The following is a 561,960-nucleotide window of genomic DNA, read 5'->3' on the forward strand; positions in this document are numbered from 1 at the left end:
TTAAAGAGACTGCTTCGAGCATTGTTTTAACCTCATTGTATTTAATGAAGACTTTTTTCTATTGGAGCGAGCGAGCGAGCGAGTGCGTGCTCGCAGGCAGGCAGCTGGACAGTGAGCCCAAGCAGGGGTGTTTTGGCCGACACTTGGTGGGGCAGAAGTAAAGCGGTTGCTCCAGCTGAGCGATCAAGGAGCTGGAGTGAACAGAAGAAGGATGGCTGGCCGCGTAAGGCCGAGAAGGCAGTTAAAGAATGCACCGGGCTTGTTTTTAAAGAGACTGCTTCAAGCATTGTTTTAACCTCATTGTATTAAATCAAGACTTTTTTCTATTGGATTTTAACCTCCACTTCACTTCTGTTTTTATGGGATCATTTATTTATTGAAAGGATTCTGAAAGCACTGCACTTTATTTAATTTGGACTTTGTTTTTGATTGTTGTTTTGTTGATTTTAATAAAAGCACTTGGCACTTTTTGCACCATCACCTTGCTCCATTGTAGTGCCTCACTGTCGTGCTCATCGGTAACATTACTGACGGTGACGGGTTTAAGGGCTCCTGGAAGTGAGATGGGAGCATGCAGCGAACCCGCATCGTCGCAGACTTTACCTCAAAACTGTAATCTCCTCTCCACCCAGTTCCTCCTCACTTCCTTCATGCCAGAACTCGACTCATGCAAGGTTAGTTTTCTTGGTTGTTTATGGTTAGTTTTTGTATAAATTACGGATTTTTCAAATGTTCATTTTTTCAAGTGCTTAAAACTCATTAAAAAAAGTGTTTACAGTGAGCAGTTCATAACACTGTAGCGTGAACTCTTGTTACTTTTCTCTGTTCAAGGTTTTCTCAGTGTTCTTCAGTGTTTTTACATTTAGTTTACTATTACACTGTGCATTCTATGGTATGATTAACTATTTTTGTGCTTAAAAATCTTTAAAACAATATATTTACATACAGTTCATACGGTCTGGAATGGATTAATTGTATTTACATACAATCCTATGGGGGAAATTACTTTGGGTCACGACCAAATCGAGTTGCGACCAGAGTTTTGGAATGAATTACGGTCGTGACCCGAGGTTCCATTGTACTCTGCTTCTGTCTCTTCACTTGCTTCTCATTGCTGCAAGGATCCAATTCAAAACTTGTGTCTTCATGTACAGTTCTCCATGTGTTATATATCCAATATATCCAGTTTTTGGTCTCTCCAAATGTCCCTTCAAGAAGTCTGCTGACTGCCTTTCCTCTTGCCAGACTGTCAAGACTAGAGATAACTTCTCTTGAACCAAAGCTGTGCAATGATCTCCCTTTGGCTATTTGAATTGCACCAAAGTTACTCATGTTTTGTGTCTTTTGAAAAAGCACCATTTTATTAAATACAAGTATTTTCAATCTGATTAGTGTCTTCATAACAGGATAGCCACTCTTGTGCAGATAAAGAGCTTTGGATGCTGATGTTTTTCATGGTCTAGTTGTAGGTATCATTATGTTGTAGTACTACTCAATCTTGCTTGTTCTTTTATCTTGTTCTCTGTTGCTTTGGATACTTGCACCTTCTAATCAGGCAGCTCAGTTAAGGATTTGGCCTGAAGCCGCTATTGACACTGTGTGGCCATAAGCAAGTCACTTGACCTGCCTGTGCTCCAATTGGAAAACCAAAAAAGAAATGTAACTAATTGTATCAAAAATGTTGTAAGTCTCCTTGGATAAAGGCCTCAATACAATGTAATCACTCTTGTTAGTACTATGGCTTGCTTTATAAGTAACGTTGGATAAATATGTCTGCCAAATATTAATATAATAATAATAATAATAATAACCCTTGTGACTTACTGGCATCCAGAACAATTCTTTCCCAATAGTCTTTGTGCTCCACTTCCATTGTCTACCTCCAACTCCCCATTCATCCTCAGTCCTCTCCCTTAAGATCTTCCAACCATCATTTCCTTGGCCTTCCTCTCCACTGTCTTACTCCTAGTGTAACCTAGTGTAACATGTCCTTCCAATGTAATTTTACTCCTTTTACTTCTACCAGAATTTCATGTTCTCCATACAACTGTTCCAGTTCCACAAGGTCCTTATTCTTTAGAACCATCTTATAGCGCTTATAAAAGTTTTCACACCCTTGAAAGTTTTCGCATTCTTTTGTTAAACAATTTAATTTGGCTTTTTTGACATTGATCAACAGAAAAAAAAGTCTTTAATGTCAAAATTAAAATAGATCTCTGCAAAGTGGTCTAAATTAATTACAAATATCAAACATAAAATAACTGATCACACGAGTATTTGTCCCATTTAATATGACACCCCTAAATCACTGCTGGTGCAGCCAATTAATTACCGTATATACTTGTGTTTAAGTTCTCCCGCAGATAAGTCGGGACTTGATTTTACCGTATAATAATTTATAATGTCGATCGTATAAGTCAAATGTGGAAAACTCACGCTTTTTGTGTAAGAGATTGATATGCTACCGCCCACCTGAGAGAGTAACCACGGAGCACACTGTCTTTTTTTCTATGTAATGTGCCTACATGACCACATGATAAAACCCGAACTATTCTGAAGAGATGTTTGCACTGATTTGTGTTTTTTGTATCTCACACCCTCATACACCTTTATTGTAAGAGCATCCCTTATCTACAATGGAGCATTCAATTAGAAGAATATATGAAGCTGGTTTTAAATTAAAAGTCATTGAAGTGGTGAAAGAAATTGGTAACTGCACTGCTGCAACAAAATTCGATGCGTCTGAGAAACTGGTGCGAGATTGCAGGAGGCAAGAAGATGTAAAAAAAAAAAATGTAAGTGTCGCATTTTTGAACAAGCGTATAAGTCAGGGTCTCATTTTATGATCGATTTTTCAGGTTTCAAGATCCAACTTATACGTGAGTATATATGGTAGTTCAGTGGAGATCACCAGTCTGGAGTCAGGGAGATTCAATTAATTGTAGTCTAAATACACTTGATCTGGAAGGTCCAACTTGTGTGAGTCGGTATGTTGGCCTGACCTACACAATGAAGACAAAAGAACACTCCAGACAACTCTGCGAAAAGATTATTGAAAAGTATGAGTCAGGGGATGGAGACAAGAAATATTTAAGCAACTGAATATCCCTGGGAGTCTAGTTAAATCAACCGTTAAGAAATGGAAAAAGAATGGCACAGCTGTAAATCAGGCCATCCACAAAAAGTGACTGATTGTACAAGAAGAAGACCAGTGAGGGAGGGAGGCCACCAAGAGATTCATGAGAACTCTGAAGGAATTATAAGCTTCATTTGCAGAGAGGGGTGAGACTGTTTAGACAACATCTGTTGCCCAAGTGCACAGTGGAAGAGTGGCAAAGAGAAAAAAAACACACTTGACTGAACATACAGACTCAAGGCTGTTATGGCTGCCAAAGATGCTTCAACTAAACACTGACAAGAAGGGGGGAATACTTATGTGATTAATTATTTTGTGTTTTACTGTATATTGATAATTAATTTAGACCACTTTACAGAGACCTGTTTTCACTTTGACATTATATAGTCTTTTTCTGATGATCAGAATCAAAAGAACCACATTAAATCACCATAAATCAATGTTGTATAACAATAAAATATGAAAACCTGCAAGGATGGTGAATACTTTTTAAGGTACTGTATATTCACAGCTTCATAGATCCTCCTTAAACTAACTCCTTCTTTCTCATCACTGCAAAACATTTTCCACTCTGGCTGCTAGAAATCAATCCTCATACCCATATACCACTGTGTCTTATTATGATTTTATATATTCTAGCCTTTGTTCTTCATCTGTCTTGGATTTAAAGTCATGTTGGAGTAAGCCCTCCATGCTCCAGTTTGCTTCCCAATACAGTTTTCTTCCATGATCAGTGTACCCAAGTACTTTCAGTTCTTTTGAATTCACATCCTCCGAATGACATCCTATCTTGAGATTACAGTGTTTAGCCTGTCTAAACTTCTACAATTGATTCCTGCCTTACACCAAATGTTGCTCAGATAGTTCCTAGCTCCCCAATGGCCTGTTTGAGAGAATGAATGACTAAAATCAAATCCATTCTAAAGGTGGACAGGATTATCTTGGTTCCTCTACTTCCTCCCCCAACCTCAACCCCAATCCCATTCACATTAACTATAACTATTAAGCAGTTCTCTTCTTGAGAGAAGGAAGCAAGAGCAATGCTGCCCTTTGTGTGAATTTTGTGTTACACCCTGCTGTGACACTTTGACTCCTCCAGCATAATGAGCTTCCCAAGTTCACTGCTCCCTCCTCCTGCCTTTGCTTGCCTCTGTAAAAGGGTGGACATATTTCACAGACTTTTAACACACATGATCAAGTGACAAGAGATCCTTTAACCACATTAAACCTACAAAAACGTGTTTCTTTTCATGAGCAGCGCCTGTGGCAATATCATCTATAGGAAAGGGAGGAGGGCTGAGGCATTTGAAATCAGATATTGGCACAACAAGGAAAAACATGAAATAATTGCAGCTTACATAAAGGTCGGAGGAGACCATTGGCACCCTCCTGTAATCGTGTCTCCTTGGGTATAAATGTCTTTACAATGCTGCACGCTATTGTTTGGTCTGCAACATTTCCTATCCTACAGCAGGGCAATAGATGCCATCAGTTAATCCATAAAACAAAAATATCACAACGTATTTACTTGTAAATGTTGGTTTGATTAGTGTAACCTCCAACTCGGTTCTGTAAAGCTGAAATGCACTCTAAATGTGTTACATACCTCTGAAGTGTCATGTAGCTGATGGCTGAAGGTGACACAGAAGTCCTTCTGCCAGGACTCCCTTGAGACACCTCGCTGCGTAACCACATGAATGGCAGGATGGCAGCAGTGTGGGTTTAAAATAATTAAAAAATCCAGGACAGGGTAGAAGGACATTAGTGTAGCCTTTAAGTAAACCTGAAAAAGGCTGAAAAATAACCGAAGAATAGGGTGAGGACAGGGCCAAACGTCATGTCTGTGTGATGGAGGAGGAGAAACAACAGGATTGTGCAGAGGAAAACTCATGTAGCGACAGCAGCTTGGCCTTCACGTTATTAGTAAAAGAGAAAATAATAATAATGTGTATCATATCTGTTTTATTTTCTTCTAGAGAATAATGGATGTGGAGCGAAGACCACTGGAAGACAGTCATCTGAACCCTCAGAAATCAGCACTACTACTGAAAATGGAAAGACTTTCCACCCATAGGAGAAATGGCTTACCCAACACAAAGGCCAGGAATGTGGTCATCAGCAGATGTTCATTGTCAAGAGGAGCACCGACTAAGTCGCAGACAACCAAGTGTTCCTTAAAGGTGGGTAAAGCAAGCCTCTCTTGGCATCATCAGTTTGCAGCTTGTAGGTGTTTTTCCATCGATCTTAATGCAATGAAACATTTTAGATAGCCCTGCGGGCAGTGATAGCATCAATTGACCCAGGCAGTGTGTTTCCTGAGCAATTGATCAGCCATTGATCAGTATGCCCAGTCCAGTAAATGTCACTTGCATGACATGCAGGACCCCCCAAACCCATGCCTGTGCACAATCTTGAAGTGTGCTTTCTCAACCCAGTGACCAGGGTAAGAACAGAAAGGAAATAAAACCTTCCAAGAGTGAAATATTCAGTACAATTGAATTCAAGTTTTATAGCGCACTTCAATAAGTACAGGCTGAGTACAGTGCAGCTATAAAGCTTTAACAAAAATAATTAAACCATACATGAACAAACAAATCAGGTTGGACACACAGTTCAACAGTGCAAACATTCATTTTGCTTAAGCTTTAAATTGCAACACAGAAGTCAATTAATATTATAATTAAGATATGGGCAGCTAACAACAAAAAAGAGGAAAAGAACAAATAAGGTCCACATCATTTCTGAAGAAAATAAACCTCTGAACAGAGTTGGGGACGCCACAGTACAAAGTTAGCATGTTACAATAATACTTCCTGGTGGTGGAGTAATGTAACAAGTCACTTGTAATTCTAATATGAATGTCATTGCTTGCCTTACACATCTGTCTGTAGGCAAATAATAAAAAAATAAAAGACAGCCCCCGTACACAGACAGACATGACACCAGATGTCCAGAATACACACATTTATTTTCTTCTTCGTTAACAGCCCCTCACAATGTCCTTCTAGCCAAACTCAGTCCCTTCTTTCCTTCACTCTCCCAGTACTTCTGCCGCCTCTACCCTTCTCCTCACAAGCTCCGTCTTTGTCCTCCCAACTCTGGCTCTCTTAATGGAGTGAGGCGGCCCCTTTTACAGTATAATGCCCTGGATTATGCTCCAGGTGCTTGTCCAAGGTTGTCCAAGTGCCGCATGAGCACCCTGAGGCACTCCGGGCATACTTGGAATTTCTTCCGGCAGCACTTCCGGTTGTGGGGAAGTTTTGCAGTCCAGGGCTCCATAATCCTCCGGGCACCCCCTGGAGGTGGCCACGGGTCCCAACAGGGTTGAGCTTCTAAGCTGTGATCCCGTGGCCCCCATGCAAACCAGGATGGCTGCCCTCTCGTGGCCCAGGGCAGGTACTGTCCCTCTCCCGATCCTTCCGGGTGTTCCGGCTGGGTAGGATCCCTAGTCGTCCGCCACAAGGTGTCATAAACGTCACATTAGCTTTGAAGAGGTGAGTGTGGCTACTACAGGGTGTCCCACTCGGGAGTACAACTTTAAAAATGTGAATTACTCTGCAACGTGTGCATGTATCATCATGCAACAAGGTTCAAAATATTCCTTATTTAATAATAATAATTCATTAATAATAATTCATTACATTTATATAGCGCTTTTCTCAGTACTCAAAGCGCTTAATGAAGAATTGATTTTGTGTCATAAAGAGGCGGGCACTATAGTGGGCGCCGCTACGGGGCAACAGGATGGGGCAATGTGCCATACCTCTCATGCCAGTATGGAAGAGATCTGATCGTTTTTTGGAGACAGGGTGATCTCGAAAGGTTTGTGCCCACCTCGATCGCCCGATTTAACTCCCCCAGATTTTTTTCTATGGAGATATTTAAAGGGCAAGGTTTATGCAAGCAAACCCAGGACCTTCGAACAACTGAAAGCAAACATCGAGCGTGAAATTGTTTCCATCGACAGTGACATGTTGCAGAGGACATTCTCAAATATGGAGCGTCGCGTTTCCTTGTGCGCGGACGTTGGGGGAGGACATTTTCAGCACCTTTTGTAATGTGGACTTGTTTTCCAATAAATACAGGTATGTTCAGTTCTTACAGCTCGCCTTTACGTTCACCCGTTCGTGAGTAACTCGCATTTTTAAAGTTGTACTCCCGAGTGGGACACCCTATAGATCAGCGTCCCCCCGGTCCGCTTTGCACTGCACATGTGCACTATTTTCACACGCCTGTAGAGAACATTGACTTTTATGGTACCCACAACGCTCTAATGAAAGTGTTTCACGATAGTTTTACTTCAGAATTGTATTGAGCTCAACGTTGTCTTTAGTAACAAATATAAATTTATAGTTCTACTTTAAAAGTTAACATGCTTTCAGCTTTACAATGCAATGAAAGAAAATGATTAGTGAAGAGTGTCATTCTAGTTTAGAGAAGACAGAAAGAAAATGATCCACAGTGTTTGTTCTGGAAATATTTACAGTATAATTTAATGTATGACAGCTACTTTATTATTTTGTTAACTGTAATGTACAGTCTCATTTCTCATACAAAATTAGATATACAGAGACAAAAAAAGCCTTCAATATCAAATCAAATGAGAACGGTATAAGAGTCATATGTTGCAAAATGTAGTGCCATATCCCAACATTCATTTCAATTTTTTCATCCCATCTCTGTGATGGAAATGGAAGAGAAGTTTGTGCACAAAGAAGTTAACCAAACCTTTACCTTAATGATTAGTAAATGTAAGAAACTTAATTACCAAATGTAAAAGCTTTCTTTTTCACTGCCTTTTTCATCACGTAAAGAGCTCCGAGAAGGGAGAGACACAGAGACATGGGTGTATTGATTGTGTCGCACAGTAAGCACTGCAGTTAGCTGGCACTGGCACCGATCTATAAGTGCTTACGTCTGCTGGCTACTACACTAACAGTATAATCTGTGAGTGTTCTTGTGGTTGAGTCGGTTTTGTTTTTAAATTATTAAGATTAACTTTTTGTAATTAAAATAAATCTTTTTGTGTATTTAAGGAGTCTACTTTCTAGTTCATGTGTGTAAAATTGTACAGTGCTAATGTCACACATGTGTGAGTTCTTTACTTGTATAACTGCTGGACTCATGTTCAGTGTTATTGGTTGCTTCTTCCTTATTAAAATACTGAAAAGACATTTGAGTGCCATCCTTGTCCTTTCCAGCTGCTACATATTTGCTCGTATTTACAGAGTAATATAAAAGTAAAGTAATTAGTAATGTGATTGCTCTCATTGGTCTGGCTTATAGAGACGTAGACAAATTTGTTGATACCCTTTACAGCTCATTGAAAAAGTGTTCTATGCCTTCTGAAAAGTGATGAAATGAAAGCAATTGTCCCATGTATACCTGCATGCAAGCAAAGCAAGTGTGAAAAGAGATTTAGTATTGCTTATTCTACAAAAACGCTCTAAAATAGCCTGGACACATTTGTTGGTACCCCAAGAAAAGATCATAAATAAATGGATTTGAGTGATTTTCAGACACACATCTCTAATTGTGCAGTCATTCAGATGATTTAAATGGAGACAGGTAGTCACTCTGGTGTTTGGTATCATTGTGTGACCAACACTGAACATGAACAGTAGAAAACAAAGGAGAAAGAGCTGTCAGAGAAGATCAGAAAGAAAATTGTAGACCAGCACGTTAGGGGCAAAAGATTGTAAGACCATCTCCAAGCAGCTTGATGTTCCTGTGACACCAGTTACAAATATCATGAAGACGTTTACGATGAATTGGACTGTAGCCAACCACCCTGGATGCAACCACAAGAGGAAAATCGACCCCAGAATGGGCAGAAGGACCGTGAGAATGGTTGACAACTTCCAAAGCGATATAAGCTAAACTCCAAGGTCCATCAGTGTCTGATCTCACCATCCATCACTTTTTGAGTGACAGTGAGCTGAATAATAGGAGACCCAGGAGGACTCCGCTGTTGAAAGAAAAACATAGAAAAAAACATTGGAATTTGTTCAAATGTGTATTGACAAGCCCCAATGCTTCTGCGAGGATGTCTATTCCACAGAAGAGACAAAACCAGAGCTTTTTAGTAAATAACATTAGCTCTATATCCACTGATGAAAAAATGAAGCTTTCAAAGAAAAGAACACCATACCAACTGTGAAACATGGAGGAGACTTGCTTATATGTTGGAGCTGCTTTGCTGCATTTAGCACGGGGTGCCTTGAGTCTGTGCAGGGATCGATGAAATCTCAAGACTATCAGGACATTCTGGAGTGAAACGTTCTGCCCAGTGTCAGAAAGCTCTGTCTCAGTTGCAGGTCATGAATCCTCCAAAATACACAACAAAAAGCACCAAAGAATTGCTAAGAACAAAATGATAGACTATTCTGAAGTGGCCTTCTATGAGCCTTGATTTGAATCCAATTGAACATCAATGGAAACAACTGAAACCTACAGTCTGGAGAAGACCACTTTCAAACCTGACACAACTGGAGAAGTTTGCTCGGGAAGAGTGGGCCAAACTACCTTTTGACAGGTGCAGAAGTCTCACAGAGAGCTCCAGGAGTCGCTTGTTTGTGCAGTGATTGCCTCTAAAGGTTGTGACACAAACTATTAGGTTAAGGGTCCCATCATTTTTATCCATGCCATTTCCATTTGTGCTATTATTTGAAATAGTCTGATGTTTCTTAAATACAGAATAAACAATGATGGGTGCCAATTACTTTTATCAGTTTCAAGTTATGTTACAGACAGCTGTGACTTCTTCTTTTTTCTTGGAGGTGTACTGACAAATGTGTTCATGTCTAGTTTAGTTTTTTCCAACTGTTCCTCTAAAAATGATTTAAGTATGGATTCTAAAGCTAAGGAATCTAGTGAATAGATTTATCTTTTGCTTCCTTATGGTTTAAGCATTGTTAAAAATGATTCATGTTCTCCAGAGACCCTATCTTGTTTTCTTTATGAATGTTGGAATCTGAGTGGTTCCTGAAGGTTGCATGTCATGACATCACTAGAGCAATGTTATACAAAATCAGCACCATACGTACCTAATCGCACAACATTTGGATTTGTGAGGAAAAAAGAAAAACCCTTGCATTATTTCATAGTGTTAGTTTTTTAATTTACTGGTCTCCGCAATTTTTTTCTTGACTTTTCTTGAAGTGTGAATGACTTCACACTTGTTATGTTTACCCTTTTTTAGCTTAAGACTTACATTATTGCTCTCTGAGCTTTGTTATTTAATTATTGTGATTTGAGAATTGTGTTATTAAGTTTAACCCAATGAGAGGATGCCTAGAGAGAAGTGTCAATTCCTTAAATCACATGGTATGACGATGTTACACGCACATCGGCATCCGATCCTATATTGGCAACTGGGGCTGCTGTTGTTATCAACTGGATGGCCACACCTTTCAAAAAATAACACAAAAAACAATGCTGCCGTGAAGATAAAATAGCCTTGAAAATATGTCACAAAATAACAAGTAATAATAACATTAATAATATCTTAACATGTGTGAGATTGACCAACAGCAAAGTTTACTATTTCATTTTATTTAGCAATTCTAGTATCTGCTATACATCACAAAAGAGGAGAGGTCAGTAGCTAGATCTCAAAATAGAATTAGTTTAAAGGGAACGACAAGGATATGGTCAGGAAAACAGGAAGCTCGTTATCAGTCAGGTATGTGATCAACTCCAACCTGAATGTCGAAATTAGATGTACACATGTATGCACTGAAGTATACAAAGAGTTCAAATACTAAGCAGAGAGTCATGGAACCCGTGCAACTCAGAGAACTCAATGACGGAACACCATATAGAGCTCAAGAGCCTACATAAACACACACTCTCAAGGGTCTTGTGCTTGACTAATAATTCTCGATGAGGATGTGATACGAGGGGTGTTCAATGATTTATCTACCTAAGTATGAAAGAAAGTAGCAAGCATGTTTAAACAAGTCTGGGGATGTTGTGACATGTCTGAGGGTTACTCATGCACAGTTGTGGCTCAGTCTGAGTCTAACATTCCAAGAGACAGGATGTCAGGAGAGTCATTGTGCGAATCACGTTAGCTTCTTCACAACAATGCGCCGGTTCACATGTCACCTAGCTGAACCATCCACCCTACAGTCCTGACCTGCCTCCCTCAGAATGTTTCCTGTTCTGAGTTTTGAAGAAATATCTCCGCAGACAGCGGTTTTCAAGTGATGAAGATATCAAGGAAGCTGTAACGTCTTGGTTTGAGAGCCAAACAGAAGATTTTTTTTCAAAGGGGTTAAAGTCATTGCAGGAAAAGTGGTTGAAGTGCATGGAGCTGTCAGCGGACTATATTGAAAAAAAAACAAAAATTTTTTGAAAACATTTTTCTTACCTACTGAGGTAGATAAATTATTGAATGCCCCTCATAAGGGCATAAGGCTGGTTCTGCTGATGGGTGTGACAGAAGCAACATCCACACTACTACATTTTCACTTAAAAATTAAACGTGAAAATGGAGAGTAATGTCTGCTTTTTTATACAGCAATGTAGTAGTGTGAACATAGCTTGAAGCTGTGACATAACACTTGTACTATTGTCAATATTATTTTTTGTAAATAGTTCATAAACTATTAACATTACTGTGAGGTGGCACAGTTGGCTACTATTGCTGCCTCACAGATCCAGTATCCAGGAGTCAAATCCCTGGCATAGTCACTGTCTGTGTGAAGTCTCTCCCTACAGGTTTTACTCCAACATAAGCAAAGATGGGCAGGTTGGATTAATGGATGAAGTTAAACGGACTCCAGAGTGGGTGTATTCACGTGTGTGTCCTGTGATGGACTAGTGAACTGTTCAGCGTTGTTTCCCATTGTGCACCTGGTACTGTGGGCAGGCCCCAGACCTTCTTGACCCTTATTTAGGTCAAGCAGATTGGAGTGATTGTGTGTGTAATTTATTGTATGTCTGGCAACTTACTCCATTGTGACACATTGCAATAGTGTACACATTTTTTATACCTGAAGTTCAGTTAGATTAGGTGAACTGTCAGAAAGGAATGAAGGAAAACATTGGGTTAGAATAACAAATTCTAGCCTATTCAAATTGCTTATAAGAGGAACAACTCCATCTTATGACAACAGGTTACCTCATATGAGGCATCATTTGGACAGACTGTGCTGTGAAGAATATTCACCCGCATGTGACTGAGACTCACAAAATTGAGGAACATTTTGTACTTAATGATTAAATTGATAACAAAATTGCTCTGTTTTACAGATTGTGGTTCCATGTGTTGCAAGGTAAATATTGTAATTAAAAATAGCACAAAAAAACACAACTAATGACATCCTGTTTATTTCATTTGCTACTGTTTTCCATAGTATTGCTTTACATAAAATCCAGTTTAGTCAAAAAGCTGTGACTGTACTCATGGTAGCAGCATGTTGAGCGGTTAGCACTAAGATCTCTTTGACTCAAATGGATTCCATACAATTTTGTCTAATATATTACTCTACTTTCCCCTTTTTGTATAATTAATATGTAGTCTTTGTCAGAATGCCTCAAATCTCACAGACTTACCACTGTTTATAAGTTATTGCACCATATAACTTCTCCCCTACATTTCCTTCTACATTTATAACCTTAGGCAATTAGGTGTAATAAAAGACAAGCAGGAGTTAAGTTACACTTTAAATAATGTATTACTGATAATCCATCCATCCATTTCCCAACCCGCTGAATCCGAACACAGGGTCACGGGGGTCCGCTGGAGCCAATACCAGCCAACACAGGGCACAAGGCAAGAACCAATTCCGGGCAGGGTGCCAACCCTCCGCAGATTACTGATAATATTAATAAATAATAACAATATGGAAAGTACATCTGAATATTGGCAACCATACAACCTGATAAATGTTGATGTGTAGTTTCAGGCGGCACACAAACTTGTTAGTTACTTAAAATTTCTCTAGTTCATTGGTGGTCCGCATGCCTGTCTCAATATGGCTGCCGAGCTGTGCTCGTCATTGTGTTGTCCTTTTCAGTGCATGGTGTGAGATGGTCTTTCATCAGTTTGGTAAGAGAGAGAGAGTGGTGTAAAGCAAGCAAATTTATAGGTTTTCTGTCCAACCCCTAGAGGCAATAGGGCGTTACAGTGCTTAAAGGCTTTTGATACAAGCCAATTCCAAACCTCCATACTTCAGACCAATGGGGCATAGAATACCTTCACACCTGCCCCCAAAACCATATTTTGAGTTGGAGTTTGCCAGCTAGGCAGCCTGGCTTTCCTGTGGGGGTTGATTGAGAGAGCCCTGCAGAAAAACACTTGCCAAACTTGCTTGAGGCACTTCCACTAACCCTGTCCTAAAATTCAAAGAGACTCATTCCTAAAAGGGTGGAAGGGGTTCTTAACCATCTAACCATTGCTGTTCTTGTCAATGATAGGCATTTGTGTTACAAGTTACCAATAAAGACGTACAAAATATTTGTCAACTTATATGCAAAATTTCATACCACAACAAATACTTTTGTAGAATTTTTAGTGCTCTGCTTTTCTGAGTACCTTGGGCACTGTAGGCGATGATATATTAGGTGTCTGAACAAAGTGTGGGAAGATTCTATTTAATATTTGTATTCATTGACTCATTCATTGGTTATTCAAACTTGCTTTTTCAAATGCACATTATTAGTATATTAGCCTCACAGGGACAAATGTACATATTGTATTTCAAGAGTCAACCATGAATGAATTTAGCTTAAATGTGGGAGGGCACAATTAGATGGTTCACTGAATATTAAATATCTAAATCAATCCAATGCCTCATGCTGGTGGAACTCAAAGTAGGGGCGCTTATTTAACTGGCAAGGAGCAATGGTTCTTTTGTTAATGTCATCAGACCAGTAACAAGCCTGTGGTTATGATGGATAAACTGTCTGTGGCTGAAAAGTCTCCTGACAGACCCGTATTAAGCATGTAAATATGTCTCATGTGTGCAGAGAACACTTTACAAATATTAAAAATGGTTATAAAAACAGATTATACTTTGGCATTTGAGGATATCACTACATGTAGACTAGAGGCAAAATGAACAATGCATTGCTGAAACTGTAACTAGTCACTAGAATTCAAAGTTATGACAATGTAGTTAGAATAAATCTGAAGTTGGAAAAATTGGCATCTACATTTGTAAAAAGAATATGCATTCAGACTAATGGTGTACCGTCACTCCCTGTAAAAATGGACATGAAAAGAACCTCAGTGAAGCTGGTGATAATGAAGAACCACGCATGATGCAGAGTTCTGCAGTCCCCCAAAACAATAAATATGACACTATGCCTTATGACACTAATGCAATTCCAGAAGAACCAATGCCACGGACGAGGCTGCATAACACCCACCTATGTTGATGAAGTTAACATTAAATAGATAGATAGATAGATAGATAGATAGATAGATAGATAGATAGATAGATAGATAGATAGATAGATAGATAGATAGATAGATAGATAGATAGATAGATAGATAGATAGATAGATAGATAGATAGATAGATAGATAGATAGATAGATAGATAGACAATTATCTTTCATAATGTTAACGTTTGCCCCCCCCCAGAGGAACTGAAAAGTCTCATAGTGTGGGGGAGGAACGATCTCCTCAGTCTGTCAGTGGAGCAGCACAGTGACAGCAGTCTGTCACTGAAGCTGCTCCTCTGTCTGCAGATGATACTGTTCAGTGGATGCAGTGGATCTATATTACTAAATGAAGGTTGTATATATGCACGGATGCCAGACGCACCGAAGCGCATGCGCACTGCGCCCCAGAGACAAACCCAGCGGCTTCCTAGAGTCAGTAGGTGGCGCCCAAACAACACAACACAACCTGTAAACTAAACTTCACGTCACAATACAACCGCCGCCCGAACACGCACACCACCGCATATAAAACCTTCGTTTAGTGATGTTTGTATATATGCAATGAAAAAGCACCAAAAGCGCCCCCGAGTCAAATCCAGCGGCTTCCCAGAGTTGGTAGGTGGTGCCTAAACAACACAACACGACCTGTAAACTAAGCTTGAGGTAAAGCGTGCACACCAGGTTGTATATATGCACAGATGCCAGAGGCCACAAGCAAGCTGTACACACTACCACCGTCACCCAAATGCGATCGCCCACGCCACCGCATATACTACCTTCGTTTAGTAATGTACCCATCCAAGCCCATGTCCGCCGCCATGGTCACTGAAGCACGCAAATCCGCCGCCGTCAGCAAACGACTTCTAGCTAATGACACAGCCATAGGAAAACAAAAACGAGACCGCATTGATAAAAACAATAAACGAAGGCGCCTACAATGCACTTCTGAAACACCAGAACCAGATGAGTCACGGCTCCAAAAAGAAACCGCTTTAGTACAAATATGTTTATTTAATTAAATGAAAACTTTCCCAGGATGCACCCACCCTCCATGATTGTTCTTCCCTCCAAATATCGGAGAGAACAGAAAGTGATTACTGTTCTTGGATTTGCAATTCTTTCGAGAATCGTGGGTTTGCTGGTTCTCCATGATTGACAGGAGCCTGCTCAGCACCCATCGCTCCGCCACAGATGTCAAACTGTCCAGCTCCGTGCCTACAATAGAGCCTGCCTTCCTCACCAGTTTGTCCAGGCGTGAGGCGTCTCTCTTCTTTATGCTGCCTCCCCAGCACACCACTGTGTAGAAGAGAGCACTCGCCACAACCGTTTGATAGAACATCTGCAGCATCTTATTGCAGATGTTGAAGGACGCCAGCCTTCTAAGGAAGTATAGTCGGCTCTGTCCTCTCTTGCACAGAGCATCAGTATTGGCAGTCCAGTCCACTTTATCATCCAGCTGCACTCCCAGGTATTTATAGGTCTGCACCCTCTGCACACAGTCACCTCTGATAATCACAGGGTCTGGGAGGAGCCTGGTCCTCCTAAAATCCACCACCAGCTCCTTGGTTTTGCTGGTGTTCAGATGTAGGTGATTATGAAGCCCACGATAGCAGTGTCGTCAGCGAACTTTTGCACGTGGCAGGACTCTGAGTTGTATTGGAAGTCCACTGTATATAGGCTGAACAGGACCGGAGAAAGTACAGTACCCTACGGCGCTACTGTGCTGCTGACCACAATGTCAGACCTGCAGTTCCCGAGACGCACATACTGAGGTCTGTCTGTAAGATAGTCCACGATCCATGCCACCAGGTATGAATCTACTCCCATCTCTGTCAGCTTGTCACTAAGGAGCCGAGGTTGGATGGTGTTGAAGGCGCTAGAAAAGTTACGTCCAAATGTAAATGCTGAACATGTCATACTAGAATATAGCAAAATATAACACCTGCAACATGATACAAAAAATACACAAAAATACAACCATATAACAGTGAAACAAAACAAAAATATGGCTCTTAATAGCCTCTTCTTTAAGAGTGCTTAGTTAGCTACAGTGTTGGGGCTCTGTCCTCCTCTCTAGTAGGTCAAAGTCTGATGTCACATTCTCTGGTCATCCTCCTTTTATATTGTCACTGCCAAAAGAGGCGGAGTCTTCTCATAGCATTGTGGGCGGAACTAGTCATTGTTCTTTTAGGTGACCTTTCGATGGTGGGGGGGGAAAGAAGATACCGTTAGCATCAGCGCCCCCTCTCATCATGAGGAGGAAATGCTTACCTCACTAGAGCCAGGAGGGTGGTCCTTAGCTGCACATGCGTGACACACATTATATATGAATCAAATATTAATTGCAAGCTATCTGTTTTGAAATACTGCTGTTATTCTTTTCTTAACAAATCCAATTATATTTTGCTGGCCAACAAGATGTTATTTTGCTCGTGTGTGAAAGTTTAAAATCTAATAACTGAAGAAAACTGAGAGAAAGTTTTAAGTAAAGGAGTACTGGGAATGTAACCTGTGGATTTTGTAGCTATCCACAGCCAGTGAGTTGTCCCCATACTTGTATTCTCATCCCAAGAATCCTAACTTAACCCAGTGAGACTATAAGAACTTAAGATGTTTGATGAACATGAGCAGACCATTGATTTCCTATGTTGTCTCAAATTCGTATTCAGTTACTTTTTAAAAGCTGTTAAGGGTTTTGCATCCATGATTTAGGTGTTTTCCCACAACTCTTTGTGTAATGAAGCACTTCCAGCTTTCAGTGTTAAGGGTAAGCTTGCCACTTTTGAAATTATTTTTTCCCAATCATAGTATATATTAGTTTTCCACCTGAAACTGCATTCTACAGTTTACAAAACAAATTGTGAAGAAAAGCCTGAACATTTATCAATACTTCAATTTTTCAAGCCAAAAATGTTATAGAGTATTAATCCATGTCTTGAGGTTACACACATATTACAAAACAGAATGTCCATATCCTTCAAAGGAGGACAGAAAGCAAAAAGCAAACCATCATTGTGAGATTCAGGGATTTTAAAAGGAGACAACTTGTTTGCTTTACCTCCCTCGTTTGTCTTCCTCCGCAGCATATTTCACGACTAGTGGTGTGGATTCACCTCGGCATTTATTGCCATGGAATGTTGATGCCCAGATATGAATCGCTGCCTCTGTTCTGTAGACATCTACACAATAATAACTACACTGAAAAAGGCAACCTCATGATATGTGAACAAATAACTTTAAGTTGAAATATTCTGAACTTACCCCTTAAATTAACTTCCCCTTAATTTTCACCAGTATCCCCAAGTATGTGATTCACTATTAAAGTGAAAGAAGTCTTTTGGTTTAGCCATCACAGACTTCTCAGCTCAAGACTTAGACTGTTACTGTGGAACATGCCCCGTTCTCCCAGGATGCACTTGGTCATTTCTCCACTGCACAGCTTCAAGTGCCTTTGAGTGGCCTTTTTTTTTGTAGTTGTGTAACCAGAACTGCACACAGCACTCCAGATCAGGTATATCTGGCACATTATTTAGTCCGAGCATGGCATCCCTTGGTTTATTTTGAACTATACATTATAACCTAACATTTGATTTGTGTTTGTAATTGCTTCTGTTTATTGCCTGGATCATGAGAAGGTTATGCTTTATTTTCACAAATTAAATTAACATCCTGTTTTGTGGCTGCCAATAAAGAAGGAAAGACACCACATTTACAGATATGGAATGTTAAAATATATTTGTCTGATATCACCTGGAGCAACAAGAGCAAAAAAAACAGAGCTGATCCATCGAGTGAGACTTAGTGGCTAAGGCACTGAGTTCCAGCATCACCTGAAGTGAGTCACTTAAACTGTCATTGCTCCAGCTGTACAAACAGGAAAATAATACTGCAATTATGAAAATAACAGCTACTGTATAAAAGGTGTTTTAAGTTTAAGCATTCTGCAGAATAAGTTGACGGAACAGCTCACAAGGCTGAAATTTACTATGCAGCATTGTATTTTGGTTTTGGGTGTGTTTGTATATAATGTGATAGCCATGTCTGTCTGTCCATTTGTCTGACTGCATAAAACAACTCATCTCCCAGTTGACAAATTTAGTCTTCAAGGACATTTGTCAGAACAGTTCAATTTTCATTGACATTTCTCGAATGCAGTGCATTGTACACATTATTGCAATTTCTAAATCTCCCATTGAAAAGCATTGACAAAACTGCAATCTCATCCATCTTTAAACAGAGAAAAATTCTGTGTGACTACAAATACAGATTAGTTTACTGTTTCAGTTCTACCTTGAGAGCAGTTTCTTTGACTTGAATATTTTTTTTCTTTTACCCGTATGACAATCATTTCTGACAGTGAAACCCCTGCAGCCATGCTTGCTGGAGCGAGTGTATCTTGCTGCAGGACATGGGATGGGGCAGATCAGATGTAGATGTGGTGACATGACTGTTACCATAGAAGAAAGATATGACGTTACATGTGCATTTATTGATTCAATTTACTATTAATGATATACTGTACTTCATTCCTTGAATATGGTGGTAATGATATTGTGTATTTATTCATCACCATCCCTAACTGTACCAGAATGCAGAGGGTGGTCTCATTATACGCTAACAGTCTGTTTCTGCCTCTGCCACAGCCTGTGGTTGCACAGCATCTTGCCTGAACCCCAGTAAGAGCAGCTCACTTCTCCTGCTCTTAAAATCAAACCAGGTAAGTGACATGGCGTCCACATCCGTATAAATAAAAAACCAAGTAACTTAACTTATGCAGAAATGTATGAAAGATGGTCAGGTGACGCTTCATGCTACATTGACATAAAGTGTACTCAGGATTTCTGTTACACTTAAACAACCTCAAGGTTGCATTATCTAAAACAGTGGCAGTGTTTCCCAACCTTCGTGGTGTCACAACCCAGCTTTCACATGCCAGTGTGGTCTTGACCCACCCCTCCATGAATTTAGCATGATCGTTTTAGCAGGGGGATTGGGGTGGTCCATCAAAGCTTTACCAGAGCATAAGAATGTTAGATGAATCAAGCACTATTGTCAATGCTTTTCCTCTATGATTGGTAGTAATCCACCTACAATGCTGCCGTTGTGAATAGAGTCCAATCATCGGACTTGCGGATGGGGTTTCACCCGGGGTGGCCAGCGATCCATCTGTGATTTTGCCATGGTGAATTAGAGCCATCAGAGCAGTGGGGTGTGGGGGAGTGGTGCTTCAGTATTTCATCTCGAGTCAGCCACCAGTGGCGCACGAGTTGGCTTACCTAAAGATTAAGGTTTCTGTAACAATGTAATTTATTAGATTACCTGTCATGTTTGGATGTAGCTAAAAAATTTTGTTTGAGACTTCAACCTGGATTTAAATCTCCATCAGGTACTTCTTTGAAAAGTTTTATGTTTAAGAAATTTACACTCCAATTAGCCCCAGACCTTCCACATCGAAAAATAACTAACAACAGCACAGAAATTGTTTCATCACTTTCATCACACTGCGGTGGGTTGGCACCCTGCCCAGGATTGGTTCCTGCCTTGTGCCCTGTGTTGGCTGGGATTGGCTCCAGCAGACCCCCGTGACCCTGTGTTCGGATTCAGCGGGTTGGAAAATGGATGGATGGATGGACTTTCATCACAGGCTGCCTGCTGTCTATGAAACAAATCCCAGCCATATGATATCGTGAAATGGTATTAAAAAACATATTTACAGGTAATGTACACTACTAGTGCCTGGAAATACATTCTAGTATCACTGTTATTTTTTAATGTGAGTCACTGCTACAAAAATATGCAATACAATCTTTATAATAAACAGTTTGGTGAAGTGAGTAAAAAATGTAAAAGTGCTACAAATTTGAAACCAGCTAACTAAATCTCCAAACACACCTGAATGCCACTCCATGCCTACATTATTCCATTCATTATCCAACCCACTATATCCTAACTACAAGGTCACAGGGGTCTGCTGGAGCCAATCCCAGCCAACACAGGGGGCAAGGCAGGAAACAATCCCCGGGCAGGGTGCCAGCCCACCAAAGTACATTATTCCTATCTGCTTATTTTATTGCGTTGGAAAAGCACAGTGGCACAGCAGTTAGTGCATCTGCTCCTTTGTTCTGGTTAAATGTCCAGTATGTAGAGTTTGTATTTTCTCCCCTTGTCTGAATGAGTTTGCTCTAGGTGAATAATTCCAGTTTCTTTCTCCAAACTCAAACTGTGTGGGTTGGGTTGGTTGCTGGAAGTGAATTGACTCCGCTTAGGTGTGTGTGAAAGGAGCTGATGTGTCCTTTGATAGGATGGTGTCTTACCCAAGGCTGGATGGCCTTCCTCTTTATGGTTTTGAAGTGTGGTTTTAGAAAATAAACATTTTTGAGCATTCTTCTATTGCTTGTTACATTTCTGAAGTTGATTTTACTTAAATGATTTAACCTTTCTTTTTTATGTCTGGATAAATGTATCCCTACCCACCCAATACTACCAAAAATTGGAGATGCATATTCTGAGATATGTGCCTCTTCTTCAAGATCTGGCCTATGATCCCTTAACAGATAAACCTCACCTTCGAAAATTATATGGAATTGAACTTTTTTTTTTAAATCATATAAATAATAAAAATCATACCTTCAAAGGATCTGCTATGTTAAAGAGCCTCAGGGATCTCCTGAACCTCTTGCAATCCCAATTTGAAACGTCAAGCAAATTTGCTCAAATCTGCCTGCAGTCAAATTTGCCAACCTGCTGCGCTGGTAGCCGGTGCCTTAATATGCATGGCCTTCCTAATGAGGCCCAGATGCTGTACTGTCACGTCGAAAGCAAGCGTGTCCCTCTGATCTGCCAGCATGCCGGGCGCTCACTTCGTCTTGCAACTTTCTTCCAGCAGTTTGAGGCACAAAGCACATCAGCGTTGAAGATCTGAGGTATCCTCAGTGGGGATGCTGAACTGCTCTCTTTTTTTCTCACATGTGGGTGTAGTCGGAGAGATGACTTCTAGCTGATTCATAAAGACAAAGAACATACATGAATAGTGTGTGTGTGTGTGTGTGTGTGTGCGTGCGCTTGTGTGTGTGTGCTCACGCGCCAGGTAGTTACACAGGCTCGCAAACAACTCAAGGCACTTGTTTTCTTGAAATCTGTTTGGTGTTAGATTTTTCTTTCTTCTTTGCTGCATATTTTTCAGGTTGCCTTGTTTATTTCCGATCTTCTGTTTCTGTGAAGACTGAAGCTTCGTTTCATGCCTCAAGCAGTTTCCCTTACGAAATTTGCATGGCCTGTAGCTAGTTAATTTGCAGAATGAAAGCCTCCATCATGTATGCCACAGTAGCACAGTGGTGAGGTGTGCTGTCTCACACTTCTGATGATCAGGTTTCGATTACTGGTGCGGTCACTGCCAGTGTGGAGAATGCAGTAGAATTACCTGGATAGAAATCTGGATTGAGCTGAAAACAAAAAAGGGGCCTGAGTAGAGTGTTTTCCTGACGAAACTTAGGTCCTTACTCATGGGCATAACATTTCTGCATCTCTTTTGCCAGGCCGTGGTTTTACACAGTTGTAATTTGGAGCAGTAGCTTGAGAACACAAGATGCAAACAGACTTAACAGCTAATCAGGAAGGCAGGTGCTTCTGGCCACTGGCGTCCACTCTCTGGGTGCAGCAGCTGGCAGAAGGTGTCGACTAAGCTGCTGGCTATCATGAACAACATCTCACACCATCTAGGTGACATCACAGTCCACCTGCAGAGCTCCTCCACTAGGTTGATTCCTCCTTGATGCTCTACATGGTTCTACCTTAGGAAACCTGGTTTACTAGATTCCATCAGACTTTACAGTCCATTTTATGGTTTCCTTATTTAAATATGGTACTTGGACAAATGTATTTATTTATTTTACTGTTTAGATTAAAAATGTTCTGTATACATTTTGTGTATATCTGTTATTAATGTGTATAGGCTACCATACGACAGCATTTTACCTTGGGATCAAAAAAATATCATGTAGCATCTTTACCATCTATCTACAGTCATATGAAAAAGTTTGGGAACCCCTCTCAGCCTGCATAATAACTTGCTCTACTTTCAACAAAAAAGATAACAGTGGTATGTCTTTCATTTCCTAGGAACATCTGAGTACTGGGGTGTTTTCCAAACAAAGATTTTTAGTGAAGCAGTATTTAGTTGTATGAAATTAAATCAAATGTGAAAAACTGGCTGTGCAAAAATTTGGGTCCCCTTGTAATTTTGCTGATTTGAATGCACGTAACTGCTCAATGCTGATTACTGCAACACCAAATTGGTTGGATTAGCTCATTAAGCCTTGAACTTCATAGACAGGTGTGTCCAATCATGAGAAAAGGTATTTAAGGTGGTCAATTGCAAGTTTTGCTTCCCTTTGACTCTCCTCTGAAGAGTGACAGCATGGGATCCTCAAAGCAACTCTCAAAAGATCTGAAAACAAAGATTGTTCAGTCTCATGGTTTAGGGGAAGGCTACAAAAAGCTATCTCAGAGGTTTAAACTGTCAGTTTCAACTGTAAGGAATGGAATCAGGAAATGGAAGGCCACAGGCACAGTTGCTGTTAAACCCAGCAGGTCTGGCAGGCCAAGAAAAACATAGGAGCGGCATATGTGCAGGATTGTGAGAATGGTTACAGACAACCCACAGATCACCTCCAAAGACCTGCAAGAACAGATGGTGTATCTGTACATAGTTCTACAATTCAGCGCAATTTGCACAAAGAACATCTGTATGGCAGTGTGATGAGAAAGAAGCCCTTTCTGCACTCACGCCACAAACAGAGTCGCATGTTGTATGCAAATGCTAATTTAGACAAGCCAGATTCATTTCGGAACAAAGTGCTTTGGACTGATGAAACACAAATTGAGTTATTTGGTCATAACAAAAAGCGCTTTGCATGGCAGAAGAAGAACATTGCATTCCCAGAAAAACACCTGCTACCTACTGTCAGATTTGGTGGAGGTCCATCATGCAGTGGGACTGTGTGGCTAATTCAGGGACTGGGGCCCTTGTTAAAGTCGAAGGTCAACCCAATACCAACAAATTCTTCAGGATAACGTTCAAGCATCAGTCACAAAATTGAAGTTACGTAGGGGTTAGATTTTCCAACAAGACAATGACCCAAAATACAGTTTGAAATCTACAAAGACATTCATGCAAAGGGAGAAGTACAATGTTCTGGAATGGCCATCGCAGTCCCCTGACTTGAATATCATCGAAAATCTATGGGATGATTTGAAGCAGGCTGTCCATGCTCGGCAGCCATCAAATTTAACTGAACTAGAGAGATTTTGTATGGAAGAGTGGTCAAAAATACTTCCATCCAGAATCCAGACACTCATCAAAGGCTATAGGAGGTGTCTAGAGGCTGTTATATTTGCAAAAGGAGGCTCAACTAAGTATTGATGTAATATCTCTGTTGGGGTGCTGAAATTTATGTACCAGTCTAATTTTGTTATGATGCATATTGCATATTTTCTGTTAATCCAATAAACTTAATGTCACTGCTGAAATACTACTGTTTCCATAAGACATGGCATATATTTAAAGGAAGTTGCTACTTTGAAAGCTGAGCCAATGATAAACAAAAATCCAAAGAATTAAGAGGGGTTCCCAAAATATTTCATATGACTCTATCTATCTATCTATCTATCTATCTATCTATCTATCTATCTATCTATCTATCTATCTATCTATCTATCTATCTATCTATCTATCTATCTATCTATCTATCTATCTATCTATCTATCTATCTATCTATCTATAACTGGGTAGCTGGATGAGTGCGGGTTCATGCTTATTTCCTGTCTTGCTCCTTGTGTTACTGGGATAGGCTTTTCCTCCCTCTGACCCACAGATTCAAAAAATGGAAGCCATCATCATCTCCCTTCTTTATTTGAATTTTCTTTTTCTAGCATTCGGCTCAGTGGCTCCATAAGCCCTCAACCCATTACTCGGCAAAAGGAGCCTAACAGGAAGTGACAGCCTCAAAAGAGTCCAATTTTTTCTCCAAGTGCCTCCACAGTGAGACATAATAGAAATCATGCTGTGTGACTAAACAAAGAAAACTAATCTGGCCCAAGCTGACCCATTCCTAACCTAAGCAAATCCCCTAAAAATTGCAAATTTCAAAAGTTAAGTCTAGCTCTCTGTAAATCAACACACTCTGTCTTCCTTCCTCAAAGATTTCCCATTTCACCTGAAAAAGTGAAACATACCAGAAGCTTCCTTCACCCATTGCATGACAATATTTATACAGAATATGCTTTACAAAGAGTGCTCTGCCCGGGGGCAAGAAAAGGACCAGGAGATGAAACGTAGTCAAAACCAGAAAATGGTTGAAACCTTTATGACAGTTCTTATTTGCCCCAGAATCAAAATCAGAGAAGAAACAGTAAGATTGGAAGCCAGAAATTAAAGAAGGAAGTTTGATAGTGTTTTTATCCAAATTACGGATATGGAATTAATCTTGGCGCCAGATTTAAAGGATCACACTGATGACACATGGTGTGGTGACGTCCAAGACAACGTTCCATGGCAAATGTGGTTCAACGGTAATGTGAATCATAACATGACGGAGCCCAATTGAAAAACAAAATAATATTTTGGCACCATGAATTAATTATGTTCATTAAGCATCATAATGCAAGGAAACCACACAAAAAAAGTTCTACTGAAAAAGCAACCAATATTCCCATATATTTTTGTTCTAAAAAGTGTATTTTAAGAGAAAACAAATTCTCAAAGTGAATAACTTGTAACAAAGAGAAGAGTCGGTTGAATTTAAAGGCATCAGGCACAAGACAAGTATGAACTTTGGATGAGACTCTGTTAGCCTTCCATCTTAGAGCCTCACCAAAAACAAAACAAATCTCTACCATCAGCCACCCAAGATACTCAAAGAAGTGGAGCAATAACATGTAAGAAATTACTTTTCCCATCAAGTCCTTCTGCTCACCTGTGTCCACCTCCTCATCCGAATTCACCAGCACACCACCATAGTCTGTAATTTACTTTTGCATTTTCAGATGTCAATTAGACTTTGAATTTCCGAGTCTGTGATAGTCTGCTGTCAGGGGACTAGATAACAATAAAATGAATTCAATATAACAAAGTATCTTCTTAAGGAAGTCACAAAAGTGTGTTTAAAAACTGGGAGGGAAAATAAATATAGTAATACCGAGATAAATTAAATAAAGACCAGGAAATGAGAATCAGCAAGAACATTATAGCTCAAAGAAAGCTGACTTCAACTGGAGCAGGCCCAGAAATAGGGAGCTGGAAAAAAAACAACTATAATTGTCCCAAGAGGAAGGATAACTGTAAACCCTTGAGTTGATTTAAAGGGCAAACAAACAATGAATCTTTATAAATAAATGATTTATTAGAAAAAAAAACTCAAAATACGAAGAAAGAACAAAAAGAAATACAAAGGATCTCCTAAGCAAACAAGTAACCGATACGTTAACCAGAAATCAGAATCCTTAGAAAAGAATTTAAAAAATCACACAAAAAAACTGAAAATCCTACAAGATACAGTGATAATTACAAAAAATCCAACAACTTCTTGGCTTACTTATAGATAACTGCAAATATTAAGAAAGAACAATGAAAATCAATTAAACATAAAAGGAAAGGAATTAGCAAAAGCAGAATCATTAACAGAAACAGTGAATGGGAAGTCTAAACCTTGCAAGTACCCCTTATGTGAATGACCAAGGAAGTCATATTGGACTCATCACTAGCTACATCCAAACAGAAGCCATTAAGAAAGGTAATAGGATGTTAGGTTATACAGCACTTTGTGGATTTGTGGAGTACAAGTCCAAGGAGGTTATGCTCAAGCTTTATAACACACTGGTTAGGCCTCATCTGGAGTACTGTGTGCAGTTTTGGTCTCCTGGCTACAAAAAGGACATAGCAGCGCTAGAAAAAGTCCAGGGATGAGCAACTTGGCTGATTCCAGGGCTGCAGGGAATAAATTAAGAGGAAAGATTGAAGGAGTGGAGCCTTTCCAGATAAAGGAAGTGGAGAGTTAGAGTTGCAGGCTGAAGTATTTCAGAGTTTGAAAGGAATTAGTATAGTGTGGCGATTCCCAACATGGGGCGCAATTAGATTTTTTAGAGGGGCAATTCGAGAACTTAGGTACTGTGAAAGGGTACAGCCCGGACACAGACAGGAAGACACGTTCTTAGGCATCACCACACGTTTATTCACACTAATATATACAAGTCTCTATGTGCACCGCCACCAAACACCCCCCCACAGTCTCTCACTCTTCAGGCTTCTCTTCTAAGCCTCTTCTCTTCTTCTCTCACACTCAGGCCTCTCTTCGCCCACCTCGCCGAATGCCGACCACACCCAGCCACCTGTGACAGTACGTTAAACAATTTATAAAATGAAAAAATAGAAATTCACTGTTAAAAATGAAAAAAAATAAACAAATAATTGTTATTTTTATTTTTTACAGAAATATGTTTATATAAACATAGAAGGGATCGTGACGAACCCTTTAATTTATGATTTTAAAACCGGCTGGGGTTTTTCTACTTAGAAATCGTTTTTACCATTAAAATAATATGAAGTGTAACAATGATTATAAAATTTTGCAATATAACAAAAATATAAAATGATCAAAATATTACAGAAAAAGCTGTCATTAAAGATATTTTATATTTATGAATATCACATCTCTTATTATATGTTTTCAAAACTGTATTTGCTGTATTTTCATATTACTTCATATTATATTATTTTTTTTAAACAATTTCTTAGTGATTTCTTTGTCAGTACTTCAACTATCCTTTCCTTCTTTGGTTTCCATGTTCTTTGGAAGCTTGTTTAGACCAAATTAATGACATTATGGGCTTCCTTCACGTGAGTAGGAGTTCACTTTTTGAATAGGTAATAATAAGAATAAGGTATATGTTACAGTAGTGGACATCATGATTTTAGAGAGGCCTAGGTGGGGCATGTCCAAAAAAAGGCCTGGAACCACTGTTATAGTGCATCCAGGCTATTACTTTAAAATGAATTTAACAAGAACACGGGGACACAAGATAAATTTCACAAACACATTAGGAAGTTTTTCTTCACACAGAGAACCACAGACACATAGAACAAGATACCAAGTAGTGTGGTAGACAGTAGGACTAGGGATATTCAACTTGACTTGATGTTGTTTTGAAGGAAATAAATGGATAAGATTGTGCTGAATGGCCTGTTCTCATCAAAAGTTTTTCTAAGCAGGTTACAAGAAATCCCCAGCATGCACATGAAGCCCTGCCTCCTCCTCCTCCTCTGATAAACTTTACCAGTCCTGCTTGTCCGCACTTTCAGCCACATTGTTCATTTTGACGTGTTTCCATTTGTAGCTGCCCCACTCTCACCTTCACCGGCATTTTATGAACATTGGTTGTTATGACTTTTACTCGGGCAGTAAACATTCTACCCAAGTCACCGTGATTTATAATTGCATGTGTTTCCGCAAAATGGCTAAACAAAAGCCAGTTTATTTTTTTTTTCCTTTTGATATTTCATTAGCATAAAGAAAGTAAAGGGAAAAATAAAGTCAAAATCACATAACAACATTTTTTATAGCAAATGGTATAGTAGAAGATTATTTTCCTTCTTTCTCCCTGTAGAAAGGGGTCAACTAAAGTCTGACTTGAAAGTGAATTTGTTTTCAAACGTCGCACACCTCATTTTTGCCAGTGGCTGGCTTTTCCTAATCTGGTGTCACTTAGCCAAAGGCGTTTTGCTTTTGTGCATCTGAGAAGCATTGTGTGCGGTGCTTCACATCCTTTCATTTCATATCCTTGACCTTTCGCACCTTATTGCACACTTACTTAGCTAAGCATTTGTGAATTGTATTTTAAAGGAAGTGCAATTTAATTTACACCTCCGTGTTTTCATTATTTATACACGGTGGATGTAAAAAGTCTACCTGTCATTACTAAAATACTGGCTTTTGGTGACATAAATGTTGAAATCAAGACAGATATATCAGACATTTTTCACCATAATAAAAGCTTGTAACTTATAATAATAAGCAAGACGATCCTCTTTTGGAACACTAGATAAACATTATCAATTTTATATACTTATTCCTTTTCTGGGCTAATGTTTACATGGTGTTTAAGTGGCTGTGCATGTATTTTGTAAAAATGGGTTGAAGGATTCTCAGTTAATTGGAACTACAGGTTATATCCCACCGCTGCCTCAATGAGTGGTGTAGAGTGGGCCACTTGTTCTGCCTGTGATCGCAACTTCAGTGATTGTATTGTATTCCCATCTAAAGGGAGCTTTTCACCCTGACACTTCTGTATTAAACTGTCTTTCTACATGTGTTTTGTAGATTTGGGAAAACCACATGAACTTGCCACTTGCCATGTGTTGTGAAAGGTGCTGCAGGAATGTGGGGTAACAGGCCCACTCCTGCATGCAATTCGTTCTCATTATGAGTGCAGTGAGAGATATGTCTGAATATTTAGAATCAAATTGAACACATTGACTGTGTGCGTGTCGGGCTCCTTCAAGGCTCTGTCTTGTCACCTCACCTGTTTGTGGATATCATGGACAAGACACCGGAGTGCAGCCAAGGATGTGAGTGTGTCCAGGTAGGGAACTGTTTTTAAAAGTTAAATTAAGTTTGATGGTGACAGACATCCTGCTCCTGGATCTATCTACTCACGCATTAAGAAGAGTATGGCAGCTTCATCATCTTCCTCTTCAGCTGGTGGTGTTAGTGGAAGCTCAGTTACAGGATCAGGTTTCAGTGCATCTGAACTTCTTCCTCCTCAAAAGGTTCTACTTACATATCCTAAAGGAGCCGGAGATATGATGGAAGATGGCTTGGTCAGGTTCTTCTGTGAGTCTGTATTCAGTTTCCAGGTTACATCAACCCTAAAACAAGTTAAACACAATCAGCCAGTGCCCCTTATGGAGAAACTGACAAGTTTAGAAGAAGAATGGGAAGCTGATGAGTGGAGATATAAACCTATTGAACAACTTTTAGGATTTACACCCTCATAAGCAACACTTTTAAACGTTACTTTTATTTTTTTAAATTTATTCTTATACTTGAATGTGTATCTTTTGATTTTATTTTGGTCACATTTCTGCCTCATTGAGAGATGGGATGTTGTGTTTTCTTTAGGTTTATAACTGTGCTGACTAGAGCTTTTAATAAATATTATCAGAGTTAAAAAATTCTTAAAACAAAAAAGTGGGAACTTGAGATGAACAAGCTGATTGACGTAGAGGTAGCCATTCTGCAGGTGCCGTACTGGTCCGTGGTGGTGAAGCAGGACCTGAGTCTAAGACCCTAAGTTTACCGTTCAATCAACATTCCTGTCCTCGCTTATGGTCATGAGCTGTGGGTAATGACTGAAAGAACAAGATCACAAGTACAAACAGCAGAAACAAGGTTTCTTCACAGGGTGGGCTGAAACTCCGAGATAGGGTGAGAAGCTCAGCAATTTGAGAGAGTCCCAGGGTAGAGTCGCTGCTTCTCCACATCGAGAGGAGTCAGTTGAGGTGGTTTGGGCATGTTGTTAGGATGCCTCCTTAGGTAGCTCCCCTTACAGCTGCTACGTGCATGTCCAACTGAGTAAATACCCTGCAGCAGACTCAGGACACGCTGGACAAAGGAATGGAATCTGTAGTTGGAGATAGGAAAGTCTGGTCTTGACCTACTTTCACTGTTGCCCTAACCAGGAAAAGTGGATTCAGAACATGACATGAGATGAGATAATTATTAAAACTTCAGTGTCTTAGAGCCTTGTCAAGGATAAGCTCCTACTTTGTGTTTGGTGCTGCTAGAATGAGTTCTGGTACTCCCCCACGACCCTGAATATGCCTGAGAATGTTATGTTAATCAAAAAAATAACTGCTGGCATGGACATGATTGCTCATTTTCATAGCTCACTCTGTTCCATTCTGGGGTGCAGAATCCTAGATAATTAATAGCACAGGGAATGGCAGGCAGCTTGTTTCATATAGCTGACCATCCCAGTTATTTCTGTCTCCCTTTTCTAAATGGAAGTCCTTAAACATGCATGTGAAAAACAGTCTTTTAAATCTGTAGCTGTGTGACGTCATGCAAACACACATCCAGGAGTGGAATGAAAGTACAAACAAAGACGACTCTGCCCCTCTGGGGCCTAATTAAACACAGTGAAAGCGTCCCGTCTAGTCCGCCCCGAGGCAGCTAAGCCGATTAGCCAGTCCTTCCCTACAAAACATTCTGCCTCCTTGCATCTCAAGGAGCCTTTGTCCTTTACTCTCATACAGGACTTGCCAATGTCCTACAGATGGCGACAATTTAAGCACTCTAATTTGCCACCCTGACTAGCCATTATTTGGACAGAGTGCTGCCTCCTAACCTCCTTAGTCTTCAGTGTGGCCTCTAGTCTAGTCAGCTCATGGCAGGGACATTTTTTGCTTCATTCTTGTTCTGCCAAATCTTTGTAGGATTCTTTTATAAATCCTGCCAGGATCTTCATAAGCCTCCTGTCACTGATTTTAAGCCAATAGTCAACCAGACATTGGACTGGACTTGGACTTATTCTGCCACTATGGCCTCTTTAGCATTTGTGATGTAAAATATTTTTAATTTATGATGTTGTTTGAATAGGCTTAAACCAGCAGGAAGCTAGAAAATTCACATAACAAGATTCTGACATAAAAAGATGGGTAACCTGTGGCCTCATGCCATAGACCAATAGCCCAACAGAGTCATTGTTATTTATTTAGACGAAAAATGGAGAAATTAAATCACAAGCTCAGTAAATACATAAAGAGAGCAAATGGAAGCAGGGATATGCAGAGGAGGACGATCAGGATCTGTCTGGCGTGGCTGGATAAGAAGAAGGATTTCAAATATTTTACAATCAGGCATTAAAGTTAGCCCACATACATGTTGTAAAAAATACATTTTTTTAAAATAAATATTGGCACAAGTCAGAAATATTATACTGGTGAACATTACTATCTATCTATCTATCTATCTATCTATCTATCTATCTATCTATCTATCTATCTATCTATCTATCTATCTATCTGTATTATATAGTGCCTTACATATCTATCTATCTGTATTATATAGTGCCTTACATATCTATCTATCTATCTATCTATCTATCTATCTATCTATCTATCTATCTATCTATCTATCTATCTATCTATCTATCTATCTATCTATCTATCTATCTATCTATCTATCCAGTCCATCTGCCTAAGTGGTGATTTTATAAAGGTGACAATGCACAAACTTTGAAAGCTTTTCATTGCTCTTTAGTTTTCTGCTGCTTCTTTCAGAGATGCAGGATTTGTTGTTATGTGTGCTCATAACTTAACTCTTTAAGGAAAACAATAACCAAAACATGCTGACATATTGAAAGTATGGCCTAGGGTTCAGCCCTCAGACATTGGGCAGGAAATGTATCTCTTTGAGTATCAGAGACAGCCTTGGGTCTCAGGTAGGAGTCAATGCCTGCTGCATGAACTGTAACAGTCAATTTGCTTAAAAAAAATCAAAGGTAGATTTAGGTTCTGAACTGACGAGAATGCCGTGCCGCTGGTCAGTCCATCACAGGAATAGTGCTAGCAGCATTGCCTTGTTTCAGTAGTAGCATAACCTACAGCAAACACTGGAGACCATTGATGTTTTATAAGGCTAATAAATGTTTTATCTTCAGAAAATATTTGGAATGGAGGTATGCTTATAAGCCTCAATAGACTCTTTCCATCCTTGCTGGATACAGTTCTTAATTTTAAGACTAGAATATGAGGTGAAAAAATGCATTAAATGGATTGTATTTCAGCTCACAATCCCACCATAAAAATTCAGTGTGGACTGCTCCATACAGCACCTCCATGTAAAGTTCACTTTAGTGGATAGGCTCCAGCAGAACCCCAGGACCCTGTTCAGGGCTAAGCGTGTTTGAAAATGACTGACTGAGGGATACAACAGGAAATCGGTCAATAAAGATTTTACAATAAAATATAGCAAATTGTACTATACAATAATATAGAATCAAGTACATTAACTTCTATAATATTTACTATATACACAAATAAATCAGTAAAATGAACAGGATATTGAAATAAACAACTTAAATAATGCTTAATTTGAATCAAAAACACATTGAGTCAAATGAAGTAAACAAGCTGCCCAGATAGACAGATTGGCACAGGGGTGGCTTAACGCTTCTGTGCACATCGACCTTTGCAGATCTGCTGTGGTGGCTGAGTGTTTGTGTGTTCATTGCTTTTTCTTCATCATCCAGCATGTGCTCTGGAGGGTCAAACAAGTTGTCAGCTGTCTTCCTCTATAAATTTGTTTGGGAGTGTTTGTTTGTGAGCGTGTAGGCACATGCTTGTGTGTCTATATGTAAATTTAAATAAATTATCTGTTTCAAAAAATATTTGTACAAACATTTTGCTAATCAATAGGCCTTGTCCCATGACTAAACAGAGGAGGCTGCAAAAATCCCACATAAATTAAACAAATTCCATGGCAGTTATCATTGGACACAGGATAAACTGTTTTTGAAGGATATGGGGATAAGCACTGGACAAAACTGAACCAAACACAATAGGCCAGAAGCCTGTCACAAGACAAGCACCATGCAACTTGTTTGAAGAAGGTAGGTCAGGTCAGGAAGTTATCATTGTACATACGTCTCAGCATTCAGGGCAGATACAGTATCTCAGAAAACACTTTGTCCAAATGTTGGTATCTTTGCTGGGATATAGACATCCAGGTGTGCTACATAACTCAAAAATTCAGAATTTTGCAACATAAATTGTAATTTTAAGACATGAAAATCAACACTATGCTAAAATCAACTTTTCTTGATGGTTTTAACATCATACAATCAGAATCTGAACCTAATGAATCAGCAAATTTTATACCCCATCACCAAAGTTCTCTTTACATGGAAGTAAAACTGTGGATTAGTTAGCTTAGATGGTTGCTTTTAACTGCTGAGAGTGACTTTAATGGTCATAGAATGGGATTTCATTGGTATCTCTTATATGTGTTTCTCTTCTGGTTCGTCCTGCTTCCACTTCAAAACCAGTCCCGCCCACACGCAGCTGACACGGCATTTCTCGATTCCTATTCGTCGTCTTCCATGTGATGCACTATAATGGCCTGCTGAGTGTAATACATCCAACAAGTACTCAAGGTGCTGCCACAACGGTAGAGTAGCTTTACCACCTTTGTGGGAGCCACCTGTGTCTTTACAACAGCTTCTTACACAGCAAACATCAGTAGCTAAAAACTATCGTGAACACATTTGAGAATAGAACTCTTCTCTAGCATTTGCTTCCATGGGTGCATAGATAACTCAACCTCCTGGCCACGGACCATACTGTTTTAAAATACACGGGCAAATTTATCACCAAATCTCTCCACTATACGCTAACACTTCTACCTCTCCAGAATATGGACAGTTGTATGTTTTTGACACAGCGCGAGCTACTGAAGTACGCTTACAAAATAAAGCAAACTCTGCATGCAGCGAAAATGTACTTCTCCAGCTAGATTCCATGCTCAGAACCATCAACCCTGCTCAGTCCAATCCAATAGCATCTGTACAAATGGTTTTTAAGGAAAACCCTGGGCAGGATTTACGACGATACAATGCCCCGACATTGCAGCGATTTTCGTCGGAGAAGACGGCGAAATGCCTGCCGAAAGGGACATTTGCATCTATCCCATTCGCAACTCCTGAAAACATATTTCCACACTCAATATGAATTGCGATCCTATGGTTTACCCACTTTTATTCCCTTACGGAGACATTGGCTGGTACAAAGATTTACAACATGTTCCCGATAAAAGAACCGCCAAGCGAATAAGGCTTACTCAATGCCAATTTTACGCGTACAGATTAGCAATGAGGAATACATTTAGTATTTTGCACTCCAGCCACAAACTATTCCAACAGTACGTTGTAGATTCGTATGTTAAAACAGAGGGCGCGTGTCTCCACTATCTCAGATTACATCAACAAGATCTGCGCGTGGAACAATACAATGTTTGAATACAGACGCACTGCAAGCAAGCGCTGGAAATAACAATGTACGTGTAGGCAAAATGATCATATTACCATCCACATTTCCAGGAAGTCCAAGATACATGCAACAAAACTATCAGGATGCCATGGCCATAGTACGTAAATTCGTAAAGCCTGATTTATTTATCACTTTCACATGTAATCCTACTTGGCCGGAAATTCTACATGCACACTACGTCTTTCAAGAAGTATTTACAGTATTTCTGCTTGATTTCTGAATTCCTTTCTCACCGTTTTCCATTCCTATTCTTACACCGCCGTATGCTACAGCAGGCGTCGGCTAGTAACTAATTAACTTGTTACCATTGAAAATAGGGAAACCCACATATATTCTGTATTAATCATAGGTCATTAACCATACTGTAGGTGCCATGTACTGTGGGGGGCAATGAGTCAATTACCCCCCAATCTTAAAGTTAGAGTGATGCTTGAGAAAAAATGCAATGATAAAACTGAGCCTGAAAGTCCATACTTGTTATGTCTCAGCCAGAGTTCTTCCCCTTGAAATTCTATACACCTTGTGATTTTTCTGGATTTTTTTTTTGACCTTCTGTTTTATGTCTTGACCTTGCTATTGGAATCTGTATTAGGACTTGTTTCATTTGGAAATCCTTCCTGTAACAAGCAGTTCCACTTTGCCTTTGTGCTCCATGGAGCTTCATTACGATGTCCGCGGCTCAGAATAAAAGCCCAGTTTTTAAATGGATAATCGGCTCACTCACAGCTTATAGAGGGGGTGTGGTAGTTTGGCCAGAGCGGTTTCCTTGCTTATGTGCACAGGTGACGAATTGTCAGCATCCGTAATTGATGCCGACAGCTGCCAATCGCCACACCTGTGCCACATCACCATTATATATAGTAGGAGCGCGAGTGAAGAAAGCTGGAAGTTGAGAGCCGATGCCAGTGTGAGTGATTGAGAGCAGAAAGAGCAAGCTCGCGGTTAGTAGAAGGCAGCTGGGCAGTGAGCCCCTCCTGCTGAGTGCTTGTGAGGAGCAGGAATGACCAGAAGGTGGTTGGCTCGCCGCATAAGGGTACGGAAGACAGCGGGAGTCGGAGGCTTGGGAGGTTGAAGCCCCAACGTGAGCGCCCTGGTCACTGGGGAACCCAAGTCTCGGTCTGGTGAGAGCTGAATGATGCCCGGGATCGGGAAGCTACCAGACCAGCAAAGGAAGAAGATTAACTGCAGGTAGGGTGACTCCCCTGGTGCAGAACCCAGATGGGAGAAGCAGGGGAGCCACCAGCTGAAGGAAGGCGCCGGGCTTTGTTTTTAAAGGACTACTTCCAGCTATTGTTTAAACCTCATTTTTAATGGAACAATTTATTGGATTTTAACCTCCACTGTTTCACCTCGATTTTAATGGATTATTTATTTAATGACTTTTTGAAGCACTGCACTTTATTTGAACACTTTGTTTTGGTTTTGTTGTTTTTAAAAAAAAGCACTTCCGCACTTTGCACCTTTCCTCTTGCTTTCGTTTGGTGTCCTCATTGTCCAGCTCATCCAGTTACATTACTGATGGTGTTGGGTTCAAGGGGCTCCATAAAGGGAAGTGGGAGCCATGGAGTAGAACCCACATTGTCACATGAAATTAAAATACTTTTCTGTGAAGAATAAATCTTTTATTTTATAAACATTTGGTGCTTGCCCTTAGTGTTAGCTGGGGTTTGAAAGTGATATCGTCCTCTTGTGGTCATTATGGCAAATGTTTGGGACTACGGGCTTTGGAAATCTTTAGTGCCTGGGATTCCTAGTTCATGAAAATACCACATGCGTCTAAGTATATAACTTCCTGCAGGCTACTTATACAGGCGATCTGTACTTGATAATTCAGGTAGTCTACTATGACTGTGACACCAAATGTTACCAAAGCAGCTCCAAAAAACAAAATAATATAAATTGAATTAATTAGATCTTTAAAATAAGGGACTTGACCTATACAATCACAACATTCAATGCAACTGAATTATTATAAACATCTTTAAAACGCTGACCCCTGTTTCCTGTTTACTGTGTCCACGCCAATGTCCAGAGACTGCATGCAATATCACCATCCAATCAACACACAATGAGAGTCAAACATAAAGCAAACTGTAATGAACAATGTAGGAAGCCAAGATTAAACTTGAAGAGACGATAGTACGCACATTTTAACACGTATACGCCAACTAAGAAGGTGGTTACATTTTGACTTTACACTAAATCAGTGTTTGTTAAGGCTTTCAAATCCTGAACTTACAGTCATGTTTTTATGTTGATCATCTAATTTAATTTTGCTACATGTGTCCTGTGCTACCCCTGTTATAGGAGTATTCCTATTATTATTGTTCTTGTGGTTATTTCATTATTAAATGAAAAATGAAACACTACACATACAAGTTTCATACAAAAAAATCTTATTGATCTTGTTTTGTTATTCCAAATAACACAAATATTTCCTATAAATGCAAAAAAGTCTACAAAGCCTTTCCACAAATATGCAAAACCTCTGCTCCTTGCATATCTAAGCCAGGCTCATCGAGATTTAATGTTTTGCTCAGTCTCTGAACTGAAGCAGTAAGTGCTGCCAATGACAAGTCAGTGCCCATGTTGGTGAGTAATGGAGGAACTCATTGAAAAAAGACAAGGCAGCCTAAAGAATAAATGAGAGAATTGAACTGAAACATAAAACTAATTCAATGAAGCAGACTGAATTGTCAGCACATGGCAAGAGTCAATTTAACAGGAAAATACAAAGGAACAATCATTAGAACCAAAAATCAAACTCGAAAGATATGTAGCAAAAAGCTAGAAATTCTTAGCCCTAACTATAGTTATTCGAGAAAGAATGACAAATTACTTTAATTATATCCAAAGCTTCAATTCCTTAGATGTCATGCCATCACCACTTATAGAAATCATTTGATGATATCATGCATTGCACAACTGACAATCACGTGGATGACAACGAGTGTTGTGATTATAAGCCATATTTCCATGGCCATAAAAAATTAGTTCAAAATGGCATTTCCCATAAATAGAATCAGTTCCAAAATAATGCCACAATAAGTTAACTGTTATAACGATACAAATTAATGACATGTAAAGTTAATTATATCAGCTTAAAAATATATAAAATTGAATCCTAGTGTTAAGATACTGAAATACAAATAAAACTAATGGGAAGACCAGGAGAAGAGTTGTAAAACAAGCAAGGAATCGTAACCTGAAGACCAGTGGCATAGCTGGCTTGCTGAAGGCCTCTGTGCAGCTCCCTGAGGTTGGCCCCTCCTGTTTAGCATAACTGCTAGTACTTTATTTGCCATTACAGTAATCCCTCGCTGTATCGTGCTTCGCCTTTCGCAGCTTCACTCTATCGCGGATTTTATATGTAAGCATATTTAAATATATATCGCAGATTTTTTGCTGGTTCGCGGATTTCTGCGGACAATGGGTCTTTTAATTTCTTGTACATGCTTCCTCAGTTGGTTTGCCCAGTTGATTTCATACAAGGGACGCTATTGGCAGATGGCTGAGAAGCTACCCAACTTACTTTTCTCTCTCTCTCACTTGCGCTGACTTTCTGTGATCCTGACGTAGGGGGATTGAGCAGGGGGGCTGTTCGCACACCTAGACGATACGGACGCTCGTCTAAAAATGCTGAAAGATTATCTTCACGTTGCTACCTTCTGTGCAGCTGCTTCGTGAAGCGACATGCTGCACGGTGCTTCGCATACTTAAAAGCACGAAGGGCACGTATTGATTTTCGGTTGTTTGTTTTTCTCTGTCTCTCTCTCTCTTCCTGCTCCTGACGGAGGGGGTGTGAGCTGCCGCCTTCAACAGCTTTGTGCCGCGGTGCTTCGCATACTTAAAAGTCAAACAGCCCTATTGATTTGTTTGCTTTTCTCTCTCTCTCTGACATTATCTGCTCCTGACGCGCACTCCTTTGAAGAGGAAGATATGTTTGCATTCTTTTAATTGTGAGACGGAACTGTCATCTCTGTCTTGTCATGGAGCACAGTTTAAACTTTTGAAAAAGAGACAAATGTTTGTTTGCAGTGTTTGAATAACGTTCCTGTCTCTCTACAACCTCCTGTGTTTCTGCGCAAATCTGTGACCCAAGCATGACAATATAAAAATAACCATATAAACATATGGTTTCTACTTCGCGGATTTTCTTATTTCGCGGGTGGCTCTGGAACGCAACCCCCGCGATGGAGGAGGGATTACTGTAGATCCTAGAGGTCGGCTGAGCAGTGGTGTCCGCGACCGCGTCACTATCAGATCACACGCTGGTGACAAACAAACCAACTCTCTAAATGGAATTTGTAATAACTTTTTTAATCACTTTATTAAAACAACTCTAAGTTAGCAAAAATAAATTGTGGGAATGGAATGTGGGTGGTAGTAGAAGTACATAAATATATGTAAGATGTGTTCCCGCTTTCTTTTCCAAGACAACTTGCGAAGGAAGATGATTAAAATGCAACGTAAGCTAGAAAGTAGAAACTGTTCTGTGCTATAAAATGAAGCCATTTCAATTTGTAACAAATTAAAACGACAACACCAGCTGATAGGATACTACTACACAATCAACTTGTTCTACACAAGTTCGGAGAAAATTGACATCATTAAGTGAGGTGTCAATCAAGTCAAGTTAAGTTGGGGAGCAAAATAAACTACATTTTTAAAGTGGAAATTTCGAGATTAAATTTGACATTTCGTGCTTTTCTCCAACTGTGTGCCTATTTTTTTTTTCTGTACCCTAATAAGCTTTCATATGACACTCAGACGGTGGGTTACAACTCGCCTTTTCATGGCGACTTTGATATGTGACTTCTTTTTTTATTTCAGGCACTGTGCGACTTTGTGAACTTGAGCCTTCGAGTTTCTCCGACACTCTGTCACTCGATCAACTTCCTTTTGTTGTTTATATCACTGTTTAAACCAACAAATAGTACGTTTTTCCTTTGCCTCCACTTGGTATTCGCTGAAATTTTTATATTTTTCCCCCGTGCTTTTCCCATTGTCTTTTCACAGAAGGCTGAGCTTAAGGGCTATTTATATTGATTTGCATATTCAAAGAGGCATAATTCTGGGAGGAGTTGGGGCGGGACAGAAGGCACGTGCACGTGCATTACTTTTCACGCTGATCGGGATTTATGTAGTGGAAGAACGTGAAAGTTTGCGTATGTACAGATTCCTGCATCTGGATTTTTCTGTGCGTACGCACATTCCCGCTTTTGTGCTTACGCCATGTTATAGTGAGAGTTCTACGCAGGGTGTTATACATGAGGCCCCAGGACTCTTAAAACTTGGACCTTCATCCTTTTCCATAGATATCAGGAATGCCACACACCCCTTTCCAGCGAACTCATGACCCCACATGCTCACCCAATCCGTCTACTGACTTCATAGGAAGAGTCACCAGACATGAATGTCACTGCCCAGGTAAGTAAACCTCTCAACAAGGTCGACACTCTCCCTGCAAACAGACACACTGCTGATGGCTGTGCCCAAGAGGTCATTAAATGCCTGAGGTGTCAATGGTTCTAAGAAATTTGCCTTGTCGGTAGGAAATTGTTTGGTCATATATATTGCTTGTTTGTCTTTAGTAGTTTCTCCATTTTTAAGTTTTATCAGATAGCACCTGATCTGAAGCCGTTGTATCACTATACTTCCAGACTCAGTAGTTGCAACCATTTCAGTCACCGCACTGTCGTCATAACCTGCTTACAACTGTTGTGACGATTCACCAGTTTCAGCATTCTCAGTTCCTACCGCTGTCCCTTGCTCAGTTTTGAGAAAGGTAGAAATCTTGGTAAGCTTAGCATTTTTCAATTTCTGTTGCAGGCATGCCTTACGTTTAGCAGTACCACTCTTATAATATTTGCCGGATCCGCTGCTACTGGCCGACATGGTGTTGTATTTCGAAAATATAAAAAAATCGAATTGTTCTAATATTTGGCCTTTGCCAACTAACAGGGGCCATAACTTAACAACAGAATTGCTATGATTTACTGTTTATGAATTTGAATTTACAATAATAATGTATTTTTACATTATTCATGTGACGTCTTTCAAAACTTTTTCTGTTCACGTCCGCTATGGCACGCCAAAGGTTGCCAAATTTGGGAATGTGCACTTCTCTGTAAGGCAGACTAAGCCGTGTTGTGCCTCCGATTAGGCTCCAAGCCTCCGAACTCCCGAAGTCTAAATTCTTCTAAACTGTAGACCTGCCGAATTCGTAATAATATCATGGATTGGATTGGACTTGCCTGGCGATGGTGCAAATATGGCACTGAAACTGTGAATTATTAACACAATGAACTGTGCAAGTGATTTAAGTTATTTGATTTTTTTAAATCTATATGGCCCCGAGTGCGCACCCTAAGCTCGTAGGCCCTTGCTCTTTGCACAGTCTGCACAGTCCATTGCTACTCCACAGCTGAAGACTATCGGAAAGATTGTCAAACCCAAAACATAACCCAAAAACCATAGTAGAAAAACTTAAAGCAAAAATCAGACACCAACAAATCTTTAAAATGTATTCTTTAAGAAGGGTTTATTTGGAATCCAACAGACTTGGATTGTGATGGTTTTGTCACGTTGATCTTTAAACCTTCACACTGATAACATAATTCATGAAATTTCCAGGACTGCTCTTCATGGCAACCACAGATGCCAGACAGCTACCACATCACAAAATAACCGCAACTGGAAGTAAACAAAATTAACGAAAAACTGTTTAAAACAGTTAAAAACACAAGGGAAAACCAAGACAAACACAAGCCTGGGAAGGAATCATAACACCCAGAGGGATAAAAACAGAAACCATGAGGATTTTCTTTAAAAAGTGACAGAGAACCTATGCCCAGGCGAGTATTTGCCTTTTGAGCTTTTTTAAAAATAATATATATTTTGGTGTCTAGAAAGTCAATAGCAGGTACATCCAATGGCAAGCTTGGCAGCTGACTGTAGAAAATTCTAAACTCTGTAATACATCAACGGCACCTTCTTTCCCATTTATTTATTTTTTTGGCGATAAGTTATATGTTTTTCCATCTTTTCACTGAACACACATATTACTGCTCAGGTTTAGCTGCAATTAGAGCCTAACCAAGCAATGCTGGGCACAAGGCAGGAACCCATCCTGGACCCAATGATCATAGACTGTATAGCACATTCTCTCATATAAGGCCAATTTAAAGTTAACAGGCAACCTAACCTACACATCTTTGGAATGTAGAAGGACAACCCACAAGGCATAGTGGGAGACTGTGCAAACTTCACAAAGACAGTAGTGGAGCCAGGATTTTAACACTGAAGAGGTTGGGAAGGGGCTCTAACCAATGATTGGCTTCCAATTTGTTGTAGTGGACTTTAAATCCTAAGGTTGCTGATTCAATTCTTGCTTATGATTCACTGTATGAACATCAGAAAAATCATCTAACCTGCCAGTGTCATATCATGATCTTGCAAGTCACGTTGGGTTAAGGTGCCAGTCTAATATTGTGCGTAATAATAATCATCACTCCTGTGTCACCCTTGCTCTTTCACTCTAATTGAATTATTGTAACCAGTTGAGCTTTAAAATATTATACCAATCTTAAGCAATTTGTACCACTCAGCTCAACTGTAATATAGTGGTACTCCAATCTGTCTCATTATTCACTGTAATTTTCACCTCTTAATCCAGCTGATAGGGAAGAAATACTTAAATAAACTCTGCGGTCACTTTATTAGGTACACATGCCTGTTAATGCTAATACCCTGCTCCTCCAATCATGTGGCAGTATCTCAACATGTGCAGCATGCAGACATGACCAAGAGATTTCGTTTTTAGAAATGGTCAAGATGCATAATCTAAGTGACCGTGTCCATGGTGTGATATTTTGGTGCCAGACCTGGTCATTCCAGCGTCTTAGAAACAGCTGCTCAAGCTGCAGAACCTGTTGAGACAAATAGTGTGTGGCAGTTGGAAAAAATTGAGTAAGTAATGAGACACAGTCAGAAGAGGCCACATTATTAAGTCCACCTATCCAGTATGGAACAGGATCCCTTGTACCTTCAGAACAGACTGAATTAGTCAAAGTATGGATTCAACAATGTGCTGGAACTTTTCCTTATGGATTTTGGTCCATGCTGACTCCATAGCATTGCAAGGCACATTCATGCTGGGGACCTTCTATTCCACTTCTTCCTAAAGGTACCCTACTAGATTGAGATCTGGGAACTGTGCAGTCCTTTTAGAAAAAAATACAGCAACTGCCATGTCAGTGGAATATCCTTGAGAAGATGGGAGTTTGACAGATAAACTCTTGAGTCGCTGTTCCAAAGACTTTCTTTTTGATTTTTTCCCAGTTTTGTTTTTTGGTCATGTTTTGGTTCTGACAAAAGATCTTTTCAATTCCTGGATTTGGACTTTTGTTTTGTTCTCTCTGACTTTGATTCCTGGGATGATTTTTGGTTCTGCCTAAAAGATCAGTTTGACCTCACATTCATCTCCTCTTCCTCTCTCATTCCACTCTCTGGTTTTCAAGATCATACAGCTGCCTATTCCTACCACGTGATTCCCAGCGTCATGAAGCATTGCAGGCAGTGTGGTGTAGTGGTTAAGGCTTTGGACTTCAAACCCTGAGGTTGTGGGTTCATATCCCTCAACTGACACTGTGTGACCGAGAGCAACTCACTTTACCTGCTTGTACTCCAATTGGAAAACCAAAAAATATGTAACTATCTGTATCATAAATGTTGTAAGTCACCTTGGATAAAGGCTTCAGCCAAATAAGTAAATGTATGATGTCAATGACTTAGCAAATGCCCCAACAAGGTGGGGGAGCCTCTGGACCCAAAGGGCCCCCTTATCAGACCTCCACAAAACAACTACAAAAACATATTTGTCCTTGACAATCTCTTCCCATTGTAGATAAGTGTGAGCTTATTAATAAACATGTGCAAAGCAACCTGACTAGTTAAAGAGAAGTAAATAATAACATTAGAGTCTCAAAATGGCTCATACCTTAACTCCATTGCAGTTTTTGCAACAAACTGCTAGACATTTGTTTAAGTAGTTGCTGACTTCAGTGTAGAAGCAGGCGATTTTAAAATAAGAAAAATAAAAAAATTGTTAAATGCATGAAATTGGCAAAGATTTGACGGAATCCCATTAATATAAGTCCGGGTTCACTGTGTTTAGGGTTTTTGTTTTATATTTTCAACTTCAGTTTTTATTATAATTAATAGTTATGCCAGACGAGATTAGACAGGAGTCCCAGTGGACTATGATGTTTGCTGATGACATTGTGATCTGTAGCGATAGTAGTGAGCAGGTTGAGGAGACCCTAGAGAGGTGGAGATATGCTCTAGAGAGGAGAGGAATGAAGGTCAGTAGGAACAAGAAAGAATACATGTGTGTAAATGAGATGGAGGTCAGTGGAATGGTGAGGATGCAGGGAGTAGAGTTGGCAAATGTGGATGAGTTTAAATACTTGGGATCAACAGTACAGAGTAACGGGGAGTGTGGAAGAGAGGTGAGAAAGAGAGTGCAGGCAGGGTGGAATGGGTAGAGAAGAGTGTCAGGAGTAATTTGTGACAGACGGGTATCAGCAAGAGTGAAAGGGGAGGTCTACAGGACGGTAGTGAGACCAGCTATGCTATATGGGTTGGAGACGGTGGCACTGACCAGAAAGCAGGAGACAGAGCTGGAGGTGGCAGAGTTAAAGATGCTAAGATTTGCACTGGGTGTGACGAGGATGAACAGGATTAGAAATGAGTACAACAGAGGGTGAGCTCAAGTTGGACGGTTGGGAGACAAAGTCAGAGAGGTGAGATTGCGTTGGTTTGGACATGTGCAGAGGAGAGATGCTGGGTATATTGGGAGAAGGATGCTAAGGATAGAGCTGCCAGGGAAAAGGAAATGAGGAAGACCTAAGAGAAGGTTTATGGATGTGGTGAGAAAGGACATGCAGGTGATGGGTGTAACAGAACAAGATGTAGAGGACAGAAAGATATGGAAGAAGATGATCCGCTGTGGCAACCCCTAACAGGAGCAGCCAAGAGAAGAAGAAGGAGTTATGATTAAGTCCGAAGTGTTTTGATTTGGTCTATTTAATTTGTAGAACTATTATTGTCATTTCAGATTATTAATTCTTTCCATGAATGCCACCTTGTTGTTGATAGCAAGTATGTTGTTGTTAAACTACCGCGTACAACCTTGTGTTTTAATTTTTAAAACCAAAAAGAGGCTACATTCACATTGCAGCTCCTTTCCCATTTCTTCACTCATACGTGGCACAGATCAGATATTTTTGGAGAAATGTGATTAGCGAAACAAGAGAATGAAATCTAATTTTTTCTGCTCTCGTAACAACTGATTTGCATCCAAACCTGTCCCTAAGCAGTCCATTAGACCACTTGTTCCTATTTCCGTCAGTGGTCTGCACACAAACCAACAGCTGTGACCTTTTATGTCCTGTTTCTTTTCCTTGCCTTCAGAAACCTACAAATCTGCAGACACGAAGCAGAGCAGCAACCAGCATCTGTCTGACAAAATTGTTTTATCCATTTAACACATGTGGGCGCATACTCAGGATAGATATCTGTAGTCATATCAGATTTAAAAATAAATTTGAGCAGTCTAAAACAAATCACCTACAAGGCAAAGGCAGATTACAGTCACTGTTAGCTGCCTTGTAAACGTAGCCTTTAAAGACTCAAGCCTATTGAGGCAATGTCTATTTTATGTTCAACAACAGTATTCAAATGAGAAGTCAAAATGTGTGAAAATGCTAAATATAGGAAGTTTAAAGAGGGGTTCCATTGTAAATGCTTTTTAGTTAGTGTTCCCAACATCCTCTATTGCTGGGGGCCCACGAATTTTATGTAATGCCAGTGATGACATCACTTCACGACCAGTATAAAGGATAGCAGCCCATTATGTTTGATGTCCAAGCTTATGGATAATTTCCACATGTCTGAATGATTTGTTGGTAGCCAGGACTTTTGCTTTGTTCTTCTGATTAAGCTTTTTTGATTTTCGCTTTTTAAACTGACTCCAGAGGTTTTTTCTATTTGGTTTTCACTTCTTGCCTGGCAAAAGACTATTGTTTTGCTTAATCCAATAATGATTGGTTATATTTCCTAGTTTTATATATTCTTTATCAACTTTTAGCTCATTAAAATGTGGTCCCTGCTTCCTGGAAATGATCACCTCCAAATTGTTTCCCAATAATATCAGGTTGATGCTAAAACCTCTAGGAGGACTGAAAACCTCCCATCAGTCTCTCCTTCACTTTCACATTCCCTGTAAATCTTTTTGGGAGGCAAGTTAGTGCTGGAGAATGTGAATTTCCCCTTGGGATTAATAAAGTATCTATCTATCTATCTATCTATCTATCTATCTATCTATCTATCTATCTATCTATCTATCTATCTATCTATCTATCTATCTATCTATCTATCTATCTATCTATCTATCTATCTATCTATCTATCTATCTATCTATCTACAGTGGTTAGTCCTGCCCCTGTACAAGCTCTGATTGGTGTTGGGCAACATTAGTTTTAAAAGTAATTTATTTACATCACTTATTACTTACAAAAAACTAACTAATTAGGTTAAATTGTTACTTATCAGAATGCCTCATGACCAGTACATTATTTTTGTATTACTTTTTATTCTAGTGTGGTCAACGTTTGTTATTAAATCCTAAATCCATTGTATCAAGAGCACAAAGAGATTGAAAGTAGCTTGGGGCACCGTGGTGAAATGAAAATAATCAAAAAGTCAAAGAAAACACAAGTACATCTTCACAGATGGAAGTCAAAAAGTGACAGGCTCAAGATGGCAGCGTATCCGGCTTTATATGGCCCAGGCAGGAAGGTGCGGGTCCAGGAAGGTGGACTATTTGCTCTAAGAACACTAGCCGCTGCACGGCACTGATTCAAATTATCTGTGGTAAATAACTTGATCAAAACTAAACTGGCACTTTATTTACAGGTTTCTGTCAGTGGATTTCAGTCAGCTCATTGTTTACTGCTTAGACGTGTGACTGAGCCCTGCAAAGGATTGGCGTACCTCTGTCACGCTTACAGTACATTCAGTGCTGCTGCGGTAATCACTGGATCCCTGTGACCCTCAACTGGGCTGATTAAATTAACCCCTCAGCGCATGCAGGATTAAATCTATACTATAATGTTTTTTTTAAACATTTTGTTGAATTTATTAAAATCAAATAACATTCCATACAAGCAATTCAAGTTTTACCAACCAAACAAACCAATCCTCACCCAATATACTTGTAACTTTTCTTCATTTATTTTCACATGATTGCACTCTACTCAACCTCTTTCTCAATAATGTAAGTATACTTCCAAAAATACCCACTAGAGAAAGAATACGCAATCCCATCAAAAAACCCTGACTAGTAACACAGCAGGCCATGTAGAATCCATCCATCCATTATCCAACCCGCTGAATCCGAACACAGGGTCACGGGGGTCTGCTGGAGCCAATCCCAGCCAACACAGAGCACAAGGCAGGAAACAATCCTGGGCAGGGTGCCAACCCACCGCAGGACACACACAAACACACCCACACACCCACCACACACTAGGGCCAATTTAGAATCGCCAATCCACCTAACCTGCATGTCTTTGGAATGTGGGAGGAAACCGGAGCGCCCGGAGGAAACCCACGCAGACACGGGGAGAACATGCAAACTCCACGCAGGGAGGACCTGGGAATCGAACCCAGGTCCCCAGATCTCCCAACTGCGAGGCAGCAGCGCTACCCACTGCGCCACCGTGCCGCCCTTCCATGTAGAATCTTTATAAAATAAAAGATTCAGTCTTAACAAAAATGCTCTGGCATAACATGGAGCTTCATGAAGCACAAAAACGCACAAAGGAGTTAACCCAAAACAATAAGGCAATCCAATTTGAATACAATACAGTAATCCAGAGAATGGTCAAAAAACAGAGCAGAACGTCAAAAAATCCAGAGATATCACAAAGCACAAGCACAACATAAAACACCAGTAAACTTTCCAATTCCTTAGTACATTCGAATGAACCACCAGGAACTGTGAGAAACCATATGCCTCTATATGATGGACTGGTGGCCCCGCCTCTTGGGGAACCACCCACAGGACACAGGGCACATGACAAAGGATTAGAGAAAATAATCAAAAAAAAGGAATTATACAAATAGTCAACAAAAGTAACGTTAACATAAATAAATAACCCAAAAATGAACAAAAAGGACATACTGTAAAACAAGAAACTGAACACCAGCCAGAGAAATATTAACACAGACAGCCGGAGCACATGCATGCACAATGGAACCTAAATAGATGAAATACTTCCGCAAAATCACACTCTTTATTTATTTATTTATTTTAGACCATAAGAAAGAAGCTTTGACAGTAACATGTATCATTGCTTTTTAAGTAATGTAATTATTTGTATTTTAATAAACAAGAGTTGTTTTAGGTTCCTCATTCCTGTTAGAAATAATATAACTACCTAACACACGTTACCCCCAGAACTGGCTCTGTGATGAGTTGGCAACATCTGTTTTTTTTGTTTTCTTCTGGTGACCCCCCCGCCCCCCCCCCAAAAAACATTTCAAAGGGAATTTCAAAACTATCCTACAGTAGACTGGCATCCTGGTCCACTGCTGCCTGGTTAGTCTTCTGCCTTCAATAACTCTGCAATGCAATAAGCGGGTTTGCATATTCTCACTTTCTGCATCAGCACCTATAAAAGCACATATGGCTTTTGGGAACAAGGAAATAGGGAAGGTGGCACTGACATGACAACACAATGGGGTCATGTTGTAATTGGTACATGCCATAGCACAAGAGGAACATCGAAATGCAGAAAGACAATGACATGCAAAAAAAACCAACAAAAATGCTGGTTGCTGTGATGATCACTGAGAAAAAATCTACAGCTAAACCAAAGTGCAACATAAGTTTTCCTTTTTGTGGTTTGCCTTGATTGGCTGGGGAAGGGGTGGGTGATGGGGGTGGGATGTGGAACATCTTGACAAAGGAGAAGGGAACAGGCACAGTCTGACAGGCCTTAGTGCGTAACGCAGCTCAGGCTCATTTTAGGAAGCCTCTTTAGTGGGCTGATCAGCCTTTAAATCAATATATGAACCAGAACCCAAACCCCCCCGCCCCCACCATAACCGCCCCATATCTTTATTCAAATAAAATATTTGGTTTCAGTCTCCGCAAGTAATTCTTATTTGTTTTCCTTATCTTGCCTCAGAAAATTATTCATATAAACTGATGCAATCAGGTCAGTGAAGTACAATAATGGTTTTCTGCATTCCAAAGCGCTTTGAACTTTGTACAGTTAAGCCTGCAGATTATATCCCTAATCGTTTGCAGGTGTGCAGTTTATAAAGTATGCAGGTTTAGCACTTAGAGAGCAAGGATAAAATCTCAAAACAAAGCTGTCGGCCAACTGTGCAGAATCATTCATAGATTTCAGCTGCCCTACGCTGGAAACAAAAAGCAGACGGCAGCTCCCACTTTTTATTTCATTTCATTTCGTCTGTAGCACGAAGGAAAAAATGTTTACAAAAAAAATGTCCTCTCTATTTCATTTTGTTCACTTCACCTCGGTATGCTTTAGGAATGCGAAATCGAGAGTGCGCTGGGTGATGAGGGTGAAATGGGGAGGGGAGGAGGAGTAGAGGGGAGGACGGTGGTGGGGGGGGGGGTGCATTTTCGCTTCCTTTCCTAGAAACTAGAAAATAGCTATAAAACAAAAAAAAAAAAAAGAAAGAAAGAAAGGAAAAGATTTGGGGGTTCCAGATGGTGCGTGGTGTGCTGCAACATTCCAGGCCTCAGCAGCCATACTGGAGCAAACAGCTGCACAACTAATGCCAGACATATTTCAGGCGCTAAATTTGACTTTTTTATTTTTTAGCAAGTGCTGAGAATTCATTAATCTTTATTCTTTATACCAACTTTTTTTTCAGCAAAACCTGAATAAAATAATACAGTAAGTTTACAATTCAAATGGAACAGAAAAGAAAAATGAAACATATACTGTAAATTACTTCAATCTGAGTTTATGAAGCACCATTTCATGGTGAACACCATCCTACAAAGCCATAGACTTAATTAAAAAACAAAAGACACAACACAACAATTAAAAACCCACTTAATTCTGCTCACAGTCATAGGGGGAGCAGCATGTTACAAAAATGAAAGGGCCATCCCCAGATGTGGTGCCAGTCCGTGACAGGGCATTTTAGACATGGCAGTAACTGAAGACACGCGCTTTGGGTTTGTAGAGGAGAACAGGAACATACAGCACCTTCAGAAAGTCTTCAGGCACCTTCATTTATTACACTTGCAGCCAGGGGTCTTTTTGGGTCTTACACAACAAGCTTCACACAGTTGGATTTGGAGGTCTTCTGCCATTCTGTTCTGCAGATCTTCTCAAGCTCTGCCAGGTTGGATGGAGACCATGAGTCGGGGCTATTTTCAGGTCTTTGTAGAGATGTTTGTTTGGGTTCAAGTCCAGATTCTGGCTGGGCCACTCAAGGACATTCACTGAAACTCAGGATGACAGCAATGCCAAGCACAAACATGCGTCAGAAACACATAAGGCATGTTTTTTAATATTGAAACTTTAGCCACTTCAGTGGAAAGTTTTTAGCCTTTGATTTTCTGGTGGTGCCTTCTGCCCCATCGAGCTCCACTATAAAACAACAGGACTGGTTATGCATTTTTTTAATTTATAGAAAACACTTAACACAGTTTTGCATGGCAAATGCATACAGTATGTAACATGATTGGGAAGAAATAACTGACTTTAAAATATTGAACGTATTCTTTAGCACACAGGCCTTTAACCTGTGGTAGGAAAACCCACGTGGAAAGAGAAAGAAAGTGCAAACTCCACAGGAACAAAGGCCAGATGTGGAATTGAAACCCAGGATGACAGCAATGCAAAGCATTCTACCACTATCCCCAAAAAATGGAGAACTGATTGAGTGATTCACATCCGTCAGATTTTCAGAAAGATGAGTTAATGGACAATTGTGTTCTGATTAAGACTGCTTTTCTTCTATAAACTTAATGACTCCAATGTAAAGTGCTCCGTAAATTCAGTTCATTTTTGTAGAGTGCTAGTCACTCACTGCAGGCGCAGTCGTCTTTATCTGTATTTCAGAATACTATCTTATTTGGTCTGATCTGTTTTACATAACATTCATGTTCAAAATAACATTAAAATGTAATGCATAAGGAAAATGATTTCATCAGGTCGAGCAAACAGATATGCGGACATACGGTGTCTATAAAGTGAATTCACTCTCTTGGAAAATTTCACATTTTATTGTAATACAACATTTAATCACAATGGATTTTATGTGGTTTCTAGACATTGATCAATAGAAAAAGACTCTTTAATGTCAAAGTGAAAACAGACCACTGTAAAGTGGTCAAAATTAATTACAAATATAAAACACAAATAACTGATCGCATAAGTACCATATACGAGGGGGGACCCAAAAATAACCGGAAATATTTTTAAAACGTGTTTAATTTAATTTTCTGTACAAACTACAATTAGTCTCCTTCAAAGTACTCTCCATTGGCAGAAATACACTTATCTAACCGTTTGTTCCATTGTTCAAAACATTTTTTAAATTCGTCTGAAGTAATGCCCATTAATGCTCTGGTCGTTTCTTGTTTTACCTCTTCGACGTCAGCAAAACGCCTTCCTTTCGAGTCTTTTTTCATCCGAGGGAACAAAAAGAAATCACACGGAGCTAAATCCGGTGAGTAGGGTGGGTGGTTCAGGGTTGTCATACCGTTTCTTGCCAAAAATTGGCGAATGCTGAGAGCAGTGTGAGATGGAGCGTTGTCATGATGAAAGAACCAATCGCCCGACTCCCACAAATCAGGGCGTTTCCTTCTCACACTGTTGCGCAACCTACTTTTACAAAAAAATTCACTGAACACAAGCACAACCTTCCAGACTGATGGCACTTGGCAGACTGACTTGTTAGGAGTGTAACTAGATCGCCCTAGCGGCCCAACCACGTACTACAAGTACCAACCTAACAACAACAAAATTCCGGTTATTTTTGGGTCCCCCCTCGTATACTCACGTTTAAGTTCTCCCACGGATAAGTCGGGACATGATTTTATCGTATAATTTCTGGTATTTTATAATGTTGGTTGTATAAGTCGAATGCAGAAAACTCACGCTATTGGTCCAAGAGATAATGATATGTTAACGCCCTCCTGAGAGAGTAACCACGGAGCGCACTGCCTTTTTTATCTATGTGGGTGTGGCAATGCGCTGTATCAGCGTGTGCTCCTAACCTCTCTCTGTCTCTCTGGCTCTATTGTGCCTACATGACCACACTGTAATACCCGAACTATTCTGAAGCAACGTTTGCACTGATTTGTGTTTTTTGTATCTCACATCCTCATATAGCTTTATCGTAAGAGAATCCCTTATCTATGATGGAGCGCTCAATCAGAAGAAAATATGAAGCTGATTTTAAATTAAACGTTTTTGAAGTAACGAAAGAAATTGGTAACTGTGCTGCTGCAACAAAATTCGATGTGTCTGAGAAACTGATGCGAGATTGGAGGAAGCAAGAAGATGTAAAAAAAAATGTAAGTGTCGCATTTTTGAATGGATGTATAAGTCGGGGTCTGATTTTATGATCGATTTTTTGGGTTTCAAGACCCGACTTATACGTGAGCATATACGGTAAGTTAATGTGACACACTCATTACTGAGGGATCAAATTGGTTTTAAAAGTCCCAGAATTAGTTCAATGGAGACCACCAGTATGGGGCTTCCATTGATTATAGTATAAAGGCACCTGATCTGGAAGGGTCAGCTTGTGGTGAGTCAGTACGGTGGGCTAATCTACTCAATAAGAATTTTTTTCTGTTGATAATTAAAAACAAAAAGGCCAAATTACATTTACTGTGATTGAATATTGTAATTACTGTAAATGTGAAAACTTCCAAGAGGCTGAATACTTTTTACATTTACTCTTTAAAGACCATGTCCCGCCAAAGTCAAATCCTCAACGATTTGCCCGTTCTCTGCATCACATTTTAGGAGTCTGACAAGCAGTGCATTCCTGCCATATGGAAGAAACGCAGTGCAGTACAAGAGCTGATTTTCACCTTCTGCTACAAAGAATAGCTCAGTAACAGCAGATTGTAAGTGAGTGAGTGTTTTACTTTATATTTCACGGTACATTTTCTCTTTCGTTTTCCTGATATTTTTTGATATTCTCTCATAAAGCACATGGTCAATTGAACTCCCTATTACAACATAATAAAGTTTACCTTGACTTAGACTTTTACAAGTAGGGTACAATTGCTTCTGTATTTATACAAATTGACACAGTGGCAGATTAAACACTCTAAATAAGAAAAGCAGAGTTCTGGGTCTAATTCCCAGATGGGACCTTGGCAGATGGTTGCATGTTTTCTCTGTGTCCATGTGGGTTTTTTACAGGGTTCTCCAGTTTCCTGTCACATTAGTAGCTGTAATTTGGCAAAGTATGCCAGTGATGAACTGCCAATCTGTCCAGAGGTGGTTAATACTTTGTAACAGTTGATACTGGGATAGACTCCAGCCTCCTCAACCCAAAATATGACAAAAGTAGGTTCAGAAATATTAATGGATAAGGGAACATACACTCACTGAGCCAATTCTTAAGATTACTATACTACTATTGGGTAGGAGCTCCTTTGGCTCTAAAAACAGCATCAGGTCTTTATGGTGAGGATTCCACGAGATGCTGCAAACATTCCTTTGAGATTCCGGTCCATGTTGTCATGACTGCACAATGCAGTTTCTGCATATTTGTCAGCTGCACATTCATACTACGAACGTCTGGATTAACCACATCCCAAAGGTGTCCTACTGCATTCAGATCTAGTGACTGGGAAGGCCACTGAAGACCCCTGAACTCCTTTTCATCTTCATTAAACCAGTTTCAGATGTCTTTTGCTTTGTGACATCATATATTATCATGTTGGAAGTAGACTTGCTGAGCCAGACATATAATGTATACATCTGGAAACAGCCATGAGTGAATTTTGCTTAATATTGGGGGTGGGGGGGGACAGGGCCATCTTAACGTATAGGAACAGTAGGCATTAGCCGGAAGCCCCAGGAGCAAAGGGGCCTGCAGTGTTTCTAATGTGTATGTATGTGTCTGTTCTGCTGTCAAAACAGGGGCCGCAGTGCACTACTTTGCCAAAGACGCTGTTAAGACGGCCCTGGACTGGGGACAAGTAGACGGCTCACTGAGTGTCACATTTCTAAAACCCCTCATGAAGGTGGCACTCAAAGTAGGGGTGGTGATTTTAAGCTACAAAGAGTAATGGTGTTCTTGTTAGCTTGGTATGATAGAAAGCAACCTCATGTTTGCAATGAACTGTCCACAACCAAACAGTCTCCTAAAAGGCCTCTATTAGACATATAAATGTGTGCAGTGTGTGCAGAGAGCACATTACCTGTATTAAAAATAAACATAACCTGCTGCAAGGTAAACCCCTTTCAGTAACATCAAATTATACATTAGCATTTGAAGACACCGATGGACTAGTGGTAAAAGTGACCAATATGTTGTTGCAGGTTCTATGTCTGCTCTCTATTGTTCAGTTATGAATATAGTGCTGGACGTCAGTTGATGTAAGATTGAAAGAATTGGCAGCTATGTTTGTGAAAGCATGAATTGTAAAATATACATTTGAAATACAGAATTTGGTACTCAAAACACCCGAATCAATAGAAGGCTGTACAGTGTCCAACTTCAGACTGCACGTCTAAACAAATAACTAAAAGAAGTGAACATTTCTGTCTAATTGAAATGTAAACATACCCTACCAGAATATAGCCGGGTTCGTTTTAACACATCGTATATCCATAGACCATAATGTTTATCTAAACTCTGTTTGCCATTGTTATGCCATACATTAAGGCATCAGAGCAGACAATAGCATTTCTTAAACACGTGGAGCCAAGTGGTCTACATGTGTCTGTCTGTCTCTTTCATCGCTGAGCTCATTACAACATACAAATTAAAAATTAATTGAAACCCTGAATGGCAATTTTAGCTTTTTATTTTCCCTCAGTGTTGAGTCTTTTTCTCTTTTGCTCTCTCCCTGAAACCCCAACGGTTTAAAATGCACAGACTGAAGGAATTAGGGGTGGGTGTTTTAGGAAGAAGCCCGGTGGGTGTAACCTTCGCTGTGCAGGATTTGCTGTTTACTACACACTCTTTAACGAGTTGTTCCCAAATGCATATTCTTGTTTGAGGACCATGTCTGGCTCCACGAGGCTATGCTGGAAGTAGCAATTAGAAGATGGGTAAATCATGGCCATGAAGAGATGCACATAGTCAGCAACAATACTAAAATATGTTTTGGAATTCAAGCGATGATTGATTGGTATTAACAGGCCTAAAGTGTGCCAAGAAAACATTGCCCACACCATTTCTCCACCAAGAGCCTGGACTGTTAACACAAGGCAGGCTGGGTATATGGATTCATGCTGTTCTGACCTTAACATCTGTGTGCCTTAGCAGAAATCAAAATCATCATACCAGACTACGTTTTCCCAGTCTTAATAATAATAATTCTTTACATTTATATAGCGCTTTTCTCACTACTCAAAGCGCTCTCCACGCAGGGAGGACCCGGGAAGTGATCCCACAATCTCCTTACTGCAAAAGCATCTGTCCAGTTTTGGTGAGCCTGTTCCCACTGCAGCTTCAGCTTTCTGTTCTTGAATGATGGGAGTGGAACCCGACATGACCTTCTGCAGTTGTGGCCCATCCACCTCAGAGTTTGATGTGTTGTGCATCCTGAGATGTTTTCTGCTCACTACAGTTCTACAGAGTGGCTATCTGAGTCTTTCTTCCAACTCAAACCAGTCTGGCCATTCTCCTCTGATCCCGCTCATCATTGAGGTGTTTCCATCCACATAGTGGCCACTCGCTGGATGCTTTGTTTTTGTTTTTCACACTATTCTGAGTAAGGCGGTTGTGTGTAAACATCCCAGGAGATCAGCAGCTACACATATACTCAAACCTGCCTCTCTATTCATGTCACAATCAAATATAAATAAATTTTTTTCCCAATTCTGTTGTCTGATGTGAACATGACATAAACTGAGGCTGCTGACCTGTACCTGCTTAACGTTATGCACTGCACTGCTGCCACATATTAGAATAGATGATTGCATAGACAAGCAGGTGCTCGGGTGTCCCTAATAATTTTCTCCCAAGGGTAGCATAGCAGTATTTGGCATTATCACTTCCCAGTTACATGGGTCTAGATTGTTTTTTGTGTTGTCATTGATTTTAAAGATTGTATTACAAGTTAGTCTGATCTGTCCGCTCTCATTGCTTATGCTCTTTTTTCAGGTCTCTTGTTTCCTCCCATATGATCTGGGTGTTAGTTTAATTTTGTGAATCTCAGTTGGCCCTGTGTAAGTGACTGCACTAGAGTACCCCATCCTAGATTGGCAACCTCTCCTTGTTCCCAAAGTTGTCTGGAAAGGTGCCAGCACCCAGTTGTAAGTGGAAGCAGCAGACGTATTTGCATTGTCACGTGTAGAGAGGGCAGTGAAATTCTTACTTGCATATCTGACCACACACATTAAGTTCTACCTGTGTACAGGATTAAAGTATGGAAGTGCATTTGATTTAATAGAATAGGTAAACTCACTTACCTGATGTACCCTTTAGTCCATTTCGTGTCTCTGCTGGCATTTCAGTAATTTTATTTAGCTGTTGGAAGCAGCTATCAAATGGTTAAATGAGGAGGATATACAATATGTTTTATCTCAACCAGAAATCCTATTCATGATTCCCAAATACAATAACAGGGAATGATGCGACTGACAGTGCCATTGCCCCTTGCTCTGATCATGAATGGTCCCAGTAGGAGATGCTCTTCTAAATTCCTCTCTTTAAAATCCTTACACATTGAAATTGTTGTTGTAAATCCTCTCAGTCTCTTTGGTAACTCTTCACATCTAAACAATACCAGTGGGGTGCAGAGTTGCCACATTCACAGGAGGTTGTGCTGCATTGTGGGTGGAGGAGGTTATTTCCACATTATGATCTTCACAGGAAGGCCCCCCGAGTTGCCTCGAGTCCAAGCAGAATGCTGCATAAGCAATAAATGTTGGACTGTGCAAATTGTTTTAAACCAAATACATTTTCTTTTATTTAATGATACAAAATAATTTAAATGTATTCAATAAGATCATTTTGGATGTTTCCTCTTGTAATAGTTAATTTTTGATTTATGTAAACCTTCTAAAGTAAGAACCATTACTATGCTCTTTACAAAACAATTACCAAACGTCACAGAGCGAGAAAACAATGTGATGTTCCTCAGCTAGCAGCTGGTGTTATGTGTTTGAAGACGATGGCACAGTGGCACAGTGTAGTTTGAAGGATCTAGCATTCTGGGTTCAAATTTTGTATACAGTTGCCATCTGTATCCTCAGCCGGAAAAGGGTGGAGTGCCCTCTCAGGGTTGGGAGCGAGATCCTGCCCCAAGTGGAGGAGTTCAATTATCTCGGGGTCTTGTTCACGAGTGAGGGAAGAATGGAGCATGAGATCGACAGGCGGATCGGTGCAGCGTCCACAGTGATGAGGGCTCTGCATCGGTCTGTCGTGGTGAAAAAGGAGCTGAGCCATAAGGCAAAGATCTCAATTTACCAGTCGATCTACGCTCCTACCCTCATCTATGGTCATGAGCTATGGGTAGTGACCGAAAGAATGAGATCGCAAATACAAGCGGCTGAAATGAGTTTCCTCCGCAGGGTGTCTGGGCTTTCCCTTAAAGACAGGGTGAGAAGCTCAGTCATCCGGGAAGGGCTCAGAGTAGAGCCGCTGCTCCTCCGCATCGAGGGGAGTCAGATGAGGTGGCTCAGGCATCTGATCAGGATGCCTCCTGGACGCCTCCCTGGTGAGGTGTTCCGGGCACGTCTAACCGGGAGGAGGCCCTGGGGAAGACCCAGGACACACTGGAGGGACTATGTCTCTCGGCTGGCCTGGGAATGCCTTGGGATTCTCCCGGAAGAGCTAGAAGAAGTGGCCGGGGAGAGGGAAGTCTGGGCATCTCTGCTCAAGCTGCTGCCCCCGCGACCCGATCTCGGATAAGCGGAAGAGGATGGATGGATGGTTGCTATCTGTGTGGAGCTTGCTTGTTCTGCCATGTTTGCATTTTAGATTAACTGATAACTTGGAACTGGCTGCAGTGTGGCTGTGTGATTCACATGATGAACTGGCACCCTGCGTGGATTCGAGGGAGAAAATGTGCACGCGGCAAAAAACAGGAAAATTCATAAGGCAAAAAAAAAAAAATCAGTTTTTATAAGACCTGGTATACATACATTTCTACACAATTTGACCTTCATAAATCACAGTCACTTTGTAAATATACGTTTGTGAATGCACCTCATATGCTGCCTTCATATAGCCATATATGGAGCATGCTAATCAGACTCGTACATATGCAGTCACGATGCCGCAGAACTTCATTGGCTGGTAGAGCAGTCTCACGCCTAATGCACAGAGACTCTACCTCCTAAATTCAAGAGTATCTGGCTGTGCTCCACAACTGAGAACTCAAGATCATGTGCAGCATCTCCTCTGAGCTCTGGGTGTCAAAGAAAGGCATAATGCGCCAGTGTCTGAGGGAGTGGGTGGCCACTATCACCTGAAACAAGTAACAATGTGTTTGCTGATATAATAGATAGTACAGGCCATACGAAAAACTGAGGGTTCAGCCAGCTGCCTTACCACAAACAGCTCCATTACATCCACCAAAGCTACTTTGTCTCAAAATAAATTAATCCTGGGCTGACCCAGGCCACAGAGACATAACATTTTTTGGCCACATCTTGGTATCACAGACTACTAGTACATTAATGGATTATAACAGTTTATGGTTAACAAAAGCAGCTTCATTCTCACTAGGTTCCCTTATTGCAATATGAGTGCAGTACATAAGGAGAAACAGACTGCACTGCTGCAAATTGGATTTTTATGTTGACAAAAATGTTGTTTTATGTATATATACCCGCACCATATGAAAACTGGATGTAGTGCCTCGCTAGTCGGTTAATGGCTTACAGCACAGCAGGTATGACAGACTGAAGCTTGGCTGAAAGTTTCCTGACCTGTCAGCCAGTTCCCTGAGAAGTGACAACAGGTGGCCGTCCTTCTCCTTGTTTCAAAGGTAACGAAAATACAGTCTGTACATTGTATTCATCACTTTGGAGGTGTGATATGTCTGTCATGTTAACACACTTTATAATAATGGCTTAATGATATGATTTATTGTATGTGAAAATCATCATTTAACTGGTTTGGCTGCATTTCCCTACTTGATCATTTCCCAAATTCTCCCAAATGTTTGGTACACATGGGTCAAAGTTGCCATAAATATACACATGTTCCCCTGTCAAGTTTTCTTTTAGAAATCCCAACGTTTACATGCAAAAGAGACTGGAAATGTGCATACGCAAGCTTTCTAAATGAGGCCCCAGGTCTTGTTCCTGCCCTATAATCAGTGTAGGTGGTGTGGTATGAAAAAGCACCACCTCACAGTGAGCACATCGGGGATCTAACCTTCATAAGAAGTGCTCCTCAATCACACATTGATGTAAGGATGTAAAAGCAATGTTTGTATTAGGGCAGCAGTTGAACATACTGTATATGGCAATATCCTCATTTATCGGCATACATTTCATTCTGTATTGTGGTGTATGTCTGGCTTGTCGATGAGCCATTGTATTAACCAGCTGTTGAATGGCTCTGTAGTCAGGTTTATCTCTCATCGTTATTCATCATTGAAGAACCTCCTTGGCTTGACTCTCATGAGACATTTCTGCTGGAGTTCTCTTTTGTGCTGTTTCTGTGTGTAGCACGATATTTTGCAATCATAATGATAGCTTTGGTGTGAGAACAGGAGTACCAAGTCAGTTTGCACAGGCATTTATCTGTCTTTGTTGCACATGCAATCTGCTTGACATTCATCCATACTTGACAGGTGGTGCTTCTCTTCTTGTTCTTCTTCCTCTTAATGGCCTCAGCAATGTGCTTAACACTCAGCAGATGTTGCCACTGTTTTTTTCTTTTCTGCCATGTTATCCACTCGAGCAGCTTGCTGTAAGATGTGAACCACAGTAAACTTTGCAGAGTTTGCCACTACTCAAATTTTTTGCTTCATCAGCATGTATCATATTATAAGCTTTTGATTAAGACCATGGTCAAAGCTGTAGACCCAGTGATTTGCAAGTAACGGCATGACAGATGGACACAACCCTTAGCATATTTTATATATTATTATTTTGTATTTACTGTATATATATCTCATATATATGTTATCTGCTTCTAGCAACTATGGGGACAGTGGTGGATGTCTGCTGGATGGCCAACCAACCATACGTGTTACCTGGTGGGTAACCATCCATTTATCAGATTGTGATCAGACCTATGCATATATCTTTATATATAAAATATGCTACCATGGCTGTTCATTTGTCTGTCCAGGGTTTTAAATCACCTGTAGCTCGCAAACCGTTAGACCAATTGACCTGAAATTTGGTACACATATACTATGTGACATCTACTATCCGCTTTCAGGGTGATGGTTGACCTCCAAGGTTATTCCTCTTTTTATTATTTTATATTATTGTAGAATCAACTCTCTCCAGCAGCCAGCAGGACGGCCATGTGGCGCTTGCATACGGGCACCATTCTCATCCCTACCACCTTCGCCGTCACTTCCCCTACCTCTTCATATCTTAAATCATTCTTGAGGCAGATTGAAAAATTAAAGAAAACGTACAAAGTAATTGCAACACCAACACTGACTTAATCAGTTTTAATGCGAAAAGATGCCTACGAAAGAAGAGAAGAAGCGGGCCGCTAGGGTGGAGAAAAGAAGGGCTGCTCATGAAGCAGCAAACACATCAACCTCTGAGCAGATGAATGGTAAATATACAGAGAAAGAGGATGAAAACTATGAATGCTCAAGTCAAGTGTTTTCACTGCATGTTATCATGCTGTGCGCCATTACTGGTATATATATATATAAAATAAAAATAAAAATCCTGGGACGAGACAAGACTTTTTCAGAAAGATACTTTCACATCCCACGAGATGAGACTTTCTTCCAAGAGATTTAACCATGCCCAGGGCAGAAAATAAAACACAAAGAGTAGACGACAAAGTAGAACGTCATAAAGAATTCAAAAACGGTGCGATACACATGCAGAACAAGTTAGAGATTATGAAAGTACTAAACTTCGAAAGTCTCAAAAAACTGATAGTAAAGATCACATTAGTGCTAACAAATGGAAATTATTACTCAGTGAAAAGAGATCGAATATATATTAGAGTCTTTTAGATCGTCTAATTTGTGTTGCCATCGGGGGAAAAAAAAAAAAGTAGTGTTTCTTCCCAATGAAGAGGTGTATCCGCGAGAATTAAATTAAAAAATTGGTTGTTTGGTGAAAGTGAAATCCCGCGAGAGAAAATTTCAAGCCCCGTGAGACAAGAGTTTATGCAAAGAGATTTGGAAAAGTCCTGCCCACATCTAAAACATTTACAACCACACACACGGTTCAATCATTTCTCATTTGTGTGAATGTTATTGTCAGACACAGTTTGTGTAGAGAGACAGCAGCGATATTCACTCACACTCTGTTATACTTTGCGTTGTCACAATGAAATTCCAAACACAGAATCAAAATTCAATGCAATATTGATGTAAAGGTAAAAGCAAAAAGAGATCAAATATATGGACATAGGTGATATGACAGAAGTATGTAGATATTTTTTGGCTTTAAAGTTTAAGTCAGAGACTTGTAGATCATCTAATTCGTGTTGCCATCAGGGAAAAGTAGTGTTTCTTCCCAATGAAGAGGCGATTCTGTAAGAATTAAAAGATTTGTTGTTTGTTGAAAGTGAAATCCACATACACAAGTGGCGGAGACGTGAAGTTGCTGGTGCGTAGCGCAGGCCGAGGGCATTAGCGAGCGAACTGAGTAGGGGGCGAAGCCCCCTAGTGTATACATATATATAATTAAGATAATTAGATAGTGGAAAAATATACTATTCTTATACAGTAAGTCCCCTACATACGCACAAGTTCCGTTCCAAGAGCGCATTCGCAAGTCCACTTTGTTTGTTAACTCCAGCAAAGTTAGCCTTGGCACCCAACGAACACAATGCCACACCCAACCCTTTACTCTTATGGAAAACCAGTACATATACAGCTATTTGTACATAAGAAAAAGCTTTTAAAAGTTATTATTTGTATTTATTACAGATTTCTTGTGTATTTTAAAAATAAACAACCAAACTTAAATTTTTGTTTCCATTGTTCTCTGTCAGCTGATATCCTGTTTATGTTGTCAGGCAGACTATGTGTGCAGACCTCACCTACCTCTCCTCAACTCCTATTGGAAAAAAAAATTGTATTGTATAGTACACAAGAAAGTGCTTTTAAAAGATAATGTTTTTATTTTTGTTATAGATTTCTAGTGCATTTAACAAAAAAAAATGAAACTTATTTTTTATTCCCATGTTTTCCATCAGCTGATGCTGGTATAGTAGACTCGCTTACCACTAGCCTACATGATTGTCTTCAAATCCACTTCCAGCCTCCACACACAAAGTGAGCAATCAGATGGCATCATCACTTGACACCCACTGTCCATCACTTAATACTGATACCCAGTAAGTGTTTATGATGGAAGTTTTTTAAGCAAGATTAAAAAAAAACAAAAAAAATCCTTACAGTGCTAACTCCTGTTTTGTCTTGGTAGAGTGATATATTGCTCTACTTTTCCCTTTTGTAATATTAATATGTAGCCTTGGTCAGAATGCCTCAAGTCTCACAGACTTACCACTGTTTATAAGGTATTGTTCCATATAACTTCTCCCCACCTTCCCTTCTACATCTATAACTTCAAGCAATTAGGTGTAGTAAAAGACAAGCAGGAGTTATTGTAAGTTATACTTTAAATAATGTATTATTGATCTTCATCTTCTTCTTCTTTCGGCTGCTCCCGTTAGGGCTTGCCACAGCAGATCATCTTCTTCCATATCTTTCTGTCCTCTGCATCTTATTCTGTTACACCCATCACCTGCATGTCCTCTCTTACCACATCCATAAACCTTCTCTTAGGTCTTCCTCTTTTCTTCTTCCCTGGCAGCTCTATTAATATTCATAAATAATAACAATATGCAAAGTACATTTGAATACTGGCAACCATACAACCTGATAAATGGTGATTTGTACTTTCAGGAGGCACACAGACTTGTTAGTTACTTAAAATGTCTCTAGTTAAGTTATAATTTGTGGGCAGCTTTCTTCAGAACAGGCCGCATGCCTGTCTCAATATGGCTGCTGAGCTGTACTCTTCATAGTGTTGTCTTTTCAGTTCATGGTATGTGAGATGCTCTTTTCAGTTCATGGTATGTGAGATGCTCTATCATCGATTGAGAGAGAGAGGTAAAGCAAGCAAATTTATTAGTTTTCTGTCCAACTCCTAGAGCCAATAGGGCATCATGGTACTTAAAGGCTTTTGATACAAGCCAATCACAAACACCCATACTTCAGACCAATGGGGCAGAGAACACCTTCACACCTGCCTCTGTGAAGCTTGTCAGTTAGGCAGTCTGGCTTTCCTGTGGGGGTTGATTGAGAGACTCCAGCAGAAAAACATTTACCAGACTAGTTTGAAGCACTTCCCACAACACTGTTGTAAAAAATACAAAGGACTGGTTCTTAAAAGGGGAGAAGGGGTTCTTAACCATCTAACCATTGCTGTTCTTATCAATGATACACATTAGTGTTACAAGTTACCAATAAAGACATACAAAATATTTATCAACTTATATGCAAAATTTCACACCACAACAGTACAGTGGAACCTTGGTTCACGACCATAATTCGTTCCCAACCTCTGGTCGTAAACCGATTTGGTCCTGAACCGAAGCAATTTACCCCATAGGATTGCATGTAAATACAATTAATCCGTTCCAGAACATACAAACTGTATGTAAATATATTTTTTTAAAGATTTTTAAGCACAAATATAGTTAATTACACCATAGAATGCACAGTGTAATAGTAAACTAATGTAAAAACATTGAATAACACTGACACAAACACCCAGGCTCCCTGCTCAGCTGCACGCACAGGCTCGCTCACTCTCTCTCTCTCGCGCTATAGCCTTACAATCCAATCGCTGTATAAACACTTTTTTAAAATGATTTTTAAGCACAGGGGGGAAAAAAAGGAACATTTGAACAAATCTGAACTTTATTTAAAAGCCAACCAAGAAAGTAACATTACAGGAGTTCACGCTAATAGCATTTCAACCCGATCGCTGTAAACACTCTTTTTAAATGAGTTTTAAGCACAGGGAAAAAAATTAACATTTGAAAAAAGAGAAAAGTAACATTGCAACACTTTCTTCTCACCACTCTTCATTTGCTTAGAAGCCATGGTTAACTGCAAAAGCACACAAAATACTGTAGAGCACAAAGAGTTAACAGGTAAAGCACGCACGTCTAACTGAGAACAATGAACAGGGAGAGGCTAAACACGTGCTTAAATACAGTAATCAGCGCGTACAAACCGGAAGGGAAATGAAATAGAGCACAAAGACTTCACAGCGAAAGCATGCACGCACGCACGCATGTACAAGCACACACGTCTGACCAAGAACAATGCAACACGTGCAGAAATCATTGGCGCGCACAAACCGAAAGGGAAACTGGCTTGTTCGTATACCGAGTGTGTGGTCGTGAACCGAGGCAAAAGTTTGGCGAACTTTTTGGTCGTAAACCGAGTGGTATGTGTACCGAGACGTTTGTGAACCGAGGTTCCACTGTATATCAAAATAAAAGCCCTCACTAAGCCTCATATCTGAACACCATACATTAGAGTCAGTTAGGACAAGTCAATGAGAACAAGCTGTTCACGAGATGTGAAGGAAGGTCCCTATTGCACCTACGCTCCACCACACTACTTGGCATATTAATGTGGTTCTCTGAGTGAATAAGAACTTACCCTTAACAAGTTTCCAACTGTGTCTCTATGTTTTTTGTTGAACGCACTTAATTTAGACATCCTGTGCTTGAAATAAAGCATGTTAACTCAACGAATACAGAGATACAACGAAAAGCACAACCACTTGTAGAGGATGCACGTATATGACTGAGAATGTAAACAATAATAGTGTGGACTTTGCTCTCCGCATAGTGCCAGACACACAAACTAACTTAGTCGATGCCACAAATTTTGAAGCTACGCTACAATTTTTAATTTTAACTTATTTAAATATTTTTGAATTTATTGGTCATGCTCGTTCACATCCTTGAAAGTTTGTAACTTTATATGTAGGGGACTTACTCTAGTTCTTATAGTTCACAAATGAAACAGGAAAAAGTGGAGGGAACAAGTGAAGAGTGAGATGACATGCAAAAACTGGCCACTGTTGTGCTGTTCTTCATATGGGGATGGCATCTGTTATAAGATGGAGTCTGAGACATGGCCAAAGTGGGTGGTAGGCCTCCAAATTAAGACCCAATGTAGTTCAGGATCTTCACTGCCCAATTTGAAAGGAACTGTTGAAAAAGACCGGCTTATGAACCAAACGCAACACAAACCATTTATGAATAAAAATATTTCTTTAAACAAAAAAGGATTAATAAAAAAGGTGCTCAAAAGAGTAGGAAAGTGTTGCCAAAAGGCAATCCTAAGGTGAAATAAGTCCCAATACACAATTCTAGAAAACGTAATACAGGAACAGAGCAGAAGAAATCAAAGAACGAGGAAATCCAAATGAAATGAGTAAATACTCATGAAACAGTTCCCTTCTGTCCTGGCTAAAATAGTTCCAGGGAAGTCTCAGGAGGGGTGATGTGACAGTGGCTTTGCTTCCTACAACCCACAGAGCACATGGAATGGACGCTACTTCAAGGCGACAGTACACAGTTTTAGACATTATAGAAAAGACATAAGAAGTGACATATAATAATTCAAAAACAACAAAATTAGTAATAAAACACATAAATTCAGGTTGATACATAACAGGCATCATTCTAAGAGCTGTCACTAGTGGGCATCACCACATTGTGAGCTTTATGTTTTTATGTAATCGGTGGGTAGCTCTGAGGTGGCGCAGTGGCCACAGGCTTTTGTGTTAAGCAATTTATTAATAAGAAACCAAATATTCTAGCTTATGGAACAGGACACGGTGTGTTCTTCCTGCTGTCATCTGCAGGCACATCATTTGGACGGCCGTGATCTGCCTGACTTCTTGCCTCCCAGCCATCCAGCTATTTCTGCTATACAAGAGGGTGGGCTCCAAGACCCTGCAGCTTAGTTTTACTGTCAGCCTTTCTTTTGCTGTTAGCGTTTCTAACATAATGCAGCATTTCCTCTGCCTAATCTTACCAGTCTAATGAACAACAATCCCCAGATACTCATATGCTGATGTCTGCTCCATTACACTTCTGTGACACCCCTGGTATCTGCAGCGTTGGCATTACCCATTTCCCGGGACATCGATAGTCATGTAACGAGGACGGACTAGCGCAATGAGGACACAAACAACAAGACTGGTGCAAAGTGCTTAGTGTGGTTTATTCCAAACAAGTAAGAAAGCAGCGTCTAATAAAAAATGCAACCGAAATTCTTTGCTAAATAAATAATCCATAAAAATAAGTGCTCCTTTGGAAGTTAAAACCCATAAATAAAAAAGTCTAAAAGAATATTAACAAATCAAGACTAAAAGACAGAGTTAAAATCGGGTTGTCGGTCTCTCTCCCTCTCTTCTGTCCCCTCTGCTTACCCCCTTGGGTCTGCTCTGCAAGCGCAGTCCTCTTTCTTTCAGCTTCTATCCCAGCTGATAACCCGCTAGGACACCCAAATCCCAGCTTTATTATGCCACCAGCATCCCTTGGTGTCTGTGAGATGACCCTTGAAGCCTTTACCCACCCCTGCTCTTTCCAGTACTCAGCAGGATCTACCTGCCCTTGTTGTTCTGTTCACCTCACTTGATGTGGAGCCTCCTGTCTAACACACCGACCCAATCTCCTGATTTTCTCTTTGCTGACTATCCCTGTCCCCTTGCTTGTTTTTCTCCCTTTCTTTTCTTTCCTTTTTTATCCCCAGTCTGTGTTCCCTATATGCTTTGTGGGTGTAGGCGCTTGCCTTAACCACCCATGGAGTGCCAATTTCCCCATTGCACACCCCACAGTTGCATGACTTTCCACCAGCATGCGCCCACACCCACAAGCCTATGAAAACCATATGCCACTGTGGACCTTCTAATGTACAATCTAATGTACATTCTTTCAGTTGACCTGCACACCATCATAACCTTACTCTTGTTTTCATTCACCTTTCATTCCAGTCTGTCACAACTCCCTGCAGCTTGGCTTTCCTGTCACTGTATTCTGGGCACATGTTCTAGTAGGCCACAACTGATCTTTCTGTGTATCTTTTACAGATCTTGATGGCTTCGTTCATAACACTCTGAACAGGAGTGCACTTAAACATTCTCATTTATTTTTATGCTGTTGTGGTCTTTGTGTAGCTGCACCCTGTTGGGACTATCCAGGCATCTCTCTTACTTTTCCAGTTTCTTTCTTTCCTTTTAATCATTCACAGGGCTGTGTAGGTTTTTTTGGAAGTGGGCATCACATAGAGTTAGGTTTCTTACTATAATTTTTCATCCAGATTCCATTATGGTCCTCCCTGCGTGGAGTTTGCATGTTCTCCCCGTGTCTGCGTGGGTTTCCTCCGGGTACTCCGGTTTCCTCCCACAGTCCAAAGACATACATGCAGGTTAGGTGCATTGGCGATTCTAAATTGTCTCTAGTGTGTGCTTGGTGTGTGAGTGTGTTTGTGTGTGTGTGTGTGCGCACGCCCTGCAGTGGGCTGGCACCCTGCCCGGGGTTTGTTTCCTGCCTTGCACCCTGTGTTGGCTGGGATTGGCTCCAGCAGACCCCCGTGACCCTGTAGTTAGGATATAGCGGGTTGGATAATGGATGGATGGATGGATGGATTCCATTATATATCGTGGACATCCAAGGCACAAATGGATCAAACAATTAAATAATTTTTGGGTGCCAACCTGGCCCTCCCTGTTTACTCTCAGTCTTTATAAGCAAAACAGACGTACAATGATGTAAAAATAAAAACAAAGCAGTTACCACGTAAGCTGAGTAGCTGCTGTTAATCAGGCTAGACTGTTGGGTTGATAAATGCGGAGTTCCTTTAGTCAGGTTGTCTCTCTGTTAAGTAACACCTCCTTTTGGGCGGTCAGTCAATCAAAGCCCGAGAATCAGAAGGGGCGGAGTCAATTGCCCCCACTGTGAGGTTTCTCTGCTCTGTGGAGGAAGAAAATGGCAAGACAGTTAACAGCAGTGCCCCCTCTCAGCCTAAGGCGGTATTACATACCTGGAAAGAGCTTCGATGGTGATCCTCCAGCACGCATATGGGTCAATATGTTTCTCATTTCATTACTCTTTTCATGCGTATTTATCAAAACACAGAAATGTGACTGGTTTGAAACTGTACCACTTCACGCAAAAATAGCAGATTGATTGTTAATAACATATTATTAATAATATTTACTATAAATTTAAAAAAATCTAGCACAGGAAACTAGAAAGTTAAATATTTATAAGTTATTGTCATGAACAAAACAATAAAGCTGTTATTAAGTGCATGCTACAAAAATAAAGTCTAATTTAGTGCTACCTCCGTCATCATGCATTCATTTTCATCTTTGCTTGTATTAATGGCAATTCACAGCATTTGATTTTACCAGTAGACGGACTGGGAGAGCATGGGGGGGTCATGAGATCGCCGGACAGGGGTGTGTGGCGTGCCCGATATCTATGTAAAAGGACGAAGGTCCAAGTCTTTAGTGTCCTGGTGCTTCCTCTCTTGCTATATGGTTGTGAGACATGGACGCTATCCAGTGACCTGAGATGAAGACTGGACTCCTTTGGTACTGTGTCTCTCTGGAAAATCCTTGGGTACCGTTGGTTTGACTTTGTGTCGAATGAGCGGTTGCGTCAGTTACAGCACTATGGCCATATGGCGCGTTTCCCCGAGGGTGATCCAGCTCGTAAGATCCTCATTGTTGGGGACCCGAGTGGCTGGATCAGGCCAAGGGGTTGCCCACGTAACACCTGGCTGCGGCAGATAGGGGGTCATTTCCGGAGGGAGGGACTGGACCGCGTGTCTGCCTGGGGGTTGCCAACTGGGATCCCTAGTTGTTTCATTGTGTAGTGGGTGCGGCAACGCACTGTACCAGTGCATGCTCCCCAACTTGACTTGACTTGACTTGACTTTACTGTCTTTATTTTAAGCACACAAATGAAACCAATTGCAGTACTCTGCTGCCCGCTTGCCATCTTAATTTTGTATGACATTGCGTTACTAACTGTCAAATGAAATGTACTTGCTGTTGCTGGCACCTCGTTGATGAAATTATCATTGTGTTAATTCGCTGGTGTGTTCTTTTTCTTTAATCTTTTTTAGCTTTCAGTCATCTTTCTTGGTGGTATTAATTTTAATTGCTTGTTGTTCAGATCAGGCTTAGTTCAATAATTGTTTACACCCAGCTGACAAGCTCTTCATCAGTATTTAACACTTCAAGTGCATAGGTCATTGTCTTGCATTGAAAGCTGTTTGGAGACTTCTGGGGCCTCTTGGTCTGAAACGTGCATTAAGCAATTTCCTACGCAAAAGTTGGGAATCATAAAACACAAACTTGATGTGAAAACTGGCCTAATGTTATGGTAATTTTCAACCATCCATAAGTCCATGGCGGACTTCTCTTGGTGTTAGCATTTTTGCGACTCCAAGCAGCATGACAATGAAGTAAACAGAAAATCTCATTTTATTGCCCATTTCATTGACACATCGGTCACATTCCAGTGTTCTTGAATTAATTAATTTTTTTGCTGGTGTTCAGGTGTAGGTGGTTTGAGTCGCACCATTTAACAAAGTCCCTAAAGGGACCTAATCAAGGACTTTGTTAAACGGTGCGACTCAAACCACCTACACCTGAACACCAGCAAAACCAAGGAGCTGGTGGTGGATTTTAGGAGACCCAGGCCCCTCCTGGACCCCGTGATCATCAAAGGTGACTGTGTGCAGAGAGTACTGACCTATAAATACCTGGGAGTGCAGCTGGATGATAAATTGGACTGGACTGCCAATACTGATGCTCTGTGTAAGAAAGGACAGAGCCGACTATACTTCCTTCGAAGGCTGGCGTCCTTCAACATCTGCAATAAGATGCTGCAGATGTTCTATCAGACGGCTGTGGCGAGTGCCCTCTTCTACGCAGTGGTGTGCTGGGGAGGCAGCATAAAGAAGAGAGACGCCTCACGCCTGGACAAACTGGTGAGGAAGGCAGGCTCTATTGTAGGCATGGAGCTGGACAGTTTGACATTTGTGGCAGAGCGACGGGCGGTGCGCAGGCTCCTGACAATCATGGAGAATCCACTGCATCCACTAAACTGTGTCATCTCCAGACAGAGGAGCAGCTTCAGCGACAGACTGCTGTCAGTGTCCTGCTCCACTTACAGACTGGGGAGATCGTTCCTCCCCCACACTATGCGACTCTTCAATTCCACCTGGGGGGGTAAACATTAATATTAAACAAAGTTATTGTCTGTTTTACCTGCATTTTCTATCATTCTTTTAATTAATATTGATTCTTTATCAGTGTGCTGCTGCTGGAATAAGTGAATTTCCCCTTGGGATTAATAAAGTATCTATCTATCTATCTATCTATCTATCTATCTATCTATCTATTTAATGATATCACATTTAACTGACATGTTCTTTCAATGAAGCTGTCTTCACCATTGCTAATAACGCCTGTGTATTGTTTAAGTGCAGGGGTCCTCAATCACGGTCCTGGAGGGCCACAGTGGCTATGGCTTCTCATTCCAGCCAGTTTCCTAATTAAAACACAGCTCTTGCTGATAATGATATTTGGTGTTTAACTCTATGCCTTGTCAGTGCTTTCATTCATCAAGTACAAATTTTAGTTACTTTGTAGATCAGAGGTCTGCTATGGCTGCAGGTTTTCAGTTGAACCAATTTCTGAATTACAACCCTTTTATTCACTACTAAAGCAATATGTTTTTTGGGCTTAATTTTAGTTCTCTTGCCTGTTACCATTCAGAACCCTTAATTGCCTATTTTAGATTTTAGCAGCTGCATTTAAGTTTTAATTGTTGCCTGTTTTCTTAGTCAGAGATTAGTTCATAATGAGATGCAGATAACCAATAAACCAGCAGTTATCCAGTTCACGTGCTTACCATGAAGTATCTGTGATAAAAAATGTTTAGAAATGAATGAGAGGGGAATTGGAAGGAGAATTAAGTTTAAATCTATTCTTGTCCACAAAACACTTGGATAATGTTCTCACAGAAGGAAACTCTACAGTGCAATTCAAATTGCTCTTGGATGAATCAACTGAATTTACCACAGGTGGACTCCAATTAAGCTGCAGAAACATCTCAAGGATGATCAGGGGAAACAGGATGCACCTGAGCTCAATTTTGAGCTTCATGGCAAAGGCTGTGAATACTTATGTACATGTGCTTTCTCAATTTTTTAATTTTTAATAAATTTGCAAAAATCTCAAGTAAACTTTTTTCATGTTGTCATTATGGGGTGTTGTGTGTAGAATTCTGAGGAAAAAAAATGAATTTAATCCATTTTGGAATAAGGCTGTAACATAACAAAATGTGGAAAAAGTGATGCGCTGGGAATACTTTCCGGATGCACTGTATGTAGCCTGTTTTGTCTTTAAAAATGGTTTGTAGCGTATTGTGCTACATAACTTGCAATGGTAGCATTACCAAGAAACCAACCATCACACACAGCATGACCGTGCTTCTCTTTGATAAAATAAAGGATTCATGGGTTCAGCTGGGCCACCTTGCAAAAACATTAGTCAGGCACATTTGAGCATCATATATTACTTGTATATTAATTGAATGAAAGAGCTTTCTGTTTATAAATGTAAATTAATTCTGTGATGGTACCTTTATTGCAACACGTGTGCATCAATTGCATCAGTTAAATTAGAAAAATCAGCAATCGCTGCAAATTGCCTTTTGATCTTGAGTTTTGCTCTGACCATTAGGAAACTGGATGTTTCTGAGTAGCATCTTAGTTATACCATTCCATACAGTGTAGCAGCACTACTTCACTGGACTGCAATTCCCAGAATCCCCAGGAGTACTGCACTATGGGGCAGCTTCAGATGGAGAAGGAAGAGGCCCTACTTTTATAAAGGAGCCATAAGACGCAGAGAAGTGATCATATTTTTCTGGTGTCTTTTTATTACAATGATTCGCCCCTCAAATGGATTACAAATACTATCACTCTTGGGACTACAGTTTATCTGGATTTTTGTTTTTTATACTGTGCCTGCTTCAATATCTGATTTTTATCTTGAATGGAAAACACCTTCATCTGGGGAGCACTCCCCATTGCTACAAATTTTCATTTACATCGGCTTCAAAGGAGAATACTTTTCATAACATTAATGTTGACATGGGATCTCAGTTAATTTTTCACCATCATCTGCATTCTGTTGTGCTGGTTTGTAGTTGGACTTTTGTTATCAGTGTTTACCATTGATTATTTTGTGCTTAGTATTTTCATCATGTTTCATTTGTTCTGTGTTAGTTAATTAATCAACGCCACTGAGATTATTCATGTGGGTTCCTACATTTGTGTTACGTGCATTTGCTTCATTATTTATTATTATTAATTCAATATATTCTTTTTCATTTTGTTTAAACTGACATTTGTGTATATCTGAATCAAGGCTAGGTGCGATCCTGAGAGTCCTGGGGTAAAAATAAATCAACATTTAAAGACAGTAGCCTCACGGCCACTACAACAACTCCTGATTCCTGACTGATGAGCCAGTTCACACTGAAAAGAGCCCGTCACCAAACGCCTTGCAATTGTAAAAACCTGTAACACAACAGGGAGTCACATCATTTCTCAATGATGGTCTCAGTAATGTAGGCTCCAATTTAGCACTCAGCTTCAAGAAGATGGCTCCAAGAAGTCTACTGTAAATTGCCTTATATGCCAGTCATCATCATTGTGATCCCTAAAAATTCTTTGCATAGCCAACCGTTGCTGATAATCCTCCAAAAAAGCTAATGCCGCCATTGCAAGTTATGTTGCACAACACTACAGCACAACTTCCATCCATCCATTATCCAACCCGCTGAATCCGAACACAGGGTCACGGGGGTCTGCTGGAGCCAATCCCAGCCAACACAGGGCACAAGGCAGGAACCAGTCCCGGGCAGGGTGCCAACCCACCGCAGGACACACACAAACACACCAAGCACACACTAGGGCCAATTTAGAATCACCAATCCACCTAACCTGCATGTCTTTGGACTGTGGGAGGAAACCGGAGCACCTGGAGGAAACCCACCCAGACACGGGGAGAACATGCAAACTCCACGCAGGGAGGACCCGGGAAGCGAACCCAGGTCTCCTTACTGCGAGGCAGCAGCACTACCACTGCGCCACCGTGCCGCCCTACAGCACAACTTGTATAATCTTTATTTCAAGTGATAGTGTGTACCCCCTCAGAACCTGGCTCTTTACACTATTCACCAACCCACAAACACCACAAGAGAAGGAGATACAATGAAAGGCACTCCTGCACACAGACAGTGATGGAATGGACCATTGCTTCATTAAAGGCAGATGGCGGTGTTTGGACTCATTGGACAGCATGCTGCTGAAGAGCCCCAGAAAGGCTTGATGCATTGTGATTGGTTGTGCAGCACTACGCAATGTAACGCAGAAAGATGGGCTAAAAATGTGCGAATGGATGACCCAGACCATGTTCTTTAGGACATGCATGCAATGGAAAGACGTTTGGGTGTTGCATCTCAAAAGTAAAGAGACTTGTATGTATTGCAACACTGATGCTTACTTACAAGTGCTATACTTACTTTATTATTTTACAAGTTTAATATGAACATACTTATTGTCTCACAGTCCTGTTCATGTAGCCTGTGTCAATTCACGCTGTGTACTGGCAGTGGTCTGGCCACTGCATGATGGCGCATTACTATTGCTCCCTCCACTCAGCTACTCCTATTTTTGTTTTTTATTTTCAGTTATGTTACCCACAGAGAGACCACCATAAAGGCTATTTTAGATGCTATCCTCTTCAGTTAGTAATATCTCAAGTTCACATTCACTGAAGTTACGTTTTCTGTGTTCTGTCATGGTTTGTAACAAAGATGTCATTCAGGAATTTGGACAAATTTATATGGTGATTAATCATGAATATTCAATATTTTTAAGCTGTATACTGGTACTGGTGGGGGGTTGACAGGGAGTGGCTAGAAGCGCATAGCTTTAAGTCAGAGGTCCTCAATCACGGTCCTGGAGTGGCTGCATGTTAATAAGAAGCACTTATTGATCAAGTAACACTTCTGCTTCACTTTAGCTGTCTTCCTTATTTAGATTTTGAACCCTTAATGCTTATTTTAGTCTTAAACAGCGGTTAATTGCTCCTAATTAGCAATGACATGCAAATGACAAAAGAAACCAGCATTTCTCCATTTAGCTTGTTACCATTTATACCTGTGTGTAATCATCATGCACTATTGGGTTTAATGAAATACTTGGAAAGAAAGTGAAGATAAAAAAGTGAAGGACTGAAAATTACTCCTCCATTTTAGCCTTCAAATCATTTGGATGATATCCTTAGAAAGGGAAAGAAAATCTCAGATATGAGAATGACCTGATATGGCAGTGTCAAAGCATTGACAAGCCAAGAAATTAATTTATTGGCGGGAATTACTTTCTAATAAAACAACCGGGTTAAACCAAAAACATGCAGTCACTGCGGCCCTCCAGGACCATGATAGAGGACCCCTGCTTTAAGCTGATCTCAGGTTTATAAAGGAACTTGGTGTGGCACTTGGCAATGATAAATGATTTTATAAATCTGATTTTTTTTTTTTTCGTGCATACGTTGTTTTTGCCTTTTGAGCATAAGCAAAATTTTAGTATGGAATCTAAGCAAGGTTTAATACATGAGGCCCCTGGTCCCCTGCAACCATTGTGACCAATAGGGGGCGCTCCATGGCTGCAAGTTTTTACAGTTTCACAGTTAATGCATCATTCTTACTTTTAATTGATCTCATTGTTTAGTGAGTTGTCCTTGCTTTGTTCTCTTACTAGTAAAACATGGCAACCTGCAGTCCTAAATCAAAGCACAAATAAATATCAAGTTAAAAATAAGGAGCTATTGATACTTTTTATGTTTTCTAAATAGTTACTTCTTATAGATCCTATAGAAATCATAATGTATTTTATTACTTCTGGTGGCTCATCTAGAGCAAGTGGAAGTCTTACTGTATTTTCAACATGAAAAACCTGACATTGATCACATTGTTGATGTATCTTTGCTAAATAACGGTTTTCAAAGAAAGGAAGTAAAAACAATTTTTTGATAAGATCAGAAGTTTCAAATTTGTGATGATCTTCTCAATTGCCACCATGCATGTCTGTGTCAGGTGTGTTCCAGGACTTTCTCTTTGTATGTCTATGAAACATCATGTTTGTCGGCTGCTCGATTTCCCTATATTCAGGATTAATTCTTGCATGTCAGTGCTGTCCAGCATCTTATCTTCTTATTGTTTTTCATTTTGCATCACTTAATCACTTTTGCAATTTGCTTGATACTTCTGTTCATTTTCTTTCTGCTATTTAGGTGGTTATCACTTCGCTTCTCATTCATTTTGCCATAAGCATATGACACTTTTAGTGTCCTTTATTTCCATTTAATAAAATTTGTTTCCTCCCACAGTCCAAAGATATGCTGGTTAGGTGGATTGGCAATTCTAAATTGGCCCTAGTGTGTGCTTGGTGTGTGGGTGTGTTTGTGTGTGTCCTGTGGTGAGTTGGCACCCTGCCCGGGATTGGTTCCTGCCTTGTGCCCTGTGTTGGCTGGGATTGGCTCCCCCGTGACCCTGTGTTCGGATTCAGCGGGCTGGAAAATGGATGGATGGAAAATTTAATGCTCAATGATCAATAAGCACAATACTTACACTTGATTATGAATTCTTAATATGTATGTATCTTGTCCTGAGGAATTATCAATAGATGCTTGTAGTGGCCATGCTTTTCTGGCCCTTAGTAAAGTGGGCACCAGATTGCAATGACCTAAATCTTTTTGAAATTCCACAGCATATCAGGCCATATTCAAGATTACCTCTTGCTTGTCTATGTACTTCAGTGTCTTGCCTGCTTATTCTTTCTCATTCTTTATTAATTAATCGCTGTTCTGTGATTAGCTTGACACTTAACAGATGTCGCTGCTCTTCTTTTTCTTTTTGTCATTATGATGGTTATCACTTGGGTTCTCAATCACAGCCATAAGAGTAAAGCATGCACATAATGAGTAGTTTTATCCAATACTCGGATTATTCAGGAATGTATGAGTCGGCATTATTTAGTCACACACCATTTCCCAGAGCATTCTGGGTACAATTGCCTTAACAAGAGCCTATGCTAATGCTAGATAGTGGCTGCGCACCTGGCAAAACAAAATGGCATCATTGAATAACATGAAATAATATTCAACTTCTCCACAGCTCTTTTTCGATGAAAATACACTTTAGAATCATATTCTTTCCATGATAAAACACACCAGATTAGAAACATAGTTTGTCTAAATAAAATATTAGAAAACCATAAAATAAATTGCAGAAAAGAGTCAACCATAGCACTACGGGAGAAAATTAAAGGATCAGAAGATAAAAATGAGACTGTAAACATAGCCAGGATCAAAATAGTGGAGGACAAAGTACTAAACGTCTGAATTTCTAACCGAAGAACTGAGTCATAAGAACCAACTTGAAGTCCAAAGACCAAAAATTCGATAGTGAAAGAAAGAATGTAGCATTAGCAATTTAAAGCTAATTCAAATCCTTATTCACATCTGAGCACATTCCAGGTTTGTTCACAAGAGTATTTTCCAAAAGTGCTTTATTTAACAATATTTTAGTAAAAGTGGATCACTTGACATGTGCATTCTGCAACAAGAGGAACATGAAATGTTTTTGTGGACACTTTGATATCATTTGCTATTGTGAAGTGTTAGTCATGCTAGCCTGCTATTATATCATCAGCTTTTGTTATCTCCATTCTGCATGAAAATATGAGGCCACATTTTTTAATCAGGCATAGCTAAAAACTACATGGGGTTAGTAATATATAAAAAAATCATTTTTACGTCGAGTATGTCTTTAAGGTAGTGAACAAATATAAGCTATATATTGTATTACTTTTGAAGTTAGTCTTCAGATTAAGGGTTGGCCCTGCAAAGGTGGTCCTCTATGGGGTGAAAGGTGCCCAGGCACAATGGAGCACAAATCTAGTAGAATAAAGTAAGAAAAAGATAGTTTTTGTTAGAATATTGGCTAAGGACAATAATATTCTTCTGCTGTTTAAATATATGCATGTATATATCTAGTAAATAAATGGAAGACTCAAAACAGTTTCATAAGTGCTTCACAAGCACAGTAATCAACAAATAATTGAAAAGGGACAAACCAATGTACACTAAAACGCTGAAAAATTACACCAAGCAAACAAATCTCACAATTACCTTACAAAACTGCTCCACTTTTTCCAAGAAATAAAATGACAAATACTTATATAAATCAGAGGTTTCCTTTTTTGATTTTTAATACATTTGCAAGCCTTTCTAAAAACATGTTTTCACTTTGCCATCATGGGTTATTGAGTGTAGGTTGATGGGCAAAAATGACAAATGTATTCATTTAAAATGAAATCTACAACACAATAAAGTGTGCTGAAAGTAAAGCAGGCTGAATAAACTGTAGTGGTCAAAACAACAACAATAAATATGATAGTCGCACCTGTATATTCTCGTCATCCTGCCAGCCATGCACCTTTCTCAGACTAGGCACCGTATTTTGAGGTGGTCAATCATCTTGCATCTTCCACAGCATTTGGAATTTCATGCCAGTGACACTGGGGTCAGTTTGAGCCTGTTAAAGATATGGTAGTGGCATCAGCATCCCCCAAACCAACAGACCATGGAGTAAAGAAAAACTCCCAGGCTAAATTAATGTTCTGTCTTAGCAAGGCTGTCTGTGGAGCACAGAATCTTAAGGTCAAGATCCAGGGAGGGAATAACTTTTAGTAAAGGTTAAGGGAAGGTCATTACACCAAAAGCAAGGTTCAGGAAGTTTAAGAAAATGCTGAGGAGGTCATGAAAGTCTCAGGACATTTATGTTCGATATAAGCGTTAGTGTTTGATTTTAAAGTTACATGGCCGTTAAAATGATTACATACTAGCCTCTGGTATGAAAGCCTCCTCATGAAGGCCTAACAATCCAAACATTTCATTTCTGACCTCCTCTGTACTTTTTCAACATTGAATTAATTGTTACATATTTTTTAATTTTTCATGTCACCAATATAAGAGAACGATATGTATTTTAACACTGCATTGTGTTTGATGCAAATTACAACTATAAGCATTGTATATATTAACCTAGGTTACGAATGATAGACAAAAATAAATAAATGTAATATCTTATAATTAGGGCTTGAAGTGGGTTGGTAATCACAGAGGACCAGCACTTCAGAATCTGTGCACCAGCCCCGTTTCTTACAAACCTTCTCACTTCACACTTATCTCAGCCGCCACTTGCAATATGAAAAATATTTCATGAAGGCTTAAAGCTACAAAAACTTCAGACACCCATCTCCATGTTACACATTTGCCATCATATATATTTTCAATAAAATCGATATTGAGCGTGTAAATTTAACAATGTCATAGTTAAATAATATGATTAATTACATCTGAATGAAGCCATCGAGCGTGCTCATTTGGCAGTAATACCACCTATCAAGTCTAGGAATCGGAGTCACAGTCCCTGCCGTGTAACTCTCCATGTTAAGTCTGCACAGTGGACTAACTAGAATTTGATGGCCGCTACTTAGAAAAATAAATTAGGACCCTTCCTCATATGAAATTATACAAAATCTGATTAAAATGTGACAATCATCAACATTAAATAAATAGTCACCATAATGTTGTGTAAGGGATTCTCAAACATGGTGAAAAGGGGTGTGGGGCCTCCCAAGACAGCCACAAAGTAGGCCCCTACTTTCACTAGCCTGTCCAGAAGAAGCTCACACCAAATCAGCCAGTCCCCAACTACTACCTGCAGGCTTGGGCCAGCTCAGGTACAAAAATAGGAAGCTGGATTCAAAGGTTCAAAAATGCAATAACAGTCCCATAATATACCAAAAACCGTTATATACAGCTAGGGTACTTCCCCTTGCTTGGGTTCAGGTCTTTGTTTAATGTCTTCTTTGTTAATGTTTGATTCTTTTGTTTAAGTTAATATTCTGTTATTTTGTTTGAGATTTGATATTACTTACAGTATGTATTTTATTACTTATTGGTTTCTTTGTGTATAACCTGCCATTGTTATGTGCCTTGTGCTTTATGGGTGGTCCCCCAAGAGGCAGGGAGACCTGTGAATCACTGCCAGGAACTGCCCTCTGTCGTATAAATCCAGAGGGTCTTCCACAGTTTCTGGCAGTTTGTTTCAATTCTGTTTCGGGGCTTGATGAGTGTTTCTTTGTATATTTATGTGTGTTTCTGATCCTTTGGATTTTTGTCCAAATTACTCTATTTTTGACCATTCTTCAAATATCTGCATTGGGACTTGTTTGCTTTGGATTGCCTTTTGTGTTATAGGCAACTCCTTTTTGCCTTCTGTGCTCCTACAGATCTTCACTCTTGTGAAAGAGCATTTTTTGTGAAGAATAAATCTTTTATTTATAAAGACTCTGTGTTTGACCTTATTACTAGCTGGGGTTTAAAGGTCCGTGGTGGGCTGGCGCCCTGCCCGGGGTTTGTTTCCTGCCTTGCGCCCTGTGTTGGCTGGGATTGGCTCCAGCAGACCCCCGTGACCCTGTAGTTAGGATATAGCGCGTTGGATAATGGATGGATGGATGGATAGTTTAAAGGTGATATCCCACTCTAGTGGGCATTTTTAGAAGTGTTTTTGGGAATATGTCTTTTCAGTCTTATAGTTCATAATAGGAAAGGACAATTGTAAACCTCTGGCTTGTACATATAAAACAGCAACAAAGAATCTTTATAAATGAATACTGTTTTATATAAATGAAAAAAACACAAAAATGCCAGGGTGGCACAGTGGTAACGCTGCTGCCTCGCAGTAAGGAGACCAGGGTTTGCATCCTAGATCCTTCCTTTGTGAAGCTTGCATGTTCTCCTCATGTCTGCGTAGGTTTCCTCTGGGTGCTCAGATTTTCTTCCACTGTTCAAAAATATGCAGTGTGGCCCACCAGGCTGGCGCCACCAGCTGAACCCGACACAGACAAGCGTGGGACACAAGTTCAAGGCACACACGGTTTATTTTTTCTTTTTCCTCGTGGGAAACACTTTCCCCGTTTCCCACAGGCACAACATAGACCAAGCACAATATAGCACAATACAAAACCTCTTCCTGCACTCTTTTCCTTCTTTCTCCTCCACCTCTTGGGTCAAGCTTTGTCACTCCTCCTCTTAACTCTGGCTCCCCGAGTAGTGGCTGCTGGCGTCTTTTATAAGGCACCTGGAAGTGCTCCAGGTGCTTGATTACTCATTTTCGGCAGCACTTCCGGGTGTGGCGGAAGAACTGCCCATACGAGCTCAGCAGCTCCTGCTGCAGCATCCCCTGGAGGCACCCATGGATCCCAACAGGGCTGCACCAAACTCCAACTCCCATAAAGCCCTGTAGGAGTCTGAGGCACCGCTGCAACCCAGGTGGGTTACCATCTAGCATCCCCGGAGAGGTAACGCTCTGGCCCGGTCCTCCCAGCTTGGAGGCGTCCCAGCCAGGCAAGAGCCCCAGCCACACGCTACAGCAGGTTAAGGGGAATTGGTGTTGCAAAATTGGGCCTAGTGTGTGTTTGGTGTGTATGATGGACTGGCATCCTGTCCAGGTTTTGTTTCTGTCTTGTGCCCTTTGCACCCTCAATGACCCTGGCCTGAATTAAGTAGGTTAGAAAATGACATGACATGATAAAAATGGCCCAAGGCAAACAGGTTCAATACTCAGATATCCTAAAACAGAATCAAGAAACTCAGAAACAGAAAAGAACCCAAATAAAAACACAATCCATAATAACTCTAAATATTGCTCAATGATCTACTGCTGGGTTCCTCTCTTTGACCGAATATAAAGGTAGAGGGAGGACCTATCAGCAGTGATGTCAAGGTGGCCCCGCCTCCTGGGGCTCCACCCACAGAGTAAGGCAATGGACAAACATTTAACGAGGCAGTACATAAATATTCAAAAATGAACTAACATAACAGAAATGACATGATACTCTGAAAAATAAAACAAAAATTTGAACCACAATAAATAACTACATGCCAGGGGAAAAAACCTAGCTCTAACACAACAGATTGTCATAATTAAGCATTATGGAACTGTGGGAATGACAACACCATTGACCTTTTCTGTCTGATGTCAAGTAAACCGCCATGTTAATAAATAAAGCTTTGCAGAAGAACTATGCAGTCACCATGAGTTTGCACATTCTCCCTGTGACCAGACTGTTTCTCTCTATTTTTTTTCCACGTCTTGATGACACACATCACCGTAGTACCTAGGAGCATTAAGTTGTTTTAAGGTAACATGCCATGGTATATGACAGCATTGGCTACTGCCTTGTACCCATTCTTGTTAGGATGTGATTCCTGTAATTAACAAAGCAAACTTAGGAAAGGAACAGATAATTGAAAATTGAAATGAGGTTTGTGTCACTGGCTCACAATACCGCAGACCTGGTTTCTGTTTTGACCTAGTCGCTGCGTGTAGTTTGTACATTCAACCCCGTGCCAACATGAGCGTTTTCTGGGCACTCGTGTTCCGTTCCCTTTCCTAAAACATGCAAGTCAGGTGAAACAACAACTTTAGAGTAGCCTACCTGTCACCATTGTGGGTTAAATTTGATACTTGATTGTAATCAGTGACGGACTGGGATCAAAAACTGGCCATGGACTTTCATTCAGATTAGCCCACCACAATCCACCCACCATAAAAATCCTTGCCCTACCTTGAGTGCCTGTGCACTTAACATTTTTTTTGATGTGTAAGAAAAGCTGCACAGTGACATAAAGCAATGGCTGTATAGACAATGCCCTGCCCCCCCAAAGTCTCTCTGATAATCCATCAGCTCCTGTTATGATCTTTAATTTTCATAAATCTATTACGTCTTTATATTTCTGACAATCTAAATATGAAATTTGGGGTGTATCTGGCTTATTTTACAATCATATATTTTGTTTAGTTTCTCCGCCAATACATTTTGTTTTCCCTATTGGTACCACTGTTTTACAGATCTGCCATTTCCTTGGTAACATCTCCCAGAATACACTGCAACACACTCTTTTGAGACATCATCAGAGCAGCAGTTTAAAAGTTCTCCTCGGTAGTATCGGTGTATCCAAGTTTAACGGATCAATGCTTGTTTCCCTGTGTTAAACAATATCAATCTGCTCTTCTCGGTTACTGATTCTCTGCTCTTGTTTTTTCACTCAGATACTTGGTTCTCATTTTGGTTTTGAGGCTTGGTCCTGTTGACTCCCTGTTTTGAGCTTTTGCCCTTTTTTTCATTTTTCCTTTACTGTCACTTGTGAGTCACTACAGCTGCTTTGTCCTCCTGCCTTTCACAAGCTGTGATGTGCTGCTCTGCAGATGCTGCACTTGACTGAGCTTTGACAAAAATTAGGAATGTGTGAAGGTCACATTCCTAACACATGGACATAGTTAGGTTTTAATTCTAACCAAACGTCTATTCACTGCATGCTAACTAAACTTAACTCCACATCAGTTTATATTGTTGTCTGCATTAAACCTTCTATGAATTTTAGTGCTCTGATGAACTGACTTAGCTTGGGATTTCAAATATTTAGTTTATTATATTTTGGAATATCAATTTACACTTTATTAATGTTAACCATTATGCTTTGAGAGTTCTCAAAATGCCATTTTGCTTTTTAAGGACAGTGCTTTTTATTGGCACCATTGAAACAAGTCACTTCTAGGAGTCGCTTGTTGTATAATGGAGTCACAAACATTAAAAAAGGTTAAAAGGGAAAAAGGTGTGTTAGGTCCCAAATACCACCTGCTGGCTTCAGCCAAAGCAGGCCCCAAAAATGAGGAGCTGGCTTTAAAAAATCAAAATATAAGAAAGGTCCTACAATACATTAAAATGTCTCACAAGAGAGAGACAATAAACATCAACCCTGGTTTGAATAGAGACAACTTTCACAAGAATCTTTATAAATAAACATTTATTAACAAGAATAGAAAGCAAAGCAAAAATGCTCAGCACAGCAAAAAAGGCAAAAGGATTCACCTAAAAAGGCAATACACTGCAAACAAGTCCCACAAAACAGAAGAAGAAATCCCAAAACCAGAAGGAAAATAATGAGAAATACAACACTCACACAAAACTCCAAACTTAATTTAATGTTACAATATATATTAACAGAAAGCAAGAAGGAGAACCAGCAGCAGTAATGTCAGGGTGGCTCCGCCTCCTGGGGCTCCACCCACTAAGTACAAGGACTAGGTGCACAATTAAAGTTACAGGACACAATTATTATTATTTTTTTATTATTAATTTTATTGTAATCATTCATACAAATCGATCAATTTTTACATTTTTTTTTTGAGAGAGAGAGCATGGCCAACGAGGTAAAACTTAAGGCTTGTAGACATACCTAAATTGATGAGTTTAATAGACCAGTAGAGATGAATGGAGAAGAAAAAGAAATGCAGAGATAGTTACTTCCTCGGTGCTTTAAGAGCTTATTCTACAATTTTATTGATTATATCCTGCCAGGTTTTTAAAAAAATTCTGTACAGATCCTCTAACTGAATATTAGATTTTTTCCAATTTCAAATAGTATAAAACATCGGTTTCCCACTGACTTAAAAGAGGAGCGTTAGGATTCTTCCAGTTTAGCAAAATAAGTCTGCGTGCCAAAAGTGTAGTGAATGCAATCACAGTTTGTTTGTCCTTCTCCACTTTAAACCCATCTGGAAGAACATCAAACACAGCTGTTAATGGGTTAGGAGGGATTGGGACACCAAGGCTGTCTGAAAGGCACTTAAAAATTTTGGACAGGACACAATTATTAAATCGTAGATAAACATAACAAAAATTACAAGAAAACATGCATAATAACAAGTAAAAAATGACAATAAAACAAGAAATAAATATATAATATAAAAAACCCTGCATGTAACATAACAGCACATCTTCAGAAGTCACACTGAGTTCTGTCATCGGTGTGACTGTTTATAAGCCAACAGTGCAATCTTCCCAGCGTCCGAGATTGTGGATGACTTTTTACAAAATATTTGGTTTGTGTTTCCTCTGTTTTTGGTTGATTAGGGTTATGACTTTGTGCAGTTTTATTCTACAAATATTTTCGGTTCTTGATTTGTTTTACATGTTTTGGTTATGATGAATTTTGGAGTCTTTTTGAACCTGCGTGTTTTTGATAATCAATCTATTTACTGGTCTATTTAAACAAAAAGGCCCAGGTAGCCTCCCGTTTTTCCTTATTTTCATTTTTAGAACAGGCCAACACTTTACACTTTGTTCAAGAATGTGGATAATTTCAGTCTAACAATTACAACATTCCTTGCTGTTATTTTGTAAATTAAAAAAGTTATTTTTATAATATATTCTTTTTGTGCCATGTTCATCTTTTTAAATGTTGTTTTTTTATCGATAGCAGCTGTCATTTTTAATAGCAGTTGGTAAGACGCAGAAACCAGTGGTAGACTCTGGCTCCTTGAGATCGCATCATATGACATCACTAGTATGACACTATTTGAGTTCTTTGTCCAAAATTTTGAATGGTCGCTAAAAAAGTTTGCATGAAATTTTTGTTGTTCAGTTCCAACTAGAGCTTTCCTAAACTTTGATTAGGATTTGAGCTACATATTGGGCTTATTTGGGATGAACCCAGCCACAGGGGATGCCCAAACCAGTGTCTTTCTTCGAGCCGGTCCTAAGCCCAAATAAATGGGAAGGGTTATATCAGGAAGGGCATCCAGTGTAAAATTTTGCCAAATCAATATGCAGACAACAATTTTGGATGATCCGCTGTGGCAACCCCTAATGGGAGCAGCCGAAAGAAGAAGAAGAAGAAGAATGATTTCTCAGTTTAGACCCCGCCTATTTATTTGATTATGTATTTGACTTCTGGACTTCTACCATTTCTACCTAGTGAATGACATTTCTTGCATCTCTTGGTAGAACAACGTTTGGTGTTTTGAGATTTTGTTCAGTCTATGGCTTGATCTTATTATGAATGTAGACAACAGTTTGCATTCTGAAATTTCATTCTTGCTGGCTTTGAGCTCTGGTCTGTCCTTACCATTCGTTTCATATTCTGGTCCTTGCTTCTAACCCTTGTGGCCTGCCTTATTATTTCTGTCTCTTACTCATAGGCTAGGGTGGTGGTGGGCGGCCCTGGGAGTTAGTACAGTAGCATGTGATTGGACAAGATCACTGAGGATGCCAAGTGGACCACTCACATTTCGTTTCTCTCTGTCTCATTCACTTGGTTGTTTGCTCGATCTGTCTAATATGACTGTATGGCCAACAGAGACAGCGGCCCAACTAGAAATGTTTCCATTATTCTGATGGCCAGTGCATCTCTTACTGTACTTGTATGGACCTTTAAAGTTGTTTTTGATGGCACATGTTGTTAATGGCACTGTATAAAACAAAGTCTGAGTGACTGATTGCTTCCTTATATCCATTCAGTCTGAATAAGTCCCTTGTTCCTCAAGACCCTATACAGGAAAAAAAATGGTTGGAATATGAACAAACAAATCAAACTTGGAATAAAATCTGTTACTTTTTACTAGTTTGGCCCCTAGGAATGACTGAAAGTGGATGTTGACTGAAAGTTCCTTTTTCTCAGCAGGCTTGTCCTTGCATTTTGCAGGAGGCATACAGAGCCCAGGGTTTTGACTGCATGAGGTGGAAAGGAATCCTTACACAAATATCCATATGTTATTTGTTTGTATGTTGAGCGATTAAATTGAGGGTCAAAGTATCAGCATTGTGAGTTAATTTGCTACAAGCGGCATGGGGCGGGTATGGCTCCTGTATTGCAAAGTGAATGAAGCCTCCCAGCAGTGCCAGTGCTAGGTTATTTAGTGCCCTAGGCCAAGCTTATTAGTGCGCCAACCGACTGTTCGGTAGCTAACCCATGTGACTGGCCCCCTCCTTATTATCTGCGCCCTAGGAGAATGCCTAATTTGCCTTAATGGTGGTGCCAGCACTGCCACCCAGGCTGTAGGAATGCTCACACCAGGGAGACCTGAAGAGACCAGAGTTGAGAGTTTGCACCACAGAAGGGCATCAACTCACCATATAGCTCAGGAGGAAATGGTTTCAGCAGCAAAGAAGCACATCTAGAAACTGGGAAAGCACATCAATCACATAACTTGCTTCTGATGCTGCTTTCATGAAATAACCTGACTGATTCTGTGATTCAAGTTAGAATGAATTCAATGGTCTTCTCCTTCACAACTACTCTGACAGCCTTCAGAATCAGGCAGAGGGGCAAAGTTATTATACAGCAATGAGCAGCCAAGTTTAAAAAGAGGGCATCATTGAAAATGCCATGTTAGTATGAAACATTCACCCTGGCTCCCCTCAGATTCAGCATTTCATTATTCAAGAGAAATAGATGTGGCAATCAGTAAAGAGCAAAATTCAGTAGTATCTGATTGCTTTCTTTCCACGGGGGCATGAGATGTATAAATAGCAATCAATGTGCACATTTAGCATCTGCAATGCATTTTCAGAATGCTGAATTCATTCTGCTGGTTCAAAGATTAAAGGAACAGCACCTGTCTTTTTCAGACATTATCAAGAACCTAGCTTTAGTCAAACATAAAACACCATCCTACCAAACATGATGCATATCTCGCAGGGAACTATCTGGAGAGGGGAAACGTTTGAGGCCTCTGTAGCTTCAAAAGAAATCTCAGCCCCTCTGGATAACAGCAGCTCGCATTGATTTTCCTCCAGATATGACTGCATTCTTTCTCAGCCCAGTGCAAGCCGGCCAAAAGATACTGCATGTTTTTCCTTTCCATAGATAACAACTGCACCCAAAAAGGAAAAAAAAAAATTCAAAAGACACACACTTTTATTTTTAATGCTTTCAGAGAGCTGTTTTTTGTTTTTTCTTCATAGTAAACTGACATGGTGGGTGGCCTCTTGCATCACATAAAGAATATCAGAGGCATTGTTTGTGATCCTTCTTTGAAAGAAGGCCAAATGAAAAAAAAATGAATGAAGCTGCCATGTCACACATCCTACAATTCAATTTCTAATCACCAATTTCCAAAAAGATCCAGTTCATTGATATCAATGCCTATCCGGCTTTTGGGGAATGCAGGAACCATTCATGCATTGCAGGACAATCAGCGATCAAGCACAATCACAAGGACCGATTTAGAATCACCAATTAATTTAAATAGTTTAAATGACATGGAGGAGGAACGGACATCCTGGCTGGGATGGAGGATGATTTCTTGCCCAGCCAGGAGGCCATAAGGGCTGACCTGGGCAAAATACAGGTGCTGGGAGCAGTTTGTTCCCCCACATATAAGGTGGCAGTGTTCCTCAGGGCTGATCCCAATTAGGACACCTACAGGGTGGCATGGGAATTGGAGTCTGGGAAAAGCAGCCCTGTCAGGTTCCTTGGGTGCTGCCAGGGGGCGCTGTCGGGGGAGGACTGCCCTGGTTTCCACACAACCTGAAAGTGCACTGGATGACCTCTGCGTGACACCGGAAGCAGATCCTAGTTCAAAAGAAGCCCACAGCCTCACCTCAGAGAGTCAGAGTCGGGAGGCAGTAGGTGGAAGGCTGGCGTTTGTTTTGAAAAGTGTTGGTGATTCGTGTTGGGTGATATTGTGTCTGTGGGTTGGGGCTCAGTGGTGTCCTCTTGTGGTTACACCAGTTATTTTTTTGTTATCTCTATCTCATACTCTCCCTACATATACCTTAGGTGGATACATGGAAATTTTTAGACCATTCCAATATTAATGAATTCCACCACCAAGAAGCACAAAAAGGGAGACCAGGGCCTATATTTGTTAAGCATCCTAGAGTAGGAAAACGGTCCTAACTGGCTGAAAAATGTCAGAGTGATGCAAATTTCAACCAACTCTTATGAGTAGCAGTAAAAGCATTTTATCAATTTTCCTAACTTAGGAAACTTGACAATGATTTAGGAGAACTCATGAGCTGTCTTAACCCTTTGAACCCTGCCTTTGTTAGCATTTCGGTGTTATAAACCTGGCCTCCCAAGTAATTTGCAACAATTTTGAAAACCAATCATTTTTATTTATAAAAGAAAATTTTATTATATGATGATACTCTACAATTTTATAACAACAGATTGATACTATATAACAAGCTGTATCACTTACCGTCTCACAATTTTCATCATTTTGTAACGTCCATTAAAAGGACCTAACGCCAAAACTGCACGTTTCAGAGATATGCTTCAAACCAGGTTTCAGTGCCAGAAGCGATGCACAAGAACAAATGATTTTCAATGCCTTCTGATCAATTACCCCACATTCTCCCTTCCCCACGAGGCTCTCAGTTTTGACGTCAAGTACCCAAACCTCTTCAGGAGCAGAGTGACCCATTCTGGGGACAGTGACAGGTGGGTAGTTTGTCATGCAGGTGTCTTGAGGTGAGCTCAAAAAGGACAGAAACCTCCCGTGGAGCAGAAAGGCAAAAGCACTCTTTGCCTGCTTGTATTTCTCTGTTTACACTCTATAGCTGTTGTTTTTAGTTATCCCACACTAAGGTACAATTGAAATCCTTTCCACTTCCTTCTGAAAACATACTAGAAAAAACAAAACTGGAAAGCCATAAAAAACACAGTAGCATAACTCATGTAAGTAGTGTAACAGCATATGAAGTAGACAGAGGCGTATTATGTGCGTAGTCTAATATAGTGAAGGCCTGTATGCAGATTGGTGTAGTGGCCTTGCGGGGATACGCAACTACGGAAGCGGATGGCAAGATTTAGAGAGTAGTGTAGTGTAACAGTAGCATCAGGCCAGCAAGACAATGACGGTAGATAGGTGGGCCATTATACTGCCGTTTCGGTTACATACCACACTTCAGCTGGCCTGAAAAACAGCCTAATGAGTTTAAAGGGTTAACTCATTAGAACTGCCTAAAGATGGCATTCAGGCAGAGATCCACACACACATCCTGGGAAAGGATAAATGTTTTGGAAATGCTGGAAAACAGTTCATTCATAAAAAGTAGAAATGGACTAATATTCATAACAAATCTTGTATGTCACAAGATTGCTCTAAGTAAGCGAAGAAGCCATGTGCTCAATTTAGATTTGTCATAAACCTGATGTGCATGTCATTTGGGATGTGAGTAGAAATCAGGAGCACCTAAAGAAAAAGCTAATTCCACATGGAGAGCAACTGGGTGTGCAATTTAAATTTAGAATGTTGGATCTGTTCTAATGACTGGACACAGAACAGAAGTATTTAGAAGTAAATGCAGTTCAATTCAATTTAATTTATTCTTGTTTGCTGTAATGAAGATGAAACAATGGCCCAGTGATTAGCACTGTTTCATTACAGCCCCATTGTACTGGGTACAAATTCTGCACCCTATTGTTGTTCATGTGGAGTCTGCACACTTTTAAAATGAAAACAGATCTCTGCAAAGTAAAGTGGCTAAAATTAATTACAAACACCTGGTCTCCCAAAAAAATGTATACAGGCTTTGAATGATTAAAAGATTTATTAAGATACATATAAGCTTTATAATTCAAATTAAAGAAAACAAATGTAGAATCAGTTATCAGAAGTGTTCCAACTACTGGCTGCTCCTTTCTTTTGGTATTTGGGCGTATTCTCTTTCATTGACTGTTCAATTTATCAGTTGTTGTGGTTTTTAAGTGATAAACTTTATCTTTGACATGGCTACCTATTCGTCCAATCCATTTGTTTGGCAGATTTTCATCAAGATAGACCCTCACATTATGGTGGTAGAGGGGAAGTTGCTCCATCCTGCTGGAAGTAAAACTGGTCCTCATTCCCAAACTCCTCTCAAATTCATGGCATGGCAGATTCCTGCAGCAAGTTCAAATAACACGGCACCAGTTGCAGTGTTGTCATGACCATTCAAAGTATGTATATATTTTTGGGACACCCTGTATAAAACACAAACTAATTGATCACATAAGTATTCACCTCATTTACTATGACACACCTAAATCATTTCTCTCCTGCCAGTTGGTTTTCAAAGTCACATAATTAGTTTAATGGAGATCACAATACTGAACTTGACTGCTGTATAAATGCACCTGAACTGGAAGGTCCACCTTGTGGTATGGTGTCCTGACCTACACAATGAAGACAAAAGAACACTCCAAGCAACTTCATGAAGTGGTGATTGAAAAGCACAAGTCAGAGGATGAAGACAAGAAAATATCGAAGGCACTGAATATCCCTTGAAGAAATGGAAAGAGTACGGCACAGATGTAAATCTGCCTAGAAAAGGCAGACCACAAAAACTGAGTGATTGTGCAAGAAGGACACCAGTATGGTAGACCACAAAAAGACCTTTGAGAATTCTGAAGGAGTGAGAAAGAGGGAGAGAGGCAAAAAGAACACCATTGTTAATAAAAGAAAGCATGTCTCAGCTAGTGTTTGCCAGAAGACAAATGGGAGACTCTGAAGTCAGCTGGGAATGGTTCTGTAGTCTGATGACACCAAAATTTTGATTTTCTGTACTGGCCTAAGTAAGATCATCTAAGAACACAGGTACAGCATTTTTTTCTTGACTAATCTGGAAAACAATTTCACTACCATATCTGATTACAGCTTTTGTCTAAGAGTACACCATTTTGTCTCCTCATTGTTATGAACATGGAAAACCATCATAAATCTACTAGTAAGTGGGCCAATTCCCTATTCCAAAAGCAATTAACCCCCCTAGAGCACAACAGCAACATGGAATTGTCCAAAAACAGTAAGGCAATCCAAAGCAAACAAGGTCCCAATACAGATGTTAAAGAACAGTCAAAAGACAGATCAAAAGGAGTCAAAATCGAAAAGAATCAGAAATGAACAAGAAGGACATAAGACAAAGATTTGAACCCCAGCCGAAAAAGGAACCCCATCCAAAACTTGACAATTGTGCATTGTGTGTACCATGTTGAATTTCAAAAAGTCAATTTTTCTTCATTTATTTTTATTCTGACTCTTTTCTGAAAAAAATAAACAAGTCCAAAAGGGGTGTTACAAAATCCATCAGGAGTAACGTTTGTTTCTTTTAAAAAAAAAATAAAGTTTAGAACTCCAGTACACCCTGTGAAAGAACCAGCCTCGACACACACAAAAAGGTTTGGGGCAGCCACCGGATATTGTCCCTGGCTGCAAAAGGGTATGAAGATTGCCACGGATGTGTATAGGTTGGAGTTCCAGACTGAACTGAGTTACATGGAATTTGACTGGTCTTTTAAGACAGGGAACCAGAAGTAATGTCATTAAGATCCAGAAATGGAAGTGATGTTCTTGATGGAACCAGAAGTGGTGTCATTAGGGTTGAATCAGGCAGAATTTCCTGTATTTGGTCTGCAGAAATAACAGAGGAAGATTAGTGCACCCTGCCACCCCCTGGCATGGCGTGGAATTACCTTCATTTGGTCCATTCAGCAACCCTTTCAAGTGAATTTTGTTGTTGCAAAATTGAATGTGAAATGAACATTAGCGTCAAATGTGCAAAACTATAAGTGAAAGGAATCTTGGCTGTTTCCCTCACCCACTACCTGTTATTTTGTCAAGTTACAAAATACATAACCAATGGAAAGAGATTCAGACCACCACACAAGAACAGTGGCAGCCTGCTCCATGCTTGGTCAAACATTTAAACAGGAATGTCATTGCACAACACGCGACAATGCCTGAAATGGACTGATGACCCTCCATTTTTTTATCAAAGCACATCGGTTTAATTTTGAAAAAGTCAATAAATTTTACTATGTCTTGATGACGGACTTGTATTTAAGCCCATTTTATGCTGAGGCAGCTATAGATGCAGTCTTGGATGTCAATACAGCATCATGATTTGTGGCCATTTTAAATCAATGTTGAATGAATCAACTTTGAATCATCTTTATAACATTATTGAATACCACCACTGATGCTACATCCTGTAATAAAATGGAGACCTGTGTTGTGAACTTAAGAGTTCTAAAGAATGTAAGGCCCAAAAGTTTCAGAACCAATTTCAATAATGCCCAGTAGGAGGGAAAACACCATCAAAAATACCCGGCTAGACACAAAAAGGCCCTAGAAGAATCTTTATTTTAACAAAAGTGCTCTGAACAAAACTTTGAAGTTCCAAAAAGCATAAAGGGCAATCAAGAGCAAATGTTCAAGAATCCAGAAAAATCCCTAAAAAAGGACAAGGTACAGCAAAAAACACAGTAACTCACCCACTCCTGATGTATAGGGCAGAGGGCAGTTGAATGGCAGGTGGCCCCGCCTCCTGTGGGTTCACCCACAAAACACATGGAACATAATGAAGGCAACTTGTATACCAAGGCCTAGTACACAAAACACATAATACATGGAAGTAAGATTAACATAAAACAATGACCCCAAAGTGAAGAAAAAAATACAGAAAACAAGAATATGAACCCCAGCCATGTAAGGAACCCTGGCTGAAATATGACAACCTGCAGAGATCTATGGGAACCATAATCTCCCCGGCTGCCCAATGTACATGCTTTCCGTAGCTCAAGGATTCAATTGTTCAGTAAGCCATCCAGTTTATAAATTTGGGATTAAATAACAATTTGTGAAATCGCAGTAAACGTAGAAGTACAAAGAAGTATCATTTATGGTTTCATCTCAGTAGGTAGTTACTGCAATTATGGAATCCAATCATACACAATAAGAATAAATTCTAAACTCATGAGAGCAGAGAGATTGACAGGTATCTGAGAGGTAGCACAGATGATGGATAGGTTTCTTACCTTAACCCATTTTACAAATATACTTGGCCAATGCCAGGTGCTTCTGCAAATCTGGAATAAATATATACAAATTACAAAGAAACATAATGGCATTATAAGCACTCCAGACAATAGACTAGTATGATCCCAAGACTGCTAGAGACTGAAACAGTTGCATCTTTTCAAATTAAGCAAGAAACAGTTAAGATGTGCCATGGTATAATTCTTAAAACTTGTGAAGGGTGGGTGGATACCAACTATTATTTCAAAATAAATCTTTTAATACTGCCTACATTGGAGTAAGTTACCAGGCAGTGCAGTAGACAACAGCACTTTGGGGACCTTCATATATCAACTAGACAGCTTAATGAAAAAAATTAGGTGAATGAGGATTGGGGAGTTTAATAGTGCAGAACAGTCTATGCTTGTAAAAAAAATATCTCATGTTTTTGCAGAGTACACAGGTATACACTGAAAAGGATCATCTACAACTATATGCCACTTCATAGAATGCTGACTCACATTTTACAGCTAATGGCAACATAGATTGTCATTTACTCTAACAAAACATCTTTGGAATAAAGAAGAAAAACTTTAGTAATTCACGGAGACACCATTTTCATCTGAAATTAATTTGTGTTTGCGGTTCAACTAGTTATTTGATTTTATTTCTCCATTCTAAGTTCCTGAGCTCAGATAAAGGATTTCTAATGACCTGTGGTTTATGTCTGTAATTCACTTAACCAACCTGAGGTCTGTTGTAGTAGAAAGTCACATAAGTGAGATCAGCCTCTTTGATGTACATCTTACATACGGGCCATTTATCTAAAATTGAGGAACTCATCTTCAATAAATGAATTGGGTACAAAAAGCATGCTTGTTGATGACCACTTCATTCATTCATAGACCGATAGGAAAGGCACTATATGATAGATAGATAGATAGATAGATAGATAGATAGATAGATAGATAGATAGATAGATAGATAGATAGATAGATAGATAGATAGATAGATAGATAGATAGATAGATCAGTCAGGAAGCATAAGGAGAGAGCAAATGTCTGTGGCCACCACCTGCAAAACCATTCCCTTTTTGTGGATTGTCTTGCTGTTGCCTCTCCAGTGCACTTGTCACTTTCATTTGCACCAAAGCAGATGAAGTTCATTCATAATCGCTTATGCTTCCTAACTTCACAGACTGACAACCGTGAAGTTTAACTGACTTGGTGTTAGACTGTGATGCTTAAGTGTTCCCTTTATTTTACAGTATATGTGGTATATATAGTGTATATAAATATTGTGGTCTATAAATATTTGGACAGAGACAACTTTTTTCTAATTTTGGTTCAGTACATTACCACAATGAATTTTAAATGAAACAACTCTGATGCAGTTGAAGTGCAGACTTTCAGCTTTAATTCAGTGGGGTGAACAAAACGATTGCATAAAAATGTGAGGCAACTAAAGCATTTTTTTAACACAATCCCTTCATTTCAGGGGCTCAAAAGTAATTGGACAATCGACTCAAAGGCTATTTCATGGGCAGGTGTGAGCAAGTCTGTCGTTATGTCATTATCAATTAAGCAGATAAAAGGCCTGGAGTTAATTTGAGGTGTGGTGCTTGCATGTGGAAGATTTTGCAGTGAATAGACAACATGCGGTCAAAGGAGCTTTCCATGCAGGTGAAAGAAGCCATCCTTAAGCTGCGAAAACAGAAAAAAAACATCCGAGAAATTGCTACAATATTACAAGCGGCAAAATCTACAGTTTGGTACATCCTGAAAAAGAAAGCAAGCACTGGTGAACTCAGCAACGCAAAAAGACCTGGACGTCCATGAAAGACAACAGTGGTGGATGATTGCAGAATCATTTCCATGGTGAAGAGAAACCCCTTCACAACAGCCAACCAAGTGAACAACACTTTCCAGGGAGTAGGCGTATCGATATCCAAGTCTACCATAAAGAGAAGACTGCATGAAAGTAAATACAGAGGGTGCACTGCAAGGTGCAAGCCACTCATAAGCCTCAAGAATAGAAAGGCTAGATTGGACTTTGCTAAAGAACATCTAAAAAAGCCAGCACAGTTCTGGAAAAACATTCTTTGGACAGATGAAATTAAGGTCAACCTCTACCAGAATGATGGCAAGAAAAAAGTATGGAGAAGGCGTGGAACAGCTCATTATCCAAAGCATACCACATCATCTGAAAACACGGTGGAGGCAGTGTGAAGGCTTGGGTGTGCATGGTTGCCAGTGGCACTGGGACACTAGTGTTTATTGATGATGTGACACAGGACAGAAACAGCCGAATGAGTTCTGAGGTGTTCAGAGACATACTGTCTGCTCAAATCAAGTTAAATATAGTCAAATTGATTGGGCGGCATTTCATGATACAGATGGACAATGACCCAAAACATACAGCCAAAGCAACCCAGGAGTTTATTAAAGCAAAGAAGTGGAAAATTCTTGAATGGCCAAGTCAGTCACCTGATCTTAACCCAATTGAGCATGCATTTCACTTGTTGAAGACTAAACTTCAGACAGAAAGGCCCACAAACAAACATCAACTGAAAGCCGCTGCAGTGAAGGCCTGGCAACGCATTAAAAAGGAGGAAACCCAGCATCTGGTGATGTCCATGAGTTCAAGACTTCAGGCCGTCATTGCCAGCAAAGGGTTTTCAACCAAGTATTAGAAATGAACATTTTATTTCCAGTTATTTAATTTGTCCAATTACTTTTGAGCCCCTGAAATGAAGGGATTGTGTTAAAAAATGCTATAGTTGCCTCACATTTTTATGCAATCGTTTTGTTCACCCCACTGCATTAAATCTGAAAGTCTGCAGTTCAACTGCATCTGAGTTGTTTCATTTAAAATTCATTGTGGTAATGTACAGAACCAAAATTAGAAAAAAGTTGTCTCTGTCCAAATATTTATGGATCTAACTCTCTCTCTATATATATATATATATATTATATATATATATATATATATATATATATACTCATACACACACACACACACACACAATGGTCTGGACACACACCAGAATGAATAAATAGGAATAAAAATTAAAAGAAAAGAGAACGTTTGACTTGGCATTGTTGTTAGCACCCAAACGATTCAACTCAGTTTATTTTTCTATGTTGTTCTTTGCTCACTACTGTCACAAGTTCACAGATAAAATGCAGTTACAAACTTTATAAATTACCAATTACATAATGAATAATCATAAAGATGCATATTTGTTTGAACACACAGTAAAACTAAGCAGCTCCAAACTGATTAACATGGACTAACAATGCCTGTCCATTAACATTCGTTGAACAATGGCCAGTTCACAACAGAGGAGAGGAAAACAAAAACTCCAATGAACAGCATCCCTGGAGAAAACAAACCTCTGGAGTGTCCACGGTCTGTCAGACAGTCAGACACAGTTACATTTCCCAGAGACTTCAGCCACCTCATCCCCCTCCCCCTCCTGGGCATTCTGCAGTAGAGACTGTGCTGGGCTGTCATACTTAGATGACAGAATCTTTCCATCTGTGGATTCCAAGACTGCCAGTATCTCAGCTGTCTTTCCATGGTGTGATGGTGCACATCAGATCCACACTCCTACTCCTATTTTGGGAACTTCTTCAACCTAACACCATTGAAAACGTAACCAGATGAGCCAGGCAGATGAGGACATTCAGACACAACACATTGCAAGGGGTAGAGGCAAAGGTACTCATTACCTTTATTTTAAAACCAAAGCAAATCCATAAAACATTGTCCAAAGTCCAGTGCAAAATTCATAATCAATAAATAATCCAATAAAATGAAGTGTTCATAGTGGAGGTTAAAACCAATAAATAGAAAATCCATAAAAACGAAGTTAAAAACACAGGCAAGAAACTGTCCTTAAAATGGAGAGCCCTGGTGCCCTTTTATAACTGACATCTCCTCGACTTGCCCTTTTCAGACCTTGCAGTCCAAGTAGAAGTCCACCAGCAGGCACAGACAACCTTTTCTCCTGGCCTGGGACCCACCACTAATCTCACAGTGCAGCATGGGGAACTGCCAAGCCCTGTTCCACACTGCTCCCACCGCTACCGGCGAGAGCACATTACTGAGTGTGATCATCGCTCCTGCTACTTGGTCGTTCAGCAGGAGCGACCCCTCAGTGCACTCCTGAGCGCTGGCCACATACACTCCTCTCTGTATCCTTTTATACACTGCAGAGGGCTGTAGATGCAATCGCCTGATTGCTGACCCGGGTTGATAACGAGACAATTAGACCACCTGCACGTGCCAACAATGCAGCACATGTTCAGCTGACTGCCTCGTATCAACCTGGAGATGAGTCGTCTCCTCAGTCAATCACTCACACCTGCTTCTCTCCCCAGCGTTAGCGCATCCATTATTTATTTATTTAAAATACAGCTTTGAGCCGCAGACCTCTCTTACCACACATGGACAGGGGACAGCTTAGAAACAGAGCAGTGACACCAAGTGTTTCGCAAGCCAGCATTTTGAGATCTTAATGCATGCTCTAATTTGTAAGTAATGAAAAGTTCAGATAAATAAGCAGAGCCTTGGTCATTCACAATTTAATATGTAAATGGAGGATTTTGAAATCATCGCCTAAGCTTAACTGGAAGCCAGCATAAAGACATAAGAACAGGAGTTATGTTGTACTTTTTAGTTTTTGTAATGATTCTTACAGCAGCATTTTGGAATAATTGAAAATGGCATATAGAATGATTTTTAAATGCCTTTCTTTTTCTAGTATTTCTTACTAGAAACCAATGCATTAAATAATTTCTTGTTATCCTCTGAATTTAGAAACCATCTTACTTTTCCAAAATTTTTAAGCTGGGAGAATAGATTTTAGACAGGTTTGTAATGTGTGTTTTAAAGGACTTCCTGGTGTCAAAGATAATGCCTAAGTAGTTCTCTGACTCAGGGAAACTAAAGTTTACAAAATTTTGAGTTAAAAAGAATATTGACATGGTCTGTATCACTTCCCCAATAAATATCATTTCTTGTTTTCAGTATTAAGAGGCAAATAATTATCATTTACTATCTCCCTTATCTCAAAAACACAAATAATTAAGGACACAATCCGAGCAATGTGATTTGGTCTTAAAGAAAGGTGTAGCTGGGTATTATCTGCATATGAATGAAAATGAATGCTATGTTTTTCTAATGACCATTCCCAATGGAAGTACTGTATGTAAACTGAAAACAGTAAAGGTCCTACTAAACCCTTAAAAATCAAGGTGCCAAAGTGGTTCTTCTGATCAGTGTCATAGGGAAACCATTTTTGGTTTCTAAAAAAAACTATCCACATGAAGGTTCCAGAAAGAAAATTTTTTTAAATAAATAGCAGGTTCCATAAATAACCAATGTAAATGGCAACAGATTTGTGAAATATCGATTTTCTCCTGATTTTAAAAGGACTGTTGTTGCATTAAAACACATGCTATGTTCTGGTTTTTTTTTTTTTTGTTCTGTCTTGTCCTGCTAGGTATTTTACTATACATTCAAGACATCTGTTTTGTCCACATATCAGGATCATTTTCAAATCCAACAGAGCTAACTTCACATGCACAGAACACCTTGTAACACAACCTTGTAAAGTGTCATTAAAGCAGAGGTCTCAAACTTTTTCAGACCAGGGATCCCATGGAAGGCAGAAAAATTATGGGAAACATAAAACAAATTATTTATTATCACATAATGCATAGAACTCTTGAAAGTAAAACACCTTTTCAGATTGTTTAGATTTAGAATTTCAGCTACATTACATTTTTGCATATACTTTCAAAGATCATGTACCTGGTAAATTAGTGAGATGGGTGTGCATGTCTCTGACTACATGATTTCTCTTTTTTGGGAATGGTGAATGATAGGGAGTCTCTGATATTATCCTCCACATGCAAACATGCCATATACTGTATGTTTTCTTGATAGCAATCAGTGCTGAGAATGAGGACTCATAAAGCCAAACTCTGCATAACTGTCATCATGTTTTCCTTTTTAAGATGAAGCTGGCTTATTTTCACTTGACTTGACTTGATGTGATGTACACACTTTACCCAAGAATTTATTTGAGTTTTGTTTTTTTTCTGTTTTCCCCCAAACTAGCTAACTAGCTTCAGTGTAACTGAGCAAAGCAGAGTAATGAGTGATTGACACTCATGTGATTGACAGTATTATATACTAAATGAGTGGTGCAAGGCTGATAATCATTTTTATTGGCTCAAAATATTATGGAAGTGACTGGCACAAGTGTAATCTTGTATGCTTATACTCATACTTGGTGTAAGGGGTCTCAGCATGTGTTAAAAAGGTCAATCTTCTAAATTACTATTTTCTCCTTTAGTACTAGGGTGTTGTACTGTGTTAGTCACGTGTTAGTGATTACATCTTGCCTGAAGAAAGGGCCTGAGTTGCCTCAAAAGCTGGCATATTGTAATCTTTTTAGTTAGCCAATAAAAGGTGTCATTTTGCTTAGCTTTTCTCTATATTCCTCTTTAAAAGCTGACACACATGACAGAGCAGTGCACGGTTACAGCTAGTCGGGTTTTGATAGGCTGTTGGAATATGTGGAATATCTTGACACCACCAAGTGCACAAGCAGCCACACTATCTAGAAAGTTTGTACGTTGTTTAACACTTCTTTGGTTTGTTTAATAAATTACATTATGTTTTACATTCTAATCAAAAGGCTTGTGGTGACTACTTAAAATAAAGGAAGCAGAGTCCAAAGGAGGACAGAATAATCAGACTGTTGGTACACTAAGAATATGTGATATTTATGAATTACTTACCAAATTTTACCAGTTATTTTGCTGACCCCTTTGCTATGTATTATGGACCCCCAGGAGTCCACAGACTCCAATTTGAGAAACACTGCATTAAAAGACCATTATTTTAAAGAATGTATTGAGCCCTGCGGGACACCATGTTTAATTTCTGAATATAATGTCAGATGTTGCAATGGTGCACTACTACATCTACTCGGTGGATCACATCAGTGACAGGCTGGACTGGTCTAGTAACACTGAGGAAATTTATAAGAAAGGGCAGAGCAGACTCTTTTTTCTTAGCAGACTTTGCTCCTTTATTTTGGGTAGTGACATCCTTTATACAGTATGTTCTACAATTTTGTTATGGCCAGTGCAATTTTCTATGCTGTGGTGTGCAGGGCTGGTAACATCACTTTAAGAGAGGTCCACCAAATCAACAACTTGATTAAAGGCAGGCTGAATGACCCCTCAAACCCCTGGAGACAATAGTGGAGTTGAAAATGAAGACAAAAATGTAAGCCATTATAAACAATGTTGCAAATCCTCTCTCTGACGCACTAGCATTGAGTAATTTTCAGCCAACAAATATTTCAGTAGAAGTGTGTGAGGAAACACTACTAGGGCTCCTTTATACTTATGGCAATACAATTTTATAATGCCCCACTGTGACTGTGATTGCTCTTTTTATCTTTGGCCAGAAGGTTTCCTATATTTTCTGTTCCAGTCCTTCTCTGACAATCCCCTTTATCTGATAAGAATTTCGGCAGTGAACCGCCAGTGGTTCAATAGCGATTGCAAACAACAGTGGCGACAAGGGACATCCTTGTCTGGTACCACGTTCTAGTTTAAAGTAGTCTGAGCAAATGTTATTAATACAAACTGAAGCTTCTGGATTGGTATACAGTAGTTTGATCCAAGCACAAATATTCGGGCCAAACCCAAATTTCTCCAATGCAGTGAAAAGGTAATTCCATTCGATCATGTCAAATGCCTTTTCTGCGTCCAATGATAGTAATATCTCTGGGGTGTTTGATTTTGCTGGTGAATATATAACACTAGCAAAATATCCGCGCTTCGCAGCGGAGAAGTAGTGTGTTAAAGAGGTTATGTAAACATATATATACATAAACATAGTGTATATACATAAATATATACATATACACATCCACATATATATACATATATCAACATATATATACACATACATATATATATATATATATATATATATATATATATATATATATATACACACACATGCAGACACATATACATATATATACATATACATATTTGTATATCTACATATATATACACATATATACATATATATACATATACATATTTGTATATCTACATATATATAAACATATATACATATATATACATATTTGTATATCTACATACATACACATATATCTATCTATCTATCTATATATATATATATATATATATATATATATATACACACATATATATATATACACATACATATATATATACACATACATATATATATATATATATATATATAGCTGATTAGCCAGTGGATTCGCTCACTGAGTGCAAGAGAAAAAAATAAAATGTATGTATAAAATAAGTTAAATTGCCAAATTTATTTTTCCACAAATAAAGAGCACTTACAATAACATAGAAATCAATATAAACAACATTAACATCATTATCATTTGAGAATATGAAGTAATATATAAGAAGCACATTGCATATAAATATAAATTATTAAACATTAAAATGTTCTTCTATAAAACAGTACCGTGGCTATTAGTTTATCTGTCCAGGATTTTAAATGAGCTGTAGCTCGCAAACCGTTTCACCTATTGACTTGAAATTTGGTACACAGATACTACGTCACGTCTACTATTCGCTTTCCCACACATATGAACACATATATATATATATATATATATATATACACACATACATATACACACACATACACATATATACATATACATACATAGTGCGTTGCAACACGGGCTGTGATTGTTACATGGGAGGGAGACGACAAATCACAGCTTCCCGCTTTGTAATCGGGCTTGTGATTGCTGCTTTGACGGATGTCCAGATCCCACAGTATTTCCCCTTAGGAGAGGCGTTAGGCAAGTGTAATTGAATAGCGGTGGTGCAAGTTATTACTCTTTTTATCTTTATTTTATTTTATTGTAGAATCAACTCACAGCTGCGCGCACCAGTGCGTGCGTGGCGGATGCGTACGGCTGACGTTTTCATTGTCTACCACCTTCGCTAATCATTCTTGAGGCAGATTGAAGACTTAAGTGCCAGCTTAACTGAAAAATTAAAGAAAACATACTAAGTTTTAAAAGAAATCAGTTTTTAACGGGAAAAGATGCTGACGAAAGAAGAGAAGCAGCAGGACGCTAGGGTCAAGAGCTGCTCATTAAGCAGCAAGCGCATCAACCTCTGAGCAAACGAATGGTAAACGTACAGAGAAAGAGGATAAATACTATGAATGGTCATGTCAAGTGTATTCACTCCACGTTATCGTGGAGTGCGCTGTTACTGGTATTTTGATAAAAGAATCTGAATAACATATAAGAATCGTATAAATTATTAAACAGTAAAACATTAACATTTAAGAAGTAAAGATACATTGAGTACTACTGTAGTGCTTTCGGGTATAGTACATTTTTTGTTTGCCCATTACATGCATAAATGTATAAATTTTTTGGTGTACCTACCCAAGAACACGCGACATGACCCGGCAGTTAAAAATTTATCGCTCCAGCAATTTTAACTCTGTTACAAAGTCATCTAATATGGTATTGCAAACGGCAGCGGGAGCGTTTCTATAAACTCAATTTAAACTTACTGTTTACACCGTGCTTTGAAGATGCATAGTATGCGACACGTGTTTCGCCGTAATTGTGGGCTCATCAGGAGTACACACTCACTGCACTCCCTTACGGGAATCGATCCTCGGACGTAGAGGCGAAGCCCCTAACGTTGTGCCACGGCGTGAGGTTCGTTCATTTGACAGCATGTAGATCGGGGTAATTACATTGCAGGCATTCGTAGTCTGATTCACAATCTGATTGTATGGGTGGTTACCTACCAGGTAACGCTTGTGGTTGGTGAGCAAGTCGGCTAACTTCTACCACGGTGCCCTCTTTCAGTTGCGAGAAGCAGATCATACAATGGTTGAAATAGTTTAATATATATAGCAAAATCACCGCGCTTCGCAGGGGCGAATATGGTATTGCAAACGGCAGCGTTTCTATAAACTTAAAGTTATGGTTTATACCGTGCCTTGTTTCATATTCTTTTCCTACCTTATCAATTGTGTAATGTGTTTTTTTGAACAGGTTTGATTAATGCAAGTGATCACTCCTGCTGCGTTCAGTCACTTCACGTGAGCCACTCTCTTGTGTGATGTTGCGATGTCCACGGGTTTATTTAATGTTAGCTAAGACCCGGCAGTTAAAAGTTTCTCGCTACAGCAATTTTAACTCTGTTACAAAGTGATGCAAACTGTTGTTTATACCTCGTGTCTTCTCATTAAACTTGTATCTCGCGAATATGGCATGCAAACGGCAGCGGGAGCGTTTCTATAAAGTTAAGGTTACGGTTTACAGCGTGCTTTTTTATACCTCGTGTCTTCTCATTAAACTTGTATCTCGCGAATATGGTATTGCAAACGGCAGCGGGAGCGTTTCTATAAAGTTAATTTAGACTTACGGTTTACACCGTGCTTTTTTATACCTCGTGTCTTATGAAGATGCTTGTATGCGTCACTCACTCGCTTCTTATTGTTTCGCTGCCTTGTCAATTGTGTAATGAATGTTTTCTTCTGCGCTCTTTGGGGCTCCTCCTTCTTTTCTACATACTGAGTTCACAGTCAGTTCACGTGATTACGTGGGAGGCGTGATGACGCGACACGCAACTCAGTCTCCTACGGCCATCTTGCTGCCTACCATTACAGTATATGGACAAAAAAGAGGTTCCAGTTATGACCATTACACGTATAATTTTGAAATGAAAACTGCCTAACTTTTGTAAGTAAGCTGTAAGGAATGAGCCTGCCAAATTTCAGCCTTCCACCTACACGGGAAGTTGGAGAATTAGTGATGAGTCAGTCAGTCAGTCAGTCAGTGAGTGAGTCAGTCAGTCAGTCAGTGAGGGCTTTGCCTTTTATTATTATAGATTAAACAAGCGTCGGAGATTTGAAGATAGGTGTCTGCCTTTAATAAATCCAGTTTGATCTTGTGATATTACCGAGGGCAGCACTTTCTCCATCCTTCTAGCTAGGATTTTTGAGAGTATCTTAACATCATTATTCAGGAGTGAAATTGGTCTATATGATGCACATTGTAACAAGTCCTTATTTTGTTTAGGAAAGACGGTGATTAATGCTTGTCGAAATGTTTGAGGTAGTATTTGGTTGTCTCTAGCTTCTGTAAATGTTGCCAATAAGAGTGGAGCTAGCTGAGTGGAGAATTTCTTATAAAACTCTACGGGGTAACCATCAGGGCCTGATGATTTCCCGCTTTGTAGTGACTTTATAGCGTCTAGTAATTCTGTTAGCGTTAGAGGTTTATCCAGTTCCTCAGCACTTAAAGCATCTATTTGTGGTATTTGTGAATTATCCAGAAATGCATTAGATTGTGTGTTGTCTTCTTTGGGCTCAGTGGAATATAAAGACTTATAGTAATCTCTAAATGTGTGCATTATTTTATTATGGTCGATGATTTCTTCTCCATTCTTGTTGGTGATTACTGGTATTGCATTGTGAACTTCTTGTTTATGAATTTGTTGAGCTAAAAGCTTATTAGCTTTTTCTTCTTGTTCATAGTAATGCTGTCTAGACTTATAAATAAGTTGTTCAGTTTCTTTAGTTGTTAAGATGTTAAGTTCTGTATGTAGGGCCTGCCTTTTCCTGTGAAGAGCTTCACTTGGACGCCTGGCTTGTTCTTCATCTATTCTAGTAATTTCATTTCTTAGCTCTGACACTTTCTTGGTTTCTAATTTATTTCTGTGGGAAAGATATGAAATAATCTGTCCTCTTAAGAAGGCCTTTAGAGTTTCCCAGAGCGTTCCTGCAGAAACCTCTGTAGACGTGTTTGTCTCTAGGAAGAAGCTGATTTGTTTGGATATAAATTCTGTGCAGTTTTCGTCTGCCAATAAAAGAGGGTTAAGACGCCATCTACGAGGTGAGTGTGAGGGGCTTAATGATTTTAGCTCCAAGACTAGAGGGGCATGGTCAGAGATAACAATTGTGTCATATTTGCATGGTTTAATTGTAGGCAGGAAATTATTATCTATAAAAAAGTAATCAATTCTTGAGTAGCTATAATGCACTGGTGAGTAGAACGAATATGTTCTTGAGTTTGGGTTAAGAAACCTCCTTGGGGTCTGATAAGTTGTGATCATTCAAAAACTGTGTAATTATCTTTGCAGTATTAGATGTCATCCCCCATGTCACAGGAGTCCTATCTAAGAGTGGATTTAAAACACAATTAAAGTCCCCAGCCATTATAATTTTATGAGTGTTCACATTGGGAATGGATGCAAATAGATTTTGCATGAATTCCTTGTCATCAACATTGGGTGCATAAACATTTATCAAAATCATTTTACTGTTATATAAGTTGCCCATGACCATCACATATCTCCCTTCAGGGTCCGACACTACATCTGATGCTACAAATGGAACTGTTCTATGTATGAGAATTCCCACCCCTCTAGTTTTCTTTATAAAGCTAGAATGGAACATTTGGCCAGTCCAGTCTTTTTGTAATCTGAACTGATCCTTGGTTAGTAAGTGGGTCTCCTGTAGAAATACTATTTTAGCGTTTAAGCCTGTTAGGTGAGAGCATACTTTCTTTCTCTTTAATTCGTGATTCAGGCCTTTAACATTCCAGCTCACAAAGTTAACTGTCCCATCATGGAGACATTGATTCTGAGTTTTTAATGTCATTATAGTTTTAATTGGTAATATGGCAGTTTTAATCTTAGTTTCAAGATTCCCCATGAGTTATTGCATTTTAGCCTATTGTTGCATTGATATTGATAATTATAAGAATTACAAGAATAGATTAGATATAACCTGCTCTCCTTCTCTCCCCCCTTTATCCCCCCACCCCCCAAGGTTTCCTATATTTTCAGTAACTTTGGTGTGTATTTGACGGAGGTTGATGTTGCTTTGTTATAATATGTGTTTATATATTGATTGATTTTCTGTAAAAGCTAAATGCCCTGCTTGGGACAAATAAATTCTATCTATCTATCTATCTATCTATCTATCTATCTATCTATCTATCTATCTATCTATCTATCTATCTATCTATCTATCTATCTATCTATAGATAGATAGATGTCACTGCAAAAATAATAAATGCCTCCATAAAATTTCCATATGGATACACTTATCAGTTAAGAGATACACATGAATGTCTGACTTTCATTAGGCATCTTTTCATGTAGGTTAAAGCCTAAAGCACATAGAAATATCCCAAAGAGCATTTGGGTGGCTAGTTATTGATGTTTTTATACCATAAATTTCTTGGTCATGGCTGGGGATTGTATTATTAATATATTTCTGAAAAGTGACCTGGCTTGTCAAGATAGTTGGGATTGGACATTTTGGTACTAAACAGTTATCTGGTGGTTTAGATTCCCTATATGCTGCAAAAGAGTTAGTAAAGCATCCTAGCCATGAAGTTGTCAAACGAACTGTGATGTAGCTCAACTTGCAGTCTGGACAGAGCCTCAATGGTATTAAATTATGGATCTGGTCTGACTATAATCTGGGCTTCCTATATCTTCTCCTTTATTTTGAAGGAAGGTCATCCATACCTGATTCGCACTAATCCTTCTTGTCACGTAGGACTGGCCTTATCCAGGCGGTGCTTTTTGAATGTCTATTAGCTGAGGATATTTATATTGTTTAGAACTGCTTTCTTCATGTGTTATTCCTGGCACAGCAAGAGGCGTCCATTAAGTAAAAAAGAAGAAGGCAGTCATAATATTATGATGTAATTTCAACACCAGCTTAGTCATCCACTCATCCGTTATTTATCATAATGTAATATATACAGTGCTGATTATTATTCTTTTTTTATGTAGCAAGCACCTTTATCCAAGGTGATTTACAAAGCAAGTTATGACACAGGCATAAATGATTAGAAAGAGTAAGCATCAAAAGCAACAGAGAACCTGATAAAAAATCTGAGCAAGAGGGAGTAGAACTACTACCTGCAACTAGAATAAGACAAACATTAGTATCCTAAAATCTATGTCAGCACAACAGCAGCTATCTTGTAGAAGAGACACTAAGCAGTACCAAAATAATTTAATGAAAAGGTGAGTTTCCAAAAGACACCTAAATATGAGTAAATTTGGTGGAGGTTGAACTGACAAGTGAGATCATTCCACAGGTTTGTGGCAAGAACAGAAAAGCATTGTTCAGTCTCAGCACATGTTTTAACAGGAGGGATGGTCGGCAGACAGGCAGCAGCAGACTTCTTGAAAGGACATATGGAGAGACCAAAAACAGGAGATATTGAGGAGCAGAACCATTCAGAAAACAAAACAAAACAAGACATGAGTTTTAAATTGGATCTTTGAAGCAACAAGAACCCAGTGAAGAGACTGAAGCAGATGAGTTATAAAAGTGAAGTGAGGAACAAAGAACACCAGTTAAGCAACTGCATTCTGGATGAGCTGGAGTGGTCCAATAGCAGTTGAAAGAAGCCCCACCAAGATAGAATTGCAAGATGAGAGAGAACAGGTGCCTGAACAATGAGATGCATGGCATAATTAATGAGAAAGGTCCAATTCCTTTTAACATGTTTTTTTGAAAAGAAGCAAGATGTTTGGCTCATTGAAGAAATACTGCATATTCAATGAATAAAAGTGAGGAGTCCAGACTTAAACCAAGATTCCTGACCATGACTGATCATGAAAATGTGATATCTTCAAGAGTAATGCTTGGAGAGAAATCTAAGGAAGAAGAATCAGAAGACAGGTACATGATATCTGACTTTGAAAGATTAAGTTTAAGGTGATGAGCATTGATCTTTAATGAGATGCCAGAGAAACAGCTGAAGATCTGGGCTGAAACCAGTGGGTTGTAGGAAAGAAATGAGAGGACAATCTGAGCATCTTCAGCGCAGAGGTATTAGGAGAAGCTATAAGGAATGAAAGTGGATAAAAAATTGAAGTAGACCCAACACTGATTCTTCAGGTACACATGAGGAGAGTTTCTGTGAAAAGACAAGAAGTTAGATCAGCTGGTACAAAAGGATCAGTGAGAAAGGTAGGACTTGAACCAGTCTAAACCTAAGCATAGAGTTTATCAAGAGAAGAGATAGACAAAGAGTGGTTAACAGTATCAAAAGCTGAAGAAAGGTCAGGAAGAATTAGGACAGAGGAGAGAGAAGCAGCTTGAGCAGGATTTAAGAGCATTTGTGACTTAAAGTCTCTGTAGGGTTACCACATTCAACACATTACACATTGAAGAAGATATGGTACATTGTTGTCAGAGAGATAAGAGGAGAGTTTTTTGTGGACTATGCAGTCTAAAGTCTAGGATACGAATGGAAGAAGGAAGTCAGGACAGTAATTCTCAAAGGAAGATGGGATGAGACTTCTTGAAATTAGTAGGGAAGATACTAGAGGTCAGTGAAGCATTAGGAAGAGAAGTGATGCAGGGAATCAAGGAAGGAGAGATGGACTTCAGAAGATGTTAAAGAGTAGGGTTCAGTGTCAGGTGGTTGGTCCAAAAAATTACAAGAAAAACTATTTTCCCCTTCTTGATTTTCTTTTTTATTACTAATTTTTGACACTGAATGTTTTAAGTTCAGCAATCAAAATCGATACATTTTTCTATTTATTTAATTTATCTTATGAACAAAGTTCTGCAAAACAAAGTGGCACTGTATAGAAAAGCAAATGTTCCAGAAGTTAAAGCAGTCCAATTAATTGAATGAACACAGATTGACATGATTGCAGCCAGTTGTGCTCATTCTAAACCTCCCTTATTTGGCCCTTACCATCAAAGTCAAGTTGCCAGCTCAAGTGCATAATGTTAAAATCAAACGAAATACCTGAAAGACATTAGAAAAATAGTTGTTATCTATCAGCTACTGTATTTTTAAGGTTCTGGGACTCCACCAAACCACAGTGAGAGCCACATTTCCAAATGGAAAACTCTGGGAACAGAAATGTATCTCCTCGGGGGTGGCAGGCCTACCAAAGCCACTCCAATTGAGCATTTTAAAGTTATCCAGGAAGTCATAAAAGATACTAGACAAATTAAAAAAACTGCAGACTTTTCTTGCCTCAGCACAAATCAGCATTCATGACTCTACAATCAGAAAGGCGTTGGGCAAAAATGGGCATCAATGTAGAACAGCAAGACGAAAGCCACTGCTAACAAAAAGAAAATAAATGTTCATCTTTAATTTACTAGAAAACACCTGAATGACCCCAGGACCTTTTGGGAAGCTGCTATATGAAATGAGGAGGATAAAAAGAGAAACATTCTGGATGACATGAGTTTCATTACGTCTAGGGTAAAGAAAATATAGAATTCCATAATACAGTCAAACATGATGGTATGATGAAGTTTACTGCCTCGGGATCTGGACGACTTCCTGTAATTGAATTGTTTTATAACCTAAAATTCCTAATATGCATGTCCAGTCATCTCAAACTGAAGTGTAGTTGGGTTCATGCAACAAGACAATGATCCAAAACACAAAAACAATTCCAGAGCATAATGACTGAAAATAAGCAAGCTTAAAGTTATGGGCTGACCTTCTCAAAGTCGAGACCTAAACCAGTATGGATGCTGAGGTAAATCCGAAGATAACCATTTAATGCATGTACAATCGTTTCTAAAGGGATTAAGGTTCTATAAGGGAAAGATTAGTGAAAATTTGTGAAAGACTGATGCCACATTATAGGAACCATTTGGTTGCAGTCATTGAAGCTATTTCAATTAGTTTTTCACATAGCAGTAGTTGGTGTTTGTTAACTTTGTTCGACAATAAATGTTATTTGCTCAGTCAGGTGTATTGATGTGTGAACCCCACTAAATTGCTTTGCCTTGTGTGCAGTGAAGTCTCAGAAATGTGCAGGAACTACTCAGAACTCAGTGAAATGCAGACAGAAGCTCTGAACAACTATGAAAAATTAAATCACAATAGCACAGCACAATACTTGGAGCCCTTAATCTCGCTCTCTGCATCTGCCAAGCTCCTATTACTATGTCTAATCAACATCCACAGAGCCTGTGATGGAAGGGATCAGAGTTATACACTCAGTAGCAGTGCTTGATTTGCACTGGTACTCTTACCAACACTTCCCTGTTTGAGCTTCGAACTATCATTAAAATGTATTATTATTATTATTGTTATTATTATCAGCAGTTAATCTGTGCGTATTGCTACAGCACACCTGAACCTCCAAGGGGGGACCCCAAACCACTCTGATCAGTGAAGACATTGTATGTATTATCTAAAACATATCAAGGGGAGGAAGAAGAATCTGACACTACAGAGAGCACCAGCAGTTATTTTGTTCTACTTCAGTACTACTCGTGGGATGCCCCATCCAACATTCGCTGCTATAAGCTCTGTGATGTTCTGTTGCCCCCTCAAAGTATCATTGGAAAACTCAGGTAAAATTCAAGGTGAAAAATGCTTTGGCAAATTTTGCCAGTCAGCACTACTCAGGTGTTTTTATTTAATATTTTGAATTTAATTGGAGGGCTGAAAATATTGACTGTCAAACAGTTGTAATAATAGAGGGATTCAGCGGAAGGAAATTTTTTTTTCCTGACATTGTGAAAAATAATATAACTTCTCCTTAACTGAATTGGCCATTACAGTGTCGGGAGCCTCTCCAGACAGGATCAGGTGTAAGGCAAAAACAAACAGATCCACCACAGGAACAGTTTCACACACCCACACACCTACATAGACTCAGTAATTAATCCAACACTCATACTGTATCTTTGCAAATGTTAGCCAATGTTTTGTTTGATATTATCATCTACAAGGAAAATATCAGGAAGTTTATCTCAGAGTGTGGTAAAAGAGCAGTAAAGACTTACAGTCAAAAGAAACAATTTGTCTTTACCCCACTCGACTCCAAAGTGACTTCCTTTCTATCTGATTTTACACGTGATTATGTGTCACATGAAAGCAATGTATCAGTTAATTAATACCATCAATCCAATTTGCTGAGTTCATTCACTTTGTGATCCGTGTATATGCTGCCTGATCAATATTATTGATCTTTAACTTGGGTTAAAGTTGTTCTATACATCATTTTGATTTTTAATATTCCACGTGATGTTGCTTGCTGCAAAAGATGTTATAAAACTAATGATCGAAAACACTTGGCAAAAAATTGAATTTGCAGCGAAACTCAATGTTTTGCTTCGCAAAAAGTTTCCAAAACAAATGGCGTTTCACATCTACTGAAATTTGTACCATTACCACAAGAAGAAAGGTGTTTACTTCCTATTTGCAACCAGTTCCATGCTTTAATTCCATGTGCTTTATCCTGTCATTCAATATTTAAACAAAGATCACTAGTGGAAAAAAAATCACTGGACTCATTTCCTATCACATATAAATATTTTGTTGTGTCATCAAAGGTGCATTGTGCTTGTACTGGTAAGACTGCACCCACTTTGAAAATTGCAAGGACAATGTTGACACCGGCGGCACGGTGGCGCAGTGGTAGCGCTGCTGCCTCGCAGTTAGGAGACCTGGGTTCGCTTCCCGGGTCCTCCCTGCGTGGAGTTTGCATGTTCTCTCCGTGTCTGCGTGGGTTTCCCCCGGGTGCTCCGGTTTCCTCCCACAGTCCAAAGACGTGCAGGTTAGGTGGATTGGTGATTCTAAATTGGCCCTAGTGTGTGCTTGGTGTGTGGGTGTGTTTGTGTGTGTCCTGTGGTGGGTTGGCACCCTGCCTGGGATTGGTTCCCTGCCTTGTGCCCTGTGTTGGCTGGGATTGGCTCCAGCAGACCCCCGTGACCCTGTGTTCGGATTCAGCAGGTTGGAAAATGGATGGATGGATGGATGTTGACACCTCACAATCCTAAAGATGCATCAGAGACATAAATGAAACTCAAAGCTCCATGGAACTTTATATGTGCAAAGCATCGTCTATGGAAATCAAGAAACAGGAAAGGGCAGTTGCTAGGTAACAATGGCAGGAGCAAGAATCTAATGAGTTTTCTTGCAAAGGAAGAACAATAACAGTGCATTTTGGTGTGGAAATTATGTAGTATGTCACATTTTTAAAAATGCACTGTGATATGAACAAGAGGCATACATAGATTAATAACTCTGTAGCTCTGCAGAATAAAAACAGGCAGAGATGTATAAATGTGTCCTTAGGGAGCAATATTCTTTGTTTGTTTACCCCGAAAAACATTAAAACCGTCCAAAAACACTTTTTAGTGATTTTTGTATTTCACATTTGCAAAATCGTCAGCAAACTGAGTTTTTGGGTCAGTTTCACAAAATTGTATCCAAATAAAAACATCTCTGTTTCACTCCTCTATATAAATAAAATCATAAGCCATTTGGAAGTCTTTTTGTTTGTTCGCTAATCATACATACTGTAAATGGCTGGACTGATTTTCAAGAAAGTTTGCATATGCCTTGCCTTTCATCTGACTTAAATTATAAGCTATATGCCATATCGGGGGAGAGGAGTTATAGCAGAAAAAGGTAACTCAAAATCAGTGGCGATGCAGGGACTACAACTCCTATCATGCAACAGGAGTACACTATGGCAGATGGAGACAAGTATATATGTCTGCAGCTGGAGCCTCCACCCTGGAGGAGGGGTTGATTGCAAAAGGCATCCATAGAGTCTAGCTGCAGATCTCCAGAGCCACGCATGGTTACACTATGGTAAAGATTAAGGTTGTGGGAGGTTTATTTGACTCAAATAATGCCTAGGACTGCCATGACATGTCATGTAAAAACTCCACCTACTTGGCATTCCAGTGAGGAGACTCCAGGTGGCAGAGATACCAGACATGATGGAAAACATTATCATCGGCATGCATAAGGTTTCAACTGGCAATCTTAAATACCACAGGTACATACAGAATTTTCTTCTCAACTGATATGGATAATAGTTTTATTGGGGCTGAATTAAAGCTTTTGTCAAAGAGTATGTCTTTTTGTCTCATCATTGGTTGTGTTTAGTCATGCTGAATTTCCAAAAGAAAGTTACTCCTCATTCATTTCTACTGGCAGTGCCAGGTACTTCAGCTAGTCACTCTATATAACTTAATGGGTTCAGACACACTTAATCCAATTCAGAATCACAGCTAGGACAGAATCTATCCAAGGCAAGAGATAGCCCACTAATTCACATGCCCACACTTACAAATGAATCTAATACCAACATTTTTAAGATATTGAAGAAAATCTGGAGTACTCCATGCTGACACAATGTGAACATGTAGGATTCAACCCCAGAACATTTGATCTGTGAGGTGCCACCTAGGTGCTGTAGAAAAAAGTTAAATTGACTGACAGAGAGTTTACAGACATTTCTGTACACTGGTGCTTTTATTATTGTATTCTCAAGCCCGCCAGCATTTTTTCCTCGTTCCTCCTTAGCAGTAATTTAAATGCCTAGCCTGCTGAAGTGTTGTTTTACATAGCCAAAACATCATTCATTTTTAACAAACACCTGCAGATTTTGCTGCCTTATTTATGCTCTAGCTGAAAAAAAAAGTTATAGGTTTGCACAGCATAGCTTGTTCCCATTCTTTGGGCTTATTACTTTATAGTTTTTTTACGGGTGGTTTTCAATAAATCTTTAATGATATGCTGCAAAACTCATAGTTTTCATTTAAAATCTAAAATACTAAAAATATATATTTTTTTTTCTCATGGTGACAGACTCGCTTGACGTGATAAAGGTGTTTCTTACTAAGCTATGTGAAAAAGTTTTTCTCTTAACTGGAAACTAGAAGAAGACCATTCTATGTAGTGTCACTGCGGCTCTTACTAGTGTTTTGCACTGGGTTTCTGCATACTCAGTAAAGCAAATGGAGATGGTGGATACTGCAAAAGACATTGTGTGAAATGAGGAGAGACTGATCGACTGATTGGCCACAGACAAGTGAAGTAATATATATTGTGGAAGCTTGGTGCAAAGCCATGCTGGGTTCTCTGTAAGGCAATAGAGGCAGCCTGGTTGTTGTAAATTGCTAGACATAAGAACATAAGAAGCACATGCAAACGGACACATTTATCCCAATATACTGGTGTGGCCAACTCCAATCCTGGAGAGCCACAGTGGCTGCAGGTTTTGTTGCAATCCAGTGGCTTAATAAGAAGCCAAAGCTCACCAATAATGGATCTTTCTTATATCATAGAATTTTTTTCCTTTCTAATGATACATGTATCAGCTATTTGATTTGAAGCCTAAAATGGGTGAGTAATTTTCAGTTCTTCACTTTCTCTACAGTTTCCTTCTGAGTACTTCATTAAAACCAAATAGTGAATGATGAATACACATGGGTGGACATGGAGACAGACTAGATGTGGTCCTGCTGGTTCCTTTGCCATTTGAATCTTATTGCTAATAATGGGCAATTAAAACAATGACTACAGCTGTTTAAGACTAAAATAAGTAATTAATTGTTCAAATTCTTAACAAGCAAGGCAGTCAAAACGAAGCAGATGACCAATAAGTGCTTCATCAGCAAAGAATGATTTCACATGAAGCAGTTGGGTTGGAAGAAAAATCTGAAGCTGCTGCTGTTTTCCAGGACTGACATTGCTTAGCCCTGATTTAAAGGGTCTGAGTCTTAAATAGCAAATAAACTAAATGAAATTAATTAGTAGCACAAAATAGTCACTAATTAAAAAATAGAATGAAAACCTGTAGCCACTGTGGCTCTCCAGGATCAGACTAGGCCAGGGGTGGCAAACTCCAGTCCTGGAGTGCTGCAGTGGCAGCAGGTTTTCATTCTAACCATCTTCTTCATTAGTTTTTGCTGCTAATTAACTTCTTTTGCCTTAATTTTAATTAACTTGATTCAGGCCCCTTAATTGTTTCTTTTTCTTTAATTAGCTGCCAAACAATAATGAGACACAAAACAAGGTGCCACATGACCAGCTCACCCGTGCCCATCACACAATATCTGAAAATAAAGAAAGGTGAAGGTATCAGTAAGGTTGATCTCTCAGGTCCCAAAAACATTTTGACAATGTTCTTGAAAAAACAGAAAATCAACAGTTATGGAAATGTCTGCTGTGTCAGAATGAAAACAGCAACAAGCCATAGAATTAAATAACGAATTTAATTAACAGCAAGAATTGGCTTCTCATTAAGAAACTGGTTGGAGTGAAATTAGTTGGAGTTTGAAGCCCCAATTTAGCTGGTCAACTGTTGACTTGTTTCACATTTGATTTCTGTTTGGCTGTTATTTAATGAAGAAAATAATTAATTCAGAGCACCGAATCCTTAAAAACAGGGCTATTAAAATGAAGAGAAAAAGAAGCTAATTAGCAGTGAAAACTGGTCACTGATTAGGAAATGGGTTGGAATGAAAACCTGCAGCAACTGCGGCCCTCCAGGACTGGAGTTTGCCACCCCTGGACTAGGCCAACCTGCCATATACACTGACCTGCTACTTAACACCTGAGTTCCAACCTGTTAAATGGCAGGTAATAAGAAGAAGCTGAGCTTGTGTCGATTTCAAGACCACCATTAACGCTCCTACAGGCTGCAACCACATTTTAGACTTTTCCTAACATGTCAGCTCCTGGAGCAGGAGATCCCAACACCAGTCCTGGAGTGATACTGTGGCTGCAGGTTCTCACTCTAACCCTTTTCTTAATTAGTGAGTCATTTTTGCTGCTAATTAACTTATTTTTGCTTCATTTTAATTGCCTTTTTTTTTTAGATTCACCTTTCATTATTGTTAGATATGTTATGATGGACACAGGTTGTTGGTCATACGTTGGCCTCTTTTGAATCTCATTACTGTTTGGCTGCTAATAAAGGAAAACAGAAATAATTAAGCGCTCTGAATCTTAATAGGCTAGTCAATTAAAATTAAGGCAAAAGAGTTAATTAGCAACAGAAATGGGTCACTAATTAAGAAAAGTGTTAGAATGTAAACCTACAGTCACAGTAGCACTCCAGGACCTGAGTTGGAGACCCTTGTGCTAGATAGAGTCTGTTCTGGCACAAGCTGAGAACTCAATTGATTAAAAAGAATTCTGTTGTGTTTTTTTCCACAATTACCCTTTTCTCACCTTCATCTCATTTGTATTTGTAATGCTTACTACTTGTAAAAACCTATAACATTTAATCTTGAACATAAACATCTCTGTCATCTCTCCATATTGGTCCTCCATTTTTTCCAGGTTGTAAAAATTCATGTTGTATAGCCTTTACTTGTAACTTTGCTTTTTTGATTATACAAGTCTTCAAATCTTTCACAAAAACAACACTACAATATTAGAATATTAGAACAATTTTGTCAATTGCAAGCCAATCAGCCCAACAATCTTGCCAATCCTATTCAGTCAGTCAGTCAGTCATTGTCCAACCTGCTATATCCTAACACAGGGTCTTGGGGGGTCTGCTGGAGCCAATTTCAGCCAGCACAGGGCGCAAGGCACGAACAAATCTCTGGGCAGGGCGCCAGCCCACCAAAGCCAATCCTATTCACCCAGATCAAAATAACATTCAGTTGAGATTTCAAGGTTCCTTAAGTCCCTAAACTCTTTTCTACATTACTTACTCTATTTGTTCTTTGCATGAAGAAAACTTTCTAGTGTTTATGCAACGTTTGTTCTTAAGTATCTGCAGGGATCAACTGTACTAAATCCCTTCATAAGTTCAAACAGTTCATATATGGTCGCTCATTTTCATTTGTTTAAATTAAAAATTAAATTAGCTCATACCTCTCAGTCTTGGAATCAGCCTAATTGTTCTCCTCTATACATTTTCTAGCACTGTTATGTCTTTTTTTTGTGTTACGAGACACAAAAGTGTCTGAGGATTATAGTGAGTGCCAGAATAGACCAGGAGATGATATACTATACATTGGCAAATACATTGTTCTTTTTTATTTATTTCCAATAAATTATTTTTAAAAATCTTTCGTTGGGCTAGTATTAGCAAACCAGAGGGTTCTAGATCCTCTTTCTTGAAAGGCAATTATGTATATTTCTGGAACATTTGAGATATTTTTGAATTTCTAAAGCAATTGCCCCATTTTTGGGCCTTGTAGGCCACAGCCTGCCTGCAGAGTATGAGGCTGCCTAGGGGCCAGTTCACATCTGGGAAAGTTGTTGAAGGTCCTAGCTTTTGTTGTGGGACTTTTAGAAAACCTCACACACTTTTCATCATGTTTGTATCGCCTGTAGCATATTCTCATTTTCATTCTACAAAAATGCTGACTAGTGTTGTGATTTGGAGTCCCAAACATAACAAAAAGAGAGAGTGTGAAATCCTAAAATGACCATCAAAAGGCTTTACTGGTATGGCCTGTCCTCCTTTGCCTGCCTAGAAAGGTATCACCTCAATGGGATTTAATCCCATCTCCAGTGGCCTGCCTCAGGCTATGCAGGCCCATAAGGAATGTTAGCCTTGAAACAAACTTAAACATGACAAAAATATGTCAAAAAGCAATACTAGTAGGAGGTTAACTGTAACTCTTGGCTTGTGAAAAAGGAGTACCAAATAATCTTTATATTAAAAAGATGTATTAACAAAACATAGACAAATACAAGGAAATGCTTAAACAATCGAAAGAGGCAAAAAGGAGTTGCCTAAATAGCAATCCTAAATAAACAAAGTCCCAATACGAAATCCACAAAACAGAATCTTTAAGCCAGGGCAAGAAAATCAGAAAAACAGAAAATCTAACAACAAATAACAATGCTCACAACTCCAACGATAACAAAATGTTTGACTGTTGAATTCTTCCTCTACTTCTTCATTTTATTGGCAGCTGGCAAACCAGCTGTAAAGGTGCATTACCACCACCTACTGAACTAGAGTGTTGGAGCGTTTGGAGTGAACATGATGCACAATCTACACCATTTAATTATCACCCAACCATTCTAAATTAAAATACTGCATATGAGGTGAGACACAAAAATAACCAGATTTGTAAAAAAAAATATTTATTGATGAATTACAGAATTCTAAACATTGTCACCTTCTATATACTCCCCCTCCTGATCTCTACACCGCTCCATACGTATCTTCCATTGATTGAAACAGTGCTGGAAGTCTTCTTGCTTGAGGCTCTTCAACAAGCTTGCTGTTTTTGTCTTCACTTCATCCATTAAAGAAAAATGTGTTCCCTTCAGGTCACTTTTGATTTTTGGGAACAAATAAAAATCACAGGGAGCTAAATCGGGCAAATAGGGAGGATAATCGAGGACAGGAATGTTTTTGTCAGTCAAAAACTGCTTTACGATAAAAGCATTGTGCGTGGGAGCGTTGTCTTGTCTTATTTCGCTGTTCGCTTTTTTTCACCCGATATTATATCGCCAATTTGTGTAGCGAATGTTGTGCAAATACTGACTGAGCTATTCACAGCATATACCTAGCTGGTTGGCGGTGTTTGAGAGGGCATGTAGGAGGGGATATAATTCTATGATTCACGTCAGGCCAACCTCCAGACAGTTTTCCAGGAAAGCCCCAAGCCCAGTCCAGTTATTTTTGTGTTTCACCTCGTATATATATATATATATATATATATATATATATATATATATATATATATATATATGTATATATATATGTATATATATACATAATCTATGTTGTTGCCTTTGTCTGTTTATTTCAGGTTCTTCCAGTTAACATAACCTGGTTTACATGCTCTCCGTCTACACAATGCTGTCTTTTGCTCCATGTCTGTTGTTATTATTGTTGCCATGCACATACCCACTACAGTCGTCGCACACTCAATTTTGGAAAATTTGATGGTGACATCAGAAAATTGGCTTGTGAGACTGTTCACACTACAAGACAGCCAACTGAAATTCTTCCAATCGTTTGGCATCCTAATTATAATTCAGCTCAAATCAAAAAATCAGTTGGTAACTGCAAATTAGACATAAAATCGTAATAAAATCGCACAGTTTTACAGGGCATGGTGATGCCCTAGAACTGCAACAATGGATACGGTCCTTCTTCCAGAACATCGATCATTATGAACTGAGGATGGACCAAGGTGAATGAGCAGACAAGCGAGACCTTAAAATCAGAAGTTAAGCAGTTTATTAATAAAAGAGAATTAAAAGTGTAAAAAGAGGAAAATGGTGCATGTCCAAGAATCTATAAATAGTTCAATAAATAATCCCATCCATAAAATCCCTGCCATTAGAATAAACCTGTGTTTTTGGGTGTAAATAAACAAATAATTCCTAAAACTAGGTACAATCATAACAGTGGAGGGGTAAGATCTTTTGCATTCTGTTCTGGCTCTCTTTCAGTCCTCATTAACATTCTGGTAGACTTAACTGTCACAGCCCGTAGCATTCCTGATCCACCACACAGACCCAAACTGCACTGCTCACAGTTGCCGCAGTTTCTTTGGCACATGGCCTTTTTATGAATGGTGCATCACCCACAACCTAGCTCTCCACATCCCTGGTCCACCAGGGCACCCAGGGTACCTGGTCCTCCTATGGATGTCACTGCACCTTGCTTCACCCATGAGGTAGCTTGCCACATCCCCAGTTGATCACACAGACCCAAACTGTACTGCTCACAGTCACCACACCTTTCACAGATGCCACTGTGTCTTGTGTCTCCTGCCTTCTCCTTGCTCCAGTGGTCCTTCTCTATCTCTCTCTTGCCTGCTCCACTACTCGGCAGATAAGCAAATGGCCATACTTCAGAACTTCCACTCAGAACTTAGTCTGACTCTCTGTTCAAATAGCTCGTCTGAAACTGCCCTCTCCATCCTCTTGCTCCTGTCACTACAACCTAATGATCAATCTCTTCTAAAAAACAATAACTAAAAAACAGAAAAAACAGCCTTTTTCTAGCACTAACCCACTCCCCTTTATTCCCCTTTAATTCTGCTTACTGCCCAGCTGGTGCCTGCCGATTACTGCTCCACAGCTCGAGCGACAATCATCTAATAACACTTGCGCACGCTTTCAGATGCTCATTTAACACCAGCACAAGCTAAAAACAGAGGATTGTGTTAAAATCAATTAAAATTAATCCATTAAAACACCCCCAAAATTAGCTTCACCACAGAGACACTCTGGCATTCACATGTACTATGCCAATGTTCAAATGTCAAAAAACCTGGGTTCGCTTCCCTGGTCCTCCCTACGTGGAGTTTGCATGTTCTCCCCGTGTCTGCATGGGTTTCCTCCCACAGTCCAAAGACATGCAGGTTAGGTGCATTGGCAATCCTAAATTGTCCGTAGTGTGTGCTTGGTGTGTGGGTGTGTGTGTGTGCCCTGCGGTGGGCTGGCTCCCTGCCTGGGTTTTGTTTCCTGCCTTGCACCCTGTGTTGGCTAGAATTGGCTCCAGCAGACCCCCGTGACCCTGTAGTTAGGATATAGCGGGTTGGATAATGGATAGATGTTTACCTATGAGATGCAACACATCTAACACAGGCAGAATATGCGAACCCCACCTGGACGGAGACCTACCTGGATTCTGAACTTGGGTCTCAAAAGCAATTAGGTGCCAGTGCCAGCCACTTTGCACCCGTGTCAACCTCGAAAAAAACTGTAACTGTATACAGAACATTTTGTAGCATTTCTAGGTCATCTAGGTTGACAGACTTAAAGATAATCCATCCATCCATTTTCCAACCCGCTGAATCCAAACACAGGGTCACGGGGGTCTGCTGGAGCCAATCCCAGCCAACACAGGGCACAAGGCAGGAACTAATCCCGGGCAGGGTGCCAACCCACCACAGGACACACACAAACACACCCACACACACACCAAGCACACACTAGGGCCAAGTTAGAATCGCCAATCCACCTAACCTGCATGTCTTTGGAATGTGGGAGGAAACCGGAGCGCCCGGAGGAAACCCACGCAGACACGGGGAGAACTTGCAAACTCCACGCAGGGAGGACCCGGGAATTGAACCCAGGTCCCCAGGTGTCCCAACTGCGAGGCAGCAGCGCTACCCACTGCGCCACCGTGCCGCCCGACTTAAAGATAATGTTGAACAAAATGGATTGATTCATATGAAAATGATAACAAAACAAATGATAACTGAAACTATTGATTGATTTTTTTTTTGCTGTAAAATGAACAATGTACCCCAAGGTTTAGTGTTTCCAATTAAGGCAGCTCGTCTAGTGGTGACAGGGACATATCCAATATTTTATTTATTTATATGTCCTTATTTATAGGGTGGGTCATGAGATTATTATTAGATAAACTGGCTAATAAAGCAAAGTGTGTAATGTTACCAATATATTACAGATATTAAATATGATACGAGTTTCAAAATTCAAAAGCATTTTTCAGTTAATGTTTATTTCATATAGCACCTTTTATAAGGTGATTTTTTGATGGGGGTAGAAGGCAATAAGACTTAGAGGGCCTCACAGTGCAAGGCATTTGGTGCAGCTTTAGGTCAATTTTCTCCATTTCTGGATTTGCCTTGCTTTTTCTTCTTACTGCAGCATAATTTTCTGTGCCTCCTTGCTGTGTGTCTGATTCGCAGGGTATTCAAGATTAGGAGGAGAGCGAGAAAGTGAAATCCTGCTTGGCAGGAAAAGATTGCATCTCTGACTAAGCAGTATTCTGGTGTGCTCTGGAAGAGCAGGGCGCTGGCTTTGCAATCAGAGTCAATGAGAAAAAAAAAAAAGCTGAACAGTCAGGGAGAAGCCGCATTTGAATTGCAAAGCAACTGGAATGGCCAAATCTGTGGTGAGTTGCTGCCAATCAGTAAGGAAGAACACAAAATGCGGTGTGGTATAGCCTTTCAGAATTTTGATTGTTGAAAGCTGGAAATCCATCAGGAGGGCCAAATTGGTCATAGCATCCCCAAGGGTATATGTCATTGAGGAAAAATTGTTCCATCAGGCCACATCTAAAGAAGTAGCCATAGTAGGACCTGTCTGTTAGCAAACACACAGCCTGCTGGCACTTCAGTCGTCCATGATAGGCAGTTTGCATTTGTGCTTCTCTGTTTGTTGCCAGCGTGAATGTCATAAATTAGTCTTTCATGACCTGTGCCTGCTAGTATCCTACCTCACAAGCCCCTTTATACTTGGTTCTTGTCTAAATTTCTGTTGTTTAAAAAAAGTTTGTAAGATTAATACTAATAAATCCATTCTTATGCAGAAATTAACAAATTTACCTTTTCCAATAGACATATTAAGGATGCTGCCTTGGAAATTGATGTACTGACATTCACTTTAAAAAAAAAAAAAGAAATTGCAAAAGATTTATTCTCAGACATCTAAAAGTATAAATTAAAGGGATAAAGCAAAAATGATAAATCCTGTCCAATTAAGTCCCCCACTCCAACTACACCCCAGCAGTTCTCCACCAGATGTACTGGAACATATTTCTTACAACACAACTTTAAAAACACATAAAATGGTTTGAGCCACACATAGAACAGCAGATTTATCAAAACAAGTCTTTTTCCGGTTCTCCAGTTGCCTGCCCCACTGTCCAATCAGTTTAGCTAAACAGGCAGCACTAAATGTATGAGTGAGGATGGGTGTGTCTGAATGAGCTAGCATCGTGGTGGACCGGCGGCCTGACCCAAGAGAGACTCTAGGCCTTACAATCCCATATTGAAATAGGAGATACTGTCTGAGTGAGACGTGTGCATTAGTGTGCCCTGCAATGGACAGGCAAACCATTCAGGTATAGGCTTTGGTCTCTGTGACTCCATATTAGAATATGTGGCATCAGTTCATGTGCTCTCGGCCCAGCATGTGTGGATTCCCGGGGATCTTGTAGTTTATGATTGAGCAAGCGCCAGTGAGATAATTATGTACACAGACAAATAAGTTAATAATGCAAAGCAAAATTGTGTTTTACTAAAAGCAGTACAGTCCATTACTTTAAATGTTGTGAAATGAATAGACTCGACACACAAAAAAGGTTTGGGGCAGCCACCGTTATACTTGAACCTGGCTGCAAATAGCAAAGTTTTAAGCACAAGTGAATACAGTGTTGAGTCTATGTGGTATAGCGGGTCCACAGCTCACGTCAAGAGGGCCACTTTTAAAATAAATAATCACGTGGTGGTGTGTGGCCAAAGCGGTTCCTGAGGAGTTTGTGATGTAAGCGTTTCTCATCTAAGTGCACAGGTGAGAGACGATCCGCATCCGTAATTGTTCCCAGGAGCTGCTGATTGCCACGACTACCACGTCCTCTTTCTAAATAGAAGCGCGAGTCACCTAAAGGAAAGAAAAAGAGAGAAATGGAAGAAAGAAACAGAGGTTGCAGGAGAAGGCAGGGAGCAGGAGGAAAAAGTCGGTGCGAGCGAGTGAGTGTAGGCTTGCGTGCAGCTGAGCAGGGAGTCTGGGTGTTGGGTCGACACCCAGGGAGTAGTCGTAGTGGTGAAGTCGTATAGTGAAGAGCGGGAGTGACCGGAAGGCGGATGACTCTCCGCAGAAGGCCGCGGAAGGCAGCGGGAGTCAGGACTTGGGACGTGGAGTCCCCAGCGTGCGAGCCCTCGTCGTTGGGGGAATCCCAAATCACTGTTTGGTGGAGCCTACCGGAGGCAGGGATCGGTAAGGCAAATCGACCAGTAGGACAGTGGAGAGAAGGCCAGCTGCAGGTAGGGCAACTCCCCTGTTGAGAAGCCCAGATGGGAGAAGCAGGGGAGCCGCCAGAGGAAAGGAGACACCGGGCTTGTTTTGTTTTAAAAGACTGCTTTCTGCATGGTTCTAACCTCATTGTTTTAAAGATTTTTTGAATGGATTTTAATCTCCACTTTTCACTTTTGTTTTATTGGATTATTTATTTAATGACTTTTGAATCACTGCACTTTATTTAATTTGAACATTGTTTTTGGTTGTTGTTTTAAATAAAAGCACTTGGCACTTTTGTACACCATCCCCTTGATCCATTGTGGTGCCTCACTGTGAGCTCATCGGTGACATTACCGACGGTGTTGGGTTCAAGGGCTCCCGGACAGAAGATGGGAGCATGGAGTCGAACCCGCATTGTCACAGTCCAAAACAGAACTGATCAACAGAGGGAAGATGTTGGGTTTTAAAGGCCGATCAGAGGAACTGACATTGTCAGGCCTGGAACTGGAAGTGACGTCTTCGGATCGGAACCGGGAGTGACGTCTCCCATGTCTGGTCTGCAGAGATAAAAGAGGAAGGCTTAGTGCACCACACCATCCCCTGGCCTTGCATCGAATTACCTTCTTTTGGGCCTTTTGGCTGACTCCCATGTGCACATGTGTGACAATGTCAAAGTGCACTTTTATACAAACATTGCTTAATAATAATAAAAACAATAAATTTTACTTATATAGCACCTTTCCCATGCTTATGAATCAGCTCACACATTGTACAAATAAAGAGAAAATAGAAACTTCTTAGACCACAAGAAAAATCCGAAATCCAAATCTTCAACCTTGACCAATGGCAGGAATCCTCATCGGTACTTTCCTCTTGAACGCCTATGTACCTCCAAGCACTCATTAATATAACAGACCAGATCAAGAGCACTTCTCATTGCCTTTGTATCTGCCATGACTCATCTACTCCATTCTCCCCTTTCCCAGATATTCTGATATCAGCCCATCCCTTCTGCACAGTACTATTGGAATCTGATGGCCTTCCTAAGATTCCCTGTTCCCTTTTGATCTATTCAGCTGATCTACTAGCAATCTGACATACAGATCCTTACATCCACCAGTCCATCTGCATAGTGCCACAGAAATCAGATTATTGCCTTAAGCTATCCTGCTCCCTCTGGATCTCCTAAGCAGGTCCACTAACAACTTAAAATGTGTAAGAATAAGTACCCGTCTCTCCTCCTTTTCTCTCTTACTTACCCTCATCTGTAAGATACTTGGGCCTAAAATATGTTCCCCAAGACATCTCAGATCCATACAGCCACCCTGTAATTAGATGACCAAGACTAATTATCCTACACATGAATTTCAGCCATGTACTGCTGCTACCAGTTACCACCACAGTGTCTCTGATGTGCTCATGTGAACCTTAATCTGTCAGCAACAACAACAACAGCAACATCATTTATTCATATAGTACATTTTCATACTAGCAGTGTAGTTATATGAAATGATAGTTACATAAAATGAAAAAACAAAAAAGATTAGGCATTAATATTAAAGAATACGTAACAAAGGCAAAAAGGTAAGGTTGGATAACCAAGAAAGGGAGTAAAAAAAAAAAAAAAAATCTAGTTAGGCTGGGAAATAAAAAAGCAAAATCTGCAGGGGTTCTAAGGCCAAAAAGACCATCCAGCTCCCACTGGGCATTCTACCTAATATACAGTATATGTTCCTAAATCATTCCTCTTTGTTTTCAGGCTTCACATAATAATATTTGACAATGTTGGTCTTGTGGACAGCTGAGACACCTGCCTTCGGCGGCATGATGCCTTGATCAGATGGTGGTGACCCACAGAAGAAATGGAAAACACAGCAGAGATTAGTGGAGATTAGTACAGATTGCATAACCTTGAAGAATTTGATAATAATGTGCCTATATAGTCTATCAGGAAACACAACTAATCTCCACTATTACACAATCTCCTCCATCGGGCAGCCAACGAACACCAAGATGATGGTCCTCCCCTTTCCAATCATGGATGCGCCGGCATTTCAAAACCCTATGCACATCCCAAGAGAACTCCTTTGTCCCACGTGCTCCCATGCCAGTGCACATATAAACAAACAGTTAAAACTGTTCGCCACATTTAGCAGCTCTTGGAAGCGACTCATGACAATTCACGTGAGATGTGTGAGTGTGCACTGTTGTGGACTGGTGACCTAAATTTGAGTAAGCTTTATCCACCATGCATATCTGTTAGAATAAGCAATTTGAGTGAATGTGAGCCTATGAATTAGTGTGCCCTGCCACTCAATCCATGGTTTATTCAGGATTTGTGCTCAATGCTGCTAGGTTCAGCTTAAGCTCACTGTGACCCTGATTTGGAATTAGTTAATTAATTAATTAATTATAATTGATTGATTGATTGATTGATTGATTAATTAATTAGTGTTCTGATAACAGATAGACTTCATGGATAGACTTGGAATATAAATGAATGTGGAAGATATCTTTCCCTAATCAGCTATAGCTTTTAATATCACCTTTCATAACTAGCGCCCCCACAAAGCACTTGCAGAGGTGAATCAAGTATTGCTACATTTTCACTTAAAAAAAACAGTTTTAAACTGAAACTGCCCAAGGAATTTTGTATCTACATTTTCTTATAGCACATTTAAATAATAGAAATGTTCCTTTTGATGTATGACTGACCATGTGATTTTAAATAATTCAGTGAAAATGGTATGGACAACGATAATGGTAGCCTTAACCTAATATTTTATAGCAAGCTTTTGGAAACAATAATTGCAATCAAGAGCTTTCTGTAGCTTTGAGTGAGATTTCTACACTTCTCGTACAGTCATTTAGCCCACTCTCCTTCAGTTTTCTCAAGTCTGATGGATGCCTTCTCTGAACTGTCACTTTCAGCTTCTTTTCAGATTTGTTCACTAGGATTCAGATCAGGACATTTCAGAATGGTCCAACGTGTTTTTTCCCCTCCATTCTTGGTGTGCTTTTTAAGGTATGTTTTAGGTCGTTATCTAGCTGGGGTGCCAATGACCTGTGACTGAGCTTTCTGACACTGGGTTATACATTTCACCCTGCACAGATTCAAAGAGGCAGCAAAGCATCCTCAAAAGATCAGTGAGCCTCCTCCGTGTTTCACAGTATGGATGGCATTCTTTTCTTTGAAAGCTTTTACTGTGAACACAGAGTTGGTATGATTTGCGGAAGATCTCTCAATTTGTTTTGTCTGTCCAAAGGAAATTCTCACGGTAGGACTCTGGCTTGTCATCACGTGTTGTGGTAAACTCCAGAGCTTGTCTGTGTTTCTGTCTTAAAAGTGGGGTCTTTCTAAATCTTCTATCATGGAGCCCATTTTCATCCAGATAATGGTGGATGGTGCAACTTGCAACTATTGGCACCTAGAGCTTCAGGGGCAGCTTGGAACTGTTTTAAAGTTTCTTTGGTTCTTTCTCAAACATTCAAACAGCCTTTCTATTTAATCTTGGGTCAATTTTTCTCATGTGACCATGTCCAGTGATGTCCGTTATAATCATATAGACCTTAAACTTCTTGATAATACTGGTAATCGTATGATAGTATGGTAATAGACATCAAGTTCTTTGGAGATGGTCTTGTTGCCTTTATATTAACCATACATGGCTATTACTGTGTCTTGCCTCCTCAGACACAACTCTGCTTTTCCTTCTTTGTCATATTTTTAGTGTAAAAAACAGATGATTGAGTTCTTTTTTCCATTTAAACAAGCTGAATGAGTGATTACAATATTGAAGACACCTGTGATAATATTTAAAAGACTTTAGTCTGCTTGAAGGATCATTACAAGTCAATTAATTATTTCTGATAACTTCTAAAGGATACCAATAAGTTTGCCTAGACCATTTTGGAATGTCTGAGTTAAATGACTAAATGTTTTCATGGCTTTTTTGTTTTTTCCCACTGCAAACCAAAGGAATATGTATGTGAAAGAATGGTTCGTTGTTAAAATAAAATGCAAGGATACCAATATTTTCTGCCTTTTCTGTAGTAGTTAAGGAGGAGACAGAGAATGTAAGATAGTGTGCTAAGCATCCATGGCAAATAACCAACTCAGCAACGGCCCTACCAGGTAAAGAAAAGGTTGGTTTTCAGCTTAGACATGGAGATAGGGAGATAGAATTGGACATTGGCCATTAGATTATTTGCCCTTATCATCTTTTCTCTTAATGTAAAGCTGAATCTTGTTACTAGCAACATGTAATCTAATTTACACTTTGAAACCGTGACCTCAAAAACACATTGTAAATGCAAAGTTCTGGCATGGTAAAGCTAGATACTTGAACAACTGACTTCTAAGATGTCCCGGTTTGCTGCCATGCACCCTTCTGTATCTCCGAAGTGTCTAATCTATCCACCTAGGGCTCTCCATATAACAATCCCTAAAGTGTCAGTTTACTGTACACAACTTAGAATGAGGCTTACATTTTCAACATAATAGTCACTGCAAAAATCCTAGTTACCACTGCAGTGGTGAGAACACAAGGGAGCAAAGCATTAGTTCACTTTTTACAGTACCCACCATCATAGTAGCTCATTTTACGTGTTTCATCATTTATTTTCATAACTAATTAACCATATAATTATAAAATTAAGAAATTGTACAAACTGATATTGGTACTGCACTTTGACACCAACTATGATACTGAGCATACCACCACATTTGGCTGATATCACTGAATTGTGTCTCAAACTGATGGCCTTTGTTTATTTGTGCCCCCTACAGAACGTTTTACTCAGCAGGTAGGCAGCATTACAAATTATAGAAATGACTTGTAACACCACCATAGTCATTTGTAATACCTGCCTCTTACTTGAAAGTGATTTCCAATAGTCCTTTGGTGCCCAGTTTTTCAGTATTGCCTGTCAATATGAGCAATAAAGTAGCACAATTCTAAGGCTGTGTTCCAATAAATCAGTGTTTATTTTATATTACAACATTTCATTTTTACAAGGTACTTTGCAAAGTAAATAATACTGCAATACAAAGCAGCACAAATAAATTACAAGGTAGCTAAATCCAAGAACTTTGCTAAAAATAAACGGACACTCTGCAGATTCCCAGGACGTATGACACTTAATGACAATAGATAGATAGATAGATAGATAGATAGATAGATAGATAGATAGATAGATAGATAGATAGATAGATAGATAGATAGATAGATAGATAGATATGAAAGGCACTATATAAAAGATAGATAGATAGATAGATAGATAGATAGATAGATAGATAGATAGATAGATAGATAGATAGATAGATAGATAGATAGATAGATAGATAGATAGATAGATATGAAAGGCACTATATAAAAAAGATAGATAGATAGATAGATAGATAGATAGATAGATAGATAGATAGATAGATAGATAGATAGATAGATAGATAGATAGATAGATAGATAGATAGATAGATAGATAGATAGATAGATAGATAGATAGATAGATAGATAGATACTTTATTTATCCTGAGGGAAATTTAAGAAACATGTAGGTATGTCCAATCTCTATGAAACACAGTAACAGAGAGTGCAGTAGATGTTTCCAGACCAAAGGAAAGTTACTTTATTGGTCAAGAATAGGGCTACACATGGGGTCATTAGTTTCAAGGTAAAGGTTCATGGCTGGTAGTACAAGTGGCTTTGTGTAACAGAAAAGAGTCAAGAAGGTGGCACACCAAACCAAACATTTTGTAGTTGTCAGTCCAGAGAGGCAATGAAGCAGACTCTAGTTGCCATCCCAGAATGTTTTGCACAATCTCTTGCCAAAAAAGACTACTGGCAGAAATGTGAGGAGATAGTTTAATGAGGGGATGCTGCCAACATAAAGTAAGTTTGTGACTTCATTGCATGTTGTTATTAATACCAAGCATGTGTTTCACAAATACACTTGGGCATCATCTACATTAATTATGCACCACAAGTTGTGTGCATGTAAATGTTTTCCAGTGTCATGCTTTATGCAAACTTGGCAGAGAGGGAATTCACTGATAGGCCCAGTTTATAAAAAATCAGAGCAAGAAAATTTTCTTTTGCATATTAGTTAAAAATGTCTTCACAAGGTAAACACATAATAGCAGTTTTGTGTTGGATGGAGCATTTAGTGATTTCAAAAGATAAAATGAGTTTTGAAACATTACTTCAGCCCAAAAGCCCCTCTGCATTATTATGGAAAAGCCTTCAGCGTGGCACCAAAAAAATGAAGCGAAACTGATGTCTAACGTTTAATGACTGGTGATGACCTCACCTGTGCTAGCGTTCTGCTCGAGTTACATAATGGGCGTTTGTGGCCATTAATGTTTCTGCATTAAGGGCAGGTGGGGCACTGACTCATTATCTGCCAGCAGATGGAGCTGTTGAGCAAATAGTAAATAAGTAGTTAACTCACCTTAGCAATTTAATGCAGTGGTTGGCAAAGCCAGTCCTGGAGGGCTGTAGTGGCTACAGGTTTTTGTTCCGACCTGATTGCTTAATTAGAAACCAATCCATGCCAATAACGGATCTTATTTAATTGTATGACTTGTTAGTGTTTTCATTCTGTCATGTCAGGTCATTCTTATATCATCCATTTCTTTATTCCAATAATATCATCCAAATTATTTCTAGCCTGAAGCAGATCAGAAATGCTCGGCCCTTTATTTCTTTTCAGCTTCCTTCTAAATATTTTATTAAACCAGATAGCTCACAATGAACACATATAAGTGTAAATTGAAACAAGTTATAAGGAGGACTTCTGGTTTGTTTTTTGCATCTTATTGCTAATAAGGAGCCACTAAAAACTGTGAATGCAGCCATTTAAGACTAAAATAAGGAATCTTAAAAAGAGAGACAGCTAAAATGAAGCATAAAAATGTTGCTTAAGCAATAAGTGCTTCATCAGCAAGAATTGACTTCTTATCAGGAAATTAGGTTGGAACAAAAACCTGCAGCCACTACAGCACTCCAGGAATGACTTTGCCTATTCTGATTTAACATATTATTAAACTGGTTATAGCAAACCTATCTTAGCCATCATAATCAATTTTTTTCCAATTTTCCATGATATTTTCAATATAATTCCTTATTTAGAAAAATAACTTTTTTGGAGTATGTGGAATTTGCTTTGTGCCTGGCATGCTGGTTGCTGGGGCAAACCCTTTATCCTGCATTGTTCTGGGCATACCTTAGCTAATGCATGCCCATATACAGCGTGAACTTATCCAGTTCCACCTTGGGACTTGGGAGCTAGAGCCCATTTGAGTGACTCATTGGTTAATAAACATAATGTGGACTTGCTATGTTACAATAGTCACCATCACTATTATGAATCATGTCGATTACTTACCTGAAATATGATTTAACACTTTGTCCATTCACTGAACAAAAATTGAAAATTTATGAATATTCATTTGCATTCCATCTTCCTGTGCTGGATTTGTAATGTTATAAGGGTATTATTGTTATAGGGAAAGAGTGAGTGAAATACTTTCTTGCATTAACTAATTGATGTTGAGATATCTTTTAATACTGTGTGGTACTGTATGACAAAAAAAGTGTTGATAGATCTTCATTTTGCATGAATATTTATGGCATTATTTGGCTGATATTTTATCACCACAGGTTGTGGTAGCCTAATACATTGTGAAATGCAGTGTCTCTTCCTCACTTCCTCATGCAATGTGTACTGGAGTCTATCTTCTTCCTCAGGTGCCCTCCATCGCCACTGCTGCTCTAAACTTTCATGACTCCTTCCGTGCACCCCCAGTGATTTCTTCTCTGTCATGTTCACTTCTTGCATATTTATGCTGCTAACTCCACCTCACATCACTCACTTGGAGTCAGTGGTAAAAACATCTGAAATCACTTTCCTTAACGCCATCAGTAGATACAAACCAGGATCCCTTCTGAGACTTCACTGTGGCCATGTACCAAGGCAAGTGATTTTGGGCAGCGGACCAGATCTCTTGAACATATGAACATTTCAGAAAAGATTGTTAAAGATTTTTAAGTGGTGCTGATGCTGTTGTTATTTTCTGTTCTTATTTTTGTCTTTTGAGATCTGTCTTTATTTGAACCTATGATAGATTATCATGTTTAAAATCTAGTGCTGTTGAGATATTTATGAAATTAAAGAAACAAAAGTGTATTAAATAACTTCAATACTTAATGTATGAATGGTGTGGCCTGCTGGGGGCACTCTATCTCCCCAGACCCAACACAAACAGGTGCAAACACAAGTTCAGCAATACACAGTCTTTTATTTGGCTGTGGGAAATTCTTCCCATATCATTTCCCATATAAACACAGCATAAAGCACACATAAACAGCACTTCGTCCTTTTCTTCTTCTCTCTCTCTCTCTTTGCCTTCACTCCTCCTGCAGCAAGCTTCATCCATCTTCCTCCCGACTCTGGCTGCTGAAATGAAGGCAGTGGGTTTCTTTTATGCTGCACTGGGGAGAACTTCCAGTGTCCTGTAAACATGGTCAAAAAGCACTTCCAGGTGTGGTGGGTTGGTCCTTGCAGCACCCCCAGAATCCAACAGGGTTGAGTCTACAAACTCCAAATCCCAGCATGCTCTGTGGGAAGCTGGGGTGCTATGGTAACCTGAGGGGGCTGCCATCTAGCGATCCAGGGTAGATAATGCCCTGTGGATGCTCTCTCCCCCAGTCCTTCCATCACAAAGGTGTCCTGACCAGTTAAGGGTGCTGAAGGTCCATCTCAATGGATACAATTATTTGAAAGACATTTATAGACAGTAGTCGTTTTTGAACATCTATTATGTAATCCAAAGATCATGCTTCAAACAAAGCAAGGAAAGATGAATGATAAAAATGAAAATATTAGTTCCACAATTTTTGGCTTAACATAAAGAAGATGAGGAACATGAGGAACATAATACAAACAACCAATAAATAAATAATTTACATAATGCAATAATACAAAATACAGTAATGAAATAACAAAATAATATTCAGTAAGAAATAACAAAATAGAAGCAGAAAAAATAAAAACACAAAGAGAATTTATTAATTAATCCTTAGAAGGCAAAAAGAATACATAAAAAGAAGAGAAACTTGAGCCAGGGATGAATGAAACTATTCCATACTAACAGCAGATAGAAAACAATGAAACATATCTAAAACACAAGACTAGATCGATCTGGTTTGAGACTGCCACATGGACATCTGAAAGGTGAAGACAAACTTCAGAGAAACCCAAAAAGCTATACCCACATCAATGTGAAGAGCTCCTGCTGAGTCTTTTGGAATGATCTTAGAAGACGTTAAAAGAAACAGACTCCTCACTGGATTGCTCAAAGTGTCAATTAACCCACTAATAATCATACATGAGGAAGTTGAGGTACAGAACATATTGCACTTTGGGAGAAGAAGAGAAATGACAAAAACAAATTAAGAAACCACAAAGGAGAAATGCACACACTATCCTCTTTCTTTGTGCATTTTGTCATATAATGAGGACAGTGTAATTGGTCCATTTGTTTGACTTGCGCAGATGTTATAAATTATAAAAAGAACATTGTATTCACTTACAAATCTTATGTTCACATCTCTTTAATATGTCATTGATAGAGTCCATAGGTCCACTTGCTTCAAACAGACAACAATTATTGCTGTGCCAAAGAAAACAAAAGAGAAAATCAAAAGTCTCAGTGACTACAGACTGGTGGTACTCACTGCCATTGTGATGACACACTTGGAAAGACTGGTGCTGAAATTAATTTAACTGAATATTTCATATAGTTAACAACTCTAATTTGCATATCATCACAGATGGTCCACTGAGGATGCCATATCCCTTGCATTTCATATCATTCTGGCACACATGAATAATAAAAATTGCTATGGCAGAGTACTGTTTATACCCTACAGCTTAGCATTTAATACTGTTAAACCATGAAAGCTGATCATCGTGCTACCACACTTGGAATTTAGTGGCACCCTTTGCAAATGGATTTTGGACTTCCTGACTGGCAGACCCCAGCATGTGCAGATTAGCAGCCTCATTTCATGCACATTGATCTTCAGCACATTCACCACACAGGACAGGCTTCATTGACAATGATGAGACAGCTAACAGAGAAGAGATTTGTCTTCTGATGCAGTGAGGCTTGGACAACAATCTCTTTCTTAAATTCAACAAAACCAAGGTGCTGGCCTCGGATTCCTGGAAGAAAGAAGTAGACCATGCTCCCATCTACATGCTACATAGTCATGCCTGGTGAGAGCGTCAGAAGCTTTAAGTTTCTTGGTGTCACTGTAACTAACAACCCAAAAGTAGCATGAAACTTACTGGCAATCGTTGAGAAGGTTCACTAATGCTTTTTACATCCTTTCTTTCCATTGGAGGGAAAGCCTTAATGTCTTACTGGCTTCTGTAAGTGCTCACTGGCTTCAATACATTCTGGTATGGCATTTGCTCAACTCAGAGCTACAAAGAAGTACAGAATGTAAAAAGGGTAACACAATGTTCTGTACATGTGAGAGTAAATTCAAATTTCAACATTATTCCAGGATATAATGCAGATCCTCCATCATTAAAAACCTCAACCATCCTGTACAGTCACTGTGCCATTCTGGTAAAAGATACAGAACCATTAGCTATCTCCCAATAGACTAAGATCATAGGTCATAACCTTACTCAACACCACTTTTGGAGACAAAATGTATGATATATGATGTATATGTATTGTGACCAGCACCCTAAACTCCAGACACAACCACCACAACACAAGTTCTCATAAAAGGTTTATTTGTACAAATACCTTGTTGTAATGACCAACACAGGCACAATTCTCTTCTTCTCTATTTTCCTTCTCCCACTCATCAAGGTGAATTTTTGTGCATCCTTCCTGGATGAAGCTGAGTGGCTTGTTTTGTTTTAGATGTGGCTGTACTTCTGGTACCAGGGCATAGGATCTAGCAAGCACTTCTGGGGCAAGTGGAAGCCCCACAAATTAGGGATTGTGGATATCTGCAGCACCCCCAGGTGGCATGCATGGAACCTGAGGCCACCCCATGGGACTGCAGTTCCAGACTGCCTTGTGGGTGTCTGTACAGGTAGCATCAATGCTACCACCTAATGTGTCAGAGGAGCATGTAGCCCTAACAGGTATATATACATATATATACAAGGTGAGACACAAAAATAACCAGATTGGTAAAAAAATATATATATTTATTGATGAATTGCAGTATTCTAAACATTGTCACCTTCTATATACTCCTCCTCCCGATCTCTACACTGCTCCATACGTATCTTCCATTGATTGAAAAAGTGCTGGAAGTCTTCTTGCTTGAGGCTCATCAACAGGCTTGCCGTTTCTGTCTTCACTTTATCCATTGAAGAAAAATGTGTTCCCTTCAGGTCACTTTTGATTTTGAGGAAAAAGTAAAAATCACAGGGAGCTAAATAGGGTGAATAGGGTGGATGATCGGCAACGGGAATGTTTTTGTAAGTCAAAAACTGCTTTGGGGAAAAATTTGTGATGTTGATTTGCTGTTTGATTTTTTCACCCGACATTATCACAGCAACTCGTGTAGCGATTGTTGTGCAAATACTGTGGGCTATTCACCTAGCTTGAGAAGCAGATCATAGAATGTTACATAGTTTACCCTCACTGGGATCGAACCTCAGATGTCAGCGTCAGAGGCGAAGCCCCTTTATGTTGCGCCACAGCGTGTGGTTCGTTTATTTGACAGCCTGGAGATCAGAGTAATTACATTCATACAGTAAACTATGTAACATTGTATGATCTGCTTCTCGCAACTCAGAGGGTGTAGTAGATGTTTGCCAACTTGCAGACCAACCACATGCGTTACCTAGCAGACTACGAATGCTATGAATGTAATTACTCTGATCTGCATATGCTAGCCTTCTCCTGCAGCTCCACTCGCGTTGTATTGAAACCAAAATCAATAAACAAACAGGTATCGCTAGCTAAGCGGAGGCAAGGTACACTCCAAAACCCAGAAGTACACCGACTCAAACACAGGCTGGTGAGTGAGTGAGGAGGGCCCTGCCCAGCTCCCCACTCCTCACGTCACACTTCCCCCTCCCCTCGGCCCGCAACCTCTGTCTCGGATTAGCGCAAATATATCGCTCCTGCAAGCAAACTATGATTCTTAACGTGATGAGAGAAGTCACAAAATCAACCGGAATGTTCAAGCAAATTATAAAAAAAACCTGATCTAAACCCTTTAAGTAGTTCTCTCGTGAAAACTGGACAGACATACAGACAGAAAGACAGACATTGTATTTTATATATAGATATATATATATAGTATATACATATTTGTTTCATTCAATATATAATGTTGAATTTACTGTGTTTTTTGTCTGTTGTTGGTATTGTATTACTATCACTAGTCAGCAAGAGACATGTAATTAATAGTTTTTGATTGTGCTGACTACAATGTGATTATAAATGAGAACTGATAGTCCATCCATCCATCCATTTTCTAACCCGCTGAATCCGAACACAGGTTCACGGGGGTTTGCTGGAGCCAATCTCAGCCAACACAGGGCACAAGGTAGGAAACAATCCTGGGCAGGGTGCCAACCCACCGCAGGACACACACAAACACACCCACACACCAAGCACACACTAGGGCCAATTTAGAATCGTCAATCCACCTAACCTGCATGTCTTTGGATTGTGGAAGGAAACCAGAGCGCCCCGAGGAAACCCACGCAGACACGGGGAAAACTCCACGCAGGGAGGACCCGGGAAACAAACCCGGGTCTCCTAACTGTGAGGCAGCAGCGCTACCACTGCGCCACCGTGCCGCCCCAACTGATAGTCTTACATAGAATTTCTCAGAATGTAACTCATATTATTTAAGGATTGTGTATATACTACACATGTATGATTACTTTTATGTTACATAACCCTACTGTACTTCTGCTCAGTATAAATCTACAGAAATGTCAATAAAGCCACAGATGAGAGACTTAATTTTGATTGCACAAAGCCCTTAAAGTTTTATCTGAAGCTACTCAACACTGATTTTTCTTCCAAACACTCCACAGTGTATGGGAACATTTGTGTTTCCTCCTACAAAACCTGAGCATTGACTCAGTCAGCTGAAGCCCTCACAATTGCTTTTGGCTTGCTCACCTTGGATGTCAAAGCCCTGAAAGGTATTTTGTGTCAAGACTGAGACTTGCTCTGTTATTTGCAGCCAGGAGATGGATAAATGGTCTGAAATTTTATGTGCAGCAAATTTTTGACTTACAATATCCAGAATAGCTCTTAACAGTCTGTCATTTGTTCAAGAGTGCTCATCATATATACTACTTCAGCATTTCATTCAAGATAAAGGTGAGACCCAATTTATAGACAGAGACCCTTATAATGGTCATGCAACACAAAATACTGCACTTCAAAGCAATTTGCATGAAAGCTGGTATGAGAGATCATTATGGCCAGGATATGTAAAGGGTCGGGTATGTGTACGTCTGTGTCTGTGTGTCTCTGTGTTTTTCTCCATGATGCTTGCATCCTCCTCTAGAGGGCCTTTTATAACTCTTGCTCAAAATAAACAGGTGATGACAGTACAGACTCAGATTAACAAACTAAAAATCCCTCAACTACATGCTCATTAATCATCCTGACATTTGGTTTGATTGCGGTCAAATAAGTCCGGATGGTCATCCCAGCATACTGCAGTAAACAACAAGCTGCCCTGCTGTGTCAGAGACAATGTTAGCAATGATTGTGGAGGAAGGCTGTCACACCCATCGGGAAGACTCTAAGAGAATCAAATGAACAGCAGTGTAGGAGAATTGACAGGTTATTTGACAAGCCATTGTTGTTCTAAGTCAATGCTTGCCACCTGGGATGAGTAACATTTGACACTTGGAGCTGATGACCACCAGATTTAAACATCAAAATGACACAAATAACCTTTTCAAACAGTATGTTGCCTAAAACACACACTGCTGTGTTGTGGGTCACCTGTACTCTAATAGCCAGTCATGTTTGATTCTTGTTAAGGCCAGTTAGACCACACATCAATATACTGAGGAGATACTATCACCTAATGATTAGCATATGCAAGTAAGAATTTCACTGTACTCAGTAAATGTGACAATAATGGCTATACATGTATCAAACCTATTGTATCAAGGGTCTTGATAGACAATGGGACAATACCTGAAGGCACACGTCATCTGTCTCTCAAGAATGGCTATGTGCTGTTGGCACTCTTTCCAGCTAGTCATCATCCCAGTTCTGTGTGCTCTATGCATTCTTCAGGCCATTCAGGAAACCACTTGATAAACACCAGCCATAATGGCTTTATTAGCTGATATTTCAGACACCTTTGTGTAGCCCAGCTCCATTCAAATAAACCATTCCTGCTTCGGTTTTGTAATTTCATCTCTTCTATATGAATATTTTTATTTTTTCAGTCACAAATTTTACAATAGAAAGTATGGGTGGCTTGCTTTATGGCTAATGTGGATCTAACAAACATTAACATGGTCAAATTATATGAAACTGTCCTTCTCTATATATGCTCTGCTTTTTGTACCCAACAAGAATGTCAGTCAGGCAGTCAGTCATGACCCTGTACAGGGTTGTGGGGGGTGCTGGAGCCTATCCCTTCTAGCATAAGGCAGGAACAAACCCTGTAAAGGGCGCTAGTCCATCACATGGAGAACACACACACACACACCAAGGACAATTTAGAATCACCAGTCCACCTAACTTGCATGTCTTTGGACTGTGGGAAGAAACCAGAGCGCCCAGAATAAACCCATACAAACATGGAGTGAACATGCAAACTCCATGCAGGGAGCACCCTGGATGCGGACTCTGATCTACTTACTGCAAGGTAGCAGCACTACCAAGAATATATTTATTGAAATGCATAGAGTATGTGTACATTTCCATTGACTTGCCACTCCCTTTGGGTGTCACTAATTTTGCTCTTTACTAATTGCTAGCCTCCAAGCCCTCAATGTCTTTGCATTCGCATATTTACTGTATGACTTTAGTCCTCTTTGTCTCTCTGACTATTATGTGTCAAAGCAATCCTATTACCTAAGGGGGGTATCCGGTATACACTTTTCATGTCACCTTAAATAAAATAACAGTATGAAATAAATAAAAGATATAATACAGCTTTGTAAATTTCTTATTTCAGACCCATGAAAAAAGTGCTCAAGGAAAGATTGACAGACTAAGCTTAATTTTGTTATACTGCCACTGATATCTGTTCCGGTTAATTAAACCAGATTTAGTTTGAGGTTGTGTTCACAGTTTTCAGTCAGGAATGAAGTGAGCTGTTTTCTTTTTTTTCTTTCCTTATTTGATTTCTTTCCTTTTTTCCTTCTGCCCAAAAAGCTGTCTCAATCACAGCAACCTGCACATGCTTGTCAGCGTATTGCCACAAATCGCATGCTTTGAGAAACCAATTATTGACTTCTGTGGCGAAATCCTCATAGCAGATGGCACCGGAGCACTGTCATTCTACTTAACCCCTGAAAAGAAAAAAAATCCTCTGCCGATCAATGCGCATTTCACTGAATTAATCACTGTCTCTCTTAGTGAAGCTGACATGCTTTATTTCTCAAACTGCTTTTATCAGATTATGTTTTTAACTCCATTTGCTTTATTTACCTTTTGCAATTGAGGTAAAGCTTACAGTTGCTCCCAAAAATAACAAACTACACTTAACAAAATAAAGATGCTGACACATTTGTCCATAGAACAGATGACTGATACTGACAGAAATCTCTGCCTTGAACAGCATATTAGAATCACTTCATTAACTTGACAGGCAAGTCATTCATTGCCATACTATGCAGTCTTGGCTATAATAAATAAATCACATTGTACCAATCTATACTCATTGACCGTTTTTCTCACTCACGTACACTTATACTTTGCTCCTAAACCCAGCTCTTTTTTAACAAGCACTCCACCTTACAGTACCTATTAACCCAGATAGATGTTGAGTTCCTCACTATAAGCAGGCTAATTGTGGGTTAGCATGGCAGCACAGTAGATAATAGTGCTGCCTCACAATTCCAGGGACTGCTGTTTGATTCCTAACCTGATAATGGCCTGGGTGGAGTTGGCATAGTTCTCCCTGTTTCCTCATGGTACTCTGGTTTGCTTCAAAAGAGATATAAATCTGTAAATGAGACCTATGATGAACTGGTGTGCATTTAAAGTTTGGTTCCTGCATATACCAAAAGCTGCCTGGAGTTGCTCATGCTTCCTAATGTTAAACACTGGAGGAAGAATGTTCAGTGAGTAGGATGGATGGGTTGAATGTGTGAGCAGAACAATACAAATATTTGCACTTTCTAAATAAGTGGATTTTAAGGCTAATTGCTGATTGTCATCAACATAACTTCTAAAGGTCTTTAATTCATATACTGCCTGTAACTGCTGTTTGATTAACTGGATATGAAGCTGTGAGAGAAGCAGTGATAAATTTTCTGATTGTTTATAGATAATAAAAATGTCTTAAATACCCCAAGGGTGCTTAGGTGCGTCCATTACTGCTCTATTGTTGGCCAAACACTGAAATTGTATGCTGGTACTGAGAATTTTTCAATACATTTTCTATAGAAAATGTTAGATGTGTAGGCATATTGCATAATACATGGATAAGCAGTCTACAGACAAAAGCCACTCCACCTTAAACTTCTGACCAGAGTCAAGAAGAACAGTCTTTTCATGAAATCTACGCTAAAACGTTACTTTGTAACGTGAACACAGTTTTTTGCAAATTTTTGCCCTGGACCTTGTCATTTTTTTGTAAGGTCTGAATTATGCAGTTTCTGATGTTCTTTAAGAATTTTTGTGTCTTCTCTGGAGGCTTTTGGGGATGTTGATATAACCCCTGGGCTATTATTTTTTAAACCAAGGAAAATAGTTTTGAAGTTTATTTTTAGCTAGCTGTCATCCTGAGAGACTTGCATATTTTTAACATTCTCTGGAGACACCATTTTGTTTGGTTAAGGGGCTGCTATTTTTGTAGTGGTCGCATCAGCCATTGTCACAGCAATCTATCCCATAACCACCTGGGATATGCAACATGTGACGTCATCTTTGCAACCATACAAAATCGACAGGTGTATTCCCAATTCATCTGAGTTTGGATTAAAAATAGCATGTGGTAGGTGATTCTTTGAGATAAAACTTTTTGTAGTTTACAAACTTCTTTTTGGCATTTCATTCATTGTATTTCTTGTATAATGTTCTTGGCTTAGAAACAGACCGGTTTAATTTTTTTGACTACCGCTTGTTTTTCTGATTACATTTCATTTCCTACTCCTTTTCATAAAAATATTCCACTGTCTCTTTCTCAGATAGAACAGTTGCAATTTTTATTTGTATTTGTTGTGCTGTTATTGTGCTTCGTGATTTGAAGTTTTATTTTATCATTATATTTTCCTATTGACACACCACTGTTTTGTAGTTTGGTTTCCAAGACATGGTTGTGTACTGATTGTAGGAAAAGCCAGTAAAGATTTACGAGAATGACCAGGAGAAAAGACATAGTTTAAGAAACAGAGTGTAGGTCCAAACTAGGGGTCAAGAATATCGATTGCCAAAACCCTCTATGCCAACAAGAAACTAATCATCCTAAATTCCAGCAAAATAATCAATATCATTGGCAGCAAAGAAAGTATGACATAATCTTGTTTGTTTATGCAATCTCAGATAATCTGGGGCTACACAAGGCGACCTTTTAACTGTTGTGCTGATGGTGTCACCATCGCACAATCCTGGTGCATCATGGTATGCATTTCCATGGTAATGGGCGATGTGAATCTTTCAAAATGACAGCTCTAATCAGCAAAACAAAATGGCTTCAAAAGAGGTGTGAAAAAAATGAACAAATTTTAAACTACGTCTCCAAACAAAATAAAAAAATCATGTTATAAATGGAATTTCAGAGAAAGAGAACATCAGAGGAAAAGGAAAGCCTAAGAAAAATTACATAAAAATATAAATCATAACAGAGCACCCCATCTAGGATGTGGCTTCAGAACACACCCATTAGGTTTGTTAGGGAACTACATATGAAATTACATGATGGTTCAGGTGTATGGCTGTCATTTGAATGCACACAAGAACAATCCTATGGGCTATGCCACTTCCAATGCATCAGGTATTCTACATCTCTGCCATGACACCAGGAGTGTAAAGTGGGCTGAATCCATTTTACATGAAAAGTAGAGGAACTCTTAAAGTGAACTAGCAAAGCCAAACTCAGATACCGGTCTCATACATCCCCTAATAATGTATAGACCAATGAAATGCGGTACCAGTTTTACGGGACAGAACCCTTTGGTGGATATCTTATGTGGCTCGCCACATATACTGCCTTACCCTATAAACAGAATATGGTCTTTATTTGTATCAGTCCTCAAATTATTTGACAGTCTCACCTGCTATCTTTAGGTTCCCCCAACTCACTGCCATTTATTTTCCAAATATTTGAGATACTCAGTAACACTCAGTACTGAGGATTAAGTCAAAGGAAAATCCAGGATCCGAAGATGAAAACCATACAGACACTTGAAAGATGACATCTTCAATGATGGGTGATAAAGAACATTTCCTGCAAATTCTTCCAATGGCAGTAATTTACTCTGATCATGTATCTCATACATCTACAACAGTCCTTTGTTTCTGTAACTTTCACCTTCCCTTGCTATTTCCTTATGTCCTTATAAACACGTCTCCCCCCAGGGTTACTCAGTTTAGGGCCCAAGATTCTGTACTGTAGGAAAAGGCAGTAAAGATTATGAGAATAATTGGGAGAAAAAATGTAGTCAAAAACAGTGTATATCAAAACCCGCGAGTCAAGAATATCAATCAACAGAACCCTGTAACTCTGTCGTCTTATTAACAAAGAATTAGCAAAGAAAGTAACATGTAATCTTGTTTGTCTGTCCAATCTGAGATAAATTGAAACTGCATGAGGGGATCTTTGTATAGCTGTGCTGATGATGTCACTGTCCCACAATCATGGTGTATCGTGGGATGCAGTACCATGGTAATGGGCAACACAAAGCTTTCAAAATGGCAGCTCCCATCAGCAAAACAAAATAGTGTCAAAGAGAACATGAAAAAAGAACAACTTTTAAACAAAATCTCCAAACTAAAAGAAAAAAATTACAAATGGACTCTCAGAGTAAGAAAACTCCAGAAACGATGCATAATTGATTTTTTGTGTAAAAAGAAAGCCTGAGAAAAAATATATAAAAACATCAATCATAACAGGTTGTGTTTTGCCAGTGGCACCCTTTCCAAAATTTGCATCGCACAACGTCAAGTGCATACAGTGCTAATGAATGTCCAAGTTTTTTTAACACAATCTGAAAATTTTATGTGAGTACTTTTCTTTCCATCTTTTAAGTTATAGCAAATTTCTGAATAGATTTCAATTTGATTTATGTATTGGGCTTTATCACACAATCATTTGATTCCCTGTTTTGACTGCTGCTAATGCCTTGGTTAAAGATTTCATCTCCTTGTCTTTTACTTCCATTTGCCCTTGTGGTTGTTTCCTGCCAATTACATCTGTGGCAGATCACATGTGCTGTGCTCTAGCCATTTGGTGCTAACAAGTGGCTGCCATGTGACTTCTGACTCTCTTATTATTTAAAAGGAACTGAGTTAGTAGAGATTGTTACTCAGATGTTGAGCTTTGACGTGGCATCCAATCTTTATGCTCATAAATGATGTCTTTTGTTACTGTTTTTCAATTCTGATTCATTTTTCTACTCAGATATCTTAGTTATACATGATAGTGTTATGACCTTGGCCGTATGACGATGATTACACTCTCTCTAAAGAACAGCCAAGAGAACTGAGTGCTAAAGGGAGACGTAATCTAACACCATTGGTAGAATATATCCTGGGAGTTATTTAAATACCCAAAGGCACAATGTAAAATACAAAATGAGTGAAGCATAAGACAAATACTTGGATTTACTCATAAGCTCTTCACTCCAGTGTTTTTACTGTTTACAGTATGGCAGTATTGTGCCAGCTTTTTGTACCATTCGGTGTCTCCCTATAGAAAAAAAAAGAGAAATAATAGACTGCATGAAGTGAAGGTATTATATATTTCCTTCTGTGGATAAAACATCACAAAAGTCTTTTTTGTTGTAGCCTGATCTTCATGGTGAAGTCTCCATGTTCCACTTCACTCAATCCACCTTATTTTGTAAATCTGTTTTTTCTATTACATTTTTGCAGGGACTTGGAGCCCACCTGGCAGCTTGCAGTCCTAAAAGGTGGGTGGTCACCATGTGCCATCCCTTCTCAATAAAACACAGTTCCTTCATGCTTACTTCTTGGAATCAGATGACCCAAGGTCAGAGGTCCCGAATGCCAGTAGTCTTGTCATGCTCTACGTACAACAGCAACATAAAAATGCTGTCTATTTTAAGCAAGGGGTTGGACATATTGCATTAATATTATTATTCTCTCAAGCCTAACAACTCTCTGTCTAATAAATTCAATTTCAAAAAAACGAATCAGCAATTAAAACTCCTATCCTGCTTGAAAATGTGTGTTTCCCCCTATTCTTGTAAGTGGCATAACCTCAACAGGCACTAATTCTGCTTCAGTACTGACTTTTCCTAGAATCTTTTACAGATTTCTCAATCTTCTTCTTCTTCTTCTCCCCAGCATTTGTACTTATTTATTTATTTTTGTTTAAAGCTTAAAGACTGTAGTAGCATTGATGTTGTGCGCACACAGCATTCACAGAAGCTGTAAATAAAAAGGTTTGTCAATCTATCTCAGGTTTAGTGTCCCTAATTATTTCATTTTTATTTGTAACATTTAGCCAGATGGGTTATACATTAATGGGAATATGTCAGCGCTCTATTAAGAAAGCAAGAAGTAAGTACTTTCAAAGCAGTTTCATGCCAACTCTGTATTTGCAGTAATTGTTTAGAGATTTTTGATGTGTTGTTTGTCACAAGCTGCTGACTTGTTTTTCCCCCATCTCTAAGAAGGCTTAATATGCACAAAATGCATCTTTTGACGGACTGGATAGAATATTATTTAATGAAGGTATTATGTATGTGTGGTGTTGCTGTCCACTTAGCAGCTCTGGCTGTTGTGGCACATCTGTTGGCACTGCCTGCCATTACTGTACTCTGCCCTTTGTCTCCTGATGACCTTCATTGATTAGAGGAAGAGCACTAACAGCTGTGCTGACTTTATTTGGAAACTGTAGCACAAAGAGAGCCTGCTGTGTGTTTCTAAGGTCATCAGCCTGTGCCACTAAGTGAAGCTGCCTATCAGCATGAGCACACTGCTGGCCTCCCTGCCTTTAGCTAACTTCTTCATCCAACAACTGTAGATTCAAACCTGGTTTCTTTACAATTGTAATTAAAGTTTGTTTAGTATACAGTTATGCATAATGTGTAAGAAGTATTATTAGTTTTTTTTTCTGTCCTGATTGGTTTTCTGCCAACCCCAAGGCAAGGACAAAAAATAGGTATGTAATATTTTTTAATATTCAGACCTGCTACAGTGAAATGATGGCACTGCCACTGTAAATAACAGTCATGCTAGCCATATGGACAATAGAAGACCTTCTATAATTTAGCCCGTTAGGTTGTCTGGGCTGACAGCATTCAATTACATAGCATTTGCTAAGAGCAAACCTGACCTCACGTCTTATGGAAGTAGGATACGCATCACAAGGATGAGAAGGTTTTATAATACCAGCAAATACTTGTGTGTTGGGTCCACTGTAGACTAGTGTTCAAAAGCAACAGGTAAACATTCCTACAGCAAACCCATTATCAGTTACCTTGGTTTCAGAAGTGGGATACCCTTCATGGAGGGTGGCATGTTTAAACAGGAGAGGGCATAACAGCATTTGACTTGAAAGCCTTTTAAAGTGCAAGTAGAACACCACTATCCCAAACTCCCCACTCTCATACACATAGGCGACAGGTCATTTTAACCACATTCAGCTCAGTCATTAGTGTTCAAGTCTGTGGCGAGTCTGTGACAAATAAAGTGGAGGTACAAACCTGTAAAGGAGAAGGGCCTCCACAAGCCCTGGGGTTAACTCAATTTTTGTTACAGATGGATCAATATTTATATTTCTTAAGAATCTTGAAAACAAATAAAAACAAGTATGTAAATAGTAATAAAAGAATGTGGGTGCATAAAATACTTTGTTCTTATTACATAAGACATTGCAACAATAGAAAGCAACAGCTGACTCAGACAAGAAACAGAAGTGTTGCTGAGTGGGATACCTGATTTTGGCGCCATGCCTATTAGAAATAAATAGAACCCTCATTAGCTTTTTAGTCAATTTTTAGATGAACAGAGCACAAGGTTTATGAAACAGATTGCCGATAAACTGCCAACCATTATATGATTTGTCTTTCAAACCTCTTTAACAAAGAGAAAGAACACTTCAAATGACACCCATGAATCAGTCTCATCTGACTACTCTGCTTACACTTTTGTTGTTTTATAACAATGTATATTTTTTCCATTTGTATTCAGAATTAAAATGCATAATTGCAGACACAGTAATGTTCTTATAAATTTTATGTATCATACAGTATATACAGTATAAGATGGCCTGGTGGCACAGGGATTCCTCCTACATGAGTTTTCTCTGTTTTCCTTTCATGCCCCGAAGACGTGTAGATTAAGTTAATTGTCAACTGTAAACAGACCCAGTAATGGGGAGAGAGTGAGTGGGTGTGTTCATGAGAGTGACACAGTTTTAAGAAATGCTGTTAGTTCAATTGGGGACACTAAATTGCCACCTGTCTGTTTCCTGTTATTGATTAGCATTCAGTCTGGAGCTTCTTCCTACATCGTGCTTATGGTTGTTAGAAAAGGCTCATGTGCTCCTTAAACTGGCTAGCTAAAGGAAGGATTGATGGTACCACTGGTTAGTATTTATTTTATTTAGTGCCTTTTGCAGAAAACACTGTCAAAATGCTTCACAATGAAAACTGCATTGCAATGTGTACAACAGTGAAAATCAGTGAATAAAATCAGATAGGAGCATAACAGTAAACCTAACACATAACAGGACAGTGACTAAAGGAATGTGTTAAGTAGAATAAAAGTGACAATCTTGATCTTATCAAATAACAGACCGACACAGTTAAGGAAGCATTTTTTAATATACTACTCAAATTTAATCAATGAGCCAATATTTGCTTAGCACAGACCTGATCAAAGTCAGAACCAGGAAAAAAATTATTTACAATGTTAGTAAATATTGCAAGATGAATTGAGCAATAATGTGACTGATATGGCTTGCTTTATATTATTATACTGTATATGTCATGAAGTAAAGATACCAAAAAAGGACAGCAAAGTGAAAGTAAGAAAGAGATATACCTCCATTTGTGAAAAGTCCTGCCAGTATTTTATAAAGTGCATTCATATTGTGAGCCAACAGCAAGATGTTCACAAAGCTAATACTGGCAAAAGATAATATCGAACAATGTATCAAATATCTAACATACTGTACAAGTTTTAGTTGAGTAAGTCAAAGGTAATGTGTATAAAGAAGCAAGAAATGGAAGTAAAGTCAATTACATAGGTTGAATATAATATCAATTGCAGAATGCAATATGTGAAGAGTTTATGCAAGAGTCATTATAAAATATAGTTTATACTGCAACTGTGATTGTCGCAATAATTCTATGGACACAGTGTTAAGGTTCACACAGCAGTCTTGATTGAGCCTTCGATGCCCAGTGTAGCCATGAGATACACCACTCTTCGAGCAGTTGATTTAATGCACTCATCTGTTCCTGATCAGCAAAACTTAGAGGAGACTGTTCTTTCAGGGACAGTTAAAAAGGTCTGAGTTGCCACCGGAAGCAATGACTCTTTTCTATAGGTCTTGGAATGAACAGAAAGAAGCTAGAAAGTGATGTGCCCTGCTTCTAAATTCATTGGTTGCCACCTTAAAACTGTCTTTTTAAATGAAACATAAATCCATTAGAGAGTTTTCTGAACTATCACACCCCACCCAAACTCCCAGTACTTCCATAAAGAGGTACCTAATCACAAACTGTAAGATGCCCGAACTTCAACATCTACTCAAATCTCACGGTGTGGTCTATATGTGTTTAAATTAATTGTAGGTTTTGGGAGATGATTATTATTGTTGTCTCATGATGTATGTTTCTACTAATGTTTTATATATATGAGCTTCACCCAATCACAATTCATTTTCCAAACGGACTGGATCAGGTCTTCGTTATTGAATAAGCATCTTGCTTATACTGCATGTTACATTTTTACTGTTGTAATTTCTACAGTTTTCACATTCACTGAATGTTTACTTCATTACACCGACCTCTTCTTCCCCAGTAACTGACCACTTAATCAGTAACTAAATCATAATTAAAGACAAAACCGGTTAAGCATTTAAGCAAGTATTAGCAGATTATCCATGTATGCAGGTCAAAAGGGAATAGGCAAGACTAAAGATTTAGGTGGCTTTGAATGTGGCATGGTAGTGGGCACCAGAAAGACTGTATCAATAATTACAGCATTGTTGGGATTTTCACACACAGCATTATCATACGTGTAGGAAGAGTTGGTTGCCACCTAATAAATATCTGACCAACAGCCGTGTGGTCAAGAACAGACAATTTATGAAAAGGTGGTTCCTGCCTTGTGCCCTGTGTTGGCTGGGATTGGCTCCAGCAGACCCCCGTGACCTTGTGTTTGGATTCAGCGGGTTGGAAAATGGGTGGATGGATGGATGGAGTGACTAGTGTCAGGAAATAGTAATGACTGACTGAGCATATTGAAATGTGAGGTGTCTTTTCATGAAATACACCGGGTCCCCTGATTCAAGAAGAGAAATGTTTCAATGTGTCATGATAGCTCATACCATTTTTCAGATCATGTGATTTCCTTCATGGCATTAATGTCCCCATCTGTTGGACATTTTCTGCTGGACAGTATGCTGTGCCGCAGGGCAGGAAAGTCCTGGAATGGTTCAAGGAATTTGGAAATGAATTTATTTTAATTCAGTGGCCTCTTGAGTCATAATGTCACCATTCTGTCAAAAGTATATGCAGGATGAAACATAATGTCCCAGGATATGTACATTTTTGTGCTTATTATTATTAATTTGTGTGCATTAAAATGTAATTTAATCACACTTTATATGTTTGGTCTAAGTTTGATCTACTTTTTTAATTCCATTGATCATGTACATGACATTACAGTGATATAACTCAGTAAAGGATCCAATCAATCCTACATATCATGCATTGATACCTCATATGCGTCTTAACACCCATCCCTTACACAGTTTGGAGAGCTACAGTATAAGTAATCCTTCGGAGATGCTACAACTTCCTAAACATTAATAAGTTGTTTATTTTAGAACAGTATTACTTAATCATTGTAAAATTTTGAAGATTTAGGTCAATCGTTTTTTAACTGAATTGTGGAGGCTGAGTTGATTTTTCCAGCTCAGTAATACAGTATAAGACAAATGTGCAATTTAGTACAATAAATTATAATAGCTTTTTGGTAACAGAATGTTGTCCCTTTAGGTGCATCTTTGAATAATGAAACTAGAATAATACTATTAGAGAATTTGAAGTCATTATGAGACAAAACTAACCAAATCTAACCAATAACTAAAGATTGAAAAGCGTTCCTAAAACGTATAACTGAGTAAGATAGTTAATTGATGAGATTGTTCACAATTTGAATCTTGTCCTGAATAAATTTTGGAAAATCTTAGTCAAAACAGCTGCGTGCAATATTCCGGGTTTTGTTGAGTGTCCTATGAATTCTTCAAGTGATAATACCTTGAACCTCATACACACCTTTAGAGACTACTTACACTACAATGTAAAGTACTGCAAGGTGTACATTCTGACGCAAATGAGAGCCAAAACCTTCAGTTGCCCTGAACCTTTCAATAGGGCATGCCCTGATGCAGAGAAAAAGGAAATGAAGACCATCATGGGAAGGACATTTGCATCTCATTAAAACTAATAACCAAAATGAGTGGGACATGAGCTTTCTGAAAGAGTTGGTGCATGAGACCTTGCAGTGTTAGATGAAAATCGCTTTTCTACTAACAGCTATTACTTACTTTTTTTTTTTTTGCTTTACATAGATAAAAAATACCTAAACGAAACATACAGTATATGAGTATATTTTAAAGAATACACACAAATTAATAATAATAATAATCCATCCATCCATCCATTATCCAACCCGCTGAATCCGAACACAGGGTCACGGGGGTCTGCTGGAGCCAATCCCAGCCAACACAGGGCACAAGGCAGGGAAGCAATCCTGGGCAGGGTGCCAACCCACCGCAGGACACACACAAACACACCCACACACCAAGCACACACTAGGGCCAATTTAGAATCGCCAATCCACCTAACCTGCATGTCTTTGGACTGTGGGAGGAAACCGGAGCGCCCGGAGGAAACCCACGCAGACATGGGGAGAACATGCAAACTCCACACAGGGAGGACCCGGGAAGCGAACCCGTGTCCCCAGGTCTCCCAACTGCGAGGCAGCAGCGCTACCCACTGCGCCACCATGCGGCCAATAATAATAATAATAATAATAATAATAATAATAATAATACTACAACAAAAACAGTATAAACCTATACAGATCATGACACAATGAGCATTTCAGAATAGTGATCCACCACTTCTATGTGACAACACGTTTGCAATGCACTGGAGTTTATGAAGGCTAGCTGCATTTTCAAGATGTTACTGCTTCCACAACCTCACTAATTTAATCTGCTTTGAACGAAAACAAGAGAACGATTTGTAGTGAAACAGATGTATTTAATGGCAGTGATGGTGAGTTAAAGGTCAAATTCATGTTAAAGGTATACTTTTACACTGGCACAATGTTTTTGTAGTCTAGATGAGGCCGACCCCCTCATGCACAACAAAAAACAGATTTGTGTTGTTTCTCTTTAAGTGCACACATGTTTGAAGATGTATTGGATATGCTCAGTTCTTTCATCCATATACCCAACCTTCCATATGCCACAAAACGGTGTAGGAAACCAACACTGGATCAGGCACTAGATCACTGCAGGGCACACTATGGCACACACATCAGTTTCACTCACATGGGACAAATTTAGAGAAACAGCCTGACATGAATGTCTTAGGGTTGTAGGAGAAAATATGAAGAAAATAAAAAACGGGCAAGGGTAGAATATTCAAATGACACAGACATAGAACCCTAGACAGGTTTCAAAGCATGTCTTCAGGAGGAAATGTAAAAAAGCTCTAACAACTGTACCACCATTCCTCCGTGCAGGATATCGTGCATTGAAAAATGCAAATAATAATGGCACTGCTACCTTATAGCTTAGATGTCCTAGGTTCAAAATACACACCCGATCATGGTTTGTACCTTCTCCCAGTCTTTCTGGGGTTTTTCCCAGGCTACTCCAGTGTTTTTTCTGACAATCCTAAAGATGTGTTTGACTAATTGGAAGTTCTACTGTAAATGTGCCTAGTGTACGGTATCTGTAAGTGGGCACTGGAATGAATGGGTGTTTCTTCTTTTCTGCTGCCTTTTGCTGCTGGACTAGGCTACATCCTCTTGTGGACCTGAACTGGATTAAAGGAATCTGAAAATGTTATATTACATTTTGAATTTCTGGGCCAATAATGATTTATTACCTAAAATAATTTTGTTTAATCGATTTCAATTTCATAACACATGAAAGTTTATTTCTCAAGTTAAAACTACAGAAGGTTTTGTTATGTTTTATTGATATTACTCATTGTATCATAATTAGTAAATTACAAAGGATTATGATATAGATCAGATGCCCCCACTCCTACTCATCCAGAGAGCAGAGAGGAAAAAGTCTTAATATGAAGCAATCACTCAACTGTACTGAAATATCCGGAAGGTTAGCAATGGTTCAGCAAGTTTTCTTAAATAAGGACAATATTAGTAAATGTCTGCCAGATTCTAAAGAACCTTGAACAATTCATTGTGAAGTGAATTTAAAAATTTTCCCTGATCTAAAGCAAAATAGGACATGTGGTACCCAAATGTACATACCTAAATATACTTCTTCCTGATCACCAGTGACATCATTCCAGTTAATTAGTGGTGAGTTCAATTTGCTAGAATATGTACAGCATGTCAAGAAATCTTTCCGCACTTGTTTACATATAATGCAAAGGGGTATCTTGTGGCATTCCTCCTCAATCATTATAACCCCAAGGAGGCCAACAAATAAAAAGATGTGGCTGTATTAACACTTGGCCTGCCTTAAAATTCTTTGAACCCCTCAAACCTACCTTATACACACCAGCAAGCATTTCCTTCCTCACCTTACCTCCCAAACCACACTTCATGTGTCTCTGATGGTGAGACAACTTTAAACTATTGACTTGGATCGCTTCTATCAAACTTCCCTTACTTCTCTTCCAGGGAAACAGGGTCAGAACAAGCCTTTAGTTGACCCCAGTGCCCCTGCTCCTCAGAGTTTTCAGCTGTCCTTACAGTTTCACAGGTGCACTTTTTCCATCACCTATTAGGCCTTACCCTCAGCTTGATCCTGAATGTCATCCTAGCCTCTATTAGAATGCATATTGTCACCTGTTGGCCAGAAAGTTCTTTAACACTTACTCTCCCACTTTGATTTCACTCTCTCTGTAAATACAGAGGTACAGTATACCTTTCTGGCAATTGCTGAGTCTTTGCTTCTTGTACAAGAGCTCATACTTGTTGAACTTGCGGAGCACCAAGTGCATGTAAAGAGCTTACCATCCCTTGTGATCCTACATTCCCAAACTAAAATGGACAGGGTGGCTCTGTCCTCTCTCTGTCTCTCTCTTCTGTGAAGGTCTGTTTTGGGACTTTTGGCTATCTAACACCTTGCTGGTATCTGCACTGACAACTTCTTGCCCATCTAAGCATTCTGTAATAAACAGATTAATTGTGTGTGTAGCTATTCAGTTTCAGTATCATTCTCCATATGATGTATGCCAAGGCATTAAAGTGTCACACTAAATTAAGTGTACACTAAACATGAAGCCTTACATGTTATTCACCTGAAGACCAGACTACCTGCACACTGACCATTCAGAGACGAATATGTTTTCAAACCAATGATCTATCTGTTTCCATAGAAATCACTGTTTAAAGCTTGCCATATCACATTTCCATTTACAACTTGCCTAATTTTTCTTCATTTTGGAGGTTCTTGGCTATCTCAGATTTTTACATAAAATAAGAAATTTAAATCTACTTACTGATCACTTCCTTCAAAGCAAAATATTGTTTTAACCTTAACTGTAGAGTAGCAGAATAGCACATAATGGAAAGAAACATGCACACGGAAATCTATTAAACAGAAATATTAGGTTAGGTGGAATGTGTACATTGGTAAATTATGTGCATTTCACACTGAAAAGCTTAAGACTTTTTGTAATCTAAGTACTAGTTTTAACAGAAATATATTAAGGGTCCCGTTTTCAAACCTGGTAAAGACTGCCCATGGTTCAGAATAGAAGGATTGTTCCAGTTCATCTTCCTTTATTTAATTATTATTATTTTAATCCAAAAACATCACAATTTTAAATTACAGTTGATTACATATTGTCTTTTCACATTCACCTTCAAAAGAACAATATAATTTTGAAAAAGAAGAGTCTTGCTTTAATTGAACCAGACAATCTATTGCTCCTTCCCTCTGAGAGGACCAGTGAAACTCTGGTGTTGCAGGTGAGACAGTAAGAAAATCAGAAAGAAATGGGTTACAAGTAAACTAACTAGTTCAACATTACACAATGAGTCATTGGTGGGCACTGAACTGACCATATTTACAGTAAAATGCTTTAGCCCATAGGCAAAACTACTAGCGTGGCTATCCCAGAATAAGGTGAATTTCTTCCTGAAGTAAATAAAAAGGAAATGAAGAAAGGGCAATGCAGTGCAGAGTGGTTAGTGCTGCCTAACTGCTTCAGAAGGTAGGGTTTAAATCTTAGGCTGGGCACTATCAGTGTGAAGCTGCATTTTTCCTGTGTCTGTTTGGGTTTCCTCCAGAAACTGCGGTTTCCTAAAAGCATGCGTTTTATGTCTGCATTGCCCAGGTGTGCATGATTGTGGTAGATTTCTACCTTATGCATAATGCTCTTGGAAAAGACTTTGGCTGCCCACTATCCTAACAAAGTATACAGTAAGCAGATTTAGTAAATAGCTGACTGGCTGGATGGAATGCTGGCTGAATGGTTGGGTGGATGGATGTATTAGTAAGAAAAAAAGATGACATCCTTGGTCTCACTCATGAACATCACATGATGTCTTCTCCTGCAAGAGTCAATATCAACTTGAAGTTTGCACTGTCTGTAGCTCAGCAAGAGTAACAAGAGTACTATCACTTATTGCATTTTCTTTTTATGACTGGATTGTTAAAAATATATAATCATAGATGTTCTTGTGGATGAATAGTCACTGATGAATTATTGTGGACAATTTTAAAATTCTTACTGAGTAATAATGCTTCTACATCCTATAATATGTAATATGTAATGGGGAAGCATCCCCCTCATTTTTTTTAAATAACCATTAACAAAGAAGATAGATAGATAGATAGATAGATAGATAGATAGATAGATAGATAGATAGATAGATAGATAGATAGATAGATAGATAGATAGATAGATAGATAGATAGATAGATAGATAGATACTGTATTAATCCCAAGGGGAAATTCACATACTCCAGCAGCAGCATACTGATACAAAAACAGTATTAAATTAAAGAGTAATAAAAATGCAGGTATAACAGACAATAACTTTGAATAATGTTAATGTTTAACCCTCCCGGGTGGAATTGAAGAGTTGCATAGTATGGGGGAGGAACGATCTCCTCAGTCTGTCAGTGGAGCAGGACATTGACAGCAGTCTGTCACTGAAGCTGCTCTTCTGTCTGGAGATGACACTCTTTAGTGGATGCATTGGATTTTCCATAATTGATAGGAGCCTTTTGAGCGCTTGTCGCTCTGCCACGGATGTCAAACTGTCCAGCTCTGTGCCTACAATAGAGCCTGCTTTCCTCACCAGTTTGTCCAGGCGTGAGATGTCCTTCTTCTTAATGCTGCCTCCCCAGCACACCATGGCATAGAAGAGGGCACTCGCCACAACCATCTGATAGAACATCTGCAGCATCTTATTGCAGATGTTGAAGGACGCCAGTCTTCTAAGGAAGTATAGCCAGCTCTGTCCTCTCTTGCACAGAGAATCAGTATTGGCAGTCCAGTCCAATTTATCATCCAGCTGCACTCCCAGGTATTTATAGGTCTGTACCCTCTGCACACAGTCACCTCTGATGATCACGGGGTCCAGGAGGGGTCTAGGCCTCCTAAAATCCACCACCAGCTCCTTGGTTTTGCTGGTGTTCAAGTGTAGGTGGTTTGAGTCGCACCATTTAACAAAGTCCTTGATGAGGTTCCTATACTCCTCCTCCTGCCCACTCCTGATGCAGCCCACGATAGCAGTGTCGTCAGCGAACTTTTGTACATGGCAGGACTCCGAGTTGTATTGGAAGTCCACTGCATATAGGCTGAACAGGACCGGAAAAAGTACAGTCCCCTGTGTTGCTGACCACAATGTCAGACCTGCAGTTCCTGAGACGCACATACTGAGGTCTGTTTGTAAGATAGGTGTACTGAAATCTGTTATTTTGTCATTAAATCTTCACTCCTGCCTAATCATCCTAAAATATTCTGTGTCTAGTTTGGGTATATATACCACAATACTTTGGGTATAGTTTTAAACCTTCAGGATGTACTCGCAAGCAGCCCCAAAACCAAAACATTACAAAAAAAATAATAAACGTCTTCAACAAAGATGTTTAATTTGAGACAAAAAAGGAATACAAAAACAGATGCAATGAAAGGATCTAAACATAAAATGAGCACAAATGAAAAGAACAAACAGTATGCCCCTCTAGTCTGTGCTTTCCTCCATCAAGCTTTTACCAGGTATTCCCATTATTGACTCCTTCCTGCCTTCCATGGCTCATATTAAATTCTAGCCTTCTCTCTTTCTCCACTCTGCCAGGTGAACCCTTGCCTTCAGTTCATTCCTGACTCTAGTTTCCTTCAGACTGATGCCCACTCAAGGTCTGACCCAGGAGTACTTCTGGCATCAAGCTGACATCTCCAAGAAGCACTGCTGGGTCAGTCAAAGGAGCAGGAAAATATGGAGGAGTAATTCTTGGTACTCCCTCCAGAGACTCCAGGGACTCGTTTCAGTAGGACTGATTGCAAGAACAACTGCCAGAGGTAGTCCCACAGATGATAAAAACCTAGCAGCATCAGCATTATTGTTGCTATATATTTATCTAAAGGATCAGTATTTGTTCTAGCTAAGCCCTTAAGTCCTCATTTAAATATGCATCCCATCCAGGGAATGTCCCATACACTGTGCTGAATGGGTTTTCAGCATTTTGATGGCAATGTGCTAAAGAACATAACCTGGACAGGACAAATAAATCTGTGAAGTGGCTTTTGTTATTCTGGTTCTGCTTCCATTCTCAAAACAGCATTATGTCATCTCACTAGTGTCCTAGCACTTCATCACTTGTTCTTATCTATTATGCCTTCATTAACATAATTCTCTTTTAAATGGTTTTCCTGTATAACATTTTAAAATACTGCAGTAGGAATAAAATGTTTTTGCCGGACTCATGAATCAAACCAAACATGTTCACTGCAGTAAAGGGTTTAGCAGTAGAATTGATACCTGCTCATCATTCCACCAACACAACTGTGGATTCTTCTTGGCAGGTGGGAGTGTTATTTATTAGAGGAACTGACAATACTTCAGGCTTTTATCTTGATTTTGTACTAGCAAAAATGGATGTGGGTAACACAGTGTATTATTGGTAATTAGCATGATGCCTAACATTACTCAGACTGGATTTGGATTGCTAGCCTGACCAGTGTCTGTTAGGAGTTTAAATGTTCCCTGAGAGAGTTTTCTTTGGGTAATCTGCTTTCTTCCCATATCCCAAGAATATGAATATTATTATTTTTTTGCCTTTAATATGATTGACTGCAAGTGAGAATGTGCATTGGTGTACTCTGTGATAGACTGGCATTCCATGAAAAGCAAACCAGGGTTGATTCCTACCTTGTGTTCAATGCTGTCACAATCGGCGCTAGTTTTCAACTATCTAGCTGTGGAGTAACCATTTTCCAAACCCTGACAAAGGATACTAAACTCTATGCATGTACTAGCTGTCCAGGAATTGCAATATGCAGGAACACAAGTATAGGAGACAGAGATCTATAGACCAAGCAATCATGTACAGTCCAGGGATGCCTGACCCTCCTTGTACAAAGAGTGAGTGAGAGAGAGAGAGAGAGAGAGTGAGAGAAAGAATGAACGAAGAAGAATGAAAGAGAGAGGGGCAGTGAAGGGAGTTAAGTGCTGGCATGACCTCCTAACCAACAGATGGCAGCACTTGGTCATTTGCTTACGAGCGGCATGGGGTTGTCCCTTTAAGGCAATGTGCATGAAAGCTTTCTTAATGTCCTGTTTCTTTAACAAACTTAAGTTTCAGGAGGACAGGGACACTGAAAACCACTATAGAGATTTCTAGTCTGGTCTCCTTGCAGAAAAACGTACCTAACATGAGGAGAGTTGTGGGCTTTGGGTGGGAAGTGACCCCAAAAAGAGGATTAAAGTCTGCTCAAGTTGAAATGCCTTTGAATATAAAGTCAGGAGGGATATAAAGTTTGGAGGTGAGAGAATGGAGTGCTTTGCAGTACTTTTGCGGTTATCAGCTGGACATGTCATTCCACAAGGTAGACAGAGTTAACACCCATTCAGCTAGGCCGAGGGAGGTAGAAGCATTCAGCTCATCTGTTTTTTGTTTTATGAGTTTGTGATTTTCATTTTTGTGTATAACTCACATTAGTGTGGTGCATCAGATAGACACACTGTTTATTTAACTCCTTGGTATCATTCTAGGTTAAAAGGCTAAGTATAAGAATATACCTTCCTGTTATGCTAAATAAATTTATATGTAAAATTGGAGCTGATGCGGGTTACTTGACTTTGTCTGGGTCACACTGTGAGTCAGTAGCAGAGACTTAAGTAGCAACCATCTGGTTTAATGTTGAGTATCTTTGCCATTACACCAAGCAGATGAGTCCATGTGTATGTAGCACACAACAAAAACGTGAGACCTTTGTTCTAATAGCGAAATGGCAGTAATAGTATGGGATATAGCTGACATAGCTGAGATTCACTCATTTCTGTACAACACAAGGTCAATACTAATCACTTCTTATTGATTTTAAGTAAATACCTTCATCCCACGTTTTATCATTTCTTCCCAGGCTCTGAAATTAATCTTTTTTGTGCTTCCTGTATCCATATCTTTAATAAGTATCACTGCTGATAGGAGGAAGACACTAATTATCTATATCTGAAGACAAAGAGCAAAATGACATAAAGTCTCAACAAAAAGAAAGAGAAAGGAAGAAAAAAGTGAACATCGACTCCAAATGTGAATTTCTTACAAAGAAGGCCTTCTTAGTTCATCTTTGGCCATTAATCGAAGATTGTTATTATAAATCACATTCAAATGAGTCACATCTGCTATGATCAAAAATCTAAACAGAGAAAAGATGATTGCCCAAAATGCACCTATTCACCAAGAATTAAATTCAACACATAGCAGTCTCATTCTTAGTGTACTGTTGAATGTGCTTCCAGTTACATTCAGTGTGTCAATATACTGATGAGGCTTTATAAATTTTTATATGACTTGATGAAAATGCTTAGCATCAAAGCACTGGTTGTTAAGTGGATAGTGACTGGTCTCACTGCAGAATGTAAAATGTGAGACAAAATGTGAATTGATTGCAGTGTGCTTTGTAATAATACTCATTAAAAAAGGAATTACATAAAATAAAAATATCACTTGCTTAGTGACAGTACTCAATATAAAAAATGTAATGTCAATAAAAGAGAACTAATTGGAGATCTAAGATGACATATTTGCTAAAAAATGTTATTGACACCTTTTGTAGCATGATTGTAGAAAATAAAGAAGATGAATAGCCATAAACCATTGTATTTGTGCACAATACGAAAAATATGAAAAATATACAATAAAAATACTTTGATAATACAGAACTGTGTAATAATAATCATCATGGATGCTACTTCTACAAAATAAACATAAACTGACAAGAGTGGGGGGGGGGCAGCACGGTGGTGCAGTGGTAGCGCTGCTGCCTCACAGTAAGGAGACCCGGGTTTGCTTCCCAGGTCCTCCCTGCGTGGAGTTTGCATGTTCTCCCCGTGTCTGCGTGGGTTTCCTTCGGGCACTCCGGCTTCCTCCCACAGTCCAAAAACATGTAGGTTAGGTCGACTGGCGATTCTAAATTGGCCCTAGTGTGTGCTTGGTGTGTGGGTGTTTGTGTGTGTGTCCTGCGGTGGGTTGGCGCTCTGCCCGGGATTGGTTCCCTGCCTTGCGCCCTGTGTTGGCTAGGATTGGCTCCAGCAGACCCCCGTGACCCTGTGTTCGGATTCAGCGGGTTGGAAAATGAATGAATGAATGACAAGAGTGGTGCAGTGTTTAGTATTGCTGCCTTACAGTCCTATGGCACTGAGTGTGAATTCTACACTCACACACACACATGCTCATTTTGGAATGTGGGAGGAAAACTTGAATGCCAGGACAAAAACATCAGAGACAGGAAGAACACTTAAATTGGACACAAATATGAGCTGACCCGGCATTTGAAATGTGTTGTAAAAATGACTAATTACAAACCACTTTGTGGTCATTTTCACCATGATGCTTTAATGTAAACCAATCTGTGATAATGTTTACTGTGAAAATGGATATTAAACATTTTTTTAAAAATTGGTAAAATATGTTTTATGACAGTGTTCACAATAAATGACAGTTAAAAAATGTATAACACCTAAATTAAGAAATGTATAAAAGGAACTACTATATATATATATATATATATATATATATATATATATATATATACTATTTGTTTATATATATATAAACCCACTGAGAAAATAATTAGAAACACCATAGTTATTCAGGATAGGGTCTCCATATGCTTTCAAAACAGCCTCAGTTGCTTATGGCATGGATTTCAAAAGATGTTACAAATAGTCCTTTCCAATTCTGGTCCATGCTGACATAGTGGCATCACCCAGTTTCCTTAGATCTGTCAGATGCACATTCATTTTGCAAATCTCCCATTATACCGCATCCCAAAGGTGTTCTATTGGATTCAGATCAGTTGACCTGGAAGGTCAATGGAGATCACTGAAGTCATTGTCATGTTCGTGAAACCAGTCTGAGATGACTTTTGCTTTGTGACATCATGGTACATTATCATTCTGGAAGTAGCCATTAGAAGATGGGTAAATTGTTACCATGAAGAGATGCACATAATGTACAACAATACTCAAATAGATTGTATTATTCAAGTGGTGATTAGTTGGTTATTAATGAGCCCAAAGTGTGCCAAGACAACTTTCCTCACACCATTAGACCAACACCACCAGCCTAGTCTGTTGGCACAAGGTAGGCTGGGTGCAAGGATTCATGCTGTTGGAGCCAAATTCTGACCCTGTCATCTGTGTGCTTCAGTAGAAACTGAGATTCATCAGACCATGCTATATTTTTCCAGTCTTCAGCTGTCCAGTTTTGGTGTGCCTGTTCCCACTGTAGTCTTAGCTTTCTGTTCTTGGCTAACAAAACTGTAAACTGATGTGATCACGGTCATCTGCTGTTGCAGCCCATCCGCCTCAGGGTTTGATATGCTGTGCATTCTGAGTTGTACAGAGTGGTCATCTGAGTTGCAGTAACCATTTTGGCAGTTCAAACTAGTCTGGCCATTCTCTTCTGACCTCTCTCATCAGCAAAGCATTTCCATACACAACTGAAGCTTACTAGGTTTTTTGGACCTTTCTGAGTAAATTCTAAACACTGCTGTGTGTGAAACTCTCCGTAGATCAGTAGTTACAAAAATATTCAGACCAACAAGTCTAGCACCAACAATCATGCCACAGTCAAAATCACTATGATCACATTTTTCCCTTTTCTGGTGTTTGATGTAAAGATTAACTGAAGCTCCTGGCATGTATCTGCATGATTTTATGCATTGCGCTGCTGGAACATGATTGGCTGATTCTGTAAATAGATGGATAAGTTAGATAAGCAGGTGTGCAGGTATTAATAATAATTTGCCCAGTAAGTGTACAAACACAGTGTGTCTGCATATATATACACACTGTATATATATTTAGTTCAATTTTAGCGATCTTTTTCGTACATGTTACATCATATATGAATATACAGACACTATATATATATTTATATAAAATGCAACAGATTATAAGACATTAACAGTGCACACAGAATAAAATATAAGATAATATTTTTAAACTCATTTAATCCAGTTGAGGGATATGGGAGCTCCATAAAAAGCAGGAAACCAACCCTTAATGTCAGGTCATTATAATGGATACTCAGTCACACAACTACACTTACCTGATCCAGAGTCTCCAACTAATCAATGTTGCATATGTTTGGAAACTGCACACATGCACACACCCAGTCGTATGAAAATGCAAGGCTGCAAGTTTGACGGCTGTGCCATCCGACATAATAATGTACTATATCAAAGGAAAACAGAGACAGGAGTAAAATGTAAATAACACCAAAATAATGACATTACCGGAACATAGTTAGGCCATCTGTGAACAATGATCATAGCGAACTCTTCTGATTAAACATGTAAAATGCTACATCCGTTCAAACGTAACGCAATTTTAAACACCCAATTCAGGCTCGCGGAGAGCGGATGTCTATACCAGTAACACGGGGCATGTAAAATACTATCTATTAAAAATACAACATCTTGAAGAGCACATTGAAGTGATAATTACCCTAAAAGCAATTGTGTGGGAAGAGTGTGTGATTCCAAAGAGGCTTAACACCGTTTAGCAGCGCAAGAATCATACAGCAGCAGAGCAGTGATTCCAGTTTTAAGTCGGCTTTCTTTCAGGTGTCACTTTTTGCCTATCCTAATCCCGCCCCCATCGCGTCCCTCTCCCAGTCATGTACTGTGCTTGCAGCGCTGAAACGCGGGTGGCGCTGAGGAGCAATTTCAGGCTCAAACATTACAGACACACTCTCTCTCACTCACGCACACACAGAGTCAGAATGAGAGAGTGAGAGACAGCCATGGGGAGGAGGACGGATTGTTTTCTTTGTTATTTTTAAACTCTTACAACTCCGTATCTATGACACGATTCGTAAGGAAATGTAAACGCCGGGTTTCCCGATGTGCTGGAAAACGGGGAGCAGGCTTTCGCAGGTACGGTACGAAACTTTTTTTTTCCTCCTCTACACCCCCCTTCCCCTTTTTACGGGATTGCGGTAGCTAAGGATTAGAGAGAGAGAGAGAGAGAGAGAGAGAAAAAAAAAGACGTCGCTTTTTGAAGGAGGTAGTGCTTGATTGTAATTGAGAACAGAGTCAATCACCCTGAGCACAGCGATAGCTGAATAGATATTCTTGAATGTAAATATGTTCAGTTTCTCCTGTAGCTCGATCGGCGGAGCCGGGGGCTTGCAGGGGAAGAAGAGCGGAGGCAAGCCGCTTTGAATTGCTCCCGACGCGTTGTTCGGCTGCGGTAGAGGCGCTCCTAAAGTTGTGTCCTAGTCGGCGGGCTTGAGGAAGGGCCTGTGGCTCCGCGAGGAGAGCGAGAGTTTGTTTCTGCCTCGCCTCCCTCCTCTTCCCTTCCCCCACACGCGTCTCCGAGAGGCCGAGACATGAATGCGCTGTGAGGCTCACTTCAAAGCGCGAGGCGGGGGCGCGGGTCACAACATCGTGCCGGTGCCAACCCGGCGGCATACCTTTCACACCCGTCCCGCGGCACGGCCCGGCCTGCACGAGGCCAGCCCTTATTTATTCCTGAAATGTTTTATTTTGAAGCATGGATGGTGAAATCTATAGGTAAACGTTGACATGTTTTAATCTAAACTATACAATAAGTGTTGGGTGTGAGCTCCCCCCCGTTACAAATAGCATTAAATACACAGATCGTTTCATGCATCTAGAGAGGTTTCTTTTCTTTTTGGGGAGAAGGCGCTCGCTTTCTTTGATCTTTTTGGTTGGCTGACGATTTTATAAGTTGCAGATGAATATCCCGCCCCCCTCTCTCTCTGTGTTTCCCTCTCTCCCTCCACTTCCATTCTTTGTGGAAGAAAGTTTGATTGCGTTTCTTTTTCCTTTTAAGCAAGCTACTTAAGTGTGCGTGTGTACGCGTGTGTGCCGGAACTCGGCCACTTTGCACTGCATTTTAACGTGGGCAAACCTCAACTTTCTCCTTAATGTGCTAATCATAAACAAAATACAGTGTTTTATTTAAAGAAAAGGCTTTATATTGTGTGTCGGGATGCATTGATACCCGATTTCTTTCTTTTTCTAAGATATTTGTCATTTTATCCAGGCGTGTTACCTGATTTTTTTACTATTTTTATTTGTGCATTTTTGCAGCCTTTGACATTGATTCTTTTTTATATGTAGCGCCTTATCTTTGGTAATCTTAACAGAAAGACTGCTGATCATAAGTCTTACTCTGCGTGTGGTTGTTTAGCATGTTTTATATTAATGATTACATTACACGATCGTTTTATTCGTCTTACTCCTTTTTTTCTTGCCCGGTGTAAAACGGATCCTTTTACCAGCCTTAAACATGCTTTTCCGGCAACCTTCTGTCTTAAAGTTTGCTTACATTTACCTTCATTTGTCTTGATAACTGGTTATTTCCTGTAGATTAGAACCTTTGCGTGTGCGTGTTTTTGTCGTTATTTCCGTTAGATTTATGATTTGTGTAAGAGTCGAAGCACAGTTATTTTTTTATCCAGTGAATCATATTTTTATGTCTTGTGGCAGCTATACCTTTATCTAATCAATAGGGTTTTAAATAACGTAATGCCTATATGATGTTTATCTTTACATACCTATAACAACACGCATGTTATCCTAAAGGACAGAAAATGTGTGGGGTTTCACGCAAGACTGCTTAATTTTCGAGTCAGCCATCGTTATAATTTCTTAAGAGGAAAACACTGTTAACCAAATGACTTGTATACCTCAAAGGGTATGTCACAGATATTGTTGGTTTTAAAATTTTGTTATCCTTCCATGGCCCAACATTTGAGACATACACTAGTTCCTGCTGTGTTGAGAATCAAACATTTTGGAGCTTCTTCTGAAAAGTGATGGGGACTCAAATCTCGATTGCATTTTTGTGCGATGTTTTAAAAGAACCCACTTTTGTTACCGACATTATTGTGTATGGTTGTCTGATACTTTGTCTTGTATTTCTTATCTTTTGTTTACTATATTTAATTCTCTTTTTAGTATTCATGTTTTGAAGAGGGTGCTTTCTGCATGTCTGTAGCTTAATATGATAGCCAATGTGTATCTAATCATTTAGTTTTGTTAAGTTTAAAACAATTTATAGCTTTATTTTAAATCACATTTTGCAGTTTTGTAGCATGCTTCTTCTTTTCAGTTCCCTCAGAAATATTTTGCACCTTTTTATCAGTCTTACGAAGTAAGAACTTGCTGCTTTTTAACCCCCCCCAAAACAAAACATTTTATGTTGCACAATAATTTTTAAAACATTGAGTTATTAATTTTTCTCTTTCTTTCTTTGGTTACCAAGATTAAATTGTTCTTTATGTTTTATAACGTGTAGATTTAATTGTGATTTGTGTTTATTTTCTCTTCAGATATTTTTTTAAGTCACTATGTGTCTGGCCATTTAACATTTAATTTTTTAGCTGGTTATTTTTTTGTAATAGCCAAAATACTGTGTGCCATCTTTCTTTGCATCTTTGTATATAGCATATATTTTGTGGTTTCTTTTAAAGGTTTGCACCTGAGCCATTGGTTAAGTTTATAATGTGTAATTTTTCATATTCTGCAAAACCCCATCATTATTTTCACTTTCTGACAGATAAAAGGGTTTAAGATTACATTTGTATGCTTTAGTTTGTGATTTGTTATCTGCCTCTAAAAAAACTACAATATATGTGTGAAGAGCCATTTGATTTGCAGTCTTTCATTCCGTAAAGTATACAAATAATTTAGTTTGCTTTAGATTGCTTTTTGTTTTTGATCATGTTTTGTATGTATGTGGCATTTATTAATTAAAAATTGATTACTTAACCTCGGTTAAATCTCCTTATTATTGCAAATAAAGATGAAAGCACCCAATAAAAAGCACTTGAAATGTAAGCTGGCTGGCGGTTATTTTTTTTTTTCTTTTTCTATTTCTGAGGTTCCCAACATCTAAGCAGTGGAATCGCCACTGAGCTTGCAGTATCTGCTGAGTGTTGGGATCAGCTTGAAAGAGACAGTGTTGTGTTTTTTAGTCAGCAGGAACTCTTTCTTGGTCACATAGCAAGCTGAGTATAATGTAACACATTGGACTTTTTAAACAGGAATGTTGATATGTTGATCCACGCCTGGGTCCCAGTTGTCTTGATTTTCTGTAGAAAGTTTTTTCTTTGATACATTATTTTTGGGGAAAAGGAGATATTCCTAATAAAAATGAACAATGATTTCTTTTTTTCCTTGTTCAGAATTTTACCTTTTATACTAGTATGGCATTCCACTGAATTAATAGTGCTGTCTGCTGCTGTATGTTTTGTGTATAATTACATATCAGTTCTAATGCTTTTGATAAAATATCACACATTGTTGCATTACATTTTATAATCCTGCTTTGGAAAACTAAGAACATTAAGCTTTAGTTGCAAATATTGCTTTTAGATTTACGCAAATGTCCAGTGCAAAATATTTTTGTGGCCTTTTGAAAATAGATTACACGAAAACACAGTTTGGTGAAATTAAGCAGACTGTTTAGAGCCAAAGTTGTGCTGTAGTACTGTGTGTTTTGTTTTAATCGGTAGTCTTTCATATAGAAAAAAAAATGAGCCACACTTAATATTTTTGAAATCCGCTTATCTAGCAGTCTGTCTTAGATTCACCTTTCTTTTTATGGTTGGTTTTCTGATGTTTGGAGAAAGCATGTGGATTTGATTGTGATTCAGCTACCTAAATATAAAACAATATCTTGTTTATCTACAAGTTAAGGTTGTTATATTGCTTAATCATGGCACTGCAGGCTTGCAACATGTCACATTTTGATGAGCACATGGAGTAGTAATTTTTACTGTACTGTGTGTATTTGACAATAATAACCCAAACATATTTACTTGTTTGAAGTTCGCTGCAACTGAAATGTTTCCATATAAGCTAGAGTAACAAATTATTTCAGCAGTAGTGGTAGCCATGTAGTGTACTCCTCTCCCTGTTGGTTGCACAGATTTGGGTATTTTTTATTGTTAGTTGCTCTTGTATTTGTACCTCTTATTCACCTTGTGAAGGTGCTTTGATGTTACTGTTTTATAAGGTGAATGTTAATTTTTTTTTATTACCTTTGTTTTTTCACTGATGCAACAACACTGCTGCCTATTTAAAGCATGCTGTGACAGAGGTTAACTACAAAAGAAAGCAAAAAAAATGTAATAGTGCACATGCCAGCCTTCCTCATTTACATTTGACATCAGTTTTAAATGTACAGCTGCCTTGTGCTTGGTTTTGCCAAGGTAGGCTACATCAGACCATGACCCTGAAATTAGAATAGGTGGTTCAAGAAATAACGTTTTAATTTGCAGTGTTGTAGGTATGCATTTGTGGCTTCTTGGGCTTTTGTTTGTTGAGTTTACACTTAAGTTTTTGTTCCTTTGACAATAAATTGCTTGCAGGATATGTTGTCATTTTTAGACAGTCGATTTATAAATACTGAGTTTTTGATAATATCCAGTGTGTGTTCATTTACAGTGATTTTTAAATCAATTGTTTTATCTGTTTTACCTTTGGAAATGAAACCTTACAAAAAACATTCAATATAGAGTTACTCTGCACAGCAACTGTATTTTGATTTGATACCCAGCAGACTGTTGTAATGGGATATAATGTGTTCATGTCTGTTACACCAGTGCCTCTGGAATGGGGAAATTTTTTTTTCTCTTATATACACTAGAAAGTAAAGCCTGCTCTTGGAACAGGAAACATGTGATTCCTTTGATCTCTTTAGAAACTACATATTTTCCCTCCTCTTACACATTTAAGGTCTGTCAAATTTTAACTGTTTCTTGTCTTGCTTTTTTAACTTCCTGTCAGGAAGAAAAGGGATTTTCCTCATTATATGAATTTTGGGCAGAAGTCATGATTTATCTGTTTTTCTTAGTGTATATTAATTATAATAATAAACCACACAGCAACTCCTGGGTGGATGCCTGCTGCAGTTTTAGGTTGCTTAGCAACCAGTAGACCTGTATGAAATTAGATCTTCCAATATCCTTGGCTGGTTGAGTAAAAAACATTTTAGCCATGGTGGACTGTCTAAATGTGATTGGTTAGCTTACCAGCTTATGATGTACAAACTGATCCCACTCTCCTTTTTATGTTTTCTGCTTTTCTAACCTGGGCATTTTTAGTTTGCTTATTAGTTTCATTCATTTACATGCCTTTTTTTGACAAAACCAAGCTTAAGTATATGATACCTTACTGCAGAGCAGAGAATTAATAGTCTTCTGCAGTAGATTGCATGCAGGGCTCCCATGTTGGAGCCTGTTTTTGAGTGACGTTTTGAGCTTGAAGCTGTGAGGGTGGGTGTCGTTTTGCTTAAATCTCCCCTACATTTCTAATATTACAGCCACAGTGCACCTTTAATGAATAACAGCAGGAAGTCATCTATCTTTCTAACAGGAGAATAACTACACAAAAGCTGACAGGTATAGATAGCGTCAAAAAATATGGTTTTTAGGAAGTAGGTTGGATACTTAAGATTCTTAGCCTGAGGCATTAAAGCGAGAAAAATGTAATTGTTTTATTTATTTATTTTTTGCTACATTTTCTTTATGGAAAAATGTTGCTTTATGCAAATAAGAGCCATTTTTGTGTGTGTGTTTTAACGTGTGGGATGAAAATGAGTAAATGAAGGACAATAAAAATGATAGTTTTATTTAAGCTGGAGGATTTTCATTTTGGCATAAATTGTAATTAACAATAAGTCCATCTTGGTATCTAGTTTTATCTGCTTTCCATATGTGTACCATGTGCACACTCCTTTATGGCCTGGTAAATTCTTCATGACTTAGTAAGATGTTTCACATGCACAGTGCTTTTCTTTTCCAAAGCTGAACTTGCCAAAGCTTTGCACACCTACAACTATTGTGCAGTTTTGCTGTGGCAGTGATTCAAACTGGGAAGCGTTCCATGGTACCGTCTCATGTTCTTGTTTAGTATTGTCCTGTAGTGCTTTAAATACCCTTTCATATGTGCAACAGAGGCAGACAACACACATGCTTGTTTGACATTTCAAACTAATCCATTTGGTGGATAATTTTTAAATGTATAAAATTAACATTTTGGTGTTTTTAAGAAATTGACAATAAATGTTTGGAATGCATGTTAACATTTCTTTTAATTGAAATGTGTCCTGTTAATTTCAGAATATTTCTAGACCTTTTTTTTTTTTTCTCTTCTCCCCCAAAGTGGTTTGCTAAACCATAAGGAGGTTGATGCTCCAAATCATTAGTGTTCTCTGCTTAGTTAAACATGTGATTTCTGTGATTTTTTTATTTTTTTTGTAAATAATTTATATTGTCATTTACAGACTTAAAATGGTCAAAACAGCAGATATGACACCTTGAGGAATAAAGCAGTTGACAGATGGTCAGTGTCAGGTCACATTTTCATTTCAGCCTAGGAAATTAGAGTATGTTTAATGTTATATGTGTTGGGAGCTTTGTGTTATAATTCTAGCATGAAATAATAGTTTTCAAATGGTTTAATATAGTGACCACCTCTCCTTCAGATCAATATTTTTATTTTGGCTTAACCATCGGTCATTCTGCAGTCCCCAGTAATGAAATTTCAACATGCAAGATTAAGTTCCAAAATATGCAGTTTGGCTTTATGGTCATGGAGAAAGTATTTTGTATTCTGTGAGTTCTTGTTATAGACAAAATCTTTGTACTTTAGGTGTACATTCTGTGTGTTTCACCACACTTGCTCCTATTGATGCTTGGAAAATGCTACAAGACCTTCCTAAAAGAATGTTTTAAGCATTTGGTCCAACTGGTGTACAGAGTAATGCCATTGCTTAGCAGGGCATGCCTCCTTCCAAAGCTTATCTGAAGACTTGCTGCATTGTTCCCAGCATTGATCTTTCTGTTAATAAATGCATGAAAAGAAAACTGCTGGGCCTTTCATCTGGGGCAGCAGTCTTTCAGAGTCGATTTTCCACATTTCCTAACCATGCTAGCTTTGTGAGGAAGGTTCTACTGGGTGTCTGACAACTGGCACACCTGATCAAGCCTGTCAGAGTCAGCAGCTTTCCCTCTCTGTCTTCAACTTTGCAGATTTCCATTTCTGCACTGCATGCAGTACGCTCAATGAATTGTCCAAATTTGGCAGAAATGTTTGGGAGAGTGCTTTGCGTACAGAAGCAGAAGCCTTAGGCTTTTATGTTACAAGTAACAGAGGGTGTTCGCACAAGTATGCTGGTTAATGGTATAAAACTCAGGCTGCCGCACATGAAGCCTACCGCTCCCAATTACACTGGCACTGTTCTTCACTTTTAATGACTGAATGAAGCTTTCCATGATGGAGATGCAAAACCCCTTATGTCTGAATTCACTGTTCTTCACTTCCACAACTTTCTTTTTTAATAAACAGTACATTTAAAAAAAATCCTTGTGTCTTCAATAAATACAAATTACAGAAATCCTTCCCATTTGGAAGTCATGTAGGTTTTGAATGGAGAGATGTTGTAGCAAGTCACATATGGTAATGGCTTTCATCTTTGGAGATAGCAGTGTAAGGTGTCATAGCAGCAAGAGTGAAAGATACCAAAGTGGGATGCTTTTCATGTATGATTCCACCCAAAAAACCTTGCCATTCATTATTTAGTGTTTAATGTAAGCATTTCATTTATACTGTCTTGTTTTTAATGTCTTGTCTCTGTTTTGACTCCTACAATATTGTATATTTTCTTTTTAACTATGCTTATTTACAGTATTTTCTTTCTGCATTATGCCAAATTAAGGTTGCTTTATAAAGTTCACTGATTATAGTTCTCGCTGTAAATGCCCTTTATCAATAAATGAGTTTAGCTCAGAGACATTAGTGATTATTACCTGTTCAAACATACAGTTTTTTGGGGACTGTTGAACTATGTGGTTAAGGTAATGGTTTGCTTTGTACAGGGTTCCTGTTTGCATGTTAGTTTAAACATTGTGTTTTGTGTGCTACAGTTTTCCTCTTGTTTGCCCAGCCAGGTCAGTTTCTGTACCAACTGTGTGAGCAGTATAGAATGGAATGATGTCCCATTGCTTAAATGCATTTATTTAAATACATGAAAATCAATTGTTCGTGCCTCGATTCTTTTGTCTTCTAATATATGCATACTCATTGGTTTTGGAGTTGTTTTACATATATCGTTAAGTTGTCTCATTTGTACTAAACTAAAATACCACCAACCACCTCCTACAAGATGAATTGAATCTAAGATATGCACTGATGTTAAACTGATGACACATTAGTTCTCGCACTATTCCTTGCATTCTTTTCACCTGTAATTATAGGTAAGCTCTACAGCACTAGCTGGAACATCTGTCCACTAAAAAGTAAACTTGGAGACGCTCTATACAAAAGGGCGTGATTCTGTTATTGACTGTTCTAATATTTTTTGATTGATGAACTGCCCTTTGAATGTAGAAGTCAGTGCTGCTTTTTGCTTTTAATTGGGAATAATCTTGTACCAGTGATATTACATTTATGGTGGTGTATTGTGAAAGTAACATTTCAGATAATTACTGAATTTCACATGAAGAAATCCAGCCCTCTTGATTATGACATACAGTAAGTGGACACCTTATTCATTTGAAGCAGTTAACCATTTAAAATAAATTGGAGTTGAATCTCTTCAACCCATGTTTCATCTTGAAACCTTTTTTGGTTCTCAGTTTTCTGTTCTCAATAAGAAGGTGGAAAATATTTTAAGCAAATAAACATACTTTTGTTTTTTAAAAATAAAGTTGGTGAATTTAATGTTGTTGCTGAGTCATTTGTTTAGAAATTGCTATATATAAGCTGGGCTATGGCTATTTAATTTGACTCTTGAAGATCATTTGTTGAAAATATTGTAAGCAATTAATGATACATATTTAAGATTTAAAGTAACTGGTAACCATATTGGAATAAACAGTTATCCCCAATAATCTTGCGTCTTTATGTTCATCATCTTATGTTTATGGTATGCAAGTGGTTAGTAGTGTGACTTTACAGTTCAAGGGTGTTGGGTTTATATTTTGGCCTGATCACTGTCTTTCTGAAGATTACTAAATTCATATAGGGACAGGAAGAATTTGCAGTTTTCCACAGTTTCCTACTTCACACCAGAGGTGTGCTTGCTTTTGTTTTGGCTGGTGTACCTGGTGATTGCCTTTAGATGATTAGTGTTGCTTACCGCAAAACCAGGCAGTATAGCTGTACTGCCTCTGCTAGTTGAGCAGGGCACTTTTTAAAGAATTAAATAGCTTGAGAATAATATAGAAAAAATATTTTCCTTTTCCACTATTAATTTGCCCTGTTTTAATTTGTCATTATAGTTTAGAATTACTGGAGGAAGAGACAGTAGTACAATGTTAATAGTATTATAAAAATAATAATGAAAAGCCATGCACGGTTATACAAATTAAATATTTTGTCCATTGTTTTCTGCACTCTAGGATGGTTGGAAGATAGAAAATATTTTTTGTCATTATTTCTGTGTTTCTAACAAGAATTTGAATGCCCATGTTACATATTGTGAATTAAATGGTGATGTTAACTTGAGAAACTGAGCTTATTCTTGAAAAAAATAGCCTTTTTTAAGCAAAACTGTAAAATCCTAAAAAAAGAAAAATCATTAATTCATGCTAAATTCTTTGCTTTCTTCCTGTTTGTCTGTTTTGGTAGTCTTACAGTGGTTTTACATTCATTTGTTTTGTCTTTTTATGCATACTTTCTTTAGCCTTGCCTTTAATTTTCTTTCATCTTTGCCATTTTTTTTCCCTTTCAAATAGCGATTAAATGAAAAGTTGGAACATTGTCCGCATCCTGCTGCTGCCCAGAAATTCAGTTTTTCAAGATACGTGCTTACCCAATTCAGGGAAATCCTAATTGGCCATGTAGAACTGAATGTGTATATGGCCCATGATGATCTAGTACCACATGTTGCAGGGGTGGACAAATTGGAAATTGATATGGTAGTCTACTGGGCTACCACATTTGCAAACCTGGTCATCCAGCTTTCTTTTTTGGGTTTAAGGGTTACCTGTAACTTTCTACAGCAGCATTATTTTATTTAAGTTTTGTTGTACATTTAGTGCATGTTACTCATCTTTCCCTGAATGCAGACTTTTTATATTGTGGTAGAACATTTCAGCAAATACAGGTAAAATTCCGTAACAAAGAACTCCCAGGGACCTAAAAAATATTTCGTTGTAACGAAATTTTTGTTGTAATGAGATTCTGTATTTGTTGCTATAGTGCTTTCTTTAAGTTGCACTCAGGCATTTGCAATCATTTCAATAGCATCTTTTGCGTTAATTGTAATCTCCTCCTGCCTACAAGTTATGCTGACGAGAATTTTTCTCAGCATTTCCTTGCGATAATACACTTTCAGGGTGTGAATGATGCCCGAAGCCAATGGCTGAAGTGCTGCCGTGCAATTGGATGGGAGGAATTCAACGTGAACATTATCTAAATGTGGAAGCATGTTGTGGGCGGCACAGTTATCAGAAGCTGAATCATCCTTTTTTTCTTCATATTGTGAGGTTTCTGAACTCTTGAGACCCCCCCCACCCTCCCCACCCAACTGGAACGACACACTGAAGTGCGTCCTGAAGCGCGATCGCCACATCTGTGGAAGATTGTTTGTCCGTTGCAGGTAGGGTAAGAGGCTCATAGTGCTGCAGTGAAGCGACACAGAAGCAAATCAGAAAAGATCGGGGTTGCGCTATAAGTCCCTGTCTTGCACCCCAAAACACGAGGCTGAGTCTCAGTACTTTAACAAAACCTGCTTTATTCAGCTTGAAACAGGAACAGCACAGTTACTTATTGTAGCGTGATCTGCCACTCTGCTATACACAGACACAGCAGATCAGTGATCAAGTTACCTGTTATCTGTTCCTTGCATATCCTTGCATATCACCCAAGGATATCTTTTCTGTTTGCTTTGGCTGAGAGTCTCGGCACAGCTTTGAGCCGGCTGTTACCCCAGCAACAGGTAAGCAGTCTTCCATAGACACGGAGTTTGGACGTCGGGACGCTCTTCGGCGCATCGTCTAGTTGTGGGAGGTCCCAAGAGACTTTACAAACCTGACATTTTCTTGGATGAGTGCCGCATTAATAGGAATGTTTCTTGAATGCGCATCACTGAACCACATAAAAATGACTTTTTCGACGTCTTCAAATGCAGCAGTTCACATACGGTTGCAACCGGAGATTTTTCTTGTTTTTCTTCTTTTTTTGGCTCGGTCTTTCAAGAAAGTTGACAGCGTCGATAGCGAAATTCCGAATTCACTGGCATCATCTTTTTTCTTTTTGCCGCAACCGAGAGCTGCAAAAAATGTAAAGTTTTTCTAATATGAACTGTTATCATTTTTTCGTGTCTGCCGTTTCTATAGGAGGGTGACAATGAGTTTATTTCCAATGGATGTTTTTCAAATGTTGACGAGCAATAAGTAAAAGGTATCACTGAAAACCACCGAAAACAAAAAAGGCCAAAAAAACTACAAGGAAAGTTCGAAGAACGAAAAAAAATTTACAGAGTTTCTGTTTGGGGGGTTGTTGTGCACAACTGAGCTGCATCCACAGAACTAACTGCTCTGTGGATGATTCATTCAAGCATTTCAAGGTCTTTAGGGCACTCCGTTGTAATGAAAGTATCTGCTGAATGTACTTTGTAGTAACGAGATTTCTATAGACTCTTGTCATATGGGGAAGCTGTCGGGACCATAAAAACACTACAACGAAATTTTCATTACAACGAAAAGATATTCGTTGTAACGGAATTATACAGTACCTGTAGATGAATTTTAAAAGATTATATAATTTTATTATGCAGGCAGGGTGGAAAAAAGTGTAGAGTAATTTGTGACAAACAGTTATCTGCAAGAGTGAAAGGGAAGGTCTACAGGATGGTAGGGAGACCAGTTTTGTTATGGGGTGGAGGCTGTGGCACTGAACAGAAAGCAGGAGACCGGAGGTGGCAGAGTTAAAGATGCTAAGATTTGCATTCGGTGTAACGAGGATGGACAGGATTAGAAATGAATACATTACAGGGTTGACTCAGGTTGGACGGTTGGGAGACAAAGTCAGAGAGGTGAGGTTGCATTGGTTTGGGCATGTGCTTAGGGGAGATGCTGGGTGTATTGGGGAAAAGGATGCTAAGAATAGAGCTGCCAGGCAAGAGTAAAAGAGGAAGGCCTAAGAGAAGGTTTATGGATGTGGTGAGAGAAGACATGCAGGTGATGGGTGTGACAGAGCAAGATGTAGAGGACGGGAAGATATGGAACAAGATGATCCGCTGTGGCAACCCCTAATGGGAGCAGCCAAAAGAAGAAGATATCATGTTGATGCTTGGTCTTTCTCCAATGTACACAACATATTTTATATAAATGTGACATTTTATCAAAAATTAGTGGACATGCTGCATTAATACTGTATTCTCAAATTTTGTTTTCAGCCCTAATTTAGACCCCACCAGTTAGTTTCCGTGTCAAAAACATCATCAGGTTTACTTTCCGGGTAATTTAGAGGTGCAGTATGTCCTTTACAGGGTTATACACCTTTAGTTGACCACATCCAGTGATAAGAAATTTGTCGTACTTGGGAGTATTAAGAGAGTCCTCTTGTTAGTAAAGATGTTGTTTAGGCCTGTAGAGGCATCTTCACACTCCATAACACACTCTGTGACTCCATAAGGCAAGATCAGTTTGTAATGGGGTATAGCCCACTGATTTCAAAAGGTTAATGTCCATTTCGTAAGGATGAACACGTGAGAATTTGTGACAGGAGTATTGTTGGAACATTGAAGCCATCATGTGATCAATAAGCTGCTGAATATTTTAAGTCATTTAATTAACTGTAGCAATCCCTGTCTGTTGAAGTTACCTGGTGTATCAGTGTACATTTTTGTTTTAAGGTTATACCTTTCGTGAAGTGACTCAGCACTGCATCAGCTTTTGTTAGATATTGTGGGCTGAATAGTAAACAGTCTGTTACAGTGCTTTCTCACCATTTAAATCCTTAAATTAGGTTTGCCTGGAAAAAAGGACCTTTTTTTAATATGTGGTTTTTGGATGCTCTGTGTATATAGCTTAGTACATTCCCTGACTTGATTGTGATGCTGTACACTCCCTGTAATAATCACTACATTGCGGAATATCCTCCATTTTTAATCCACTGAAAAGTTTTTTCAGTATTTAAAAAGTTATTTTCTATTTATTTTTGTCATAATGCTGATTTTAATTATGAGTCCTTTCACTTGTAACTGGTATTGAAGCAGTAGTGGAACAATTCGCCTTTGTCATCTCCTCTTCTTTTCTCATTAATTTATTACTTTTGTATATCACTGGAAATGACAAAAGGATGCTATTAACTTTGGTATTCTTACATATACTGCTACAGTAGCTTTACAGCTAACACTGTTGTTTTTGTTGCTTAATTTTTTTAAAGACTTGGCTCCACATTTTTACTACATTGCTCACTAGAGTGTGTGTGTGTTTACTGACCCATTAACCAAAATCGGCGAAGGAAGGGCAAGAAAAATATTCTTGTGAGTGGGTGACCTGCATGTTCAAGATATGTACAGTACTACTTCAAATAGTTTTACATTTCTCCCTTGCTCTTTGATGACCTGTTACTTCATATTCAGCTGTTTATCATCTGGCCCCCATGTAACCAGCCTCTCTGCCAAATTCACCATTAATTGGACACTGTGCTATGCCTGCATTGAGAAAAAAGTTTGGTGGCCACATCTAACAACATTTCGGTGCTAACCTTGCTAGCAGCATAAACTTGTCAAGTACAAACCAAGCTTTAGATGGGTTTACAAGTCTGGCACCTTATGAGCAGCTGCCTTTGAAAGGGACACCAAAGTTAAGATTGTACATAAAGATTTTTGTCTCTTGTTTTTATCTAATTGTTTGTGTTTAAGAAAATATTGCATTGGAAAAACAATCCAAAGTATCTGACACTTCTTAGTGTCAACCAATTGAGGGCAGCTATCAATTAAGCATTTGATTAAACCCCACCAATTGCACAAAGGAAGCATTTAGCCATGCATGCTAAATTCTTGGCTCGGTATGTGCTCTACCCTTTGGCATCAATATGTGTAAAGATTTGTGGTGAAACATTTAAAATTGTGAACGGTTATGGAAAGCTGTTCTTTAGCTAGTTGCAGGCGACTAATATACTGTTTCTCCATTGGAGGTCTGTATGGGAACAATTTCATTTCATACTATTTTTATGAGAAGAATTAGCAGCAGTTGTGTATTCTGGTATGCACGCTCACATGTAGAAGTGTTCTTTGTTCACCACTCTTCTGTACTACTAAAGATATACTTGGGAAATACATTGTTTCTTTATATTTCATGTCATTCATTAGAGGGGCACATATTTAAGGTTTTTAAGGCATGATGTTTAGATATGAATATCATTAGCTCAAAACAAGTTTTATTCTATGAAATGGTCAGGCACTTTCACATCAATGTATCCTTAGCTTATTTCAGCATTTTTAAAGAATGCCACAGAACCTTTTTTTTTTTTTTTTTTAATTTTTTTTTTTACTTTACACCTCTTGAATACAAAACTGTTGTGGAGTGAGAATTAAAAAAAATATATATATTTTTGTTCTAGTTTTAAATTTAACATAGAAAGTCAGTGTCTAATAGAATGACATTATTAACTTTTGACTGTGATTCCCAGCTAATATAAACTTTAAGCTTCTCTCTTGTCACCCAGCTGTTGTTTGGTTTTTTTTTTTCCTTCACAGATCACAACATGCTTCATCCTTCATTATATTTTCAAGTATGTTAGTCATGAAGTAAATCATTATGTTGTGTTTTCCACCCAGCTATATAACAATTCCACTACCTTACAGTATAGTTAACCATCTGAACCAGGCTTCTCTGGAAGGTTGAACTGAATCCCACACAAGGATGTGCTCAAGCTACTGCTTAACCATTTTTCCTCTAAGAGGTAGAAGTGTTGTCCTTGGCCTGTTTAGGATCAAAAGTGGGAATAGATACCTTAGTTTTTTGCCGAAAGCAGTAGTAGGTTAATTTTTACATTTGAAGTTTAATCTCTCATCTGTTACACACTCTTGGAGAACTGCTGTATCATGTAGTCATTTGATAATATGTTTACATATATATACAAAAGTTTTTATTTATTTATTTTATATATATATATATATATATATATATATATATATATATATATATATATATATATATATATATATATATATATATATATATATATATATGTATGTGTGTGTGTGTGTGAACATTTTAGCTCCCTCAGTGTGCCCAATTAACCCCTAGTATATTGTTGATAAATCTTGTTTGAGTGCATTTACTTTTCAAATAAAACATAATAAGATTGCTGTTGGTTTGAGTAAATTGATTGTAATGATATCTGGTTCATGCCAATATTACTCTTTAGAAAACTAGCAGAGAATTCAGTGACCTTTTGTTGTTTTAAGTCTTGTGTTTAACAATTTTTTATTGAAACAATTTTCTTTGTTTATTTATAGGAGGAATTGCTCAGAAGCACTACTTTCAGTATTCTGGATTTAATTATTCTGGACTTTAGACAGGACTGGATTTGGACAAGTGAAAATTATAAAAATGAGTGTGAGAGAGGGGTATCCAGTGGATCTTGGGACCAGCTTCACTGAAGATGCCCCAAGGCCACCGGTGCCAGGTGAGGAAGGTGAATTGGTATCCACAGATTCCCGGCCATATAATTCCAACTTTTACTGTTCAAAAAATGAGTCTCTTAAAAGTGAGCCATCCACAGCAACTCCGAGGAGGCCTGACCTCGACCTTGGTTATGAACCAGAGGGAAGTGCTTCTCCAACACCCCCCTACCTGAAGTGGGCAGAATCTTTACACTCTCTATTGGATGACCAGGATGGCATACACCTCTTCAGGACTTTCCTCAAACAGGAGGACTGTGCAGATCTGTTAGACTTTTGGTTTGCTTGCAGTGGGTTTCGAAAGTTGGAAAACAGTGAAGGGAATGAGGAAAAAAAGCTTAAACTAGCAAAAGCCATTTATAGAAAATACATTTTGGATAATAATGGCATAGTTTCAAGGCAAATCAAACCAGCCACTAAGAGCTTCATCAAGGACTGTGTGTTAAAACTTCACATTGACCCTGCAATGTTTGACCAGGCCCAGACTGAAATTCAAGCCATGATGGAGGAGAACACCTACCCAGTGTTTCTGAAATCTGATATTTATTTGGAATACACAAGGACAGGAGGGGAGAGTCCAAAGTTGTACAGTGACCAGAGCTCAGGCTCTGGGACGGGGAAGGTTTTACCTGGATATTTACCAACACTAAATGAAGATGAGGAGTGGAAATGCGACCATGAGCCTGAAGAACAGCCTGAAAGGGATCCTACTCCAACAAATAGACTGACTCAGAAACTACTAATGGAAACGGCTTCCCAGCGAGCAGTCACAAACAGGAGATTCCAAGACAGCCGAGAGTACAGGTAATCAAGATGTGGTTATTACTTTGATTACATTACAACAGCTGTGGCTTTAATGGTTTTGATATTTAGATGCATTTTGTTTTTAGTGCTGAAGTCGAAATTATTTTAAGGCTTTTACATTTTTGCTGGTGGCCATGTGTTTATAGATTTATAAAAAAAAAATGAATCTGTGTGGGTTACCCATAGCAAATGGTTAGTTTCTATCTGACTTTTTGCTTGTAGTAGTGGCTGGCATTAACTCTGTGTGAATGTAGTGTCAACTGTATTACTCTTTACCTTATGTAAAAGTGGTTGATGGGGACAGTAAACCTCTGTTTTCTGCAATTAATTGGAGGGTGGATTTTGTGGGATGCAATTTTGGGGTAGTAGAACCGCTCTAAAATTGCTCGGTATGTCTTCTGTTTGAATTCTACTAGTTACTCTGACAAGGTTGATTTTTTTAACAAAGGAACCTGTAAGCAGTTATGGAATAGAATTGGCCAGAAAGCATGCCAAGGACACTTCAGGAATTACTGATTTCTTATGTAGGCACCCCAAGAAGTCTCTGCTCCTAATTTTTGCTTAACAGCATTATACATTGACCATTTGCTTGTTTAGGGATCTTGTTTCACCAACGTTAAGAAAATGTTAACTTTAACCTTTGCCTTTTTCATCTTATTATTATTATAATGTGCAATTTATGTAAATGTATTTTAGCCATATAACAGATGGCCAATTCCTGTATATAGAAGAGTTAAAAAATACAATTCTGTGATATTAAACGGCTTCTTAGAAGTAAAGGTCATTTTTCCTTTGCCACTTTCAGTCAGAATTTTGAGATGAAGTAAGATCTATTATAAATGTTCCTGAATAAACCAAATGCCAGTGTTACTTTTTTCCTTTCTCTGCCTTTGGATTTCAATTCAAAAAAAGATGTTTTGCTTGCCCTAGAACATGTTTTGAAAATGTTTGCAAATAAATTCAAAATTCATCTTCCTTTCATAGTTAAGTGAGATGTCAAACAAAATGATACATTTAATTGGCTAACTAAAAAGATGACAATATGTGCATCTTGCCTGAAGAAGGGGCATGTGTTTCCTCGAAATCTTGCATATTGTAATGTTTTTCATTAGCCAATAAAAGATGTAATTTTGCTTGACTTTTCATTGCATCCATAATGGCTAACACGGAACAATACCCTACTGTTTCAAAGTTAAATTGTAAATGCAGTGGTATTTTTAGTTAATTTACACGCATACTGTACTCGTGTTACAAAAATGGAGGAGGATAATTTTAAGAGCATCTGCCAGTGTGAACTTTATATTCTCATCTGTTATGTCTTATTATTATTATTATTCAACCAAACCTACCTCACATGAAGACAACTGTAAATTTAATATCATTCAGTTAATTGTGACATTAATGATTACTTATAGCAGGACATTTTAAGAAAAGTCATCAACATTAATAACTTTAGTTTTTCTTAAAACAACATAGTTTTGAAATTTTTAGTAATACTTGTAAAAGTGAAATAATACTGTGTGCCCTGTGTATATAATTATAATCAAGTTTATTCACATATGGACACATGATGTTAACTTAGCGTCCATTTGCACCAGGGAGTCCCAAAACCTTGTAATGTTAAGACCACACTTTGAACCCGTATTAATGCATATGTTGAAATGTAAATGTTTTACAACCAGTTGTCCACGTTCTGGTATAATGTGTTTTGATATTTTTTTTTTTTCATTTTTTACTGAACCACAATGAAGCCGTAAAACTACACAAAGTAAGCACAGTTAACACGTTTATGTGTGCGTCAATAACCCAGTTATTCACAGAAACTTCTAAAATGGCATAGAAAACCTTATTCCAATTAGAGGAACTGGGTTATTGGCATGTTAAAAAAAAAAAAAAAAAAAAAAAAACTTTGATTTAACAAAGGGAGATATCTCATTGAATATTCAGATTATGTGACCACATAAACCCTTGACCGGGGTACCATTAATTAATTTTGTAGTCTGCACATGTCCATTGCACTCTGTCACACTGTGAATGTATTTGCTTTGCACACACTTTCAAAATAAATTTACAGAGGTAAATGTTTAGGTGATTGCATTATTCCTTGTCCTAGCTGAAATAATAAATCTTATTTCATAAATTGTTAAATTAGTGTTGTTGATCTGATTGTACATGCTGAGAGCAGTAGGGTAACATGTTAAAAGTATTGTGCATTATTGTAGTCAGATTACATTTTAAAGTAACTAGTATACTAGTTTGCAGTAGTTTGTGAATAGTTTATTGCATGGTGAGCTACCAGCTTTAGTTATTCTGGACCTTCTTCTTAACTTTATGCTGGTGGCAGGCAGTGATTTGTTTTTGACTACTTACAAAAATTTTAATTTGTTACAATCTGCTCCATGCATACTATAGCCTTGTCAAACATGTATTTCTTAATTTGATTTCAATTACTACTTCTTCTTTATTAATTTACTGGGCAAGCTGGGTCCCATGTGACCATTTTGTTGCAAGAAGGGAATAAACGTCCGTGTAGGAATCGCAAAGACATCACGACACCAGGTGTAATCGCCTTTTTTTTATATATTGAATTTGAACAGGGCACCACTGATTTAATTACTGATTCATAGTTGTCGGTGAGGTGTATGTTTACTTTTTATTTTAATGCTCGTATCAAATGTTATGTTTATGAACCTTTTTCCTGTGGGTACCTTGCAGTGTGTGATGGAAGCCGGTTATTTATTACATTTGCAATGTTTAAGAAAATAAATATGAATCTTTCCAGTATGTTTCCTTGCAAGGATTATGGCATTTTGTTTAGCACTTGCTTAACTACACATTTTGAAATTATTCTGTTCTCTATGGGATGCCTGTGTATGTAATTAATAGGTAACATTTATGTGGACATATGAGGTTACCTGAAAGAGTGAGTGATATCACAATATGGTCTGCATCTGTGTTAATGACCACATATTCTGATATTGTTTGCATGTGGCACCGTTGTTGCCTGTGTTAGGGAGAGCCCACTACTCACATTAGAGCAGGTTTGAAAGAGGGAAATAAAGACTAGTTAGTCCCTAACAGTGTGACGAGAAAAGAACAGTCAACTGTCATTATTGAAGGATGGAGTTTATAGAGGAGGAATATTGATGTTACTTTTATTATTAATTAAACCTTGTTAGGAAAGAATATTTTGTTTTCACAAGTGATATAATAAGTATGAATGTAGTTTGGTTTATCAAAGAGGTCTAGAGTAGCTTTCTTTGCTTCTGAATATTAATAAGATGAAAAATCAGAACAACCCAGGACACCTTGTGCTTGAGTACTGGCAGATTCTGGTTACTTTCCTGTCAGTTCTTGTAGCCTCTCTATTTGATTTATGCCAGTTTTCATAAATTTTATTTATTCATTTTTTTGGTACAATATTCAATGTTTGTTACTGGTTGAGAAGATATGGAGTTCTATCAGTATTTATTATGTAATTGAGGTTTGTTTAAATATCTTGATGGTGCATACAGTATGTAAAGAGTTTTCCATCAGGGTTTCTCCTCACCTCAAATGTATGTGCACACACAGTTAATTTCTCTAACATATTTCAACAAAGTGTAGCATATTCTGCCTCCAAGGCCTGTGTTTGTCATTGTTATTTCAGTTTCTGTAGTGACCAATGAGTTTGAAAGCATTTGCATATACTAATGAAGATTTAGGGCTTCACAGTAATGAAAGAAGATTTTAAATAATTGTTTACCTGTGCTGTGTATTTTACTGTTAGGACTGAAGCTGAGCAGTGCCACAGTAACATTATGAAATGTAAAATCCTTATTATTTTTTTAATACATACTCTAGCAACAGTATGTCATGCCTTTATGATCCCACAGGATAATATAACATAGCAGCTGGTGAAAATTTGATAGAGAAGATATTTTTGTATTAAACAATTTAATGCTTAACAATATTCACCCATGTAACTTTTTCTAGGGTAGGGTACTCAAACCTGTAATTGGTGGACCAGCAGTGGGTGCAGATTTTCTTTCCAACCAGTTTTGTAATTAGAAGCCAGGACTATCTGACAGTGGAACTTGGAACAAAAGCATTAACAAGTTGTTTAGTAAAATACCAAGACAAATCTTAATCACATTGTAGGTTTTTTGGTTTCCGAATACATTATCCGTATGTTTCAGGGCCTTCCAAACAAACTTTGCTGTTCGAATATAATTTAAATTTATTTAAATAAAAAGTCGTCTTAGAAATCAAAAGCTGTCTTTCGATGGTTGACGAATGGTTGTTTGTTTACGCACTCTAATTTTGACATCATGATATTCCAGACTCACTGTGCAAATCTGCAGTGTTTTACTGATCTGTCTTTACACTTCCACGGTTAGCCTTTTCATAATTTTGAATAGTTAACTTATCCTTTATTTGTAAAACTTAGAGTCAGACTCCTTCACAATGTTTTTTTGCCAGTCCAACTGCTGTGTAATTTCCATCCACAGGTATACTCGTGGTAGTTTTTCTAATAACTTCTCCTGTGCCCAAAAAGTATTGTTTTGCATCTGATTCTGTCCCATTTACTCTTATACCCAAAATCCCTGACTGTTTAATGCTAAGACTTTCCCAAATGGCAAATGCCTGCAATACTTTTGATTTTTTTTTTTCTTACAATGCTTTAAAACTCCAGCTTTAAAGGGCCTCATCACCCAGCACACCTTGTCCCACAATTAATATCTGTCTTAAGTGGCTGATGGTTTGGCACATAATGCCTAAAACAATGAGGTGTAATTTAAAATATTCAGGCCACCTTTATTAAAATATTGCTGTATTGCTTTAGTAAAATATTGTAAAAGAGGAAAATGTAGACAGATTATGCAGACACTAATTTGATACTGTGGCAATCCTGGTTTTCTGGGTGATTCCACAGCTGCTAGTTAGCTTTTTATTCTGAATGACGTCAATAGGCCTAGGTAAAAAATATTGATTTTTTTTTTCCCAGATTAATTGTTATTTTTTAAATGATTCAATATTGATTTTCTTAGTCTCAACATCTCCATGAATCTCTATCCTGCTAAATTACTATAAGTAGATTTTTTTGCTTATCTTCATTTTTGGCATCTGATCCAGTAGTTGTAACGTGTTGTGTTAAGGCTTTCTACTATCTTGCATAAAATGGTGTGTTCTCTTTAACTAAAATCTGTGACTTCAATCAGATTTGTGGACTTATTATGGATTCAAGCAGTGGATCGGTAAGGAAGAACTGGAAAAATTCAAAGCCGTATTTCATCTGTGCAACTTGGATGTTAATTAATGTTTTAACACAACAACAGATATGAGAAGTTATTTATCATGACTTCGCCCATTAATGTAATCTCAGTCAACATCCAAACAAGTACAGTCTAAACAATCTACACTGGAGACGGCAGGCAGCTCCAAGCTTCTGTTTAATTCACCTCATGCCCAAAAAATACAAATCTATAGCAGATTTCATCTGTAAAGATAAGAGACCATACGCCATAGTTGAAAACGAGGGCTGTGGTGGAAAAAGTTTGCAACGCACCTCATCCAGCAATTTAAACAGGCAACTGTTTTCAGAGCAGCCTGTGATTCAAAAGTGAGTGTCTGCACAAAGCAGCCGAATTGAAATAGCTCCATAATATTGACGTTATCAGTCACGATGGCCGGTTCTTTTTCTGTTATGTACCATTCATTCAGTGCCGCTGTCAACAAGCATCAGCTCTAGATCCTCACTTTAAAATATTTCCTATTTGTCTGGGGCATATGAGGACACTTTTTCGAAACTGGTTAACCTGACTGCTACAAGTGAGCAACTGAAGATATGTGTAACTTGTAGAATTATAGAAAGCCAAAATTTATTCCCCTTGGACATTTATAATTATCTTGAATTAGTCAAAATTAAAGACACAGTGGGAAGACTAGTGTCTTAACAGTTTAGTTGAAGGGTGTCTAAATGGAGGTTCATAACACACACACAGGTTATTGAATAACATTTATGAATCAAGAAGCAATATTTAATTATTTTATATTATTTGCAAGATTATATAAATGTCTTACAGTGCACTGGCATCTTCTTTATATTAAGACAAAGTGCACCAAGCCCCAACCCCCCAAATAATATGTATGGAATCTGATGTGCCGATACACAAGTTAAATTATGGTGAATTTTGAATGAGTGCAGTACTGTGAAGGTGTTTTTTTTTAAATATATTAAAGATCAGTGAGATTTTGTTCCATACCTTACAAATACTGATGTTAACTTTTCATTACTAATCAAGTATTTCTTCTTTAATGTTATTCCATGCTTATGCATATGTTATGAAGTCACTATGTAGATACCCTTCAAATAAAGTGTTACTGAAATTTCACATTATATTAACTCTTTTAGGGCGGATGTCGACTTTTGTCGACAGGAGGGGTTGAAGGCGAATGTCGACAAAAGTCGACATCCAGGGATAAAGGGCGACAATCAGCTGTTAATGGCGACAAATCTCACTGTCACGTCACAGGCATTCCCTCTGTGCTTGGAGGAATGCTAGACTCGTTGACTCGGCAAATAAACATTGCGTGTGCGTGAGTTGCGAAATGTAAACAATGGCAAGATGGCACCGACATGTGAAAAGGCAGCGAAGCAAGTGCAGAAAAGAAAACACTTGGCAGACGTTGTTTTGCGCATTACCGCGGAGTCGGACTCTTGATTTTTCAGAATCGGACTTTATTGGCAGTGATCAGGAGATCGAGCAAGAGAGTTAGAAGCAGGCATCAGCTGATCAGACACCAGCCGATGCCGCGCGAGCGGATCTGCTGCCAGTTGAGTGCCTTCGCGCAGCCGATGCATCTACGGCAAGGTTCGCATGGGATAAATACACATACATTGATCCGTTGAGAGCCGATATGGCTACTGGAGTTTACAAGACGGCATGGCTTGCTTTTGGACACGACAGATCACCAGCTGCTGTACTTCAGGCTGCTCTCTCCTGATGCTGCTTTTCAGCTACTGTCAGACGAGACAAACAGGTAGGCAGAGATTTTTTTTGAATCGCGGGCTGCGTTTGCATCGCATTCTCGTTATTCAAAGTGGAAACCCACAACGAAAGAGGAGATGAAGCGCGCTGTGGCATTACAAATAGAGATGGGACAGAACTGGTGAGATAACTTCAGGGAGCATTGGTCCAAACGTGTTTTGTCCCCTGGTGGCTTAGGTACGTGCTGCTGCAAAGTTTTATTCACTTCTGTAATAAACAGAAGCAAATCCCATGGGGTGAGCCAGGCTATAATGCCGTTCATAAAGTTTCAGAAGATGAAAAGAGGTGACAATACGGTTTTCATGCAGGCAGAAAACTTGGTGGCAGTGGCATGGCACGATGGCAAATGGGTGACTTGTCTCTCTACAGTACACACTAACAATATATGTTAGAAAATGCAGCAACAGACAATTGAAAAATAGGCATCAAAACAACACATAGAGAATTCAGGCTCATACAACATGCAAGACAGTAACATTTGTCAAAAGTAAATATTTTTTGTTGATTTGATATGTTAAACAATTGCTTTGTGTTCTTTTTTAAAAAATGTTAGTTTTTGGAAAAATATTCAGCCCTGGGAGAAAAGAAACAAAAAAAAAATTAGCCCTAAAAGAGTTAATGTTCTCTATGCATGGTTAAGTAATTTCTAAAAGAGCCACCACTTGATATGTATCAGTGCACACTAGTTTAGTCAATGTAAAATTGATATTGGATCAAATTGGGGCAGTGTGAATCGAAATTGAATCAGTACAACAGTTCTGATACCAAGCTTTAGTTGTGACATTATCTGTACCCTGCCACTGCCTGTTGGACACTTGAAAAATAATAACCAAGTCCGGCTGCCTGCCTCTTGCCTGCTTTTTTTTACTTGGCTCCCTGTTTTCACCTTGTTGCTCCCTTATTTATTAACTGGTATTCTTCCTGATTTAAAACTGCCCTGCCTGTGCCTGTTTAGCAGCAAGACACTTCAATACGTTTTGTACTGCAGGACTCTAGCTGAGTGTTGAGAACGGGGCCTGTGCAACAGTGCCATAAGTGCTTCATAATTTGCAGATAAACGAGTAAAAAAATAAATTAATAGTTAATAATAATAATTTAGCAACGCAAAGTTCCTGTGGCTCATATGGATTTCAACATGTTTTTGTGGCTTCTTTTATGGCTGTCCTGAGAAAGACTTTCACACCCAGCTGTTAGTACTAGACTGAAAAAAGACTGGTGTAAAAGCTCAGGATTTTCTTGGCTGTTATATTTAATAGTAGTTGCCTGAGTAATACTAGGATGGTTTTTTTTTGTTTTGATGTTTGTGTGTGTGTTATGACCATTACAATAAAAATGTACAAATATATAAAATTCTAATTACTTATTTTAAATTTGATTATTCAAACCTCATGTTTTAGCTAATTTAACAACCGTAATTTTTTGTGATCTGGAACAGATCTGTACTACTTGGTTCTCCCCTTTTATTTTAAAACAATATATTAACACATACTACATCATGCATGTATATAGATTTAAGTGGAAGCATGTTAGCTGGAGAGCTGGTGGTTCCTTTATCATTTGCACCTGATTATTAACTGATGGCTGGTTAAGAAAACATGAAACAAAACCTAATGCAGCTGTTTAACATTAAAATAGAAAATTAAGCATTGTAACAAACAAGTTAACTAAAACCATGCTCAAAAATATATTGTTGTAATAATGAAAAAAATGGATTCTAATTAAAAATTTGGTTAAAGCAAAAAACCTGCAGCCACTGTGGATCTTCAGGACCAGAGTTGAGTACCTCCGTTGTTGGGAATTCATTTAAATTATGTATTCATTCTGGTTAAGAAATTTACAAAGTGAGCATCTTTAACTCTTTTAGGGCTAATTTTTTTTTTTTGTTTCTTTTCTCCCAGGGCTGAATATTTTTCCAAAAACTAACTTTTTTTAAAAAGATCACAAAGCAATTGAAATCAACAAAAAATATTTACTTTTGACAAATGTTTCTGTCTTGCATGTTGTATGAGCCTGCATACTCTATGATTTCACATACATATCACATACATTTTACACAGCAAAGTCCTGCAAAGTCTGATCTCGCTCAAAGCAGCCAATTTCAGTCATTGCCACATTGCACTGCTTACAATATGTGTTGCTTTGGTGCCTACTTTTCAATTGTCTGTTGCTGCACTTTCTCACATATATTGTTAGTGTGTACTTTAGAGAGACAAGTCACCCGTTTGCCATCGTGCCATGCCACTGCCACCAAGTTTTCTGCCCGCATGAAAACCGTATTGTCACCTCTTTTCATCTTCAGCCTGTCTGGCTTCATGTGTATCCTGTTCACCCTCACTGTGCCACAAGCTCCAATTCCTCTGCTCTGTAGCTCCATGAACAATTCTGGGCATGTATAAAAATTGTCCAAATGTACACAACATGACCCAAATGTTCATAGCCCTGAAGCAGCTCCAGCACAACCTGACTTGTCAAGGGACAGTTCTCTCTTTGAAAGAAATACTTTCCTGTATATGTAATTACTTTCAGGCAGAAACCAGTGTTTGCTTCTGCCAGTACAAAATCCTTTATGCCATACTTTGTGGGCTTGTCTGGCATATATTTGCAGAAAAAAAGGTGTCCCTTTTATTTTATCATAGATTCATGCACAGACAAATCACGGCCAAGCTGATAAAATTGTTTCTATGTTGGTTCCACAATGTCAAGCAGGGGCTGAACTTTATGCATGGCGTTATAGCCTGGCTCACCCCATGGGATTTGCTTCTGTTTATTACAGAAGTGAATAAAACTTTGCAGCATCACGTACCTATCATCACACTGCATAACCTGTCCAAAGCCACCAGGAGACAAAGCACGTTTGGACCAATGCTCCCTGAAGTTATATCACCAGTTCTGTCCTATCTCTATTTGTAATGCCACAGCGTGCTTCATCTCGTCTTTTGTTGTGGGTTTCCACTTTGAAAAACAAGAATGCGATGCAAGCGCAGCCCGCGATTCAAAAAATTTCTCTGCCTACCTGTTTGTCTCGTCTGACAGTAGCTGAAAAGCAGCATCAGGAGAGAGCAGCCTGAAGTAGTTCAGCAGCTGGTGATCTGTCATGTCCAACAGCAAGCCATGCCGTCTTGTGAAGTCACGGATCAATGTCTGTGTATTCCTTCCACGCGAACCTTGCTGTAGATGCATCGGCTGCGCGAATTCGCTCAGCTGGCGCGGCATCGGCTGGTGTCTGATCAGCTGATGCCGGCTTCTCACTCTCTTGCTCGATTCCTGATCACTGTCAATAAAATCCGATTCTGAAAAATCAGAGTCCGATTCCGCGATAATGCGCAAAACATTGTCTGCCGAGTGTTTTCTTTTCTGCACTCACTTCACTCCCTTGTGACATGTCGATGCCATCTTGCCATTGTTTACATTTCGTAACTCACGCACACGCAAGGATTAGTTGCAGAGTCAACGAGTCTAGCATTCTTCCAAGCACAGAGGGAATGCCTGCGACGTGACAGTGAGTTTTGTCGCCATTAACAGCTGATTGTCGCCCTCTATCCCTGGATGTCGACTTTTGTCGACATTCGCCCTCGACCTCTCCTGTCGACAAAAGTCGACATCCGCCGTAAAAGAGTTAAAGGAATAACAAATTACAAATGAATTTTTGGATGGTTTAAAATACTCAAGTCAAGTATGGGAGCATGCACTGGTACAGTGTGTTGCCGCACCCACTACTCGACAAAACCACTCGGGATCCCAGTTGGCAACCCCCCAGGCAGACACGCGGTCCAATCCCACCTCCTGAAAATGACCCTCTATCTGCTGCAGCCAGGTGTTACATGGCGACTTCATGGCCTGGTCCAGCCACTCGAGTCCCCAACAATGAGGATCTTACTGGATCACCATCGGGGAAATGCACCAAATGGCCGTAGTGCTGTAACTGATGCTCCCTCACAATGCAGGTAATGTGCCTCATACGAGACTCCATGAGCAACCGCTCATTCAACACAAAGTCAAACCAACGGTACCCAAGGATTTTCCGGAGAGACACAGTACCAAAGGAGTCCAGTCTTCATCTCAGGTCACTGGATAGTGTCCATATCTTGCAACCATATAGCAAGACAGGAAGCACCAGGGCGCTAAAGACTTGTACTTTCATCCTTTTGCATAGATATCGGGAGCGCCACACACCCCTTTCCTACGACCTCATGACCCCCCATGCTCTCCCAATCAGTCTACTGACTTCATAGGAAGAGTCCCCATAGACATGAACACTTAGCTTCCAGGAATATATTTCACAGCTTTCAAAATGCTGTTGCATATTCTGAATCTCACACTGATTTCTCTCCACAGTAAAAACCTATTTTGTGACATTAAGTGGTTTATCTATTGGTGTATCGATCGGCTGATATCGTTGAGTATATGTCAGTGGGTATTGAACATGAATGCATACAAAATGTTTTATTTAACAGTTTGCATTCATTAAACATTAATAGAGGGCTTATTTATGCATTATTTGTATTATTTGGCAGTGCTCCCTTGATGCTTTCTTTTCATTGTCATCACATGTCACTTGCCATTGGTCAGCAAATGACAGCCCACTTCAGCCTGGACTGCCATTTTCTGAATGGTGAAGACACAAGAAATTTGTAATTGGTGAAAACCGGAAATTTTTGAATTTTTTTTGTAGTACAAGATTGTGCATTGTGTATAGCATTTCCACTTCATCTTTGGGCACCATCGAAAGTGGAAATTATTATGATTGGTTACTGAATCATCAATTCAATCATCATATGCTAACAGTTGTATCTTCTGTGATGCCATCATGAAGCAGTTCAATCTTCATTTTCCATGTACCTCAGCTATTTTTTAGATGCAGGTTTCATCAATTGTATGCTTAATAATAGATTATCGATGTGTTTACAGTGTTTTGAGTGTCTTTATTGTTGTGTATTCATGTTTGAGCAGGAAAGTCTCATATTTTTGTGTTGGGATGTGTGCATGCTCCTTCCATGTAAAAAGTTTTTGTAAAATCATATCAAGTAGTAGCCTGTGAAAACGGCAATTGTCTCTTTGAAGCATAATCTTGCATTGTGTCTGGCTTGCGCTTGGTATATATTAAGATGCAACCAAGTATATGATCACATTTGAGCATTGGTCCTGACTAAAGATAGTGTGTACTGTTTTATGATATCAGCTTTAAGTACAAATTGGAATTTACTTAATTGAACCTTAAACAAGAGTTGAATTCTAGCACAGGGTTATGGGAATTGTGCCTATTATTTTGAATGGTTTAAGTAATAAAATTTTTAAAGGCAAAAATAACTTGTCACCAATTTTATCATTATAGAATTACTTCAGAAATACAAATCTGTGATTTGTGCATGGTTTGAGACCATGTGGTTTCTGACCTTCAGTCAGATGTAGGTTTCAATTATTTTCATTTGTTTTGTCAAGCATTTAAATGAGGTACATGCGAGTGTGAATACATTTTAATCTATCCTCTAAATGTAATAATGAATATGGATAAAGTTGTCTATCCAGCAATTTATCCAGTTCTCCAACTGACTTATCCAGTTTAAAGTTGTGGTAAACGGGCAACATGCCACACCTGTAGTTATAGGAATTAAAGAATTGGGTCAAGATTCAAGTTAAGTGGCTATCAACCTGTGCCTGTCAGCAATGGAAATGAAATGAGCTGCTCCATATGTCTATTCCAAAAAGAAGTGTTTCAGAACTGGTGGGCCGGTTTATAATTGCATTAGTGAAATCATTTTGTAGTGAGTTAATAGTGCATAATTGTAGAGACCTACACTTAGCAGGGCTGCTAATGTAGAGTACTTCATTGCTGAAAACAAATGGGCAAACCCTATATTTTTGTCCTATAGTGGGACTTTTCTGAGGTCATAATAAGGATCTTTAGTATAGCAAGAACAATGTGATGAATGTAGAGAAAGCACAGAAGACCTACATTTTTAGTTTAATAGGAGTAAATGAGTTGTAGATTTCAGTTATGAGTAATTAAGGTAATTTCAGCTCATTGTTCACAGGCATAAGCAATAACAATTACTTAATTGAGGTACCTTGAACAAAAAGGAAAAAAATCTGTTTCCAGAAACTCTGGGGTTGATGACTTCCATTAACAAATTACATTTCACAAAGGTATTGTCAAAGTTGAGGGGGAAAAAGGAGTAAGAGATTTGTAAAATTTAAACCTCCGAAGTCTAATATTTTGAGTTTGACTTGTCCATTTGATATCAGTCTTCATACTGTGTGTCTTATTATACAGCCATTGCCTCCCCTGTATACTAATGCTAATGTAAATCTCACAATTGTAAATATCACAACCCTTACTGAGGGACTTGCTGACAAACCTGATTTTAAAACTGTGTTTTTATCATGGCAGCTTTAAAGAGTGAAATTTAAAAAAAAATCCTTACTAATATTGATATTTACTAATTCATTTGACACTGTTATTACTGTGTTTGAATTGTCTTTTTTAGGATTGATTCTAATTTATTCCTTTATGGCATATATTAATTTGCCACATAAAATTGTGTTGTTAACTGAAACATTTTTTTTTATATGAATTAAAAAAAACCTGATCTTGCATTTTAACTCTTTTAGGGCTAATTTTTTTTTGTTTCTTCTCTCCCAGGGCTGAATATTTTTCCAAAAACTAACATTTTTTTAAAAAAGAACACAAAGCAATTGTTTAACATATCAAATCAACAAAAAATATTTACTTTTGACAAATGTTACTGTCTTGCATGTTGTATGAGCCTGCATACTCTGATTTCACATACATATCACATACATTTTACACAGCAAAGTCTGATCTCGCTCAAAGCAGCCAATTTCAGTCATTGCCACATTGCACTCCTTACAATATGTGTTGCTTTGGTGCCTATTTTTCAATTGTCTGTTGCTGCACTTTCTAACATATATTGTTAGTGTGTACTGTAGAGAGACAAGTCACCCATTTGCCATCATGCCATGCCACTGCCACCAAGTTTTCTGCCAGCATGAAAACCGTATTGTCACCTCTTTTCATCTTCTGAAACTTTATGAACTTTATGTATGGCATTATAGCCTGGCTCACCCCATGGGATTTGCTTCTGTTTATTACAGAAGTGAATAAAACTGCAGCAGCATGTACCTAAGCCACCAGGGGACAAAACACGTTTGGACCAATGCTCCCTGAAGTTATATCACCAATTCTGTCTCATCTCTATTTGTAATGCCACAGCGCGCTTCATCTCGTCTTTCGTTGTGGGTTTCCACTTTGAAAAACGAGAATGCGATGCAAACGCAGCCCGCAATTCAAAAAAAATCTCTGCCTACCTGTTTGTCTCGTCTGACAGTAGCTGAAAAGCAGCATCAGGAGAGAGCAGCCTGAAGTACAGCAGCTGGTGATCTGTCGTGTCCAACAGCAAGCCGTGCCGTCTTGTAAACTCCGGTAGCCAGATCAGCTCTCAACGGATCAATGTCTGTGTATTTATCCCATGCGAACCTTGCCGTAGATGCATCGGCTGCGCGAAGGCATGCAACTGGCAGCAGATCCGCTGGCGCGGCATCGGCTGGTGTCTGATCAGCTGATGCCTGCTTCTAACTCTCTTGCTCGATCTCCTGATCACTGCCAATAAAGTCCGATTCTGAAAAATCAAGAGTCCGACTCCGCGATAATGCGCAAATGCGCATAATGCGAGTGTTTTCTTTTCTGCACTTGCTTCGCTGCCTTTTCACATGTCGGTGCCATCTTGCCTGTTTACATTTCGCAACTCACGCACACGCAATGTTTATTTGCCGAGTCAACGAGTCTAGCATTCCTCCAAGCACAGAGGGAATGCCTGTGACGTGACAGTGAGATTTGTCGCCATTAACAGCTGATTGTCGCCCTTTATCCCTGGATGTCGACTTTTGTCGACATTCGCCTTCAACCCCTCCTGTCGACAAAAGTCGACATCCGCCCTAAAAGAGTTAATATAATGTGAAATTTCAGTAACACTTTATTTGAAGGGTATCTACATAGTGACTTCATAACATATGCATAAGCATGGAATAACATTAAAGAAGAAATACTTGATTAGTAATGAAAAGTTAACATCAGTATTTGTAAGGTATGGAACAAAATCTCACTGATCTTTAATATATTTAAAAAAAAACACCTTCACAGTACTGCACTCATTCAAAATTCACCATGCCTGTGACGTGACAGTGAGATTTGTCGCCATTAACAGCTGATTGTCGCCCTCTATCCCTGGATGTCGACTTTTGTTGACATTCGCCTTCAACCCCTCCTGTCGACAAAAGTCGACATCCGCCCTAAAAGAGTTAAGTTGAAAGTAATGGCCTTTAATCTTACATAATATGTACACTTGGAAGCAACAAAGGTTTCAATTTAAGAAAAGTTACCCTCTGTTTCTGAGGCATGCTTGAGACAAGTTTTTTTTTTTTTTTTTTTTGGTACTATTTTCTTGAGGTTAGATTATGCTACCTGTTTTCTTGTTTGCTCTCTGTGACATTTATCCTGTGTGTCAGTTTCTGTATATTTCAATATTTTCAGGCTGAATATTTTACTTTTTGTCTGTGTAATTCTGCTTCTTCAATAAGTTACATATTCTGCCACTACTTGCAACAAATAATGTTCTTCACAAAAGTGGTGCAGAGTATCTAATATAGCAACAGACTTGTCAGCATTCCTTGCAATCCTCTGATTTAAGAGATTTGCCCTCAAAACTGGCAGTTTGGTGGTGAAGAGTGCACATTAGAGTTTCATTGAACTTTGTACACATATCTAAGCTGAACTGATTACACTGAATTGAATTTTTTAATAAAAGGCTTAGATTTTTGGAAGAGCCAAGGCCACCTATACTTCAGTACTAACTTCACAGTGCCAACAATCAACACTGATCAGAAATTTATAGTGCATACTTAGGATATGTTAAGAAAAGGACTAGAAACTTGTTTGAGTGACTAAATGTACTCTTAATTAGTAATAATTTGTAAACTTTGAAGTATTTCTATCACAAGTAGTGAAAGACAGTAAATGATCATAAGTGTGGCCTTTTTTCCACTGGTTATTGTCTAGTTGTATACAGATCAGAGACCGCAATTCAAATCCAGGCATTGACATTTAATGTCAATAAAAGCTCTTCTAGATTTTTTTTTTTTTCTCTTCAAAGTTGCAACCACACTCAAGTGTGGCTTAGAAAAAAATGGACACATTTGATACGTTTTACAGCTTTTGTAAAACTTTTCTTTTCACATTTTTATAAAGCAAGAAAGGCTTGGTATTTTTTATAGATATATGTTCACTTTAGAACACTGCTACATGCATCATTTTCTTCACAATCATAGTGTAAAATTTTAATTGACTTGAAAAAAACCAAATTTGTCATTGCTGGGTCCCATTGAATTTGAATCCCTGTGTACTTTCTTCATTAAAACATGAAACTGAAAAGTTTCTGTCACCACTACAAAGTACATGAGGTAAGAAGTAAAAACTCTGCCTCACTCCAGTCTCCAGTCTTTTATCATTTAAGCCCATAATTGAACTGAAGACCCACCTCTCCCACTCATTTATTGGTCAAACATCTTGCATTCAATTCAGAAGCATGATTCTTTGTGAAGGACTTCCAATTGTGGACAACTTTCATTTTCCAGAGGCACTATTTAACAGTATTTTAGAAAAAAGTACAAGTGCTTGGAGGACTTGACATGTGGATTATGTGACATTAGTAACATGAGATTTTTTCTCAAGGATGTTTTTAATATTGCTTGCTGTTTTCCAGCATTGGTCACCATAGACTTCCATTCTGTTAGAAATGTTACATTCATTCAATTTGGGCAACTCAAGGGTAGGCAGGTGTCAGTCCCAGCATTCTTGGTGCTTGCATCTGGTTTGTGCCTCAGTAACAAAAGTAACATTTCTTGTTGCCATAGCAAATAGTTTAACCTGCAGAATTGCAACATGTACAGCTTCGTTTCTTCCACGTCAGTCTCATTTCTGGTGCAGCTTTATTTGGTACATAGTCGCTTAAGTAAATCTTTCAAACACGCTGATTTATGTGTGTGTGTTTCTTTGTTTTGCTAATTAAAAATGGTATTTATCATGAATACAGAACACTAAATTGGATCTTGATTTTTTTTTTCCACTTTTGTAATGCATGTTTATGATGTTAGATTTTAAAGTTAAGCTTTCTAAACAATTGCATGGTTATATCAGCTGAATGTGCTGATTCTGAAATTTGTGATCTTGCATAGCAGCTATTGCAGGCCACATCCTTTAGGAGACTTCAGGCGTGCTTTGTAAATAATTTCTCATGCCAATTAATGTCAGTTTTACAATAACTTCAGCAGAGTGCTGCATATAATTTGAAGTTTAATATTTTTACTCTTTCAACAGCAGATATAAAGAGTGGGAGGCATATGCAAATGTATGATGGTAGTGGTGGGGTGGGGGTAGAAATGCTTTTTTCCTCCATTTCCAAATTATTATTCCTCTCTGGCTGATTAAAATATCTTTTAAGAGAACCAGTAGCTCTGTGTGTGTGGTGTTTTTTCCTTTTAAAACTTGGATATTTGTTAAATGCTGAACATATTTCTGAATGACTGGTTTACATGGTGGAAAATTTGTGACAAGGCCAAGCTTTTAACGGAGGAATTTAAGGAAAATAGTATTTTAGGGGCATTTTATGATGTATCATTTATCACCTTGTGATTAACAGATATGTATCACTGTGTGTCAGAGATTTTCTGTATTCCTTAATCTGTTGTACTTTATTTGCTGCAACTGTAATTTCTAACATGTCAGAGGAATTGTTGGGATGTCCCTGTTATGGACCCTTAAAGTTTATGATGTGCATCTTCCTATAGCTATTTAAGATTTTACTTAAATCATGAAAGATTTTCTGCAAAATCAGTGCAAATTTTTAGTTAAAATCAAATATGTACCTTGCCACAAAGTCTTTCTTTCTTACCAAAATTAATGTAATAATTAATTATCATTCTTTTCCTACTTTAGTGTGTTTCTCTTTTTTGTTTTTAATCAGAAATATCTGTTGATCAAATTGGCCTGGAGAAAGGACATGTGATGCTCCCATTTCAGTAACATTTTTACAGAATGATGTGCTTACGTTCTTTTGTTTATGCCAAAGGACACAGGCACATAAGCTGTATTTTGCACTGAATAAACTATTGCATTGTATGCTTTACATATGAACACAGTGTTGCTGTTATACAAGAATAATAGAACATGTTTTTTAAAATTTTGAGTTATGGAGAGCTATTTAAAAACTGAAAAGCTAGGCTTTAACAGTACAAGTAAACTTGACAGTAAGTGTCTATACAGTCGTGATTAAAGCTTTTAAGTCTACTGTCCTTTTTATTTTGGTGTAGGAGAGGTGCTCCACTGCTAACAGCCAGAAAACTGCAGATCTAGTTCACTGTTATTTTGATTTCTGTAGCTTATTAAATTCCATTGCTGTCTGATGTACTATATAGTTGACAATACAAAATACAACTAAATTAAAAAGAATTAGTAACGTATGCACATGCTAATTTATCTTATATTTTGAATATTAGTAAGATTTCTGTTGTCATCTTAGCTAAGGTTTTAAATTGCTTTAAAAGATACATTTGTAATATTAACCTGAAATGGTGGTTCTCGACGTACAGTATTTGCAAAAATTAGTCAGTTCTTCATTGCGGCTTTAGTTTGTAAGTATATAAAAAAAAGGGGGAAAAAAGATTGTAAAACAGCTGTAAGGTAAATCAAATATACAATAAACTATGATGATTTCATTTGTGATTTGAAATAGTACAAACTTATTGCAGGGATTTTTTTCCTTCTGAATAATAGAGGCGCCGAATGTACAATATTTTAGAATCTCTTCCTGTTAAATCTGACCGTTCACTAACATACAGTAATGGCTTGGGTTATGCCTCATAGTACTGTAAGCCGTTTTTCTGTAGTGCACGTCTGTCCTTGTTCACTCAAAACAGGCTTCTTAAGTACATCCTTAAGAGTGTTTGCACCTTTTACTGCAATCACTGGATTGCTTTTAAACTTTGCTGTGAGAACTTGTCTGGGGAAACTGATTATAATATTGATCTGAAAAGCCTGACAAGAAGAATACAAAAAAGTACACTTATTTTTGACTGGTTTTACTTACAATATTGGTTCTAATCAAATACAAAGTACTTCCTGCATGGCAATGATGGACATAAGTTGGTTGGTAGCTGTAAACTGACCCTGTTTGAATGAGTCCGACTTTGTCTATAGATAGACTCTATGATGATAATATGATACTACTTTGTGAGTTCCTGTAACTCTGAAATAAGTGAATTTATAAAATGAAGGAATGGAAAGCTTGCTGAACTTGAATGTGTTTGTATAATAAGTGTTTATGAACAACACGCTGTCTGATTACTTTAATCTTTCAAGGCTCCTTTTCAGAGAGTCTTAAGGTTTGTACACAATGACTACATATATTAGATATACTGTACCTTATATACTACTTTTTTTTTTTTCCCAGCCTCTCATTCATACTCTGAACCTGGCAATATTCCTCCTCTTGCTGTGCTATACCAGATTTAGATGTGGAACAGTGCAAGCCATTGGAATGAACTAAACTCGGTGTAACATTTGTGGAATCGGTTTAAAAGAATGCTACACCCAAACATATTTTGTTACTGTTTATCTTACTCAATTTAGCTTGTAGTAATGGTCAAGATAAATGTTTAATCTCTTGCAGAATCGGAGAAAAAAGTCTGATAGATCCCAATGGCTACCTGTGCTCTATAAATGTAAACAATGTGAAAGCGTCTATGGAAAAAGAAAATTCTCACATTACTCATGTTATATAATCCACATGTCTGTTTTCCAGTTTTATGCTCATAATGTGTCCTGACTCTTGATCAATGAGTGAAGGGCAAGGTGGGCTTCAATTCAAAAGCACAGAATTATGTGAATGCATTTTCTTGTGTACGATATATGCTGCTTTTTCCATAAGTAACTGTTAATAATAATTTAGCAAAAAATTCCTGCGTTTTGAGTTTACAACTGGATTTTGGATATGTACGTTATAAATCAAGAATAATGGGAGTTTTTTTTTCCCCCATAGATGTGTTTTTCACATTGTTTGCCATTGTATCTCATGGGTCACCATTGCAGTCTATTATATTAAACTTTTTTCCTCTCATTCTGCATGAAAAGATTTTTTTTTCTTGGCCATCTACATGGGGTAAGTAACATATTCAAAAAATATCATTCTTGGGTGTAGTATTCCTTTATGTTGAGACATGCTTTGATATATGGCAAATTATTCTGCTTAAGGTATCCATATCAGTGAGTAGCATCGGATACTTAGACTCTAGCACTTTTAAGTATCCATATTACTAACTGAGAATGGTAAGCCGGATGGCATGGACACAGGATACCGGATGGCATGGACGCAGGTACACGGCGATGGGACCATGAGACGTACTGCACAGGCGCGTACAGCGCACGTCTCATAAACCGCAAGCGAAGTCGTATCCACCGCGCTCGAAGGAGTCTCGGCCCAAAAACGAAAGAGCTCAACTGACGTGAATGAGAAATGAAGCAACAACGCGCCCATAGCTAACGACTAACGACACATCCACACAAAAAAGAGGATTATGCGCTGCAGCCCAAATTCAAACGGAAGAGGCTACGGAGGCCCCACAGGTCCACAAAGATATTATGGAAGGCGCGGGAAGGTTCGAAAGGCAAAGGCGCCTACATAGCATAGTGAAACCCGACATAGTACGGAAGCCGCAGGCGTCACCGCCATATTCTGAGTGGCACTACTGCGGAGTGAAGGCGCAGGCGTCACCGCCATATTCTGAGTGGCACTACTGTGGAGTGAAGTTAGGAATAATGTGCTGCTTGGGATTGTACAAACCGCTGAACGCTTTACACCAAATTCAAACACAATACAGCTCAACGATACAAACACGAGCCCACCTGGATAAGATAATGAACGCAGGCGCCTACAACGCGCGTCTGAAACTGCGGAAGCAAAGCAGTCACGGGTTCAAAACCAACGACTAACGGATATACAAACATGAGCCCACCTGGATAAACAACGCACCCATAGCTAACGACTAACAACAGCCACACAGAAAAGAGGATTTTGCACTGCACCCCAGACTCAAACGTAAGACACTACGGGGTCCGCAAAGGTCAACAAAGAGAGTACGGAATATATAAGAGCACACCCATCAAAAAAAAAATCAATCGTGTAAAAGCACATAGTACACACAAATCATGTGCTCTCAGCGCATATAAAGCGTATAAGGACAATATGGAGAATAGAAACCCAAAGGCATTGGAGAGAAGAAAAGGCAGATAAGAGATTATGAAAGCAGTGGAATTCGAAAGGCTCAAACAAACGATGGCGCGATACACATGCAGACAAAGGTACAGAAAATGAAAGCGGTAAAATTCGAAAGTATTGTAGCGTCCCAGCCAGGTTGAGGGCTTTTTGCTTTTAAGTGACTGTTCGGTCCGATTGAGGGAAGGTGGAGTACAGCATGGAGGACTGATAGCGGGGTATTGATTTGATGCAGTAAGGGGTGTCGTTGGAGAGGGTGCTAGAAAGTTGTGTTTGGGGTTAGGAAGTCAGTGATTGTTCAAGTAAAACGTTTGTGACACTTTATCATGTCTGTCGCTACAGTATCAAAGAAAAGATAGAAACGATTGCATTACCGCAAACAAAAGGTGATTAATCATCAGAACCAGGTGTAATTGAAAAAATACAAGGACAAATTGAGGTCTGAAAAAAAGAGTAGACAACAGTCTTTTCGCATTCGCATCATTCAATGGACAAAACTTGGATTTACACATTGATGGACCATATGCTATGAGACTCTGTGGTCCCACAACAGTTAAAGGAATGACAAGTTAAATTTCAAAGAGTACACAATTCGGTCGGGTGTATATTGATGATCTCGGAGAGGCGATACAAATATTAACAGGCAAAGAGAAAGGTGATGTATATATTCCGCGAATAACATTACACACCAAAGGAGATCGTGATATGCCATTCGTAGTAAAATGTTTACAGTTTACCGTGAGAATAGATTTTGCTATGACAGTCAATAAATAAGAGGGACAAACAGAAAAACTCGGATTGTTTATTACAGAAACAGAAACAATATTCACTCACGGACAGTTATACGTTGCGTTGTCACAATGTGTCTCCAAACAATATTGTTTTTAATGAACCTTTAAAGTAAAAGTGAAAATAATGAAATTGAAACAATTCCAAAAAAAATATGTAAAATTGTATATCCAATTAACCAAACACAGGGGGTTGCAAGCGAAGCGAGCAGGGGGCGAAGCCCCCTAGTTGTTTATAACAGGAGGCTGTAAAACTGTTGTTACACTGGTCCAGGATATACTCTCGTGTTGCACTTTATGGCAATGTATCACAGCTCTAACAGAAACAACATTGTGGATTGAATATATCATTGGAAGATAATCATTTGTTTGGCCTGGGGTTTTTCATTTCCTTTTTGAAAAGAAAGGATAATTTGAAGTGTGAATCTAATCCGTTTTGCCTTATTTTGGTTTAATATATTAGAAGGAATTAATGCTTTCATTCATTCCAAGGAAATGTGCTGTTCCTGGATCAAAGAAGTTCAGGTAGAAGATGATTGAAATGGAGGTTGAGAAGTGAAAGTGTCTTTTATATCAAGCTGTTTTGATATTGAAATCTGTCTTATTTGCTATGTTATTTAATAAAGTTGTGGTACTGGTGCAAAACTTCAGAAATGCTGTTTCCCACAGAAATTGGTATAAGTCACTACAATGAAACGTCTGCAGACAACTACTGTAATTGTCTGTCCTTTTTGTTTGTATGAGCTAAAGAAGAATGTGGTTGTGGATACCTTGATGACAAGTCCATATTAATTTATTGGTATATAGTAATCTGCATCTCCATGCTACGGAGAACATCTCACTGGTTTACAAAGTGTGTCTTGGGTGTTCGTTTTGCCATGAGCATTTTTTTTTTCCTTTAAATTCTTAAGCAGTGGTCATCAACTTTAAGTTGCCAAAACTTCAAAATATAATTCAATTATTCAGTCTTTGTTATTCAGAACCAGTAACTGCATATTAAGGCTTATTTACTCAAGCTTTACAAATAAATTACGTATCTGGTTTTAACATCTTGGTGGATAAACAAATCGCATACAATTCTTGTTAAATAAAACAAATTAAGTATGGTTTTGGTTATAGATCAGCTTGTTCAAATTTTTCTCCAAAATGTCCATTGTTTAGCTTTTGAACTGTCTGGCCAATGTGCTGATTGGGCAGTTGACTTTACTTTAGTGCTGTTTCATTCTAACTTGATAGTACTGTATAGTTAGTCTAAGATTTTAGGTGATAGAGAACTCGTTATGGCAAAAGATGTATTAAGTAAAGCAAAGAATACAAGGAGGATTTTTTTAAATCGTGCAGCCTATGATTGCTTGACTCAAATTCTTTCCAAAAACAAAAGGTGTTTATTAACTCTTTTAGGGCTAATTTTTTTTTTTGTTTCTTTTCTCCCAGGGCTGAATATTTTTCCAAAAACTAACATTTTTTTAAAAAAGAACACAAAGCAATTGTTTAACACAGGGGTAGGCAACGTCGGTCCTGGAGTGCCACAGTATGTGCAGGTTTTTGTTCCAACCCAGTTCCTTAATGAGAACTCAATTATTGCTGATGAAGCACATATTGCTTAAGTGACATTTTAATGCTTCATTTTAGTGGTCTCGCTTATTAAGGTTCTCCAACCTTATATGCTTATTTCAATCTTAAACTGCTGCATTCAGTGTTTTAATTGCTCCTTATTAGCAATAAGATGTAAAACAGGGGTAGGCAATGTCGGTCCTGGTGAGCCGCAGTGGCTACAGGTTTTCATTCAACCCAATTGCTTAATTAGAAACCAATCATTGCCAATCTCAGACCTTATTTAATTTTATGGCTTGTTAGTCTGTGCAATGTAAGGCTTTTATATCGTAGATTTTTTTCCTTTTCAAGGATATCATCCAAATGATTTGAAGCCTAAAACAGATCATTTTCAGTCTGTCACATTTTTCTATTAAGTGTTTTATTAAATCAAACCGTGCATGATGAACACACACAGATGTAATTAGAAAAAAGCTAGCTGGAGAACTGCTGGCTGCTTTGTCTTTTACATCTTATTGATCTTATTGCTAATAAGGAGCAATTAAAACACTGAATGCAGCAGTTTAAGATTGAAATAAGCAATTAAGGTTGGAGAACCTTAACAAGCGAGACCACTAAAATGAAGCATTAAAATGTCACTTAAGCAATATGTGCTTCATCAGCAATAATTGAGTTCTCGTTAAGGAACTGGGTTGGAACAAAAACCTGCACATACTGTGGCACTCCAGGACCGACGTTGCCTACCCCTGGTTTAACATATCAAATCAACAAAAAATATTTACTTTTGACAAATGTTACTGTCTTGCATGTTGTATGAGCCTGCATACTCTATGATTTCACATACATATCACATACATTTTACACAGCAAAGTCTGATCTCGCTCAAAGCAGACAATTTCAGTCATTGCCACATTGCACTACTTACAATATGTGTTGCTTTGGTGCCTATTTTTCAATTGTCTGTTGCTGCACTTTCTCACATATATTGTTAGTGTGTACTGTAGAGAGACAAGTCACCCATTTGCCATCGTGCCATGCCACTGCCACCAAGTTTTCTGCCTGCATGAAAACCGTATTGTCACCTCTTTTCATCTTCTGAAACTTTATGAACTTTATGAATGGCATTATAGCCTGGCTCACCCCATGGGATTTGCTTCTGTTTATTACAGAAGTGAATAAAACTTTGCAGCAGCACGTACTTAAGCCACCAGGGGACAAAACACGTTTGGACCAATGCTCCCTGAAGTTATCTCACCAGTTCTGTCCCATCTCTATTTGTAATGCCACAGCGCGCTTCATCTCGTCTTTCGTTGTGGGTTTCCACTTTGAAAAACGAGAATGCGATGCAAACGCAGCCCGCGATTCAAAAAAAATCTCTGCCTACCTGTTTGTCTCGTCTGACAGTAGCTGAAAAGCAGCATCAGGAGAAAGCAGGCTGCAGTACAGCAGCTGGTGATCTGTCGTGTCCAACAGCAAGCCATGCTGTCTTGTAAACTCCGGTAGCCAGATCGGCTCTCAACGGATCAATGTCTGTGTATTTATCCCATGCGAACATTGCCGTAGATGCATCGGCTGCGCGAAGGCACTCAACTGGCAGCAGATCCGCTGGCGCGGCATCGGCTGGTGTCTGATCAGCTGATGCCTGCTTCTCACTCTCTTGCTCGATCTCCTGATCACTGCCAATAAAATCCGATTCTGAAAAATCAAGAGTCCGAGTCCGCGATAATACACAAAACATCGTCTGCCGAGTGTTTTCTGTTCTGCACTTGCTTCGCTGCCTTTTCACATGTCGGTGCCATCTTGCCTTTGTTTACATTTCGCAACTCACGCACACGCAATGTTTATTTGCCGAGTCAACGAGTCTAGCATTCCTCCAAGCACAGAGGGAATGCCTGTGACGTGACAGTGAGATTTGTCGCCATTAACAGCTGATTGTCGCCCCCTATCCCTGGATGTCGACTTTTGTCGGCATTAGCCTTCAACCCCTCCTGTCGACAAAAGTCGACATCCGCCCTAAAAGAGTTAAAGTATAGTATGAGGGAAGGACATGGTTGCATTAGATCCTGCAGAGACTGAAGAAAACAAAGCATTTCTTTGGTTTTCTAGATTTGTTAACTGCAAGATGCTGGTCTTTCATTCCTTTTGACCTGCTGACCATTCCATACAGGGTAAGCAGCAGTGTTTAGTTAGAGGAATCTGTGGCATTAGTAAGAAACATTTTTTGGAGAACATCTGTAAAGGTAGTATCCTCTGCCCTTCAATAACCTAGGTGAAAAAGCACCACTCTCCACATCTGTGTTTTGGCCTTTTAATGTTTGCTATATTGCATATTTAAAATCCTGTGCTTGCTACTATTCTGTACATGTGCTAATATTAACAATATTGACTCAATTAACCTATAATTAAACTCTTCTGCATTAGTGTGGAAAACAAAATTGTGTATTAACTGAAGGAAATTATGAGAAGTCAAGCAAAATGACACTTTTAATTGGCTAAATAAAAAGGTTACACTATGCAATATTTCAAGGCATCTCATGCCCCTTCTTCTTGACTTAAGGCTTTGGGGGTATTTTTCGTACATGGATTACTCGTTTATCCTGATGTAATTGTTGATGATTTGGCATGATCCTGGATCTGTCGGTTTTTTCGAAACTCTTGCTGGATGTGTTTGTCATAGCAACACATCCAAATCCTCAAACCTGCTCTGAGCAGGTTTGTTCGATGTAAACAAGGATTAGCTCACACACTTAATCAGTGTCCATGCATGGAATTCATTCAGTCATGACTTCGCCGTTCATGAATGAGCGACCAATTGATATCGGTACACAAATTATAAGAAGAGAATTTCATGTAGAGAGGGTTTTGCGTGATCGGCAAGATCCTTTATTGCTCCCAGAGGAAATTCTTTTTGAAAGATACTGCTTTAGCTGAGGGGGAATATTGAACCCCAAAAATTTATTAGGACCTTATATTCGAAGTCAAACTCTGCGAAGTCGGGCTCTCACAACCACACAGACAGTATGCATTGCTTTGAGGTTTTTTGCAAGTGGCACTTTTTTTATATACTGTAGGAAATGCGGAAAAGTTTGGCAGGCAATTCATAAAGTCTGTCTGGCTCTGAAATATTTCCTGGACACCTGCGTGTGCAGACAATAAAAGAGGTGTTTCATGCCATTGCAGGTAGGCAACACAGCCAAAAACACCCACAGTTCCATAAAGAATCCACAATCAGCCTAACATTCTCATTACCCAGGATTTCCAAATATGATTAGTGCACATGGGACTGATCAGAGTGGAGTTTGATTTGGAAAATGTACCTCTCCTCCTTATGAATAATCACAGTGTCTTCATCAAATATTTGACGTTTGTCAATATCTCGTTGGTCAGACACTGGTTCTAGGGATATGACATTCCCTGCAACTGACCCAACAAAAAAGATGGCAATATGGAACATACTGTACATATGGCACACATTGAGGACAAATATATGCAATGACCATCCTTTACCTGAAATGAAGTGACCACTGCATCCTGCCACTGGATCTGAGGAGGAGCTTTGCCCTGGAATGCCCTCAGAAACAGGGCGATGGGCATTTTGCTGGAGAGCCAACTCTTCTGCAGGGGTTAGGTCTGGACCACATGGACATCCACCTGTTTTTTACTTGTCTGCCTTCTTATTAGTTTTAGAATTCATGTTTTTTATATTTTATATGATTCTTTATGTCAACAATTCTTTAAATAGTTATATACCAATATTTACCAGTTTGAAGTACTGTATATTCTTGTACTTCAGTTTAACCTGTTCCCATGTTCTCCTTGTGCTCACGTTTGATCTGGAATTATGACATATTAAATAATAATTAATCTGACACATAGGAAATGAAACGCTGCATTCAGTAAGTACAATGCACACTACTTAGTGTTTAATTTGTCGGCCACTTTTTGCCAGCCGTCTTTTCTGGTTTGGGCTGCTTTTGCAGTGTTACCCCTTGTGCATATTAAATCTTGAAATTCTTCATGTCCTTCGAATAAAAGGTCTTGCTCCGCTTGTGTGAAAAAAAAAAAAAATGCGCCCGTTCTTTCGTCATTTTGTTACAGCCTATCAAAGACTTGCTGATCATGTTTTCTAGACTCAATATATATGGGCTTTTCAATCAGCGCAGGCACGCATTCATCTCAGATGATTAGATCCAGTTAGACTAATCTACTACACGGCTGCGTTTGAAATACCGACTTATCCCGGATGAGTTTCACTGGCATTAGCTCATCCAAGATGAGGCATCTGATCTCGGATGATTTAAGCGACGTACAGAAAATACCCCCCGGGCTGCCTCGAAAGCTTGCATGTTGTAATCTTTTTATTTAGCCAATAAAAGGTGTCATTTTGCTTGACTTCTCATTGCATCCATATTGGCTAACATGGTACAACACCCTATTACTACTGAAGAAATTGGAAAGATTTTTTCCTGGAACTTATGTTTTGTTTACTGGGATAAATGGATTGGTCTTTCCATTTTTAGTGCAAATAAAATGACCACATTTATACCCAAGTAATAAAACTTGTACTTTGTTTAAAAGTGATATGCTAAATAAAAAGCCAGTAGAATTAAATTATTGTGGTCACCAGCTAATTTGTGTGTATGTGTACATACTGTATATATGTGTTTGTGTATATTGTGGACCACCGGGGTGCATACAGCTACCCTAACGCCTATACAGACAGGCAGACACAAGTTCCAGTCCAGCGCACACATTTTATATGGAGCGCTTTTCTCTGCTCCATACAGCACAGTACATAAAGCAGCATAACACAGTCCTTCCTTAAGCTGCCAATTCCCAGTCCTTTCACCTCCACTACTCCCTCGCAAGCTCAATCCTTATTCCTCCTGACTCTGGCTCTCAGAATGGAGTGAGGCAGCTCCTTTTATGATGGCCCTGGGAGTCTTCCAGGTGGCTCATTAATCTGACTTGGAATCACTCCCAGGTGTGGTGAGAGGCCTATGAAGGGCTCTGAAGCTCCCCCAGGTGGCCCCCACGGATCCCAATAGGACTATGCCAAACTCCAACTCCCAGCATACCCTGCTGAAATCCATGGTGCCACAACCACCCATGAGAGCTGCCCTCTAGCGTCCTGGGGAAAGTATTGCCTTGCCATTGCTCTCTACCTTGGTCCTTCCATACGGTTAGTGTCCCAGCCATGTAATGGCTGTGGCCACCCGATATGGTCAAGCTTGGGTCATAAAGTTCCATAGGAGAACAGAGTAGGTTTTCTGCGGAGTAAAATCTTTATTGCTGTACTGGCAGTTACAAACACAACTCCCTTGCAGAAGCAGTCTAGTCCAACAGGAAACCGCTGTCAAACGTGACAGCTTGGCCCTCTGACTCCTGGTCAAAAGAATACAAAATCTTCCTCTTCAAGCAGGTATAGCGGTTCGGGAGCAGAGGGGGTCTGGGAGAGAGAGGACAGTAGAGTGAGATATTAGGACGGCTGCGACACGGTCTTTTAAATGTTTGAAGCCCTTTGCGAGGAGCACATTGCGTCGCAAGCTTGCAGCTGATCCTGCACAGAGGAGGGGGAAGAGTGTGCGAGAGTGTGTTTATTTACTATTAAAACACTATTTAAGAGGGAGTTTCTGAAGAGTGGCCGCTTGTCACATCCCCACCCTCAGCTTTGTTCACACCTTCGTGAACTAAGCGATCTACCAATCTGGGCTCAGACAATAAAATTAAATGGCTGCAAGCTAATGAACCACCTAGTGAGTCGGAAGTTTGTATTGTTTTGTTTGTAGAGCCACTGTAGTGGGGGGCGTGATCAGTCACCAAGGTAAATTTATGCCCCCACAAATAATAATGAAGCGATTCCACTGCCCATTTAATTGCGAAACATTCCTTCTCAATGGTAGAGTAATTACGCTCCCTGGTAAGCAATTTCCTTCACAAATATGTGATGGGATGCTCCGCACCATCAAAAACCTGAGACAGCACAGTCCCCAAACCAAGCGCACTAGCGTCTGTCTGCAGGACAAACTCTTGAGAGAAGTCAGGATTCTTTAAATCACAGAAGGAGTGTTCACAATCAACAGACCAGACGACACACTGGGTCTTTCTGCCCTTTGTAAGATCAATAAGAGGAGCAGCTCTGTTTGCTAAATTAGGGATGAATCTCCTATAACCACCCGCTAGTTCGATGAAGGCCCAAACCTGCCTCTGCGTTTCCGGATGGGACTAAGCCAGCACCTCGCCCACCTTTTTCAACTGTGGTCTAACCAAACCCTTTCCTATAGAATAACCCAAGTAATGAGTCTCTGATATGCCCAGTTTACATTTCTTAAGGTTAGCTGTCAACGTGGCCTTTCTCAAGCTGTCAAGTACAGCCTGAAGGCGCACCAAATGCGACTGCCAATCATTACTGAAAATTGCAAAATCATCAAGATAAGCTCCAGGATATTAGGAATGGGGGTACAAATTCTGATCAATCAATCATTTGGAAATTTAGAGGCGTGCCATGCAGACCAAACAGGAGTCTAGTAAATACGAGTAACCCGTCTGGGGTGACATGCTGTTTTTTCGCAACTGGAAGCTTCAAGAGGCACCTGTCAGTACCCCTTCGTAAGATCAAGCATAGAGATATATGATGCCTGATCAAGTTTTTCCAGTAATTCATCAACATGGGGCATGGCATACGATAAGCATCAAATTTGGAAACCTGTGTGTCTAAAATTGATACAGAACTGAATCGAACAGTCTTGTTTCGGTACCAGCACGAATGGGCTATGCCAATTGCTCTTACTTTAAAAAGAATAACACCTAATTAGAGCATCTGTCTGACCTTCTCATGCACTACATTCTTCCTCTCCTCCAGTGTTCGATACGGGCGCACCTGCACTTTAAACCAGGCTCTGTAACGATCTTGTATTCCACAAGTCCAGTGAGGCTTGGAGGGAAGAAAAGACATCAGCGTAATGTCCTATCAAAGACAGCAAATCGGATTTCTAGGATCCAGTCAAATTGTCACCAATAGTAACGTCCGTTTGGGAGATTGCAGCCACAGAAGTTAACACCTCCTGTGGGTCATGCCAGTCTTTCAAGAGATTAACATATAAAATCTGTACGGGCTTTTGAAGGCCCCGGTTTCCTGAATTTGTAATTTATCACACCCTGTGAGAGCTAGCCCGAACACCACCAGACTGACACCAGTATTTCTATAAAACACCCATTTTATTTACAGTTTTGCGCACACACCGTGTCCCACACCAATTACCCTTACTCTGGCCTTTCAGTGTCCATGGGCCGCCTTTCTTCCCTCCGTTACTGGAAAAAGAAGTATGTAGATATTGTTCGGCTTTAAACTTTAAGTTGGAGACTTGTAGATCGTCTAATTTGTGTTGCCATCAGGAAAAAGTACACTCTCTTCCCAATAAAGAGGCCTATTCGTGAGAATTAAAAGATTTGTTGTTTGGTGAAAGTGAAATCCACATACGCGAGTAGCAGAGACGCAAAGTGGCTGGCGCGTAGCGTAGCTGGGGGGTTGGCAAGTGAAGCGAGCAGGGGGCAAAGCCCCCTAGTGTATGTGTATATGTGTATGTATGTGTATATGTATTTATTACCTCTTTACAACAGTGCCTTTATTGTTACACCTTATTCAAGGACTCCTACAAATCCTTACCTCGACCAGCTTTTGGAAAAGCAGACCATTGCTCTATATTGCTGCTGCCTGCATATAAACAAAGATTTAAACAGGAAAAAACGGTTTACAGGGACATCTACAAATGGGACAGTGAAGCTGAGGGGGTATTACAGGACTGCTTTGAAACAACTGATTGACAGATGTTTGAGGATGCAGCTGATGGCAACATCAATGAATTCACAGACTCTGTCACAGGTTATATCAGCAAGTGCATTGACGATGTTGTCACTAAAACCTCCATTTGCATATATCCTAACCAGAAACCCTGGATAAATAGGGAGATTCGGGCTAAGCTCAAGGCGCGGACCTCTGCCTTTGGCTCAGGGGACTCTGGTGCATACAAAGCAGCCAGATACGACCTCCGGAGGTCCATCAAGAAGGCCAAACAGGACTACAGGGACAAAGTGGAGTCAAGCTACCACAGCTCTGACACCAAGCGCCTGTGGAATGGACTGTGCTGCATCACCGACTATAAAAAGAAAAAAACAGTCAGTGTTCAGCCCACTGCATGTCTTGCAGACGAGCTCAACACTTTCTATGCTCGTTTTGATGCAGCCAACAAAGAACAGGTGCTATATCCTCAATGGGGCAGAGAGTCTGTCACTCTGATCCTTGAAACGTCTGACGTGAGAAGGTCCTTCAAAAAGGTCAATCCTCGCAAAGCTCCGGGACCAGATGGCATCCCAGGCCGTGCCCTCAGGGCGTGTGCTGACCAGCTAGCAGGTGTGTTCACCAACATCTTTAATCTCTCCCTGAGGCAGTCAGTGGTCCCCACTTCCTTCAAAGCATCCACCATCATTCCTGTCCCAAAGAAACTGGTGGTCTCCTGTCTGAATGACTATCGCCCGGTTGCATTGACATCGGTCATTATGAAGTGCTTCGAGCAACTGGTCAAAGGTTACATCTGCTCCTCCCTCCCAGACACCCTGGATCCTCTCCAATTTGCTTACAGAGCAAACAGATCTACAGAAGATGCCATTGCGCGAACAATAAATACTGCCCTCACCCACTTGGAAAGAGGAAATACATATGTAAGAATGCTGTTCATAGATTACAGCTCGGCATTCAACACCATCATCCCCTCAAAACTCGTCTTGAAGCTGGACGACCATCTGCAGATGGATTTTCTCTTTCCTCACAAACAGGCCCCAGGTGGTGAGAGTCGGCAAACACACGTCCTCATCACTCATTTTAAACACAGGAGCGCCACTGGGCTGTGTGCTTAGCCCCCTCTTGTATTCCTTGTTCACCCACGACTGTGTTGCAAAACACGGCACAAACACCATCATCAAGTTTGCAGATGACACAACCATCTTAGGCCTTATCGCTGACAACGATGAGATGGCCTACAGAGAGGAGGTGCTGGCATTGAGTAATTGGTGCCTGGATAACAACTTGTCTCTTAACGTCAGCTAAACCAAGGAGATGATCGTGGACTATCGGAAACAGCAAGGCAGAGAACACCAGGCCATCTACATCAGCGGCATAGAAGTTGAAAAGGGTTAACAGCTTCAAATTCCTCGGAGTAAACATCACCGAGGATCTCTTGTGGACCCTTCACATAGACACTGTGGTTAAGAAAGCTCGCCAGCGGCTCTACTTCCTGAGGAGGCTGAGGAAGTTTGGCATGAATGCCAACATCACCTCAAACTTTTACAGGAGTGTGGTCGAGAGTCTGCTGACGGGCTGCATTACCGTCTGGTATGGGAGCTGCTCTGCCAGCAGCCGGAAATCACTACAGAGAGTGGTGAAGGCAGCAGAGCACATCACGGGCAAGAGTCTTCCTGCTATTGAAGACATTTACCTCCATCGGTGCTTGCGTAAGACAAGCAGCATTATAAAGGACCACAGCCATCCAGCACGCCAGCTGTTCTCCTTGTTACCGTCTGGCAGACAATATAGGAGTCTGGCTGCTCGGACTACAAGACTTAAGAACAGTTTTTACCACCAGGCCATTCGACTCCTCAACAGCAACACCTGAACACTTACATACACTTACATTACACCTACATTGCATTACATCTACATTGCAATACTCACACACAAACTGTACCTGCACATACTCTGAATACTGACTGGAACATGCATCTGCACTTTATGGAATATGCATCTGTACTAATAAAACATTATCTGTGCAATAACTGTCATTTGTACTTGCTGCTCATTCAACTCATGTTGCTCTATAACTTCTTTTAAAACGTACATATTTTATTTTATATGGCTTGTCTATTTTTAACTTGTAATTTTTTTTAAATTATTTTTTTTAGCTTTATTAGATCTAGGCTGAGTGACTTGTTTTTCTCATCATACACATTTCATTGTATGTTGACCCTGTGTTAACCTATATATGACAAATAAACCTAAACCTAAAACTTTCAAATCACAAGTGCACCACACTATATGAAGCAAATCAAACAAACTACTAAATTGAGAAAGACTGTGTAATCGCTTGATAAAGGCTGTGTTTCTGCTTAGGCGTCCCTGACCCTGTGATGGGGTTTTCCTTTGAAGAATCAAGTGTAAACTGACATTAAAGAAACCATAGCATTGCAATAGGTCTTGCTGACATAATTGATACTTAAAGGCTTTGCTGTTTTAATTAAAATCAAGATTTGCTTTTTTTCTTTACTGAAACCCAACTTTCTGAGAGTATTAAAATTATAAAGTTATATCTCTATAACAGAAGTAGCTTTTGCTCACTTATTGAATATCATCCCTTTAACCTTTACTTCAGAAAGTGTTACAACAGTAACATATGAATGTGCACCTGTTAAATATCTTACACTAGAGTAGTTTATACCAGTGGTGCGCAACGTCTGTCCTGGAGGGCCTTAATGACTGCAGGTTTTTGTTCTAACCCAGTTTCTTAAGTTAGAAACCAATCCTTACCAATACCGATCTTATTTAATTTCATGGATTGTTAGTATTCTAACTTTGACAGGTCATTCTTATATTGTATATATTTTTTTTCTTTCTAAGTATTTCATCTAAATGACTAGACATTCTCAGTTTTTCACTTTTATTAAACCAGATAATGTATGAAGAATACAGGTGCAAAAGCAGAGAAGTGAAATGGAGAACTGCTAGTTCCTTTGTCGCTTGCATCTTATTGCAAAAAAGGAGCAATCGAAAATGGTGAATGCAACTATTTTAAGATTAAAAAAAGCAATTAAGGGTGGGAAATCTAAACAACCGAGACAACTAAAACGGAGCAGTAAAATGTTCCTTGAGCAGTAAGTGCTTCATCAGCAATTATTTGACTTCATTGCTCACCACTAGTCTATACAAGTGCTTACCATGTGAGGGCATGAGTGTCTCTTCAGAGCAAAGTGTCGGCTTAGCTCAATTTACCTTGACAAGGTCAAAATTAGTATGTTTTATTTAGTCTTACTTGTATAGGAACTTTACCATACACAATTTTAGTAGGTACCTTTTCATATTTGCAGCTGAAATAAAATTGTCTAACTACAAGGTCCTTTCTTTGTAACTTGAAAATCTGTTTTCACCATTCTCTTTCTAGGTTCTGGTATCCCCGTCCCCCCCCATTGTGTGTTGGTGCGGTACTATATAATATGATGGACGTGTTGTACTTTCTTGTACATAAGGATATAATAGTAACTTGATTTGAAATACACAAATTTATCCTGTCTGAAAAGAGAAATTCACAGATGACATATTTGACCAATTTTTCATTTCAGATAAAATTCAAGTGTAAGTCTTTAAAATGCAAAAAATACAAAAAAGGATAGCACAGAAAAGTTTAGTCCCCGGACACTGAATTCATTTAAGTTCAAAGATGCTGTTGTAGCAGCAGTGTGTAGGACTTTCAGTTTTGAACAGAGTTATTGGAAATCAATTGTTCATTTTAGGATTAGTTGAGGTGCTCTGGGAAAAGAAAGTCTAGCATGGTTCTCTTGTATATTTAAATGATTTGAAGGTTTGCCTTATGATCCAGTATAGTACGATATATTTTTGAATGTGGAGATTAACAGGACTAGTTTGTTCAAAAAGGAATAATGTCTAAAAGGTATCTTGTGGTATGATTTCTTTCGACTTAAAACATGTCATTACCCCAGCACCATTTTCAAGTTGTATTGTAATATTTATGTATTTTAGTGCAGAATTTTTTTTCTGTGAGGTAGTTCATTGTTTAAAAAAAACAAAAAAAAAAAACTTCATTATCTTATTTTTAAATTGGCATATTATTCCACTGATTTTAAAATATTTGTAAAAATAGTTATGTAAAAATGCACATATAGAACAATGTGCAAATAAATACATTGGCTCAAATAAATGATTTAAGCACAACATGTTTAGAATATAAATGTATTCCTTAACCTTAAGAGGAAAACAGAAAAAAAATGCATTTTTGCTATTATAAAATTTATTATGAAAAATGAAATGACACTTGGCAGACCTTTCCTACTTCCTACTCTTTCCCTGGCAGCTACAATGAAATGAAGTTTACAAGCTAGTTGGTTTAGTTCTAAAAACTGTGATGCAGATTTTAAGTGTTCTGGCATTTTATTAATTTTATACTGTTCTTTTGTCACATGAAAGAAAGTCAAGTAATCAGTCAACTCAATAAATCACTTTTTGAAACTGTAATAAGACAACACAAAATGGTAAAATTCAGAAATATTCAACACGTGCATTATTTAAGAAAAATTGCCATATGTAAATTAAGAGTGTACATAGGATTGGACTGACAGTATGACAGTTGCTAATGAAGATGCAAATTAATGAATATTGCAGGCAGAAATTATTTAAAATGAAAGAGATGGCTGAAGTTTTTATTTAAATTTGAACACTGATAGAGACAGTTATTTTAAATGAAAAGACCATTAAAAAAGTTAATTGTAGTAATGCAGTTGAGACACTTGAATGTGACAAGGTGTTTATGCATCAGATAAGGAGAGCAGGTTGAAAATCACCTAAATTGCTACATGTGTGTCCAGGGAGAGAAAACTTCAGTGTACAGTCTAGAATTACTCCAGGACTAGTACAAACTTCTTTCTTCCATGACAAGTGGAGTCATAGTAAAAAGGGATTAAGTAATCAGTATAATGCCAACTACAAACACTTTAAACACTGTAACATTGTGTCACCTTTCCATATTTGATAGTGAACATGCAATTCCCCTCTGTCTCATCCCCCAATATTTTCTTTTGAAAATGATCGTGGCAGGCAGTAGACTCTGGGCCAGTACCTTTAAAACAGCATTAACAAATGTGGTGATAAATGTAGTCACTTTTCCAAAGACACTTTTTGTGCAACTTTTTAGTATTTTAATTTAGAATTTCAAGGAATATGGCACCAAAGTAGTTTGAGCAGTCGAAACAGGAAGAAGCACCAGCTCCGTATAGTTTGTAATTATAGCCAAGACATTTTTAATCTCATATTTTAATGTAGAACGGAGGTTCAAAGTTTCTGATAGAATAAACCACTCTTGGAAATCGATCATGTGAATAAAAAAGGAATGTGTTAAGTTGTGACATGCACTGGAATTGAACGTCACTGGATTCATTGGACAGGAATCTAGCCTAGTAACAGCTTATTTTTTGGCTAAGGTTGCACTTCACATGATAATATCAACATTGCAAATTGTGCTGAAGGCTGAGTACAGCTAAAGATTAAAAGGTAATCAGAAAGATAATGTACCTAGTACTTGGGCATATCCAAAATGATTCAGCTAGCAGAAAGGTAATTCACCTGTTCAGTTTTACAGACTGCTGCTTAATAATACCAAGGTACTATAGCTGTGGATTTAAGAATATATATTATTAAGAGAGGTGGATCTACACTTTAAATGCTTTAAATGATTGTTCACAAGAGTATTTTCTGGAAGTGGTTTATCTCTTTATTTATATATATATTTATATGCAGCCTCCCATACACCTTGCTATTTTCGTTATACTGCGACGGTTGTTTCCTAAGCCTTTGTTATAAAATGGACAGTATCCTCTCGGTCGACAGGTTTTTGTACAATGTCATGTTATGGTTTACCCACTTTTATTCCCTTACGGAGACATTGGCTGGCACAAAGATTTACAACATGTTCCTGATAAAAGAACCACCAAGCGAATAAGACTTACTCAATGTCAATTTTACGCGTACAGATTAGCAATGAGGAATACATTTAGTATTTTGCACTCCAATGGCAAACTATTCCAGTACGTCGTAGATGCATATGTTAAAACAGAGGGCACCTGTCTCAACTATCTCAGAGTAGATCAACAAGATCTGCGCATGGAACAATACAAAGGACTATCAGACGCACTGCAAGCAAACGCTGAAAATAACAACATACGTGTAGGCAAAATTACCATATTACCATCCACATTTCCAGGAAGTCCAAGATACATGCAACAAAACAAACTGCAGAACTACCTTCTCAGTGTTTACCCCAACAACAAGACCCAATTGCTCAACTTTACGGTGATATTAATTTCTCGACTGTGACTCCCCAAGAACTTGCTGCAAGAGCAATACTGAGTGTCACAAACAACAATTCTCTACATATTAACAACAAACTTCTTGATGTTATACAGGGTGAAAAAGTGACCATCAAGAGTGTAGATACAATAATCAGTGACGATCCTAATGATCAACTAACGTACCCACAGGAGTTTTTACACACCCTCACACCAACTGGCATGTCTACCCATATCCTTCATCTGAAGGTGGGAGCTGTAGTTATGCTCCTCCAAAATATTATGCCATCAAAAAGTCTTTGCAACGAAACAAGACTTATTGTTACCCGAATACATACAAATATTATTGAGTGCAAACTGATCACTATCCAAAACAACAACAACAACAACATTTATTTATATAGCACATTTTCATACAAAAAAGTAGCTCAAAGTGCTTTACATAATGAAGAAAAGAAAAATAATAGACAAAGTAAGAAATTAAAATAAGACAACATTTGTTAACATAGAATAAGAGTAAGGTCCGATGGCCAGGGAGGACAGAAAAAACAAACAAAAAAAAAACTTCTGACGGCTGGAGAAAAAAATAAAATCTGCAGGGGTTCCAGGCCATGAGAAGCCGCCACCACAAAGAAACCGGAAAAAGAAACAGAAGAGAGAGTAGGGGTTAGTACGGATTTTAGAGCCACCATGGATAGTTATTATAATGAATTGGATATACAGAGTATCAGGATTAAATTAAAGTGAAGTTATGAGAAAGCCAAGTTAAAATGTGTTTTTAGCAGTTTTTTCAATGCTCCACTGTATTAGCCTGGCGAATTCTTATTGGCAGGCTATTCCAGATTTTGGTGCATAACAGCAGAAGGCCGCCTCACCACTTCTTTTAAGTTTTGCTCTTGGAATTCTAAGGAGATAATCATTTGAGAATCTAAGGTTACGATTTGGAATATAAGATGTCAGACATTTCGATATATAAGATGGGGCGAGATTATTTAAGGCTTTATAAACCATAAGCAGAATTTTAAAGTCAATCCTGAATGACAAGTAACCAGTGTAGTGACATCAAAACTGGAGAAATGTGCTCGGATTTTCTTTTCCTAGTTAGGATTCTAGCATCTGAATTCTGCACTAGTTGCAAACCGTTTGTCTGTTTTGTGTAGTCTTGAGAGGAGTGCGTTACGGTAATCTAGTCGACTGAAAACAAACGAGTGAACTAATTTCTCAGCATCTTTCAATGATATAAGAGGTCTAACTTTTGCTATGTTTCTTAAGTGAAAAAATGCTGTTCTAGTGGTCTGATGAATATGCGATTTAAAATTCAGATTACAGTCAACAGTTACCCCTAAGCAATTTACCTCCGTCTTGACTTTTAATCCTAATGCATCCAGTTTGTTTCTAATAACCGCATTGTATCCATTATTGCCAATCACTAAAATTTCAGTTTTCTCTTTATTTAGCTTTAGAAAATTACTATTCATCCATTCAGAAGAGAGCTGTGCACTGGAGATGCCCTTGTAATTTGTCATATCTGGAAAGTTTTTGCAAGGAGGAGTGGGTAAAAATCGACAAGTCCAGATGTTCCAGACTGATAGACTCGTACCCAAAAAGACTGAGTGTTCCAGACTGATAGACACGTACCCAAAAAGACTGAGTGCTGTAATAAAATGAAAAGGTGCTTCAACTAAGTGGTAGTTTAGGTAGTGTGCACACTAATGCAACCACCTTTTTGTATGACTTATTTTTCCATTTGTTTTCCACTAGACAGCGTCTGATTTGTTTTCACCTTTGTATAGACTGAAATTTTGCAATTTAGGTGGAATACATTTTGAAAGTTGGTTTAGTTTTTTTTGTTTTTTTTTAACCAGGAGAAATACAGGACAGATAGTCTCATGGTTTTTTGGGTAAGTAAAAAAAAAAAAAAAAAAAAAATGCTGGAATTGTAGAAAGTGGAAACGAAGTACAGTTATCCCTTGCGTTTCCTGTGCCCCTATCCCCTGCATATGCAAAAATCAACGAATACATTCTGGACCCATCCAAAATGTTGTGACAAATGAGAGAAAGAATGATCACTGTGCAAGCAAATTACTTGTGGGAGCCTGGCTGATAAGACAAAGATGTTCAGCGTCCCCCAGATAGTTTATAGTTCTGCAGTTTAGTGAACTGTAACTTTTTACAAAATTTTACTACTTATATTTGTGTATGTGTATATATTGGTTGTAAATGATTACATTTATTAAATTTTCTACATTTATACTAGACCTTTTTAATTTTCTTTGTTTTCTAGGCTTATGTGTATTGTAGCGGTTGTGATGTGCTCAGATTCGCACTGTCCTAAAACTGATTTCTTTTATTTGGGTGATCCCAGAGACTTACCCAGCCTTGACCTGGCTCGCTCACTCACTCACAGAGACAGATAAAAGGCAGTTCAATCAAAAGGAACAATAATATATTGAATAAATAATGAAGCAATGACAACTTAACAGATATCGTGTACACAGAAATCCACCCAAATACTCGATGGTGATAATAAATATTTAACTACACAGTTACAAAAGAAATACAGCAAAATTGAGCACCAAATGCTAAACACTCACGATACAGTACAGTTCCACAGATGCAAATGATCATTGTGTAGTCATGAAATCTCCTGTAAACAGGCTCCTAAAAGTTATGTAAAGTGTTGTCCTACAGTGAAGGTTTATAGAATTTCAGAATGCTCTCTATACAGACATTTTCCAACCCAGACAAAGTTACATGAGCAAGCAGGCACAGGGCAAAAACATAAATCCTGAGAAAATCATTATCTGATGTGTGTAATTGTAATCCATTTGTGCAGCGAAGTGTTAAAACAAAGACACACCGGGTAGCTGCAATCCTGATGGCTTCTAATGGCGCTCTTCTAAAAGTAGCACCTCATCTTGTTTCACCCAGCTGCCCCTGGGGAAACTGCTGAATCTGCCCAATGGCGCCATACTCCCAGTACAGTAATCCCTCCTCCATCGCGGAGGTTGCGTTCCAGAACCCCCCGTGAAAGGTGCAAATCCGCGAAGTAGAAACCATATGTTCATATGGTTCTTTTTATATATTTTAAGCCCTTATAAACTCACCCACACTATTATAAACATTTCTCGCACAATTATACAGCATAAACCCTTTGTATTCTCTTAGATATTAGGTAAGATTCATTGAAATTATGTATGTAAACACAGTTTATATACAGTAAAATCTAAATATTATTTTAAAGATATCGAGTGTCTCCGATATCACATATGTTACAGCCATTACGACAGACAGGCCACCAGCAATAAATACGTACAATGCAAGAAAAATTGTATACAGTAAAATGTGTGTACAGTGACACTAAACTATGTACATGTAATAAGTACAGTACGTAGATAATTAATTATGGTTACTCACCAACAATGACACAACGACTTGTCCGATAACAATGAGTTTAATTTTACTGCACAACAAAGGATAGCGTTACAGCTCTTCTAAAGAAGCCTCTTCAAGCGACTGTGTAGCACTGCCGTTCTTCTTCCAGCACTCTTCAATCCAAATCCCTAAAGCAGATTCCATCCAAACTACTGCCTTATCACGTCCACTTGCAACTCGTTTTGCGCCCTGGTTAAAGGACACTGAAGCTGTAGATCTTATATGCTTTCCCTCCTTTTTAAATAAAAAGAATCGTGGACTCATTGATGCTGTAATGGTGTCCTGCAGCGGTGTAGCTGTTCCCTTCCTTCAACATATCCAAAACTTTTACCTTTTCTGCAATCATTTGCATCTTCTGTTGGTGCTTGGACATGGCCCCTGAAGCAGTAGCAGGAGCACGTTAATGCTGAATGAGTGAGATGAGACTTCCTGGTTAATGCAGCACTCCGTCGCTGAGCCAATCAGCACACAGGAACTTAACTGTGTGCTCTGATTAGGTAGCTTCTCAGTCATCCGCCAATAGCGTCCCTTGTATGAAATCAACTGGGCAGACCAACTAAGGAAGCATGTACCAGAAGTAAAAAGACCCATTGTTTGCAGAAACCCGCGAAGCAGCAAAAAATCCGCGTTAGATATGCTTACCTATAAAATCCGCGATAGAGTGAAGCCACAAAAGTCGAATCACAATATAGCGAGGGATTACTGTACTTATGGGATTTGTAGTACATTTAAGTGGCCATAATATCATCCACAACTTAATTATTGACGACAAACCTATGAATCACAAGGACCGAGTACTTGTCAGTTAATTCCATGTTAATCAGTCATTCTTGAAAATATATTGATTGCTTATTCTTGATCGTAGCTGCATGCATTAGAAAGATAGCTTATTTTTAGTTTTCTACCCTGGAAATTCTGTGTGTTGGGCAACTTCGTGGGGTCCAGTGGCTGTGTGTCTGTCTGCTGAGAGAGCGTTGTCCTTGTTGAGAAGTTTACTTATCTTGGTAGTGACATTCATGCCTCTGGTGACTCATCCTATGAAGTCACTAGACAAAGGGGTGGGGGGTTGGAGTCAAGAAGTTACTGGGAAGGGGTGTGTGGCACTCCCAATATCTGTGCAAAAAGACGAAGGTCCAAGTCTTTACAGTCCTGGTGCTTCCTGTTTTGCTATATGTTTGGGAGACATGGACACTATCTAGGGACCTGAGACAAAGACTGGACTTCTTTGGCACTGTATCTCTTTGGAGAATCCTTGGGTACCACTGGTTTGACTTTGTGTCAAATGAGCGGTTGCTTCCAGAGTCCCGTATGAGGCACATTATACATTATGAGTGTCGCTCACGGCAGTACAGCCCTGTGGCTCGATTCCCTGAGGACTGATCCTGCTCACAGGATCCTCATTGTTGAATACCTAAGCGGCTAGACTAGGCCAAGGGGATGTCCACGTAACAGCTGGCTGCAGTAGATAGATGGTCATTTCCAGGGGTTTTGGACTGGACCAGGATCCCGAGATGTTTCTTTCTGTGGTGGGTGCAAAAACATGCTTACCAGTGCATGCTCCCTGACCTGACCTTACTGGAAATAATGCTTTGTCCTTCTGTGAAGCCTGGGTAAGTTATGGGTGTGATCAGACATCATGAACAGCCTGACTGGTTTCTCTGTTTTGTTGCCAGCCTGCAGCTAAGGAAACTGATAATACTATCCATGCCTAACTTAATATTCAAAACTGTAAATTTTCAGAAAGCTTAGAACTTATTGCTGTTTATTTAAAATGTTCAGGATTTATAGATTATGCATTTTACCTGCTTGGTTTCATCATCTTTATGGTTCTTGATGAAGTTAATCACATTATCTACTTTTGTCTTATTCTTCGTATTATACCTTATCCAGAATTGTGGAAAGAAGACAGCATAAGCTCTTATAGAATTTATTGAATGGAAAGTTTCTTGAATTTTGAGACTCATTTCACATTATCTTAAAGAAGAAAATGTTACGTTTTACTAGTTAATTTTTACCAAGGAGTTAAGAGTGCCAGCTAAAATGAGACACTTGTAAGCTTGTAGGTTGATTTGATACACTACTTCTCTGTGATGTTCAGTTACATTTTCTTTTATAGAGTGTCTGAACTAGTTACTGGGATACTAGAAGACACTTGTATGACCTAATCTTTTTCTTTTGAGGAAGTCGGGAGTAGCAGAAAAGTGTGTGAGGGTGGTGGATTATAATTATGAGGTGAGATGTGCAGTTGTTATGATAGCCTGCTTCAATGTGAGAGTGTGATTACATCAAGGATGGGCTTTGAGCCCTTTCCTGTTTGCAATGAATCCTCATTGGAAATATATTTATTTAAAAAAAATGTTGACACATTAAGTACTTATTTCCCCCACTGTATGTTTGTGTGTGTATATATATATATATATATATATATATATATATACACACACACATACATACAGTGCATCCGGAAAGTATTCACAGTGCATCACTTTTTCCACATTTTGTTATGTTACAGCCTTATTCCAAAATGGATTAAATTCATTTTTTTCCTCAGAATTCTACACACAACACCCCATAATGACAACGTGAAAAAAGTTTACTTGAGGTTTTTGCAAATTTATTAAAAATTAAAATATTGAGAAAGCACATGTACATAAGTATTCACAGCCTTTGCCATGAAGCTCAAAATTGAGCTCAGGTGCATCCTGTTTCCCCTGATCATCCTTGAGATGTTTCTGCAGCTTAATTGGAGTCTACCTGTGGTAAATTCAGTTGACTGGACATGATTTGGAAAGGCACACACCTTTCTATATAAGGTCCCACAGTTGACAGTTCATGTCAGAGCACAAACCAAGCATGAAGTCAAAGGAATTGTCTGTGGACCTCCGAGACAGGATATTCTTGAGGCATTAATCTGGGGAAGGTTACAGAAAAATTTCTGCTGCTTTGAAAGTCCCAATGAGCACAGTGGCCTCCATCATTCGTAAGTGAAAGAAGTTTGAAACCACCAGGACTCTTCCTAGAGCTGGCCGGCCATCTAAACTGAGCGATCGGGGGAGAAGGGCCTTAGTCAGGGAGGTGACCAAGAACCCGATGGTCACTCTGTCAGAGCTCCAGAGGTCCTCTATGGACAGAGGAGAACCTTCCAGAAGGACAACCATCTCTGCAGCAATCCACCAATCAGGCCTGTATGGTAGAGTGGCCAGACGGAAGCCACTCCTTAGTAAAAGGCACATGGCAGCCCGCCTGGAGTTTGCCAAAAGGCACCTGAAGGACTCTCAGACCGTGAGAAAGAAAATTCTCTGGTCTGATGAGACAAAGATTGAACTCTTTGGTGTGAATCCCAGGCGTCACGTTTGGAGGAAACCTGGCACCATCCCTACTGTGAAGCATGGTGGTGGCAGCACCATGCTGTGGGGATGTTGCTCAGCGGCAGGAACTGGGAGACTAGTCAGGATAAAGGGAAAGATGATTGCAGCAATGTACAGACACATCCTGGATGAAAACCTGCTCCAGAGCGCTCTTGACCTCAGACTGGACGACGGTTCATCTTTCAGCAGGACAACAACCCTAAGCACGCAGCCAAGATATCAAAGGAGTGGCTTCAGGACAACTCTGTGAATGTCCTTGAGTGGCCCAGCCAGAGCCCAGACTTGAATCCGATTCAACATCTCTGGAGAGATCTTAAAATGGCTGTGCACCGACACTTCCCATCCAACCTGATGGAGCTTGAGAGGTGCTGCAAAGAGGAATGGGCGAAACTGGCCAAGGATAGGTGTGCCAAGCTTGTGGCATCATATTCAAAAAGACTTGAGGCTGTAATTACTGCCAAAGGTGCATCGACAAAGTATTGAGCAAAGGCTGTAAATACTTATGTACATGTGATTTCTCTGTTTTTTTATTTTTAATAAAGTTGCAAAAACCTCAAGTAAACGTTTTTCACGTTGTCATTATGGGGTGTTGTGTGTAGAATTCTGAGGAAACAATGTAATCAATTTTGGAATAAGGCTGTAACATAACAAAATGTGGAAAAAGTGATGCACTGTGAATACTTTCCGGATGCACTGAATGTATATTGCTGTGTTTACTTTCTTTTGTGTCCAGTAATTCTTAATAGTTGTTGGTACCTTATACAGACAGATGGCAGCATATTTATATTTATTTGTTTGCTTATATTTTTATATTTATATTTGATTTGTATTTGATTAATTAGAGTAAGTGGAAGAGGTACTTTGGATTGAAGGTTTCTTAAATTATGTAAACTGCTTTGCAGGTTCTCTCAGTGACAGGAGGAAGGAAACACAATGCAAGCTGTCTTATCAAGACAGTAAAACTGTTTTTGCTTGTCTTTATCCATCCTTTCTAATGTGTTTAATGTTGAACAGGACAATTCAGTTTCTAAGTGAAGAATGTCAAATTGTACTTGAACATTGAGATCAAAAATATCTTTAAAACATTTATGGCTGTTCCCAATAAAAGCACTGCACTTTCTACAAATACCTTCCTTATGATGGTGGTTGCATGCACCCAGTCGCATTAACATAGGTCTGCCTCCTCATAGACGTGAACGTGCAGGCTTGAGAGTTTTATATTCTAAAGCAATTTGTCTGGGTCCTCTGTCCTGTTGTCCCAATGGTTAATGGAGTTTATACTCATAAAATCTGGCTTACTTGAACATGTGTGGTAATGTTCAGATGTGCTTTGAGCAACTCGGCACCAGCTTGTCATAGTGCTCCTTTTTTCATAGACATTTTTTGTATGCTTTCCAGTTGAGTAACTTTGTCAAAAATGGTTCAGTAACTAAATGCTGTGCACTGTGAGGGCCAGGTTCCAAAAACAATGCTTTTAAGAATATTCTGTTTAAGTACTAGGTGATGTCAAGTCCTGAAAAACAGAAAAAAGAAAGAAAGGGGAGAGCTTGCAATACAAATATTTTGTATAATTTCAATCCTGCCGTGGAATCCTTGTGGTTGTAGGTTGCCATGGTATTTGGAACACAGTGATACTTTTGTTTTAAAGAGGTGAAGCTTTTCAATTGAAAGCTGTTTAAACGCAGAGGTAATAGTAAAATGCACATTTACAGACAAAATCAATTGTTAAGAGTTTGCGTTGATGCACTGTTTGAGCATATGAAGAAAGAAGGGCTGATTTGGTGAATTTGATAGACTGACAGTTAGCTTTGTTACAGAGGATATACATTACATTTTCTGCTTGTAGGACTTCAAAGATATTTTAAAATATGTGGGCTTGAAGGAGTAACCTGTAAATTCAGTTGTCGCATATTATGACTTTATTATTTCCTTTTTCTTTTTCCTTTTTTTTGTTTTTTTAATCTGATGGCAGATGATGCTTGTGTGTCGGTTTTTAGCAATAGCAGTCATGTCTGCTCCAGACAATACCTTCCACCCCCACGAGGAAGTAAGTAATAGAAGATTGGCACAATCATTGCTTTAATCAAGTAATTTTTTTTTTAAAAGACTGGTTGAAAATGGCCATATAGTATTAGGAAAAGAGGATTTGTGCAGTGTTAGCAATTGTTTTTACAGCACATAATTGAAATAAAACTTTGGTCCTTTTTCCGTATGTGACCTTTGACCAAAAAAAAAAAGAAAAAATTGCAGAGGTATTGCCTTCTTCAGAGGTTACAGGAATTGTGCAAATGGTCATTGCTGAGTTTTAGGTCCACTGCTTTAGTCTGAAACAGTAAATATCAAATATTTTTGCATTTATTAATACCTGTTATGATGGTCTTTGTCAAATAGTTTAGATCATGTCAAAACGTTTAACATTCATGTCCTCTTATGGTGTGCCTGAAAGTATTCAAGTCTGACCCAGAATCTGAGTTTTCAAATCACACTTATTAAAACATTTTAGAAAGTATTAAGTACCACAACATACATTATATTGTTTAACCGGCTTGTCTTTTGGTACAGAATTTAGTACATACATGTCCATAATAACATTCCTATTTTAAAGTATTTTAGACCATCTCCATACAGCCTATTTAGTACCTTTGATAAGTAGTTAAAGTACTGAGGTTACACTGACTACCATCAAACATGTACTGATGAACATTAAAGCAACAAGGAATTTTTTCTTAATTAAAAATTGTAACCATAACCCACATGTACAGCTGCAATGAATAATATTTTAAGGTTTCATATTCTGTAGATATGACATTTTTCTTTTTAAGGGGTTATTTTGCTAATAAGCTGTACAGTTTTAAAATCTAGCTGCACTACATTTTAGTGACTGTGTTAATTTCTGAAGTATGAACTGCTGTTTTGTCTCTTAAGTTCAGCAAGGAAATAAAGCTGCAGGTTTTTTGTGATTGATGGTTTGACTGTTTGATCGTGGTGAATTAACTTTTTTTGGCAAAAGATCTCAACAGCAAAAGAAACTGACAATGTAGTATAAGAATGGGACACTCTGAACATCCTATACTTCCCACTTTTGTTACCAACTCATTTGCTTTCTTACCTTTATTGACCTTTTTTATGGCAGTTTCTTTCCTTTTAACGTTTTATTCATAATTATATACCTTGTCTTTTAAATATGTCTAGAAAAACATATTTGTTAGTCTTTACTCTCATTTAGTTTGGTTAGTTAAACCATTCTACTTGCAAATGAGTCAGATTCTGCATCACATACCAGCCACTATAGTAAACACATTAAAGTCATTCACTGAATTCCTGTGTAATTTACAGTCTCTCTCTCTCTCTCTCTCTCCTCCCCCCCCCCCCCCAACAGTTACATTTCTATAAATCTTCAGTAAGTTTACTAATACAGTGTTAAGCATGTTTAATCATCCATTTTGTTGTAGTGGGTAAGGTGTTCTTGAGCTGCCCTTAAACATGGATTGAATGCCAAGGAGTCTAAAGTTGTCTCTCTATTATAAAAGAAAATGTTGAGATGAGACTTTTGCCAAGAGATTTTTTTCAAGTTCTGCCTTCAAGTCCTCTCAACCATTTTTCAACCATGCCTATGGTCCTCTAACCTCTCATTCGTGTGAATGCTTTTGTCAGACACAGTTCCTGCGCTCTCAGCTCTTATAAATTTTTACGTTTTCTTCACTTTAAGTTACCAGTAAAAGACTTATGTCCAAATCTTATTGAAGAATTTCATTCTGAAGCGTATACTGAGGACACTGTTGCTGCTGCTCTCCATACTACCCAGTCCCATCTGGAGCAGCAGGAGAGCTACGCACGTCTCCTCTATTGATTTTATCTCTGCTTTTAATACCATCCTCCCTCACAGATTGGTGTGCAAGTTGCTAGCCCTGGGAATCCTGTATTCCACCAGTATATGGATTAAAGACTTCCTGACAGACCGCACACACAGGGTTAGGGTGGGCCCTCACATCTCCTCAGCCATCAGCACCAGCACCGGCTCTCCTTAGGGCTGTGTTTTGAGCCCCCTGCTCTTCACGCTGTACACACATGACTGCGCCCCCGCCCACCACAGCAACACCATCGTCAAATTTGCAGACTACATCACTGTGGTGGGGCTCATCTCTGGGGAGGATGAGTCCGCCTACAAGGGACTAAGTGGAGCGGCTGACAGCATGGTGCACTGACAACAACCTGCTCCTGAACACAATTAAGACCAAGGAGCTCTTTTTGGACTTCAGGAAAAAGAAAACGGACATCAAACCACTTTACATCAGAGGGAACTGTGTGGAGAAGGTGTCAGACTTCCGCTTCCTTGGAGTCAACATCATGGAAGACCTGTCCTGGGGTGTGAACACAGCTGAGCTGGCGAAGAAGGCTCAGCAGAGACTTATTTCCTGAGAGTCCTCAGTAAAAATAACATCCCCCAAAAACTGCTGGTGTCCTCCTATCGCTGTTCTGTTGAGAGTATCCTGTGCTTCTGCCTCTGCTTGTGGCAGAGGAAAACACGTCAGCGGGTCGTAAAGACTGCCCAGCAGATCATTGGCTATTCTTTACCCTCTCTGGATGAACTGCACAGCTCTCGCTGCCTCAGGAAAGCAGAAAATATCTTAAGACTCCTCACACCCCACTCATGACATGTTCCAACTGTTGTCATCAGGCAAAAGATATCGGAGCATCAAAACAAAGACTAATAGGCTGAATAACAGTTTCTACCCTGTTGCTATTAGGGCACTGAATGCCACCTAATCACCTTCAATGCAGCAGTGCAATAGGTGACGGTTTGTGCAATAGAGTTTCTTGTGAAATTAAGGTCTTCTGTTGAATGTTTGTGTTCTACCTTATTTCTTTTCCTTTTGTAATTATATCTCTCTATATATAAAAGAAAATCCTGGAATGGAAAGCAAATTCAAGGCTACGATACGTGATCCTCTCGGAAGACAATTTTAAAGACCCACGAGACCAAAGACACTTGCCACAGTGCAAGACGCCCTACTTACAAGATAACACCATGGGCAGAAAAAAAAATCAGTAGTGTAAAGGCAGTCACGCAGCACACACAGCTCCATGGCTCTCAGTGCATATAAAGTGTATAAGGTCAATACGGTAGAAATTAAATGAATAGGGTAGAAATTAAACATCGATGACTAAACGAAGACGAAAGAAAAGCGCAGAGAAAAGAGATCTAAATGCAGTGGAGAGAAAAAAATGCTAAAAAGAAAAACAATAATCTAGGTGCAAATTTAGAAAATAAGGAAAGTGATAATCAGCCCAGAACAAGTGGAATTGAAAACAAAGCACGTCCAATAGGGCTCAGAATTAAAAGATTAGAACTTCATAAATGGGAGCAGCGTTATATGTCCTGCAAGAAAGAGATTTAACCACGCCCGGGCCGAAAATAAAGGACAACTATTGTTTTTACAACGTCACGCGAGATAAGTCAGTGAGCCATCATTTTAAAACAAGTCCACAGACCTCTAACTAAGCAGTTGTTGGATTGCTTTTGGCAGACACGCACAATGTGCTCCCGGCTCTTAAAACAATGACATGAGACGAGCAGAACAGGTAGCTCGCCAGCAGGTTGAAGCCATTTTTGTTTTAAGTGACCGATAGGTCTGATTGAGGGGGGCGGAGTACAGCACGGAAGACCGATAGCGGGGTACTGATTGATGCGGTAAGGGGGAGGCGAGACCCAGGGGAGGAGGGGTCGGAGAGGGTGCTAGTGTTTGGGGTTACAAAGTCGGCGATTTGTTCAAGCAAAACTTTTGTGACACTATTACGTCAGTCGCTACAGTATCAAAAAATAAAAGATAGTAAAGATCTCATTAGCGCAAACAAAAGGTGATTAATCATCAGAGCCAGGTGTAATTGAAAAAATAGCAGGTCAAAGCAAGGTTGTCCCACAACAGTTAAAGCAACGACAAGTTTAATTTCAAAGAATACACAATTCAGTCAGGTGTATATTTATGATGACGGAGAAGCGATGCAAATTTTAACAGGCGACAAGTAAGGTGATGTATATATTCTGCGAGTAACATTAGATATTAGTGATATGCCATTCGTATTAAAATGTTTACAGTTTACCGTGAGAATAGCTTTTGCTACGACAATTAACAAATCAAAGGGACAACCATTAGAAAATGTCGGATTATTTATTAGAGAAACAAACAATATTCACTCACGGGCGATTATACGTTGCGTTGTCACAATGTATTTCCAAAAACTGATTCAAAATTCAATGCGATCTTGAAGAAAAGGTAATTCCATATATTGTTTTTAATAAACCTTAAAAGTAAAAAGTGCAACTAGTGAAACTGAAACAATTCCAAAGAAGAAAAAAAAGCTTTTAAAATTGTATATCCGATTAACCAAACAGCAGCACAGTGGTGCAGTGGGTGGCACTGCTGCCTCGCAGTTAGGAGACCTGGGTTCGCTCCCCTGGTCCTCCCTGCGTGGAATGTGCATGTTCTCCCCGTGTTTGCGTGGCATTCCTCCGGGTGCTTCTTCCCACAGTCCAAAAACATGCAGTTTGGGTGGATTGACGATTCTAAATTGTCCCTAGTGTGCGCGAGCCCTGCGATTGGCTAGCGCCCTGCCCGGGGTTTGTTTCCTGCCTTTCACCCTGTGTTGTCTGGGATTGGCTCCAGTAGACCCCAGTGACCCTGTAGTTAGGATATAGCAGATTGGATGATGGATGGATGGATTAACCAAACACAGGGGTTGCCGAGCGAAGCGAGCAGGGGGAGGAGCCCCCTAGTTTATTTATATTTTGACACTGCGGGACTGCACCTAGGGCGGCACGGTGGCGCAGTGGGCAGCGCTGCTGCCTCGCAATTGGGAGATCTGGGGACCTGGGTTCGCTTTCCGGGTCCTCCCTGCGTGGAGTTTGCATGTTCTCCCCGTGTCTGCGTGGGTTTCCTCCGGGCGCTCCGGTTTCCTCCCACAGTCCAAAGACATGCAAGTTAGGTGGATTGGCGATTCTAAATTGGCCCTAGTGTGTGCTTGGTTGTGTGGGGGTGTGTGTGTGTATGTCCTGCGGTGGGTTGGCACCCTGCCCGGGATTGGTTCCTGCCTTGTGCCCTGTGTTGGCTGGGATTGGCTCCAGCAGACCCCCGTGACCCTGTGTTCAGATTCAGCGGGTTGGAAAATGGATGGATGGATGGGACTGCACCTAATTTCATTGTATTTGTTACAATGGCATTACATTACATCTTGCCTGAAGAAGGGGCCTGAGTTGCCTCGAAAGCTTGCATATTGTAATCTTTCTAGTTAGCCAATAAAAGGTGTCATTTTGCTTGGCTTTTCTTTACAATGGCAATAAAGAGATTCTGATTATCAACAGAAGAAATGAGTACACAGGTGTTCGTAGTACCGAGAAACGAAGTCAAACGAATTGATGCGAAAATTGTCGATCGGTTACATGGCAGATAGACTAGTCAAGTCAAGTTGGGGAGCATGCACTGGTACAGTGCGTTGCCGCACCCAGTACACAACGAAACAACTCTGAATCCCGGTTTGCAACCCCCCAGGCAGACATGCGGTCCAGTCCCACCCTCCGGAAATGACCCTCTATCTGCCGCAGCAAGGTGTTACGTGGGCGACCCTTTGGTCTGGTCCAGCCACTTGGGTCCCCAACAATGAGAATCGTACGAGCTGGATCACCCTCGGGGAAAATGCGCCACATGGCCGTAGTGCCGTAACTGACGCTCCCACACAATGCAGGTACCATTCATTTGACACAAAGTCAAATTTTCTGGAGAGACACAATATCAAAGGAGTCCAGTCTTCATCTCAGGTCACTGGATAGCGTCCATGTCTCGCAACCATATAGCAAGACAGGAAGCACCAGGACTCTAAAGACTCGGACCTTCGTCCTTTTGCATAGATATCGGGAGCACCACACACCCCTTTCCAGCGACCTCATGACCCCCCCTGCTGTCCCAATCCGTCTACTGACTTCATATGAAGAGTCACCAGAGACATGAATGTCACTGCCAAGGTAAGTAAACCTCTCAACAAGGTCAACAGGTTTATTAATACCAAGGGGAAATTCACATAAAGTATCCATCTATCTATCCATCTATCCATCCATCCACCCACTACTGATAGCTGTGCCCAAGAGGTAATTAAAGGCCTGGATCTTGGTTTTTATCCAGGACACTTGCAAGCCCAGACACTCAGACGCCCCGATCAGAGCCTCCATTGACTCTGTTGACAAGGCTGTGATCTTCACAAAGTCAAGATCCGTGAACCTTTCTTCACGAACAGATGCCCCACAGCCGCTGGACCCCACGACCTTGCCCAACACCCAGTCCATACAAGCATTGAACAGATTAGGAGCAACAACACATCTCTGACGAACCCCAGAATCAACTGGGAAAAACGCAGAGGTCCTTCACAGTACCAGTGTACAGGCCGGTCATGATATCCAGTAACCTCGAGGGGATCCCGCAAATCCTCAGTGGCAATAGACTAGGCTGTGGAACAATTCTGACATGTAAAATTTTAACAGGTGTTAAACGGGTAACATTAGACACCAAAGGAGATCTTGATATGCCATTCGTATTAAAATGTTTAGTTTCCTGTTAGAATAGCTTTTGCTATGACAATTAACATATCACAGGAACAAACATTTGAAAAAGTTGTATTTATTAGAGAGAAAGAAACGATATTCAGTCACGATGCAAGTCCAAACACGGAATCAAAATTAAATGCAATATTGATGAAAAGTTAATTAAGAAAATTGATTTTACTGAAGTTTTACAGTAAAAGTGTAAGTTTAAAAAGTATTTGCGTGTTAATTTCAAAGCCGAACAGAGTGAAAACGTATAACGCAACAAAATACCTCTAATGCAACATGAAACATAATTTTCTTTCAATTTTTTAACATTGTACTGTTTTTTACTATCGTTAATTACGTGCTGTGATGTAAAATGGTTAGTTCTATTATGCATATGTAACAATTCCCATAAAAATAACTATTTGTTTAAATTGTACATCCGCTTCCCCATATGCGAGCGACAAGGTGTGAAGTGGCAACCAACTCACCCCCGAACCCAAAAATATATATACAGTAAAACCTTGATTATCCATCACTCGATTGATCATCAATCTGTATTAACTGTCAGGGCCAAAAAAAAAAAAAAAAACCACCAGCACCTACCTATTACTGTACTACTACTACTACTACTACTACTACCGTGCAGTATGCTGAAAACTTTGCACACTGGAACAACTTTCCCTTGTTTGCTAGCGTGTAGTGTTCTTCCACAACACCACAGTGTCAGTTACGTACCTTCAGTTTTAAGCGTTTCGTAAATTTTCTCTTTTGTTATAATTAATGTTCCTTACTTTGTTATGGCCAATTAAATGTGTGTGGTTTTGGAATTGTCATAAAAATTGAAATTATTAAACATTTACGAAATGGTGAAAGTATTTCAAGTATTGCGTGGTGCCTACAAAACTGAAAAATGTGTCAAAAATGGAAACCACTGACAGGGTAATGTTGTTTTCTGTTAATGTAACAACAGCAACTACAACATTTATTTATATAGCACACTTTCGTACAAATTATGTAGCTCAAAGTGCTTTACATGATGAAGAAAGAAAAAAGAAAAATGTAAAAATATTAGGCAATACTAAGTAACAGAATAAAGTAAGATCCGATAGCCAGGAGGATAGAAAAAACACAAAAAAAAAAAACCTCCGGAATCTGGAGAAAAAAAAAATCAAAATTTGCAGGGGTTCAGAGGCCACTATATATTTTAGTATAGTTTTGTTTTGGAAATAAATAAGACTATTTCCTAAACTAATCTACTGTATGTAATTTTTAACGTAGCTTTTCTGTTATCAGTCTTTTCTCTAATCCGTCATGGCCTTGGTCCTGACCACTGACAGATAATCAAAGTTTTACTGTATGTCATTTAAAAAAAAAAAGAGCAAAAATAATGCCTATCTCTATGTCAGTTTGGTGCAATGTCTTGTCCAGTACCTGCCTCTGTACCTAACCGAACACTCCACTTTCTTTTTCTGTAACCTCTTAACCTCAAACATCCCTTCAGGGCTTGACACCTCCTGCTGTTTGACGTCTGTCTTGAGCTCACCTCACAACTCGAAGCTCTTTGGAGTTATGACTGGGAGGGGCTTTTATGCTCCAGCCAGGAGTCTCTTCCTGGGTTATGGGCTATCATATTAAAAAGTAGGATATGTTTTATAGCATCTTCTTGCTACCACCTTTTTATTTTAATAAATGTGTCCTATTATCTTGTTTCTCTTTCTGTATTCAGGACATCATTTTTAGTGTATGCACTAGCAGGAATGTCGTAAGAACTGATACATTGGTACCTAGTCTTTGCTGAAGTTCTGAAAACTTAATTATACCAGCTTTTTTTTTTTTTTTATAATACAGTTTCAGGAGTATTGAGTGAAAGTCAGTACTCCACTCATGCATGTCTGCAAGTAGACCAATTAATCTGGGAGGCACATCGATACACTAGTAATAAGTACATGTGAAAATGACTCTGTAGTGATGCTTCAGCATAGTATCAATACATGTCAAACAGAGAAAAAACAGAAGTCATGTCTAGAAATGCTTTGTGTTTGAGGCAGGAGAATTTCAGAGCACAAATGCAGGAATTTTGCTTATTTTTTTAAATAAAGTGACAGATTTTGAATATTAAAATTCAATCAATTTGACTCATTCATTAAATATTATTCTTTAGTAGAGCTAATAATGCAAATAGAAACCTTATAAATCTTAAAATAGCAAATGTTAGTCTTAACAGGGGGTTTCTTTGACAAACCAGGTTTTAAAAGTTTGTTACAAAAACAAATTTAAAAAGCCCGTTTTATCCTGTTTGTTTTATTATTTTAGTATTGACTTTAAGCAGTATATTTCAGTTACTGGAGTGAACATGTCAGAGAATACATTTGGAATGTGCACATGGTAAGATAAATCAGGTAGTCCATGATATCATCATTCTTTTTAAACCCTATGCTGTAAGGTTATAAAATTTTTCCCATTTGGTTTGTGGCACTGGGGGAATCCCCATGTCCATCACACTTTAAAAATTAAGCCCTGTATTGTATTTTGGTATTTGTAAATGCCAGTACTACTTAAGTGATGGTATGGTAACTACTTGATGGATATTTCGCTATATTAAAGCTGTTGTTCCTATTAATATTCATGTATTTTATATTTATAGAGAAAGGCACGATATTGTTCACTTGAATAATGGAGGTAATTTGAATAAAAAGCTTTTGAATTGGATTTCTGTGTTTTCCATGGTATTAAATTGGTAGTGATTAGTGAGGAATTTCAGTGATATTGGCATCATATACAAAATATTCTGCTACCATGACTTCTCTGTTCACTAGTAATGCATGGTTTGCAATCCTCCTGGCAATATTTTGTTTACTGTCTACTCCCTTAGTTAAGTGGTTCTTAAACTCAGTCCTGTGGGACTCTATGTGGCTGCATGTTTTTGTTCTAGCCAGTTTATCAATGAGTTATTTTTACTTCATATTTATTCTTATTTAATTAGTTGGTCATCTTTTCCTCATGTTCTACATTCAGAAAATCATGCTTTTTTGACATTTATAAAGAAAAGCCAAGCAAAATGACACCTTTTATTGGCTAACTAAAAAGATTACAATATGCAAGCTTTCGAGGAAACTCAGGCCCCTTCTTCAGGCAAGATGTAATACAGAAACTGGAGTTTCCTGTGTTTATATACACACTCTAGGACAAGAAACAACATTGGTAAATATTTAAATGAGAAATTTTGAATGTAAAAAATTAATAGATTCATTCAGGCTAGGGTTAATTTAACAAGAGAGAAAAGAACAATGTATTGTCAAGATCTCTGGATAAGATAACTGTCCAACAAAGTCTTGAAGTTTGTAATGAGTTTTTTCAAAACAATGTGGGTCTGTAGACAGGTTGTCTGTCATTCTGAGAGATGTAAACAGTCCTCATATGACATTTATAAGATATATTTAAACATTTGTATTTTGCTGTAGCTTTAAATGTTTAAAACTTTTGTTTGTTTTTTTTCAGATAAATTTGCCTTATTTTGCTCCTTATGTCAACAAATGAGCAAAGCACATACCTCGGCAAACACCACTGATTGCTGAAAGGATGCAAATATTTGAGCATCAAACCCAATAATGTAATTATTCGTAGATGATGGATTAAATAACCAGAAAATTCTAAGAAACAGAATGAAAATCAAGATGATGATGATGAATATATTAAAATCCAAATTAAAAAAGCTGTTTTTTCCTCATGTAACATACATAAATGCTTGTCACTTTCTAATAAAATCCATAAGACTTAATTTTGTAATTTCTGCATTCACCAATTAAAGCGAAGTTGGTTGAATCAAAAACCTGCTGCCTCATGGTGTTTCCCCAGTTGTGATTTTTAGAACCACTGCCTTCATTGGTTGCAGTGTTGGTATTTAAACTGTTTTTTTGAAAAAGTATGAACCTCTAAAGCATTTTTGATATGGAAATGTTCATGTATTAAATTAATGATTACAAAAATTGGTACATATAGATGCCACAGGGATAGCAATGGATTAAACTAATAGTGAAAGTAGTACACTAGTGTTTGTATAGCTGCTGTCATCAATGAAGTTTACAGCCTTTTCTTTTTCAAATGCAATGCACTCTGTGGAATTTAATAATGGCTTTGCTTGATTATTTTTTCTAGCCGGATGATCCAATCAGATGATGGCTATGTAATCTGTACCCCTGAGTGCAGTTAGTTTGGTACTTCATGAGGAGGCAAAAAATGTAATGCTATTGTGTGCTTCTAACCTAGATAATAAATGTCTTATAATGCTGCTTAGTTATCTCAAATGTATGTAATATTGCAGTTCAAATCGAAGAGTTAAAATAATCTGTGATTTTTTTTTTTTTTTTTTTTTGGACAGTCTTAACAACCTCATTTAGCAAAAACTGACATACTCAAAATGAAAGCAAAGAAAGATACGCTTTTTCAGTAGGTCTCTACTCTTATATTCATTTGGTGGTGCCAATTCATAATCATATATTGGTTCAGAGAGTATTTTATATATAGGAGACCCTATTTGTAACTGAGAGCGGAAACTGGGTACAAACTAATTTTTTTAACCCAATTTTGTTGTTTGCAACTGTACCTCTGTGTGTGCTTCCTAATTTAAGGAATGTGTGATGCTACTGCCACTCTCTCTTTCTCTGTCAGTTTTGCTGTTTTGAATCTTTGTGTTTTATAAATGGAACAGTAAAATATACTTATGTAGTGGTGACGACTCTGATCGATCAGGTGCCATTCTAGATTTTCACACCAAACAACTTGATCAGTATTTGGTAAATTAATAATAATAATAATTCTTCACATTTATATACTGCTTTTCTCACTACTCAAAGCGCTGTCCAAGCAGTGAGGACCTGGGAAGTGATCTCACAATCTCCTTACTGCAAAGCAGCAGCACTACCACTGTGCCACCTGGATTAGCTAATCTAAAATACAAATTTTTTTTTTTCTTCAGAATCTGCTTTTCTAAGCTTCATGTCACTATAAAAAACCTTGCACTGTTCCAGTGTGGTACTGAAGTGTCACAGTCTCAGTCCAGGTGGTTTGTCATTTGGTGGGTGCGGATGCTCCCAACCAGCCTTTGTAGTGCTCCTTTATATAAAGTATTGTGATACTTGAGGAATTATACATGGCATTTTGCCAAAGGGACCTCCTGTAAACAGTCAAGCTTTTAAGAGAGAGTGAAAATAAAAATATTGGCTTTTATATGAAAGAAAGTGGAATAATAAACTGAGAAAAGAGAATCTGAGGAGTGATCCTTTCCTTTCATTTACTTGGACTGGAAAGAAAGAGAGTGACAGATGCATTCAATGTGGAGGTGGGATTACATCAGGGATCCACTCTGAGCCCTTATTTGCAATGGTGATGGACATGGACAGGTTGACAGATGAGATTAGACAGGAGTGTAAATGAGAGGGAGGTCAGTGGAATGGTGAGGTTGCAGGGAGTAGAGGTGGCGAAGATGGATGAGTTTAAATACTTGGGATCAACAGTACAGAGTAATGGGGATTGTGGAAGAGAGGTGAAAAAGAGTGCAGGCAGGGTGGAATGGGTGGAGAAGAGTGTCAGGAATAATTTGTGACAGACGGGTATCAGCAAGAGTGAAAGGGAAGGTCTACAGGATGGTAGTGAGACCAGCTATGTTATATGGGTTGGAGACGGTGACTGTGACCAGAAAGCAGGAGTCAGAGCTGGAGGTAGCAGAGTCAAAGATGCTAAGATTTGCACTGGGTGTGATGAGGATGTATAGGATTAGAAATGAGTACATTAGAGGGTCAGCTCAAGTTGGACGGTTGGGAGACAGTCAGAGAGGCGAGATTGCGTTGGTTTGGACGTGTGCAGAGGAGAGATGCTGGGTATATTGGGAGAAGGATGCTAAGGATAGAGCTGCCAGGGAAGAGAAAAAGAGGAAGGCCAAAGCGAAGGTTTATGGATGTGGTGAGAGAGGACATGCAGGTGATGGGTGTAACAGAGCAGAGGACAGAAAGATATGGAAGATGATCCACTGTGGCAACCCCTAACGGGAGCAGCCGAAAGAAGAATAATTTAAAGTAGACATTCTTTGTCAGAGTGTGAATAGTGAGCAGTCGTTATTAGTAAAACAGCTCACATTTTTAAATAGAAAAGAGCAAGCAGTTTGTCCTTGCTGATTAGCACACAGTTTGTTAGTTTAGAGCTAAATGTGTCAAGTTTACATTAAACTTGTTAAGCATGTTAGCCTTGTATCTTCTTGATGGCGTGCAGTCTCTTGGGTAAAGAAAACAAATCAGAATTGGCCAGTTCTAGTAATATGAAATCAGTGATTGGTAACATCCTTATTATATAGATAATAACCTTGGAGCAGCTTACAAAAATCAAATTTGAATTTTAGAGTGATTTAGCACAGAAATACAAATTTAACAATGATAGACTACTAAATTTTTAAAGTAGAGCTAGATAAGCTAAAGCCAAGTTAACCTCAAGGATAGATAAAAACTACCAGTCACAGCTTGTAGTTGGGGTCAGTGCAAGCTATAAATCCAGGACTAGTGCTTTACAGAGTATTAGTTTTTCTAATGCATAATTAGAGGTGCACAATTACCACAGAATTCATAATTGACAATTGTTGCCCTTGATATTGTTCAGAATAAATCGCAATTATACTAACAGTGCAATGAAATAAGTGCTTTGTGTTGCATATGCTATAATATGCTATATTATGTATGGATACAGTACAGTAGAACTTAGCAGTGAACTACTTAAAAAGTGTTAATGTGAAATTTTTAATTGCTTTTTTTTTTTTTTCTTTTAAGTTTACAATAAAGCTACAGTACACTTGCAAAATATTTGTCACTGTTTTTGTAATAGTGCACATACAAAAAACGACTGATATTAAAACAATTATAGAACAACATAAACATTACTCCTCCCCAAAAATATGTATCACTTTTGGAAAACCTTTCATCACCACCACTCCTCATTTAAAAATGTAAAATGTGGGAAAATGTTAAATATGGCAATGTTGCATTTGGGTCCTTTTTACTAAGAAAACAAAAGTTGCTTTCTATGTAAAATCAAAGTGCATAATATCTTAATTGACAATAATGGAAGATAAAGAAGAAACAGTAAACACAACCTGATAGTTCTGTTTGTTGTGCGTGTATGTTAAAGCATTAAATGCAACAGTATAACATGATTCAATCTACAGCATGCTCAAGAACTATTTAGATGGTGACACACACTATTACATGCTACTGCCGTTGTCATTTACAGTATATAATGTGCCAAAATACAAATACAAGACCATCAAATGGAGAAAAAAAGAACATCACAGTCCCACTTATTTTTTAAGTTCACTGTATGCTTACATAGTATTTGCAGCTTATCAAGCAATTGTATGTAACTTTTATATGATACGGCTGTGCTTCAAATGCACAATCACCATGTTATGTGCAGTGTATACTTTTAATATAAATACCAAAAAATACTCGCTAACTAAGTATAGTCTGTGGCCAAAACAATTGGAATCTGGGTCATTCATTGATAGCAATGGCATTGCTACATTCTCTGTTATCTTCAATCTTGCAAACTTGCTGCTACTTTTGCAAGCTTCATGCAGCCAGTTAAGGGTTTGTTCCTTAAGCTGTTGCATCTCTGCTCTTGAGGAACGTATGCTTTTTGCAAGCAACTGCTGTTCAGCATAAAATCCTTATCAATGGTATGAACCATCATGCTAAGGCATGATTCCATAGTTCTACTCAATCACACAAATCAAACTATTAGATTGAATTTTAGATGGTTGCTTAAATGTCTGTGTGCAGTGCTTTACAACAGTTTCCACAGTAAGCATTTTTGATCACCATTTCTTTTGAGAACAAAATCTCTGGCAGAGTGGAAGTACTAAATATTATGCAATCGCCATTTTTTGTGATTACGATTACAGCTGCCTTGATATACGAATAACAATTAATATACAATTAATTGTGCAGCCCTATGCATAAATAACTTTTTTTTTTTTATCAGAACTGAGAAATTACTTGTTAAACATTATTTCTGTGACCTGAATGCGAGGAAGTTCAAAAGACAGTTTATAATGAAATAGGTTTCATTCTTGGTTGTGGAATATTTGTAGCCCTCAGAACTTTCAACCTCCACAGGGATCACAGCCCTTCATGCTTCACAGACTTAAGTCTACAGTATTTTGCTTCAAAATACAATGTAGATAGAGGTTTCCATTGTCATCACCGAAACATGACCACTTGAACTTCTTAGTTGTGTTTTGTAAAACACATGATTATTTATCTTTCTTTCATTTTCTCAACCTGGGAATTGCGGACATACTGCAGTGAAAATAGATTTTGTTCAAGATAACCAATAAATACAGAGTGGCTAAATCAAGAATGAGCATATTGAAGGGAAGAACCACAAGCTACTGTACCATAACTGGCAGCCGATTTTGAGTTCTTGGGTAATACACTATTTATTAGTTTTGACATCAAGTGTAAAATATTTATTTTTATTTTGTACCTTCAAATTAAAACTGATCTAACCAACATATAACCATAGCCTAATGTATTTGTGCTGTCTATCACAGATTATGCTACTATGCATTCCGGTGCAGGCCATTCTAAGTAAAACACTAGTACATTTGCCAGAGTAAAAGGAACCTTTCTCTTTCCAACCAGTGTTCTTTTTGGATGTGGATTGAAGTAGGTTTGCAGTGTCAAATGAACACTTAAATGTGGATTCCTTTTCTTAGAGCAGCTTAGTAATTATACAGTTGTTTCAAAAATGCTGACCTTGTACCAATCTGAGGAGCCAGTAAGACTTTTAATTCAACAATCATCTCTCTATTCTGAATTTTTGTGTGATCATTTAAGCTAAGAGTACCCAGGATATTTTTTGAGAGCGCATACCAGTTAGAACTGTACAATTTACTTTACGATTTAAAATGTTCTAATATAACATTGTATTTGTGTGCATCTTTCTGGATGGATACTTATATTGTTTTATAGGTTAATTCTTTGCAATTGTCAGTTTCTCTTATTTGTTCAGTAAATTGATCTAAACTGTTTCATGTTAAAGTGTAATAGTGTTCTTGGTTCTGTTATTTTCATGTTCACTATGGTGATTTCATGGTAGAAGATCCATAGGCAAAAGAATGGTGTAAATTTCATTTAACTTTTTTGTACAAATAAAAATTGGCTGTTTGGCTCCAATCTGAAGCATGATAAGCACCCGCTGCATGATTTTGAGTTTAAACATGGACTCAAAAAATGAAATTTGGGCATCAAGAGACAAACACCGAACTGATGAAATTAAATGCAGGCCTCTTCTTTAATTAAAGTGTTGCAAGGAGGAAAGAATATATCTTATGGAGATTGGGGAGTCTTTATTAGATATTTATTAGTAGAGCTGGTCTCTTACTACTGGGTGTCTTTGTATACAAATAATTGGATTCAAAAGGAATTAAGCAGAAGCTTTTTTTTTTTTTTTTTTTAACACAAAAGTGTAAAGTGTGCAAGAGATACCTGCAGCCAGTAATTTATTTACATATTTTAATATTAAAATATTTTTTATTAATTGAGAGTGGAGACAGTATTGAGGTTAAGCAAAAGGTCTGTGGCTGAAGTAAATTACAGACCCTAGGTAAAGAAATTGAAATTATGGCTCCCTAGGCATTAATGGACTTTGTCTAACACTACCCTGGTTTTGAGGGCTAAAAAAGGAATAAAACAATTTCATTTTTTTTAATTAAAAAACATATGAGAAAAGTGTTAATTTAAGCCAGAAGAATTGTGTTAGAATTTAGAAACTGCCATTCATAAGTATAAAAAGAACTACAGCATTCTGAAGGTACTCCAGCCACACTAGCCTTTGACTTTACTTCCTCACATCTATAGAGTGTATTTTGTTTTATTTGCAAATCTTGTGTGTCTTTGTCAAATAAAGGTTTGTTCAGCTTAGTTTGTTTCATGATTTTGATCAGGTTTCATAAGGTGCTGAAAAGATTGTGATATGGATATTCAGAAAATAAGATATGCACAAATAGTTAGTGGGCTACAGTAGGTATGAGAGAATACACTTATCCCACAGTGCAATTAATATTGCAAAAATATCTTTGCCCAAATGGATTTTAATTTTGGACACTCTCAAAACATATCCCCTGGCAAAGTCAGAGCTAACTGACGACATTCAAAATTTGGGTTAGTGAGTTGCGGCAGTTGTGGCATGCTTTCATGTGTAGTTTAACATTCCCCATCAACTAGGGCTGCATTCACATTACATGTCTCATTGAGCGGTCTGATTTTTTGCTAAAATTGGATTATATTGATATTGATGTTTCACATTCATAAATACAAGTGACTTCTATCTAACTGTAATGTGAATGCATATGTCCGGTGAAACAGCACGAAAGCACACATCTGCATCACCAACAACAAAAAAAAGTCATATTTGAGAGACAACTCCTAAAACCAACAAAATGAATGTGCTAGTAACAAGTATATGTAGGGGTGGGCGGTATGACCAAAATTCTACATCACAGTATTTTTCTAAATTATCCCGGTTTCACGGTATTGGACGGTATTTTTTTCCCCATGCATGAGTGAATGTTAACCACATTTTCCATTGCAATTACTACAGTAGACTGGCTAAGAATAACCTATTCCACTGTTATGAGAATTGTACATTGTACAAAAAAACATTTTAATGTGCACACAAGTATTAATACAGGTTTGCATGGCCCCATAAAGTGATAGTTTTTAAGGGGGTGACACTAATGAAGAGAAGGAATCACATTGCATGACAGTTGCAGTCAAAATATAGAACCTTTTTATTGAACAAATTTTGCAAAAACTTAAACTATGATTTTGACAATATATTTTCAACCATCCAAAGAGGCATTTAGACTTAGTAAAATATCCAGAGGTGCTTGTCAAAACTTGTATTGCACTGAACATGTCTTAGAAAAGTAATAAATAGTAAATATTTTTTGTGAACCAACTACACTTTGTTAATGTTAACTATCTCTGTCCACTGACACATTAAAGTGACTTTTTCAACAACTTTACCATTAATAAACTGCATAATATTTAAACTAATAAATAATAACAATAAAATAAATAATAGTATTATTAATGATAGCTGCACTATTACTTCAAGACTTCAAGCCCAGGTGCATTACACAGTATTAACCAAATTAAAATAAAATTAAATAAAACAAGTACAACTTTGTGATGACATACTTACCAACTGTACCATCATTTAGGCAAACTGCATTAATATGGACCTTGCTTCAAGCTAAGCTATATACATAAATAAAATAACTGCAACTTGCATTTACTGTATAATGCTATTTGTGGTATAGCCCTACGGAAGTGCATTAGGGCCACGGTGAAGAAAAAAAAATACAGTAAAGAGGGAAGAAAAAAAAACAAACTACCGGTATATGTCAAGAATAAAGTCGACATGCTGACTTTATTCTCGATATTTCCACTTTAATTTTGACGCTTATGTCAAGATTGAAGTCAACCTTTCCACTTTATTTTCATAGTTTACTTCATAATTAAAGTAGAATGTCATAAACTAAACTTCATCCTAAAATCAATGTTTAATTTACTTGATTTTCTCAAACCCCGTCATAAGTTAATGCAGCACATTAAATGCTTTGTGTTGTGTTCCCCGACCCAGTTGTTAATCACTATGCTTCTTAAACTGACTTCCTCCGCACTAAGAGGAGGCAGCAATCACCGCACAGAATCCATTCATTTCATGGTATTCCTGCTCTCTAAAAATTTAGAATGCTAAGATAAATACTTGATATCATTTTCATGATGAAATGCATTAAAGCAGGTATTAAACAAGCACGGTAGTGAGGCGGTAGTGCTGCTCCCTGGCAGTAAGGGGTCCCCAGGTGTACGTTCAGTGTAGAGACCTTTATGGCAGGTGTGACGAGGCTCCAAAAAACTGGATGTATGAATGGGTATCGCACAGGTTTAACTTAAATATTGTGTAAATGTTGGGTTTGAGATCTGGTGGTCGGAGACACGAACACAGAATTCAATGCATGTTCTTCTGAGCGGGCTTTCTTTATTGCACGCGTGCTGTCTCTATCTGACGTACTAAAACCCCAGTTCCTATCCGTCCTTTTTCTTTCTCCACATAACCAATCACCACACGATAAACGTCTTTGTGAAATTAAAACTAGTTATAAACTTAGCCCACGGAGTGTTCAGAACTTTAAAAATATCTTCGTTATACATGTTTAATTATGCCATCCATTCAGAGTTGCGCCCATCTCTGAACGAGTCGCCAGCACATCGATGGATGAATACAAGCAAAACATACACTAGCAGGGTCAATATAGCACAACAAAACCCCACATCCTACATGACTTTGAAAGGAAACTGAAGCGCCGAGTAAACCCACCAGAAAAACATGCAAATGCAAGGCAGGCACGCCGCCGTGCCCCCATATGATTAATGCATGCTTTAATGCATTTCACCATGAAAATTATATTAAGTATTTATTTTAGCATTCTAAATGTTCAGAGAGAAGGAAGATCATGAAGTGAATGTATTCTGTGCGGCGATCGCTGCCGGCGCCTCCTCTTAGTGCAAGAAGAAGTCAGTTTAAGAATCACTTAACACAAAGCATTTAATGTGCTATATAACTTATGACGGGGTTTGAAAACATGTCGTCACACTATTACACAGTACCCAGGTACATTACACTGTATTGAAAACAAATAAAACAAGTACAACTTGGCTTGCAGTATTATCCAGTAGTATAGAAACAGTATTTACACATCTGACCTTTTAAAACTAAAGTATCTCCAGGCTCTCTGTCCATTTTCACCACGCAGCATTCCTATGCTACCGCCCACTATTTGGTGGTGTAGCAGTGAAAAAGAGCCGTAGTGCAGCAAATCTGTGTTTAGCGGTGTAGCAGTGAAAAAGGTCCCCACTTGAACAGTTTCCCGCTGCGCCACGTTCCAAACGCCGTTTAGGCAATTTAAACTGGTGTTGCGGTATAAGAAAAATCCATATCATAAAAAACGGTTTTCGGTATGAACCGGTATACCGCCCAGCACTAAGTATATGTATTGCATTTTACTCTGGAGGGCAGAAACCATTTATCAGCTGTACATGATTAGGTCAAGAAGGTGAAAAAAGACAGATGGCTAGCTTTTGCCATTTTCTCAGCTCTTGCTGGCACAGCTGCCCCAAGAAATGTATAAATACAAAAAAGGACTCGGCAGTGAAGAAACAATGGTTGTTGTCACAGATGTAGCTGTCCTCTATTGTTGTTTAGTCTCGCTGCTGGTGCTGGTTGATGACGGCAGTGCCCTGCCCATGCGTATAGGCAAGAGAATGTATTAATTTCTAATTGACTGTTCTCATTCTTGTTGCATGGCCATGGATCAGATACATATCTGATCTAGGACCACATGAGAAGGTGACTAAAATTGGATATCTGTGTCCACACAGCTCTGAAAACACCAGTTTTGTGTCACATTAAGGCAAAATATCATACTTGAGTCACTTCAGCCTGGTAATATGAACGTAGCCTGGGTCAGACCAGTGTGTGGTACACTCTAACAAAAATTATGCAAGTTTGATTTTTGTCTTAGATTGGTCTTTAGATTAGTCTTGTGGAAGGAATGGGTGACAGTGTCTTGAACTACACAAATAAAGACACTAGTCTCTCTGAGATCTCATGTTCATTATGTCATGACAGAATTGGAACAGCATAATAGAAGGGCTGCGATTGCAGATAAATTTTCCACCTTGGAAAACCTTCATACTGGTACTAGCATTGTTGGGCATCATGTTATTGACTGTCAGAATGCTGTTAGCTCCCAATGCTTTGCAAATGTGAAACTGTACTGTTAAGTCTACATGGAGTCACGTAATTTGTTGTCCCTTGTAAGTCATGTAATATGCTGCTGGCTTTTTGTATATTTTACTTTTGTATGCGTTATTTATAGATTAAAGCTGAATGATATTTTACAAATTTTTCCTCTGTCCTGCAGAGATTCAATGAATTCTTTTATTTTCATAATTGATGGGACACAAGTCTTGAGTGTTCACACATGTAGAAGAGAAAAAAAAATTTATTCAAGAGTGTGTAATTGAATACTAAAACGGACTTTATTTCATAATGTGTTCATTTGTCCTGGACAAACCTGTGTCAGTACATTAAAATAATTATTAAAATGATTATTAAATATCTGCTGTATCTGATTGTAGCAAAGTAACACATGGTGACATAATTTCTGATCATGGGGAAATCTAAGCTTTTCTGCATATAAAATCACAGCGATAAAGTAAATGATTATTGTCTTTATTTATCCTCTCAAATTTAGAAGTTATAGTATGTTTTTCCTGGAAGATGTGGCAACTTACATATACTGATCCGATAGGCTAGCTTCTAGTGTCCCTGGCCTAGTGGGGTTATGAGTATTATTGGAAAGACAGAAGCGGACCAAAATTCAATCAAAACATTGTGGCATAGTTAATGCAAGTCATGAGTCGTTTTTATGTGATCCTTACTCACTTTTAAGGGTAACCAGACCAATTTCATCAGTATTCCTGTATACTTGCTGCTATGCAATTTATTTAGAAATGCCATATTTGTCAGATTTTATTTTTATAGAGTTTAATTATTGCTTGATGTGCCACTTTTTTACACTAACACTAACATATTTTAGAACTGTTATTTTACAGTTCTTACTCAACTTCATGTTGAAAGTGTAAACTGTTGTTTTGTACAAATATGGGCTTTTAAAAAGTGGAAATATATCAAACAATAAGCATGATAATTAGTTTGAAAATAGATGGCATTTGTTAAAGAATCAAATAATGGAGAACTGAAAGTAATTTTCAAGTTAAGCTGAGGTGCACATACATGTCTGTCTGCTTCATTTTTAGTTAGTCCTAAATTTAAAGAGAAGAAGCATGCAAAGATGAGCACATGGCGAGTGAAGCTGAGAAGGAAAATCTTTTAGCTGGTCACGATGAGAGAAAGCCAAAGTAAGGGCACACATCAAGAATTTGGAAGTGGTTCAGTTATCACAAATTAGACCAAACCCAGATAAACCCATTTGCAGCATTACATACCTTCTTACCTGTAGTTTGAACTACTCAAAGTAAATGAAATTATTTCTTTGAAAGTTATTTTTGTTAAGGAAATTCTGTGTGCATGTAGTTTGTGTGTGTTTGTTGATAATAGATGATATTTTAAATTGTAATGAGCATCTGCTTTATTCAGTATGTTATATTAAGATACATTCTCTTTAAAAAAGCAAACAGTAATACGAAGGTCTAAAGTATGATAGAAACTAGAGCCTGATCAGTCTTGATATTTATTGTATATTATAGGAAGAAATACAGTGCAAGAGTGCAGTGTTGCACTTTCTCTGGTTGTATTAGTTGACGTGGGTAGAGAATTGTCTTTGTGAGGAGTGTCCTCCCCCACCTTGTGTCACACATGGTTGAAAGATGTTGTTTTCATATACACATTTTAAACAACAATTTACTCCTTTTAAACAACAACGAATTCTACGAGACCTGTTGTATCTGGCATCGAGAATTTAGCAGTAGATCCTCTATGTCCTGTACGCTGCGAGGTGGGGTCTCCATGGATCTGATTTGTTTTTCCAGTTTTCCAGTAGATTAAAAAGGCAAGTTTACAGAGGGATATTATAGTCATGGGGGACTTGAACTATCTGAATATTAACTGGAATAACTATGCAAATGGCAGAGCACAAAGGCTGGAGTTTTTAGAAGTAATCAGTGAATGTTTTTTTAACTCAGTATGTTAAAGCACCAACACAAGGTAAACCTTGTCTGGATTTAGTGTTTTGTAATAATCAGGATAGGACTGAAGTTGTAGAGGTGATTGAACCACTAGGGTCAATTGACCATAATATAATACTGTACATTTGTCAGGGTTTTGTAAGAGTGCGGATGCAAAGACTAAAATTAAATTTAACTTTGGTAGGGCAAATTTTCAGTAGATGCAGCAGAGTCTGAGGATAGACTGAGATAAGCTTTTAAGTCTGCAGACAATCGAGGAGCAGTGGAACGAGTTTAAAAATATTTTACATGTAATGCAGGACAGGTTCATATCTAAATTTGGAATTAATAGGAAATAAAAAAAGAACTCCATAGTGTGTTGTTAAAGAGTTAAAAGAAAAGAAGTTGCAAAGGAAAAAACAGCTGTATAAGGCATATAAGACTAGTAACTCCAAAGTGAATTTTAGGGCATATGAGAACATAAGGGCAACTTTTAAGAAGGATATTAGGAAGGTTTAAAGACAGTTGGAGGGGAATATTCCAGATAAGGCAAAAAATGACCTAAAGAAGTTCTTTCAGTGTTTTAGTAGTAAAAGAACATTCAAGGAGGAGGTGAGGGTTAGTAAAGGGGAATTAAAAGGTAGACAGTGAAATAATGGATGCTCTAAACTTGCATTTTTTCTCAGCTCTTCACAAGTGAGGAAGTGAATAACAACCTCCCAGCGGTAAAAAGGTTTACTAAGGAGGTTCCGAGTGATTTAAAAATTGTAGAGGGAGAAGTACTGCTCATATTAAATAGGCTGAAATCAAACAAATCACCAGGGCCAGATAATATTTACCTTCAAGTTCTTAAGGAGGCTAGTGAGTACATATATAAACCTTTGACACATAGTTTTAGGAAGTCTCTGTGTATTGAGGAGATTCTGAAGGACTGGAAAATGGCAAATATTATCTCATTATCTATAAAGGGTGACCAGGCAGATCCAAGCAACTGTAGGCCAGTAAGTTTAAAGTGCATACAGGAAAATTAATGGAGGAATTATTAAGGATAGGATTGAGTAACACATGGCAAGAACAGGAGTTTTTCTGAATAGTCAGCATCGGTTAAGAAGAGGGAGGTTGTGTTTTACCAACATGCTGGAATTCTGTGAGGAAGCAACAAAAAGATATGATCAAAGTGGAACATATTTATCTGGACTTTCAGAAAGCATTTGATAAGGTGCCACATGAGAGGTTGGGCATCAAACTATAAAAAGTGGGAGTTCAGGGTGATGTTTGTAGATGGGTGCAGAATTGACTCGGACACAGGAAGCAGAAGGTTATGGTGCGAAGAACCTTATCAGAATTGGCTGATGTTAAGAGTGGTGTGCCACAGGTGTCAGCACTAGGGATGCTGCTATTTTCTAAATGATCTAAATGATTTAGATAGGAATATATACAGTAAGTAACAAGCTAGTTAAGTTTGCAGAGGACACCAAGATAGGTAGATTGGCAGATAATTTTGGAATCTGTTAAGTCATTATAGAAGGACTTGGGCAGATTTGTGGCAGATGTTTAATGTCAGTAAATGTAAAGTACACATAGGAAGTAAAGATGATAGGTTTGAATACACAATGGGAGGTCTGAATTAGAAGGATTTAGGAGTTGTAATGGACTCTATGCTATCAACTTCCAGACAGTGTTCAGAAGCTGTTAAGAAAGCATAGAATGTTAGGTTATATAGCACAATGTGTTGAGTACAAGTCCAAGGAGGTTATGCTCAAGCTTTATAATGCTCTGGTGAAGCCTCATCTGAGAACTGTGTGCAGTTTTGGTCTCCAGGCTAAAAATGTGACCAGAGCTGAGCGACTAGGCTCATTCCAGGGCTACAGGGGATGATTTATGAGGAAAGATTAAAAGAGCTGAGCCTTTTCAAATGAAGCAGAAGAAGATTAAGAGGTGGCATGATTGAAGTGTTCAAAATTATTAAGGAAATTTGTACAGTGGATCAAGACTGTTATTTTAAAATGAGTTAACCAAGAACACTGGGATACAGGTGGAAACGTTTTAAGGGTAAATTTCACACACACATTAGGAAGTTTTTGTTTACACAGAGAACCATAGACACTTGGAGTAAGCTACTCGGTAGAGTTGTAGACAATAAGTCTAGGGACTTTCAAAACTCAAATTGATGGGTTTTTTTTTTTTTTTTTTTTTTTGAAGAATTAAGTGGATAGGACTGGCAAGCTTTGTTGGGAAGAAAGGCCTGTTTTCGTCTAGATTGTTCTAAAGTTTGTTCAGATTGACATTTGGGGAATTTGGAGGCTAAGTGAACATCTTGAAATCATTTTAATTCCTCAAACCATTCCTGGACAATTTTTACAATGTTGCAGGACATATTATCCTACTGAAAACACTCCTTGCCATCAAGGAATACTTCTGTCGTAAAGAGGTGTATGTGGTCTGCAACAGTCTTTAGGGTAGGTGTTACTTGTCAAAGCAATATCCACATGATTGCCATAACCTAAGGTTTCCCAACAGAATATTGCCCAGAGCATCACATTGCCTCCACTGGCTTGCCTTCTTCCCATAGTGCATTCTTCTGCCATCTCTTTGCAAGGTAAATGACACCCGTGCACCTGGCCGTCAACATGATCTAAAACAAAATGTAATTCATCAGGACAAGTTACCTTCTTCTATTTCCCAACTGTCCAGTTCTGATGCTCACATTCTCATTGTAGGTGCTTTCAGCTGTGGACAAGGGTCAGCATGGGTAATCTGACCAGTCTGCATCTATACTGCCCCATATCCAGCATTCTCTAATGCACTGTGTTTTCTAACACCTATCTCTCATGCACAACATTAAGATTTTCAGCAGTTAGTGCTACAGTAGCTCTTATTTGGTATCTGACCAGATGCGTGTGAGGAGCAAAGGATAACCCATCGTTTAGCATTGGGTGCCAATGATGGGTTCACTGCTTGTCCTTAATTAGACCACTTTTGGTAGGTACTAACTACTGCACACCAGGATCACTCCACAGACATGGTGTTTTGGAGATGCTCTGACCCAGTTGTCTTGCCATCTAAATTTGCCCTTGTCAAAGTTGCTCACATCCTTACTCTTACCTATTTTTTGTGCTTCCAACACATTACCTTTAAGAACTGATTGTTCACCTGTTGCCTAATATATCCTACCCCTTGACAGGTTCCATTTTAATGAGGTAATCAATGTTTCATGGTTCATCTGTCAGTGGATTTAATGTTCTGAGTGATCGGTGTAAGAACAGCGCAAAGACTTCTAAAGGGAACATGAGTTAATTCAGTAGAGGACATACATCCATAAAAATTTGTGCTTATTAGTATTAGAACAATCACATACAATTTAAAACCCAAGTCACGTCTTAGTGTTCATTCATTTTTCTTTGTTCATCTAAACATTCCTAGAGTGAGTGAAAGTACAAAGTGTGGAAGTGCAAGTCTCTCTATCCAAATTATAAGCAATACAATAAAATTAAATGTAAAATGTTTAGATTATCTTTTCCCACACCAGTGATCAAGCTTCTAATGAAATTCATCCTGGAGTGCTGAAAAATGTCACATTATATATGATGTAATATGAGGGAACAGCTGTGGCACTGCCAGTTTAAAAATAAGTATAGAAGGGCTGAAGTAAAGCCTAATAAGTGGAAAGGCACCAGAAACTCAAGTTCCTGGACCATTCACCAAGTTAAGTCCTTATTGGATAAGGGACTATTGTTTAATGTGGTACTTAAAGGCCTTGTTCACTATTTTAAACCTGGATTGCATTAAATTTGTCCAACTATGTCTGGATTGAAAATCTTTCTTGCTGTGTGCCTCCCTGCTGAAGTCATTATACAAGTCTCACTGGTTTAAAGTTTCCAATAATCAAGAAAAGCTGCAGCAATCCTGAGGCTGATTCACTGCTCTGTAGTCAGCCCAGCTCGTAAAATTAGGCATCTCTCTTCTTGGAATGTGAAAAGTTCAGGTACAAGGTTGTTGCTTCCCTTTTGGTGCCTCAGAGATAAATATTTGGAACTAATTCAGTGCAGGGTGCTGTGTTCCTCTTCTCTGCTTCAAATGTCCTAGTGGCCAAATGTATATGTTGCAGCTGCTGCAGTTTACTAACTCCCCTCCATCCTGACATCTATGAATCCATTGCAAGGATTGAAATCATAGTTGAAGAGCGTATTATTTATCTTGAATGTTGTATTGCATTCTTTCTATTTGTTTGTTTTTAAACCCTTAGAGACTTTTTTAACAACCTAATTAAAACTTCTTATTTGGTTGAAAGATCATTCAATTGTGAGTGTAACAATGTATGGACAAGTTTCACTAGTCTTATCCCTAGATTTAAAATGTGCTTGAGTGCTGGGAAAGCTTTCCACATTTTAACATTTAGATTATATTCACTGTAAATTTCAGTATGTTACCTAGAGAGCTGCCACATTACAGAATATTTGATTTTGTTCATGTTTATTGTCATGTATACATAGTACTGTGAAGTTATTACTGCCTATATTTCCTTAGAATGATGTGAATACTACAATACAAGCAGTACATACACAAAGTATAAATAACACTTAGTATATATACAGTACATACGTGTGTTTGTCTGTGGAGCTTATCCCAACAGCTGTGGGAGCAAAGTCACTGGACAGGGTGCAATCCATAGGTTCACAGGGTCAATATTGTCACTTGTAAAGTGTATAGGTAAATTCATTCTTGCACATGGTAATCAACATGCAACACATCACCACTCTGCTGTACCATGATACACGAGTCTTCCTTAACTTCTGTCTCCCCATTCCATCACAGTGGCAACATACAGGCTCACAGTCACATGCATACTTAGGCCAATTGAGAATCGTTTCTTCTAACATTTACATAATTAGGAAGGTGGGAAACTGGAGTACCTGGAGGAAAGTGTAACAGACGCATCCAAACAATTTTTGAATATAGTACAAGTATACATTGTTACAGGCCTGAAAAGGTATGATAGTACAGCATCTTTTTGGATTAGGGAATAAAATTCCACATGGGAATGGTGTTACTAATAGTACATCATACATGCTTTATTCTGGAACATCTTTATATGCAGCTCAATAATGTTTCAATCTCCTAAAATAGTTGCTAAAACTCTTATTTGTAAAGTGTTTACATTTTTGTCCTCATCCAGTTAATCACATAATACATAATTCTTATTTTCTATCGGTTACAAATGTGTATTTTTAAATTGAAACCAAAGAGTTGTCTAACTGATTAAAAAAACATGGTTTGGGAAAAAGTGCCCTTTTGGTTTGATGCCCTAAATCCCCCACAGTACAAGAGAGCTGATTTAGTTCATTTGTAACTGATGTTTTGCTTTATGCATGTTCCAGTGAAATTCTCCTTTTTTTCATGCTGCCTTTTCAAAATTCTTTTCTTCTGGTTTTCATTGATGTTGCCTAGATTTGTCTCCAGCTGTGAATAAGAGAGTCTTAAGAGCTTTCCAGTGCCTTTCAAAATTAGGTCACTTTATGAAAATCACTAGCAAAATTACAATGTCAATAATGGAATAAAATGTTTGGTAGTGATCCATTCAGAAATCAGCTATTGGATACTGTGTGAATTTTTAATTCCTCTTCCAAGCACATTTTGAGTTGTATTTATTTTAACTTGCGTGTCTCATGTTTCATAAATTGTAGGTACATATTGTGCAATCTCCATATGCGTACTTAATATAAGATTGTGTATATAGAAGTGACTGAATTAATTTCACAACACATTTCTTTTTGACTATAATATCCATTTAGCATTGAATAGACAAGGATTTTTTTTTATTAATACTTCAGCAGTTTGTTCTGGTCCTGTAGTTGCCAGTCACTGCCCACAACCTTACTCCTTTTCATATCCACCTAATATTAATTTAGCTTTTAAAGCTCAATACATGAAAATAGTATATAAATGAAGGGTTGTCACAATACCAAAATTTTAAACTTCGATGTGATGCTAAGAAATACCATTTTTGATACCAAATACACTATGTAATGTAACTCAATAAACAAATGTACCTAAAATAATTCTGTGCATTAAAATCTTTACATTGAGGAAATAAAATAACAAATTTTGGTCATTAAAGCATTGAAACATACAAATACAGTCATAGTTAATAGCTGTGGTAATGACCTTAATGTGCATTACTGACCATCATAAAAACTACAGTTCCCATCCACCCATAGTCATAGTCTTGTATGAACAGATTTGAGTTTTGAGCTGGTTTTCGCAGCAATATGAGGAAACAGCAACAAAACAGAGCCATCATCAAATTTAAACAAATCATCAAATTACAACCATTGCAAGTGCTTTTCTTGATACAAAGCAAAGTAAAATGCACCAAGCAGCAGCCCGCAGTTCCAGCCTGTGAAGCGGTCATCACAGCCAGCCAAATCAGATCAACTTTTGCTTTTGTCACTATCCCACAATTTAATTTCTAGTATAATAAACAGAGTGTTTGAGCAAACAGAGTAGCACCACTGTTTATAAAATTGAGTGCCGAAAGGTTGTAGCACTGTGCATTATATGGTTAAATGAAACTCCCATGTAATGAAATAAACGAAACACTGCAGCAGCAGCAGCACACTTTGCAGCTAGTGTTCAAAAATTGAGGGAATGATGGAGCTGTAGTGCTAAACAGAGTTGCCCCTGAATGAACAGCACAGCACAAAACTGGCCTGCAGGTAAAAAAAAAAAAAAAAATTGCAGACCCCTGTCTTAATGCATAAAACATTTAACTGACCACAAAAAGAAAAACATTAACCTGTACAAAAAAAAAGACAAATTTCACATTATCTAAGAAAGGAGAGCCTTTGAGTCTGCTAATAATTATGATGTTGACAAACACTCGGGTTTGCTCTGTATGTGTGTCTCCAGCCCGCCCCCCACCCCCTCACATTTTCATCCAGCAGAATATATATTGTATATATTACAGTATTTTGCGCACCATAAGGCGCACTGGATTGAAAGGCGCACTCTCAATTGCGGGGCTTATTTCTGTACTTAAGCCATACATAAGGCACACCGTATTATTCGGCGCATGCAAAAACAAGGTAACAGAAGCAAAACAATGAGTTTAGTTAAACCTTATTCTACTACGTATTTAAAAATACACTCACATTGTTTTTTGATCAGTCTGTTGTCACAAATCCATCGAAGTCCTCACCTTCTGTATCTGAATTGAACAGATGGGCAAGTTCGCCATCAAACATGCCGGGTTCCCTCTCGTCATTGTCGGAGTCAGTCTTGTTGCCGGGTGGCTGTTCAGCAATGATTCCAGCTTTCGCGTAAGCTCGGACAACAGTCGAAGCAGACACCTTAGCCCAGGCATCCACAATCCATTCACATATGGTGGCGTAACTCACCCGGCGCTGCCTCCCAGTCTTAGTAAAGGTGTGTTCGCCGTCTCTCATCCATTGCTCCCATGACGCTTGCATCTTCACTTTGAACGCCCTGTTTACACCGATGTCCAGCGGTTGGAGTTCTTTTGTTAATCCTCCCGGAATGATAGCAAGCTCCGTATTCATTTGCTTCACTTGTTTTTTCACAGTAGCGGTGATATGGGCACGCATGGAGTCGCAGATCAACAAAGATGGTGATGCATGGAAAAACCCGCCCGGTCTCTTCACATACACCTCTCTCAGCCACTCTCTCATTTTCTCCTCGTCCATCCAGCCCTTTGGATTGGCCTTAACGATGACTCCAGCTGGAAACTTTTCTTTTGGCAGCATCTTCCTCTTAAAAATGACCATAGGTGGTAGTTTCTGTCCATTACCGTGGCAACCAAGAACAACAGTGAAAGCCGCCGACTTCTCATGCCCCGTGGTGCGTATGGATACCGTGCTGGTCCCCTTTTTCTCCACAGTATGGTTCACGGGGATGTCAAAAGTGAGAGGGACCTCGTCCATGTTGGTGATGTGGTTGGGCTGGATTTTTTTGTCGGTAATCTTGTTGCTGCAGTAGGTGCGGAAGATGGTCAGCTTTTCTTTGTAATCCGCTGGCAGTTGCTGTGCCACGGTAGTTCGTGCGCGGATGGCGCCTTTTCATAAAACGAAAGCACCAAGACGGACCTTCTTGAAAGTGTTCGAGCTTCATGTCTTGTGCTATCGTTATTGCCTTCAGTCGAATGGTGACTGTAGAGACGCTTCTCCCGGCTGCTCTTTTTTCAAGAATCCATTGTTCAAGTTGGTCTTCCAACTCTGGCCACCTCGCCTTGTTCCCGCGGAAACTCTTTTTTGTCTTTTTAACTTGGCGCAATTCATTCTCCTGCTTCCTCCACTTCCGAACCATTGATTCATTGATTTTAAATTCTCTCGCTGCTGCTCTATTCCCATTTACAACCGCGTAACTGATAGCCTGTAGTTTGAATTGTGCATCGTAAGCATGTCTCTTCTCTGATGCCATTTTCAGGGTCCTTAGCCAAACAAATGTTGTTTCGCAGTGCACCAGTAGTACAATATACCTACCTGCCATAGGCGTGGCGGAGGTAAGTGTACGTGGCTTTACGTAATGTTCTGCAATTGGTTTATCGCTGCCAGCGTTCGTAGTGTACGTATTACTACGTCCCTATGTCGGCAGGAAATGGTCCGACAGTCAATCAAGCGGAGCGCTTACTAAAATGCACAACAACATTTTTACAGATTTTGGAACTCAGTGCACACATAAGGCTCACCGAATTTAAAGGCGCACCGTGGATTTTTGAGAAAATTAAAGGCTTTTAAGTGCGCCTTATAGTGCGCAAAATACTGTATATGTCTAGTAACTGAAACAAAAGTTAATGGCTTGCAGATCACTATTGTATACCCCCCATACAAACCTTTCCAGTTGCTCTTTCTAAGAGCAAGCTACAGAAATGTGAATCTTTAGGGTTAAATGACATAGGGATGTCAAATGTCAGATTTAATGATATATTACTTTTAGGGAATTTTAGCCATTTTGTGGTGAAAGAAAAATGTAAAAAATACATTAAAATTCACTATATATACATTTTCATCTTTTGCCCTCTGCTCAACTAATTTTTGAATGTATGTTGTTGAAGTGATGCCCTATGTCATCCCTTTTTGATGCAAACTGTTGAAAGAAATAAAACTAGAAATCCTTCACCTCTACAGACAAGTCCCAGTTGTATTAAAACAAAAATTCTGTTGGATACATTGGTATCCAGCCTTTCTGTCCTTACTCATTTGTGTTAACTTAAGTGGTGGTCTTAGTTTACATGTATAGTTTATCTTCTTTGGTAGTTTGTATTAGAAAAGGAGAGTGAGGATGTTTTTTGAACCAATAATTTTAAAATATTAAAATAGTTTTTATTATTATGGTTTGAATTGTTTAATGTGCTTGTTGTTACTGCCTTTAAAAAAAATCTTTCATAATTTAATAGCAGTGTAGAGTTGTTCTGATGTGCAGTATTAAGAGGAAGCACAGAGTGGAGGAGTCATTTCACAGAGCTAACATTACTGGATAAAATTGATTCCATATTAAACTCCCAGATATTTTCAAATTTATCATCAGTCATGCCCTTTAACTTTGTTAATCATATCCTGTTCTGGTCAGATAGAAATATGAGCAAAACTATATTGAAAAGAGTAAAGAAAAGAAAATGCTACTTGGTGTGACTAACTTTATATTCAGAAACAGTTTCTTTTGGGGAGACGAGCATACTTCCAAATGTTTGATTGGTTTGATTTTCATATGTTTAATTGGTTGACTTCAATGACATACTACATTGTTAAGGTAAGTTAGGTTAGTTAAATGATGTTTCATGCTATTTAAGGAGTCCTTTGGCTTACTATCAATAACACACACATTCCTTTAATATTTTCAGTTGTACTTCTTAAGTAGAGCTTGAATTAATTTACCAAAATACACCAAAATGAATCAAAACCTTAAAAAATTGACCAGAATAAAAATATTCTGAAAAGCAAAAAACCTTGAAATGGTACTGTTGAATTCTTAACTCTGACTTGATTTAAATCTGTCTCTTTGGAATATTCTAAATAATGGTACAAAATGAAAAGGAATTCCCAAAGTTTTTAAGAAACATTCCTGATAGGTACAAGTTTTCCAGAGATGCAGGGATTTCAGCTTCCCAGTAATTAAACTTTCTGCCTCCCTGAAACAGCATGCGGTCTTATTTTTAGATTGCATCACTGCTTGCATTCCTTTTAAAGCCCAATAGCATTAAATAATAAGCTTATATACATTAAAGGGGCAGAAAGCCTAATCTCTAAATGCACCCTATCGTGATGTCCACCTCCATACTTATAATCACTTTTTACCTTCTGAAGTTTTTCTCCATTTACATCCTGAAGGCTCCATTATATTCTAGACTTCTCACCAACCAAAAACAAGTGAATATTTTTAAAGCAGTATGTTTCAAAGTGCCACCCCCTGTGCTTAATTCTTTATCAGCTAGGAAATTCATTTCTGGTTTTTGTTTTATGAAAATTAGGCCTAATACTTCCTTGATTAGATATACGGTAATTACATGCATATATTTCATTTGTGTCTTGACTTGTCCTGACTCTTCCAAAGTATATTTCTGAGGTTTCTCAATGGTTTTGTACCATAGCCTTGTAATTGCATTTGCAAACATCAGTTAACTCTGAGTGAGGCACCTTATTAATGCCCTTACACCTTCAGCAGAGTGTGTCTGTTTACAGAAAATGTACACAAGCCTTCACTTGCTTGCTTTCTTTAAAATTTGCACAATACCAAAACTAATTTTCCTGCTTTTTTATGTTGAAGCTGTCCAAAGCTTGCAATTTTATAAATGGTACTTGACAGAATTTTGCGAAATCTCCTGTGTCAAATAATTTTATGTCACAGTATTCAATTTAGTTTATTTTTTTAATACAAGTAGTGCCTTCACTAAGTGCAGGCACAGAGCGCTGTGACATACTCACAGGTAGATACAAATACAACTTTACGAATTATTAATTACATAAAGAGTTCACTTAAAGACATTGATTTGTTTAAACAGATAAGAAAACAAAATGGTTCGAAACAAGTTAACATACATGGAGCCCAGCCATATCTGTCCATTAATTAATTGTTGAACTATGGCCAGTTGACAGTGCAGGAGATGAAAGCAAAAACTACAGTCATCCGCATCCCTTACAAAAATAAACCTCTGTGCGGTGGGATCATACAGTCAGTTATTACAGACAAAAAAATCGTAGGTCCTCTGACACAGTCCCAGTCCCAGAGACCTTGGTCAGCTTGCCCCCTGCAACCTCCTGTGCATTTAGCAGTATAGTCTGTTTTTATGTAAATGACTAATGAACAGGTGCAACATGCACAACTATTCGGAAATTCTAATCCAGATATTTTAAAATAAAGCAATAAGTCTTCTGTATGGTGACCAGCGCAGGTGCCGGACTGGAATTTCTCAAATAATCATTCATATATTGGAAAAGGTGAATAAGTACATTTGGGTCTAGAACTTTTTTTTTTTTGGACATGGTAATGGTCTAATAACTGATACTGTTGTTGCAGTTGTGAATTTGTTTCAATTATTAGTGAACTATCGATAATATTAGGCTTGGGTGCTGCCAGAAAAGCCATTGAGCTTTTTCACCAGTTTTGATCAAACTGGGTCTAAAGCATAGGCAGTAAGTTTCATTTTATAAATTAAGGTCTTGACTCTTGAGTTAAAACACTAATCAGGGCAATATTGAAGTATTTCACCTTTCATGTATACAGTATAAAAGACCCAGTCTTACTGAATGTCTTCAGTGGCAGTAAAGAAACAACCTTGTTGATTATGCTCTTTCTGCTTTCACTTTTTGCAACATGCTTTTAAGAAATTTTGGGGAAAAACTCCTTCCATAGATGAATCAAGGTGAAGGCTTTTTTGATTCTAGAGGCTTTACTTAATTCTGGTTTGCTTTTAGATATATCAGAATACTTTTAGTTTCAGTTCTCCAGAGCCATGTAGACATTTTGATGCTTCTAGAGTGGTTTTACACATTTTTAGGAAGATTGTGTCAATGATTTTGTGGCTAAATAAATAGTAGAGAATGACTGGACTGATTCTTAAGAGATTTTGTGAACACCATGCATTGTAGCTAATTAGGTTTTCAGTTATTTCTGTGTATTTAGTGTCAAGTTCGTAGCTGCATTATATGTATTGTTCTTCAGGGTGAATGATCATTGGTTGTCTGCTCTCACAAACACTCAAGCCTGTCCCTATGACTATTATCAAAATCACGCAGGTTTGCATTTGTCGGTGTCACAAAGTCGCAGAGGATGTCAGACTACATGGCTGGTAGTCAGTGGGAACATGTGAAAATTCACATATTTATAGTTGCCTTGATTCATTAATTGTTAGGATTTATACCCAAGTCTCAATATTTTGTATGTTTTTTTAGCTACTAGTGATTCTTTGATTGGCCAATGATCGAAACTGACCAGTTTTCAGTGCAAAAGACTCTTATCAAAGCACTGTGTTAATTGGCTGATCACTAAAAAAAATTTTCAGCCCCTGCTAATTAATTTTTAGGTTAATCTATTTTTTTGTGCTGCTTTGTGTGAAGTGTTGTTGAACTAGCTCATATCTTTTTTTTTTTTGTTTACTGTGTGCTTCCTGTGAAAAGAGAGCAGCAAAAGAAGGATTTGGAATTTCTGCTTATTAAAAATAGGTTTGTTATTTTAAACAGCAAAATCTGTCAATTCTACTTGTAAACTTGTTAAGCCTGTTAGCCTTGTTTATTATTTGTGTGTTTCATACAATAGAGATTTTGGTAAGAAAGCAAAAGAAATGGGCAAAATAGTAATCCATATTTACAATTACACTTGTAGAATTAGGAACGCTTAACTAGTAAACTAGTTAGTAAAAAAAAAAAAAAAAAAAAAACTTGATAGGTATAGTAAATGTGTATTTTAAAAGTAAAAAAAGCTGTTGGGCAGTTAATGACTAAAAATGATTAAAACCTGTAAGTATGTATTTTTACGTTTGAGCATTGTTTAACTGCCAGTATCAATTGAATGAATATATAGATTTGTTAGACAAATGGTGAAAACTACTTTTTTGAATTAAACATTTGTTTCAGGTAAATACATATAAGAAGAAATTAAACAATCCAACAACTTGTAATTATGAGAAGCATTTATTTTCCGTTATGCTATGGATAAATGTCTTCTGTACATATTGGATAAAGTATGTATTTTAAGGATTTTTTAATGTAGTATTTTTCCCTCTGAACAATAAGCTTACATAGTTGCATTTTGTTAATAAAACACCTATGTTCCATATTTTAATTATAAAAATGCCACAGTTAACTACAGAACACAAAGCTTTTACACATCTAGTTATACAGGAGTAAAGGAAAAAAAAAACCTCTGAATTGGCCAATCCAGTAACATGAAATCAGTGATCGGAAAACCTCATTGAAGCATCCCTATTAATTACATTAAATTAGGAATCCATTTTTTCAGATTCAAATGTGAAAGGTACACTCGAGTAGTGTGGCATCTTGCATATATTTTGGCAAATTCACACTGTATACTATACTTTTGTTGTAAATATTGAGAGAGTTGTGTTGGCTGCATCAGATTTTTATTTTTTCTGTCAACAATTTGCATTTCTTCTTCTTTGTTTGGATTAAAAGTCATGCATTGTTTTATAAAGTGATTATAGTAATAGATATTATTTTATACAATTGTTACTTTTTTTTTTAAACATGAAATATTTTACTGCACTTGGAAATAGTCTATTCATATCTTTTGCTAGGTTCATCAAAGATGAACCAATAGTCGCAATCTTTAGGGAAGGTACAATGTATACACTAAAGGAATACACAGCACTTAACAGTAGTATAGATTAATAATTAATCTGACATCAGTGGGCAATAAAAAGTACTCTGGAGAATTTAAATACATGTTACTTGAAGGTTTTAAATTTGATGGAAAATGTACATCCTTTTAACTATTTTAAAATCTGTGTGATTCATTTCAGCATCATAGCAGTATTGCGTACACAGCAGGAGCCAAACCTGAATATTGTAAAATTCCTTCACAGGATATTCTCGTGCTCACTCATATTTGGCCAGTTTTAGAGATGCTAGTTTAACTAGAATGTATATATTTTTATTTGTGGAAGGGAAAAAAACAGACTTCTAAAAAAAAAAAAAAACTCATGAGACATTTGGGAAAAATGTTTAAGTGCCATAAACTCTGAGTTTGATTGAAAGCCAGGATTCTGGAGCTGGAAAGTAGCAGTTCTGACCATTATGATGCCATGGTGAAAAATATATACCTGTTAGTATAATCCTGAATGATTTTATTATTCTCTTCTGATAAAACATTTTGTTCTTTCTTTTCCATTAATATTTTAATCTCACCAAATTTGTATCGTCCATATTACTAACCGAGAATGGTAAACCGGAAGGCACGGACGCAGGTACATGGCGATGGGACCAGGAGACATAGTGCACAGGCGCCTACAACGCGCGTCTCATAGACCGCAAGCGAAGTCTGATCCACTGCGAACGAAGAAGTCACGGCCCAAAAACGAAAGAGCTCAACTAACGTGAATAAGAAATGAAGCAACAACGCGCCCATAGCTAAAGACTAATGACACAGCCACACAAAAAAGAGTATTCTGCGCTGCACCCCAGAGTCAAACGGAAGAGGCTACGGAGGCCCCACAGGTCCACAAAGATAGTACAGAAGGCGCGTGAAAGTACGAAAGGCGCCTACAACGCGCTTCTGAACTAAACGTCCACACTACACAGCATGGCCCACGAGCTTCTAACATACCGCAAGCATAAACACGAGAGTACAGAAACCCCACAGATCAGGACTCCACAACATATGTGAATCACATGGACAACTGTATGTAGCCCTCTCAAGAGAGTACAGAACCCTACACGTCCATACTACACAGCATAGTCAAACCCGACATAGTGCGGAAGGTGCAGGCGCCTACAATGCGCTTCGAAAGCACCACAAGTAAAAACCCGAGATAGTACAGAAGCCCTGAAGATCCGGAATCCACAGCATATGTGAATCACATTACAGTAATACAACACTATAAGTACTCACAGAATACACAAACAGAAGAGGCTTCTGCGTCCCGCCCCACAGTCAAACCAGAGAAAGTACGGAGTCCCCATACGTCCACAAAACGCAGCATAGTCAAACACGAGATAGTACGGAAGGCGCATGCGCCGGAAGCAAAGGAGCCACGGCTCAGAAACGAAAGAGTTCAACTAATGGAAATAGGTAATTTTAACAGTAAGTGCAATTATCCATATTACTAACAGTAAACAATGTATACCTAATCAACTAATCCCAAGGACAGACCATGGACAGAGTCAGCCTTTACCTCTCTGAGCCTGTATTTAGACATGGACAACTTTATGTAGCCTTCTCAAGAGTTCGGCATGCATGTGACGTAAACGTCAAGATTATAATAACTCCATACCAAGGAAAACTCATTCAAGGACAACACGCACAACCACAGAACACGCGCCGTATTAACAGCAAGTGCAATTATCCACATTACTAACGGTAGACAAACTATAGTACGGAAGGCGCAGGCGTCACCGCCATATTGTGGGTGGCACTGATGCGGAGTGAAGTTAGGAATAATGTGCTGCTTGGGATTGTACAAACCGCTGAACGCTTTACACCAAATCCCGGGGGATTACATTTCATAGGTAGGGCTGAACTATTGTTTTCGTTATATATGGCCATTAGGAACTCTCGTTGTCTAATAAACGTCTGGACTACACAGCATATGTGAATCACATTACAGTAATACAATATTAACAGTACAACCACAGAAAACACAGACACGTCACCAGATAGATAATAACAATTAACGATCTCTCCGTATTAAACGTACAGAATCCTACAACGCGCGTCTGAAACAGCGGAGGCAAAACACTCTCGGCTCCAAATGAGCATCTTAATTTCCCCTTGGAATATTTAAACACTATTAACCCTGCCGGATTGCAACAACACAATCTTAACCTTAAGGTCGGAACAATAGTCATGCTATTAAGAAACCTTAATACTAAACAAGGTTTATGCAACGGTACATGATTATTCATCAACACCATGACAGACAATATTATTGTAGCAAATGTACTTACAGGATCACATACTAACAATACTGTTTTGATTGCACACTTAAACGACGCCAATTTCCCATTAAACCTGCATTCGCCATGCCAATCAACAAATCCCAAGGATGGACCATGGACAGAGTTGGCATATACCTCTCTGAGCCTGTATTTGGACATGGACAACTTTATGTAGCCTTCTCAAGAGTTCGGCGTTCATCTGACATTAAGGTTAAGGTTATAAATACTCCATACCAAGGAGAACTCATTCAAGGATAACACGCCATCTTTACTACAAATGTTGTGTATAAAGAAATATTCGAATAAATCTTTGTAATGTGCCATACTATGTATTCTTCCTATGTACGTCATCTGCACCTTTACACTCCAATATATCTCATACATAGATCAATGTATTTCGGGTTACACAAAACAAGGGGTTGGCGAGCGAAGCGAGCAGGGGGCGGAGCCCCCTAGTAGTACAACTAAATTATAAGTTTAAAAAACATTACATATACATTATCAAACCTATGTTAAGGTCACAGGTGATTGGATATGAAGCCTAACCTTGTAGCACTGCGTACAGTGTGAGAAACCATGCTGGGCAGGGGGTCCAGTCCATCACAAAACACACAGGTACACAGTTGTACTTCCTCACATAGTACACAATTTAGTTGCAAGCTTATATAACATGCACATCTGCGAAAATGCCATTAAAGAACAGGGCATTGGATTCCAACATTAACACTAAATGGTGAGAAGAGCTAAATGCAATATCCCCTTTTCTTTAACATTTTAGGTTGCAGTTCTATATAAATCTAAATTCTTAAATTTTATCATTTTTGTAAGAAGTATAAGTGTGCATTGCAAAAGTTTAATGCTGTTGACATAGTTCTTTACTCCTGTTACCTTTAAATTGATAAACCAGTTGTGAAATGGATGCATGCTTGTACTTTAGAAGCAAGGTGCAAAATGTATATCTGCTGATTAAATAAACCGTTACCATCGTTGTTTTTGATGAGATGCATGAAAGGTTAGTTTTGGTCTTCATCTCCCCTCTCTTGTCCTTGGGGACCCATTTCTGCAATTGTTATGTTTAATTTACTGATAATTTTGTTTTCCCCTTTTTTTTAGACATGGAACGTGGAGGGAACCGATCAACCCTTATTATGTCAACACCGGATACGCCCTTGCCCCTGCTACCAGTGCCAATGACAGTGAGCAGCAGAGTATGTCTAGTGATGCTGACACCATTTCCTTGACAGACAGCAGTGTGTATGTATTTCTTTAATGATTGTAAATTTGCTTAAATATACATTAGCCACATTGAAATGTTTTCAAGTTAAACTATACTTTTGCCAGATATTGAATGTTTTTTTTTATTTAAAACTATACTGCTTCTTAGAAGAATTTCATAAATACTTTAAAACAACTCCATATGAACAGAGCACAGGCAGATGAAGTAATTGGCTAAGGTTCACAGTGTATGTGGTCTGTAGAAATTGAAGCTGTGACCTTAGACCAACTTTAAAGCCAATAAGGCATATAAACAAAATGCTGCTTGAAATTATGCATGACCCACATTGTTTTGGTCTAAGGCAAATGAAAAAGAAAATTGTTTGTGAAAGTCTGTATGCATCCATAACTTCATTAGTGGACATGCCTATAAATATGTATGCGCTGTTTCATTATTTATAAAATTAGACCTTCCATTCAACACTTTGATTCTTTTAATGAAGATTCCAGTGGCCCTTGATTTTGTAGCTCTGATTTTTCATGCAGCTACTAATCAGTTTTGCATCACCTTTGATGACTTTTTTCCTTTCTTGCTTTACAAAGTGCTTCACCTTCTCCAGATTTGCTGGGTGTCTAGGGTGACCTGCTTCAGATCGTGCCACTTTAGTTTTTTTAGGGATAATCCTTTAAATTGATTATTTGGAAGATTTGTTGTAGTATTTAGAATGTTTGTTTTTTTGTGTTAGGTTACCAACTTTAATTTTAATGTTAGCTAATAAAGAGTAAACCAGGAATTATAGTTTCAATAATGATATTTAACTTACCCCATGTACTCTGTACTGATGGACCGAGAAAATAGTTTTAATGTATTCATGCAAAGTGAAGATAAAATGTTTGATATAATAGAACCCAATGGTGACCACTGGAATAAAAAGTTATTCATGTTGCATAATTCGCATGCCCGTTATACAGTCATATGCTCAAATCGGGCAAAATGCATGAATTTTATTGTTAAAATATTCATACTTTCTGAAGTATGTGTTATTTTTTGAATTGAGGTTATGCCTCTCTTTCATTCATTTGTCAAGAGAGCTGTTTTCTGAGCATTTGCTTTCTAGAACTATGAAGCAAGGATATTTTATAATTCCTGTACCCTGTTCTTCTAAAATTCTCACAGCATGCAGAAGCTTTAAATAATTTCTATGTCACATTTTTATTTTCTGCACACCTTTTAAAATGGTTATCTATATTACTAAACGACAGTTTAATTTATGCATGGCGGACGCACCAAAGCGCATGTGCACGGCGCCCCAGAGTCAAACAACACAACCTGTAAACTAAACTTGCTCTAATCCACTGTGCCAGCAGTCTGTGTGGCATGTTTGAATCACATAACGGTAATTCAGTAACAGAGAAACAAAAACGAGACCGCATGGATAAAAACAATAAACAGAGGCTTCTACAACGCGCCTCACAAACACCAGAAGCAAAGAAGTCACGGCTCCAAAACGAAACACAAAACCAAGCCCACATGGATGAAAACAATGAACGATGGCACCTACAACGCGCTTCTGAAACACTACATGCAAGAGAGGCACGGGTCCAAAAAGAAACTGCAGAAGGGATACACGTTGTTGTCAAAAAGGTCAAGTTAAGATGCCTCCTTTGGATAAGTAAAAGCTTTATGGAATGCATTAGATCCTACAATAGTTCGTTTGCCTTTGCATCTACCGGGGTAAATATCAAGCCACCACCTGGGAATGGCCCATACTGCTTTCGCGTGTGTGGACAAATATTGCATCGGATTGGAACAGTGCACCCTGAGCCAAATCACCACCGCAAATGTGCCCAAATGTACGTGTTACATCTAGATGACGCAGTTTATCAACGAATGAACCTTCCTGAAAACAAGCAATGCACAGAGCTAATAATGAGAAACGTAGCTGAAGTCATAAACAATCACCCATTAGCAAACTCTATAAAAATGCTACATGAGGTTGAAAAAGAAGCCAATACAAAAGCAGGGGCGGATGGTGTGGCACCAACTAAAATTGCCGTGGTGCTAATAAAGGACAAAGAACAGGATCCGAGACGATACAATGTTCCCATCGTTAATGAAGTGGCAATTGTGTCTCAAAGGAAAGACGGTGAGCCTCCGTTTCACCGCGATATTGTCATGCATTTACGTCCTGATGGAACCAACCAACCAACCTAAACTTGATGCTTTGACATACCCCATTTTGTTTCCAACTGGCCAGGAAAAATGGGAGTGCAGGAATTTGCAGATATAAAACAAATCAAGCACAGAAAAGATCACGGGTATCAATGAAAAAATATTTGTCCTACAGACTCTCAGTGAGAGACGAGTTTAATCCATTAATCAATGCAGGAAAGCTAACTCAACAATACATAGGTGATGTTTACGTTCGAGCACAATCACATGATCTCCAATGGATTAAAAACAACCAACCTGCACTGAGGGCCGATAACTACAAGTCGCTGATGGAGTACATAAATCGTGATGCGGACATGGTAGATCACCCTGCTGGAAAAGCGGTTATTATGAGTGCAGCGTGCACGCCGGGTTGTACAGTATATATGCACAGATGCCAGAGGCAACAGGCATGTCGTTCACACTACCACCGCTGCCAAAAGCGAGACTGCATGGATAAAAACAATTCACGAAAGCGCCTACAACGCGCTTCTGAAACACAACCTCATGACTAGCAGAATCGTACGTCAACGTTGCCGCCATACTGTGAGTGGCACTGTGGACGCACCCACCCTCCATGATATTTCATCCCTACAAATATCGGAGGGAACAGAAAGTGATTGCCAGTCTTGGATTTGCGATTCTTTCGAGAATCGCGGGGTTGCTGGTATATTTAGAGCTTGGAGTTAGAATGTGACAAATATAGTACTTATCCTATATAAAGTGCTACTACTATTACCATAATACAATACAGTAGAGCCCCAGTAAGTAATCTTTTGTGTTGAAATTTCATGTGACAAGCATTAGATTTGCTTTCTAAATACTAAGGCCTGTGCTAACATTCCCTCATTTTTGAACTTGCAAACACATGTATGAATATTGGAACTTACTTAGTGTATAATGAACATAGAATTAGCACTGCTATACTGCATTTTTATAATCATCTGGAGTAAAGGCCAACATAAGAAGAAAGGTTTAATTTCACTTGCATTTTATAATTAGTGTTTTTACAAATTGAAATGTGAATGGAAACACTTAAGCACTAGAAATCATTTGCACTTATTTTCAGTCATAAGTGTCATTAATTAGGTGAACTGAAATGAGTGAATTTCATTTAGTAGTGTGCAGGTGTTGCTTTAGCTTTAGACTTTATTTGGCTCTGGACGTTGATGAAATGTGTATTGGTTTTCTTATTTCAGCTGCAAGCGTAATCATAGAGTAAATGTGTTTATTTCATTTTTGGTGTACATGTGCATATTCCCTTACATGGAAATCAAAATTACAGTATATACTGGTCCACACCAAGGATTCATTCTCCCTCTATTTTAATTGCATTTAAAGTTAAGGTGCAGATGCTAATTCTGTTTTCTTGTACTACAGTTTTATGAAATTATGCCACACATTACACAAAATTTCCAGTACGGTGATTCAAGTTCACATTTGGGGATGGGTTTCATGTAATTTGTGTCAATTACTTTTGACAATTTGCGATAATTGCACTTTTACCTTCTTGAAACTTATAGTACAGTGGAACCTCGAGATATGATCACCTCTGTATACGAGAAATTCAAAATACGAGGAAAGTATGAGCGAAAAATTCAGATCTAAATACGAGCATTGGCTCGCGTAACGAGCCACGAGCTAGGCTGTGGGTATAGCTCGCGGCTTAGCAAGGGGGCGTGGTAGCAGTTGCGAGCCGCGATCTGCGGTGTCTGCGTTTCTCACTTAAGTGCACAGGTGGGAAACTGCCCACATCCATGATTGTTCCTGTGGCTGATGGGCTGCAGCTGCCATGTCCTCCCCGCATATATAGAGAAGCGCGAGCCGGTTAAGGGGGAGAAAAAGTAAAAGAGAGAGCGAGAGCGAGCGCACAAGCAGGCGGGCGGGCGGGCGAGTGAGTGCAGGCTCGCGTGTAGCTGAACAGTGAGCTGAACAGGCGAGCCAAACAGCTGAAGCAGGACGGTGTAGAGAAGGTCAGCTGCATTAAGAGTGTCTCGCCTGTTGCAGAGCCCGCAGGTGAGACGCTAACAGAGAAGAAGCACCGGGGATTGTCATCTGTTTTTTAAAGACTGCATCCTTTTGACGTTTTAACCTCGTGTTAAAGGATTGTTATTCTTGTGTATTTTAAACCTCCACTTCACAACTGTTTTAAGGATTATTTATTTAAAGATTTATTGAATGCTCTACTGCACTTTGGACACCTGTTTTGATTCTTTTAATAATCAGTTATATTATTTACCAGTGTTATTTATTAAAGGTAGACTACAGTATATATAATTTATCAGTGTTATTTGTTAGGAAAATTGATTTTTATGTTAATATATTTGGGGTGCAGAACGGATTAACTGGATTTCCATTATTTTCAATGGGGAAGTTTGTTCTAGATACGAGAAATTCGCTATACAAGCTCAGTGCTGGAACGAATTAAACTCGTATCTAGAGGTTCCACTGTACTATGCTTTTGCTTGACCTCATGTATGTAAGATGGTTGCCATGAAATATTTGGTAATTTTGATAAATTTTAAAATAATAATATTTTAAAGCAGTAATATGCAATCCACCACTTTCTCATTTAGAACAACTGAAAACAAAGCAATTCAAAATATTACTCCAGAGTATCCAAGAGCAAAGTTAGTGGACATGAGTCAGGAGACTTCCATAAGAATTAAATTAATGCATGAGATGTGTGGAAAATGTTTAATGAAGTAAGAAGCAGTAAAGTGCAAATGTTTTCAGTTACGCTATTGTGATGTGGAATATGTCAAGAATTTCATGCTTCTATTAATTCCTCATTCTCTTTAGTAAAACAGAATTAATGTTGTAGTTCCACAGTTTAGTTTGGTTAACACACAGTTTTTGTGGAAATTAGAACTATGTTTTAAATATTTGCGTATAAAGAGTTTGCTAGAATGTACTTTGTGCTGACTGACCAAGGCACTACGCTAGTAAAGTGACTTGTTTACATTTAAAAAAGGTTGTATTCATAATATTTAAAATAACTGTACATCATAATAACAAATGATTTTAACAAACTTAACTAATTAATGTGTAGATAACATTAAATGTTGACAGAATTAAGAAAACAGTAGAATCCGTCAATGGAATGCCTCAATTATGAAGTGGCAATTTGAGGTATAATGGCTTAGAAAATCCTTGTTGGCTTTATGCATTGTTAGTCTCACAAGTATTAGTGGCTTGGTCTTGTGTACTTGGGCTACTTAAACTGAAGGCACATGACACAATTGCTGGATCTTGTCTACTTAAGAGTGTCAGATTACATGACTAGTTGTTGCAGAGGATAAGAAATTCCCTGATGATTTTCCAGCGCAGTTTCCATCATATTGCAAGCTTATCACATGTTAACTGTAAATTAACATGCTGACAATTTAATGCCAATGCCTGGATGAATACTTTCCCAGTATAGCAAGTTCTGCCCCAATCTTACCACCCTCCACCCCCGTTTTTATATATAAAGAATATATAAAGTAAGTCTGTGATTGAAAATCACTGAGGTAAATTGTGTAGTGTGACAGGCCTATTAGCAGCATTAACTTTGCTTGCACTCAGACAAAACATTTGCACAGTGCCTCTCCCTCAGGCATTGCCATATACCAAATATATTTTCTTTTAAGTAGGACATTAATGTTCATTTCCTCAAAAGTTTCACAACTTCGCTTATCCAAACTCCTGTAATAGATACTCCATAATCCCTGTGTCAAAATTATTGGCTTGCCTTCACCATTTTATAGTATACCTACGAACAGATTCACACAGATGAAGGAAGTGTGTAATACTGTAGGGGCACTTGCAAATAGTTTCAAGTACAAGGTTGTCATCTGTACAAAAGTATAGACAGTAACCAATTTGTGACTGCAGTGTTATGGTTAGATTTGGGTATTTTAAAGATCTACTTAAGGCCAGATATTTATCATTGTAAGCTACTTTACATTTCAGCGGCCTCCACCACCATAGATGTATGAGTTTTTAGTACTGAACATTTCAAGAAATATCGCTCTTTGAAATGCTGCTCTGTTTTACAATAAGGTCCCTAGCCCTTTTAAAAAGGTGCTTTCCATTTCTTCATTATCTATCATTGTTACAACAAGATTGATTTCAAGGAGTCCATAAGCAAAAATATTACTTTTTGTGTTTTTCATATTAATTTTTTATGGATTTTTTTTTATTTTTAATAGAATAGATCTGAAGAGTAATTCTCAGTTTCCTTCTTTCATTTTATCTTCTTTGAGCTTGTTTGCAAAATATATTGAACCCTGACCTTCTGTTTCAAGATGACTAGAGCAGAAGCATTTTCCACCCCATTCATAAAGTGGGCCCTTAAAGTTTTCAGCCTGATAAGATACTACACAAAGACATTTTATATTGATCCATGAACATTAGTGCATTGGTGAAATTGATAGAAATGCACTACTAAGTGTAGGAGACCATATTACTGGTTCCTGTTTTGAAAAATCAGGGGTGACGCACAATAGTGCAAATTATTATGTTACATATCCTCCTAAGCAGTTCAACTGTTGTAGTAAAATGATTACTAACTTTTTATCTTATCTTTTTTTTTAATATCTCATTTTTAATTAAGCCATGTTTCATTAAATTATCTCATAATTATGACTTTAATTGTTTTGCATATAGTCTTGAGAAATTTATTCCTATCTCATGGTTCTTTATTTAAATAAAAAGGTGGACAGTAGCTGTACAAATCCTTTTTGTCTCCTTACACCCTTTATTCATTGAAACTGTTTACACTGGTTGAGCTGGCACAGAGAATTCAGAAAAAGAGAGTGCTGTAAGTTTAGAGGTGACACAAGGGAATTAAGTTAAAGGAACATCAAAGGCCGCGCAGCAGGACAGAACATGTGTTTGAAGCTGGATAGATTAGAGGCCATTATCAGCCATTTGCGGCAGTGTTTTCAACAAAGGCAAGTTTATCCTTTGGGACTGAGGCTGCAAAGAATAAAGCAGACTCTCGGCACCCTGTTGGCATACTCTTCCTTACCCAGCACAATTACAGCTCAAGAAGAGTTAGCCCATTGGTGTAAAGGCCTTTTTATTTATTTATTTTTATTTATTTTTTTTTAGAAATCCAACATGACTTTTTTTAGTTTAACATTTTGGAAAATATCTCCAAATGCAAACAAATGGACCACTTTTTTTTGTAAATATTCTTAGTGCTTCCTAAAACTTGGGTGTGTCCTATCTTGACTATGATTTTTATTTCCTGTATACTTGTGTCTCTTTCTGTGTCTACATGTGGGTACATCAGGGTGTGTCCTTGAACCCAGTGCTGCTGGGAAAGGCACTAGCCTCTCCAGCTTGGTACAGAAGAATCTGGAGAAGGTTGACCAGTTTTCTGTTTTGTCCTTGTTGCTTGAAAGAGAGTATACATCTCTCGTGAAGCTGCATTAGAATGAAGATTTGATAGTCAATAAATGAATGTTATTTTTTTAACAATAGAGAACAGCTTGTAGATGTTAGAAATTGGCAGTAACATTAAACTGCAGACCTTCTGTGCACATTTCTTAGTAGGATATTAAGCAGTGCTCAACTGTAGAACACTGTTCTTCCAGGTAAGCACTGTGGTGGTGTTACTGTGGCTTTCCCTTTTGCCTAGCCTCACTGCCCTTAAAATGTCCACTCAGTACAACATGTGACATGATAAGATCACAGTGGAATGTTGTCTAACTTCAGACCACCATGAATTCACAGCTCTGGAAAAAATTATGACGTCCGCAAACCATTTGAGCTCTGTGAGGAAAGCTGCATTTGAAGTATGCCCAACAGAGGATTTGAGTCACAAAGACCTTCATTTTTTGACATCACTTTTTCCTGTTTTGTGTTAGATGTTCTAACCAAACTAAAGACTTAGAATAACATACATGGATAGCTTGTTCAATATGGCACTTCTTTAAATTCCATGAAGCCTTCCTTCCTGTTTGTTTACTGCATTTCTGAATATAGAATGTTTGGTTTTTTTTAAGAACTTTATTAGCTTTAACATTTGCTTAGCCTTTTTTTCTTATTCTAATTAAGGCATGTCAAACTGACCGCCATATTTTAATAGAAGATCAATAAATCTGTACACTTATTCCCTGTTACTTCAGTGATAATTGTAAACTGAATAAGTAAGCTACAATACTTAAGTTAAAAACCAAGTTGCAAACTTAAATCTTTTTTTTATTCCGAGGTGATATTTTACTTTCAATAAAATATTTTTACTTTTCCATTTTTGCTCTTTCTTTCATGTTTGGTGATTAATATTTTTTGATGATGTTTCACTATCTTTGAAATATCAAAATATTTACAAATACAAACATAATGGGGCAAAGAGTTTATGCAAAACTTTATAATGCTACTTCATTTGATTCAAGATTTCTTCTGAGCAATATTACCTTATAGTGTTTGTCCTTATTTTTTGACAAACTGGTCACACACACTGCACAAGTATGTCTTGCAGAAATGGCATGTGTCTTCTTCTTTCGGCTGCTCCCGTTAGGGGTTGCCACAGCAGATCATCATCTTCCATATCTTTCTGTCCTCTGCATCTTGTTCTGTTACACCCATCACCTGCATGTCTTCTCTCACCACATCCATAAACCTTCACTTAGGCCTTCCTCTTTTCCTCTTCCCTGGCAGCTTTATCCTTAGCATCCTTCTCCCAATATACCCAGCATCTCTCCTCTGCACATGTCCAAGCCAACGCAATCTTGCCTCTCTGATTTTGTCTCCCAATCGTCCAATTTGAGCTGACCCTCTAATGTACTCATTTGTAATCCTATCCATCCTCGTCACATCCAGTGCAAATCTTAGCATCTTTAACTCTGCTACCTCCAGCTCTGTCTCCTGCTTTCTGTTCAGTGCCACCGTCTCCAACCCATATAACATAGCTGATCGCACTACTGTCCTGTAGACCTTCCCTTTCACTCTTATTTTCACCTCTATTCCACAATCCCCATTACTTTATACTGTTGATCCCAAGTATTTAATCTCATCCACCATCGCCAACTCTACTCCTTGCATCCTCACCGTTCCACTGACCTCCCTCTCATTTACACACATGTATTCTGTCTTGTTCCTAGTGACCTTCATTCCTCTCCTCTCTAGAGCATATCTCCACCTCTCCAGGGTCTCCTCAACCTACTCCCTACTATCGCTACAGATCACAATGTCATCAGCAAACATAGTCCATGGGGACTCCTGTCTAATCTCGTCTGTCAACCTGTCCATCACCATTGCAAATAAAGGGCTCAGAGCTGATCCCTGGTGTAATCCCACCTCCACGTTGAATGCATCCATCGCTCCTACCGCAGACCTCACCACTGTCACACTTCCCTTGTACATATCCTGTACAACTCTTACGTATTTCTCTGCCACTCCCGACTTCCTCATACAATACCACAGCTTCTCTCGAGGCACCCTGTCATATGCTTTCTGCAGGTCCACAAAAACGTAACACAACTCCTTCTGGCCTTCTCTAAACTTCTCCATCAACATCCTCAAAGCAAACATCGCATCTGTGGTGTTCGCTCTTAGCATGAAACCATACTGCTGCTCACTAATCATCACCTCACTTCTTAACCTAGCTTCCACTACTCTTTCCCATAACTTCATGCTGTGGCTCATCAATTTTATTCCCCTGTAGTTACTGCAGTCCTGCACATCCCCCTTATTCTTAAATATCTGCACCAGTACACTTCTTCTCCACTCCTCAGGCATCCTCTCACTTTCCAAGATTCCATTAAACAATCTGGTTAAAAACTCCACTGCCATCTCTCCTAAAAACCTCCATGTGTCCATAGGTATGTCATCTGGACCAACAGCATTTCCATTTTTCATCCTCTTCATAGCTGTACGTACTTCCTCCTTGCTAATCCATTGCACTTCCTGATTCACTATCTCCACATCATCCAACCTTTTCTCTCTCTCGTTCTCTTCATTTATCAGCCTCTCAAAGTACTCTTTCCATCTGCTCAATACACTCTCCTCACTTGTGAGTATGTTTATCCTTTATCACCCTAACCTGCTGCACATCTTTTCCAGCTCTGTCCCTCTGTCTAGCCAATCGGTACAGGTCCTTTTCTCCCTCCTTAGTGTCAACCTCTCATACAACTAATCGTACGCCTTTTCTTTAGCCTTCGCCACCTCTCTCTTCACCTTGCGCCTTATCTCCTTGTACTCTTGTCTACTTTCTGCATCTCTCTGACTATTCCACTTCTTCTTTGCCATCTTTTTCCTCTGTATACCCTCCTGTACTTCCCCATTCCACCACCAGGTTTCCTTTTCCTTCTTCCTCTTTCCAGATGTCATGCCAATGTCTTGCTGTCATCCTTACTACATCTGCTGTAGTTTCGCAGCTGTCTGGTAACTCTTCACTGACACCCAGTGCCTGTCTCACCTCCTCCATAAACTCAACCTTGCAGTCTTCCCTTTTCAGCTTCCACCATTTGATCCTTGGCTCTGCCCTCACTCTTCCTCTTCCTGATCTCCATCATCCTACACACCACCATCCTATGCTGCTTAACTACACTTTCCCCTGCCACCACTTTGCAGTCTTCAATCTCCTTCAGATTAACTCTTCTGCATAGGAGACAGAGAAAGGAGGAAAAGGAAACCTGGTGGTGGAATGGGGAAGTACAGGAGGGTATACAGAAGAAATAGATGGCAAAGAAGAAGTGGGATAGTCAGAGAGATGCAGAAAGTAGACGAATACAAGGAGATAAGCCGCAAGGTGAAGAGAGAGGTGGCGAAAGCTAAAGAAAAGGGATATGATGAGTTGTATGAAAGGTTGGGCACTAAGGAGGGAGAAAAGGACCTGTACCAATTGGCTAGACAAAGGGACAGAGCTGGGAAAGATGTGCAGCAGGTTAGGGTGATAAAGGATAAAGATGGAAACATACTCACAAGCGAGGAGAGTGTGTTGAGCAGATGGAAAGAGTACTTTGAGAGGCTGATGAATGAAGAGAACGAGAGAGAGAAAAGGTTGGATGATGAGGAGATAGTGAATCAGGAAGTGCAACGGATTAGCAAGGAGGAAGTAAGGACAGCTATGAAGAGGATGAAAAATGGAATGGCCGTTGATCCAGATGACATACCTATGGAAACATGGAGGTGTTTAGGAGAGATGGCAGTGGAGTTTTTAACCAGATTGTTTGTTGGAATCTTGGAAAGTGAGAGGATGCCTGAGGAGTGGAGAAGTAGTATACTGGTGCCAATATTTAAGAATAAGGGGGATAAAATTGATGAGCCACAGCATGAAGTTATGGGAAAGAGTAGTGGAAGCAAGGTTAAGAAGTGAGGTGATGATTAGTGAGCAGCAGTATGGTTTCATGCCAAGAAAGAGCACCACAGATGCGATGTTTGCTCTGAGGATGTTGATGAAGTATAGAGAAGGTCAGAAGGAGTTGCATTGCGTCTTTGTGGACCGGGAGAAAGCATATGACGGTGCCTCGAGAGGAGCGGTGGTATTGTATAAGGAAGTCGGGAGTGGCAGAGAAATACGTAAGAGTTGTACAGGATATGTACAAGGGAAGTGTGACAGTGGTAAGGTCTGTGGTAGGAGCAACGGATGCATTCAAAGTAGAGGTGGGATTATATCAGGGATCGGCTCTGAGCCCTTTATTTGCAATGGTGATGGACAGGTTGACAGACGAGATTAGACAGGAGTCCCCACGTGCTATGATGTTTGCTGATGACATTGTGATCTGTAGCGAGAGTAGGGAGCAGGTTGAGGAGACCCTAGAGAGGTGGAGATATGCTCTAGAGAGGAGAGAATTGAAGGTCAGTAGGAACAAGACAGAATGCATGTGTGTAAATGAGAGGGAGGTCAGTGGAATGGTTAAGATGCAAGAAGTAGAATTGGCAAAGGTAGATGAGTTTAAATACTTGGGATCAACAGTACAAAGTAATGGGGATTGTGGAAGAGAGGTGAAAAAGAGTGTAGGCAGGGTGGAGAAGAGTGTCAGGATTAATTTGTGACAGACATGTATCAGCAAGAGTGAAAGGGAAGGTCTACAGGACGGTAGAGAGACCAGCTATGTTATATGGGTTGGAGACGGTGGCAATGACCAGAAAGCAGGAGACAGAGCTGGAGGTAGCAGAGTTAAAGATGCAAAGATTTGTACTGGGCGTGATGAGGATGGTCAGGATTAGAAATGAGTACATTAGAGGGTCAGCTGAAGTTGGAAGGTTGGGAGACAAAGTCAGAGAGGCGAAATAGCGTTGGTTTGGACATGTGCAGAGGAGAGATGCTGAGTATATTGGTAGAATGATGTTAAGGATAGAGCTGCCAGGGAAGAGGAAAAGAGGAAGGCCTAAGCAGAGGTTTATGGATGTGGTAAGAGAGGACATGCAGGTGATTGGTGTAACCGAACAAGATGCAGAGAATAGAAAGATATGGAAGATGATGATCCGCTGTGGCAACCCCTAATGGGAGTAGCTGAAAGAAGAAAAAGAAGAATTAGTGTTTTATCTTCCAGTATTACTGTGTGTAAAATAATAGTGTCAGAATAGTTTTTTTTTTTTTTTTTTTTTTTTTTTTTTTTTTGACCTAAACATACATTTCATTTTTTCATTTATACAGAGATGGGATTCCACCATACAAATTTAGAAAACATCAGCGACGAGAGATGCAGGAAAGTGCCAAAGCAAACGGACGAGTGCCACTACCTCATATTCCTGTGAGTACATCTGATTAAATGCTGTATCTGCTTTTAACATTGATCAGTTATTGCATTTTTGGAATAAGCAATGGAAGTATATTGATAAGGGTTTGGATCACACCAAAAACAAAATTACTGGTACACATGTTCAAATGGGATTCTGTCAGAGATCTTTAATTGAAATGCATATGTATAAGAAATGTAGAAAATTGTTTTCTTTGTCAGCCTTACCATAACTTGTCAATTTGCTATCCCATAACTCTGTAGGCAGTTCATTTTATCAATGCTTTGAATGTAAATTATTTAATACTGTTAAAATATGGACCAATAGCGCCTGTTGTTTAATCCTGTTTTGGTGAGTAGTATTTTAAAACTAAGGATGCTTTGCTTCCTTGCTTGAATTAGTTTTTTACATGAATTGTTTCTTAGTGAATGTCTACATTGTCCTTCAGGGTACCATTCCATTTTCCATTCATTAGTATTCCTTAACAGTTGCCATGAAATTGAAACCTGATGTTTCTACATATTATAGGTAAAGTGTGCTGCTTAAAACACTTCAGACTAAAGTGTTTATTTGTTGCACTCGTTATTTTTATTTTGAAAGGAACTTTGGGGGGAAAAAGTAGTCTTTATATAGTGAATTCTACCCTGACTGTGTCATAGACAGATTTATTCTGTAGTGAAAAATGTTTCCCAACTTCTTGCTTAAAAAAGTATGAAAATTTTATTTTTTGGGTACAGTTGATTTTACTGATGTAAACGTAGGTAATCATCTTAATTGGGAACCTTTTTCATTTCTGACATCACGTAATTCCAATAATATTCCCTCTCTGTGATGGATAATTAACATGTAGTTATTTGGTTATTACTAAACTAACTGATCCATCAGTTCATATTTATATCTGCATAATTTAATCCATATTAATAGAGGGTGCAGGTGTTATTCTATCCTTACTAGGCAACAGACAAGATATAAACCTGGAGATCTCCAGTTTATTTCTAGACCCATTCATGAACACACAATCATTTTAATGGGGCCAATACAGACTTGCTAATATTCAAAAATGCAAATCTTCAGGACATGAAAAGAGATCACAAAATGACATGGAGACAGAATCCTAAAACTGAAGTTGTCTTACTATTACTGCAGATTTTATTTTTTTCTCTAGCCGTCTGGAATTTTTTTTTTTGTTTTTTCTGTCCTCCCTGGCCATCAGACCTTAGTTTTATTCTGTTAATTAGTGTTCCCTGATTTTAATTATTTTGTCTTTTTTCTCTTTCTTCATCATGTAAAGCACTTTGAGCTGCATTATTTGTATGAAAATGTGCTGTATAAATAAATGTTGTTAGTTATCAGTTATAATCATCAACATTAAAAGAAATAAACATTTGAAATACATCAGTCTGTGTGTAATGAATGAATGGAATTACTGAAATAAATCAACTTTGTCACGATATTCTGGAAAACAGATGATATATATATATATATATATTATATTTTTTGCAATGGAAAAGGAAAAAAAAAGCTTTATCCCATGTGTTGTTTCTGTAACTTAGAATGCCAGTTGAATGCTGCAAAGTTACAAATTATTAAGTTAGGTTCTGCACACCTGATCTACTGCCTAGGCTTCTTGTGCTTTAAGATTGTACTCTAAATGTACCCCCGATTTACCATCATTGCCCATTGCACTTTAAGGTTTTACTCTGTGATGTTTATTTTAGTAACCTACTGGTTAATGTGATAATAATTCTTACAAGATTTTTCTAAACTGCTGTGAATAAACAGGAAAACTAAATTAATAATTATAATATGGAGGAAATGGGTTATTAAAATGCAACATTTAGTACATTCAGTTTCATTTGTGGAATACGTATATTCTCAGTGTCAGTCTATTTGAGAGAGATGATATGAGAGGCATTATGTTTTCTGGCTTCTAGGAGCCAACACAAGCTTTGCTGGGAATAACAGCAATTGATTAATAACTGTGTTTGTGTCTGTGTTTCTTATAGAGTTGCGGCAATTCAGTTTTTTGGGGGTAAATACAGCCCACTGATTTCATGTTGCTGAACTGGACAATTCCAATTCAGATTTTCCTTTTATTTATTTCTTTAAAAAACTTTTTCAATTAACCAGATGGGTAGAAGTCTAATGTTTCTATAGTAAAGTGTTAACATTGGTGTTTTTATAATTAAAGTACAGATCAGTTATCTGTTCATTTTTAATTGATAAAATGAAATTCTGCAGGCTCATTGTTTTGTGACCATAAAATACAAAATTAAATAAAATTCCCCTAAAACACATACATACTTTTTAAACTAAGATACATACAGAAAATATTTATAGATAATACATATGCATAAAAGATAATAAAATTCTTCACATGATTACAGGCTGTCATATTGTTTAATTTATTCTGTAATGTATGTATCTGAAACAGTGCTTAATTTAAAAAAAAGTTTAGTTTTCACCATTTTTGTAACATATGAATAACTAATTTTGTTTCCTGTTTGTTTGTTATTTTCTATTCAGCGCACATACCGGATGCCAAAGGATATCCATGTTGATCCAGGTAAATTTGCAGCAGAGCTGATCAGTCGACTAGAAGGTGTTCTGAGGGAACGGGAAGCACAAGAAAAGCTTGAAGAGCGATTAAAGCGTGTAAGATTGGTAAGTAAATTAATGCAAATCAGGGGTCAAAAGACAACATAGCAAATCTTAGTTTCAGGTTAATGGCAGTATGACACAGGTTGCATGTAGTTAAATTTTAGTGGTGTGGCCGAAGTTGTAACCAATTAAGGTAAAGTAGGATATTTCTAACCTTGGTTTATGAATTTAAATTAATGGAATTTGCCATTAGACAGAACATCGAAGAATGAGTAACAGCTTAATACATGTATGGGGCCTAAACTTCTATGTCTTTGTGCTTTGGGGTGAAAACTGAGGTACCTTGAGGGGGGAAAAAACTCATACAGAAAATGACTGAAATATAACTAAAGCTTCTGTTTGGTCAGATTGGTTTGGGAGAATGCACATATGGGGAGAAGCTGGACTAACTACTGCTCTACAGTTCAGTCCTTTCTACTGCCAAGAAATCAAATATTTATTGATATATAAATTGTGTTTTAATAAATTTGTTAAGTCAAACCCATTCCTTCTATCTGTTGTCTTTATTTTAGAGATTAACAGCAAGAGTATCTCATCTGACCCTGAATAGTTTTTTAATACTTTACCAGCAAATATATTAAATGCCCAGTCTTGAATTTCTGCAGTCTAAATAAATGTGGCAAAATAGTCATGACTGACTTATAATAAAAAGCTTGCATACTTGTTGAAAGTGATTTCATAATTGTAAAGTGGAAATAGTTTAACCAGGCATCATATGAGTGAAATTTGAATGGTCTCCGTGTGTACCATTTTAAATATGAAAAAAAACATGAAAACTTTATCGAGGTATTTTAGCAGCTCAAGTAAAAGTAAACAAAAGCAATAAAGTATAGAAAATGATTTTAAAGTCTGATTAGAGTAATATGCATTGGGTCATCCAAGTGCAGTTGTATCTGCATCTTATTTGCTGAATAGTTTACCACTAAAATGTCTTTTTTTTTTTTTTTTGCAGATGTACTGTACAGTTTTTTGTTTAAAAAGCAATTTTGCTTTAAGGACATGACAGTAAAAATTAAATAACCTTAGAATCTGAGCAATTTGGCTATCCACTGTTGAGAAACATGTACATGGTTGCCATCTGCTGTCAGGAATGGTTATGAGAATAGTGTAGAGGGGGCGTGTGTGGCACTGTAATTAATTGAAGCACATCTAATGAAAGGCTGTCAAAATAACTTTCCATTTTCAGTATTCTGCTCAAATACAACAAATTGGCCTAATTAGATGTTTGCTGTAAATATTTATTAAGTGTCTCTTAAGAGCATGCATGGGATGGGTACAATTGTCTTTTAGGCTATACTGAACCCAATTGTGTAATAAAGCAAAAGAAGAGAGATTTAAAAAAAAAAAAAAAAAAAACTGGATTCCTGAGAAGCTGGCATCTTCACAATATTATTGCATCAGGAGAGCATTTAAGATCAATTCTTACCTTGTCAGCATATGCCAAAACATGAAAATTAAAGAATTATCAACCTTTTATTATAATCTTTTTAAAAAAATTACACTGAAAATCTGAATTTGATAAACTCCTTTTTTCCTTCATTTTTACAGGAAGAAGAAGGTGATGATGCAGACATCTCTGCTGCACCCTCAATGGTTAGCCATAAACTGCCTGTTGGCCAGCAACCTCACTTTGGCTCTCGATACTCTGAAACAGCTTACAATGGCATGCAGCTTCATGATGCCCATGAGGAAAACCCTGAATCTATCTTAGATGAACATGTTCAGCGAGTCATGAAAACCCCTGGGTGCCAGTCACCCGGTCCTGGACGGCACTCTCCAAAGTCCCGCTCTCCAGATGGACTGCATGCCAGTAAGATGCCAGGGTTAATAGGGGCATTGCCTTCTGGACATGGAAAGCACCAAGCCAAACAAGGAATGAAACTGGAGAGCTCCAACATGCATCACTACAAACATGTGTACCATCACATCCATCACCACAACATAATGAAACCAAAAGAGCAGTTAGAAGTGGAAGCCACTCAACGAGTACAGACTAACTTTACCTGGAATGTAGATTCACATCACTATGCAACAAAGTCTCGGAATTATGCAGACAGCATGGGAATGGCAACTAACCCTCTTGATTCCTTGGGGCAAGGGTATGTATCTAAGAGCAGTTACACTGCTGGCATTGTTCCTGAACACTTGTCTAAATTCCTATACTTAACTGTTTACTCCAGTTCTTAGTACTTGTTTTCCTGAAGATAATGTTAAAAAAAAAAAAAAAAAAATTAAAACAGTTGTCTGTATGCTACTTTGGCATTGTTAGGGCTGCTCTAGGCAAGATCTAAAGTGTTTTATCTTTCAGTGTAACTGTCACATGATGGCTGATAAAACTGTGACTGAATAAAAAGGAGAGTAAGTGAGATTTGATAGTAAACAATGAGAGCTCCATTATTAGTTTTTACATTTAAAGGTTTTTCTTTTCCAGTGATTTTTTTTATCTAGGTTATACAGTATGTTATATGCATAACATTTGCAAGAAAGTAAAGCTGTCACATTGGTGTTTCTAAGCATGCTTTCACAATGTTGTTTATTGGAATTCCAAGGTGTGTTGTGATGGCCATGCTCACTTCTTGTTCAGACCACCTCACAGTATCCAATTATTGCCATGCACATTGTTCTTTAAAATCAATAATGCACTAAAATACAAGCATGAAGTGTAATAGTAGTAAGCCAGAAGGGTGGTTCTGTATAGGTTGAAGGTTAGTGAATATGGTAAATTTATCGGAGATTGTTTGGGTAAAATATGCCAAATTATTAATTTTATTAAACATATGACACATGGGAGAAACATTACAAAACCACTTAAAGCTTAGTCTGTTATACGCTTGATGCCTAATATCTGAAAGTTGCTTCCGTACCCACTATCTCGGGACTGATTACGAATCCTAGTGTTTTGTTGAAAGGCATGGATAGGATTGTGCTAGTTTGCGGTTTATCAATAAATCATGTATTAGATTGTATACAGTTACGAAATAAAAAAAGTTTTTTTGAGGAAAGGAGTAGTGCCATAAGATCTGTCAGAAAAAAAGCAAGTGGCAAACATCAGGAAGCTAGCAGTCAAAGTAGAATATGATATTACACTTTATATTGTTACAAAAATAATTGTGTATTTTTAATGAGTGGTATAGGCAGCATACACTGTGAGCTTACAGCAAGTTGATGAACAGAGTCAGAGTTCCTGCTTAAGGAAAAATATTTCAGATATTGTTAAATGTATACAAGTACCTACCCCAATTCAGCTTTTAAATTATGTATAAACATAACACCACAGCTTTTGGGTGTGTAAAATAGTATTACTTTTTTATTATTTATAGCTACATGTGTATCTTCAAGAAAGCACAATGGCGTAGTAGGTAGCGCTGCTTCAACTCCAGAAGAGTAAATTTGTGCCCCTTGCAGTTCTTCCCATGTCTGCTTAGGTTTTTCTCTGGCTACTCTGATTTTCCTCCCACATCACACGTATTTGTTTTATGGAAACTCTAAAGTGGCCCTGCCTTGGCTCTGCATGCGGGTTTGGTTCCTGAATTATGCTTCATGTCTGTAAAACTGGATTAAGCAGATTTTGTAACTAGATAGACCGACCCCTTGTCAAAAGTGAAAGTCTAACTGGGGAAAAAAATCTTGAATACTGAAATTTATCCTTTATATGGGGATGCTAAATTTTTTTTTATAGTTCATCTCTTCTGAAAAAATATCTTAAATATTATATTTTAATGTTGAAAATACAGTAGCAAAGGAAACACATTATCCAAGAGGAATTCGAAAAAGCAAGAACCTGGAAAAGGGGAAGATGTCAGAAATTTTGAGTTACCAGTGCCTACAGAGGACATGGAAAGGAACCAGAAAATCATGCAGTGGATGATGGAAGGAGAAAAAGAAGTTCGACATAAAAAAAATCCTTATGGGTGAGTGCAGACTTCTCTAAATAATAATTGTTGGGATGTTTGCATACCATTTTCCATGATCCTCCCTTTTTTTCCCCCTCCTTATGAAAGGAATGAGTTGTTTGGAGAAAAATGGATTGTGCAAGATCTTTTTGAACTGTAGGCTGTAATTGCTTCAGTTTAAACATAGCATTTAAAGAGTACATAGTCTCCTTAATTAAAGTAGCAAATGTTGTGTGATAGTTGTATTTTTGTTTTTTATATACTGTATACTCTGGCATAATGCATCTTTGTTATATAGAAAAAAGGCTGAAGCACTATTGGCATGTAAATGTTTAAAATGTAGGTGTAAGCCAAGCTATGACTTCTTAATTGATCAACTATACTTCAAAAAGCAACCTGTTAATACAGTATTTATATTTTTTAAAACAAAACCTAACCATAAGTTACTTCAGCATTATTAGGATAAAGTAGGTTTCCTTGCTGAAGTAATATAGACATCTTTTAGTGTGTGTTGTACATTTGAATGACCTAAACCAGACACTTTACTTAATCTTGCTCTCTTAATAAATAAGTTTCACCTTAAACTACCTGGTTTAAAATTTAATTCCATATTGATATAAATTATATAAATGTTCAACATAAAGCATTAGTCTGTTAGATTCTTTTAACACTGGATAGCAAAGCTACAGTGGTGTTTATATTCCAAATAGGAACTAATATAAAAAAGTAAATTTGAAGAATGTTAATAGCCAGATATGCAAGTATTCTATTTTAAAGAATGTTGGTAATTACCTTAAATTATGTTTAAGGCTTGCTACATATTACTGCTTTCTTGGTGTCGTTTTTTTTCTTTCTTTCTTTCTTTATATCTGCCTTCAACTGTTATGACGGCAGCTGCTTAGAAAAAGTTTTACACATTTTTTTATTTTGAGAGTAGGTTAAGTTGACATCTCAGTAGTTCTAATTAAAAATACACTTGCCTGTTTTTGTTAACTTGTATTTTGTTGTATTCTGTCCTGCATAGATCTGCTGCTGGAAATAAAAAGGTGGCAAGTCATGAGCCATCAAGGCCAAGTTCAATTGAGCGTCTTGGATCAGTGCACCCATGGGTAACTGCTCAACTTCGCAACAATGTTCAACCATCTCACCCATTTATTCAAGATCCCACCATGCCCCCTAACCCAGCTCCTAATCCACTCACACAACTGGAAGAAGCACGGCGTCGCCTTGAAGAGGAGAAAAAGAAACCTGGGACAATGCAGACAAAGCAAAGGTAAGTTTGTTCTCACCTTTTTGCTGTGAAAAGAAATATTTAGACCTCTGCAGTGCCGAATATTACGTTGAAGTGTTCGTCAATTTTTAGAATTTTAACTTGTAGGCAAATTATAATATTGATGCTTTCATCTTGAAAAATAATCTTAGGTTATCTACTTAGAATAATTAAAATCTTAATTTACACTTCATTAAATATATATACATCCTTATCATATTGTGTCTTTTTAATAGGATATAATTTTCTTGAGGCATACATGTAGTAAATTTTTTTAATGGTTTTAAAAAAAGTACGTTCATGGAGTAATGTGCAATACGAGTTAAACTCATAGTGAACTTACTAAATGATCGATTTATGTCTGTTAATAAACTAGTCCAAAAATTAAAGGAATATCATTTTTCATAGGATTTATATAGTGATTTTTCCCATTTAGAGCTTAAGTGCATTTTTGCTATCTAAGCAGAAGTCTCAAAGGAGGGATCCCAAAACTCAGTCTCTTCTTTAGGGCAATTTAAACAGCTAAGGTCTCAAAATAACAAACCAGATCAGCTGCGTCATTTGTGTGGTGATGTTTCTTTATAGCTTCTTCCTGATTGTCATAGACTACCATTTTTTTGCTTTGTTGTAGAAGGAATATTGTAATTTACCTTTATAATTTGCTGCAAGTTCTTTGTACTTTGCAGCGTCTGTGTTTCCGTGCCTTGTTTTTTGTATTGGTTGGTATACTTTCTCTCGACTCACTATTCACAAGTGAAGATTTGGCTATTTGCATCCAGCTGCTTCTCCATTTTACCCTTTTTAAAACAAGCAGTATTTGAGATTTCTTTTTGATAGCCAATGATTTTTGCTTCTGCATTTCCAATGCCATCTTCTAACAAGAATTTCCCTTTTGCACCTTGCAACCCAATGGCCAGCTCATCTGCCACACTGTCCCTCCGCTGTAACCTTACAAGTGAGTGGTGTATTTTCTTCTCACTGCTCTGTGCCACTTTGGCAGAGTTGGTCAGCCACTTCCATCGTCTGTGATCATGTTCATTTCAAGCTACAGCTTACGTTATGCTCTATCATTTCTGCTAATATTTTAAGATTATCATGGGAAAATGGAAAATTTCTTAATTTCAGGGAATATTTGACCAGTAAATTATTTTTTCTTTTCCCCCACATTATAAAAATAAGGGAACAACTTAAAACAGTAGAAAGTACTTTAACAAGTGTAACAGATGTTATTTTTAGGGCTTAAACAGTGTTCTTGGACAGAGGAGTTAGAGTGTAGGATGGTTATGCCATTGTAGAAATTAGTGCAAATTTGAGCACTGGTGTTACAATTCCAGATATGAAGTGTAAACAAAGCTAAAGGAAAATGTAAATATTTACTGTAGCTAGTTCATTAGTTATTTGATGGTGAACCTATGCCAAGTAGCTGCTGTTGTAAAGTATACAGTATGTCCTTAAAGTATAAATATGGTATATTAAATGGTGAGTTGTGAGTATTGTTCTTTTGTGATTATTAGTGTTGCCTGTACACTCAGGTATCCGAATCATGATGATGCAACTTCAGTAGCCATTAGAGTTAAGTGCTTAAATTTTAAATTTAAATACTCTGCGATGGACGATGGACAAGATTGTTAATTTAGGTAATTTTTGGAAAATATTTGTTCAAAAAACTGTTGGAAGAGTTGCATCCTGATGTACATCTAAGCAACCTGCACCTTAAAAAGTATGAATACCGTCACAAAAAATTAATTCATAATAATCGCCTGAATACATTGTTTTACCATTATATGCAAGGTTTTGGTGTCTTAGAGTTTAAATTTCCACTTCCCAATAATACTTCTGAGTGATGTTTACAGTCTACTTTCAAAATATTCACCATCAAACTGGGCAATATTGGACTAGGTAGGAACACCTTTCTAGAGCAAGCACTGAAGAGTTCTTAGTTAACTTAATATGCACATCTTTTGGATGTGGGAGGAAGCCGGAGTACATTTAGTACTCACAATTTACAAAGGGAAAAACTATAAACTCCATTCTGTGAACAGAAATCTAACCAAGATCCATATAGCTAAGAGGCAGCAGCCCTAACTGCATCACCATTGTTCTTGGCGTTTTTCTCTGTATTTTATATTTTTTTTATGTCTGTAGTGCAATTTTAGCTAAAACCTACATTTTTCATTCTGTGATCCAAAGGGGTGCATGTTTAGTTACTTTCCGATGCTAACCTGACTCACAGTAACAATGTGTGCATCACATCCTGCACTGTTTCGTGCCTTGCTCTTTTCCAGTGTAGCAAAAATATGTTGTAACTTTCTGTGACCCTGTTATGGAAAAAACAGGTTCAGAAGAGGATGGATGCATTATTTTATAGTTAATTATATGCACTGCAATTTCGCTTTTTGGCAGTTCATAAAATAAAAATGCATAAATCAAAGTTTGATAGAACTTTTAAAGATAATATGCACTGAATGCTAGTACTGTGATCAAAACAGAAGATTTGTTCCTTAAGCCTAATGCCGGGGATTATTTTTAGGTATGTTCAAGAGGTGATCCACCGAGGTCGTACTGCTGCCAGGCCAGCTTGTATTCCAGTGCTGAATGTGGTACCAGCAGTCTCCGACATTGATCTCTCCGAGTCTGAGTATGTGCAGCTGCTCTTCCCGTAATTTAGTTTCAGAATGAGTAGGCATAGTATACTACCATGTTAGCTTAACTTCATGTAATTTAATTGAATTTGTGTGTGTGGCCTCTTTATTTTTACTGATACATTTACAACATGTGTACATATATTTAAATGTATACTAATATTGTAATCAATGCTTTAACTAACACAGTACGGTAAAATGTTTTCTAATTCAGTTTGTATTTGATTTCCTTGATACTAATTAAGTCAGTGTTGTTCGTTTGATAGTCTCCTTTAGTTTTTCGTAATAGCATTAGGAAATTTTTTTTTGTTTTCTCAGAATTGAAGCACTATAATTTGAATTTCTATGTTTCCATGTTCAGGGTTGTTGGGCTCACCCTCCATGTTAGAGTGAGAATCTCAGCAATATGGTAAGGCCTTGTAGTAGAACCACTGTTTCCTGGATGGAGAGAGGCCAGTTGATGTGGTATTGGTCATTTAGTCAGGTTAATTAACTATGGTCCATATACTTAGAATCAATCAATCTTTTCCCATACACAAGTGTAGGCTGCAGATCAAAAAATGACATACATTTATACTTTGTATGACAGTTCTAATAACTTATCTGTGGTTGCCCACTTAATATGATTAAGCTATGCAATAATTTGATTTACTAATTTTTTGTTAAATTCATTGCATCACATGATCGGTCCTTTAAGTATTGTTTACGTACAGGTATTAAACACTGAGCAAAGCATGAATGTTTCATAATGTATTTAAGGACAGAATGACAACTGAGAAGACTAGTAAAAATAATCTATGTAAACATTAACTGATTTTTTTTTTTTTTTTAAACCCAAGCTATCTTCCCATGTGCTCCACACACCCCTGGTTAAATTATGTTCTAACAAAACATTAGTCCACAGCATTCAGTGTTGTACTGTATTCAGTGCAGACGGTTTATCATTCCAAAAACGGAACAAAAGCAAATGCAATCAAAATATATTTCGGGGACTTGGAATTATTACAAAGATATAAATGAAAAATAGCACTATTTTTGTTGTAAAAGCTAATGTTGTAAATTTGTTATCATACGGCTTAGTTTGTTACTGGGAATCTGTATGTTGTAACTTGTGCAGGTTTATTAGTTCAGTTAGAACATTTTGTTTTCCTAGGGAGCTCATTTGGGTCTATTCCGAAACCAAAGTTTTCATAAATTTGTCTGTGCTCTGTCTTCACTCCCAAAAAATAAATAAGTTAAAATATACAAAAATGGCAGAGACTTGGATTTCATTGACAAGGAGAAAAGTTATACAAGTATGCATTTAAGGCATTTTTAAAATTGAAGCACAGGAATAATAACACTAAGTTATGACTAGAGCATATGTGCAACTTGGTAAAAAATATGCTGGATCAAAAGTAATTTGGTAGTAAAGTTTTTGCAGGTTATTGCTTTGGTGAATTTATTTTCTATTAAAAGTTAATGCTGACAATTTTTTCCGCATCAACTGTCTTAATAATCCTGCCTGCTTAATTGTTGTATTATAGTTTTTCATATATTACATATAAAGTAAGGTATTATTAAGTGGCTAATTTGATTCATTTCAGACCCTTCAATCATAAGAGGGAAATTTGTCTTCATAAGAACATTCAGGCCAGGGAGTCACATAATGAGCAAGAAACTAAACTCAGCAATGCACAAGAAACATTTTAGCTTAAACATGAATATATAATGACCTATTAGCATCCAATTCTGAGTTTTTATATATGAATCAAAAGTCATACCTTTATATTGTTAAATCTTAAAATTAACAGCTTTTGGGATGTAATAATATTTAAACAAGCAGTATGTGTTTACTTTGGTTATCAGAGTCTTAAAGCTCTGTTCTGATGGCAAAATTTGTATTTCCATAAGTAGTATGTGAGTTCTATAAGGGAAAAAAAATACTTTGCTTTCTGTACTACTCATCTTTTAAACGATTTTGTGCTTAGTTTTATAGCTTGGTTCATCTTCGGTAGTTTTACATTTTTGCAGTGTTGCTTAGGATATTTCCTAGGTGTAGGATTTTGTGAATAATAATTACAGTTTTACTTTTAGGCATTACACTGGCTCATTTACTTAACAGAAACCTGCCTAAAAAGGGGCATTTCAGTTTTAGTAATTAAAAATGCTACCTTGCTTTTCTGACTACAGCATTGCTGGACCTAGTGACTTACTGAAAGTAAGAATTAATAGGTTTAATAATTTCATTGTTTTTTTGTTCTCTTAGGCATAAAACACAGAAGAAGCAGCAGCCCTGTGAAAACATTGTTGTGGCATATTACTTTTGTGGTGAGCCAATCCCTTACAGGACATCTGTCAAGGGACGTGTGGTTACACTGGGGCAGTTCAAGGAACTGTTGACCAAGAAAGGGGCTTATAGGTATGTAAATACTCTGTGTGAATGCAAATATTACACTCTTGAAATAATTGTTTACTATTATTTGTTTCTCCAGTCCCCTCTATTTAAAAAATGTGACATTTTTGATAGTAAACCTAGTACAAAATACTGTATTGTTTAGCCTTTTATTACTGGTTAGCATAAATATGTAATAACCATCTGACCTGATTTTTTTACTGCCTATGGTTTAGATGGTTTTTAACGTCTTATAATACTACAGATGGCTGCTTTTGTGATGTTTTTACTTTCATTACCATCTAGATTATAGCTAAAAGTAACTGAGTTAATATACAGTAATCCCTCACTTATCGCGGGAGATAGGTTCCAAGGCCGACCGCGATAACTGAATTTCCCGAAGTAGGGACACCATATTTATTTAATCATTTAACGTGTATTTGGATGTTTTTAAACCCTCCTTGTATTGTTTACAACCCACCCTTTACTCTATTAATAACAGGGACAACTGCTAAGCAATATGAAATCGGTAGATAAGTTTACACTTACTGTATAGCGAAGTACACGTAGCAACTTGTAGGCAGTCATGACGTCGTCGACCTTGTTGCAAAGATTCCTAAAGCAGATTCCATCCAGACTACTGCCTTATCACGTCCACTTGCAACTCGTTTTGCGCCCTGGTTAAAGGACACTGTGGCCGTAGATCTTATATGCTTTTCCTCCTTTTTAAATAAAAATAATCGTGGACTCATTGATGCTGTAATGGTGTCCTGCAGCGGTGTAGCTGTTCCCTTCCTTCAACATATCCAAAACTTTTACCTTTTCTGCAATCATTTGCATCTTCTGTTGGCGCTTGGACACGGCCCCTGAAGCAGGAGCACGTTAATGCTGAATGAGTGAGATGAGACTTCCTGGTTAATGCAGCGCTCCGTCGCTGAGCCAATCAGCAGCACACAGGAACTTAACTGCGTGCTCTGATTGGGTAGCTTCTCAGCCATCCGCCAATAGCATCTCTTGTATGAAATCAACTGGGCAAACCAACTGAGGAAGCAAGTACCAGAAGTAAAAAGACCCATTGTCCGCAGAAACCCACGAAGCAGCGAAAAATCCGCGTTATATATTTAGATATGCTTACATATAAAATCCGCGAAGTCGTGAATCCGCGAAAAGTGAACTGCGAAGTAGCGAGGGATTACTGTATTTTATCTGAAGTTAAAGTAAAATGAAAGCTAAAATAGATGGATGCAAATCTTAAAGAATGTTTTTAGGAATACATGCTTTAAAACTCAATTTCTGGATTGATTATAATTTTTAAACAGCAGGTAAGTGTGTTGTTCAGTGTTTGATTTTTTAAATAGACTGCTGCAAGCCTTTCATATATGATTTTTGTTTCCTTTTAAAGGTATTACTTCAAGAAGGTAAGTGACGAGTTTGACTGTGGTGTCGTCTTTGAAGAGGTACGAGAGGATGAAGCAGTCTTACCCATCTTTGAGGAGAAGATAATTGGAAAAGTGGAAAAGATAGACTGAGCCAAAGGAGAAGGCAAATGTTGAACAAAAGAAGATATTTAAAGAAAATTTTATATATATATATAAACTATATATCAAAAAGGGAAAGTATCTGAAAAGTGACATTTCATGGTACCGGAGATGCTTTATCAGTCTATAGGAGCATTCAACAAATAAAGGTGTCCAGGATTCTCTGTGGAGAAATACATATAGTATATTAACTTACAATCTTCCACATTTCCACAGAGATGCACACCGGCTGCTCAGTATTGGAAGAATAACATGGTGCTTTAACAGCAGAATTTGCTTCAGCAGACAAAAATGAAAGGGTGCAGCATTACTTTTCTTCAGTATATTTCTAACTCTTAAGTGTAATGTAGCATTGTAAAGTTGTACTAGAAATTGTACTATGAATCTGTTTACTAAAACTGCATATTTTTGATATAAAGGAATAGAAGGAAGTAGCCTTTTGTAATGTAACAATGCTCTTTTAATTTTGATATGTACAGGTACTTCAGAACTTACCAGATGCACAAATTCCATCTGTTTGGGGTAGGGAAGATCGTAAAAAAGAAAGGAAAAAAAAAAAAAAACTGTTCTCCTACTAATGCAATAGATGGTCATGTATGTGGGTGTGCGTGTGTTTTTTTTTTTTTTCCTCAATTACAAAAGTCCTGTTGTAGGATGAATCCTTTTAACAGTGTAGTATTTCACTTATCAGACTCCCTCATTCTCTCCCCTTTTGAACATATTTTTATTTTACCACTTATAACATTTGCTACTTCAGAACTTTCTATATTTAGTTTTGAAGTACATCTTGTATGTTTAAACTATGATGGCTGTAATATTGCCACAGATTTTTATTTATTTATTTTTGTATTATAAACTGAAAACACTACCTGCTGTTACTAGATTTTTTTCTTGTCCCTAGCTTGAATAATTCTGGCATATCTAATACTGAAACGCTGATTTCACTCTGGTAACTACATATGGGACTTCACTCAGACAACAATGTAGATATTTTTAGTAGAATGTGCTACATGTGAAAACTTGAGTGGAGTCTCTCACGGTTTACCAAAACTGGTCAATGAGTATTAATGTAAATAATTGCCAGTACTAGTACAATTTCATTCTCCGCAGTATAAAACAAGGTAAGCAATTACTAGACTTTGAACTTTTCCACTCCCATATAATCTTGTTTTCTTTGGTATGCTTATGTTTTAATATTGGGTAAATATTATTGTCATTTTTGCTAAATTGTTTAGTGATTTCATCACATTAAAATATGCTTTTGCTCTTTGTGAAACAGGTGTTTATCACATTAACATGCTTGTTCAAGGTACATTATCCAGGTATACTTGCACATGTAGTGAGAAACAAGCTGCTTCATTTCTAAAAGCAAAGCATCTCTTATTTGTTCTTATAGACCTAAACTATTGACTGGCATATTTTTTAACTTATAATTATTTAATTACTGTTAAGAAAATCAGTGATAAAGTAACAGTAGTTATTGTTTCCTAATTCTACCATATGCCAAAAGTCCAAAACATTGTTTGGTTTTATGTGTTACTATGAATTCATGTAAAATTATATGTTGGCAGTTCCAAGATATCAGCGAGTACTAGCCAAGGTAGAATAAAGTGATTAAATAAAAAGTGTTCAGCTTAGTGCCACCTGCCTCAACTCATCACCGTCAAAGAAAATCCCTTAGGGAAAGGAAAAAAAAAAAGCCCACTTCCCTATTGGCAGGTTCCAAAGTCTCCTCAAGCCTGAAATGAAGAGAGCATAAGAAGCACTTAGTGTGCTTATTTAGCAAATACATAATTACGCCCTATGAAATAAATTATCCAACATAATGTTTACATGTAACTTAATGCATTAAGTATTAGAAGTCGTATGAGGTACTTTAGGAAAGCATTCAATTGCTGTTGGTGGCTGCGTAGTATTTTTAATTATTATTTTTATACAACCAAAGAACATATACATGATGAAAGTAATGTTAACTGCATTCGATGTGTTGGTTCTTTTTCATCTTGTACCACTAAACAGTATAGTCTAAAGAGAAAAATATAACTTTTTAACTGATCTTATCTGTGTTTTTAATAGACTGTACCTCTTTATGAAACATACATTTATGTTGCAGGGAATATCTAGCAATCATGATTTTTTTTCTACTGTAACTAAGTAGACTTTTTTTAAAGGGAAAAATTCATTTGGATGTATGAATGACGATGAGAGTTTGGTGAGTCAGTATAAATTACATTTCATAAACCTTTTGAATATACGATGACACCCTTATTTTATAAATTGCATTTCTTATTTATTTGGCCAGATGTTGTATTTTTTTTCTCCTTTTGGATTTTCTTTAAAAATAAAAACCAATATTACATAAACTAATGAAATAAGCATAAGAGCAAGTAGTTTTGGAATCGTTGTAAAACCTGTGTTACATATTTTAACCTAATTATATAAACTAGATTCTTATGAAAAGGATGTTTAAAATGATGGGAGTGGTCAGGGGAATGCCTACATTGCTCAAACAAGAACTGGTTTACCTTCTGTAAACCAGCATGGTATGGTATTGGTCTTCATACTGTATAACCTTTTAGTTTCTTTGTAAGATCTGTTAAAACACTTTTCCCCTTACTCCTTTCATTAAAGATGCTTTAAGTTATAAAGCAAGAAGTTATTTTTTTATGCTTTTTTTGATTGTTTTCCAGTTTTTAAATGAAAACCTGCAGATGCCTCACTGAATTGCATCATAATTTAGATGATGTGTAAATAGATCACACAGAGTGCCTTTCAAGTTCAATTTCTGTTCATATCTGCCATTTCATTTTTTTTTTTCTTCGCCAACCTTAGTGATTTATGGAATTTTAATCCTTAAGTGACTTTCACAGATTTTTGCCCTTTTATTGTGTGTAAATATGTACATTTTCACGTGTCTCCAACCAGCAGCACCACTGATCATTTTAGTACCTAGCTAATATGTTAGGGTGCTGACTTGTACAGTAATCTTTTAAAAGGTACTTCAAAAATAAAGAAATCAGAAAATAGTCACAGTGTCAGTTGTCTTGCTACTTATTTCTGCTGTTAATTTGTTCTATTTTTCTTGTATGTAGAAAAAATGATTATTTAGAAAAAAATACAAGGTTTGTAACTTCAGACTTGCAGTGTATATATTAACACTGGTTGTAATTAAGGAGAAACCATCAGGAACTCATCAGTCAAACTTTGTGGAGTTTGTTTTTTTTTTAATTTGTGAAACCACAGTTTAGTTCTGTTAAGATTTAAGTAAAAACAAAAAAGGAGTAAAATCATTCTGTGTTGGATTACCAGGAGAGACAGAAACAAAGTAAAAAAGCCAAAGTCCACAGAAGAACTGGAACTAGGGCACATCCTCCAAGATGCTTAGGACAAAAAATCTAAATGCAGTTTTAAAGGCAAAAGTTGCTCCCACAAAGTACTGATTTAATTTTTTTTTTCTCCATTTACTACTTTTTTGGTGCATTCATATACAAGGCGAGAAGCAACTGTTGTGATAGCTATGTCTGCCTGTATGTCTGCATGAAATAACTACGCCATTTGTGCAACACAAGTCTGGCTTACTTATTCCTTCTCAAGACGGTTCCATTTTTTGTTGAGATATCTTGAGCAGATCACACTGTTAAAAGTTTTAGAATTTCCAAATATCCCATTAGAAAGCATTGGCGAATCTGCAAACTTGTCTGTCTTAACGAAGAGAAGAAACTTTTTGTGCAGCTTCAACTACAGATTAGTTTACTGTTTCAACTTTACCTTGATAAGCAGGTATACCGACTTGTGTATTTTGTATATTTCCCTATATTTATTCTTCCAACAGCCACTCTAATCCCCAGTTCAGTGCCAGGGAAATGGCGCATGTGAAAGCCGCTCTTACAGCAGCACCTTTTACCATAGAAGCACAAAAAAAAGTCACTTCTCTGGAGAGGAAAGCATATTTAAGACTGAATCGACTGAACTAATATCTGCAGATTATTATTGTTAAAAGAGACATTGTCGGGAACTAATTAATTACATGAGAACGTTGCAGCTGCTGCCCTAAGTGATTAAACAGTTTGGAAAGGGCACTGTGGCTGATGATGTGGGCAGAAGATTGGGTATGCAAATAAGACTGCGCTGGGTTATACAATTTCTGCAGTGAACGGAGAAGCTGATTGTGCTGCAGACAGCAAGGAATGAGCAGGATTACAGTTAACGCATGCTGAAAGAGTCACTTAGTGGTATAATATACAACAGATTGAACAGGCATTAACTAACTGCATGACAAGTGCTTTAAAAGAAATTGAGTTTTTGATGTAGTCTGCTAACACATGTAATTGCTTTCTATTAAGCCTCTTATTTTTGAATACTGCGGTGGGCTGGCGCCCTGCCCAGGGATTGGTTCCTGCCTTGCGCCCTGTGTTGGCTGGGATTGGCTCCAGCAGACCCCCGTGACCCTGTAGTTAGGATATTGCGGGTTGGGTAATAGATGGATGGATGGATTTTTGAATAAGACATTGTTACAAAAATACTGGGATACAGTTGTGTAAAAAATGCAAAATGCTCAAACTTTCATATCCAATAAATAAGTCCCCAAATGCACCTGAATGTTATGCCAAGACAGCATTTGTTAACAATTTGTTGAAAACAAAACAGTTTTTGACATTTAGAGGCTTTTCATTTAATCATTTTTGAAAGTATCTTCAATCAATGCTTTTTTTTTTTTTTAATATACAGTATATTTATTCATTCAGGACGATGGACAGATGCTGCATGTTGGCAACGATCGAAAGTTAAAAGTAAATAAAATTGCATGGTGTGCTTGACCATGTACCTTTTAATTAGTGCATTACATACAACTAGATTATTAAAAATCGTGTCAAGCTGAATTACAATTGCTGCACATCACAGCTTCTCCCTACATACTCACCCTAGGATGCAATGTTTTCGTGAGCACATGCATGTTCAAATTGGCCAAAGGTTATAGTGTTTTTTTTTTTTTTGGTGATGGGGGACCCTGAGTAACTCCAGCAGTTGGCCTTCAGTTCACAAGGTGCTATATAAAATCAAAGACCTGTTCAGCAGGCAGTTTCCAAAGCCAGTCCACCTATTTTGGATCACAAGGCTGTCTTTATTATTAGGTTAAACTGGAAAATTGAACCTCACCTCAAAAAATGAACCATTCACCATCTGTGTAGCAGTTTGAAAGATTTTTGTGATATCCATTTCTTTCTCTGGGTCCATTAGTTTTCCTCCCGCATCCCAAGTACATACTGGTTCAGCATAGTTAACAAATTTAAACTGGCCAAGTTTGTGCGGGTGCGTACATAAGTGGGCCTCGTAACGTACTGGCGTACTGGCGCACTGTCTGGAGTTTGATCCTGCACTGTACATTGCAGTTTCTGAAAGTGGATTAAGTACAAATTCTGAAAACCTGTAGTTGTCTTTCAGACAGCAAATGATGAATGTTGGGAATTACTATGGAGAAGTGATACTGCATGTACAGTAATCCCTCCTCCATCGTGGGGGTTGCGTTCCAGAGCCACCCGCGAAATAAGAAAATCCGCGAAGTAGAAACCATATGTTTATATGGTTATTTTTATATTGTCATGCTTGGGTCACAGATTTGCGCAGAAACACGGGAGGTTGTAGAGAGACAGGAACGTTATTCAAACACTGCAAACAAACATTTGTCTCTTTTTCAAAAGTTTAAACTGTGCTCCATGACAAGACAGAGATGACAGTTCCGTCTCACAATTAAAAGAATGCAAACATATCTTCCTCTTCAAAGGAAACAGAGAGGAAAGCAAACAAATCAATAGGGCTGTTGAAGGCGGCAGCTCACACCCCCTCCGTCAGGAGCAGGGAGAGAGAGAGAGAAAGAGACAAACAAAGTCAAAAATCAATACGTACCCTTTGAGCTTTTAAGTATGCGAAGCACCGTGCAGCATGTCGCTTCAGGAAGCAGCTGCACACAGAAGGTAGCAACGTGAAGATAATCTTTCAGCATTTTTAGACGAGCGTCCATATCGTCTAGGTGTGCGAACAGCCCCCCTGCTCACACCCCCTACGTCAGGATCAGAGAAAGTCAGCGCAAGAGAGAGAAAGAGAAAGTAAGTTGGGTTTCTTCTCAGCCATCTGCCAATAGCGTCCCTTGTATGAAATCAACTGGGCAAACCAACTGAGGAAGCATGTACCAGAAATTAAAAGACCCATTGTCCTCAGAAATCCGCGAACCAGCAAAAAATCCGCGATATATATTTAAATATGCTTACATATAAAATCCACGATAGAGTGAAGCCACGAAAGGCGAAGCGCGATATAGCGAGGGATCACTGTATTTATTAAAAAAAAAAAGTCAGATATTGTAGAAGCCATGGCTCTCTTGTTCATCCTCTTTCTTGTGTTGCCTCCTCTGTCTTAGTGAGCACCCACACATGTGAAAACAGTGCAGCGTGGCATGTAGTACACAAATGCGAAGCAACCAGTTAGGTGCAGATGTCACGTCACTCTTAAATCATTTTTATCTGATGACTCTACCCCTTTAAATCCTTTCATACCTTTACACTGCCCTACATTATGCCTCTGTCCAATACTGTGCATTCTTCCCCTTGTTCATTTACTGTATATTATTAATTTCATTTGCCAGCTGGTGTGACTGCTTTGGTGAAATAGAAGCAGGAAACAAGATGCCAACAATCCTGTCATGGGTCCACCCAAATACCACTTATAAACAGGAGATGGTATATACAGTAAGTAAATAAGTGTTGAGTCTGGGGACTTCAACACTTGTAGTTACAGCTGCCTTTTTTGGATAGATGGAAGTTTGCTTAATCCAGATCAGGGTTGTGAGGAAGCCTAAGCCTGTGGGAGCAAAGGGTGCAGAGTCCCTTCCTGGCCCACCAGCATCAATCCACACAGGGCCAATTTGTACCACCAATTACCCTGAGCTAAATCTCTTTAGGGATGAGCCTATGTAGGAAGTATAAAGTCCGTAAGTATTATGTCTGGCTACAGGATTCAAGCACATGAGGTGGCAGCATAAACCATTAAACTACTGCACCACTTTTCATAGCCTTAAAATTAAACTGTACAAGTTGAAACGTCATACACCTTTGCATGACCGGATGGTTACACATGCTAAAAGGGAGTTGTTGACATCCATGCACACCAAGTAAATGTACCACCAAGTCAAGTTTTGAAGGTCCCTAAAGTCTTACTCTCTACCACAGTAATCTTATTCCATGTACCATGTGTGTGAAGAAATACTTTCTAACAAGTTTCCAACCATGTCCCTTTGTTCTTCTTAAACTTATTTTAAAGTAACAGCCTGTATTCACTGTACTAATTCCTTTCATAACTCTAAACACTTTGATCATGTAACCTCTAAATCTTTATTTGCTTAAACTGAAAAGGAACTGCTTCAGTCTTTCCTCATCACTCATCCCCTACAGTCCTGGAATCAACCTAGTTGTGCTTCTCTGGACTTTCTCTAGTGCTGGTATGTCTTTTTTTTTTTTTATATTTATGTATTTTTTTTCAAGCCCATGGACTAAAACTGCATGCAGTACTCCAGGTGCAATCTGAACAGTGCATTCTAAAGCTTGAATAGAACTTCCTTCAACCTGCACTCTACACACCGTGATAAGCAACATTACGTTAGCCTTCCTAATGGCTTCCAAACAGTGTGTGGAAGTTGGTAGTGATGAGTGTACTACAACTTCTAGGTCCTCATATGGGGTACTTTTAAGTTTCAGCCTCACATTGTGTATTCAAATCTGATAATTTAACTTACTATGTGTAATACTCTGCATTTACTTACATCACATTTTATCCACCATAAATCTGCCTAAGCCTGTATGCTGTCCAAATCTCTCTGAGTTGATGGATTGCAGATAATCTGCCAATTAATCTACAGTTGTGTTTGAAACTTTGTGAACCCTTTAGAATTTTCTATATTTCTGCATAAATATCACCTAAAACATCATCAGATTTTCACTCAAGTCCTAAAAGTAGATAAAGAGAAACCAGTTAAACAAATGAGACAAAAATATTATACTTGGTCATTTATTTATTGAGGAAAATGATCGAATATTACATATTTGTGAGTGGCAAAAGTATGTGAACCTCTAGGATTAGCAGTTAGTTTGACGGTGAAGTTAGAGTCGGGTGTTTTCAATCAATTGGATGACAATCAGGTGTGAGTGGGCACCCTGTGTTATTTAAAGAACAGGGGGGTATTTTTCGTACGTGGATTACTCGTTTAGCCAGATGTAATTGTTGACGATTTGTCCTGATCCTGGATCTGTCGGTTTTTTGAAACTCTTGCTGGAAGTGTTGTCATAGCAACACATCCTAATCCTCAAACTTGTTCTATGTAAACAAGGATTAGCTCACACACTTAATCAGTGTCCGTGCGTGGAATTCATTCAGTCATGACTTTGCTGTTCATGAATTAGCGACCAATTGATATATCGGTACACAAATTATAAGAAGAGAATTTCATGCAGAGAGGGTTTTGCGTGATCGGCAAGATCCTTTATTGCTCCCGGAGGAATTTTTTTCGAAAGATACCGCTTTAGCTGAGGGGGAATATTGTACCTCAAAAATTTATTAGGACCTTATATTCGAAGTCAAACTCGGCGAAGTCGGGCTCTCACAACCACACAGACAGTATGCATTGCTTTGTGGTTTTTTGCAAGCGGCACTTTTTTATATACTGTAGGCGATGCGGAAAATCTATCTAAAAGTGCAGTTTGCCAGGCAATTCGTAAAGTCTGTTTGGCTCTGAAATATTTCCTTCGATTTTCATAGTGTTTCCCGGATGCCTGCATGTGCAGACAATAAAAGGGGCGTTTCATGCCATTGCAAGTAGGCAACACAGGCAAAAACACCCACAGTTCCATGAAGAATCTCAATCAGCCTAACATTCTCATTACCAGGATTTCCAAATGTGATTGGGGCACTGGATTGTACGCAGATACAAATAATCAGACACAGTGTCTTCATCAAATATTTGACCTTCATCAATATCTCATTGGTCAGACACTGGTTCTAGGGATATGACATTCCGTGCAACTGACCCAACAAAAACGAGGGCTATATGTAACATACCTATGGCACACATTGAGGACAAATATATGCAATGACCATCCTTTACCTGAAATGAAGTGACCACTGCATCCTGCCACTGGATCTGAGGAGGAGCTTCCCCCCCGGAATGCCATCAGAAACAGGGCGATGGGCTTTTTGCTGGAGAGCCAACTCTTCTGCAGAGATTAGGTCTGGACCACGTGGACCTCCACCTGTTTTTTGCTTGTCTGCCTTCTTATTAGCTTTAGAATTAATGTTTTTTATATTATATATGATTCTTTATGTCAACAATTCTTTAAATAGTTATATACCAATATTTACCAGTTTGAAGTATATTCTTGTACTTCACTTTAACCTGTTCCCATGTTCTCCTTGTGCTCACGTTTGATCTGGAATTATGACATATTAAATAATAATTAATCTGACACATAGGAAATGAAACGCTGCATTCAGTAAGTACAATGCACACTACTTAGCATTTAATTTGTCGGCCACTTTTTGCCAGCCGTCTTTTCTGGTTTGGGCTGCTTTTGCAGTGTTACCCCTTGTGCATATTAAATCTTGAAATTCTTCATGTCCTTCGAATAAAAGGTCTTGCTCCACTTGTGTGAGAAAAAATGCGCCCGTTCTTTCATCATTTTGTTACGGCCTATCAAAGACTTGCTGATCATGTTTTCTAGACTCGATATATATGGGCTTGTCAATCAGCGCGGGCACGCACATTCATCTCGGATGATTAGATCCAGCTAGACTAATCTACTACATGGCTGCGTTTGAAAAACTGACTTATCCCGGATGAGTTTCACTGGCATTAACTCATCCAAGATGAGGCATCTGATCTCGGATGATTTAAGCGACGTACGGAAAATACCCCCCAGGGATCTATCAAAGTCAGCTCTGCATAACACATGTTTGTGGAAGTGTATCATGGCATGAACAAAGGAGATTTCTGAGGACCTCAGAAAAAGAGTTGTTGACGCTCATCAAGCTGGAAAAGATTTACAAAACCATCTCTAAAGAGTTTGGACTCCATCAATCCACAGTCGGACAGACTGTGTACAAATGGAGGAAATTCAAGACCATTGTTACCCTCCCCAGAAGTGGTCGACCAACAAAGACCACTCCAAGAGCAAGGCGTGCAATAGTTGGCGAGGTCACAAAGGACCCCAGGGTAACTTCTAAGCAACTGAAGGCCTCTCTCACATTGGCTAATGTTCATGTTCATGAGTCCACCATCAGGAGAACACTGAACAACAATGGTGTGCATGGCAGGGTTGCAAGGAGAAAGCCGCTGCTCTCCAAAAAAAAGCATTGCTTCTCGTCTGCAGTTTGCTAAAGATCACGTGGACAAACCAGAAGGCTATTGGAAGAGTGTTTTGTGGACGGATGAGACCAAAATAGAACTTTTTGGTTTAAATGAAAAGCGTTATGTTTGGAGAAAGTAAAACACTGCATTCCAGCATAAGAACCTTATCCCATCTGTGAAACATGGTGGTGGTAGTATCATGGTTTGGGCCTGTTTTGCTGCATCTGGGCCAGGACCGCTTGCCTTCATTGATGGAACAATGAATTCTGAACTATATCAGAGAATTCTAAAGGAAAATGTTAGGACATCTGTCCATGAACTGAATGTCAAGAGAATGTGAGTCATGCAGCAAGACAACGACCCTAAGCACACAAGTCGTTCTACCAAAGAATGGTTAAAGAATAGTTAATGTTTTGGAATGGCCAAGTCAAAGTCCTGACCTTAATCCAATCGAAATATTGTGGAAGGACCTGAAGCGAGCAGTTAATGTGAGAAAACCCGCCAACATCCCAGAGGTGAAGCTGTTCTGTACGGAGGAATGGGCTAAAATTCCTCCAAGCCGGTGTGCAGGACTGATCAACAGTTACCAGAAACGTTTAGTTGCAGTTATTGCTGCAAAGGGGGGTCACACCAGATACTGAAAGCAAAGGTTCACATACTTTTGCCACTCACAAATATGTAATATTTGATCATTTTCCTCAATAAATAAATGACCAAGTATAATATTTTTGTCTCATTTGTTTAACTGGTTTCTCTTTATCTACTTTTAGGACTTAAGTGAAAATCTGATGATGTTTTAGGTCATATTTATGCAGAAATATAGAAAATTCTAAAGGGTTCACAAACTTTCAAGCACAACTGTATTTTGGTACCATCTGCAAACTTAACCAGCTTATTTATATTCCTATCCAAATCATTTATATACTAGCTTAGCAAAATGTCTTGTTTAGTAAAACGAGCAGAAAGCTACAATAGTAAGTCCATCTGTTTCAATCACATTGTGCATTCAGGAACCTCTGTTTACCTGATATGCTAGCCCTCGTGTCTCTCTTTCTTTGTGCGTCTTTTTGCCTTTGTTCATCGGACATTCCAGCCCTCTTGTGGGCACCAGATGTTTTGTTAGTATATATCTGCTACTAGTCTAAAGTGGGTTGAAATCCAATATTTGATGTAGACCACAGCATATTCAGCATTAACATTTGAAGTGCACCATCTATTGGAATGTATTTTGTAATGCATGCAGTAATAAAATGAATTGCATCTTTTCATGCCAACAGATGGTGCATCGCAAACATTAGCACTGCTTTTATGAATCTCCTACAAAATGGCATATAACCGAGACATTGCAATATGGCAGACATACAGATATACAGACACCTGTCCTTTTATTAAGGTGGACAGATTGTTAAAAATAGCAGCATCCCTAGCACGGACTCCTCTCTTAACATCACCCAATTCTGATGAGGTTTCTCACGCCATCACATTCTGTTTCCTGTATTTTTTTGTTTTACCAATTCTGAACAGCTCTACACAGAACATCCTGAACTTCCACTTCTTTTAAGCTTACTGCCTATTGTAGTTGCTCGAATCTACCCTTTTTTATTTAAAAAAAAAAAAAAAACTGGTGATATTTGCAATTTTACAGGTCTTTGCAGTTTCCCCAGAGTGCAGTGATTTCCTAAAACTGTATAGTATTTTATTTCCCTGTAACTATTCCTTCACCTCTTCATTGACCATCTCTTTGGGCCATCTGTTGCCTTTTCTGCAGTGTTCCTCCCGAACTGCCTTTTAGAATGCCATGCAAATGGTTGCCCTCATGCTCTCATATTGTGCCCTTTGCAGACTGGCTCCTCATCGAAGGTTGGTCCCTGCCTGGGATCTGATGACGCACCTACTGGTGCTGGCTCCCCATGACCTCAGACAGAATAAGCAAGTTAGGAAAGGGTGGATGGTGCATTGTTTACTGACTACACAAACATACAGTGAGTTGACTTTGTGCAAAATGGCTATCCAATTTAAATCTGTGCTTTTCAAGATAATGACGTATGGCACTAGTCCTACGTGGCAGGTGTGGTGCACCATTTATGCTGCAGTGCCACTTCCATTACCTTTTCCATGCTGTCCCTGCAATTAAACATCTCGCATCTCTCTGTGAAACGTGAGCCAAGGGGAATTCCATCAGTGAGGCTACTGGTGACATTGCGTGTATGGAATGGTTTGCGGCTTTGTCATCGGAAGCCACAGCCACCGTATCGACTTTAGAAGCGGTTTGTCTGTGATACAGTGTGACGACTACACTTTTAATGTGGAAAGCTGGGGCAAATTTGGCAGGTTGAGGGCTTGTGAGAATGCTGTATGTTGACTGACCTGCCTGTTCTAGTCTGAATGGAATATTACTATTTGTTTTTAAGACAGTTACTGGCTAGGTCATAGGCCAATGGTTAACATTGATGCCTCACAGTCCTAGTACATCAGGTTCAAATCCCACCCCGGTCAATGTGTGTATAGGTTTTCTCCCTGAATCTTAAAGGCAGAATGAGTCAACTCTAAATCTGGATAGACGTGTGAAGCTGCCCTGCAATGGAGTGGGGTCTGGCCCAGAGTTGATTCCTGCCTTACAACACGTGAGGCTGGAACTCATAACCTGAACACACACTAGACAAATAAACACACACTGGGGCTGATTTAGTGTTGCCAATTCACCTAACCTGCATGTCTTTGGAGATGTGGAAGAAATCCACACAGAGAGAACATGCAGGGATGACTCTAGACGTGAACTGTGGTCTCCTTACCGTGCCGCCCATGATTAAATCAAGTGAGCTGTTTTGTTTTTTTTCCCCTCTACATGTCAGGTAAAAAAAAAATCCAGACACATTACAGCAGTCTGGCACAAAACTGGGTATTTGGGTAGCCTGCCCAAACTCTCTTTCTAACATGTTTTGCTACTTATAGGACTGCTTGTCCACGTGTTTGAACTATAGTTCGTCACTTCCTCATGGCCACACAATGATGAAGTAATGTTATAAAAGATGAAGTCTAACTAAAATCTAATCAAACATCTGCAGCACAGATCTTTGTTTGGCTATAGGGTGAAATACAAAACACTGTCTACATCTGTGTCACTCCACAAGACCACACAGAACGTGTGTAATCTGATTTCAGGGTCATGGGAGGATGAAGGCAATCCCAGTGGCACAGGGCATAAGACAGGGGCCAGGTAAGAATAGGGTGGCAGTCCTTCACAAGGTACACGCAGTCAAACGTTACACTGAAGTACTATGGCCACTGGTGCCAATCATATTTTAAATGTTATGTACTGATTAATGTCCTTAAGTGCCATCACTAATTTTAAAGAGAAGTGGTCCGCATTCAGAATGCATATGAATTTTTTTCTGGGTCAACACAGGTACGCTAATTGAATTTGCTGGCAAACTTGGTACACTACATATTTGCAACATAGCATGGAGACAAACTACATTGTTTAACAAACCCTCTAAAGGATTATATCACAGGCAGTGTGGTGTAGCGGTTAAGGCTTTGGGCATCAAACATTGAGGTTGTAGGTTAAAATCCCGCTGTGTGGCCATGAGCAAGTCACTTGAGCTGGCTGTGCTCCAATTGAAAAACTAAAAGAAATGTAACCAATTGCACCATAATGTAAATTGCCTTGGATAAAGGTGACAGACAAATAAATACATGTACACATTGAGCCACAATTGTTTACTTGTGTTTGGGACACAATGGGGCTTCTCATTAAACGACAGATGAATTCTACTCGACCCAAACAAAGTCCTTGGCAAAAATGGCACACTTCAGGAACCTGAAGCAGGTTACTTAATTTTAGCATTTCGGCCTGCTACTATTTTATACCACACAGTGGTTACACTAAAAAGAGATTATTTTTAAGGGAGTATATTTGTTTGTGCAATCAAACCTGTTTTGTAATTTGAAAGAGAAGGATTCTACATTGTGTCTGCATGTGAGCCTGGTACACCAGTCAAATTTACCAGAACACTTGACGCACTCTCACTTGTACAATTTAGTATGGGACTACATATAATATTTAACTGCCATTTCAGATGGGTAAATCGCTTGGGATCACCTCTGTTTTCACATTTGCAACAAGAGGAATTTTAGTGTTAAATGGCGAGCCGAGTTTTGTGTGGTCCAACATGGGTACACTTGTTGCATTTCGGGGAAAACATGACAAGATCTCACAGCACAGGATGAATTACTTACTCTTTCACATCATCATATCCTTCTTTGCTGCAGAAGTGGAGGTGTCACTGATTTGTCAAGGATTTGACAAGTTTAACCATGTTGGGCTGGGCAAACTCCACAACAAGGCATTCTTCTTGTTGAAAACTAAAGTGGTCCAGTGCTGCTTAACCTTTCAGAGCGCCCCTTATATGTCACAGTTTGGCCTGTTCTATGCAACAGTTACGGAATATGGCCAAGTGTCCAAAATGGATTTAATTACTTTACCCGTATTGGGTGTGAGAAACTAACAAAACAGCTTAACCCAGAAACTGGAGTTGCTGCAAAAATGTTAAAAAGAAAAGGGACCAAACACAATTTAATCCTTTAGTGTGTCTGTTCAATTTCACTCTCAGGCTAAAGATGGGGGACTGGGCCTAGTTTGCCAATGATTTTTACAAGCCTACCCATGTTGGGCCTGGAGAAATCTTACTTGCAATTTAACACAGAAATCCCACTTGTCACAAGCACATGAACATGTCCCAGTGCAACGAAATCCTTTAGACTGCCCAAAAAAACACTGCAGTTCTACATGTCCAATGTATCAGATGTGAAAAGTGTGCCAGGTTTGTAGGCAACTCTGACAAGTACACCTGCGCTGGACATGCAAAGCTTAACTGAACTGTAGCTGACAAGTACCAAAATCAAAGTGGCACAGTGAGATTTAACAATTTAGTGTGCCTATTAACTATAGTTTGATCTGTGCTATAGGTCAGAAAATGTGCCAGGTTTGCCAGTAAATCAGACTAATATACCTACGTTAAGATGGACTTTCGCTTGCAAGTTTTTTGCTGTATACATATTGTACATGCTACAATATTCTTACTTGCACGTCTTCTCAGAAAAGCCCACAATAATACAAATACCTACCAGAAGAGACACAAGGCCACATGTACAAAAAGTGTGTATCGCATGAAACATACATATGCAACTATGTACAATCTCTCTCTCTCTCTCTCTCTCTCTATATATATATATATATATATATACGAATGGAAGAGAAGGTCTGTGATACGGTTTGCATATTTGCAGTTGGCGATCCACAAAGGGAGAAAAAACGAATCACGTATCATAAAATTGTTTTATTCCTGAGCTTTCAACAACCCCTGTCAGGGGTCTTCATCAGAGGATAATGCTTAGACTTACCAGAATTAAAGGCAATATATAGCAACACATTCAGTGGGGGGTGGGTGGAGGTTGATTAAGTCAGTATGATCATTTTGGGGGTGTGTACCGTTTAATTAATGTGCATATGTCCTTAAGTTGGCATATGCTGGGTTTATGTCCAAGTGTCTGTTGATGGCGTTTTCATCTGATAGCCAAGACTCGGCCAACTCTCTGGCGCTTTTTGTCCTGGCCTTAAATTTTACTTTCACGTTGTCCCAGTTGAATGTGTGTCCTGTCGATTTAGTATGTGCATATATCAAAGATAGTGCGTCCTTTCTTCTGACGGCGTTGCGATGTTCCTGTACACGTGTTGAAATTCTTTTTGACGTTTGTCCTATGTATACAGCTGAGCAAGAATTGCATGGAATACTATAAACTGCGTTTCGTGTTTCGGCTGTCGATTTCTTGTTTTTAGCATTAAATAGGACCATGCGCAGATTGTTGGTGAGTTTATGTGCTATTTTGATGCCCCACTTGGTCAGGGTGCGTGCCGTGCCTTCTGACACATTATGGTGATACGGGAGTGAATGTCAGGTGGGGTGGGGGGTCTGATTTACGTCGATTGTATGCTGATTCCTTTGGCGTCTGCTGTGTAGACTCCGATTAATGAATGATTTTGAGTATCCGTTCGAGGTGAAAAGTTGAAACAGATAGCGTCTCTCATTCATTTTTGTTTCCTTGGTATTACAATGCGTGTGGACTCGTTTAAATAGGGTTTTCACGCAGCTCCGTTTATGAGATACCGGGTGATTGCTGGCGTAGTGTAGGATCTTGTCTGCGTAGCATTGTTTGCGGTAAACACTTGTGGTCAGGGTGGCGTCACTATTTCTTTTGATGTAAATGTCCAGGAAATTGATGTGTCGATTGTTTTCACATAAACCCACCAACAATCTGCGCACGGTCCTCTTTAATGCTAAAAACAAGAAATCGACAACCGAAACACGAAACGCAGTTTATAGTATTCCATGCAATTCTTGCTCAGCTGTATACATAGGACAAACGTCAAAAAAAATCTCAACACGTGTACAGGAACATCGCAACGCCGTCAGAAGAAAGGACGCACTATCTTTGATATATGCACATACTAAATCGACAGGACACACATTCAACTGGGACAACGTGAAAGTAAAATTTAAGGCCAGTACAAAAAGCGCCAGAGAGTTGGCCGAGTCTTGGCTATCAGATGAAAACGCCATCAATAGACACTTGGACATAAACCCAGCATATGCCAACTTAAGAAGGACATATGCACATTAATTAAACGGTACACCCCCCCCCCCCCCCCCTTGATCATACTGACTTAGTCACCGCCACCCCCTATACTGAATGTGTTGCTATATATTGCCTTTGATTCTTGTAAGTCTAAGCATTATCGTCTGATGAAGACCCCTGACAGGGGTTGAAAGCTCAGGAATAAAACTATTTTATAAGTTCTAGACACATCTCAAGGAGAATTAAGGCCAACAGGATGCACATGACCACAATCTGGAGTGCCACGTTAAAGTCTGTATATAATGAGATATTTCAGTTTTTGATTTTTAATAAATTTGCAAACCTTTCTGAAAGAATGTTGTCACTTTGTCATTATGAGTTATTTTGAGTGTAGATAGGCAAAATGGCAAATATTTTCATTTAAAATTAAATCTACAACAGATAAAGCGTGCAGAAAATTAAAAGGTCTGAATTTTTTCTGAATTCAGTGTGCGTGTTTGTGTGTGTGTATATATATATATATATATATATATATATATATATATATATATATATATATATACAGTATATTTATGTACAGTACTGTGCAAAAGTTTTAGGCAGGTGTGAAAAAATGCTGTAAACAAAGAATGCTTTCAAAAATGGAAGTGTTAATCATTTATTTTCATCAATCAACTGCCTTGTGCCCTGTGTTGGCTGGGATTGGCTCCAGCAGACCCCTGTGACCCTGTGTTCGGATTCAGCGGGTTGGAAAATGGATGGATGGATGATTTACCAGTGTTGTTACTTGTCCTAGTGTGTATATAAAAACAGGGAATTCCAATTTCTGTATTACATCTTGCTTGAAGAAGGGGCCTGAGTTACTTCGAAAGCTTGCATATTGTAATCTTTTTAGTTAGCCAATAAAAGGTGTCATTTTGCTTGACTTCTCACTACATTCATAATGGCTAACACGGCACAACACCTTAGTACTATATAACAATAGTAATAAATATTGCCAGACAGCTGCGCGGAGTAGTGGCTAACGTCGGCAACGTCACTCGTATCGGAATCGTTTAAAGTCATTAAGGTGACTTAGTTATATATGCATTAAGGACGTGGGAAGAAGTCCCACCCAGGCAATAACTTGATCTGTTATTCAAATCCGCTCTTCTGGATATATTCCTGTTGCGCCGCAAGCAAATCCATTTTCATCTACTTGCTGTACCCTTTCATATGCTGAAGAAGGGCGCCTGCTCCTCCCTACTAATGACGTTTCGTGTGTGACGTCAGAGGCCATGGCGCTTATTTTATACGTCACGTAAGCCTAAAAGTAAATTAAATGCGCCAAAGCTAGGAGAAAAGAATAGTGGAAGAATGTGAGCAACTATAGCGAATTTTACTGTAAAGTATAGTGCTCCGTAATATAAGTGTCACTGTCAAATAGAAACGGAAACCATGGACGCACTACAGGCTTTACAAGATGAGGTTGCTCTTGAGGGGCTTGACGGAATCACAGTTGGTGGTGTATGGTTTAGATTAGAGCACCGAATTCCTAAATTGCCCCTTCAGCTTGACTGTCTCACCAAAAGGTTTCTTTGGCAAGCATTAGTTTGCAACTCCGAAATCGACTTCTTCGAGTTGCCACAGGAGAGACCACCTCTGGTATACTATGACAGGTAAATCTGCAGAATCGGTGCCATTAACTGCCAGCTTCGGAGAGCCTTCTGTTTCTATTTAGTTGTTTATTATGTTTTCTTTTTAAGTTATTAGTGTTGCCTTTATATTTATATACATATCAAAAAGTGATAATTCAGTTGATTTGTAAAGTTAATCGAAGTGAGTAGATGACTGCCATGTTTTGTATACTTGGAGAGTAATGTTTCAGGGTTTGCTCTTACTAGATTATTGTCCTTCCATAATGCGTACACTCCATGAAACAACTTATTTATGGCATGCATCACATTTTTCCTCATAACAATGTGTGTGAATGTTCTTTGCGAGCAACCAGCGACCCATTTCTGATTTGCCTTGCGGCCGTTGCTGCAGCGATAAGGCTCTGGTTCCCCATCAGCTCGTCTGAACACGTCTGGGTCCTTGGATTAGTAAAGTTCAGCATGTATATGGATCATTAAGGGTTACACGGTGGTTAATGCTGTTGCCTCAAAGTTGAGTCCTGGGTTAAAACCCTAGCGCTGGCTTACCTATTGTAGAGCACATCTCAAAGGTGTACGTGTTAGCTTGACTATCGATCTCAAATTACACTCGTGCGAGTGGGATTGTGATTTATAGTCAGGTATCCTACATTAAGGTACAGTAGTATTTTATTTGTCTTGCACCCAGTGCTGCTGAGATGGACCCCTTTATGGCAGTACACTTGTTTGGATAAATAGTGAACATTGAAAATGATTTATGATTATGTTTGTAGAAACAGTATTATTGTTAATGTGCAGAGTACGGTGAAATTCTTACCCGAGATGTTGCCACTCCATTGTGTGATAGAGGGACGGACAACCGTTAATATTTTGTATAGTTTTTTTTTTTTTTAAACACAGACATTTTATTTTCAGCATACTGTAGTATTTGCACTAAAATACTAAAGATTATAGTAAGTCAAATAATTTAGTAATTTAGCATTTTTTGATTTGGAGTGCTGATTACGCATAATTTTTAGAGCAACAGAGGTTATTCTTTCAAAATATACAAAATCATGTCTTTGTGTAGGATGTTAACAGTTTTTCTAAAATGGAAAAACATGGGACTGTTTTTGTAGCATTTTAAATGATGATAATAATATGCAGTAATACAAGAAATTTTATGTTGCTCCTTCTTAATGTACAGAAGGTGACTTATTGTACAATTTTTGTCATTTCAGATTTAGTGAAATTGATCCAGAAACTGGAATTCATGAAATGAAAAGTGAACGTTCACCAGTGAAGGATGTTTATCCAGTCCACATTGTTCTTGAAAATAAAGATGGCATCAAAGGGTCTTGTAAGTTTTTTGAAGAGAGGGTCTGTGTTACACACCAGATCAGGAGTAAGGATTGTAAGATGCAGTGCAGCCTTGAAGATGCAAGTAAAAGGTGAGTGCAGTAAAATGTTAATTTTAATTTGGTAAATTGTTTTTGTTAAAACTTGTAATGCAAAAAAAGCCACATGTGTTTATAACAAAATAGGTATTCAGAGTAACATACAAGTTTCAGGTTTGATTTACCGTCTTTCCTTTTTTTTTAGGGTGCATCTCATTGTTTTATTAGATGTCTAATCAAAGGTTAAAATAAAAAATAACCCCGGTGTCTTGGTTTAAATACATAAAAGCCAGTTTTCCTAATTATACACTAAGGGACATCAAGCCTACATGAAGAATCCACATGGTCTAAGCTTTATGTACTAGAAGTACTCAGTTGTCTCTGTTTGAGGATAACAGTTTCAGTTTTGTTTTCCACTGTTACAGGTTATAGGAACTGAAATGTCTAAACCTTTTCTTTCTGTTTCTGACTTTCACTCATAGAATATGTTTCAGTATGGTTAGGTCTAGAAAGGTAAGGCTTGTTGAGATGGGACCCATTCAGTGAATCAAACTCCTGTGGTTAGTTAATGACCAATGCAACACATCCATGTACTTTGTAAAAGTTGTCAGGTTTTTTGATTCAAGTACATGACTGGGTAGCTTTCTCCACATTTCCAATTCTCTGTCTCTCTTCTTTTTTTTTCCTTTCTTTCTTAAAGTTTCCCAAGTAATGTTTTGAATATGCTTCTAAGTTCGTTCGTGTCAGTATTTAAAATGAAACAATGGTGGTATGTTTTTCATACGTTTTGAGAATTTTGAAGACTTGCTATAGTTCTCCACATACAAGTGATCTTCTGTGCTCAAGATTGCAGAAGCTGTCAGAGTAAGACATACTGTTATGTCCCAGTAATACACTTGGTTGCCCTTCTCTGGTAAATTTCAAGAGCTGTTGTTGATTCTGCAGAGCAGTGTTATGCAACCAATGTGTCCATGGCACAGTGGTGTGCCGTGGAAATAATACTAAAATAATAACACTTGGGTCTGAACTTGAGAGGAACAAGTTCCGCAGGTGGTCAAGACCTGTCTGAGGAGGACTGGACTACCTGGAGAAGGTGGCATAAAAGCATCTCTGCAATCGTTAAGTTTCAGGCACAGCACTTCAAGCACTTCAGATGTGTCTCCTGGCTGCTAGAATCCACCTGCCTGGCTGGATGTGTGATTGCCTGTAAATTTTACAGGGCCAATGGATATTGGGCACACTGTATAAGTTGTCCCTGAAGCAGAGTGGCAGGCAAAGGGACAAAGCAGCTGGGAAATGCCATGAAAGTTCTCACTAAGTTCTGGGTTTGTGAATGCTGATCTTGGAGCTGCTTTTTTACCGGCTTCTCCAATAGTCCTACTCCTTCGGACAGTTTAGCATGTGTATGAGATATGAGTTTGTGGTTAATAAAACAGTGGTGTGCCTTGGGATGTTTTTGGTTACAGAGAGAGTGTCCCCATAGGAAAAAGCTTGGGATACACTGATGTAGAGGTTGACCAAAACTGCACATTGTACTAGAAATGCAGTATTATTACCACATTGTAGTGTTTTATGCAGGCCTAAATTTGCTGTCGGTGCACAATATTTTTATTAATCAAACCATCTATTTGTACAAATCAGAGTTGGTACAGGAATTATCAATCATTTCATTGAAGTTCACTGGTTAGGAAAAGGGTCCTTTTTTTTTTTTTTTTGGATCCAGCACCCATACAGACTGATGAGGGTAAAAAATGTTTTAACAAAGTACTGAATTGTGGGATATGCCATTGTTAAGAAAACATTATGAAGAAGTGTTACCTGTTAGAGAGTTATGTTTAAGCTCTGATAATCTAACCAGTGTGTATATGCTTGTAAGAAGATGTGAATTGGGGGCTGTTTTGGATGCTATTGTTTAACTTGTATCTCATAATTTAGTTTAAAATAACTTTTAGGTTGACAGGAAAATCATCAAATTTGTAACTGATATAGCTTACTAAAAATAGCCATCAAGCCACGTTATAAAATAAGGTATTTAGTTATTAACTGTACAGCATCTTCATCTCTTATTTAAATATGGAGAGATGGCAAACAGCTTTCAATATAAGAAAGGAGAATGCAGCATTGGTATGAAAGAGGATTCAGCATTTCTGAAGCTGCACAAAAATAGCATGCTGTTTGAGAGCAAAAGCACAATGACACATACAAAATGAAAATGTACCCCAGTGAAAAAGCAGACAAAAGCTGCATAAAGAAGCAGCAGAAACTTTTAAAGAAAACCTCTGACAGATTAAGAATGGGCTATTTAAACTGCATGAACATCTCCTTCCTGGTTTTGCCAATCCAAATTTACAATCCATGATTCGAATCATTTACATAGTGCATCTTTTATTCTGTTATTTAATGCATGGTTTCTCTGCAAATAGAAATAATTAATGCTTAAAGATTGAATATTCTCTCACTGAAACTTGCCTTGTTTTTTGATATTGTCTGCCCCAGTGTTTTTGTTCGAATGATTTGTTATATGTTGGGCTCTTTCAAAGGAAGCGATGTTTCCTTTTTGGAGTATGTCTTGCATGTCTGTTTAGGTGTGAGCTGTGCTTTTTCCATTAGAATTGTGCAGCCCATTCAGGGTAATAATGAGAGTGCCAGCTTCTGGTACCTGCTAAGGTTTTGAAGTGGAGGTTGACAGCCTAGGCCATACTGCCCTGTTTGATTTGTGCAACCCTTCCAAAAGTAGCTTATCTGATATGAGCTCTGCTCTTGAACTAACTGTTGACCCTTGCTAAGGTATTCTGAAGTGTAGCTCTTTCAGGAGAAGTGCCCATGGGCAGAGATAGGGCCACACTAAGGTCTTTTGAAGTGTAGTCCTTTCAGGGGAAGTGATCAGGGGCAGCAATAGGCCCTTCCTAAGTTATTCTGAATTGGTAATGACAAATGTGCTATGGTAAGGAAGACTGAAGTTTTCAGATATGGTTGTTATACCAGAGAGTGGTGAAATGTTGATTTCATGCATGTACGAATTTCAGTATACTCTGTACACGTGTCAATATTTAGATTATTAATTAATTACTGTATAAGTATAAGTGAGTGTTGAAACCTGAAAAATTGATCATAAAATCAGACCCCGACTTACACGCCTGTTCAAAAATACACTTAATTTGTTTTTTCTTTTTACATCTTCTTGCTTCCTCCAAACTCACACCAGTTTCTAAGACACATTGAATGTTGCTGCAACAGCGTAGTTACCAATTTCTTTCGCCACTTCAACGACTTTTAATTTTAAAACCAGTTTCATATTTTCTTCTGATCGAACGCTCCGTTGTAGATAAGGGATGCTCTTAAGATAAAGGTGTATGAGGGTGTGAGATACACAAAACAGTGCAAACGTCACTTTTGAGTAGTTGGGGTATTACTGTGTGGTAATACCATGCACAATACATACAAAAAAAAGGACGTGTGCTCCGTGGTTAATCTCTCAGGTGGGTGTTAGCATATCATAGTCTCTTGGACCAATCGCATGAGTTTTCCGCATTTGACTTACACAACCGAATTTGTAAAATACCGTAAATCAACTCCCGACTTATCCACGGGAGAACTTAAACGCGACTGTATATACTGTTCATTTATTATTTATATCATTTAATATAAATTATACAATTATTATTAAATGTTGATGCATCCAGCAGCACAACCCTATAAAACAAGGATACAGACGCGTTGGACCAGTAATGCAGCCAATTTAATCAGCTGTAAAACTATTACACTGCTATCATAACCTGCATGGCACGGTTTCTCTGATCACCCTGTAGAATTTCATTCCGCTTATATTGACCATAAGCTGCCCATTGCTGCTCATGTGCTGAAGGATGAAATCATATGTCAGAAACCTGGCCTGCAGTGGTTTCAGGTCTGTCATATCAAAAACAAAGCGGTCCAGAAAGAAACACAAATTGTGCTTTAAGGATATAGAGTCTTTCTGCCTGCCTGTGGAAATTTTGCCCTTGTCTGTGTCAGGCTTACAACTAGTTGTGTTGTATTAAATTAGCATAAATTATATGTTCAAAGTTGTCTCAGAGATTGGTTTGGTAGAATTTCCCTCTGATAAAAACATGCTTTCGTACTTATATATAGGATAAAATAATTCTTAACATATTATCTAACTGATTTACATCCCAATTTGTAAATTATGTAAGTATAAATGGTAATCTGCAAAATGCTTGCCAAATACATTATTATTGTTTGAGGTTGGTGTGAGTCAGCATTCTCTGTCGTCTTTATTTTTGAACAGTCAGAGTCATAAAAATAACCTGTTTATCTTTTGACATTTATAGGTGGGGAGAGAAACTTGTTATGGTTGCCTCTCAGAAGATACGTTACAGGTCCTTAATTGGCTGGGATGGTGACCCTGATTTAAATCTGTCCGATCTTACCTACTGTATTCTGGAGCGGCTTGGCAGAGCACGCTGGCAGGGGGAGCTTCAAAGAGACTTGCACTGCGGCACTTTCAAGTAGGCTGACGTGTATATAATTCTTTTTTTTTTTTTTTTTTTTTTTCCCAGGGACAATAATGATGATTTCAATCATTGTGCCAACTGTAATTGGTTGCATACATAATTTTAACCTGTAGAACGTGGAAGTTGGCGTACGCACAGATTTATGCATCTGGATTTTTTTGTGCTTAAGCATATTTCCGCTTTTGTCCATACGCAATGTTATAGTGTGAATTCTACGCACAGCATTATACATGAGGCCCCAGATCTCTTTCTTCAGCAGCTTGGCTCTAACATGCCAGTGGACCAGACACTTGTGTAATGTGTTGGTGGCAAAAGATAATACTTGTGATTGCTTTGGGTTCTTTGAGGTATAGGTGATGTATTAATTGTATAAGATGATAATATAAGGAGCCTTATATAGAATGACTGAACATACAGTAAGTAAGTTGTATTTAATTTCAACACTATTCTCAACCCCACTTGGACAGCTATGAAATCTGAAACCCAATAAAAAGTAGTTTCTTAGAAGTGGTGAAGCATCTACTAGGTTGAGAGAGGTTTAGTATATATACTTAAGGATGGTGATACATTCTTGCCAAATTCTAATGAAACTTTAGACAGTTTCTTGGGGAGAGAATTTTTTTTCTAAATTTTAAAAAGAGTAGGATTTGCTTTTTCCACTGTTATAGATTGGTTAGAGATCCCCCAATTAACTATTTGTATCACAGCTTATTATTTATTACAGTTTTATAGGAGTTTTAGTGATTACAGTACCAACTTACAAGTAAGTAAATATTTTCAATCCCAATATTGTTTGAGTGAAGGATTATTTTAAAACTCATAAGTGAACAAGACAGCTCTCTCAAAACATCACTCTTACTCTTACAGCCCCGGCAGCGTGCTGTGACCATGTAAATAAATTGTAGGATATGTACAGTAGATAGCTAAGGATAGTTAATTTACAGAATCCTTGTTGTCATCCTGGGTAGCGTAGGATTTTTCAGAATGTAGACAACACTACTTGGTTCTCCTCTATTGCTATAGCGCCTGGCACATCAGGACTTACACAGAACATACAAGAGGTGGATATCACAACACTTTTTTAGTGGGCTGCTACTTTTACCATATCTTCATTTCACTAACATATTATCTCAAAATCAAAAAAAAAATGGATATTTTCAGTGAGCAAAACTAAATCCATTTGGGGGATAGGGGGTGTTTACTAGCTGCGCTTATTTGTTGCTGTGTGCATTTTATCCTCTGTGCATTTGTTGTGTCACCATAATATAGGATCAGACTTTCAGCTTGAACTGAACTCCAAAGTGTGTTGCTCAGTTTTTGTCCATTTACAATTATTTATGATTATTTTCAGTATTTTGCCTATTTGTCTTGAGCGGTACTGGTGATATTTAAAAATACAAGCTTAATTTAAGTACTGAGTCTGGAGTTTCTGTTATAGGACTGATGCACGAAAACTGCATTATTTAAGAAAACCTCTTGACCGCAACAATTTAGTTACTCTACAGTCCCATGTTATCCGGTTGCCCAATGGCAGCCAGCAGCATTCAGTGTTACTTCTGCTGAAAAGATTTCACGTGGACAGGTAAGCTTATAATTTATCTTTGCTGGAATTCTCTAAAATATTTTAAAGTAAGTTCTTGCTGAGACCGTTTGGTTGCTAAATATTTAAATCCTTGCATACTGTGTATGCATGACTGACATGAATAACATCTTTCATTAAAATTTATTGTTTGTTAGCTTGCTGACCAGCTATTTTAGAGACAAATATTTAGATCACATGTTCTTGTAAAAATGCCACATTTTAAAGGAATATGCATGTTTTTAAATTGATATTCTCAAAGTTTCATGATTTTATAGTTTTTGTTATTGTTAGTGTTATAAATTTCACATATTTAAGACATTTTATAAAAATTCATTTTAGGAGAAGCAAGTATGCTCTATTGATGGAGAAAGTGTGTCAAATATTGTCATCTAAAGAAAACAACCTTTCCACCATGTCTCATTTAAAGGAGGAGTTGGTAAGAAGAAAAGTGTGAACAAAGCCTTTTTTTTTTTTTAATTTTCTGTATTATAACATAATTAAATGTACTCCCATCTGTTTGCCCCATTAGTTTAGAAACATTAAATATGTAAAGACATTTTAGTACATGGCGCAACAACATACTGCTATGCTGATGACCAGTATTTGCTGCACTGATAAGAAAATAATAAATACAGTTCCATGCAAAAGTTTAGACACCCTCTGCCAAACTAAAAACTTTGTTGTTATTTGAAGTTAAAAAAAATGCAACTTTGACACCAAACAACATCTAAAACACTGGAATTTTTATGAAAATATTCATGCACAGTCACGATTGAGGAAGAAAAAAAAAAAAAAAAATAAGGGTAAATGTGGCAATTGCAAAGTGTGGGCACCCTACTAAGTCAGCATGTAGTAACACCCCATTTGGCTAAAATCAGTTTGCAAACTTTTTTTGTAGCCAACTATGAGTCTTTTGAATTTGTGTTTTGGAAATCTTTTCCTCATTCTTCGTTGCACATCACTTGCAGTGAAATATTCTTGGGCTGTCCTCTGTTCACAGCATATTTAAGAACTAACCACAGATTTTCAATGATGTTCATATCTGGGTTTTCTTCAAGTACTGCTCCTTTTTTCTCCAAACAAACCTTTTATGGTTTTGTCATCTGCCCAGGGCACTTAGTTCCAAAATGGCTCTATGTTATGCAGATGTTGTTTTGCATACTCAAGATGTCGTTTTTTGCAATGAGATCACAGGTGAGATATCCTTCTAATAGCTCTTCCATGAAGCCATGTCCATTAAAGTAACACTGCATGTTAGAGCAGTGCTTCATCACTCCTTTCTCCGCTTAACCACCTTGCTGGTCCCTTGCAGTTATAGGGGTGTTTTGTTTGACCACCCTGCAGTGGATACAAGCTGTTCTTTCTGGCAGTTTTCTTGGTATTCCACATCTTGTCTTGATCTCAATCACTTCCCTTAACTGCAGTTTCTTAATGACGCTTCAGACTGAGGAAATTGCTAACTGGAAGCACTAAGATTTATTTTTATAACATTTCCAGTTCTTTGTAGATATAAGTTAGTTTAATTTTTAGCTCATCAGTCAGTTGTGTAGATGAGCTAATCATTGCTGAGAGCTGCACAATATTTGACCTGTCAAAGAATGGCAATTCTTAACCAGTCTAACACCTAAAAAGCTAAGCCACACCATACTAATGACCTGACAGGTTCTGAGACCATACAACTGAAAGTGTGGCCAAACATTTTTTTCTGTTTATCAAATTGTTACTGTGCATTAACATTTTAATCAAAATGCAGTTCTTTTAATTTGTTTTCCTGTTGAAGTTGTGTTTACTATTTTTTTTACTTCAGATCTCAAGAAAATAGTTTTTCTACGGTATCAAACATTTAAACAGTGAAATAAATTGCTTAGAATGTAGTAAATATGCAGTGCTCTCACATTATGGTTATGTATTAGAAGGCTTTATTATAACTATTTGGCCCTGGTGTTTAAATAATTAGCATAAGAATTGAAGCAAAGCTCGGTTAATAATAATGCCAAAAGGACTGTATTAGTTCATATGACTTCTGAAGAGAAATTTATGAATAAGGATTAATGAGTAGTATGCTTAAATCTATCTTTGTATACTTAATCTTTAACACAGAATTTCTAGATCCACTGTTTGTACATGTGGGAGAATAATTATGTACACTTGCCATAGAAATTATGAAAATGTCGACAAGGTAATGTTAACTTCTGTTTTTCCTTTCCCAGATTGGTTCAGGCAATTGCTGTCCTGGCCACTAGATGGCTGCCTTTTTACTTGTATGGAACTTGATTTTAATCTTCTTGTGCAAAATGGAGTATTTTTGGTTCTAAAATTTGGGGTCACAACCTGTTAAAGTCGAGCAGCCAAGTGACCCCTTACCAGATGCAGTGTGAATGTGCTTGGTGATCTCTGTTCTGAGTCTATTGAGTGTGAACACAATTTAGGATTTATATAACATATATTTCAGATGCTTAGTTTTTTTAAAAGATAAAAGCATTAAAGTGACCTTAAAATGATGATGAAACAAATTACCCCAAAGAGAGCCTAGGTGTCAAAATCATCAAGGTACTTGTGTAAAGGGGTGGAAAGTAGCTAAGAATGAAAAACATTGAGCAATTGTACCCCCATGTTCAGTTTGAGTAGCAGGTGGCACATTAATAATTTATCCATTTGTTTTATTTTTTTTTTCTCTGCAGAATGTTTGTGAGCGAACATTTAAAAGATTATATCAGTATTTGCTTGCAGCAGGCAAAGCCCAAATTATTGTGAAGCCTTTGCAAGAAATAGATCCTGGTGCTACTGTCTGCAAAACAAAGAAAGGTAAATAATAAAACACACTTTTGCTTTCGTCTGCTTAATGAAAAGGGAGCTTTGAATAAGACTCTTTGATTTAATGCTTAATTCATAACAGCAGTTAATGTGCACAAACCGAAATGTAAAAATGTTTCAGCAATGAGTTTTCATGAAACCTCAGCATTTGTATTTATACATAAAGTGGATTCAGAAATTATTCAGACCCCTTCATTTTCCACACATTTTATTGTATTGTAATTTTAATTTTTAAATGGATAATTATTGTCCTTTTGCCCATCAATCTACATCCTATAACTCAAAGACAAAGTGAACACATTTTCAGAAACATTTCTAAGCTTGTTAAATATCAAAAATTAAAATCTCCTATTAATGCAAGTATTCAACCATTTAATTTAGTACTTTGTAGAAGCTCCTTTGGCAGTAATTTCATCTTCAAGTCTTCTTGGGTAAGTCTCTAAAAGCTTTGTACACTTGGATTTGGGCAGTTTATCCCGTTTTGCTTTGCAGGCTGTGTTAGGTTGAACTGGAAGCGTCTGTATACTGCCGTCTTCAAGTCTCTCCACAGATATTCTGTGTTGTTTGGCTGCATTCAACCTTCCCTTCATTTTGTCCAGTTTCCCCATCCTTGCTGCTGAGACGCACACCTATTGCACAATCCTGCCACTACCACGCTTAGGAATGGTAATAGGCCTTGATGAACAGTTCCTGTTATTTGCCAGCCATAGTGCTTGGGATTCTTCCCAAAGAGTTCAATTTTTGTTTAATCAGATCAGAGAATCTTTTTTTTCCTGTATGCTTTCAGAGTCTTTTTACATGCTATTTGGCACACTCTGTCATATGCATTTTACTCAAGAGTAGCTTTTGTCTAGCCAATTTACTATAAACAACTGATTATGGACCTTACTTTTATTCTATGTTAATTAGTGTCCCCTAATTTTAATTATTTATTTTGTCTTTTTTCCCCATCATGTAAAGCACTTTGAGCTACATTTATATGAAAATATCCTATATAAATAAATGTTGTTGTTGTTGTTATTAATAAGATGCTGTTGAGATGGTCATCCTTCCAGCAGGTTTTCCTCATCATAGCAGAGGCCTTTTGAAGCTTGGTTACAGTGGCCATTGAGTTCTTAGGCAACTCCCTTAACCAAGGCTTTTCTTGCCCACGTACTCAGTTTAGCCAGTTGACTAACTGAAGGAACAGTCCTCGTGGTTCCAAACTTCTTCCATTTCATAATTATTGAGGCCACTTTAGATATGGTATTATACCATGTCTCGCACACTTTTATCATGGGGGTCTACAGAAGGTTTCTTAGGCTTTATGGCTTGGTCTTTGTGCTGAATTGTGTGAACTCATAAACACACGTGTGTGCCTATCTAAATTGTGCCCAGTCAATTCATTTTACCAAAGGTGGACTCCAGTCAAGTTCTACACACACCTTAATGATAATTAAAGCAAAGAGAATGCGCCTGACCGCAATTTAGAGTGCCTCTGCAAAGGGTCTGAATACTTGTATAAATGGGAGTTTTCAGGTTTTGATATTTATTAAATTTACAAACCTTTCTGAAGACCTGTTTTCACTTTGTCATTATGGATTATTGTGGATTAATGGTCAAAATTGCATATGTAGCCATTTAAAACTAAATCGACAACAGAAAGTGCAGAAAGTAAAGAAATCTGAATCAAAGCTGAATACTTTAAAAGTTCCTCTGTGTGTGTGTGTGTATAATAGATATAAAATAATTTTTTTGTTTGTTTGTTTCATAGGAACAGATATTGTTGTTCGATGCCTTAAACTCTTGCCAGAAAAAAAGAGAACCACTGAGGAGGATGATGAAAATGAGGATGAGGATGATAAAAAAATACATCAGGCTGAAGGTCGAGTTGTTCAAAGGGATTTGCTTACGCAGGCCTATGAACTGAGTAAGTAAAATGGATCATTGGAGCCCTGCAGCATTCTTTCTGCCCTCTTGCACTTAAGGGACTACTGTAGGCCTATATACAAGCTATGAAAAGAAGCTTTAAAGTAATGACTTCAATCATTTTAAAGCTTGAACGTTCAGTAAAGTTCCAGGAAGATGATGATAAAAAAATTGTCCAAAGTTATTTTTTATTTTATTGTTCATACTTCCTTTAACTTCGGACCTTAGTGTTTTTTAAATTATTCTATTTTTACAGCATCTGAGTGTGTAACAGATGTAATCTGACCATTTCTTATTCTTCTAACTTCTTAACATAAAGCATTTGATCTCTGAAAGATAATCAGTGGACTGTAGCTCAGTATTCTTGAAATGAAATTAATTTTCATAATCGTAAGAATCTAAATCTTTATATAAGTTTTCTTATGAAATGCTGCTGAATAGCTGTTGAAGCCTGAAGTTTTGCAGCAGCTTCTAAGATAGCATAGAGTATTGAAGGTTGGTTTTACCCATTGAGTCCAGGTCCTCCTCCATTTCAGTCATTGAGAGACAGAAGTCTAACAAGTAAGTCATCTTTAATAAAGAAATAAAATTGAGGGAAGATGATTAGGTTTTTCCAAAGTAATTTTAAATAACACATTTAAAAAGAGGAAAATTATGTTTATCTAAGTCATTTTATTTATAACATTTTATTTTGTTAATTGAAACATAGCCAATACACTTTATACATAGATGCATAGCATTGTGTTTAATTGTGGTATTCCTACTATTCAGTTTTTTTGGAGAAATAGTGAATATAATTTTAGTCTGGTCTGAATAATGAATTATTCCTACTTGAAGTCTACCACACAAGAGATTCACGTACTCTGAAGACAAGAAAAGTTTATGTTCAGAAGTCTTGTACCGTTATAAATATGTTAATCCACTTGTAAATGCCATAAAAATATTCTTTTTACAGTATGGTCTCAAAATTGGGGATCATCCACTTTAGACAAGCCCAGTACAAAATACAGTAAATATTTATAGTCCCATTCACAAGTTTTTTTTCATTACTGATTTGTTGCTGGACTAAAATCAGTAAGCAAATAAATTTGCTGCCATTCAAGGGGAAAATTAGTATTATGTACAGTGTGATTGGAAATGCCCTTTTTATTGGGGGTTGGGCTTGGGCGCTAGGAATTTTGAGTAGAAGAATATAACCTATGATATCTTTTAGCTGCCAGGGAAAAATCCTGTAGGTTGGGAAATTTAGCAGCCCACATCTAAATTTGGATTACAACCCTTTGAATTTTCTTTAATACCTCAAATACAGGCATTATTTCTGTAGTTCCTCTCCTCTAGATCTGCTAAACCGAAAGTGAGGCATCTTGGCATTCAGGGTCTGAATCAGATTGTTAAAAGTAATCACCATAATATCACAAAAGTTTATTTTTTTGAATACTAAACTAGGCCCTTCATTGGAAGTTTAGTTAATAAAGAAAAATTGAATTGATCCAAAAAATATCATAATGCTGACACACTTTGAGACTGTCCAGTTGTATTGTTATTTTCAGTTGGCTAACAAGGAAGCGCATTAAAACTTTTGGTTTGCATTGAAAACCAGAAAATTATTGGTTATGGATGCATATAGGAAACATACTTCAATAGACTTGTTCCACACTTTTGGATTTCAGTGCTTTACTCAACACTAGCATTATGACCTCATGCACCCAAAAAAGTGGACACTGGCAAGATTGAAAAAGAAAAAAAAACGCGGTCACTGATTACAATGGCAAGAAGGCATGATAATTAATATGAATAATGTTGCATCAGTGCCACAGTGTTTTCCGGAATGTGCTATACAGGTCATAAAGTGAATTATTCCAAATATCATATATATACCTATGTGTCTTTTTTTTTTTTTTTTTTTTTTTTTTTTAAATGTCAGTGCGGCTTTGACATCATGGACCATAAGGTGCATACTAATTCTGCGTGAACAGGAACACTCAATAAAACTGAATAAAAAAAAATTCAAGTGATGGTGAGATATGAAGAAGGCAGATTCACCAGCATTTGTGTGTCAGCTTTTATCCCTTCAGATCAGAGAATTTCCAGTTCCATTGTCTCAAAACACCACTCACATCTACAGTTATTCCCAGTTTCAAATAAAACTAACAGTGTGAAATCCGGGGGGGGGCGGTAGTATGTATCGTGATCGTGACTGAAAGAATAAAAGTGGGGATTAAAAAAAAACACTAACTTTTACAAGTACTATAAATTTACACCGACTGTTACAGACACAAATCAAGTGTATGTTTTTATTGTATAATATTAACAATAAGAGTAGCTCACTACTCAAAGTGGTAAATTTGCTGGGGAGCTGGTTTTAATCTCACAACCTCCGGATTATAAATCGGCAGCTCTAACCACAACACCATGGAAGCTGTCATATTGTACTTGCACCTTTTGTGAAAGTGTTTATTTGACATTTGGCCTTCAGCTTTCACACATTATACAGTTCATGTCTACATTTTGTTATTTATTACTAAAACATGAAAAATGTTTCTGTTTTAATGATGTGTTTACATAGATTGTTGTAGACACAAAATGCACATTAAATTATTTCCCCTTACAATTCTGGGTAGCTCACTCCCTGATAAACAATCAAGGCAGGAACTGGGAGAACTTCTTGCCCTTTCTGAGGTGGTGGAGGGATGGTATAGCAGGCTGCTTGCTGCTTGGGCTTATCGACATATTTAGAAGACAAAAAACGCTGACGGAGAGGTGCGAAGGGATTTAAGGTGGGCCGGATTTACGAGTTTTTTCGTTGGCTCTGGTAATTCTAGTGTTAATAAAAGAGTTTATTGTCAACCTTATTAACCCTTTCTTACCAAGTGTGCTCTCAATGCTCTTATTTTAATTACTGTTGTATATAAGTTAACTGTATCAAGTAAAAAGTTTAAGAATGTACATATTCCAGTGACATGTCACATTAGTCTATGTGCCATATCACTACTGAAAAATCTATTATAAAATATTTCCCCTGTCTACCTGGCATTCAGAAGAAAATTTTAATGGGCAATGTGTTATAATAGTGCGTGTTAGGTCTAAGAATGGAGCCGGTTCAGTGCTGTGAAGAAGAGTATGGCAAAGTCATTCCTTTTCCTGTACCACCTCAGAGTCAGTTGGTTTCTGCTAGGAAAACAATGACAAACGTTAAAGCAGCAGTTAGCTGAGGAACGTTTGGTGCTCCACTTCTTATCTTCTGTAGATGTTGTCATACTGTAAAGAAGTTTGGAAGGTTACTGAAGACTGCAATTCAAAAGTTCCAGGTTGACTAGATCAGAAGCTGTGGCATTCCAGCATATCTGAGGTTAATTGAATGTGGGGTCTCAATGCAATGGTGTGGTAGCATTTGTTAAAACTTCAAAATCTGATTTGGTACACTTAAAGCAGTCAGTGTTTAAAAGTGAGCTTCATCCCCAACCCACCATATTTCTTAAAACTGATATAGCATAATGAAAACTAAAAAACATGAAAATCAAAAAATATTGTATAATAAAAAGTAGAATAAGATGTATATGTTGCATGAAAGAATAATTTGTGGTAAGCAGCTTATGTGAGTGCAAAGCTCATAGAATACACAAACCACATTGATGCATTTAATGTTGGTTAAAATTCACGGCTTCAGTAAACTACTGTGCAGACTGCGTGACAGCAATCCTCATTTAGCCGATATGCACTAATAGTAGGTAGGCAGTTTTAAAGTGGTGATTTTAAGGCAGTTATTATAACAGAAATATGAAAATAATGGCAGTTATTTTCTAAAGCCATTGATTGAGAAAGGGAAGCAGTTTTTCCCATGCTCAATAACTTTAGCAAAAAAAAAAAAAAGGAACTGAGGACGCTCAGGATTTAGGATTAAATCAAAATGGGATCAGGAGGAGAATGATTCTTTTAGGATGTCTGTTTTTAGTAAAATCATAGATCCAATGTAGAGCAATGAGGGAGTAAAAAATCTGTAGTTTAATTATTATGAAAGGGTGAATTTAAGAACCATACAGCTCTCAGTTTTACTGGTGACAATACAAGCTAACCAAATTGCAGAAAGACTGATTGTGGAAATAATGTATAAAAAGAGATCTGTAAAATATCACAACTTTGCTTGCCATATCTGGAGCAACACAAAGACAATTTTATTTGGAGTTGAAACAAACAATTCTTCGTTTACGATCAAGTGCCAATTTTTTCCTTCATGTGTGACTTTTTAAAAAATCTATTCAATTTTATATGTGGGTAGGGACATTCAATCTGACAAGCATAATGTATGTGATATTTTGTTATCTAGCATTAATGGTTAATAAAACAAAGTTATTACTTGTAAATGTATCTTTTTGACTCTGGGAATGATTTGCACAGAACAGGCTTACAGTAATGTTCAATTCTACAAGGGTTTTGTTTTTAATTTTATTATTTATTCTGTTTGCATAATTTTTGAAATGAATTTTTTTTCCTTTTGTCTTTGTTTCTTAGTTCTCCATTTTCCTCATTATGATAATGTTAGTATAGCCTAAAATTAATGTGCATTGTGCCTAATATGTAATGGAAAGCTGCATTTTTACTGAGTCAGAGGGCATAAACCACTTGATGATGGTGCAAACGGTCAAAGATTTACAGTCAAATACAAAAATATTTCCTGGGACAAAAATAAAAACACCAATGGGGAAGGGAGTCTACAAAATGTGACCATATATATAAATAAGGCTCAACGCAGCTTTTGTCATTACAAAAGTGTGTTTGTTTTTCTTTATTTTTGTTTGTGTTTCTCAAAAGTTTTCACATTTTAATATCACAATAATAGTGTCATTCCTAACTGACAAACTGGGAAGTTGAATGTATATGAAATCAGAGGATTTGAAAAGCTTGATTGAAAGGTCATATATCACTACTTCACAGTCAAAAATACCAAGGTACCCCAGATGAATTTTGGGGTTAGTTTCAGAAGGAGCTAAACAGTATTATTTTAAGATCTCACCTGGCTAATTGACAACTAAATCGCTTAACGAGGCAACTGTTACAGTGTTGTACAATGTATGTAATTTTTGGGGGGGAACTTTTTAGTGCAAAATTAAAAGCAAAAAGGTTAATTATTTTTAATTTAATCCATACAGTTGAAAGCAGAGGAACCAAAGGTGCTTCTCAATCTGAAATCAGACAAGTTATGAATTTGGGAAAACTAGAATCTCGAATGATCTGTCGCCTTCTTGAACGTTTCGACAAGGTTAAGGTATTGTAACATTTTATGTTTGACATTTTTATTTTTTTTCTAATGTTGAGAATTGACAGGTAAAATATATAAAACTAGTTAGCTAATCTGTGCAGGTTTTGGTCACTCTAGTGTTAAATGGCTTTGATTAAAGTATAGCTCTAAAGAACATTTTTTGAACCTGGTGCATGTAATGACTTACTGTCTCTCCAAATCGCTATATATCAGTGAATTTATATTTAACTGTGTGGTTCACTCTGAGCAGGTCTTACCTCATTTTCTTGCCACCTACATGCATGTTATTGATAGTAGCAGCTCTCTGCTATCCAAGCCAGAAGTTTTTGTGTATGTTTGGGGAGTTGTGGATTATTTTTTTTTTTGACCTTCTATAAAATTTTAATTTCCCCTTGGGGACAAAGAAAGCATCCATCCACCCATCTCACAAGTTACTATATACTACTGAATATACTGTACTTATTGTGCAGTGTTTAATATATGAAATATTACAAATCTCATCGAGTAAATAATTTTTTACTGTAGGGTTTTATGGAAGATGAAGGTCGTCAACGAACCACAAAATATATAGCCAAATGCTATGTTGAGCACAGCAAATTAAATCTGCAGTTTGCAAGAGAAAAGGCACGAAGTGAAAAGCTGGCAACCACTGTTTCATCTTTACCTGTGGACATACCAATAGAAGAGGTTCTTTCCCCAGTGCTTTCTTCAGAAGAGGAAATTCTCATAATGGAGGAAAGTGATGCAAAGCCAACAATAAAGAAAGGAAATAAAAATCCTGAGCAAAAAATACAAACACAGTTTCTATTAAAAAATTCTAAACTGAATAAAAGCATTCAGAAGCCTAAACCTGTAGGTAAATAAAGTAATCTTTTGCTTCATAATTATATTCCTCAGAACGGATATATTAAGATTTACTTGTTTAGCCATCCCACTATGTGTTGGTTTTCTCTTTCTGTCTTTTAAGGAACAGGAGCATCAAAACCAAGAAAAAAGGAAAATTTTAAAGGCACACCTGTTAAAAGTCGTGCATCTGAAGCTGAGAGGGAAGAGACTTCAGAGGTGACACTGGTCAAGCCAAATGATCAAGCTGAGAAAATTGGTGAAGATGCTCTGGTCATTGAGGAAATCTGTTTGGAGAGACCCTGCACATCTAAAGTAAATGAACAGCATAGCATTTTATTCTCTGTCCTGATATGCTGTATGCATTGTTTTTAATTAGAGAACATTATTTCTATTTCTGCCAGAAAACAGTTCATTTAAAATCCTACATGGACAGCAAGATGGTGAGCAAGGTAGCATTACTACTTCAGTTGGAGTTCAGATTGTTTTCCAGTTGTGGTGCTGACAGTGTGAAATAGATTTTATGTTGGTCCAACGCAATCTGGGTAGTGGAGATTTAAGTTTAATGAGCATGGCTGATGTAAATGTGGATATGTGCATGAGTGTGGGAATGCGTTTTTGCCTTTGCCGCTTTCTATATTATTTTTCCCTTCCTTTCAAATGGAATTTAGTGGGCTCAGATGATTAATAAGTTCATTTTTGCTGTTGCTGCTATTCTGTATCACATAATGTGTGCTGAACTTCTTTTTGCTGCCAAACTGACATCCTTTTTTGCCTTTCTACAAGCACTAACTTCTTCTGTTTCTTTTTTCCTCTACTTCACAGTCAAAGCTGTTTATCAGTCATTTCAACCTTTTTTTTTTTATTTTTTTTTTTATTTAAATAGAAGATGATGTAAGAGATTCATGATCATGTGCTGAAATTTTCCAAACAGAAATTAGAATAATGTTGTACCTTTCAAGATGTAATTTTGTTGCTTGGTTCTTTACTTGATGGAAGTGGCTTAAGGAAGTGTACATTTTTTTGTCAGTTCTGAATTGAATGATCTAAAATTTTACTTTAAGTACATTTTATTTTGCACAATAACAAGATTAAGATAAGATTAATAAGATTATACACTGTTCCAATGTTTGACCACTATCTAATTTTTATGTCCTGCTTACATTTCTAGAAATCTACACAGTAATATAAAAGGCAGTATAAGCTTTGAAAAAGAACAAGTATAAACAAGTATTTAATGCAAAATTGAATAATTTACTTAAGTTTGTATACTTAGAAATTGCAGGTTCGTTTATAAAAGTTCAATGAGTATCAAAAAAGAGAAACATAAATGTTACAGCAATAGAATAACAGTATTTAAACTATACAGCTATTAAAACTGTAAAACTGCAGAAGTAAAACATAGTAAGGGGAGATTAATATTGTTTTTTTTTATCAACTGATCATAAATCTTTTATATATTAATCATGTTAGACGTGTCTTGTCTGTATTGATTTATGCAAGTGCTAAAGTCTTTCAAAATGAGTTACGGTAGTGTACTTCCAACATAGAGAAATGTACAGTGTAGATGCTCCTTCAAAATAAAAGTAAAGAACAGTACAATATGATAGAAAACGTTTACTTTCACAAGGCAAGTTATCTTTTTAATTGTATTTTGAGATCTAAAAATTGCCATTGTATTCTGGAAATAAAATGAATTTAGGTAAACGAACAATAAACTAACCATGTTGTTTTACAAAAGTAGTTCACGTAAGTAAATAGATAGATACTTTATTAATCCCAAGGGGAAATTCACATACTCCATCAGCAGCATACTGATACAAAAACAATATTAAATTAAAGTGATAACAATGCAGGTATAACAGACAATAACTTTGTATAATGTTAACTTTAAACCCCTGGGTGGAATTGAAGAGTCGCATAGTGTGGTGGAGGAACGATCTCCTCAGTCTGTCAGTGGGAGCAGGACAGTAACAGCAGTCTGTCGTTGAAGCTGCACCTCTGTCTGGAGATGATCCTGTTCAGTGGATGCAGTGGATTCTCCATGATTGACAGGAGCGTGCTCAGCGCCCGTGTTGCTCTGCCACAGATGTCAAACTGTCCAGCTCCATGCCTAGAATAGAGCCTGCCTTCCTCACCAGTTTGTCCAGGCGTAAGGCATCCTTCTTTTTTATGCTGCCTCCCCAGCACACCACTGCATAGAAGAGGGCACTCGCCACAACTGTCTGAGAGAACATCTGCAGCATTTTATTGCAGATGTTGAAGGACGCCAGTCTTCTAAGGAATTATAGTCGGCTCTGTCTTGCACAGAGCATCAGTATTGGCAGTCCAGTCCAATTTATCATCCAGCTGCACTTCCCAGGTATTTATAGGTCTACACTCTCTGCACACAGTCACCTCTGATGATCATGGGGTCCAGGAGGGCCCTGGGTCTCCTAAAATCCACCACCAGCTCCTTGGTTTTGCTGGTGTTCAGGTGTAGGTGGTTTGAGTTGCACCATTTAACAAAGTCCTTGATTAGGTTCCTATACTCCTCCTCCTGCCCACTCCTGATGCAGCCCACGATAGCAGCGTCGTCAACGAACTTCTACACGTGGCAGGACTCCGAGTTGTATTGGAAGTCCGATGTATATAGGCTGAACAGGACTGGAGAAAGTACAGTCCCCTGCGGCGCTCCTGTTTTGCTGACCACAATGTCAGACCTGCAATTCCTGAGACGCACATACTGAGGTCTGTCTGTAAGATAGTCCACGATCCATGCCACCAGGTATGAATCTACTCCCATCTCTGTCAGCTTGTCCCTAAGGAGCAGAGGTTGGATGGTGTTGAAGGCGCTAGAGAAGTCCAAAAACATAATTCTTACAGCACCACTGCCTCTGTCCAATTGGGAGAGGGATCGGTGTAGCATATAGATGATGGCACCATGGAGCGGCTGCTGTTTCACCACCTGAGGCCACAGGTCCGCTCCCACCTTCTCCTGGTATGCGAACTGCAGAGGGTCAAGGGCGTGGCAGACCTGTGGCCTCAGGTGGTGAAACAGCAGCCGCTCCATGGTCTTCATCACGTGACGTCAGGGCGACAGGCCTGACGTCATTCAGCCCACTAGGACATGATACCTTTGGGACTGGGGTGATGCAAGACGTTTTCCAAAGCCTCGGGACTCTCCCATGTTCCAGGCTCAGGTTGAAGATGCGCTGTAGATACAGTCCTCTACAGACAAAAGTACAAAAGTAAACAGTACAGTTTCTGCTTTACTAACAAAGCATAGGTGAAAAAACTACTTCCCAATTACACAGAATCTAATCTGCAAAGAAATTTAAGGTGAAAATGAAGTATGTTTTGATCAGTGTGATACATACATCAGTAAGATCACACATGCTGTGTACTGTATATTGTGGCAAACACAGGCTTTGCAAGGCACAAAATGCTGGAACCAATTTTCTTTCTCTAAAACTTCTTCTTTTTTTTTTCTTCAAAATTGTTGAAGACATATAATTCCTTTTTGACAAATTTGAAATTTATAGCTCAGAATTATTGTTGGATATGCATTATATGGGCATTTGATTAATATCTGCTTCATGGTGACATTTGTTATAGAAACGTGCAACATGCACATACAACGATTTTCTTGATCTAGAAATCTGTAAGGAAGGTTTATTATTTCTTATGGGAGAATTTCGTATCCTAATACTGTACAAACTTAAAAATTACCCAAAACCAAAAATACCTAAAGAATATTATTCTAAACTCACTAAAAAGACCCTTCTCATCAAACAGTCCAACTGCTATTGTGAATTAATTATGCAAATTATCAGGAAAAAATTACAAGTCTTATGATAATGTACCATGACTTTTATAGAATACTAGCTGTGTAAGCCCGGGCTGTAAAAAGCCTGGGGTCATAGAAACTATTTAAATCATCAGGAAAAAAAAACGGAAATGTAGCGATTGTCTTTCTTCCGAGGTTTTGTTTTGCTGACATGCTGACCCCGCTTGTGTTGTTAGCGGCTCAGCAAGTTTTCTGTTTCCTCAGAGGTGGAGCCCTTACCCCAACTCCACCTCTCACTTCTGGCTGGACAGATGCACACACTTCCATGCGTAGACGTTTATATATAAGAAGATAAACAAGAAACTTACTTTTAACAGAAAGCTAAATCAAAATGAGTTAAAGTTGAACCCAAAAATAAAAGGATGAATTATCCCTCTTCTGTACTGTAACTATATCCTCTACATTCTCCTCAGTGATAACTAGAAGATATTAAAGTCTAGTGGTAAAGGTAAATGTATTGGGTAGTCTACGCCTCATACTCCATATCTGACCTTAAGCAAATCCCTTAACATGCTTGTTCGTCAGTAATTAGATCTTTGCAGCCATAGGTAGTGTTCACTAAAGAATTGACTGAATACAAAATAATGTTTGGTGGGTTTATTTGTTGTTTTTGAAGCAGTATTACGTACCATTTTAATAAAATAAACAGGACAAAATGAAGATTACAATAAACTTTTAATGTAAACAAACTTTCCAGTCTCCTGCGTCATTTGCTTTCTGACTTTTTTTCATGATATCCACAAACAAGGAGAATAGAAGACTTCAGATATCAGGATTAATAAAATTAAAATACTGGAGAAAATTTTTGGATATAATTTTGAAATGAAATTGCTGTCATTTAAAATAATTTTGTTGATTTGAAAATAAGTGCGGTTGGGTTCTGTGTCAGTGGTGCTTTTATTTTTGGCCTTCCAGATGAAAATTAAATTGATCAGCATTTACTACTCTTCTTTTTCAGATAAATTTAGAAATTCATTTGCTTATACAGTTGCAGTGTTCTTTCTAATCTTGGATTTATTTTCTGTTTTTCTAGAACAGGGCTAAGGTATCGAAAAAAAGCCAGCGATTACGAATTGATCGCCCTCATGAGACGTACAGATTGTTAAAACGAAAGAACATGATTGTTGAGGCTGTTCAGAAACTGAAGTTGGTTGAAAGCCTTTATTTGTGAGTTTGAAGCCATTTTTAAAGTTCATATTGAAGGGTGACTTATTAAAGTGAAGTGGAAAGAAGGTTTATTTAGATTCAGTGCACTTAGAAAGCTACATTACTATTTAAAAACCAGACTTTGTCAGTCATACACTCTGCAGTTTAGGTGAGTTTGCAAAAATGTTACATTTCCTGAGAATATCTGACATAAACCCATTGGAAATGCACAGTTTAATATGCAGAAAGATTCTGAGCAAGGTGGAGATGCTTATTGTTCAAAACTAAAGGTCGAACTTGCACAGAATATAGATTGGGTGATAATATTGTAAGGACAATTATATTACTTAGATTTCTTTTTAATTTGCAAGGGAAAATTTAACATACTTAAGGTTATCATTCAAAATATACTGACTATTGAGAACACATTAATGCTGATATACTCTTCCAAATTATTTGACTTTAATGAGATCTTTGTGTTAAGACTGCAGAAAATGATCAATGATGAAGAAAAACAGGAAGGAGTAGCAACTAAGTGTTGTAAAAAATCTACTCTAAGACTTGTCCAAAGGCTCTCTCAAGAAGGACTGCTGAGACTGTACAGAACAACACTTGTTCAAGACGGAATTAACAAAAAGGTATCTTTTTGAAAATGTTGAATTTTTGGAAAACTCCGATTTTAAGTAGTTTTTTTTTTTTTTGATTGTTACACTAATGATTTATGTCTCTTTGTGCCACTTTAAATTTCAAGGTTGAACTGGTTGTCCATCCTTCCATTCTTCCAAATGACCCTCTTGTGAAAAGTGCCATTGAACAAGTTAGATTCCGTATGTCAAGTAGTTACAATGCAAGCCGGTAAGTTGAACAGTAATGTATTGTCAGTGTTCTTTTTCTTTTTCTGATTGGATACAAGTTATTACAATGTGCAGTTATCTTTAATTTGTAGTTAGCTTTCAGAGTTACCATACAAGGGGGGACACAAAAATTCTCAGAATCCATGAATAGGGTAGGAATAGGGTATAGGTATTGACTGTGCCACTAAATATTGTATGCCTATAGCTTTGTGACTAGAACTGCCAAGTGGCATTGTGCTGAAATGATTGAAATATGAATTTGTTCTATAATCATGCATGTGATTTTTGGCTTTTTTTTTTTTTTTTTTTTTATGTACAAGCCAACAAAAGCATGTCAGGTCATTTCAGACATCAAGAGAATGATGGGTGCATTTTTTGACATTTTGGATATGTAAATAAGTAGTTTCCCCATGAACAGACTAGACTGTTAATAAGAAGCATTACACTGAACTGCTGAGGTGCCTATGGGATAGCATCCGGAGGGGGGGTATGGGGGGAGTTTGTACAAGTGGTGCACGTAAACCTGCATTTTTACACCATGATGGAACAGCTGCATTCCCCGCGTTGTCAAAGAGTTTTTGACCAAAAGCAATTTGGCTGTTGCTTTTACACCTAATGTACTCTCCAGGTCTTACTCCCTGTGACTTCTTTTTGTTCCTAAAATTAAAATTGAGACTGGACGCAGGAGTGTATGACATCTCACGGGAGTATTTTGACACTGACTAAAAGGGATTATTATTTTTAAACAATTCCGTGAATTTTTTGAGACCTCCTTGTAGATTAATTTTGGGTTTGGGAACTCCTGGACAGCTCAGAAATGATTTATCAAAACAAGTGATTTTAAGAATGAATATTTAGTCATGACTCCTGAAGCAACGTTTATTTGGTCTTGTCTTGCCATGTCAGTTAGCTGGATTTTGCAGGCTTTATCTGTGTAGTTAAGGTCTCTCTCTATGCTACTTCTACAAAACTTAAGATCTTTATTTTTCAGTTTTTAACACTCCATTATTGAAAAGGCATCATATTCCATAAAGTGTGTGGTTACCTTAAATAAACCGCGTTCTTAGAAACATATATGAAACAAGTCAGGCCAGAGCAGTCTATGGTTAATTTCTCAACATGCTGCAAAATGAAACCCATGAGAGCTTATGTGAAACTAGGCATTTTAAACCGTTAACACCTTGCTGACCCAATTTTTTAAAAATTTTACTTTGATTTTTTTTTCTTCAGGTGTACATATCTTTGGCTGTGGTGGGCTGGCACCCTGCCCGGGGTTTGTTGCGCCCTGTGTTAGCTGGGATTGGCTCCAGCAGACCCCAGTGACCCTGTAGTTAGGATATTGCGGGTTGGATAATGGATGGATGGACATATCTTTGGAGACTGAAACCTGCCATGCAAACTACATACAGTGTTTGTTTTTTGGCATGTTAGTTCCTTCATTGAAGTGTTTATTCCACTATTTGTTGAACCACATTTAATCCAGCTTTAGTGTCCTGGGGTGCCACAGACCTTCCTCGCGATACTATGCGCAAGACAGAATACAACCGTGTCGGCATCTCACAGGGCATGCTCACTCACACACACACACACACACACACACACACACCCTTCCTAGGCTTTGTCCAAACCTTTCTGTTTTGTATTTGTTAGTTGAATCTCTTATTCCACAACTATTTTTCTATACCAATTTCACAATATATTTGACCCTTGAATACATTTATATCATTTTTGTTCTAGTTCTGTTTTGGCTGCTGTTGATTTGTATTTTACTTGTATTGGTTTGCCAGCACAGTGTATGCTTAGCTTGTCTGTGGAAGTATTGACAACATGTTGTATTTACTGTGACCTTTTTGAATGTGTTCATTGACTCTTACTGGTATCTTAATGTTTATTGAATTTTGTGCACTGTTTCTGTCTAATAAAGAATGAAGTTTCTGCAAAATAAGAATGGGCCAGATGATACTCAGAATAAAGACAGTATTGAGAATGGTGGTGACAATAGCCAAGTTCCTGAAGAGAATCATGATGGTTCTACAAATCAGCCTGAGAGCCCCTGTAAATCTACTAGCAGCAAAACAGACGAGAAGATGGGAGTGAAACAGCTAAAAAATTTCCAACCACTTATAGGTACACACAATCTATTTTTCTCCTCTCAGCTTTTTAAAGTATTTATTTAATTACACTTATTCTCACTTAACGATATTTAAATTCAATACAGTACTATCTGTCTTCTACTGTTTCTATGTAGACCCTTCATGTAACAATTTTAATTTCTGTATTTTGTCTTTTGAACATTATTATTTCAGTTGCAAAGATTTGCTATTTATACTCTTCATACTTTAAATTTAGCAGTCTGAAACTTCACAAGGAAATGTTGCTTAGTATCATTTTAATAGGTCCTAGCTTTGCTTTATGGTGTATATGTGAGGCTGTCATATTGAAGTCTAAGCAAATTATTAAAAAGTTATACCTTTGTATAACTCTGGTTTGGTTCAAGTGCACTTCAATGTGATAAAAGTGTGTTTTGTTTAGATATTATAAAACCATGATGGGTGTTTCTGGGTTAAAAAAAGGTTTTCTTTATTAGTTCCAGGGCTTGGACGGTCTTTGGGTTTCCTTCCCAAAATGCCTCGGCTGAAATTGGTTCATATATTCCTTTGGTATTTAATTAATGAACATCCCTTACGGAAGAATTATGAAGATAATTCCATAGCACTGTCTGTGAATGAGAAAGAAAAGGATAATACAGAAGATGCATTGTTAAACAAGGAAAATACTTGCCCTGATGTGATAGAGGAAAATTTGAGAATTATACAACTGGACCAGTTCTGCTCTGAAACTGGTAAGGTAAAGTTGGTGAAGTATTTAATATAGTCGAGAAGGTTTTGAGCAGCAAATTGACAGTTGCTTTTGTCTCACCTACAAGTATATGTTGATGAAGTATCTTGGAAACGATTTGTTCCTCCTGCTCCTATGCACCAAGAATATGGACGTGGCTGGGGTCTTGTGAGTGACATTTTGCTGTGCCTGCCTCTCTCTGTATTTGTCCAGATCATTCAGATAAGTTACAAGGTAAGGACCAAATATATTGCACATCTGCAGATGATTTTTATATTTGAATAAAGTAAACCAGTCTATTTTTTTTTCTTTTTCTAAAAATGTTGATAAGATTGACGGCCTCGAGGATTTTCTTAATGATCCAGTCAAGCAGCATACTTTAATTAGATTTCTTCCAAAACCAATGAGACAATTGCTTCTTTATAAAAGGTACTTTTTTTTTTCTTCATTTTGTTTAAAAGCTACCTTTTGTTCATCTCCCTGTCTAACTTTCTAAATTAATTTAATTTACAGTATGAAGTTGTTATCATGCCTTAATGCTCTTGTTAAAGTACAGTTGCAAGTTGATAACACAAAAAATTATATTTGTTGTGGAGAGGAAAAAAACTGTAAAATGTGTTAATTATAAAGGTTCCTGTTTGGAGTTTCTTTTTGGAGAAATTGTCTTTTTCCGTTTTACATAAAAATTATTTCATAGTAGATTTCTTTGTTATCTATGCCATTTATCTCTGTCAAAATGTCTGGGGTGTCATTTAAACCTAGCCAAACTGTATGACTGTAAGGAACATCTGGTGACAATTTTAAACTTCTTCTACCTTAATCGGCCTGCTTTTTAACTTAATTTTAACTTCCATCATCATCATGATGTCAATTTATCATGCACAGTACATATAAATTTTACATTTTTCTTAAGTTTTGAACAGTCTTAATTTTTTTTTCATTCAGAAGATAATAATTGTTACTAAAGATTTTTTTGCCATTTCAGGAAATATATATTTTCTTTTTGGGAATGCTTGCAGCGCTTATGCTACATAGGACTGGTACAGCTGGGGCCATCAGAAAAATTTCAAGACAAAGATCAGGTAATTTCAGTTTGGGGAAAATGGTTATTTTGAGTAACTTGCTTTGCCTTTAATGTAGAAGAATTTCTTTGCAAAATTTAAATTCCAATTTAAATCCTTCAGGAGTGTCTTATTTACTTTTTTTTCCCTAATGTGTAAGCTGCAGATCCGAAGCAGTAATCTCAGTTAAAATAAAATAAAATCATTTTATAAAGATGGTGGGGGGGTGGGTATTGGTATGTTTAGTGTTTTTAATTTTATCTTATTGTAATATATTGTCAGTACACTGAGGACAAGTGCATTTAATTTTTTTTTCTTTTGTGCCATGTTTAAGTTCTGTGTAGAATTTTAACTGAGGGATTTAGAAGATTTTGTTGGCAACTTGCATAACAACAAAGTGCATTACTTCTCCATTATCACAGATGATGCACTGCTGCAGAGAGAAGAGATACTTTATAAAAATACTCTACATTGACACATTTGTGTTTATAGGCATTTATTTCTGACATATCCTGAGTCAGGTGAAGAAATAATAACTTACACTACATTACATAGTTATATTACAATACTTAATATTTTAAAACATAAAAAAATGTAAATGCTATCCTGACAGCAATTATTGTTTCAGATTTTCACTTCATTGTATACTATTACAAATTTTGATTTGAGCACAAGTTTAACTCCTCTCAGTTTTCAGAATTTAACACAAATTTTCTTTTACAAGTTAATGTGGCATTGGTGTATACAGGCAGTCCCCGGGTTACGTACGAGATAGGGACTGTAGGTTTGTTCTTAATTTGAATTTGTATGCAAGTCAGAACAGGTATATTATTTTAATAAATGCTGATGTTGACCGACTGTAACCAAGTGTTCTGCCAATGAATGATGGAGTTTCACCTCTCTGACCTTTTTATTATTTCTACTTTATTTTCCATGGTGATGGTTTTTCTCTTCTTTACTGTATCACCAGCACTTGCATCAGATTTGTGTTTCAGAGACATTGTTGAAGGGTGAAGACAAAAGGTTAAGATGAGCTCTTCTGCACAGCACTGTACAGCTGTCACAGCAGGAAGACACCAGTCATCAACACGTCTGGTGTACTGACGAGAGACCACTTCCTGCTATGTACGTAACAGTACAAGCAGGTTTGCTATTGAGAATGAATGGGAGGGCAGCGAGGGGAGGTTCACCGCCCGCCCACCACACAGTCACCTCCACTTGCATTCAGTATGCTGCGCTGCAGCATCAGCCCACCGAGAATGAATAGGGTGCGGCCAAAGGTGGGCAGTGAATCGCACACCACCGCCATTCAACAGACAGCCTCCCGAGGCACACTACAATGCTGCCCCCTAACGCCCCATTCACCCTCAACGGCCTCCGTTCAGCCACAACCGGGTCACCACTTGCAGCATCACCAGCCGCCCACCGAGAACAAACGGGGCAGCCGTTCGAGGGACACTGCAAGGCTGTGTGGTGGGCGGGCAGTGAAACGCCCCCCTTTGCCCCATCCAGCCTCTGTTCAGTAAGGAGCAGTAGCTGCAGCGGCATGGTGGGCGGGCAGCGAACCACCCCCCTCTGCCCCATCAAGCCTCGGTTCTGCACAAGAGCGCTTGCCGCACACCCAGCTGCTCACTGAGAATGAATGGGGTGCGGCCCCCGCCACCCCATTCATTAACTGGAGCTGCCCGAGGGACACTACACTGCGTGAGCAGCGAACAAGCCCCCCTCAAGCCACCGCTTGCAGCGTCCCCAGAAAGGAGATGATGGAGCGGCAGTTACTGAGGAGCCTGCGTCGTGTCCCCCAGACAGATGAAGGAGCAGCTGCGGCCCCGTTTGTAAGTCGTAGGTCGGATGTCCGTAACTCAGGGACTACCTGTACTTGCCATAAAAGAGCTACAGGTTGAATATGAAATAACACATTGGTCAAAAGAATGTTTTATAATAACTACAAAACGGGGGCTCTGGAATGTCATTTTCCTTTTTTGCTTATCCCTTTTATTGTAATTTTGTCTCCTTCTGTTTTATTCATAGATTTTCGTTTATATGAAGCGGAAAGTAACTATTGTAGACACTTCTACGTGTGATCCACATTATAACCTTGCTCGTAGCAGTCGTCCATTTGAAAAGCGATTTTATAACTTCGCAACTCTTCATGATGTTGAAAACTTCTGGTTTGATTTGCAGTGTGTGTGTTTAAATACACCATTAGGTAAGTTGGCATTGAAGAAGTCGGACGTTTATACAGAGTGCACATGTTTTGTAACTAGAGAAAACTTCACTCTGCTCAAAATGCATGTTAATTTTTAATTTATAATAACTACTGTGTAAAAATCACATATAAATATTATTTCCAAAAATGACACTTCTTCACTTTTCAACACCCTTTAACACCTGTTGACCTCAATTCATTGTGTTTAGTCTAATCATTTTAATTTTTTTTTTGTTTGCATTACATAACAGGAATAATAAGAAACCCTCGTCAACGGAAGGGCAGTTCTGAAGATTTGAAAAATGATCCTGATTTGACTCAAGAAAAGCTGTCATTTGACCACATATTAAAAACGAGTGACTGTATGAAGTATGCATTTTTACTTATCCTCTCTGTAGTCTTCCTTTGATTTAGAGATTTGTTTTTTGACATATTTTAAATATTAAATACATTTGTTTTAAAGAGATTTTTCCCCCCACGTAGAGTATTTAGATGTATTGAAACACTTTTTTTTTTTTTTTCAGTTTAATTATAGTATAAAATAACAGTCTCACAATTTCTTTTTCTTTCATGTATTTCACCCATTAAACAATCAGCTTTTCTGTTAACAAAAAAATCAAAAAAACAATAATGTAACTTTGATGCTGTTCAAACTGCTGACTTCTGAGGCTCGGTTCACTATCTCTGGTGATAGAGTTTCTCTCTTTATTCTGCTCTTGATGCAAGTATTATTTAGATGAGATGTTTTTGACGTTCTGGTAGATATTCTCCGTTGTTAAGAGCCAGGTTCTGTGTAGGCTTTTCATTTCGTTTGTCTGTTTTAATTCTAACTTAGGGAATTGGGAGGTAGTAGGTCAAAGAGGATTTTTTTATATTTAACTCATATGCACTTTTTGTATGTATTTCAAGTGCTTATGTACTTGTTTTATGTATTTTAATTATGTATTATTGAATGTGTGTTACTGGTTAGAGAATGTTCTTCTGAAGTAAAATGTTGAATAGGCATAGACTATGGGCTTCTGTATTTGATGACTTCCAGCTTTTAATAAGGATTATTGCATTTCTGTCCAGGTAATTTAAATCTGTCAAATCCAAGCTTTCCAGTTGCCTGAAAACATTTCAGTTTTGTAGGCTCAACCACCATTGTGGGAGCAATATCTCTGTTCAGTGATGTAGATAACATTAAGTGCTTTGCCGATTGTTATGGAACCTCAGCCTTGTACCTACATTGGATTCACATTCTGTGTGTAAACTACCCTAGAGCAGTGTTTCTCAACTGGATACAGTCTCGGAGTACCACTGGTGGATTGTGAGTTTTTGTTGTTCGTAATGGTGGTTTACAGAATTAGTTGCAAGGTGGGCTGTGCACTGTGTCTCCACTTAATTCAATAATGAGAACCAAATACCTATGAATAGAAACCAAACTCTCTGACAACTGCACTAGATTCACAAAATGGGACCACCCTCCCTTTGGCGGGTCACGAAGACACTACCTTGGAAAAAAGTGGGTCGCAACACTAGGAAGTGTGGAGTCCCTTTGTCTGAAATCAAATTTCTCAGATATTAAATCTGAATGGTGACAGAATTACTGCAAGATTATTCCATCAAATACACAAAGTGGACATGTTAAGTCTACCCTCGTTTTTGAAATTGTACCATTTGTTGCTGCCAAAGTTGAAAACTAAGAAAAGTGATGTCAAGCCTTTGTCACCATTAATTATTTCTTGTTACTAACAGTTTTTAAGCAAAAACAAATGGATCATTTTTAGTAAGAAAAAAACGTCATGTACTGGTTGCATTCATATGTACACTGTTAGACTAATAACTTTATTATAACATGAAGGCTTTTTGGATAGATCTACTGTACTTAAACATGACACACAAGTTTAACTGTACACAGCTGTCTCTAGGGAACTCCACAGATATCCTGTAGGACTGAGGTCCATACTCCGACTTGGCCATTCCCAGACATTGATCTTCCTTTATATTTTTGAAACTCCCCCTTGTGAGAGGGTACAGCAGGTTTGTCAGTAAAATATCTTGATATTTAGAACTAGAACTTTCTTGTTTCCCCTGACCAGAGCCCGGATGCTGGCACTACCATATGTTCTTTGAGTGATGAGATTTTGAAGTCTCCTTACCTTCATACGTGACATGGAATTGGAGTGGTTAATTCTGAACACCATTATAACCTCCATTATAAAGGTGTGCCAAATCAAAGGAATGTGGTGTTTTTTTTTTTTTTTTTAATATTTAACTTTCCCCCGTGAAAGTCTGAAATGAAATTGTAGGTACAGCATAGAAGTTGAAACTAGAAGACCACTGTCAGAGAAGTAAACATTGGGAGAACATGCAACAGACGGCTTCTGGATATGGTAACTTAACCTGTGACACTTGCACTGTAAAACTGCACACCGCAACAATTCAAAGTTTTATTAAACAGTACTGACAAATCAAACTTAACATCAAGGCCGTCAGTAAATGTGTCATCAATAGAGTTAATACTGTGACTCGAAGTCTTCATATTCTTTATCACTTGAGTATTTGTAATGATAGACAAATGATTCCAGATTCTCTGTCCAAAAGTAGCATTTTTATATCCTTGGAATCTTAATAAAAGTCTTAATAAATTCTGTGTCCCTAAGACAGAGTGTCAAACTTGAATCCTGGAGGACTTTCGTCCATTTTTTTCATTTTAATCACTCTCTAAATTAGTAAGCAACCACTGTAGCTTATAGCACATGCTGCTTTTGTCTTAATTTTAATTGACTTGCATTTTAAGATTCAGAACTCTTAACCTATCAAACAAGTCAAAGAGAATACTCTGCCTATTGTTTTATCGCTCTTTATAAACAGTGCCATTTAGTGCATTGCTATGCTTGATGTTAAGATTGCCAAAAAAGCAGCTCATAGAAAAACATAACTCAATCTCAATATAAGATTTAAAAAAACATTCGCATGAGAGTCATCTCAACACTAAAAGTTAAGAGTAGTAGGAGAAAAATTGAACTACTCTGCAACTGGAACATTACAGTAGTCTGTTTTTCTTCATGCAAGTCACCAAAGTGCCTTTTCTTCATTCTAAATGCCTAGAAATTTCCACACATTTTAAGGTATTTCTTAGCTGGACGTTAGTGTTGAACTGGGAAGACTGAATGTTAGGGTAGTGGGAAAAGTTACTGCTAAATCTTGGGTTGATACACTTTCAGTGTATGAATGTCACATGCACACAAGTTTGAAGTCCTGGGTAACTTAACAGTTTTCTCAATGTTTACTTAAAACATATGTTGTGGTGTTGTATTTTTTGCTACAGGGGACTAAAGGAGGTGATAGATGAAGGTGTTATGCCTGGGGATGGGCAAGGAGCAGGAGGCCTTGACTCTAACTTTTTTAGTCATCTAAGGCGTAACTGGATTTGGACTAGTTATATACTGGACAAAACTAGGAAGGTGAGTATTTTATAAACTAGCTAATTGGTTGCAAATGTCCTCGTATGTAAACATTTTTTGCTGTAAGAATGATGAAAAACATGAAAGCACAATAGTTATATTTGCTGCATCACATCACCAGTACCAGAGTTCAGTTTCTGGGCAGATGTATGTGGATTGTGCCCTTTCTTCTCGTGTCTAGTTTGCTTTTCCCAGATTATTTAGGCTTCCTGTCACATCCTAATGGTGCTCATTATAGTGATTGACATTTGTAAAATGGCTTGAGCTGGTTCCCATCCAGGATGGTTCTTGCCTTGAAGCCTGTGCTTCTGGACTTGAATCTGGTCCATAGTACTCTGTGATAGACTATTCAAGTTCAGAAATTGATAAATGAATGCAAGACTCAACTTTCTCTTTTTTGCATCTTTTAATTGTTTTAGGTTAGGTGTGTACTTTTTGTTTGTTGCCATAATGAAGAGGGAGGATGTACCCATCATCTTGCATACTTATTGCAGTTTTCTTCAGTCATCTGGCTTAGAAAAGTGCTAGTAACGAGACTGTATGGTTGAGCCACACCAAACACTCACCACTACGACTCGGTCAAAAGTGGACACCTTCAGGCAGGAAGTGCCATTTACACTCCACCCTTTTTTTGCTGACCAATCCTAAAAATCACCTTCTAACCAATCGTGTGTGATGCGGGCACATTTACATATCATGTCTCATCCACCAGGTTGCCAGTGCTATGCCACTGAAGAAGCACTAAAACACCTTGTCTTGTTTTGTCTGCTGAACAAGAAAAGTAAACACCATTCTTTCTTTTTCTGTTCCCCTTTCCTTAAAAATGCAGATCCTAAAAAAAGCTTTTTTTTCTTTTTCTTTCTTTCTTTGGTAATGCCTGGGTAGACACATTACCATAAAGTCAGGAATACTAAAATAGTAGGCAGCAATGTGGTTTTCATTTAGGCAAGCAATAATTACTATAAGAAAGTAAACTGTGACACTGAGAAAGGCACAGGATCACAATTAAGATTATGACTGATACAGATAAAACATTCTAAATATTGAGTCTTGAAAATGTTATGAAAAAACCTGTAAAAATATTTAATTATAGTAGAGTTTGTTCTATTTTGATATTTTGTTTTCCCAAAAATCTTTTGATATGGTACACCTGGAGATATTAGACTTTACAATATTTGTGTTTAGCAGACAAGTCTAATTCATGTCTAAAGTTTGAAAATACATGAATGTGTATCATAGTTTTAAATAGTTACATTGGGCATGTTCAGAATTTTCAGTCTATTTCATTATTTAATACACTGCCACATAATGCTGAAAGAAAAAAGCTTACTTGTCCAGCATAAAGAACAGCCATTTCCATTAACACTGTGAGCTGCTTATTCTTGTCCTCCTCCTTGTCAGCCTCCTAATTTCTCCTTTCTAGTTTGCTGAGATATTGGTGTTTAAAGTCTCATTTATACTTAATCCCTGGTTGAAATTCATGTACAATGCGTATATAAGAGTTTCATGCTTTTCAAGTGAAATAACTATGTAATAAATATCGCATGCAATAATATTTATTTCTATAGCACATTTTCATACAATTGATGTAGCTCAAAGTGCTTTACAGGATGAAGAAAGAGAAAAAAGACAAATAAGAAAATAGAATTGGGGAACACTAATTAACATAGAATAAAAGTAAAGTCCGATGGCCAGGGGGGGACAGAAAAAACAAAAAAAAAAAAACTCCAGACGGCTGGAGAAAAAAATAAAATCTGCAGGTGTTCCAGGCCACGAGACCACCCAGCCCCCTCTAGGCATTCTACCTAACATTAATGACCTCACAATCAGTCCTCATGGTATTCAGGGTTCACATGGAAGAACTTGATGATGATGGTCATGTGGACTTCTGGCCTTTAATCCATCAATGTAAGGACATCACGGTGCTTTGATCGGGTGGTGGTGGTGCAGATTGCCATCAAAGAATACCGGTAGGGGTTCATATGGATTTTGGAGCCACCATGAATGATAATGAAATGCATATAGAGTATCAGGATTAAAATGAGGTTTTGAGAAAGCCATGTTAAAATAATGTGTTTTTAGCAGTTTTTTTAGTCTGGCGAATTTCTACCTGTAAACTGTTCCAGATTTTAGGTGCATAGCAGCAGAAGGCCGCCTCACAACATCTTTTAAGTTTAGCTCTTGGAATAATAAGCAGACACTCATTTGAAGATCTAAGGTTACGATTTGGAGTGTAAGGTGAAAGACATTCTGAAATATAGGATGGAGCGAGATTATTTAAGGCTTTGTAAACCATAAGCAGTATTTTAAAGTCAATTGTAAATGACACAGGTAACCAATGTAGTGACATCAGAACTGGAGAGATGTGCTCAGATTTTCTTTTCCTAGTTAAGATTCAAGCAGCTGCATTCTGCAATAGGTGCTATCAGTTGATGTAATAAATATCACATGTAATACAGGAACCTTTATCCAAGATAGTGTACCAAGAAAAAATATATACTGTACATCAAAAACAAAGTATCAAGTTAACAAGTAATTGAGATTCAAGTTTTGAGATAATAAATCTGTTACTGTGATTGTCCTCCAGTTTAGATCAAAACTAGCAGTCTAACAACAACAGCTGACCGGCTTGACATAGTAATAGTTCCAGGAAATTAAAGGTCTCTAGATTGTTTGTGAAGGTGTGATTTGTCCGATTTGTCTGAGACCTGAAGTGTTCATACAAATCTTTCAAGTGACTACATGCCAGTTACTGTGTGGGTGCTGTGCTTGGACAAACCAGTTTTTGCTACTCCCATGACCAACTATGAAACTGTGTGTTAAGAGTAAAATTGTGTTTGGCTCTTTTTATTACACTGATGTCATTTAACTGCTGAAAGTATACAATTTAGTAAGTCATTTATTAGGAAAACAACACTGATGGTCTTACTAGCGTCACGTACTTTACAGTGGAACACATTTGTAGCCTTTTCAGTTTTTAACCAAAAATTATGGTGGGATTTCTGTGCCCATTGACCTAAAAACTCAGTTTTGTAATCTTTTCAAAATCTTGCTCTTTTAGAGTTACATTCCATACAGTAACTGACAAATATTTCTATCAAGTATTTTACAAAAAAAAGTCTCTCTTTTTGATAACTGTTTAAATAATTTAAGCAGCAGTGCTATGAAATGAAGATAATACGCTAAACAAGCCTCATTTTACAGCTCCCATGCCTTCTTTTGTACTTTGCATCAAACAAAAACTAAAAGTTGCATGGAGTAAGTCCATTGTGCAGCAACCAACTCAGTAGTGATCATTATTATTAATTTCACATTGAGAAAATCGTTTTGCATATTACCTCATGAGAACTGGATTATCTGTGTTAACATTTCCTGAATGTTTTCGATTTTGGCAGTGGATTGTTAACAGCAATGAAAGTCTTATTTTGTTTCGTTTGGGAGCCTTCCAGTGAAAATGATCCTTCGCATCTGATGAGCATCTTTTTAGTCTTTGTGGTAGCGCTCATTCAGAGCAATTTGTCTTTGTTGGGGTCCTGGAATCTGCTGGAATTTCATTACTGCAGTTTCACTTCTTGATACAGCAGACTTATTTGTAGGACAAAGAGATTAAATTTGCAAGTAACTTGACTTAATGTGTAGTAGTAAGACAGTATGCGACTCTGGTAAATGCAGAGGTATAGTCAGGGACATGGTGAAGAAAGGTGAACTGGAATCTCCTACTCTGTTTTACTGAATGCTGGGCTCCCAGAGTTTGCAGGTTTGTTAATTGCAGGATACAGAAGCATTCTGTACTGAGCTCTTCTTGTTTTGTGTGTGTGTGTGTGTATGTGTGTGTGCGTGCAGGTATCTTCTTTTACTTTGTTCTTTGATTGGCTTTTTATTTTTTTCATTTTAGGATTTTGTAAAGTAATTTAGTTATTTGCAATATATCAATATTTATCAATATAAATATAATCATTCATCATTAAAATTATGTTTGGCTTTTCAGCCTGGTGCGACGTTAGAGGCTGGTCAAACGTTACGACTACAGACTTTCTTGACCAAGCATCCTTTACCTTTTACAAATGAAGGTATGTGTACAGTTTGTTCTACAATAATTATGCAACTGTTCGACTGACAACTGTCTCCCCACCATTTTGGAATGCAGGGTAGGTGTTGCCATCTATCGGCAACAAAAAGAATTTTAAGTGAAATCTCTATGTGCAGGGCAAGTGCTGTGAATTCTCTACGTAAGAAACCTAATAAGTTATAGCGTAATGAAAATTGCATAATTAGATCTGGACCACCCTATACTTTTATTGTGGATGGGCAGAAAGATGAATTTTCTAACAAGTGATTTGTAAGGATTATTAAGTGGTTCTTCTGTTAAAGGTCCTACCACATTTTTTGGTAGAATGTCTGCTTTGTGAAAAAATAATGCTCTTTCTCACTTTTATAATTGTAATATTATTAAGAAATATTTCACACTTCTTAGTCCTTTGTAATTCTCATTTATTAAATAAAAGGGACTTCAAAACATATTTTGTTTCCTCCAACCAGGTAGAAAATTAAGTCGTTTACTAGATTCATCAACCTTTGGAACCGTTGATGGGACTGACGTTCACATTCAAAAGAAGTCAATAGACACTCGCAATAAAGGAACTGCCAGCAACAAGAAACTGAAACGAAAGCGGTCTAAAAACAGTGTTGGGAAAAAAATGAAAAAAAATAAAAAAGGTGAGCCTCTCCACACTTTTATTATATTTTGATTTACAAAATTGTTTTCTTCTGGACTGAATCTGTGGCTGTTTTTAGTTTTCTGCAGTTTAGATTTAGAGCTTTGTGTCCAGAGTGGAGATTAAATGAGTAAAGAAATAATGAAATAACCATCTTGTTAATTTTATGAATGAGCATTTTCATGATACAACTGAAATGTTTTTCTATCATCACTCAATACTTTGCTAATGCCTTAGACAATTGACTTTTTGAAGCTCCTTTCTTTAATTAATTTTTGTGTTTTTTCAGAATTTTGGCTCTTGAAAGTTATCTTTTAATAGCTACATTACCACATTGTTGCATGTCGTGGCTTGACTCTTATATTTTTTTTTAATCTCTATATTTTCTGTAGAGCTGTGATTTATCTTTTCCATTCTTTTCATAGAAAGAAAACCTCAGAAGAAGATAGACAGGCCATCAGCCTTTCACGACGAAGCCGACAGGAGTGCTTTGCAGAGGATGACCCGACAGAGAGTAGCCTGGACTGCCCAAGAAGATGGTTTACTTATGCTATGTCGTATTGCAATACATATACTGAACAAAAAGGTAGTAGCTATTTGTAACCACTTTCACCTTTTTTGTACTTTTAAGTATACCATATGTGACATGTTTAAGATATCTATAACTTGTTTCCTGAAAGGAACACTGTTTCATTTTCATTTCACCCCAGCCCCCTTACACATAATGTAGAAAATTGTCAGAATTTTGGGGTAAATATTTTTGTCCTTTAAGTACTGGTTCAAGATTTTTTTTTCTAAAACATGCTAATATTGGATCTAGAAGTAGCTTGAGTACACAGGCAAGTTTTAAAACTTAATGTCTTATGCATGGTTAGTCAAGAGTCTGCAACTTCATTGAGTCCTAAAATCAGTTATTTTATCTGAGTCAAGGTAGGATTAGAGGACTGAGCTATCACATAGGAACCTGTGTGCTGCTTTTGAATTTCGCCAGACACTAACATCAAAATCTCATTACTGGCAGATTACATTTTATCAACTAATGCGTGGAGACATTTCTTTTGTATTTTTTCTATGAAATGAAATGAACGTTGTGGAAGCTATTATGTTTGTTTGCTTTACTCCGATCAAGTGCAATTAGAATTCAGTTCTCTGTGATATACAAGAATACGCAACTCATTATAGCTGCTTATGGCAGGTTAAAGCTTGGACAGAAAATGCATTAACAGCACTGAACTATACACTAGACTAATAATTCCATTAAGCGACTTTCACAAAAAATGTACCTGATGCCTGTAGATTTATACATACCATCTTGCGGTAACCATGTTTTTTATTTTGTTTAACTGGCTAACAGAAGGACCATACCTGAAGGTCATGTTGGTTAAATTTAGAGGGGATTGTGAGATCTGCTTTAATCCTGTTGTCATTGAGAAATTTAACTATATGTTCTGTTCTGTTTTTTGGTAGGTAAAGGGGCCTTTTGTTCCATGGCAAGCTGTTAGAGATGTAATCCATAGTAATCTGGAAGAATCCTTGGATAAAACATCTATGTCAGTTGGCCGTCGAGCTCGCCACATTATGAAAAATCCTCAGACTTTGCTCAACTTTAAGTGAGTGTCTACTACCTTAGATTTCTAAAGTTTCACAACTGCTACAAATAAAAGATGGGGGCGGTTTGTTTTCACTTATTTTTTAACTTTACTCTGAGGTACTGTATGAGTCACAGGGGAATGGACTTTGTAGTTTGTCACTTTGGAATAAAAAGGCAGGACAAAAGAAACAAAATTGAATGTTGACTTTAGCTATCTTGGAAAAAATGTAAAAAGTAAACACAAAAAAACAAAGTTTAGTTTTCTCTTTCTTTTTCAGCCCTTTCTACAATGTTGTTTGGACTGAGTGCAAAAAAGTCCTTTTGTATAGAATGAGCATTTGCTAAAGGTTTAATTAGACTCTGCTGCTATTTTCTATAACTTCTTACATATTCAAATCACAATAATAATATAATAATGATGATGCAGTGTTCTTATTCAATAATTATACTTAGTATTATTTTGGCTATACATAAAAATAATTAGTTTTTTTGTCTTTCTGCTCTTTTAGAATTTGTGTTGCAGAGGTCTACCAAGACAAAGATCTAACTGAGAAATTTCTGAAAAGGAAAAGTAACTACGAAAGTCCTGAGGTAATCAGAAAATATTTTACTATATAAATATTTGATTACCACTGGACAATCCCTCTGCATTAAACAGGAAAGGCAACTGCTCCTAGTTAAGGACACTGCAATTTGTTAAATATCTTGGAATAAAATGGATTAAGTAAATTTTAAGATGCCTCAAATGCAGAAACCCATTTTAAGATATTAAGAAAAGAATTTCAGGTATCTAAAAGTATTTTTCAGATGTCTCAAATGTGAGCCAATGAAAAGATAACTTGAGTGTATTTAAGGCTGAACACTGTTTTGACCAGCTAAAAAGTGTTGACCTTTGTGGTCAGTTAAGTTTCTTTGTGCATTTTGACACCTGCAGGTTATTGTTTAATTTAAGAGCCAATTACTCACCAAACCCTTTACTGTGGGTGATTAAATTCTTTATAGCCCTGCTTAAACGTTTGCCAGTATAACCGGTCTTTATTTGAGTTGGCTACATTTTGAGAATTGAAAACATGTCATATTCAGTAATTCTCTATGGCATTTCTTTTTCTCTGTGCATGGAGTTAAAATATACTTCACCGTGAATTAGTTATATTTAACTTTTGTACTTATTAGACTATTTGTGGTATGTGCTACATTTATTTATTTATTTTACTTTCCCTGAGGTGATGAATACTAAATTGGGAAATAAATTCTGCATTTATCTGAAAACTTTTAAACCACAGTGGAAAAGGATTTTTTGTAAATTGGGGATGTCAATTCATGACACTTTTTTGATCCTTTATAAATTTCCTTCAAGGGATTGATAATAAATTGAGTGCTGGTATCTGTTAGCATTTTGATGGTGTAGATCTTCTGCTTTTTTGTCTATCCAAGATGATTCTCTTTTGTTTCACCCTTTATGCCCAAATATTCAGAACACATCTCTTTTTGAATATATACTTATTTATTATGAGGCTAGTGAGTGGTGGCATGTTGTATGTTGATTCAGCTTGCAAGTTAGAATTCCATTGTACTTATGACAGTGCTACTATCAGTGCATTGTAGAAATCAAATAATTAAGCAGGACTACAGTTTGAGAAGTTAGAAACAGTTTTAGATTGTAGCGAAACCCAACAAATACAGGTGCTGGTCATAAAATTAGAATATCATGACAAAGTTGATTTATTTCAGTAATTCCATTCAAAAAGTGAAACTTGTATATTAGATTCATTCATTACACACAGACTGATGTATTTCAAATGGTTATTTCTTTTAATGTTGATGATTATAACTGACAACTAATGAAAGTCCCAAATTTAGTATCTCGGAAAATTAGAATATCAGTTAAGACCAATGCAGAAAAAGGACTTTTAGAAATGTTGGCCAACTGAAAGGTATGAACATGAAAAGTATGAGCATGTACAGCACTCAATATTTAGTTGGGGCTCCTTTGGCCTGGATTACTGCAGCAATGCGGCGTGGCATGGAGTCGGTCAGTCTGTGGCACTGCTCAGGTGTTATGAGAGCCCATGTTGCTCTGAAGTGGCCTTCAGCTCTTCTGAATTGTTGGGTCTGGCATATTGCATCTTCCTCTTCACAATACCTCATAGATTTTCTATGGGGTTAAGGTCAGGTGAGTTTGCTGGCCAATCAAGAACAGGGATACCATGGTCCTTAAACCAGGTACTGGTAGCTTTGGCACTGTGTGCAGGTGCCAGGTCCTGTTGGAAAATGAAATCTGCATCTCCATAAAGTTCGTCAGCAGCAGGAAGCATGAAGTGCTCTAAAACTTCCTGGTAGACGGCTGCGTTGACCTTGGACCTCAGAAAACACAATGGACCAACACCAGCAGATGACATGGCACCCCAAACCATCACTGACTGTGGAAACTTTAAACTGGACCTCACACAACATGGATTCTGTGCCTCTCCTCTCTTCCTCCAGACTCTGGGACCTTGATTTCCAAAGGAAATACTAAATTTACTTTCATCAGAGAACATAACTTTCGACCACTCAGCAGCAGTCCAAAGGTGAGACACTTCTGACGCTGTCTCTTGTTCAAGAGTGGCTTGACATAAGGAATGCGACAACTGAAACCCATGTCTTGCATACGTCTGTGCGTGGTGGTTCTTGAAGCACTGACTCCAGCTGCAGTCCACTCTTTGTGAATCTCCCCCACATTTTTGAATGGGTTTTGTTTCACAATCCTCTCCAGGGTGCGGTTATCCCTATTGCTTGTACACTTTTTTCTACCACATCTTGTCCTTCCCTTCGCCTCTCTGTTAATGTGCTTGGACACAGAGCTCTGTGAACAGCCAGCCTCTTTAGCAATGACCTTTTGTGTCTTGCCCTCCTTGTGCAAGGTGTCAATGGTCGTCTTTTGGACAACTGTCAAGTCAGCATTCTTCCCCATGATTGTGTAGCCTACAGCACTAGACTGAGAGACCATTTAAAGGCTTTTGCAGGTGTTTTGAGTTAATTAGCTGATTAGAGTGTGGCACCAGGTGTCTTCAATATTGAACCTTTTCACAATATTCTAATTTTCCGAGATACTGAATTTGGGACTTTCATTAGTTGTCAGTTATAATCATCAAAATTAAAAGAAATAAACATCTGAAATACATCAGTCTGTGTGTAATGAATGAATCTAATATACAAGTTTCACTTTTTGAATGGAACTACTGAAATAAATCAACTTTGTCATGATATTCTAATTTTATGACCAGCACCTGTATATTGTAATTCTCTTTTATTAAGGGCTGAATTTCCTTGACCTTACTTAAAAATTAAATGATACTAGGTCACATCACTAGGGAAGATAAACGTTATGGATTTAGTAGGATGACCTCACTGTCATGGATATATTTAAACATCTGAATATCATTTCACTGCCCTAATTTTTTTGGAATGTTGAACAACAGACTTTTTTCTTTATATTAATAATCAATTAGGTGTGTGCTGCAGAGTTTCAAGAGTTTGTTGAAGAACTAAGGAAGAAATTTAGCACCACAGATGGAGGTTTTCATCTGGAGATTCCAGACACAAAAGAAGAGCTTTTCAGGCAGTAAGATGTTAACATATCAACTAAATTGAGTGATTGTGATTGATTAGAGCATATCTTTATAACAGTATGCATATTTTTTGATCTATAATCCTGGACTGTGACAGCTTAAAACATTTGATTCAGTGATTATTTACAGTAATTTACTTAAGTGTTGCTATTTGATTTGTGTTGATGAGTACTTCAGAAAATTGTTACGTCCTTTTAATGTAACTGAGTAGATGATTTACCCCTAGAGATTAACATGTGCATTGTTGACTGTACATTAAACACTTTCGGGAGTGCCAGTTATTTCACTTTTTATTAGTGTAGAATCCAAATCACAGCTTACTTGAGCCTGTGTCCACATATAACTGCACTACAGCCACACCACTGAAACTTGTGACTCTGTGATGGTATGGTTCAGACTCGCTCCTACCGCTGAATGATTCATTAAGCCACTAACGATTTGTAGAGTTCACTTTTTATTATAGGGTTAAATAAGTTTAAAGGACCTTTTCACATGTAAACGACTGTACTTAGTGACTCTTTAGAATAACATTATACCTGAGACCAATTAATTTTTTCTATACACTCATTTGTATTTGTGTGTATGTGTATGCATCTGTATATGTGTGTGTGTGTGTGTGTATATACAAGGGACGTTCAAAAAGTTTCCACAGTTTTATATTTTCGTTGGAAACGGTGAAGGCGGGAGGAGTAGTAGTAATTGGGCATTAAAAAGTTGGTACAACGTTGGGAAAATTGCATCACAAACGAAGGAGACTATATAGAAAAGTGATGTCATTTGTTTTTGAAATTCTTAAAAAAAAAACTGCAGAAAAGTTTTGAACGTCCCTTGTGTGGATATATTTGTAATGTATACTGTATGTATGTGTGTATATATATATATATATATATATATATATATATATATATATATATATATATATATATATATATCCTCTTTAATAAAATCCCTGTGTGCATCCAGGTGTCCGTGTGTGTCTGGTGAAGTGCGCATGCACGGGGCATGGTGTGATGCGCGATATTACTGTCAGAGAAAGTTACAGGCGTTTTACGGAAATACAAACCAGTATTACTGCGAGAGGAAATTAAAGGTACACAATACAGTGATGCATATTACAGCCACATACAAGCCAGTATTACTGTCGGAGGAGATTAAAGGCATATTACCGACGTGCACACCTGTATTACCGCCAGAGAAAATTAAAGGTATATTATGGACGTTCAGGGCATCGGACGTACAAGACAGTATTACTGTCACAGAAAATTAAAGACACACAATACACGGCGGCTGCCGACGAAGAACGGTCAGCTCAGCAAGTAAACATCAACAAAAGAAAGGCTGAAAGACAAAGAAAAATACGACCAACAAACAGAATGAGGTCAAGGTCCCTTGCCATTTAATACAGACTGTTCCTACTAATGTTTATGCACTACTGTTCTAGCGCCCGTTATTGTAACAGGCTAAATGACTAGTATAATATAAACAAATAACTATGTTTAGATATGTATCTGTGTTTGTGTGTATACTGTAAATAATACATTTTCTTTTAATATTTTAAGACAGTAGTTACCATAGATACCTTATTCTTTTCAGATTCAGGTTGTGTTCTATTGGAGGTGACAAGATCAAGGAAACAAAGCCAGATGTTCTTACAAGGTATCAAAAGAAAAGTAATCTATTACGTTTTTGACAATATCAAAACTGAAACATCTGTTTGCAAGTTTAAGGTTGATAATTTGTGTCCAAGCTGTTTGTCTTGTTCATTTAATGTGTTTTTTTGCAGTTTTGATGATATCTATTCAGCAGTTCTAAATAATCTCATCCAGAGCACATTAGCAATGTCAGATACTCAGATGAAAATATGTCAGTCCTTTCAGGTAAGGCAAAATAGCTGCTTGATGTTTTAACTTGTTGCTGTTGTGAAAATGTTTTGATTTCATGTATGCATTCAGTTTAAAATATAGGTAAAGTCACTTTTGTAGTAAGTACTCAAAAGTCCCAAAGACAACAATCTTGTATAAAAAATAAAATAAAAATAAAACAAAACCTTCCAGTAATTGCCTGTACCCTATGAAGACCTGAACCACAGAAGACAATGCAAACTGTACATTTCCCTGCAACTATCCACATTTATAGCTTAGTAATGTTTAGTGTGCATACTGTGTTCATTGTCACTCTTCTGAAATTGTTATATTACTATCAACCTCCTTATTCCTGAATAGAAAATTTTAATTGGATAGTAAAATATATATATATATATGATGTAAAAGAATACATATCCTTAGATGTGTCAACTTACAATTTCAAAAAACGAAATTAATTAAATGTAAGTTGACCCATCTGTTCAGTCTGCTGTATAGCGAGAAGCCTCTGAGAGCAAAAAAAACTGGAAAATTGTTTAAAAAAAATAGTTCAACATATGTTGGCTTGCATGTTTTTTTTTTTTTTAAGGAATTTCACCATATGCAAAGTACAAGTAAGTACACTTACACACTCGTTTCTCCTTATATTAAATTCTCATACTATATATAACTAAAAACAATGAGAGTCTTCTTCAAAACAATAGTTCTCATTTGTGCAGAGACTTGGGCCTCTGCCACAATGTCCATCATACAAATCACATGCACCTTAAAAAGAAAAGGATTCCGTGTGTGCCTCACGTTTTGCTGCTCAATTGCATTTAGTATTCTTTTGTTTAAACTGTTCTTTGACTATAATTCTGAGGTGGTGTTTTCTGCTGTTGTGTCTGGATTTGGACACAAAGATCACATTATTGTTATTAACACGTTTCACTTGTAGACACTGTCTCATGCTCACAAACTATTAGCTGATTCTCTTCCCCAAACAATGTCCTGCTACATATTATGGGGCTGTGAGGATGAATACCCTGATAAACAGTAACCAGCTTTATTAAAAAAAATGTCCCTATGGTTGCTGCCATTTTTGTTCACTGCACAGACTAAAGGCAGAAAAAAGAAACCCTTTTCCACCTGCATACAGTTAGGTCCATAAATATTTGGACAGAGACAACTTTTATCTAATTTTGGTTCTGTACATTACCACAATGGATTTTAAATGAAACAACTCAGATGCAGTTGAAGTGCAGACTTTCAGCTTTAATTCAGTGGGGTGAACAAAACGATTGCATAAAAATGTGAGGCAACTAAGCATTTTTTTAACACAATCCCTTCATTTCAGAGGCTCAAAAGTAATTGGACAATTGACTCAAAGGCTATTTCATGGGCAGGTGTGGCAAGTCTGTCACTATGTCATTATCAATTAAGCAGATAAAAGGCCTGGAGTTGATTTGAGGTGTGGTGCTTGCATGTGGAAGATTTGGCTGTGAACAGACAACATGGGGTCAAAGGAGCTCTCCATGCAGGTGAAAGAAGCCATCCTTAAGCTGCAAAAACAGAAAAACCCATCCGAGAAATTGCTACAATATTTTTTATTACGAGCGGCAAAATCTACAGTTTGGTACATCCTGAGAAAGAAAGCAAGCACTGGTGAACTCAGCAAGGCAAAAAGACCTGGACGTCCATGAAAGACAACAGTGGTGGATGATCGCAGAATCATTTCCATGGTGAAGAGAAACCCCTTCACAACAGCCAACCAAGTGAACAACACTCTCCAGGGGGTAGGCGTATCGATATCCAAGTCTACCATAAAGAGAAGACTGCATGAAAGTAAATACAGAGGGTGCACTGCAAGGTGTAAGCCACTCGTAACCCTCAAGAATAGAAAGGCTAGATTAGACTTTGCTAAAGAACATCTAAAAAAGCCAGCACAGTTCTGGAAAAACATTCCTTGGACAGATGAAACCATGATCAACTTCTACCAGAATGATGGCAAGAAAAAATTATGGAGAAGGCGTGGAACAGCTCATTATCCAAAGCATACCACAACATCTGTAAAACACGGTGGAGGCAGTGTGATGGCTTGGGCGTACATGGCTGCCAGTGGCACTGGGACACTAGTGTTTATTGATGATGTGACACAGGACAGAAGCAGCCGAATGAATTCTGAGGTGTTCAGAGACATACTGTCTGCTCAAATCCAGCTAAATGCAGTCAAATTGATTGGGCGGCGTTTCATGATACAGATGGACAATGACCCAAAACATACAGCCAAAGCAACCCAGGAGTTTATTAAAGCAAAGAAGTGGAAAATTCTTGAATGGCCAAGTCAGTCACCTGATCTTAACCCAATTGAGCATGCATTTCACTTGTTGAAGACTAAACTTCAGACAGAAAGGCCCACAAACAAACAGCAACTGAAAGCCGCTGCAGTAAAGGCCTGGCAGAGCATTAAAAAGGAGGAAACCCAACATCTGGTGATGTCCATGAGTTCAAGACTTCAGGCTGTCATTGCCAGCAAAGGGTTTTCAACCAAGTATTAGAAATGAACATTTTATTTCCAGGTCTTTAATTTGTCCAATTACTTTTGAGCCCCTGAAATGAAGGGATTGTGTTAAAAAAATGCTTTAGTTGCCTCACATTTTTATGCAATCGTTTTGTTCACCCCACTGAATTAAAGCTGAAAGTCTGTACTTCAACTGCATCTGAGTTATTTCATTTAAAATTCATTGTGGTAATGTACAGAACCAAAATGAGAAAAAAGTTGTCTCTGTCCAAATATTTATGGACCTAACTGTAAATGAAGAAATTTACAGTTTTCCTATCACTCTTTGTAAACCACACATTTGTAAGATGAAAACTACAGGAATTAAACTTATTTTAAAATGGCAACATTTGTGTATATTGCTTTGTTGTTACATTACTGTAATATATAAAAATAATATTTATCCAAATCCAATGCAACATATAAAATCCAGAGTTGACTTCCTTCTGAACAGAAGCATCTGCAGTTCATTTTCAGCATATCCACACCATCTGTTTGGGTCTTACTGGTGTGTCCAGCAGGCCCTCCATCTGGCTAAACCCGCTCACTACCGAGTAGTGTTCATTTGAAGACTTGGCACCTCTCCTTATCTGAAGTCTTTTGTTTCAGATTTGGACTCGTCTCCTATTGCCTGCAATTATAAGTAATTGGTTGAAGATTTTTATTTTTATTAAACTAGGGGGCTCCACCCCCTGCTCGCTTCGCTCGCCCACCCCTGGGTTTGGTTAACTAGATATACAATTTTAAGAGATTGTTATTTTCATGGGAATTGTTACATTTGCATTTTTTTCACTTAAAAACTTTAGTTAAAACAATATTTGGAGTTAACTTCAAGATTGCATTGAATTTTGATTCCGTGTTGACCTTGCATCGTGACAACACAACGTATAACTGCCTGTGAGTGAATATCATTTCCTTCTGTCTAATAAATAAGTTTTTCAAATATTTGTCCATGCTCTTTCTTCTTCCCTTAGTCGTTGACATGTCATCTAGAAGGTATAAAATTTATAAGAGCTGAGAGCACAGGAAGTGTGTCTGACAAAAGCATTTACATGACTGAAGTTAGATCCGATAGGTTTGAAGTGCCTTGAGCATGGGAAAGGCGCTATATAAATAAAATGTATTATTATTATTAGATAACTGCGGTCTTGTTTGAAAATGGTTGTAAGTAGAATAGAATAGAATTCTTTATTGTTATTATGCATACACATAACAAAATTTTTATTGGTAGGACTCTGCTTCAAGGCAGAATACTTAAAAGCCACCGAGCCGCTGCGTGTGTTTGCGCTGCCATCGCTGCCACTGACGATATATGAAAGATTGAAAGAATCTTATGTTTAAAAGTCTCAGTCTCACAGGACTTCATACCGTGCCATTGATTTTGGAATCTTTTAATTCTCACTGGCAACAAGAATTACACAATCTACAAGTCTCCGACTTAAAGTATAAATCCGAACAATATATTCGATCTCTTTTCGCTGTTCAATTATTTCACCGAGTAACAATTTCCTTTTATTTGTGCTAATCCAATCTTTACTATCCTTTTCTTTGAGACTTTCGAATTTTTGTACTTCCATTATCTCTAACTTGCTCTGCATGTGTACCACGCCAACATTTTTTAATTGTTTACGATGTTCTACTTTGTCATCTACTCTTTGTCCTTTATTTCCGGCCCTGGGCATGGACTTGTCTCGCAGGACGTATAAGTGTCTCTCCAAGAAAATCGCGTCTCGTCTCCTTCCAAGATTTTTTTTTATAATAGAGAAATATCCTTCTCATAATACTGCACCTAATTCTTTTTGGAAGATGACTGCACAGTTACAAAAAAAAAAACAAAAACTCGAAATATTAAACTTTTCCAACTTGTTTATTTAATGTTTTGGAGTGATTAGTTTGCAATTAAGTACATAGATAAAATGTTCTATGCATGATAGATGCCAGTCTTTGCTCAGTAAATGGCCCAGTGTGGAAACCATTGTAGTTAGAATAGAAATTAACTGTTAAAGGTTTTCATTTGTTTTATATTTTTCTTCAGTGTAATACATAATAATATGATGGACAATTCTGTAGTAATAAGAAGGTCTGAGCTGACATTTTATGAGTCCATTAATAGCAAAATACTTCTTTTAGTGTTTAAAGCACTTTGGCCGTGTGCTTATTTGTATACTTTAGATCAGTTGAGTCAGTATGTACTGTTGTCTTAACTGATTGGCCCAAGGTAAACATTTTAATGTTTTTGTTTACCACCCAATCCTTGTAAAAATACTGTTTATGTTTTAACTTCTACCTTTATGTCTTAATGGCAAGCTGATGAAATTAAGTGGTGATCTGAAATTGGGATATGGGTCAGGCAATTGAGGGAGCAGGAAAAAGGCACAGGGTGAGCGTTGGTGAACAAGAGTGGGTATTGTTTCACATAGAATATCTGATGAATTCTGGGAAATATAAAAATCCTGTTAAAACTTGGAAAACCCCTACTGAATTCAGAAGGTGCACAGAATATTTGATACTTTTCTATACATATTAAAATGACGTTCTCATGGGACTAGAATAGAATGATAAGATTTGTAAAACCTCCATATAAGAGAGAATTAATTTTGCCTCAAAGCACGTGGCATCTATGCTCCGCTTTTTTTTTTTTTTGGCCAGATTTAATTGAAAGCTGTCATATTAGCCCATCGGACCCCAAATGATCAGATAATTCAGTGTTTTACTCCAGCGTCCCAGATTAAATGCTTTTACTCTTTAAGGTAATTGACTGCACAATATACATTGATTGATCGATTTTGTATTATTTGCCCTGTGAGTCTGTATCTTTGATTTGTTGTGTTGCTGCTGCTGTATGTATCTAAATTTCCCTTTGGGATTAATAAAGTTTATCTAATACTCTTGAATCTTCTCACAGCATGATTATACATTTTATACACATTCATGTTTTCTGAAAAAAAGGGCACTTTTTGTTGCTAAGTGTCTTTATTTGGGCAAAAAACTGCAAATTTAGCAATAACCTGTGATCTAAGAGCTTATATTAATAAAAATTGAATCCATGTAAAATGAAAGGGTTAAAAATATATAGAGTTACAGAAACAAACATTACACATTAAGATTTCTTTTTTTTTTTTTTTTGATTACTGCAGACATTTTATTTGTATCGAAAATACAAGGAAGACCTTCTGTATCAGGTTTTTAAAGAGTGCCAAAAAAAAGGACTGGTAAATCGGCGTCGGGTGAATCAGATTTTGGGACCTAAGAAGAGTCGTGCTTTGCCTTTTGCAGCAATGTCTTATCAGCTCTCACAATCATATTACAGGTAGGAGTCAAAAGAAGAATGAACTGCTGTACAGTTTTATTTTTTGTAGTGACAATTAACATGGTGTTGGGTGTAGTGTAACAGAAATGATTGACTACTTGGAGTTCAGGTTGTGTGTTTAGTTTTATGTAGTATAATGCACCACACGTTGTGTAATTCTTACATATACAGTGCATTTGTCAGGTAAAGTATTTGCTTTTGAACTACAGTTTCATAGAATTTGTTGCAAAATAACCTAAGAAATAAAAGTTTTATTAAAGTAACAGGCATCCATGGTGAGCAACACTGAGCAACAAACACCAAAACATCACATCGCTAACGGCACGTAATCTATATGTTAAATCATCCAGACATATGCTTACAATGTCCAAAACATGCATCTTTAGTAAAATACTGTTAAATAAACCACTTTCTAATTATTGTCTGCCATCACTACAACTAAATGTGATTAGCGATTGTGTAATTTACAGCTTGTTTTGATTGGACCTTTACCTTGCTACTTCATAAGTTAGATGTGCAGCCATTTAATTTCCCTGTGAACTGCAAAACATTTCCCAGAATTCCCTCTCTTTTCCCTGTAATAATTAATTCTGATTTGAACTATTACCAATCCTTTTTGATATTCATTATGGAATATACACTACTTTTGCATGTTTTTAGTTTTAAAATAAACAGATTAGCAATACATGATGATATTTAGGCATGCAAAACAAATGGTCACACCGAAGAACCATTTTCTTTTGTTGTCAGTGCATTAACACTTTCTCATGGGACTAGAAAGTTAATAAAGTATTCTATCTAGCTATCTAGTTATCTATCTAGCTAGCTAGCAGTTATTCTGACCAGTGGTAGATGATATTGTGTAAAGCTGTTATAGCTGAGCAGTGTGTCTTAATCTGGGGGTTTTCATGGAAAAGTAAATTCTAAAATGGCAGAGACATGATATAAAATACTCCCACATTGCTCTTAAAATCCTTCTGTACTCGGGTGTCTTTGTTTTGAAATGCAAGTGACAAAGGCATTGGTAGCTTGAATTAAAATGGGATTTTTTATTTTGCCCCTATCTTCTATTTAGTGTCTTCATCCAGTGCTGATCATCTAGAATTGCTGGAGTGTCTTTTGCAAAGAAAAAAGCTTACACAATAAAAGTATACATAATCTGTAATGTGGTTGCCAATATCATTTTTTTAAAAGGAGTATAAAGCAATTAGTGACAGACACAAAGGTACACCCACACTGAATTTAACATCTCCAAAGTGGACCTTCTAAACTGAATACAAAATCTTCTAGCCCACCCATCCAACATCTCCTTGTGAGAAAAGTTCTTGGGAGGATGTAACAAGGACGACATGCACAACAGGTAGTGTCATTGTTGAAGGACAGATGTTTTTGCCATCTAGGTTCTCTGCAGTTTTTCCCAGCTTCCTATTATAGGTCTTTACTTTAGAGAAATTGCGAAAAAAAAGAGCCAAGCTGTCCGTGAGGTCCCTACACCATCCAAAGGAGCTTAGAAGCTGGCTGTAGCAGACCAAAAGCCATGTCAGGATCAGAAGACAAGCCTCTGAGAGTCAACAGCTTACGTGATAGGTGCCTCACAGGACAGTCGTCGATGTAAGCAAGTGGCACTTTAAAATGTGAAGAGAACACTTCGAGCTGCAGATTTGACAGGTTGAGAGGTGGTAAGAAAGCCATTGCTAAACCCGAAAAATAGGAAAAAAAGTGGTTTGCTTGGTTCAGGATCCACCTCCAGTCTCAGTGTACTCTGAAAATAAAGCACAGAACACATCATTTGGGGATACAAATACTGCACGGCTGTAAAGCTGTTCTTGAAGCTGCTGTATTCCGATTCTGTTGTGCTTTGGAGACTGTAAAAGTTTCCTCCAGTTTCAAAGTTCCTTTTGATGGAATAGAAAACTGTACTCACTGAGACCTTGGCTTTCTTTGCAATTTCTCTAAAAGAAAGACGTACACTTTTAATGGTTAGAATGGTCTGTGTGCCTTATTTTAAGTGCCTTTTTCTCACCATTATGGTAGCACTGTACAGTGCAGTATTGTCCAGATAATGCTTCAGCGGGTGCAGCAGCACAGTTTGTTCAAACTCCACTTTTATACAGACAGTGGGTTTGTAAGTAATCGGCAAAAGTTGGGACACCTGTTGGAATTGTTTGTATCAACTTTCAAGGCTTAATTCACTTCCTTTCCTACAACACAGTTGTAAGTTATTAACCTATTTATTTGGTCCATAAAAAGGCCTTCTTATGCAAGTCTGAAAATTACGTTGTTTTTCTGTTTTTTGGTAACCTAAACTTCCGGCAGTTTACTTCTTACCTTTTTTTTACCATTTCAGGTTATTTCCTGGACTTGCACTGGTTAAATTTCAATAAAAAGCTAAAAAAAATGGGGGTGTTCTAAACCTTTAGACCAGTTGTGCACATCTTATTTTGATTAATTTGGATACCACAACCCGAAGCCCCCCGTCTCCCTGAGAAAGTAAAGAAAGAAAGTGAGGGGGGGGGGGGTGGGGGATAATGTGAATTATCACTCCCACATACTACAATCTTAAAAAGGTTAGAAGTGGTTTAGTATGCTGGTCCAGTAAAGTCTGACGGGTGCTGTATAAAGTTTCGATTGGCTCAAAGGCCCCCTCACATTGAAATGAAAGTCAGGAGCTTCAGCTGCAAGCTGTGCTGATGGTACACAGGCCTAAAATGGGTCACATTACAAAGATGGTTTGGAGCTGCTGCTTTCGAATTTGGAAAACGGTGCAAATTGTTCAAATGTAACCACGATTATAACATTGACTAGAGTATTGGTGTGGAAGTCATCATACACACACACACACACAGACAAGTGATTACCAACATTTCAGCTTTAATAAATCATTCTGGACATTCAGAGAACTGTTACTTGGAACAGTAACGGTGCAGAAGTGTTCAAGAAGATTTAGTTGGGTTTAGCCTTTTAGAGGGAAGAAGATCTCTTGCTGTGCAATTCTGTCACTTCTGTCTCTTTTTACAGGTGCATCTCAATAAATTAGAATGTCATCGAAAAGTTAATTTATTTCAGTAATTCAAAAAGTGAAACTCGTGTATAGAGTCATTACACACAGAGGGATGTATTTCAAGTGTTTATTTCTTTCATTTTGCTGGTTATGGCTTATAGCTGATGAAAACCCAAAATTCAGTATCTGAGAAAATTAGAATATTGTGAAAAAGTTGAATATTGTAGACTCATGGTGTCCCACTCCACTTAGCTAATTAACCCAAAACACCTGCAAAGTTGTCCTGAGCGTTTAAATGGTCTCTCAGTCTGGTTCAGTAGGCCACACAAAGAAGGTAAGCCACAAAAGGTCATTGCTAAAGAAGCTGGCAGTTCAGAGTGCTGTATCCAAACATATTAATGGAGAGTTGAGTGGAAGGAAAAAATGTGAAAGAAAAGGTGCACAAGCAACAGGGATAACTGCAGCCTTGAATGGATTATGAAGCACAGCCCATTCAAGAATTTGGGGGAGATTCACAAGGAGTGGAGTGCGGCTGGAGTCAATGTTTCAAGAGCCACCACACACAGACATATCCAGGACGGGGGCTACAACTGTCACAGCATCCCTTGTGTCAGGCCACTCCTGAACCAGAGACAACATCAGAAGCATCTTACCTGGGCTAAGGAGAAAAACGGAAAGAAAGTCCTTTTCAGATGAAAGTCAATTTTGCATTTCATTTGGAAATCAAGGTCCCAGAGTCTGGAGGAAGAGTGGAGAGGCACAGAAGTTGCATGAGGTCCAGTGTGAAGTTTCTAATCTGATGATTTGGTGAGCCATGTCAGCTGCTGGTGTTGGTCCACTGTGTTTTATCAAGTCCAAAGTCAGCGCAGCCGTCTACCAGGAAATTTTGGAGCACTTCATGCTTCCCGCTGCTGACAAACTTTGTAAAGGTGCCGATTTCATTTTCTTGCAGGACTTGGCACCTGCCCACACTGCCAAAAGTACCAATACCTGGTTTAATGACCAAGGTATCACTGTGCTTGATGGGCCAGCAAACTCGCCTGACCTAAACTCCATAGAGAATCTATGGGGTATTGTCAAGGGGAAGATGAGAGACACCAGACCCAACAATACAGACGAGCTGAAGGCCGCTATCCAAGCATCCTGGGCTTCCATAACACCTCAGCAGTGCCACAGGCTGATCGCCTCCATGCCACAACGCACTGATGCACTAATTCATGCAAAAGAAGCCTTGACCAAGTATTGAGTGCATACATGGACATACTTTTCAGTAGGCCAACTTTTCTGTATTAAAAATCATTTTTATTGGTCTTACGTAATATTATAATTTTCATTACCTGTAAACCATAATCAGAAAAATGAAAAGAAATAAATGCTTGAAATATATCACTCTGTGTGTAATGAATCTATATAATACGAGTTTCACTTTTTTGAATTGAGTTACTGAAATAAATTAACTTTTCAATGATATTTTAATTTATTGAGATGCACCTGTATATTTGTATTTCGGAAAGGGAAACCCTACTCTCTTTTGTGAAGGATGAAAAGTTATAATTTATTGTGCTTACCCCATCAGTAGGTCCATGGAATAAAGTATAGTTAGGGAGAGAATTTAACACAAAGTATCTGGTGACTTAAAGGACCAGGAAGATAAAAGATTTGTCAATCCTAGAAAAGCTTCAGTAGTCCTTTTTGTAAAACACACTGGACAAATATGAAAATAACTAACAAAAAACAAAAGTAGTTAGCATTACACATTGCAGGGAGTAGAAGTGAAGCAGCACTTCAACACAAACCTCAATCCATTCCTTGAAATGCATTAATGTCTTCAAGATTAAAGCCACACACACATACGCATGGCAAGCTGTTTTAAAAGTTCAAGTTTAGTTGAACAGTACTGTTCAGTGTCTATAATGATAGTTCCACGTATTCTAATTTTAATTAATGATACCTCGCATTACATTTTGGGTAGCATGATGGAGCAAATCTTTTAGTCCTTTGTACCTCAAGGCAATGTGCTGCTATCAACAGCAATAACCTTTTGTCAGTTTTTTTGTTAAGCAAACATCCATCCATCCAGCCATTTTCCAACCTGCTGAATCCGAACACAGGGTCACGGGGGGGTCTGCTGGAGCCAATCCCAGCCAACACACATAAAGCAAGAAAATTCAAAAGAAGGAAAACATGTGACTTGGCAGTGCCAGCCACAGTGAGGCACTATCACGGCATATTGCTGTTGGTATGAAGGAGCTCCCGTAGTGTTTCCATGAAACACCTCTGCTGAAGAATTTGTTGGTTGAAAGTCCTCAGTCTTAGTTTGTCACAGAGAAGGATGTGCAGCATTGTTCATAATGTGCAGCATTGTTCATAATGGCACTCAGTTTTGTTTTAATTCCCTCTTTAATTCTACCTCCAGGGTGTCCGGAGCAAGCTTAAATACATTTTAATTGACAGAATTTTCCTGAAAAGTGTTACATTTTGGGGATTCAAGACCACTTGATTGCTCTTTTGTTGTTGCCCTTCTGCCCTTTCTTGGAGAACAGGGGTTTCTGCCAAGCTAATTACATTTTGTACTGTGTTTTTCTTTAAGTAGCCATGCCAGTCATTCACTTACTGTATTTAAACACTCAAACTCGTTTTAGTCAACTATGCCAAACTATTAATGGCCAAACAAATGACACCTGCCCTCAATGAGATTGTGCTCTTAAGCATTCCTCTTGAATCTGGGGGTGGTTTAGCGGAGATTCCTTTTTTGCCTTTTATCCCCGAGAAGAGATTTATGCCAAATTAACAATAAAGTTTTGAGTGAACACTGTTTTTTTTCCCCTAAGCAGCATTCAAGTCAGGGCTTCTTTTTCATGTTCCAAGGTGACTTGCTCATAGTCATACGAGTCACCAGTGGATGGCTTTTTGTTTGTCACTATTCAGAAAAAAATACAGCAAATATAAATTCTTATGTATGTGAATTCTTGTACATTATATTTTGAAAACGCAAGTAATTTGCAAACTTTTTTTGGATTCTTTATTTGTCCCAGAGTGCTTTACAAAATTGACACTGAGCCGCGCCAAATAGGCTTGCCCTGCGTTTTCTACCATTTTTCTGTCGTCCTCATTATAATACTTTCGTCCTCAATACTTGCCCAGTTCGCCCAGCACAAGTGAAAGCCACTGTCCCTGTTTTGCTGTGTTAACCTGACAGCCAGCAAAGAGGATGCTCAGTGAACGCAGTCATACATAACACAGCGAGAAACTAACTGGTGTCCATATTTCAGCAGGTAGTGAAAAGGGTGTTAAGAATTTTAATGCATTTATGACCCCTGTGTGAGGGGATACCTCCAAGACTTGTCTGCAACTCCCAATTTCTATTGCAAATTGTTTGCATGATTTTTATAAAGAAATGTACAAAAGCTTAGATCAGGTTGGGGAGCATGCACTGGTACAGTGAGTTGCCGCACCCACCACATGACGAAACAGCTCAGGAACCCCAGTTGGCAACCCCCCCAAGCAGACATGTGGTCCAGTCCCACCCTACGGAAATGACCTTCTGTCTGCCACAGCCAGGTGTTACTTAGGGGCATCCCCTTGGCCTGATCAACCACTCGGGTCCCTCACAATGAGGATCTTATGAGCTGGATCACCCTCAGGGAATCGCATCACATGGCCGTAGTGCGGTAACTGACGCTCCCTCACAATGCAGGTAATGTGCCTCATTGGGACCCCATGAGCAACCGCCCATCTGACAGAAAGTCAAACCAGCGGTACCCAAGGATTTTCCGAAGTGACACAGAACCAAAGGAGTCCAGTCTATCAGACATCAGTAACTTGGTGTCCCAAAAAGCAATTTTATCAGAGGCTCTGTTATTATCTTTATATATTTTTTGTATCTGAGGGTGTAAATCAAGAGGGAAAAAATTTAATGAGCAGATTAGGCCACATGATGATATCCATGTGCTGGTTCTGTGTGGATGAGTTTATATTTGGAGAAACAATTGGAGCGGGCCATTTAAATGTTTGTTTGTTTTTATGTCCCATTGTGAGATGATGACATGTCAAAGTAATACTGTCACCTTGCTGATGAAGATGTGTAATGTGAGATAGACGGGTGAAGTAAGGTGGATCCTGGTGTTCACACGGTCACTCAGCTTCCTTTTGGCAAACATTCTTTACTCTGCCCTGCAAGCCCCCCATGTTTAGACAGGAGTGGAAGTCCCACCCTTTCTCCATGGCTTTTTAGAAACATAAGTACTGTAGAAAAGGCGCTATATAGGCGCCCGACCCGACACAGAAGCACGTATAAAGCACAAGGACTTTTATTTTTCTCTTCACCCATGGGTGCACGTCTTCCCAGTGACCCACAGGCAATACACAGTCCCAAAAGCACTCTTTTCCACACCACTCCTCCACAAGTGTCGTCTCCTTCCTCCCAACTCTGGCTCTCTGAGTGGTGGTGGCTGGCCCTTTTTATAGCCCACCCGGAAGCATTCCAGGAGCTTGACCACCTGGTTCTAATTGCTCTTCCGGGTGGGGCTGAAGATTCGACCAGCTGGGCTGCAGACTCCATGCAACTCCCCCTAGCGGCCATCCGAGCCCCCAACCAGGCTGTGGAGGACTCCATCTCCCATGGAGCCATGCGCCAGGTTGGAGAATCATCGTCTGCCAGGGAGGCTGCCACCAAGCGTCCCGGGGGAGGTATTGAACTGTCCATGGCTAATCCCCAGGAACAGATGCAGCAGGGGCGTCCCTGCCGGGCATGGGACCCGGCTGTCCATTACAGTACTTACCTTTTAATTTGTGATAAACGTACCCTTTACCTTCAGCCTGGTGAAGTTGTGTCCTGATGACATTATTGTCTTGATTTATTAATGAATCATAAAGTGAGTGTATTTATCTTATTAGCTCATTTGCCTTGTAAACCCGATTGTAGTAGTGCTCGCTTTGACAGAATGTTTTTGCCTGTTTTCTGCTGCTTGCTGCAGGTTCTTCACATGGCGCTTTCCCAATACTCTGTGTGCAGAATTAGACCGGTTTTCAGAACAGCTAAAGAGTGTGGGATCGGAAGATAAGCCAAATAAGTTCTCTTTTATGGATAAAGATCCAGTGGACTCAAAAACTGAAATGATGCTGTTCCCCATGGATGCTCCTGGTGGATATTGCCTCTTCAGCCTGTCTTTATTTATCCTTGGCTTCCTGTCTGTAGATGTGGCTATTCCTGAACAGATTGTGGTTGTGGACAGCGCCATGATGGACAATGAAGTCACAAAGGGGTAAAACGATCGTTTTGTCATGTCTTTTGATGAGCTGGCAGAGGGGGATGCCAGGCAACTAAGTCCATAGGATATTTATGCACATTTAAAGTGGGCAGATATAAATTAGGCTTTATGAGCCACGTTTCATTTAAATTACACCATTGTGTTTGAAAATTGAATATTTTTTAACTTGCTGTATCATGTTGGGTTATTCTTCAGTTGCTTATTTATCTAAGACTATTTTACAGAATTAAACTTTTAATCCATGGGTGTCGAACTCCAGGCCTGGAGGGCTGCAGTGGCTGCAGGTTTTCATTCTAACCATCTTCTTCATTAGTGAACTGTTTTTGCTGCTAATTAACTTCTTTTGCTTTAGTTTTAATTAACTTGACTCAACCCCCTTAGTTGTCTCTTTTTTTCAATTAGCAGCCAAACAATAAGGAGACCCAAAACGAGCCGCCACATGACCAGCTCACCTGTACCCGTCACACAATATCTGAAAAAAATAAAGAAAATTGAAGGTCTCGGTAAGGTTGATCTCTCAGGTCACCAAAATATTTTGATGAACAGAAAATCAACAGTTTTGGAAACGTCCGCTGTGGCAGAATGAGAGCAGCAACAAGCCGCGGAATTAAATAACGGGTTTAATTAACAGCGAGAATCAGCTTCTCATTAGATTTGCTGGAGTGAAATTGGTTGGAGTTTGAAATCCCAGTTTAGCTGCTCATCTGTTGGCTCGTTTCATGTCTCATTTCTGTTTGGCTGCCATTTCATGAAGAACGAATCAATTCAGAGGACTGAATCCTTAAAAACAGGGCTACTAAAATGAAGGGAAAAGGAGTTAGTTAGCAGTGAAAACTGCTCGCTGATTAGGAAAAGGGTCAGAATGAAAACTGCAGCCACTGCGGCCCTCCAGGCCTGGAGTTTGACACCCCTGCTTTAATCAATTAACATAATTAAAAACTTGAAGAATATTTATCTTGGCAAACGTAATGCATGTACCTCTTTCCAGCCTAAATTTCGTGGCACACTATTTTTACTGTGTATGCCAGTACAGCTCTGGTAAAAGTTCCCTAATTTAAGGCGGATGGACGTGCGCTGTGTCTCCGAGAGGTGGCAGCTCCTCAGCTTAGCCTCCGGTGTCGAGAACCTGCTTTGTCCAGGCTGCTCATTTGACTTTGTACAAATCCAGTTTATTCTAGTTCTGCCAAAGATCATTTCATTATTGTAGCCTGAAGCAGGCCTCGTGGTTTATTTGTATAAAGAGAGTTTGTTAGAAACAAAACGTCCCTTCACTTTAACACATGAATCAGATTGTAGTTTTTTAATACGTTCTTGTGTTCAATAGTCTCTGTCTCATTGCTGTCGTCGTGGCCTCCTTGTGTTTGTCTGTTTTCCTCTCACATCCCAAAGGCCTGCAATGTAGGTTGGTTGGGGACCGAGTGCTGTACATGTGCGTGCGGTGGTTCCCTGTGGCCTTGACACTGGATGATGCTGTATCGAGATGCGTTTATGAATGGAATAGAATATGGAATTGCATTCATCTCCTTTGCTATTCTTTTTCACAGCCTATTAAAGGATGGTATGGATGAGGAGGAGGAAGAAGAAGAAGAGGCAGAGGACCTAGAAAATAAACGAAAAATTGAGGTGAAAGCCAGGCAGGCCTCTCATACCAATTACCTGCTGATGAGGGGCTTCTGTTCTCCTGGCATAGTAAACACCCGTAACCTTAACACCTGTGACAATGTTGTGGTGAACTCGTGCCAATTGAAGGTCAAACTGCGTGTCACTCCGGCCCACCACTGGTTCTGTCGGCCAGGTTAGAATTCTTCTCTTGCCTGTCTATGTGTCAATTCATAATGAATTAATGTGATCTTTTGCTTTGAATAAATTCTAAGAATATTAAGCAGTTCTGTACATTTTCCCAAGGTGCAATTCTAGCTATGGTATTCAAATCATGAAATATGAATTGTATTATCTTTTGAGTAGAAATTGGCAATGCCATTAGTCACATAAAAACATTAAGCCAGACTAATGTAAAAAGCTTACATTTACTTACCCATATACACACACGTCACTGGCCCCATATTTCCTTGATATTCTTTTCTGTCCTTAAAAGCAAAATAATTTAAGAGATTTTAAATATCAAAATTGTTTAAACCAGGAGAGTCATCGGAGCATCCCCCTTTGGTATATCGTGGACAGTCGTCCTTTAGTAATTGAGTACAATCTTCCGGGCAGCGTCGACTGCTTAATCAACCCACCGCGACTCAATAACGGCTGAAAACGACAGTAACTCGTGAGCCAAGAAACCCCGGTGTGAACAGAATATGATCAGAAAGCTGTAAACTCGGCCTTGTGAATACCGTCGAGTGCATTTTGTGATGGAGTCCGCTGCTGCCGTTTGTGCTGTGGCTGCTTTCTAATCCTGTTTGGAGACCACAGGGATTTGTTTTTGCTGTGTTTTGAATTTTATGATATTGAAAGGCATGAAAGTGTGAGCCAGTTGGGTGTGTATAATATGGCCGTGTACACCTTTAAAGAAAGGCTGAAGGAGTGGGGCATGGGGTTGTAGGTTTTCACTTCGGAATCACATGCTAGTGAGCAACTTACAACTGTTTGACTGTGCCAGTGATAATTTAGGTGCATCATAGTAAAGGGGTATAATTATTTATACTGTATAGTCAGTTAGTCTGTATTTTAGATTTGTAATTAATTTACTTCACCTTGCAGTAAAGCTGTCGGATTGAACGTCACTGTTCAAATAAATTTCATTAAAAGAAGATCTTATTCAAAGGCTAACGCTGACATCTGACGGTCAAGAAAAGGTGGTTTGTTTTACCAGCACTAATTATGGCGTCATGTAGGCATCTTGTTCCTCCAGGCGCGCCATGCATAGCGCCAGTATTTTGCTGATCTGTTTTTGTGCTTCTGTTGTTATTTTGAATGGTTAGCTTGTTATCCTCTTTAGTAAAACTCGTCACCAGACCCTTTCACAATGCAGTTGTTTCTAGATGTCTGTTAATCAGGCTTCTCAGAGGCCAATAAACCGATTAATCAGAATTAGTGTTTACATGGCATTTTAGAAATTTGACTTCTCTGAACAATCGGGTTGCACAATTTTGCTCCAAGGTGGCATTGATCACCCGATTAAATACACGAGAAAAGCAGTCTGACTCCTCCACATGAGCAATTCAGCCTACTAATGTGTTTTACCATTTTGACTTCTGTAGGAATTTCTAAGGTCACTGAACAAATTTTTGAGGACTGTCAGCTTCCGGGAAATTTCACCAGAATTCTGAGAAAGTCCAAGGATGTTTGTAGACTGGACAAGTTTAGGAAGCTGTGTGTGGAGGAATACGGTTACACTGCCGAAGATCTGCAAGCAGTCCTTGAAATAACCTGTGCCATTGAGGAAAGCAAGTCCTTTGGGTGTGATAAAAAACGATCTGCAAAAACAAATTTCTCAGCTTTGAAGAAAGTAAGGAAGGAAGGACGCGGTCCCTTCGGCAGTATGTTGAGGTGAGCTTGCTTTACTGATACCATTCGCAATATTAGGGTCTGCAGAGCCCATTGATGTTAGGATTAAACACATTGTCCTTACACATTCAGTTTATGTCGAACATGCTAAACCTTATTGTAAATAAAAAGATTATTGGCTGCCACCTTCATTTATTTTTATTTTTTTATAATATTCTTTTAGTACGCGGAGAGAAAGCTAATAAGCTTTTAGCTCAACAAGTTCACAAACGAAGTTCGCAATGCAATACCAGTAATCACCAACACGAATGGAGAAGAAATCATTGACCATAAAAATATAATGTACACATTTAGAGATTATTATAAATCCTTATATTCTACTGAGTTTAAAGAAGACAGCACACAATCTAATGCATTTCTGGATACATTACAGACACAAATAGATGCTTTAAGTGCTGAGGAACTGGATAAACCTCTGACGCTAACAGAATTACTAGATGCTATAAAGTCACTTCAAAGCGGGAAATCAGCAGGCCCTGATGGTTACCCCGTAGAATTTTATAAGAAATTCTCCACTCCGCTAGCTCCCCCTCTTATTGGCAACATTTACAGAAGCTAGAGACAACCAAATACTACCTCAAACATTTCGTCAAGCATTAATCACCGTCTTTCCTAAACAAAATAAGGACTTGTTACAATGTGCATCATACAGACCAATTTCACTCCTGAATAATAATGATAAGATTCTCCATCCTTCTAGCTAGAATTTTTGAGAGTAAGTGCTGCCCTCGGTTAATATCACAGGATCAAACTGGATTTATTAAAGGCCGACATCTATCTTCCAATCTCCGACGCTTGTTTAATGTTATATATTCACCAGCAAAATCAAACACCCCAGAGATATTACTATCATTAGACGCAAAAAAAGCATTTGATATGATTGAATGGAACTACCTTTTCACTGCATTGGAGAAATTTGGGTTTGGCCCGAATATTTGTGCATGGATCAAACTACTGTATACCAATCCAGAAGCTTCAGTTTGTATTAACAACATTTGTTCAGACTACTTTAAGCTAGAACGTGGTACCAGACAAGGATGTCCCTTGTTACCACTGCTGTTTGCAATCGCCATTGAACCACTGGCGGTTCACTGTCAACATTCTTATCAGATAAAGGGAATTATCAGAGAAGGACTGGAACAGAAAATTTCTCTATATGCAGATGATATGGTCTTATATATATCAGACCCAGAAAACACTGTGCCTGCAGTATTAACAGCACTCACAGAATTTCAAAGATATCTGGTCTTAGAATTAATCTGAATAAAAGTATACTCTTTCTAGTGAATTCCACAAGCATATAATATTAAATTAGACACCCTACCTTTTACCATAGCAGATCAGTTTAAATACCTAGGGGTAAATATCACAAGTAAACATAAAGCTGTTTATCAACAAAATTTTGCCGTCTGTATGGAAAAAATTAAGCAAGACTTGCATAGATGGTCAACCCTTCATCTCACTCTAGCCGGAAGAATTAACGTTGTTAAGATGAATATCCTTCCTAAACTACTTTTTTTTTTATTTCAAAACATTCCAATATACTGTATATCAATAAATAGTTTTTAAGCAATTAGATTCAACAATAACCTCGTTCATTTGGAACTCAAACACCCACATATCTGAAGAGCGACCCTACAAAGGCAGAAGGTGGCATGGCTTTACCTAATTTTCAGTTTTATTACTGGGCAGCAAACATACAAGCCATAAAAACCTGGACACAAATAAATGAACATACACAGGCTTGGTCCGCAATAGAAGTAAAATCCTGTAGTACTTCTTTATACTCCCTGCTCTGCTCTCCAATAAATGCAAGTTATCGCAAATATACTAATAACCCAATTGTGCTTTACTCACTCAGAACATGGAACCAATTCAGAAAGCATTTTAAGATGGAGAATCTTTTATCTGTGGCACCTCTGCAAGAGAACCACCTCTTTCAACCCTCGCAAGTATATCCAGTTTTTAATACCTGGAAAAGTTTTGGGATTAAAATGCTCAGAGATCTTTATATAGACAACATATTTGCATCTTTTGAACAATTACATTCCAAATTTTACCTCCCAGCTACACATTTTTTTCACTATCTTCAAATTAGAAATTTTGTTAAAACAGAAATTGCCCGATTTCCCCCACCTTGCACCCTCCACAATGCTGGAAAAAATACTGCTCAATTTCGAGGAATTAAACATCATTTGTGCATTATATAAAATCTTATTAGAGTCCCCTACCTTTCAAAGACCCAAGAGGACATTGGGAAGAAGATCTCTTAATCAATATATCAGAAAAGGAGTGGAAGGTAGCAAAGCAGAGAATTCACTCGAGTTCTATATGCGCAAAGCATGGAATTACCCTAAGTTCTTGTCTATAAGCCGCGGCTTATCTAAGGAAAAAAGTTGTGAAAATGAAAAAAATAGAATATCGGCTTATACATAAGTCCGGCTTATACATCCATCGCGGGGGTTGCGTTCCAGAGCCACCCGCGAAATAAGAATATCCGCGAAGTAGAAACCATATGTTTATATGGTTATTTTTATATTGTCATGCTTGGGTCACAGATTTGCGCAGAAACACAGGAGGTTGTAGAGAGACAGGAACGTTATTCAAACACTGCAACAAACATTTGTCTCTTTTTCAAAAGTTTAAACTGTGCTCCATGACAAGACAGAGATGACAGTTCCGTCTCACAATTAAAAGAATGCAAACACTATCTTCCTCTTCAAGGAGTGAAGCAAACAAATCAATATGTCTGTTTGGCTTTTAAAGTATGCGAAGCACCGCGGCACAAAGCTGTTGAAGGCGCAGCTCACACCCCCTCCGTCAGGAGCAGACAAAGAGAGAGAGGAGAGGGTAGAGTTTGTTTTTCACGTCAAAAATCAATACGTGCCCTTCGAGCTTTTAAGTATGCGAAGCACTGTGCAGCATGTCTTTTCAGGAATCAGCTTTACAAAAAGATAGCAACGTGAAGATAATCTTTCAGCATTTTTAGACGAGCGTCCGTATCGTCTAGGTGTGCAAACAGCCCCCCTGCTCAAGCCCCCATACGTCAGGATCACAGATAGTCAGCGCAAGAGAGAGAGAACAGTAAGCCGGGTAGCTTCTCAGCCATCTGCCAATAGCGTCCCTTGTATGAAACCAACTGAGGAAGCATGTACCCAGAAATTAAAAGACCCATTGTCCGCAGAAATCCGCGATATATATTTAAATATGCTTACATATAAAATCACAATTTAATGACCGCTACGCGCTCGTGTTGACTCGGCGACGCCCAGAGCAGAAAGAACGCGCTCCGGCCGCTCCAACCGCGCCATGCGGGGAGTGAGAGAGACGGCAATATCTCACACTCTCTCCCCCCTTAAAGAAATTAAATGGGCGCGAGTGAGACCACTGACCTCCCTCCCCTTCTATTAGTTATAGGTTATAGTACGTTTGGCTTATCCATGAGTCCGGCTTATCTATGATACGATTTTATTTTAAAAAATTCGTTATGATTTTTGGTCTCCGGCTAATACATGAGCGTCGGCTTATAGACAAGAACTTAGGGTATTCAACTAAAAATTATATATCGAGCTCATCTGTCTCGCTTAAAACTGTCCAAAATGTTTCCAGGGCAAGATCCAACCTTTGAACGCTGCAACCAAGCTCCTGCCTCACTGGGTCACATGTTCTGGGCCTGCACCAAACTAACATCATTTTGGACCAAAATTTTTAAGTGTCTTTCAGACAGCCTTGGGGTCACAATCCCTCCCTAACCCATTAAGAGCTGTGTTCAGTGTTCTCCCAGACGGACTTGAAGTGGAGAAGGACAAGCAAACGGTGATTGCATTCACTACACTTGTGGCACGCAGACTTATTTTGTTAAATTGGAAGAATCCTAACTCTCCTCTGATAAGTCAGTGGGAAACCGATGTTTTATATTATTTGAAATTGTAAAAATCAAATTCTCAGAGGATCTGTACAGAATATTTTCAAAACCTGGCAGGATCTAATCAATATTATTTTATAGAATAAGAGAAATAACTATTTGCCCACATTTATTTCCCTTCTCCATCTCTTATTTACATAGATATTTATTTCTTCCTTTCTTTTGTTTATTGTTGCCTTATTAAAAAGCCCTAAGCAATTCTCCTTTGGCTAAGCTCTCCTTGTCAGGGGTGGGGTTTGATTTGTCTTCAATTTTTTTTTGTTATAAATTGATCTGTTTGTATGGAATGATTACATAAAATTAATAAAATAAAATAAAAAAAAAAAAATATATATATATATACTTTTAGTACCTCTAGTAACATATTTCCCTCTGCTTGTACCTCTTCTGGCCCAATTTTGCCCTCTCAGCATTGTGTCCATGTAGTTGCAGATCTGAGGCTCGTCACTGTGTTCTCAGTGGTTTTCCAGTTTTGTTGCCACACATCACAGCCTTTACGTCGCCATTGCTATGCCACTGCTCATTTATCCAATCCTGTGTTCAGTTTTCAGAACCAGCACTGAACTGAAACTTACAGGGGTCGGTCAGATGCTTTATGTCGCAATGAAGGACCACCTGAACTGCACTGAATTTCTTTTTATTGGTGCCAATAATATTTCTGTGGAATTGATGCTAATTCTTGCCCTTTTATCTTCTCGTGTCAAATCTTCTGTTAGAAACTCTGCCATCAATTTTTGATGCTTAGCTCAATTTGTCTTTGAATACCAATTTAACAATACAGTGGAACCTCGGTTTGCGAGTAACTTGGTTTACGAGTGTTTTGCAAGACGAGCAAAAATTTTTTAATAAATTTTGACTTGATAAACGAGCAAGGTCTTGCAGTACGAGTAGTATGTATACGCTTTGTCTGCTGAGCGTCATGTGATCACAACTGAGCTGATGGTTCTTCTCTTTCTCTTCGCTGCAGGATTGTGGGCAATCGTCTCCTATTCTCCGTCTGAGTCGGCGTGCCTCACTCATATAGTCAACATCCGTACGAGCGTGAAGTGTTTTACTACAGCATTAGCATTGTGACTGTGTGTGTGTGTGCGCACAATGCGCGTGTTTGTGTATGTGTGTGCATGCGTGCATGTGTGTGTGCACGTTCGTGTGTGTGTGCGCGTGCTCACGTGTTGTGACGTGCGAATCCCCGTCTTGCACCCTAAAACACAAAGCTGAGTCTCAGTACTTTAGCAAACACCAGCTTTATTCAGCGTGAAACAGCAACAGCGCGGTTATTTATTGTAGCGGGATCTGCCGCTTCCTATACACAGACACAGCAGTCAGGCAGGGCCCTGCACATTTATAATGTTCCTTGTATCACCCATCGATGGCAGGCACTTATAGCATGTCCGCGATCTTTTCGGATTCGCTTTTACGGCGAACTGCTACAGCGCTGGGAGACTGCGATTGCTTTGGGACGCTCTTCCGTGTGTCGTCCCGTTGGGTGCAATCCCACAAGAGTTTAGAAACTCACTCACACCAGCCATGATTCTTTTCAAAGGTAAAGTGCAGGTTAATTTGTTTTATGTATTTTTACTTTATATTTTTGTATTAATCATTTTTATATGAATAGTTTTGGGTTGTGGAACAAATCATCTGAGTTTCCATTATTTCTTATGGGGAAATTCACTTTGATATACGAGTGCTTTGGACCATGAGCACGTTTTCCGGAACGAATTATGCTCGCAAACTGAGGTTTCACTGTATTACTAAAATTAGAAAAGTCCTTTCTCTCTTAGGACACTGAGAAAGTGATTCATGCTTTTAAATCATCTCGTGTGGAATATCGTAATCCCTTCTTTCCTTGCCTTCCGCCCAGCAGCTGTGGCTCATCTTCCATTAATCCTAACTGCAGTTGCTCATCTAGGCATGGAGATCTCGTTACTCCAGTGCTTGCCTCTCTCCACTGGTTGCCAGTGAAGTTTTGGGTTGATTTTGGAGGTTCTTGGCCTTGTGTGGTGAGACCCCATTATATGTTTCTGAATTGCCTTTACCTTGCAGTAGGAAGGAATGCCTTCACTCCTCAGTCAAGAGCTGTTAGCTGGGCCCAGAACCCGAGGGGAAAAGGAAAGGGTGACTGCACCTCTTACAGTAGATGCGCCCAAAGTCGGGAAGTAGGATTATCAAATTAAACAACCAACGGCTTATGCCCTTCTTTTTATTCCGGTGTTTATATTAATTATTGATATTTGAATTTTTTTAATTGTATGGTTTTTGTACCTATGGTTTAGGTAATCGCTGTAATCTTTTTTTTTAAAGGAGGTTGATATTATTACAGTACAATACAATTTATTTTTATATAGCCCAAAATCACACAAGAAGTGGCCGCAATGGGCTTTAACAGGCCCTGGCCTCTTGACAGCCCCCCAGCCTTGACTCTCTAAAAAGACGAGAAAAAACTCCCAAGAAAACCCTTGTAGGGAAAAAATGGAAGAAACCTTGGGGAACGGGCAGTTCAAAGAGAGAGCCCTTTCCAGGTAGGTTGGGCGTGCAGTGGGTGTCAAAAAGAAGGAGGTCAATACAATACAATACACAGAACAGAACAAATCCTCAATACAGTATAAAAATAAAAATTTTAGAAGTACGGAGCACAATTTAACAGTAGATGATATCACATAAGAAGATTTGGATATATTTAGAGTCCTGGAGACCTCATCCATCAAGCTGCCTTTTCCATTTGGCCATTCCATGGCTGAAACAGCGCTGGGCCAGCCAATCCGATGAAAGGACCCCTCCTTCCCACGATTCCTGCGATCCTTCGTATTATGCTGAGGTACTGAGTGTACCTCACTGTTTTATTTCTTTATTTTTGTTTGTACCTACAGCAATTATAGCAAAGGTTTGGTAATTTCATTGCATGTTTGTATTTGTATGTAGTATGGCCTTTTCTTTAATCACATTGTCTTGATGAAGGTGGTGCAGTACTTCTGCTCACATGTCTGTGAATAGTACATGGAAAGTTTAACTTGTTTTATATTAATTTTAATACAGGATCTAATCAAGCTGGAGGAAGTGCTTGAAGTTGGAGCAAACACTCATCGGCTCGTTGCATTTAAATACTCAAGCCCATGGTTGCTTCATATACGAGCGCACCTTTGGCCTCTAAAAGAAGCAGAAACAGCAGAGACAATTCACGGTCAATTAAACGTAAACTGGAAGCGCCAGGCGAGGAAGATGGAGCCCCCAGCAGTAAAAGGCTCATCTGCCATTTAATAACCCCACCCCAGAAGAAACCAGCAGATCTCAAGAAGCATTGTCTGCACCCACGGAGGTCACCAATTCAGTGATGTCTGTGGGTAGCAACTTGGTGCTGGAAAGCACAGAGGAAAACCAAAGTACTTCAAGAACTTCTCCAGATGATGGTGTTGTCCACATCAAAGACACTGCTGTGCTGGCACAGGAAGGCAGAGACCCTGGGCAGGATCCGGAGTCTGGGACATGGAAGACAATGCAGGAGATGGTCAGTAGGCACTTGTGTAGACATGGATTTATCTGCTGTCAGTACAGACAAATGTTCTACTTGACGGCTTAATGAACATTTATTCAAATAATAGTCTTATCTGTTTTTATATTCTTCTAGAAATCGATGACAAACTAGAAGAAAATGTGACTGATGAGGAGAAGGAGAGGTGAGTGCTGGTCTTTAAAAGCTAAGCTGTGTAGAAGCACGAAAGTGGGCTTTAATTTACATTTTGTTCGTGTCCCTCATTCAAAGTTGTGTTTGAAATTCAACACATCTTCATCTCATTTTTCAATACTTCAACTTCAGCTTACGCAGCTGCTAATCTAGCACAGACGACAGCATAAAAAACAACTTTCAAAATGGCTTTTGTCAGGACCATTTTGTAGTCTTCCTTTTCATTTCATATTACAAGAAAACCACTTTCAGAGCTCAGCCTTGTCTTCAGCGTTCAGACCAACGTCAATGACGCCCTTCAGCTTTGTGTGTCTCGTGTCTGAATTCCGTTTCATGTTTGTGAAGGTCCTGCAGGTAACTTAGTCACACGAGTGTCTTTATCACCCCCTTAGCACAACATCTGCCACACAGTTTTTTCAGCATTGTAACCGTCAGGCCTACGCCAGGTGGGGTCTCAATCCATTTGTTCTCACGAATGGTCGGTCAGCTCAGCATCCCGTCAAGCGCGTCCCTACTGCCCTGCCGTCAAAAGCCACACTTAGTCTAATATCACTTGAGGTGAATGGAAAATGAAATCATTTCTTTGCACATAGCTTACATTGTTTGTGTATGTTTTCACATTTGTCTTCAATTCCCCCACCAAAAATGCAGGATTGTGCAGCTCTTCACTCACAGTTCAGGCGCGTTGTTCTCCCCTTCACCACATAAGGCTCAGGGTGAATGTGTACTTTGTTGTCCACGATGTGTGAAAATATTACAACGCCATTTCAAGTGAGTTTATAGCCATCGTTTACTGAAGTGAAATAATTGGAGCACCAATAGTTTGCAAATTTGTTGTTTGTACAGTGATTGTAAGTGTGACATTTATTCATTGTTTCTCACTTCAGCAGTCAATGTAAAATAATCAATGTTTAGTAATGTTGATGACGGCGTCATCAAGAGTAGAAGGATATGCAAATGTGGTCAGTTGCAAGCTGGAGGAGATCAGCAGCCATTTTCATAGTCGTTGTTTGTAGTAGTAATAGATGGCATGACCTGCGTACTGCTGGAATAACTCAACATTTAAAAACACAATGCCAGTTGGTATCAGTGGCAGAGAACAGCACTGACACACACTTGACACTCTCTCTTCGTTTTGTTTTTAGTCATTCGAACTTCAAACATTTATCTGCTTTCTCAACAGCAATGTGAGGAAATCGGCTTCATCAGTCGTCCCTGGAGGATTGTCGACGGCAGTTTAAATAAGCCAGTGTGTAAGGGAATGCTGGAGGCCGTGCTCTTCCACATCATGACAAAGCCTGGGATTCCTGTACAGACCCTAATACATCATTACAAGGGTGTCATTCAGCCTGTTGTTGTCCTGGAACTTTTACAGGTATGGTAGAATCAAGGACTGTAAGATCACAAAAGACTAATCTCTTGAGAATATTGAGTTTCCTGTTAGAGTAATAATAATATTTATTATAATTAAAAAGAAACTGACGACAGTGGAGCAGTGCAGATTCACTGTCGTGTGTTCAGATAATTTCTGATTTCTGGCTGACCCAGTGTCAGTGTTTGTGGGTCCTGCGATGGCTGTGTGTCTTGTCCAGAGCAGCGTACTGCCTTGTGGCCAGTGCTGGCTGCTCTTGTGAACCTGATTTGTGTTAAGTGGGTTTTAGAAAGATGCTTTTTTGGCATTGGGGTACAGCAGGGAATGTTGATGAAACAGAGTAGTGACTGCATACCTGTGAGCCCGGCAACTGCTTTCTCTGTTTATATCAAAACCTGCCGGGCTGCATGTGTTATTCGTGAGCCTGAAGAAAGCTGAATTGAATCATAGAGGCTTCTCCATCTCTGACGATCAAGCACTGTGAGAGCGGCCAATGCTATATGCTGATTATTTTTTAATGGCTTGATAGACAAAAGTAATTGAGCAGTGCAGCAAGATATTGAAGGCGTGACTGATAGACACACTTGACTGCACCTGGGAGCAGACCATCACTACACTTGCATTATACACAGACTAAAATGGACAAGGTGAATTCTATACCACCAGGCAGATATGAGCCATTGAGCTGAAAACGTTCTTGAGGACATCAGTGGTGATTTAAAGAGGGCTGTGCATTTAAGACTGAAGCCAGGAAGAACTTCTTTACACAAGGAGTTGTGGGACTCTGGAACAAACTACCAAGACATGGAGTTGATACAGAAGCCTTGAGAGATATAATATAATATATTATAATACAGTATAGATAGATAGTTTATTAATCCCAAGGGGAAATTCACAATGGAAAAATAAAAGTACAAAAGTACACATACAGTCATACACAGAGCTGATGAAAAGACTGGCACTCTCGATGGCTCCGGATATGGTAATATAAAATAGTATGTGTGTGTTTACATGTATGTATGTGTATATTGAATGATGTATGCCCATTAGCCACAACATTAAAACCACAGACAGGTGAAGTGAATAACTTCAAATATCTCATTACAATGGCACATGCCGAGGGGTGGGATGTATTAGGCAGCAAGTGAACAGTCAGTTCTTGAAGTTGATGTGTTGAAGGCAGGAAAAATGTACAAGCGTAATGATCGGAGTGAATTTATCAAGGGCCAAATTGTGATGGCTAGATGACAGGGGCAGAGCATCAAAATGGCAGGTCTTGTGAGGTGTTCCCAGTATGGAGTGGTTAGTACCAACCAAAGGTGGTCTAAGGAAAGACAACCGGTGACGAGGTCATGGGTGCACATGGGAGGTTCATTGGTGCACATAGTGAAGGCTAATCCGTCTGATCCAATCCCAAAGAAGTGCTGATGCAGCAGAAGTTGCTGAAAAACTTAATACTGGCCATGAGAGGACGAGGTCAGAACAAACAGTACATCATAGCTTGCTATGTTTGGGGCTGCGTAGCCACACACTAGTCAGTGTGCCCATGCTGAAAGCGCCTATAATAGGCACGCGAGTATCAGAACTTGACGATGGAGCAATGGAAGGTGGTGGTCTAGTCGTCTGAATCACGTTTTCTTTTAGATCACATAGACAGCTGGGTGTGTGTTTTACTGGGGAGGAGATGGCAGCAGATGTGATGTGAGGAGACGTGATGCCCTGCTGATGGTTACTTTCATACTTACCCAACCTACCAATAGATTGTTACAGACCATGTACACCCCTTCATGGTATTCCCTGATGGCACTGGCCACTTTCAGCAAGATAATGCGCCATGCCACACTGCAAAAATTCTTCAGGAAAAGGTTGACTTGTTTCTCCAGCACATCCCACAGATGCTCATTTGGATTGAGACCTGGGGAATTTGGAAGGCAAGTCTGATCCGTGGAGTCCTTACCTCTCAATTTGCAGGACTTAAAGGATCTGCTGCTAACGTCTTGGTGCCATATACCACAGGACACCTCCAGAGGTCTTGTGGAGTTCAGGCCTTGGTGGGTTAGAGCTGTTTTGGGGGATGGGGGGGGGTACTTAAACAATATTAGGCAGGTGCGTGTTACTTTGTGACTGATCAGTGTATGTACATGAAATGCAAGAATGCCTCAGTTAACTATGGAGATGCATTCCAGAGGTTTTGTTATAGAAACATGTAGTTACCATAGGTAGATGAACCTTAGAAAGAATATGGATACATCTTGTAATGACCTGAGTTGGACAGACCTAGGGGGGCTTGGGGGTTATTATTTATTCCGTGGCAAAACCTGCCATCTCCTTCCTCCTACTCTCCTACCATTGCTCCAGTCTTCCATGGCTCTCATCTGCCTCATCCACTGCCTGCACAATTGGCTCTTTCAGTTCTCTTTGGTTCGGAGACAATGCCATCTTGCCTCACCTGACCCAGCTTTGTGTGTAAATCTAAATCCTTAAGGAGTCTCACCAGTGGCTACACACCCAAGCCAGCGGGGAGGTGCCTTCTAAACGCCTGCATGGAATATCTCTCCATCTGCGCCTCCTCTTCAGTGCTCTGCACTGGCACATAATTTCATGACCAGGTGTTAACCACAGTGAATATTTGGCATTTCTGTTCTCCAGCAACTCCCCTCTTCATATTCTGCATTTTAGTATCTAGTTTGAGTTTCATAAAATAACCATAGTATGTGTGAAATTCCTACGTACTCGCATGTAATAATTTCTTATTCTTTGGTATGCCCGATATTCATTCATACTTGTATATGCTGATCACCAGTAGGTGTTTGTGGGGATGTCTGGGGGAAGGAGTAGAGAGCTTAAACTGACAGGTGAAACAAGCGTTGACCCTCGAGATCAAATACGGCTTGTAACTTTAGGTCGGAATCCTATTTCTCGCGTGTAAATATGCCTCCATTTAGTTACGCGGGTCCTGCTGTGTGATCTTTGGCGCAGAATTAGAAGGGATGGTTCAATTCAAAGAGAGTTCTAATGTTGCATTTGTTTCACTTCAATACTGTCCTCCATATGTAGCTGCTTGCCTGCTTTATTGGCATTTCTACATTTGCCAGGGCCATTGCTTTCTGTTTAAGGTGCATACTTGGACACCCTGTAAATCCGCTGCCTCAAATGCTTTTTTTGTTTTAACAGGCTCTTGAAACACTTGGTTGCATTCAGAAAAAACAAATAAAGAAGTCCAGAAAAGCTTCACTGTTTTCAAGACCTGAGGTTCTGGACAAGGTGGAGGAAGAGGAAGAGGAGGATGCAGTACAAACAAGTTCAGCCTCCACGGAATTCTACGAGCCTGTAGTAGATTGCTGTTTAAAACTTGCAAAGCTCTTTCCACATGAACCCAACTGGAATAAATGGGTCCACTTCATACATACATGACGCAGGTCCAGATGTTCACGAGAGTGGCACTTTGGAATGTAAATACCCCCGTTTGGTGTGTTTGTCCTCCGTTTAAAACTGAAGGTGGGCTGCTGGTGGATGTGCCCAGCAGCAAGCGTTGCAGATTGACCCTAAACAAAACGACCAAACTCCTCATTTTCCATATTTCTGGTCTGGAACTGTTGATCAGGTTGGTGGTTCACATGGGCTGAGGTGCCAGTTCAAGATGTGAGCAAGCGTTTGGTTTATTTATTTATTTTAGTTCAGTTTAGGAGTCAACAAGCATCCACCGGTTAGATTTTCAAAGTTGATATGTAAAATTTGTCTACTTTGTTTAAAACCAAATTGTCAGTCAGCTGTAACGTTTAGATGCCATCTGATGATGTCGTAACATTTTTGGATATTGCTACAAAATTCTGGATAAAGTTTTTTTAATGAAATATTATACTCCTCGTGATTAATTCCATGTTTGTCTGTCATTTCTATTTCTCTTTGAGCAGAATGTGCCCAGTCGTGTGAAGGGTCCACATGATTAGGGGGTCACGTGTGGGGCCACCGTCGTCAAAAACAGCAGAGAGGAGGAAGCGTTTAACAGCGTAGGGCCGTGTTCTGCGAGGCCTCGAGCTGATGCCCATTTCAGAGGTTTTAGATGAGTTTTTCATTTGTAATTAGTTAGGGTTCTCTCTCTTACCAGGCAACACTGTTTCACAAAACCTGAAACAAATAAGGCAACATGGGATATGTATTTGTAAGTGACGCTTTATATACAGTACGTAAATGACGCTTTAAAGTAGCTTGTGTGTGTGTCTGTACATTACACTGATGTGATGGCAACATGAAGGCTACGGCCGTGGCTGGCACCAGTCATTTGGATTTACTGGGTTTTGTGTCATAAAAAGAAAGTGCAAACCCAGGATCTCAGTCTAATGGAGCCAGTTACAGTAGTTTTATGCTCATTTTGATCCCCATCTTGAGCAGCCACGAGCATTTAAATATTTAAGCCAGTAACACAAAGATGTGAACGCGTTGTTTGCAGGTTCAAATATGAAGGACAAGTGAGCCACCCTTTTGCTTGCAATCACAGTTTATTTCAGTAGCAAACTTTGATTAAATGGCTTACATTTAAATGCATCAAAGCATTCCAAATAATGTACAGATCAGAGACAAAAATAAAAAACATCTGCTGAATTTCTCGTTTCCCTTCCGACAAGTGGTAGGACTTGACGTGTTTGAGCTTTATACAAGAGCGGGTGACAGATGAGGTTCAAGGCTGCTCTGAACTTGACGGCTCAGGTCCATTCTTCCTAACACCTTAAGATTGTGCTCCACCAGGTGAGACCACAAGTCCATCGCAGTACAACTTTAAGCCCTTAAGCCGTCTCGGCTTTCCATAATACTTTGGTGTGCACTGGGCAGCATGATGTGAGGGTCCACGTGAGCTGACGTAGAGTACAGAGACGTCTTTAAAGGTCCTAAGGTGTGCCACTGTACTCTGTAGCTAGACGTTTGGAGGATAGGTGCTTTTTGAAAGCTGGCTATGCCGGATTGTTTAATCTGATCTAACATTTGATTCACATTCATACTTCATGTGCCATCATTTTGCAGATTTTATAAAATAAAGATACAACCTGTTCCTGTTGTGTTTCATAGATTTCTAGTTACTATATATCAGGGGTCCCCAACTTCGGTCCTGGAGGGCCCCAGTGGCTGCAGGTTTTCATTCTAACCCTTTTTTTAATTAGTGACCCGTTTTTGCTGCTAATTAACTTCTTTTGAATTTAATTTTAAATAACTTGTGTTTTTAGGATTTGCACCCCTGATTTTCTTCATCGTTCCTTGGATTTGCTTCATTTCTCTCCTTAAATGGCACCCAAACAGAAATGAAATGTGAAGTGAGTGAGCCATCAGAAGACCAACTCAGTCAGGGCCTCAAACTCCAACCAGTTGCTTAATGAGGAGCCGAGTGTCGTTAATTAAACCCGTTCTTTAATTCCATGGCTTGCTGCTGCTCTCATTGTGCAAAAGCAGACATTTCTGAAATTCTTCATTTTCTCTTTTCTAAGACCACTGTTAAGATATTTTGGGGACCTGAGCAGATGAACGACCCTGAGACCTTCACCTTTCTTTATTTTCAGATATTGAATGATTGACATAGTTTGCTGGTTCTGTTTTGTATCTCATTATTGTTAATTTAATGAAAACGAAACAATTAAGGGGGTCTCAGTCCTAATAAAATGAATTCAAAAGAAGTGAATTAGGAGCAAAAACAGGTCACTAATTCAGAAAAGGGTTAGAATGAAAACCTGCAGCCACTGGGCCCCTCCAGGACCGGAGTTGGGGACCCCTGCTGTGTATGATAAAGTAGTATCAGTGGTTTAACACCGCATTTCTCAACATTTTAAGTATTTGCAACCCGAGTTTTCGTAACAGTTTTAATCGCGCCCCCCTAAAGGTTTTTTTGAAAGGAGCCCACTAATACCAATGTGTTCTTTTTTAATTAATGATATATCATAGATGCATATTTTATTATACCTACTTTTATCGACATTTATCTAACTCAATATTTATTTTTCTAGTATCAGAATGTAGTTTAAGTTAATTTGTTTTTGGTTTCAATAGATGTATTTTTCATATTTTCGATTAGTTTTCTTTTTTTCACATCTTCGCGCCCCCCTTTTTCTTACTTCATGCCGCCCCACGGTTGAGAACCACTGGTTTAACGTCCTTAATCCCACAGTGTTGAGATGATCAGATTAAAATGATATGTAATTAGCAGTACCCCCACCCAAACTGGCGCAGATGGCAGTTCTTTCTGTTTGGCGTGTCAGTCTCGTTTAGCCAGCTGAAAAGGGTCCGCCTTAGAGGAGCTGGGGGTGTCTCACGCTGAGGAGACCCTCACATCTTGCCTTTCTGCATCCACCTGTGGTAGCAGCGAATCTGGAGAGGCACCCGGCCCAAGACAGAGTGGCAGGAGATGGACTTGTGCTCTTTTTGGTGCCAGAACACATCCCAGGAGGTCAGTAGGCAGCCTTTCTGAAATTTTACCCACAACAATAGCATGAGTGTTAGATGAAGTTATTTTGAAATAATTCTCCTAAAGAAAGCCCTGATACTGGGAAAATTCAGATTATTAGCACAAGAAAACTGTGCTTTTACCAGCTAAAGACACGTTGTTCTGCTGTATCTGTTTCTACCTGTATATTTTTTTGGTAAGCAGTTTGTAAGGACGGCAAGTCCCACTTTTGTGATGCCTACTGATCACTAATTTTAAGTCGCACTGAAAAGATTTAAGGCAGTAAATCACAGATAACTTGCCTCCTGAACTGAAATATAGCACTCTGTTGTTGTGCTCATTCATATAAATATTTTATTGCTAAGTTCATACAAAAAGCCCTTTTTTTTTTTAACTACAAAATGTTCACAATTTAAAATATTTCTGTTAAGTACATTCTGCTGATCTACAAAGCACAATGCTATTATGGCTTTAAGTTACCCACAACAAGAAGACTTCTAGTAGAAGCAGCTGCAGTCCGACAGCGCAGAGTGTGGCCCTTTAAAGATGCGCTTGAAGAGTGCTGTGCTTTAATATCACCCTGGAATCAAGACCACCCGCCATCCTTGTGTGCGCTCGTCAGAAAACAGAAGCCATGCAGACTCTGCATCAGCTCTCCTCCACCACGCACCGCTTCATGTTTGGTCCAACGCGACTCAGTAGCTTTCATGTGCACAAATCAACCCTGTGTTTAAATTACAGTATTTACACAATAAATAAAGAGACTTCGCATTCACCACCTCGCATTTCATTTCGCTAACGAGCACCAAAGTGGTTTCACAGAGAAAGCGAAAGGTCGGCGTTTTCCTTTGGCAGATTCCCACTGCCTGTGATTACCGCATTGTGTGGGCTGTAAAGGAAATCCACAATTTCTGTTTCGTTTTAAAACAAATGAAACCTGAACTTGCTAACAAGCATTATACTCTTAAGGGGGGTAAAATGCAGTAGTTCTGTGAATGCGTTACTTTAAAAGTCTGAAGGAAATAGTAATTGATAGAAGCCTAACTAAACTGAACATTGCATATTAACAGCCTAGAACAGCTATTTGTTTCAGATGTTTAAAGTTTGTGATATAAATATTAGTAACACGAATCCCTCGGTCAGTATCACTATTGTTTAGGTACAACACAACATAAAATGAAAAGTGCAAGTAGTAGGCCCAGACCCCCCCAAATGGTTACAGGCCTTCTCTCTCCACACTATCAGTGCACCAAAGACAGAGAAGGGCCCTCAGTCCAAGAAAATCTGTCTGCACAGAATGGATTCAGCTGACCAGCCTACAGTAATGTATGACCAATAAAATCAAATGGAGGAGCTACAGTAGCAGGAAGTCCACAGGAACATGACCAATGGCTTTTACATGTGTGCAGTCCTTATCTTGCACTTTTCAGTAGTACCAGTGTGTTTAGGGGTCATGAAGCAGCTCCCCTCATTAGGTGTGTGTGTGCAGAAGCGGAGTAATGAGTGTACTGAAACTACCAAGAACTCCCAATATCACATGAAGTTCAACCACCACCCACTGTTGAAGTGACACGTCTCATTAGCCTTTGTTTCAAGAGAAGAAGTGTGAGACAGCAACTGGAACTACAACGTCCTGTGCTGTGCAGCCCAACAGGATCAAGTTTTTCTTGGGAACTCCAGTATGTTCAATATTTTTTGTTACAACCACCACGTGTGTGAGTGTAGTTTATATGCCTGTTTTGGGAGAAGGAAGAGATTTTATAGCTATCTAGAAATCAGTGAGCTGCTCTGGGACTGGCTAGATGATGTTGTTCCAGCACTTAACTGAGAAAATCCACTGTGACAGGATTCAAGGCTTGTCATTGACCCCCTAGAAATAAAAAAAAAACAACAAGGCAGTGATTAGGGGTGACATAAACTTCAAGAATTGTGTGTTTTAATAAGAAACACTTGACAACTGCAAAAATCCTTGCCAACATTTTTAGGCCATTGAATGTAACCTTTGGCACACTGCCATTGTGCTGATCTGGTAAACCGAGGTAAGGCCTTGTGTATCTACAGCAGCTCTCCTTTATTCAGTCTTACAGAATACTTGCACAGACCAGTGGTTCCCAAGTTCAGTCTCGTTTTTTGTTTGAGTCAGTTCTGCTTTTTATTGAACTCCTGTCTTAATTAAGCAAACTGTTGTTTCCAAATTTCTGTGTTTTAGTGTCAATCCAAAAACATAGTTGGCAATTAGCAAGCATTAATATATGTTACATTGAAATACAGTAGCTAAGTGATTTTTCTTAGATTTCAAGATTTTCATTATCATCATCTTTTCATTTCTGTTTTGCCAGGGATTGTGGTTATTTGATCCGTTATTTACTAACACCCTGACTGGTGGGTCTAAAACCAAACTCTTTTAGCACTCATTGATGTTTGCCCCTGTGCCTGCCCTCTCTCTTTGCTAAGGGTCATTACATTAAGACACCATTAACATTAAAGGTCACATGAAAACAACAAAAGACAGTTAAACATTTCTAAATTTTTGTAAGTGTAAATCTGACACTAATGTCGTTTAGAAGGAGAAGAAGAAGACGACCAACTAGTTAAGTGGTAAGTGCAGTTTAAGGTAAAATGTTTGTGAAACTGACTAGAACAAAAACCGCAGAACTGACCTTGAGAGGCACGGCCTAAGGCCGGAGTTAGGGCTCATTTATACTTCATGTTCAGAACGTGTATGCGCCCGCATCATGGCCGCCACACGTTCTGAGCGTTCATTTGATGCGTCCTCTGAGCAGGTCCTCAGAAATTATATAACGCGACATGTGCGCGAGTGGCAGTACCAGCCAAAAGTCGGGGGGGGGGGGCGCCGTGTGCTAAAAGTTGGAATGTGACGTCACAGTCTCTGTTTACTATCTACATGTGACAGAAAGCCGCTTTGCGGATCCTACAAGATCGGTGGGCGTGCTTCGATATTTGATAAATGGTTCGATGTGGTGAAGCAAAATGCCGACATACAGATGTATTCATAGTGCTTTAATATTCAAGCGTCGCATATTCCCGATCATAATGACACGATACGTTTTAAAATTCTCACATACTGTCTTCGGTGCCATCTTTTTTTCTAGGGCTTCCTCTGCCCCTGACAGCAGCGAATCAACTGCAATAGATCACCACACTGAGCACATTAAATGTATAATATTCCAACTCTCTGCACATTTAGAATCCTTAGATTTATACTTGATATACATACTTTAAAGCTTTTCATCATGAAAGTGATATTACATTTTACAGATAAATCTGTAATTTCATTTAAATAATGAATACAGTGATCCCTCGCTATATCACGCTTCGACTTTCGTGGCTTCAGTCCATCGCGGATTTTAAATGTAAGCATATCTAAATATATATCACGGATTTTTTGCTGGTTCGCGGATTTCTGCAGACAGTGGGTCTTTTAATTTCTGGTACACGCTTCCTCAGTTGGTTTGCCCAGTTGATTTCATACAAGGGACGCTATTGGCAGATGGCTGAGAAGCTACCCAACCAGAGCACGTATTACGTATTAAATAAAACTCCTCAATGATAGATGATATGCCTCCCACGCGGTGCTTCACATACAGTACTTGAAAGCCCGAACAGCACGTATTGATTTTTGATTGTTTGCTTTTCTCTGTCTCTCTCACTCTCTCTGACATTCTCTGCTCCTGACGGAGGGGGTGTGAGCAGAGTGGCTGTTCGCACACTGGCTTAGAGGATACGGACGCTCCTCTGAAACATGCTGAAAGACTACCTTCACATTGCTCCCTTCCTTGCAGCTGCTTTGTCCAGCGGTGCTTCACATACTTAAAAGCCTGAACAGCCGTATTGATTTTTGATTGTTTGCTTTTCTCTATCTCTCTGACATTCTCTGCTCCTGACGCGCACTCCTTTGAAGAGGAAGATATGTTTGCATTCTTTTAATTGTGAGACAGAACTGTCATCTCTGTCTTGTCATGGAGCACAGTTTAAACTTTTGACTAAAGGGTGTTATTTCATGTCTAGAGGGCTCTAACAATGTTAAAAAAACGTATTTAGAAGGCAGTAAACAGGTTTTCTATGCTCTAACTGCAAAAATATTTGATGTATAAATAAAGAATCCTCCTTCGCGGAAATTCATTTATCACGGTAGAGTCTGGAACGGATTAACTGTGATAAACGAGGGTTTACTGAACTGTTAATAATTACACACATGGGGTGACACAGTGGCGGAGCATTGGCGCTGCTGTCTTGCAGGGAGTCACGTCGCTGATATTCCCTGCCTGGAGTTTACACGTTTTCCTGATGGGTTTCCTCAGTGTGCTCCAGTTTCCTTCCAAAGATAATGCAGATTTGGGGATTTGGTGCCGCTAAAATGACGCTAGTGTATGTGTGTGCTTGTATTCACCTTGCGATGAGCCGAGGCATCGTCCAGGGATTGTTTCTCACTCGTGCCCGATGCTTGCTGGAATGGACACATCCCTGGATTTAATCAATAAACATCCTTTTCAGAGAGATTGCGGTAAGGTGTCATCGGAATTTAATTGGTGTTCTAGGCTATTCAAAACACAGAGAAGCCGAACATGTTCTCACCGTGATAATATCTCGCACTGCCACCTGACGGATTCCTCCAGATTTACGTAGAGTACGTGCGCAAGTATAAACACTTCAACGCTTGCGTAGCAGGAGCATCCGCTGCAGCATGGGTCGCGTTGCGTGAAGTATAACTCGGGCCTTAACTCCGAGGAAACCCAGCAGGAAAACGTGTAAACTCCAGGCAGGGAATATCAACGACGTGACTCCCTGCAACACAGCAGTGCTAACGCTCCACCACTGTGTCACCCCATGTGTGTAATTATTAACAGTATTCATTATTTAAATGAAATTACCGATTTATCTGTAAAATGTAATATACATACTTTAATGCTTTTCATCATGAAAGTGACATCAAAGGGTGGCACGGTGGCGCTGTGGTAGAGCTGCTGCCTCGCAGTTAGGAGACCCGGGTTCACTTCCTGGGTCCTCCCTGCGTGGAGTTTGCATGTTCTCCCCGTGTCTGTGTGGGTTTCCTCCGGGCGCTCCGGTTTCCTCCCACAATCCAAAGACATGCAGGTTAGGTGGATTGGCGATTCCAAATTGGCCCTGTGTGTGCTTGGTGTGTGGGTGTGTTTGTGTGTGTCCTGCGGTGGGTTGGCACCCTGCCCGGGATTGGTTCCTGCCTTGTGCCCGATGTTGGCTGGGATTGTCTCCAGCAGACCCCCGTGACCCTGTGTTCGGATTCAGTGGATTGCAAAATGGATGGATGGAAGTGACATCAAGTATAAATCTAAGGGTTCTAAATGTGCAGAGAGTTGGAAAATCATACATTTAATGTGCTCTCGTAGGATCTGCAAAGCGGCTTTGTGTCACATGTAGATAGTAAACAGAGACTCTGATGTCACATTCCAACTTTTAGCACACTGCGCCCCCCGACTTTTTGCTGGTACTGCAACTCGCGCACGCATCGCATTAATTTCTGAGGACCTGCTCAGAGGACGCATCAAATGAACGCTCAGAACGCGTGGCGGCCATGATACGGGAGCATATGCGTTCTGAGCGTGAAGTATAAATGAGCCCTAAGACTGCCTTACTGCTACGTTTAGCTGACCAGACCCCTTACTTAGCACAACTGACAGTTAAAGGTAACCAGTGGTCCCACATGTGTCAGAATGTGGCCTGCATTAGGCAGCACAGGTTGCATTTTTGAAGGTCAAACAACTTTGCCCACTTCACCCTCTCTATGATGTAACTAATCAGGTTCATCAGTTTGGCATTTGTTTGTGCATCTTAAATGAAGAGTTCTGTCTAATTTCACGTAAAGACAAATTAATTAGCATTGTATTTGAAGCAATATCTGCTGGCCTGCGTAAGAAGGCAAGTAATCCACACATGAAATTCAAACAGCAAATCTGAGAAGTCTGAAAGTGAAGTTTAACATTTACAGGTATTGCTGAGGTGAAGCTACTTTAGTTAAAAATAAAACCATCAACCACACATGGAAGACGCAGGGTTTGCTATGGGACAGCAGCAGTGCACCAAGGATGGTAGTGCCACTGTGGTACAACCAGGGCACTACAAAGAGATCATTCCAAGTCATTATTCTTGGCCCAACTGCTTGCTAATGGGGAAGTAGCTTTGATTATGAAGTTTATTCCATCAATGTTGGGTTTAAAAAGATAACCTGGAGAAGTCTCAGAAAAACTTAAATATGGATATTTTATATAGTTCAACACTTTAGTAAAATGCATATGAATATGACAGGCTAAAGTATAATAGAATGCAGTCCAAAGAGCACTTTTTAAAAAAAATTATAAAAAAAAAAAAAAAAAAAAAAAAAAAGCTGTCATCCTGTTAAGGGCATGTTACCATAAAGTAAAAACTATTTTCTTAATCCACTGTGCGTCAACCTTTCACTCAATATTAAATATATTTAATAAAAATGATTCACAGCTTTAAACATCATGTATTTCCTTTTATACAATAATCTTTTCTTCTTTCAGTTAACAAATGAGAAGTTCAGTAGGTGGCACTCTATCTTGTACAGCCTTGCACTGCAATGCCTCGCATCTTTTGTGTATTGTACAAATCCCACCCAGCCATCTGTCAGTCCTGTTTGAAAGGCTCTTCTGACACTATGTGCGTACTTAATGACTGGCAGCTTTACTTGCATATGGTCATGTGTAATCTGGACTGCCACCATATCATCTTTGATAGCCAATTCTTTGCATCATAAACTACATTGTGCTTAGCATTAATTAGCACACTTTACAACTCCTGAAAGACATCACGTTCTTTGTCTGCTTTTTGTTATGGTGCTTGGTGTGTTGTGAGAATTTTCAGGTAAAGAAGACAGACGTTTTTAAGGTAAGGTGCACATACTCACTCCTCATGGCAATGCAGTGTGGCAATGTGTTGCATGTTGATTGACATTTGTAAGAATTTCACGGGACTCAATACATGAGGCAGCAATAGGCCTATAAGCCTAGACTGAAAATTATACCCACTAGTCAATTGTCCTTTTGTTCAACACTCAAAGAATATTTCTACCAAATGTCAGTGTAAATACTGAAAATGTTTCCTCATACACTCTGCATATTTAAAAAAAAAAAAAGTATTTTAGCAAATGTGATGGCACAAATTAAAGAAAGCACTGGTCTCCACAAATTGTGACTCTTATGGCTGTTTGGTTAAACTGCAAATCATTATTTCTTTAGAAGCAAAGCCTTTCTGAAAATTCAGTACCTGAAGTCTTCAGACGCCAGCACTTCAGTGTAGTACATCACTTTGCACTTGTGCGAGGACACCTGCAGCGTGGCCAGCACATCATCCACCCTGGGTAGTGTTGTAGCAGAACAGGACGGAGGGGAGTTCATTTTCCACTGGAGAATGTAGAACCCTGGCCAGCGAGTTATATGTGAGCCCTGAAAAAAGTACATGAGCTGTGAGCTACTGCTGCGTGATGTTATTCTAAAGCAGTACATGCATTCATCCATCCTACTGAGCACTCTGAAATGTCTGTTTTGTACATTGAACGTCATAATCTAGAATTCTACAAAACCTTATACTAGATACAGTCGCTCTTTGTATGCTGCAAATTTCTTAATAAATATACATCTTTGGTGAAGGTGCACTTAAAACAGTTAACGGAAATTTATAAGCATAAAACGGTAATACAAGTGCAAAGCCTAAAGTAATATTTATACACTCAAATACATATTTATTTAAACGTACAGTCAAGAGGAAAACAAAATTCCTGTAAATGGTGCAAAATACGGATAACGGAAGAGAACTCAAGACAACTACGCACATGCCAGTTAGCGCTTGAAAAGAAGAAACAAAAATTTAAGGTGAAAACATTACTGGAGAAAGTGAAATAACTTGGAGACAAGTCTGAATAATTAAAAGCAAGTCAAAGACTAGCAGCTGTAGCCCAGCCATCTTCCTGGACATTCTGCTTTATGGAATATCACTTTATTTCTGCGTTCTCATCCACAGACGTACCTGAATGCTCTCTCCTTCGCGACAAGTTAATGGAGACTCCACCATGCTGTAGTCCACTCCCAGTACCCAACTCCTTTCTATCAACTGCACATTATTTCCACCCACCAAGGGTGCTGAGGGTTCCTTTCTCGCTGCCTGAGGAGATCTCTTTGAGTGGAATATATTGAACACGACGTCTCCCTTGAGAATGTCAAAGTCCCAGGTGATCACAGAGGAGCCCTCCAGTATTTCGATAACAATCTGAAATAAATATTTTCAAATTTTATTTAATAATTCAGTCTTCTTTAGCTTCTTTAGGTCTGCTGTATGTGAACAGGAAACGAACACTGAATGATTTGCAACAAAGTAGTGACTTTTGGTGAAATGCCACCAAGGTCTCTATGTCAATCATTATAAAATTCTATACACATTTCTTTATTCATTCTAAGTAAAATCAGAAAATAGCTGAGTACCTAATTATTCACCCTTTTTCTTCCTAGTAAATTGGCATTGGTTCAAGAGAGTGACACTCTGATCGATCACTCAATGATCTAAATGGCCACTTTTCATTCTAAATGACATGCTCAGTGATTGGTAAGCTGGCCGATCTCAAAAGCCAATTCTTGCAGAACCTGCTTGTCTAAGCTTTATAGTAATTTAGTGGTAGTGCTGCTTTATGCTCTGTGTTATACCGTAGTACTTAAGGCAGAGAGGCCATAGGTTGCTGCTGGGACTTCCTATGAACGATGAGTGGTAAGGCAGACCAGAGGAGAGAGGGAAGACCAGAATTTCTGTCTTTACTTTAAAGAAAGTGGAATAATAAACAGTCATGTGCATGGAAAGAAATGGCAGATATATATGTTGTCTGGCTGAATTTGGAATTTGGGGGGAAAGAGTGTTGTGTCTTTGGAAGACATTAAAAGAGTAGCTGATTTAATTTTGTGATTTAATAAAATGGACCCTCCTTATCTGAGTGTGGATGGTGAATCAGCTTATGTTTAGTACAGCAGCTTACATTTATCTTTAGAAAAACAATCTTCCTCGTTGCATAGTAAACAAACGGCTGTTTAGCATAAAAGCCAAACTGACCTATTTTACATGTAAACTTGTTAACCTTGTATCTTCTTAAGAATGCCTGAGAATAGTCCAATCACTACAGCATTATTACCAAAAAAATATCTATAAATAAAAAAAGTGGGGTTGGCTAATTTTCTTTTTTTCTATAATGTCACTAAGTCAGTCAGTCATTTTCCAACCCGCTATATGCTAACACAGGGTCACGGGGGGGTCTGCTGGAGCCAATCCCAGGAAACACAGGGCGCAAGGCAAGAACAAATCCCATGCAGGGCGCCAGCCCACCACAGGGCACACACACACACACCAAGCATACACTAGGGACAATTTAGAATCGCCAATGCACCTAACTTGCATGTCTTTGGACTGTGGGAGGAAACCCACAAAGACACGAGGAGAACCCGGGAAGCGAAACCACATCTCCTTACTGCAAGGCAATTTTGTGGTTTTCAGTTTTTAAACTGGGAGAGGGGCTTTGGTGGGTGATCCCTAAATAGTGATATACTGAAATGCCCTTTCTTAGCAGATGCCTAATGCCCTAGATGTACAATCCTGCCAAATTTCCACTTTTTAACTAAGCGGAAAGTAATGTTTCTGTTGATGAGCGAATGAATGAGTCATCAGTCAAATTGGCATTATATTTGTGGTAACACCTTTAGTGTAGGTACTGCAGAAATTCATTTACTACTCATCTACTCTTACATAAAGCTTTGTTTGGTCTTCATAACTCATAAAACAGTAATTAGGTTATTCATCTCTGTGCAGTGTGGCATATTGGCATGATGGCAAACTTATACTAAATATGTAATGTCAAACGAAACAGAGAGAGAGAAGAAATTAAGAAACTGATGTTATCAAAGAGAAAGCAAAAAACCCAAAAAAATTAAAGGTGGATGAATTTACTTTACGTTCGACTGCAGTGTTAGCTAACCCCTGCAGACAACTTATTTATTCATGTCCCAACTGGGCAAAATTCATCTTTACATGAGGTGAAACAAAGATTTTCAATCAAAAGAAAACAAGGCTGATGTGCTTAAAATAAATACAAAATAATAATAGTAAAATGGAAGCATCACTAGAGCACCCGATATTTAGCAAGGGGCTTTTATTGCTATTTCTGAACTGAAAACTGTTCAGTATGATTTGCTTACATACAGGTAGCACATTTATGATCTACATGTTGCCAACATTACTGCACATTACTATACTGTAAGAATTATATATATTATTAATATATATATATATATATATACACACACACTCATTCACTCACTACTGGTCAAGCATTTTAGAACACCTCAGTTTTTCCAATTTTTCTTCTATAACCAGTTGAATTGCAATTAATGACCTGAAATGGTGAAAAGGTAAGCAGTAAACTACCAGAGGTTTAAATTTAAAGTTTAGGTTAGCAAAAACTAAAAAAGGAAATTTCAGAATATTACAAATGGGTGTTGCTCAGGGAACAACTAATAGGTTACAACCTACAGATGTTCTGCAGCAATTAAAGTAATTAAGCTGTACAAGTGGAAGCAAATAATTTGTACAGATGTCCTCTGTGTCTTAAAGCAGAGTTGGAACAGACTGTGTTACTAACACCCACTGAGGTACTAATTGGACAATATTCCTGTTATTATGACAAGAAAATGACAATTAACAAATGAAATGAGACAGAGCTTTATTGCCATTATAAATGTGGGCTTTTCATTTAGAGATACAGTGGAACCACGGTTCACGAACATCTCGGTACACATACAAATCGATTTAGGACCAAAAAGTTTGCCAAACCTTTGCCTCGATTCACGACCACACACTCGGTATACGAACAATCCTTTTCAGTTTGTACATGTTCAGTCTCTCCCTGTGCATTTCCTGTGTAGCAAGCGCAAGAGAGTGGGACACACACACAGGCAGCGCGAGAGAGAGACAGATGCACACACATAGGCAGCGCGAGAGAGACAGACGCACACACAGGCAGTGCGAGAGAGAGAGCTGGACGCATAAGGTAGGAAGGCAGTTAAAGAATGCACTGGGCTTGATTTTGTTTTCACTTCTGTTTACAGCGATTGGTTCTTAGCGTGCATTGTTGCAATGTTACTTTTCTTGGTGGGTTATTAAATTACGGATTTTTTCAAATGTTCATTTTTTTTCCCGTGCTTAAAACTCTTTAAAAAAAAAAAAAAAAAAAAGTGTTTTTAGCCAGCGGTTGGTAGTGCTACAGCGCGAACTACTGCAGTGTTAGTTTTCTCTGTTGTTCAAGGTTTTCACAGTGTTATTCAATGTTTTTACATTTAGTTTACTATTACGCTGTGCATTCTATGGTTTAATTAACTATATTTGTGCTTAAAAACTTAAAAAAATATATATTTACATACAGTTCGTATGGTCTGGAATGGATTAATTGTATTTACATACAATCCTATGGGGGAAATTGCTTCGGTTCACGATGAAATTGGTTTATGACCAGAGTTTTGGAACGAATTATGGTCGTGAACCGAGGTTCCACTGTATTGCCAAAAAAATTGAAGTGTCTGTGAGTGTGGTGGTGTCCTACACAATTGAAAGGCAATTGGAAACTGCAAGAAACTCTGATAGGAAGAGATCTGTCAGAGCCAAAGTCACAACCCAATCAGAAGATAAGTTTCTGAGGGTCACCAGCTTTGCATGATATGCACCTCACAGCACATGAGCTTCAAGCACAGCCTAACAGTGGTCAAAAACAGCAAATCTCAGTTTCTACTGTGACAAGGAGACTTTGTGCTGCAGGCTTGACAGGGCATGTGGCAGCAAGAAAGTCATTCCATAAAGGACAAAGCATAGCCTTGAAATACCAGCTGTGGACTACTGCAGACTGGAAGAAAGTCTTATCGACCGATGAATCAAAATTTTAAATCTTCTGTTCATCACTCAGGGTGTCTGTATGCCATCGAGTTGGTGAAAGGATTGTCCCTCAGTGTGTGATACCAACTGTCAAAACATGAAGGAGGAAGTGTGATGGTCTGGGGTTCTTTTGCTGGAGGCAGAGTTGATGACTTGCACAGAGTGACAGGCATTCTGAATCACAAGGGTTACCACAGTTTGACTTATATCAGCAAAGGTGGCTACTTTAATGAATCAAAATTTTAAATAAAATTTTGTACACTCAATGATTCCTTCACTTACTTTTGCATTTGCCATTTGTTCTATTTCTTGATCTCATTAAACATTAAGATATTGAACTGTGTGCATTTCCATAAAAACTGAGGTGTTCTACAACTTTTGACCAGTAGTGTGTATATATACACAGTGTGTCACACATGCGCGCATGGGAGGCAGTTGATGGGGTTGACTAAATGTGTGGTTACACTGGACCAAGGGTTGGCAGGGCACTCTAATGCCTTTGTTCCTTCCTGTACAGATCCACAAAATAAAAGACTACCAAACCCCACTTCCTATTCCTACACAAACTTCCCACCTGACCTCACGTCTGGGTGCAGCCCAAACGACACACCTCTCCCTGTCTGTTCTCTGTAAAACCCCATACCCTCTATATCCCATTTAGTCTACACTGGACTCACTTTGACTATAATTTGTTTACAAATTGATCGTTATTTTTTCAAGTATAAATCTTATATATATATAATATACAGTATCCTTATATATAATTTAATAGTATCCGTATGTATGGTGTTCGCGTCAATATCTCGACGCAATACAAGTTAGAAGCATGAGTAATGACGGCTGGGTATTAACAGCGGTCATTGTTTAAATTTTAGCCAATCTCAAATCTAAAATGAATGACGATCACAACGCAGCCACAACAGCAGCGGCCACGGAAAGGATGCGTAGGAAACGAAGTCACATGACTGACGAGGAACGTAGACTTGCTAATGTGACCAGACGTACACAACGTGCACAACAAACAGATGAGCAGTGTGCGGCTACAAATGCTTCTAACGCTGAAAGAAATTGTGCAAATCGAACACAAAGGACAGATGAAGAGCGTGCGCTACAGAATGCTACTAACGATGAAAGAAATCGTGCCAGCCATGCACAAGCGACTGAAGAAGCTCGAGCAGCCGCAAATGTAGCACGGGTTGAAAGACATTGAGCAGCCCGTGCCTTGCGGCGTGAAAATGCTCAGCAGCACGGCATTGCCATGTGCAGTCACACAGATATTATTGAGGAGAAAGTTCCGGAGCACCACTCTGGCGCATTTGACAACCTGTGCAAATATTGCAACTCATTCAACTTCACCTGTGAGAACAAGCAAGGTGGAGAATACAATTGCTGCCATAAAGGTCAAGTTCGAATTAACCCTTACAGATACCCTGACAGGTTTAAGAACCTGTTGACATATTTAGACCCAAACTCCAAGCACTTCTTGGAAAATATTAGACAGTACAACAGTGCATTAGCCTGTGCATCCATGGGCGCACAAATATCCCTGCCTCCAGGCCATGGTCCATATTGCCACAGAATACATGGCCAAACATACTATCAATCTGGACCCTTGCACGCCAGAGAGGGTGAAACACCAAAATTTGCTCAAATCTATATATTAGAACAAAATCATTTCAGGGATTTAAAAAAAACAAATAATTCTTTGCAGAGAAGTATTGATTTCACAAACGTAGAATTTGTAGCCCCGATTTGATCGGGCTCCCAGTCGTGTGTATATATATATATATATATATATATATATATATATATATATATATATATATATTCGAATACTTTTTTAAATATGAAACACATTAATCTTTAATTATTGGTTTACAGTCCTACTACAAAAATGTGTGACCAATAACAACGTCTGCATGATGTAACAATGTCTGTCAATGGCCATAACTGAGGTTTCCCCATCTTTTGATGGAGACTATTTGAAGTTCATTTTAACAATTAAAAAAAAGATTTTACTTATTGGGTCTAACAAATGGAAACATTTTTGCTTTGACTTAGTGTCACAAAAAGGTGATAAATTGGAATGTATTGCAGAATTGAATTTTAATGCTTAATATTTTAAAGCTTAAAATACTACAGTATTATCTTACCATAACCCAAGCATCAAGACAAAATCATCTCGTGAGATATCTGGCATTATCCCCCATATATTACACAGTATGTAGTAAAAACTCTGCTTAGACTTTGTTGGTAGCATTGCAGACTATGGAATAGAGCCCACATGCAACTTTGTTTGTTGTTAGAAGAAAAATAGTGTGGTAACACCAACATGGCTGCTTACTCACAGACTGAAAAGGCATTTGAACCTAAATTCAAGTTGACATGACAGAACACAACTCAGAGGAGACGAGTGTTCCAGCTAACAGTGTCTCATTACCTGAAGATATGGCTCTTAGTATGCCAGGAGTCAGATAATTAGCTCTCAGTCACAGACTGCTGATTCTCACATTGCATGCCATTAACTAGTTAATTCAGTGTGCTCGGTGTAGTTTAACTTTGAGCTTGTGATCAATGGCAAACATTCTTTTACACATTAATATTCCATAGCACACCACCATATAACAAGGGAAGTTCTTGAATATAGCCACTGTAAATGCACTTATCAAATTTGTCAGTAGAGGGAGCCATACACCATATCTTCTCCTTGGCAGTTACCTTATTTGTCTGATTAGACGTAAAGCAGGCATTCTTCCACTACACAAAATTATCAATGTCTTAATGGTATCAGAATTCTAAATAATTTCTAGTTTACTGAAAAGCTTCAGGGGCTTTAGTGATGGTTTGAAATACAGTACTATATGCAAACACATTTTCATGTCATTTAAATATGCTGTACACGAACAGCCACATTAATATTTACTTAAGGCCTCAGATGTTTACTAAAATAACGTGAACTTGCATCACTTGACAAAAACACATCTTTGTCATGAGAAAATAAAACAAACTGAACTGTATAATGTTGTGGTAATAGGAACTTCTAGAATAAAAAAATGAAAAGTGAGCGACTAACTTCATGTGGTGCGCCTTTAAATATATTTGCAGACTGGTAGATGGTCTCTGTCCACAGTTTGATGTTATCAGAGTTCTCCAGTTCCTCTTCTGTTTGATAAAGAGATTTAGGAACCAGGCCTCCTTCTGGAACATAACACTGGAAAAAAGTATTAGGAAATATTTTAGTTTTACAGACTATATACTGCAGAGATTTACATGTGAAAAACCATAGAATAAATGTTTTCATTATGTTAAACACCATTTGCAGTATGCCTTGACATTGTGTGAATTTTACTTTTTTCATATAGAACATGACAATTATCAAACACATCTGCTGTGTGTATAGTTACATATCAGTTATCTTCTGACATTACTTCATAGCAATGCATTGAAAATATACAAGATTTGTAGATAAGACAATGATAAAGCCTGAAGTTTGCGTGATCTTTCTATCTTTATTATATTTTCCACTCAGACATGCTGTAGGCTCTACTTCACACTTACTAATATACTAGCATAAAAAAAACAATTGTACACCAGATCGTATTTTTGTACAGGATTAAATCAATTCACACCATCTCAGTTTTACACTTGTGCTGCACCTCTGAAAGAGTAAAGAGATATCAGATTGTCACATTGATTATCACTAATCTTTAATAATCAGGTAACTATCTATCTAGTAATCCAGTTATTATCCTCCCCCACAATTCTATTTAATAGACCTATGACTTGTTTAGAACAAATTGTCACCTTTACATCTTGTCCAAATTGAGAGTGATGATGAATCCATCTTAAAGGTAGACTTCTCGTTTTTGTACATTAAAATTATGCAACTCTGGACACGGTACCATCAGTAAGGAGATTGTGGGTTCGCTTCCCAGGTCCTCCCTGTGTGGAAAGCGCTTTGAGTAGTGAGAAAAGCGCTACATAAATGTAAAGAATTATTTTTATTATTATTAATTAAAGTGCAGCAATGCAACCCAAATGTGGAGCTGCTGCCAGTGGGCTTACAGTTGTATTATATGCTGAAGGAGGTTTCACTTGCCATTGTGCAGTCAATTTACAAATCCCTGCCCCAACCTCCCTCTTGGCAGACATGGGAATCACAACAGACACAGGTAAGCATACTCACAATACTTTCTTCACAATTTCCAGGAACTTTAACCATGTTTCACTTTCCCAAACCTCATCAATTTTTACCATTTTATGGACTGCACATCAGGGGAAAATGGGACCCTGAACTTGTTATATGCCAATGTTAAAGAGGCATACAACTCTTTTGCTTTGCCACCACAGGATAGATCTGACCATAGTTTGATTCAGCTCATACATGCATATAAATCCATTGCCCAGCAGCTGCCATTTACCATCAGGAATGTGCAGGAATGGACAACAGAGGCTGAGAAGGCTCTGAAAGATCCCTTTGAGAAAACTGACTCAAAGTCACATGGTGAGTATAATGAGGGACTCAGCACCTGTATCGCAGACCTTCATCAAGTTTTGTGCGGATAGCATAGTTCCTACAAAATGTTTTTCCAACACAAAAGACCTGAAAAAGCCCTACACACACACATATAGATACATACTAGGGGGCTCCGCCCCCTGCTCGCTTCGCTCGCCAACCCCTGGTGTTGGGAATGACAAAGAGCGTGATGTATGAATGAGATATAGAATAGTGTGAAGGTGTAGATGATGCAAATAGAAAGCAAACAATAAAGTGTGTGGCACAGTGTAAAGGTTTATTGGAAAATTTCTTTGTACACGCCGTTTAAGTGTAAAAGGTAATTCCAGGTCAGAACTTGTAAGGTCAATGAAGATGGTCATTATCGTGATCAGAGTCAACTTTGTCAGAGCTTAGAAAGAGTTGTGTCTCTCCAGGAAGTAATGGAATGACTTGGGTATTTATGTTTTCCACATTAATATTTTTTGGACATAATATAGTGCGTTGTGTTAAAAGGGGCATTTGGTCTAATGAGATTGCTGTTCCAAATCTGTCTGTAACTAAGTCGTCGCAGATAAAGGCTTGAGGAATTGTAATAATATGTGGCTGAAGTCCATCTGTATTGGTGAGTGTACCATCTCTCAGTTGTAATAAGCAATTGTTATGATCTGGTTCTGGACATCGTATCTTTTTTACTAACTGTATCTTTTGAAAGCAATGGCAATTGTCTGCGTATTTTAAGGTGCACTGAACAATAGCTGAGTGCATGGCATCTGGAAGAATAGCTAATCACTATTTAAAATCTCCTCCTAATAAAAGTACCTTTCCTCCAAATCGAATATTATTATTCATAAACGTTTGTAGAAGTTTATGAATGGTGTTGAGTAAGTGACTTCATGCCATTGTACATTCATCAATAAACAACATTTTTTGAAGACGGATGTCACGTGCAGTGCCACCGTTAATGTTCATAGTGGATACCGAGTGTAGGATCTAATGCAGTTGATAAAGATTTCACTTTCAGGTACATCGTCAGTTAGAATCTTCTGTAGATATTCAGTATATGAATGTAAAGAAGGCAGTCTAATTTGACCCTTTTGACAACAACGTCTAAATGTATTACTTGTATTGCCAGTTGTTTCTTCAGGGAAGTGAACTGAATGACAATGATTGCAAATGACATTCATTAATCAGAATGAATTTTTCCGGGGTATGTTTTGCTTGTGCCGTTTGAGAGGCGCGTTGTTGCATATGTAGTATTTGGGACGTGTTGTTTTGGAGCTGTAATCGATTTGCCTGTGCTGTGTGAGACGCCCGTTGTAGCCTTCCTTGCCGTTAACGTATGTCTGAGACGGGAGGTGTTTCGTTTTGAATCCGTGCCTGTTGCGATGCAGCACTTTGATTGATAGTTTGCGTCATGTGGATCCAGGATGTAGATTTGTGCATATTTGCGTTGTTGATTTGTTTCAGGGTGCACTGTTCCAATGCGATGCAGTATTTGTGCACATATGGGAAAGCAGTATGGGCCATTGCCTTTTGGTGGCCTGATATTTACTAAAAGCAAATGAACTATTGTAGGATCTAACGCAGTTCATAAAGTTTTTACTTTTAGGTACATCGTTAGTTAGAAGCTGTAGTTGAGCTTTGCGTTTTTGGAGTCGAGACATTTTTTCTTTTAGAAATATGGATAAGTAATAAGAAGTATTGCACTCACTGTTAATATGGAGACTTTTCTGCGGTTGAACGGTTAATAGTGCCTTATGGTAATGAGATCCACCTATGCTGCATAGCCGTCTATTTTGTTGTTTCTTTCATGTTCGTGTGTTTGTTCCTGTTATCCTTTCCTTTCGTTTTGTACCCGTGACCGTGTATTCATGACTTGTTTCAATATGTTTCCTTTTCTGCAATTGAACGGTTAATAGTGCTTTATTGTAAGGAGATCCACCAATGCTGACACCTATGCTGTCTAGTGTGAAGGTGCTGACGTTCACTTTAGAATATGTGGCTTTGGGTGTGACTTCTTATGGATGTGGGGGGGGGGTGGGGTTGTTGAGGATTGTTGTTGCGCGAGCGTCTTCTTTCTTTTTGTGTTCCTGTGTCTTGTTGAATCCCCCTCTTTGTGTGTGTCCCGTCCTCGCTTGTAGGGTCTGTGGGGTGGTTTTGTGTTCTTTTTTTTGTGTTCCATGGGCTTGTTGACCCCCCCCTCTTGGTGTGTGTCCCGTCCGGTGCCTGTAGGGGGGGGGGGGGGGGGGGGGGTGGGGGGGGGTGCCTTGTTGTTGTGTGCGAGCCTCTTTTTTTTTTTTTTTTTTTTTTCGGGTCTAGTTTCGTGTGCAATGTGTTTCGTGCTTTTCCTGCGTTTGACTTTGCGCCTCATTTCTCCTTTTTGTATGTGCTCACTCCTTTTTTCTGTGGTCTTGTCCGCCACTCGCGGCCCCTCATCCGCCTTTGTCGCCCTCTTTTCTCCGACTCTCGCGGACTCTTTTTGCGCCTGCGCCTCTCGCGGCCCCTCATCCGCCTCTCTCGCCTCTTTTGTCCGTCCTTTCTCGGCTCCTCAGCCGACTCTCGCGGACTCTTTTTGCGCCTGCGCAGTACGTCTTTTTGCAGCTACGGCCCATGGCCGGATGTGCCTGCGTCCATCATCCGGTTTAGCATTCTCGGTTAGTAATATGGATACAGTATATATATTATACATACATACATGTGTATTACAGTCAGATCCACACCTTACTTTTAACCTCCACAATAAACAAACTTCAAGTCCCTTTTTAAACAAGAATCCTTAGACTTCTGATTCTGGGCAGTCTTCCATAAAAGGACAATAAAGTCAATTGGGCACTTTCTGTTTATCATACAGTGGACCGTTCTCACCGGTATGAAATTCATTCCTGTTTAAAGCCCAAGTGTAATAGCATTTAGCATCCCTCACCTCAGAAGCAGCAGATGTTTGCCTCGATAAGAGAAAAGGGTAGTGCCACACAAATGGACAACCTCCAATGCACCACCAACAGTTTAGGTAGTGTGCCCAATACCCAATTTGAAAGTGTCACTATCAAGTTTTGATTTGTTTGGAGCAGCCCCTGATCTCCCTCGCCAGGTTCTTTCCTTATATAAGTGCACCGTCCTTTTGAAAAGAGTGCATCCCTTTACATCACAGCTTAGATGCCTCACATAAGGACCCACCACCACAGATTTACCCTCATCTCCCCTTAACATTGTACCCTACAATTATTAAAGAAATGAGGCATATTTTCAGGGAGACAAGGAAGCAAAAACAGGCTGCACAATCATAATATGTAGAACCTGTTATGGTTACACATGATGAGGACTATCACTGGCTACAAGTAGGCTATAAAAAACAGCAGATGACGAGAAGAAGAAGAAAGCTAATGAACCAATTCAGTTCTTCAACGGGTTTGACTCATTGTGGTCAGTCCAGACCTCTCCCAGCTCTCCCCCAACACTGCTACTGTCTGTGTGCAGTATGAAGACGTTCTGGAATCTAACTGCCATCTCTATCCTGCACAACCATCTCCTACAATAACATCACACCTGTGGCCTCCAACTTCCTGAACTTTCTGTCTCTGCTGATTGAATGACAACAGAGCTGGGGACACTTTGCATGAATAAGGCTGCAGGGCCAGACAGAATCAGCCCTAGGGTGCTGGAAAACATTTGCCAGTCAGATCTGTGGGGACCTTCAGCACCTGTTCTCTCTTTACCCAAGTGTGTGAAGAAGTTTCCCATGCTGTGGAAAACAATCTGTGTAGTCCCAGTACCAAAGAAAGAGCATTACAGTGATCTCAATGGCTATTCTTACTTTAAATATCATGATCACCTTTAATAGGCTAGTCCTGAAAGAGATATAACACCTGGTTTCAGAAAATCTTGATCTTCTGAAGTTTGCCTATCCGGCACACATAAGCATGGAGGATGCTCTGATGTGCATGCTCAATAGAGCCTACTTCCACTTGGAGACCTTCAACACCATTCTGACAGGGGGAAAAGCTCAACGCTATTATCTTGATGCCCCCACATTCTCCTGGATCATGGACTACCTGACCAACAGACAGCCGTTTGCGAGGCTCATGCACTGTGTGTCAGAAATACAGGTGTGTAATACTGGAGCACCACAGGGATCTATCCTGTCTCCCTTTCTGTTTACCCTCCACTCAATACATTTATAGTACAATACCAGCCCTTGCATTCTGCAGAAATTCTCAAATGACTCCTCCTTCATAGGATGTATTATAAATGGAGATGAATGGGATTACAGGAGGACTTTGTTCTGTGATACAGGAAGAACCACCTGCAGCTCAACATCAGCAAGATAAAAGAGTTGGTGGTGGACTTCACCATTTGGGAGAGGACATAGAAGTGGTGCAGAACTACAGGTAACTTGGGGTTTCACATAAACAGCAAAGTGGACTGGCCTGACAACACAGTGGTGCAGTACAAGAAGGGCCAGAGCAGACTGTACTTACTGAGGAGACTCATTTCATTATGTAGCAAGCTGCTAGAAATGTTCAGTCCTTTGCAGTCAGTGTGTTGTTCAATGCTGTGGTCTCCTGGGGAAGTAAACTTGAGTTCAAAAGGCACACAATGCCTGAATAAACTTAACAAGAACGCCTTGCACATTCACAGGGCTAACCCGTAACAAGATGGAAATTGTGAAAAAGAAGATGGTGGCAAAATTGGATGCCATCATAAAAAATCCGATCCTGGAGGGACTTTTTAGACCACTTTTAGCCACAGGCTCATTCCACCATGGTGTGCTTAGAAGCTTCTCTGGGAGGTCTACTGCTATCAAGCAATTCAGTGCTTCCTCCTGATGTCCCAAACTAAATGCATATAGTCTAAGGTTAATTTTGCAAATTATGCACAAAATACATTGATTGAGTTACAGGACAAATAATACAATTAATCAGCCAGTTATGTTTCTGCATGCATCTAAATTTCCTCTTGGGATTAATAATTTATCTAAAACAAATTTAGATTTATATTCAAACATTTTATTGATATTCTTAAAGTTTAAATATATTTTGACAATAGAGGTCTTCTACAAACAAGCTAAAATAAAAACTGTTAAGACTAATTTTAACTGACACAGCCATGGATCGTCTTATCATGTATTTTGTTATCAATGAGCTCCAGCAGTTGTGTAAAGTGGGGACATCTAAAGGAAATCAAACTTGATGCGGCTCATCCCAATAGTTTTTGAGGTTACATGTGAGAATCAAGACACAGAGTAGGCATTTACAGTATAAGTACTTATCAATTTACAGAAATACATCTGTGAACAAGCTTACCATACAATCTCCTCCCAGAAAGTCTGGAATAATTTCTTTATCAATGTAGTCTATGAGCCCTCCAGCTCCTTGGTAATTGTTTCCACTATAGATGAGAAACTTCTGTCTTGTATTTTCATTGATAAATGGACTAACCTAGGCAGAAAAACATGTACAGCATAAATAAAATCTGAAGTCCTCAATGAAGTCGCCATGTCTGCAGTGTGCTGATTATGTCTTTCTTTGGCCTTTACTTATTCTTTGCACCACATAAATAGTTTATGAATCAAATATGATGCAACAAGAAGTTAATTCTTCAACTTTTTTTTCCCCCAATTAGCAACCATTTTATATACCAGGGATACTCATGTTGATAAGAAGCTTGGCTACTTAAAATAAACAGAAAGCTCTGGTGGGCCACAGGTTTGTAGTACTTTTTAAAAAATGTAATCACAGCCTACTATGTTGTGTTTGCTTTTGGGAGATTGTTCCGTTTCTTTCAATCAACCTTATTTGTGGATTACTGGCAGGATAAAATGTATATTTGTGTAGTTTTGACAAGTCATGCATTTTTTCAGGTATTGTCTTTTCATACTAAATAATGGACCATAGACAACTGAATTAGAGTTGCACAACAGTACTGACTATAATACTATAAACTATATATAAGTTAAATGAAAATGAAATAATGGAGGAAAAAAATATCTTTGTGGAGTATCTCTGGAACAGGTTATTGTGCTTGCTATATTGTTTTCACTTGAATGAGTTGTATTTTAGTATCAGGACTTGTTAGATTTAAAAAAGAATCAAAAATTCTCATCAATATTTAATTTTGCAGTCATTTTCACCTAAACTAAAATGTAAGATCAAAATAAAAAATATTTCTGCATCTATTTGCAAGTGTGCTTTTTGCTCTCCTTATCAGTTCCAAAGATCAAGCATACCTTAAAAATCAAAGGAGAACAGATATGAGGTTATTATATCCTAGCATGCAATAAATCAGTTAAACGTAAACTGTGAATAGATGCTAAAATGGTTAAACACTATATCTGCCAAAGTAGCAGTCTAGTGGGAAAAATGACCAGAATGCAGATTTGGTATTTGGTATACTGTATTAATCCCTGAGGGGGAGTCTGCAATGTCAGAGCAATAGGCAGGCACTACATCAGTAGGTACGCTGACTGCTTTTGATCATGTTGATTGTAGAAAAGCCCAATTTGCATAGGTAGGTTGATACAAACATTGTGAATGAAAAAAGGCAAATCTTTCCAAATGTCATTTTTAAGATGTCATGAGCTATAGATTTGTCACCTCTAACTGGAATCTGGCTGAGTTGATCATATGCAGGGTTGTCTTGGTATTAATAATGAGCAGATTTTTGAAATCTCAAAGCTGTCGAAATTTACATTTAATGCCCATACTGGGAGAGTTATGCTGTTTTGCAGCTTTGCTTTTTAATGTCCACTTCAGCAGTGGTTACTAAATATCCTGAAGGTGATTTTCAATAAAGATTCAATACCATTTTCTGTTTATGTCAAATAATATGAAATTAGTTAACAGGTCAGTTAAATTTTACTCACGGGTTGGATTTGAGTATTGAGTATCTTTTGAGTATTGCTGCTCTATAGCTTCTTTCTATATAATAGTGAGGATCAAGTAAATAAAATAAATAAATAAAAGTTTCTCCCACTTATCACTTACAAGAGTCCAAAGCACAGGGAACACTCTGGGTGCCCTCACAATCAGTAGTCTTCCCAAAGTCTCTGGGTAATTGGCTTCCACCACCTCTATTATTCGAAGCAAAGCCTTAACACCAGGTCTCCAAAGATGCCTCATGTTCAGTCCCTCCAAGTCCACGAGACATGTCCATGACCTGTGTGAGTGGAGGTAAACCAATACTAGAACATTAAAACATGGAGATAGCAGTGCATCTGAATACAAAACATTTTCAACATTTGTCACTTCTTCATAGCAGAGCAGCACAGAGGCATACCGATTCAAATCCAGCTCTGTCAGTATCAACATGGAGTTTGCTTGTTATCCTCAAGACTGTGTGGGTTTTCCTCTACTTCCCTGCCATATTCATAAGGCGTTTATGTTAGTCAAATTGGCAACCTTAAATGGGCTTCTCCGAGTTGATGTGACTATATGTGTTGTTGGGTTCGAAGAAAAGTACAGTCCTCCAGTTTGAGCACTGCAAGTTAAACAACTTGTCCCAAGTCTGCATAGAAAGTTAGCTATAAGAAGAGGTCCTCTGAACCTGTTCTTTACTGTCTCAGCCTTTAGTCTGTACTGCCTGTAACACATAGCTAAGGGACTGTAAATGCCTAGAATATAGCTAAAAGCAATTTATCATGTAACAATTTGTCTTTTTCTTTCTTTGAATGATTTTAAAGTAGCCTCAAGAGCAGTTATTGCCATTAGCATGTACTGCTTGTTGAAATATTAGTACTTACGTAATTGGCCGTCCAAAGATTTTTGTGTTTTCTTCACATCGTTTCTGCCCTTCTTCGTTAATTGATAAAACCTTCAAAAAAAAAAAGAGTTTAATTAGATTTATGATTTTTTTTATACTTCATTAAGATTCATCAAAAAATACAAAAATTGTAGTTGATTACTACAAATACCTGCATTCATCCATTCATTATCCAACCCGCTATATCCTAACTACAGGGTCATGGGGGTCTGCTGGAGCCAATACCAGCCAACACAGGGCACAAAGCAGGAAACAAACCCCAGGCAGGGCGCCAGCCCACTGCAGGGGACACACACAGACACACACACACACAAAGCACACACTAGGACCAATTTAGAATCGCCAATGCACCTAACCTGCATGTCTTTGGACTGTGGGAGGAAACCGGAGTACCTGGAGGAAACCCACGCAGACACGGGGAGAACATGCAAACTCCACGCAGGGAGTTATGTAGGAAGCGAACTCGGGTCTCCTACCTTCGAGGCAGCAGCACTACCCACTGCGCCACTGTGTCACCCAAATACCTGCATGATTCTAAAATTGTAACTTTTTTGACAGGGCAAAGAGACTGAACGTGCACATATCAATACATAAACCAAACAATTTGTAAGTCACACTAGATAAAAGCACTTGCTAAATAATGATTAATACATAAATGCATAAGTTGCATAATGTCAAAATGTACATGATCAAATCATGAATCTTGGTTTAACTGATCTGCTAAGGCTGATTAAAGCAAGCTAAAGATTTGAATGCTTTAATCCAGTTCATGGAAAAATGTTTAACTCGAAAATTCACATATTGCACTAATTATTAATAAACATTTAAACTGAGGATCTTTATTGATCTCATTTTCTTCTCACTTGCTACCTTTTGATCATGTATCTCCCATTCAATTGGCAAACAGTACAAAAATAAAATTTATACACACAAATAATTATTATTTTTTTTTTTTTCTAAATTTTACCAAAACACTATTATTTAGTAAGGACAAAATCTCTGTTGTACATCAATTTTTATTATAACAATATATCCATCTGTCTATTCATTCAGTCATCTTCAGGACATGTATTTTCTACTACAGGTTTACAGAGGTCTGTTACTGACCTACAGACGTAGTTTTGAAAACATCAGCACAGTCTAGTCTGTGATGTTTACTCTAAATGCACAGAATGAACAAAAATGGTCAGCTTTCTTTGTTTTCATAAGTAACATCTGCTTCAAGAGGCAGCGCCCAGCTAGCCATCTGTGCATAAACTATATTTGAACATCAATCACCCTAAAGAGCCATGGACACATTTCATAAGATACAGATAAAACCCTTTTTCAGATACATACATGTCTCAGAAGTGCTTCTTCACCCAAAGCTTTCACTAAACCTTTGGTGTCCATCTGACCAAGACGCAAAATGTATAGCGGGCGTCTGTCTCTGTCTTGAAAGTGCCACCCTCCTGCATAATATTCTTCTAGGAATGCAGGTGGTCTCCACGTTTCAAGGATGTAGTCTACTTGATACTGCTTACGCCAGGTTAACGACTGACATAACATCTCTCTTGCTTTATCAATATTAAAATCACGAGCCTTTAGAAACCTTAGAATGTGCTCATCTTTGGGAATCTGTGAAAGCAAGAGAATAAATATCTGAAGAGCTGAAACAACATTGTTAAGAGAAACAAAACATACCAAACATATTAAATTAGCCTTTATGAATGAATGGATATAATTGCTCATGTTGCCAACTATTTTTTAGTTTTCAACATGTGGCAAACTTCAAATGTGCCTGTTCATGCAACTACATTTCAGAACCAAAGAAAATATATATGTATATATATGTATATATATACACACATATGTGTAAGCTATAAAGCTGTTTTTTCATGATGGGCATAACTTTATTCAGGTTATTTGTGTAATATTGCAATTCTGTAAATCTGGTTTTCCTCAAATATTGAAATATTAAATTTCTGATCATTATTAGAAGGTATTTCCACTTACAAGTGCTGCAACATACTGGAATAATATCACTTAAGATAAAAGTAACTTTAGTTGAAGTATTATTACTAACTAGAGTAGAAGCTAATTAGTAATTGCTCATGAAATTAGTTAAGAGAATATTCTGTCACAAAATATTGGACTGAGGTACTTTTGTGTCTCCCCTACCGTGCTGTTAAGCCCCATTGGAGTAATAGAAAATTCTGCTTAAATTATTATGTATTTACCAAATTTAAAAGAAAATATGGTGCTTTTATTTCACATTGATGAAATTAAATTGAATAAATCCCTTCCATTACCTTTGCTCTAAACTGGCTGCATTTACACAAGAAAAGGAACAAAAACTGAATACTGTATACTTGAAGTGTCCATCTTCTGTTCAAGGTTAGAGCAGTATGAAATCTTATGCAGCAGTCGGCTAATGTAACCCAACTCTACATTTGTCACCCTAAAATCTGCTGACACTACATCTGTACATGTTAAAAATCACAGATCAACAATAATCATAACAAGAATATTTTTTTCAAGAATGTTTTCTTTGGAATTGTTAAATACAATTACATATCAAATGTTTATTAAGAATTTACTTACAAATGATGATATAGTTCAAAATGCAGAGCATGTAACTGCAGGCAGAGGTATAATATAATGGGCATGGACAATGAGAGAGAGTGAAGCAAAATATTTCTCCCAGAATGTATTCAAACATATGTTGTTGATTTAAATTTTAGTCTAATATGACAAAAGCAAATCCTGTAAAGTACTTAACTACAATAAAAAGAGTATTTGACATCCGTTATTTTATGCTGTTGCATTACATATTGATTGTATATGCTACGGTTCAGAAGTTTAAGTTTAATTTCACCCAGAAATTTTAATGTTTTTGATTGAAATTGCTAAGCTTTTTTATCAAGATACCATTAAATTGATTTAAAAGTATAGATAAGCCATTACTGGAGTTTAAAATGGCTATTGCTGCTTGAAATGACTGATTTTTTATTTATTATTCCCATATGGCTACAAAGCCCCATTTTTAGCTGCAATTCCTTCCATCAGTGTCATTAATTAGTCATGTTTAAAAGCTGATTGGGTATTAGAGAAACCTTTGTATTTGCATTAGCACAGGTGAAACCTATTACTCTGTTCACTTGTGTTGCAAAGTACTGATATTCCTAAAGTTCTGGATTCAAACGTGAACAAAGTGAAATAGCTTTCTCATGAAATACCTCAGTCTATTGTGTTTTTGCAGAATAAATGCTATTCCATGTAACCAATATCCAAGAAACTGGTAATTTCATACAAAGGTGTCTGCTACTGAGAGAAGAGGACAAACTGGATTTAGCCAATATAGAAAGGGGGCAGGGGGCATAGATAGGCAACTACATGAGAGGAGAAGGACATCAGTTTGAGAAACAAATGTTGTACTGGTCCCTAGTTGGCTTCTTTTTTAAACAGACTCCAAATACCAGTGTCATGAGTAATTAAGTATAAGCTAATTGAGTTACCATTAGGTCACTGAAGGCACTGATACTCAGTAAAGGGCTTTGCAGTCATATTTCAACAATACATTTAAATCAGCCATTTGAAGCAGTAATAGCTATTATAAACACTAGTAATGTCTTTGATATATTTTAAATCAATGTAATGTTATCTGATAATAAAATTATATCAATTTCTATGAAAACCAATTTCTGGAAGATCCAAAACTTTTGAACAGTAGTATATTTTTACAAAATAAAATGTAAGGTCAGGTAAAATAAATAAATGAAATTGATATGACTAATGCTTATTTTTTCCTATTCCTGCAGGGATTTTACATACAGCTGCATGGCAGACTGTAGTCGTGTTTGTCTGTAATGGAAATGCAATCTTTTTTTGATAATCTACATAAATGATCAAAAAGACTGTACTGAGCCTAGAAAAGGGAGACCTGACAGCTGATCAATGGAAGGAAATAATTTAACATTAAAAAAATAAAAGAGTAAAAAGAGGTAAGTCAGTCACTTGGATGCACAAGAGAATGGAAACCTTTGTACTGCATTAATGCCAGGAGAAATTTCCCAGACTAAATTTATAATCAAATTTTGTACTGCCTAAATCTGAGAAATGTATATACCCAGAGAAGTTGAAAATGTTTACTAGGCATTTACATGGTTATTTTTGATACATCTGAGTACCAACATTAGATAATTTCCAGCTGACATGTAAACAAATGGAAGCCAGGTAAATTTAAATATTTACTTATGAAAGACTGTAAAGAGAAAATTATTTGAATAAAGATGTCTATGATAATATGCACCCTCTTTCACGTTCCCACTTATGGGAAGTGACAGCCAACATCATGTGTGTGTTTAATTTGCTCTTAGATCATACAGTAGCTCTCCATAATTATGCTGTGTGTGCTGCCCTACCAGAAAATAATAAAAAAACAATATATCGGAAAACAACTAAAGGAAACTGACACCTACACAAATAGTGTCAAATTGGAGAGATTAAATCAAATAAAAAATATTTCAGCTCATGCAGTTTTCAGCTGGCACCTTCTTCGTAAGCAGAGTGACAACATCGAACAACACAAAGATCGCTTTTGAGTGAGGTGTCTTCAGTAAATACAGTGGCATTACGCAACATGCAGTGGAAGTAATAAATGAACAATGGAGGAATTATATTAGATCTTCAGAAGGTAAAATGACCAGCAGTGTAAAATAATAGACATAATTAGTAAAATATATATGTAAAATATTAGTAAATATTAGTAAAATTTATATATACACATTATGTGATTCACATTGGCTGATGGAAGGGTGTGCATAGGCTTTTCTGTGCCCTTACCATACATGCAAATTAACTAAATTAAAACATAAATTACATTTCTGTTATTTGTGTAAAATTAAAATAGTGGAGTGCAAACAATGGTTGAAATAAACAAGGAATCACTGTTAAAAATGTAAACTTAAACAGTTTTAGAAAGTGTTTACTGAAATAGGGTCTCAAGCTAGTGTACTGTCAAAATTAGGCAGCACAACCACCTCTTATTTTCTTATCTTAAGCAATCTGACATCCTATTATACTATTTTATAAACTAAATTCTAACGCTTCCAAAGGCTTCCCATAACCATACAAAGACATGATAGCAGTAAATGTAGATAACTGAAAAATTACACAAAAAATGGATAGACAAATTCATAGCAAATCTTTTTTAATCAAAAGTTTTCATTGACAATTCTGTAGTCAATGGGGAAAAAGGAAAGGATATAAAAATATTACCTTGTGATTTACTTAAAAAGAATTTCCCTTTTTGAGAATGTGCTAATTTAATATTTTTGATGCCAGATCACAATATTGTATGAGAGCCCAAACAGCAGCAGGGGACATATTTGTATGTTGTTAGTTTATAAAACAGTTCCTACATATAAATGTACCTTTGGGAAACAAACATCTCCAATTTTAAAGAGAGCTTTTAATGTATAACCTAAAGTGAGAGCGGTTGTTGAATTATGTGTTACATTATATAAATATAAATATAAATATACTGGAAAGCCATAAGCATTGCTTTAACTTGCTTTTTTGCAGTGCCAGTTGAAACGCTTATAAAAGGACTACAAATATTAAAAAATAACAGTGTAGCTGTTAAATTAAACCCACCATGAATTAAAAAATGCATTAAAATTGCAAAATTAGCTATACCCCCAGTACCATGACAACTAAACCCTAACAGCAGCTCCATGCACAAAGAACAAACTGGTTCACTAAAACAGCTAAACATTATAAGTACATATATATTTAATTGGAATTTGATATCCTGGTCTGTTAGGTTATCCACACTTTTCACCCAGCATGCATTACATTTTACCTTTTCTGCTTTCCATTCACCAGCTTCTGACTACAGAAAAAGAAAATTATTTTCACACGGTTAAGCCTATATATATATAACTACGTCTATATTATTTTAAATTATTTTCATTAGGGTAAGTTTAAAAAAAAGGTACAAACTACTTTAAGAGACACGATCCTAAGAACTGCTAAATAGAAACGTTTTTTCATTGTTTCTACTGACAACATTAAAAATGTTTTGTAAAATATTATATACATAGTTGGATGTAGGAATCTTTATTTTTTGTTAGGCACTAATAAATAACTGACTTAATATAATGCTTAAGTAATATAGAATAAAGTGCATTAAGCTAAAATTTAAAATTGTCCACTGACTGCATTGTGCACCACGTTCAATATGTATGTAAGGTTGTTTAATATTTAAACAACTCCAGTTCAGTTCCTAGAAATTGTTGAAAAGCAAATCAAGTAACTATACCTTTCCTTTATGCGTTTCTTGTAACCACTGTCTCAGCTGAATTAAACAGCTTTCTTGCATTGGTGTTAGCTGACCCAGATATCGTTCAATGTAATCAGCATCCAGCTTATCTATTAAAATAGTAATATAAAAATAAAAATGTGGGCTTAAGAGCATGTTAAGCAAAGAATACAACAATAAATTTCAGTTTTAAAACAAAAAAACTGTTAAAAGAATGTTAGTTTAAAAATTAATTGGTATTTAGTAAATGTTATGTTTGTTCATTGAACCATTAATAGTTATTCAGTAATGTCCTAGAGTGGAAAATCTTCAGTTTTTTTAAACTACAAACTTTGAGAAGAGTCATCCATCATAAGAATAGCCAGCCTACCAGATGTGTGCAGTGTCACAAGTCCCACACCTCTATGTGAAATGTTAACATTAATATGGCTCATCTGAGGGACCAAGAAAAATGGGGGCAAAGAAAGTGGAATGTCATACGAAGCAGCATCAGAGATCGAGACATGATACCATCTGACCTGGACATCAAAAAACGTAACCTATGGATGATACCGTCTGCTAAAACAAAAGTTTCCCAGGACAACATCCACTCCTGACACTGGAAATTTTTAATAAGCTTTTTCTATTTTATTTGCTAATAAATCTTCTACTTGGTAATATTATATGTTTATAAATAACATATTGCTTTTACATTTCTATACTTCTGTCTTTATATCTTGAGTGATTTAAGTAAATATTAGGGCACCTAGTGTGGAAAGATTGACACTTCTTGTCCGCAGGTTTATTAACACTGAGAGGTAGCTCCTCGATATTTAGAATAAGTAAAATAGAAGTAAGACACTGTTAAAAAATAAGCTTATAAACAAAGTGATAAGTAAGGTAAGTCCCACAAATTCCCTGATTTGCAGAGTTTTCATAAATTTCTTAAAACTTCTAAATATCATTGTCCTACATTAACTGTAATATACTTTTGAATCTATTCCAGTTCTCCTTGAAAATTTTCAATGTGCCCATTTTGGCTAATTTAGAGTTTGTAGGATCTCCTTAAAGCGTGATTTTGCTAAAATTATAACAGTTTTTGTAAAAGCAATAGACTATCAAAACATTATGAAATATTTATGATGTAATATTATATTACTGCTCAATCCTAACTGCTTGTATACTGATGCACTTTACACTATTGGGTGGGGGGGGTGAGGTCTCCCAGTCTGGGAAATATTAGGGTAATTAAAGCCACCGTTACTATAATAGCCCCCTTGTTAACAAGCTTCTTATCTTATCAGAAAGTTGCATATTGATTAGTATGAAAACGTAACAATTTCATCAACTTTTTAGACACATGAAAATAATGACTATATAAACCAAAAAAGCTATTTTGTTACTTTTTTATGGTGGGGAAGGGTGTCTTACACCTCTGTTCATGCTGTTTTCTAGTCATACCTAAATTTCCTCATTAAACTTTGGTTTACATTTTTTTAAAGCAGACACATTTAAAGTCAAGTATTATGTCCACAACTTCTAACTTTTCAAATATGCATGTCTTTTCTAAATAGTATCTGTCTATTTATATCGTAATTATTTCCATTCTAGATATAGAACTGAGACAGGATTCTGAAACTGCCACTGCATAAATCACATTTATGTGCAGGTACATATACTTACAATTCATTGGTTCAAATGAATGTTCATAGAATTAAAGCAATCAATTTTTAGTGTGTTCCTAATTTAATATCGGCTTATTCCCTGTTTGGAAGTTATTTTACATAATCTGAATTTTCTAACACATGTGTTTTATATATACAGTATTCCAAAAAAATCTGCTCTATGTAAAAAGTATTTAATACAAGGCAGTACAGCTTTATTTAATTAAAATCATGATAACAAAAATGTATTCCACCATGATTATTATTCAAACAATTCTAGCATCACATGCATATTAACCATTCATAAATTAACAGAAAATCATGGTTGTTATGTTTATGTTAAAATAACCACAGTTTTTACACCATATTTATTGCAAATAATATACTTGAAAAACTACGGTTATGTTATTTATTGACCTTGCATATAACAATTTTACAACAGGTGTCTATTTTTTCCATGCATGTCTTCAGGCTACCTCACTGAATATTAAGCTTATGCAATGCAGAAACATTAACAAAGCCATTATGTAGCTATATTGAAGCTCTCAGTAACAAAAAGTTAAACATCACACAAAAACGTGTTCCTTAGCTGCACAATACTAGCAGGAGGTGAGTTTAAATAAAGCCTTTAGGGAGTGCCACTACAGGGCACTGCTGTTAACTTTGAAATTGTAATGTTCTGCTTATAAACATTACAACAGCTGAAAACACAATGTACTTTGCACATAAGCAACTTGCTATTTGTTTAAAATTATTTGAATAATACATTGCATACACAACTAGCTGTTAATTGAACCTCTTTTCCTTTACATAATATATGTATGACTACTTTCTATTATTTGGATTTCCTGACCACTTTACGATTGTTCCGAGTGTACAAACTGTGCACTAATTCATATGCAACTTTGTCTGTCATTGATGCATATTTGTTTGTCATTTCAATAATGTCAGTCAGCTTAAAGGGTATATCAAGAACAACAAAGTTTGATGATGCAAATGGACATCTAATGCATCTGTGCAAGACAGCTGAAATTACCAAAGGGACTGACAGCAGCAACTGTTACCTCCTACCTACAGTATATGCCAGCATTATGTAATTGTGAAAATCAGCTATACATAAATGCATGCAAAACATGTTCCTAAATGTATGTGATATGACTGTATACTATTCCATGAAATAAGCAAAAATTATAAAGTGGAAAAAAAGGCCACTTTTATATTTCATATGAAGTTTTTGAATTTAAGGAATAGTAATTGAAATTGTTGTCCTTATTTATGTTTTTATTTTTAGCTAATTGATGCCAAGTCCAAAAAGAGAATTCTATAGATCATTCCAATGAGTTTGCTTTAGGAATGTCTAGAAGTCATGCTAATATAAGTGCTCACCATCTGGCGTTGTAGGCTCAGAAGAACTACAGAGGTTACTGTTTGTTTCTTTGGCACCACTATGCACAACGTCTTCTAACTCCATATGAGACTCTGGTGCTGAAGTCAGAAAGGACAGGACAGGATGAACTATTGGTTTTTCCACAACTTTCTTCTCTGGGGGGCTCCATCGAGGAATATGTGTAATGCCCTCTGCAATCAACTCGTTCAGATAATATTCAATTACTTCTTTACCCTGAATATAAACAAAGAAATAGTAATTATGTTCAAAAAACTGTTATAATTCAATTTATTTCCTTACAAACAGTGCATACAGTACAGATACATGCATGGTATGCGGGTGTTTTGGTAAACTTTTGTAAACTCTTTCACAACATATACACATCCAAAAATGGCGCAAGTATTTATTTAATGCATACAACCTGTTTATGCTTCATAGTGTCTTATATCTACATTTCAGACTCAGTGGTTTACTCGACAAATACTTTTCTATTTCTCTGAAGTACATTCAGAGTACAGTATTCAAAAAAAAGATTTGAATGACATCTTAAAACCACAGAAATCAGAACCTTTAATTTGACTATAAAAATCTGAACATGTCTATTTGTACAGTTCTTTAGTGGGGAAGAGCTGCAGAACAATTTTGGCTTCAGTGTCACTTTTCAGTCCATTTAAGATGACGAAATCTAGTTTTTCTTTATTCTTTATGAAAAGTAAGTTGAGTCTTTTAGCAGTTCATACAAAACTCCATCTGTACAAAACTTTGATTTATGCATTGGTTTGTCAAGTCTTCAAAATGGCTACTAATATGAATCTTTCCTTGTGGAGCTACTAAAGGCAAATAGCCAACAAGAATCCTAACTATGTACAGTGTTGATTTTTCTTATGAAAACACTAATTGTATTTTTATTTATGCTACATTAACATTTTGACAATTCAAAGTAACAAAATTTTTTTTGTTTTCCAAAAACCTTTTTATATCTTGTAACATGGATTAAACAACACTGGTTGGTTTCCCAAACTTTTCCCAGAGGTATCCCAGCCATTCCATGGATTTGTTAAGTTCCAAGGACAACACACTTTATTTAAATGAATGAGATGACAATTATCTAAACCGGGTGTGCCAGTAGTACATTTTAACAAAGCATTCTGGATGGTAACCACAGATGCTGGGGTTCCTTAAAGAGGGGGTTTAGAAATGGCTAAGTTAACAGATTGACAGATATTGTATCAACAAGGTGATATACTCGGAATGGCATACTAGCCATGATTTTCAAGATATGGTGCTCAAGCTGTCAAAAAGAAAATTGAAGAAATTTGGCAAGTCGAAGATGCATAAAGCTGTGTGAATCTGATGAGTATTATTTAAAGGTTTCTTTTTTAATGGACAGAAAGGAATCCAATGAAGTGTTTTTCTCAGCATCTGCAACAAAAATACACTTTTCAACCAGGCAGTAAAGCCTAAAGATAAATGGTCTCTTGTAAAATAAGCAAACATAAAGGGAGAGATTGCCAAAGATTATAAAACATGGAGCATAAAGTAGCTGAACATCTTATGGAAGAATTTCTTAAGTGTGGTATGATGGCAGCTCTGTCATAATCTGGGGGTTCATTTCACCAGCTGTGCAAGGGATCTAGTCAAAAAATCAATGGAATGATAACAGCTGAGAAAGATAAACATATTTTGATTCATCATGCTGTGTCTTCACTGAAATTATTTACCAGTAAAAACACCTTTCAGTATAACTCATGTTTGCCAAAAGAAGAAGGGCAAACTAGAGATAATGGATGTGACCAAAAGGAGAAAGAGAAAAAGACTATACTGAGAATGTGTTCTATCTTTTGTATAAACCAAATTGCTCAACCAAAAAAATCGAAATCGTAGCCAAAAAAAAAGGGTCTGTAACAGTAATAATAAATACTACCATGCAGATAATTCTTTTGATTTATTTGTAAACTCGGATGGCCACCTTTCATCCCATCATGGTGATAACATCAACATAGTGCAGAGCAGCATCATAACAATTAATGCTCAAAATGGCACTACCCAGGAAAACAAAGATAAGTTCAGAAAAAGATGCAAAAAGTATAAAACCATTACAAAATTATATTTAATCCAAAAGCTGATGCCAAAATTGAGTTCTATGGCCCCAAAGTCAATATTCAGATATACAATTTAATAACAAGATCTCCAAGTGATGAGCAATTTACTTAAAACAAATATAAATCATAGTAATTATAACCCTAAGCAGACATTACTTGGATGAAGTGGTGGTGACGATGACTTGGAGTAGAAGCCTGCAAATGCAAAACTAGCTGTATTATATTAGCCACTTCAAACTGAAGCTGTGTGGGATCACTTGGGCATGATAAAGAACAAAAAACAGCTAAAGTCAAAAGGGGAGTTACTGCAAATCCTACAAAGTGTTTGGAAGTGTTGCTTCCTGGCTTGTGCCCAGTGTTTCTGAGATAGGCTTATTCATTCCATTGGAGATCCTTTTATCATTGAGGGAACAAATGAATATTATACTCATACTTGGAACAATTGGCAATTAGAGTATTCAACCAATTTTTATTATAATTAATTTGTTTCCTTAAGAGTTTATTAGAATGAACCATGGTGAAAAACATCAACAGTGAAGCAAATCAGGATCTACAAAGTAGACAGAACAGATGTTATGTGACTTAAATAATTCAGAACTACACTGAGTGAAGGCTTGTCTAGTTGTCATGTATGCAGGAAATGGTAAGCTGTTCTTGGATTGCTGGCCAGTGAAAGTCATATAACCATGCAGCTGTGTTTTTGTACTAGACAATGGCATTTGTATGTCATTTGCAGACACACAGTTTGTGTTTATGTGCAGACAGTTTCTGGTTATAACCAGCCATCCACCCATCTTTTGAATCATACTTTTGAATCAGAGAAATCTGTAGCTGTAAGGTAACTTTTCATTACAAAGTCAATTATCCTAATAATTATTAACAACTGCAGCAAATGGCAGCTGTACAGGGTCTACTACCAAATTCAACTGCTACAATACAAGAAAGTTTATGTTTTGAGGAATAAAAAATATTAATGTAAGATAAGAATTAGTCACATTACATTTTGCCTAAAACAGCCAAACATCCCAGTACACATTACCAAATAAGCTTCAGAAATTCATTCACATATATCACTTGAAAAAATATTATATCTTCTTCACCCAAGCAGACCAGAAAATGTATTTTTCTTGGAAAAATCTGTTTCTCTTTCTGAACTTGGCTAACTGTAGCAGATTTCTGAGGAGTAAGGAAGTCTCATGAGTTGAGACAGTGAAGGCAAAGCAAAAACATATCCTGTTGTAAGTTTGGTAATGTTTTTATATTAAGTTGCAATTAATTAAGTTCCTGAAATATTCTTTTTTTAATTATCCTTTATTTTTTAAGTATTCTTTTATTTTTGATGCATTCCTTTTAAAATTTAAGCAAAGGCAAAGCACTTTGTCTAGCAACAAAGAACACTGCACTGATGTGATCAATTAAAATGATTAATAATTATCAATAATTATTAAATCATTAAGGAAAATGGACAATAATATTAGTGTAACTGTCTAACAATCCAAATAATATTTATCCACATTTGTTTTATTTTTCACACTAAAATGCTGCATTTCTTCACAACCAGTGTATTGTGGCCAAGGGTAGGAATAGTCCTTTATTAGCTCTTCTCGATATAATGGAAAAATACATATTTGGTGACTAGTTGACCTTCAGCTTATTCATCCAGAGATGAATTGGTCATATTGTTGGACTTTTTCTTGATTATTTTGTCTTTTTTGTGATCAAAACCTCACAAGTAATTTTATGTCTTAAGCAAAACCTTCCTTCACAAATAATCCACACAACTTGGGTGCTGTATACCACCCCTGTAGAAGTGGGCATTATAAATTTCTTTAGGTTGTCCAAACATTTTTCATGTGGTGTACTTTTACAGTTAGCACCTCCCCACTTTGTGCAAATATATCTATATTTTTATGTCCTGTAAGTAACAGTTTACATTTATATACATTAAACTTCAGCTGTTACATGTCTGTCTATTTCTGAACTGTATCTGAATTCATTATAGTTTAATGTCACAATGAGCATACTATGGAAGACTGAACACTTTTTTTTTTTTTTTTTTAACTTGCACTGCGTTTTTATTGCTCTTTAATTAATATTGTTTTATCAGTATGCTGCTGCGGGAGTATGTGAATTTCCCCTTGGGGATTAATAAAGTATGTATGTATGTACTGTATGTTACAGTATCTATCTATCTATTTCAGCCATAGGCTGCTGTGAATTCTGCAATGCCGGTTATTAGTAAACATGGCTACAGATGTCATATTCAGCCTGAAAGATGATCAAAACCAAGTGTGCACTTTCTTTATAGTTCACTGCTGTCCTGTAGTATAGTTTTAATGGATTTTCTCTGTGTCACATCAATACATAGCTGCTTATAATACCTTTTAATTGAATTCAGTGTTATCAATTAAATAAGATAGCAAGAATTTATAAGAATTACACTGTCTTAGTGATATAAAATGCATAAAATTAAAATAAGAAAGCTCTGTATGGCAAGTTAACTGCTTTGAAAACAGCCATACAGATAAGTAATCTGAAATGTCAGCTCTCGCTATCACTTTTAACATTTACAAGTTTATTGATACTGGTAAAACACTGAAAGTCACCTGTGAACTTAAGTGTCCTTAATTCTGAAAGTTCTTAAGTCATCACAAAATAAGAAATTCAGAGCTACAGTCACTTTTATTAGTATCCGCTTTTGTTTTCTTCAGAGTTTCTTCAGAGTTTGATTAAGCCAGCAATATTGTTTGCACTATGTTATCTACATTTGGTCCACCTTGTACAAAATTATGCTTTTCTTTTTTTTATTAAATATTGATTCAAATACAATTTCCTTAAAAGCAGACTTTGTCACATGTAAGCAAGCACACATTGACATTAGTATGATGTATAGGTCCCACCATCTAAACAGCAAACATTCTCATTTTCGAGAGTAGATATACCTACCATAAAAACAGTCTGCAGAAATTAAGACTTTAAGCTAAGTGACAGTATACACAATACAAAGGACTGACAAGAACTGCTTTTGGGGGTTTTTTTTAGCATGAAAACAAGTAGGCTGTATTTTCTGTCTGCTTTTGAATTCTGTAATACTGTAGCTTGTACAGGTTATCACACACCTGGGCACTCTTGGCTATCACCTTTGTCTGACAACCTTTCTGATTTGCAGTGGGGCATTTTTTATAAAGTATTATTACAATTGATGGGGTTAGTTGTCCTAAATCTTTCTATATATCCGTATATTAAAAAAAAAAAAAAAAAAAGTCACCAGCTATTTATCAAAAACAAAATTCTGTTTGTTCTGTAAACTTTTAGAGTATTCACCCGCTTAATGTTGGCGGTGTACTGCTTCATTGCAATCTTTTCCACAGTATTTTCAAAACCAAAAAAAGACTTAATGTCCAATGATGCCGACTGTTCAAAACATGTCCAGTCTTCATTTTCAGGGTGCACCTACGGGGAAAAAAAAACACAAGTCATTACTCATTCTTAGTTTAAGGCAACTTAAAATCATTTATAAAATAAACTGTTCTGCAAACTACCTTTCAATATAATATGTTCTTTAACCCTAGCAATATAACAGCAACTAGTCAATATATACCCTTTTGAGTTTGGGTAGTTTCTAACAACTCCTGAATGAGAGGATACAATTTTAGTTTAAACTGAAAAAAAAAAACACACAGCAAAATGTTGAGATTTGTCTTTTGCATATTTTACAAAAAAATATTTTTTTCTCACTATTGATGTCTAGCACACCCAGAATTCTGGGTCTGAATCATTGTCTATATATGGACTTTTCATCTAGTGTCTCCCTGGGTCTATTCCGTCATTACCATACATATTTAGATTAGATAAGTGATTCAGATAATTGCCAACTTTTAAAATGACCCCAGTATGAATGAGTGGTGGGGGGTGCATGTGACCCTGGCAATGAACAGGCTTCTTTTTCAAGGATGTTTCATGCCTTGTAAACAAGGCTGCCAGTACAAGCTTTGGCCATTAGATATAATTTTATCAAATGCAGTTACTAAAATTGTCAAAAAGCAGAACTGTGTTTGTTAGCTATTGATTGTTATACTATTAGAAACTAAAATAGATGGTGCTTTGCTGAAACAGCTGGGAGCCCAAAAATAAATGTAGTGTCACCTCAGTGAAGGCATGTAATTTACCATGGTGGCAAGCTATATAATTTATAAGATAATAAACATAGCACAGATATCTTTTGTGCAATTGCCTAGAAAATTATAGCCATCTACCTTAAAGTATCTTTGGGTATCACAGAATGCTTTTAAACTACAAAGAGAAAATGTTTAATTTTTATTTGAATATAATGTGAACATATGATTGTTAAATATAGAAAATAGGTAATATCTTATTTGAAACATATTTGTATAATGACATCCTGAAATGTATTCAGTGCAAATGGTTTTGCTGTTAAACATGTTAATTTTTTTATTGATAACTTACACATCACATTAAAGTTAATCAAACAATTTAAAAGAACTGAAATGGTATTTGACATATTCAAATGTGCTACTTATGTGAAATGCAAGCAAATAAAAATTCCCATTCGGTGTTTAGAAATGTTAGCTTTGATCCAGTGTACTGCATCATTTAAACAATTAAACAAGAGACGGATATTTACAATAATATTACCTCATATCGCTTACAGATGTTCCTGTTAAATATCAACCCAATTACACATTTAAATGAAATAGTGTTATTGATAGAAGCCTATCTCAGTAGTACAGGAAACAACACTGGACCCAATGCCAAGTCCATTGTTTGGCACATTCTCTCACACTTAGTTATACCAGACAAATTTAAAGTTACAAATCAACATAAAACATATAATATGCATGTTGCAGCACCAAAAGAATACTCGTGCAAACAAAAAGACTCATGCAAACTCCATATAGACATTTACCAGACAGGGATTTGAAAAAAGGAACTCAGGGACTCTGAGACAGTAGTGCTAACAATGCTAATGGGAATGAAAACATATCTATAACAGTCCTGCTTTAAGACAAACTTGGTGACTTCTTTCTATTACAAAGTGATGCAAGCAGTGTGTGTGTGTGGTCTAGTACACAAGGAGCTTAGATACAATCCATTAGGTTACCATCAACAAGACAATTAATCCACCCATGCTCCAACTGTAGATCTTAATAAAGAGTGTAGGTCAAAACTGATGGAAAGTACTAGCTTCAACAGGCTCAGGTGTGGGACTGGAAGTGTTTAACTATCTGCTCTACAATATCATTTTATCATGTAATTTATATCAATAGGTGATTATATTTGGAATAATTTATTGCAGTATTTTTAAATGTGTGACTATTATTTGTATAATTAAATTCATTAAACAGATATTCACTGGCTCATTTTCACATAACATTCAAAATGTACACTTGAATGTATACTCTTGAGAGGGAACCTGAACATAAACCAATTACTGGCATGAACAGACATCTATTAACATGGAGACTAAGGAACCATACTCAGCTTTCACTCTCTCATCACTGTCAGAAAATCAGTCACCAGTATTTTCACATAAGTACTTAAAGAATTTTTTCTTATTTCATAAAAGAAACAGTACAAAGAACAACTTATAAATGTTAAAACATTTTTTGAAGTTCACCTTTATACAGTACATTTTACAAGAAATACTTTCGGACAGTAGTCATTCATAGGAATTTAAAGAACAAGTGCTGGACGCTGTATTTTTAATTGTGTAAGCCTGTACTTAGAGGAGAGTGCTATAAGAAAATAAATTTCATTAACCGAGAAAAAAATACTCTGAATTCCACATTATTTGAGGGTTCACAAAAATTGGATGCAATTATTCTGTAATTTTCATTTTTACTGTGCTATACAGCTTACTTGTATTTTGAGAATTAAGTTTGAATTAATTTATTCTGAGTGATTAAAAATTGACTATTTATACTATTTAGGGGGAGTGCAATAAGTGCTCCACATAAGACACTTTTCTCAAGGTAGATTTTAATCGGAGCTCTATTGTGCTGTACCATACATGAAAGGTATGTATGAGTATCTAGGAGTATAAAGAAATGTGCAACTTTATAAAAAGAATGTGTTTGTATCAAGTGATGCTGACAATATTTTTATTTCTAAACTGTATTATATTATTACAACAGAGTATACATTTCAAAAGGCTTTTTCAGCATTTAAATTAAAATAACAGTAATGAAATGGTTTTCAAAATGAAAGCATAATTAATTTGAAAACTGTGGTGGTGAGGATAGCAGTGACAACAGTTACATTAGAAAGGCAATGTGCAAAAGCAATTAAAAAAACTAATAAAATTTAAGGGATGTTATGCTCTAGTGAGAGGGAAGCTGGAGTACAATGTACAGTTTTGGAAATCATACTATAAAGTATGATTGCATAGTTCTAAAGCTATCCATGGAAAATCATCTGTACTAAAAGACAAGTCCTATTTGACATGCAAGGAGAATTTAACATTTATAGTTCGGAACAGAGATGGCAATGAGGGGACTTATACCATATATATCAAATTGTCATAGTAATCAATAACATAAAAAACTGCAGAATTCTTTCAGTTAAAAACTGAGTAATGAACTTGAGGGCACAAGTGGAAATTAAAGATATAATCGAGAAATAACTTCTTCAAAGAAAGGGTCAGAGGAATATGGAACAGATCATCTAATGTTAATGAGTCAAAAAAAAAAAACTCTTTAAAATTATTGAAATATTGGTGCAGCTTTGGTATTATCTATCAAAACAAGCTTGTCGGACTGAAAATAATCTCAATGTCAAGCTTTGTATGTTCTCACCTCACTTGAATTCAAGTACCATACTTGCAGTAGTTGGGATACCTTTTGTATGTACTCTGATTCTTCATCACTTCCTTTTCATGGAGTTTGGAGTGGGAACATCTGTTTCCTCCCACAGTCAAGAGACATTTTGTCATATTGATTGGTAATGCTAGTTTTACTGAATGTGAGAATAAGTCCTATAATGGAATGACATTCTCTCCAGTGATACTTCCTGCTTTACACCTGACTCTAATGGGATAGGGTGTTACTCCTTATGAACTATAAAAATAAAAATTGAAAGGATGGTATACCTTAATTTGGCTTAACTGTAAAAAGTTCGATCTTTTTATAATGTATTTAAAGAGCTGAATAAATGCATCTGTATTAAAAAATAATTTGCAATATATTTGTATACAAAAAAAGAACTCCAGCTGAGAAAGAATATCTACTTTTTTACTTCTGTAAAAAAAAAAAAAAAAAGTCTTTCCACCCCTTATTTACATTTTCTGAAATGCTTATTGAAAAAAGAGATGCATACAAAGGCTTTATACAGAAATAAACACAGAAATATAGGGACAGCTAATTGTTTACATTTATTCAATTCCAGTGTCTGAATATTTCATTTAAAAATGATTGTTTTATTACAATTCTAGATGCTAATATCTAGTACTGAATGTCTACTAATGAAAATGTATATCTACACATTATCACTCCAAATACATTACAATTCAGTCATCATGTCGTTCTCTAAGCAACATTTCTGAGGAATGCTAATGAACTGCGTAATGTCAAAACCTGATGTATAAACTAAGGGCCACTAAAGGTTATAATGGTTATAGCTGCATGCAACATCACATTGAAGGTATTCATTCCCTGGGGAAGCTAGGAGAGTAAAATGTAGCACTTGAAATTCCAGTTTGAAGGTTAAAATGTTGTGTTTTTTAAATACTATGCAGTAAGGTGGTCTGAGCCAATTTTTATATATAAATGGATCTGCAAACTATCGTTTTCTAGTCTTTGTGATTGTTCTCATATTGAGTATGAACCTTTTCTAATTTTAGTAGCAGACCTTATAATCAAATATTTACTTCTTTGATCCATGTTCTCAGTTAAAATGTGCCCAGGCTACTTCTGCTCTCTATCTGTGGAGATTTTAAAAAACATACCTTTTATAAAGTATTTTTTTCTGTTATAACCTTCCACTTATTTCACTCCATGTTCCCACATACACACATTTCAGGTGCTTCTAGTAAGACTTGAATTCTTCTTCAGCACCTAAGTCTCTAACCTTTATAATAATGCTAAGCTCCATATTCACATATTAATCATCTTAGTACTTTCTTTGATTAGTAAACAGTTGCTTTATAGAGTTTTAAAGTTTCTTTTGACACTGCAATTCAAACTTTAATCTTATTTTTACATTCACTGTAATTATTTAGGTATTCTTAATTCAGAGTGCAGTAACGGTTACTATAATATTGAATTGTACGCATTTTTAGTGAGCACCAGAAAAAATACATTGTGGGAGAAAATTACTCCAAAATTTTCTACTTTTTACTTATCTGAAAGAGACTGACAGCTAAAGGATATAAAAATCTAATAACATCTTTAATATGTTAATTTCTGTTTCTACAGCTCAACAATACAGTTGATATTTCCAAGAATAGCTCAATGTTTGCTGTCTAGCACTAACTGAAATGCCACAGTAAACTGAGACTCTTTAGAATATACTGCTTGAAGAAAGTATCTTATTTCATTCTAGATCAGCACAAGGTGCAGCTCGTATTTCTTTTATCAGTTGTTTTCAGACGTATGCCATAAAACTGTATGAAAGACTAAACCAACGTTACAAAACTTCATTGATATCTCCCATTTAAATATGCTGCATGTTCTTAACTCTAAAACTTAACCTTATCTACAACTTTTATGTTTTACACTACAGAAATAAAGTAGCTTTGCAAAGAACACAAATTAGTTGTATTTCCTTATATTTCACTAACTTGTCGTGTGAGACCTGAAAAGGATCTTATTCAGCTGAACATAAAGTCTGGTACAGTTGTTGCTTGGTTACCAATTAAAAGAAAACTGTTAGCACATCTGGTTAGCTAGAGGAAAAGAAATGTGTGCTTCTAGTAATTCCCCAAAGAGCATGCATCAGTCTAATGAAAATGGATACGAAACATTATATACGCTCAGTAAAACTTAAGGTCACCTTTCTGTCAAACAGCCTACTTGTCAATATATCATTTTAATGCTTAATTATCCATCCATCCATTATCCAACCTGCTATATCCTAACTACAGGGTCACAGGAGTCTGCTGGAGCCAATCCCAGCCAATACAGAAAGGAAGGCAGGAAACAAACCTCGGGCAGGGTGCCAGCCCACCGCAAGGCACACACACACACACCCAAGCACACACTAGGGACAATTTACGATCGCCAATGCACCTAACCTGCATGTCTTAACTATGCTTTATAATTTTTTTAATAGTAAAGTAAAACTTCATAAGAGAAGTTTATACCATAATGCATGTTTTCAAAGAAAGGATCACATGAATAGTGCACTTACTTCTTTGAAAAACTCTGCTTTCTTTTAAGAATGTTTCTCTTCACAATTACAACTTATACCTCTTCTCCAGAACTTACAATTCCTGGTAGAGCCACTTGGTTTAGAACACAGACAGCACAGTATAATAGTAGGTAAGAACATATGCCACCACAATACAGTTCTTACAATGAAAGACTTACTGATCTTTGTAGCTTCAAAGCTTACACAGTATTCAAAATTGATGCTTGCATGTGAATTGTTCAGGAAAGATGTTTTAATATTCAATGATGCCGTATTATTACTATATTAATAATGTATAACAGCAATTAAAAAGTATGACTTAACACAATGAATAGTGCTTAAACATTGCACATGCTTAATATATGAAATTGTCACAGAAAAGCTTGACTTAATGTTAACTCATGTATCTTGTTGCAATGTAAAGTCAAGTTAAGGGGCAAAAGTGTTCTTTTATTTCTGTTTCATTAGTTTTGTACTTAACAGCTGATGGCATTTCCTTTTAGAAAGAGTTGCTGTTAAATATTGTTGCCACGTATCTGGCACATGATTGGGCAAATGAGTTAACAAGAGAGAAAGGATAAAACAGGTGCTTCAATAGCAAACACTAAATTGAGTGAATTAAACTCCTGCCCATGATCTTTCGAAGTGAAGAGCCGCAGCTGCTGTTCAGCGTCTCTTCAGATTCCTGGCAGTACCATTTGTGCCTTTAAACTTTTGAAACTCAGCTTTTTTGTAGCCTGAACCAAGTGTCTTATAACTGTAGTGTCCAAACAAGAGCACTACCCTGCAATGCAGTGAAATGATTACAGAACCAGGGTCCTGAATCCAAAAAACATCTGTAGTAAAGACAGCTTACCATTACTATTTAAACATATACTCTATTCTTTTCTCTTATGGTTCAAGGGCTCACTTGGGTGTTGCATTTTCCATAATATGTAGAGCTTTGATTCTCTTGCCAACAACAAAGATCGGCTTGGTTATGGAAAATGCTAAGTTGGCTTAGAAACAATGAGAAAGGTAAATTAATTACAGGAAGCATTTGAAACCTCATCCTATTAACTCTAAACTATTAGTTAAAACAAAATTAAATTCAGTATGTTTAAATTCAGCCACTTCTTATTCTCCATCAGCCTTTCAAAGCCTCACTGAAGTTGCTGTGTAGCCTAACGTAGCTGTGGCAAGATAGTCACAAAGTAACAGTCAGAAGGTGATTTCTGATCTTAAATATCAGGCTATATTTTATCTTACCTATATATCTTTGCTAACTATAATGCATAAATAGGGAAATCTAAAAAAATAACCTATATAACAGAATCAATAAAAAATAATCCTCAACCTATAGATCAAAATTTGACCTAGATTTAAACCTATACCTTTCATGTGATTCTTATAAAGTACATAATCAATGCCCTATACATTACTGCTGTTCAAAATAACATCTACTAAACATTCTCTTGCTAGAAAGTAAAGCTATTCTGATTAACAGCTTAATAAAAATATAAGGTCAGATCAATGTCAAAGTGCTGAGTGTATTTATTAACACAAACAGATGTCCAAACAAAGTGCAGTGCAAGTTTTGTCTTTCAAATAAATAAATAATCCATAAAAACAGTGTTCCTAGTGGAAGCTAAAAGCTCCTTAATAAAAAATTCAATATATACTTTAATCCACAGGTTAAAACACAGTCAGGATCTTTCAGATTAAACCATCTCTGTGCCTCCTTCCAAGCACAACATCCCCTTCACTAACCCATTAGGGTCTTCACAACATGGGGAGACATCCACAAGTGCAGTTAATTTTTTAATCGGCTTGCACCCCAGCGACCTCATCCAGTCACCACTGTGCTGCTCCAAGTCCAGCTTGTGTTCTGCTACCACCATCCCTTGGCATCTACAGTCCTGCACACCCCTCCTAATGCCATCCTATGATGATCTGCAGGAGTCAACTGAAGCAGCTTGTGGCTCCAGGTCCACGGGTGCTCAACAGGAGCAACCCAGCCTTATGCGAATTATCTGCTCCTCCCAGGGCCATTCCTGACCACTTGCCTCCACTCCACAGAAACAAGAGTCCAGTCATGATCCTGACTTTCTTTTCACTTTCTCTTTTAGCCTCCAGACTCTTAGTCTTTCTTTTTCGATCTGCCCCACTCAGGTTCTGTTTATAGCTTAGTGTATGCAGGGGCATAATCACGCACCCCAGAGCTCTAATGAGGGAACTGGCTAAACTGCAAACATCTGCACATGAAAGCATATTCCAAAAATTCCCCCTTTAACACTCCAGAGTCCCTCGTCCACGCTACCATATGCACTTATGCCCATGCTGAGCATGGGAAACATACCAACAGGTGCAAAAATTCCTCATGGTTTTACATTGCTGCACAAACCACTTAACATAAGTCAAGGAGATAAACTTGAAATATTTAATTTAAAATAAACTGATAATAATTTCTAAAAAATCTAGCTGATTTTTTATCCCTCAAGATGTAAATATCCATCCATCCATCCTCTTCCACTTATCTGAGGTCTGGTCGCGGGGGCAGCAGCTTGAGCAGAGATGCCCAGACTTCCCTCTCCCCGGCCACTTCTTCTAGCTCTTCCGGGAGAATCCCGAGGTGTTCCCAGGCCAGCCGGGAGACATAGTCCCTCCAGCGTGTCCTGGGTCTTCCCCGGGGCCTCCTTCCGGTTGGACATGCCCGGAACACCTCACCAGGGAGGCGTCCAGGAGGCATCCTGATCAGATGCCCGAGCCACCTCATCTGACTCCTCTCGATGCGGAGGAGCAGCGGCTCTACTCTGAGCCCCTCCCGGATGACTGAGCTTCTCACCCTATCTTTAAGGGAGAGCCCAGACACCCTGCGGAGGAAACTCACTTCAGCCGCTTGTATTCGCGATCTCGTTCTTTCGGTCACTACCCATAGCTCATGACCATGTAAATATTACACATTAAAACCACACCAAGTAAAAAAGTGCAGAACTAATACAAACTATGTGGTGATTCCTTATTTGTAACACCCCCTGTAATTTCATCCAGGCGAAATATCTTTTAGACATTAACTCGTTTTAAAAGTCCTCCTCACTATGTCTACAATAACAAATAAGGATGAATCATGGGGTGTTGCAGGCTGCTTGTTAATACTTTCTAAGCCTGCTTTGAGTGCAGTAAGTTCATTGGCAAGAGAAAATTCAGATGAGATTGAGTTAGGCTTTACCTTGTGTATTGCCTTGGAGTACACTCTTGTTAAAACACTAGTATAGTCTGGAAATGCTATCAACATCGTTATGAAAGGTAGAAAATGTTATTTTGATAGTATAGTACATACAGTATAGTTATAGTAATGGATGGTTGCAATAATAAAGTTGCAAAGGTTTCTTTATGTGTAGCATGTACGTAGAAAAAAACATTTTGATGAAATATATGAGGCACACTTTCTTAAAGGACGCAAATATAATGTCAATATACAAATCTCTAAAGGTCCCAACACTGAATGTATTCCATAAATTAAATACTGCATGCTAAAATAATGGTGGAAATAAATTAATATGTATTGGTGTCACCAACAGAAGCATCTTAGGTTTCTTTTTTTTATCCATGGCCTCTTCACATTCTACATACACAAAATTGCAATTATGTCTTAGTTTGCATAGAAGTTTTTAATAATATTTTTAATTAATTATCAGTTGCACCTTTCTAGCACAGACCCCACTCCACCACTTAAAAAAAAGTGCCACCCACTAATACATTTTTTCAGTGGCTAATATGTTTGATAAGGGATAACCCTTATCTAGTTCCACAAAAAATGTATTTGTAATACTTATATAAACAAAAGTTTCTGAGCTAGCATTTAATCCACGCAGATATAATGATTCCAAGCCCAAATTTGTATAATGTGTTGCATAAATAATTACATTAAATTCTATTTGTAGTTATGATGATAACAATATGTTTAAGCACTGAGAAAACAAATACATAATTGATGGTGGGGATACTATAAACTTAACTTACAGGGACTGAATATTAGTTTATTGAATCAGCACAAAAGTGTTGCCTTCAACAGTAGTCTGTTCTTCAAACACCAGATTTTACCATCTAAGTGATACAGGAAAGGTAAGGAGTTTTCTTAATACAGAAAAGTTAATTATTTATTTATACAGAAAAGTTAATTATTTATTTCAAGGAGAGTTTGACAACTACATTGTACTTTTATTTTAACTTTCCTGAATATTCATGAATAGAGTTTAACTGATATAAATTAGTATTCACATGAAAGTAAAAAAATGGGGGGAAAAATTGTCAAAGAGCCCTGACGTAAAGGACATGCTATAATACTTGCCTTAATAAGAACAATTTAACATTATCAATTTTTTTTAAGTACTAGAGTCAGAATGCGGTAAGTGACACACATATACTAAACAGTACATCAGACACACAGAAAGATGGCTAGAGCAAAGGAAAATTGTTTTTATAGTCATGAATAGGGGCGTAATACAAAGACTAGGAATGGAAAATATTTAGGATTCCTTTTCTGCCTATTATTCTTCAAATGATGCCTTTCACATTTAATCTCCTACCCTGTCTTCCTTCTCTTGGTTGCTAATAGGCCACTCCTGCAACTGCAGACAGTGGGCCAGTAGTTTCATAAACACAGAAATCTACAGATTCATATAAAACAAAATCCACTGGCAGAAGTAGAACTGTAAAACATGGTGTGAGTAGAGGTCAAGGGAAAGGCAGACGTCCCAATTTTTCGTGCTTACTGATTACTTGAATTAATTGTAAAGTCTCTCGGGAAAAGACCTCATCAGTCTTGGCAAAGTTACTGTTTTAAAGCAAGAGGAAGAAATATTAAAAAAATAAATAAATAAATAAATAAAGTAAAATCAATTAAAAAAGCAAAAAGGGGTCAGAACTTTTATGTACACCCACCTGAAAAAATTGAGAAAACTTCATCAAAGCACCCTAGGTATAAAAAGGACGGTGTGCTTAGTTTCTTGTGAATGTTTCACCGATTCATAGACCTCCTACTTTGAATGACTCACTTGTGGATAAAATACATGCCCTACTTACACTGTAACAGCAGGTTTCATTGACAGTGATTCTGCTGCCAAAGGTTTCATTATGTGCTTCAATTAACAGTGTTCGGTCTTTCCAGTTCAAAGTGTTTTTCTGTATGAAGAATACATACTCCACACCGGCAATCTAGGAATGAAATGAGATTAGTTTAGTAAATATTGTATAGGTTGAGATTACGGCTATAACATGAACATCAGTGCATGTCCTTATAATAGGTTAAGGTTGAAATAATGAGTGCTCAGCTGTCCACATGGACCATTTTGCTATTTGTTTTAGTCAATTGTTTTAGGCAATTTTAGTCTCTTTAAAAAACACATATAGGTAATTGTTAATTAATAGAAATATTGTTCATTAATATAAAAAATTTTAATAATCATTTTTTAATATCTCTGGAAATGCTATGATTTTTAAAGAGCTTTAGGTATCCTTCATTATAAAAACTATAAAACAAATAACTGTTGTTCAGCCTTCAGCAAAATTCAGTAACAGTGCCTTGTGAATGTGGCACTGCATTGTACATTATTTTTACATTCTGATGCATAACAATACAGTAATCCCTCGCTATATCGCGCTTCGCCTTTCGCGGATTCACTCCATCGCGGATTTTATATGTAAGCATATTTAAATATATATCGCGGATTTTTCGCTGCTTCGCGGGTTTCTGCGGACAATGGGTCTTTTAATTTCTGGTACATGCTTCCTCAGTTGGTTTGCCCAGTTGATTTCATACAAGGGACGCTATTGGCAGATGGCTGAGAAGCTACCCAGCTTACTTTTCTCTTTCTCTTGCGCTGACTTTCTCTGATCCTGACGTAGGGGGATTGAGCAGGGGGGCTGTTCGCACACCTAGACGATACGGACGCTCGTCTAAAAATGCTGAAAGATTATCTTCACGTTGCTATCTTTTGTGCAGCTGCTTCCTGAAACGACATGCTGCAAGGTGCTTCGCATACGTAAAAGCTTGAAGGGCACGTATTGATTTGTGCTTGAAAAACAAACTCTGTCTCTCTCTATCTCTCTCTCTCTTTGTCTGCTCCTGACGGAGGGGGTGTGAGCTGCCACCTTCAACAGCTTTGTGCCGCGGTGCTTCGCATACTTAAGCCAAACAGCCCTATTGATTTGTTTGCTTTTCTCTCTATCTCTGTGACAGTCACTGCTCCTGACACGCACTCCTTTGAAGAGGAAGATATGTTTGCATTCTTTTAATTGTGAGACGGAACTGTCATCTCTGTCTTGTCATGGAGCACAGTTTAAACTTTTGAAAAAGAGACAAATGTTTGTTTGCAGTGTTTGAATAACGTTCCTGTCTCTCTACAACCTCCTGTGTTTCTGCGCAAATCTGTGACCCAAGCATGACAATATAAAAATAACCATATAAACATATGGTTTCTACTTCGCGGATTTTCTTATTTCGCGGGTGACTCTGGAACGCAACCCCCTCGATGGAGGAGGGATTACTGTATAATGAAAAATGCACTAAAAAATTGTGTATGCTATGTATACAATATATTCTACACTATCAACATGAAAGTCGACATACATTAATTTTAAGAGCTAATTAAAATGAAAAATGACAGACTTAAGTGTGTAAACTTATACATCCTGATTCTCTCCCATCTTTAAAATTTTCAAGGAGGCATAATGGTAACATGGTAATAAGTTAAAATGACTCCACCTGGTTCAGTCACACCTGTTTAACAGATTTGAATAAAAGCATACCAAACCAAGGAGCTGTTTAAAGAATTCTGCATAAGGGTATAAAGAACTTCTTTCTCAAAGCAGTGCATTTCTATAAAATATTAACGCTACTTATGCATTGAATTATATATAAAAAAGGTAATATGTTGATTATGGTAAGAATAGATTAATCAATCATTTTTTACACACATTCTAATTTATAAAATGGCATTAAACTACATTAATTTTTAAAAGCAAAGTTGAAAACATTATTTTATTAAGAATAGAAAGGAAAAAAGATAAATTACCTAAATCAAACAGAGAAAAGCCAAGCAAAATGACACCTTTTATTGGCTAACTAGAAAGATTACAATATGCAAGCTTTCGAGGCAACTCAGGCCCCTTCTTCATCTTGCCTGAAGAAGGGGCCTGAGTTGCCTCGAAAGCTTGCATATTGTAATCTTTCTAGTTAGCCAATAAAAGGTGTCATTTTGCTTGGCTTTTCTCTACATTCATAATGGCTAACACGGTACAACACCCTAGTACTACTAAATCAAACATAAATGTAAATAAACTTAATTCATATACACATTCAATAATGTTCTGAACGAATATATGCAAGTATATCCAGGGATGCTTTCCAACTTGTTGATACTTGAGTGCTTGGGACATTCACACAAATATCCACAGTGAGCCAATTCACATTTGCCAGTCAAGTTCACCCGCACATTTATAGCGTGGGAAGAAACCAAAGTACCCATGCAGATAACCCTAGTTAAAATGATACAGAATAAATATTTTCTAAAATATTTCTAATGATCCTAGATAACAGAGGCATTCAGGAATAGAATATTAAGCTATTCAAGCAAAACAGATTATGTAACTGACATATGGCAAGGCTTTTATATTGTTTCCAACAAGCCAAGTTGTACTCTGTTAAAAATGAATCCATAAAAGTGTAACTCCAAGATGAGAATTGAGATCTTAAAGAAGGTAGCAATGGAAGACGGCAATTTACTTGAAATGATAAATGGCAGTTCACATTCCCTCTAAAGTCTTAGGTATGAATAAAATTTACACCTAAACTAAATAGGAAGCTGATATTTTCACCAGCCCATGAAGAAAAATGTTTGTAGTACCTTATTCCAACAATAATAGATACTGCTGCTGTGCAAAACACACACTATAAGATGAGGCTCTCTGTACAAAAGCGATGAACCTGGATTTTGCATGAAGAAAAATGCAACCTTCTACCTGGTATAAATTTAATAAAATAAATGTATGGTGCATGCTAATGTTATGATTACACTAAAGTTGTAGTGTAATATGACACAGTTACCTTTTCAGTCTATCATAAGATTTTTATATATTTTAAGAAGTGTAAATGGCAAAAATAGTATAAAAATGGTATATTCTAAATTCCAATATATAACTGCTTTTTTGAAGTCTGATTCTTACAAGCTTATATTTGACCCTGTTTGCTAAGCATGTCAAGTTCAGGGAAAAAAAAAAGCTGGAATGAAGCAAAAAAACAAAACAAAACCCTCATAGATATTTTAGCCAATACTTGCCTTTTTAAGCAGCCTTGGAGCATCCACATTTAATTTACAGCTGCGTTCTAGAATATGCAGGGATCCATCCTCACTTTTAAATTCACTCAGAATTTCACTTCCCAGAAAAACAGGTATTAGCGGACAAGTTGGAAATCTCTTTTCATAGGCCTGGAACAAAAAAGGCCATAAAGTTAGACAATTGGACAGTGAATATACAACCAATAACAGCATTTTTAAAGATAAGCCCTCATGTATCATTAAAAAAAAGTCCTTAGAAATTGAACAGGTTTTTGGTCTGGCTTTGTTAATTCATCAGAATGACTGTGAAGCTCACATACATCAATCTCACCACTTGATTCACTGAAAAAAATGCACTAGTGAGGAAAATTTGAGAATAATATAGTAAATAAAAAATATAAAAAAAGGTATACAATGAAATCAGAAATTTTGTACCAAAAATGTTTGCTGTAATTGTTTATGTAAAATTAATTATTTTGCACATTTTATTTAAAAGCATATGTTATACGTTTGTCAAACAATGTATGCTGTTTTTATAAAAATGACTAAATTTGTTATTCTTATTCTAAAACTGTGTTTCTTGTTTCCTTGTTAATATTGTTCCTTTAATATTTGTGTTGATAAACACAAACATGGATGTAATTGCTGCCTTAGCAGCTCTATAGATGGCTGCCCTAGAAAACAATAGAAGAATAAGCACACTGGTTGCTAAAGGAAGAAATTTCAATACATAGATTTATTTCTTTAAACTAAAAATAGTAGTGCAGACATTCTGTATATTTCCATTTCATGGAGTAAATAAAGACATGTAAAGTGTTCAAGACAAGACAAGAATTGGCATCTTGTTAAGAATCTGGAATAAAAACTAGCAGCCACAGAACTACCAAAAACAACTTGTTTTATATAGGAGGTATCTGAATACACACACACTCCCATTCAGTTACTTCATATCAGCAAATAAAAGAAAGATAAATGCAACTGTGGCATCAAGCAAACTGCAAATGTATATACTACAATTAAAGATACTTGTTCTTGTACATGGTGTTGGCATTTACTAGATGTTATCTGCTAATATTTAACTGATACTGGCAAAACTACATATGGTGCAACTCCTAAGAGTACAACTGATGAAGTCTACAGTACACTGGAAAAATACTCTGTTTCTAAACAGTTTAGTTTTAGTGTTTAATCAAGAAATTAAAAATTGATGAGGGGTAAGAGATTGCCAAAGACAAGTCCATTCTAGACTGCCTTATCTATCACTGACAGTTCAATCATCCACCATTATGCCTTTAACATTACCTTACATTCCTTAGAACCTGTCCAGGCAGGGAACAAGTCTGCATATTTATTTTGTTCAGTGTAACAAATATACAATTCATAGCTTCTGAAAGTGACAATAAAAGCTTAAAGGTCATTTTACACCATTTAATGACAACTACAAAACAGGTTTGGGTGTGAATCCCTTTATCCCAGTGATGTAATAAATTATATTTCCATGTAAAGATTAGAAAAACATATCTACAGAATATCTAAATACTGAAGGATTTGTAGTTATGTGGCAGTCAGCCATTATATATAATAAACACTTTGCATGATCTGGCAAGTTCTGCAACTCCTTTAATGTTATATACACCCAGTTGCCACTTAATTAGGTACTGTATATGCAAATAACCTGATCTTCCAAACAGCCAATCATGTGGCTGCAGTAGAGTACTCTGTGGTGTCATGACAAACAAGAAATATGAAAAAACACAGATCTTTACTACAAGATGCAGACATATTCAGATTGTTCAACCAAACATTAAAATAAACAAAGGCATGATCTAAGCAATTTTGATCATGTTTTAATTGTTGGGGCTGAAAAGTGGCAACTCCAGTATTTCAGAAACAGTTGCCCTCCTGGGATTTTCATACACTGCAGTCTCCAGAGTTTACTGAGAATGATGAGATAAACAAAAATGAGATAAACAAAAAAAAAAGTGCCTGAGCAACAGTAATGAGGTGAAAACAACATTATTTGCGAGAGAAGGTAAGGCCTGGCCTGTCCAATCTAAAAGAAACACCAGAAATACTCTAATAATAGATATTTTTAACAGTAGTATATAAAATAACCTTGAAGTGGATGGGCTGCAAAAGGATTCACTCCTGTTGGCTAAAACGGGACGATGAGGCCACACTGGATAAATAATCACCAAAACTGCATGACTGAAGATTCTGGTGAATCTTGACCTCTGGTGTAACATGAGAATGATGGTAAGACAGTCAGATTTGCTTTAAACAGCATAACAAAGCATTAACCTATCCTTCCTTGTGTCAAAAGAACAGGATGGTGATGTAAGTATAATTGTATGTGGATTGCTTTTTTGGCACACATTAGGCTTCTCAAAATGCATACATAAACATTGCTTCTGAATATGTGCATTCCTTTATGCATACATTCTGATCTTTTTTTAGAATGGATATTTTCAGTAGAAAAATTTCATTTTCTCAGGCTGGTTCACTAACATGACAGTGACTTTGCTCTAGTGACCATCACAGTCGACAGATCTCAGTCCAATAGGACATATTTTGAGTGAGGTGGAATGGTAAGAATGAATACATATGTGTCTGAAAAATCTGCTGAAATTGGGTGATTCTGTCAAGCCACCATGGACTAAAATTCTTAAGGAGATTTCCCAGTACTCTGATGAGCAGATTCTCCCAAATGTTTGACTGTTCTCAAAGCGAAACAGGCATACTATCTTTACCTAATAGACTAAGTGTGTACCAAAATGTACGAAAATTAATTTAATCCATCCACTTGCACAAACTGATGAATGTTACACATAGGACCTAGAGAACTATGCAGGTGACTGGTATTCATGCATTCCTCTTGGAGCTGCAGTCTGATCAACACTTTCCTATAACCATGCATTTTTACCTGCATCTGAGCTACAATTTTAGATTGGTATAACTATATACAAGAACTTCCCTATCTAGGACATTTACCCATTATCTTAAACACTTATGTATTTTGCCTCCTTAGAAACATTGTAAAGAGGCATTTGTTTTTGAATAGCTTTGCCCCTGAAAATTGGTAACATGCTGTCACTGACACCTGATCTTTTATTTTTGAAAGGATTGCTTTCCTGTGACCATTAACTGGATTAAACAGGACTAAGAATGTTATTTTTTTGTATTACTTTGGTAGAATTAAAGGACCTCAATTAATCAGCTGACCATAAGGCACTGTGCAGAGCATTATCACAACCTTCTGGGAACTAAATATTGCTGCATACATTACATGCATAAATAGTAGAAACAGGAACATAAGAGCAGATACATTAACAAAATAATCAAAACAAATATGGCCTTTTAAGAACACAGTTTAACATCTCTGTTATCTAATTTTCTAGTCCATTTCATACCATTCTACAGGTTATCCAAAATACTACTTGAAAAATAAGTCTCTCCATAATGTAATTGTAATGCTCCTCTAGAAAACATGCATTTATCAACATAATTCTTGTACTGTACATTGTGTGTGCATTTCGCTCTCTTGGTATTTCTGCCTCTTGGCACATATTGCCAAATGTATCTTGGTATAAACCTGCTTGCATCATTTTGCCATCCCAGCTGCTACACAAATCATGTGTTTCCCTTTTATCCAACAGTAAACAGCAACCTCAAGCATCCTGCTGCTAGGACAACCTGCTGCCTTACTTGTTTTTTCAACATACTGTGCATGAACACAAATATTATTACTGTACTGAATGCCATTTATATTTATGGTAGGGTTTTCTTTCCCAGTAATAAATGAAAACATATAAACAGAGAATAAATCAAGAAAGCTGATTCCTTATTTATTCTATAAAACAGTCCAACCAAAATGCATGACAGATTTTATATAACAGAAAAAAGTAATATGTAACTAATTCCATGGCTGAAGGTAGAATACTTGAAACAAAAAAGGAGATATCAGCATTCTAAGTGAAAATGAATTATCTACACACAGTAATCATTTTAAAGTAATCGTCAGAAAAGGGAAAAAAAAACCTGACATTACTTATTAAAACTTTGCCTCCTTTTGCACCAGGCTTAAGCATATATACTAAATGCTTAAAAAAACATATGTAACTGAAGAGTATGATTTTGTAAAAGAGCCAGGAAAGTGTTTTAACGTTGCCAACAACATGAAAGGTCAGTCAGTCAGTCATTGTCCAGCCCGCTATATCCTAACACAGGGTCACGGGGGTCTGCTGGAGCCAATCCCAGCCATCACAGGGAGCAAGGCAGGAACAAACCCCGGGCAGGGCGCCAGCCCACCGCAGGGCACACACACACCCACACACTAAGCACACACTAGGGACAATTTAGGATTACCAATGCACCTAACCTGCATGTCTTTGGACTATGGGAGGAAACCGGAGCACCCGGAGAAAACCCACACAGACACGGGGAGAACATGCAAACTCCACACAGGGAGGACCCAGGAAGCGAACACAGGCCTCCTTACTGCGAGGCAGCAGCGCTACCACTGCGCCACCGTGCCGCCAACATGAAAGGTACTTTATAAAATATTTCAAATGCCTAAATTCAGTGTATAAAGTTTAATATATTAAAGATACAACACACAATATGGTTAACAATGGAGCTTCTACCTGTAGTTTTAAAAGTCAAAAGGTGCCTACTTCATGTTATTTTAATAGTCATAATTAGGTGGTTATGCATAAACTGCAGAATGATTACTGATTTTCAATTTTTTGTCTTTTTTTTTTTTTTACTTTTTATATCTAAAATGTTAAAAGTTGCATGCATACATAGAAAGTATATTCTAGTCATCTGTAGTAGTATGACAGCAAATGGGACTCTTTTAAAGTCTTGACCTGCTGTTTACACTGTTAGACAGAATTATGAGACTGAAATTCTAAAATGCTTTACATAAGCCACGTAAAGAGGTTGGGGAGGTTGATATGAGATGCTGTAACTTCACGGTGAACAACCCACAAGGTCCCATCATCCATACAGCAGGTTCATGAAGGTCCTTGCATTCTACTTCCATGCTCACTCAGCCATCTCTCTCTTCAGTAATGTAGCAATGCAGAAAGTTTCACGTGTGAAAGTAACATAAGTGGACATTTGCATAGCAATCAAAGACTGGAAATATATGCCAAGAAAGAGTTAAATGGTTCAGAGTGATAAGACTTCAAAAAGAAAACCATGGCAGCATGCAAGCTGTCAGTTTTGCTGAGACAGAAAATTGAAGAAGCACAATTTAAAAAATAAATATGGCTCATTCTTCAAGGTTAAATTAGCTTCACAAATAAGCTACACATTTAGGACAAACGATATATTGAGGTTATATTTTTATTTGGGTATACAGCACTGCTATAAAAATTAAAGACTGTTATGAGATTTTAGATGTGGTTTTCATTATGTTTGCTTAATTATGATGAAAATCTTTTCTACAATTTACTCAAATATATTCTTTTTTATGAATACTGCAATACTGAAATAAAAATTAACACTGCTGTAGGGTTTTTTATTTTTAATACCTACATAAATATGACTAAAAGCTTTTTAATATTTGTTTTAATACAACTTCCATCCATCCATTATCCAACCCGCTATATCCTAACTACAGGGTCACGGGGGTCTGATGGAGCCAATCCTTCTTTAAGCATATTCTTTTTCTGAATATTAATAATTATTCATTCTATTATGTTCAGCTACAAGTTCCCTTATCAAACTTTTCTACAAGTACATTAAAACTATACTATTTTTCCACAACATGCACTCATTATAACTTTTGGTCTTTATTTCATTAGCAAAGATTACACACTCATTAGGATTAATGAGTGTTACTTCATATTACTCTTCACTGGCCAAGGTCTGTCTCTGCTATAATCATGCATTAATATTTGTCGTATACAAGCACTAAATGACTATACATTCGTTTTATGTTTTGGATTTAATTACCATTTTTTTTACTTGATATAGTAATCTACTGGAAACTAAACAACCCAAAACAGCTGGAAAAAAAACATGCAGATGTGTAAAAAGTATTAGACTATTAAGAGACAGAGCCATAAGTATATTCTTATGAGCACAACTTCCTTCATATGTAAATCGTTTTATCACCAGAGCCCTGATACGTATGCAAACAGTATAATTCAGGTTTTAAATTTAGAATATCTCCTAATTTTGCCTAGGACAATGTTTACTTGTCACAAATTTGTAATAAAAAAACAACAAATTCCACTCCAGCAAAACATATAAATATGCTTTAAAGTTTTTCCAGTCAGCAGTATAGGTCTTTTTGTTATATTTAAAACTGTACATATATGGTTAACTGCCAGAAAAGGACTTCAAGTAAAACAGTGTCTCTACAGAGCAATTCATGTTAAGTTTTGAATGATATAATAGGTCAAAAAGAGTAACTTCTTACAGCATATTTGCCTGAATGAATAATCAAAGTAATAATCTGCCATTTTCAATCAGTTGTATATCCCTGGCTATTATTAATAATTTGGATATGGAAATAAAATACTTTCATTACTTGTCAAAAGGAATAATCTTTGAATCAATGTGATGCTGCATTTCTTCATAAATCAACATTTTTGCCAAGTGCAAATAAAGTCTTATGCAAATATGGTGACAATTTCCAGTTGTCAATCCCTTTGTAATTACAGCAAAAAAGAAACCCATAGACAAATATTTCAGCAGGACTCACATTATACTTTCTGAGAAATATCTGAAGTCAAATTACATTATACTCCACAATAATTAATAAGGAAGATATATTTTCTATCACTTAATAGGAGTTAAAAATACATCGTTAAACATTTGGTTAGGAGAATTGTACAGGCAAGTCTGCCACAGTAATGATGATTACAAATTACAAAGGCTGTTCACCCCCTTGATAAAAGAGGCAGCCAGCTGAGGACTGACTCAGCAGAATCAGCAAATTAGTTAAATCAAAATATCTAGTCTTAAGTACTTTAAAGACAGTATACTTGCAAAATGTAATATGTATTCTTATATTAGAATATTGGTTACCTAATTGTTAATCACTCACTCTCTTGATCACTTCTGTCCTATTCTGCTGATATTCAATACAAGAAAATAAGAAAATCCTTTTTTTCTATTTTAAGCTTTACTAATTCTAAAAGAAAAGAAAATGTGGCAGACAAACCTTCAGTTACTCATCTTAAAAGCACTTCTTGCATGCAGTATAATACAATAATGGAGTTATCATTTACACACAATGCTACACATCCCACAGATCTTCTTGATTTTATAAACTTAGCAAAAATTAACACAGCATTCTGTAATCAATGTATTCAACTGTCAGCAAAACGCAACTGTGGCTGCATGGTCATTAAAATATTTTGAGGTACCATGTTTTCCAGGAAAAGTGTAATGTACTTAATATATTATCGGGTGGTTTGCATGTTTAAAAGATAGTTTGTTTTTCTTAACGAAAAGCATGCACACCACACAAAGTGGTTACTAGTGAATCTAAATGTCCATCACAAAATAGTTTCAAAGAAATTCCAAAGGCCTTCTTTAAGGGGAAGTTTGAACCTAGTCACATTATCCTGCATTTGGGTAAAAGTTCATTTTAATTAGAATTTTACTTTGTAGGCCTTAGAAAAGCAACAGCAAGTACTGTATTTGAAAAGGAAAAAGATATGGAAAGTTGGTTGTGATTGAAACAACATGTATCTGGTTGACATATCCAAAGGAAGTTAGTGATATCACACAGAGCCCTTAGGCAGAAGAGCGGGTTAGCTTTATTTTCCCTTATTACTGCCAACTCTGTTTGTTCACAAAAACAATGTCTTCTTAGTATCAGTGTGCAAGGGCCTCATATTTCTTGCTCTTTTCAGGAGCAACTGAACCCTGAAGGTTTTGCCCTTCACAGATTTACATTCTTTAACTCGTTGGAACTTGTTTTTACTTGAAGCTGGAAGAACTGATGCAGCATTGTAAAGTCTATCAAAAATACCTTTTTGTAATTCTTTTCACTAAAAATTTTACATGAGTGGTAAAAATGTTTATATATTAAACTTAATATTTCCATCTTAATCAGAAAAAGAACAAAAGCACAAACTTACACATGCATAATATAATGTATATTTAATTTTATCAAATTAGATAAATTTGAATTTCAGCCTGTTAACAGAAATTTAGTTATAAACTTTCTGTTCTGCTTAGATAAAAAACAAGCTATACCCACCAAATACACATATTTATAAAAAAAATCAGAAAAGAACACAATGGATAAAATAAGGCCCCTTCATATTAAACACAGCTACACTACCTTTTATTGGTGAAATGAATATTCCTCATTTCATGCTAGACAGTGAAAAGAAGATTTTTGTTTCTCCTCAAAACTTGAACTTATCTGAGAATAGCAATTTACTTGCATTATGCATTCCCCTGACATTTTGCAGTAGAGCACACTGCAAATCACACTGCTGAGCTAGACAATTTCAGTATCAGAAGTATATTCTCTGAAAACATCATTAATCTGAGCTGTTAGGAAGCAGCACCTTATCATAAGATGCAATTTTGGGCCTGCAGTAGGGCATTCTTTGAGTCTGAAATGACAAAGAGCTCACACTTAAAAGTTAAACAATTCATGCACATTGCTACTCAAGAGTTTTCTTTGTCAGACTGATGACTAAAGTGAATAAAGTAAAGATCATTACAAATGCAGTAAAAAAAGTGAAAATGTATTGATATAGCAGGAGGGTATGAAAGTACTATTTTATGAAGATTGCTCAGACACATACCTGATAGCACCGGCTCATCGAGCAGATTTCAGTTTGTACAAGAAACAATAAAATTAACAATAAAGTAAAATGCCTGCTGCTAATGTTCTCCCACTGACTTGCTTAGCAACAAAGGAAAACAAATGAGTTACGAGTTTTACAGTTTTCAGAACATCAACTGATCAAGCAGTATTTTAAAATGATATAGAAACACTGACAATTTTATATTATAAACAAATTGCTTTTACTAGGTCATTCGAATAGAAATTCTTCTGGGTATAAAATACCAAGTCAAGTTTGTGAACTTAATTATACCTCAATCACCTTATCCATTAAACATCCTCTTGAATGCTTCTTTCCTTTTCTTGCTTAAATTAACTCCCAGCATACATGAACACTGTTTAATCTACCTATACCACTGGAGAGGTTTGAAAAAATGGCAAATTATGTTTTCAACCTACAAGATTGGAAGGCAGATTAAGTTTTAAAAAGAAGTGCAGAAGAAAACAGTTTAGTTACTACATAAACTTTAAGCAAAACTAGTATGATGAGCTGTAAAGTAAAATATGTCTAAAGTGCTTTTTAATTATCTGTATGTCTAATACCAAGAAAGGGCTTTTAAAGTAAATATAAAATTCACGCCAGGAAGTTTGTTAGGAATGCACCTTCTCTTCACATCATAATGACCGTCAACTCACATTCTTCCTAATGCAGATCAGAAAAGCCTTTATGTGGTAAAAATAATTAAAAAGAAACCCCTAATATCATTTTATCTCAAATACATTTATTTTTCTTTTTGTTGTGTCCTCATGATTAAACTTAAGATTATTATAGCCTTCCATCACTCAGTTCCACAAAGCAACCAAATATTCATGGGATGTTCCAGCTATAGAGGAGCATGATAGGTTGCTGGAAAAAAATAACCAAAAGATTCTTGCCAGCTCACTACAGTAAACATTTCAGATGATGTTGAAATGAAGTAGGGATCCTAGTTTCAATAATTTAATCTATTTCAAAACTCCAGTCCACAGTTTGTTGAGAAATAAGAGAACACACAGTAGTTTAACATGACTGTCACAAATCAGTATCGGTTCATGAAGCGATGTACATTTTAATACCCGCCACCTGTGAAATGCACCTGTTGTTGCTATTTACAGTAAATTCCTGGAAAGCTTAAATACTACACATTAATAGTTCCATTTCATGGCAGCACAAGAACACTGCAAGCCATTTCATACTCTTAATTCTTGTTGGAGTTCCTGGAATAACCTTCATGCATGGATTTTAAACAAAACAGCATAGTCATGGTGCAGTACTGTACTCAAGGGTGAAAAAGAAAAAAAAAAAGTTTCTTTTCTTTTTTTGACTAGGGAAACTGCTTTTTTTTTTAAAGATGTATAATTTAATTGCATTTGTCCTGTATTAAACTAAATGCAGAATCAATTATCAGTTCCATCCCATGCTCATTCTCAGGATGCTGTCAGTGATTTTAACAAACACAATTAGTGTATATAGTCATACAGTATATAAATAACATGATTAATCATCTTTTTTCAAAACTATATGCATGCACACACCTATCTGATCCAATATTCTGAAATCACGCTGATTATAAACATATATTCCAAGCAATTGCCTAATTCCCATTATACAACAGAAACATCAAAAAAGTGGTAATAGGGATATTACTTAATCTATATTAAGATGTGATTCATAAAGCAATTAAACACATATTCATACTGGGTCTACATTTGTGAATAAATACATCAGTCTGAATTGGAACAAGCATTGCATCCTGAACATTCTACTACTTTAAACTAGTTCAGTTAAGTTAGTAGTAACAGAAGGAGTAGAACTAGTAGAAGAAGCAACTATGACAATATACTGTCACCAATGGTTTTAACAGCTAACCCAGATGTCAGTAATATTTGAATATACACCTACTGCATATTTTCAAGTTATGCCTTTCAAATTCACTTAGCCTTGCTAATGCCATCAATTTTTCTGTGTTTTTGTGTTTAACTTTAGAAAGTAAACTTTTTTTTACACTTCAGATTTATTACCTAAACGTTTTTACTTTTTAGGCTATGAATTATAAAGAAATATTAACTTAAAAAATGTGACCAGTGTATGGTAACACTACAACAGGGAGTAAATTAATTTCACTTCACAACTGCAATTCTGGTTATAACCTAAATTGTACCATTTGTGAAAGATCAATGCATTTCTAAAATTCAAATATCCAAAGCTACTGCCTAATCATTAAATGCACACATTAATAAAAGCAGCTGTACACTACATGAAAGCAAAATATTTAAATGTTAAACAGAGCAGAAACTAAACTGGCTTAACTATCTGAGCCTGTCACAGTATGTTCTTAAGGTCTGGGATGCACTTTGTTGCTCTCATTTGCAAAGCTTCAAGTGCTGTTATGTCTTTTTGGTAGCAGGATTACCAGAACTGCATAAAATACTCCAGATACGGTCTTGATAGTGCATTATATAGTCCTTTCCTTTTCTACTGTTTGTTTTCTTATTTAAATTTAAGAAAGGTATAATCTGACTGTTACTAAGTGCAGTGCATTCTAGTTTATGTCCAGCTGTTCTGAGATTTTTTCAGGTACAGAAGACAAACGTTAAGATAAGGCACATTAACTGTGAGCTGGTGAGTGCCTTGTTGATTAGCACATGCATGCAACAATTTCACTGTACTCTGCTCATGCAACAATAAGATTCCTATAAACCAATAATAGTCCACATTTTGACTGGTTTATTAAGAGTGCTTATGATAATTAGCAACTTCTTAATTGAGGATTGTTGGAGTTGTTGCTATATGTGTTTCAGCTGAGATTTGTAACAAGTCTGAAGACAAGGACTTTGTTGGGGCATAACTTTAGGGAACAGGGAGGGAAAGCAGAGGCAGTACAAATCATATTATCTTAAAACTAGGGGGCTATGTCCCCTGTTGCTTTGCTCACCAACCCCGGAGTTTGGTCCTGTGGAAATACAATTTAAAGTGGTTTTTTTTTCATGGGAATTGTTACATATGCATTATGTTCACTTTTGATAATGCAACGTATAACTGGCCATGAGTGAATATCGTTTCAATAAAAATAAGACTTTTCTGATAAGACAATCTACTTATGAAAGTGGGAACATCCAGAGCCGATGTAGCAGGTGGCATTGTTCTCAAGAAGCTGTGGATTTCTGGCCATTGTGGATTGCATGTCATTGTAAGAAATAAATCTGGCCAACCAATAGTTGTGGATATTGCCACTGCATCATGATATAACTGTTGCAATGCTCTTGGGCTAACTTGATATGATGATGGTAATATTACTGCTGTACCTATTTTGAATTTGTCTGAACTATTTGAAATTTGAACGTGATCAATGAGACCTTGCATATGTTCCGTTCTAAGTTTAGCTTGATTCGATTTAATAAAGAAGAGACGATTAGCTGCGACTTTTACGCATTAATAATGTAATGTTGCGATTGACATTGAGATGATAGAAGTGGGTTAAATACATGGGAACATATAGCTAATTTTGACCCAAAATATCGTGTGTTTGTTATTCGTTTTGCTGAATGCGTTTGTTTCATATTGTACAACCATCCTATTTCGCCATCTGGAAAAAGCAAAGGTAAAGGGTCGGCATGTGGCGATGTATTTGACATAAATGACGAAACATGCTCCGTCTTTTGTAAGTATTATCGCTGACAATTCGTCACATGTGGGTTTATTATAAATGCGACTGTGATCTTTCGGATTCATACAAACATCCAAGAAAATGCGTTTGTCCGTGTGTTGCTGGTAAATCTTGTGTAAAGTGCGATACATTTGGACGTATGGATTTGTATCCATTATTGGCTGTATAATATCTATTACGTCAGATCGTTTAACTGTTTCTATTCTATGTCGCATCGCTTCTCTGTGATCATAAACATACATGTGACCAAACTGTTTGTTTTTTTTTCAAAATTAAACTTGTCGTAGCTGTAATTTTTGCGGGAACACAGATTCTCATAGCTTATGGTCCATTATTGTGTAAATCAACGTTCTGTGCATTGAATGATGCTAACGCAAAACGATTATTGTAGACGCTAATATTTTGCCTGTAGTGTTTGTAGATTTCACTTTCACCAAACAACAAATCTTGTGGAAATGCATCTTCATTGGGAAGCAGCAGTACTCTTCCCTGATAGCAACACAAAGTAGAAGATCTACAAGTCTCCGACTTAAACTTTAAAGCCTTACAATATCTACATACTTGCAACATATTACCTAAGTCCATACATTCGATCTCTTTTTGCAGTTCCGTTTTTTCACCTAGTAATAATTTCCGTTTGTTTGCGCGAATGCGATCTGTATTGTCTTGTTGTTGACACTTTCGAATTTTAGTACTGTCATATTTTTGAACTTGCACTGCGTGTGTATTGCGTCAAAGTTTTTTGGGAGCCTTTTGAATTCCACTGCTGTCATAATCTGTAACCTGCTCTGCATGTGTATGGCGCCAACGTTTTTGAACGTCTTTATGAAGTTCTACTGTGTCTTTTACTCTTGGTCTTTTATTTCTGACCTCGTTTGGACCTGCAAGGTTTTCAATTCCACATGTTCCAGGCTGATTATTACTTTCCTTGTCTAGGTCACTGTCTCACGGGAACATGCTTCCAATGGATGTCAGTATGACGTGACTTCACCGTGTCGAGGGAATTGAAAGTGTCACTGCCTCTCTGAAGTGTCTCTCTCTCTCTGTCTCTCTTTAGATCGTCACAAGATTTTTTTTATAATAGAGAGATGACAGTGTGAGCATCAAATAAGACTTTTCCTGTTGCATCATTAGTTGCAGAGCTCAGCAAATAAAAACTGTGCAAAATTCAAACAAAAACTGAAAGCTGAAAAAATTAAAAAGATCTTACTTTTTCTATCTTAAGAAACGAATTCCAAAATATAAAAAAATCTATAATATTTAAAATATTTAAAATCAGCCAAGGAGAGAATGAGCCTAACTCCACATGGACAGCAACCATTCTCAAATCCAGCAATGGTCACCAAACACCATCATGCAACACTAGTCTGAAGGCATTCAGAAAATATGTTTAATACAAACATTCTAAACTCAATTATTAGTTGACAGCCCTACCTGTTAGTGTCACAAGGACCACTGAGCTAAATTCCTGCAATGTATATGTCTATGTTATGTATCATAACAGAGTATTCTTAGTCTTATTGTGGAGATTGCAGAGATTCATGAATTATATTTGCATAATTGAAAAAAAGATGTCATTGAAATTAATTAAGTCAAGTGTTTTTCTTTTTAGGTGTAACAACCAATGCTTTTTGCTAGGGGCTGGGATGTGATTTCAGCTTTAAGTTCTATTCATTTAGTTAAATTGTGATATACTACAGAAATGAAGAACACAAGAGTTAATATTTCAAAACAAAAAACATTACTGTATTATGGTATTGTAACCCAAGTACTGAAATAATACTGTATCATTAGGTCCTTGCAATTCCTGCCAGAAATAAGCAGTGTGGGATGAAGCAAAAAAAGAAAGAAATGAACAGCAGTTAGCAAGCTGTCAAGCTACAACAAGATGATATTGACAGGTTTGTGTTTTACTTTACATTTGCTTTAAACGGTTTAATGGTATGAATTGAAAGTATTCTGATATTTGGTTAAAATTAAAATATCTAATTAACATGTATTGAGACAGTTTGCAGGGAAGAAATAACCTATCAACAATTTTTGAACATACAGGAAAGCTACATACCTTTAAATGTTTGCAAATAATTGAAAAGAATAAGTTCCTCTAACTTGTCACTGAAATAAAACATTTTCCAAATTTTAAAATATATTAATACTGTAGCATTTTCACTTATAAATGCATGTCTAGTCTCCTAACATTTTTCCAGATCCTGCACACCGTCAAAAGGAATTGTTCCACACACTATTGTTTATATAAAGCTTTGGTGAAGAGGAATAAGGATTGCATTTGAGTACATCAGCAACATCCTGCATCATTATATTCTAGTCCACCCACTTTAATCCACTGATGCTGGCAACCTCGCCACACCTCTGAGTGATACAGCCTTCACTTCTACTCCCACCCAGAATTTGAATTTCTGAGGGTTGCCACTGCAATCTGCTGACTCTATTTATTTAAAAGGCAAATTAAAGCCTGTCTGTTTAAAACGGCATTTAACTTGAAGTCTATTCTCTCCTCCACCATTAGTTTCTTTGACAACACCTTCTATTCATGTATCAATTTAATGAAACCACTTAATCTAGTTTTAAAGTTTAGGCAACTGAAGCATATCCAGAAAGATTAGGGGACAAAGGATCCAAGGATGGATGGGTCTTTCTTGTGTTTTTATTTTTACATTTCTACCATTATTATTTCTCTATACATTAATGATTTTCTTAATATTTAATAGTTTTATGTATTACCTCACTTTATACTGCAGTACTTCTCTTTGCAGTTACACTCTACTAAAATTTGTTCTGTTTCTACATAAGTACCTTGTGAAAAAGAAAAGAGCTTGATAAAAACATTTTAAAACCTTCAGTTATGGAGAAACTCTTTATCATATCAGCATGGCATATACTGTAGTTGAATAAAGTCTGTGTTTGCTATATAGCAAAGTCTATGAAACTTCCAAATACTTGAAAGGAAAGTATACATGTTATGTTGATATAACTATCCATTTGACATTCAAACACTAGACACTAAATTTCAGAGTTCAGGCTAGGGAATAAATAGTAAACTCCAGAGTAAACAAAATCTTATGATTCCACAAAAATAACATCTTAGTCAAAAAAGGACATGTATTCTAACCATAAAATACTGTATAAAGTTGATAATGCACAATATTTTGTCACGCTTGGGTCACAAATTTGCAAAAGACACAGGAGGTTGTAGAAAAAAGGAACTTTATTCAAAGCACTGCAAACAAACATTTGTCTCTTTTCAAAAGTTTAAACTTGCTCCATGACAAGTCAGAGATGACAGTTCCGCCAGGGGCAGAGAATATCCGAGAGAGAGAGAGAGAAACAAAACAACCACTTCCAAAGCTGAGAGGCGCTGCACAATACTTTTAAGTAAGCGGAGTACCGCGTGAGAGGTTTATCGCACGTTATAGCGCAAGTAAGAAGGGTAAGGAGCAATGTGAAGGTAGACTGTCAGCTGTTTCAGGGGTTTTCCCAGGGGCGTCTGTGTCCTCTGAGGGTGCGATCAGCACTCCAGCTTACAATTTAAAATAATTAATCTTGACTGCTTTAAAACAGGTGCGATATTTATTATTTACTTTTGCTTTCAACTAGTCATTAAAATTCTATAAAATTCTATATTTTTTAAACATAATTACTGATAAATCCTAAGCTTGTGGTGAATTGGAAATAATAGAAATTGTGAAGTGTAACATAATTAGTAGTTTGCAGTTTCCCTTTAAAATTACTATGACAAAGATTAATAAATATACAGTGTTTTTTGCTGTTGGTTATTTTGTCTTCATTTTAAGAGATAAAAAGATGTTATTGTACAACAATATACAGTATAGCATTGAAACAACTAATCCATGACCTGGGGTTAGATAAGAACAACCTCACTGTTCCTCTTGCTTCTCGTAAACGACAATTACAGGAGGATGGTCATAAAAATTTTTGGTCTAATTCCACACTGAAGGAGCAACTTTCCAAAATGTCATTTAAATTAGAAGAGTAAGAGACAACAGCTGAAAAACACCCTAATTTTAGGCAAAAACTACTACTGCAAGAATATAAATTTTACCATGTTTTTACAAACAACTTTTCTAGTTATCCTAGCACTCACAGGAATTGCCACATAAAGCCATGGCTAGTTGATACAGAATGCAGAATTTTTACATATTTTGCCCAACATATCCATTATAGAAAGAACTACAAATCAGCAAATGTATCATGTAAATTTGCCAATAAAAAGATAAAGCATAAAATGGTGCAAATATTCATGCAAAATCTGTCTTCTTTCTATTTGATACAGCTGCATTTTTAGAAGCTACTGTGAAACACGTTACAATGAAATTGTGTATGAAAAGCTTTAGAACATATTAACTGGAAGAGTAACCAAGGCACCACCAAGCATACAAGTCAATAACTCAAAACATACAAACAACCATCAAAAAGTATGTAGATCTTAATCAACCTTATTTCCCACCAAAAATAAATTGTTATCTTACTAATGTTCTTTACTGAGGTTTGCAATATTAATCCCATTTGGTTAATGAAGCATCTAACATTTCCCCACTATGTATACTTTAAAATTATACATTATTATAAACTTTAGTGTCCAGTTATTAAGTGGTCATGGCAGCAAGTGTGCAAATGTTCTGATAGCATGTATGATGTTATGATTTCAGTGTTTAAAAGATTTTAACACAGTGAACCAGGAATATATTTTTGAAAATATTTTTTACAAAATATACAATATAAGAAATCAAAGGTACTTCTACCTAAAAAACAATAACTTTTTGTTTACTGTGCAAACATCACTATTCTTTTTTAGTATTTGAAGATGGGTACTGCATTAAAATTAACAAAATTTACATGGACAAAAAATGAAGAGGAAACGTTTGTGAAACTGGAATCCATGCTGAATGATATGATGAATTTTTGAATGCATTCAAATAATTTTTTTCTAATTGAAGGGTTTTTCTTTTATTTTTATAATTTTCTGCATTTTAGAATTACAGTACACAGAAAATAAAAATTGTTAAATTATATTATGTCATATTTGAGATTCTTCAAAATAGCCTCTCATTGCCTTGATGGCAGTTTTGCACAGTTTTGCATTGTCTTAAACAGCTTAATGAAGTAGCCATCTGGGATACTTGAAGGAGTTCCCACACAGGCTGAGCACTTGTCGGCTTCTTTTCCTTCACTTTCTGGGCCATCTCTACCCAAACCAAATCTACTGGGTTTAGGTCATGTGACTGTAACGGCAGCATCATCTGCTGTAGTCCTTCATCACATTTTTGTGCAAAACAGCTCTTATACAGTCTGGAGGTGTACTTTGGGTCAAATGACAGCCCAACAAAGCGGAACCAAATGGGATGACATGCTGCTACAGAATGCTATGGTATCCATGCTGGTTAAGTGTGTCTTCACTTCTGTCACCAATAAATTACTCCACAGAACCATAACTCCTTCCCCATGTTTCATAGTTGAAATTATACATGCAGACATCATTCATTCATCTTCTTGGGGTTTGGATCAGACCACAGATATTCACTGGCATGATGTTCACTGCCTGTGTACTTGGCTAAAGAAAATGTCTTCTTTTTATTCCTCTCCTTCAGTAGTAGTTTTCCTGCAGTAGTTCTACCATGATGGCCAGATTCACACAGTCTTCTGTGAATAGTTGATGCCAAGATATGTTTGCTGTTTGAACTGTATGAATCATTTATTTGGGCGGTAACCTGAAGTGCAAATAATTGGTGACTACTGAGGCTGATGACTCAGCAGAGGTAACTCATGGTCTGCCTTTTGTGTAATGGCTCTCATGAGATGTAGTCCCATCATAACACTTGATGGTTTTGTAACTACACCTGAATAACTTTTCGAGATTGACTAACCTTCATTTCCTAAAGTAATGAAGAGCTGTTATTTCCCTTTGCTAAGCTAGGCTTTTCTTAGAATTCTGCAACTAGTAATAATAATGGCCTTCTAGTTGAGGAGTGTTTTTCCCACAACATGATAAGATGCCAATAAGGGACCACAAAGGTAGGAAGTCTCTGCAGCCTAGTAGCTTAATGTAAGGAAAGCCTTTTCTGTGTTTCATATATAGAATGCAGCTGCAGGAGATACATCAGAATCGTTAAAGAAACGTTACATTGACATTTTACAATCTGGAATGTATTCTGTTTAGCATTTCAATTGTTGGGCTAAACTGCATTTGATACATTTGATCCACCTATCCATTCTCTTAACCTGATTAATCCAACTTTTGGTTCAAAGGTAGCTACAGACTATTCGTGTAGCATCATGCTCACAGTGAAAGCCAACTGTAAAAAGTTTTCAGCAGTCCACCAAAGAACTCTGCAGATTGTTTAGATGAAAGACAATTATGGTAAGGGGAAAAACAGAAATTAGATTATTAACAGCCAATACATTTTTTGAAACCAGCTTAATTATTTGAGTCAAAGCCCATCAAGTGCATGGTAGGAATCAAATATGGTCTATCACAGGTGTTTGCTGGATGGTTTTTATAAGAAGAATAATGTATAAATTACAGTCATACTGTATGTCATATTTAAATTAATATTTTGTTGGGTGGACAGATAACTAAAAACACTCATATATTATGTCACAATTATATTTGCTACATTGCCATATACACTGCCTGGCCAAAAAAAAAGTTGCCACCTGGATTTAACTAAGCAAACAGGTACGAGCCTCCTATTGGATAATTACTGCATGGGCGATTATCTTTCAACTGGCAACAAGTTATTTAACCCCAACTGGTGCAATGAGTTGCTTCTCATTCCTTAAACAACCATGTCGAAAGACACATCTCGTGGTCGTGGAAAAGATGTTAGTCTGTTTGAGAAGGGTCAAATCATTGGCATGCATCAAGCAGAGAAAACATCTAAGGAGATTGCAGAAACTACTAAAATTGGGTTAAGAACTGTCCAACGCATTATTAAAAACTGGAAGGATAGTGGGGACCCATCGTCTTTGAGGAAGAAATGTGGCCGGAAAAAAATCCTGAATGATCGTGATCGCTGATCACTTAAACGTTTGGTGAAATCATATTGAAGAAAAACAACAGTAGAACTCAGGTCTATGTTTAATAGTGAAAGTAAGAGCATTTCCACACGCACAATGCGAAGGGAACTCAAGGGATTGGGATTGAACAGCTGTGTAGTCGTAAGAAAACCACTAATCAGTGAGGCAAACCGGAAAAAAAGACTTCAATTTCCTAGGGAGCATAAAGATTGGACTCTGGAGCAATGGAAGAAGGTCATGTGGTCTGATGAGTCCAGATTTACCCTGTTCCAGAGTGATGGGCATATCAGGGTAAGAAGAGAGGCAGATGAAGTGATGCACCCATCATGCAAGATCTTGGTGAAAAATTAATGCAACACTGGATGGAACTAAATCTTGTGACATTGCAGAAGCTTATCGAAACAATGCCACAGCGAATGCGTGCTGTAATCAAAGCTAAAGGCGGTCCAACGAAATATTAGAGTGTGTGACCTTTTTTTTTGGTGGCGACTTTTTCTTTGGCCAGGCAGTATATATTAATTATATATAATTCAAAAGAAAGTGTATTTTGTATATTGTGTTTTAGAAAAGGACAACAAATTTACCAAAAATTTATTATTATTTATTCCATTAAACCACTGCAATGTTTAACCCAAAAATCAAAAAAGTTCAATATACATTTGAAAGATACACAGTGGTTTTCTATAAGACACATAATGATAATTGCAAGCTAAAGTAATATAACAAGAAGCTGAATGAATGCAATGATTATTTTACAGCAACAGCAGAGACTAACATAGCAATATCCTAACAGCAGTAAAGCACTTTTCTTGAAGTGCAATCTTTACAGATACAAACGAATGATATCCGAAATAAGCACCAGATTGAAATGTGCACAGCATTGCACACCCCAACTGGGTTTACTCAATGAGTACTGTCCTGCAGGACACTATAAATTTTAATCATTGTCATTTGGATTTCCTTTCCATCTGAAAACTAGTTCTGCCTTTGTGCCACTAAATTGCAAAATATAAGAAAATGGATTAGATATTGTTACCAATTAGTGGTTTACTATAAATGCTACTATATAGTGTCCCACTATCATTATTTTGCCTACTTTCAAAATAATTATTTTTCATTGGTAAAGAATGAACTTTTTCTTGCCTTGCTTTCTCTGTGTGCATTTCAGACCTCCACAAAGTTGTCAATCAAGCCACAATTTTAAATAACATATTTAACAGCACTCACAACTCATCATTCAGTAACCATTAATAGTTAAGGAAGTACTTTTTAGGTCATTTACATTAATATTTATAATGACTGACCCAGATGTAAACACTAAAAAAGGAAAAGATTTAAGATGTAGGCTATACAGTGTATTCACACACTGACTGACCTTAGCAAGCTTTACATATCTTAACCAGGTGTTGTATAGCTCAGTACTCCATTAACAACAGAAAACATTCTATGATGTGAAAATCTCCCTCAGATGTTTTGGTCATCTTAATTTTCTGATCTGGGAATGTTTTAGAATATTTTTTTTAATGACAAAGAGGCTGCCAGCCCCAGGAAAATTATATGTTCAAATGTTTCTCACTAAGCACACTATGGTTATCACTGCAAATAACATTCACCAAATTTGGAAACAAGCCATTAAGGAATTTGTGGACCATGTGCTTTAGAGTAGCTTGGGTTGCTTGAGACTAACATTTACTGTAAGTGTTCCACAATAGCCCTAACAATTTCAGGAAAGTATATCTACTCTATTTGATAGATTGTTGACTTAGCATATAAAATGTACAAAATAAATATTTTTGCATCAAAGTTGATTTAATGTTGGAATTTCTGTTAATGCTTGTTGAAAAGGGCAAGTAACTTTTAGTGTTACACTTTCACTTGATAGGAATTTTTGTATTTACAGTGGTGTGAAAAATTATTTGCCCCCTTCCTGATTTCTTATTCTTTTGCATGTTTGTCACACAAAATGTTTCTGATCATCAAAAACATTTAACCATTAGTCAAATATAACACAAGTAAACACAAAATGCAGTTTGTAAATGGTGGTTTTTATTATTTAGGGAGAAAAAAAAATCCAAACCTACATGGCCCTGTGTGAAAAAGTAATTGCCCCCTGAACCTAATAACTGGTTGGGCCACCCTTAGCAGCAATAACTGCAATCAAGCGTTTGCGATAACTTGCAATGAGTCTTTTACAGCGCTCTGGAGGAATTTTGGCCCACTCATCTTTGCAAAATTGTTGTAATTCAGCTTTATTTGAGGGTTTTCTAGCATGAACCGCCTTTTTAAGGTCATGCCATAGCATCTCAATTGGATTCAGGTCAGGACTTTGACTAGGCCACTCCAAAGTCTTCATTTTGTTTTTCTTCAGCCATTCAGAGGTGGATTTGCTGGTGTGTTTTGGGTCATTGTCCTGTTGCAGCACCCAAGATCGCTTCAGCTTGAGTTGACGAACAGATGGCCGGACATTCTCCTTCAGGATTTTTTGGTAGACAGTAGAATTCATGGTTCCATCTATCACAGCAAGCCTTCCAGGTCCTGAAGCAGCAAAACAACCCCAGACCATCACACTACCACCACCATATTTTACTGTTGGTATGATGTTCTTTTTCTGAAATGCTGTGTTCCTTTTATGCCAGATGTAACGGGACATTTGCCTTCCAAAAAGTTCAACTTTTGACTCATCAGTCCACAAGGTATTTTCCCAAAAGTCTTGGCAATCATTGAGATGTTTCTTAGCAAAATTGAGACGAGCCCTAATGTTCTTTTTGCTTAATAGTGGTTTGCGTCTTGGAAATCTGCCATGCAGGCCGTTTTTGCCCAGTCTCTTTCTTATGGTGGAGTCGTGAACACTGACCTTAATTGAGGCAAGTGAGGCCTGCAGTTCTTTAGACGTTGTCCTGGGGTCTTTTGTGACCTCTCAGATGAGTCGTCTCTGCGCTCTTGGGGTAATTTTGGTCGGCCGGCCACTCCTGGGAAGGGTCACCACTGTTCCATGTTTTTGCCATTTGTGGATAATGGCTCTCACTGTGGTTCGCTGGAGTCCCAAAGCTTTAGAAATGGCTTTATAACCTTTACCAGACTGATAGATCTCAATTACTTCTGTTCTCATTTGTTCCTGAATTTCTTTGGATCTTGGCATGATGTCTAGCTTTTGAGGTGCTTTTGGTCTACTTCTCTGTGTCAGGCAGCTCCTATTTAAGTGATTTCTTGATTGAAACAGGTGTGGCAGTAATCAGGCCTGGGGGTGGCTACGGAAATTGAACTCAGGTGTGATACACCACAGTTAGGTTATTTTTTAACAAGGGGGCAATTACTTTTTCACACAGGGCCATGTAGGTTTGGATTTTTTTTCTCCCTAAATAATAAAAACCATCATTTAAAAACTGCATTTTGTGTTTACTTGTGTTATATTTGACTAATGGTTAAATGTGTTTGATGATCAGAAACATTTTGTGTGACAAACATGCAAAAGAATAAGAAATAAGGAAGGGGGCAAATAGTTTTTCACACCACTGTAAGTATTTGAATATGAGCAGATAAAAACCATGGATTTAAAGCAGCTTACCCTTGCACCTCTATAACACCTTTCCTCCTAGATATGATAATTTTGTATCCAGGAACTAATTGCGAGTTCAGTCATGTGTTGAAAATGAGAAGGCTACTGATTATGGGGATATTACAGGGGAAAAACGTAATGACATGCAACCTCACTAGCTATTCATAATTCAATCAAATCTATTCTAGAGTGTACAATTATGATATGTTTTTGCTTATATGTACAATAAAGGTCCATATTCCCTTAGAAGCTCTGCAAGACCCACATGACATGGTAAAATAAACTCGTAACGTATGTGAACATAACAAGCAGTGCTCCAGAGCAGCTGGCCAGGAAACAAAATGCAGGAAACTTGCAAGACTTAAAATACAAAAATAATGCAAGGTGTTCAAACACTGTTTATAGAACTTATGAATAACCTAATAAAATACTTTATTAAATGAAAGTAAATATTTCCAAGTAGCATGCAAACCTGGCTATATGCACGACAACCAATCAGGAAACCTAATAAGCATATGCAGTTATCAAATCAAGTGCTTTTCTTCATTCAGCTAGTCTTCAGTAACAAGATTTTAGAACAGAGATGCACACACACAATATTTTGAAACTCTCATCAGTGGGTTTACATCATATATAGCAATGCCTAATCAGTGAATTGATATACTTTTTATGTTTTACATTTATGGAAGAAACAGACATTTAAGGAGATTGTTTACTTTTTTTAGTACGCTAACTGAACAGTAAGGTAGATAATTTTTTAGCAGTGGAAAGTATAATTTACTCATGAAGTTATATAGTTATAATGAAAAGTTGTGGATGGAGAGATTATTCTCATGAGTTGCTGGTGGGAGTAAGCAGTCAAGGAATAGGACGGAAGACTAAAATAATTACAATCTTTAAAAATTTATGTTTTCATATTGCTATACAAGATATTTTTTATTCACCTGCTCCTCAATGTTATAGGCAGTAAATGCAACAGAGCAGCCAAGGAAGACATAAGACAATACAAAACACTCTCACTCAGGAAGGTCTACTTAAGTATGAAATTGTATATTTATTGACTTTGGAACCTGAAATGAGCATAGCCAATGTTGATGAGTCTGTTAAATGTGGAAATTGTAAAGCCGTCAAAATATGATTGTTGTTGTACGTTTAAAAGCATACCACTGCTTAGATCAAACAATTCAGACCTAAAATGTCACTCTTGCACCATTAGGAAAGGACAAACCAAACTGACATCACAAAAAAGTGACCAAAAAACATAATAAGTAAAAATCACAAGTTTTTTTTCTAATATGAATTAGACTTTAGTTTAAAAAAAATGTTAAAAACATTTCTGCGCATCTGAATTAAACACATCAATATCCATAGTAAAATTAGGCCCTTTGAAAATTCTGAGCATGTCATTTCAGCTACTTTAGCTTGACTTAATTGTATTATATGCATAATAAAATGCTTTCCAACATAGAGTATATCATAAATGTTAAAAATGTACTGCTGCAGAGATTCTTACTCACAATGCCACACAAATATGGTACAAAAGACAAACAAATGTCACTCACTATCATCATCATTTTAACTGCCAACTTTTAGGTTTATCCATGTTAGCTAGCTGACCTCCAGAATGGTTTTCCTCCATCCCCTGTGGTCCTTTGCATCCATTGGGGTGAGACCTATTCTTTTTATATCATCTTATACCACCTCCAACTATGTCTTCTTCCACCTCTATCTTAATAACTTCTTCACCCAATAATCCTTGGTCTTTTTGCACTATATTCCCTAACAATCTTAGCCTTTTCCTTCTCAGCACAATATCCATCACCTCTACTCCCAACCAGAATAGAGGACAGCCTGTGGAATTTCTTCAATGTTTCTCTCACGCTCGCTATCACTGTTGTGTACCTATGTCTACAATCAACATATAACTTAACACTTATTACATCAACATTCAAAACCATCTCACTCACTTTCTACAGGGTTCACTCTCGCCACCTGTAGACTTTTATCTGCTACTAAAACATGTGATTTGAATTGAGTTTCTCTGAACACTTCTACCAAATACACAACACGGTCCATTCAGCATCTTCTCCTTCAATTCAGCTTCACTTTTTGCTATCAAAGCAATATTATTGACATATAACAGCCATCATTTGGGCCTCCTCTAACACTGACATTAACCTTTTGTCCATGCCTAAATTATCCATTATTCAGTACAACTTTTCCAGATCTACAAATGAATAATTCAGCTTCTTTACCTTTGCCCGAAACTTTTTCTACATTTCATAAAAACAAAGACTGTATCCACTGTTCCCTTCTCAGGCATTCTCAGATTATCACTGCGACACAATACCATATCTACAGCATATATTGGCCAAGAAGCACCTTCTGGAAAAGGCAAAACAAATAAAGAACCCCAGTCACGTTTTGTGTGATTCTACCATATGTAACGTGTTGAATGTTATTTACTGTAAGTATTACTATTAGATTTAAGTTTGTGCTGATGCACTATGTTGCTTTATGTTGATTATTGTCACTACTAGAAACATTACACAAGTAATAATTTCACTGTACACTGTACATGTGATAATAAAGAGACCTTCATCTTGATCTTGTAGCCAAACTACTTTCCGTTTAACTTTCACCTGATTCTTTTCTCTAACATTCTCTCAACTGCTTAAACTACCAGCTTCAAAAATTATGATTGCTCAATATGACCCACATTCCAATGATTCACTATTTCAGTTGTATAATGAAATGAAAAAAATCGTGAGTGTGCGCCCCTCAGCTTTCTTGCATACTGATATACTGGTATATGTATATATGTGTTATATAGAATATATGTTATATTGAATACAGTTTTTAATATTGTGTACACATTTATACTTCCATGGTACAAAAAATTTGGATGGTTGTTCAAATAAAATACTACTTCCAGTTGAGTATTTTTTCTCAAATTGCATATCTGTTTGTTTTTTATTATTCTAAATATCTATACAAAATTTGAATCATTTATCTGTAATTATAACCATAGTTTACTTGAAAATTTGCAAACGTATTCAGTTAAAGTACCACTTCCAGTTGCCGGAAGTGGCCCAAAAGTTGGTAGGATTCCTTATTTTTGATATAAAGCGGATGTATAAAATCTCATTGACCTAGGTCAAAGCATTTTTGAGTTAATCATGTTTACATACTGACACACAGACAGACAATTTCAAAAATGGTATTTTCGGACTCAAGAAGGTCTAAAACGTCAAAATTCATCAAAATCTCAAGGTTGAATTTTTTCACAATTCCTATACTTTCTCTATATTATGTATACAAGAAAGTTAAAAAAAAACAAAAAACTGTCAAAGGTTTTATTAAACGTATGCAGCGCCAGGCTGAGAAGCATGCATTCTGAAAGCAATCCAAGGACCCAGCTCAATACTTCATACTTTGGAAAAAAATAATCCAATAATCAGTCCTTAAAAAGTAAATCCCATTCTAAAAAAACTTTTTCATAATCAGACTTATTTAAATAAATCCAAAGACAAAAGGCAAAAGGAAAATCTATCTATTTTCAACATTTTAATTTTAAAAACTGATTGATAGTAATTTTAAAAAGATGCCAAAAAATCATAAATATATAAAGTATATTATTTTAATTTGAAATATACCTAAAATATTGAAAGGTAAAAAAGAAAAAGACTCCTTTCACTTCAAGGATGATGAGAGGCTTTTAAGGCAATAAAGGAATCTCCGCTACCCTGCTTACAACGTAGCCTTGACAGTACAGAGTTTTCAACTCAAAATTATAAATAAATAATAACTGCAAAGGGAGTGAAGGGTGAAAATGGAGGAATGTGAATAATAAATGCATGATGGGCAAAAAAATACTTTACTGAAAATAGTCTAAATAGGTGAACACCAAACCCAGTTCTTCTGAAAGGATAATGTGGTTACAAACACTTCAGATCTGCTGCGGCTGTGAAAATACTTGATTCTTGTACAGGGTGGGTTTCTACACCTACTATATACTATATCATGGTTATAACATCAGTTTATATTTTCAATAGTAAATAGTGATGAAATGCAAGGAAAGCTGGCCAGATTCTCTAATTTGAATAAACTATAAGAAATGCTTTCATCAAAGATTGAAAAATATATTGCTCAGATACAAATATCTAAAGGTCCTGAGCACAACGCACATATGAAATATTGTGTGTGCTTTTTAGAGGATATAAACATATGGTTGTCTTGTAAGAGTGAAATTATCAATAACAAGTCAAATAAATACATTGGTACCATATTCTAAATGAACATACAATTACTGGATTTCTACATGTCTAACCAAAAAGCAACATGTTGCTATTCCCTGGCAATATGCTAAGAAAGAATCTATTAAAAGACTTAACTCCATCTGTCGTAATTAATGGTAACTGATGCACAATACAAACCAAAGCATAAAGGTATAAACTGATTATGGATTTTCTCACCATGTATAACCAAGCAGGTGCAAATTCACTTTTGTTTTTTTGTTTTTAATTTAATTCCTTCTATGGTCTCATAAAACATGTATTTTCAATGACCTATTGGAACTAATAGTTAGGCACTGCCTAGCTCCACTTTAGATCACCAAAGAACGATTTTTAATCCATGACCTCTACGTATGCAAGTTACTGTTAGAAATATGAAAATTATAATTACATCCATTTGCTAAAAGATTTACTGTAATGCACTGCACATTAATTTCAAAAACAATAATTTTCCAGCAAATGTAAGATGGAAACATGATGAGAATGAGGTCTTGTGTAGTGTATTGCATCAGGTTAAAGTTGAATTGGTCTTTACATAATTGTGTAATTATGATTCCAATATATGTAAAATGCTGTAAGGTAGTTAAAGAAAAACTACTCAAATTTAGGTATTATTATTAATAGGAAGCAATATGCTCTTATTCAAATTAACCTCAAACTGAAATTGTATAAACTACTTAAGTTACTAATATGAAAATGCCTAACGCATGTGCAAAGGCAGGAAAAAAACATAATACAGTGTAGTCAAGATGTAATAATAATAATAATAATGATAATAATACATTTTATTTATATAGTGCCTTCCCCATGCTCAAGGTGCTTAGAGTAACTAGGGTGATGAAAGGGGGTATGATTGTTTCTGTCATTATAAAAGTATTATTTATTTAGAAATAAACTGTAGCACATGAAAAATAAAAAGTGCACTATAGCAGCCACAGCAAAAGTAACATTTTTATGCAACAGCACTAGACATTAATTTTAAAAAAAAAATTCTCAAGAGATGTTATGATTGCATCCATCCCTACACATTTTAGGAATAAACAGCCCACCTCAGTGTTTTAACATTTACATTTAAATTCATGTTTAATAGCATCATTCTTCGTCAATACAGATCTATGCAACATTACTTTATTACACAAAAAATAAATAAATCATTTGTTTATATATTGCCATCATTCAAGTTAACAAATTCTTCCTTTATACTCACAGGACTAAATAAGGAAAAATAAAACCAAAGTAGATTAATGAAATGTACTTTTAACAGTTTTTAAACTTTACTGTTCATCCACAAAAGGTAAATAGCCACTTACAGTACAATAACAATATGGATTTTAGTTGTAAAATAATTAAAACATACTGTATTTCTCAATTAAAACAATCTCAGCATGTAAGAGAAATTACACGTTAGACCTAAACTTGTACATACTACTTTGATTATTGACAGCCTACTTACCGCCATCACCATTTCAAAAGGGTACTTATAGACTCGAACAGGAGACTGATATTTCTGCACCATTTTCTTTCTGTAATTTTAAATTGATTCACATAGTTAGTTTCACATGTCTGCTTCTACTGAACAGCAAGAATTTCCTAATTCTAGTTCATATTGCTTTTATTGTCCTCTAGGTATTACTGGCTGCTTGAGAGTGGGGAGTAAGTTGTGTGTTGTGTTAACCCTTTCACAGGGAGATCAGCGAGAGTTCTGTTAAACTAACTTTTATATGTATGACAGACTTTAACACCTATAGCATATGAAGATTCATACTGTAAGTTCAAGCTATTATTAAAGATCACCTAACTTTAAGAAAAGCACATCTGAAGAACCTCCAACAAGTGAAAAAGAACAACAAAAATGAACAATAAAAGCAATACAATTTAATAGTTAACAAAAAACATCATTAAGACCTGGAGTGTTAAGATTTGCAAAGCTTCAAGTCAGTCCCTAGCTACTCCTATAGAAAAGTCAGTTTAAAAAGGTAAAAAAACAAACAAGTTAAAAGCAAATGTACTGTAAAGTTGCTGCTGAAGCACAACAAGGAAAAAACATTTGCAAAAACAGAATTACCAGAAATATAATATACAATGAAGGGTGTTTTCTGGTAGATTGGACATAATGTACTATTTTGGTCACACCTTTAAATGTGTTCTCAGCTAAGTAAGAAAAAAAGCACACATTGTCACAGACTGCCTTGCTGGCAAGAAGTCGCCAGGAGCAGAAAAAGGATAAGAAAAGCCGCTGTTCAAGCAATATATGACTTACAGTCCATACTGAATATATTTTTAAATAATTTTATTGACTTCAAGCTTTAATTAAAATGCTTAAATTAAAGATCAATAGGATATACTGTTCTATATTATCTTCAGATCTTATACAACCTTTCTTCCAAATCTATCTGTAAAAATCTTATTATAGGATAAACATTTAGAAAGACTGAAATATCCACAAGGTCTGCAATGGCTGAGCATGCTGAATCACCCAAGAACAGGACTGATAAATGACTTATAGATGTCATATTCAAAAAATTGTTTCATGCAATACATTGTCACTCACTGGTTGTATGCTAAGCAAGAATCTATTAAAATACATATTTGCATTAGTAGTAATTACCAGTAACAGATGGGCAGAACAAAACATAAAGGCACAGATTGGTGTTGGACTCTCTCTCCATAGGTAACCAAGCAAGTGCAAAATAACTTCTTTCTGGTTCCTTCTATAGTCTCATAATACCAATATTCTCAACCATGTATTAGAACTAAAAGTTAGGCAATGCCATGCCTCCTTACACATTAAATCTCTGAAGAATGATTTTTATTCTTGGCCTCTACTATGTATTCCAGTTATAATTATAACAGCTGTGTTTCATAAAGTTAAAGATTTACTGTATTGTTAATTTCCCAAGCTAATGTGAGATGAGAACATGACCAGCATACTGTATACTGCATCAGGTTAAAGATGAATGGCTCTTTAAATCGTTTAATTACGATTTCTAAGTAAGTGAACTGTTGTGTGACAAAACTGCTCAAATTTAAGCTAGCGTGCAATACTATGAACAGGAAATAATATGCTTTTATTAAAATTAATATTAAACTCTGAAATTTTACATAAGTTTTGAGTATGGGTCAGTAATATAGAATACCATGTCATCTGCAAAAATTAATACTTTTTGTTAAGTCTTCACTATGTAATTCCCCCAGGGTAGTTGTTTAAGCAGTGCCTTGGAAGCATGTATCTTAAGATCACAAAAGTGAAAAAGAGCTCATAGGAATGTGTCAAAATTCCAATAGAACCCATCCAGAGCACTGAAACCCAACACGTGGATTTGGCAATGGATTCAGACTTCAGCCAGTCATTGACTATAAAAGATTTTCAACCAAGCATTGAAAATATCCATTATATTTTGACTATGTTAGTTTGTCCAAATACTTTTGAGCCCTTGAAATGAAGGGACCATGTATAAAAATGTCTGTCATTCCTAAACGGCTCATATGATATTTTTGATAAACCACTTAAATTAAAGTTGGAAGTCTACACTTCAATCACATAATGATTGCTTTATTCCAAATGCATTGTGATGGCGTACAGAGTTAAAATTATAAACATTGTATCAGTGCTCAAATAATTATAGACCTGACTGTATAACACGTTAAATATAATTTTTAGTCCATGTCCAGAAAAATTAACACTGTTCTAAGGGCAAATGAAGAACTCATTAAATAGATGAACCAGCGGAATCAAAGTCTGTCTTCACATGTGAACAAATACTATCCAGACTTGAAAATAGAAATCTGGTCATATATTATATTATGACACATTTACTAATAAAAATATATCGCTGAAAACATTGATAGTATCAATTGATGTAGCCTGCTGTTTTGAAGTCAATGAAGCTTAATTTACAATACCAGGAAAACATTATTCCATGTCAGTCTATAGGCTTTCTTATCAACAAGGCAAAAGTTATAATCTGCGGCAAAAACATATCAAACAAATATGCAGAAAAGGTGCTGTTCTAGACCCGGCAATAAATCTTGTTGTTTTTTTTACTGTCAAAAGCAATAATATGACAAGCAACCTTGGCCTACAAAGATTAAAGAATGTAATTTTAACACACCATGAGATCTTTGGCTCAACATCTCTGATCCCAAAATGTCATCCATAGAGACTCTGCTCACTTTGATGTTTCTTGATAAAAACATCCAAAAAACACAATAATAGCACCACTCTCCTGATGTCCAGCATTTTCCATGCTTTTATCACTGCTGCCTCAGAAATAAGAACACTTTACCACCATTTCTGTGGTTATATACAGTATTTTCCAGTCTCACATTAGTATTAGTTCTTTCTGCACTACCTGATTATCTTAAAACAGACTACAGAAAAAAAAATTATTTTTTATTTTGATTTTAAAGGCTAAAATTAATAATAAAATGTAATATCCACAAGGCTATCAATCAAATATATATACTGTAAATTCCACTTGAAAGTCTCATACTTCAAAATAATCTATAACATTAGAAAATGCAATTTGTTCAAATTGCCAAGGTGTTGACTTGCTGAGCTTGAATCTTGGGTATTTATAAAATTGATGCTTTAATGAATGCCTTTCTATTATTGTAGGTGATCTTTTTTTTGTACAAGACTGTATACCTTAGTCAAACAGGAACACTCTTAGAAAGACTCAGATTTATGAAAACTACAATAACCATATGAAAGCTGTGCTCAGAGACATTACAAGCATGAGCCTTAATCTCACAGGCTTAAGGCAAAGTGTCTGCAATAAGTGAAACAAATTACTGAGCACCATAATTTTGGTTGTTTAAATTAACTATCAATGGCTTTTTATACCCATCAAATTTGAAGTACATGGCTCTGGAGTAAATGGACACAAGTGAACAGTAGAAGAAAAAAAATCAGCACAGAGGTAGTTGGGTTGGAAGTTTGGTTGAAGCCTATGGCTAGTGCTGCTGGGCGGTATACCGGTTCATACCAAAAACCGTTTTTTATTTTTTTTATAAGGATTTTTCTTATACCGCAACAGCGGTTTAAATTGCCTAAACGACATTCGGAATGTGGCGCAGCGGGAAACTGTTCAAGTGGGAACCTTTTTCGCTGCTACACCGCTAAACACAGATTTGTTGCACAGGGGCTCTTTTTCACTGCTACTCCACTAAATAGGTAGTGGTAGTGTAGGTATTGCGCGGTGAAAATGGACAGAGAAAATTCTGAAACTGAAGCGGACGATAAAGTTGAACATAATGACACAAAAGAACTTTTGCCGAAAAAAAGGAATCACGTCCAATTTCCTGGAGATACTTTGGTTTTAAAAGGTCGGATGTGGACCATTATGGTCAAATGTGTAAATACTGTTCTATACTACTGGATAATACTGCAAGCCCAAGTTGTACTTGTTTTATTTGTTTTCAATACAGTGTAATTTACCTGGGTACTGTATAATAGTGTGATGACTTGTTGACTTTATTCTCGACATTTCCACTTTAATCTCGACGCTTATGACGAGAATAAAGTCGACATGTTGACTTTATTCTCGAAATTTGTCATTAAAGTAGAACATCGTAAACTAAACTTCATCATAAAATGAATATTTAATTTACTAGATTTTCTCAAACCCCGTCATAAGTTATATAGCACATTAAATGCTTTGTGTTAAGTATTCCCCGAGCTTCTTAAACTGACTTCCTCTTGCACTAAGAGGAGGCGCCGGCAGCGATCGCCACACAGAATACATTACCTTCATGATATTCCTGCTCTTTGAACATTTAGAATGCTAAGATAAATACTATTTTCATGGTGAAATGCATTAAAAGCATGCATTAATCATTGTGGGGGCCACGGCGGCATGGAGGTTGCACTGCTGCCTCACATCAACGGTGTCTCGATGTACCCTGCCTTGCATTTGCATGTTTTTCTGGTGGGTTTACTCGACGTGCTTCAGTTTCCTTTCAAAGTCATGTAGGATGTGGGGTTTTGTTATGCTATATTGACCCTGCTAGTGTATGTTTTGCTCGTATTCACCCTGCGATGTACTGGCGAATCGTTCAGGGATGGGTGCAACCCTGAATGGATGGCATAATTAAACATGTATAACGAAGATATTTTTAAAGTTCTGAACACTCCGTGGGCTAAGTTTATAACTAGTTTTAATTTCACAAAGACGTTTATCGTGTGGTGATTGGTTATGTGGAGAAAGAAAAAGGAAGGATAGGAACTGGGGGTTTTGGTATGTCAGATAGAGACAGCACGCGTGCAATAAAGAAAGACCGCTCAGAAGAACATGCATTGAATTCTGTGTTCGTGTCTCCGACCACCAGATCACAAACCCAACGTTTACACAATATTTAAGTTAAACCTGTACGATACCCATTCATACATTCAGTTTTTTGGAGCTTCGTCACACCTGCCATAAAGTTCTCTACACTGAACATACACCTGGGGACCCCTTACTGCGAGGGAGCAGCACTACCGCCACACTACCGTGCATGTTTAATACCTGCTTTAATGCATTTCATCATGAAAATGATATCAAGTATTTATCTTAGCATTGTAAATTTTCAGAAAGCAAGAATATAATGAAGTGAATGGATTCTGTGCGGTGATCGCTGTCTCATCTTAGTGCGGAGGAAGTCGGTTTAAGAAGCGTAGTGATTAACAACTGGGTCGGGGAACACTTAACACAAAGCATTTAATGTGCTGCATTAACTTATGACGGGGTTTGACAAAATCTAGTAAATTAAACATTGATTTTAGGAAGAAGTTTAGTTTACGACATTCTACTTTAATTATGAAGTAAACTATGAGAATAAAGTGGAAATGTCGACTTTAATCTCGACATAAACGGCGAGAATAAAGTGGAAATGTCGACTTTATTCTCGACATATAGTTTGTTTTTTTTCTTCCCTGTGTCCGTATTTTTTTTTCTTCACCATGGCCCTAATATGATTCCGTAGGGCTATACCACAAATAGCATTATAAATGCAAGTTGCAGTTTTATTATTTATGCATATAGCTTAGCTTGAAGCAAGGTCCATATTAATGCAGTTTGCCTAAATGATGGTTTAGTTGGTAAAGATGTCATCACCAAGTTGCACTTGTTTTATTTTATTTTAATTTGGTGAATACTGTGTAATGCACCTGGGCTTGAAGCCTTGAAGTAATAGTGCAACTATCAGTAATAATACTATTATTTATTTTATTGTTATTATTTATTAGTTTAAATATTATGCAGTTTAATGATGGTGAAGTTGTTTAAAAAGTCACTTTAACGTGTCAGTGGACAGAGATTGTTAACATTAACAAAAAGTGTAGTTGGTTTACAAAAAATATTTACTATTTATTCCTTTTCTAAGACATGTTCAGAGCAATACAACTTTTGACAAGCACTTCTGGATATTTTACTAAGTCTAAATGCCTCTTTGGATGGTTGAAAATATGTTGTCAAAATTATAGTTTAAGTTTTTGCAAAATTTGTTCAATAAAAAGGTTCTATATTTTGACTGCATCTGTCATGCAACGTGATTCTTTCTCTTCATTAGTGCCATCCCCTTGAAAACTATCACTTTATGGGGCCATGCAAACCTGTATTAATACTTGTGTGCACATTAAAATGTTTTTTTTGTACAATGTACAGTGCTCTTGACAGTGGAATAGGTTATTCTTAGCCAGTAATTGCAGTGGAAAATGTGGTTAACATCCACTCATGCATGGGGAAAAAAATACCGTTGAATACCGTGAAACCGGGATAATTTAGAAAAATACCGTGATATAGAATTTTTGGTCATACTGCCCACCCCTACCTATGGCCATCACCTAGTCCTGAATATCTAGCGAAATCCTTCTGCAAGGTACAAAATGTCAAAATGTGTAGACCACAGATCTTGGACAGACCACATTTATTCAAGAGGATTCAGTGCCCAGGTCCACTCAGCAAACATTGCAAAGGTAATTCAGCATTTGTGACAACAAACTATGCAAATAAAACAGTACCCACAAACTTGTAGTAAAATGCAACAAACATGCACAGGGTTTACCTAAAGAGGTGCATTATATTGAGTCTATAACAACAGCTTATAGTTTTGCCAACGGTGACAATCTGTTATTAACCTTAATAAAATTAAAGGCCAAAGTCAAAAAGAAACTAAAATACCAAAATATTAACCAGACACAAGGTTGAAGTAACAAGCAAATGTCTTCTAAATCTTGAAAAGAAAAAAAAAACTTCAACTGCAAATTTATTTTGTTTATATCCAAAAACTCTGAGGGACTATGACAGCATGCTGCCATCCTATATAGTCACTATCTGATGACATCACACATCACCAGTTCTAGGTGGACACAAGAGGGCAACAGCCATCATTACTATGTTGGGGTGAAAAAAGTGTTTTTTATAGTTTGTTGTTCTATAGGATGAGGAACTGAGATACTTGTCCAGGTTCTGTAGAATCCTAACCCCAAAGTGTTAAGAAGTTTCAGTAGTGTAATTGAGCTGTGCTTATTCAGGTTAAATCCTTACAAAGGTAGCAAATCAGGAGCTTGCCCTTTGTTAAAGTATTACAGCACAATCCTTTCAGGGTAATCAGTGCCTGGTAGGAACCATTTCACCCTTTTGTTTTGGGGTTGTGATGGGGTGACTGAGGGAAGACTTAGGAAGCTAATATGTCTTTCATAGACACTTTCATGGTAAAACAAATGCCAACAACAACAGACTCACAAAATGATGATAACCCTTGCCAAAAACAGAACACAAAATAGTAGTGCAGTAAACACAAAATATTAAAATAAAAAATACCAACAAGTCCAAAATGAAAACAAAATCACAAAATATGGCAAAAATTAAGTTTTACTAATTCAAATACCATAAAAATTGTAACAATTATTAACCTGCAGCATTTAAAGTCTCTTTTTCACAGTCTTTACAGTTTCTAAATAATTGCTCTGTAGTTAACAACAAAGAAGAAAAAAAAACGGGAATATACTGTACCAAAAAATGCAGTAAGTGTAGCATACGTTTTGCCACTTTAGGCACTCAACGTTCCAGTTAATAAACCTATTAAGCAACATTCAAGAACATGAGGCCTGGATCAAGTCTGAAAACATTTCTCTGACAACTCTGAAGAACATCAAGTAATGTTACTGCTTCACAGCTTGCAGATTGTGCACATATAAGAAATTGCTACATGATACAGTAAAAGGGCCTTGATGACAAAAAGGATGTTGTGGCAAAATCAAAAAATGACTTTGAAGAACAGATATTATGGCTGACTTATACATAATCTACACCAGTATTATTTTTATTATGAATGTTAACTTTTCAGCTTTAATAAGAATACTTACAAAGTCCAACCATCCATCCATTATCCAACCCGCTGAATCCAAACACAGGGTCACGGGGGTCTGCTGGAGCCAATCCCAGCTAACACAGGGCACAAGGCAGGAACCAATCCCGGGCAGGGTGCCAACCCACCGCAGGACACACACAAACACACCAACCACACACTAGGGCCAATTTAGACTAGCCAATCCACCTAACCAGCATGTCTTTGGACTGTGGGAGGAAACCCACACAGATATGGGGAGAACATGCAAACTCCACGCAGGGAGGATCCGGGAAGTGAACCCAGGTCCCAGGTCTCCCAACTGCGAGGCAGCAGCGCTACCACACCTGCGCCACCGTGCCGCCACTTACAAGGTCCCATTCTTAAAAATCAAGTCTTATAATTAAGACCAATTTATATTTATAGTCTAGAAATTATGGCACTATTACCTTTAGTAACAGCTTATATTGAAGGGTGAGATCATTTAGCACCACATGGTTAATAATTATGTGTTACTGAGCGGTGTGAGTTATGAGAGGTACTACACAGAAGCAAAAATCATTTTTACACCAACCTTAGAAAGTATTACTACTCATTAATCTAAGTTCACCAGGAATGCTGTGAAACACCTCATCTTGTATTTGGCAGTTGTGTCTAAAAATTCCATAATACTTATTAAGCACTGTACATGTTATAACTAGGTATACAGTGCTAAACTTATTTTGACATTATTTTATGCGACACTGCAATCAACTGAAAATTGCATAATCGAGATGCACTCATTGATAAACACTTAAGCTTTTTTTTATTCCCTTTACCTAATCAAGACAACAGATTGCATGTTATCTCACTTATGTTTTCTTCTAAGAAAAATGACATTCAGATTCAACATTGGGTTCAAGTTAACCAGTACTAATTCTTTCCTAACAATAAGTGGGCATTGCTTTGACTAAGAATTTTGAACAGAAATGCTCTCTCTTGTCAACACAACTACTATAAACTGTTTTGTATTTGCACACAAAAGTTTTATGCAGCATCTAAACTGAATAATCAGTGATTAAAAACCTATTTTAAACACCTTGTCAACAGCAGAAGCATTTATTTTACACAGTTCTGGTCTCCAGCCATTATCAGTCTATGACAGTTCAAATTTGAAATTAATGTGAAAGCAGAGCCTTGGCCATGAATTATCACCTGTAGTTGGTACATATACATTAACCAGAAACAGTTCAAATTCATATAGACATCCCATCACCATAATATACCACCAATCAGGTGCTTCTGCATTTATGATCATCTACTCTTCTTTTTTCTAAAGATTAACTTGTATGGTTAGGAAAGGCAGAATTTTCAAAGTATCGTTATAATAATCGGTAATCATAGTACCCGAAAGTGGCAATGGGTTTTATATTGATTAGCACATGTGAGTAACACTATACAACACTTTACAATTATTTTGAAAGAATGTAAAAGAAGACATGCAAAACCACTGCAGAAGTATAAAAACTGGTAAGCTGATATGCTTAGTCACTCACTCACCACACTTGATGAGACTTTGCTCTCCTGCATCTGCTTTCTTTTTTTCTTGGCAGATAATCTAAATGTTGAAGCTCTTAGGGATGGTAATTTGGTCTGCACAAGGAAAAACAAAGACATACAATATTAGGTAATGACAAACAACAATTTCAGCTGTAAACGTTTATTTTCCCTCATTTCAAGAGACCTTCTGACTTGCACCCTACTTTAAAGAAATAAATTGAACAGATTATAAGAGGAATCAAATACATGCATAGCAAGAATATTAACTAAAAATTATAAATCATAAAGATTGCATAAAATCAGTCAATATAAGGAAATGGAAAATGACCAAGAGGTCATAAATTAAATGATTTTTCATAGTTAAAAAAAAATGATGTTGAACCCTACTCAATAATAAAGGAGCACTACTTTTGTTTTTTGTGCCTGGTGTTTTCTCAGATATTAAACTATCAGAAAAATCATGTTGACATGAGCATGGAAAAAGTTTAGAAAATAATAAGAAGAAGAATTTTAGACAGCTCTGTTGCCATATGGCTCTCTCTGATGGGTAGATGCTGATTGATGATTTTCACGGTATCTTGAAACATACAATTCTCCTTGAAAAGTTGCTTTTTCTTGATTGAGTTGTTCTTTGCTATTATGTTTGGTTTCTTAAATAAAGTAGGATATAAAAATCATTTGCCATCAACTACCTTCTACTAGCTCCTCGTGGCATAATCCATGCTAATTTCCTACACAGCAAACACATGGATTAGGTTGTGTAGTCTTTGCTATGAAAAGCATGAAATTAATCACCACTAAGGGAAAATACCATAATTCAATTTTGATTCCTTTAAAACATAGACAGTACAGTCCCTACATAGATAACCTATGTTGGTTATCAGCTTGTACAGCAAATCAACTCAAGGCTCTGCACATGCAACACTCTAAAAATGGCTATTTATCCGTCCATCATCAAACCTACTTAATCCATCTCATGTTTGCTGGAGCTGATGCCTATTGTAATTGCAGTAGGCACAAGGCTGGAATCAACCATGGAGGAGATGACAGTTCCAAAATCTACCTTCTCACATAACCTTGTCCAACAACTAAGATGCCAATGATCCAAGGAATGCATTCAGAAATATGTCATATGGTGAATACTTATTGATTGCTTTAATAGACCTAATTAAGATCAGGGTGCCCCCTTTTTTATTTCAACATACTACACTAAAGAAGAAAAATGACCTAGCCTAAAACAGTCATCTTTATCCTTACTCTTTAACAAAAAAAGGGTCTGATGCAATTAAAACTCTCTTAAAATACTTTTTTCACCAATATGCATTTAAAAAGCAATTTTTGCCATTATCATCAGCTATCCCATGAAAATGGGACACGACGCATGTCAATAGATTGCTGACAAGACTGGCCTGTGTACAATAGAAAATGAGTCTTTGCAGAATTACTCTGGGCAACAGAGTGCTTAGTTCTTTGCTTTCACTATCATTTTTGTGCCATTTAGCCCCAATCTGACACATTTTGATGCTTCTTAATGTCAAAGTTCAGCATTTATTTAAAAGGTTTCCTCTCCCTTTCTTAGCTGCTTTCCTCACCAGAACTGACAGAAGATTTGTTTAGGACTCCAGTGTTTGACATGCAAACAGCCTGGGCAACTTAACAAAGCTGATGATTATAGGCTCAATCCTTGTGGTACTTGCATTCAAAATGATGCAAACATTTGTGTGCCATACATATTATAAATACTGTATATTTGACAGCTTTGTCCAAAGTGAGATACAAGTTTGGCATACAGTTCATGTTTACATACAGTATTTTGCTTACAGCTGCAGCGCAGGCAGAATAAGTGACTTGCTTGGGACCACAATGTGGCACAAATAGTGGAAAATGAACAAGTAGCCATGAAATTTAAGGCCAGGTACTTTAGCCACCACATTATCCACCTCTAATTATTGTGACGGATCTTCCTCAAAATTCACGTTGAGTGGTTATTTTCATGAACACATAAACACAATGGAGTCCATTAGTTTGGTTTTAACTCATAATGTCACAATCAACCAAAAGACAAATTCAATTATCCAAAAGCTACTGATTCCAGACGACAGATTATTTAATCAGTATCAATTTAGTTGGCCAGGTGATTTACCAAGGATGCAAAATTATTCCAGATTTCACAGGAACCTAGTATGATTGAGTGAGTTGGAGCAGTAGGAACCCAATGAAAGACACCACAAACTACTTGACAAAATCCTGAAGGTGCAGTCTCATTTACATTTTCTTTTTTTAATGCTTTATTTTCGAAAACCCGGTCATTATAATGGCATTATACTCAAATATTTACTTTGAAATAACTACAAAATCAAAAACGAAGTTACAAAACAAAAAACAAAGCAAAATGATATTCAACAACCACCCAAAAGAAAGAGTAAAATAAGACATAGGCAAAAAGGAAAAAAATTAAAATAATACAACAATTACTAATATAATCAAGTCAACCACTCGCCCAGCATGCTTATTCTAAAATAATGTTAATAAATTCTTGTCATGTTTTAAAAAAAAACGTTTTGACATATCCTCTGAGAGAGAACTTTATTTCTTTCTAATTTGACATAATATAGAATATCACTTAATATCACTTATAGAAGGTGAGTTGGGATTATTCCAGTTGATCAAGATATGTCTGCATGTGTATTGTGGTACAGGGCTAGGCTACAGGTATTACTATTGATTTACAGTATGTCTATGCACTTTAATGCCATCCAGGATTACACCAAAGACTGCTGTTAATGGTTTAGGTGTGATTCTAACATTGAAGCTGTTTGAGAACTTTTCTCCAGAATGATATTAATTTAGTGCATTCCCAAAACATGGAACCTAGTGATGCAGGATCTAGATGGCAGCGCTCGCAGCTTGGTTCTTGCCCTGGGTACATTTTGGTAATTGTAAACAAGATAAATGTAATTGATGAAAGACCTTTCGTTGAATTATGGAATACTTAGAATGCAATCTAGATCTGCATGCACTATGTATGACTCTGTTCCACTCCTTTTCTGCAATTCCAATTGAAAGGTCTTTTTCTCAACAATAGGATTGTTGAAAGGTAGATTCTGTAAAATATTTTTATAAATTTTGAAATGCTCTCTTTCTTCATCAGAACTAACCAATATGGTCCTCTGTAACTATTATTGGTGTGACATGTAGAAAGTCGAGTAGATTTCTTTACCAACTCCTTATGTCATTTACTTCTATTTCAATCCTGCTTTTGTTTCTGCTTCTTCTTTTATTGTGTTTTCTGCCAAGTACCTATGAACATGTTCAGTCTCACAAAATACATTTAGTATAAATCAACTGGTCACATTCAGAAAATCAAAACAAAAACATAAGTAGTGAACATGTATTTCTGTAATTCTGTTGTGTTTCAGGATGTGAGGAGGTTCAAGAAACGTTTTTATCGTGTACGATTAATTACTATGAAAATCAAAATATGATTAGTGTAATATGTGTTTATGATGCACACTGAGACCATATTGTAAGATATTTGGAATTATCTTACAATGTGAAGAAGACTATAAGCCTACATAGGTAAGACTTTTTTAGTTAAAGAAGTTATACTGAGAGCTTTTCTGCAACTACCCCCTCTACAAATGCAAGGTAATTTTCACACTTTTTGGTGAATGTCATTTGCTTTAAACATGCAGGTGTTGGCACCTGGCACACCAATCTAGGTCATGCCATGGGGCACTAAGTGCACTGTATGGAAGCTGTAGCTTATTTTACTGAGCACCTTCTTCTAAAGGATAAAGTTTCCAGCAGCAGCTTTGATATTTTTAGCTGCAGACTTTGATGTGGAATTGAAAACCAGGAAGGCATCGAGCTATTCAAAGGCGGAACATACAGTACACGCCTGGAAGCCACACTAGCCCTTTACAGTAAACTAAAAAAATACTCAAACACACCCATAACGTGAATAAGGTAAGAAATAAAGTTGAAGGGAAGCACCTTTCACCTTGCGAAACTGGGATAAGGGTTGGCACAATCGCGCTCTGCTGCTTAATGTTTCGTGTAGCTGTAATACTGTGAAAGCCATCGCTTCCCTGAACACCTGCACGGTGACAATGAGCCATTCGCTTTAGCGAAGCAGCTCTCTGTTGTTTTTAATTTCCTCAAGTAGGATTTCATGTTACATAAAGCCACAGCTCACTGGCCTGTCCTGCAGCTAAAATATTTATAGGAAAAGTATCAAAGCATGGCTTACCTGATACCGCGGAACATTCTCATGTCGATTTCATTTTAAATCATTAAACATATAGCTTTTTCATAAACGAACAAGTCACGTTTTCATCTGCACACAGTGAAGGTATCGAGCAAGCGTCCTTAACGATTAGATATGTTCACATTAATGCATTAAAAGCAAAACCTGAATTAAAAAAGTCCAGCTTAAATATTTTAAATAATAGCAAAAAAAAAACACTGGATCGTGATTCACTCCGAGTGCTGCCGAAACAGATGCTCGGTGGCTCCCATGCTTCCGACACTTCACCTGGTCCTGCACGACCTTGGCATCGTAAAGAAGCCGGCTCCTGGCGTGAGACGCTCCGGGATGCCGTGTGGCTCAGCGTCGACTAGCAGGAGTGGCGGATGGGGAGATAAAAAAAAAATAGAAACAATCCTTCTAGAACCGGGCAGGCAACATACAGCGCGCCCTGCAATTGTATGTTGCCGGCTGTTTTACACCTCGCAGCATTTCTTGCCAATTGTGCGCTTTTTTTTTCCAGCTCGTGCGTACACGGTGCGTGTGTCCGCTTGTCAGCGGCTGTCTAACTGTGACGTCAGCAGCCAGCTCGCGGCGCGGAGCAATGCCTTGCACCACCTGGCGGTGGCTCACTTGACGGGAAGGCACAGGAGTATCGAAAGAAAAGACAGCGATTGGGGTGGCTTACCTGAAGATTTTATTCATTTGACGTTCCACTCAAGTATCTATTGATCAGCCCGTGCGTGGGAATTATCTTAGCCCGTTGTCATCGAGCTGACGGCCGTGCGAAGGCGGTAGCACTACGGCGTAGGCGAATGAAGAATTTTAATGAGCATACGTTTCAGTCGTGCGATATACAGATAACATCTGACTCCTTCGAAGTATCCTGTCCACTGTTTTCTTGTTGTACACTGGGACACCAGAAAAGTGCCACATCCACGGTTTTATTGTTTCGCGCTAAAACAGGATTACATATTATGATCTCCGCGGTCATGGCAAATAACGATGAACACATATTTAACATTACCAGAAGAAAGCAGTAACATCCATCCTTTATCAAAGCCACATAATTCAGTTCAAGATTGTGGGGGTCGGGGCTGACAGCACCTGCCCTTGACAGGGCGCCAATCCGTCAGTGGAGGCACTCGCACTGCGCCAGCACAGTCACCAATTTAAACATCATTGGAATGTAGAAGGAAAATCTGGAATACCCGGAAAAACATGTAGAGACACGGAGAAGGTGTAGACTCCACACAGACAATGCCAGGGCCTAACACTATGAAGAAAACGCTCACAAAAGGGCTCTGAAAAGTCAGGTCGCCAAGTACACATATGTTCTTTGACTCTGAGACGATATCAGCAAGGATCAAACTCGAATTCCACGCTTTATGAAGACGCCAATATTGGTTTTTTAATTAATCGACTTTCAGAACAAGCCCATTCTTTTGCAACCAGGCATTGGAGGTTAAGTTGCCAACTGGATCAGGCGCTATATAGTTAGCAGACACACTGCTGTTTTGCAACTAACGAGCACGTCTCGGATGAAGCAACTTGGGCATTTCAACAAAGTCAATGAGATCATGGAGATTCTGGCCTTTTTTTATTTGAACCCAAACCAAAGTAGGTGTATGGCAGCTGCGCCACTGTGCATGTTTAAAGGCAATCGTAATTTCACATTTCGAATTTTACAATCAACGCATCAAGGCGTGCCGTGACAAGATGTTTTAAGAAGATTAACAGTCTGCCTTTCTTTCCTGTCCTGGCTTCTTAGTCGATCCTTTGAAAACTGAAATGTAAACGTTTACTTTGAGAGTATGTCTCTTGTTGGTCTCCACTGACTGTGGTTTTCTCCAAAATCCGTTCAGATTCGTTCAACACACTGAGTAGCTTGAAATAGGATTAGTGTGGGTGCGTGCGCGACTATGCAGAGCGTGGAACTGGCCCCGAGTCCGCGAGAGTTCTGGAGCCTGGCCTGTAATTGATGAAGTGGTCAGAAAACAACCTAAGTACGCGTCAAAGGAGGGTACATTTCTACATCGTAACCTACATCATTTTGGAATAACGTCAATGACAACAAAGGTCGAAGCCTGTGCCGGTAGCATGTCTCCTAATGTATGATCCAATCCTGGACTGGACGACAGATCGGCACAAGAACATTAGGGAATAAATATAAAAAAAAATCAGGGAAAAAACGAGTAAAGTATACGCAGGGGCCCCTAAATATTGCCGCCTCACTCAAAACGAATAATAAAGTACGAGGAGGGTGACTATAAAAAAGTATTCATCCCCTTGGAAGTTTTCACGTTTTATTGTAATACAACATTGAATCAAGGTGGATTGAATTTGGCATTTTTGAAAAAAAGCAAGAGAAAAAGACTCTTCAATGCCGAAGTGAAAATAAATCTCTGCAAATTGGTGTTGTGTGCCTTTTTCCAATGAATCAGAAAAACAAGATTTCATAGTTAAAGTTTTCATCCCCTTGGAAGTTTTGACATTTTATTGTTATAAAACATTGAATCACAGTGGATTTAATTTGGCTGTTTTGACACTGATCAGCAGAAAAAAAGACTCTTTAATGTAGAAAAGAAAACAACAGTCTGCAAAGTGGTGTAAATTAATTACAAAAATTAAACACAAATACTTGATTGAATAATAATAAAATGTGATAACTTTCAAGGGGAGATATCTTTTTGTAGGTGTATTACAATATAAAGTATATCCTGTTGATTTTTCTTGTTTTCTTTTAGCAGGAAAAAGGTTAATTGGCATTTGTAGTCAAAGTTAGGCCCCTACAGTGGATATATTTGGGTGTGATGTAGTAGATCCATCTATCTAGTTTATAACTCGCCTAAGTGCTTCACAGTCATGAAGTACCCAACATAACAGGCACAAAGGCGAGAACCAGCGGAACAGGACGTGATCAGCACACTAGCTCACGCTGGCCCAGTTTACACAATTTTATGGTATTACACTTTAAAGTCAGTCTCCACCAGTCGGACAACTCCAACATACAATCATATCCATATCGATATTGCAGTCATTTTTATTTGTGCAGCTTAGCACATCAACTCAAAATAATACACAATATGGCTAACCTGGGACTGGTGTGGTGCCACCTTTACAACAAGAATGAAAGAAATACCTTTTTAATTTTAGTAATGGGGCAGTGATTCTTTCTTTCTTTCTTTCTTTCTTTCTTTCTTTCTTTCTTTCTTTCTTTCTTTCTTTCTTTCTTTCTTTCTTTCTTTCTTTCTTTCTCAGAATGTCATTGTCTCCCTGTATTTGAAAATAACTAACATATAAAAAACAATTTCATTTCACTGAAAAACGTGACACACCCTCACAGAGTCAAAGAAGTAAACGCCAATAAAACAGGAACTGATGAAGGTATTAAAAAACAATAAATGAAATCTATCTACACAAACTAAAACAATCCCACCTCAGTTCCCTTTCTGGAGAATACAAAAGCTAAGCCTTATTAATTAAACATAATCAGTTGAATGAACTTGGGTTTGCTTCCCGGGTCCTCCCTGTGCGGAGTTTGCATCTTCTCCCCGTGTCTGTGTGGGTTTCCTCTAACAGTCCAAAGACATGCAGGTTAGGTGCATTGGCAATCCTGAATTGTCCCTAGTGTGTGTGCCCTGTGGTGGGCTGGTGCCCTGCCCGGGATTTGTTCCTGCCTTGCGCCCTGTGCTGGCTGGAATTGGCTCTAGCAGTCCCCCGTGACCCTGTGTTGGGATATAGTGGGTTGGATAATGACTGACTGACTAACTTTGCTCAAATTTAATTACTATTATTATTATTAATTATTATTTGACTGATGCTTTTTGCCAAGGCGACTTAACAACATTTGACATAAATTAGTTATATTTCTTTTGTTATCCAGTTGGTAGTAGGCAGGTGAAGTGACTTGCTCATGGTCGCACAATGTCAGTAGCAAGATCTGAAACCACAGCCTCAGGGTTTCAGCTCCTACACTCTTACAAATAAAGGTGCCAAAATGTTTCTTCAGAGTGCCTCCTTAGAGGAACCATTTTAGAAATGTAACAGGTTCTACCAATAATTATTAATAGATGATAACATATTTATGAAATACCACTGGGTTACAAATTTACAAGGACTCTTACTGCTGCAGTCACATAGGCTAAATTCAGGTTTTCTTAATCTGTTAGTATTATGCTAGCTAGCCTACTAGACATTAATATAATAATAATAATTATTATTTACATTTATATAGCTTTTCTTCACTACTCAAAGTGCTCTCCAGGCTTTCCGCTTTGTCCATATATTAGGAACCTTTTCAAAGCGCAAAGAGCCTATTTCACATGCAAAGAACCCTTCCCAGAATTAAATGGCTCTTTGTGAAGCAATGGATCAGCACATGAAACCGCACAACCCAGTAAAGTGCTATCACAGAATCGTTATTTTTTGAGTGTATCCAAAACCTTAACCACTACGCATAAATATAATATAATATAGTATAATATAATGTGTAACTTTTAACACAGTTGTCTGTTTTGTGTGGATTACAAAATGACTTGCAAACATGTAACGGGTCTGCTGTTGTTTAAAATGAACCTGTTTTATTTTCATTGACTATATTTCTGCGTAATCTTAGAACTATGCTGTACTGAAAAAAAAGAAAAGTATGCTTTTGTGATGAAGGGTGAGACAAAAAAGTATCCTATATTTACTAAAAGTTTAAAACTATCTTTCCATCTGTACAAAGGTGTTAGTACCTTTTTGAACGCGTTACTACACGTGGTCAACAAAAGGGGCGGTCCCTTATGCAAAATATTACGATAGTCTTGTACTGTACTTAAAACTTGCTTATTTTAAGTTCAATTTATTTAATAGAAATATAAAATAAACTTCCTCATTATTTTTTTGAGTGATTGTGACACCGTTAGTCATTATTATAACAAAGATTATTTTAAAAATCATATTTTCAAGTCAAAAATTGCACCAGTGTCAAGCCATTTTCTGAAGACACAAAGAAAAATACAGGATGTATGTTTGCGTTTAGCTGAAACCTGAAGACTAAGAGAAAAGTGCTTGTGTACAGTCGCGTTTCTGCAAAAGATGTCCGATGTCTGGTTCTACTCAATAAAATAAACTTTTAGCATTTACTTAAGATGTAATAATACATAGACACTTAACTTAAAATATGTAATATGAAAAAAAAAATATTGTTTAAGGGCAGCACGGTGGCGCAGTGGGTAGCGCTGCTGCCTCGCAGTTGGGAGATCTGGGGACATGGTTTCGATTCCCGGGTCCTCCCTGCGTGGAGTTTGCATGTTCTCCCCGTGTATGCGTGGGTTTCCTCCCTCCAAAGACATGCAGGTTAGGTGGATTGGTGATTCTAAATTGGCCTTGGTGTGTGGGTGTGTTTGTGTGTGTCCTGTGGTGGGTTGGCACCCTGCCCGGGATTGGTCCCTGCCTGGTGCCCTGTGTTGGCTGGGATTGGCTCCAGCAGACCCCCGTGACCCTGTGTTCGGATTCAGCGGGTTGGAAAATGGATGGATGGATGGAAATATTGTTGAATGTCAGCGGTCAGTTAATCTAACACAAATTGTGATGGATGGGAAATGATGTGACAGGATATGGAACAACAGGAAAGTACGCTTAAGTAAATCTGAAAAGGTTATTTTATTGAGTAGAAGATGCTGATTCACATAAGCAATGCTTTTTGAGCTAAAGAATCTTTTTTTTTTTTTCACAGTTTATAGAATGCCAAAGAAACCCGTAGATGTGATGGAACATTATTTATAACACATATTTCGCCCTCAATAACCCACGCCTGAAAATGACTCTGCGAGTTCGTTATCACTTGGCTAATAGACCCGCTCCGCGTTTCCCCCCGTGGGCTTACATGAGCACCTTATGAAACGAAAATCCCCCAGAATGCAATGATAAACGATGCGCGCTGCCGCGTTGCTACATATGAAGGGAATGATGCTCACTGCATGCAAAAAGAGATGTGCTGTATACCCCACTGTTTCGAAGCGTGAGATTTGGAGTGTTTTTGGAGAGCGTCTATCCCAGTAGCCTCCGTGCAGAACGCTACCCATTTATTGTATGGGCAGGGCAGCTGAACATCCCAGGACACCCTCGTTTAGACCCTCCGGATGTTCGCGTGTCTGTATTAAAATCTAACATTTTTTTCCTTACATTTGATATTGATTGACATTCATTTGCATCCGCAAGAAATCTGCTCATTCCTGTATGCCGTCCATGTCCCTGTTTTTTGATTCGGCTCCTTGACGATTATTTGCCCTTCGTTCCACCTAGTTTGGCATCATCTGTAGATTTAACCTGCTTATTATTGCTATTCTTATCAAGATCACTTATGTATATTCAACAGAGCAGCGGCCCCAGCACTGACCCCTGAGGTATCCCACTTTAAATCTCCTTTCCTAATTCAGAAACGTTCCCTTTACTGTCATTTTTTCCTTCCAGCATTTAACCTAATTTTGCTGCCATCTACCCCATTAAAAATAACGGTTCTGTCGTGGCACTTTACTGCGGGTTGTGTGATTCCACGTAGAACCATTGCTTGACAAAGAACCATTTCATTCTGGGAAGGGTTCTTTGTATATGAAATGGGGTCTTTAAGTCTTTGAAGAGGTTCTTAATATGTCGATAAAACAGAATTCTTTATGTCTTGTAGGCTACGTAGAAAAAAAAAAAGCACTGGCAGATAGGTTGTCAGAATAGCTGACAATGTTTTTAGGTCTATTTTTGAAGCTATATATTATACAGTAAATAACTATTGTTTATTTGCAGCATAGAATGAAGGTTTTGCCTCAAAAACCTTCAACACTCTGGGAAAAATAAATTTGCTTATTCTGTATAAGTTTTTATCCCACTGTGCAAAGGTGTACGGGCCACCAGGAACAATATGGTAAAATGGGGCGCGCACTTATGCAAATATCATAACCATATGCAAATTTAGAAATTGGTGCCAAGAGGAAAAAGAAGTTCTGAAAAATTGCATCATACTCTATATGGCAACCACACAAACTTATTTTGCCTCGAGTGCACATTAATTAACAGTAATATTGAATAAACAGCTACAGTTTATTTGATAATTTTGAGTTAAATTAATGTAAGGTAGTTGTTTAAAGTTACAGAATATATGTTCTTGGACACCATGTGACAGTGTATTAAGTGTATTAGAGCAAACCAGGAATGGTCAACAAACAGCAGCTTTTCTCTGAACACCTTGGTGCAGTAAAATGGAAGTTATAATATGATTTAATTTCTGATGGCAGTATCTCACTTTTGTTGCTGTGGTTACCATTTTTTCACAGAAAAAGAATATATTTATTATGGGTTAACAATGTAAAAAAAATATAGGTCTGTAAGTTTAATTTCAGTGCTTCAGTATTATTGGAAGAGTGCTTTACCATTTTACATTTTACAGTTGTTTTATAGTGGTATACTTTAGTTTTTTAATTATTTCACACTGTAAAATGAATGGCCGTTTTGTATAGTGTAAGACAATACTAACAGAGTAAGTAACCTGAACTTAGCCTTTGTGACTGTATGCAGTAAGATTCCTTTTAATATCAGGAACCCATTGGTATATCATAAATCTGTTATCATCTGTTCATAGGTATTTATGGAACCTGCTATAGATCTAAATAAATAAAGGTTATTTCTGGAACCCTCATGTGGATGAGCTTCATTTTTAAGAGTGCACACTGCATTTTCCTTAAATTTAACCCCCAACCTTATCAAAAGCTTTCTGAAAATTAACATAAATAATATCATATACACTTCTGTGCTTGGATACTTTGTTACTTCCTCATTGAATTCCAGCATATTAGTGAAACACAACCTGTGCTGGCTATTCACTATTCACTCCTGTTCTTGACATGTTCCGCTAGATCTTTTCCTTAATAATTGCTTCCATTAATTTACTCGTAATCCATATTAACCTTACCAGCCTGCACTTGGATCAGTTTAATCACCTTTTTGATATGGCAGGATAGTATTTGCTAGCTTCCAATCTGTAGGAGTTTTGCCGGTATGCCACAATATTTGAAATATGCCACAAGGGTTTATACATGGACTCAGAAACCTCTTCAACCACTCCAGGATGATGCCTGGCCTAACTAATTTATTTGATATAAGCCTTTTTAATCAAAAGTAGAAAAAATCTTTGAAAGGAGAAAGTTCCTGAGATGGTTAAAATTGTTGTCTGTCAGAGCTGCCTGTTGGACTGCTGCCTTCAAGTCATGTCTTGTGAGCTTTTCTACAGCTTTGTTACATTTAAAGAATACTCAGCTTTATGCTTAGTTCTTCCTCTTTAGACTTAGTTTTTCTTCCAGTTGAAAAGGAAAATCCCCAAATCTTTATACGCCTATGCAAAATTCTTTACTGTATGGGACCATAGGAAATGCCTCCAAAACAGCAAATACAAACCCACATGGGCCGCAAGGCAAGGCTCCATTGCTTTGTTCACTCTCCATTTGCATTTTTGACAGTCAAAGGCCACACTCCACCACTCACTCAGCCTGCTCATCACAGTCCCCTCTCCAGCACATGAATTCCCTCAGTCCTTTTGACTCCAGCCTCCTCGCCATTCCACTGCATGTAGTCTCCCTTAAATCTTTCTAGCTACTCAGCTTCTCCTTGATACTAGCACCTGCACTTCAGGCATGGACAGAGTTTAAGGATTTATTAATTTTCTAAAATAAATAAAGATTTTCCAAAGTTTTTTTAAGGCCACAGCTAATTTAAATATTGTAATGACGAATGATTACGATAATTAAATCCATCCTGCCCCAAACAACTCTCTCTTGCATGTTGCCTCTGCTTAAAACAGAGGATTAAGAATTACCATATATACTCACGGATTAGTTCTTCCACAGATAAATCGGGAGTTGATTTTAACGTATAATTTGTGCTATTTTATAATGTCGGTCGTATAAGTCGAATGCGGAAAACTCACGCTATTGGTCCAAAAGATTATGATATGCTAACGTCAACCTGAGAGAGTAACCACGGAGCACACTGCCTTTTTTTTTTCTTTGTATTGTGCCTATGTGACCACACGGTAATACCCAAACTATTCCGAAGAGACGTTTGCACTGTTTTGTGCTTTTTGTATCTCACACTCTCATACACCTTTATCGTAAGAGCATCCCTTATCTACAATGGAGTGTCCGATCAGAAGAAAATATGAAGCTGGTTTTAAATTTAATGTCATTGAAGTAGCGAAAGAAATTGGTAACTGCACTGCCGCAACAAACTTCGATGCAACCGTGAAACTGATGCGAGATTGTAGGAAGCAAGAAAATGTAAGCGTTGCATTTTTGAATGGGCGCATAAGTCGGGGTCTGATTTTATGATCGATTTTTCGGGTTTCAAGACTCGACTTATACGTGAGTATATACGGTAAACAGCCAATTTGTTTTTTATTGAAAGGTGACTTTCTAGCAACCATGATTAAGTTTCTTGTTCAGATTAGTTATTCAGCGCTAGCCATAACTCTGTGTTATGTTACGAGCGAGCTTGTGCATACATGCAACATCATTAATGCTGATCATCAAAAATTACATTAAAAGCAGAGATCATCGATTTTCAAAAATTACAGGATGAATATTAGAAGCTGCATATCATCACTCCTGCAACTTTTATTACTACAAGATTGGAAAAGGACCCTGCCTTTATATATAGCTGGAACCCCAGCAATTGAGGAGAGAAGATAATTAAAAAGTGGTAAGAATATAGCTCTGCGGTGGGTTGGCACCCTGCCTGGGATTGCTTCCTGCCTTGTGCCCTGTGTTGGCTGGGATTGGCTCCAGCAGACCCCCGTGACCCTGTGTTCGGATTCAGCGGGTTGGATAATGGATGGATGGAAGAATATAGCTTGTGCTACTGCTAGCTGTGAAGGAGGCAACAAGCAGATTAAATAACAAGTGACAAATTTGTCCACTCTGGATGATGTGGACTCAGACAATACTAAATATATACCTGTATATATATGTGTGTGTGTTTATAAAATAGAATGTCTGTCTGTCTGTCTGTCTGTTCTTTATACAGTCCTATACCCCAGAAGAAACTGTTGACTGATCTGGATCAAATTTTGCATAGTTGCTCACTAGGACTCCAACAGACAAGATTGACTTACTTCAGAACCTAAATGTTTGACCCTGTGGGTCCCAGTAGGTTTTTTTTTTTTCTGTGTGCTACAGTTTGCACACTAGTGTGACATGCTGAGTTGGATCAAGTGTTACAATATTGCAGTCCTAAACCCTTTGACCTATCTGGACCAAATTTTGCATAATTGCTCTATAGGACCATACATACAAAATAAACTGCTTTGAAACCCAATATTTTGACTCTGAGGGTCCTAGCTTAACATTACTTACCCAGACAACACTGTGTGCTGCTTCTATCCACTATAATATAAGGGGGGCTCTTGGGTGAAGCTTCATCAAGACTGGAAGTTCAGTGCCACACAAAGGCGCATCCAAGGGTTGTTGTGGTCACTTCTGCTTTGTTGACTTTTCTTCATAATTTAAGCACTATGAACTGCCCACCTTGAACTAAGAAGACGAGTCAGGCATGACAGTATTCATGGTCACAACACAGCAAGGTGTTATCATAATTCTGGAATCCATTGGGACCTCAAAAAAAAAATCTTTGGTCATGAGAGCAGAGACATTGATACAGAGGCAGTGTGGATGACGGATGGGACAGCTAGCAAGAGCTACAAGGTCGTCATTTAGGAAACATAAACCTTCGCTTTCTTTCCTTAACCCAATCTACAAATATGCCTGAGCAACCTGGATACACGCTGAGGGAGTTCAACACGCAGTGAGTTATCACTTCGTCTGTCTCTGCTTTGCTGAGTGTGTCCACATCAATATTTATACTGCTTATACTAAATGTACATTTGGTCTGCCTGGTGATACTCTCTTCCTGGTGTTAGGTTTGTATTTATTACAGAGCTTAGCACGAATGAATTTTATATTATGCCTATGCTCAAGACGTTTAATTGTCTAACTTTATTTTTGTGCTGTTATTTGCTTAACTCTTGTGTGGCTTCCAAGTAAAATGATCTACAGTAGTCCAGTGTCCATTCATTGTGTTACTGATGTCTGGTTATGAACCATCTCTTTAATTTTGTGCATAACTGAGTAAAGCACCAGCATTAAGGAAATTCATTTAATTTAAATTCTTTTTTTGTTAATAGTTTATTAAAATAAGTCTTGTCAGTCAGTCAGTTATTATCCAACCCACTATATCCTTACACAGGGTCACGGGAGTCTGCTGGAGCCAATCCCAGCTAACACAGGGCATAAGGCAGGAACAAATCCCCGGTCAGGGTGCCCCGGGCAGACCCTCGTGATCCCTAGCGGGTTGGATAATGGATGGATGGATTATGGATGGATATAGATATGTGTACAGTAATCCCTCCTCCATCGCGGGGGTTGCGTTCCAGAGCCACCCACGAAATAAGAAAATCCGCGAAGTAGAAACCATATGTTTATATGGTTATTTTTATATTGTCATGCTTGGGTCACAGATTTGCGCAGAAACACAGGAGGTTGTAGAGAGACAGGAACGTTATTCAAACACTGCAAACAAACATTTGTCTCTTTTTCAAAAGTTTAAACTGTGCTCCATGACAAGACAGAGATGACAGTTCCGTCTCACAATTAAAAGAATGCAAACATATCTTCCTCTTCAAAGGAGTACACGTCAGAAGCACAGAATGTCACATAGATAGAGAAAACAATCTCTAGCAAACAAATCAATAGGGCTGTTTGGCTTTTAAGTATGCGAAGCACCGCGGCACAAAGCCGTCAGGAGCAGAGAGAGAGAGAGAGAGAGAGAGAGTGAGAGAGATAGAGAGAGACAGAGTTTGTTTTTCAGTCAAAAATCAATACGTGCCCTTCGAGCTTTTAAGTATGCGAAGCACTGTGCAGCATGCCGTTTCAGGAAGCAGCTGCACAAAAGATAGCAACGTGAAGATAATCTTTCAGCATTTTTAGATAGATAGATAGATAGATAGATAGATAGATAGATAGATAGATAGATAGATAGATAGATAGATAGATAGATAGATAGATAGATAGATAGATAGATAGATAGATAGATAGATAGATAGATACTTTATTAATCCCAATGGGAAATTCACATTCTTCAGCAGCAGCATACTGATACAATAAATAATATTAAATTAAAGAATGATAATAATACAGGTGAAAAAAAACAGACAATAACTTTGTATAATGTTAAATATTAACGTTTACCCCCCCTGGTGGAATTAAAGAGTCGCATAGTTTGGGGGAGGAACGATCTCCTCAATCTGTCTGTGGAGCAGGACAGTGACAGCAGTCTGTCGCTGAAGCTGCTCTTCTGTCTGGAGATGACATTATTTAGTGGATGCAGTGGATTCTCCATAATTGATAGGAGCCTGCTGAGCGCCCTTCGCTCTGCCACAGATGTTAAACTGTCCAGCTCCATGCCAACAATAGAGCCTGCCTTCCTCACCAGTTTGTCCAGGCGTGAGGCGTCTTTCCTCTTAATGCTGCCTCCCCAGCACACCACTGCGTAGAAGAGGGCGCTCGCCACAACTGTTTGATAGAACATCTGCAGCATCTTATTGCAGATGTTGAAGGAAGCCAGCCTTCTAAGGAAGTATAACTGGCTTTGTCCTTTCTTGCACAGCGCATCAGTATTGGCAGTCCAGTCTAATTTATCATCCAGCTGCACTCCCAGATATTTATAGGTCTGCACCATCTGCACACAGTCACCTTTGATGATCACTGGGTCTATGAGGGGTCTGGGCCTCCTAAAATCCACCACCAGCTCCTTGGTTTTGCTGGTGTTCAGGTGTAGGTGGTTTGAGTCGGACCATTTAACAAAGTCATTGATTAGGTCCCTATACTCCTCCTCCAGCCCATTCCTGATACAGCCCACGATAGCAGTGTCATCAGCGAACTTTTGCACATGGCAGGACTCCGAGTTGTATTGGAAGTCCGATGTATATAGGCTGAACAGGACCGGAGAAAGTACAGTCCCTTGTGGCGCTCCTGTGTTGCTGACCACAATGTCAGACGTGCAGTTCCCAAGACGCACATACTGAGGTCTGTCTTTAAGATAGTCCACGATCCATGCCACTAGGTATGAATCTAATCCCATCTCTGTCAGCTTGTCCCTAAGGAGCAGAGGTTGGATTGTGTTGAAGGCGCTAGAGAAGTCTAGAAACATAATTCTTACAGCACCACTGCCTCTGTCCAAGTGAGAGAGGGATCGGTGTAGCATATAGATGATGGCATCTTCCGCTCCCACCTTCTCCTGATATGCAAACTGCAGAGGGTCAAGGGCGTGTTGAACCTGTGGCCTAAGGTGGTGAAGCAGCAGCCTCTCCATGGTCTTCATCACATGTGATGTCAGAGCAACAGGCCGAAAGTCATTCAGCTCACTAGGACGTGATACCTTTGGGACTGGGGTGATACAAGATGTTTTCCAAAGCCTCGGGACTCTCCCCTGTTCCAGGCTCAGGTTGAAGATGCGCTGTAGAGGACCCCCCAGCTCCGATGCACAGACCTTCAGCAGTCGTGGCGATACTCCATCTGGACCCGCTGCTTTGCTGGCACGAAGTCTCCTCAGCTCTCTGCTCACTTGCGCTGTTGTTATTATGGGTGGGGATGTTTTTCCTATGCTGGTATCAGCAGAAGGATGTGTGGAGGGTGCAGTACTCCGAGGTGAGAGTGAGAGTGGGTTAGGGTGGTCAAACCTGTTAAAAAAGTTGTTCATTTGGTTTGCTCTCTTCACGTCTCTTTCAATGGTGGTACCCCGCTTCGAGCTGCAGCCAGTGATGATCTTCATCCCATCCCACACTTCCTTCATGCTGTTATTCTGCAACTTCTGCTCCAGCTTTCTCCTGTACTGCTCCTTCGCCGCCCTGAGTTGGACTCGGAGTTCCTTCTGCACGCGCTTGAGCTCATGCTGATCACCGTCTTTAAAAGCCCTTTTCTTCTGATTCAAAAGGCGAGCGTCCGTATCGTCTAGGTGTGCGAACAGCCCCCCTGCTCAATCCCCATACATCAGGATCAGAGAAAGTCAGCGCAAGAGAGAGAGAAAGAAAAGTAAGTTGGGTAGCTTCTCAGCCATCTGCCAATAGCGTCCCTTGTATGAAATCAACTGGGCAAACCAACTGAGGAAGCATGTACCAGAAATTAAAAGACCCATTGTCCTCAGAAATCTGCGAACCAGCAAAAAATCCGCGATATAGATTTAAATATGCTTACATATAAAATCCGCAATAGAGTGAAGCCGCGAAAGGCGAAGCGCAATATAGCGAGGGATCACTGTATGTGCCCAGAAATACAATTATCTGCATTAAGATTTGGGCTGTACATTCTGTACAACTTCAGTTGTGGACGGGTTTACTGTTTCAGGTTTAGCCTGTGTCACACAAGCATGCTTGTGGATCTTCCAGCTCTACAACCGCCGGGCAGGAGGGGGCGCTGCTGCTGATTATGTCTGTGGACAATGGACCTGTCACCAGGGGACAAAGCCTATCGCCTCCCCGTCCAAGCATTGGAAGTGCCACCTCTTCCGTGAGCAGGCAGATATAAACAGAGTGATTACAGATTATGGCTATCATTTGGACACAAGAAAAAGAGAGAAAGATAGAGCTGATCTCATGGAAAACACATATAGTGCACAGCGAGCAATACTGTTTACATTCTGTTTTGCCACAAAGTTTTTTTTTTGTCTTTGTCTTTAACTAAACATGGAATGGCTGGGTTGGCATCTTAGCAGTTCTTACACCTCTGCCACCAGTGCAGGATTTACGTATAAGCTACACAAGCTATAGCTTAGGGCCCCCGCCTTCTTGGGGGCCCCCAAAACAAATTGTCCGAGTGAGCAATTGTCATATATACTTAAATATACTACAGCATTATTTGTCCCAATCAGGCCCGGCCTTAGGCATAGGCGAAGTAGGCGACCGCCTAGGGCCCTGGCGTCCGGGGGGCCCCGGATCGACTCCTTGGTCTAATTTTCACGCATTTCACAGAGCGTCCAGGGGGGCTCTGCCCCCCTCAGGGGCCCCTGGACCCCCCTTTCGCCTAGGGCCCCATAATACCTAAGACCAGGCCTGTCTGCCACCCTTTGGTTCACACCTTAGAGGGGTAATTTCAGCTTGTATATTTTGTTAACAGTGTTTTTCTCTTTTATACAACCCATCGGCAAACAGATCCTCAAGTAGCCAGTGCAATCTAATGAAATGGCAGTGCCTGCGTGCATGTGGCTTATGTCTGGATGTGCCACCTGTCCAAACAAACCTCTATTACACGTCACACATGCTGTTGTTAGAAAATATTTAATAAACAAAAACATCATATCTGCCACTTTGGTGAAGTAAATAAAAATAGAAAAACAGTCCAACATTCAAAATATTTAGCAAACTGCAAATGCTTCTGAATGATATGCCATTCTCCATCATTTATGTATTGTGAACTGCACTTGTGTAGTTTTCATAATTTTGACGTTTTTCATTTGTTAATGTGTGATTTACTTTATATTATGAGTAATTGGTAATATTTGACAAGGGATATGATATTTAAAGTGTAGCACTATGGTTGCGGCTATAAAAATTGCAGCTATTTTTATGGTTTGTCTGGCTCCCTGCCCATAACTTCAGGTCCTTCATTCAACTCTCGCCATTCACCCGGGGATCCTCCTCACACAGGCTCCTCTGCTCACTTTCTGCTATCAGAAACATTGGATCACCAGGCAATTTCAAACGCAAACACCACAGGGTGCCTGGTGTTTCCTCAAAAGCAGTGGAACAGACTTGATGCCTCTGGAGAGTTCACTGTCAGTCAGGTAGCTGGCTGCACTTTTTCTGTAAATGCTGAGTCTCCTGCAGTAAACACCTCAGGTCGCCAGCCCCAGTCAATCAATAAGTGCTTTCTTCTGCTGACCACCACAATATAAAATGAATGCAACAGAATATATTGTGAGATTTTTGAGACACTGCCAACCCCCCAACTATGCTGTGCACCAAAACTCTGTTAACACAGGCAGGGAACGGTTGTCCACAGTCGGTACAACTGCAAGTTCACGGGCTCATCGCATAATGCGTCTGTCGACAGTTGGGTGAGAGGGGAACATGTAAAACCGGCCCCTGACCTGGCCTTGTGCTCACATTCTGTCTCCTCTCCTGAGCAGGAAGGCTATCTTATCTGTTCTTTTGATCTGAGAAGTGAGGGAATGCAGGATGACATCATCATCATCACTGCTTACATGTTGTGTGTGTTTGAGTGACATCGCCTGTTTGAATAAATGCTTTGAGAATGTTCCTGTCTTCACAACAGCTGATTTTTTTCCGAAACCTGCACTTGAATCCTTCTCTCTTGTTCAAATCTGTGACCCACACATCACAATATAATATCCCGCTACCCTTAAAAGGAGAAAGTATGTTCTGAAAATGGAGTGGTAAATTTAATGTAAGCTGCTTCCTGAATATTTGTCATTTAAGTCTCTTATTCCACTGCTTGCCCTAGTCAGAGCTACAAAGAGTGACAGGATGGATAGATAGATAGATAGATAGATAGATAGATAGATAGATAGATAGATAGATAGATAGATAGATAGATAGATAGATAGATAGATAGATAGATAGATAGATAGATAGATAGATAGATAGATAGATAGATAGATAGATAGATAGATGTCCCTGTCCATCCTGTTCAGCTCCTCCTGGGAAATTCCCAGATCTTCCCAGGCCAGCCTAGATATGATTGTTCCGTTGTGTCCTGGCCTGCTCAAACTGCACCACGTCCCATACATCTTGCACAGTAGGTGCCCAGGGGACATCCTCACTATATACCTGGACTAGAGACTCATGCCATAGGAGCAACTTCATCCTCAGGTCCTTTCAGATAGTTTACTGTCATGGAGAGTGAACCCCACACTCTTACACAAAAAAGTTTGTTTCATCTGCTTTGTCAACAACCCCAATCTTTTATTTACTTACAGAAATCAAAAGTTCAGCTTATTCCTTGGAGAGGCATTTCATACTACATGACACTGCTATCGTGGGCTGCATCAGGAATGGGCTGGAGGATGAGTATAGGGACCTAATCAATGACTTTGTTAAATGGTGCGACTCAAACCACCTACAACTGAACACCAGCAAAACCAAAGAGTTGGTGGTGGATTTTAGGAGGTCCAGGCCCCTCATAGACCCCGTGATCATCAAAGGTGACTGTGTGCAGATGGTGCAGACCTATAAATACCTGGGAGTGCAGCTGGACTATAAATTAGACTGGACTGCCAATACTGATGCGCTGTGCAAGAAAGGACAGAGCCGACTATACTTCCTTAGAAGGCTGGCGTCCTTCAACATCTGCAATAAGATGCTGCAGATGTTCTATCAGACGGTTGTGGCGAGCGCCCTCTTCTACGCGGTGGTGTGCTGGGGAGGCAGCATTAAGAGGAAAGATGCCTCACGCCTGGACAAACTGATGAGGAAGGTAGGCTCTATTGTTGGCACGGAGCCGGACAGTTTAACATCTGTGGCAGAGCGAAGGGCGCTCAGCAGGCTCCTATCAATTATGGAGAATCCACTGCATCCACTAAATAGTATCATCTCCAGACAGAAGAGCAGCTTCAGCGACAGACTGCTGTCACTGTCCTGCTCCACTGACAGATTGAGGAGATCGTTCCTCCCCCAAACTATGCGACTCTTCAATTCCACCCGGGGGTGTAAACGTTAACATTTAACATTATACAAAGTTATTGTCTGTTTTTCACCTGCATTATTATCATTCTTTAATTTAATATTATTTATTGTATCATTATGCTGCTGCTGGAGAATGTGAATTTCCCATTGGGATTAATAAAGTATCTATCTATCTCTCATAGGCTTTCCAAAGAGAACCTTGCTACTCAGTTGGGTCTCCTTGGGAATGCCCTGTAGACACTCCAGCCACCAGAGCCAAGTGACCACCAAATGGTAGTCAGCTGAGCCTCTAGACCTGGGGTGTTTCAAGGCTCATGGGCTAGTGCAGATCTTTGGAGCTTTTCAAGCGGCCTGCTTCATCAATATTCAAAGCATATTACAAACAGCTTGCACAGATCATTACTTTTATCAAAGACCCCTTTTAACATGCATTTCATATATCAATTATATCCATATTTATTTAATTTACATTTACTGTACACCTTGCATTAAAATGCATTGCCAGTGTCCACTCTGTTTACTTACACAGTACAGTGCACTCCATCTGCTAACCTGTAGTTCATATGGGAGCAGGCAGCTCATAGTGACCCAACAAAAGGTGAAAAGAAGGTGACATGTCACACTGCCATGAAGACCTTGAGTGTTTTCATCTGTCACCAATGATGTCACAGTCTCATGAAGGAGATAGCCTTGCAACTTGACACACGCCACTGCCGTCACCCTGCTCACTTTATAAACTGAACTGGTGTCAGGACTGGTGAACTTTCTGCAGCTTACCTGACAGCTGCCACCAACTTGCAGGACTGGTTTGCCATTTCCACTGACTTGATTGGTAAATGTGGAAAGAAAATGCATTTGCACCTACAGTCATGTTAAATATGATCACTTTCTGACTTGCACTGAATGTGGTCTGTGTGCTCCACTACCTGTGCATTTACACCTCCTTGTTAATGTGTCCGGGTGCTGTCCGATTGTGATGCACAGTAGTGCAGGTGTAAATGGACTCACTTTGCTTTAGCTACGTATTCTCGCTTTTATCCATACTGCCACTCTCACTTTAACTGTTAGTTAATGTGATGTTGGTCATGTGGCTACTGGTAACTTTCTGTCTCATTGTAATGCCCAAGTAAAGAAATTCAATATATTTACATATTTAATGGACGCCTTTACCCAAGGTGGCTTACAACATCTGAGATACAATTGGTTTCGTTTCTTTTGTTTTTCTAATTGGAGCACAGGCAGCTGAAGTGACTTCTTCATGATCATGCAGTATCATTAGTGTAATATGAACTCATAGCCTTAGGGTGTGAAGTCCAAAGCCTTAAACACTGTGCCACATTGGCTGAAAAAGAAGGAAGACAGTTTCAAGAGAGACACCTGGTATAATATATGACTGAGATGAACAGAGATGTGGGTCTTGTTTGTTAATACATCTCAGCCTGTATTGGGTATATAAAGTGTTATTTTTAGCCTTCCTTAAAATTGAGATAGATACCCCTGTTCTACACCATCCAGACACAGACCAGATGACACAGCTACAGTCTATAACTGACTTTTGTACCAAAGTAGTCTACTGTCAGGTACATTTATTAAAATCCTTGTGTTCAAACATGCTGTTTCACAAAAACATAAGAAATTTGACAGATGAGAGGAGACCATTCAGACCTTCAAGCTCATTTGTTCAGCTAAAAGCTAGGCTGTCCCAATATCTCATCTATGTGCTTCTTAAAGATTGCCAGTTTCTGCTTCACCAAAAAGTTTTGGACATTTGTTCCAGATTCTCGCAACCCCTTGTATAAAAAAGTGCTTCCTAACTTTAGTTTTGATTTTCACCGGTGCCCTCAAGTATGTGATTCACCGTTAAGTTGAAAGAATCAGATTTCATATTAATGATCAATGATTATGACCATGGCCTTCACTTAGTGGAGAAGCTGGTGGGCCTAAGGAGTTCCTAGAGATAAGGGATGTTTATTGGTGCTGATATGATATGGCACATTGGTCTAAAGGTCGACGAGAATGGGTAGGGAGACAGACCAGTTTGACATCTAAATCCTAATGAAAATTTATGCTTAGAACATGGCCGCTGGAAACTACCATGGCTCCAAATCTGTTGTTCATATGTTGGACTTCCCATCAGCAAAGTTAAAGGGTGGGGGTCCTAGGCACATTGCCAAACAGTGAACAAGAATGTGTGAAACAGGTCAAAATCTTTCTTTGACATAAAATTTAAAAATCTATAAATATATATCCAGAGTGGTGTTGTGGCAAGCACTCCTGCAATACACCTCCATAGTGCTGGATACAGATGCATTCTATCTATCTATCTATCTATCTATCTATCTATCTATCTATCTATCTATCTATCTATCTATCTATCTATCTATCTATCTGTCTGTCTGTCTGTCTGTCTGTCTGTCTGTCTGTCTGTCTGTCTGTCTGTCTGTCTGTCTGTCTGTCTGTCAGTCAGTCATATGATTACTCATAAACCACTGGAGCTAGAACCCTGACCCTGATCAAGATTATGACGTGATACATGCTGATGAAGCAAAGAATATGGCTAACAACAACCTCCACAAAGTTATTGGGATTTGCATCTTTCCTACAGCAATCAGCATAGGGAAATTCACTGAGACGTTGACATGGTAGAAGGAAAAAGAATAGCAGAGACATCTGCTAAGCATGAGACAAATTGCAGAAGCTGATTAGGAGTAGGAAAAAGAAGGATGATAGCTCCAGCTTCCGTCAAGCACATATGAGAGGAACTGACATCTGAATAATTGTAGCGTGGTGTGAACTTATTTTCTTCATGTCCCCATGGATTGCTGCTTGTTCTTAAGTTTTCCTTCCAAATACATTCAGGTTAAGTGGATGGGAGACCCACCTGGTATGAGGAAGCATGCATGTGCCCTGTGATGGACTGCTATCCTACCCTGGAATGGTTCTTGCTTAATGTCTAATGGTTCCTGCAAGCTCAGGACTGCAATAAGGGATTTTGTAAAACAAACAAATAAATATGTAAAGCTTAGATGATACACGGACACTCCTACATATAATAATATATTTTTTATTTACCAAAATAAATCAACACGATTGTGTTGTAATCATAAAAAATAAAGACATGAGGGTGGGGAGGGAGGAGACGGCTGTATTGTTGCCTTAGCCCAGAACCTCCAGATGTGTGACGGCGTTGTGAGGCGGGAGGAGAGCTTGAATCGCCCGAGGGGAAGAACAATCACTCTTCTGTGGCTTGTGCAGCTGTCCTGCAAATTAGTGCTTACATGAAAATGTCTTTATTTTTGCACTGCATTGCCTCAGATTTCAAAATGCTGCATGGATAACAAAACATTTGTAGGCTTAAACTTGAGAGGAGGACACAAGCCTTGTTCATCAGGAATCGAAATGTAGGCCAGCGTCCTCCCTTATCCCTTGACAGTTCTAAACATTTGGCTGCCATTCTACAAAACCCACACCCACTGAGCAGATAAAGATCAACATACCCGTGGATTCCTTGCATAGCATAATATAACATTCTAAAATATAATTCAGGGAGCCTGTCCCAGCAGCAGCGGCTGGAAATGCCCATAGACGGGGAAGCAGTCCATCACAGGACCGCACATGCACAGGAGCCAGTTTGGAATTACCAGTTAACCTAATGGGCATATCTTTAGGAATCTTCAGGATACAGGGAGAAAATACCAACTCTGCACAAGTAAAGAGTAGCTACACAAATCCATGGGTGGTGTGAGGCAGTTCTACCTAATGTGCCCTTCTGGATGTCCTGGAATTCAAGCAAAACGTAATGCAACAGAAAAAAATAATATAAATTATCAAAAAGAATAATATTGTTACAGCCTAGTGCAACAACTGGCTGGAAGCAGAAACCTCTTTGTTTTCAGGACTCTGGCAAAGCAAAGGATCATTGTTCAGCATTTTGCATGGAAGCCTTCACAAAACTCATTAGCAAAAGAGCTTTGCTCAAATTCCATTCATTCTGGAAAATTCCACTACAGCCTAGAAGCAGAAAACCATTTAAGTAGCATGTTACACAGTCCTCAACATCTTTGTTTCTGTTATACAAAGTGGGTTTTGCTGTTCTCAGCATGAACACCTGGGGCCAGATGTGGACAAGGGATGGCTTTATCTGGACATGGCTGAACATTTCTTTTTAATTGTAAAGGTTCACTAAAGTAGCATACCATGTCCACATCTGCTTAATGGCGATAAGGGTTATGGGTGCTAGGACTTAATCTAGTAGCACTGGCTGCAAAAGCAGAAACCAGCCCTGGACAAGGCGGAAGTGCATCACAGGACACACACTCTCAAATGAAGCTATTTTAGAGGATCCAGTCATTTTTTTGGTATGTGATAGAAAAATCAAAGTGACAGATGGAAAAGGACAAGGAGCGTGTGTAGACCCCTCACAGGCAGGAACCGGGCACAGGATTCAAATCCAGGAAACTGGATCTGTAAAGCAGCAGTGCCAAACACTGCACCACTCCCTTTGATAAAACAGATTTTAGAACATAGATTAAGTGTGGGTACCAGTTCACTTTTAGTAACAAACAATATTTATTTCATTTCCGTACCTTTTCCAGTGAGCACTTTACATTGCAGTGGTCACTTTTTAGGATTTTAGATCCCTAGGAGGTAGTCTTGCAATGCCAGGTGAGAACACATGTCTGGGGACAACTAGCTAAAGAGTTTGTAGTGATTGGTGGTGAAATCCAGCACTGCCAAGGCTCTGCCAACTGAGATTCTTCATAAAAATCTGCGTCCAGTTTCCTCCTGTCCGTGCACTTCAAACATTAGGGGTTGCAGTGCTCCATTTCTCCTTATGTATTAGACCAGGATTTCCCAACCTTGGGGTCATGACCACAAATGGGGCCTTCTGATATGCTAATGGGGTCATAATAAGATATTTAAAAATAGTAAAAAAAAAATTAAACAATGTATTGAATAGCAAGTGAATGTCAATATTTCAAACAGCTGGAGTCATAAAATACTCAGATTTCAAAATGGGGTCACAAACCATAAAAGCCTGTGTACCTCTGTAGTAGACAAATATGTACAATAACAATGGAAAGACAGGAAAAGAGAAAAAGGAACTAAACAGAAGACAAGACACAGAGAATTTAAAAGGTAACATTTCTGTTTTCAGTTCAAAAACTCAATACCTGAAACTTTGTATATATATTACACAGATTTTATTCTGGGAAACTCTTACAAAGGTAATTATTTCACACCCCAAAGTCACAATTCTGTATCTCTGCTATTCTCTGTCGTATCTTCTCTTACAAGTTTTGTTTGCCTTCTCCTGACTCTGGCTCCCAGATTGAAACAGGGCTACTCCTTTTATGTAAACCCCAGGAATACTTCCAGTGTCCTGATGCTGTGGTATGGGAGCACTTCTGGATGAGTTTGCAGCCTGACAAATTAGGGTCACTCCTTGGTGCCCCCTGACAACACCCACAAAACCCAACAGGGCTGAGCCAATGGACTACAGTTCCCAACATACCCTTTGGGAATGTGTATGGGTGCCGTAACCCAGGGGGGGCTGCCACCTAGCATCCTGGGGGAGACAATGCCTAGTCTTCCCCTGTCCTTCTATGCTATGGTGTCCTGGCCAGGCAAGGATCTCAATACAGCTCCGGTAGAGTTGCCAGTCCCTGCGTGGCATCCCTCACAATATAAACTGCTTCTACAGACCCTTTCACATCTTTCACATGTGCTCAGGATGAACCTGATTTCATCTGTGAAAAGCACAAAGCACCAGTGGTGGACCTGCTAATTCTGGTATTCTATGGCAAATGCCAATCAAGCTCCATGGCGCTGGGCTCTGAGCACAGAGTCCACTAGAGGACATCAGGCCCTCAGACCACCCTTATGAAGTTTGTTTCTGATTGTTTGGTCAGAGACATTGACACCAGTGGCCTGCTGGTGGTCATTTTATAGGGCTCTGGCAGTGCTCATCTTGTTCCTCCTTGCCCAAAGGAGCAGATACCGGTCCTGCTGATGGGTTAAGGACCTTCTATGGCCCTGTCCAGCTCTCCTAGAGTAACTGCCTGTTTCCTGGAATCTCCTTCATGCCCTTGAGACTGTGCTGGGAGACACAGCAAACCTTCTGGCAATGGTACACATTGATGTGCCATCCTGGAGAAGTTGGACTACCTGTGCAACCTCTGTAGGGTCCAGGCATCACCTCATGCTACCAGTAGTGACACTGACCGTAGCCAAGTGAAAAACTACTGAAAAAATATTCAGAAAAGATGAGGAGGGAAAAATGTCAGTGGCCTCCACCTGTTAAACCATTCCTGTTTTGGGGGTCGTCTCATTGTTGCCCCTCTAGTGCACCTGTTGTTAATTTCATTAACACCAAAGTAGCTGAAACTGATTAACAACCCCCTCTGCTACTTAACTGACCAGATCAATATCCGAGAAGTTTCACTGACTTCATGCTATACTTTGATTAAAGAGTGTTCCTTTAATTTTTTGAGCAGTATATATATATATATATATATACAATGTATACCATCCTATGATAACTTTGATCTACATCCTAGTTGGGATGGCAGTCCACCCATTAGGCATTTACTATACTCCCACACACAAACACACACACACACATACAGTATGTGTTAAAACTCTGTGACCACATGAGATGTTCGCAGTTCCATTTAGACAGTAATGTTAACTCACTTTAGTTATCCATTTAGATGTGCTGTGACATGCTGGGTGCTGTGCAGCCTCGTCTGTGGTTGTGCCTCTGCTGGAGTCATGTCATGTTTCGTAAACCACATTTACTGTTTTGGGCGTACTGAGGACTGAAAATGACATCTCCTGTGGCTCTTCTTTAACTGCTTACTTAATGAAAGTTCTTTTCGCCTCCTTTTACCTGGATGTGAATGCACACCATTATCTTAATCTGTTCATCCAAAGTAGGGTTGCCAGACAGCTGGAGTCTATCCTACTGGGCACATGACAGGAACAACACCTGTTAAAAGGCTGCCAGTCATACCATTTAATTCAAACACATATTTTACAGTTCATCTTTTCCTGGATGTAGCTGCCATATCTTCTGTGTCAGTATTGTGGTAACTGAGAGCGACATACACCTGGCAGCAGCATATCATTTCACTTTTACCACTTGTCCAATGATGTCTTTGAATGCCAAAGTAAAATCTGTTTTTTCTTTTGTAATAGGTCATGTTTATTTTGAACACATTTATATGTTTCACAGGGGTCTTTTATCAGTTGTAACTTGTTTATCCATTGTGACCACAGACGTGCTGTGTGGTGGACCAGGTTAACAAGCCCATTGTTACTCTTTGCTGTTTAAGTCACCACCCCGATTCAAACTCCACCTTCTTGAGACATTGGATTGGACCCTCTAACTGTTCCCATACACCTTTAAGCCAGATTCATCCATGGTTTTCTCCAGATGTATGTTTTTTTGTCTGGCTTTGCAGGACTACCTAGCAGGGGTCAGAGGTCTCATTTATGAACACAAATGGTGCTCAATCCAAATTGCTAGTACATTAGGAACTTATGCTTTTTCCAAACCACTTCATTTCAGTTCAAGCTCTTTTGAGCGACAGTGTAAGCTGGCAGCCTCAGCTACAAGGCAGGAACCAACCCTGAATGGTGTCAACGCAGAGCTGCAAATTAACTCGAAAAATCGATGAAGCCAGAGTACTATGAGTGACCTCATGTAAACTCAACTGGTCTGGGATTTGTGAGACTGCCAGGCCCTCCATGAAGACAAAAAAGATCCCTGTTTCTATAACTGGAGGTTTAACTTGTTAAGGGGCTTTCTCATCATGTCATGGTGAATTAGTGGAGGGAATGGCATAATAGAGGATGCACTCATCTTGGATGCCCTCTGCCATCTTAGGTAGTTTTGTAGGGTGATGACAGCTCTGTTTTAATTGCATGAACAGATGCAAACAGATACTGGTAAGCATTAATCTTAACTGGTTTCAGAAACACCGCTTGTGCTACTTGACTTGATGCCATTGTAATCTGAACATGTACATACACAATTGCCAGTGCCCTGAAGAAATTACAGAAGCCACCATTACTTGTTTTCTTGTGTCTAAGGTAAGCAAAAACCAAAATGTGCTGCTCATTAATATGGAGTGATGAGCAAAGCTATTCGTGTGAAAGTGAACAGTGAAGCCATAAAATCAGCACCATTACCACATATATATTTTCATCTCATCTTCATAGTTTTTCTCCATATGCAAAAATCTGAGTATACTGTACATAGCATAGAGAGGCAAAGCACAGCTAGACAGCACATATGTGGAATTACTAAAATCCATTGGAGACTTGCAGGTGTAATGTTTAGTTTGCCATGTAGCAGACAACTATGTCGAGTGGAGTAAAACTTCAAAGACAAATTTCATTTGATAGCATTCTTCCAAACGGTGACTGGAGAGTTTCTGCCCTTCTTCACAGTTACTGTGCCTTGAGGGAAAAAAGACACTACCCTTTTACTGACTTTACACATGAATAATAAACATTGAAAATGGATATCATTTTGAAACCAAACATAACTTCTGGACTAAATTATGTTTCAAATCAAACAATAAAGGAGAGTCTGTAAATTTAAAAAACATTTTTTTGCCAGCATTGCTTCAAAAAGATGTTCGTTAAAATGTCAAATATAAGTAGATTCTCTTATAACTCAATCATCTCAAAGCTATGCATTGTTGATGCCCCCTGCTTCCTCATCATTGGCGTCACCATCCACATCCATGCTCCTTGAGCTTTTAAAATTCCTGATTGCTCTTTTGTTATGATTCATTTAAATAAGCAGTTACAACTTATTTCTTATTTATACGCTACAGTTTGCAGTGAAGCATTTGTTATAAATAGAAAAAAAACCTTTTTAAATTCCCAAAAGTACCTTATATTTCTCCATATTCTGTTCTACTGTTGGTAATGAAGTCATACCCTGTGTAGAAAAAAAATCACAACTGAAAACACATGTACATGATATTTTTGATATGTCCACTACATAATCTTTTTGGAATATTTCATAGACATATTCTCCTCTCATTTCCTGAAAGCACTTAATCAAATTTTAAGATCTTGGGGGTGCTGATGTCCAGCTGGCTCTATCAGGCACAAATGTAAGTTGCAACTCTTCATAACCCTGAACTAGATAAGCAGTTCAGAAAATGAATGGATTGTGAGAAGAAAGATATATGAAAATGGAGGGCACATGTCCATGAAATAAATCCAACTTCCAAACATGTTGCAGCAGCAGGACTACCAACTGTGCCACAAAACATAGCACATTATACAATGTGCATATATACAGTATGTGGTCGGCTGAAGAAAGATCTGCAATGTTTGTATTTTTACTTCATTTTTGGGCTGATTTTGCATGTTCCCATAAGCAGGGCACTTGTCCTTATAGGTTCAAAAGGTGGAATCAGCATAATCACTGTGCTTACCACATGCACCTAGTTTTCTGGAATGAGCAGGGACTTAACCTCGATTCTTATGCTTTTTTTTTCTTCTTCTTCTTCTATGTGGGGTTGATGTGTTTCACCAATCTTCCCCACACAGTTCAGTCCTGTATCTCCTCCCAAGTCAGATCCTTTCCCTTCAAGTCTTCCTTCATGTAATTCTTCCATGCTTTGGGACTCACCTCTTTGTCTGCCCCTGCACTTCCGTTTCCATCTCTTTTTTGCCCAAATATTCAATGTCTGTCCTCATCACAAATCTATACCTCTTCAATCTACTTTCTTGCACTTTCATAGATGTCTCTCCAACTTTAGTTGTACCTCTGATTATGTAATTTCCTATTCTGTCCTTCCTTGTAGCTCCACATATCCATCTAAACATTTTTATTTCTATCACATCTAACTTCTTCTCCTGCTCTCCTTTACTGCCCAAGTCTCATCTCCATACATCATTACTGGTCTCAGCACAGTTTTAAAAACCTTACCTTTAATCCTTGCCTTGATTCTTCAATCACACAATACTCCTGAGACCTTCTTTCAATTGTTCTATTCACACTGCACTCTATGGCTTATCTCTGCATCCAATTCTTTATCTTGGGCTACCAGTGTTCCTCGATACAGTATTTAAATGTATCCACCCTTTTCAATATCTCTCCTTGCAGGCTAAATTCTGAATTCCAATCATAATTAAACCTCAAACATTCCATCTTCTTCCTATTTATCTTCAATTCTGTATCTTCCATACTTCTAACTTTCACTCCATTTTCTCCTTTCTGGTGCTACACAACACAAAAAAAATGCGCCACGGGGATTGGTCTTTTATCCCATGAGTTAACACATCCATAACCAGATTGAAAAGGTAAGGCCTTGGGGAAGAAGATCACTAGTGCAGACCTACTCTAACTGGGATCCTGTCTGTTACCCCAACACAGCTTTTAATCCGAGTCCTTACTCCCTCATACATATCCTGGACAAACCTCATACGCCTTCAGACCTCTTGACGTAACACTTTATCATACGCCTTCTCCAAATCAGTAAACACCACATGCAAACCTTTCTGCTTTTCTCGATGCTGCTCTATGAACTGTCTCAGTACAAATAACTGTCAGTTGTTCCTCTCCCTGGCATAAAACCAAACTGATCCTCTCCTGTGGTGGTCTCTTCTCTGAGCCTTCTTTCTATAACTATTCCCCAGATTTTTATTGTATGTGACATCTGCTTTATCCCCTTATTAATATTCTCCATCTCCTTATAAATGGGAATGATCCCACTGTTCCTCCAATCCTCTGGTATTTTCTATTACTGTTATAGATAGATAGATAGATAGATAGATAGATAGATAGATAGATAGATAGATAGATAGATAGATAGATAGATAGATAGATAGATAGATAGATAGATAGATAGATAGATAGATAGATAGATAGATAGATAGATAGATAGATATTGCATCCAGTTTGTTATTTTTCCATTCTATATTCTTTTCAGTGCCTCATTCTCTTAATCTTGGTACCAGCCCTTCATTTGGGACTCTTTTCCCAATTACTATCCTTGGATTTTTTTCAGCGGCTTTTCAAGGAACCTCTTCCATCTATTCATGATCCTATCGATTCACTCAAGACAACACCTTGCTCATCCTTCATTTGCTTTATGTGATTAAAATTCTTTCCATTCTTGTGCCTAGTCTTTACTGTTCTAAAAATCATTCTCTCCCCCTCTTGTGTCTCTAGTTTCTCGCACATCTTCTCCAAAGCCTATGCCTTGGCTCTTGTCACTGCCTTCTATGCCTTCTTGTTTTTCTACTTATACATTTTTCTACCATCCTCCCTCCTTGATTGCTGCCATGTCTTCTCTCTTAGCCTTTATCACATCCTGCACCTCACTGTTCCACAAACACCACATCTCTCTGTCCTCTACTGGTCTCCTTCCTCTTATGCTCGCCAACATCTCTTCACCTACTCTTGATACAACTGTGCTGTTCTTCTCCCACCCTTCCCCAGCACTCTCCATTGACTTTCTCCCTAAACCTTGACCATTATCATAAAAGAAGGGGTGTGAGATGATAAATGCAACCTAAAGCCAGTAAATGGAGTAAGTGCTGAGGCCTAAGGTGTCCCATTTTTGCATGAAAATATACCTGTTCCTTTGCTGCTGCCCACACACTTAAAAAACACAATTTAAGAAGAAACCGCCTCCCCCATACACCCTGATGTTTCCTTAGCAGCCATCTGTTGAAGAAAGTGGTGGATATTTGATAGTCAGCAGAGTGAAAATATTTTTTATGAAGGTAAGCAAAACTTGAGACTTGCTGAATCAAGCACAGTGTAAAGCAGGTGGGCTGTGCTGCAAAATTGTATATTTTTAATGTCTCATGTTGCTGTTAAGTTCATTTTAACATTAATATGGTTGATATTTTTGATTTACCATTGAATGTTTACATACAGAGTGAACAGAGTGGCGCCCCAAGAGATCCTGACTCCAAACACAAGTGCCCAAACACAGTCAAGGGTATAAATTAAAGTGTATTTATTTTACTAAATATCATCCACAGGTTCTCCTTTCAATACAAATGACAGTCTCCATCCAATTTAATAATTCCTGCACTCTCCCTGAGGCAAGCCTTGTCCTCTACCTCATGACTCCAAATCCCTGAGTAAGGCGAGATGCCTCCTTTTATCCTGGACTCAGGAGTATTCCTGGTGCCATAGCATTGCATGATGGATGCACTTCAACACAACATAACAGGAAGTCCCTCCCTCCACAGCACCCCCTGGTGACACCCAAGGGCCCCAACAGGGTTGCCCTTCCACAGTACAATTCCCAGGCAACCCTGCAATTTTCCAAATTGGGAAACAGTCAGCTGAGCACTGCATCCTCATGTTCTGGGGGAGGACACTGTCCATTCATTAATTGTCCTTCCTGAACAGGATAGACAAAATGTAAGATCTTCCCGGGCAGGTTGTGCCTCCATTCTTACACTCCTTCCATTACGGTCTCCTGGCTGGGTAGCAACATTTCCTGAAGCCCAGGTGGAACGCCCATCCACCCCCTTATGCACTTCCAAAATACAATGCTTTATTAAATTTTTAGCTTTTGTTGATGTCAAAATAAAATCTTGAAAAAAGTTTTCCTCTGTTGGTCATAAAAGCATAAAACATAAGAAATTTGACAAATGAGAGAAGACCATTCAGTCCATCAAGCCCGTTTGTTTAGCTAATAACTAAGCTGCCCCAATATCTCATCCAGATACTTCTAAAGGTTGTCATGGTTCCTGGTTGAACTACAACGCTTGGTGTAAAGAAGTGCACTTCCCCTTAATTTCCACCTGTGTCCTCAAGTACGTGATTCACACTTAAGCTGAAGGAATGTTGCTTGGTCTACTTTATTAGTGCTTTTGAGGATTTTAAATCCCTGGATTAGGTCCCCACACAGTCTCCTCTGAGTCAGAGTTGGACATGTCCAACTGTTTGGGGTGCACCTGATGGCTCTCCTCTGCACAGCCTCAAGTGTTGGTATGACTTTCTTGTAGCATGGTGACCAGGACCATTTTTAATATTTTTTGAAAAGAATGTTTTTAACATTTTTTGCACAAATGGCAATTAAATAGGGCAGTGAAAGGCAACCTTTTTTGAGTTGCGGCGCACTAAGTCCAAAAATTTTCTTTCGCGGCGCACCTGAGGGACTGCCCATAAATAAAGTCGTGACGACACAATCTACGGACAATCGCCAATAAAAACAGTAGCGTTAGTATTTTCTCGTTCTATATTTGCTCCGCCTTTTTCTATCCATACAGTGAGCGAGATCTTCTAACAACAAGACTTTTTAAGTCTCACGAGGTGTGTTTTTGACACCGCTAATTATGATGAATGGTGAACAGCGAAAATTTTAACTTGCATTCAAAATAAATACATTCGTTTATTCAACAATCTGATTAACCGTTATCTGTTTTTCCAACATAAAATATATTTTTTTAAACATTATCTTTTTAATCAATCAAAAGTTCAAAAACACTAGCAATTTTAAATATTTTACAAAAGTTTTCGTGGCGCCCCTAGAAAATTCCACGGTGCACCTCTGCACACCGGTTGCCCGACAGTGAAATAAGGATTGATTTGATTGCCTGTGAAGTGTGGCATGGTGGGCTGTGGTAGAGCCTTTGCCTTGCAACAAGGAGACTGTGGTTTGTGTCAATGGTGCTTTCTGTGTGGAGTCCGCATGCTCTCCCTGTGTCCACATGGATATCCTCCACTTTCTTCTCACAGTTCAAAGACATGCGGGTTAGAAGGATTGGAATTGGTAAATTAGCCCTAGTGAGTGTTTGTTTGTGTGTGTGTGTGTGTGTGTGCGTGTGTGTGTGAGTGTGTTTGTTCACCTTGCAAGAGATTGTTACTGCCTTGAACCTAAAGCTTGCTGGGATAGGCTCCCGTGACCTTGCTCATGATAAGTTGTTTTAGAAGATAGATGAATGGATGGTTATGTGTGGGGAGCTGTTATATTCTCCTAGTGTCCTTGAAGGTTTTACCATACATATATATATATATATATATATATATATATACGTATACTGTATAAACGATATAAACGAAAGACCTGCGTGTGTATGGAGCTGTTCGCTCTGCTCACGCTCAACTTTAGCCACTAGATGGAGCATGCATGGACTTCTACATTTTTTCAGCGCTTTCTACGAAAGACCTCTGGGCGGCAAACGCCACCATGCAACAATGGCATTGTGCTAATGACACAGATGACAAGAAACAATGTGAAAATGGAGCAGTTGCCGCAACTCAATAACATGCAAGTGAAACACCTCAGCAATGGAGTTTTCACTAAAAGCATTGTCTATCTGAAGGTATTTTCTCTAGACAAAGATTAATAGGGCTTGTATGCCAGCGATACAGCTAAGATATGGTATCCTCATTGTCTTTTTATGAAAGCCAGTGGTGCAACAAGCACAGGTGGTCCACATCTTCTGCCCTGGGTAATTCTTAACAGTTAGCTGATGCCTCTCCAAGTTCACGAATATAGTAAAACTGCTAGGGTGTCTTCGGGTTGTTTTTTGTCTTGAACACCACACACAGCTAGTATACATACTGTATATATTCCATTAGTAGCTAGAAAACCACAAAGGGAGAGAATGAGTCACATTTCTTAAAATACGTTTCTATTCCTAAGCTTTGAACAACCTACCAGGTGTCATCATCAAAGAAAACATTATTAGGAATCAGAGGCAATATATTGCAAATGAGGGAGGGGATATGGGTGTAAAGGGGATGGATTAATAAGACTGGGTTCAGAGAGTGTTTCTCATAAAGTCTTTTTTATTATTTGGATGTTCTTCCTTCTAAGCTTGCATATGTTGGAAGGTAGTGTCTCATTTGGGAAACAGCAGACTACAGGACGGAGCTTCAACCAACGCATTACCCACTCTTAGAGCTAACTTATCCTTTGTTTTGGAGGCCCTACAGCTTAATAACTGTTTGTGCCATCGTGTGCTTGTTATCTGTTGCCTTGCCAGCACTGTTATTAAAAGAGTTGACCTAGATGGTACCTTAGCATTTATTGTATTCTTTCGCTCGACCACAAAAACACTAGGTTTTGTAGTTTTGTGAACTGTAATCTTAATTAACCACCAGCTCTGCCATGTCTCCAAGCTCTAAAGTAACAATTGCTAAAAATGAGACTTTCATAATGTGCATGTTTGTATAAGAACAATAGAACATTGGAAATATTCTGTCGAGAACAGGCCATTCAGTCCAACACAGCTCACCAATGCTATCCCTAAAGTCCTACTGTCTACCACACTACTTAGTAACTTCCATATTTACAGTATATGGTTCTCTGTGTGAAGAACTAACATTCATGCATGGTTTACCCTTAACAAATTTCCAGCTGTGTCACTTTGTTCTTGATTGACTCATTTTAAGGTGACAGTCTCAATCCACTACGCTAATTCCTTTTATAATTTTAAACACTCCAATCATGTCTCCTCTTAATGTCCGTTTGTTTCATTTACTATTGGGCCGAGCTGTAACAGCAGTGCACCTTTCAGCTGGTACGACTTTATTGGATGCTTTCATTTTGCTCTGTGACTGCCACATACATAAAAGAATGGCGTGGATGTCAAGAAATTCAAAGAAAATGAAATGGGCTGAAAGTGAATACATCTGTGCATCTGCAACTAGGTAATCTGAATAACAATCCCAAGACATTGCACTCTCCCACTTTTGACTTTAAGACTTCTGAAAAGACGCTGACATACTGTAACGTGCACATTAAGATTTTTATCAAAAGAAAACATTTCAAGAACATCTTTGAAAAAAAGAGTAGTAGGACTATTTACCCAGTGTTTGCTTATATGGATGCAGACTACATAAAATTATTACAGACAAAAAATATACTCTTCATAGCTCTTTAATACAAAAGAAAATCAGGCCACACATAGAATGCATGCTAGGAATCAGTAAACTGGAAATAAAATCCATGGCTAAATGTACAGTATTTTTCTCAGTTCTTTTTTAAAACAGCTGCTGTGAGTTATACAAAATCTCAGAGCACTTGACATATGCATTAATAACAAATGTGCAATAATCCTGATTTATTCCATGTATAATGTATGTTTACTAATGTTCACTGACCTTGTTTCTAAGTTCATCTCCAATGCAGTGGATTTTTATTTATTGATGCATTTCCCAAAATGCTTTTTCTTTTGTAAAAGGATATTAGGCAACAAGAATCCCACAGTCTGTCACTTCTAGCTAAAGATAGTAGGATACGAACCGCCCCTGCTCCTCTTTGGTTCACCAACCTGTCCAAAATGTGCGGAGTTCTGTGCTTTCTGAGGCCCTTTTATACTCATCAATCTTTCTCGTGATTTTGGCTTCTCACTGGATGTTCTGGACAGTCGGACTGAGTGTTTAGAGTTCTTTCCTGTGAAGCTGAAGTTAAACATCTTATCTTTTCTCCATGCCGAAATTCTACAGTACTCAAGAAACACAAACAGGGTGTCAGATCTCTAGGCTTCCTGCTTAGATATGGCAATTTTAATGATTTAAATGCATAAGAAGAGTTACTCGGAGACTTTTGGTGGTGCACAAGGACTCGGCACATTAAATGGTAATAGAATGGGAGGAGTGGCAAGCTGTTCCTTGCAAATTTTTGTCACCCTCTCACATCCATTAAGGAAGCCGGTATTCCATTTCACTTCCATGACAGCAAACAGTACATCCTAGAGAGACCAAACAATTTTGGCTCTCGCGATAATTGTTCTACAAACCAGACACACCAGTTGTTTTGAAACAAGCACATGTCTTTCATATGAAGGTGTTCAAAGGTTAAGGGTGTAGAGCAGCATTCCTCTCAGTAGCACAGCTCATCATCTCTCAGATCTCCTTCCTTGCTCTTGCAGATTCAAAGGGTATTAAAGGAGCCAGGAACTGTTTATTCTCTTTAGGTCCAGTTTATAATGTTTGATGGAGGGGTTGGTTCTCAATTGATGTCAGAAGCTGTAATGCAAAAAGAGGAAAAATATTTAAAGCCTCAAAATGATTTAATACTCAAAAACAAAAGCACTATTATAATAATGGACTGAACATCCTTATTAAAATTCTTTCAGGGCTGATGTCGACTTTTGTCAAAATTCAGGAGTAGAGGATGGTAATCAGCTGTAAACTGCAACAAAACTCACCCTTACATTTTAGTTCGACTCTCTTTGCTAGAAGTTACATAACTTTGTTGATTGAACCTCAATTCGCTACGTGTGCATGAGTAGTGAAGAGCAAACAACCTTTAAAATGGCGCCGACATTTGGCAATAGAGACCAAAGCAAATGTGCAAAGCAAAATATTAGATGGACGTTTTACGTAATTTCGTTAAACAGGACCCTGACTTGTCAGACTCCAAGTTTGATGCAAGTGATCTGGAGATGGATATCAAAAACTAAAGTCCCCAGCTGATTATGGTATTGAACATTTTCATGTAGATGATGCGCCTACAACAGTGTTTGCCTGGGAGGACCACCACTTATGATGACAAGAGGTACAAACCATATTGCGTCACACTGCAACCGCCACTCACCTGCTGTGCAAAGACAGCCAGGCAGCTGGCTTACTGTGCATTCCTGCTGACCATTGAAGTGCCCCCACGCAACCACTGCCACCAGAGATGCCGAACATGCGCCAACAGCAACCACAGCACACAGCAACAGATGTTTTATGTTGACTTATGTCTGGAACCATTGCTTTGTGTGCTTTTCAGAAAAATTTGTTTTTTGGAAAAAATATTCAGCCCTCAAAGAGTTAAAAAAATTGACAGACTTGTAATTCAGGCCTTACATAAAATGCCCTCTCTTTAAAGAAAGTTATGATAATTATAGTTATAGTAATCTTATGATGTATTGTATATGATACATGTATTTTCTACTGCTACAAACCAGACCAGTGGTTCTCAAGGTATTCTGGACTAAGGACCAGTTTGCCAAAGTCAAAGATATGGCAGACCACCAATGACTAGCAGTCAATGTTTATTGTAAATTCAGCATTACAATTACATTACCAGTCAAAAGTCTGGGAACACCCAGAAATGTTCATGCTTTTTAAAGAAACAGGTACCTTTTTATCAAGATGCCTTACAAATGGAGTTAAAAATGCACAACAGGCATTGCTAGTGTTGCTAAAGGCTATTGCTGTTTGAAATGACTGATTTTTAATTTATTACACATACTGTATATGACTGGTGTGATGGGTGGACTGACAGACCGCAAACCTTTACCTGGCCAGAAAACAAGTACATCAGATGATCAGGAAGGGAAGTATGCATGGAAGGACGCTGCGGCAGCTGGTGCACCAGGACTGGCATCCCAGGAGCCATAGTTGGGAATCCCTTACCCGATTGGGAAGCCAATGGATGGTCAACCTGGGTGGAGAAGCATCCCGACTAGGATGGTACATGGTTCCTTTCCTGGCCAGAAGAGATGTGGCACAGTGGGAGACTGCCTCCTATGTGCAGGTCATTCCCCCATACACTGGGTGGCAGCATTCCTTGTGGCGAGTCCCTACATGAAAGTTCACAGAGCAGCATGGGAGATGTGGTCTTATAGGGCTGCCCTATTGGATTCGGTGGGTGTAGCCAGTGGAGCTGTCAGGATATGAATGCCCTGTTCTAGGTGGTTCTATCTCACCACTTCTTTAGTGTTTTTGACCTTGGCTTAGTCTTTGGATTTTTGACTTTTGTCTAAGCAACTTTGGTGCCTTTTCAGAGTTTCTGTTTTTGACCTTTAATGTGTGGTACTACGTTTGAGTTTGTTCACTCCTGCTTATTTTTTTATGTGTGTTTTCCTGCCTGATAATGGATCTAGTAATTGGATATTGGAGATGTTGGGATCAACATTTTTTCTTTACTCACTATCATGTTTATTGCTCCAGTGGTCACCCTAATGTACAATTTAAGGTGGTGCGTGGAAACAGCTGTGCTTTACGCAGTGGCCATCTAACCTCATCATCAGACCTATCATTAGAGACTTTTAATTTAATGTACAGTATATATTATGACTCTACTTTTTCTGTTACTTTTATATTTGTGTTCTATAAGTGTGTTATCTTATCTGCTATTTTTGACTTGTCATTTATTCATTCTTATTGTTATCAATTTCTAATATGTTTGTTTTATTTCTTGCATCTTTTTCTTTGACATCTTGTAAAGTACATTCGTTGTGTGAAAATATACTATAAAAATAAACATTGTTGTTGATGTGTTGCTCTGTTTGACTTCCTAGCCATGTAAAATGCTTACTCTCATATACAAAATAGACAAACAAGGTATTTGCCACTATGTATATGAAAAAACAAAATGCAAAAGAGGAAGAAGACCTGCAATGCAGCTGACAGATACAATCACCACAGCCATGGACTTAGCTGATTAGCTGAAATCTTAGCTGATTAGCTGAATAACTATCAGTAAAGACATTGTGAATTGTCATTGACTCGATAGCAAATAAGAGAGAAGTTAGACATATGAGTAAAATAATCTTCAAAAATGTAATATGAGGAAGTCCAAAGTTTTACACAACCAGAGTGGCCAAGTCATGCTGCTACTTGTAGTCACTGACATTTTCATCATCAGCACACTTTCACCATTAAATATTCCATAATGAACAAACACTTAAAGCTACAGTTAGATACAAAAAAATCAAGATTTACCCTCTCCCGTGTCTTCAGTTAGTAATTTTCCCATGACAATACAGGAATTATAAACTGAAAAAAAAAAAAAAGCTTCCCGTTATTCCAGGCTTCACACTCACAAACAGCAAATTAATGTTGTTTTTGCGCTTAAGTTCAGATGCATGGGAAATTCCAAAAGGGTTTACTTTTGAGCCTCTTATTATCTGCTTTTTAAAATGTTGCGTATAATGAAAGGTATCCTTAATGTGTACTAAAATGCTTTAAAAAGTGTAGTGTAAAGAAAGACAAAAATAAGTCATTGTCTGCATGGAATCTTACCTGTACTGTAGGTGTTCTCCACTATTATGGGAATGCAAACATAAGAAAAGTAATAAAGAGACCGGAAGGGTGAGGGCCATTATACTGAAGGTATTATGTTCAGATGCTTTTTGGAAGATTAGGGAAATCCCACTTCAGCAAAAATACTCTCCATTCATCCATTTATTTTCTATTACGTAAAGTGGTAACTCTATAAAAATTAAAGCACAACCTTGACTAGGCAAAGTAGGTGCCTGAGATCTATGATGAGCACAGTCTAGAGAGAGGATTCAGCCAACAATATGCAATTAAGTTGGACAAAAATAGAAAATACCCATTAAGTATCAAGATTTTTTGAAGGCGATATGATCAAAAATTAGTTTTAATACACTGTCTTTATGTTAAAGTTTATGATTTGGTTTTAGCTGTACTGGATTTAATAAAAAAACATTGACTTCTTAAAAAAACTGTCTGCTTTAGGCCCCTTACCTGAGGGAACCTTACTGGCCACAATGGATGTTGAGGCACTTTACACTAACATCCCCCATGATGATGGCATATTGGCATGTGAAATGTACCTCAAACAACATGATTTACCCACAAAGTCAGTAATAGAAATGATAAAATTCACTCTGACACATAATCTATTCTCTTTTGGACAGGATTGCTACTTACAACAAATGGGGACTGCAATGGGATGTCGGTTTGCACCTCACTATGCAAATCTTTTTATGGCAAAATTGGAGGAAGATTTCATGTCAATGTGCATCGTAAAACCAATGTTGTATCTCCGTTACATAGATGACATCTTCATAATCTGGACTGCCAGTGAAAAGGACCTCCTCCATTTTCATAATGAATATAATTGTTTTCACCCCAACATAAAGCTGAAGCTGAATTACTCAAAAACAGAAGTCAGCTTCCTTGACACCACCGTTCAACTGAAAGACAACACCCTTGTAACTTCTATTTTTCACAAACCGACAGACAGACGGACCTACCTGAAAAATGATAGCTTCCACCCCAAGCATATAAGGCGCTCCATTATTTTCAGCCAAGCAATACGGTACAATCGTATTTGCTCAGACCCAACAGACCGGGTTCAACAACTGCAGGAGCTCAGACAAGATTTCATCAAACAAGGTTACACCCCGAAAACAACAGACACTCAAATAAGAAGAGCTACTGCCATACCCAGAGACAACCTTCTGGAATATAAAAACAAAGACAACAAGGATCGCATCCCCCTTGTTGTCACCTACAACCCACATCTTGAAACACTTCGAAAAATTATAAAGGAACTTCAGCCAATACTAAACAATGACCAAACACTGAAAAATGTATTTCCTGAACCTCCCCTCCTGGCATACAGACAACCACCAAACCTTCAACAATTAATTGTCCGAGGCTCCCTAAGTGAACCAACAGAAAATGGCACATCTCCATGCCTACAGAAAAGATGCAAAACATGTGCCCACATCTATGATACAGACCGTATAGTTATACCACACTGCCGACTTGAACATCACATCAAGGGATCATTTTCCTGCAGATCATCTAATGTAGTCTACCTAATTTTCTGCATGAAATGTCCTGACACTGCACTCTATGTGGAAGAAACTGGACAAACACTCCGCCAGAGAATGAATTTACACAGGTTCCACATTAAACATGGCAACACAGATGTTCCTGTGGCGGCCCACTTCAACAGCCATGGACACTGTAAGAAGGACTTTAAGGTCACAGTGCTTATGGGCAACTTCAAAACACAGCAAGAGAGAAAAGAATGGGAAGTTAAACTCATGCTAAAATTTAATACTTTACAACATGGATTGAATAAAGACAAGAGTTTTATGGCCAGATATGGGGATTGTTTACATCTCTCAGAATGACAGACAACCTGTCTACAGACCCACATTGTTTTGAAAAAACTCATTACAAACTTCAAAAGACTTTGTTGGATAGTTATCTTATCCAGAGATCTTGACAATACATTGTTCTTTTCTCTCTTGTTAAATTAACCCTAGCCTGAATGAATCTATTAATTTTTTACATTCAAAATCTCTCATTTAAATATTTACCAATGTTGTTTCTTGTCCTAGAGTGTGTATATAAACATAGGAAACTTCAGTTTCTGTATTACATCTTGCCTGAAGAAGGGGCCTGAGTTGCCTCGAAAGCTTGCATATTGTAATCTTTCTAGTTAGCCAATAAAAGGTGTCATTTTGCTTGGCTTTTCTCTACATAAAAAAACATTGTAAGTGATCCAACACAATCTTATTTTCACTGCCAAAAAGAGATGCTTCAGATTTCACACATCATCACATTATGCCAGTCCCAAAGCCACATCTATTTCCTTGGCTACATTATCATTGTGATATACTGTATTTATCCAACAGCTTTATCAGGACAAATGTTACAACTGTAACACAGACAGGTCATAAAAATTACACAAAAAGTGTGTTCTGTGACACTACTCTTGTGGTGATCCAGCAAACTTGTGCTTAATAAATTCCATTGCCTTAACTGCTTTCCCACATTGCCTTCTTCAGACACATCCTCCTGGCTCTTTTTGTTTACAGAGATTCCTGCCCTCATGCATATGCCCTTTGAAATGCCTTCTTTTACGCATTTTGTCACTTTAAGCAGGCCTGGCTATATCATTTATAAACAGGACTGTTTTTGTTTATTAAAGTTAAGTTTAGATTCTGTACTCTATATTTTTACCTGAGGCTCTATTCATATGCATGTATGCAGTTATATACTTTAGGTCAATAATTACAAAATTCAAAACGTTCCAAAAAGTAAAAAAAAATAATTTTTTTAGTGGCAGACATAAAGCAACATCAATGATGCTAGTTGGTGTGTGAAAATTTTCAGTGGAGCACATTCTGAGCCTCTATCCTAGACAGAGACAGAGTCAACGACATAAGCTAACATGGTAGAATATGGTGGGACTAGGTGAGAAGGAGACAGTGCTGAGTCTGTATTTTTTAAAGGGGGCTTCACGGTGAGTGACTGATGGGCAAAACTTGGTTTCTTATATATAAATGTCTACGTGTGGAAATGTGTGTGTCTGTCTGTCCGGCTTAGAAGTGAGAGGTGGAGTCGGGGTAAGGTCTCCACCTCTGAGGATACACAAGTGAGGCCAGCATGTCAGCAAAATGAAACCTCCAAAGAAAGAGTTACTCGCTTAGCTGCTAATACAGAAGCGAGGCGAGCACATCAGCAAAACGGTATCCCTTTTACTTTTCCTCCTGCCGCTAATACACAAGCGAGGCGAGCACGTTGGCAAAACAAAACCTCCAAAGAAAGACAGAGTCGCTTAGCCGCTAATGCACGCGCGATATAAGCACGTCGGCAAAATGAAACCTCCTAGGAGAGAGAGACACCCAGAGTAGTTCCTTTCAATTACCTGACATCTCTACATTTCAAATGTTTTTCTAACAATTTTAATAGTTTCTAGGAACCCGTGCTGCTTGCACAGCTACATTTTATAAATGTGCGTTAAGCTGATGTCACATTATCTGACTTTTTGTCCAAGGGCATATCAGATTTGTCAATCACAGTCACAGATCTTATCGCTGCACCACATCAAATTACATGACTGAAAAATCACAGCCCATGTCACTTTCATCGACTAAGCGCCGACCTTCAAGCTCATTTGTGCTCACCCCTTTTTATGACAGTCAGTAGCATGTTGTCTGATGGAGTGGCGCTTTATGAATGGTTACACAGGTGCAACGAGTTCTCTGCCCTTTAATTCTTTGTTCTACTCTGTTTAAATATGAAAAATATGAGACACCAGACAGGCAAGCTTCTTGTCTGTTTGTGAGGTTAAAAAAAATGCATGTTCCATATTCCTGACCGCTACATTCTATGCTTTGTACTTCCGGATGAGCATTCATTGGCTCATTTGATTGTCAGCTCTCTTGTGGACACAACCTGCTCGTCCGACTGTCAAGGAAATAAAACCTGTTTAATTTTAGGCTAGCCACTTGCAGACTAATTGGTCTTAGTGGTTAGGCATGTCATATCAGACGATCTACTTCAGGGGAGCACACTGCCAACTGCTTCTGACTGGCCAAAATTATGTAAATGAAGACTAAGAATGCAAAGCTGGCTAATGTGACATAGCCTTTAGTAAAACATGAAAGTTGCTGTACCATTATACTTCTTCCTTCCTTTATTGTTCAATAACATTACTGTATTTGCATTTTGTGCACCACACCTTAAGGGATTGCACAAACTTCAGTAGACGTTGGACGCGCATGTCTAAAGAGGTTGCCTCCCAGTTTGTGCATGTGCATTTCTACTGTTCCTCTAAAGCATCCATGTTTGAGTGTGTGTGCAGTTTCTTGTATGTGTGCAGTTATTGTGGACAACTTGGTACACAGTAGTAGAGTAGACGGATTGGGAGAGCATGAGTGGTCATGAGGTCACTGGAAAGGGATGTGTGATGCTCCCGATATCTGTACAAAAGAATGAAGGTCCAAGTCTTTATAGAGTGCTGGTGCTTTCTGTCTTGCTATATGGTTGTGAGACATGGATGCTATCCAGTGACCTGAGAAGAAGACTGGACTCCTTCGGTACTATGTCTCTTCGGAAAATCCTTGGGTACCATTGGTTTGACTTTGTGTCGAATGAGTGGTTGCTCATGGAATCCCTAATGAGACACATTACCTGTATTGTGAGGGAGCGTCAGTTACAGCACTATGGCCATGTGGCTCGATTCCCCTAAGGTCATCCAGCTCGCAGGATCCTAATTGTTGAGGACCCGAGTGGTTTGACCAGGCCAAGGGGACACCCACAACAATCTGTGACAGATACGGGGTCATTTCCAGAGGGTGGGACTGGACCGTGTGTCTTCCTGGGGGGTTGCCAGCCAGGATCCCAAGCTGTTTCGTCATGTGATGGGTGCAGCAATGTGCTGTATCAATGCATGCTCCTCAACCTGAACCTGACCTGATCTGACCTTGGTACACACACAAAAACTTGGGAGGTGCATAGACAGCTCTGCAGATGAATGCAAACATCTGGATTGACATAAAAATGATGTAGTTTTATGTGCTTTTACAAGTATGGATCCATGTACATGTGGTAAAGCACATTTAGAGGTCTGTGGTGGTGTGTAGGTTTTAAATAAAACAGTGCACTGAAAAACCTGGGTATTGATGAGGAAATTGCCTGATTGTGCGTTCATGTGTAGATGCAGTGAGGCCAATCAATTTCCTTATTATCATTTTTGGGATTGTAAACAAGGCACCTAAACCCACATTAATATAAGAGAGCCTGATGTGAGAAAGCAAAGGCAGATCAGGAAAGAAAGAAAAGAAGATGAGAAAAGCCAAAAGTTCAAATGAAAAGGAAAGGAGCCAGTGTGGCTGAGCAGAGACAAGCAATCAAGGATGACACCCCATATTGAGCAAGCAGACAGCGGTCATAGGGTAGGGTTACTCCTGCTGAATGTCCAGAGTACCAAGAGTTACCAGCTGCTCTGAGAGATTTCTACAGGTTGCCAAGGGATGATGCTGAATACCGAGGGATGGTGGCCGGGCCACGGGCCACATAAATGGCAGACTGTCCTTGTCGGCACGTATCTCCTGCTTTTGAGAAAACCAAATGGGTGAACAGTACAGAAGTGATTTTAGATGGATGTACTGGGACCCGTGATGGTTTTAGAGACGGATTTTGACTTTTATTTTAACCATGGATTTTTTATTAACATTTGTGGGTTATTTATTGATCGATTTTAACCTCCACTTTAACACTGTTTTAATTATGAATTATTTATTGACTTATTTGTTGAAGAAACTGCACTCCACTTTGTTTGGGAGCATTATATTGTTTGAAAATAGAAACTTTGCACCATCTCTTGCTGTGAGTATTTGTTCTCATTGCCCAATGCATCCTGGTACATGACTATTGGTGTCCGGGTGCAAGAGAAGGATGTATTGCCAGCTGTATGTAACCGGGGCATCACACAATGCAGAAATTTGAACTGGCCTAATGCTGCATCCTGCATACCACCTCTTTTAGTTTTTGGCCACTTTCATTTTGGGATTATAGTTTTGTGTACAGTGCATAGCTGGTTTGTGTGAAACTTTAAACAAATTGTTGTTGTTGTTAATAACTTGTGAATAAAATTAAGAAAAAACAAAACATATGTGTATTTAGTTCAAAGAATGTGTGGTCTCAAAGACCAATGTAATTAATCATTATGAATGCATACACCCATATTGCTCTACCCCTAGCCTATCCAAACAATCCCAACACACACACACAAGGTTCTAGTTATTTATTTTGTTTATAAGTTTGGACCTGTTAGAATCACAGAGTCGAGCTCAGCTGTGTTGGATTTTACAGCTGTTGTCACATTACACTAATTCTAGTCAGATGCCTTGACAACTGCAGTTGCTGATCTCATCGCTGGAGCAAGTCAAATAACATGACTGGAAATCCCTGGGCATGTCATATTATGCGACTGTATGCTGACTTTCTAACAGAATTTCACACTTCCAAACAATTATATTCTTGACCTTTTTTGTGCCAATAATGTGCTGCCTGATGAAGCCGGTGCTGTATGAAGGGTTTACAAGTGTGATGAGCCTAGCCATACCAAGTTTAGCATCTTTTCTGTTTTCAAAGTCTAAAACACCTGCATTCCTTATTCCTTGTTGCTGAATTATATGCATTGTACTTCCTGGTGGGTAATCATTGGTTGTTAGCTCTAATGCACAAAGAGACCACCTGTGTCTTAAAACAAATTCAAACATACTGTATCTGATTTGTTGGGATGAGCTGCAGACTATTTGTAGTGAGTTGCTTGGTATGTCAGACTACGTGGTCATGGGAGTGTGCCACATCTGCCTCTGACTCACCAAGACTATGTAAAGAAATCAACAACTGAAACTTGCTGTAAAAGTTATGGAATGACCTTAAGAGAGCTGGGAGTTCAATGATACAAACACAATCCTCTTTCAGGTTACAAATTCTGGTCCTAGCAGTTGCTACACCCACAGTGTGGAACAGGGAAGAATAAAGCTCATAGCTAATTGAGGGAAAGAAGAACTCTGCTAGTAATTATTACGGGCTTGGCTGAGGTAAAGAAACATCACAAATACATGAATATACACACACACACTTTTCAATATTCCCCTAAACTTCACTTTCAGAAGATCTTTCTCCTTCAAATCATGCTGTGTCTTCCAACTTCAAGTATTCCTTTTTGCTGTCTACATTGGGCTACTTGCACAGACTGAAAAAGAAATTGAAATGTAGTTGCAAGCGGCACACAGCCAGGAAAGGCTTAATACGTTTTAGTGCCAAAACTGAGATGGATTTGGACAAAACACAGCCATCTAATACAAATTAATAATCTTTCTCGACTATTGATCCATACCACTATGGCTTGACTTTGTACGTGTTTTACACATGTAAAGGACTGCACGAGAAACATGATAAAAAATAGATAAAACAGACAAAAGTTGCCTATAAGACAGCATGAGCATGATGGATTTAGCATTTTCTCAACTCATGCAGGGCAATATTAGACTGCACTGTTGGTTAAGCACTCTTTTAGCAGCAGGTGAACGCAGCACAAGCTGGCTGCCTTTAGGCTTCCAGCAGTCATTTATAATTCTTTCTGGCAGTGGATGATCAGAAGTGCCTAATTGGATGAGAGGCTTTTAGGGCAAAGTGCACACATTTTTATATGTAAACTAATTCTTTGTGATCTAAATATACAGCCAACAATGTCAAAGGAGGCATTTATTACAGAAACTCCAACAGCAGCAGAATGTCAAGTAGCTCCTACATGTTTAAAGAAATTTTTACCTTTTAAGAGGAACACATTCTTTACTACTTATAAAGATTACAGAGCACAATCAAGCTATGCGTGCAGAGAAGAGGGCCTTTTAATCAAGTAATACCATGTTCAAGGGGTTATTGAAAACTGCTTAGACAGAGCTGAAAGGCCTTGAACAAGTGTAAAGTATTGTTCAGCTACTGTTTTGTAGTCTTTAGCACAGCCCATGCTGTTCTCATCATCCTATACTTGGTCTCTCCAATGTAGTTTAAGTAAATAGGACTCTAAATCCAACTTTCCCCAGAAGGCAAAAAGTGTCATCTTTTCAATTATTGATACAGCTGCATTAGTCTTGTGTACCATAGTAAGAGATGACAGTTCCAAACTCAAGGGATGCCGACAGGGCAAGCAGGCCAATAACATGAAGGCTTGCGTTAGTATTCCGTTTAGGTTCTCTCAGAAAACTAGCTATGCCATCAAGCCATTTCTCTAGGACAAAGAAACAACTGTTTTAAAGATGTTATCAGAAAATAACAAATTGGACCTGATGTCCTCATGCTTTTGGCAAGGCAGGCAGATTCCCCAAAGGAGTTCATAGATGCACCAAAAGCAGTACATAAATAGCCCATGGGGTATGGATTATGCACTTTCTGCCTGTGGAACTGACCTACCCCTGGGGGTGTTGAATTCACTATCCACTGTTCCCAACAGAGCTTCTTTCATTAATACTGAAACAAAAAAAAATGTCAGATCAAAAGTAAATTAAGTATTAGGTAGTAATTTTACTACTTCATTAGTTATTTAATAAAAATCATAACAACAATAAAATAACAGTTTAATTTTTTAAAGTACTTTAAGCAAAAAAGAAATCTTATAATGAATCATAATTGTTCAGCCTTTCCCCTTTTTCCCCATTGAGGGGGTTGTCTTAAAAACTGTGTCTTGCTCAAACAGTAATATGTTGTTGCATGTGAGCCTTTTGCACAGCTAAGTCAGATGATCTGTCTGCCCTCCACTTAATGTCAGTTTTTTCAGATTGTCAGAGATTTTTTTTAGTCTTTCACTCATTTAATCAAGCAGCATGACACTACTAGATCTACCGGCATGACTGCCACGTCTCAGTCTGACTTACTCTGCTGATTATTCAGTTGACATATCTCCTCTTTGATTCCAACCATCACATCTTGCTCCAAGGCAGGTCCTGCTCCACCTAAAGATTCACACCTATGCATTTTGCCTGAGGTATGTAATCTGAACCACAAAGTGTTATGTAGCTTCTTTTCTTTCGTATATGAATTGTTTCTTTATTACTTTTATTAAAAAATTAAAAATGACTTTTTGAAATACATTATGAAGCAGCATGATGGCATTTCCTGTTCAGAGTTCCTTTTGTGTGTAGTCTACAGGTTTTACACTTGTTCATGCACATATGCTGTCATAGTCAAAGAAAGTGCTTTTAGATTGATTGGGGATTAGCCTGGTGTGCCTACATGTGTGACATATTTTAATAGTCATTCTACGACATCATGCAATTCACTGAGATGAAAAACCTTACAGATTTGATCTTTTTAAGTGAAAGAGGCTTCATTGATTAAATTAAATGTGCTCTCAGAAAGTCATAACCAATATGTTTCATTAACAAACCGTAAGGGAAAAATCAACCACATCTTCTCAAGTCTGCAGAGTAAGCAGAGAGAGGTTTAACAAAGAGATTTTTGAATAGCTTTTAAAACAGAATGGTCAAGTTAATGCTGAGACATTTGGGCTTTTTATTTTACTCCTCATAACGGCAACCAGCACTACTGATGATTTTCCACCAGCAGCTAGAAACTGGTTGGAATCTGGCTGAGCATATTTGTTTTGTTTTGACTGCGGTTTTCCAAAGATACTGGAAATCACACTTGACATTTGTTGGTATAATTGGGTAACAGTTCAATAAAATCCTGGTAGCTAATACTGTGGTGGGCTGGCGCCCTGCCAGGGGTTTGTTTCCTGCCTTGCACCCTGTGTTGGCTGGGATTGGCTAAAGCAGACCCCCATGACCCTGTAGTTAGGATATAGCGGGTTGGATAATGGATGGATGGATGGTTAGCTAATAGTCTTGTTTGACGAAATTCACCAAAGAGTTTTTTACAGTGAATTTACTGGGTTTGCTAGTGACCTTGTTTGCTGAATGAAACCCTGAAAATGCACTGTGTGGCCGGCTTAGATTAAAATTTTATTTTCCTTGGTGCTTCATGATGCTTTGCCAGGCCAGGGTAACATCTCAGAACTATAGCTGCCATGTTGGTTGGAGAATGACACTACCTAATCTGTGCTACTGGCTTGATTGCTCATGCGTGGAACTTTCATGCATATCTACTGTAAGTGTACTTCACTTATGGCACAGCCCAATCTGCTTTTTCCATGTGCAAATAATTTATGACATATACACTCATGTATGATGTCACTGGTACCCCTTCTAAATTTGCATTCTGCATGTGTTAAAAAAAAAAACTTGCAGTATTTTAATTTGAGGGGTATACTAGCTGACTGTAATGAGAATATTATGAAATGCCTTTGTTGTTCTGCATAGATATAATGTATGTTACGTCTTGTGGGGAACAGCCCGGACACAGACAGGTAGACATCGTTTTATCACTCAACACACGTTTATTTACAATTATATAAAACTATGAAACACGCACAAACCCAGTGCTGCAGCACCAATCACCCCAATGTCCGGGCCTCTTCACTAATGTCTTTCTTCACCGCCTCCACTCCTCCAAGCTCCTTCCTTCTTTCACCTGACTCCAGCCATCGAATGGAGGGAGACGGCCCCTTTTATACACACCTGGATGTGCTCCAGGTGCCTCCCGATCAGCCTCTGCCGGCACTCCCCAGTGTGGTGGAAGTACCGGCTGTGCACACGGAAGCACTCCGGGTGTCCCTGGTCTTCTTCCCCTCAGCACTTCTGGGTGTGGCGGAAGTGCTGAGGGCCAGGGCTCCATAGGCATTGGGGCGCCTCCTGGTGGTGACCACGGGCCCCTATAGGGTCAAGCTTCTAAGCTCTGTTCCCGTGGTCCCCAAAGCCACCAGGGCAGTCGCCCCCACGTGGTCTGGGGGAGGCATAAGCCCTCCTCCGGTCCTCCAGAGTGTCATGGCTGGGTACCACCCCCAGCCTCCTGTGACAGTCTTCATTGCTGAATTAAACATGCAATGCTCCTCACTATGTAGCGTAGATCGGGAAATGACAGGGACAGCCCTTTGAGTATACCGCTGATTCCTTGCATCATAGGTTCAGTGGGTGTTAGTTAGTCATAGTAGTAGGAGCTTGGTAGATGCAGGGAAAGATAAAGGACTCAAAGTATAGTTTTATTTTGGGGAGGCAAAGTGGTGCAGTGGTTAGCACTTCCACCACACCACTCAGATCACATGTTTAACCCTAATAACTGGGTCAGCACAGTTGTCAAAAGTTTCCCTAGCCCCCAGGGACACATAAAAGACCATGACACCATTATAATCCATTCAAAACTAGTTCAGTTTCTCTTTCTCTTTTGACATCAAAGCATTTCTCCAAGTTCACCAAAATTCGTGAACATGTCTATGTTTTCACCAAATTCTAGTTTGCTGCTTGGGTTTTTATGCAGGAGTTGATGATGGAAGTTCATTGGATTGGCTTAGTTTTGTACAATACTTTTTTTTGCGTGCAAAACAGAGAGTGAACAGACTAAATGCAAGCACTTGATGTGTAACAATGCCACATAGGTGAACATGAAAAAAGTTTAAGAAAGACTAGTATTTGACTAATTTCTTTCATATTTAATATGTAGACAAGTATACAAACATCTGTTATTTAAATTTATTGCACTAATTGTGCAAATAATGCCTAATTTAGAGTTCTTGCTTGTAATGGAAAAAACACCTGGAATGTGATAGTTTCATTCTGGTTCTTGGTTATAGTTGGCTAAAAGTTTGCTTCTTTAAGACAAACCGAATGATGTCATAAAGGTCATGATCTGGACCTTGCTTTATATTTTGGCAGCCTTTACATTATCTTTTAAAAATGATGTTAATAATGTTCTTGGGGTTTTAGAGGTCAAGGAATTCAAAATGTTTTTGCGGACATTATTTTTCAATAAGTTTTCATGACTTGGCCTATATTTATTTAATTTCTGTCATCCCAGTTACACCCTTATTGTCTTATTAAAATTATGGTGCATCTTCTGAGTCCATCTCAGTTTAAACTGCTGCTGCTCTCTGCTGCCAGCACAATAAATTTGAAACGAACACGACACAAAAAGAATACAAACATGAAATATATGTTAATTAAGTAACACTTTGAAAACACCTCAAAGTGGCTTAAAAATCAAAAGTCAACATTCTAGAGATTCTAGTCAAAGACAGATTTCAATCCTTTGAGAATATACAGTACTCATTAAGCCTATTTTTAGGATCTTTAACTGTCAAAATATTCTCAGTTCTTCATGGTATGGATTCCACAAAACATTACTTTGAGATTAAGAACATAAGAAATTTGACAGATGAGAGGAGACCATTCAGTTCACCAAGCCTGTTTGTTTAGCTAACAGTTAAGCTGTTCCAATATCTCTTCCAGATCCTTCTTAAAGGTTGTCAAGGTTGGTTTCTGCTTTAACTACACGTCTTGGTAGTTCCAGAGTCCCACAACTATTTGTGTAAAAAAAAGTGCTTTCTGGCTTCGGATTTAAATGCACTTCCCTTAATTTCCGCTGGTGCCCTCGAGTACGTTATTCTCCCTTAAGCCGAAAGAATGTTGCTGCAACATTTATGCCTTTGAGGATTTTTTTATGCCTTTGAAGATTTTAAATACCTGAATTAGTTCCCATGCAGTCTCCTCTGTTTGAGACTAAACAGGTTTAATTCTCTGAGTCTTTCAGAGTAGGACATTTCCTTTAGATTTTAGTCCATGCTGATATGATTACATTACACAATTTCTGAAGAGTTGTCACCTGCACATTTATGTTGTAAATCTCCCATTCTACAACATCCCAAAGGTGTTCTACTGGATTCAGATTCATTGACTTGCAAGGCCAATGAAGAGCACTAAGCTCATTGTCACGTTCATGAAACCATTCTGAGACGACTTTTGCTTTGTGACATCATGGTACATTATCATGCTGGAAGTAGCCATGGGTCAACTGTAACCATGAAGGGATGCACATGGTCAGCAGCAATACTCAAATAGATTCTGGCATTCAAGCAATGGTTGATTTGTATTAACGGGCACAAAGTGTACCAAGAAAACATTCCCTGCATCATTACACCATCACCACCAGCCTGGACTGTTGACAAAGTGCAGGTTGGGTACATGGATTAATGCTATTGATGCTAAATTCTGACATTGTCACCTGTTTGCAAAAAATCAAGGTTCATCAGACCAGGCTACGTTTTTCCAGTGTTAAACTGTCCAGGTTTGGTGAGCCTGTGCCCACTGCAGCTTCAGCTATCTGTTCTTGGCTGAGAGGACAGCCTTTCTGTCAGCCTGAACAAGTCTGGTGTAAACTCTGGAGAATGTTGTGTGTGAAAATCCCTGGAGATCAGCAGTTAGAGAAACATTCAGATCAGCCCATCTTGCACCAACAATCATGCCACAGTCGAAATCGCTGATGTCAAATTGTTTTCCCCATTCTGGTGTTTAACATGAACATGTAGCCCCTGACCTGTATCTGCATAACTGTATGCACTGCACTGCTGGAACAAGATTAGATTATGAAATAATTGCATAGATAAGCAGACATATAGATGTTCCTAATAATTTGTTCAGTGAATACACATAAAGAATTGAAAATTGATGTTCAACAATTGCTCTCATCCAACTCGAAGGTGCTTGAACAATTTTACAACTGAGGTAAAAACTAAACTTCCTCCAAATGTGCAAAGGCAGTAAAGATTTCTCCTCAGGACTGGAAATTCTGCTGAGTGTGCCTCTGTAGAATACTAAACAGAAAGTGCTGAGTACCCACACTTCATTATTTTAAAATTATTTTGTTCTCACTTGGCATTTTTTGTCTTGGTCAGTTAGAAATAATCCCAATTAAAGTCTTTCTGGTTGAACTGTCTGGCTAAAATGTAGATATCCTTTTGATTCACTGAGGCCCTGTGCATAGAATGATGCCTCCTGAGGCAAAATGCATTTTTGCCACCCCTTAACTTCTAACCCCACTCCCCCCCCATACCGCTTCCTCAATACACACACACACACACACAAGATTAATCCTTACTAGGCATGCAACAATACGCTTAGGCTTAACAAAACAGTCCATTCTATGAACAAAGGACAAAAATATAAATAAATATTTAATTTTTGGAAAAAAATATAAAAAAAATAAAAGAAGATTAGCTTTAAACTAATAAAACACAAAACAGACATTAAAAACAATTCAAATATTTAATGTGAAACTGAATGTGAAACAAATTGGCTGTTCTTCTCATACTGCATACTTATCTAAACACCTTTGTTAATTTTGAATGGTGCAAACTTACTTTTAACATACATACATGAGTTGTGACTGACACCATTAACAGATTTAATAATAAATCTATATTAAATTTATATTAATAAATAAAATATAAAAAATAACAAAATGGCATCATCAGAATATACGCAACGAGATATGCATGTGCACCAACCTGCCATGAACATTGGGGGGATGAGGGCAAACATTATAGGCTACTACATGTAGGTAATAATCCAGCAATAATAATAAAAATCCTCAAATTGTGTAGAATAAAAGACATAGACATGGCAAAGTAAAAATAAACAGGACTGCAGCTGTAGACTTTAAATGCACTGCTAAAGGCAGGTTTAGTTTAAAGTATAAGCATCTCTCAGATGGGCTTACATTAAAACTTGCATTAAAACTCCACAAACCCCATCCTCTGTTGTTCAGCACCATCAACGACTTGATGATTATACTCTTCACATTCACTCCTTATCTTCTCACCCTAAAAAGGCTCTACACAGTAGCAAAAAACTGACACCATGTATTCAGTGGACAATAATATTGCATTATTTGCATTAGTTAGCAACGATAGGGTAAAGAGGAATCATGGGTAAATGTTAGAGATACTCAATATTGTTTGATTTCATTACATTTTTGATGATACAGGATTAGGCTAGAAGATTTGTTCAAGAGCCTGAATGTAATTTACACGGTTCCAGTTTAAAAAAAAAGCCAAACTACCCAATGTCGAGTGTGATATTACTTGTGACATTAGATGTGATTCTTTTTACAGAAAGGTGAAATTAAAAATAAAAGTTCCTGTTTGTTCGCCAAAATGTCACACTTCAAAGTAACTTTCTGAGTAAAACATTCAGCAGTAATGAGTCCACCGCAAACATCTTTGAGCACTTGCCATCATGTGCTGAGCAATGGGCTGTAAACAGTCTTGAAACCAGAGTATAACTGCTAGTTATGTTTATAAGGATACATCTGTCTGATAAAGTCATTATTGTTAATTCTGCAGATTCAGGATAGGTGCCAGAAAAATGAATGCCAATACCATGGACTGGCACGTGGCTTTGAAATGAACATACGCTGTTTTGAATGGATGCTCGCAGTGTGCTGTGGTGCTGTGAACTGCCTTATGCCAAATTTGATGCTTTTAAAAAGAAAAGACTTCTCACCATTTTTAAAAGTAATACATACAGTAAATAAGGTACTGTGTGTGTGTGTGTGTGTGTGTAATTCTTAAGGTTCATGCCTAATGCTTTTGTATTGTATTTCTTAATGTTAAAAACATGCCATCTTTACTAAAGCGCTTCACAGCCTCATCTCATGTACCAGCCCAGGATTCACTTCTAGCCAAATTGGACAGATATATTTATTCCCAAACTAAAGGCCAAAACAAAATACAATATAAAAACTAATTGAAATATAGGCAACAGAAAACTAACACTAAAGCACTCTTTAGATAGCTTTAGTTTAGTGAATGGCTATGTTCAAGCATAATCTGCTCCAAAACTGCAGTGTTTAAATATTAACACAGTAATTCAAAGTCAAGTGTATCCACAAGCCAACAGTAATGCTGCCATGTGATCTACAAAAATAAAGAAGTGACAATCCTTACTTAGTAATCTAACTAAAATATAAGGCAACAAAGCAAATAATAACTTAAAGCACATGACCTGCCCCTGCGTATATTGTTTGTTGGCATGCCGAGTCCTGACAGAGGACAGAGGTGTGGTTTTGTATAGATTATAAACAGCAGACAGACACGTTTTTGGGATCTGAAATGTGACTGTAACAGGCTGAAGCTGGAAATCAAAACAGTATAATGTATTAAACAAGGCCGAAGGCACACATAAACAAGCAGAGTTATTGTTACCACAAAGAAATGCAAGCAGAGCTGGGAACTTAAGTGGGTGTGTGGTTTGCTGCTAGTTTGCACAGAGAGTTTTCAGTCCATCAGTTAAGGGTCTTTTAGCATTACCTTGCAGGAACTGAAGCTGCACTAAAAAGCTGTGTAAAAAGCCAAAAATACCTTCAGACCAGACAGTCCAATGTGCTATGCTCCTCCTAAGGTTTAAGAAAATTTTGAGCATGTTGTTTCCTTACATACGGAAACAAAATATTTTGTAACTGTTGTTCTAAAAAATAAAGAACATTTTACTAAAAAATATTCTTTAAATAATTCAACTGAAAATGTTCCACATTAAATGAATTGTATCTAAAGGGGCTGACTAATCTGGTAAAAGTTAAATGACTTGCTCAAGGACACAATGGCTTTGCTACCATCTATGCTTGATGGGGTGTAAAATATATTTAAATTAGATTTTTTTTTGTTTCAACTAGAAAAATCATACAGATGGCAGAATAAAATGTGTCAATAAATACAAAATCAAACGTCAAAACTAAACAGGTGACAAAAACAGCAGTAACATTGATCTGGGCTATTCAGACATGTCATTATTTTAGGATTACAGTGGTTAGCCCAACTGTCTCTTAGCTCTAAAAAACTGGGTGTGAATCCTGACAAGCCCACTTTCTGTGGGCTGTTTGCATGTTCTCCCCATTAACATGTGAACTTTTTGTAGGTACTCTCGGTGTCCTCCTATATCTCAACGATGTGTGTGTCAGGCTGACTGATGACTGTAAACCAGGTTGCTCCCTGTAGGACAGTGTCTCCCACCTTGTATTTAGAAGTGACGTTCCTGTTGTCCACGTGTAGTATTTTATGCTTTTCCACGTTAAACTGCATTTTCCCGTGTTCACTTAGTTCTAAACGATGTCCAACTCTTTTTGAATTTTTGGAGCCTTATCAATGTCCTCCAAGTTTAGTTTCATCTGCATTTCCACATATAGTTCTACCAACTATACCTAAATCAATTTCTTGAATATAAATCAGAAAAAGTAATAGTCCAGGGAGAGACCCCTAAGGGAATCCACTGAAGAGCTCACTCCACCTGAAGTATTCCCCTTTCATTTGTACTCTTTGTCTCCTGCCAGATAATCAACTTGAGATCCAGTTTTCTAGGTTACCTCTGATGCCTGCAGTTTTTAGTTTCATGGAGGGCTGAAGCCTTTCAAAGTAGAACTGGGCACAAAGCAGGAAGCAGCCCTGGACAGACTGCCATTCAATCACAGTGCCCACTCATGCACACAGCGAGGCTTGCAATCAACCAAAAGGCCTTATTATATGATATGATATGATATGATATTAAATTATATTATATTATGGGCGGCATGGTGGTGCAGTGGGTAGCGCTGCTGCCTCGCAGTTAGGAGACCTGGGTTTACTTCCCGGGTCCTCGCTGCGTGGAGTTTCCATGTTCTCCCCGTGTCTGCGTGGGATTCTTTCGGGTACTCCGTTTTCCTCCCACAGTCCAAAGACATGCAGGTTAGGTGCATTGGTGATTCTAAATTGTCCCTAGTGTGTGCTGTTTGTGTGTGTGCGCGCCCTGCGGTGGGCTGGCGCCCTGTGTTGGCTGGGATTGGCTCCAGCAGACCCCCTGACCCTGTAGTTCGGATATAGAGGGTTAGATAATGGATGGATGAATGGATATATTATATTATATTATATTATATTATATTATATTATATTATATTATGCAGGTCTGAAATTAAATGGATGAATATGCATTGCATGCATTATTTTATTAAACTGTTTACATATTAACAATAAACTGTATAGCTATAATATTTTTTATTGATTTTCTTGTTTAACATTTTGGGCAAGGTATGAGAAATATATATAACATATACATAAATAAATATATATAAATAAATAAATATAAATATAAATAAATTTATAACACACACAAGCCTAAACAATATACTGATTAGTTAATCACGGTGGCGCAGTGGGTAGCGCTGCTGCCTCGCAGTTGAGAGATCTGGGGACCTGGGTTCGCTTCCCGGGTCCTCCCTGCGTGGAGTTTGCATGTTCTCCCCGTGTCTGCGTGGGTTTCCTCTGGGCGCTCCGGTTTCCTCCCACAGTCCAAAGACATGCAGGTTAGGTGGATTGGCGATTCTAAATTGGCCCTGGTGTGTGGGTGTGTTTGTGTGTGTCCTGCGGTGGGTTGGCACCCTGCCCAGGATTGGTTCCTGCCTTGTGCCCTGTGTTGGCTGGGATTGGCTCCAGCAGAGCCCCGTGACCCTGTGTTTGGATTCAGCGGGTTGGAAAATGGATGGATGGATGGATGGATGATTAGTTAATTCTTGACATGTATAGAGCCACTCAGTGTTGACAAGAACAAAGTGTTTTCGAAAAAAGTTAAAAATGATAGTAAAGAACATAAGGCTTAAAGAAAAGAAATCACTATATAACCTGGAAACTTGACTACAATAATTATTGTGCTGTATGCATCGTAAATACATAATATTAAAAGAGCCTTTAACAATGGATCAGAAAAATAACAAAGAGCAGAAATCTCAAAATAAGAATATGTCGATAAGGCCTCATTACTCACTTTGACTGGAGCCGATGGAACCTGCATGCTCTACTAATTCTTTAGCTTCTGCTGCTAGGAGGCCAGCCGGATGTGGAGGTAATGGTGGGTCACTAAAGCTGCCCTCCGCTATTGAATCTGATATCTGTATATTCAAGCTTAAATAGTGAAAAGAAAGAAAAAAAAACTTACTGTTTCTATTTTGCATTGTTTCCAAGCATTTTTAGAGTGACCCTAATCAGTTCAAGACAGCCACCATAAAATAAATATGCATCTACTGATTTCCACATTCAAAAAAGCTTTATTCATTACGAGAATGTAGTTACAGAGTACCAGGAAGCACTGCGACCTGTCATATGAACAACAGAGTACCTCGGGAAGAGAAATGAGAAACACAAAGAGGAAGGTATAGAGCTGCAATAAAATGTTTGTTAACCCCTTTGGAATGACCTAGATTTCAGCATCAATTATTCGTAAAAATGTGGTCTGCTATAATGCACAATGACAGACAAACACAATATGTTTAAACTAATAACACACAAACAAATATGCCCCTTCTTGTCAATATTGAGCACACTGTTCAAACATTCTAATGTTAATGGAAGGCATTCTAATGCTAATGACTTCTTAATAATAAATAATAATAATAATAGTTCTTTATATTTAAATAGCGCTCTTTTCACTGCTCAAAGGTGCTTTTCATAGTGAGTGAGGAGCCATTTCAACCATCACTAATATGCAGCATCCACCTAGATGATGTGGCAGCTGCCATTTTTGCACCAGTACACTCACCGCACATTAGCTATTAGGTGGTGAAGTAGTGAGAGACAGATAGTTAGTTAGAGACAGGAGATGATTAGGGGGCCAGAATCACTAGGCCATGCAGGGCAATTTAGCTGGGACATCAGGATACACCCTGCTCATTACGAAGGATGCCGAGAGATCCTTTATGACCACAGAGAGCTTCTTTTGAACTTCTTCAAAGTTAACTGTCAGGTGTTCCAATCAATAAGATGAGACTTGAATGGTGGCTTTGAGGTGCCCTTACCGATAAGAATGGCACACAATATTTGGTTAATAACAGAGATTGCTCTAGTTGAAAAGTTCTGTTCAGGTGAACCATAAAATCCTATAAATATTAATGAGCTGACATGATTTTGTAAGGGGGAATGGTCTCAAATACCTCTTGACCATTGGGCAAAAGAAAACACTTGGTGAATGTGACTGCTTTCATCTCCCACTTGCTTACTAAATTCAGGGATTCATATACTTTTTCCTGCCTGGGCTGGTAATGTTTAAACAATGTGCTCTGTATGGACAAAAAATTGAATAGTTTGTGTTTTAGTAGTTCAAGCAGAATATGTTTCTTATTTTCACCTACTGTAGCTGAAAATCAGACCACATTATTATGATTAATTAAAGCAGAAATCTAGGTCATTCCAAAGGGTTCACAATATATATATATATATATAAACATGAGGGGAAGTCAAGCTGAAATTAGAAAATGGAACAAACCTTAACAAAACTAATAATGTCATTTCTCAATGTAGTCTCCATCCTTCTCAATGTACTTGCCTGTATTCCAGCAAAATAAAAGATTTTGTCTTGTCCTCACAACCACTCATGTACCTGAGTTACTGTCGAACACTACATGCCAAGGGTACTACAGGCATTAGTGGAAATAATGTGTATATATATATATATATAAACACATTGAGAGAGAGAGAGAGCACTGATGTCCACGTGGTATCTGCTATCTATTATTCTTAACATAATGACAGCAAGCTAAGACTAATCCTATTAAACAATAGTGGGATAGCAGGAATAAAGAATGGGACAAGTATGTACACACATTTATCCATCTCTACACTAGAATCAAATAACTGGAGAGTCTCTGAATCTCTGAGAGCATTATGTGACAGGGTGAGGACATTCTAGGTAACAATACAATGGTTGATCAGAAATACTCCTCCATATGAGGAGCAGCTCATGGACAAACATCACATACAGATATACAGATAATTATTCTTTTATGCACTTGTTTGTTTCCCCTGTTATTATGATCTCAAAACTTTTTTTTTTTGCATTTCAGAATGTTACAAATTACCTGTGGGTCAATTTACCAAAATAAAATTGTCAGAGACTGTTAAATGCAGAGGAATTTGAGAAAAATGGATTACTAAAACTGATGATAATAGGAAATTACAAGGAAGCAAGGACAGTGGTGTAATGGGCAGCAATCCATGCAACCTAACATCCCTCTAACCACCCATCTTTCCTTTACATGTCTCTCTGTTTAAGGATTCAGCTCTACTGAATTTTATGTAATAAATACATATTTCTCTGGCTATACACATCCAAATCATTTTGCTTTTTTGTAAATTTGATTGCATGTGCACCATGAAAAAGTGGAAGATTATAAACTGCTTACCTGCCTTCAGTCTTAAATAAACTAGAAGATGTCAGCACCCGATGCACATTCTGTGAAGAGCGTAGAAACATACAGAGTTAGATTTCAGCTTGCAAGAACACATTCAGATTTGTGTACCCATCAAGTGGAGAAGAAAAAGGTCAGACATTATTTTAAAGTTTTTTAATTATAGTGTGCTTACACTGACTTAAATTTGTATTTCTAGAACACCCCTTAAAATGCACTGGCTCATAGAGCCAAATTTACAGTAAGTGACTTACTATTTACCCTCAGACACAGGGCATTGGACTATCACTGTTAACTACAAAAGGAGCACAATAATCACATTTACTGCTACTGTTCCCCAAATACTGAAAATTCCAGATAATGTACTGCCTCACCTTATGAAGTCTGTACAAGAATTAACATAACATTATGAAATACACTAAGTCCAGGATACTGGGGGAATCTTAACTAATTCCACCAGCACTTGGCAGGAACCAGCCTTAACTGAGGTGCCAATCTATCTGCACTGGAGGTAGGCTGGTATTTTAGATGATTGCAGTTTTATTTTACATACATGTTTTCTATTATTTTAGCAATTACTAAATATTACAAAATTGCTTATTCCAAAACATTGTCGTTGAACCTATGTTGGACCTTTGGTCACCGGACAACAACTACTAATGGGGCACAGTGAATAAATTTATACATACGAGAAGAGTATTTCTAGCCTTTTTAGGACACTATGCATTATATCAATTTTGGGGCTCTCGCTTCTCTTCATAGCTCAGTTCTATGTGGGTCGAAGATCTCTCACTGACTGCTGAGGCCATTGTGTTTACTTTAGTTCACTTAGATCAGGAAAAAGGGTAGTTAAAGTAGCCTGAACGTCTTTAGGATTTGGGAGCACTTCAGATCCGCACAGACAGTGAGTAGGCTGAGATCTGAACCAAGACCTTTGGAACTGTTAACTGATGGTGCAAAGCACTTCTGAGGGAAATACAAGTTAGACTTAGGATGTACTTTTTACATATTACAAATATAACAAGAACATTCATTATTGACAGTAAGATTGATACCCAAAACCTTATTGTTTGGTTTCCCCTTAACATTAAGTGTCTGTTATGGGATCTACCATACTTGATTGAGCTACAGCTTCTTTTGTCTCAGTTGTTTCCACTGCTTCATGGTGCATTGTTCTCTATCTCAGGATTTCAGCTATTTTTCCCTGAAGATCCTCAAAGGATCTGTCAAAACTGCATGGGTGTTTATACTTATATTAATGTTTAAATTGTATTTGCACCTATGAGTTATTCAGTCTGATAATATAATTGTATTTACTCTATAAAGTGCTTTGTAATGGTGACTGCTACTAATGGCACTATACAAAACAAATGTTTCATTAATTGTGATAAATGCAAATGTACATTATTCTCAGTTAAGTGTGATATAGTGACAATGGATTGCAATCAACGTTTGTGGAATACAATCTTTTGACAAATGATGTGTTAGATCTGTGTGGAACATTCCACTTTAACTAGATTCATGAATCTTTTATATGATTTCACCCATTTCTCACAATCACTGCATGTTCAGCAGATAATATGGAAACAACTCTTATCTCAGGGACCAGAGACTTCCACAGCACAGTGCCATTGACAACACCTATGCTTTCTAATCCTGATTTTACTTTTGTTAGTCATGGAAATGTTTTATTATGCATCTAATCTTTTCATTGTATTTTTTGGAAAGATGTTTGCAGGTTACACATAACAGACACACACAATGAATTGTCAGCTTTTATTTGCAAACTATCATGCATCCTCCATTAAATATTCTCTAAAAAGTGGCATACATGGGGTTAAACATGTTATGTAATGTCCTGTTCCTTCTTTGCCCAGCATGACAGAAGCCTCAGGAGAAAGACATGTGGGTACAATGATTTATAAGACACCGTTTAAATCCAACATAGCATACCTGAGCAAACATAAGCAGCTTCTTATTTGAGATCTCGAGGTGCTTCCGAGTGAGCTCTGATTTCCGTAACTGGCAGTCAATGACAGAAAGCCGTCGTTTCAGCTCAGTGACATCCTCCTAGTAATAAAGCAGATGTGCAGATTTCAAAACCTGTATGTTTGCATAACAAATGCACATCTTTGCAGGTTTGCTTAGCTTTGAATTCTTCAAATTTGGCTGCACAAACATACAGAAGAAAACGTGATGAATAGCAAGTATAGTGTACATCTTGATATTTGCATAAATTTCACCTCACCTGGAGACACTGACTTTCTGATTTATATACTGTATATCATCAAAATATACATACATTTCACTTTTGAATGAAAACTAAAATCAGTCAAATTATCACTTCATTAATTACTTGACTAATTGATAGTCTGATTCATTTATAAAAAGATAAAACATCTAATACATTAATTCATTGTGCTATTAGTACAGTGACTCAGATTAACCTGTCTAGCCATAGTCTATGTAGTTATATTGACCTCCTTTTTTCTGAGTATCATGATTTAAAATTGTTACTTCAGATTTTGGGATCATTATGAGACACAATATTTCTCTCTCTGTCTCCCTAAGAGATGGCAGTCCATTTAGCAGAGATGATACCATAGCTGAGAAGTTCCTCCTCCACACAACAATGTGACCTCATCTTTACCCTGTAAGCACATGAACCAGGGCCAGGGCACTCAGTAAATAGCAGGCATTGACTTTTTTAATGCTCATCCGCTTCATATCTTGGCTTGTGGCTTGCTTGGAGGCTGGTACCTAGTATCTTGTTAAAGCTACTTCACTCTGTCTTGCTGCCCAATGTTTTCATGAATGGGAGCTTGTTTCAGTCCCTTTAATATAGTAAATTATACTAAACTACAAATGAACAACATTTTGTAGAAAGTCCATCTTTAAACAAAATTGTCCTTCAGTGGTCAGGTGTGAATGAGTATGAATGTGCAGTTGAGTATGACTGACATCCCACCAAGAGTTGGTCTCTGTTTTGAGGCTTATTCTGCTGGAGTAGGCTTGGGCTCTCCATTATCCTCTATTGGACTAAGCAAGTGAAGAAAATGCATGGATTAAATATAAATATGCATACATATAAATACATTTGTGAAGCAAAACCACTACACAAGAAAACTTAGAGGCTGACCTATGCATTGGTGCTTTTCTGTCAGTATCAGGTTTAGCAGATCTCAGTCTAATACACAGATGAAATATTAAGTATAAATGGAGGTATGGACACAGCAGTGATTGCAAATGCAAATGTGAGAGGTGCATGGAAGTAATTCCTTGGTGCTGTCCCTCATTCTGACTACTAAAGGAGCCTCTCTGGTATTGATGGTAAAAGTTTATAAAAACTGTGTGTGAAGCCGAAAGGTTTGGTGGAAAGAAGATGTGGGTGATGAAAGTGAAATACGAAACAAAGCAGAAACTAACAGAAATAAGAATGATCAGTTGCATTTGTGGCACGTCCAATGCTGAGAGGAAGATAAGTAATGAGTTAACATAAAGTCTTGGTGTGGGGGCAACAAGTGTTGTGCTGAAGACAAACAGGTCTAGGTGGTTTGGGCATTTGGAGCCATAGGCAGAAGATGGCTGTGTAAAGAGGTGGAATAAGATATAGGTGGAGGGAATGAGGTCAAGGGGCTGGATAGAGAAGACATAGTTGGAGGTGGTGTCAGATGATATAAATAATATGAGTCTCACCCAAAGGATACCCAAGGCAGCAGATATGACTTTTGACTTAAATTATTGTGAAGAGTTTCTGTCCCCTATGACTTGCTGAACTAATTAAAAGTTCTTCCCCAGAGTACGAAACACCAACTATTTCATCATTCCAAGAGAAAATATCATTACCATAGGGTTTAGAGTTTTCTGCTACAAAGCCTCTAAATATACACTGCTCAAAATATTTAATGTAATACTTAAATCACACATCGGATCTCAATGAATGAAATATTCAAGTGGAAAATTTGTTGAGAACAAAAGGAAACCAAAATCTCCAACCTATTGAGGGCTAGATTCAACATCACATCGAAAATCACAAATTGAAATCACTGGTTTATCCAACTTGTGTGAATTTCATCACGGCAACTCATAATCTGACTCAGTAGTGTGTATGACCTCCATGTACTGATATGCATCTGGGCATGCTCCTGATGAGTCGTTGGATGGAATGCTGGGGGATCTTCTTCCAGACCTGGATCAGGGCATCAGTGAGCTCCTGGACAGTCTGTGGCATTACTTGGTGGCATCACATGAACCAATATATAATGTACCAGAGTTTCTCAATTGGTTTCAGGTCTGGGAACATGCAGGCCAGTCAATGACATCAATGCCTTGAACATCCAGGAACTGCCCACACACTCTGGCCACATGAGGTATCCAGGGCCAACTGCAAAAGTATAAGGTCTGACAATGGCTCTAAGGATTTCATCCTGGTACCTAACAGAATCCAGTACCATTGCCTAGAACTTAGAGGTCTGTGCGACCATCAGTCAGACTGACTCGGTCATGCTGGATGATGTTGCAGGCTGCATAACATTCACCACAGCGTTTCTAGACTTTTTCACATCTGTCACACATGCTCAGTGTGAACCTGCTGTCTTCTGTGAAAAGATCGGGGTGCCAATGGCGTAGCTGGCAATTGTGGTATTCTCTTTCGAATGCCAATCGAGCTGCACAGTGATGGGCTTTAAGCACACCTTCATAGAGTCTGTCTCTGAAGGTTTGGTCAGAAACACTCACACCAGCAGCCAGCTGGAGGACATTTTGTAGGGCTCTAGCAGTGATACTCCTATTTCTCCTCACAGAAAAGAACAGAAACGGGTCCTGCTGCTGGGTTGATGCCCTTCTATGGCCCTGTCCAGCTCTCCTTGTGTAACAGCTCGTCTTCTGGTGTCTCCTCCATGCTCCTGAGACTGTGCTAGAAGGCACAGCAAACCTTCTTGTGATGACACATATGGATGTGCCATTCTGGAATTGACTGAAGGTATTGCCTCATGCTACCAGTAGTGAGAAGGACACTAGCAAAATGGAAAATTAGAGAAGAATCAATCAGGAAGGATAAGGAAAGAGCAATTGTCTGTGGCCACCACCTGCAAAACCAATCCCCTTTTGGGGATTGTACTTGCTGTTGCCTCTCCAGTGCACCTGTTGTCACATTCATTTGCACCAAAGCAGGTGAAGTTGATTCACAATCACTCATGCTTCCTAACTGGACAGATTGATATCCCAGAAGCTTAACTGACTTGGTGTTAAACTGTTATAATTAATTGTTCTTTTAATTTGTTTGAGCAGTATATTTTTCATTGTATATGTATTCATGTATATCCAAAGAGACAATGTGCCTCTCCAATTCAGGTACATATACAGATTGTTTTTAGTGTCCACAAACTGGCAATTTGTTTGTTCCAGTAAGCAAAACTGAACAACATAAATACATTAAAAACACAAAGGTTGCCTAGAATGTTTTAAGACAATTTTTTTTTATTGCCAATAATTATTTCTACAATTGTTTGTGCATCCTCACAGGATAACTAGATGTACCTGCTACATTCCTCATTGTTCTACATAATCTTCTTCAACTTTAAAACCTTTGTGCTAGTGAGAAATGACACCATGTATCTCATTCTTGTACAAGTCTGAATCCTGCAATCACAGTCACATCTTTTTTTCACTAACCTCTGCATCAATATCAAACCTATGGATGGCATTTTTGAGGCATCCAAAGAAATGAAAATCTGAGGGAGCAAGATCTGGACTATAGTATGGAAGTGGAGGAATAGTCCAGCTGAGTTTTGTGATTGATTACTGTGCTTTGAAATTTGTGTGTGGCAGTGCTTTGTCATATTGATGGAGGATTTCAGCAAAACGTTGTGAGGTTAAACACTCCCTAAATGCTTTTGCATCTTTCTTAGAGTTTGAAAGTACATATCTGAGCTTTCAGTTGGAACATGTGGCATACTGTCAACCAAAATCACCCCTTCTGAATCCTAAAAAGCATAATGGTGACTTTCCCTTCTCATTTCATCCAAAAAGAAGCCAGATGATGGTCTACACTTCAAATTAAGGAATCCATTTTTCATCCCCAGTGACATTCCATGACAAACCACTTTCACCCTTAGCCTTGCAATGGGAGAGTAAATCTAAACAAGCTTGTCAGAGGATGAAAGAGGTAAAGATCCGGAGGGAAAATCTGTTCACCCATATAAAGACAACTTAGAATTTGTTAATTTACACACTTATTCCAATAACATAAGTGGCTGCAGCTAATCCTGGAAGCATTAGAAATTAGACAGGAACTAAATCTGGACAAGACCAACACAGAAAAGGCATACACATTAATTTACACCAGGCTTATTTAGATTTGCCTGTAACACTTTAGCTTAGGTACTGGAAAACTGCATCTATTACTCATTTACACTTATGTACCAAGGCTTCTTTTGGTCTTCATAACACGTATAAAACATCATTAAATAGGTTATTCATCTCTGTGCAAAGTGGCATACTGACATGATGGTAAAATTACTTGTTAATATGAAGGTGTAGGAAGCACACAGGATGGACTGGCATCCTGGCCAGAGTCAGGAAGATCCCTTATCTGAATGGGAGGCCCCAAGGGAACATAAAGGCACCCCGGTTAGATTTAATACCTTCCCTCGCCATGAAAGAAGAGGACAAGGAAAGGCAGTCCCTGAAGAACGTTAATTCTCCCCATGCGCTAGATGGCAGCAGCCCTCCCTATTGATGCCCATTCAGGAACCAGCAGGGAATGCTGGGAGTTGTAGTTCGGTGCCACGAGAGGGAACTGGAGGAAGATGCGCTCCCCAAAATATGGGACTTTATAAGTATTAAATAAGTACTCCTAGGTCCTTAATAAAAGGGACCACACTCCTTTATTCAGACAAATCACAGATGGGAGGAAGTAGAGCAACACTTGACTGCAGGAGGGTAGTGGAATGGTAAGAAGAAGATATTGTGGAGAGTAAAACCTGTGTTTGTGCTTGTGCGACAGTGAAGGTATTGTGATAAATAAACCCATCCTTTATTTGAGCCTTGGACTCTGTGTGTGTTCGTGTTTAGGGCTTGCTAACGGCCTGGTTCTTTCACAAAGGATACACAGTTCCTATAATAAAGATGTAATATCATTTAAGTCATCTCAGATCACTCCAAAGTGAAGTTTTGTTATTAGATCATATTGCAGAACTGAATAAACACTTTAATGATGCTTTGCAAATGTTTTGAAGACCCAAAGAAGTGTTTATTAAGGTCTTGTTACATAAGAGTAAATAGGTAATAGATGCATTTTTGAAGTACCTTAAATAAATGAATTTTGTGAATTTTCCCTTGGGATTAATAAAGTATCTATCTATCTATCTATCTATCTATCTATCTATCTATCTATCTATCTATCTATCTATCTATCTATCTATCTATCTATCTATCTATCTATCTATCTATCTATCTATCTATCTATCTATCTATCTATCTATCTATCTATCTATCTATCTATCTATCTATCGAGTTGCGGAGTGGCCAATTAATTTTGGGGGCATGACATCAAAATGAGATCACTGAGAGAAAGTATCACACAAACATGCAGAGAATGTGCAAACTCTATTCAGACACTGACCAGGAGGGATTTTGAACCAAGTACCTTGGCGAGGTGAGACAGTGATAACCAATGTATCAATGCTTATTTTATGCATTTAAAAAAATTTTTTTCTTTGGATGCCAGTTATTTAAATCTGTAATCATCATTTGTTAAATTGTGATTTCAAATTTTAAAAATTAGGGTGAACTCATGTGAAGAATGATGTATAAAAAGAAAATAAATTGTACTGAATAATTATAGACAATTTAGAAACAAAAGCATTTGCCAAGCAAGGAACATTTATATCACCATTCTGGCTGTTTAATAAATATTTCAAATACACAAAATCATTAAATGTAAAAAAGTAGTAATAAGTGGTCAGCCACTGTCACCGCCTGTAGACATACTTCAAATAAGATAAGCATTCAAACTAAGCCAGGAGCAAGTTCAGGAAAGAGGGAGATGAATAAATAATCCACTAGCCTAACATACAGATCTAAATGACAGGGGCTTTTGCACAACATTGTCAGCAATTATAGTTCTGTGATGCTGCTCAGGACATAAACAAAATGACAGAAAAAATAATCAAACAAATTGTAAATTCTCCACTACTCTACTAAATGATCCGGACAAAATTAATTCATCCATTTTCTGAAACAGTTTATTCCAATTTGGTGTTGATGGGCCAGAAAATATTTTGGCAGTTGAAGGTGCAGGTCAAGACTCACACTCGTGTACATGGCTCATACTGCTTTTATTGATTTTATAAACCATATTACAAGGAAACATTGATCAATCAAATGGAGGAATATTTTGGACAAAATTAAATAAATACAAAGGTACCTTGTATTGTACTGCTAAGGGACCACCCTAAAATGAGAAAATCATAATTCATAGAATTCTTGAGTATTAATATGCTGTGTTTTTCAATGCATTGCTTCTGTTTGAACCACTGATTATTTGGATTACAATTGGGATTTATTCACAGTGTTTTCTCCATTAGGAAAATCCTTTCTACCTTAGTTATTGTCTGCCTTTGCCATTTTTGATCTTTATCAAATATATATAAATATGATTTATAAAGATTATCATTTGCATTGTCCTTAAGTCAGAAATTTGTATGTCTAGTCCCTCTTACTTGAAGGACATTTTGATATTTTGGGACATTGGAGTTTATTTTGAAATACTGGAGCTAAATCCCCTTTAAAGCCTGGGTAGGCCAAAGCCAGCCAGCAGAGCACTGGGGTCAGGCTGCTTTAGAGGAGCCCTTTTCTGGGCAGGTTAGTGAGGGCTTTGGTCTGTTTTATGGCTGTTTTAGAGGCCTCACACCAGTTTTGGTATTAGGTATGCTGGCCCTTTATGATGAAGAAGATTTGTGTGCTGACTCAAGGTAATACACGAGAAAAAGATCAGGAGATGAGATGTGGTCATGAAAATAGGCAAGGGTTGAGATAAGAAATCAGTCATCAAGTTTAAAATACTCAGCAAAAATCAAAGTCTTTAAACCAAAAATATATTTGTTCAAAACATGGAATAGAGAAATCAAAATAAACAATACACACCAACACAGCAATCTGGATACTCCAGAATAGAAAGTGCCGGTCTTTATGCCGGTGTCCCCTGAATTATGTCATATGTCACATACTCCTGTGTGATTATGGTAAAGATCACCATGGCAATGGTTAAAGAGATTTGCATACAACACTCTACTATATACAATACTAGCCATTCCCCGCAGCTCCTCCTGCATAGTAGTGAAACAGGACAAACTTTAAAAATCAATAAACAAAAAAGGTATCGCTAGCTAAGCGGAGGCAAGTTATGCTCCAAAACACAAAGGTAGACCAACTCCCCACTCTTGATATCACGCTTCCCCCTCCCCTCGGCCCACAGCCTCTGTCTTGGATTAGCGTGAATATATCACTCCTACAAGCGAACTATGATTCTTAGCGCGATGAGAGAAATCGCAAAATCAACCGTAATGTTGAAGCAAATTCTAGAAAAGAACCAGATCTAAATCTGTTAAGTAGTTCTCTTGTTCGCTAGTTAAACTGAGATAAGATACGCCCTGAGGCAGGGGCGTGAGTGAGGAGGGCCCTGCCCCCTCCCTTCGGTCGCTGCATCTCTCTTGGATTTGTGCAAATAAATTGGTACCACAAGCAAACTATAATACTTAGCACAATGAGAGAGGTCGTAAAATCAACCGAAATGTTCAAGCAAATTATAGAAAAAAACCCTATCTAAATCTGTTAAGTAGTTCACTCGTTTGCTAGCTAAGCAGATGTAAGATATGCCCTGAGTCTGGTGTGTGAGTGAGGAGGGCCCTACCCCCTCCCCTCGGTCTGCTGCGTCTCTCTTGGATTTGTGCAAATAAATCAGCACCGCAAGTGAACTATGATACTTAGCGCGATGGGAGAGGTCGCAAAATTCAAGCAAATTATAGAAAAAAACCCAATCTAAATACATTAAGTAGTTTTCTCGTGAAAAGCAGACAGACAGACGTTGGATTTTATATATATACAGATAGTGCTGTGATAAGATATTATCAAAATTCAACTTTGAAAATATTGTTTAAAGTAAAATTAATGTGAAAATTATATTCATTGGGTTCCAAAGCCCCATTTTCCATATAAATTACATACTCAGATTTCAAAGGGAATTCAGAAAAAAAAAGAAACAAAACAGTGAAAGGGTGTTAAATAATTTAATTGTTTTTTTGTTTATTTCTTTGTGTCTACTTCTTGTGCCTAATACGTGTCTATTAATGGCAACATGAATTATATACTGTTTTTAAATGAAAACTGTAATTTTCATCCATCAAAGTTGAGAGGGTGGGCTCTAGTGTATACTGTTTTTGATTGGTGAATTGCCTGTAGAGTGGATTTAAATCTTACGCTTTCAGGTGTCACATTTACTGCAGTCTTCAGATGCAGACCCCAGAGGGATAATGAGCTTGAAACTTCTTTGACTTCCAAAAGTCATCTTTTCTTTGTTTGCTTTTTACACAAGTTAAATTAAGGAAAAACTTGCTTGCTTACTAGATGTTACTTATTAACTTTTATGTATTTTCTACAATGCTTATCTCTCTCTCTATATTTATTTAAGTCTAAACTTACTTATTAATATAGTCTTATCACTAGTCATAAACATTTATTGCTGATTCTGTTGATATAAACAGATAGATAATACACTACAGTTTATAGTCACAAAAATGCAGTAAATGAAAATTAAGTGGTGCATGTACTGATTACAGATAAGACAGATACTGTGCATGTAGACCTATACCTAGAATTAATGTTGTGCCCATACTTAAAAGTGAGGAGAAAAAAAATTTGTACCCTCTAGACAGGAACAGCTTACTACTGAGAAGATGTACTTACTTTTGTGGCTTCTGAGCATTTTTGGGGTTTTGCTGCTGCAAGCTCGGCCTTTAAATCTTTGATTTCTGCTTCTAGGAGCTGGATAACCTCCTCATAATCCTGCTCAGCACTGTTGTTTTGTCTCTGAACAGCTTCAGCCTTCTGGAGTTTGCACTTCAGAATGTTATTCTCAGCAATTGTAGCAGACGCTTTCTGTTGAGAAGTAATAAACTAAACAATTATACCAGGAAAAGGATGTTTAGATTATTATCAAAAAAGTTTAGTGAAGAACTGTATGTACTGTACTGCACAACAAAATGTTTTCTAATATCATAATGTCTGCACAAGCTGGCAAAGCATGTGTATATAGGTAGTGGAATGTATCCGAATTTCACATTACAATTTTGTACTTGAGATCTTTTGAAGTGTTTCACGATGAGTGACAAAACTATTTCCAAAAAAGTAAGAAATATTAAATTATGCAAATTGACAGACTTCACAAAGCTTCTAGTTAATATATTTTTAACTGTGCTTATAGTTCTACCGATGTCAAAGGAACAGTTCCAGGGTATCGCCTCTGATCAGCATGCAAAAGAAAATGGAGTCAGAAATGTATATCAGACTGAATCAAAAAAGGGTAGCATGATTGTGGGGACAACATAAAAGTAGAAAAAAGAACCATAGTCTCAATTGTTTTTTCACATAACAGTCTGGTGGGGTGATGCACCTAATTTTCCACCTTTTACATGCCATTAAATGGTTTCTCTTTCTTCAGTATCTCAGATTCTTCTGCCTCCTAGACAATGATCCTTTTCTCTAACTTCCCTCTTGACTTTAATCTCAAATAGGACTGTTTTCTTTTGTTACCGCCAGATACACTTTTCAGCTATTGCCGGAGTTGTTGCATAAGCAAGGACAGTACCCTCTAATACAAATGGGGCCAAAAGAGAAATAATTACAATTAAGCAAACAAGTTCTATAAAGGGTTTTGTGAACCCCATTCTCTTTCAAAATCACCAGGAAGCCACTACTCCTTTGGTGTGACAAACTACTAGTATCAAGTGTTCTAGAGGACCATTTTAGTCCACCATACTCTTTGTGTTCTTGCACCCTTGAACAACTCCCTTCTGCGTCACCAACACCATAACTGACTGCCTATCTCTACCGACATTGGCCTGAACAAGACCGCTACCAATCATCAATGTGTCTCGCTCTCTCTTTATCTCTGCACTGCATATATACAGTACATATGCATTTATATTATAATCAGGATTATGAGTGGCCCTTGCCACTACGGCCGGTTTTTGCGTAAGAGTAAACGGAAGCTCCCAGTACTGCAGCTACCAGGAGGTACAAGGGAAGATATTAAGCTAAAAAAAATCTTCTGGAGTCCAGAGTGGCATAATTGAGAATGGTGGGACTCAAGTGAAAGAGTGTCTGATCTAAAGAGAACATGCCAGAGAGCTGAGCGTAAATGGAGAAAAACTAAACTGATTATCCACTATGAGATATTGAAGGTTAAAATAACAGAATACAATAACACAGTCCATCTTGAGAAGCGGTATTATTTCTCTAGAATTATAAATAACAATGCTAGTAATCCCAGAGTCTTATTCTCTACAATTGATTGTCTGTTAAATTCAGGTCACTCAATGGAATGCCTCCAAAATACTTCCAGTGAAACTTGTGAGGCTTTTGCTGTATTTTAGCATTCTTGACATAGTAAACTCGTCATTAGATATGGGGGTCTTCCCAGCAGTCTTAATACTGCTGCAGTTAAACCCCTGCTCAAGAAAAATAATCTTGACCCCTCTGCTTTTGAAAATTTTAGACCTATTTCTAACCTGCCTTTCTTAAGTAAAATTCTAAAGAAGGCAGTCATTATGCAGCTTAATGATCACCTCAATAAACATGCTATCTATACTAATAAAAGGCAAAGCCCTCACTGACTCACTCACTCACTCACTCACTCACTCACTCACTCACTGACTGACTGACTGACTGACTCACTCACTGACTGACTGACTGACTGACTGACTCACTCATCACTAATTCTCCAACTTCCCGTGTAGGTGGAAGGCTGAAATTTGGCAGGCTCATTCCTTACAGCTTACTTACAAAAGTTAGGCAGGTTTCATTTCGAAATTCTACGCGTAATGGTCATAACTGGAACCTCTTTTTTGTCCATATACTGTAATAGACTGCAGCTCGATGGCTGTGGGAGGCGGAGTTGCGTATCGCGTCATCACGCCTCCCACGTAATCACGTGAACTGACTATGAACGCAGTACGTAGAAAACAAGGAAGAGCCCCAAAGAGTGCTGAAGAAAACATTCATTACACAATTGAGAAGGCAGCGAAACATAAGAAGCGAGCGAGTGACGCATACAAGCATATTCATAAGTGCAGCTACTGCGGAAACAAAGCACGGTGTAAACCGTAAGTTTAAATTAAGTTTATAGAAACGCTCCCGCTGCCGTTTGCAATACCATATTCACGACATACAAGTTTAATGAGAAGACACAAGGTATAAACTAGACTTTGGATCACTTTGTAACTGAGTTAAAATTGCTGTAGCGAGAAACTTTTAAGTGCCGGGTCTTAGCTAACATTAAATAAAGCCGTGGACATCGCAACATCACACAAGAGAGCGGCTCATGTGAACTGACTGAGCGCACCACGAGTGATCACTTTGATGAATCAAACCTGTTCAAAAAACACATTACACAATTGATAATGTAGGAAAAGAATATGAAGTGACTGACACATACAGACATATTCATGAGTGCAGGTACTTCAGAAACAAAGCACGGTGTAAACCTAAAGTTTAAATTAAGTTCATAGACCTACAAAAGGTTGCCATTGATTTGAGGCAAGATTGCTTTTCTCCTGTACAACTATACGTTGCATTCTCAACAGTAAGCTTGCACGGCTTGGTCATATTACAACCGGAGTGCTGAACTAACAACGTGGTATACAAAGAGAACTATAACAATCGTAATAAACGAACAATAAAACAGCGGAGAACCCGTGGATTAAATAAAAAGGCTGCTTCCTTGGTGAAGCAAGGAAAAAGGATGACCTTATATGCCATTCGTTTATAAAACAGAGGAGAAGCTGTGTAAAGTCTGCTTCACAAAAAAACAGCAGAGCGCCTTATATGAGCAGGCAGTCAGCTAAAGAAGGGATTCAATAAATAACTATAATCGTAATAAACGAACAAAAAATAGCGGAGAATCCGCGGACTACATAAAGGAAATGGGTACCTGAACAGAAAACTGAGTCTCAAATACATACACAATAACTATAACAATCGTAATAAACGAACAATAAAACAATACAGAGCCGCTAAGCAAGGAGAAAGGACGGCCTTATATGGCGTTCGTTTATAAAACAGCGGAGAGGCTGTGTAAAGGCAGCTTCACAAAAAAACAGATCCTTAACAAATTGTTATTGGTATATTTTCCCTCAATTTAAAAAGGTTTTCTTTTCTTCTTAATAAAAATTTAAAAGCAGTACTTCGCTGCTGCTAAGCGCGGGGATTTGGCTATATATATTTATACATCTATACTAATTAATAAAAGACAAAGCCCTCACTGACTGACTGACTGACTGACTGACTGACTCATCACTAATTCTCCAACTTCCCGTGTAGGTGGAAGGCTGAAATTTGGCAGGCTCATTCCTTACAGCTTACTTACAAAAGTTAGGCAGGTTTCATTTCGAAATTCTACGCGTAATGGTCATAACTGGAACCTGTTTTTTGTCCATATACTCTAATGGAGGAGGCGGAGTCACGTATCGCGTCATCACGCCTCCTACGTAATCACGTGAACTAAAAACAAGGAAGACATTTACAGCACGAATCATACGCGGGAACGAAGGTAAATGACGTTAATTTTTGAGTGTCTTTTAATACTGTGTAAGCATACATATTAACACATGTACAATTAAACGTGTGCATTTACGGGGTGATTTCTCAGGCTTAAAAGCTCGCCTTTTATCAAACGCGGGAACAAAGGTAAATGACGTTGTTGAGTGTCTTTTAATACTGTGTAAGCATACATATTAACACATGTGCAATTAAACGTGTGCATTTACGGGGTGATTTCTCAGGCTTAAAAGCTCGCCTTTTATTAAAAAGATAAATGCAAACTCTTTTCATTCTGAAGGGCACAAACCACGTTGGATTTCAGTCGTTAAACAAGCAAAAATGTTGGTACACCAGATAAATAAGCGCAACATATTATCAGTTGCATTGTATGCTAACAATACATATAGAAATGTGTTAATCGTTAACTAATATTATGGGATGGTGTTTTTCGACTCGCGCCTTGATTTAAACGATTGCATGTCTTGGTGGGTTTACGTAGCTTATTGTCAATATCTTTACAGCTCTTTTTAAGACTTAATTTAAAAAGGTTTTCTTTTCTTCTTAATAAAAATTTAAAAGCAGTACTTCGCCGGTGCGAAGCGCACACTTAACTCCCTTACGGGAATCGAACCTCGGACGGCAGCGCTAGAGGCGAAGCCCCTAAAATTGCGCCACGGCGTGTGGTTCGTTTATTTGACAGCATGTAGATCGGGGTAATTACATTCACGGCATTCGTAGTCTGATTCACAATCTGATTGTATGGGTGGTTACCTACCAGGTAACGCTTATGGTTAGCCAGCAAGTCAGCTCTAAGTGATCACTCGAGTAAAGGCAGCTTCACAAAAAAACAGATCCTTAACAAATTGTTATTAGTATATTTTCTCTCAATTTAAAAAGGTTTTCTTTTCTTCTTAATAATAATTTAAAAGCAGTACTTCGCCGGTGCGAAGCGCGGGGATTTGAGCGACTGACGCATACAGACATATTCATGAGTGCAGGTACTTCGGAAAGAAAGCACCGTGTAAACCTAAAGTTTAAATTAAGTTCATAGACCTACAAAAGGTTGCCATTGACTTCAGGCAAGATTGCTTTTCTCCTGTACAACTATACGTTGCATTCTCAAGAGTGTGCTTGCACAGCTTGGTCATATTACAACCGGAGTGCTGAACTGACAACGTGGTATGCAAACAGAACTATAACAATCGTAAAAAAAGAAAAAAAAAAGCGAAGAACCCTTGCATTTAATAAAAAGGCTCCTTCCTTAGCGTTCGTTTATAAAACAGCGGAAAAGCTGTGTTAAGGCTGCTTCACAAAAAAACTGATCCTTAATATAGATATAGATATATATATATATATATATATATATATATATATATATATATGTATGTATGTATGTATGTCTATATCTATACTAATAAAAGGCAAAGCCCTCACTAACTGACTCATCACTAATTCTCTAACTTCCCGTGTAGGTAGAAGGCTGAAATTTGGCAGGCTCATTCCTTACAGCTTACTTACAAAAATTAGGCAGGTTTCATTTCGAAATTCTACGTGTAATGGTCATAACTGGAACCTGTTTTTTGTCCATATACTCTAATGGAGGAGGCGGAGTCACGTATCGCGTCATCACGCCTCCTACGTAATCACGTGCACTAAAAACAAGGAAGAGATTTACAGCATGAGTCAAACGCAGGAACGAAGGTAAATGACGTTAATTTTTGAGTGTCTTTTAATACTGTGTAAGTATACATATTAACACATGTGCAATTAAACGTGTGCATTTACGGGGTGATTTCTCAGGCTTAAAAGCTCGCCTTTTATTAAAGAGGTAAATGCAAACTGTTTTCATTCTGAAGGGCACAAACCACGTTAGATTTCATGCTCAAGAGTAAACTCAGCACACAGCTTGGTCATATTACAAACGGTTCATTTTCCTCAGTTTTAAAAAGGTTTACTTTTCTTCTTAATAAAATTTTTAAAGCAGTACTTCGCCGCTGCGAAGCGCAGGTATTTTTATCAAAATATATTGCGTCATCACGCCTCCCACGTAAGCACGTGTACTGACCCGCTGCCGTTTGCAATGCCATATTCGCGAGATACAAGTTTAATGAGAAGACACGAGGTATAAACGACAGTTTGAATCACTTTGTAATAGAGTTAAAATTGCTGTAGCGAGAAACTTTTAACTGCCGGGTCATTAAATAAACCCGTGGACATCGCAACATCACACAAGACAGCGGCTCACGTGAAGTGACTGAACGCAGCAGGAGTGATCACTTCGATGAATCAAACCTGTTCAAAAAACAAATAACACAATTGATAAGGTACGAACAGAATATGAAACCGATTGTAGATTTGCGTACAGCCACTGAAACTTTGTGACGCCACGAGACTTCAGGTCACGTGTCTGCAAAACAACCTCATTGAGGCAACTATTTTTACTGGCGGTGGCTCAGGGGAGAGAGTTTTTATTCCTCGCATCCCCGTTATACCCTCTGATCTTCCATTTCAATTCAAAGGCCTACAATTTCCACTAAGGCTCTGCTTCGCAATGACAATTAATAAGTCTCAGGGACAGACCCTACATAAGGTTGGCATTGATTTGAGGCAAGACTGATTTTCACATAGCAAACTGTACATTGCATGCTCAAGAGTAAGCTCAGCACACAGCTTGGTCATATTACAACCAGAGGGGCGAACTGACACCGTGATATACAAAGAGATCCTTAACAAATAATAATTGATTCATTTTCCCTTAGTTTAAAAAGGTTTACTTTTCTTCTTAATAAAAATATTAAAGCAGTACTTCGCCGCTGCGAAGCGCGGGTATTTTGATATATATCAAAATATATCGCGTCATCACGCCTCCCACGTAAGCACGTGAACTGACCCGCTGCCGTTTGCAATGCCATATTCGCGAGATACAAGTTTAATGAGAAGACACTTTTAACTGCCGGGTCTTAGCTAACATTTAATAAACCCATGGACATCGCAACATGACACAAGAGAGCGGATCACGTGAAGTGACTGAACGCAGCAGGAGTGATCACTTTGATGAATCAAACCTGTTCAAAAAACAATTAACACAATTGATAAGGTACGAACAGAATATGAAACTGATTGTGGATTTGCGTACAGCCACTGAAACTTTGTGACGGCACGAGACTTCAGGTATATATATATATGTATGTGTGTATGTATATATGTATGTATGTATGTGTATATATATATGTTGAC

At 38.1% G+C, this 561,960-nt stretch overlaps 5 protein-coding genes and 1 long non-coding RNA gene across 12 annotated transcripts in view; 4 read left to right on the plus strand and 2 right to left on the minus strand.

The window, feature by feature from the left end:
• Positions 1 to 29,181: 29,181 nt before the first annotated feature.
• LOC114660071 (anaphase-promoting complex subunit 16-like) lies at positions 29,182 to 29,581 on the plus strand. Its single transcript, XM_051933620.1, has one exon. The coding sequence runs from the start codon at positions 29,255 to 29,257 to the stop codon at positions 29,579 to 29,581; it is 327 nt and encodes a 108-aa protein (XP_051789580.1). The 5' UTR covers positions 29,182 to 29,254.
• Positions 29,582 to 161,741: 132,160 nt separating this feature from the next.
• axin1 (axin 1) lies at positions 161,742 to 295,106 on the plus strand. Of its 3 annotated transcripts, none has more exons than XM_028813880.2 (11): positions 161,742 to 161,908; positions 177,489 to 178,457; positions 264,712 to 264,852; positions 277,620 to 277,716; positions 280,229 to 280,366; positions 281,912 to 282,462; positions 284,098 to 284,274; positions 285,281 to 285,529; positions 288,057 to 288,164; positions 290,417 to 290,569; positions 291,945 to 295,106. In XM_028813880.2, the coding sequence occupies exons 2-11, from the start codon at positions 177,583 to 177,585 to the stop codon at positions 292,069 to 292,071; spliced, it is 2,616 nt and encodes an 871-aa protein (XP_028669713.1). In that variant the 5' UTR covers positions 161,742 to 161,908; positions 177,489 to 177,582; the 3' UTR covers positions 292,072 to 295,106. The 3 variants fall into 3 exon arrangements, with proteins under 3 accessions (XP_028669713.1, XP_028669714.1, XP_028669716.1); XM_028813881.2 differs by having other exon boundaries at positions 161,743 to 161,913; XM_028813883.2 differs by lacking the exon at positions 288,057 to 288,164 and having other exon boundaries at positions 161,743 to 161,908.
• A 15,294-nt stretch (positions 295,107 to 310,400) lies between these two features.
• LOC114660898 (general transcription factor 3C polypeptide 1-like) lies at positions 310,401 to 380,937 on the plus strand. Its single transcript, XM_028813884.2, has 34 exons — positions 310,401 to 310,764; positions 311,961 to 312,170; positions 316,448 to 316,624; positions 318,069 to 318,212; positions 318,552 to 318,648; positions 320,894 to 321,017; positions 322,780 to 322,935; positions 328,082 to 328,197; positions 328,717 to 329,047; positions 329,159 to 329,349; positions 333,897 to 334,030; positions 334,494 to 334,647; positions 334,761 to 334,864; positions 336,788 to 336,990; positions 337,451 to 337,705; positions 337,790 to 337,935; positions 338,033 to 338,130; positions 338,687 to 338,783; positions 340,794 to 340,971; positions 341,223 to 341,340; positions 344,285 to 344,420; positions 348,409 to 348,490; positions 348,960 to 349,136; positions 349,561 to 349,721; positions 350,603 to 350,745; positions 351,236 to 351,317; positions 354,218 to 354,330; positions 355,931 to 355,993; positions 356,121 to 356,214; positions 361,876 to 362,048; positions 370,026 to 370,313; positions 371,864 to 372,114; positions 373,529 to 373,817; positions 380,794 to 380,937. Exons 1-34 carry the CDS (start codon positions 310,544 to 310,546, stop codon positions 380,798 to 380,800), a joined length of 5,313 nt encoding a protein of 1,770 aa, XP_028669717.2. The 5' UTR covers positions 310,401 to 310,543; the 3' UTR covers positions 380,801 to 380,937.
• Positions 380,938 to 381,030: 93 nt separating this feature from the next.
• Positions 381,031 to 382,775, plus strand: LOC127529600 (uncharacterized). Its single transcript, XR_007936217.1, has 3 exons — positions 381,031 to 381,262; positions 381,383 to 381,441; positions 382,632 to 382,775. It is a non-coding gene; the product is annotated as an uncharacterized LOC127529600 (long non-coding RNA).
• Positions 382,776 to 390,994: 8,219 nt separating this feature from the next.
• On the minus strand, positions 390,995 to 485,659 carry LOC114660899 (SEC14-like protein 5). Of its 2 annotated transcripts, XM_051933615.1 has the most exons (16): positions 485,087 to 485,659; positions 480,835 to 480,927; positions 471,419 to 471,488; positions 442,588 to 442,737; positions 439,334 to 439,465; positions 428,228 to 428,356; positions 422,801 to 423,035; positions 419,772 to 419,881; positions 414,806 to 415,084; positions 413,448 to 413,518; positions 412,693 to 412,864; positions 411,013 to 411,147; positions 404,285 to 404,422; positions 397,282 to 397,521; positions 396,523 to 396,701; positions 390,995 to 391,108 (listed from the first exon to the last, which is right to left on the minus strand). In XM_051933615.1, exons 3-16 carry the CDS (start codon positions 471,479 to 471,481, stop codon positions 391,003 to 391,005), a joined length of 2,139 nt encoding a protein of 712 aa, XP_051789575.1. In that variant the 5' UTR covers positions 471,482 to 471,488; positions 480,835 to 480,927; positions 485,087 to 485,659; the 3' UTR covers positions 390,995 to 391,002. The 2 variants fall into 2 exon arrangements, with proteins under 2 accessions (XP_051789575.1, XP_028669718.2); XM_028813885.2 differs by lacking the exons at positions 442,588 to 442,737; positions 471,419 to 471,488; positions 480,835 to 480,927; positions 485,087 to 485,659 and adding an exon at positions 419,313 to 419,342 and having other exon boundaries at positions 439,334 to 439,480.
• A 33,014-nt stretch (positions 485,660 to 518,673) lies between these two features.
• Positions 518,674 to 561,960, minus strand: part of si:dkeyp-72e1.9 (syntaxin-binding protein 4) — a 219,045-nt gene continuing 175,758 nt past the window's right edge. For 3 of the 4 annotated variants that reach the window (XM_051933611.1, XM_051933612.1, XM_051933614.1), the window contains 6 exons: positions 554,872 to 555,063; positions 545,860 to 545,976; positions 543,901 to 543,950; positions 541,491 to 541,627; positions 539,063 to 539,131; positions 518,674 to 519,780 (listed from right to left, as the gene is read on the minus strand). In XM_051933611.1, coding sequence (XP_051789571.1) covers positions 519,764 to 519,780; positions 539,063 to 539,131; positions 541,491 to 541,627; positions 543,901 to 543,950; positions 545,860 to 545,976; positions 554,872 to 555,063 — 582 coding nt within the window. In that variant the 3' untranslated portion in view covers positions 518,674 to 519,763. The remainder of the gene's footprint in view (positions 519,781 to 539,062; positions 539,132 to 541,490; positions 541,628 to 543,900; positions 543,951 to 545,859; positions 545,977 to 554,871; positions 555,064 to 561,960) is intronic. The other variant, XM_028813887.2, reaches the window with a different exon arrangement.

The sequence above is a fragment of the Erpetoichthys calabaricus genome, chromosome 11 (assembly GCF_900747795.2).
Source record: "Erpetoichthys calabaricus chromosome 11, fErpCal1.3, whole genome shotgun sequence".
In the NCBI taxonomy this organism is placed as follows: domain Eukaryota; kingdom Metazoa; phylum Chordata; class Cladistia; order Polypteriformes; family Polypteridae; genus Erpetoichthys; species Erpetoichthys calabaricus.

What these genes read in the sequence shown, in the direction of transcription:
- axin1 (XM_028813880.2), top strand. Translation starts at nt 177,583, where the DNA reads ATGAGTGTGAGAGAGGGGTATCCAGTGGATCTTGGGACCAGCTTCACT. An exon ending in CATAAAAAAAATCCTTATGG is followed by an intron (nt 284,275 to 285,280) that starts GTGAGTGCAGAC and finishes TGTCCTGCATAG; the next exon opens with ATCTGCTGCTGGAAATAAAA. An exon ending in ATTGATCTCTCCGAGTCTGA is followed by an intron (nt 288,165 to 290,416) that starts GTATGTGCAGCT and finishes TTGTTCTCTTAG; the next exon opens with GCATAAAACACAGAAGAAGC.
- LOC114660899 (XM_051933615.1), bottom strand. Translation starts at nt 471,481, where the DNA reads ATGGTGCAGAAATATCAGTCTCCTGTTCGAGTCTATAAGTACCCTTTT. An exon ending in TTAAAGGCGCACCACATGAA is followed by an intron (nt 397,522 to 404,284) that starts GTTAGTCGCTCA and finishes TATTTATTTCAG; the next exon opens with ATTGTTATCGAAATACTGGA. An exon ending in CTGGCGTCTGAAGACTTCAG is followed by an intron (nt 391,109 to 396,522) that starts GTACTGAATTTT and finishes TTTTATTTCTAG; the next exon opens with GGGGTCAATGACAAGCCTTG.
- LOC114660898 (XM_028813884.2), top strand. Translation starts at nt 310,544, where the DNA reads ATGGACGCACTACAGGCTTTACAAGATGAGGTTGCTCTTGAGGGGCTT. An exon ending in CAATTGCTTCTTTATAAAAG is followed by an intron (nt 338,131 to 338,686) that starts GTACTTTTTTTT and finishes TTGCCATTTCAG; the next exon opens with GAAATATATATTTTCTTTTT. An exon ending in AAAGAAGAGCTTTTCAGGCA is followed by an intron (nt 354,331 to 355,930) that starts GTAAGATGTTAA and finishes TATTCTTTTCAG; the next exon opens with ATTCAGGTTGTGTTCTATTG.
- LOC114660071 (XM_051933620.1), top strand. Translation starts at nt 29,255, where the DNA reads ATGGCAGCTTCATCATCTTCCTCTTCAGCTGGTGGTGTTAGTGGAAGC.